This window comes from Lagenorhynchus albirostris, chromosome 12 (assembly GCF_949774975.1).
Source record: "Lagenorhynchus albirostris chromosome 12, mLagAlb1.1, whole genome shotgun sequence".
NCBI lineage: Eukaryota > Metazoa > Chordata > Mammalia > Artiodactyla > Delphinidae > Lagenorhynchus > Lagenorhynchus albirostris.
In genome coordinates this window covers 27,316,968-27,893,683 of record NC_083106.1, presented here as the reverse complement: position 1 = coordinate 27,893,683, position 576,716 = coordinate 27,316,968, and the positions used below count along the sequence as shown (strand labels likewise).

Genomic DNA, 576,716 nt, shown 5'->3' with positions numbered 1-576,716 from the left:
GGAGTGTTGAGGGCTCAGTGTCAGGACAGCAATGGTTAAATTAATACAGTGCCTGCTGGTTGAGCACACCTATCTTCTTCCCCTTCCCAGCCCACAACTCTTAGACTACTGTGTGAGCTTTGTACCTTCCCGCATGAGGCAACTAAGATCTCCCACCACAGGTCCCAGTTGGCATATCTACCAATGACTCTCACCAAATAATACTTGTGTCCTGCCTACCTTCCACACCTCCTAGCCCTTTCACCACAAAAAATATATATTATGATTATGTTTTCTTTTTTTCAGCAAAATATTCTGACATTCTACATACAATTGCATTCCAAACCTAAGTTCCGCTACTTTAACAATGATAGCGTGTGTGTGTGTGTGTGTGTGTGTGTGTGTGTGTGTTTCCTTGAGGAAATTTTACCTCTATAAACCATATGGCAAAGGGACAAGACAGAACATGAGTCACAGTGCACATGGGAACAAACAGCCAGACATGAAGACAGACGGCGTCACAACAACTCAAGAGGCTGGCAGTTTCTGGGCTTCTAAAGTCGAATAATTTTTTTTTTAACTAGGCAAACCACAGCTACCTGTGTGGTTGGTGTGTACCTAAAGGCCATGGCTTTCCTATCATCTGATCTCACACAGAGCTGGAGTGCTTCCAGTGAGCAGGTGCCAACGGTCCCTGAAAGCCAGTTTTTAAGAGACCAAAGAGGGGTCAGAAAGACACCTCCAGCTGTTGTCTCAGAGTGATACGCTTTTGAAATTGAAAGAAACCCAGGTTTCCCGAGAAATTGCTATCAAGGTTGAACAGAGATTCCAGTACACAAGCAGGCAATTTACCTACCATTTATCTTTATTGAGCACCTTCTTTGTACTGCACCTCCCCATCTTTGTCTGTTTAAATCCGGCTGTTTCTTTAAATCTCAAGGAATCATCATTTAGTACGGACTTTCCTTCCTTCCCTGAAGAGTTCAAATCCTCCTTTTATACACGCTGGAAATATTCTTTATCTCTCCTTCACAGCTCTTACTACAGCTGAGTTTTATACTTATATTGTTCTTGGATTAACATCAGTCTCCTCCACCAGTTGTAAGCACCTTGGGAGCAAGGGACCGTCCCTGACTCTTGTCACCTCCATGTACATCCACAGTGTGTAACAGGCACTCAGTATAAATTTGTTAACGATTGCGGATCCTTTTGTTGCCTGCAGTCTTACATACTCTTAAGGTAAGAGCTCAGCTGACCTAGCGTGGGGTCAGCTGGGATAAAGTGAGTAAATATTGAGAGACAGTGTGTATTTCTTTCTTTGGGCGACAGAAATCACCCACACCAGTGGTGAGCTGGTAGGTCAGCTCCCAATAAATAAACAAATAAATAAACAAACAAACAAATGAACCTGATTTGCACTGTTTGCCATTTTCCACGGTATAAAGACTCCTACCATATCCAATTTCAGGTTACCATCAGGAAGTCATTGAAGCTAAGTTGAGAAGAAATGTACACAGTCAGTTCTCAGGAGCCAGTCTGAACCAGCAGCAGCCTCCTGCTGCCTCGCACCCAGGGCTACTCTTGATATTCTTAAATATTGCATTGTTGCTATGGTTTATCATATCTATAGACAAAAGAGCAACCTACAGTAACTTCTGTCCTCTGGTAGCATGTAATCAGAGAGCTCATGAAACACAGTCACATGCAATTGATTCACCAGGAAAAGCCAGCGCCATTAGGAATGGCATGTTAATTTTTTAATCTGCGTAGGATTGAAAATATAGTTAAGATGCTGTGTGATGGAACATAGATTCACATTTGCACTCTGGGGAAATAGTGACTTGGGAACACGGATTCTCATTTTAGAATGTCGCTCATTTGATACTAGGAAAATAATGTTTACTCTATAAACAGGCTCTGTGGGCCTCAATAGATGGGAGCAATAGATGGAAATATTGAAAGGGGAATTGAAAATTTACATAAACAGGTTATCTGTTTCACATTTCTTATTTATTTATGCACTATCTAGCCAGTTACTTCTCTTTAGGTTGTGGTAGTGCTTAATATTTTACTTTTAAGTCACGTATTTAAGCTAACATTTATTGAGTGATCACATGTGTTGAGAAAATCTATAGGAGCTAGGGCTTTAGATCCAAAAGCTTGTTAGTTTTAACCACCTACAACCCTCACACGTATATGACTGAAAATTAACACTGATTTTTGCTAAATAAAAGTAGCAGAAACCAATTATCTAAATAACTATTATTTTCTTAAAAGCAGTTGTCTTGCCTATGTATTGTAATATTTCTAAAATCTACCAGAGTCTCTGGAGCTTTCAATAGCCTCCACCTTAGCAAATCTTTGATATTGGAGGAGGAATGATTACTGTAGTCAATAACATATGGAGCCGAGTCCAGGCTATATGTTGGTGAGTGGTAACATGGGGAACACTGTTGGGAACAAACAAGGCCCAGCTCCCAGTAATGGGCTGTATGCCTCCTGGACACACTCTGAGGATTAACTGTGATATGCTGACACATGTTGAAGCCTCTAGCACAGTTTTGGCCCAGGTACGTACTCAGAAAGCCTCCATTTAATTAACTATAAACAAATATGTGAAACAAGACCTCTGTAAAAGATCTTAAGGTTGAGAACATATTTTATAAGAGGCCCAAGATTGAAGCCGTAAATGGGGGCAGATATGACAATAGAGTCTTTGATGTTGATAGAAAGTCAAACTGGAAAATATTCATCTTTCAGAAGCTCAAATCCACCCACACTGGAAATTGTCACTAACGTACTCTTGCCCAGGAATAACACGTACTCCGACTTATAAAGCTAGTCTTGTTCTTTTACTCTTATATAGAAAGAGGTCAAGAAGCAAAGAGAGGATAATTTATAGTTCTAACAAAGCCAGTTTTATATACATTTGGAACTTAACTGGGCAAAAAATGCTGAGCTAATTTAGACACTAAAGAAGTGGGAAGTTATGTGGCTCAGATTTTTTTTTTTAATGCTGAATATTTTCTTAAAGATTTATTTATTTATTATTTATTTATTTTTGGCTGCATCAGGCCTTAGTTGTGGCACCCTGGATCTTCGCTGACGCATACAAGATCTTTCGTTGTGGCACACGGGCTCTCCGTTGCAGTATGTGGGCTTCTCTCTTATTGTGGCGTGTGGGTTTTCTCTCTCTAGTTGTGGAGCGCAGGCTCCAGGGCACGTGGGCTCTGTAGTTGTGGCACGCGAGTTCCAGAGCACGTGGGCTCTGTAGTTTGCGGCACTCAGGCTCTCTAGTTGAGGCGCGCAAGTTCAGTAGTGTGGTGCTTGGGCTTACTTGCCCCATGGCATGTGGGATCTTAGTTCCCTGACCAGGGATCGAACCCACGTCCCCTGCATTGTAAGGTGAATTCTTTACCACTGGACCACCAGGGAAGTCCCACGTGGCTCAGGTTTTGCACAGTCTAGAAAATCATTATCCTTCTGATATTCTAAATCTCTATCAGGAAAGCCTCTCGGCATTGAAATATCTTATATCCATTCTGGCAGACTGGACAATTTCCCCTTCACCTAGTTGCATTGCTTGGCTTGTGATAAAATCTTCTGCATACATCGCAATAATAAAACATAATATAGTTGCACCTGCTTTGTGATAACTTCCTTTTGGGGGTGCTATAAAGTATTTGTTGTTGCTTTGCAAGAAATATAGAGCTGTGGTCATTTCTCAAAAGACAAATTTTTGCTTTACCCAGTGTGGTAAGCAGAATAATAATTTTCATGGACATCCAAGTCCTAATTCCTGGAAGCTATGACTATGTTAGATTACACGGAAACAAAGGGGACTTTACGGATCTAAAGATTAAGAAGTGGGTTTCCCTGGTGGCGTAGTGGTTGAGAGTCCACCTGCCGATGCAGGGGACACGAGTTCATGTCCCGGTCCAGGAGGATCCCACATGCTGTGGAGCGGCTGGGCCTGTGAGCCATGGCCACTGAGCCTGTGCATCCGGAGCCTGTGCTCTGCAACAGGAGAGGCCACAACAGTGAGAATCCCATATACCGCAGGAAAAAAAAAAAAATTAAGAAGTAAAAGTGTAAAGATTAAGGTTAAGAAGTAAAAGTGTAAAGATTAAGGTTAAGGACCTTGAGATGAGGAGATTATCCCAGCCTATGTAGGTAGACCCAACCTACTCACATAAGTCTTTAAAAGCAGAGAACATTTCCCAGCTAAGGTCAGGCTCAGAGGGAGATGTGAATATAGAAGGTTAGAGAGATATGATTTGAGGAATCAACCTGCTGTTGCTGGCATTGAAGATGGAGGAAGAGGCCCAGAAGCCAAGGAATGGGAGCGGCCCCAGGAAGCTGGAAACAGCTTCTCCCCTAGAGTCTCCAGAAAGGAATTCAGCCCAACCAACATCTTAATTTCAGCCTGGTGAAACCTGTGTCAGAGTTATGATCTATAGAACCATAAGATAATAAACACATGTTGTTTTAGGCCACTAAATTTGTGTAAACTTGTTACGGAAGCAGTAGAAAACTAATACAACAAATATCAAAGGTAGGCCCCGCTGCCTTGTTTAAATGCCTTTTTTTGTAAACAGTCACTTTTAATTTCAATTCCAAATAATAGTTTCAGATTTCAATGCCAAATAATACTCTTTTAAAAGACATCTTATATGACAATTAAACTCAATATATGTAGTATCAACATGCATGTAATTAAATTGAATCGACCAGAACATAAACAGCTGTGACAAGTTCATGCACGCTCAGGCAAGGACATTACAACTGCCACCCCATTGACAAAGACTATAGCATTGTAAGATGCATCCCAATTTCAAAAATGTTGAAATGTAAACAGATAGAATCTCTACAGTATGGAAGATAGGGACCATGCTTTCGAGATCTTCACATCCCCACCACTCCCCACCGCCAGCTCCATGTGCTCAGAGGTATTACTTGCCTGGGGCCTAGGGGCCCTGGTTTAACCTCTCAGTTTCCTCTTTTGTAGACAGGAAAAATGATATCCACTCCATAGGTTCATAAGGGTGATGGGTGAAATAAATCACCCATAAGGGTGATGGGTGAAATAACATCATAAATGTGAAGAACGGTGGATATTACCGAATATCATGCAGATGACCAAGATGCTCTCAGTCTTCTTGTCACCAGACCAGACTCCTTCATTTTTCTCTTTGCCCTCTCCTCAATTCACGTCCAATAGGTCCTGAGGTCTTTCCATCTATTTTTTCCTTTTCCACTGCCCATTCCACATGTTAATGCTTAATTATTTTAATGGTCTCCTAATAGTTCTAACTCAAGCTGCTGTTTCTTTTTTCCTTTAGTAGGTTTTACAAAAACAAAGTCTTATCTCTGTCTGTCTTTCTTGACAGGCAATTGTAAACTTTCAATGGTTTGAAATTTTGACTGAAAAAGCATAAACCCTTTAGCATGGACTCCAAGGCCCATAGCAATGTTGCTCTCCACCAAAACATACCATAAACCCAGCATGTCTTTATTGAGAGCATTCTCCTGGTCTCTCTTTCCTCCTCTACGCATATCTAAATTCTAAGATTTTACGAGAATTGAGCTGAAGATCCAGCTCTGCCGTGATGCCTTTCTCAACTAACCCAGGCCTTGACTGCCCTCTCTGATCCCTCATATCACATGTCAGATTCCTCTGAATTTTCTGACATATCCAGCATCATGCCCTAAATCATGTAAGATGATAGCTGTTAGTGGTCATGAAACTCCTCCCAGGTTTTTTATTGTCCCTTGACTCTGTTATGTTCATCCCTGTCTTGATAATTTACTGATGCATTTCACTTTGTCTGAAACACCTTTCCATTACAGGTAACTAAATCCTGCCCACCTATCAAGGGTCAACTCAAGTTTTCCACCTCTCCTAAGAACTTCATCCTTCTAGCTCATGCCATATACACTATTTGAACAACTGAGTTTGTTCTGTGCTGTATCTCTACTTATTCAGTTGATGCATGTAACTCATGGTTTTTCCTCCAACCAAATTTCAAGCTCTTTAAGACAGAAAACTTCATCACTCTTTCTGGATGTTAAAATGCTACCCCTGCCATGTATTTGCCATGTGGCCTTGTGAAAGTCACTCAATCTCTAAAAACCTCAATTTCCTCATTTGTAAAATGGAGAAAATGTATGAGAAGGGACCTATCAAAGTGCCTGGCACATAGTAAGCTCTCATTAAATGTTTATTGCTTGCATAATATTAATTTATAAGCTTCTCCATTCCAATCCCTTTCACTCTGTCCACATATACATAAAGCTACTCATTAGACTAATTATTTCATCCCTAAACTGGTGTAACTCTAATCTTTGGGATGGTTTGTTGCTCACCACAATGACCACAACTAATGATATGCTATCCAGAAGATAGACACTCCCGGAGGTCGGTGCTTTGTTAGTGAGATATTGAAGAAAAACACTGTCATCTTTTGATCCTGAACCTTGTATTTTCCACCTATAATAACACTTGCCTCCTTTACAAGAGTTTTGTGAGGTTCAAATGAGATAAATTATGTGAAAGTGTTTTACATGTACTATAAAACACTATTAACATACATTATTATTCCAATGTCCTTATTCACAATTTTGTTTTATTCAAATTGCTTTCCCGAATACAATAAAAGAGGCTACAAAATGCAAACTATTATATATAGGATGAATAAACAGCAAGGTCTTACTGTATAGCACAGGGAACTGTATTTAATATCCTGTGATAAACCATAATGGAAAAGAATATGAAAAAGAATATATATGTATAACTGAGTCACTTTGCTGTACAGCAGAAATTAAACACAACATTGTAAATCGACTATACTTCAATAAAATTATAAAAATAAAAATAAAAAAAATTTTAAAAAGAGGCTACAAACAATTCTCAATGATTACTCATTTATCCATTTATTCTCTTTGTCAACAAATATTTACTGATGTTCTATTACGGGCGGAGTAACCATGCTAGTCACAAGGAGTGAATACAAAGATGTAGTATATCTACCCTCAAAAAACTTCACATTATCCTTTTTCTCTTCTCACCTTTCACCTTAAACCATCCTGTTTATCAACTGAACATTTTACTTGTCTGCACATGAGACAGAGTGGGGTGGAGAAAAAAACCTTAGCAGGTGACACTGAAGGGAACTCATCTGTATGATCAACTCTGTTGTACCATGTGAACCACAAGCACTGTATTTATAGTGTAGTGAATCTTCTAGAGATGAAAAGTCTCAACCCCAGAAAGCAATGTCAAATTATGAAAAATCCGGAGGCAGGAGAAAACCACCAAAGGGTATTCTTTAAAAAAAAAAAAAAAAAAAAAAAAAGTCTACCCACTAAAAACTCTGATCACATATCATTATGACTCATAGTAAAATGGTCCTTGGTGATTCACTGCTACTTATTCTTTTTTAAGCATGATAATTATCTTTACTGCTTAAATTGAGCTTTTCTTATTTCCAAAAACAATTTTTTAAACACTTGAGGCTTTGTTGGATTTTTATTGCATTGTTTAATGTAAATAAGATTAAATACTCTGAGCCTTTTGAGTCTAACATGAGACTTGGTTATACTTTTGTAATACAGGATGTATTTTGAGTTTCTATTCTAGAGAATTTTTTTGAAAAAATAAAAAGATTTTTCAAATTGCAAGTTAGCTATAAAGTAGAATTTTTAAAGTTATATTATAAGATGTTATTTTAATGTATTTCAAACAGTGAGCATTTCAAGATAAGCAAAGGAAGACAGAGAGCTCAGTAGGGAAGTCTATGAGATATTTCACTGGCTACACTTAAACCTATTTCAAAACCAATATCAGTTTCATAGTAAATGAGTTTTGACATGTGCATGATTATGGTTATATTTTAAGTGAAAATGGCCTGGCCCGAGGTTGAGAATCTTCTGAGATACTAACCACTTCAGATATTCTCACCACTCCATTTGTTCGTTAGTGAGTTCACTTGATAGGTAGATTGGTCACAGTTGAACTCTCCATTTAGTAATTGAGTTTTTTTTCTTAATGCCTGATAATTCATGAATAAGGAAATTACCTTAAATACTCTAAAGAATAGCAAAAGCATATTTTCCAAAGACCAGATCATCTCCTGAGTGTGGTCAGTCCTTGTTCTTTGTTATTCTTTGAATTGCAATGAAGTCATAGAAAAATAAACCAGATTAAGAAAGAAAGTGTGCATTTCTGTATATATAGTTTAACAGTCTCATCTGACTTAATGGACAGAAAACTGTTCCTTGCCAAGAGTTTCAATATTTAACTAATCAGCTCTGCTACTAATTTACATCATGTGCTTAACCAAGTCACTTACTCCCGTTTCTTCACGTTTGTTCGAATAACTCTCTTATTATTTATGAAATAGGGCTGTCTTTTCTGACTTTATCAATGTATGAATATTATATTCTTGGTACTTGCCAACTTTGGCGAGGATGCATACTCAGAACTTTGTATGATATCACAAACTCATTAAAAGACTAGTGTTCAAGCCTATTAAAGTATTAAAACAAGACTTACACCCGATACCTACTCACAGAATCCTGTGAAATTTTAGAAGAACATCTATTCACAATGTCTGGCATGTTTGGAACATATTTAAAAGAAGCAATACCTCAAACACTTAGGAACTACCTTGTTGTGAGAGTTCATTCTAGATTTGACCCTAATTATGATTTTTAGTGAAATTTTATCTTCTCTTAAACCTCTGTATTTAAAAAAAAGCTGCTGAGAAGACAACTGACTGATACATACCAATAATAAATACACATTTTGAATACAATTTTTTTCAAATATCTTGTATTATTTAACCTAGCCAATGGACTGGTGAATTTAGTAATATTACTGATCCTATTTTTCAGATACTATAGTCAAGCAGAGGACCAGGTAGTAAAAAGGCATAAATTAGTTCAATGCGTAGATATATACACACACACAGGGCCATTGCTCAAGAGAAATGTGGATGTGGCTTGAAGGAATTACAAATTCAAAGAAGTAGACCAGTAGTTCTATCAATGAACACTATCAATATTCTATAATTCACCACAATAAATACATATTAGCACCTTAATAAGTACCAAACACTATTCTAAACACATTATATATAACTCTTTTAATTCTCCTAAAGAGGTTTCAGGTAGGTATTATTATTGTTCTCATTTTATGGATAAAGAACTGGGACACAGAGAAGTCAAAGGTCCACATAGCTAGTAAGTGAAGGACCTGGAATCCAAACCCAGCACTCTGCATTTTAAACTTCTACAGAGCAAGGATCATTTTCAACAATCATGTGCTCCTGCCATAATGAATGCAGTACATTGTATTTAGAAGCATTTATTAAGTATTTGTTGAATAGAATTATGACAGTAGTGAAAGTTTTTCGGTCAGGATAATTTATTGAGCCTTTCTTTGTAAGCCACTGCATCTAAAGTAAATTAAAGCTACTGCCTTTAATAGGTGTTTATTGGGGCAATCAGGGCTTTAGTGAACGAAACAAACTGGAAATATTGTCACACCTTTTTCTGAAACTAGGAAGGTAGCTAACAGTCAGCAAGCTTTCTAAACCTCAGTTTCTTCAGCAGTAAAATTGGGATACTTAATATCCTGAGAAAGAGCTTGTGAGAATTAGTGATAATATAATAAAGTGCTGTAGAAAGTAATATATAGTAATCAAGAGGTTAATAATAATAATGCCTGTAATTATTATTCTTTTTCTCATTAGCTGCAAATCACTCTTTTAGCTGACGGACCAAATGGAACTAGAAGCTGGGTCTTCAGATTTCTCTTCCAGCCTGCCCAGACACTTTTGTTATTCTTCTCCTCTATGGTTATTAGGGGCAAATTAAATAACTTTTACATTCACCTACCACCACCACCATGGTTTCAGTGCACACCATTTTTAAGTTCTGTTTTTAAGCCTGATTGGGAAAATAATTTTGCGACATTGCAGGAGAACAAAACAATTTGGTCTTTCTGATTAAGGAGTTCTACTGACACTACATCAGGATTAAATTCACTCTAGAAAGCAGATGTTACAATATCAAAACCACAAAATGTTATCAGGGCGGTTCCCTCAGAAGACACTTACTGGCAAAAACTTCTGATACTTACTATCAAATAATTTAACATTTTTCTCTTTATAAGAGTTTATGGTAGAAAACTTAGAAAGTACAAAGGAAAAAAGAAGAGTAAAATAAAAATGTCCAGAAATGTCATCTCTGAGAAAAGCACAGGCCTGTGTGGTGTGTGTGTGTGTGTGTGTGTGTGTGTGTGTGTGTGTGTGTGTGTGTGTGTGGTATGGCGGGGTAGGGAACTGTTCTGAAGTGTATGCAATGTTTATAATTTGCATTTTACTTCTACAGTAGATATATCTTCATGTCATTAAATATTCCTGTACAGCATCACCTTAAAAGGCTATGTGGGATTCTATTGCATGGATACACAATAATTTAGTTAACTGAACATACAGTTGTTTACAATTTATTCACTACTATAAGCACTACTGCTATGAAATTCCTATGCACAGATATAGTTCAATTATTAGGATAGAATTCTGGAAGTGGAATCACCTGGTCAAAATTTTAAATACTTTGAATTCTCACCAAAGTACTTCCAGAAGTGAATAAAACTTGCCAACAACAAATATTATCACTAAAAACAATCTTTGTCTATCTGTTGTTGTTTTTCTTTAAATGATACCTTGCTAGGTTTTTAAACCCCTGTACTTCTTTGGTTACTAATAATACCCAATTTTAAAAATATATTTATCTCTCTTTTATATTCTTCTTTTGTGAAATGCTTATTCATGTTCTTTGTCACTTTCATATTGGATATTTTTATTATTTATTTCTGTGAACTCTTTATGCAGTAATCCTTTGTTACATACGTAGCAATACTTTCATCAGTCTCTTTCCTTTTGATTTTTAATCTTTGATGTTGTTATCAAAAAAACTCAAGGTTTTCACTTTTATGTAATTTAATCTGTTACCTTTGGCATCAAACTTGGAAAGTTTCACTCTACCCAGAGATTGTAAAAATATCAACAGTTATTCTCTGGAAGTTAAAGATTTGGGTTTTAACTTTTTTTTTTTGGTTTTAACATTTACAAACACAATATCTCTCGCATCTGTTTTTGGACATTACTTGAGGTAGGAATACACATATACATTAGAGACTCCTGCATAAAAAGATATGTATACTATATATTTATATTTTTTCACTCAAATGATTAGCCATTTGTTATAATACCATTTATTGAATAACTTTGTCTTTCCCCATTGATTTGAAATGCCACTTTGTTCACATGCTACACTCTTGTTTCCCTATGTGTGTGTGTGTGTGTTATATCTATCCAGTCTCTCTACAGCAGATTGCTCTACACGCCATTAGCCCCATGCTCCAGAAAGAGTACACAGTCAAAATGTGTTCTTCATTGGTCATTTCCAATCCTGTGATCCATGTTTTTTTCTTTTTAATTTCCCCAAGATTATGCTACCTATTCAATCATAATCATAACTTTATTATAGTTTCACACCAGTATTTAAGTATTATAACACTTATTTGATTTAGAATATCAAAGCTTTCAAATTTAATAACACTGATTGGCATTATGTTGGTGTAGATCATATAAGGATCTTTATTTTGGAGATATATTTTTCTAAAGATTTCTGGGGAAAAATTGTAGAATAAAGCAGAATCACAGAATCTCCCTTCCAAGCATACCAGGAAAAGTAAATAAACTTGGACTATAAAATTAGAAAAGGGGTGAATAGGAGGGAAAAATTTTTGACGGGACACAATTTAACATTGTATAGTTTCCAATTCTTTCCCCAGACATAATCAGTAAGGAGTAAAAAAAATGAGCTAAACATTTTGTAGAGTAGGCTCAAGGAGCCTACTGTTAGCGGTGGGAAAAGTCAAGAGAAATTCTTCAAGAGTAGAATCACCTAAAATTAACTTAGAAGCTTGTCTGAAGCAGTAGGCTAGCAGTACTTACCATCTTATAGGTGCGGTGGTATCTTGGGGTGGTAAGTCAAAGCCCATAGATGAGATATACCTCTGGCTAACCGGAGTGGGCCATGGGACAGGACATGTAACACCCTAGGAAGACTGCAAAATAAGATTTCCCAGCATGGACTGTACCAGCCCAAGTTAAGCTCACTCTCTTTCTCTTCCTTCCTCTCTGTTGTTAGGTTACAGAAAAAGCAAATTGAAAGAATAAAACTACCCTCAAACATTAGCCCAGAAGGGAAAGAACAAATAGGTCCCAGGGATAAGTGGGAAGAGAATTAGGGAGAACACACCCACACTTTATTATAGAAGACAGAGTGTTTGAACTAAGCCGTCCAAGTAAACCTGGATAAGAGGAAAAGAAACGTCACAGCAACTAGACAAACACACTAGAGAAGAAAGAAAGAAAGAAAAAGAAAGAAAGAAAGAGGAAAGGAGGAAGAGAAAGAGGGAGGGAGAGAGGGAGGGAGGGAGCAAGGAACAGGAAGGAAGGAAGGATGGAAGGAAGGAAGGAAGGAAAGAAGGAAGAGAGGAAGGAAAACAGAAAAGAAAAGAAAGGGGGAAGAAGGGAGGGAGGAAGAGAGAAAAAGAGTAAAAGGAGAGAAAGGAGAAAGAGGTGGGGAGAGCGGGAGGGAGGAAAATATTTTAGCATCAAAATTAGGTAAAGAACCTTGTTCGAAAGAAGAAAATGAAGCAACAGAAGCAGATTTCTCCATAGTATTTTGTATATAAAATAATCTAATATGTGTATAGATTTAATAAAAAGTACAGAAAGTCAAGCTGATAAACAACAGAATGAGATGATAAAGTGATTCTAAAGGAGGCATACACACACTACAGCTTTTGTTTTGTACAATCTGTGACTGCAACTAAATATTGGTTTTTACATTTTTAAAGGATTGTAAAACACAAAGACAAATATATGACAGAGACCATAATATGGTTGGCAAAGCCTAAAATATTTACTCTCTGACCCTTTACAAAAAAAAGCGTGCTGACCCCTGCTCTTAGTGAGCAATGAAAAAAATTGAGACACAAAATTATACTATTATAGATTTTAATATCTATAGGTCACAAGGATCTGAATGTATATATGCATATATGTAGGCACATATGAACACTGAACTGTCTGATACTCAATGAAAAAAAGCTTGAAATATCCATTGTGAATCCAAAGATAAAGATATTTGAAAAACTATGGAAATAGAGGACAAAGATAATTAGGTAATTAGAAGATAGAGATAATTTATCCAACATATTGAAAATTTGGTCCTTGAAATAGCATCTCAACAAACTTAGTGAAAAAGTTATAGATGTAATAGAAAGAAAGAAAGAAAGAAAGGGAAAGAAAGAAAGAAAAAGAAAGAGAAAGAAAGAAAGAAAGAAAAGAAAAAGAAAGAGAAAGAAAGAAAGGTGTAATTCAACAAAATTTTTCTGAAATGAAGGAAAAACTGATTCAACAGGTCAAATGGACACACTGTCTACTAGGAAAGATTGATATTGATTGCCAACATTGGGCATATACTGGTCAAGTTATTGAGCTTCAAGGTCAAAGAAAGGATTCTTCTGAAATCCAGGCAGACAGAAAAGTGAAGTTATCTACAGGTGAGGGGGTAAGGGTGTATCAGTGGTCTCACATATCTTCATAGCAATGTTCAATACCATAAGACAGTGAAGTAATTATGAGATTTGTTGCTTTACACTTGGTACTTTTCTCTTTTGCCTAAAATTCATATGCCTATCTTATCATTTTCTAAAAGCCTAATAAAGTCATTACCTTTTTCTGGTTAAATGGTTTCTTTTCTTTTTTTTTTTGTTTAAGTGTGGTAAAATATACATAACACAAAATTCGCCATTTTAACCATGACTAAGTGTACAGCTTTGTGGCATTAAGTACCTTCACAATGTTGTGCAACCATCAATATTATCCATCCCCAGAATTTTTTCGTCATTCCAAATGGAAACTTTGTACCCATTAAACAATAACTCCCCATTCCCCACTCCTCCAGCCCGTAGTAACCACTATTTTCCTTTCTGTCTCTATGAATTTGCCTATTCTAGGTCCTTTCTTTAAGGGGAATCATACAGTATTTGTCCTTTTATATCTGGCTTATTTCGATTAGCATAATATATATATATATATATATATATAATTTTTTTTTTGCAGTACGCGGGCCTCTCACTGTTGTGACCTCTCCCATTGCAAAGCACAGGCTCCGGACGCGTAGGCCCAGCGGCCATGGCTCACGGGCCCCGTCGCTCCGCGGCATGTGGGATCTTCCCGGACCGGGGCACGAACCCGTGTCCCCTGCATCGGCAGGTGGACTCTCAACCACTGCGCCACCAGGGAAGCCCTAGCATAATATTTTTAAAGTTCATCCATGTGAGGACTTCCCTGGTGGCACAGTGGTTAAGGACTTGCCTACCAATGTAGGGGACACAGATTCAAGCCCTGGTCTGGGAAGATCCCACAGGCCACAGAGCAGCATGCACCACAACTACTGAGCTCTAGAGCCTGCGAGCCACAACTACTGAGCCCTTGTGCCACAGCTATTGAAGCCTGCGTACCTAGAGCCCGTGCTCCCCAACAAGAGAAGCCACCATAATGAGAAGCCCACACACCGCAACAAAGAGTAGCCCCCGTTCATCGCAACTAGAGAAAGCCCATGCGCAGCAACGAAGACCCAACGCAGCCAAAAATAAATAAATAAAAAATAAATAGGGCTTCCCTGGTGGTGCAGTGGTTGAGAATCTGCCTGCTAATGCAGGGGACACGGGTTCGAGCCCTGGTCTGGGAAGATCCCACATGCCGCAGAGGGACTGGGCCCGTGAGCCACAACTGCTGAGCCTGCACGTCTGGAGCCTGTGCTCCGCAACAAGAGAGGCCGCGACAGTGAGAGGCCCCGCACACTGCGATGAAGAGTGCACCCCACTTGCCACAACTAAGAGAAAGCCCTCGCACAGAAACGAAGACCCAACACAGCCAAAAATAAATATAAATAAATAAATTTTAATAAATAACTAAATAAATTTTTTAAAAAGTTCATCCATGTGTAGCATATGTCAGCTTCATTCCTTTTTAAGGCTGAATATAATACTCCACTGTACATATGTATATATAGGTGAACATAGGTGTACAAATATCCATCAGAGTCCCTGTTTTCAATTCTTTTGAGCATATCCTCAGAAGTAGAACTGCTGGATTACATGATAATTTTTTGAGGAACTGCCATAATGTTTTCCACAGTTGGCTACACCATGTTACATTGCCACCAAGAATACACAACCATTCCAATTTGTCCTGTCCCTTGACAACACATGTTATTTTTTGGTTTTTTGATAACAGCCATCCCAGTGGGTATGAAGGGAGATCTCCTTGTGGTTTTGACTTGCATTTCCCTAATGATCATTATGTTGACTACCTTTCCATGTGTTTATTGGCCATTTACACATCTTCTTTGGAGAAATATCTGTTCAAGTCCTTTGCCCATTTTTTATTTCAGTTTTTGTTGTTGTTGTTGTTGCTGTTGAGTTGGAGGAGTTCTTTATATATTTTGGTTATTAATCTCTTATCAGAGATATGTAGTTTGCAAACACTTTCTCTAATTGGTGGGTTGCCTTTTCACTCTGTTGTGTGCTTTGATGGATAAAACTTTTCAATTTTGATGAAGTCCAATTTATCTAGTTTTTCCTTTGTAGCCTATGTTTTTGGTGTCTTATCTAAGAATCATTGCCAAGGCCGATGTCATGAAGTTTTTCCTCATTCTCTTCTAAAAGTTTTATAGTTTTATCTCTTACGTTTAGGTCTTTCATCTATTTTGAGCTAGTTTTTGTGTAATGTAAGAGTTCAACTTCATTCTTTTGCACTTTTAAAACAGTGCAAAAGTCATTACTTTTTAATAAATGTTATCATCCAGCAATTTAGCTTCTGACTGAAAGCTCACTCAGGAGAAAGAGAACCCAATGTGCCCTGATGTACCTTCCTGACATAGTGACCCAGAGCTGCCGCTGAGCTAGTCTTCCCATTGCTCCCACTCATCACTTCCTGAAGGCTGCTACAGACTGGTACAAGAGCTGCTTTTTCTTTTTGAAACATCTAGAGGCACCTGTTCTTTGAAGTGGGTGTCAGCTGCAAATGTAACACCCATCATCACATGACATCTGTTTTTAGTTAGTGGAAAATGCTGCAATGTATTACTTCTTGCCACCCTGCTTGAAAATCCACAAACCAAAATTTCCTATAAAGGATAATTGTTTTTTTCTCAAATTTTTTTCTTTTTTATATCAAAAGACTTTCTTAGTATTTAAATGTACCATTTAAAATCTCCACTATTTTAAATGGGAATAAACAAAATGGTATATATTTTTTAATTTTATTTAATTTTATTTATTTATTTTTTTATACAGGAGGTTCTTATTAGTTATCTATTTTATACATATTAGTGTATATATGTCAATCCCAATCTCCCAATTCATCCCACCACCACCGTTCCCCCCACCCACTTTCCCCCCTTGGTGTCCATACGTTTGTTCTCTACATCTGTGTCTCTATTCTGCCTTGCAAACAAAATGGTATATTTTTAAAAATAGTATCTTACATGCCAGTTGTCAGACTGGAAATATCAAAAATTCTTGGCAGAACTGGAAAGTCAAATGAATGATCAATTAAAAAGTCACCAGCAGCAAATAGGGCACATGCCGCAAGAACAGAATATTGCAGGTTAATGAAGATGACAAGTGTGCCTTTTTTGTAAGTGTTCCATCACAGTTTTTCTAGTTAGTATCAACTGTATTATTTTCTCTGAACAAATCAAACTATAAACTAAGAATACATATCACATCTATCCAAAAGTACCTTAATGACTTATACCAAGTAATTAATGTCATGAAATATTGCTATATCACTTATTTCTGCTTCTAAAACAATTATAACTATCTGAAATAAGAAAAAAGCACTCTGAAGTAAGTCAGAAAGAGAAAAAATACCATACGGTAACACATATACATGGAGTCTAGAAAAATGGTACTGATGAACCTAGTGGCAGGGCAGGAATAAAGATGCAGATGTAGAGAGCGGACTTGAGGACACAGTGGGGGAAGGGCAAGCTGGGACGAAGTGAGAGAGTGGCATGGACATATATACACTACCAAATGTAAAATAGATAGCTAGTGGGAAGCAGCCGCATGGCACAGGGAGATCAACTTGGTGCTTTCCGACCGCGTAGAGGGGTGGGATAGGGAGGGTGGGACCGAGGCTCAAGAGGGAGGGGATATGGGGGTATATGTATACATATAATTGATTCACTTCGTTGTACAGCAGAAACTAACACAACACTGTAAAGCAGTTATACTCTAATAGAGATGTATAAAAAATAAATAAAAATAAAAAAGAAACAAGCACTCTTCATTAAAGTAGACTATAGGAAGAACCTAAGGATTTTTAGTGACCTACCATCTAGCTCTATATAATCTATTTATTTCATTCCAAATCCTTGATATTCTATTCATCTTCCTCAACTGTAATGAGAAATTATGACGTGTCTTGGGTTGGCTACATTATTTATGGGACCCAGTACAAAATGAAAATGCAAGACTCCTTGATAAAAAAGATATTGTTAAGAATTTCAAGACGGCAACAGCAGAGCCTTAAGCCAAGTCCAGGGTCATTCTGAGCGTGGGGCTCTGTGCAACTGTCCAGGTTTCACATGAGAAGTCAGTGTTATGTGTCCCTGTTTCTCTGTTCAGCCTTATAGATTTCTGAGGACTCAATTCCAGATACTGATTCTCAGTTGCTGCCAAGAGTTCATATTCGGTTTTTTCATATTGTAACCATCTTGTCTCCTCCCTAGGATGTGGAAGCCTCTTCTCTTTGTTGCTGAACTAACTTTCCACCTTCCATGAAGCTATGCTGCACTGTCTCCTCTTCAGCCTTTTTTCTAAACATGTATCCAGAATCCACTGAACTGAGTATTTCCTTCAACAAAAGCAAGTATTTATTATCTTGGTTTGGGTTGCCCCAAACAGATCCTGAGATGAGAATTTGAGGCAAAATCTTTACTTGAGAGGTGCAAGTTGGTAGGGGGCCAGAGAATTGATACTGGGAAGGGAAGGGATGGTAGCTGAACAGGGTATGGTTAAGACAGTGACCTCAGTCTCAGAAGTACTCCCCCCATCTCCTTGCTCCCACCCCCCTCCACTCAAGGACAAGAGAGCTGTAGCATTTATGCAGCAAATGTTGAAAATCATCAACTGAAGGTGGCTCTTTGGCAGTGGAGGCGGGGGGATTTATAAATCCTCAAGTCAGATGCATAGGTGGACGAAATGGCCTAGTTTATGGAAATCATCCTCAAGTTTGGAGATGCAGATATTGGCAGCTGGAATTTGGCCAGAGCACACTCAAATGGTACAATCCAAAGGAGGAGTAGTGATGGTGGTGTCTCTTTGGTTTGAATGCCTACTTTGTCCCAGGTACCATTCTAAGTGCTAGGAATATGGGCCATAAACAAAATCCAAGCTCATGAAGTTTGTATCTGAACTGGGGAGACAGACCCATAAACAACCATGTAACAAAAGATGGTAAGTGCTATAAAAAAATAAATAAAACTGGTTATGGGAGTAGGAAAGGGGAACTAGTTTAGAAAGGATGCTTGGGGAAAGTCTCTCTGTAAAGTGATGTCTGAGCAGCGATCTGATCTTAGTAAGTGAAGTAGAAAGCCTAGTGGGTATCTAGGAGAAGGGAGATCCAGGCAGCAGGAAGCGTAAGTAGAAAGACTCTGAGATAAGCATATAACAGCATGTTCAGGAAAGAGCAAGGAGACCAATGTTGCTGGCTAGATGCTTGGGAGAATATAACATATATAACAAATAGATGGTAGCTAAAAACCCAAATATATAAATAATTATGTTAAATGTAAGTGGACTAAATATACCAATTAATGATCAAGTTAATAGATATAGAAATACACACATATGTATATGTGTACATACCCACACGAGACATACCTTAAAGAGCACAGGAAGGCTGAACATAAAGCATAAAACACTCTTTAGAATGAATCGTCCCTGGAGAATAGACACAGCCAAGGAGGGAATAAGATAGACTATATCACTGTACTGGAGGCAGAGAGAACACACCACGGAAAGAACTGTCCTGAGCCTGAGAAGAAAAGCAAATTTTAGGGAAAGGAGTAGGACTGAGGGTGGTAACGGCGGTGCGGAGAGGGTGGAAAAAAAAAAGCTAGGTTCTTGGCTACCTATAATCTAACTTCAGAAACACGACACTAAAAATAGTAAAGTAAACACATGGTCACCCATCCATTCACCCATACATTGAGGAAGCCTTTCAGACTTGAGTAGCTCCTACTCCCCGGCCCCCCCTGCCATCTGGGACGAGCTGCTGCCGAGGCGTGGCGACCAGGAGAGAGCACGTATGACGGAACATAAGGCAAAATGAGAAAGGCAAAGATGTTTTCCAACCTCATCACTGCTGCTTTCCATTTTTCTTTTCCTTTTTTCCCCTTTTTCTTTTCTTTCCTTTTCCTTATATTTTCTTTGAATATCTACCATAAAGCGTGCCAACAGAACACACCACAGTTCCTGACACATAGAATGTATTCAATAAACACTGATGGATTACAAAAATCAACGTTAATATGGGGGGTAGGGGAGGGGTGGAAGCAGTAATTACATTAAACGCACATTAGCGTAAGTACAAGTTGGCCCAAAAATCACACAAGGGATTTGCTTGTGCCCTGGGAGGCTAAGACCAGAGGCCCGGGTCACCACAGTGAGTAAGTTGATTTATCCTTTAGGCTACTGTGATTGTTGAAAATGATGGTGGGGAATCAGGAGAGAGAACGGAGGCTCCTCCTGTTGTTCCTTCCAACTGAACAAGCAGTAGATCAGAAAGAACAAGAAGCACCTGGGCCAGAAGATCCCCATCCTGGCAAGTTCGGATTTCCATGGGACAGCATGGAAGAGATGGAAAAACTGACTCCAGTCCTCTGTTCTATCTGTGAGAAGACAGCAGATAAGTTTAAAGTGCGTGCCCTTGAGACAGATTTTTTTCCTTTTCTTCGTCATTCTAGTAAAGGCAGAAAAGCAGAAGAGTCCTCTCTACATCACCGAAGGAAATCATCCATTGTGGCAATAACAAAGGGCAGTTTTGTGCATAGTAAAGATGGGCATTGAGGGCTGAATTTTTGGCAAAGGGCTGAATTTTTGGCAAAGGAGAAAGGAGATGCGCCAGAGAGCTTCGTGGCAGCGCCGTGTCTATGACGCTGGGCAGCTGCCATGGCTGGGGTCTGGAAACAGGACTGGAGGACCTCAGGTGTCCCTGTCAAGACTTAGGTTGAAGGGAGCAACGTGGGCACTTGAACAGCCAGGACAACAGCAGTGAGAGAGGAGGAGACCTTGCCTGTTGACTGTTTAGGATTCACGGAGGGAGCTATTTGGGGGATAGCACTCTCCCCAAGTAGCTTGCAAAATGTGGGCTTTAGAGAAGATTGCCCTCTGCCCGGAATAACTAAGGAGTCACAATTGAAGTGAATATCAAGCCTCAAAAGCCAGGGAAGAGAACAATTCTTTTGAATTTAGGACCCAACTTGTCACCAAATTAACAGAAGGAGCAGTGAAGCTCCCTTTGAACCTCCCTGCAATCTTCTTTCACCACTAAAAGGTGCAAAGACACAGCCTTGTCATGAAAAAATATTTAATCAATAGAATCTTCTCTTTTTTAAAAAATTTATTTCTCTCAGTCTCATTCAGAAACTGCACACTTGGTGTATTTTTCCTGGGTTGTGATCTATCTGTTTTCACTGACTTTAGCAAACTTTGCTCTACAGAAAGCAGTCCTGCGTATCTAGTCCTCAGATTGAGATGCTAATTGAAGATCAAATTGAAGATCATTCTTTGAGCAAGACTGAAAGCATAACTTCTTATTTAGAAATTGCAGTTATAGCACCAGAGATTATGAATATTCTTTACCTACACAACTATCTACCTCTATTTTCTTAGATATTAAGGTGGAGGTAGAAGTGGAGAGAGAAGTAAAATAAATATTGCTTTGACAACCTTTGTAGAGAGTAGAATTTCTACTAGTAACAATAAAATCCTGGTTAGCAATACATTTTAAAAGGTACTGATCATCATTTAATATAGGAAGATCATTTCTGGAACTGCCCTGGCTAAGCTGTGTGTATAAGTAACAACTCATTTATATCATAGACGTTTAGAATTTTCCCTTTTATTTTCATTGTTATGGATGAAAAGCTAAATTATTTTAATGCTTTAATAAAGTCCTCTGTTTCTTTCCCCCATCAAGTTCTAAAGTAAAAACAGGAACTCAACAAAGAAACATAGAGGGGAAAACCTTCAAATGCACTCTTCATATTCAAACATAATAAAACTTCCTCATAAAAGCCAACTTCCCTCTGAGTTTATATCATTATTTGTAAAGGATCTCAGATAGCTATAAAATATTTTCCTTCCATCAAATAGCAGGAACAATAAATAAGATCTTTATACAAATGCAAACAAGAAAACATAAGCAGCATTTGTTTAATAAAGGGCTGAACATTCACCTTGAATTTGTAGTCATTTTGATCATTGTCTTCACCATCTTGGAACTACTAGTTTTACTGGGAATAAGGAAAAGGGATTAGGGGAAAAATATCATTGATTCCTCTCTCAAAATAGTGTGCATGGGCACTTCCCTGGTGGCGCAGTGGTTGGGAATCCGCCTGCCAATGCGGGGGACACAAGTTCGCGCCCTGGTCCGGGAGGATCCCACATGCCGCGGAGCAACTAAGCCCGTGTGCCACAACTACTGAGCCTGCGCTCTGGAGCCCACAAGCCACAACTACTGAGCCCGTGTGCCACAACTACTGAAGCCTGCACACCCTAGAGCCCGTACTCCACAACAAGAGAAGCCACCGAAGAGTAGCCCCTGCTCCTCGCAACTAGAGAAAGTCCGCGTGCAGCAACGAAGATCCAACGCAGCCAAAAATAAATAAATTTTAAAAAAAAGAAAAGATTCTTTAAAAAAAAAATAGTGTGCATGACCTGAAAGAATAAGAAAACTAGGAAATGTTATATGTATTGACTCAATTGCATGCATCTTTAGCATAGTGATCCTGTCCTATTCGATTTGTTCTCCGTAGTTTCTTCCAGGGTAGAGGTAATGGTTTACCAAATAGCAAGTCTTCATTATCACGGGATAATCTGTCCTGGAAAAAGCTCATTTAAAGTGAATCTACATAAAATAGGAAATAAAATGTCATTTTGTCTAGAGTAAATGAAAGATTATTTATCCTATTTTGAAAAATAAAACCAAAACTTATAAAACTATTTCATCTCTATTTAGCAGTATACATGTTAAAATTGTAGCTGTGCAGTAATCAGTAGAACAAAGAATGAATTGAGTTGATTCTTTTTAAGGTAATTTTTCTGACAAAGATGCAGGCTAGCAAGGTGTACAATCTGCCATATTTGCAAAAAGATCATAGTAAGAGTCATTGAAAATTATTCGAGAGTTTTAATTTCCCAAAGTGCTCTCTTAGTACATTGACATGCAAATAAGTTTCTTTGAAATGCCTATTACGTTATCATTCTTGTCAATTATTTCTTCTTTGGCTATTAATTGATCCAATTCTACCAGGTCCTCATTTGTCAATAGCTTTGTCTATAAATCAAAAGTTTTCCATCATTGCTTTCACTGATTTTATTTACTTTATTGTATGAGTTCCAATTTCACTTCATAATCAACATGCATTTTATTTGATTTATCTTATTAGATATTTACAACATCCACATAGTGATTAAGAAACTTACCACCAAAAATGTTGATGTGATGTAGCTTTACACTGATTTAAAGGGAGCAGGTGTCCATAGAGAATATACTAGGTTTTGACAACTTCAGCATACTTAGGCAACACTCCTTGCTTTGGAGGGTCAGATACCAAAAATATGAAAAGAAAACCCCTTTTAGGGCTTCCCTGGTGGCGCAGTGGTTCAGAGTCCGCCTGCTGATGCGGGGGACGCGGGTTCGTGCCCCGGTCCGGGAGGATCCCACATGCCGCGGAGCGGCTAGGCCCGTGAGCCATGGCCGCTGAGCCTGCACGTCCGGAGCCTGTGCTCCGCAGCGGGAGAGGCCACGGCAGTGAGAGGCCCGCGTGGCGCAAAAAAAAAAAAACAAAAAAAAAAACAAAAAAACCCTTTTATGTTCTCAATAAATGTCTATTAGATTTACAAACAACAATAAACAAATATGGAATAAATAAGCACACATTGATATAGAACATGTACTAGTTTATGGGAGTTGGTGTATATGGACTGAATTGTGAAAATTTTCAAAATTTAGCCATTGAAAACTCTTTGCATTGAAACTTTATCATCAAAAAAAAATAGTTAAAATACGACACAAAACTGCTAAAATTATGTGGGCTATGGGAAGGAGCCTGTAGCATTTAGTCAAATGAATGCTTTACTTTTATTATGCCTATTTTCTCCCAATGGTTAGTCCATTTTATCTTTACTCTGAAGAAGATAGACAATCATTCTGAATATTTTAATGTCCCAGTAGGAGAGCAGTCTGGGACTGACTATTGGTTTAACTACAACAAACATTTACTCATCTCTGTTTCTCAGAAAACACTCAGGCTGTTTGGAAACGGAGCAGACCATTTGTGTGCTAGCCATGGGCACTCTAGCTATACGAGAATGCACAAAAAATTAAATTATATCTGAGGAATTAGATCCTAAAGGAGCATTCTTGATCCATGATGTGCTGTGACTCTAAGCGATTGCTATATTTTACAAGACAAACAATGTATTAGAGAACCTACCATAAGGAGATGCTCCTGCTTAGACCGAAGGCTAGAGACAGTAAAAGATGACTTAAATGATGAGCAAAGGGTATCACCTTTTCTGAACGTATTTATATAGACAATATTACCACGTGCTGGGCATTGCGAGAAGAAGAAGGTAAAGAGTCTCTATTTATTGAGGGCCTATTATGTGCCCAGTTCTTAATATATCCCATTTTAATTTATTAAGTAGGCAAGTTGGAAATCATCTAACTTTTACTTCCTAGTTTTTGTTTATGTATAGCTCCTCTTCCATCTGAAATTTGAATATGTTTTTGTATATGAATTGAGGTAGGGTGTCTAGCCTTATTTTTTCTGAATCATTTGCTAAATTTTCCAATAATGTTTATTAACCTTGCCCTTTAGATTCAAATTATCACATAATATCTATATACAAATAGAGTTGACTTCTGGGCTAGTTATTCTGTTCTATTGATCTTTAGGTCCACTTTAACACTAATATCCTACTATTTTCATTAGTAAAGCTTTAGGTTTTCATATATAGTAATAGAAGTTCCAGTGACTGTGATTTTCCCCTAATCTTTTATTAAATATTTTTGCATATTCTTCTCTTTGAATTATCTTCCAGAGAAATTTAAAAATTAAACTTCATTTAAAATTCTGGTAATATTGTATTTGGGATTACATTAAACTTACAAATTAATTGGTTTAGAATTAAAGGGATTTTTTATAATATTGTCTTCCCATTGAAGAACAAGGCTTATCTCTCCATTTTTTTCATGTCTTCTTTGACAACCTTAAGAAAAGTTTGGGGCTTCCCTGGTGGCGCAGTGGTTGAGAGTCCGCCTGCCGATGCAAGGGACGCGGGTTCGTGCCCCGGTCCGGGAAGATCCCACATGCCGTGGAGCGGCTGGGCCCGTGAGCACAGCAGTGAGAGGCCCGCGTACCACAAAAAAAAAAAAAAAAAAAAAAAAAAAAGAAAAGTTTGATTACATTCTTCATATGGATCTCACTCATTTATTATTATTATTGTTATTATTATCTTAATAATTTTTTATTATTGTTGATATTGTAAGACTTTTTTCCTTTACATTATTTTATCAGTTATTGTTATTATATAGAATACTATTTTTGTATCTTAATTTTGTATCTGGCCACTTTAATGGACTCAGATATTACAGTTTATCTATTGCTTCTTTTTTTAAATTTTTATTTATTTTATTTTATTTTATTTTATTTTTTTGCGGTACGTGGGCCTCTCACTGTTGTGGCCTCTCCCGTTGCGGAGCACAGGCTCCGGATGCACAGGCTCAGCGGCCATGGCTCACGGGCCCAGCCGCTCTGCGGCATGTGGGATCCTCCTGGACCGGGGCACGAACCTACATCCCTGCATCGGCAGGCGGACTCTCAACCACTGTGCCACCAGGGAAGCCCTATTGCTTCTTTTTAAATTTCCTGTATAGGTATCATATTTCCTGTAAGTGGCAATTTTACCTTTTCCCTTTTTATATTTTCAATTTCTTTTTCTTGGTGTATTTTAAGGGCCTTCAATACATACTAAATGGTAGTAGTTTAGCAGAAATTCTTGTCTTTGTAAGAATTCTCCTAATATTTCACCATAAGAATGTTGGCTATAAGTTCTTGGTAAAGTCCTAGTTTATTAAGATTTCTATTTTTGTGAGTTTTTCTTTACCAGCAAATTGTTTTCTACATCTGTTGAGATAATGATATGTGTTTTCTCTTTATAGGGTAGGTCTTACAGCTAAGAGGTTGTTAACATTACTACCAAAGAAATTTATAACTGATGCTTTTTCTTTTCCACAGCTCTAAGTTTAGAAAAATAATTGGAATAGGATGTGTATCTTGAAGAGGCCGAGGTGGATAAATACACTGAATAAAGCACACTGTCTTATACTGTGCCAGGTAGTCTAGTACGTATCAGGTTCCACCAAGACTGATGATATACCTGACGCTGATGACACGGTTCCTCACAAATATCCACTCTGGCCTGCAGGAAAATTGTTGCAGCCACGGGAATATGAGGCTGGACATGGAGGGTGTCAGTTGAACTTCTAGGAGTTCTCCTGGGGCTCTAACTCTTTTGGACTTACTATCTGCAATTGTACATCTGCCAGTGTCCTCTGTCTGTTATTGGAGAATGCTGCTGGCCTCTTTGCTGTGTATGCTGATTGCAATGACTTCCTTCTGTAGGTTCCAGATAACGAAATTTTCTTGATTTATCAGGAGGTGTCTCTGTCTGGTTCCTCAGTCAATTTGATCTTACTATTGACATTTATCACCATGGTGGGTGGAACATCTCCTAATCTAATAAGTTACATAAATACATTGTCTAATATTAAGTGATTCCTGCATTGCTGGAACACATCCTACTGGTTTATGAGATTTTAATTTTTTTCATATACTACTGGAACCAAATATATTCAAGAATTTATGACACGATAAATGTTACTTCTCAATTCAGTGTGGAAAAGATGGGCTTTTCCAATATATGGTGTTGTGAAAAGTGGGTAGGATATAGAAAAATATTAAATTGGGTTAATGTTTTACACTGTACACAAAGGTCCTCCACAAATGTGCCAATGATTAAATGTAAACCATGGTATAAGAAGGTAATAGTACAAGAAGAAAATTTCAGTGCATTCCTTTACAACTATGGGATAGAAAAAGCCTTTCTAAACCAATTCTCAAAATGCAAAAACCAGGATAAGAAAAAGGTTGATAAAGCAGACTACATAAAAGTGGAAAAGTTCTACATGGCAAAAGACGCCAGGAGCAAATCTAAAATCAAATGACAAATTGAGATAAAGCATTTGAAATTCACAGCAGGAACAATACTTTAAACGCCCCTATGTACTTTCTCCAATCCTCTAAAAACCCCTAGAAATTGGGAAAAGGTCAACAATCTAAAAGAAAAACTACAGTTCACAGAAAAGGAAATACAAAGGGTCCTCACATATGAAGAGATGTTCAACCTTACTCATAACAAGAGAAATGCACATTTAAACTGCTCTAGGATAATACTGCTCACCTACCAGATTAGCAAAGCTCCCAGCAATACCTTTGGGAAGAAAGTCTGTTCATGTACCTTGGGCAGGCGTGCAAAGCAGAGCAAACTCCATGAAGGGCAGACTTGACAAACTGCAACTTGCATTCCATTTCTACAATTTTCCCCTACAATTATACCTGCTTGTACATAAAACGCTGTTATTTACGAGGTAATTCATTGTTTTTGTTTATTATGGGAAAAATTTTAAATGGGGCAAAGGGAACCCAAGTGTCTATCAAAGGAGAACTACTACAATAAATTATGGTAAATCCAGACAATGGAATAGTAGGCTGCTAAAAAGCAAGTTAAGAAGCTTTCCTTGCATTGATGTGGATAGATCTTTGGTGATAGATCTTTAGAACACACTGTTAAGTGAAAAACAAGCAAGGTAAAGATGAAGTGCATAGTATGCTACCCTTAATGCTATTAATCAACTAAGGAGATAATCACTGTCAAAGAAATGATTCTCAAAGTATTATCTGGGGACCACAAGATCCTTTTGAGGGTCCACAAGATCAAACTATTTTCACGATAATACTAAGCATTTATTTGCTCAATTTTTGCTACTTTCTAAAATTTATAAAAACACATTAGTGAAAACTCCAGGAATAAAAGCAGGCTTGGACTTACTGATTCAGATTAATCTGATGGACATTTTTCTTGCTCTGTCACATATGCCTCTGCCATTATCAATGGCATTTAGGTCTGGCTATGAAGAAATGAATAGACACTGCCTGGCAAGACTACAGAAACAGACCACTAAAGCAGACCACTTGCTTCTTAAGGCCGTCCTTTCCACAAAGAAACTTACACACATGCAAAAAGAGGATCACAAAATAAATATTCCCAGAAGCCAAGTCCAAAAATGTCTGTCAATATTATACTCTTCTTTCCTCATCAGACTTGTAAGGTAAAAGTAAGGCAGATAATTGAGGTAAGTTCTAGGTCATAATAAATAAAAATTTAAACGGACAATTTATTTCTGTTTAACAAGTAAGTGTAGACCTACTAAATACAGGGTTTGTGGTCATTGTTGTATGTAGCTGGGGACCAGATGCTTGGTCACAAGGGAAACTGAATGAAAGTGGAAAGCTATCTCTACTATTAAAACAATTCAAAAGCATATGGCATTTGTTGTTTACGTTTCTCCCTTGTGTAAAATGTTTCTGAACCATGGTCTCCAGAGCACACACTTTGGGCTGTTTCTTCCTGGAATAGTGTTTCATCTGCACAAACTAACCCACATTTTCTTCTGTGATTACCCATATGACTAATGAAGCATAGCTCTGAGGTTATGATTTAGGGGAATATATGTGGCCATGGAGTGCATAGTGGTGACTGGACCTATGCCCTCATTATAAACATGCTCTCACATAACTGGCTGTCCAGCCTCCATTTTCCTCTTTTCTTTTTCATTTTGATTTTTAAAGATGATCTATTCAACTCTAAGGGTGTGGTTAAGCAAAACTGTGTTTTCTACTCTAGCTCTTAGACTTACACCTTCAATAAAAATGTATAGGCCATAAGTTCTTCAGATTCTGTGCAGACTTTTTCCCCAAGGGTTAGCTCCATGCTTCTTCACTGCATGTTGGGCCAGTTTATCAGCTACCTGCATGGCCCAGATATATGAGGCTTCAAAATTAAAGAGATACTACTGTATGCTCCTTGAGAATATTTTTTCCTGCCTTTTCACGTTCATCTAACCTAGCCATCCTTGTATAATAGTTCCTTAAGTAGATATATCTATTTACTTGCATATGCCAGTAAGATGAGTACATGTGTGTGTAAGTAATTTAGGTTCAGCATGCAGTATGTTTATCTGCAATATAGTGAAACAATTTGAAGAGTAAATGCATTTCAAACTCAGAAATTCATATATAACACTTTTTAAGGGAATATTAAAATCTTATTTGGGACTTCCCTGGTGGTGCAGTGGTTAAGAATCCGCCTGCCAATGCAGGGGACATGGGTTCAAGGTCTGGTCCGGGAAGATCCCACATGATGCGGAGAAACTAAGCCCGTGCGCCACAACTACTGAGCTTGAGCTCCAGAGCCCGCAAGCCACAACTACCGAGGCTGCATGCCACAACTACTGAAGTCTGCACGCCTAGAGCCTGTGCTCCACCACAAGAGAAGCCACCGCAATGAGAAGCCCGCACACCACAACGAAGAGTAGTTCCTGCTCGCCACAACCAGAGAAAAAGCCCACGTGCAGCAATGAAGACCCAATGGAGCCAAAATAAATAAATAAATAAAATTTAATAGGTTGTTGTATTAAAAAAATAAAAACTTATTTGTATTTCTTCATCTAAAAAATTAATAAGTGCAATAAACACCAAAGCTAATGGTTTTCTAAAATGGTAGCCTCAATTAGTTTCTTACACAAGTAGAATGATTATATTATTGCAAAGACCTAAGAATTGATTTCACCGAAGGTCACCTATCAGATTGAAATAATGTTTCAATTTCCAGAATCCTTCCATTTTTTAGCTCCTTTGTGGAGTCTAGGATTTAGTGTTCTTTGTAGAATTTCTTTTTAGGCATGGTTCTAGAAAAAGTATTCAAACTGCCAACACATCTTGAATGTTTGTCTGAATAGTTTAGTCAAGATTCAGTTTATAATCCGTGACCAAACGATGGAAGTTTCTGAATGACTCTGAAGTTTGCTGAGGGTGATCAAATTTCCAGGATGAATATGAACACCTCATTTACAAAATGTGTCATTTGATTACAGAGAATCTAAAAGACTCAAGAACAAGAAAATATAAGACAAAAATAAAATCATCAAATGTGCTAATGCTTATTTAATCTCATACAGAAATCCTGCCTCTTTACCAGAATAATATAATCCTGAAACTCTCATGTCTATAGTTTACTCCTACTATCTTTGGATGTCACCTTCTCCAGTAAGCCATCTGTAAATCCTCTAGTTGTTTTTTTTTTTTAAGTCCTTCCTTACTCATCAGTAAACTGAAGGTAGAGAGTGCTGGTAGAATGTGTGCATATCAAGATGTGAAATAAAAACAGTTGAGTTAATTCTGTGAAACCTTTCCACTGTTCTGGTAAGAATGAAAAGAGTACAGATGAACTACAAAATACGAACTATGCAATTTCAGTAGTTATGCATACACAGTCAACGCTCTTAAATTTGCATTTAAGATTGGCCATGAACAAAATGAAGATGAGCAGTAAGATTCATGCTAATAGGACTACTCCGGTGGTGTAGTGGTTGAGAATCCGCCTGCTAATGCAGGGGACACAGGTTCGAGCCCTGGTCTGGGAAGATCCCATATGCCACCGAGCAACTAAGCCCGTGTGCCACAACTACTGAACCTGCGCTTTAGAGCCCTTGAGCCACAACTACTGAAGCCCATGCACCCTAGAGCCCATGCTCCGCAACAAGAGAAGTCACCACAATGAGAAGCCCGTGCACCGCAATGAAGAGTTGGGCCTGCTCACCACAACTAGAGAAAGCCTGCGTGCAGCGACAAAGACTCAACGCAGCCAAAAAAAAAGTTTTTTTAATAAAAATAAAAGATTCATGCTAATAATTTCAATTTTTAATTTTTCTTTACTTAAAGTGACACTAAGTAGGAAATTTAAAAACACAGTAAGTGGAGACAGAGACCCCAGAAGAATGAAAGAGCCTTATATATAATACCTTTAACAGCATTTCTTCCTGAATTTTGAACAAGTTTTCTGCATTTTCATTTCGTACTGAGCCCCACAGATTATGTGGTGTTGGTTATAATGACGCATCAAACAGGATCCTTTGAAGCCTGAAAAAGTACAATATCTTCCAGAATGTCTACTTTATAGAAAGATGATAAACAGAGAGAGACAGACAAACAGATAAGATAGATATGGTTTATTCAATTTGTTAAAGCACCTACTGTGTACTTCTGAAGTATGAATAGGTGGATAGCTGGTACATCACTTCCTTAGAATCTGCTTACCACCATTCATTGCCCCCATGTTGTCACACGAGGTGTGACTTTCAATACACCACCTATGCTGGGCTTTCTCAGGGGCTTGGGAGCATTTCTTCCTGGCATGTGGTATGCTTGATGACCTTTAGGGGAAGATCAGGTGGTTCCTCTGTTTTTCACACTTGGGAAGGAAAGACCTGCTTGTAAAATGCAGTAAATGTTTCCTGGATGGAAGCCAATTTATTTTTGATCTTCATTTGATCTTTATTTTGACTAATCCTTTTCTTTGTGTGATTTCCTTTTGTTGATATGCCAAAATTCTGCCAACTTGTTTCCTTTCTCAAAAAAAACACCCTCATTTCTGTTAAGTTTAATATTCAGATATATTTGCCAAAACTAAATTAAATCCCCTCTGCTCTAGCACTAACCCCTTATCAGATCAGAAGTATATCTTATAAAATGTCTTGGCGATTGGCTCACCTATAGGCTTATTGTGACTTTATATTAAAGAACTGCCATAGATTGCTCTTTGTGGATCTGTTTAATTGGGGTGGGGGGCGGTGTGGAGGGTTTTCTTTCCAGTTATTCATTCTCATAAGTAAGAGAAGATTTTCATGTCACTGGTCAAATCTATAGTGTAGCAACTATTTAGGTAATGCTTGTAATACACTCAGATTTCACTTGAATTGCCCAGATAAACTGAGTTGCTCCCGAATGCTTTTAGTCCCAATACAGGGATGTGATATTAGGACTTGTCTGATCCAGTCGACTGTTCTTTTTAATCTAGCATTATGGCAGTTTGTGCATTCTCCTCGTTGCATATAATCTGTCAGCAAGACCAAAGTCCTCTTGCAAATCTTTACTAAACTCTAGACCTGCTAACAGAAATTTTTTTTTTTTCCAGATGAAACTCTATTCAGAGGGTTGGGTAAAGCAAACTAAAGCACCAATTAGCACTGTTAGCTCAGCATTTTCAACATGCAAGTTTGCTTCCAAAAACCTCCCTTTGAGCCTGAGTTTGCAAGAGGTTCAGATCTCCTGAGTTTCACTTTGAGTGTCAAGTTCAAGCAGAACCCCAAAGAAACTCAAAGCAAAACCCACTTTGGACCCTTTGAGTTTCACCTGGCTTCTACCTGAAAGAACTAAACAGTGTTCCCTTAAAACTTGGCCCAAGTTTGCATGCAGTTCAACTGAAATCCAATTCATCATTGCTGAAAGATTTTCAAACCTCCGTAAAATGGGCTGTGAACCTAGTATGACCTTTGGATATCTAAGGAAGTTTACCAAAGTTTCCAACAAACTTAAACAGGACTGTTAAAACCTGGTGAAGAATCTACATGTTATATTTTAAGCTATAATTCACCTCTAAGAAATCTATGAATTACATATAATTGGCCCCAAGAGATGAGTTATTTTATGCTTTGTAAAATTATTATTTTTCATCTCTGCATACTCTTTTAATTAAGAAAGATTCTGGCTAATTGATGAGAAATTAGGTGGCTACCATCACATGCTATTTTCATCTCCTCACTGCATACAGTATATACCACAAGCTTAGGCACGTTATTAAGCATTGGCTATAAAGTGGCCCCGGGAATCTACACTTTTCTAATGGCAAACAGTTGAGATAATTCAATATCTTAGCACAACACAATGGGTTGGAACAACCTGTCACCAAAGACAAATTTCCATTTTTTCTAATGGAGATAAAACTGTGCTTATTCTTTTCTTTGTTCTCTAGGCAAATTTTCTTCCCCCTCTCATCTCTGCCTTGCCCTCCACCCTCTCCTCTCACCACAAGCCCTACTTGTGTCTTCCTGATAATCTTCATTCATTCTCCCTTCTCTAACCATTTCCTCTCTTCACCTTTGAGCCACATTCTCTTTCTTTACTCTACCTACCCGTCCTCCAGCCCCATCAGTTCTTCATCTGCCTCTTTTCTTAACCTTCCTGATGGGACTTTTCTACCAGCTTTCCACTGCACCTGTTTTACAGCAGTGTTGTAAATGGGTCTCTGATATCCCCTTCCATCATTCCTGTGCCTAGGGAGGCTTTCTATTCCTAATCCTGCACCTTTTGTTCTTTGGACTACAGTAGGGTTTTAGGAACTCCTCAAGAGCGGAGGTTGTAAGGCTGTCCTCAGGCCCTGCCAGTGAGCAACACTTTGCAGCAAATATGGATGACAGAGTTACTTTATTCCTTCAACTTCACAAACAGGAGAAAAAAAAGTAATGTATAGTGGGAAAAAGCATGGATTTGGGAGTCAAACAAACCTAGGTATGAACAGCATCTCTGCCACGGTGACCTTGAACAACAAATCTACCCTTTTGGAGCTCTCACCAGTGCAATGGAAACACTAATATCTACATCAAAATGAAAAAGGAATAGATGAAATAATGCATGCCACAGAGACTCTGTTCGTATTAAGTCTTTACCATCAAGAGGTTCATTAAGAGAAGATACTGCATCTTAATCTTAGGCATAAACCAGGATGGTTTAGTGGGAAATTAGAAGACTGCTTACTTTCAGCCTTTCATATAACTTCCCTGTTTAATGTCCTAAGCAATGTGGTGTTTTTGCATTGAGGTACAAATGACACCAGACTCAAAGAAGTCTACTATTTTTTCATTTGGGTTGCATATTCCAAAATGGTCATTTTACTAGAGCCAGGGTGATTTCTCTTCCATTACTTCAACACACACAGCTTTGGAAAACTTATTTTTCTGCAAATGTGCGCACTTTGAGATAAGGCAGATTCCTTGTGGACTTAATATCTTTCATGTAGTTTTTCCACATTTTGATAAACACACACAACCACCAAATAATAATTGGGGGAAATGTACATATTACTGAATTCTTATTGCATCTATCTAAGGCTTAGGCTCTAAGCAAAACCAAAATGTCTGAACCAGAAATGAAGAACTCTGTCAATCTTTCAGGAATTTTGTTTGTTTCTTTAATCTTATAAGGACATCATATTTAGAGCCAATAAACGAGATGAATTAAGTGTTTGGTGCCACGTGGATTATACTTGAAAATGTCTGTTGGGTTAAATTTTGTGCAGAAATCAATTATTCAGTATTATTTGAAGGAGGCCAGATGAAATGTATAACAATATTTGCTTTCTTAGATTCAATAGAATTTATAGTGGGAAACTAAATAAAAAAAAAAAAACACTCAATAGGTAAAAAGAGCAAAGGCCTGTTGCTCTTAACTTTATTATTATGTATAGTGCTCAGTAAATACTTGTTGAATGAATGAATAAGGCTTCCTTAGCAAAGATCAGGGAAGGAGTGAGCTTGGGAGATGGCTGTGCCCCCCTTGAAGTAGGTTGGGCAGGCCCAGTGAAGGGCTCACCATAGGACAGCTAGGTTGATGCATGACACAGAAGGTGATACAGAGCAGAACTCAGCAGCTTACTAGTAAATAAGAGTGAGATCACATAAAGATGCAGAGTATAAATGGGTAGGGCCAGGAACAGGATTGTAAATGCAAGAGTAAACCAACAGCTGAAAGCTATGCTGTAACTGAATCCTTATGGAAGTAGGACAAGCAAGCAAGGACACAAAGATTACCTGAACAAATGTCTTAGCCTTAGTCCCTTAGTATTTTTTTTTTCTTTTTAATATTTATTTATTTATTTTGGGCTGTGTTGGGTCTTCGTTTCTGTGCAAGGGCTTTCTCTAGTTGTGGCAAACGGGGGCCACTCTTCATCGCAGTGCGCGGGTCTCTCACTATCACGGCCTCTCTTGTTGAGGAGCACAGGCTCCAGATGCCCAGGCTCAGTAGTTGTGACTCACGGGCCTAGTTGCTCCACGGCATGTGGGATCTTCCCAGACCAGGGCTCGAACCCGTGTCCTCTGCATTGGCAGGCAGATTCTCAACCACTGCGCCACCAGGGAAGCCCAGTCCCTTAGTCTTTTAAGTAGCAGTTTGCCTTTTGGATTTACAAACTGCCACAGAATTGCCTACATGGAAATAAATAATGGAGAGAAGAAGACAGGATGGAAGGGTGAAGGGAAGGGAAAAATGGATCGATGATAGAAGCCAAGAAGAAGAGAGTAAAGAAATTGACAATATCAAAGGAAAAGGAAATAGACAAGGGAGGTAAAAATGGAGGAAGGAGACAAGGGCAGGAAGTGAGAAGGAAAGAAATTCCCAAGGATTGGGAGGAATCTTGACTATTGCTCCACTGGTCTTAGAGAACACCACAGTCCATTGGCTCAGTTATTCACACCAACTTCCCAGTGTACACAGCCAGGCATCTTTGAAGCCTGTAGCTTTGGCATGGAAATGGCTTCAGTCGCAGAAGACAGCTCTGAATTAAATATGAAGGATGTTTCATTATAACCACAAATCCATAAGAGTGAAATTCAAAGAAAAAGGAAAATGAAAATATTACATTTTGTTTGAAAAACTCTGTCCTGAGTTCATTACCCAGTAATGATTCATTCTACCCAGCAAGGAAAGTTAGGGGTACCCCTTTCATGAGTCAAAATCTTTTTCTTGTAGACTTCTTTGTTTTGAATATTCTATTTCTTGATTTGTTAAATAATATTAATGTCAAGTAACATAACAGATGGAAAAGTAGTTGAAGCTATCACCACAAAATAAGGTTAACACAGAGGCATCAATCCTGTAAGGTACACTTGATAAAGACAACTAAAATTTTTATCTTCTCTAATTAATAAATTGTTAACTGGTAGTCAAGAGCAATAAAATGCTTTTTAAACTACAACTAGATCCTTATTTGCTCTACATTTGAACTTATGGTACTCAGGTTCCAGATGTCACCCAAAACATACACCTGAGGGAAAAATTTCTACGTTTATATAACAGAAAGTAAAATCAGGGACGTTATCAGTTCTAACAGGGGACTGTAATAATATAAATGGGGTCAACAAAGATATAAGAGAAAATAAGGGATGAAAGATTCCAAATGAGTTCTCAAAGATAGCTGGCTACATAGATAACCTTTTTCTCCTTGGTGCCACTCTCTAAAATGCAATACTGTCCAGAGAAGATCATTGTTAAGGGCTATTAACATTTATGTTAATAATAACAATGGTAATAGTAATAGTTTACATTTACTGAATATTGCTACGGACTAGGAGCCGTTCTAAGCATTTCACAAATTAATACAGTCAATCCTGAGAACAACGTTAAGAGATAGATACATATTATTATTTTCCCTTATTTTGGTGAATTGATGAGCCGAGACTGATTACTGGTGAATTAATTATTTAAATTCAAGTCACCAAATCACAAAAATTGATAGCAATAATAACAGCAATTCAACAAGATGGTAAAAAGTTATGGTTGGACTTCCCTGGTGGCACAGTGGTTAAGAATTCGCCTCCAAATGCAGGGGACACGGGTTCAAGCCCTCGTCCAGGAAGATCCCACATGCCGCAGAGCAACTAAGCCCGTGCGCCACAACTATTGAGCCTGCACTCTAGAGCCCGCGAGCCACAACTACTGAGCCCACGTGTCTAGAACCCGTGCTCTGCAACAACAGAAGTCCCACAGCAATGAGAAGCCCGTGCACCGCAACAAAGAGTAGCCCCTGCTCACAGCAACTAGAGAAAGCCTGCGCACAGCAACAAAGACCCAACGCAACCAAAAATTAATTAATTAATTAATTAATTTTAAAAGTTATGGTTACTAAGCTACAAAACTTTCCTCTAACTGTTAAAGAAAGACCGACCACTCCTGGAGATCAGGACATAAACAGTTAATTGTTTCAGAAATTCAAAACACAGTATAGGATTACTTTGAGACATTAGCAAGTATTCTTATAGAATTTCAATGGTTTCCACTTATACATCTGACCTAGGAAATCTCAGTCAGAAATTCAATATTTGTTATATGCATGGTAACGCTGGATTCTCTAGCTTGTTCCCTAAGATGTATGCTCTTGTTGAAAGACTTTGGGTCAGACACCCAATCACTAGTGCTATGGAAATACTGGACTAGGAACAGGAGCCCTGATCTTCATCTCTACTCTTCCAGCATTGGCTGTGTCATCTTCCTCTTAAAAATGGAGGATAGTAATGTTTACAATACACTATATGATTTGTTGTAACAAATGAGTTATAGATGCAAAAGTACTACTCAAATCTTTATTATTTTTAACAATGATAAGCATGAGCATATTAGATGATGGAAGAAATAGAAGGACATATGTTTGCACAAGAGTATTATAGATTTTGATCACCTTTAACATTTAATCATGTGTTCATCTTTGAAAAATGGGATAACTACTTATAACTATGTTAATCAATGGATCCTGAGTTATCGCTAAGGTGCCGTGTACATGGTAGTTAAGAATACATTTAAGCCAGACTTGCCTGGGTTCAAATCGAAACTCTACATTTACTAGCTGTGCAACCCTAAACAATATTCTAATCTTCACAGTGGCCTCACCTATAAAATGGGGATAATACTGGTATCTATCTTACAGGGTTGTTATAAGGATTAAATGAGGCAATAGAACGAAAGCACTTAGAATTCATGTCTATCATATAAAATATACTATGTAAGTTTTTGCTATAATTATGAATTGTAACATAGACGAGTGACATTATTGTTTTTCTAAATCACCCCATACTTATAATCATGACTTTCAAAGGCATCATTTTTCAAATCCTTTAAGCAAATTAGTATCACACACATACTACTAAGCACTGTGCTAGGAACTGTACTGTAACAGTAACAGCAACAACAACAAAAACTATGTGATATTCTCCCAGCCCTTAAGGGGATTATGGTCCGATTGGGATCAGGAAGGAGAAGGTAAAAAATTATTGAATACCAAAACAAATTATTTGGGTACTAAAATAAGAAATCAGTATCTGTTCCAAGGGTGCAGTAGAAGGTCATTATGGATTCTTGATAATGAGAATAACATGATGATAATGGTGTTTGAAGAATACAATGCTCAAAGACCTGAAGATTTTTCTCCCATATTCTCAGACTGAGTCAGTGGCAACATCATGTACCTGTACCCGGCCAGGATACTGGGAGTCCAGTCAATCTCCAAATCCTGTGAGTGTGAGAGCCTAAAGATCTTTGCAAGGCGCTCTCTACCCGGAAGGAAGTGCCCTCTCTTCTGGAAACTAGGAGCCCCCCAAGCCCCCATCACCATGCACCCCACCACCCCACCAAACTATATCATCTCTTATCTGGGTTTTTGCAATTGCTTCCTAGTCTCCCTGCTGCTTTTGAACTCCTCAGATCAAACTAACTGTAAAATGCATATCTGACCATTCACTCACTCATTCTCAAATGTTTATTTCGCGCTTACTCTATACAAACTATTGTTGAGCAAAAAGTAGACAGTCTCCAAACATCATGAAGACATCATGGTGACAGACAATAACCAAACGATCCTCACAAACTAACGTTGAGTTTAAAGTAATGTTGAACATAACTTTCTAAGCCTCAGTATCCCTATATTTGAACAGGAGTAACCGAACCTACCTCACAATATTTTTATGAAAATAACATAACTATTAGGAAAGGACCACAGAGTAGATGCTTGATAAACATTTACTTTGTTTTTGAAATCAAATGGCAGCAGTTGGCCCAGAAGATGGAGCTAGAGATAGGGATCAGGAAGTCACTGGCAGAGGATAATCAGAGGAAAAGCCATGAGGGTGAACGAATGTGCCAGAAGAAAGAGAGCTGGGCAGAGGGAGCTCAGGCGCCAGTTCAGAGAGTGGTGGGAGGAAGGGGAACCATGGGAAGGAGACTAAGGATTTGTAAGAGAGGCAGCAGAGAAACCAGGGTCTACTGTCATTAAATATTAAATGACTTAGTGGAAAAGATTTACAAATGGTCCTGCATTTGTTTTATTTTCAGAAGTTACCCGCTCTACCAGGCTATTTAGAAATAACTACCAAGTTACAATATGAAGGACAAAGATGTAAACATCTTCAGTTATATCAAGAAAATGATCAACCCTTAGCTGGTCTACCAAACAGTCAACTTTTATTCAACTCAAACAAGTAGGGGAGGAGACCAGTCTAAACTAGTGAAGTTTAGAATGAATGAATGAATGAATGAATGAATGAACTTCACTAATGAATTAGTGAAGTTTAGAATGAATGAATTAATTGAATTATATTCTTCAAATAAATGCAGTTTTGTTCTTTCATATCTATACGATGAGATTCTCTTAGGCCAAAAAGAGCATTGGCAAGTAGATACTTTTGCAGTCTTGCTTTCATAAATAAGAAAAATTACTTTAGTAATATATAAAGAATACTTAAATAGATGATATCAGACTACATGCTTGAAAAATGTGTTCTCTCAAGTAGGTTTATTATATCCTTGCAATCTTTTATACTATTTTTTGCTTACTGAACCCACTTAACATAAATAGGTCGAAGACATCTTTATCTTAACCCCGTGTCAACTACCAAAAATTCCAAATTGGCAGTCCAGAGTAATGAGCTTTTACCACACATAGTGCTCAAGTTATCATAAGAATATTCTTCTCTTTGAAAATCCAGCTATATTTAAGCTATTTCTTTCTAGATAAAAATTTCAAAGGCTAACTGATATTCTTGAACTTAATAAATGTATTTAATTTCATTAATGTTTTCTCTTACAAGAATACAGTTTCTGTGCTAAGGAACTGGTCCCTTTATTCTGCCCTACCTCCCACCACTGCAGGGCACACCTGGAGCTTTATATGCAGTTTTGAGCATCACATTTTAGGACAAACTCCATTAAAATGAAGCACACTTAAAAGAGAATGAGACTTGGAACCATTTCATATGAGAGATAATTGAAAAAACTCGGAGGCTTGGTCTGGAGAACAGATGACATGGAGAAACAGAGATAATAATACCTCTTTCCAACTATCCGAAAGGCATAAAAGACACTGATCTTGCTACTTTCTTCAGCTTCAGAGCACTGATCTTCAAACTTACGTGTGCAGGGGGAGCTTATGAAAGCATATGAAAGCAGGGATCACAGCTTCATAGCCACCAGCTGCCATTCAAATGGCCCTGGGTGGAGGAGAATCAAGGAACTACATTTCCACAAGAACCACAGGTGACTCTGATGCAGGTGATCTACAGAGCACACTTTGTGAAACACTGCTTTGTAGGGTGAACAAGAATCAGTGGGCCAATATCACAAGGAGACAGGTTGCAGCTCAATATACAAAAAAGACCTTCCTAAGGATTACAGCTTCTCTGAAATGAAAAGACTTGTCTCATATGGTTGTACATTCCCATCTCTGGTGGGTTCCAACCAGATCCTGGGTGACCGCAGTAAAGACGTCACAGAGTGCTTGCTTCGACAGCACATATACAAAAATTGGAACAATACAGAGAAGAGTAGCATGGCCCCTACACAAGGATGACACGCAGATTCGTGAAGAGTTCCATATTTTTAACCTGGGATTAGCCTGTTCATACGTGAGGAAGAAGGCCAATGATACTCTAGATTACAACCCTTCCTTTCACTATTAGTAGACAAATTAACTAGTGTTATTTTAAAAAAATAAATTTGAAAAGAATATTTTCTTTTCTACTCTGCACCTCTCACATACTCTGTATCTAACATTTAGCCACAGATGCAGACATTCTGTGGGCTCCATTTATACTTCTGTATCAAAATGCTAAGCAAAGCGAGTTATACCAAGCTCTCAGCTCACAGATTTTAAAGGAAATAATGTTCTCAAGACATAGTCAGATTTACAATTAACATTATAGTTTATTAAGATCCTATAATACATACCATATTCTAAAGTAAAATTTCAAGAAATGTATGGAAAAGTAAAACTACTAATAAATTTATTCATGATAAACTAAGACATGAAAAAATTTAGCAATATGAATTCAGTTATCCCCAAAAAAGCATGTAGAACACTGAATCCAGATATGTTTTTTGAAAGTGGCTCTTGAGCATTTGCCCCATATTTATGCAAACATATAAGCTTTTAAAGTAAATACCAAACATTTCAGTCAAATATTACTTAATGATTTTAACCTCCACTCTATCCAGTTATTTGAAGATATTTCCTAGTGCCTTCTACTACCAAAAAAAAAAAATGTTAATCTTTTTTTTTTGTTGTTACTTAAAAACTCTTGATAAATGCTTTTGGCTCTTAAAGGACAGTTATCATGAAAACATTTCATTTCCTACACTGTATACTGTCATGATGATCTATTCCTGTTTCTGTATTAAAGAGGCTGCTAAACGTTATTGAAAATACAATTTGGGTAAATAATATTGAAATGTTGATGTTCTGCAAACAAAGAATCTCCAACGCTCTGTCACTGTTAATTGCAGCTGATTTTTATTTTAACCAGTGGGTTTCCCAGTCCTATCCCAAGTCTGCCAGCAATCAAATCGATTAAAAATCTGACACCACCTGCACCTTTGTCAGCTTACCAACTATTAATAGTCAAGTACCTTTAACTGTAAGCAAATAACATCTATCTCAACACATTGTCTTGTATTATATCTAAATGAAATAAAGAGGGAGGAATAATATCCTAGAGAGGAAACATGGTATTTTGAGGGGAAATAAAGTACTATGTTCTTTAATTAAAAAAAAAAAAAAGATGTCACAGAAATGAGCATTCAACAAACAGATGGTTGTCTGCATGGAAGCAGAGAGTTTCAATTGCTGATGAGTGTGTTTAATTCTGGATTTGTTAGATAAAGATGCCAGTTCTGACTATCATCTTTTATATAGAAGTTACTTGGTAGTGGGATAAACAAGAAAGCAGAGACTAGAATGACTCCTGTTAATTTTGAAACAGGGACAGTAACTGGTCAATTAACTGTTTTTCCTTGAAGGACCCTAAATTAAACTATAATTAGAGAGGAAATGTTAGAACATTTTATTCTAGTTTTTTAATGATGCATTATCTTTGCTACAAGATGAATTCTCAAGACTTGAGAATTTAGCATTGTGTGGACCAAAGGTGGTAAGAAACCATGGGTGACACAAGTATCTGGAATAAAGAACTAGGATGTGGTAGCAGGGGGTGTATCAGACACATGTTCCATGGGGAGGGGGAAGCAAAGAGATGGAAGGGAAGGAAACAAGGTAAAAAAGTATCTTTTATATTTGTGTTTCACTGACTTTTCTTTTCAAATTTCCATTGCCAGTCTTAAATTTAGTATAAGCCAAGAGTTCAAAGTCAAAATTAATTGCTCTAAAGAGAATGAAAAAGAAACAGGAAGAGAAATGACATCTTTTCACATCCTGAACAAGCCAATTTTGATATTGATAGGGAAAGGGGACTGATTCATGTTAAGTCAGATGTGATGGGAAGCCAATAATGAGACATTAGTTCCATTTGTGGTTTGGCTGTGTGAACTGCCAAGCTACAGGGTGTGAGAGCAAGCTGAGGGCCCAGATTCACGCCCTTTTCCTTCTATGACATAAAATGTCCTTCATCTGTAGGGCAAAAGTACATCCTGTTTTACAAATAGAAATAAAAGTCTAAAAGAAGAAGGGCATCCATGTATCTCTTCATCTGAGATTGAGGAAAGCTGTGCTGGTCAACTGAAGGCCTTTCTGTGGAGGTAACATTCGAGTTGAGCTCTAAATGACCGAAAGAATCCTGATATTTGAAGACCGCAAGAACCACTTATGAGGCGCAGGGACCAGTCCATGCAAAAAACAAGGGCTTGCCTCACACATACAAAAAATTAGTTTGCTGAGGGAGCAGCAGCTGGTTTCCAGGGTTGGGAACATTGGGAAGAATCCAGATTCCAATAATATGGCTCTTATTGTCCCGGTGGCTATAAAGCGATAGCCAGAGTGGCCACTAAAGACAAAAGAGCCACCATGGTAGGTTCTGAGTGACACAGAGAGACCACTGGACCAGCACACTGACTGGAGGGGACCCATGGAGGTTCTTGCCTTCCTAACAGCTGCCTGGAGGGCCAGCTAATATAATTCAGACATGAGGTGGAGTTACAACCCCACTGGTAGACGTTGACCAGTGAAAGACAGGAGATAGGAAGGGGTCAGCAGATAAATTGCTTGTTCGTCCCTCTCTCTGAGATCCTGTTTCTAGATGCTTTCCTACAGCTCTTGGAGAGGTTCTGTGAGACCATGGTACCTGTAAACTGTGGCCCGCCCACTAGAACACTTGTATTTCTCTCCCTATTTTCCTGCCTTTTACTAAATTCCTTTTCCTCTCACCCCTTTTTCCTGGGGTTTCACTGCCTAATAGAGTTAATCCCAAAGATTTTGCCTCAGGCAGTTTCGTAGAGGATATAGTCTAAGATGCATATATTAATTCATTTAATCCTCACAGAAATCTCATGAGTCAGGTACTATCAATATCCCCACGATATAGATTTTAAAAAACTGATTGCAGAAGTTGTGTAACTTGCCCAGAGTCATGAAGCTGGTGAGTGGACCAGCTGAGCTGATCTGGCTCTACAACCCCTGTGTTCTACTGTCATGTAGATGCAGGTCACATTCAAGGGACATTCGAGATGGGTCTGCAACGGCTCATGTAGAGAAGGAGGCTGCTACTCTCACGAAGTGATGCTTGGGGCCCACATCGCTGGATTTGTTGTACTGGAAAAGATGAGGCTTGACCCATTAGCTAGTCTTCATCAGCAATATCATTAACCACTTACCAGACATCTATTCTGTGAGAGCACTGTTCCAGGTACTAAGCAACCCAAGTAATCAGAGATGACCCTGATACTCTAGAGACTGGGGAAAACGGAGCCAAAACAGAAAAGCTGGGTGCAGACCAGAATAAGGGGGGGGGTGAGGCATTTGCCTTGGGTGCAAAATTTAAGGAGGCCCCCAAAACTTAGTAATCTAGAGAAATCATGTTTTAATGAAATAATTTTTTTAAATCTTAATTAAGGTAAGAAATGTCATCATGAACAAAATATGAAAATTTTAAATGAAAACAAGATCAGTACCAGAGCCCTACCAAGCCATGTTGGAGCCTGAGGCAAAAGACATAATCAGTAATACCCATCCTTTTGCCCAGTCCAGTCCTGTAGAGAAGGATAAATTATTCAAGGAGTATATGTTCATTTCTTTGGCCCTCAGGGCCATACTCAACCCCAGAGTAGAATCAGGACTCTTTTTTAATAACTTCAGTGTACAGACCTAAGTAATACACACACTTGAATGTTTTATACAAGGGCTAAGATGAACAATAACAATCTTTGCCCAGTATTGCACTCTCCTACAGCCAACTTAGGGACATTAAATAATATTATTTAGAATTAAAATTATTTTTAATTATTCCTATCTTTGAAAATGGGAAAAAAAACACTGTTTTCTTATTGAACATTATTTTAAATCTTAGAGTTAAATAAGAAATATGATTGCAGGTGAGGGAAAATGCCCATGTTCAATAACTATTCAGTAATGTGCCGTAAATGAGGAAACTGAAAATAGATGATAAGCGCTAGTTTATTATCTTTATATTTTTATTCTATTCTATTCTAATGAATGATAATAGTTAATATGAAATCGTTTAAACTTTCAAATTACAAAACTAATTTAAATTTACAAAACTAGAAATTCCTAACTGAAAATTACAAAATTATATTCCTTTACATGTGCTAACTTTGAGATAATCAGGTGAGAAAATGTTCTTCTGTGCCTATGGTGCCTATGAAGAATTGTCTTCTGGGGTGGGAAAAAGAAGATTCTTTGAAGGATAAAATTCTACCTGAATTGTTGTACTGTATTCAAATAGATCAAAAACCTTTCTGTTTAGGCATGGATTCCCTAAAAGGGGGCAGAATGAGGAAAAGGCTTATTTGCAAGCTGCTCCACTGATGAGCTGGGGGTGGGAACACACATGGAGAAAGGGAGGGAAATTCCCAGCTCTGGAGGAGAGCAGAAGGGAATACCCGCAAAAATCAGAGATACCTTGGCATGGATTTAACTTCCTCTTCCTAAACTTGCTGAAACACTTCTTCAAATCAAAACAAAATATAACAACAACAAAAAACCCTTCTTTCTTTTACAACTGAACAACAGTGATAATTGTGAGACTGCTAACCGTACTTTCCCAGCAGGTCAGGCTGTAACTTGATTTAACTGCTTTTGCACTGGGACAAACGAAGAGAAGGCAACTCTCCTTTCCATCCCCAGCCTCAGTCTGGGATTTGCCAATTTTTATAAATATGTCACATTGTTAGTACTTTCTTATTACTCCTGTAGCCTGCAGTCATTCTGAAGTCCTTTGGCTTTTCTTCTTAACCCCTTTATTTATATGCCATGTAACTAATACAAGTCTTGAAATCACCAAAGAGATAAACTCACCTCTCATAATAAATAACGGTTGGGGGGAAAGTACTTCCTAATGATCATTCAAAATGAGTTAAGCAATAAAATTTCTCTTATGGTTCCTGTGTATACATATTATAAAGGTCTGCTAGTCAAAAACCCATAGCACAAAAAAAACAATAAAATAAAAGACCTTTCGTCTCTTTAGCTATTATGTCTTCCATTAGGAGTTTAGTCAATGTAATGATTTCCTTAGGTAATCACCAGTGTGTGATTTTACACACACACACACACACACACACACACACACACACATTTTTCAGGGTTCAAGAAAACCTCCAAATTCAATTCAGTGTAACATTCTAATATTTAGTCTAACATTATTCGTCCAAGGAGAACAAACTGGAAATTTCACAAGCATTGATTTAGTTGTAAACTTTTAGAGTTTTTCCCCTGCTCCAGTCATATAAATATAGTCCTCGAAAAACCCTGGGACACAAAATTTCAATGCTTTTGTTCCAGTACTTCTAGTGTCTTGAAACAGAATGTTACAAAAAAACAACATCATAAATCTTAATACTCTAATGAGGATATGTTAAAAGCCTAGTCTAGATATAAAGTCTAATTCTTCATACTTCTGATTTGGACACAGAGGAATTTATATTTGAGCCAAGCTTCCACGTAGAGGGCGAGGGCAGTGGTGTGTGTTCCCTCACGTGTTCAAGTTCCATGAAAGTTCTGCTCTGTTCAGTCTCAGATACAATTTAACAAAACCCCCAAAACAATAATACCTGTATAGTAAGTAGGAAATCCTGTAGATATTCCAAACTAAAAAAAAAAAAAGTGATATCATTTTTAAGATGTCAAATACCTGGCAGAAATTGACCAGTTCAGTTTTGAATACTGTCATTAGCCATTCCCCCCAGCCAGGGGAAAATTTCTTCACGCTCTAAAAACAAGAACAACAAATTGTCAGTTAATCTCATTTTAGAATCTATGAATTTTATGTCTCCAGATGTGGGATTAGATATAGAACAAATGGAGTGGATGAAGAAGGCAAAGAAACAAAATATTTTGGATAATTTACCCGCTCAGCAAAAGATGACAGTATAAATCATTGGAAAACAGACTTCTCAGCTATGAATAGGGACATTATTTGGCCTAATAAATGCTATAATCTCTGAAACTTTAAGTATATGTGGTCAGTGAATATTTCTTTTTTACTTTCATTCTCATTGGTTTGAAGGGTAAGAATTAGCTACTATAAATTTGAAGACCATTCATATACTAAATAAAGTCAATTAAGCCCAAGGGTTCATAGGATTTATAAAACATATTGAGTAAACAGCTACCCTTAAAATTATGTTTACATTTATTAACTATAACTTTACATATATATTTACTTCACAGTTATATCTCTGTGGGAAAATAGAGAATGATGTCTGTGTTCAACCAACTATTTAGACATGTCTATTATTCTAGATTGTTTGCCTGCCACAAATCATTTACATGAAATTGTGAGGTCCTCCTAGGAGAAACCCTTCCTTAAAAAAGAGAGACAGACAGACATACAGACAGACAGAGAGATTCAGACAAGCGTGGTAGTTACGATCCAGTTTTAGAAAATGAAACCTTAGTGGTCAGAGGAAAAGGGGTTCTAAGTACAGAGCAGTAATTGTCCTTCAATTTTTCTCCCCTGATCCAGACCCCAAGTGCTGTTTTCTTCTGGAAGCTGTTATTCTAAGAGGACACAGGAGGGAAAGCCATGGGGAAAGGTATAACCCAGCCAAGGTGGACAGAGCCCCTCACTCTCGTGCAGGGCACAGATTGGCTGTGCAGTTTGAAAATTCCAGAGGACTCAGTGCCCCTCAGGCTCCATGAGGAACCCAGAGCACCAGCTGCAGTGGTGGCCATGCCCAATGCATGTTTCCTGGGCTTTGTGGCAATGACTTCTCGTGGGCACCATCAGGAGGTAGGGGGACACAGAGAGGTGAGGAGAAAAGCTTGGAAACGAAGAAAACGACAGTTCCGTAGTCACTAGTAGGATTTGCTTTACCAGGAGCACAGTTGAGTCTGTCTGAGTGAGGATCATGAAATAATGGTTGGGAGAATCAAAGACACAAATTTACTGCGTTAAAATCATATAAAATCTACTGTAAATATAATGGTGGACTATTTTGATTGCATATTTTGAAATGAATCTAGATAATAAAGTTGATTGATTTATCAACTTTTGCATTTGTATTTATGAATTTCAACCTCATGGTTATAGTCTTTCCACTTTAGGATATTAATTTGATTAGATTATTTCATCACATGCCATAACTTGAAAACGCATTATTTCATCTAATCCAGCAGACTTGTGGGGAACACACTTCTAATATAACCCTGTTTTAAAGAAGAAAAACTAATTCCAGAAAGACTAATAACTTGTCCAACATCTCACATTTAGTGTGAAAGGGGCAGACTCGGGGCCTCTGACTCAGAATCCTTATCCACTGCACTCTTGTCATAGCCCTGCATGACCTGCCAGTTCCCCCAACAGCTACCTGGTGGCCCCAGAGTCAGCAGGCGACTCTGGGCCGACAATTGGGAAACCCCAAATGGAATCTTCCTGGCTCTTGTTCAATTTCTCTTTGACCTTGGGAAGGTCGCTTAACTTTCTGTTCTATTTCTCCATCTGCAGAATGGGTTGGGTAACAATAACACCTGGCCTACCCAAACTTACATGAATGTTACGAGGAAGAATTAGATAATGTCTGCACAGAGCTTTGCTCTCCTTAGAAGGAAGTCCCTGTAAAACTCAAGGCAGAAATTCGTTATGGGGGCTGATGAGATCAAAGCCTGTTGCCATGAGCTGGGGAAGCTTTCCCCTGCACAGAGAGCATTTACTGCTCTCCACTCTAATAACAGTCCTCCCTTAAGATTCTAAAATGATTTGCAGATAGTCATTAAGTAAATCTTGCTGCCCTTAAGCAAGGTGCAATTTGCACTATAAGAGCCTAAAGCTTTATGAAAACAAAATCTTAAGAGGAGCAAAGGCGGTGCTTAAAAATATAATCCAGGAATTACAATCCGTATGTCTATTTTCTAATCCCCTACTCTCTCTATCCACAAAATATAATTTTTATTTAACCCTTCAGTTTTCCTTTCATAGCAGCTAGGCAGTGCCGTTACAAGCAGACCTCGTGGTAGGAGACCTTATGCAAAAATAAAGGGAAACAACTACTCCTAAATATTAGTAACTTTAAAAACCTTGGGCAACTCTAAAACTTTATATGAATCCCTGGTTTTCATATTTGCCTGAACCAAAAGTACTGTCTTCTCTCCAGTTCGTTGTGCAGGTCCTTTCCGTCAGAAAGTGGATAAGGCACTCAAACCACGAAAGAACCCACTTGTCAGCTTTAAGGAATTCATCTTCCCAAAGTGCCAGGATCCATTAACCAAGTCTTGAGATGTTTGCATAATATTGCCTGACCTCGTTTTCTGATGTCTCAACTTGACTGCATTTCATTTTAATTTATTAAACTCTACTGGCAAAGACTCAGAGTAAAACGCTGCTATCTTATTTTTGAATCTACATGTTAATATGTCTAATTGTCCTTCATTTCCATCTGCACAGATCTCTAGTCTTCATTTCTGGAATTAGTAGATCAAATTGCCAAATCCAACCCAGTCATGACCTCGTGACGTTCATCTGACTTTGCCTCAATATGCTGTCGAAGCCTTAAAATGTGCATTACCAGCGTGAGCAAGGACCTGGCATTGAAAAAGCTTTCAGCTTTTATAATATTTCTCGTTTGGTTTAGATCTGCTGAAAGACAAGAGTTAAAAGCACAGAGAAGACCCCTTACTCTCAGTGTAAGGCTGACATAAGCTTTAAATGTTCTAGACCTATTCTACAGTTTAATGAGATGAGCACTGGGGCCAGTGTTGACGGGCAATGTGCATTTATAAGAGATTAAATAGAAGCCACTAACTCCTTTCCCTCAACCTCCCCAAGATTTTTGCCTCAAAAAAAAAAAAAAAAAAGACCTATTCAATCTAATTCTAAAAAGGGAGGACTAACTTCACATATCAGTGCTGAATTGATTATAACAGGACCTCCCTATCCAAAAAACACAAACTTTCTATTTCTCCTCACGTTGGTCTCAAGGAATAACTCTTAAACTGGGACAAATAATTTTGAAGGTGTCACAAAGGTGCCCTTTCGCAAAATAGTTTTCTCCATCCTGTAAACAGTGTGTGTCCTTTGGCTACATGTTTTTCTCCTGATGAAATGCAAATAACTCTAAAAGCAATAATATATCAAGTCTTATCAGTCATTTATACCTTAGTGTGAAGGAATTGGACAGATTCTATGTGTGTGGGAAAAGGCCTGGAAAGGAAAACTTAAAGGAAGTCTGAGGATAAGGGACAAACCTTTTTTTGTTTGTTTTTTAACAACCTTATTGGAGTATCATTGCTTTACAATGGTGTGTTAATTTCTGCCGTATAACAAAGTGAATCAGCTATACGTATACATATATCCCCATATCCCCTCCCTCTTGCGTCTCCCTCCCTCCCACCCTCCCTATCACACTCCTCCAGGTGGTCACAAAGCACCGAGCTGATCTCCCTGTGCTGTGCGGCTGCTTCCCACTAGCTATCTGTTTTACACTTGGTAGTGTATATATGTCCATGCCACTCTCTCACTTTGTCACAGCTTACCCTGCCCCCTCCCCGTGTCCTCAAGTCCATTCTCTATGTCTGCGTCTTTATTCCTGAGGGACAAAATTTGCTCAATTTTTCCTGGCCAGGTATTTTCTTAATAATAACGCAGGTTCCATTCTATTCTCCTGTGACAGCTTCTTTCTTCTCGGGCTGAAATGGCACATAGAATCTTTTCTTTAAAGTCTACCTAGGAATTCTGTGTTAGGAGAGTAAGGAGGTGAGGAAGCGGAGGAGACAGACCCTCAGGGTCACGCCCAGGAGGTCACGCCCAGGAGGGCGGCTGCTAAGAGCAGGCAGGCTGCCTGACGTGACCTTGAGGACCTGCAGCAGCAAGCTGGCGTCCAGGCTTCCAGACTGAGGGAAGAGGAGGAGGTGTGCAGACCATTTCATTCTCATCATGCCAGGGTCTGAACTGAAAAATCCCATCAAACCTCAACAACACGGGAAGATCCGGACGCGCAGCCTCAGCGGCCATGGCTCACGGGCCCAGCCGCTCCGCAGCATGTGGGATCCTCCCGGACCGGGGCACGAACCCGCGTGCCCTGCATCGGCAGGCGGACTCTCAACCACTGCGCCACCAGGGAAACCCCGGGAAGATTTTTTATTGCAGTCTAAAGTGAATTGGGGCTACTAAGATTCAAAGAGGGCATGCTGTTTCCGGCTCTCCAGCTCTAACAAATTTTCGAAGGTAAAGGAAAACTAATGTTCCTATAAAATGAAGAATAAAACCCCAAGACACTTACTTGATTGGTGGAGAAGTGAACTCTGCTTAAAAGGAAAGAAAAAAAATCGTTTCGCACGTATTGTTAGCTCTTTCTTCTACTGAGGGTGAGTCTGGTTGATTGCTCTTTGGTGTAGCAAAGAGTATGATAAGCTTTCTGGATGTGCAAAGATATTGAGCCTCGTCTGGGATAGAGATTGCAAATAAAAAATTTCCAAATAATATTACAAGAAGGAGGCAATGGGAGTGGGGGAGTGAGGAGTGAAGGAGATACAGTAGAGCTTTGGGAGCCCAGGGGGAGGCCACTCAAGGCAGGCACTTTAGGGCAGGAAGATCTAATCCTGAAGTTCAAGGGGATTTCTTTTTTGCATCTTGTGTTGGTGCTGCTTTGGGCAATGAAAGAAGATGGGTGATGGCCTTGTGATGAGTGATGACTTTGTGAAGGTAAAGCAGTACTGAGAGCCACTAGCAGACAGAGGCAGCAGGATGAAGAGAGCATATAGGGAACTCTGCAAGAGGTCAAGGTGAGAGGTGGCTGGAAGGAAGAAAGCACCCATCCTGGGAATCCTTAAGAATCTCAGGGAGAGTACTAGGCTTTCCTCAGTATTTGGCATGGATGTTTGAGCCATTTTATTTGTAAAAAAAAAAAAAAAAAAAAAAAAAGAACAGAACAGAAGAGAAAAAAGAAAAGAAAAGAACAAGGAAAGGAAAAGTTAAAGCCAGAATGCTAGAGGACATTCCTTGTACCAACTGGTCTGCTCTTGCTACATGAGGTGTGATAATCATTGGAAGTCACGATCTCTTTCTCTTTCCCAAGACATGTCTCTTGGCTACTTCAGTTCTCAGATTAAGAACCATCTGGAATGGTTGGATTCTGAATCTGGGCATAGCTCCACATAATTCAATCCAGTGGTGTGCTGGTAACCCAGCTCTCTGGGGGCAAAAAAGAGTTGGCAGTTTTTATGCGTAGATACACCCACCATGGCCAATTTCAAGCTACAAACTTTACGTCACTGAATGTGAAGTTGGGAAGAGGTGTGTGGAATCGGCTCACATTTGCTGGTGTAAACGAGCTCTAGCACACTGATAGCTCCATCAGTGTGACAGCAATTCATTCCATTGTGTCACAGGACCAGCCACCTGGCCTTCTTTCAATTCCCTTTACTTGCTCTGCTTCCTCCTGCCTCAGGACTCCTGTGCTTTCTGTTCCTCTGCCTAGGATGCACTTTCCTTCCTTTTCACCTAGTCAATGTTCACTCATCCATCTGTTCTCAGCACAACTGTGGCTTCTTCAGGCAAACTTTCTCTGACCTCCCTGCCAGGTCAAGTATCTTAAGTTTAGCCTCTCATTGCTCCATGCACCTTTCCTGCCTAAAATATATTACAGGTATAATTTTTTTTTTTTTTTGGCCGCACCGCCCAGCATGTGGGATCTTAGTTCCCCGACCAGGGATCGAACCCACGCCCCCTGCACTGGAAGCGTGGAGTTTTAACCACTGGACCGCCAGGGAAGTCCCACAGGTATAACTTTACACTTGTTCAATTGATTATTTGATTTATATTTATCGCCCCTCCTTGATGGTAAACTCCAGGAGTCAGGCCTCATCTGCTTTTGTTCACATTGCATGGCCTAGCGAGTAACAGGTGTGCGATAGCAATTTGTCAAATGACTGAGCCTCACACCTCAACCCCCAATCTTAGTAAATCAGCAGCTGGTCACTTTTCGTTTGAAGGTGGAAAGTGTAGAGCACAAAGAGGTCATCTCTCTTCTTATCAGCACCTTACCTGGCGTTGCTTCAGACCAAGAAGACCTCACTAGACCAGACTCACTTGAGCGTGCACCTACACTAACTTCTTCATCTCTGAGGAACCACACGGCAAACCAGCAGAGGTTTAGAAATCATTTTGTGTAATCTGGAGCTACACAACAATGTCTTATGTGGTTGCCTGATAGAACCTTCATCAAATAACCATATTTTTTTGTTCTTTTCTATCTATACATACTTGCTCAATACACTTGGATATATCCAATTAAAATAAATTTAATCTGGAAAATAGTAAGAAGAGAAACTGGAATGTTTAAGGGTATGTGTAATTTCCACTCCTCAGAATACTAATATTTCATCAGTGAAAAATGACATTGGCATTTAAATAATGCAAATAGTTAGCAAGTTGAAAGGGTTTACAAAATATTATTAAATAATAGTTGAAATGTATGGAGTAGCTGTGTGCTAACTCCTCATAGCAAGTCTCTGAGACTCAGAGACCTTCAAGTGCTCAATGTCATGCAGCCAGTGGTGGAGACTGGGAAGGTAAGGACTCTGACACTGGAGCCCCTACTTCTAATGACTAAGCTCTGTGGCCTGCGGGGAAAAGACCAAGTGCAAAAGTGATAGAGTAACCTTCAGTCCAGGAAGACATGATATAGGTGCAGACATGTAAATAGAAATGGAAGAAGGTAAGAAATTTAAACACCCATGCTGGGGTAATAAGAGGATAGGGTAAGAGGTAGACTTTTTTTACTTTTAAAACTTCATTTAAGATGGTTGTAACGCGTTTTTTTAAAGGCTAAAAACCCTACTTACATCTTTTGACCTATAGCGCATACCCACACACTGTCATTGGCGTCTTGCTAAGGATTCTAAGAGGAAACGTAGACTTCAGTTTATTCCTCTACAGCCATATGAGCTGTGCCCTAGCCTAGTCATTGTAGTAGGAACATATTTTGGCAGTAAAATCATAGTTAAATTTAGTTGAACTGCTTAGCTATGCATCAGAAGTCAAGAGTTGCCTATATGCAGTTTAATATTACTTTCTGTAAAGAATCCATTAGGGTCTAAAGCCAGACTTAAGCAAAAATTTAAAAGACACTTTTAGAGAACAAGATACATCGTTCACTACAAGTTGCTTCTCAGTACAATTCCCTTTACCAATAATTCTAACTTTCACTGAGAAGTTTCTATGGGCCAGGCACTAGGCTCAGTGCTAGGGTAGACCATGCATTATTCCATTTAATCTTTACAAACCCCTGTGATCTACCTACTATTACTATGCTCATCTTAGAGTTAGAAAAGTGAAGTAATTAGCTCAAGTTGACACATTCAGTGAAAGACGGAGCAGAATTTTCAACAAAGTTCTATCTTATTCACTCTACACATACTGTCAAAAAATACAAAAAGTTAAAAAGGAAATTTTCACTTGAAAGCTCTGACCGGCAATTCATAGGATTTGATCATTTGGCCATGTCAATGCATGAGCTTCTCTTTGGAAACTTTTCAGAAACATATTCCACGAGGGAGCTTCTGCTTTGTAAGAAGCCTGACGTTTTGTCACACCGTCACTTTGCTCACTGGAAAAAAAACCCAGCTCCAAGAAATAAGAAGCAACAAAATCATAGCAGTAGTTTTTAACTCTGACATATTCAAATTATCCGGGCCGTTTTGAAAAAAATACTGATATTTGGGCTCCATCCCAGACCAATTAAATCAGAATTTCTTAGGGATGGAGCCTGGGCCTTGTTGATGTTATATACTTCCTAAGCCCGTCATCTGCCTTCTCTACCTGGTCCACCCCGACCATGCAGGTGAAAAAAATGTATAACTAAGGTAACAGCAAAAAATGTCAATGTTTAAATTTTTTTTTTTTGTTAATAGGCCTAATTTGTAAATTTATGTGACTGCTTATAATTGTTGTTTATAAGATTATCTAAGCTCTGCCACTAGAATTTTCTAGTTTCAGAAGTCATACCAAAAGGCAACAGTAGATGGCTCACTCCTCTCAGAAAGATTCAAGAACCAGCACTGGATACTGAATGGAAGAACCAAAACTCGCCTTGAAATTAGCTTGAGGTAGGGGGTAGGTAAGAAGATAAAAAAGTGTTGGGGAAAATAAGAATTCAGAGTCTTTCCTAGAATAATTGAGGACTAGGTTAAAAGAGTCACCAAAAAAAAAAAAAAAAAGTACTAGGAATGGAAATGAGCAAAAAGTGATTCCAAAGTATATACTGTCTTTGAAACTGATAATGAAAGTAGTGAAAGTTTGAACGAGGAAGTTGACAAACCATAAAAGTGAGTCCCAAAGTTCCCTCTAATCATGGATATCTTTTTTTCCCCTTTTTCGGTGAAAGTGAGAATGGAAGATTTGGGTTTCATATGGACAACATCTGTGAGGAAACTTGGTCTGTCTTTCCCCTGAATGTCAATATGTACCATACAGAAGGGCCCAAAAGGCCAGGAATTTTCTCTTGCATCATCTGTTCTTAAAATTGTTTTCATTTTCACTTTTGCCAATTATACTGTACTTCAGAGACACGAAGTAATGATACCACTTGTTAGAAATTAATGAAAGTAAAAGTCTTTTACCAACCTCTATATGGTAAGACTAACCTCTATATGGCAAGTCTCCTAATATGAAGTATTTGTCACAATTAAGATAGAGTGTAAGGGAATTGTCTTTTCTTTTTTCATACAAGTGTAATTTTTAACTAAAACAATAATATATTCTTTCAAGAACTTTTGCACATCTCAATACATACTCAAGGGATACTCATTTCCATCAGGTAGGACCAATATTATTTCTATTTTACAACTGGACCAACTGAGAAATGGAGAAAACAATGATTTGACACAGACCTCCAAATGGGGCTCATTTCATCACTCCCAATCCAGAGTTCTACTCTTAAATGACTTTTCTCACTTTATTACCTCTGGGTTGATAGAGGTTTGAGGTGACATTTTCACTGTTAAGGACACTAGTGTCCTAGTTCTAGGCATGACTAAGAGCTCAAAGCCCGACTTTAGTCATGAGTTTCCGCCTGTGAGCCCATACTCACTCTGGACCCATGTAAACCCAGAGACCCTACTTAGAGCTGTAGCGGGGCAGCCAAGAGAACACATCTTTCCCACAGTGCTTATAACCCAACCCAGGACTAGATGTCAAGAACACTAACTCACAGTCACAGTCAGATTTCTATGCGACTACATCATCAGAGACCCGTTTCCGTATGCCTAAAGAAGTACTGAGCTTTAATTTAGACCTACAACCTGGCAGTGTGTTCTGGAATGGCAATGCATTGACCTTGCCCTGAAGCTCTGCTAGAAAACACAGATGTCTTTCCTTCAAGCCCATTCATTAACAGGCCTCAGTGAGCAAAGAGAGGGGAGTCGTGGAGGTGGCCTAGGGTAGACAGCTGTGGCTAAAGCAACGCTAGTAGCCATGGCCATGAGGGCAGGTGAACAGTGGAGTACAGCTTAGCCACATCCTTCTGGCATGAGGTCACCCGAACCTTGGCCCAGCTCTGCATACAAATAAGTAAATGTCTACCTGTTTATTCTACCTGTGCATGTGAAGTTATTTTTAGCAAGATGGATTCCTATTTAATGTTCAGAATGGGGGGTGCTGACAACCCTTTTAAACAGTGCAGAAAGTTCCAGCCAAGCACCCAGTTTCCACAATTGCATCTGCAAACAGAAGTGGTGGTGGTGGTAATAGAGTTGTCCTATGGTTCATTTAATTCCTGAGTACTTGATTAATCCCAGTTGGAACTACATACAAGTACTGGATCTACTACTATGCACACTACCTCTGTGAACAGACCATGTAAACCTACTTTCCAAATTTGTTTAAAAATTTTTTTAAATGTAAATTATTGTGAACATTTTCAGGAAGTTGCAATAAATTCAATTATCATGGCATTTTTCTACATAAAATTATTTTATTGTTCTCTATTACCTCTAGAATGAAGCCCAAACTGCCAAGATAAGGAATAGAAGGTCTTTGAAACACTATCTCCAACCAATCTCTCCATCTTTATCTCTTGCCACTCTTTACCATCTCTCCCATCCCCCAGAGCATATGCCCTGTTTTGACCCAGAACTAACCATTTTTGGAGTGTGTTATTGGCCAAGATTGCCAGCTAGAGGTCTGTGGACTCAATCATCCTACTGACATGTTTTGTTCGGGTCTTACAGTGTTTAAAAAGATTTTTTGTTTGAACATTTCACAGGACTTCTATCTTCTCGTGAAAAATAGAAAATTTGTCAACATTGGGCCTACATTCCTATATGGCAACCAGCCAAAGCTAAAAAAATGACTTTCTGCTTTAGATGTGGCCTGCAGTCTCGAATTCTCCACAATCCCCACCCCTTTCCATTGTATCATTCCTAGCCTAGTCACTCATTTTCTTTATCTGCCTGTCCCCTATAGGGCCATGCACCTTTCAATTCCATATTATTCCCTCATACTTGCTCCTCTTTGGGAAATGTTTTCTGAGTTTCTTTCTGGTAGACCTCTGCCAGTCCCAATTCTACATCTCCTCCACTGTGAAGTCCTTCATTTGCCTGTTTCATCTGTGATCCCTTACATATATTGTTATCATAATAATATCATAATACATTACAGTTCATTATAAGCATTAACTCCCTGACTACCTGTTCCCTCAAATTCAAGAATCTGGATCTATTTACCTCTTTGTTGCCAATATTTAGCACAGGTGCCAGTGAATGGATAAGTTTCCAAGAGAGTCATGGTATAATATAGAAAAGGGTGAACTAATTCCCACAACATTGAAGGAGGAGTGGGTTTTTTCTGAGACGAGCATTGGATGTGTTAACAGTGGTTGAAAGTGGGGCGAAAAAGTAGGGTAGTAAGAAAGTTAAGAATATAAGCAGAATTTTCACTCAAGAACAAATTCAGAAAATAGGGCACATAATTGTACATATCCTGCAGATAGGTAAAAAATAAGTACACGTGAGGAAAACTGTGAAGAAAACATATGGATACAAAAGTATTTGTATTAATATTTATAGTTTCCAGCTGAGAACATTTTCAAATGTAATCATATTGCTCTAACAATTAAGGAAGGCCAATTTCTGGGGTTGTTTATAAACCTATTCTTCTACATTATAGAGGTAAGAGGTTCAAATGCCCAAATGTGTGTTGTGGGAGAAAAAACGAAAATAAGAAGAAAGTAACTCTCATTTTTCTGAACTTTTCACCAAAGAAGGAAGGAGAAGGGGAGGAAATTACTGAATTCGTTAACATCTGAAGGTTTGATTGGTAGGTAGACCAGAGCTCAGCTGTATATTTCCAAAGCAACACTTACCACTACATGGTCTTTAGATTTTTTATGCTTGCATCTTAAATTAATTCCAGTAAACAATAAAAATATGGGAAAACAGTTGAACAGTTGTTTACTGAATGAGGTATATGAAAAGTAAAAATGACTGCACACATCATAACAACAAAACTAATACTCTGCGCTAATAAACAACAGTAGTCTGGTTTGTGTAATGGATTCTTCTTTATCACTCTAAGGGGTACGCATGTTCTCTTGTATAATTCTAGATCACTTCCTTTAAAGCTTCTAACTAAAGTACTCTGACAAATGTGTGCTTGCATACATTTAAATTTATCTTTTTTATTACCTGCTATTAATTTACTCCTACTTCTTTTCCATTAGCTGCTTAAAAAGAAGGTGCATGTAGTAATTGACTTAGAAAGACAAATTGCCGAGTTTTTAAATGAAAGAAAAGAAATGTAGTGTTTGTAAGGTGACAAGTTTATGTGGGAGTGTTGTTTTCAATGACTTCAAGGAACCCTCATATGCTTGTTGTATAACGTCAAGTTAATGCTGTGCTCTTAATTTTTTTTTAAAAGTGTTCTCTCTCTTACAAAATCCTGTTGAAGAAATAAAACATACACATCTAAGTATAAGATACTAATTTCCTCAAGTATCTTCTATGAAGTTACAAAACTCATGATGAAATAACAGCCTCTTTAAGCCCTGTGTTCAATATCTCTGACTTCAGTTTATGCCGTTAGAAGATCCCTGGCATCAGAACATTCGTTCTCAATCCCATGCCCCTTAAACGTTTGCTCTATAAGCAAATAAGAGGTAGATATGTTAAGAGGAAGAACTGAAATGTCTTATTCTGAGGGGAAGAAAGTATGTCTCCACGTTTTCATTCTAAAACATCTATTATCATGATCAAATCCTTTCCTGTCACCAGTTTTTAGAATTAAATGTTTTATTTTACTTGAATGAATAGCAAAATGTATAGGCTTCACAGTCTATAAATATATTTTAAAAACTGGTTTCTTGAATCTATTTTCTTGATCCTAGGAAGCTAAATTGCTTCCTTTGGAAAACTGACTAAAATTTCACCAGGATATTTAAGGCAAAATGACACTAGTTACAGTCTTATTTTCATCTGTTTCTGTTCTTTACCATAGGAGAAATTAACCTTTGACTTTTCAGAAGACAAAGTTCATTATCTCTTTTTAAATAAATTAGTCAGCATGAGCTCTTGTCTATCATTTTCCATTGAAATAAATGACCTCCCTAATATAGCAGTGCCTACCATAATTCGACTTACTTAACTGAGCATATGCTTTTAAAAGAATTCTTTGTTTTGTTGTTGTAGCTTTATTTTGTGTTTGGGCTCGGGACATTGCCTGTTAACATGCAGTCCAAGCCCTTTGCCACAGCCCTGTTTTTACATGTACATGTCAAATAGGCAAATATGGATCTAGGGAAATTGGGGTGGGGAGCAGTCTGAGACCTTTTGACTTTGCCACTTACTAGCTGTGTGACCTTGGGAAGATTTAAATCTTAGTCTCCTCATCTCAAAAAGGAGGACAGGGCTTCCCTGATGGCGCAGTGGTTGAGAGTCCGCCTGCCAATGCAGGGGACACGGGTTCGTGCCCCGGTCTGGGAAGATCCCACATGCCGCGGAGCGGCTGGGCCTATGAGCCATGGCCGCTGAGCCTGCACGTCCGGAGCCTGTGCTCCACAACGGGAGAGGCCACAGCAGTGAGAGGCCCGCGTACCGCAAAAAAAAAGAAGGACAATACTTAAATTCTGGTGTTGCTGTAAAGATTCTATGGGATAATGTATGTCAAGCTGTTGGTCTAGTCCCTGGAACATGAAAACATGATCAATGAATGATACTGACAGAAAAGATGATATGATGATGAGGATAGGAAAAAGAGAAGAGAATGGTTTTTGGTCATTCCCTACCCAGGCCCTTTATCCTAGACAGAATTCAGGAATTCTCCACTCAGTCCAGAAAATGTAGGGAAGAAAGTGGGGTTCATTGACAGGCTGTGTCAAAGTAACAATGTCCTTTTTTTTTAATTCCCTCATTCATTCATGAAATATTTACTGAGTGCCCAGTGTATGCTAGGCACTTTTCTAGGCAAAGAAGATACAGCTGTGAAGAAACAAGGCCTCTTTCCTTCTTGAACTTATATTCTAGTGGAGGAAAAGACAATGACAAGGGTGAGTCCAAATATATTGTACATCAGAAAGTGGTTAAGTGCTAGAGAGAAAAATTCAGCAAGAAAGGGGTATTGGGAATTTGGGGGTAGGGAGCAGAAATATTAGATAGAATACATAAGAAGATCTCCCTGAAAAGGGAAATTTGAGTGAAGACCTAAAGCAAGAGAGGAAACAAGTCATGTGGACAGAAGAAGAACATCCAGGCAGAAGAAAAGCAGGCCCTGAAGTAGGAGCATATGCCTATCATGTTCCAGGACCAGCTAAGAGGTCACGGTGACCGGAGTGGCCTGGGCAAGAACAGTAGGGTGATACAAGGTACAAAGTCAGGGCCGGAGGCAAAGCAGTGGTGAATCACACATATGTCATCACTGGGGCTTAGCTTTTTACTCTAAATTGGAAAACCATCAGGTTTTGAGCAGAAAAGTGACATGGCCTGATTCGTCTTCTGAGAGGGTCTGGCTACTGTGTTGAGAGTAGACTGAAGGCAGTTAGTTAGAAAAGTATAATTTGTAGGTAGGCAGCTACTCACAGGGTGGTAGCAATGGAGGTGGTGAGATGTGGTCATACTCTAGATATTTTTTAAAGGTAAAGCCAACAAGAGTTCTTGATGGATAATCTCCAAGTTTTATAAATGGAAGAATGAAGTTGCCCTCTACTGAGGAAGGAAAGATTTGGAAGGATCCAAAGGTGAGAACCAGGCACTTCGCTACATGAGTCTGAATATCAAGAAACAGATCCAAACTGGAGATAACATTTCAGAATCAGAGGCATGTAGGAGTACATAGAAGGTATTTAAAACCATTTGTAACAAACTCTAAAGCAACAATGGGCTAAACACCTAAAACAAACTTGGAACAAGCAGAGTAGAAGACAGCAGAGAAAAAGAACATGGAAATGGAAGGGGATGGGTTACAATAGTTTGTTGCAAGGGGCTTCAAGGTCAAGGGCACCAAGCACAGCTCACTGCAACAGGAAATTGGCCATGGGGGCAGGGCTGTGAACAAAGATGAGCAATTCTGCCTCCTTGCACACCAGTGGGCCTTGATGATCTCACCTTACTATCAGCTCTTACACCTCAACCTACTCTCCATACTCATTTGAGGGACACCTACTCCAGTGTTTAATTCTAACTTCATTTTTCTTTTGAACAGATAACAGCTCACTAAAGGACTTACTATACAAATAAATAATGTAAAAAATATTTCGAAAGGAAACGTTTATCCATTTGCTTCATGTGCAAAGAAAATATTGACATTTGAATGTGTTTATTAGGAATCATTCCTACAGATTGATTAAAGCAGGATCCTCAGTTATCATAACTTGGCATATGACACCTTGAGCTCCTGGAGCTTTTCTGCCCTGACTCTGCTCTTGGCTAGATTTTCCTCCCCATCAGGAACTCCTGGGAACTCTCTTCTTGGGCCATTCCCTTTCTCATCCTAACTCTCTCTTTGGGAGTTCAAACACCCCACACAACCACCAACCATATACTGATGAAGTTGATGCTCCTCATTTTTCCATTTCTCAGTATTAATCCAACAAAAATAATACTTCCCTGGGCATCTTCCATCTCTCATAGGCATCTCAAAGGCCACACATGTCCAAACTATTATTTTCTCTTCAAACCCTCTCCTCCTTACCCAGAATTACATTTCCTACAAGATGCATCATTATTTATGAAGTCTCTAGAGCCAGAAACCTAGGAGTGACCTTAACTCCTTTATTGACGTCTTTCTCAACTCGACATAAGTTAGTCTTGTTAATTCTACAATTAAATATGACTTCGTCCCCTATACCACTTCTATAATTCCTGCATACTTTTATCTTTACATATATCGAAAGATTTAGCAATTATGTATTTCTATGTCTGTGTTCCCTGTTAGCCTGTGAATTTCTTAAGGGAGGACACTGGATCTTCTTGTGGAAGTGAAGGGACTAATTCCAGATTTCAACAGAGTGAGACTAACTGGTAAGGGCTTGGAGCTAAAGACAGAGGTGACTGTAGCAAGTGGCACCAAGAAGAAAGGGGCTGACACCTTGTAACAGTATGATCTTGGAAGGTAACCCCTAGAGTTGTGCATACACAGCCTGTACAGCCACGTACAGAAGTCCTGATTAAATACACTTGAATCCATGAGTGAGAATTTGCTGAATGCCTGCTGTGAACCAACACCATGATAGGCGCTGGTGGGGAATAAATAGGTATCAGACACAGTCCTCTTTCCACCAAGAGCACAATACACGACAGTACAGAATTCACTGATTTACTTAATGGAGACTGTGTCCTGGAAGAGGAAATAAAGCATTGTAATGAAAACCTTCGCGCAGGAGGTGAACTTGAGAAGGGAGTAAAAATGGGTAAAATCCAGTAGAAAAGGAGACTATGAAAAGGAAATGAACACATAGGTTCTGGAATGTGTTCACAGGACAGTCAAGAGATGAGGCTTCCTGTTGTGGGACAATGAGAAGTCAGGCAGGGCAGGGGAAAGACTGAAAATCTAGGCAGAGGAAGATGGTGCAAAGCCTGCGAGAGTCATTAATTTGAGCAAATTATAATTTAAACTTGACCCTCTACTCTACTTTTTTTTTAATCTATTTATTTTATTTATTTATTTTTGGCTTCGTTGGGCCTTTGTTGCTGCACGCAGGCTTTCTCTAGTTGCGGTGAGCGGGGCTACTCTTCGTTGTGGCGTGCGGGCTTAGTTGCTCCATGGCATGTGGGATCTTCCCGGACCAGGGGTCGAACCCAGGTCCCCTGCATTGGCAGGAGGATTCTTAACCACTGCACCACCAGGGAAGTCCCCTTCTACTCTACTTAAGGTTGATATTTCTTTGGGCTCTATTGAATTTCCTGAGGTCTTCTTACATATGAAGCACGATGACATGGATCCAGCAGTCTTCGAAAGTAAAGGAAGAGAGAGGGTGTGCCTGACACCAGTCATCAGAAACACACCAGCTGGTTAAGGAGGGACATTATTTCACTTTAAAAGGAGGCTCTTGCTTCCCCTTAGGGACTCTGAGACTGACCACTTCAATAGGAAAGGCAGCATCAAAAGGAACTGAGTGATGGGCAAACCAGAGTTAGAACTTCACAGTAGAACTTCAATTATAGACTCTAGAAATGTGTGTTTAACTACAGAAAGAGGACTTGGAGTCTGATCCAAAGAAACATCTTTGTGCATGTGATAGAAACAGACTACATCAGTTAAAGAAAGGCCAAGAAAGGAAATGACAGAGAGGTGTGAGGTCTGTTTCCCTAATCACCCTCTCCAATTCTCAGTGAGTGCAATAGACTACCCAATATGACAGAAAACTCATCGTGAAACTGGAGCCAGTGGCAAAGCAGAATGAGCAATTTCATAGAACAACAACGGACATGAGGTCTTCAACAGAACTACAAAAGGAAGAAAGTTAACTGTTAAACCTCCAACAGTTACGTTCTGCCTGGTTTAGGAACAACAAAATTTAGAGGCCATAGAGTCCTAACTTTAATCCTCAGATGTAAATGTTTTCCTTTTATAAGCTTGCTTAGAAACTGAACATACTAGACGAGGAGATTTTTTTTTCTGCAATTTGTTGTGCATTATCAGCTATTTACATAATTACTCTAATTAAACTAGTTACAGCAGTTCCTGTAAATATGCAAGAGATCACTGAAACATGTAATTATGTCCTTATATCATTGATTAAATTATATCAGCTGGGAAAACTACTGTAACTATGTCTGGAGGTGTCATTAGTCTGTGTAATGGAGACATAGAATTCTTTACTGAATTACAATAAAACGCTCTGCTCTAATAATCCATTTAAAACACCACTTGTGATTTTTAAAGGTCAAGATCCCAGGCATAAAAGAAAATTTTATCTTTCATACCCATAATGGTTTGAAAAACTGATCAGGTTTTAGACTTCCTTTATTACCAACTTGGGTAGAAGGCAAATTGACAAGTGGGCCCAATGACCTAGCGGTCATTCCTAGAATTGCAGAGAAAGCAGGCAGGGCCTAAGCTCTGAGCTCTTCCCCTGGTAAAGACACAGCCAAGGCCCATCCAGGAGGACATGTCTGCCTCCCAGGCTGGACGGGCCCCCACTGTTCCCTCCTGTATTCTCGTGTACTTAACCATTAACCTCTTTTCTCAGCGTTTATGTGTAGCTGTCCCAATGGCCCTAACCAAAATATTGGATTAATAAGGAGGATTCCTAGGAAAGACTGCATTTTAAAGGATACAAACACCAGAAGAGTGAAAATCTCAAAGTACTACATTTCTAAAGATAGAATTTCAGACATTGTGAGCATGATTTGTGAGGCTAAGGATCCAGTCTCTTATCCTTTCAAATCAGACAGCTTCTGCCTTCCCCTGAGGCAGGCCCTACTGCCTGGAGGTACTTCAAGCCTTATACCAGGAAATAGTATCCTGATTGAGTCAAGAGAAAATGCAGACAGCTCGGCCTGGGGATGGCAAATGATGGCCACAAAAGCCCTTATTGGTTCCAATGATGCTTGCTGTATAGGAAGAGGTAACTAGGACTAAAAAGATGAGGGGATCCCCAGAGCTTCAGAAAGACACACAGGAAACCCCCTCCCTCAGAAAATAACAAACAGAGAAAGCTTTCAGTTCTTCAAGTGCAAAAAATAAGAGCTTATGACTAGAATTCTGATTCTCTTTAGTTTAATGTTTATTTCTGGGGAGAGGAAAAGGTTAACTTTGTTCTTATACCAAAATCTTACAAAGGTTTTCATCTTCTTTGGAAACAAACAACTACATTCTAAAAGTTCTAATTCTTTGAAGTAGAAATGTCTAAGTTTTGGAAGAAAGCACATGATTTTATCTTCAATAATTATAAAATATAATAAATACCTCCATTTGTCTCTAATCTTTGCATGTAGCAGATAACATACTTGACTAAGTTTCCATCAAATTCACATTTATGGACTAACCAGATATTTAAAAACTAGATTTGAATTATTATGATTTCTGCCTTCTTTCAACTTCATTTCCTGAGGCAGAATTAAACTCATTCCACAAAATGACACATAATAACATACCTCACTTTTTGGGTCCACCAAGGACTTCATGAATCTAATGATTACTACAAAATTCTCCCCTTTAAAAATGAAATGAATATATTCATTACAATTTACATGCAATTTAAAGTGTCCTCTAAAGTCTACTCATGGACCCAGGTGGAGAACCCAAAAAATACACTTTGAATTTTTAATATTTATTGGATGTGTGACTGTTCTCTGTTAGGACTTCTGGACTGAAGTGAAAAATCAACTGAAAGTTTCTTGCTTTTTTTTTTTAACCAGAAGTCTTTAATGAGAGAAAATCATGGCTGATGATAATGTGTAATACAGAATACTGGCAATATTTCAGTGCAAACACTGGTCAGGAACTCAGACCAACTTTTAGTACACAAATACTACAAATACTGCTTGTTCCACTCCCCCATCCTTCCTTCTTTCAATGACTTTTCATAAGGCTCAGAATAGTTTATATATAAAAACTATTTCTCAACATACTCCTGAGGTAACATTGTCTCTCTGATCTATCAGTGTTGTCCTATCTCCCCCCACTCCCCACCCTGCCCCGAGTGAGGCAGCCTCAGCAGATCTCTCCGTAGGCTCCAGGCTGTCGGCTTCTGTCTGCACATCAAGATTCACCTACCTTAGGCTTCCCTGGTGGCGCAGTGGTTGAGAGTCCGCCTGCCGATGCAGGGGACATGGGTTCGTGCCCCGGGCCAGGAGGATCCCACATGCCGCGGAGCGGCTGGGCCCGTGAGCCATGGCCGCTGAGCCTGCGCGTCCAGAGCCTGTGCTCCGCGACAGGAGAGGCCACAACAGTGAGAGGCCCGCGTATCGCAAAAAAAAAAAAAAAAAAGATTCACCTACCTTAAGAGCAATCTGGTCTTCTCAAGGCGAAGCGTGTCTCTGAAGACAGGTTCCTTTCCAAATAAACCCAGTAAAGGCTGGAGGGCCTGCCTGTGAGGAGAAAACAAAATAGGAGCGATCTTACTCATTTTCTGAAACCCTAGGAGCATCATCCCCAAAGTTGTAACTCAATAAACAGAGCATCTGGGTACAAGATATTGCACCAGCCTCGGAGAAGGGATTTGCATCTCCTGCTGCTTCTCTTCCACTTGGTGACAGCCAAGCCGTGATCTCATTTGAAAGCCCTTAGTTAAGCTGTGCAATGCTACCTTCCAAATCAAGGTTCTTTTAGATCTATCGTGAGATGAAAAAGTGATGTGAAAACTGCATTTTTCATACTGACCTGAAGTTTTATGCCTTCTGCCAAGTAATTGCAGGAGCTAATCTCTTGATCAACCACAGTAAATAAGACTTTAGGATCACATACTTGGCCACAGAGTTTATCCTAGGATATAGGACAACAAATGGAGTCTCTGATACCATCAGTGGATTAACTCACCTCACTTAGGTAGGTAGTTGTTCTCACACAGTAGTTCAAGTGGCCTCAGCATGACCCTTTACATTAAGGAAAATAAGAATCTGGGACTTCCCTGGTGGTGCAGTGGTTAAGAATCTACTTGCTAAGGCAGGGGACATGGGTTCAAGCCCTGGTCCGGGAAGATTCCCCCATGCTTTGGAGCAATTAAGCCCATGCGCCACAACTACTGAGCCTGCGCTGTAGAGCCCACAAGTCACAACTACTGAGCCTGCGTGTCTACAGCCCGTGCTCCACAAGAAGAGAAGCCACTGCAATGAGAAGCACGTGCACTGCAACGAAGAGTAGCCCCCGCTCGCCACAGCTAGAGAAAGCCATCCTGCAGCAATGAAGACCCAACGCAGCCAAAAATAAATAATTTTTTTAAAAAAGTTTCAAATACAAGTACGAATGGATTTAAATAAGGGTTGTTTAAAAAAAAAAGGAAAATAAGAATCTAATATGTAATCTTAAAGACTTCATGTCTTTGAAGGAAATGTTTTTGAAAACGCTGAATAGAATGTGCACATTAGGGGTACTGTATTTATTAGAGGCAGAGGAAGAATTAGACAAAACTAGAAAACCCAGGTTAATTCTAGGCTGCTTCTCAAGTCCACCAAATGGGGTACTCTCACTAGGATTTATCTCCTACCGAATGAGGTTTTTCACTCCAGTATCTAATCTGGGCCTATTCTCGACCAAATCCCCAACTCAAAAATGAATGCACCCTTAGAGGTAATAGTTATAAATGGTCTTTCAATTCAAAACAATCTTTGAACAGGAATCTGATCTCACCCTAGGGTGTCTAAGTGTCAGGTAGACAGGGAAAGTATCTTTGGACAGGACAGTCTACTGAGAACACATTAGACCAGGTAATACAGGCCAAGTACTCACCGACATCTTCTCCGGTTGGTGGATAATTATGGACAACCTAAGCTCTCTCCCACAGAACTTCATGCACCTTGTACGATAATTACCACATGCTAGTCTCCCTACGCTGAGCTCCTTCAAGATAGGGACTTGTCATGTTCATCTTTGTCCCCAGCGCTGAAGGACTTGCTGGCAGCTGTGCTGGCCTGCAGCTTTGTCACTCTGCTGCTGACACTGTTCCTGCTGACCCTGAGGAACGTGCTCAAGGCCTTCCATCGGAGCTGCCCTCTGGGCTGCCTGGGGAGCACACTGAAGCGGGCCGTGGTCTGCCCAGCACCCAGGAGATGGGGCTAGTGACCAGGGCAGTGGAGAGCCTCTCTTCTGAGGGGGAGATGGATGGGGTATACAGTCTACTGTGGTGATCACAGAGTGAACCCTGATGGAATGTTTGCTGGCCTCCAACGAAGTGCTAAGATGCTCTATTTATGTAAATACAGCCAACATGACACTGCTGTGAATCCTGGAAATTATTTTCTAAATCCCAGAAGCAGAAATAAAATACAAATCTTTCTTGCTATACCAAAGCAACATACATTTTGTAAGCCACTTTGCTGGAGCTGTTTTACATCCTTTTTGGTACAAATGGGGGATCAAGAGGATATCTAAATAAGTAAGTATAACTCAAGCCCTGCCTTTTTGACTTTTGGAAGTAGCTGACGTTGGTTACTTCTGATGGTTTGAGTATTTGTGGTTGATTCCCTTTCTTCTCTGAACATCAAGTCATATATTCCATAAAAGGAGCACTCTTAGATTTACATGAAACCTGATACAACTCTACTGAAGCCCAGTTGTTTTCTTTAAAGAGGGTATGCCTAATCATTGACAACTAATTCCATGGCTCCAGGCATGACTCAAAGCCAGAAATGCAAAACAATGACTGACCTCGAAGGTGACATGCTCCTTTGGAAAATTATGTGGAGTAAATCTTTATTCAAAAATCTCTGTGGAGTTATTCTCCATTCTACTTGCTGCAAATGGGTTAAACCTCTTCTAGGCCTAGAATTCCACAATCGCTCTCAAAATGAGTGATATTCTCAGCTCACTCAGTATTTCCAAAAATCATCATTAGATTATCTTACTCCAGTAACCAAAAAGAAATTGAGGAATTTTACCATTTTTTAGGGGGGATAGTTGTAAGGTTTCTAGGAAGATAGTTTATTAATAAGTATCTGATCTTGAACAATTCCATGTTTTATAGCTACACTGTCTAATATAGTAGCCACTAGCTATATATGACCATTGATTAGTTGAACTGTGGCTTGCGTGACTGAGGAACTGAATTTTAAATTTTAGTTATTTTTAAATTAATATTACATTTAAAACCTGACACTTGCTTCAGTTACTAGAAAACTTTTAAGTGTGTTTGAAACACTCTGGTTCTGTAAATTTACTTTTTCAACTGTACATTTTGTGAATTCTCATAACAGATCAAATATTTCTGATAAAAGTTTAGCATGTGAGTTGAGATGCGTTATAAGTACCAAAAAAAGAATGCAGAGTATTTTCTTAATAATTTTTAATACTGATGGTGCATTGAAGTGATAATATTTTAGATATATTAGGTTAAATAAAAATATTGTTACAATTAGGGTTGTCGGTTTCTTTTTACTTTTTTAAAACACAGCCAAAAAAAATTTTTGAGGTAGATATATGTGGCTGGCGTTAAATTTTATTTGTCAGCAGTAGTCTACAGAAAACTCAATTATCTATGTATCAGGGGAAAATTACAGGTAATATCACTTTTCATTTTATTGATAAATTTTAATTTTTGACCAGACTGAGTCTCAGATTCTTCATTACTAAGATCTTTCAGGGATGCTACTTCCTCTGAGACAGCCAGACAGAAGGCAAGAATGTGGGCTTTTTGTTTGTTTTTTGTTAGTTTGGTTTTGGGGTTTGTGTGTGTGTGTATGTGAGTGGTAGGAATGGAGAGACAGGGGAAAGGCCTAAAAAAATCCTGAAATGGACATAACTCTTGAATTAAAAGCTATGTTCAGTCTAATTCAGTGCCTCAAATATTTATGAAATATCTACAAAGTGAAAGTGACTTGTTACCTGCAGGTTAATAGAACCCAAAATGCTGGTCTCTGAGGTGCTTATCATAAACCATCGAATCAGCATCACCGAATTCTGCCTATTAAAAACGCAGATTCCTCAATTCCAGGAAGGTTTATTGAATTGGAGTCTATTGACTCTATGGAATCTAGGATCTATTGAACAGACATGGTTACTTAGGAATCTTGCATATTGAATGGTAATTCTTCTGTCAGTAAAAATGAGACCCACTGTTTCAGAGGACCAGGCAGAATGAAACAAAGGTTAAACATAAAGTAAGCACTCTGTTAGAGGCATTGATTCACAGTGTGCCCTGTGGTGACATATGAGCAGTGGACTGTTCTGAGGACATAAGAATGATATGAGGCTATTAGGAGTCTTAGATGTAATGCTAAGGATTTTGATCTCTACCCTGTAGGTAGGTCACTTTTTAGCGTGAAGGGGACATTGGTGGAGGTGGTAGGGGAGGCATGTGTAGTCTGAAAACAGTTTCCAGATGACCCTGATATTCTGGTCCAGAGCCACTGCTATAAGCAGGATTTTAAGCAAATGAAACTAAATGAGATTTAAGCCATCCTTAAATGGCTTTTAAGGATGCTAGCACAGCATCAGGGGGCTGACAAGTGTCTAAACTGAAGTGGTAGTAGAAGGGATAAAAAGGAGGGAAACTTGGATAAATGTTAAAGAAATAAGTTTAGCAGGAATTTGTGCTTGATTGAAGGTTGGGGCAGAGAGAGTCTAGGGTGACTTCCAAGTGCCTGGTTTGACTAACTGAAAGGGAGGCGATGCCTTTCACTGAGAGAGAACACCAACAACTTAGCCTATTCTGATTTCAAAACTTTGCTTGGCATGTCCTTTGGAATGAGTCATTCTATGCAAAACCTTTTGACAGTCTTCAAAAGAAACCAATAAATCCATAACATGGCACAAGACTCTATACCACTACGCTGGAAACACATCAGGTTTCGCATTGATAACATCTGTTCCCACGTTACATTTTCAAAGAAACCTATTTACTGTGAAATGCTTTTAGGATTTGAATCAACATTATCATCATGAAAATTCTGATATTTACATACTGAAAGGTATCTTTAAGTACACTGCAGTGAGTTTTTTTAAACTTTTAAACATTAATAACACCAACTTCATATATCGATATATAGCAAATTGTGAATTTTAAAAAGTAATAGTCTGAAGATAAAAAGTATCTTCTTTCGGGCTTCCCTTGTGGCGCAGTGGTTGAGAGTCCGCCTGCCAATGCAGGGGAAGCGGGTTCGTGCCCCGATCTGGGAAGATCCCACATGCCGTGGAGCTGCTGGGACCGTGAGCCATGGCCGCTGAGCCTGCGCGTCCAGAGCCTGTGCTCCACAACGGGAGAGGCCACAACAGTGAGAGGCCCGCGTACCACAAAAAAAAAAAAAAAAAAAAAAAGATTGTAAACAATTTGATATAGTTTCTTTAGAGGCTATTTTTCTTTAGAGGCTATTTTCTTTATGAAAAGTAAAATGTTTGCTTAACACAAGTATTTAAACCAAATTAAGATAATTCTGCAAACTGACATTTTACAAAAGCTAACTGACTATTTTTATTTATTTCCTTAGACCCACTACTAACACCAAAAAGTAAATTAGAATAAATAATTCCATAGATGTCACAACTTTTGTAGTATTGGTTTTACACTTCCACAGATTTTTTATATTTCTGGCAATAAAGTTAAATGGAAAAAGTAGAGAGATGGTATACTTTATCCCAACAGGGTTCATTCACATTTTAAATTATGTAACCCACTTGATTTGAAGGGCCAAAGAAAATAAAAACTACCTTAAAGCTATTCCCCTGTCCTCGTTCTGGTGGAGGAAAGAACTTCATCTTCTTAGACTGTGGGTTCAGATGGAAGGAAGGAAGGAAGGAGGGAGAAAGGAAAGGAAAGGAAAGGAAAGAAGGAAGGAGGAGGAAAGACATACTAGTGATTAGAAAAGATGCCAGTTCTTACCAAATGGTTTCCACAAAGACTAAGAAAGCTTTTCATATTTGCTGGACATAAGCACTCATTCACTCACTGAGTTTATGACTAGTTTCAAACTGGACGGCTCCTTAAGGTAAAGGAATGGAATTCAATATTACATGAAGACATATTAAAGTAAATAAATAAAGATAAATATATAATGATAGGATAGAAAGGGGAGAAATAAAATTCAGAAAAACAATATGTGAAAAAAACATGCTTTGAAAGAAGACAGCTGCAGAGTCAAGTTGCCAAAAGGACAAGGATCTATATAAATACTAGAAATAAAGCACTACTTCTAAGATTAAAACAATGGTATTGATATAATTTGTAAGGTTATCAACCTTTACCCGAGGGCAGAATTGAATCCATGTGGGGGAATCCAATTTGAGAAGAATTACAAGAGCGTAAAGGGGGAGGAATTAAAAGTTGGAGGCTACCATAGAGTAGTGAACTCAGGGTTTGGAATAAAAAACCTGGGTTTAAACAATCCCAGCTCTTCAATTTATTACCTGTGTGACCCTGGGCAAATCACTTCACCTCTCTTAACCTCAGTTACCCCCACCCAAAACTAGGGAAAATTATATATGAGAGGGGAAAAACCATAGGCAGAAAGATAAGAGCTGCTATGGGGATTAAAGATAATATATGACAAAGCCTCTTGTAAACTCTAACACCCAAATACCAGGCATTAAATGTATTTTTTAAATATTTATTTACTTTTGGCTGTGTCAGGTCTTAGTTTTGGCATGAGGGATATTTTGTTGCAGCAGGCACAAGGGCTTCTCTCTAGCTGTGGCATGGGCTCCAAAGCGCAGGCTCCAAAGTGCGCAGGCTCAGTAGTTGCGGTGCACGGCTCTCTAGTTGTGGCACTTGGGCTTAGTTGCCCCGCGGCACGTGGGATCTTTGTTCCCTGACCAGGGATCGAACTTGCATCCCCTGCAGTGGAAGGTGGATTCTTAACCACTGGACTACCAGGGAAGTCCCCATTTAATGCATTTTTTTAAAAAAGCAACACATGCACACGACAGCTCCAGCTAATTCCTCATTAATTGTCAACAGCACCACAAATATTTATGTGCGTACCTGTGCTCGAGATCCTGCTCCAGGAACTGAGTATATAGAAAGTCAGAAGATATACCCCTCTCCTCTAGTTTATAATCAAAACTCAACATGCGATAAGGCACATTATAAAAAATAAAGACAGAGAAAAGAGATAAGTAAATATCAAAGGAAGGTAACGTAGGCCATATGCTCAATAAAAGGCAGGGAATAGAGGCATGAACACAACTCACCGGTGGGCACGCTGATTGTGGATTAGGGAAGTCTAAGAGGATTTCAGAAGAAAGGTTGGGCTTCAGCGGGGCCTGAGGGATGGGGGGGGCACTTATGTAAACAGAGAGGAGGAAGGAAAGCATTGCAGGCAGGAGGCATGGTGTAAGCAAAGGCCCTGAGATTGCCAATGCTTTTTTTGGGAGGAAGCAGAGTGAACAGAGCGTGGCGGGAGATAAGGTTAGAAGGGAGGTGTGTTGTAAAGCAGAACGACACTCAGCCAGTGCGCCCAACTGGAGCTATACAGGTTGTGCTTAGCCAGGCCTTCTGATTGGTCGGTACATGAGCCATCCCAGTTATTAAATGCCATAACCCCCCGGGGGTAGGCCGAGTAGGCACAGAGGCCAGAGCAAGCTCAAGACAGGGAATGCCAAGTGGAGGAGATCAGGTCTTATCTTCTCAACATTAGGGAGTCAGTTATGGGATTTTAACATACGACTGAACTGCCAAAAGTGGTTAGAGTGAGATTGACTCGCTTGTGGTGAGTTGAGAATGGATGGGGGAGAAAGAGATCATAGGGGGGAAATTCGTTGATGCGGGGCTATTATGGTAGTTCATGGTGAAGTAATGATAATCTAGGAGAAGGTGGTGACGATAGGAGTGGAACAGAGGCCTTGAACGATCAAGAATCATCTAGCAAAATGCCCCATTCCTTCTGCAAGCTCGTGCTTCACACAGTGCAATAAAAACAAACTGTGGGGGCTTCCCTGGTGGCGCAGTGGTTGAGAGTCCGCCTGCCGATGCAGGGGTCACGGGTTCGTGCCCCGGTCCGGGAAGATCCCACATGCCGCGGAGCGGCTGGGCCCGTGAGCAATGGCCGCTGAGCCTGCGCGTCCGGAGCCTGTGCTCCGCAACGGGAGAGGCCACAGCAGTGAGAGGCCCGCGTGCCGCAAAAAAAAAAAAAAAAACCATGGAAACATTGTCAGGTATATAGAGGTAAAATGGGAGACCTAGGTATTTTGGGGGAAAACAGAATATTAAAGACTGGAAGCACCTTTCAAGCTCTCTCCTGCAGTCTCCACATTTTGAAGGTTTGGAATACGAGGCTCAGAGAAATTGCCGTCTGCTGTATGTTTGATGACCTGCCTTGCCCACCTTGTCATTTCGTTACTCCGATAAGCCCCTAAGTGTGACTGTTGTTTCTGTTACAATTTCTATTAATAACAGCTCTTGGGCTTCCCTGGTGGCACAGTGGTTAGGAATTCGCCTGCCAATGCAGGGGACACGGGTTCGAGCCCTGGTCCAGGAAGATCCCACATGCCACAGAGCAACTAAGCCTGTGCGCCACAACTACTGAGCCTGAGCTCTAGATCCCGCGAGCCACAACTACTGAAGCCCGCGCGCCTAGAGCCCATGCTCCCAACAAGAGAAACCACCGCAATGAGAAGCCCGCACACCACAACAAAGAGTAGCCCCTGCTCGCCACAACCAGAGAAAAGCCCACTTGCAGCAATGAAGACCCAATGCAGCCAAAAATAAAATAAATAAAATAAATTAATTAAAAAAAAGATTTTAAATGCCAAAAAAAAAAATCTCGTTAGTTTGTTTACTGACTCTGAAAGCTGCTAGTTTACATTTACTACACATGTGGAGGAAGTATGGAGAGGCAGGCGGAATTGGCCACGAACAGTTGTGAGAAGAGAGGGGAGAAAAATTACTTCTGTAAACTGGTTTTGAGGACTTTCTCCCAAAGCTTTGAAAAGACAGGACTGCCACTTGGGGAAAAGTTACTGTCTAAAGCAAAAAGAGGTGAGGCCTTCATCCTCTCAGAAGCGATTTTCAAACTGTCCTTCACTACCTGTAAGCAGGGCACAAAAACAACATAGGGTTCCTAACCAGGATGTATTAACAATAGAATGGAATGGGTTGGAATGGAATGGAGTAGAATAATGTGAGTCATGATCCAAAATGTTTGAAAGCCACTGCCCAATAAATAGGTTTTTTCAAAGTAAAGGAAAACCGGGACTTCCCTGGTGGTCCAGTGGGTAAGACTCCATGCTCCCAATGCACGGGACCCGGGTTCGATCCCTGGTTGGGGAACTAGATCCCGCATGCATGCCACAACTAAGAAGTCCGCATGATGCAACGAAGATCCCAAGTGCCGTAACTAAGACCTGGCACAGCCAAAATACATACATACATACACACGTACATACAATAAATATTTTTTAAAAAGCATTCTTTAAAAAAAATAAAGCGGGCTTCCCTGGTGGCGCAGTGGTTGGGAGTCCGCCTGCCAATGCAGGAGACACGGGTTCGTGCCCTGGTCTGGGAAGATCCCACATGCCGCGGAGCGGCTGGGCCCGTGAGCCATGGCCGTTGGGCCTGCGCGTCCGGAGCCTGTGCTCCGCAACGGGAGAGGCCGCAACAGTGAGAGGCCCGTGTACCGCAAAAAATAAATAAATAAATAAATAAAGGAAAACCTTTCAAAGTCAGCTGATAAAATACAGAATCCTATCAAAAGAAGGAAAGATAATAACATTTATTTATATATATCTAGAAACTTTCTTTACTTCCCAACAGGTCTCTCCACCTAGCTCCTACACTCAGTCTCAACCTTGTCTTTCAACCTCTTAAATATTCTCCAAAGACTTTCCCTTGGCCATCTCTCTGTACAATGCCTATTAGCAAAGCCAGGCTATACCACAATTACTGCCTTCGCGCAGATAACTCTTAACTGTTGTAGCATTTGCCACTTTTTATGGGGCAAATACTCCAACCAGAGCCAATTTCAAGCTACTCACACAACTTCACTGAACACAAAATTGGAAAGAAATGCACATTCGCATACATTACATCGTATTTCCATCATGCAGAGGTAATAGAGATAAACTCAAAAGCATATTTAACAGTGAAATGTAGTAAAATAATTAGGAAATGATGAGTTTTTAATATTTATTATCTTTTAAAATCTATTTAATTGTAGGTTTATGTAATTTAGCATTTAATAATGTCCGTGTCTAAGGACTGGCTCCCAAAGCTTTGCCCCAGGACACCGCTGTCCCAGCTCGACCTCTCCCACAGGCTCTGATCCCACACTCTCTACCACCTGCTCACCAGCTCTATCCGGATCTCTTCCAAAAGAAACCACAAAGTTAACATACCGAAATCTAAACTCACTTTCCTCTTTGAATCTCCTTAGCACTCACTTCTCTTCCCCTCTTGACTTCCCTATTTCTATTAATGGTGCCTCCAAATAGCCATCCAATCAGTTGTTACAGTCTTGAAGGTTCTGCCTCTGCAGTGTTCTTAGGATCTGCCCCCTCCTTTCCATTCTAAATAGGGTTACTGTCCTAGTCCAGCCCAATTAACTGACTGACCTCTTCTCCTACCCCTTTTTCTCACCCCAATCTATTTGTGACACTGTTAGATTAACCTTCCAAATGCACTGCTCTGATAATGTAGATCTTCCATTCAACACATACACTCTGACCTGGGCTTCAAAACTCTCCTTGCTCCAGGAAATCTGGCCACCTCCTTATTCCCTGTGCTTGGAATACATCTTGTGGTTCCCGATCATGTGCTTTTGCTCACAGTTTTCCCTTCCTCTGGAATGTCCTTCCCACATCACACACAAAAAACCCCTCATACCTTTTATTTAAGACAAAGTTCAAATGGCAATGAAAATATGCGGTTTGGTTGTCACAGGAATACACATATAAGTTTATGAAGATCTGGAGGTTGAAAACAAACAGGAAATGCCAAACCCAGTAATCCTTTAAGGATAAAATTTTTTTGGTCACCATCCTGTATGGAGGCTCTGTGAAACATACTGCACTAAGCACTTCCCCATTGTTACTACTAAAAGGTTTGCTGTGAGCCAACATGAGGTTTATCTCAAACCTATGGATTTCAATTATACATGCTACAGCTGTCATTCATTAACTGAAATGATCAAGAATTGTCTGTACTTTAACCATTTGGTGTTTACTGTAATTATTTCCCTCTTAATGCTCTGAACCAAATTGGCTTGAGGGGGTGGGAAATGGTGGGTGGTTAGAGACATGGGGCCCCTGCAGCCTGGTCTGTCACGACCATTGATCCTCATTCATCTTTGGGACACTGCTCACAGGTATTAAAGATCCACCATGTGCCCAGAATTTCTCAGCAGTCAGAAGCAAAATCGCTGGAATATACATCTTTCTTCTGTCAGCCCTTCCCCTCAGCGTTTAGAGTAAAATAAAATGCTTTAAGTGCTTACTTTCTGGAGGAGAAGATGATCATAATGATGACCAGCGTGTGATTAAGTGATTCCTTTTCTTTCAAGTTTCAAATATGAGGCTGAAGTTTAGTAGTAAAGGAAGAAGCAATAGGAGGCCACAGCCCAGCGGCCACTGGCATCAACTTTCCCATGGACCTAAGTTGTCTTGGGCTTCTGAGAGCTTGATTCCTTAGTCCAGGAGAGGTGAAAGAGAATGAGGTAGGGGAAGGTGGTGAGAGGCAACAGGCAGAGGGAAAAGTGTTTTGAAGCAGCCTGACTTCACTCTAATACCAAGATAGTCAATGACCGATTCAGAGACGGCTTCCACGAAAACTGTTTGGATATTTCTTAAAAATGCAGAGTTTCCTGGGCCCTGCCACAAACCTATGGAATCATCTAGTCTCTAGGGGGATGGCCTGGGACTGTGCATTTTTCATGGATACACTTAGTGATTCTTATTCTAAAGACTGAGGATCACTGGTTTAACGTTGTCCAACTATGGCCTGCAGGCTGGATATGGCCTTCAAGCTAAAAATGGTTTTTACATTTTTAAAGGGTTGTAAAGAAAAGAAAAAGAAAAGTAGAAGAAGATGCAACACAGCCCCAAAAAAGTCTAAAACACTTGTTGTCTGGCCCTTTACAGAAAAGTTTGCTGACCCCCATCTAGCACATTGCAAATAAAAGGCTATATCTGAATTTAGATCTAACCGAGGCCTGCCACACTAAAATAACTGATGCAGCAGATCTTTAAAAAAAAAAAAAGATTTTGATACTAATGAAATATATAATGTTGTCATCTAAAAATGCATTTGCAATAATTATAAGTGGAGGAAGGAAATGTATAAATATAGTTACAGTTCATATTCTGCAATGTCTTTGAAAATGCATTTTCATCCATACAAGAATTTATAATTCCATTTGATTCTATCCTTCCACATACTTATCAGGTGGCAATATATCCCAAATTAGCCTAGTAAAATCATTGCATGCATACTCTTTATCAGACTATATTTGTCCCCATCCATATTTTTGTCACACATATGAGGGAAAAAAATGTAAACCTAAACTCCAAAATGTCTGGGGAATGACAATATTATAAATTCTCAAAACAACATGTATGAAAATGATGCACAAAGGGAATAAAGGAAATAAAATTGAATTTGGTATTTTCTACTTAAAAGGAGTTTAAGAATCATAGACCACTTCCATCTCCTAAAAATCCTGGGAAAGAGGTGGTGAGCTCACTTTGGGAAGGGTTCAGACACTCTTACTGTGCCAAACAGGCTCAGCATTTGGGAATCATGCCAGTTAGATTCATAATAATCCCAAAGACAGATGCAGTTACTTTAAGGGTGGGTTCTAGATGTTTGTTCTAGGTATTTTTTTTTAAATTTGTTTATTTTTGATATGGAGAAAAAAACTTTATTATAGAAACTAGAAATAAACATTGGCTTTTAAAATATATTAACTTGCAAATGACTTGTCTTTCAAGACTGTGAACTGAATTATCTCACAATAATTTTGTTTCAGTGTTATTTTTTTTTCCTCAGGAAGAAAGGAATGTTAAAACCTAACTAGAAACTAACACTTTTTGATAAGGATTTAAACTATATTACAATGTTAAGAAACAAAGTTTAAAACACCAGATAAAATCTTGAAACCAAGCATGCTTCACCATTTAATAAAATTGTGACTCATTTCAGTAAGAAAATGCTTTTTTAGTAAGAAAAATGCTTTCTGAGCTAAGTTTGAACTGCCGGGGCACATGGGACACTCACAGACCCAGTCAGCAGAAGTCTCAAACTCCTATAAGATTAAAGGAAAAATAAATTAGTGTGTACAGAGAATGAAAAAAAAAAATCCCCAATGGTACAAGTGTATAAACGGAAGTAAAACTAAAACTCCCCTAAAATCCCCCAATCATCAATCCTTATAAATTCAGCACTTATATTCTCCCTCTGCTTCTTCGGGAGCCCCTACTTAGATGAACACGAAGGTCTTTCGTGATTTTTATCTCGTAAAACAAAGAGTCGTAAACTATGCTCAACGTGGATACCGACCTCCGTATCACAAACTGTTGAACTTTTAAAACCATGCAAGCACACGTGGGGTTTCCTGAGTTCTGCTGGGGGCGGGCTGTTTGGAACCCTGTGGATTTTGCAGGTGTGTAATCCAGGGCGCGCGCTGCATTCTGCATGGGCAGAGGTGTGTGGTGGGCGCCGCCTGGGCCGGGCAGGGTGGGTGGGGCCGGGCGTGTGCCCCGGTGAGAATGAAGGCATGTGACAATGCGAAGGTGGCGTGTTGGCTCCAGGAGCTGGGTGGAGAGTGAAAGCTCCGCCGGGGTGCGCCATGTGTGAGCGGTGATAGCTCCAGCCCCACTCGTACTTAAGTGTCTTTGGTCATCAAGTTAAATTAGACATGATCTTTATTTAAAGAAAACAAAAACAAAAACATAGCCAAACATCCTATGCAAACGTATGCTCCCATCCCCTACTACCTATCCCCCAATCCAACATTGCCCCATCGCCAGGGAGCTGAGTTTTAAACCCTGCAGAAAATCCAATCTCAAATGCCAGAGTCCCCCACCCCCACCCCCCTTGCCGCCTCTGCGACAGTGAGGCAGAGCCCGGCGAGCTCGGTTCGGGTGCCCAGGAGCAAGCCGAGTGGGGCGACGGCGGTGCGGCCACCGAAAAGGAGGGGAGGAGGCATCAGTGGGACGTGGCGCGGCCCCGCGCGGCCCATGCCGCGGAGCGGGTTTTGCTCAGGAAAGGGCGCCGCCGCGGCCGCCGGCCGCCCCTCCCTGGCCCCGGGCTATCCGCCCGCGCGCCGCCTGGGCCTCGCAGCGCGCCAGGAGCAGCTCGGCGGCGCGAGAGCCGAAGGGGAGCGGCGGCCCCGCCGGCCGGGCAGCCCGGCGGGCGGCAGACAAGGCTACCGCGGAGGCGGTGGACAGGGCGCGTGCGCACTGCAGGGGCGCCAGATTTGGCGGGAGGGGGAGTGTCCAAAGCTCTTTGTTTGATGGCATCTCTGTTTACAGAGTTTACACTTTAATATCAACCTGTTTCCTCCTCCTCCTTCTCCTCCTCCGCGACCTCCTCCTCCTCCTCCTCCTCTTTCTCCTGAGAAACTTCGCCCCGGCGGTGCGGAGCGCCACTGCGCAGCCGGGGAGGGACGCAGGCAGGCGGCGGGCAGCGGGAGGCGGCAGCCCAGTGCGGTTCCCGCGGCTCCCAGCGGAGCCCCGCGCCCGCCGCGCCATGGCCCGGAGACCCCGGCACAGGTAACGGGGATCCCGGGCGGGCGGCCGCGGGCGGGGGCGCGCTGGGCGCCAGGCGCCGGGAGAGCAGGTGGGAAATGGTTCCCGGATCTTCTGCGGGGCTGTCAGATCCTGCGAGGACCTAGAGCCCCTGCCTTGGCAGCAGGAAGCCGCTCGAGGGACTGATGAATGGAAGAGCCTATGCGAGAAATGCATTAGGACGTTGGGAAGCACGCCCTGCGGCTCATTTTGCAAGTTGCACGGGGGTACGTCCTCTCTAGGGGGAAAAAAGCACGTTCCAGCCGGGGGCAGAGCGGTGCCCACCATTCCCGGGGAGCCCACTAGGTCCCTGGCTTGATGCCGCGGATGTCGGCGAGGGAGTCGCAGCGTAATTGCTGGATGCGTTGCGATATGTTTGGACTTGGAAGTGCAGAGCATATGGCAGATATAGGGAAAATGCCGGATAGTATAGTAGCTGCAGGTAGTTCATGTAAATTTCATTCATTCTTTATGGAGGCGAAGAAGAGCGTCAGCTGACAGGCGTCTGGAAAGAAGATTGTAGGGGAGGAAAGGGTCTCTACATCTGCAAATTGTTTTAAGCCCTGGTTTTGAAGGTTCTAATCATTATTCTCTGCGAGGCTTTTACTTCTAAAGCAAACATTGCACACCCGCTCCCACGCACCCGCGACGCACATGTCAACCGCACTTGGGGAGGCTCGCCGGGTATCTTGAATGAAGTGCCCTTACATTTCGGCCGGAAGGAGGGGAATAGGGAGCGGAGGAGGAAAAGACTGGTCCGAACTGTCACTTGCTGAAGCTCCCGCTTCCACCAGTCTCTGGACTTCCCGGACTGGACGCGCCGGAGCTCCCTGCGGGTGGCCGGGTGTAGGCGCTCGCTCGGCGGCCGTCACGGTTGCCACTCAACGGAAAGGGACTGAGGCGGGCAGCACCCAAGGCCGCTGCCGCGCAACCGGGACGCAATCCCCCGGAGCTCTTCCCCTGTGCAAGAGGTCCCGGCGCGGCGCGCGCACGTGGACCCGGCCGAGGTCGCCGTTCCTCCCCGCGCCCAGCTCTGCAGCCTCAGGTCGCCCTGTCGGAGGAGGGGAGACGGGACGGACCCTCGCCAGGAGGTTTTGGGGAAAAGTCCCTGGAGGCAAAGTAAACCCACCCTCTTTTCCTCGGGTTTTTTGATTTTCTTTTACTTATTTGTTTTCGAATCAGCGATCACGGGTCCTCTTGCAGAGCTAGGAAGTTGCAAAGAGCGTGGGTGTGGGCCCCGCTGCAGCACCCTCGGCCGGGCCTGGCCGGGCGGGGAGCGGCACCAAGGCATGGCCGGGTGCCGGAGAAAAAGGGAGGCGACTTGGGGGGCCGCTGGCTCCCTAAGCTTCGTCCAGGGCCCGGCCGCGCGGCGCAGGGGTGCTGCCCCTTAAGTGGTTTCACCTTCGCCCTTGGGACTTAACAGTAGAGCAACGGAGGTCACCTATTTTTTCGAGAGCGGAAACTAGGAGGAATAGGAGAAGGAGGGAGCTGGGAAGGGGTGCTGGGAGGAGGCGCGGGGGAGGCTCCGCGCCCCAAGATCTCGACTGTCCCCGCGGGGCGGGGCCGCGCAGGTTCCCTGTGGCTCCCAGGTAGCAGAGAGGGGAGGCGGCCAGGAGGGGCGGGAGCCTTGAACCTGCTTCAGGGGGAAGAGAAACCCGGCTGCGGGCTCGAAGCCGTTTCTTGCAAGGCGAACGTCAACTCGGCAGGGATTATTAACCAGGTCAGCGAAATGAGTCTGAACCCTGTTTCTAGAATCACAGTAGCGGCCACAAGGCACTTCCTCCCGCTCCCCTCCCTTTTCCCAACCCCCAACACTTCTTTTCTTTTTCGTTTCTTTGCACGGTTTGTTTCCTTGACAGAATGTAATATTCATAGTCGTACTCTTGTAACCACACCAGGTCTAGCAGGTGGGGAGTCGGGTGCATCAAGCTTGAAATCAGCCTTTGAGAGTCTTCTGACTGTTGGGTCTGAGATCTTCTCAGAGCAGATAAAGGAAAAGTTATTTCAGGTCCTTAGTAGAAATTAATCATGCTACTTAGACGACCCGGACAATTTAGAACGAGGAAATCTTATGCAAAGCTCAAAGGCGAGACCCGCGCCTAGCCTGCTGATGGACCCAGGAGCTGACAGTGTGAGCAGCCCTGGGCTCGCCCTGCTCCCCTCATGGCCTCTTCAGGACCTGCGGAAGTTGCACACCAAGTTTTCCCCGAGACTTTGCTTTTGCACGTCTCTGATTTTGCACATTTCTGCTTAATTTTTAAGAGTCATGGAAGATGTGGAATTATCCCTTATTAGCCCTGGAAAATACCTTACAAGTAAAATCCAAGCCCTCTGTATAGGCGAGCAACTGAGGTCGTGAGAGAGAGGAAGTGATTTGTCCAAGTCACGCAGCTAGGTGGAGGCAGAACTAGCACCTTTGCCTCCAGAACCCTAGTCCTGTTTGATGTCTATTCTCTCTCACCTGGTGTAGGCTGCCCCCTATGGGCAGCTGAATTTGTTGCTTATTCCTGAGTGTTGATCTGTTGCCCAGACAGTGGTGTCCAATTACTGATTTGGAAAACCTAGTCCTCACACCAAGGGAGGGAAAGGGGGAGGTGGTGGAGGGATGAATTGGGAGATTGAGACTGACATATATACACTAGTATGTATAAAATAGATAACTAATAAAAACCTGAAAAAAATATATAGTCCTCAGTTCTGAAAACGTGATCTCCAGATCCACCCAAACCCCCAAAGTTGAATTCAGTTGAATCTATGACTCCACTTTCCGATTACTCTGGTTTTCTTGGTATCCCTGATATTTCACAAGGGTGCCACCTCATTTGGGGGGCTTTCCAAGGAGTTCCCTATGAACCTTTCAAAAGCTCTAGGATTATAACTTTTTTTTTTCCACCTTATGATGCTTGTGCTTTTTATTAAAGGGAAACTACTGTAATTTTTAATCAGAAGTTGGTTTAGAGCCCCTTGTTGACAATGTGAAACAGGATCAGGCTCTTGTTTAAAAGGATAGGTACTAAATTAAAGATGGTTATAGATTATAAACACAGTTTAGTGGTCTTTTTTGTGGTGGCGTTTTAAGTTTGGATCACATCCTACTTATCGCTATGCATCCTGGACCTTCAGATTCTTTCCCAAAATAATAGTTTTAAATTATAAGAACCTCAAATTCAGGATTTTGGGTAAGCATTTTTGCTTGCTTTTAAGGGATGGGTAATATATACTTGTAAGTTACTTTTGGAAGACAAAACCTGATATGAACATACATTTTCCTTTTAGACTAATGATCTGCATTATGATATTGCTTTATATCATTATTTTTATCGTTTTTAGTTTGATGGAATTCTCAATATTACAATGATAAATTTTAGTAAATTTTTAAAGATAGTATAATTTTTCCTCATATCTTAAGTTTTATAAGTAAAATTATAACTAAAAGTAAACTTGCTGTAAAATGACTCTCACCTATCCATTATATGATTAATAAACATTACGTATAAAGTTACTTCAAAAGTCATCATAATTTATAGTTTTGGTCAAGTAGGTAAAAGAAAAAACTCTTTTGAAAACAGTAATGGGTTCCTTTTAAACCCACCTGGGGGAATCCCTCAGTTTTGAATTAGGTACATTTTAAGATCTTTCAAAAACCATTCAGTCAGAGGTAGAAAAAACATGAGTAAGATTCTGACTATCATGTGGCCTAATTATTCACTTGGTTACTCTGGAAACTGAGGATTGTAAACATGGCCACAAGTTGGATCAACCTGGCCTGGAGTTTTGAACTGCTTGGTATTAATGTTATTTACAAAGCAGTTTGATCACTTGATCATTTATCCTTTGTCAGGTTTTTAAATCCTTTCCTTTTAGATTCTCTTAATCTTCTAATCTTTAAGGGATGACTATAATTACATTGTTGGGTGCATTACTTCTTGAATTTTTTTCTCTTAATAAAACACCAGTCCCATTAGGATAACATAATTGAGGTTTTTTTAATTGTATTTGGGAAATATTACTTAAATGATGGGACGTATACCAAAGGTTTTGCGAGTGTACTTATGTAAAGGACATGGGCTCTCGTTCCTTTTATTGTCCTTAACATTAAGTTTTAAACTTAAACCTTCATTGGTTGGAAGGTTGCCAATTGTGTAACTTGTCACTGGTCTAACATTAACAGCAGGTTTAAACATGCAGAGCAATAGAAAGTACCAGGTCCTTTGCCGTATCTGTGGATACCAATAACAGCAGAACCAGTTTACAATCCTAGAGCAACAGAGTGCCAAAAACAGTCTCGTTATGCAAGTTTTCAAAGTTTTATCTTCGTAACCTTTGAAAAGATTGTTGAGGAGTTTTGGTGTAAGTTTTGTAATCCAGTCGTTTGAATCCTCTTGTTTCAGTCCACATCTGCCCATTTTTATTTCTGCAGCATCTACAGTAGTGACGAGGATGATGAAGACATTGAGATGTGTGACCATGATTATGATGGGCTGCTTCCCAAGTCTGGAAAGCGTCACTTGGGGAAAACTAGGTGGACCAGGGAAGAGGTAACTAATCATGTAATCAAAACATGGGGAAAAACCTAGAGTGCATCCATTTATAAAAAACAAAATTCCAGCTAAACTACAGATGTTCAAACTCCTTAGCGGGCTCTCTGACTCTTATCCTAGCCTGCCTCACCACTCCCCCACATGGACACTATACCATCCTTTTCCAAACTTTTTGCAGTTGTTTGAAGGTCCCCTCCTCACTTTGTTTTATCTGCGTTTCCTTCTGCCTATTCTGTTCTTGTCCCTTTGCCCCACAAATTCTTACTACTTCTTTTTTTTTTGGGTTCGTGGGCCTCTCACTGTTGTGGCCTCTCCCGTTGCGGAGCACAGGCTCCGGACGCGCAGGCTCAGCGGCCATTGCTCACGGGCCCAGCCGCTCCGCGGCATGTGGGATCTTCCCGGACCGGGGCACAAACCCGTGTCCCCTGCATCGGCAGGCGGACTCTCAACCACTGCGCCACCAGAGAAGCCCCTTACTACTTCTTCATCACTTGTGAAGACATCACTTCTGTGAAGCCATCCTTGGCTTCCCCAGACAGGTTGGATTCGTCCTCCAACCAATGGATACATACATGTTCTTATCTATTGTTGCTGTAATGTATATGCCCCCCCGCCCAGTAGACTGTAAGTCTGCTGAGGGCAGAGCTAAACGTCTATTCATTTTTGTGTTCCCTGAACCCAGAATCGATTGCCACAAAGTGGAATATTAACAGATGTTCCCTGAACAAATGAATGAATTGCTATTTCCAAAAACAAAACAAAAGAATAAAGCAAAACACTCACAGAACTTGTCTTGTTATAATGGGTTCATTTAACATTCTTGGTATATAATATTACACAGAGGAATATATGTGGATGTCTGTTCTGAAAGCATTCAAAAATGGATGGAGGTGTGTCTCCTTCTCACCTCTCTTTGTCTGCTAGCTTATCAAATCTTGATCTCTATGGGAATGGAAAAATGCTTAGGAGGCAAAATTATTAATGTAAGAGAAAAGTTACTTTTTTCTTCCAAGTTCTTTAAAAAAATTTTGCTACCAATTGTAGAAGATTTCATGTTAGAATAAATGGTATTGACTCTTCTTCGGTTTCATCCTGTCCTCCTTCACTTAAACCAGAACTCTCATTGACAGGCAGACGGGATTTCCAGTGCGGCCCATAGGAAATCCATAATTTACCTATGGAAATTGTGCACTTGGGTGATTCTCAGCGATTTAGAAGTTCTGTTTGTAACACTGGTTTCCTAATTGCTGTGACTGTGTCATAGCGAGGACTCACATTGTGTGTGAAAGTTACCTTTGCAGAAACATGAGGATTCTCTTTTGCTTGAACATGTTTGGAAAGACACTTGTGAACTGAAAGAGTTCACCCTGACGTTTAGCGTCTTCTGTGTTCTAATAAGTTTGGTCTCATTTAAATTGTCAACACATTGATACAAAAGCTAAATGATTTTCTTACATCATACATGCCTTTAAGTGTAATTAAGAAAAGTGATCTTACATTTTTTTATATGAAAGAGGTTGAACTTACTAAATGTTAGACTAGAGCTTGAACTGTTTCTTACTGAGAGTCTATTGCCATAGTTCAATGTCTCTTACGTCAAACACTGGAGTTCATTACTTTTTTCCCACAAAGTAAAATTTTAAAAGTTACCATATGTTAAACATTCAATGCGCCAGGCATTATGCTAAAGTTTTGCGTAATTAACTCATATAATCCCCAAATAACCCTGCTGACATCATCGTTTCCATTGTACAGATGACAATACTAATGTCCAGAAAAGCAAAATGATATACCCAGGTTTATACAGCTAATCAGTAGCTGAGTTAAGATTCAAACTCTGGTCTGTCTGACTCTAAATAAATGTATGCTGTAAACCAGTATATCACCTTAATATTTGTTGAATTTGGTTATTTTTGAGAGATTTTTTTTGGTGGGGGGTTGGTTCCCCTTTAACTCTAACTTGAATAGAGTTGTACAGTAAATGACTGATATCCTAGGATTACCTTTAAATGTCTTAGGATGAAAAACTAAAGAAGCTGGTGGAACAGAATGGAACAGATGACTGGAAAGTTATTGCCAATTATCTCCCGGTGAGTTAGTAATTTTTTTCTTTCTGTAAAAGGAAATCTTCTCCCAAAGATTTAAATAAGATATTGTAGGAGATGATATTAAGACATTACGTATTTGCTTGTATATAAGAAGTAAGGGAGAAATGCCTCATCTGTAACTTATATTTCTTTTGTAATGCATATAATTAAAATTTCTAAATGTATTTTTAAAGGATTTTTACAATGTATTTTAAATGTTTGCTTCTTATTTTATCTTTTAATTTTTTAGAATAATATAAATTCGCATTTTGATGATTTGTTGTATGGTAGATGACTAAACTCATGGTACTTCCCCCAAGTCAGCTTCTTTTAAATTTCCTATTTTTTCAATAGCCATAATTTTGGTACCCTGGTTTAAAATTTTGGCGTTCTTTTAGACTTATCATACTCCCCCATCCCCTACAATCAAGCGAGGATTAAGGAATCTGGGATTCCTTTGTTTATTCTTCTCACCGTTCCGTATGTTCGGCCCCTTTCCCTCTTCTCTGGCCGATTGCATTGCCTTCATAACTGGCTTTCCTACTTGTAGCTTTCCACTTTCCCATACATTCCAGACACCACTGACAGATGGAGCTTCATAAAATGCAGCTGTACTTTACTTTTCAAAACTAGCAACAGTAACTTCGAGTCTCACACATCAGGTAAACTGCCTGGCACATGAGGGCCTTCCCATATGCCTCACCTTACAGCCCCAGTTCTGTTTCCTACTTCCCCTCCGCAAGCAGGTTTGGTTGAATTCATTTCTGCTTTCCCTCCTGAGGGCTTTTGTCCCTGGTGATGCCACCTCCTAAAATGTTCTAGCCATCCTTCAAAGTCCATGCCAAGAGCTTTTCTGTACTCCTTCTAAGGAAACATAATTTCTCCTCCTCAGAAGATGCTCCTTTTTCCACCCCAATATCATTTTACTTTGGTCTCTTCTTGCATATGAATCAAATTCTGCCCTCTGTTAGTTAATTATATATTTGTCTTTTACTTCTTACAAGACTATAAACTCTTATAAAACAGGGCCTATCTTTATTCACCTTTGTTCTTTCCACAATATTAACACTTGTGGTCCTAAATTGAAGCACATCTCTTAGTTTGAATGGGAATCAAACTTGAGTCATTTAGAGTGGGTTTCCATAGAAGTCCAACATCAATATGGAATCGCTAAGAAGTCCTAATCCATGTGGGTACTTCCAAATGCAATACACTGAGGTTAAGGTTAAGTTAAATTGACAACCAGGTATACAGTACGATGATCCTTTAGTTCACATGGCAGGACTATTTCCCTGAGGATGCAGAGCTTCTAATTTTAGATGCAACTTTGATATATTCTTTGTATGTTCTTTCGCTGTAAGTAATGGGCTCTCCAGATATGCCCTAAACTATGTTCTTGAATGTTTTCACTGCATATTGTCCGTGTGTGATTTTTATTACAGCAGTCTTCATGTGCTTATCACATCGTATCTGTATGACAGTGCACACTTTATCTTATTTGCCTAGAATCGAACAGATGTGCAGTGCCAGCACCGATGGCAGAAAGTACTAAACCCTGAGCTTATCAAGGGTCCTTGGACCAAAGAAGAAGATCAGAGAGTAAGTTCTTTCTCCGTTGGTGTGTGAATCACAATTATGAATATTCCCCAACATTGTTGACTGTTTCCCAACTTGAAGAAACAGGTAAAGTGTGCAAACAGGAAGCAGAGGACTCCATTCCCATATTTCCCATGAATGAAAGAGGATTTTTAGAAATTTTCTAAAGATCTTGTAACATGAAGAATGATTACACTGACTCATTACATAACATTAAAACATAGGTTATTTTTGTGTGTTTATCTGAAGGTGATAGAGCTTGTACAGAAATACGGTCCGAAACGTTGGTCTGTTATTGCCAAGCACTTAAAGGGGAGAATTGGAAAACAATGTAGGGAGAGGTGGCATAACCACTTGAATCCAGAAGTTAAGAAAACCTCCTGGACAGAAGAGGAAGACAGAATTATTTACCAGGCACACAAGAGACTGGGGAACAGATGGGCAGAAATCGCAAAGCTACTGCCTGGACGGTAATAATATGTCAAAAAATATATTGATTGGGAAGAATGAGGGAGTGGGTATTGAACATTCTGCTTTAAAATGTATGGTGAGTGAATTACATTTTATCGATGGTAAATGTTTCACAAGATAAACTAGATCCATAGCTTTTACAACTGGAAGAGATCTTAGAGTTTACCTGGTTGAGGACTTCCAGAATCCACCCAACAGTGAGCTTGGGCCAACTTTCCTCAGCCTCAGTTGCCCCATTTGCAAAACGGGGTATAACCTACTTCGTAGGGCCAATGCTAGTATCAAGTAAAACAAATGTCAGAGCACTTTGTAAACTACAAAACTCTAAACACATAGAAGCAAACCAAGGGTAGACAGTTTGTCTCTGGTCTGAGTTCACACAGCTGGTTAAGTGACCAGAAGGAATTTGGCTACCATTTTCCTGATACCATGTTCATTTCATTATACCACTTGGCTTAATTTTTTCTTTTGAATAAAGAAAGACTGTATTTCTAGAATTATCATAATGCTTCCAGGTTTTTAAATAATGTCATTGTTAAGCTTTCTTTTTAATGAACAAAGCACGAAAATGACCTCATTATGAGGGATATCTATGGAAGCTCATTTTTGTCCCACTTTCCCCATTTAAACAGTTTATAACGGATGTCATTTAGTTTGGAAGATACTAATTATAAATCTTACATTAAAATATTGTAGGATAGGAAACATTTTAAATATTTTTATTCTTGAGCTTCATAACCCCAAAGTGGAGAAAGGGTCATTTCAAAGAAGGCTGTGGCTCTCATGGTCTATGCAGTGTTCTCTTGTGATGTTCTGAAACATTTCCTCCCTCCTGGTTCAGTATAAGCTTAGAGAATTCAAGAGGTTGATAAAAGGAGGCCTTTTCTCCCATATGGTCTGAAAGGATATGCTGTTGATTCTTCCAAAAATTTAAGGGGCAATTGAACTTCCTCTTTCTTTAGCATACATTCCCCCACCCCCATCGAAATAGTAAAAGGGAGGCTTAAAACGGTTTTTTTGAATTGAGAAACTGTTTTCCTGAGAATTGAAAAACCTTAGTAAAAATGCTTTGCAGTTTGAAAATATATTGGGGAGTTAGCCTCTTTCCCTTCGGGATCCCATTTTGCATTTTCGCCTCTGGTTATGGTTCCATTTGCCTGGTTATGGAACCATTTGAGGTAGTTTTCAAAAGGTGGGAATTTTTTTTACTCAAAATCTCTGGCTAGTGCTATTCTAGATAAAGAGTAGACGCTGAGACGGCAGCAACGTCATTATTGCTCACCAGACTTTACTGAGTGCCTGTTGTGATGTGTAGGCCCTGCTAAGCCACACTCAAAGGAGTAATTTTCTAGAACAGCCAGAACTTTAAGTTGTATTAGAGTCTTGTATCACAATCAGAATAAACACGAAGGGTGTTTTATTGGAAATATTCTTAACAAGGAAACAAAATGGCTAAAAGGTTTCAGCATTTATAGCAAACTATATAAGTTCCATATTATGTAATTTAGAGAAACCTATCAATTTTAATTAGGTGATAGTGGAAGCATGATTTTTAGGAGGCAGAGAAGACAGAAACGATTAAAAGGAAAGAAACACTCATAGTGGACCAAAAGAAAGGGTCTCTGTTAGAAACAGTTTTCTGTCAATTAACTGTAATCTGAATTGAAATTTTTGTTTGTAAAATGTGTATGTGATATATTTCTGTGCAGAACTGATAATGCTATCAAGAACCACTGGAATTCTACCATGCGTCGCAAGGTCGAGCAGGAAGGTTATCTGCAGGAGTCTTCTAAAGCCAGCCAGCCACCAGTGGCCACAAGTTTTCAGAAGAACAGCCATTTGATGGGTTTTGCCCATGCTCTACCTTCAGCTCAACTCCCTCCAACTGGCCAGCCCTCAGTTAACAATGACTATTCCTATTACCACGTTTCTGAAGCACAAAACGTAAGCCATTCCTCAGAATTTAGTTTAATGAGAGAGATGTTATTTTAGCTCCAGGTAATAATGATACCTTTCAGGTGCATACTTCTCAGCTTTCATGAACATGACCATGATCATGATCAATCGAGAGGGGTGGGTGTTGTTAGCCCTGATACGGATCCAGAAATGAGGATGTTAAGTGATTTGTCCAGGGTTACACAGCTCATAGAGGTAGTACAGACTAAAACCCAAGTTGTTTGATTCTAACTTGCTGCTTCGAATCTAATTTGGGAAGTTAGCTTTTGGATGTAAATTTACTTATCAAGGTACTGCTGAAGAAGGATGGGGGTATGGAGGTGCAGTTGTATCTAATACTTTTCTCTGCTCAAATGAAAAGTGCATGTAATATTACATTTAAAGAGGAAATAGTTTGACCCTGAAATTTAACAGATGATTGTAAGTTCAATTCTGGTAGTGATCTAGCTGAAGTATCTTAATTTATTCATTCAGTAAGTGTTTACCTTCTTACTGTGAATCAGGAGCAGTTTTGTGACTGACATCTGACATCTTTTGTCTTCCTTTGAATCGGTGTGATTCTTTCTTCATTTCTTGATATTTATATTTATGGACAAAAATCTTCAAAATGGGTGGGAAAAGAAGAATAAAGAGAAAAAAATCAAGAAACTTGAATCTTAAAAGCAGCAATAATAAATGGTGAAACTTATCCAAGAATTCAGAGCTCATAAGCAAATTCTATGCAAAACATATTAGTAGTTTTTACTCTTCTCTGTCTGTTCCATATATTTGACTACAGACCTTCCTGACTGGTCTCAGGTGAATGAACTATCTTAAGAGGTGCTATACTCTTTCCTAAAGCTCATAATAATTCACAGAAACATATTTGTATTTATAAACAGCTAGTGCCATCCGTTTTTACCATCAAAACTTTCATACACTCGTGAATGTATTTTAGATTATATTTTTCTTTCTGTTTTACTCTAAGGAATACTTCCTATCAGGATCGATGAGCACCTTAAATTTCTTTCGCTCTGTTGCTTTAGCTCTTTAACAATTATTAAAGGCTTGGCTAAAATTTCAAATTGGAGTTGGGTTTTATTTATTTATTTTGCTTTGTGAATTTTATCAGAAAAGTGTTTGTTTGTTTTCCTTAGTCCTAGAGCAAAACTTCAGGAAGCCAACAAGTCCCCTGAAGCACGTGTAACCATGAATGTCTCGGCCTTTGTTTGTTTTGCCTTTTTTTAAAATTTAATTTTATTTATTTTTTTATACAGCAGGCTCTTATTAGTTATCTATTTTATACATATTAGTGTATATATGTTTTGCCTTTTTGATGTAGGTCTCCAGTCACGTCCCATATCCTGTAGCGTTACATGTAAATATAGTCAATGTCCCTCAGCCAGCTGCTGCAGCCATTCAGGTAAGCCCATTTTAAGATCATTTCATGAAGAAACTCATTAGCTACTCACGGCACAGTTCTGTTTCTTTCATCCCAACGATTATTTGCACCTGATCCACTGAAGTTAAAAGAAAAGGGGGCTGTGGGGAGGTGGGCAGAGCTCTGGCCAGCAAGTTACACTTCAGGTTCTCTGACGTTAGAAGTTGAAACAACCCCTCCGTCAGCATCTCCTCTAGCCTCAGGTTTCACATCCCTCCCTTATGTCTGGGATAACATTCAGAGATTTCTACAGTGGCCAGATTCCGTTGGCGTTTGTTCCACGCCAGGGCTCTTTGGGTTCTGTGTGGTCCCTCGTGAACCTCGGGCCACGATCATTGTATTTACACTTTCCCACCAGATCTTTGTCTTTTTTTCTCCCTTAACTTTTAATTTCAGAGACACTATAACGATGAAGACCCTGAGAAAGAAAAGCGAATAAAGGAGCTAGAGTTGCTTCTAATGTCAACTGAGAATGAACTCAAAGGACAGCAGGCACTTCCAGTAAGATGTCACTGCCTACTTGATCTGGGCGGGGGATAACGCTTGACCCCAGCGCTCTTCTGTACCTTTTCCCTTATCTTCTAAATATCACACTAATCAAGACTCTGTATATCCACTAACAATGTTTAAACACTAGAGGTTGCTTGTAATAAAATGCAGCTGGTATCACGATGTGTGTTGACTAAGTTGGAAGTAGTCCTTTTGTGTTGCCATAGAAACTCAATATCCATTTGTGATTCTCAGTCTTGATTTTTCTTTTCTTCAGAAGGACTGTAATCAATTCAAAGACTAGCAGAGAAAAAATGAAAATTTGCAATTTTTTTTTTTACAAATCTGTGTATCTGTCGGGTGCCTATTCATTCGATTTTTTCTATTATTCTTTTAAGCTAGATTTTCGTACTTTATAATTTCAAATATGATTTGATGTATGTCCAGTATATACATGTAAAAAAAGATATATATTAAATCTCTCCATAAGCAACATAAATGTCTCTCTTTTGTTTGCACACACAAAAGCTGTGTGGACCATTACTGAATTCTGACATCTTTTCTAGTGTTTGGGCAGCAAACTGGGAAAGCAGCTTGCACTTTGTAACGTATGTAATTAACCAACAAAGAGAATGAAAGATGGGATACCCAGTAGGTATTCTGAGGAGTAGATTTCTTTTTGGTTAAATAATAAAATGATTATGTGCATATGATAGTTCGACCACTTTTTAACTTTAGTTAATGTTTTGCAATTTCTCCTGTTGCATGGTCATGCTGAAAGGAGACTTCTGTTAATTTGCTCTTCTGCTTTCCTAACCACGTTGATTTGGCAGCCCTTCACTGCATCAGTGCAATCTGTAGCATTAAAAAAGGAGTAGAAGCCACAAGAATATATGCAAATAAAAGCAGCTCTAACTCTTGAATCCTCCAGCCTTTTTGTAGGTTAGAATGAGAATAGCCCACTTCTTAATTTGCAGCAAACCTTTATGATCCTATTGGAAATTATGTTAAAGTAGATTTTTAAGACATTCCATGTGAGAGTTGTACTTGGTAACATAATCCCTCTATTTTCAGTTTTAACAAAATGATGACAGTGAAGGTAATCCTATAGATGACAGGCTATACCATTATTAAAAAGCAGGGTCTTGCATTGATAGAAGGAAACATCTTGACAACTGTCTCATAGGCGCAAGTTTTGGATGATGCAACAACTTTTATCTTTCCTCTAACAGCATCTGATACCTTGTGCAACTTCATTGCTAAGTTCCTTCTCCCTTTTTCCTCCCCGCTTTTTCTTTATTCCCCCACCCCCTCCTTAGACACAGAACCACACATGCAGCTACCCTGGGTGGCACAGCACCACCATTGCCGACCACACCAGACCTCATGGAGACAGTGCACCTGTTTCCTGTTTGGAAGACCACCACTCCACTCCATCTCTGCCGGTGGATCCTGGTTCCCTACCTGAAGAAAGCGCCTCTCCAGCCAGGTGCATGATCGTCCACCAAGGCACCATTCTGGACAATGTTAAGAACCTCTTAGAATTTGCAGAAACACTTCAATTTATAGATTCTGTAAGTAGAATTTTTAAGGCAAGCTAATGTTTTTGGAAGGGGGATTAGGAAACTCCTCAAATTGTTGCCATTTTCTATGGCGAATATCATGTTACTAGCATATGTTAACGTAAACGTATGACTTTAGTTTCTGTGTATATATTTTTTCAATATCTGATTTCTTAGGCTACCCAGATATAAAGGTAGCTTTTCACATATTTCCTTCAAAATGCATATTTTTAAAAATAGTAAAGTTAATGACCTATAAGTAGAGCTTGGGTAATAGGAATGATATTTGGATTATTTTAAACTTGTTTTTTTGTACTTTGTTTACTCCTTTGTGTTTCCCTAAAATTGTGCTTTGCTTTTGGATAGCACATTAAGAATTATGTTCACTCGGAGCTTAAAGCCATCTTTCAATATATGTGAATTGGTAATATGTTCATTTGTTGGCGCATGGCTTTCTCCACAAAACATTGATTACCAGTCCCAACGGATTCACTGAGACAAACCATCTCTGGTGAAACAAACTTGAATTCAGTACCACAAAAGCAGGCACTCAATTCATTTCCTTTGTTTCCCGGTTGGTTAAAAAGCATTTACTGCATCCCCCATCAGACAGAGGATGAACATTGCCAAAATGTGCTATCAAAAAGTCTTCTTTTTGCTTTGAACTGCATGCAAATGATAGAGTGCCAGGAGGTCCCTGCAGCACCAGGGTAGGGCCAGCCTTGAGGCAGCATGGCAGACGCACCATGCAGTATACCAGAACAACTGTTCATCCCGAAGCTGTTTCTCAGGAGGTCAAGCAAGTGGGCCAGGTGTTTTCTTTGCGTTCAGCATCTCTTTCTCAGTGCTGTGTTTCAGGTGATGGCACACATCATGCACACACTGTCTCAAAGTTCTGTGCCTCCCACATTGTTTCAGGATCCTTCATCGTGGGGTGATCTCAGCAGTTTTGAATTCTTTGAAGAAGCAGCTTTTTCACCTAGCCAACACCACGCAGGCAAAGCCCTCCAGCTTCAGCAAAGAGAGGGCAATGTGAATAGGCCTGCAGGAGAGCCTAGCAAGAGGGCGAACAAACGCAAGTTGAGTGAGGGTTCACTTGACCTGCCCAAGCCCTTCCCTCCTGCGAGGCCCAGCACAATTCCACGGGTCATCCTTCGAAAAAAGCAGGGCCAAGCCAGCCCCATAGCCACTGGGCACTCTAGTTCCTTGATATTTGCTGACATCAGCAGTTCAACTCCCAAGCGTTCCCTTGTCAAAAGCCTACCTTTCTCCCCCTTGCAGGTAGAGCACAATTTCTGCACAGCTGTTACTAATTTTCAGCAGACACCTGACCCTTAATAATCTAGAAACTAATCCTTTGGAACAAATGACTCATTACTGTTGTCTTCACTGATTTCATTCCGTTGTTGCCTCTGGCTGTTGCTAAGTCATACTGCCTCCCAGAGTGTAGGCTATCTGTAGATGGACTGATGATTTTGTCATAATTCTCTCTCTGACTTTTTGGTGATTCTAAAGAGAGTTAGTTGCCTGGGATGTGCTTTTATTTCCTTCAACACTAGAGTTTAACGTTTCTACTCCTTCCTCTTCTCCCATCCCTTTAAAAACTTTAACAGATTTTCTGCCTCTTTGTTCACTTATTGTTATGTGATTCACTGACCCAGGGGAGGAGGGAACCAAATTATGTTTAGATAACATTTGAGCTGCAATGAGAAAATTTAAAGGTTCCAGTCCATCTTTAAGTGAAAAAGTTTTGGGAGAAAATGAGGAACAAATGCTTAAGAAAAACAACGTATGTTTTAATTTCAATTTCTCAACATTGGCTCTTCTGAGTCGTGCCATAATATTTTATTGGCAGTTTTTGCCAATGAATGTTCTTATTTCATACAGCTTTTTTAAGGCATGGAAATTATAATTTTTATCAAAGACTTGTGTTCCTTAATTATGAAAATAATTGAAGCTAAAGGATAATTTGGCACTTTAAAACATTTTTCCAATTATGCCTGTCGAGTCTGTTATAAGAACAACTTAGGTATGAGCAAATGATATGCCCACTAAAAAAAGATCTTCTTTTTTTGCTTGTATTTTCCAAACCCTGTTCTGAAGTATATTAGTTCTACAAGATTTTAATGATGTTCCAGAAAAACATCTAAATATATAGGTATATAAGTTTGGGAAACACTGAATCAAACAAAATTAAAATGGTTTGTTTAGGGCTTCCCTGGTGGCGCAGTGGTTGAGAGTCCGCCTGCCGATGCAGGGGACACGGGTTCGTGCCCCGGTCCGGGAGGATCCCACATGCCGCGGAGCGGCTGGGCCCGTGAGCCATGGCCGCTAAGCCTGCGCATCCGGAGCCTGTGCTCTGCAACGGGAGAGGCCACAACAGTGAGAGGCCCGCGTACCGCAAAAAAAAAAAAAAAAAAAAAATGGTTTGTTTACTGCAGGACCTCTCAAAGTTTTTAATATACGGATGTGCATTGTGAATTTCCAGGAGGAGATTACAATATGTGTGTTTCCCAAATTTGTTTTACCTTGGAACCATTTGAGGAACACCTATTACTTTCCCAGAACATCAGTGTTCTGAGAGATACAGCTTAAATTATTCAAGAATTTTCCACATAATGTCAACTTTATATAATAATGGTTCCTAGATCATTAAAGAGAAAAAACGAAGTATGAAAGAAAAAAATGATTACTTTCCAAAAAAATCACTTTAACACCTTTAATGTTAATAAGAAGTGCATCTCATTCTCTTTAATGACAAGTGTCCTTATTGAGAATGTTTTCTTAGGATTTTGCAAGTTTTTCAGCATTGACTCTAGATTTTATTTCTTGGAAATCATACTCCAAATCCTGGGTGCTGAATTGAAATAAAACACTATGTGCTTGTTAACATCATTGTTATCTCACATAATGGTCCAGTAAAATATACCTACTTGTTAACAACATGTCATTTTTAAATTGGGTTGAGTAAAGAATCACTGTTTAATTTAAGTATATTTTCTTTCTTCCCATATTTAGTTCTTAAACACTTCCAATAACCATGAAAACTTAGACTTGGAAATGCCTTCTTTAACTTCCACCCCTCTCAATGGTCACAAATTGACTGTTACAACACCATTTCATAGAGACCAGACTGTGAAAACTCAAAAGGAAAATACTATGTAAGTCCTTGTTTCAAGAAAAAAATTATTTATTTACTTATATTTAATTAATAGAATATAGTCCCCAAATGTCTGATCTATTTATATGTATGTAATTTTACTGATCCACTTTTATATACATAGTCATGTGTATCTCCACATTCAATATGCCTGTCCTGGGCATGTTAGAACTACCTAGAGGTAGAAGGTAGGAGAATAAACTAAATTACCTTTTGTAGTTCATTTCAAAATTTCCTATATATGGGCTTCCCTGGTGGCGCAGTGGTTGGGAGTCTGCCTGCCGATGCAGGGGACACGGGTTCGTGCCCCGGTCCGGGAAGATCCCATGTGCTGCGGAGAGGCTGGGCCCGTGAGCCATGGCCGCTGAGCCTGCGTGTCCGGAGTCTGTGCTCCGCAACGGGAGAGGCCACAACAGTGAGAGGCCCGCGTACTGCAAAAAAAAAAAAAATTTCCTATATATGCAAAGGTAATTTTAAAATAACTTTTCCATTCAGTTTTTCTGTTTGTTCAATAAGTCCTTTTCTTCTTCACCAAAAGCAAGCTTTTTCAGCCTTCTTTCCTCTTTGATTATAAACTTAAGAATGAGTATGGTTCTTTACTTAGTTCATATTTTTTTAATCTTATTTTTTCTTTTTGAAATTTATCTATAGATAGGACCTCTTTTGCCATCCCCAGGAAAATTATATGATTAGAAGCCAAGGAGTGATTAAGTAGTCATTTATAGTCAATAAAGCCTTAACCAATTCAAAGAAATGGGAGAGAACATCAATAAGAATTATAAGAAACCTTTTAAAAAAGCAATTTTATTGTTTCTAATATAAAATACACTTTAAAAGGTTAACATATGTTTTCTGTTGTGGGTAGATAAGAGATAATGAATAGATAAAATTGATTTTTAAATGACATCAGATCTTCACAATACTTATGGTCATTATAAAGGCTTAGGGGTACTACATGTGTTTTCAGAATGATTAAAGAAAGATGAGAAATATTTTAATGCTCTTAGTTTTGTGGTATGATATTTTGAAATATGTGATGTACATATTATCTTTTCCCTAACAATACATATATGATTCATCAGCATACCCTATTCCATATCAATGAGTTTATTGTATTCAGTAGAAAAATATTAAATTTAATAGGTAGAGAAATGTAAGGGACATATGTTCTTTTATATTTAACCAAAACTTGCTTTCCTCTTAAAGTTTCAGAACTCCAGCTATCAAAAGGTCAATCCTAGAAAGCTCTCCGAGAACTCCTACACCATTCAAACATGCACTCGCAGCTCAAGAAATTAAATATGGTCCCCTGAAGATGCTAGTAAGTTCTCACAAAGTTCTTGGGGTTTAGTTGGTTTATTAGCACAGACAGAAATTTTCCTCTGATACAAATGTACCCAATCATCCCTTCAGCCTCAGACACCATCTCATCTAGTAGAAGACCTACAAGATGTGATTAAACAGGAATCTGATGAGTCTGGAATTGTTGCTGAGTTTCAAGAAAATGGACCACCTTTACTGAAGAAGATCAAACAAGAGGTAAACACAAGATTCTTTGGAAGGAACAACCCTGCTGCCCTTGTGGGCAGCTTGATGTGTCTGGGGGAGGGGGGGAGGCACTGTGTAACAACACCACTTTTCATAAAAGATTTTCATATAAGATGCAGTTACGAGGTACTGCCAAGCTGTAGGCATGCAATCTTGCATTTGGGAAGCCGAGCCACTTCTATTTCCTTCCTGTTTGAACAGAAAACATGTGAGAGAGTATAAAGGAAAGAGAAGGAAGCAGTTTTGTATTGTACTTTTTAAAATCACTGATATATAGGTGGATGGATGACTGGTTGATACATAGATATTTAATTTTTGGACATCATGGAAAATTGAAACTAATTAATAGTATCTATTTTTTTGGTAAGTCTTTTTGATTTTATTCATTCTAATGAGTGTGGCATTGTACCTCATTGTAGTTTTTTTTAATAGCTCTTTATTGGAGTATAATTGCTTCACAATAATATTGCTTCACAATACTGCATTAGCTTCTGTTGTACACAACAGTGAATCAGCCATATGCATACGTATGTCCCCACATCCCCTCCCTCTTGAGCCTCCCTTCCACACTCCCTATCCCACCCCTCTAGGTCATCGCAAAGCACCGAGCTGATCTCCCTGTGCTATGCTGTTGCTTCCCACTAGCTAAATGTTTTACATTGGTGTCAAGAAGCATTTCCAACAGGTTCGATACAGTACCTCTTGAATTTATTTTCATATAAGGATAAGTGGTTGAGAGATTGGCCATAGATTTACTTTTTCTTCAGCCTTACTGAGATATAATTGACAAATAAAATTATAAAGTATTTAAAGTGTACAATGTGATGTTTTGTTACACGTGTACCTTATGAAAGGATTCTCCCCCATTGAGTTAATTAACACATCCATCTCCTCACATATTTACTTTTTTTTCCAGTGAGAACATTTAAGTTCTACTCTTTTAGCAAATTTCAGTTATACAATACAGTGTTAGCAACTATAGTCACCGTATTATACATTAGATCCCCAGACCTTATTCATCTTACAGAAGTTTACTCTTGAGTTGAACAGTTTCATGGGAAGTTCTAGCTCTAGAAACAACAAAGCACTTCCTGTTTGCTTTTAGGTGGAATCTCCAACTGATAAAGCAGGAAACTTCTTCTGCTCAGACCACTGGGAAGGGGAGAGTCTGAACACTCAGCTGTTCACACAGGCATCGCCTGTGGCAGATGTGCCCGTAAGTTATGACATGTTATGAGATGTGGGCAGCTCACAGAATTCTGTGTGTGGCGTGTGGGACCACTGTGGTTTCGGCATTTAGTGCATCATACTTCTAAATATTCTCTCACAGGCTTATTTTCTTATGATTATTAATGTTGAATATAAAGTGAGATTTTCTACATGTGTTGGAAATAGACTGTGTTCCATTGCAGACGTGTTTATTTTCTTATGATCTGAGTCCTTGCCACTTAAAAAATCTGCTGCATGTATACACACATTTCCATGAAAACAGAATATTAAGTTTTACATTTTCTTTTAATTTACTTATTTGTCTTCTAAATGTAGTATAGGGTTTCCCCTGCTATCTGAAAGTAGAGCATTCCTATGCTACCTTTAGTAGGCCAAAATGACGTAAAGCAAAGAAGCAGTTTACCTTCGGACATATCTTGCTAACAGGTGCAAAAATTAAATAAAATTAAAAAAAAAAAAGAAACAAATGTAACAAATAGAAGCAGACTCACAGATACAGAGAACAAACTAGTGGCTGCCAGAGGGGAGAGGGGTGGGGAGAGGGACGAAATAGGTGAACCGGATTAAGAGGTACGGACTCCCAGTTATAAAGTAGATGTCACAGGGATGTAATATATAGCACAGATAAGATAGTATTTTTTAATAACTGTGTATGATGTGTGATCTATAAAAATATCAACTCACCATGGTGTACACCTGAAACTAATATAACATTTTAAATCAACTATACTTCAATAAAAAGTGAATAAAAATAAGGAAATTGAGATAAAGCACAGGTGCTCACACAATTCAAAACTATGGGGTTGATGCTGAGATGCTGAGTGTAGTGCCTGGGGAAGGAGCTTGGCGGTGCCTCTCTAACTGCCCAGGGTGCGTGCTGCCTCTGTAACAGTTGCGGCTGCAAAAGAAAAGCAAAAATTCTCTTCAGGCTTCTTTTGGTAGCAGTTAGCGAAAATATTAGGTGCTAATGGAGGACTTTCATAAAAGCAAAGTGGTGTGAAGCGAACTTTTGAATAGCAGGGGATGCCTGTATTTCCTCCTTGCTAAGTTGTCTCCTGTTTGGTTTTATGTAGTATCTAGCATAGTGCTAATCACAGTGTCTATAGTAAATTCCCTTTATTGTATCCGATATTGCATTGCTTTGCTTACCACCATTTTTTTAATAGACTATTTTTTCAGAGCAGTCTTAGGTTAACAGCAAAGTTGAGCAAAAGGTACAGAGATCTCCCATATATCCCCTGGCCTCACATATGCACAGCCTCCCGATCATCAACACACCCCACCAGAGGGGTATATTTGTTACAACTAGTGAGCCTACATTGATACAGCATCACCCTAAGCCCAGAGTTTATGTTAGGGTTCACTCTTGGTGTTATTCGTTCCATGGATTTGGACAAATTTGTACTGACATTTATCCACCATTATAGTATCGTGCAGAGTAGTTTCAGTGCCCTAAAAGTCCTCTGCTACTATTCATCCCTCCAACTTCTGGCAACCGCTGATCTTTTTACTGTCTCTAGTTTTGCCTCTTCTGGAATATTATATAGTTGGAATCATACAGTGTGTAGCTTTTTCCAGCTAGCTTCTTTCACTTAGTAACATGCTCTTAAATTTCTTCTGTGTCTTTTCGTGGCTTGGTAGTCTTGTTTTCTTTTGTTTTGCCCTTGGTTAACCATGGATTTTAAAGTTTGTAACTTGTGAATGATTGCCCTTTCCTCTTATGAAGAATCAAAGCTAATAGCAATTGCTAATATTTATTCAGTGTGTTCTAAGTGGTGAGTAACAGTCTAAGAGCTTTAGATACATTAACTCATCTAATCCTCACAAGGTTGGTGACATTATCATTTCCATTACACCAGGGGGGAAACTGAGGCACAGGGCGGCTTAGTCACTTACTCAAGATTGTATAGCTTATAAGTGGCGGTTCTGGGTTAGAACTTTAGTCTAGTTCTAAATTCCATACTTTTCACCATTATATTATACTGCCATTAATCTGTAAGTCAAAAATATTTCTTTGCCAATATATGAAATAAACAGTTCTCTCACCAGAGTTTAATAAATTTTTAAAAGCACAAATTTATTAATCCATTTAGCAGATGTATTTTGAGTGCCTGCCTCATGCGTAGAACTGTGTGGGACCCTGAAGCTTTTTGCTTTAGTGATGTTTGCCACAGTGGGATTAGTGTTAGTACATAGTTGAGTTCTCAGTTTAGCTCATTGGGAAGAGAATTTCTGGCAAATACCTGCATTTTTTTCCTGCCAATGTGTGTCAACTCATAGTAATCTACTCTCTAAAGTGTTAGAATTGTGTCGGCTCTCCTATTATCCAACCTCATTTAAATTTCAAATTATTCTCTTTCCCTTTAGAATATTCTTACAAGTTCCGTTTTAATGACACCAGTATCAGAAGATGAAGACAATGTTCTCAAAGCATTTACAGTACCTAAAAACAGGTCCCTGGCGAGTCCCTTGCAGGTAATTATTATTCCAACATTGGTATCTTAAAAGTCATTCACTAAAAAAAATTTTTTTTTAAAAAAAAGAAAAACATTTTAGACATAGAGGAGTGATGCTTTTAAAGAACTCCCAATGTCTAAAAAACTCCTAAAATTCCTTGTTGCCACTCATATGAGACTCACTGGAAATTTCTTATTAGAGCAGGCTCCCAAAGCCTGATGAAGTGAAACATTTCTTACTGTGACTGAGACTAAGATTGTTAATTACACATGTGTCAATACCTCCTCCTTCTACTTTTAAAGGTTTTATAAAAAATTGGTATAGTTTAATTTTAGTTTCAAAATTTTTTATGTTTTCTGCTCCCTCACTAAGCCATCAAAGCTCAGACCCTGTTTAGATTTTCAATGAAGTTTGAAATTAGATAGCTAGAAAAGAATTACAACATATTTGACTATCAGAATGACAAACTCAACTGTCAGTGTTATGTGGCTAATCTGTAGTTGAACATCTGCTCACGGGTTTTAATATCAAAAGAGATTTCCCTTTTTTGAAGGAGGTGTATGTTGATGAAATACAACAAATTCCAAATTAATCCCCAGCCAAATGTAAATAAGAATGCAAATTTGTTCCCTTAAATTATTTAAAGCATTTCCCAACATTCAATAGCCCAATACCCAGCCACCTGCTGAGCCCTCCTCCCCTCCATCCTCCTGTGCTACACTGAGGGAAAAGCCATAGCCCCTGCAGCATGCAGAGAACCTGGATTAGGAAGTGGAAAGTCACAGTTGTCCTGTGAGGGAAAGGCACTGTTTTAGGCAGTGTGATTTGAAAGAGTGTCCTGTTCCTGGAAGGGCTTTCCCATCACTGCAGTAGGCCTTCTCTCTCCAAATTGTGAGACTCTTAAGACTACCTCCTTTAAAGCATTTGTGATATTTAGCATTATTTTTAAGAAATACAAATACAGCTGGAAGGGCTGTAGGCACACTTCGTGTCTTAATTCCATCAGATTGCTCTCCTTGTGGCTTCTATCTGATCCAACTGCTTTGATGAAAGGTGACTGTTGACTGGAGTGTGGACTAGGGAAAGTCTGTCCTTGTGGGGAATCTGGAGTCCTTCCTGAGTCAATCAGGCTTGGGTAGCCATGTGAAGAAGACTCAGAATATGGCAAAGAACTGGAAAATGAGGAAAAGAACAGAAGGGGGACATATGGGGGACAAAGAAAGGGGATTAGAAGGATTATAACCAGAGCATAGAATTTGACTAGTGCTATTAGTGCATTAATTAAACTAGGTTGAGTTTTATGTATATTTTGTAACATAGGCTAGGATCTGACCGATATTTATAATAGTATAAAAAAAGTGCATTCTAAGTGGCAAAGTGCAACATATATATATATTTAGGGACAGTTATCATTATGTAGGTTGAAAACCCCTGGTTCTTTCCCTAAAACTAAATCCTAAAGCTTTTGGCCTAACCAAATAGTGTTTAGCAAAACCTAAATCTAAACCTTTATGCAGATATAAATAAAATATATCCAGCCAAACATGGTACAGATATAAAATATATATATTACATAAAATTTGGCAAGAGTGTCAGATTTCTAAAAAATAGGTTGTCTAATTTTTACCTTGAAGATTTTAATGATACTAATTAAAAAAATAATCAGTATGGAACTTTATCATCAGCATATTTATATTTTATTTGATGGAAATATTACTTATCTTTGAAACTCAGTATTAAGTAGTAGCTCTATTTTTTTTAAATTTATTTAATTTATTTATTTTTGGCTGCACTGGGTCTTCGTTGCTGCGCGCGGGCTTTCTCTAGCTGCAGCGAGCGGGGGCTACTCTTCGTTGCGGTGTGTGGGCTTCTCATTGTGGTGGCTTCTCTTGTTGTGGAGCATGGGCTCTAGGCCCGCGGGCTTCAGTAGTTGTGGCACGCGGGCTCAATTGTTGTGGCTCGTGGGCTCTAGAGGACAGGCTTAGTAGTTGTGGCGCAAGGACCTAGTTGCTCCGCAGCATGTGGGATCTTCCCAGACCAGGACTTGAACCCGTGTCCCCTGCATTGGCAGGCAGATTCTTAACTACTGCACCACCAGGGAAGTCTAGTAGCTCTGTTTTTATTAGTCAGTATTTTCTAGTATATCGGTGAGCCATATGTGGCACTCTACAGATTCTGATATTGTATATTGAGATTAAGCCACCTACGTACATCACATGATGAAGGTAACATTTGTCGGCTCCACTAAACTAAATAATTGAGAGCTATAAGTTGATTTTGGAGTCAATGCTTCTATCTACATTATATGGTTTTAGTGATTTACACCACTCAAATATATTTTAATAACCTGCTATAATAGATAACTAATCCATTTTAAGAATGAATGAGTGAATGGCACGCACCATGTATCTCCTTCATTTTGTGTCATGGAAACATAGCGTCTCGTACCATAGAAATATATGATTTCTAAAAAGTTTCAAACTTTTGTGATAAATATCAGAAAATGCGTCAGGTGATTCTAAATATTTAAGCATATATTGCCTATATTTCATATAACCCTGACTCAACAATATTTATGTAGGTAATTTTAAGCAATTTGGTAATTTTTTATTAAAACCATTATGCTTTATCATATATTTCCATTGATAATTCAATTTGACCTAATTAGGCAGATTTCTCATGAACAGTATTGTTGAACATGTTGTGCATTTGTTAAATGATCTGGCTATTCAACTTGAGTACTTTATATAACCTAGAAATTTTGTCATTTGTACTTACAATAAATCAAATGTTAAATGGGATTTTAAGCAAACAATCTAGACATTTTTGTTAGAGTGCATTTAATTAAAACAACTAAATATGACTCCTAAAATATTTTAAATTTCCAATACTTTTAAAATGTCATTTGTATAGTACAGTTGATCGTCTATCCATCTAGTTGACTAAATAAATTTACTTAGGTACAAGAAAAGTTTATTGAAGACTACACTAATTGTGCAATTCTGTGTTCTGTCATTTCAGTGGTAATGATCCTTGGCTTAATTATAGCTGTAACACTTTAGACACAGTAGTTATTGTTTTGAGGCCCCAAATATTGGGGCTTTATAGTTCAGCTTCTAATACACATATAAATGCATGTGCTTATACATGAATACATGTAATAGTTACATGTCCTTCCTCTCTTCTTGGAACCAGCCATTTCCCTAAGGTGCTGTGATCCTTTTACTGGGAAATGGTATGTAGAGACCAAACTCAGGGTGCTAAGTATGCCCATTTTTTATGCGGGTTGTCATTGAGAAGCAAAGAATTTTAATAACTCAGAGCTTTCCAATACCCCTAGTCCATAAGCTATAATGTTTAGAGGCTATTATAAACCATTATGCACAATGTTATATTTGGTTTTGAAATTATTTATGCTTGATCTTTTTTTAAAAGGAATTTGCAGCAGCTGCATAATAGTATAATAGTTGGATTTCTTCTTTTTTTTAGTTGCCTAAACTTTAATTGTAAAAACAAACAGGGACTCTTATAATAAAAATGTCCTGAGACATTTTTGATATTTGTGTCTTTCATGTAGCTCAGAATATGTGAGATTTTCGGACCATTGTGCTGTTTTCCTCATGCTGTATGGTAGTAGAGAATGGAGTCTAGAAGCTTATACACAAATGAGGAAATAGACATTCAGCCTAGAAAGCTTGCAGTTTGGAGCAGGAAAGGCAGATTCACTGTGGAACACTACTGGATTCTGCTGTTCGAAAGTTACCCTGAAAGAGCCCAAGGCAGACACACACACATACACACACACACAGCTCCCTCAGCAAGGAGAAAAGAACTGCCTGTTTTTCTCAATGTGCTTTCAATTTGCTTTACATTTTGAAATAAATACATTATGCCAATAAACATTTCCTAAGGTAGATATTTTCATTGGTAGATCTGAAACTGTAATTAAGTTATAAGCCTCTGAACTTCTGTATTTTTCTCTTAAATTATAATTTCCTTTTATTCCTGTTTAAAACCCAAATGTAAAAGATGTGTTCATATGCTTTTTACTCACTCACTTTCCTCTTTTTTGTAACCACAGAATGACAGCCTTAAATTTTAATTTCCTGACTTGCCTTGTCCTAGCCTTACTTTTTAAAAACAGTGAGTTTAATTTAAGTAAATTTCTCAAGCCATTAACACTTAAACACATTTGCACAGCATCAAAGAATCTTACGATATTATTGCAAGCAGTTGAAGCTCACTGCTTCAGTTCCACGTGCTTTGGATTGCTTTTTGCATGATTGGCATTGCTAAGGAGTGTAATAAGCTAGCACGCAGGCAACAGGCACCTGGGTTCTAGTCTAGACATCAGCAGTTTCTAACTGCATGTTTTTAATTCATTAACTTCTTCAGATGAAAATGCTCTCATTTTAAATTGGGGACTATAGTTATTTCCTCCACTTATCATACAAGGTTTCTATGAAGATCAAATGGATATAATATTACTTTCAAAATGGCAGCACAGGGCTTCCCTGGTGGTGCAGTGGTGGAGAGTCCGCCTGCCGATGCAGGGGACACAGGTTCGTGCCCCAGTCTGGGAAGATCCCAAGTGCCGCGGAGTGGCTGGGCCCGTGAGCCATGGCCGCTGAGCCTGTGTGTCCGGAGCCTGTGCTCCACAACGGGAGAGGCCCGCGTACCGCAAAAAAAAAAAAATAAATAAAAAAAAAATGGCGGCACACTTGCCAATGTACATTGGTAGTACCTATTTTCAGACAAAGGGTATGCACTGTCCCTGTCCTTAGAAACATAGGCAAGGAGGCCTCACTTTGCACTCTGGTGTATTATTTCCTCTCACATGTTCTTTCTCATTCCTTGCTCCACTCTGGCAGAACTGTGTCAGTGGGTCACCAAAAGCGATTGCTGATTCAACTGATTCCTGAAATAAAGGTAGTCAGATCTCTTTGGTGTTATGGAGATGAGACAACTGATTTACTGGTCTTCTCTATTTTTCTGCTGCTTGTGTTGGCATGTCAACTGACACAGAAACAGTCCGTCTCCATGTGACATAGATCTTTCCAGGCATTTCTTAGTGTTAGTGTGCTGTTGTTGACCTACTCCCCTGGATACCTCTGTATCCATTTGGATCTCCCTTGGGTCACTTTTTTCCACTTGCCCTGGCAAGATTTCACATAGCTGTCAATAATATTTCAGTGACCTGCTTTCAATATATCTTATATAATAAGCAAGTTTACCGTGTAGAGTTTTTGGGGTGAACTGAGAAAGGCTAAATGAGTGGGGAAGGCAAGTTGAGCTCAAATTCAGAGTGCTCTACCCCAGAGAGTACACGACCTGGATTTTTTTTTTTGTTTGGTTGGGTTTGGTAAACACTGTGATATTGAATCTTCCTTGGGCCAACAAAGATAGAATTGCTTTAGAGCAATTTGGCACTTATCTTAATCTCAATAGTTGAAAACCAATATGTGACTAAGGAAAGAGCTATTCTTTCAAAAAATTGTGACATCTGAGGCTATGTGACTACAACTGTTGGGAAGTCTATCAACAGGTAAGATGAAAAGAACCCTAGAGACATTGGCGACAAACTCCAAATTTGGTAAAAGTCCATCCCTATTAGCGATTGTTAACTTAGACGTGGGTGGGATGTGAAGGCGCTGGTGGATGGAACACCCTCCATCACCATCTGGACCTTTGACCCACGCTAACTTTTAGGTCTCTTTTCTATGAAAAGTTAGCAACTCTGAAGTTGGGAGCATTTAATTGTTTTGTGCAGACATAGGGAAGCATTTATGCGTGGGAAAAGTTTGATAACCATTAACCTTACCTTAGCCACACTTCATCTCAGGTTTATTCTTGACTCTCAAGATACAGCTAAAGATTTCAACATTATCTCTTAGATAACTAATACATTTTAAAAGATGCCCCACTGGGAAGGAATTCTGACTTTTAGAATTTTAGTCCAGAGTAATTCTTTTCTTCAGATAGGTTAAATGGAATTATCAAATAATTCTTAGTCTTTTGGACACCATTTATATCTGCCTATTATTTTAAAAAATGAAACAGAAAAACATAACACCATCTTATAAGTTGTTTTGGTTTTGCAAAATCATTTTTTCATGACTTAACGCAAGTTTCTTATGAGGTCTGTGAACTGTAAAGCACATACCCTGCCAAGGCTATTGACGGCAGCAGCTACTGTGTGAAGCTGCTCTATGAATAGAACGACAATGGCAGTTCTTGTTCAGCATGATGAAAAAACCATTCATATTCTAAGTGAAAATGTGGAGATAATTTAATTCTGACAGAAAACCACCTGTGGACATGGTCTTGTCTCATGTTTTGTCTTCTGTTTTATATAAAGGATCTGCGTATTTATTTAAAGTGCTTCAGCAGGATATCCCAGTTAGACCTCTGACAGTCCTTTTTCAGTTCACTTCTGCCCAGGGGCAATTAAAGGTAAATTATGGGATAAGTAAGATAACTGGCCGGCAAGAGGAGGAAGATGTGCAGTAGGATTATTAATGTTGTAATGAATTAGGGTAGAGTGACATGTCTGCAACAGCACCATGGGTGAGTCATTTAACAAGAATTCATGTGCCGAAATCTGTAATTCTTTTTTTTTTTTTTTCCTTTTTTTGCGGTACGCGGACCTCTCATTGTTGTGGCCTCTCCCGTTGCGGAGCACAGGCTCCGGACGCCCAGGCTCAGCGGCCATGGCTCACGGGCCCAGCCGCTCCGCGGCATGTGGGATCTTCCCAGACCGGGGCACGAACCCGTGTCCCCTGCATCGGCAGGCGGACCCTCAACCACTGCGCCACCAGGGAAGCCCAAAATCTGTAATTCTTACTAATTCTTTAGTGTAAATGAAACTAACATTTAAGGAGAGGGAATGAAGAGGGTGCCCAAGGATCTCTATGACAGTATTAAAAAACATCCTCTAGCACGAAGACATTTAATCCTCCTTTGTCAGAACTATTCCATCAGCTTGAAAAGTTGGCCCAGGGCCCCAGGGCTTCAAGGTAAGGAGGGAGAAAGAAATAGCAGGAGGAGGCAGCTGCCCTTTTGGCTGGTGGACCTCAGCATTTCGCTTCTTGCCCGAGTATTCAAACTTCTGCTCTTCCTTTACCTTCACAAAGTAGGTATGTGTCTGCTCTGACCAGTATTTCCATTCATGGTTGTAAGAAGTGCTTGCTTTGTACTCTCACGGTGCGGAAAAGGAGCTGCCCACTCACGTTCGCCTTTTTGTTCTGCGCTCAGTGGTTCTTGCACACAGTGGCTACTGTGTCTTGGTGTCTGTCTACACTGGGAGGTTCAGGTGTTCCAAGTCGTCTTGCCCTCCCTCAACTCTGAGCTTCAGGGCTTAGGTGCCCCTCAAATGCTCTGCTTTCTGAAGTTCGGATAGGTCAGTCAATTTGATTTATTTCTTCATAAATTTCATTTTGACTTGGGGGAAGCTGACTGTTTGAAAAGTGTTTTCAAAGTACTAACTAAAAATATATGGTACCTTCTTTATATTGATCTTGTTTTAAATATCTGGTCCTGGAGGAAGAGCCAAACATGAATAAGTGATGAGCCATCTGGGAGATCCAACAAGAACACAGTTAAAGTCCAAGTTGAAAATATACTAAGCCGATAACTGTGTTAGATTCTCTTGAACAGACATTGGGAATCCCGAATTAAGTACTATGTTGTCAAGGATCAGAACTTGACTTTTACCAAGAGGCATTGTAAAAGCAAGCATGAGATTCTATTAATACAGGATTTTAGGATACTTAATTTACTTCAATATAGAAAATTAATCCTATGTTAATTGAAGCATAGCTAAGTAGAAAAATTCTTAACCAGAGAAAAACAGAAACAATCCTTTCTTCCTTGCTCCTCACTTTTATCTCCGTTTTCACCTACATCCTCCCTTCCCCTTCATTTTTTTGTATGTATTCTTTTGAAATATGTATTTTTGGGTTTTGTGTGTATCTTTGTTATGTTTTGCTTACATATAAGATATTAGCATATTAAGATATTTTATTCTGCATCTTTTTGTTTGTTTGTTTGTTTTTGCGGCACGCGGGCCTCTCACTGTTGTGGCCTCTCCCGTTGCGGAGCACAGGCTCTGGACATGCAGGCTCAGCGGCCATGGCTCATGGGCCCAGCCGCTCCGTGGCATGTGGGATCTTCCTGGACTGGGGCACGCACCCATGTCCCCTGCATCGGCAGGCGGACTCTCAACCACTGCGCCACCAGGGAAGCCCTCTGCATCTTCTTTAGTCACTTGCTTTTAAGATCCATGTACTTTGTTCTGTGTACATCACTGATTCTAAGCCCTGCATAGTACTCATCATGGACAGCCATCATCTTTAACTATTGACTCTCAAATGGTAGTTAGTATATGTCATATTGTTATTGTATGTCACATTGTCATATGTTAGGATGTCACATTGTTATTATATGTCACATTGTCATATATGTTCTATGTGTGTCACTACAAATACAAGCTCAAAATTACAATGATAACATTAAATTTTATTTTGTTAATTGGATTCCTTGTGTCAATTAGGTGTTTCAGTGCTGCACTGAAAAATGTTAGCAACAACATGTAAGCAGTCAACTAAACTAAAATATGAGACTTGGATGGGCAGATAACACACCAAAGAAATATGTATATGTAACCCACTTCCTTCAAACTAGACAAACATCATTTATTCAGAACTGTATCAAAGAATGCTTAACCTACTCTGGTGATTTTACTTAGTAAAACATTAAATGTGACTCAATGGCAGAAGTCAGCCCAGAACGCCTTGTCATCTTTGTCCTGTCATTTTTGTGATTCACAGTTCCGGGAAAATATTATGATAATCAATCTTGCCTATGTAGTATTTCAAGTTATGTATTGAGCCTCTGAGCCTTGAGAGTAAATATGTGTAAACTTGGATGGTGCCTTTACACTGGCAGTGAGATGGCACGACAGACTGGGCAGAAACTGGGTAATCTACTTTGTGTCCTGTGAAAGTTTACAAGTTAGAAACATGGCACTGTAAACCTTATGTCACTGAAAATTTATTCCAGACCCTAGGCAAGGAAGCCCCTTCACATACAAATACCACGTTCATTTGGAATTGTCTCACCTATTTGCTAAAAGTCTGATGACTTTGACACCTCATCTAAGCACTTCTTCCTGCATTCCAAGGCCCTGCTGACCGGACCCTACAATTTCCCACTGATAAGAACTCTAATGGAAGCAGCGAGTTAGAGCCCGGATTCACATTTCTACTTCATCACTTCTTAGCTGGGTGACTTTAAGGGTGTTGCCTCAGCTCTCTCTTCCTTTAAAATTGCCTGCTCTGTAAAACATGTGTAATGAGCCATATTTATGCCACTGGTGTTTTGTATGAGAATTAAATGAGATGATACATGTAAAATGCTTAGAAGCGTGAGTGGTGCGTAGTAAGCACTTGTTAAATGTTGTCATTAAATCCACTGTGTCCCTTCCTCTCTGTCTCCCAGTCCTTCCCACAAGCAGTGTGCAAACTGCAGCTTCCTGACTCTTTCATGTTATTTTCCCACCTGGGTTATCCTCTTTACCACTTGTCTATCTAAACCCTGCCTATTCATGCCCTTTGCCTAGAGCATGGCCCTGGCTGCTCGTTGGTGTCCCCTCTCCTCCTCCTCTGGCCGTGGGACCACAAACCTTTCATCTGCCTGTCGTCACTCCACCGGTTTCACATGTGTTCATTTTTTCTCTTAAAGGACAGCAGAGGCCTTTCTTTTCTTATTCTTCTTTTGTCCATGAAAAGCATCCCTCTTAGATATCAACACTAGGAATAGTTGTGCTTTTTAAAACCACTGATTTCTTTTTGAGCTTACAGACAGCAAATCTTATATCTGCTTGTGTTTCTGTTTCCTTCTTTGCATTGACTGCTAGAGAGCTCAGAGCCATGTTTGGAGTTTACATCTTGCCGGTGCATTATAGTTCATGGCAAGTGTTTTAAATACAAATCTCACCTCTTCTTCGTATTATTTATTTTTTCCACATTTCTCTGTGACCCTGCCTTGTCCACTTTTTAAACTCTCTTTGCTTATATTTACTTTGTAAGCATCTTAAATCCTCTTGGGAGCTAAGTAGGGCGCAAATAGTACATATTTTGGTTTGAAGCAACATGGAGGGAAGGCAGGAGCCAGGGCTCGCAGGAGACAGACACACGTTCAAAACCATTACTCTAGTTACCCATAGAGTGGCCTTGGGCAAGTTATCCTTACTTTCTGAGTCTCCATTTCCTGCCCAGTTTAAGAGAGAATGAACCTCCCACCCAGGGTAGTTATGCTGTGTAAATGAGATCATGTGTGTGAAGGATCCAGATGCTGCCCATGAGATATTAGTTCCATCCTGTAACTTCCAATGTATCTTTAAAAAGTAAGCTATCCAAGTAAACCGATATTTCTTAATTAGTTGGTATTTAATTGATAAATATCCATTTTAATGATAAATTTAAATTTTCATAACTCAACTTAATCAATTTCATTGTTTAAAAAGATACACTATGTTTAGTAGGTGTTGATCAATTCCAGCACCTACAGGAGCTTCCTTGCTGGGTGGCTCAAGCACTCACCAGTTTGCTTAATAAGTAAATGCCCACAGCTCACCTTAGGTATCTGGGGGATTACACTCATTCCTGTCTCCAACTCTGTAAAATCTCCTAACAGACAAAAGGCACTCAAGTGTGAAGATACAGCTATATCTTATCATACTGCTTGGAGTGGGTTTTCTCTCTTCACGATAAACAATTTCTGATAATTAATATCACTTAAGAATGCTGGATTCCTGGTTGTCAGAGGGAAGATTTTATCTGACAAAGGCTCCCTGGTGTCTACTACTTGCTGTCTGGAGGTCACCCTTTTTTTCTGCTGGCCCTGCTGGGACTGGGAATCCATTTGTGGGCTAAAGTGTGTGCTTCCCGGTCTGACCTTGCCATTGCCTTCTCTCTCCCCATTAGCCTTGTAGCGGTGCCTGGGAAACTGCATCCTGTGGGAAGACAGACGATCAGATGACGGCTTCCGGTCAGGCTCGTAAATACGTGAACGCCTTCTCAACCCGGACTCTGGTCATGTGAGACGTTTGCAGACAAGCATTATGGTTTTCAGAACACTTCAAGTTGATTTGGGATATAGCATTCCTCTACATGAAACTTTTCATGAATGGGAGAAGAGCCTATTTTTGTTGTGGTACAACAGTTGAGAACAGCACCAAGTGCATTTAGGTGGATGAAATCGTATCAGATTTCACCCAACTAAACGAATTTTTTTTAAAAAATTAATAAATAACAGTCTTACCTAAATTATTAGGTCATGAATTGTAGTCAGTTAGTATCTTACTGCAGATTTTTAAAATAAAAAAAAAACATAAAGTGATTTATCTGTATTTTAAGAGGACCAGTATTTTTTCTGTGATAGGGTTTTTGAAATTTTACACAAAAAGGTACTCCAATATTTCACTTTTCTCAATCACTAAACACAATGCATTACTATAAATGTTGGCTTAACACCATGGAATAAGTAATCAATATTGTAAATGCTCATTTATGGTTAATAACATTGGAGGTACATTTACTGTACTAAACCATTTTATGAGGGTTTTTTTGTTAGCTTGCTTTAAAAATTATTACTGTATGAAATAGTTTTATAAAAAATTATATTTTTATTCAGTAATTTAATTTTGTACATGCCAAATGAAAAAAAATGTGTTTTGCTGCTATGGTCTTAGCCTGTAGACATGCTGCTAGTATCAGAGGGGCAGTAGAGCTTGGGACGGAGAGAAAAGAAACTTGGTGTTAGGTAATTGACTATGCACTAGTATTTCAAACTTTTTTATTTTTTATATATATATACTTTTTTTCCTTTTGTAATACATTGGAAAACTTGTTTGGGAGATTTTGCATTTGTGGTTGTTTTTTGTCTTTTGTTATTGTTGGTTTATAAGAGCATGCACTGCACTTCTTTCTTGGGAGATCTGTGTTGTTGAAGTCCTATGTTTTGTTTTGAGTTCAGCCTGACTGTTCTTTAATTCAGGGGTTATGTGTTTAATCAGCATTCCCCGTGGTCTCTAAGTGTATAGTCTCAGAACTGCCACACAGAACCTGTGTTTGCAGCTGGGGTCGATAGCCAGTTGCTGCCTTAAGAACATTCGGTGCAAGATGGCCGGCACTGAACTTTTGATATGACAGTGTACTTACTGCCTTGTAGTGAAATAAAGCTGTGCCCTTATTTTACTTACTTTTGACTTCTGTCTTACTTTCGACTGTGGACAATAGTTACAATTTTAAGAAAATGGAGTGAAAGCAGAGCACTTTCCTCTGTTAATAATTTGCACACCATCTGAACTTCACTTGAAGAAGCCAAGAATTATAACTTTGGAGAAAGAAGGACAAGCAAACCAAGTTCAGTAGTTCCCAAAATAATCACGTGCAGAATGACAGCTGGGAAGAATCATCCAGAATCTGTCATTCAGGGTCCCAGCAGTGTTTGAATTAGAATAATGCAAGGAGAGGTCGTTTACAAGGGTACTGATACCACGGATGTGGGCAGGGGGTAGCAGGACCACAAAGGGTAGTGCGTGCTCATGGATGCAGGCCTGAAGGACACTGTCATGTGGAAGGGGAGAGTCATGGAAAGCAGGAGCTCTTGAGAGGAGCGGCGACCTTTGGAATTCTCACAGAAAGAGAGCCAAGGGTAACCCCTAACTTTATATTCCCTGCCCCTCCCATATCTGCCAAGGGTCCTCATTGGCAGAACCAACCGGAAGCTAGAAGGTACAGGAGTACCTGGATGCAAGGCAGCTGATCAGCCTCCTGGGGCAGAGCCAGAGGACATTTTTCCACTGGGGTAAGGACAGGGCGCCCCAGCCGAGGCATCCATCTGTCCAACTTCCACTGGCTTCCATCTCTCAGCTCAGTGTTCTCACTGTGCTACAATATCCCTTTCACATAGTTTCCTTACAATTTCCTTTAGTCACTCCTTTCCAACTCAGATTTTGAATTCTCATATGCATGATGCACTTGGTGTTCCTAGAGCCAAGGATTTGTTGCCCCTAATTATTAGTCTTTAAGATCGCTTAGTATTCTTTGATTGTCTTTCTAATAGATAATAACACATCTCAGTGTTAGGAAGCTTATTACATTCACACACCCGCAGAGTCTTTTCGAGGTGCTAATTCTGCCACTTACTAGGAGCTTGAACTTGAACAAGTCATTAACCTCTCTGAGCCTTTTTTCTCCATCTGTAAAATGAGTTCATTCCTACAATGCACTTTTGTTAAATAATGCACTATACGAATGTTCGTTATTACATAAGCTTTCCATAATTAAGTGATGCAAGCTGTGTGGTGTGTCAAATGTTCATCTCATCGATAATGTGCATTGCCAATTGCAGAGTTCAACTTAGGGGTCATTGAATATCTATTAAAATAAATTAATGGCAAGAGTGAATTCAGCATTATATAGAACCAAAATATTTACTTTTGAAATAAGCACATAACGTAATAACTAGAGACTAAGCACCTAAACTAATGAAAAGAAGTGTAAATTTAGGTTTTATGTATAAATACATTAATGTAGCACCCCTTTCACAAGCAACTCTAAAACCTTTATCTGTCCTGGACATTTTTTTAATCCTCCTGCTGTCTACCGCAGAGATTCCAGTACTAAAATAAATGGAAACAGCATTACTTACTACCCAAACAATGGTTGTCCTTTTGAGTCACTATGTGTAAAGTTTGAGTCCACATGTGCACATCCGGAGAATAGGAGAGACACAGAGAATATCCTAAACTGTCTCTCAGCCATTAATAGGGCTGATAATCCAAGGTGAATAAAATGTACAAGGAAGAACTTATTCTCTTTAGAAAGTATACAACATTAGAACTGCAAGGGACCTTTAACAACATGAGGGGCTTCCAATAAGAGGTTCTCCACACTGCTTCATTGAAAGAAAATCAGTTTTGGAGCCCAAACAGTCTTGTTTTAAGTTCAGACTCTGCCCTTTATCAGCTCTGTGACTTGGTAAGAGTTTTACTTAATCTCCCTAAACTTTACTTTACTTATATTGGAGATAAAAATACATCTCAAGGTTGTGGGGTATTGTGAAGATTATATGAAATAGTAAATGCATTCTTGCGTCTTTGTAAAATGTTGTCATGCTTATTGATGACATAAGTCACTATGATGACTATCGTCAAAGAAAAAACAGGTCTGTAACCTAGCAATGGAGAAGTAAGTACCACTGAGGCCCACATCCTTGATTGTGTGTTAAATCTACTCTTTGTATTAAAATTAACTTTAAATCTAAATTATATCTTTTCAAAATACTCCTAATCATTCAAAATATTCCTAAACATATTTAAATATATGTTTCTCCTTCTTGTACAACTGTATGTGGGAAATATGGGGTATATTTTCCTTAAACGCATGGGTTTCTAATTCGAAAAAGAAAACTATCTAGTAGATAAAATGTGACGGGCAGATCTGTTACACTGCACTTAAAATACTTACAAGTTTGGTGCTTATTTTTCTCCTTTAATCTTGCTATTATAAAATAAGGTCTTCCTTATTCATCATTTTTAGAGGGTAAAGGAAAGAAATCAGTCAAAAGGCAAAACCTCTTTTAAGAAATGAAGTGAAATTGTATACAATTATACGTAGTAACTTTGGGAATTACAGTAAGAGGAAGCTGAACTATAAATCTTAGGGAAATTAGCGTTTGGGTAACAAATAGTTTAGAATTCTTTTTAACTAGCATTTGACACAAATGTTCTTGATGCTAATGTGGAAACTGGAGAGACTGATATCTGCCTTATGGACCATGTTTCTCTTATTCAGCTAGTATATGTTCAGCACCTACTGTATGCTAAGTGCTGTGTTTGAAGTTGGGGTTAGAACTCAGAACAACATAGATTAAAAAATCCCAGGACTTTCCTGGTGGTCCAATGGTAAAGAATCTGCCTTACAATGCAGGGGACGTAGGTTCAATCCCTGGTCAGGGAACTAAGATCCCACATGCCCAGGGCAACTAAGCTCTGGAACCCGTGCACCACAACTAGAGAGAAGACCGTGCACCTCAATGAAGATCCTGCGAGCTGCAACTAAAACACGACCCAGCCAAAAATAAATTTAAAAATAAAATAAATAAAAATAAATAATAAATAAATCTAAAAAAAAAATTTCCCTGCCTTCTGTGAGCTTATGTTCTGATGGGAGAGACAGATGCATAAGTGGACAATTATGGTATGTTCGTATAGGGGTAACAGAAACCACTGGAGAGGACCAGATCTAGACTTGGGGGAGCCACACAAGTTTCCATGGAAGAATCTAGCAGGACTGACAGACAAAGCCAATCTAAAGAGGGGGGCAGCAGGGTGAGGGTAGCATCTGAAGTTTACTGGAGAAAAACACCCAAATATAATGACTTGCCTTACTTTAAATTCATGATGACAAATTGCAAAGGGACACTTAGGCAATGGTACTGCCTGGAGATATTCTCTAGTGTATTTTTCTTCCCTCCCTCTGGGCAACCATTTCACACCACTTTCTCTCAGCCCTCTCCATCCCATCTCCATCCAATTCCCAACTGATAACCTTGACTCATACACATCCATGACAAAATATAAGTATTCACCATCCCACACCAAAGCCACCCACAGACCAGCACATGTACTGACATCCTTGCCTTCCCTCTTGTTAGCATGGACAAACACTCCTGGCTGCAAACAAGGGCTGGCCCTTCCATTTGGCCTCTGCAACCTTTATATCCTCCAGGCCTCATCCTGCAGATACTATCTTTCTCCTATATGCTAGTGTCTTCCTCTCTCCCAAATCATTCTTATCACATTAACATGGTCTACATCTCCCAGCAGTAAAAAGTAACACTCTCTTTATCCCATATCACCATCATAAAGCCCCATTTATCTGCTCCTCTTTTCAGCAAAACTGCTTAAGGGATCTTCTATGGTTTTGGCCACCACTTCCTCTTGTTGCCGTCCTCCCGCAGCCCATGCCACATGAACTTTCATCGCCCCTACTCCATCATGTTCACCCTCGTCATTGTCACCAATGGCCTCCATGTTGCCCAATCCGGTGGTTACTTCTTAAGCCTCATTTTACTTCACTCATTGGCAGCCTTCAACAGAATCGACACTCCCACTTTTTTTTGTTTTTGTTTTCGGTTTTTTTTGGCCGAGCGCCACAGCATGTGGGATCTTAGTTCCTGCGCCCCCTGCGCCCCCTGCATTGGAAGCACGGAGTCTTAAACACTGGACCACCAGGGAAGTCCCACTCCCACTTTCTTGAATCACTTTTCTCTCTTGGCTCCAGGGTACCCTCTTCTGGCTTTTTTCCCTTCCTCACTGGTTTCCTCTGCTTGCTACTCCTTCTCCCTTTGGCCTTGAAGTGGTCCTTTCCACCTTCTCTCTACATCATTCTTTCCAAGAGATTTCAAGACTGCTGTTGCTTTAAGTACCATCTCTATCTTCAGCTCTAACCCTGTTCTGAAAGTCCAGACTCCTGTATCCTATTCCATGTTAACATCTCTCCCTCACCCATAGGTATCTTAAACTTAGTATGAACAAAACAAAACTTGCAATCACTCAATGCTTCTTTTTTTCTCATTTGCAGTAATTAGGCCTAATTTTTAAATTAATTTCTTCATTTCTCAAGCCAAAAATTTAAGTATCATCCTTGATGTCTCACCCCTCTTACACCCAAGGGCTCAGAAAGACCTCACTACTATTACCTTGAAAATATATCTTAATGTGTCCACTTTTCTCCATTGTCAGTAATGAAATTATTAGCAATAATACAATATGTGTTAAGTGCTGACTACATGCTGGAGAAGAAAGGAGAAAGAGGGAAGGTTCCCAGCAGAGAGAAGAAGACTGGTGAGATCTGAGAGGTCAGAATGAGGAGAAACCGAATGGGAAACCTGGGGGAAAGACATGAGGCTGGAGAAGGAAGTCATATAAATATTCTGCAAGCGTTTGGACTTAGTCCTTAGAGATATGGGGGGTCATTGAATGATTTTAGTTCAGGGAAATAAAATGATTAATTTACCCCTGATTTATAGAAATAATTCTGTTCAAATCCCTTTTTTATACATAATATAAACCTAAACCTCATATTAGCAGGACCAAATGATTGCAGTCTGAATTTTATACCCAGTTAATTGGATTCTACACAGTATATTTCCTACTGCTTCTTAATTTCAAAAGAATATGCTTTAATCCCAGAAAATCTTATTGAAAAATATCCTTTGATCTGAAGTATATCAAGGCTGTTTTCATAGTTTATCTTATATAAAGTAATTAGTTAAGGAAGAATTGTTTGGAAGAATCGTTTGCATAAAACACTTTTCCCCTTTAAGAGCAGAATATTTTCAACCAATAATTTATCTAAAATCCTCCTTGTTGTTTTCAAACACCAGATCTTCAACTGACTTTTTAAAATATGGCATAGTCCTTGATTTGCCTGGTGTTTTGCCTGTTAAGGAATCCTGCCAGTATTGCTCTCGAGGGTATCTTCAGCTTACTTTAACATTTCTTTTATTATACTCCTTAATCTAGAACATATTCTTATATTCCAGTGGTTTTCAGACTTTGGGGGCATCAGAAACACACTGAGAACTTACTTAAAATGAAGATTCTTGACCTCGCCCACAGGGATCTGATTCATGAGTCAGGTGTAGACCTAGAAATATTTCAACAAGCTTCCAGGTGATTCCAAGGCAGGTGGTCTTAGGGGATCACACTAAGGCCTTAGGAAAAGCCTTCTAGTCCCCCAACCCTGTGCTTTCATTCTAACCCTCCCCATAGCGTTCAATTCCAGTGGAGCCCATAATTCTTCATTAAAATGCCCACGCGTCTATAGAATATTTGAAAAATATTAAGCCCATAACTATAACAAGAGTTTCTTAAATCCAGAGAATTACTATGTGACAGATATTGTTAATTAACGCTAACCTTGGCCTTCAGATCCACCTTTTGTTTGATTTTTACAAGATGTGGGGAAGCATAATTTTATACACCGTGTATCTGAATCTCTTTAATAGTATGATTCTATTGCACATGATCTATCAAAATGGATTTTAAGCTCAAGAAGTTTAGCATATTAACACAACAAAACAACAACACTATTTTAATCCAGAAGCCCCTGGTTCTAAACCAGTCTCTAATCAACTTACTTTAAATCCTTGTTCAAGTCACTTTACACCTCTGTGCTTTGGGATTTCTATTTAAATGGAGGAAGTATTTAATCCTGTATATAGTTACAAAGCACACAGAGGTCCTCAGATCAAAGACAAATGAAATTCAAAGAAAGCTTTAGTAACCCAAAGACACTGGAGTACTTAAGATTGTTAGGTTTTCCTGAAGGAAAACATCCTCTGAACTGAATTTGAAAATTAATAAATCACCCTTAGCCTGTGTTTGGGAGCAGATGTTAAGGACGGAGCTACGATTTTCTTTTATTCACCTAAAGAATGTAAATTCATCCACCTATTTTTTATTGGTCCCAATTACCTAATGATGGGAAGACTCTTTCACCTTCCCTTCCTTGGTCAATTTCTGAGTCAGTGCAAGCAGTGAACAATGACCAGCCTGAAGCACACTGGAAAGATGGTTATTGCATAAGGTCATAGCCACTTGGCTTTACTCAGATCATCCCAAATCCATTTCTCTCCCCTATTTCAAATCTTCCATAATGAAAAGACATTAGAAACATGCATTCTGGTTGAACATAGTGTATTGAAGACATGAATTAATGACACTCCATCAGGAAACTCCACCAAATGACAATGAGGAGACAAATAAGGGGCATAAATATACAAGTCAGAGAACAGAAAACAACAGGTAAGAGATATTTGCCAAGAATCTAAGTCACTTATCCAACAAATGTAATATTTGTTGAATATTTATTGAGCACTTCTCATGCAAGGCAGAGTTCAAAACTATACATAATTTGATATACATAAATTTCAAATAACTGGCAGAGCAATATGGTCTTGGATACCCCCAAAGTACTAAGAAAATGGTCTATTTCACATTTTTCTCTAAATCTTCATAACCATAACCATATTTCTCTAAACCTAAAATGTCCTTTTTCATGTTTTAACATTTACATCAGGATATGTCTTTAACATGGTCTGATGTTTTTCTTTCTTTGAAAATTGCTATTAAATCTGTACAGCCATAAAATTGATGATACCATAAAATAAAGGAAGAGCATAGGATTCTTGGAAAGCAGGAATTTCAGAAAGAACTCCTCAGCTTTTTTCTTTTTTTAAAAAAATTTAATTTTACTTTTTTTTATACAGCAGGTTCTTATTAGTCATCCATTTCATACACATCAGTGTATACATGTGAATCCCAATCTCCCAATTTATCACACCACCACCACCACCACCCCGCTGCTTTCCCCCCTTGGTGTCCATACATTTGTTCTCTACATCTGTGTCTCTATTTCTGTCCTGCAAACCTGTTCATCTGTACGATTTTCCTAGGTTCCACATATATGCATTAATATACGATATTTGTTTTCCTCTTTCTGACTTACTTCACTCTGTATGACAGTCTCTAGATTAATCCACGTCTCTACAAAAAAGCCAATTTCATTCCTTTTTATGGCTGAGTAATATTCCATTGCACATATGTACCACATCTTCTTTATCCATTCGTCTGTCGATGGGCATTTAGGTTGCTTCCATGATCTGGCTATTGTAAATAGTGCTGCAATGAACATTGGGGTGCATGTGTCTTTTTGAATTATGGTTTTCTCTGGGTATATGCCCAGTAGTGGGATTGCTGGGTCATATGGTAATTCTATTTTTAGTTTTTTAAGGAACCTCTATACTGTTCTCCATAGTGGCTGTATCAGTTTACATTCCCACCAACAGTGCAAGAGGGTTCCCTTTTCTCCACACCCTCTCCAGCATTTGCTGTTTGTAGATTTTCTGATGATGGCCATTCTAACTGGTGTGAGGTGATACGTCACTGTAGTTTTGATTTGCATTTCTCTAATAATTAGTGATGTTCAGCAGCTTTTTATGTGCCTCTTGGCCATCTGTATATCTTCTTTGGAGAAATGTCAATTTAGGTCTTCTCTCCGTTTTTTGATTGAGTTGTTTGTTTTTTTAATATTGAGCTGCATGAGCTGTTCATATATTTTGGAGATAAATCCTTTGTTGATTCGTTTGGAAATATTTTCTCCCATTCTGAGGGTTTGGTCACCACTTCCTCTTGTTGTGTCCTCCCGCAGCCCATGCCACATGAACTTTCATCGCCTGTACTCCATCATGTTCTTGTTTATACTTTCCCTTGCTGTGTAAAAGCTTTTAAGTTTCATTAGGCCCCATATGTTTCCTTTTGGTTTTATTTCCATTACTCTAGGAGGTGGGTCAAAAAAGATCTTGCTGTGACTTATGTCAAAGAGTGTTATTCCTGTATTTTCCTCTAAAAGTTTTGTAGTGTCTGGTCTTACATTTAGGTCTTTAATCCATTTTGGGTTTATTTTTGTGTATGGTGTTAGGGAGTGTTCTAATTTCATTCTTTTACATGTAGCTGTCCAGTCTTCCCAGCACCACTTACTGAAGAGGCCGTCTTTTCTCCATTGTATACCTTTGCCTCCTTTGTCATAGATTAGTTGACCATAGGTGCGTGGGTTTATCTCTGGGCTTTCTACCTTGTTCCATGGATCTATATTTCTCTTTTTGTGCCAGTACCATACTGTCTTGATTACTGTAGCTTTGTAGTATAGTATGAAGTCAGGGAGTCTGATTCCTCCAGCTCCGTTTTTTTTCCCTCAAGATGCTTTGGCTATTCGGGGTCTTTTGTGTCTCCAAACAGATTTTAAGATTTTTTGTTCTAGTTCTGTAAAAAATGCCATTGGTAATTTGATAGGGATTGCACTGAATCTGTAGATTGCTTTGGGTAGTATAGTCATTTTCACAATATTGATTCTTCCAGTCCAAGAACATGGAATATCTCTCCATCTCTTGGTATTGTCTTTAATTTCTTTCAACAGTGTCTTATAGTTTTCTGCATACAGGTCTTTTGTCTCTCTAGGTAGGTTTATTCCTAGGTTTTATTCTTTTGGTTGCAATGGTAAATGGGAGTGTTTCCTTAATTTCTCTTCCAGGTTTTTCATCATTAATGTATAGGAATGCAAGAGATTTCTGTGCATTAATTTTGTATCCTGCAACTTTACCAAATTCACTGATTAGCTCTAGTAGTTTTCTGGTGGCATCTTTAGGATTCTCTATGTATAGTATCATGTCACCTGCAAACAATGACAGTTTTACTTCTTCTTTTCCATTTTGTATTCCTTTCATTTCTTTTTCTTCTCTGATTACCATGGCTAGGACTTCCAAAACTATGTTGAAAAGTAGTGGAGAGAGTGGACATCCTTTTCTTGTTCCTGATCTTAGAGGAAATGCTTTCAATTTTTCACCACTGAAAATGATGTTTGCTGTGGGTTTGTTGTATATGGCCTTTATTATGTTGAGATAGGTTCCCTCTATGCCCACTTTCTGGGGAGTTTTTATCATAAACGGGTGTTGAATTTTGTCAGAAGCTTTTTCTGCATCTATTGAGATGATCATATGGTTTTTCTTTTTCATTTGTTAATATGGTGTATCACGTTGATTGATTTGCATATATTGAATAATCCTTGCAGGCCTGGGATAAATCCATCTTGATCATGTTGTATGATCCTTTTAATGTGTTGTTGAATTCTGTTTGCTAGTATTTTGTTGAGGATTTTTGCATCTATATTCATCAGTGATATTGGTCTGTAATTGTCTTTTTTTGTAGTATCTTTGTCTGGTTTTGGTATCAGGGTGATGGTGGTCTCATAGAATGAGTTTGGGAGTGTTCCTTCCTCTGCAATTCTTTGGAAGAATTTGAGAAGGATGGGTGTTAGCTCTTCTCTAAATGTTTGATAGAATTCACCTGTGAAGCCATCTGGTCCTGGACTTCTGTTTGTTGGAAGATTTTTAATCATAGTTTCAATTTCATTACATGTGATTGGTTTGTTCATATTTCCTATTTCTTCCTGGTTCAGTCTTGGAAGGTTATACCTTTCTAAGAATCTGTCCACTTCTTCCAGGTTGTCCATTTTATTGGCATAGAGTTGCTTGTAGTAGTCTCTTAGGATGCTTTGTATTTCTGCCATCTCTGTTGTAACTTATCCTTTTTCATTTCTAATTTTATTTTATTTATTTTATTTTTTAAAATTAATTTTATTTTATTATTATTATTATTTTTTTGGCTGAGTTGGGTCTTCATTGCTGCATGCGGGCTTTCTCTAGTTGTGGTGAGCGGGGGCTACTCTTCGTTGTGGTACGCAGGCTTCTCATTGTTGTGGCTTCTCTTGTTGTGAAGCATGGGCTCTAGGCGCACGGGCTTCGGTAGTTGTGGCGCGAGGGCCCAGTATTTGTGGCTCATGGGCTCTAGAGCACAGGCTCAGTAGTTGTGGTGCACGGGCTTAGTGGCTCTGCAGCATGTGGGATCTTCCCAGACCAGAGCTCGAACCTGTGTCCCCTGCATTGGCGGGCTGATTCTTAACCACTGCGCCACCAGCGAAGTCCATCTAATTTTATTGATTTGAGTCCTCTCCCTCTTTTTCTTGATGAGTCTGGCTAGTGGTTTATCAGTTTTGTTTATCTTCTCAAAGAACCAGCTTTTAGTTTTATTGATCTTTGCTATTGTTTTCTTTGTTTCTATTTCATTTATGTCTGCTCTGATTTTTATGATTTCTTTCCTTCTGCTAACTTTGGGTTTTCCTTGTTCTTCTTTCTCTAGTTCCTTTAGGTGTAATGTTAGATTGTTTATTTGAGATTTTTCTTGAGGTAGGCTGTATAGCTATAAACTTCCCTCTTAGAACTGCTTTTGCTGCATCCCACAGGTTTTGGATCATCGTGTTTTCACTGTCATTTGTCTCTAGGTATTTCTTGATTTCCTCTTTGATTTCTTCAGTGATCTCTTGGTTATTTAGTAACGTATTGTTTAGCTTCCATGTGTTTGTGCTTTTTACGTTTTTTTCCCTGTAATTGATTTCTAATCTCATAGTGTTGTGGTCACAAAAGATGCTTGACATGACTTCAGTTTTCTTAAATTTCTTAAAGGCTTGATTTGTGACCCAAGATGTCATCTATCCTGGAGAATGTTTCATGTGCACTTGAGAAGAAAGTGTAATCTGTGGTTTTTGGATGGAATGTCCTATAAATATCAATTAAATCTATCTGGTCTATTGTGTCATTTAAAGCTTGTGTTTCCTTATTAATTTTCTGTTTGGATGATCTGTCCATTGGTGTAAGTCAGGTGTTAAAGTCCCCCACTATTATTGTGTTACCGTCGATTTCCTCTTTTAGAGCGCTTAGCAGTTGCCTTATGTATTGAGGTGCTCCTATGGTGGGTGCATATATATTTATAATTGTTATATCTTCTTCTTGGATTGATCCCTTGATCATTAGGTAGTGTCCTCCCTTTTCTCTTGTAACATTCTTTATTTTAAAGTCTATTTTACCTGATATGAGTGTTGCTACTCCAGCTTTCTTTTGATTTCCATTTGCATGGAATATATTTTTCCATCCCCTCACTTTCAGTTTGAATGTGTCCCAAGGTCTGAAGTGGTCTCTTGTAGACAGCATACATATGGGTCTTATTTCTGTATCCATTCAGCAAGCCTGTGTCTTTTGGTTGGAGCATTTAATCTATTCTCATTTAAGGTAGTCATCACTATGTATGTTCCTATTACCATTTTCTTAATTGTTTTGGGTTTGTTTTGGTAGGTCCTTTTCTTCTCTTGTGTTTCCCACTTAGAGAAGTTCCTTAGCATTTGTTGTAGAGCTGGTTTGGTAGTGCTGAATTCTCTTAGCTTTTGCTTGTCTGTAAAGCTTTTGATTTCTCCATCGGATCTGAATGAGATCCTTGCTGGGTAGAGTAATCTTGGTTGTAGGTTCTTCCCTTTCATCGCTTTAAGTATACATGCCACTCCCTTCTGGCTTGTAGAGTTTCTGCTGAGAAATCAGCTGTGAACCTTATGGGACTTCCCTTGTATGTTATTTGCCATTTTTCCCTTGCTGCTTTCAATAATTTTTCTCTGTCTTTAATTTTTTGCCTATTTGATTACTATGTGTCTCGGCGTGTTTCTCCTCGGCGTGTTTATCCTGTATGGGACTCTCTGCACTTCCTGGACTTGGGTGGCTATTTCCTTTCCCATGTTAGGGAAGTTTTCCACTGTAGTCTCTTCAAATATTTTCTCTGGTCCTTTCTCTCTCTCTCCTCCTTCTGGGACCCCTATAATGCGAATGTTGTTGTGTTTAATGTTGTCCCAGAGGTCTCTTAGGCTGTCTTCATTTCTTTCCGTTCTTTTTTCTTTATTATGTTCTGCAGCAGTGAATTCCACCATTCTGTCTTCCAGGTCACTTATCCGTTCTTCTGCCTCAGTTATTCTGCTATTGATTCCTTCTAGTGTAGTTTTCATTTGTTATTGTGTTTTTCATCTCTGTTTGTTTGTTTTTTAATTCTTCTAGGTCTTTGTTAAACATTGCTTGCATCTTCTCGATCTTTGCCTCCATTCTTTTTCCGAGGTCCTGGATCATCTTCACTATCATTATTCTGAATTCTTTTCCTGGAAGGTTGCCTATCTCCACTTCATTTAGTTGTTTTTCCGGGGTTTTATCTTGTTCCTTCATCTGGTACATAGCCCTCTGCCTTTTCATCTTGTCTATCTTTCTGTGAATGTGGTTTTTGTTCCACAGGCTGCAGGATTCTAGTTCTTGCTTCTGCTGTCTGCCCTCTGGTAGATGAGGCTATCTAAGAGGCTTGTGCAAATTTCCTGATGGGAGGGACTGGTGGTGGGTAGAGCTGGCTGTTGTTTTGGTGGGCAGAGCTCAGTAAAACTTTAATCCACTTGTCTGCTGATGGGTGGGGCTGGGTTCCCTTCCTGTTGATTGTTTGTCCTGAGGTGGCCCAACACTGGAGTCTACCCGGGCTCTTTGGTGGGGCTAATGGCAGACTCTGGGAGGGCTCACGCCAAGGAGTGCTTCCCAGAACTTCTTCTTCCGGTGTCCTTGTCCTCACGGTGACACACAGCCACCCCCCCGCCTCTGCAGGAGACCCTCCAACACTAACAGGTAGGTCTGGTTCAGTCTCCTATGGGGTCACTGCTCCTTTCCCTGGGTCCGGATGAGCACACTACTTTGTGTGTGCCCTCCAAGAGTGGAGTCTCTGTTTCCCCCAGTCCTGTCGAAGTCCTGCAATCAAATCCCACTAGCCTTCAAAGCCTGATTCTCTAGGAATTCCTCCTCCCGTTGCCAGACCCCCAGATTGGGAAGTGTGACGTGAGGCTCAGAACTTTCACTCCAGTGGGTGGACTTCTGTGGTATAAGTGTTCTCCAATTTGTGAGTCACCCACCCAGCAGTTATGGGATTTGATTTTATTGTGATTGCGCCCCTTCTGCCGTCTCATTGTGGCGTCTCCTTTGTCTTTGGATGTGGGGTATCTTTTTTGGTGAGTTCCAGTGTTTTCCTGTTGATGATTGTTCAGCAGTTAGTTGTGATTCTGGTGTTCTTGTAAGAGGGAGTGAGAGCACATCCTTCTACTCCACATTGTGAACCACTATCCTCCTCACCCTTTTATTAGTGATGAAACAACAGGTATTCAGCATCCCTACAAACTTTTTACACTTTTCCCATGCACATCAGCACCACATGCTTAACTATGGCCCATGGGTTGGTCCATGTCCAAACCACTCCAGGGCAGGAACCCCCTTTTATCTCTAGCATCTAACCCAATTCCCAACATGTGGTAGGTGCTCAATAAATACTTAGAAACTCCATAAAAGAACATGGATATCCCTGCAACATCTTACCCTTGCCCTATCGGTATGACTGTGGTCAACCACTTCATCTCTCTGGGTCTGTTTGCTCAGCTACAAAATGAGCTTTGAATGAGCTAAGCTATAGACTCCTTCCAGCTCTAACCATCTCTGAGTAGGAGAGGTCATTCATTAAGATGTTGCAAAGGGAAACTACAGTGATTTTAGAGGACTTATTTGATGTGTGCATTGTTTATGAAGGTAATGCATTTAATAACTGTTATGGGCTGAATTTATGCTCCCAACCCCATGTGTGTGTTGAAGTCCTAACTCCTAGTACCTCAGAATGTGTCTGTATTTGGAAATAAGACCTTTAAAGGGGTAATTAATGTTAAATGGGGTCATACCTGTAGATCCTAAGCCAATATGACAGGTGTCCCTACAAGAAGAAGAGATTAGGACACAGACACACACACACAGATCATGTGAAGACACAGGCAGAAGATGGCCATCTACAAGTCAAGGTCTTAGAAGGAACCAACCCTGCCAACATCTGGATCTCAGACTTCCAGCCTCCAGAATTGTGAGAAAATAAATTTCTGTTGTTTAATACAATCAGTCTGTGGTACTTTGTTATGGTAGCCCTAGCAGCCTAATACAATAATATCTGCTCAACATTAATTGTGTAAGAAGGGAAAAGGAGTTTCCACACTTTGGGACTCCTCCCATCTCTGTCCCCAAGGCTCACAATTGCTGCTTACATGGGAGTCCTTCTATTCCAAGGAACTCAACAATACTACAGCATATCACTTGAAAGCTACTTGACATATGGAAGCTCTCTTTGTGTCTTATGGCTGATTTGTATAACTTTACTTAAGTCAACTGGCAGCTGTTTCATCATGCAAAAGTCTTAGGCAACTCATATCTAGCACTCTTATGGAAAATTCATAATGTAGAACAGGGGTTGGCAAATTATGGTCCCTGGTCAAATCTGCCTGTTTTAGTAAATACAGTTTTATTGGAATACAGCCATGCCCTTTCATTTGTATATTGTTTCTGGCTGGTTTCCTACTACAATGGCAGAGTTTAGTAGTGGCAAGAGACACCATGTGGCCTGCATATCCTAAAATATTTATTATCAGGCCCTTTGCAGAAAAGTTTGTGACCCCAGCCCTTGAGGAAAAGTAACCAAAAATCACAATAGCAGCTCTTTTTTGGGGCTGTGCCACACAGCTTACGGAATTTTAGTTCCCCAGACCAGGGATCGAACCAGGACCCTGGCAGTGAAAGCACCCAGTCCTAACCACTGGGCCGCCAGGGAATTCCCAGCAGTTTCATTATTAGTGGTGAAGATAATGGATTTTGCTTCAGTTAAACAGATTGAGTTTATATAATTTCTTCATTTCTGGGCCCTTTTGTTGGCTATATGCCGTGACCGTTTTTGTTTGGGAGTTGAGAGCATCTTATATGTTAAATCATATATAACTGCCGACATTCGACAGAGTTTGATCTATAACTATGGTAACTTCATGTGACTCAATCTAATACTTCAGCCTCCTTCAGTATGCTCAGTTTCAATTCCCCTTTCCTTTTGTAGCCTTCCAACTATCTCAGTCGTTCTCAGTCTTGGCTACATATTAGAATCACCTGGAGAGCATTTAAAACATTAATGCCCAGGCCACAGCCAGAACTGATTGAAGCAGAACCTCCAGGAAAGGAACCCCACATTTGGTATTTTTAGAAAACACCCCAGGTGATTCCAATGTGCAATCGGGCTCGAGCAGTTCTGAGCTGAGCTTTTGGCAATACCCAGGTGATGTGTGTTAAGGACTCCCTCCACCTAGATAGAAGAATGAGGGCAATTGTAATGAAAGACTGAGGTCATCACTACTGCAAACCTAAATCTGAGTTAAATCACCTGGAGGGCTTGTGAAAACACAGATGCTGGGCCTTATCCTCAGAGTTCTAGATTCTGTAGGTCTGGGGCCAAGCCCAAGAATTTGTATTTCTAACAGGGTCCCAGGCAATGTTGATGCTTTTGGTTCAGGATCCACACTTTGAGAACCACTATACCATTACTATCTTCCATGGGCACAGTGCCTAGCTCAAAGTAAGTCTTTCATGAATGCTGTTGAACGAAAAATGGGAGAATTGTGACAGAAGGTACAGCTGGTGATTTTCTCTGTGCTAGGTGCTGGAGATACAGCAATGAACAAGACAAAAAGCCTCTGTCCGCATGGAGCTTATGCTCTAGGGAAAAATACAAAACTTTAAGGGTGAATATGAATACTACAAAAGGGAAACATGGACTACTGTAGCAGCACATAGAAATCCCCTGCCTAATGGTTCCTAGACCTCTGAAAAGCCCCTTTTAAATTACATGTTGCCAAGCTCTGTCATCACTAGGTCAGCTAGAATCCAAGAACACAACACTTACTTGGGAAAATGGATGGAGAGGGAGAGAGAGAAAGTCAGAGAAAGAGAGAAAAGAGAAAGAGAGAACAAGAATGAATGAGAGCGGTTGATATATTTAAAAAAGAGCAAAAATGTATTTGATCAAGAGTCAGATCTAGGTTCCTATTTTGGTCTTGTTACCACTGCGTTAGTCAGCTCAAGCTGCCATAACAAAATACCACAGACTGTATGGTTTAAATGTATTTTGTCACAGTCTGGAGGCTGAAAATCTGAGATCAGGGTGCCAGCATGGTCAGGTTCTGGTAAAGCTTCTCTTCCCAGTTTGTAGATGGCCACCTTCTCACTGGATCCTTCTATGGTCTTTCCTCAGTATGTACATGTGGAGAAAGCAAGAGATCTCTCTTTCTCTTCCTCTTCTTAAAAGGCCACCAATCCCATCAGATTAGGACCCCACTGTATGACCCCATTTAACCTTAATTACCTCCTAAAAACCCTACCTTCAAATACAGTCACATCAGGGCTTAGGGCTTCAACATATGAATTTTATATAAATTTTGAGTGGACACTCAATATTTTGTTAGTCAGTGGTTGAGTCCATAGCAACCACTGACTACAAACATAGGTTTATTTAATCAACTATAAAATTATATTGTTTCTAATATAGCTGAGATCCTAATACTTCCTAGGAGGAAAAACATGGAGGTGCGAGTAAAGATGAGATGGCTCATTTCTCTGCTTCTCTCACACACACAGAGCTTCTGGAACGCTGGCACACCTTATACGAGAGAAAGTCATCATTTTCAGTTATTTGAGCTGCTTAAGACTATAAAGACCAAAGACATACTCAGACTCAGGAATGCAGAGAGCTAGATGGTTGTCTGGGATATCAAGGCAGTTGTGATGGCCCAATTGCCCCAACTAATCTTCCATTCCCATGGGTCAGTTGCTGTTCTCTCCCAGCCACTCTGGTTCTATAGCCCTTCCCACCATGAGTGCTCTCTCCAAGTCCTGGTCCATTTCTCTCACAACAGATATAGCCTCATGTTATCTCCATAACCATAAAATGACACGATTGGTTTTGTCCTGGGCTTAATTTTTAAATTCTTTTTTGCAAACTGTTATCAGAAACTCTCATTTTTCAAGCAAAGTTCCAAGTAATCTTGTGCATAGGGAAACCCATAAGTAATGTACTACATCAATAATAGACTTAGGTCAAGTAGATTTTTTCCTTACCCTTCATACTGCAATACAGTTGTCTAAGTTCCTCCAGAATTCCCTCTTTCTATTCCTCTAAATGCTCCCCTCTGAGTGCTCTCCTGGTAAGCAGTGACGTTTTGTTTAACTGCGTATCCCTGAACAGGATGGTTGTGGTTTTAGTAGCGGGAGGACTCAACGGGCTTCACTTACTGGAGAAATTCCCAGCAGCCAGGGCACGCAGCCACAGAACTTCCCACGTGATTTACAAAAACTCTCGGCATACACTGGAATTTCTGGGGCTCCCAAAGCCATAAATTTCAAATCCATTTGTAAGACTGGTTCTCTTTGGTTCAATACTTGTGTTTAGTGAATGGAATAAAGCATGAAGTAGCATGTTCCAGGGACAAAAAATCAGTTATCAGGCTATGTGGGCATTATGGTTTTAAAACAGTAGTGGATGGAATATTTCCAGGGCCCTTCCTCCAGACCCCTGGTAGCACGTATTGACCACTTTTCCTTAACATCTAGCTGTGTCACTCTTCTGGATTTGCCTTGCCTCTTCTCTCCATCATTGTATATGTTGTTTAGCTTTTTGTGTTCAGTGAACTTTACCCCTAATCTCAGGCACCTGGCCCCTTTGGCAGAGTCATAGGGTGTTCTCCTGTCCTTCTATATCCTGTGATTCCATGATTCCTTTCCCTGTCCTTTATTTTTGTTTATATCACTATTGAGAAGAAAGTCCCAAGGGTAAGAAGAAAGAAAGACAGAAAAGAAGGACAAAAGGAAATAAAGGAAGAGAAAAGGGCCAACATATGACTCAGAATTAGAGCTGCAGTAAAGGAACATCCTCTAGGCCAGTGGGCAGGAGTTGCATTCTTGCCAACCCTTCCCATTAACAGGCAGGCAATGCCTCCATTCAGACCATGTAAGTCATTTTGAAACTGATTGCAGCTGGAGCTTTTATTGGCATCCCTCTTTTGAAGTTGACTTTAGATCATCAGTGGTTTTGTCTGCAGACCCTGGTGCCAAGGTGAGGTGACAAACCTTTGTCCACAAAGCAATGTTCTTAGCAGTGTTTTGTCCTGGGCTACGGAGCTGTCGATTAAAGGTGAATATAAAAAGATTGGTTGGTGGATGGATAGGAAAGGATAAATGAGTAGGTGATATGATACAGCAAGTATCATAAAATGTTAATTATAGAATCAAGGCAGTGGGTGGATGCGTGATTGCTTTAAAATTGTGTCAACTTTTCTGGATGTTTAAAATATTCACAAATCAAATATTGCCGGGGAGGAGGGGAGATGAGCACAAAGCTAGCAGTGAGGTTAGTAGTAGACTATAAATACTTGAAAGCTGAGCCTGCAAGTAGGACTGTAGAGGTGTTTTTTCTTAAATTAAATGATATATTGTTATAATTAATCATTTCCCTACTCAGTATTTTCCAAATTAAAGACATGGATGTTATGCAAGAAGAAAAGTTATTACCACTTTAAGGAACTTAAATGAAACATACTATCAAATTTCAAACAACTGATCATTTATTAACACAAAGAAAAAGTATGGGTTTTGGTGTCAGCTGGTAATGGGAAAATGCCATGACTCTACCATTAAGTCAAGTGACAATCTCTCTGAGCCTTGGTATTCTTGCGTATAAAATGGGCTGGGAGGGCAGGAGTGAGGGATGATGCCCACGTCTTACAGTTAAAGAGTTATAAATGTTACTTAGAAAAAGAAATCAACTATTGGAATTACAAAGACTAAAAAGACTTTTATGTTATTCAGATGTTTCAGACCGTCCCACCCCACACTGCACCCACCAATTTGCCCAACGCTATCTAATAGCATTGCTGGAGCATTTTGAAAGCTTAAAAGTTCAGGGGCTTCCCTGGTGGCGCAGTGGTTGAGAGTCCGCCTGCCGATGCAGGGGACACGGGTTCGTGCCCTGGTCCGGGAAGATCCCATATGCCGCGGAGCGGCTGGGCCCGTGAGCCATGGCCGCTGGGCCTGCGCGTCCGGAGCCTGTGCTCCGCAACCGGAGAGGCCACAACAGTGAGAGGCCCGCGTACCGCAAAAAAAAAAAAAAAAAAGTTCAAAAGACTCTCAATTAAACTTAACCTTTTTTCTTCTGAAGCACCTGGAACTCATAACACATTTAATGGTTCTTTTTCACTCAGAGAGAAAAAAATAGATGGAAATAAAATATTGTGACTTTTAACTGTAGTTCTTAAGTAATTACACAAAATCTATGTGTACCTATCACAGAAAGAAATTTTGCTGATTATTGAAACAAATGAAATACACTTGCAAAGTTCCTGTGAGAAATCTTTGTCCCAGGTCCCTATTTAATGCTGCTACTAAAGAATAGGGTGGGACTTGCCCTTTTAACCTCCCTCAGAAAAGAAATGGAACTGTGATAGTATAACAAAGCAACCCCAAACTTAGTGTCTTAAAATAACAGCCATTAACTTTTTCTTGGGAACCTACACTTCTGCTTATCTCAGCTGTGTTTCCTCAAGTACCTGAAATCCAGCTCTGCTTCTGGATTTGGCTGTATGGGGTTCTGGGTTCGTTTACCTGGTGGCTCCAGAGAGTTCCAAAAGAGCAGGCCGGCAGGCACAGTCTCTGCAGACCAGGCATGATGTCACCTCTTTTGCATTCTGTTGGTCAAAACAAGTCACAAGGTCAGTTGAGAGTCAAGGAGAGCAGAAATAGGCTCCCCCCACCTCTTGATGGGAAGAGCTATGAGGTCACATTGCAAAGGGAGGCAAATAATTGTAGCCATGTTTGCAGTCTATCAAAGCAATCACCACATTCATCACTGTTACCGGGAAAGATGCTGCTGAAAGTGTCAGCACATCCTCTTTAAAGCAATTGTGCAGTCGTGGACCAAATCCTCTGTTTCAGGACTGACCGTCAAAAGGTGAGAGGTCGGGCTTCCCTGGTGGCACAGTGGTTGAGAGTCCGCCTGCCGATGCAGGGGACACGGGTTCGTGCCCCGGTCCGGGAAGATCCCACATGCCGCGGAGCGGCTGCGCCCGTGAGCCATGGCCGCTGAGCCTGCGCGTCCGGAGCCTGTGCTCCGCAACGGGAGAGGCCACAACAGTGAGAGGCCCACGTATCGCAAAAAAAAAAAAAAAGGTGAGAGGCCTGAGCTATGAAAAACCAATGTGATTACACCTGCCAGAATGGCTATTGTCAAAAAGACAAGAAAACAAGTGTTGTCAAGAATGTGGAGAAAAGAGAACCCTCATGCACTATTAGTGGGAATGTAAATTGGTGAAGTCACTATAAACAACAGTATGGAAGTTCCTCAAAAAATTAAAAATAGAACTACCATATGATCCAACAATTCCACTCTTGGGCATAAATCCCAAGAAAATGAAAACACTGATTTGAAGATACATGAACCCCAATATTCACAACAACATTACTTGCAACAGCCAAGATATGGAAGCAGCCAAACTGTCCATGAACAGATGAATGGATAGAGAAGATGTGGTGTACATATACAATGGCGTTTTACTCAACCATAAGAAAGAATGAAATTTTGCCATTTGCGACAACGTGGATGGACCTGGAGGGTATTACGCTTAGTAAAATAAGTCAGACAGAGAGAAACAAATACTGAATCTTTCTCACTTCTATGTAGAATCTAAAAAAATAAAACAAATGAACAAATATAACAAAACAGAAACAGACACAAAAATACAGAGAATAAACTAGCAGTTACCAGGGGGTAGAGGACTAGGGGGAGGGGTAGGATAGGTGAAGGGGATTAAGAGATACAAACTACTATGTATAAAATAAATAAGATACAAGGATGTAATGTATACCACAGAGAATATAGCCACTATTTTATCATAACATTATATGGAGTATAAGCTATAAAAATATCAAATTACTCTGTTGTACACCTAAAACTAAGATAATACTGTAAGTCAACTATACTTCAATTTAAAACACCAAGGCGATAATATCTGAATCTTTTATAATATTACTTTGGACAGAGAATAAAAAGCAATTGATAACCTGATGGCTAGTCTCTGAGTCTCTTGATGTCAAGAAACTGATGTCTTGATGTTATGGTTTATCTTTAAATATCAAAATTAGACCTCACGCAGAAAACAGACTTATACCTGCATTAGACACAAAAGTATCTTTAGTAGTTTACCAGCACATTAACATGCATGGTACAGAGGGCACTCCAGCAGGATCTTGAAAAATGGTTTTTCTCTAGATGAGACTGAAAGGCCTGGGATGCCTGTTTTCCACCGGTCTCACCTCAGGGGCTGTATTCCCATAGAATATTCTGGATTTCTTAGCTGGAAATAATCTTTCTCCCCTCTTACACAAAGCATTTTATCTCTCTTTTAACGCTTAAACTTTCTCCATTATCTTTTATACACATAGCTCTTCTTCCTCCCAAGATTTGTTTGTCATATCTTCTTTTTTGTGTTCATCTTTGTGTCTCTCGTAGCACTTTATAAAGTGCCTCTTTGATATTGGAGCTAGCAGGGCCGCTCTTTAGTTGTACTGGGCATTCATGGCTGGTGTCCATTCTGATTGCTCAGTAGCCATGCTGTATCATTCGTAAGGACACACACACACACACACACACACACACACACACTCTCTCTCTCTCTCTCTCTCTCTCTCTCTCATTTAATTAAAGAATGGGTGGGCATTGAATGCATCATTGTAGGGGATTATATACTCCAAAATGCCTTCCTATTACAACATAACGAGATCCTATACAAATTTCCACAAACATACTTTCTAAAGAATATTTTTTAGCCTCACAAGAAAGTAAAAGGAATCTCTAAACCCTCCACCCAACTCAACGAAGACAAAAATAAGATGATGAAGAAGTAGCAGACAACATCCAAACAGTAAGCAGCAAATAATTCCAAAAGCTGAAGTTACCCTAGGAGAAAATACTCACCCCAGCTATGGAATGGGGAGGCTTCCACATTAATCCAAGACCCTCAAGGGGTACTAAAATGCTTCTAAGTTGGTAGCCATGGTAGACAAAATTCTAAACATGACCCCTCCCACAAGATTCCTGTGCCCTAGTTATTCAGTCAAACACTCATCTAGGTGCTGCTCTGAAAGGATTGCAGATGTAATTACAGCCCCAAGTCAGAGATTCCATTGGTGGGCCTGAGCCAGACAGGTAAGCCCTATAAAAGCAGATAATTTTCTCCAGAAAGTAGCAAAAGAGGAAGTCAGAAAGCATCATGGGGATTCACGCCCATCGTTGGCTTTGAAGATAGAGGGAGCCTTGGGCCAGGACCAGAGAGAAGTCTCTAGAAGCTGAGAGTTGCCTCCACCTGACAGCCAGCAAGGAAATGAGGACCACAGGGAAGAGAATTCTGCCAACAGCCTGGACGTGCTTGGAAGCAGGCTCTTCCCCAGAACCTCCAGATAAGAGCTGAGTTCGGCCAGCACCTTCAGCCTGTGAGGCCCTAAACAGAGAACCCAGCCAGACCTTCCGAAATTGCTCACCACATAACTGTGAGCTAATAATTAGGTGTTGCTTCAAGTTGCTAAGCCTGTGGTAATTTGTTATGCGGCAACATATGACTGCAGTTTAAAGGTGTGAAGTTTAAAGAGGAGAGGGAATATGAGTAGTCTATTCTTGAGAACTGGTCATAAGGAAAACTGTCATTAGGCAAAACCAAGTTTCAGTTAAGGCACAGAAGTGAGGGCAGCGTTAACGTTTGCCATGCGCTTGTCAAAATGAGAAGATGATGCGTTCAACAGAAAGATGCTGACAGATACCATTATCAAGTGTAGGGTCTGGCTTACTTTCTTTTCCTCTTTCTTATTTTTTCCTTTTGTCTTTCTTTCTTTTGTAAAATCAAGGGATAGCTAAATATAAAGTTACATTTTATAAAGACAGCTTTTCTTTTGTATCCTTTCAGTTTTATTGATATAATTGAAATACAGCACTAGGTTTAAGGTGTACAGTATAGTGATTTGAATTCCATACATCATGAAATGGTTACCACAATAAGTTTAGTGGATATCCATTGTCTCATATAGATACAAAAGAAAAGAAAAAGAAAAAAATATTTTTTCCTTATGATAAGAACTCTTAGGATCTACTCTCTTAATAATTTTCAACTATAACATATGGCATGTTATATTTAGCATGTTGTATGTTACATCCCTAGTACTTATTTATCTTATAACTGGAAGTTTGTACCTTTTGGCTACCTTCATCCCATTCACCCTCCCCCCACTCCCAAGATGGCTTTTCATAAAGCAGAAGATAACACAGTCAGAGGGAAATAAAGTTTCCCAGGTCTCAAAAAGTTCCCCAACGTCTGTTGACAGGGATGGAATTAACTACCTGAACCACAGCTTCTATCTCAACCACACCTTGGGGGTGTCCTGAGATGCCTCAAGGACAGCTGGAGGTGGGGACTGTAGCATTTCAGGGTTGTCTCCCCAGCTTTCTGTGGGTCAGCTTCAGACTCATCCTGACAAGCTTTCTACCTCCCAACTCCAGGAGTGAAAATCTCAGGGAGAGAAACTCATGGACCGTGCAGGAGTCAATGCTGGCTTGGGTCAGGTTTGCTAGGAGCAGAGCCTGTGAAGGGGCTATGTGTTCAAGTCATTTACAGTGAAAGTGCTCTCAGGAGAAAAGGAACGAGGGAGCAGGGACAGGCAAGGGGAAAGAAACCAAACAAGGGAGTGATTTCGAGCAAAATTCCAGCTTGAGCCTGATCCTACTGGGAGCTCTGGAATGCAAACGGCGCTCAAAGTTTGTCCAGATACAGGGCAAGTTTGTGGCACTTTTCAACTGACCAGCTGGTCATTGGCTAAAGGTCACCCCATTCCAGATGCTTCTGACTCTCTGCACTTGCTTGCAAATGTGTGAAAGCAAAGCATCTCCAGTAGCCCAAGACAGGCCTCAGAAGAGAGTCACAGATGCAAGCCCTTAGATACAAAGTACATCAAAGCCAGGACACAGGTACATAAAAATAGGTACCAGAGGGGATCGGTGCAAAACACCAAGAGTGTCTGTTACATGTGGCTTTCTCAGGATCAAGTGCTACGGTCAGTGCCTTGGAATTTGATGTAACTTCATTTGATTCAGGGACTTCCCTCTTGCACAGTCACAGTGGCCAAGTGTATGAAGTTACATAAATGATGGCTGCTGCTATATAGATCTCATGATTAGAGATGGGGAAAGGAGAAGTTCCCCCAAAAGAAATATGATAGATAAAATATAATCTTTTGCCATAGCTACTCCCCAAAGATTAAGAAGAGTGAAGCACTTTCCACCAGAATTCTGCAGATAACTTTGAAGCTTCGAAGAATTTCGGTATTGAGGTCTAACACAAGGATACAGAATTATAAAGGATGCAACATTCTGTTCTTTATAATACTTGTTCCTTTAAATAATATTTACTTATGGAGATGTCATTTAAAATGAAGAGTTTCTAATGGAAAGAAAAAGCTCTGGAAAAGGTCAAAAAGCATTCATAAATAAAATGTATTTGCACTCATAACAATGTGTGAGTAAAGATTGATTTCTGGAGAACTGATCTGGCATATTATTTTCGTTATCTTGATCTACATTTCAGGAAATAGAACATACGTGAAATTTGTTGCTGAAAGTATTTTATTTCCTAGAAAACAATGTTTATAGCTAAGAGGGTATCACATGTCTTTCTGATTTTAAAAAAGGCAATTTTGAAGTTGGAAAATAAAGACAAATATTATGACTTACAGTTGATTTCAAAAGAGTACACATTTCAAAACAAAATATTGCAGAACATCACAAAGTAAATGTTCGCTCGGCTTACTCAAAAATCTGTAATAAGGCAACTGCAAAGGATTCATTGAGAATTTATGTAAGATTCCTGCAGAACACATCAAATAGTATGGAAATCTGACAGATGCTTGGATTTTATTGAGACAGTTTTCACAAGATTATAAGAGCTTCTTTCTAGTTTATAAAATGCATGGCCAGGCTCAGGATGACACTGCTAACACAAAGGGAAATTCAATGGAATTCTAGAAAAGTACCAAGAAAAAAACCAAGAGTTTGGTTAGGTCCCCATGGTTATGTTAAGTCCGTTTTCTGATTTATTCTTGCTCTCCTGGGTTCTAGATTTCCCAGTGCCCTTTCTACTTTTCAAGGCTAACTCACTCCCTGTGGCCCTGATTCTTTACATTTCCCTCAAATATGGATCTGGAAGCCTCTCCTTAGGTATACTTTATATTGGTCTCTTAGTTCATGTCTTCTTCAGGTTGTTCTGAGTAAAAATTCACCTAACCCAGTTTGGTTCAGGTCATCTGTTGCTAAAATACCCCAGTCATGACATGCCGCCTTATCTCAAGGATTACAAGAAAGAATTTCTCAGGTGTAAAGAAATCCCAACAAGATGTTTTTAAATTCGATAATATGATTTTAAATTTTCTTTCAAAGAAGGAATAGGTAAAAATATCAAAGAATATTCTACAAAAGAAAAAGACTAAGAAGGGGAGCCAGTACTGCCTTATATTAGCCACAATAAATACATGTGTAGAGCTGGGCTGGGATAACTTCACAGTGATAAGAATTTAATATATCATAAGGCAAGCCTCATAAAATGACCAGGAAGAAAAGGGATAGTGGTTAGTGATTAATGACTGGAGCAGAAAATCCATGTATATCTGAACTGTACACTGTGTAACACAGTAAAAACCTAAATATTTTAACGTATAGAAAAAGAGTTTAATATTTATCAAATATCTAAATGCTGGATTGCTTTTGATTACCTTAGAAGTAAAAGACAGAATCTAAAAACTAGAAGTCTATAGATTTAGCTAAAGAGACTTTGCAAATCTTTACATCTCCATAAAAACATCTTCCTCAACCAAAGTAAACAGACATACAAAAGGCTGTGAAAAGATGGATAGAGCACATATGATAAAGACAGCACATTCTTTACGATTGAAAGACTTTATACAAATTGGTAAGTAAAAAAAAAATCCCAGTAGATAAATGAATGATTTGAACAAGAGGAAGCATAATTAGCAATCAAAAAGACTTAAAATTATGAACCTTGTTAAAAACTTAAAAGATACATAAAAATAACAATTAGGATTTTTGAACAACTTAAACATACTGTCAGAGGAGGCTTATGGAATTTGGTACACTCATCTACCACTGCTGGCAGTGGGAATTGCTAGAAATATTTTGGAAAACAAGTTAGCACCATATATAAAGAACCATAAAAATCATCATTTGCCTTGACACAGTAATCGTATTTCCAGAAACTTGGCATAAAAAAGACAAAATAAATAAGAAACAGTGGGACTTGTGACGGGCAGAAAGGAAAGAAGAAAAGAGGGTAGGAAGTTAAGAAGTTGGAAGGAAGAAAAGAAGGAAGAAATAAAGGAAGAAAACACTAGGGCATTAATTAAATTGTGGAACAAGGCAGTTTATGACGTACTATGTAAACTACAAAAAGCAAGTAAAATGCTTACTATGCAATGTTCAGTAGAAGAAAGCAGGGTATATTCTTTGGCAGATACTAAACTAGCTATCATGCAAAACCTGAGCATGTGTATCATTAGCATTAGAAGCGAATTTTAAAAAGTGAAAGTAGTTGAGATTTGCTCTATCTTCCAAATTTTCTTTACTGTTACTTTATATTTCCTTAATAAAAGTAATAAAGCATAGGTAATGCTGAAGAGAAAGCTGATGCAGTTACCAACTCTTCATTGTTCAAAGAACAGCTTTTAATGGACCCTAGAAATTTCTGGAATAGGGATAACAAAGAAAAAAATAGGGAAAAAAATTTTTTAGAATAGATTGATTTATTTACTTATTTTTTAAGCCAGGAGATGCGTCGACTTTCTATATATACATGAGAAAATTATTCAGGTTAATGATTGTTCTCATTTCCATGCAAGCTTCAAAAAATCTTCCAAATAGGGATTGAGTATTGAGTCACTTATTGGCACTTTGTTGTATGAATCATCACCATCAAATAATAAACTATTTATTTTTATAAATAATAGTTTATTTAAAAATAGTTTATTTATTATAATAGTTTATTTTTATAAATAATAGTTTATAATAAATAATTTATTTATTAGTCATTCCATTGTACATGCTGCTTCACTGGCCTTTATCTGATAACTGTGCACTTTACCCTAGTTACAAAGATACTTTTTTCTAAGAATATGGGAAAATCTGACCTTTTGGATACGCTTTGTCCCACCTCTCAACCATTTTACACTTGTCTGATTGCTTTAGTTCCCCAGTTTGGTCAGAGGGGAGGGAGCAAAGGGATTGACTGCCCTGCTGTAGGTTTTTCCAACTGGTATCAGGGAACAGGCTTTCCTTTTTAAAGATTAATAATAACATGGTGGGATTTTTCTTTTGTTTGGTTGACATTTCTACACTTTCCATTGTTGTCAACCTGGCAGCCCCCAAAAACCCCTCGAACAACCCCGAAACCACTGCTGCTCTGGCTTGGGATCAATAGGCAGCAGTGTTTCCAAGCTGACAACTTTAGGTGGAAGAGATGTCAGAGTCACAACCCACCTGCTTTTGCCTTCTCCACTGTGAAAACTACAAGTGCCCATCTCCGTTTAATACCAAAGTCCAAAACTACAACACAAGAAAGAGGTTTCTAGTTCCTGCCTCCTCCTCCTGTAGTGGCAAAACTGTCTTTCTGACGGGTTATTAAAATCTTTGAAGTTGAGATGTGGGGTTTTTTTTTTTGAAGTGCTCACATTCTTGGTTTTCGAATATCTTGAAAGACCAGGTACAACTGAGCTTTCTGAAGACAGCATAGCTCCAGCCCTGGTCTCCCAGAATGCCACTGAGCCCTGAGGTGGCGATTCTAGAAAGAAGCCCTGGAGAAAGCAGTGGCTGTTAGCTAGCAAGGTGTTACTGCAGTAAGAATTTCATAAAAATAACTACCTATGGCCTCAAAAATACTTTCAGTGCAGTTCTTACCCAAGACTGACAGATCATTTGCTCTTCTATATTACAGAGCTGATATGACGTGGCTCTTGGTTATTCACTCCCTTAATGAAACTGATATGGATAATAAACTTAGGGCAAGATACCTGACAGTCAATACAGTGCTGCGGCCAGGATCAATTAAAATCCATGTACACAACCGGTCAAAAAGATGCAAAATTGTGTTTCATATAAGGAATATTGGATGCAATTCCTTACCTGCCTCACCGAGGCCATTTTTTTTATACAGGTGCTTTTTTCCCATTATTTTAGTTTTTTTCCTTATCCCATTTGTAAACATATCACAACATACCAGGTACATCTAGGAAACAAGAAAAATTTCCAAATGGAATCATGACACTAAAGAGAATTAAAAGCAGTTTTAAGAAATCTTAATAAATATCGTTGCAATTTTAGAAAAAAGAAGTTCAGTTCCCTAGGACTGACCGCAGGATGTCCCTGTGACATCTTGGCAGGTTTTACTGGTGGCCTCTTCAGCAAGGGCTGGCCCATCTCATCTTCATTTGGGACCCTGAGAGTTGACACATGGGCTTTCCTGGCTCCAAACTCCCGTGCCCGGAGTCACTTCCACCAAGCTCTCCCTGAGGGAACGGCAGAGAAGAGGCCACAAAAGGCAGGAATCCCCTGGATCTTGAAATGTTAGGGCCTGTTTCATGATGGATTTATTTCTTTTCTTGTTTATGTGTTTTCCTTGATGTAGCTGGGCCTCAGTTTCCTCTTCTGTAAAACGGAGATAACAACTCTTCATGTGATGGCTTTGAGGAGTAAAGAGGTTCCGATGAATAAAGTACCTGGCACAGTTTATGGCCAATGCAAAGGACTAAACAAATGACAGATAAAAATAATGAAAAATTTAAACTATAAGCTGGTTGTGATTAAACAGTTCAGTGGGAAAATCTGCTTATTTCCTACATGTGATAGATACCATTATAGAAATCTTGACTCTTTTGCAGTAGGTTCCAATACATGAATTTATTTTTATTTCATCTACCTAAACCTAAGAGCCCTTGAATTAACATAAAGATGATGCAAAAATATCTTTTATTACCAGAGCCCAGATCTCTTTTTCTTTTTTAAAACTAGAGCTGCAGGATCCAGGAAAAGCTTAAAAAAAACACAGAAACCTATTCATTTACTCCCACATATATTCTATTTCTTCCAATTCCATCCCACAATAGTCATACAGCTTTTGTGTGAATAAAGGAATAAGGGAGCATCCTCCCTGATAATCTCCCTCATGTCTGGTCTTGGCTCTGAATTATGAGAGTTCTTTGCCAGTAAGTCTGACCTCTTTCCTCCCCTCTCATTTTTTTTTTTTTTTTTTTTTTGCGGTACGCGGGCCTCTCACTGTTGTGGCCTCTCCCGTTGTGGAGCACAGGCTCTGGATGCGCAGGCTCAGCGGCCATGGCTCACAGGCCCAGCCGCTCCACAGCATGTGGGATCTTCCTGGACCAGGGCACAAACCCGTGTCCCCTGCATCAGCAGGCGGACTCTCAACCACTGCACCACCAGGGAAGCCCCTCCCCTCTCATTTTGCTAACCAAAGCTTAGTCTCATATCCTCACTGATAATTTACAAATTTTACAGAGCCTCTGGCATTTAGAATATCTCATTCTTTGATGATCATCTTGCTATCAAAGCTAAGTTAGATTTAACATAAATAAATTTTGTAATTAGCAGTTCTGTGTTTTTAAACTCCTTTGGATATTTTATTTTCTCCAGAAAAGTATTCTTTGGTTCACTGTCATTACATCTGACTCTACATTCAAATTCTCTCAATAGTTAAAACTTAGCAGAGAGTAGGGCGAAGACTCACAGAATGTCGAGAAGTAATTTATTAAACGAATATTCTTATTTCATTGCGCTAGTTCTAGAAAGTAAAAAGGGGTTAATTTGTGTTCCCTCACATTTATGCAGGACCCACTGTAGGCAGAGTTCTATTTTGGTGACTGTGGGAAATCACCAAAAATGTGGAAAATATGAGCCCTGCGACTCATGTAAATTTTAAAAGATGGGGATTTTCAAGAGATCTATTTGTCCAGGTTCTCTGTTTCTAGGTATGTTTATGGTTGTGTCAATAAATAAGCAAATGTAGCTTAGTTTTCTCCTGTCTGTGGATTGGGGGATGCTAATATTCAATCACCACAGAGGGTTGTTCTAGAGTGAATTAAGAAGAGTAGCGTGTGTGTGTGTGTGTGTGTGTGTGTGTGTGTGTGTGTGTGTGTGTGTGTGTGTGACACTTAACCACGGGGCTACATAACTTCCAGCATCTTTCGCAAAGGAGCCTCATTCCACCTCTCTGGCCTCTGACCTTAGAATTATCTGTGTGCAGGCCTGCCTTGAATCAGGAGGTAGACACACTAGGGAATTAAACGATATGTTTGCCAATGTCTGACACATTGTGAAGAAATTTATCGGCTGGTGAAAAGGATTTGGTCTTCTAGGAGTTCCTTAGTGGGACCAGCAGGCCTATGGGGGTAGAGCCTGCATAGCCAGTTCTGGCCATCAGGCCTGAGAATGAGGAGGGGGACACTCCCAGCAAATAAGGGAAGCCTCCCATAATGAAATGTGACAGTGTTCCCACTGGTGGGAGGCCGCGGGGGGTGGGGGGGGTGGGGGGGGAGGGCCAAGGGAGTGCTGGTAGTTAGGGAGGGATTTGCATAATTACATTCACCTGAGGGACTCCATTTACCCAACAATGGGTCTCATTGTGGTAAAGCCAGCAGCTGGCCACAGGGTTAGAACAATGTGAGCTGTGGCCTTGTTCTTCCAAAACAAATGCTTGGACTCTGAAAAATGACAATTAGCATTTGGAATGATACACAGTTATTAATAGTACAGATCTTAGCATGATGTGTAACAGTCCATATTATGAGGCATGTATTTATATGTGATACATGTATTACTCCATCTTATAGCAGAAGGATTACATAGCATTAATAATATCACATTTATGCCTATACTATCTACAGCTTCCATATCCATATATATATATATGTATGTATATGTTTGAGACCTATGTGTTAAAGTACCCATGAACAGAGTGAGATGACTCTTCTAGTAGAAGTTTTCTCCTGATGTTTGTAAAAGAACGATGTATTGAAGGCTTTTCCTGTGTAAGGCAGGTACTGTTTTAAGTTCCGGTACAGTCTCTTTTGTTCTTTGACTCTGAAAGATTGCCATGGATTTGAGAGATGTTAATCAGAATTTACAGGGGAGGTGCCTGACGGTGGAAGGCTGCAGGGCTCACACACGGCTGAGCTCCGTGGCTGGGGGCATGTTTACCCAAGACTCCAAATAGAGGAGTGGAGATATGAAGACAGCAAATACTGTGCCCGGCTTGTTTCCTGGTATTGCCCACATGTACATTAAAAAGGGAGGTGCAGGGGGTGGAGGCTGGGTACATTTAGACATAATTCCTTTTATTATGCCCCGTAATTGTTCTGTCCCTCACATTTAGAGCACGGGATGCACTTCTAAGGGGAAAAGGAACCCCACAAAGGTTTGCCTTAAGACTCGGCTTTAATTAAGGACACATTTAAAATATCATTTTGTAAGAACAGCAGCATCCGCGTTTCTTTTCAGCATTTTACTAAAAAGTAGGGAAATACAGAAACCCTTTAATTAAGGAAGGAGCCAGGTTCCTCTTTTGAAACTCAAGCTGTGCCCAGCCTAATGCAAAAAGCAGGTATTTGCTTTAGCAATTTCCTGACTTTCTGATAAGATACAGAAACTAGAAGCTAGCAGGATCCCAAAGCCAGGAGTAGGTCCGTGTGGCCTTGACTCTGTCCCTGTCTTTCAGAGATGGCGTCCTGATGAAAGACAAACACGCCGCTCTTTATCTTCGTTCGACGACAGTGGGAATTCAAGTGAAGACACCTTGCTGCCAGGGAGAACGCTCACTCCCAGGGAGACGATGAGAATGCAAACCGGCAGGACGGATGGTGGGAGCACATACAGGGAGCCTCAGGAGGGCCATCACCAGGTCTCATGACCCGGCCTTCCACCCGGTCTCTGCCCCATCACTCCACCGCCACCCTGCCACCAGACTGAGCTTTCTACAACAAAAACCGCACTTCCTTGAAACGGTCCTGGTCCCCATAGTCTATGGCAGTGGTCCCCAAACCCGGTGCTCCATCAGAGCCATCTGGGCACGACCCCACCCCAAACCTTCAGAAACAGAATTCTCGGGGACAGACAGACACAGAAAGGAAATCTGTATTTATATTTTACTTTTCCTTCAGCCTTTCGGAATCAAAGAAATAATTCTAACCACCAGAAAGAACTCAATCTTCCATGATATATATTTCCATGGGAATTTCATTTTCCTTCTAAAAGCCTCTGAGGATTCCTGGGTTAAAGGGAAAGAGATTCTGAGATTTTCCTTGTTTTTTCTTTTTCCTACTACCCCAGCTCCTGCCCTTTACTTTTTCCTTGATCAGTTTGGTGGTCTTGTAACAGGGAAGAGCCAAATCTGACTACATGTTGGATCTGTTTCTTTTACTTTTTTTTTTTTTCGCGGTACACAGGCCTCTCACTGTTGTGGCCTCTCCCGTTGCGGAGCACAGGCTCCGGATGTGCAGGCTCAGCGGCCATGGCTCACGGGCCCAGCCGCTCCATGGCATGTGGGATCTTCCCGGACCGGGGCACGAACCCGTGTGCCCTGCATCGGCAGGTGGACTCTCAACCACTGTGCCACCAGGGAAGCCCCTCCCTGTCCTGTCTTTGTTTCAAATGATCCCCACCTCCCTACTTTCCCCAGGGTATCACCACCACCAGGCTGACACTAATTAGTGGATAATAAAGCTTACCTAATGACACAGGAAAGACTAAAGGCAGAATAGGAAACAAGGTATTATTCAATATGACACCACTTCTCCTTGAAGGACTTGACCCTTCCCACCATTAGAGGAGTAACAGGATGGTTATTGCTGTCTTTATGCCCTGACCTTATCTGCTCCCTGCCCCAGAGTGCCCTCTTCCCATCTTCTCTCTCCTCCCCTCCCCCAGTATCAGGTTCCTACCTGCTATCAAATGAATGCTTGTATTCCCCCCAAATTCACATGTTGACACCCTAACCTCCAAATGTGATGCATATCTATTTGGAGGTGGGACCCTTGGGAGATGATTAGGTTTAGATGAGGTCATGAGGATGGAGCCCCACGATGGGATTAGTGCCCTTATAAAAAGAGGAGAGACCAGAGTTTCTCTCTGTCTCTCTCATGTGAGAACATAGCAAGGAGGTGGCTGTCTACAAACCAGGAAGAGGGCCCTCACCAGGAACTGAATCCACTGGCACCTTCATTTTAGACTTCTCAGATTCCAGAGCTGTGAGAAATAAATGTTTGTTGTTTAAGCCACCCAGTCTACAGTACTCTTTAACAGCAGCCCAAGCTAATAAGTCACTGCCTCTCCTCTCCAACCCTCCAAAATCATCTCCTATTCTGGGTCTTCCTCTGGGAACAACCCAGAAGATGTCTGAATTGGAGGCATCTTCCTCAGCCTCTGAGAGGCCCACCTTTGGTTCACAGAGGAGGTTAGTCCTTTTTGCATCAGTCTCCCCCTCCAGCCAAGTTCCTGGGCCTTGTATTTAAAAAACAATATTAATGTGTGTCCACCCAAAAAAGAAAGAGCAGTGTTCTCCACAGATAAATTCTGTAATATTCCATACACTGTCAGATTTTTTTCATTGCAAATATCTCCTTTGCTGATACCTTAAAACTCTCCAGATGATTCTCCTGACCGTGTCTGGGAACTACGGCCTTCCCTTCTGTGGAAGATCCTTCTGGGAACCCTGTCCACCTTGGGGATTCCTGCTAACGCCAGAAGACTCTCTCTGCCTTTTGCTCCCTGAAGCTTTCTGTAAGTCTGCCCAATGTAGCTTTTCTTTTTCTCACACTGCTATACTTTGCACCTATCAGTTTGAAATCATTCATCATGTGATAGTGAGGTTTGGGGGCTGTCACTTCAGACTTGCCTACTGATCTGAGAGCAACTTGAGGGCAAGTCTTGCTCATTATGGTGTTCTTGGTGTCACAGAGTGGAGTATTGTGTGTTTACTGAATAAAGTAAGAGGTGAATTGATAAGTATCAGTTGGATTAGGCAATTAAGAGGTCACTGATGACCGTGGGCTTCTGCCTATGCTTGTGCAGATGGGGACCTGCACACAAGTGCTTGACTGGTGGGGGTGGCTCGATGGAATCTTACCCACAGTCCACTCTCCTAGCAACACCCTCTGCCATGCATGCTTCCGCCCAGTGGAAGGATGTCATTTACTTATTAATCTACACAGAGATCATGTTTTTGCAGGTTGTCACCTAGAAGAGGCACTTTGTGAGTTTACTCAGGGGCACTGAGCATGCAGTAGAGTCCCTGGGGCTGTGTGGCTCCCACCTCCTGAGATTAGAGTCCATGGTTGCAACCCCATTGAGTCATTTCATTCCTTTTTCTCTGTGAAGGGGGAAAACCTACCACAAAGTTAAATGAATACTTTACAATGGCCATCTTTGCCACATATTTGGAAAATGTTCAAAGAGCCCAAGATGTTTCCACAGGCACCTCAAACTCAACATGTACAAAACAGAAGTTATCACCTCTCCTGTGTTTCCTTCAATGGGTACATCTGATTGCCCAAGCTAAAAGCTTTCCTGCACCAACACTCTCCAGTCTACCCACAAGTCCTACTGGGTCAAACTCAAAAAGTGAATCTGATTCTCTACCCTCCCTTCTTTGGCCACTGCCCTGCCTCAGTCCCTCATCCTCTCTTGACTAGATTATGTCAGTGGCTTCTTGCCATCTCCTGTTATATCTGGTCTTTCCTCCCAAGTTCATCTGCCAGATATCTTTTTAAAACCAGGACCTTGTTCTCTTGCTAAAATCCTTGTAATGTCCTTGTTTTACTCTCAGCCCACTGGATGTGTTCAGATTCTTTAGCTTGGTATACAAGTCCATTCACTTCTGTGCCAACCTACCATTCTGCCCTTTTCCAGCTGCTCCACACTGTGCATTAGCCAGTTTCCTGAGGGCGCCATGTTCCATCACACTTCCTTGGCTTTGCACATGCTGTTCTCTAAGCCTGTGCCTTCCCACCTTGTCTGTCAAGTTTCATCCTTAGATGAATCTAAATCTCCCTCTAGTTCTCTATCTCTTCTCAGTATAACTGTACACCCCTCATTGTAGAACTTTGTGTTCACATGAAATCATTTGTTTAATCTCTTCCACAGGACCTTGACTTCATCAAAGGTGATGCATTATTAATTTTTCTCTCCCCAGCATTTATCAAAGAGTCTAGCATTTATTTTGTGCAAAGTAAATCTTTGTTGAATTGACCGTCTATCAACAGAGACATCAAGAGCTCTACCATTAAATAATATACAACTACTAAGAAGAATGAGTTATATTTATGCATACTGATTATAATTTCAGAGTGATATGTATGGAACACCCCTATTATTTGTAAAAGGTAGACAGCAAATAACTCTTTGCATTTGTTTTTGTCTATCTGAATGTAGTGAAGTGGACGAAAGAAATCCTAGGTGCAATCCTCGGTTAACCCAGCGAGAGAGGTTGGAGAAAGGAGGGGAAGGGTGATTTTCTTTATAACTCCATTGTTTGACTTGTCACAAAGAGCAGATGTTGCTTTTGTAAAAATCAATTAAGAAAAAGATAGTAAATGGTTGATAAATGAGTAAATAGGCTTCAGGAAATATGTTTTCAGAAAAGAAGGGCTAAGAAATTCTGAAGAAGAAATCAAAATCCCCAGAACAATTAGGGTATTATTTTCACTCCCTGAAGGATTTTTCTCTCCTCTGAAAGAATCTCCACAGGCTTCTTTTTTAAATGGCAACTCCATTAAAGCTCTTATGCATTTGTTAATAGATCATTAACTGCAGTGGGGGACACAGGGGTGGGGCCTAGAAGGAGAAAGTTTTAGGAGTTGGTGCCAACTGAAGATCAATCAGAAATAAAGATAAGCTCCAGCGATATTATAATGTAATTATCAGGAAAATTATTACTTCGAAAAAATTCAAAGTTCACACAGTTTTTCTAGAGAAAGGGCAACGGGTAGCTCAGGTGGAAGAGGAAGGTGCCTGGCTTCTGGGAATGGGGAATGTGCAAGGTCAAGGCTGTAGTGAAAGCACTGTACCCATCCAGCAGGTACTGTATCCAAGTTCTACTTCTCACTAAGAAAGAAAATACTTTTCAGGTGTCTGCAATTTGTCAGAGAGGAGTGGGTGGTGGTGTGCAGAGTCTAAGAAAGCTTTTTTTAAAAAATAAAGGCATAAAAATTAGATAAAGTAGACCCAGCAGTCACCATGAAAGTAGAAGAAACACCAAGAATGTTTCATCATGACAATGGTGTGGCCCTGTAACGCAGAGGATGATGAGAGCGACCGACTCATTTTTAGTATTTGATTTAAAAAAAGTCAATCAGCATGCATTATTGACTTATCCCAAACTTGTCATTAAGGAATAATTTTAAAAAGAAATTTTCTACCAAAAGAAAGAAAATCCACAGGTCTCTTGGGCTCCCACCCACAATATTTATATGATAAAAGCAAGTTAAAAATAATAAGCACATACAAATGAATCTATATACAAAACAGAAACAGTCTTACAGACATAGAAAACAAACTTATAGTTACCAAAGGGGAGAGGGGGAAGGGGGAGGAGGGGAAGGATAAATTAGGAGTATGGGATTAACAGATACAAATTACTATACATAAAATAGATAAGCAACAGGATTTACTGTATAGCACAGGGAACTATATTCAATATCTTACTATAACCTACAATAGAAAATAAACTGAAAAGAATACATATATATATAAAACTGAATCACTTTGCTGTACACCTGTAACTAAGATAATATTGTAAATCAACTATATTCCAATAAAAAAAAATAAGCACAGCCTTGAGGGTGAGAGGAAGAGAAGACACTTTGTGGCAATACACTGACTCCTCTGGATCAGGTAAAATAGGGGTGGCAGTCTTTTTCTATAAAGGGCCAGATAGTAAATATTTTAGACTTTCTGGGCCAAAAGATAAAAATCAGAATTTTTATGACAAGAGTGAAAAATAATTTTCTACAACTGTTTTTGTTGACCAAATTCAAACTGTTTATGGACAGTGAAATTTGAATTTCATATCATTTTCATGCTCTATAAAATAGTATTGTCTTTAAACATTTTTTCAACCATTCCAAAATGTAAATAGCATTCTTAGCTCATGGGTTATACAACAACTGGTGGTAGGCTGGATTTGGCCTTGGGCTATATATAGTTTGATGACCCCAGACATAGAACATTTCTGGGTCATGACAGGGGTCCTTAATCAGTCAAGGCCCTACCGGCTCAACTTGAGCTTGGGCATGACTTCAGAATCCTTCTCAACGCAGCAGTGCTGCCAGTGACAACCAGAGAAGTGGGGAAGGGCAGCCTGCCTGCCATGCAATGGCCATCTCCACAGTGAATGCTTGAAGAATAGTTATTCAAATATCAGCCGGATTCTTCCTGCCCTTTCAAGATGTGGGTACAATTGACTCAGTCCTCTATCCCCAATGTCAGGAAAGTCAAACTCCAAGATTCTGGTTATTCCCCAAGGAGCTTGCATGCTTGTGTTCAAGAGCAATTGCTTCTGCTACATTAGGTCAGTTTATGGATTTTCTTGCCCTTGTTTTCATTATTACTTCAACCAGAATTGGAAATTCAGTTATTAATATTTTAAATATTTTAATATCAAATTCATAGACTTTTAATTGAAGATTTGGGGACACAATGATGATTTACATGGCAGCAGTAACAGCACCTGTTCAGCATTGCTGCTGACATCATCATCATAGCAACATTTCCAGACAACTGGCTTGTTTTGTCAGACACTTTTCATATATTATCTTATTTAATCCTTCAGTAGTCATTGGATATAGGCTTTTAAAAAAACAATTATTATCCTATTTTACACAAAAAATTGAAGATAAAAGAGGTTAAGGAACTTGCCAGTTGCAGAGCTAGTTAGTGGTAGAGCTGAATTTTGAACAGTCAGCAACCCGCAGCCAGAGTTCCTGAACACTATGCGTTCTGTCTCCAGCGCTTTAATTTAATAGCATACATTTCTGTTCTTGAATGTCCTTCCCCTACCTCCTAAGGAGTTCTCATTGGCCAGACGACCTCATGGAGTATCCAGGCTTCCAGTCATTCTCCTGGTCCTTCTCCTCACTGGTGCCTTTCTCACCTCTTCTCCCAGACTGCTCCTGTGAACTCCCACAATCTTGATACAATTATTTAGAGTAACTTAGTTTTGCCCGCTCATCTACCCAAACTGAGCTGTAGAAGAAGTCCTCTTTGGGAAGCAATGCCATTTCATAGGAAGAAAACCATGATTGGTCAACTGGATGTGGAAACATAAGACAAGGTCTATAACGAGAGGGTGGAAGAAATGAAGTACATTAGAAAATTGAAGAATTTTCTTTCTGAGAGAGAGCAGGGCAGTGAACGGACAAGAAAGGATGAAATCAGGGAGACCTGAGCAGCATGGCAGAGAAGATACAGGATTTTTTTTTTTTTTAAGAACTTGCTTACACTCAACTGTTCAGTAAGTTCTTCTGTGCATAAAAAGGCCTTGTGAGAATATGCAGAATGTGTGAAATCAAGAAGTGAGGAATTCAGCAGAGATGGAAGGTAGAAAATAAATGTAAGCTCCTTGAGAATTTAAAGAAATTTTATAGATTTTCAATATTGGATTTTTAACATCACACTTCCCAGATGATGTGCTAATGTTACCTAAATCTTTGGGAACAGGGTCAATCTATACAGTAAAGTGTGATGTGAGCTCACAGGGAAGAGGATAATTCTATCTCGGTGAAGAATAAAGAATGTAGAAAAATAAGTGCACAAGGAGGGTGAGTTGACAGTGATCTGAAAACCATACTAGAGAAGGCGGAGGAGAGATTAAAAAGGGGGCCTGAATTAAGAACAGTATGGTAGCGCTGGAAGGGATAGGATGAATATGTGAAGGATGATGGCACTGGTCGGGGTTCAGGTGCAAGAAACAGTGACCTCTCTAGGTATTTCAACCAGAAAGGAACATAATATAGGGAATTTAGTTTTCTCCAAACTTTTTGGAAGGACAAGAGAAGCAGACTCTAGGTCAATCTCTAGGAATGAACACAATGACCCATTTGGGAATTGTACCCCTGCCTCAATAAGAGAAGTGGGGAATCAAGAGGACACCTTCAGATTTCAGGAAGAGTTTCCCCTACCTGTGGCAGGAGCTGCTGTCACTGCAAGTAGTGGCTCTAGAGCTTTGCTGTGCTCGTTCCATCTGCAACAGCAAAATGTACATGCCCCAGCCCATACTTTGTAACCCTCATTACAGCAAGAGATGGCATGCTGGAGCACAATTAGACTTGCCAGCAGAGACTAGCATAGAAAGATAACTTCCACCTCATTTCTGCCTTCCAGGTATCACATGAGTGCATCTCACTGATGAAACCTAATTACATTAAGAACCAAGTACCATGCCAAGCCACACTGGGGACAAAGGCAAAAGACAACAGTAATATTGCATTATATTTTAATTTTTAAAAATACTTCATTAAGATTATTTATCTTGATTACTAAGGTTTTCAATACCCCCTTAAATATTGTGCCTGAGCTGCCTTACCTAGCTGCAAGGGAGTCTTAGAAATATAATTTTTAGCTTTCCATCCTCTGCTGTCCTGAAAGCACCCCGGAGTAGGTTGGGATGGAGGCAGACAGTCATCTGTGACCATTCATTTTATGTGTCAACTTGACTAGGCTACGGTGCCCATTTTTTGGGTCAAAAACCAGTCTTGATGTTGCTGTGGAGGTATTTTTTAGATGTGACTAACATTTAAATCTTCGACTAAAGCAGATGACCGTCCGTAATGTAGGTAGCCTCATCCAATCAGTTGAAGGCTTTAAGAGAAAAGACTGGGGTCACCCGAAAAGGAAGGAATTCTGCCTCTACAATTTTGTGAGCCAATTCCTTAAAATAAATCTCTCTCATACATTTATAATATAAAAATATATTTATATACATACACATACACACACACAACAGCAATCTCTCTAGGTATTTCAGCCAGAAAGGGACATAGTGTAGGGAGATGGGTTCTTTCAAATGTTTCTGGAATGGCAAGAGAAGCAGACTCTTACACATATGTACAACACATCCTATTGATCCTATTAGATCTGCTTCTCTGAGAACCTTGACTAATGTACTTGGAGGAGGTGGGGATGGAGGCAGAGAGCAGGTTCACTAGCTCTACCACTATTGAAGTAGAAGAAATAATACTCAAATAATACTCAGTTGTAGTTTCACTGTAGAGGGAGGGAAAGAGAGAAGGGGGAGACTATGTTGATTCCAGGTTCCCAGTATGGGTGACCAGCTGGTGGCCCTGACCATGATAAGGAAGATAGATACACCAGATAACCCCATGAGAAAACAGAGCACATGCTCATCATCCTTAGAAGACACAGTTTAACATCTTCCAAATGTAGCCATGTTCCAGTGCATGAGATCCACCCCATGCATGTCACAGGTGGCCTGGAACAGGTAATTTGGTTGTTTGATCACTTAATTGTTTCTTATTCCTTCAATAAATATTTAAGTGTCCACCAGTGTCAGGTACTATTCTAAGCTTTGGAGGTACAATGGTGAATGAGAGATGAGTTTACTTCTTTCATGATGTATTCATTCTAATTTAGGAAGAGGTGATAAACAAATACACAAATGAACAAGGGAAACAATTCCAGATAGTGACATATGCAGTGAGGACCATGAAACAGGGAAATGTGCTGGAGAGTGACAGGAAGCGGGGGTTACCCTGGACGTGGTTATTTAACTTGAATACACCTGGAACCCTTTGAACGTAGGGACCAGACAGCCTTAGGATGAGGGGAGAGCTGAGCTGCTGTGTTCGTCTCCAAGCCAGAATGAAAGAAAAGAGCTCCAGGCCCATGTGATGAGTTATTACAAGGACCCAAACCACAACAAAAGTGTCTGTGATGCACTCTTTGGTTCCCCAATGCTGAAGAGGAGAAGATCATAACTGAATGAGCCTGTGTAATGGAGATGCCAGCTGGATGGCAAGGCCTGGGCGCAGGGCTGAGTCTAAGAAGAGCAGCATGAGGATCCCCCTTGAGACCAGAGGCTCCCTAGGGTGAGGGTGATGCCTGGAGGTAGTTGTATTCCCAGACCTAGCACAGTGCTTGGCACATGGTAGGTGCTCTATAAATATTGGCTGATGAATCAAGGAATCCCTTGGCTGAAGAGGGAGGGAGTGACTACAGCAGAACCAGGGAGCCTTAGCATTCTGCCAGTTTTGTTCCTTTTTATTTTTTCTAATATTTATTTATTTATTTGGCTGCGTTGGGTCTTAGTTGTGGCACACGAGATCACTGCGGCACGCGGGCTTCTAATTGTGGTGCGTGGGCTTTAGATCTCATGGGCTTACTTGCCCAGTGGCATGTGGGATCTTGGTTCCCCGACCAGAGATGGAACCCGCAACCTGTGTCCCCTGCATTGGAAAGCAGATTCTTAACCACTGGACCACCAGGGAAGTCCCTCTTCCAGAGTTCCTCACACGTGGGTGCAGTATTTGCCTCTCTCCATAAAACAAGTCCCAGAGTCTCCCAGGTGGGAAGTTAACTGGCCAATTGACTGCAATTTTGTCCCCTTGATGTCAGCCCTTGCTGTCCCCTAGGGGACTTGCTTTTAATGCTCCCGCCGAAGTATGGTCCCAAATCCTTTCCTTAGGTTTGTCACCTTGGCACAGCTGAGAATTCACAGGCCTGGGCATTCTTGAAGGTTCATTAAATGCTCTGGGAGTAACATGATGCATAGTTTTCTCATCTTTCTAACCTGCTGACTCTGGTGCCACATACTATGCAGAAAGGCTACTCAGTTCCAGTCCCGAAAGATGGGCACAGTCTCACAGATGACATAACCCAGCTCTAGGCCCAGCTCCCCAAACACAGATGACTGAATCTTACTTTCCTTCCACAATGAAGCTAGTATTTGCCATTAAGATAGCATTGCCAGATCTAGCAAGTAAAATACGCCCAGTTAAATCTCAATTTCAGAGAAATAACATTTTTTTAGTATGTTTCAAACATTGCATGAAACATACTTACAATTAAAATGATTTTTGTTGTTCATGTGAAATTCAGATTTGACTGGAGGGTCTTATTTTATCTGGCAAAATAAGACCTACTTAAGACCGAGAAAGAGATTTTTAACTGTCACTTGCATAAGTTTTTTCCATTAGATCCTTACTCTGGGTTCCAGCCCGAGGTCTCCACACCACCCTCAGGGGTGTGGTGGTGTTTTTACAACTGTAAGTGAGTTCTCCCTTTATCTGAGACCCTACCTACTTCCAATTCTACACACACAGGGGTCCTTGCCTGTCTGGACAGAATCACAATATCTGAACATACAATGAGTATGTCAGCCACACAACAGAAAGTATACATTCTGTCACAGTTTTCTCTAGTCAGCATAGGAGAACTTTGTACTTTTCACTGGGTTAGTAAACTCAGTCTCCCAATGACCATGTCCCCCAAAATCCCGAGAAGAGTAAAGCTTCATGGACAGTTGGCAGATACGCAGAGGAGAACGCTTCCATTTCTCGTACATATCAGGGGATTAAATAGTCAGCCAACCATATGACATGCCTAGGAGCTACTTTTAGCTCTGTTTTAACCTGTTGAACTCCAGATAGCAGCTTCTGTATTTTTATCTAATGTTATGCTTCCTTTGAGGCAACAAGTATAGGGCAGTGAGGTTAAAAAAAAAACAACAAACTAACAACGTTCAAGAAAACAATCTAAAATAAGCACCTGTGTAGTGATTATAAAAATATACAGATTTCCTTTCCTTCTACTGGTAATGTTGAAGCCCACACATCTGTGATGTGTCTGCATGTGATGCTCATCTAGGCACATGCTTCTTTTCCATTTAACCTTTTAGGTCGTATCTGTTAGATTTCTCCCCTCCCCCTGTCACGTGATCAGTGCAGGATTTGTTGCTTTCTCATGTTGAAGCACAGTGATAATTCTGTTTAACCCTTAATTCAAATATAAAGGGTAATGACCATAGGTGTCATAATGAAGTATGTCCAAAGATTAGCTGGAATTCCTGGTCCTGGTTCTCTTACTAAGTCAGGCTCGCCAGGCAATGCCTAAAAGTGCCCTTAGTCACTTTCTCCTCTGCTTAATGGGCATGACATTGTCGGTTCTTCAACTGATTGTAAGTTCAGTGAGGACTTGGACCTGGCTTTATTCACTACTGTAATCATCTGCTCGGCTGCCACAGAGTGGGTGGCTCAAGCAACAGAAATTTGTTTTCCCAGAGTCCTGGGAGGCTGGAAGTCCAAGATCAAGGTGTCGGCAGGTTGGGTTTCTTCTGAGGTCTCCCTGCTTTGCAAGCAGATGGCCATCCGCCTTCTCTCTGTCTCTTCACCTGGTCTTTCCTCGGTGTTTCCTTGTGGGTCCAAATTTCTTCTTCTTATGAAGACACCAGTCAGATTGTATTAACGCCCACCCTAATGGCCTCATTTTAATCTAATTACCTCTTTAAAGGCTCTACCTCCAAATACAGTGCTGGGGGGTTAGGACTTCAACATATGAATTTTGGGGAGACACAATTCAGCTCGTAACAACCACTGTATGTCCAATAACTAATTTAGAACCTGGCACATGGTAGCAACAGGTGTTTGTTGAATTAATACAAGAACCTTGAGAATGTCTTTGGTGAGGCACATCACTTAAGCTTCTTGTATGGGTTAGTCCAGAGCATTCAATTTTTTTTTTTTTTTTTGCGGTATATGGGCCTCTCACTGCTGTGGCCTCTCCCGTTGCGGAGCACAGGCCCCAGATGCGCAGGCTCAGCGGCCATGGCTCATGGGCCCAGCCGCTCCGCATCATGTGGGATCCTCCCAGACTGGGGCACGAACCCGTGTCCCCTGCATCAGCAGGCGGACTCTCAACCACTGCGCCACCAGAGAAGCCCATAGAGCATTGAATTTTTAAGCTTCTTTTCTACCTACACATTTTGCTTGTCATTGATTGTGCAATGGAAAGCAATCCAACCCATGTAAGATTTGTGACATCCCGCTTCCATAGAGATGAGGCTGCATGGAAGCACATCTCTCCCACTGGCAGGCGCAGAGACTGTCACTTCCATGTCGCATTTGCCCGCTCCCTGTCAGGCTCACGATGGTGGCCGACTGTAAACGTAGTGGTGGTAACGAGTCTTCCCCAGCTGTCATTCCCCAGCCCTCCTCCCAGCAGATGCTTAACCTCACCCTGTGGAGGCATGCATCTCTCTGCTTCTATTAGTTTCTTCAAATTGGGAAGAAAAAAACTATAACCCACCAAAGATCTTCTGCTACTTCTCTGGGGAGAATGGGCTTCTCAACAACATGTCCATTGTCTGATCTGAGCTTTGCTCTACTAGTCTTTCAGGGAAAGAAAAAAAAAAAGAGCCCCAAAACTTTGATCCCTGGGGAGGTGAAGCGGAAGTTGATCTTCACCATTAAATTTTTTTATAGATAGCAAAGTCCATGCTTCCACCTGCATCCAAAGCAGAGGCAGCTGGCAGAACAAAGCACCAGAGAAAAATAGCTGACCAGAATCTCTTAAATTGCCCATGTACAGGTGCAGCTTGTTTTTCATCTTGGTGGCAGTCACTAGTGATTGACAATGTTTTACCCAGAGGACTTAACCCCTTTTTCTCCTGAATGAACCAGAGTCAAGTCTTATGGTTTAGAAAACAATTCCTACCCCTACCCCTCTCTCTGTTCTAATGAAGTTCAACACAAATGAATGGCAATAGTACTTCGAACCAATGTTAACCTTCAGTGAAAGAATGAAACAGTTTCAGACAGAAGTTTTGAAAAATTATCCCTAAGCCTTTCCAGCTTGGATGCCAAGGCTGAGACACTCCTTTTGTATCGATAGACCCTCAGAGATGGCGCTCCATGGACGCTCCTCCAGAATGGGGATGATACTGTGTGTTGGATTCTCTAGGTGTTCAGTAAGTCTTAAAGTACGTGACCTAGAAAACCAATTCCTGTTTGCCCTCAGCTTTTTTTCCATCACCATCAAACAAGTTATTTTAGAGACTGTGCAGCAGAGAGAAGAGATACTGAGACGCAGCCCAATTTTAAAATTTCCAAAGATGGTGAACGGGGCAGCCTCACCTCACCAGTTCTGTGCTGTTGTGTCTGTTTCCCCCAGAATAACTCGCACTGTACCTAACATGGAGTCACTTTTCATTCTTGTGCACAAGGACATTAGCCATTTGGGGAGTCCCCCAGGAGGGTTGAATTTGTGTAGAGTCCAGACAGCCATCTGCATGGTGCTCTCTCTGTCAGTCTTTGGAACTTGCATGGTGGATGGATTGAGGGGTCACATGGGGACAAGGGAGTCTTTAACAAACAGATGAGCAAGCATCAGCAGGGCTGCATGAATAGCTCTCAGAACCTCCACAAGAAGTTCTGAACATTTGGAATGAGGCCAAGTGCCAAAGAGAAATTACCTCCTAAACATTGAGCCCTCCTAGTGAGAAGGGAAGTTTATTACTGCTGATTATAAGTTAGCACTTCAGGGGAAGGCTCCAGAGCCCGGGGGTGGACCCCTCTTGATCCTCAGCAGGGCCCTGAGCCAAGGGAAAGTGATTGTTAATAAAGTGATGGTATATGATGGATCACAGAGCTTCACGTTCTGGTAGCTGCATTATGAATCACCTCCTCTTAGCACAAGAAACCTCACAGATGAATATTCTTGATCATTTAAATGCCTGGAACACACGATAACATGAACACAGAGCATGCCCTCAATAACTCTCACAGCCATGGAGCAATAATTTGACTTCTGAATGGAAAAAATGACATGCAGACAAGGCTGACACTTCCTTGAGGGTCTTAGTAAATTTCCAGTTATCACACATGCCCAAGAGGCTTCCCACTCTGGGTCGTTCGCCTTTGAAATGAGTGAATGCTAGGTTAAGGGCATCTGTCCAGATGTTCAGGTCTCCATACTCAAGCCAGTTAATCTGGAAGTAAAATAATCAAAGGAACTCTGGGGCCCGGGAAACCAATCTATCTCATTCATAAATCAAAACTTTTGTATGAGTCTTGATATGTCGATGTGGCCAAAAGCTATTGAGTTTAAAATTTTTGAATTTTCATTAATTGTTTTGATCTTAGACATGGATAACAGCTGCTAGCGATTGTGCATGAAATAAAACACCAAGATTATGCAGAAATTATAGCCTCAGCACCATGGAGATAATCTAATGAGGCAAAAGCTTGGATGCATGCCAACTTAATCGGAACAATAGGTGCTGTCAAGCAGACAGAGATACTGCAGGAAGTAATGCCTTGGAAATGGCCCAGTCTAGAATCAGGCGGCCTAACTCCTCTCCTTGTGAGTTGATAGCGGGCACATGGAACATGCTTCTGTTTCAATCTAATTCACAGAAACTTCTGCGTCAGCAGTGAGAATAAACGCTAAATTCTACTTCATAATTTACTCCGTTCTTTTGGACTTACATCACCACTATAATCTGGAAGCAGAAGCCACACAGGCCCAGAGTGATCCACAGGGCAGCTAAGCGCTGGTGACCATCTTTTCACTTTGGACATTCATTCCACGAGGGAGAAACTCTTTCTCATTGCCATACAGATTCTAACAGATTTATGCACAAGGGGTTATATAGAATGCTCTAGGCTTTGGATATTCTTGGCCTTGGGAAAGAAAAAAAAATATTTTTTTTAAGTTTGTAAAGGTAATTACCATTATTTACAGTACTGAGGGCAAAGCCCCACCCTGGGCTTGAGGCCAAGGGATCTCAGACTAGAGTGTATTGAGGTGAGCCAACTCCAAGACAAAAGCACAATTATGCTCACATAAAAACCAACACTGGTGGTAGTGGGGTGAAGGAAACACCCACGCAAGGGGGAGGTGTGTGTAGGGAGGGGCTTGTTTTGAACTTTTGCATAAATCTTATAAATTTTTTCCTCCATGGTCCTGGGAATGAAGATTCTGCAGAGGTTTTCATCCTGGGTCTCTTGTTAAGCTGTGCCACAAGGAAAGGGACTTCCTTCTTACTTGATTTGCCAATTTATAAAACTGAACTCTAAATAAAAGCATTTCGGTAGAAAACGGGAAATGTTGTGTAAGGTGTTCTGAAGCTTTCTTCATTTCTTGGCAGAAAGGAACTCAAGCAAATCGAAAGAAGATATCTTTATTTTTTAAGCCCACCTCACTTTACCCTCCTTTCTGATTCACATCCATTTGTCCACTTAGGAAAGTGTTAAAGCAGTGGGGTTAGAAACAGCGTTGCCACAGTCTATCTGGTTCTCCAGTCAGAAAATAATTAGCGACTACCTAAACACTCACACACATTACCTTCTTGTTAAGCACGCCGTGTTATCTTCTTCTTCTTGCCAGATGATTATTTGGCTGATGTTGTAAATCAGTGACGAAGAAAGCCTGTGATGGCAGTTTAGACATGCCTCGAGGTCCACTGGCACTGCAAGGAAATGGGAAGCAGTGACGGGGAGAACTGAGACCCACCAGGCACCCACACCTGGCCTGGAATGGCTGAGCACCCTGGTCACCAGAAGGCAGGCTCCCTAGCTCGCCTGCTGCACACGCTACTTCAGGAAGCTGGATTTTCCCCTTCAGTCCGGAGGAAAATGCTCTTTGGGAAATGGATGGGGACACGTGAGGTCCTCGGGCTGTGACCTCAGTGAAGCGCAGGCTGAAGACGTTTTGGAGGATCAGCCTGCCTCTTGCCACTGCACGTGCCAGAGGCTGACACCTGATAGAACTCGAGTCACCAGTTCTGCACACCCAGCTCTTGACTGCCTGGCAGCCTTGAGGAAAGGGGAATTACAGGTGGGCTGGGCTTGAAACACTGCTATGGTCCCACCTGAGTTTCAGGTGCCCCAGGGAGTCCTTTCAACCACCTGGAATTGAGGCTGTTTCAAAGTACAGATGCAGTGTGTGTTTGTCTTGCTTTTGTTTGTGCCTGAATACAAGAACCAGCTGGAAGTCAGGTGTGGGGCACTGCAAACAATTTTGGCTGTAAATAGAGAGAAAGTAAGAATTTAAAAGCCAGGATGGGTGTGGAGGGGAGGGAGTGAGAGGGGAAAGGAAACAGATTTACTAGAGGAAATAGAAAAATACACAGAAATTTGGATTGGTGTGATACCGCTGCATAATTTCCATGATCTGTTAATATCCCTACCTACATTTCACCCCCAACTTATCGATATACAGAAAATAAGCCTTTGGACCTGTGATCTGCCTTGTTGAGTACTGAATGTGCCTATTATGCACCAGGCACTAAAGGTAACATTGGGAATAAATGATGAAAAGATATTGTCTCTCTGCAAACGGCAAGTTAACACTTATGAGATGGTTGCCATGATGATGTACACGGGCCATGATGACATAAAGGGCCAGCTATGTCTCCTGAGGGTGGTGAACGGAGACTAAAGAGGAAACACAAGAAGGAAGACCTTACACAACCCTCTTCTTCACCCCAAACGCAACCCTAATAGACACAATTCTTACAGGGATGTGAAATGCACTGGTGATGGTATTTTATTATTCATTTCTTTTAGACTAGGGTAACGTCTCCGTAGCACATAAAAATTGGAAAGAAAACATTTTTCTTAAATGCTAAAGGTTGGTGTGACTATTTCAATATGAACCTTTGAGATTCCTTTTTTCATTTTACTTAAAAAAATTTTAGTTTTATATTGGAGTACAGTTGACTTACAATGTTGTTCGTTTCAGGTGGACAGCAAAGTGAGTCAGTTATACATATATCCATTCTTTTTTAGATTCTTTTCCCATATAGGTTATTACAGAATATTGAGTAGAGTTCCCTGTGCTATACAGTAGGTCCTTGTTGATTATCTATTTTATATATAGTAGCGTGTATATGCTAATCCCAAACTCCTAATTTATTCCTCTTCCCACCTTTCCCGTTTGGTAACCCTAAGTTTGTTTTCTATGTCTGTGAGTCTGTTTCTGTTTTGTAAATAAATTCATTCGTATCATTTTTTAAGATTCTACGAATAAGTTATATCATAGGATAGTTGTCTTTGTCTGACTTACTTCACTTAGTATGATAATCTCTAGGTCCATTCGTGTTGTTGCAAATGGCATTATTTCATTCTTTATTATGGGCGACTAATATTCCATTGTGCATATGTACCACATCTTCTTTATCCATTCATCTGCTGACGGACATTTAGGCTGCTCCATGTCTTGGATATTGTAAATAGTGCTGCAATGAATATTGGGGTGCATGAGATTCATTTTTGATAAAACTATTTTGTTGAAGACTGTTCTGCAAAACACATTAGAAATTTGGAAAATATTAAATGTTTAACTTTCTTACGCATTTCTAAAATAACAGAAAGTCACTTTTTTTCAACTGTGAGGGGAAGAAGCATTTTAAAAAGAAGCCATTTCATTTTAAAAGAACATACAGTCTGTAGTTTGGCAAACTCAAGGGCAGTAATTTAGTAATTAAGAGGGGAATTTTGGAGTCAGACAAACCAGAGATATAAATCCTGACATCCCGACTTACAAGCTGTGTGATCTCCGACATACAGTGTTACCTTTCTGAACTTCAGAGTTTTTGTTTTTAAACAGGAGTAATGATAATGGTATCTACCTTGTAAGCTTATTTTGAAAATTTAATGAGATAATTATGCACATAAAGCCCCTGACAAGGAGCCTAGTACCTACCCTGTGCTCAGCAAATGGTAGCTATTATTAAAATTAGTCTATAATCATGAATAATTATAATAATAAATACTTTCCCTTTCCCTGCTAAATTATGACTATGCAGAGGACAAAGTGAATTGGAATAATGATCATTTTTTGTGAGTGAACTTAATGGCTACAGCCTACTAAAAAGGTTAAATAAGTTTTTGAGTGGAATGATCTGATAGTGCTGAAGAATGATTTATTTAAGAGGATAAATGTCAAAATCACATTTCCCTGGCTGTGTAGATGGCATGAGTGTCACAGCAGGGTTACCACAATGGCCTGCATTTCTCAAGAAGCTGACCAAATTAATGTTTATATTCAGGAGTAGTTGCACTAATCCTAAGGAGAAACAGAAGATCCAAAGTTGAAAGCACATGAGTAAAAGTTAAGGGTGTTCAATAACATCTGTAACATCAGTCCCACAGAAATCTGGATGCAAAGTGTCATGACTCTCAGCAGAACCCAAGCTGAGAACTGTCGAGCCTCATCCCTCTACACCAGGCAGCCAGGTCTATGTGTGATTCATAGACCTCTGCCTCAGGGGCTCTGGGGGGCTCCTGAAACTTTCTGTGTAAACACTGCTGGGCTGGATATTGGTCTTGCTTAAAACCAAATAAGGTCAAAGAATTGTTTGAAGCTTTTAGATATTCTTTAGGTGATAAAAATATAGGGGATGAAAATGACTAGATTCATTTACTGGCATAAACACATATAGCGTGAGGTGGTGAATTCTTACAATTAGATGCTTACACTCAGGCATTGTGATATCGTGGAATTTGTTTATGAATCTAGGAATCTTTTCTCCAGAAAATTATTGAAATTTTAAGAAAAAAGTGGTAAAGATATCAGATTCACAGGCAATGGGGTTAGATATACAAATTTTAGAAGGCTTTTGGAGGATTTTTACCCTCAGATGAATGGGAATGTAAAATATTATGCAAATCAGATAGATACTCTTCCAGATAGTTTGCCTCAATAAAAACAGTTAAAGACATGAAAGGAAGACTACACCCACATTGAAAGATTGTGTTTTTATGTAAGTAAAGTGTTGCTCAGAGGGCACTGGGGGCTTGGATAGAGGTAGCCAAAGTCACCGTCAGGATGGATCCTCCATCTTGGATTCCCAGTTTCAGGAGCAGACTGAGATGGGTCAGTGATGGTTTAATGTGGAATTCAGTGAATGCCACTGCTGATGTCAAGCAGAGAAGAAGGAAAAAGGGAGCCAGAAAAGAAGAAGAAAAGGGGAGCGTGTGAGAAAGAGAAGAGAGAATGAAAAAAGACAAAAGACAGCTGTGAAGGCGCGGTAGAATGACTACTGACATTTTCTTAGATTCCTTCCTAAATGCCCTAGTCTTACTGGGCATTTAAGATTTTTAAAAAGATTAAATTCCATTTGAGAATATCCTTTGATATTGAGCACAAGCACAGATTTATAAGAATATATATAAAACAACTATATATATATATATAAGAACTATACTTCAGTTTAAAAAAGCGTTATCTCAGGCACACAAGAAATGTTAAATAATACATTGATCAATAGACTGTCAGTTTCAATGTCATGTGCTAAGTAAGTGTCTTTATAGATATTAGGTATAGGACACTGTGAGAATACAATTATCCATGGTTAGTAATTAGGAAAGGAATCTTAGTGCATGTGTTATTTGAGATGAAACTTGAATGGAAATATACTTGGCAGAGGCTTTGGGAAAAAGGTGTCTTCAAGTCAAGAGAATAAGTCAAGGGCTTGAAGCAGCAATGGTCCCTGGAGGGCAGTAGTATGGTCTCGCTGCAGTGTGAACAGAGGACCTCCACATGCAGTCATGACATGGATGAACAGAGGGAACAGATCAGGGAGGTCTGTGCTGTGCTCTGTGGTTTGGACTTTCAGATATCAACCAAGTTTCTTACTTTTGCTGTCACTTCCAAGGTGACTGAATTTCATTTGAGAGTTTCCTGTGATATCAGAGCACAGGACTGAATTTCTAGGAATAATTGTTAAGCAAATAGGAAAAACTCACTGGATTTAGTAAGAGTGGATGGGAGTACCAGTGAAGAGTTTTAAACGGGGTGTGACGTGGTCAGGTTTGTATTTAATGAAAGGTTCTGTGGTACCTCCAAGTTAGTTGATATAATGAAGTTTTACGTGAAATGGGAATTTACTGCCCTTTAATAGAAAATGTAATTTATTTGGTAACTTGAATAAAAACTATTTGGCTTCAATATACAACGCACAAAATGATTTTGTTTTACTTGATTTGTGAAAAGGTTTTGAAAAGGGACTCTGGCATTTTCTGCACATCTCCTTCTTCCTCTGTCTACAAAATACAATAAAAAAATTTTTTACATGTTTTTATTTGGCCTCTGTTACAACTTTACATTTTAAGTTCTTGTATTTAAAAATATATTTAAATATAGGACGGCAGCAAAAACCAACACTTTATAGCTGACTACAGGAAGAGATCATAAATTGATCTGAAAAGACCCACATCCAAATTAGTGTTATTATATAATGTTGCCTCTTGTACAGGGAACATATTGGCTTTCCATATAACTTATTTCCACAGTTTTCAGATGTCAGTGATGGGTTTTCCTGGTTGGAAAGAACACAGCACTGGGAGGAGGACAGCTGGACGCTGATTAACAGTTATTGGGCAAGTCACTCAACCTCTCTGTGATTGGTTTGAAAAATGGGGGACTTTTCTGTTTAACAAAGATTGTCATGAGGCTCAAGTTTAGTAATGTATGTGGAAGTCCTCTGAAAACCACTGCGGGGTGATGGTGGCAGTAAACATGTGGCAATTTCAAGGTGAAACACAGAGTAGAAGAGTTGAGGCTCCTGGTTCAACTGTCCACTCAGCTCCTGCCCACTGCTTGACAAACAGGCTTTCAATAATCAGCTGGTGAATAAATTGAAAGCGATCATACACGCTTTGAAGAAACATGAAAAGTGTTGAAGTTATTGATGATCTTTAACTATAAGGATATATTTAGGCAAGCTGTCAGTAACTCCAGCTATTGATACGTAAATAGAATCAGTCCTTATCTGTATCCAATTGTCAACATAGTAAAAAAACCAAAAATCAAAGAAAACGACCTCTTGTGCGTGCACCGAAATGTCTCTCTCTGGACTCTCTGCTATCACCTTATACTTTTCCTACTTTCAACCCTCACTCATTCAAATTCACCACTTATAACAACCTAGTGTTAAAGGGGAATTTACCTGAATGTAGACCACGCTCTATACGGGATGTTATTCTTAGTTGTGTAGGAGGTTGAAGAAGTTTAGCATTTTTCAAGAATTAGGATTGAATAATTCAGCTTTAAGGTAACTGAGAATGTTACCTAGTAAATAGCAGTAGGAGTAGGAGGTGGGGTCCTGGCCCTGGATTCTGTGACCCTGGACAAGTACGAAAAAGAAGGGTCTTCCTTTTTATGTTTTGATCTCTCTCTTCCATTTCCAGAGTTTTACATAGATGAGCTCTGAAGGGAGCTTTTCCAGTGGAGAGGAGTGGAAGGATACAAAAGCATTCCTACATGGTCTCTTGCTCACTTTTCCCCTTGGGTTATTCAGTTTGGGGTTCTGTGGTTGCTTTTCTCTAAAACTTAAGCTCAAGCAACAAAGTTCTCTGGTCCTCTGAACAGAATACATTTTCAATAGCAAGGATAAAGGGAAAGACAATCACTGGAGAAAATACAAAGAGCATCAGGTGTTTACAGTTAGCCTTTGGCAACTGGGCTGAAACCACTGCCCCTTGCCTGCCTGGCTTCTCACCTCTGTTTCTGCTGAGCAAGACCCATCCTATTCTTTACCACCTGGAACCTTTCCCTTCTCATGAAAACTTCCAGATTCAAGGTTCCCACTCTCCCTTGTGTCCTCTTGTTTGTAGTCCGAGGAACTCCGACCTTCCAAAGGAAATGCGCCAGGCTGTGGACATTGATATGCTGATTTCATTTTTAGGGGCAGAATCTCCACTCCCCCAGCAAGGAGGCTTGCTTACTAAGGTCCATCCTTAACACCAAACACTTAACACCTGTATCAAATTACACACATCAGGTAAAGAGAGGGTCATTCTTTCACATCGATATGAACTGACAAAGAACTTACTGTTATACAGGAAAATCTATTTTGGCAAAAAAAAATTTACATTTTTTTTCTTTCTCTGTGTTGCAGCAGGGATCATTTCTGTATTTATCTGTGCTCTAAGTTTGCAAGATGGCAGGATTATGGGTTCCAGGAGAGAATGACACACAGATGGAGAAGGTGGTCTTGTGAGTCTTGCTTACAGGGAGAGGATGTGTTCGAGAGAGAACTGACCTCAAATCTCCCAGGAGAGAATCCCATCATAACTACAACAGGCATGCATGCCAACCTAACGATATCATCCCCTACCCAGGGCCGTCCCTCTTCAGGGAAAGACTGCGCAACACAGAGAATAGATTAAACACTCAGCTCAGGATCTTTCCTATATTCTAGACCTTCTTTATTTTGGCATTAAAAAGTGACAAATTTGTCCTTGGCCACGGGACACTCTAAACAGAGCTATATTCATGTTTGAAAGAAAAAAACTACCTTTACTTCATGGGACTGTAGGATTTGCAGCAACTCTAGTTTGTCTGTCGCAAGTGTATTGGATGTTTCAGTTTGCCAGACCTGTCATGAGAAATTAATTACAGGATGTTGCAGAAATGGCAAAGCTCCAGCAGCATCTTGCATAGTTTAATATAGCCCCGTTTCCCCATTTCAATGTATTTGTGGTTAGATAAATCCTCAGAAATTTACAGCTGCTATAGACTAGCTTATTATGTACTCTGCCTGCACACATGATAAGTATAAGAATTTGATGTTCGTAAAGTGCATAGATTTCACTGACATTTCTTTACCACGATGGAAATATTTAGTTGCTAAAAGTAGCATGTGCAGATACTTCTGAACATTAACTTCTTCTGTATTAACAGGCAGGGATGTTAAAAACATCACCGTGCTTAGCCATCTTCCACTTATTTTAAATCGAATAACTGTAGCTCCGGAAAAAGTTGTGTGGAGTGTTTACATAAAATGGTCCCATGAACAAATTAAACAGAAAAAAAATTAACTACTGATTCTCAGTTGAAATCACTGAAAAACTGAACCGTAGCGACCACGTTTTTCTCCAGGGAACCTTCTTCCTTTGGTCTAGTGACTGCTTTTTCACAAGCTTCAGCTGTTCATTTTTGCTCCAGCAACAAGCTATTTTCCTCGCCTTCCTTTTTCCTCCTTTTGTACTTTTTTTTTCTTAACTATAATTGTTCCCTCTTAACAGTAAATCAGCTCGTTCCAAGCAACTTTAAAGATTGGCAATATATGTTTACTTATATAATTGCTGTATAAAAAAAAATCCTACATTTTCCTCTACCAAATTCTTTCACAATTCTTCACAAGGATCCAAGTGATGAGTTAAGAAAAAGTGAACTAGAATGAGTAAAAATCAGATTGTTTAGTACTTTTAGAGGTGAATGACATTGAAGGATATATAGTTGGACCATTCTGACACAAGTAATAGAACATGTGTTATGCATGGTTATAGATGTACTTACTTATGACACCTTTCCCCTCTTTAGATTGTGAGTAGATAGTAAAACTGTAGATTCTTAGCAGCTTTATCCTCCCTAACTTTCTGAGACAATCAAAATAACCCATCCATAATCAGAATGAATTTGAGGTGTTAGAAGAGCAACTTTCGAAAACAGGGGGCTCACAACATATGCTTGATGTAGATGTGAAGAGATCATTAGAAAAAAAGCATTCTTTGTGTTTACAAAACAGATGTTTTTATGTTATCCAGTTCCCGCCTTAAGTTAAAGTATTCCCTATTCACTTTAATAATTAGAGCAGAAGGATATGATGAATGAAGTACCTCATTACCAAGTTTGCTTTCCGGGTCTCTGCAGAGAGTAGCTGTCTGCTTTTGCCTAGCTGGTCCATTGTTAACCCTAAATGATGCTGACATTCAGTTCGCCTGCAGATAATTGGGTCCATCCACAGACTGAGTTTGCCACTCAACAGAGCCTTTTGATTGACGTGACTCTTGATGTTTTTATTTTCTCTTATGTGACTGGGATACTGTTTCTTGAATAAAATGTTACTGTCCATGTGTTAGTTTGAGTCCACAGAATCGATTCCTTAAAAAAATGTAAGAATTAGAGTATGGAGTAAAGATTTTGCAAAACAAATATGGGGTAAAGACATTATCAGTTTTTTTAAAAAAAATTCACTCAGATATGGTATTTCATTTTATGTAGGTCACGGCTGCATGGAAGACATATGAGATGTTTCTAGTCTCTGAGTGTGGTTGTACGTTCATCAGGTTGCTTCCTTACTCTGTGTGGGCTGGAGACCAACTCTAGGTGCTACTGGCTCACTGCACCCAGCACCTGAGGTGGGTGGGGACCTTTGAGGTGCCCCAGTGGAGTATGACAAACCTCCATGGACAGCAAGCAACACACTGACTGACCGTGTGCACTTGGACAAGTTGCTTAACTTTCAAAGCCCCGGTTTCCTTATTTGCAGGGCAGGGAAGATTTTATCTTCCTCCTGGGTTTGAAGTGAGGACTGAATGAGGTCACGTACATAAAGTGAAGATTTGGGGAATCTCTTCTGTAGTCAAGTCCAATGAGGTAGAAATCAACAAATATAGAGCTTCAAAAGTTGGACTAGTGAAAAATGTTCCCATAATCTACTTAACAGATATGGACCTCAGATGGAAATCATTGAAATACGTATAAAAGTATAAGGTCATGAGTTTTTTATATAGTTTCTAGAACTTTCTAACCCTCTGAAAAATAGTTGTGAGTTAAATATATGACTAAAATAACATGACATATAAAGTTATAAAATGATAAGTTATTTCCCAGATAGTCTTGCTGAACTTCCTAAAGAGAAAATATCTTTCTCTAATAAAACTTTTCTGTAACTGAAAAATAAAATTAATGTCAAGTATCCATTTTTTTTGGAAAAAGGTTTCAAAAGTAGCAAGTGTTAACCATTTAAAACACTGATTTCATATTTAAAAGGTGCATCTTAAACATGAATTTGCATTCATGGTGTAAAATATTTCAAGTTTTAAATCTTTTTAAAACTTGCTTTTTATTCTAGCTTTGCAAATCCTATTCATTGTATAGTTTTGATACTGAAGAAACTCGAATCTTCAAGACAGAGTAGAATCAATAATTGGGAAATTAATTTGTAAGAATGACATTATTTATTATCTAGAAAAGATAGTGTCAAATTGCTACTTGTTTGTAGAAAAGAGACTATAAAATGGGATAGAATTCAATAATTTTAGGATAAAAATAAAACAAAGTTAATTTATTACTAAGTAAATAGTCTGATTTCTCTGCTTGATTATAATTTGGACTTATTACTTGGAGGGCACTCTTATGGTCTCCCCCACCCCATCTCATCTTAGAAGGTGGTGAAGATTATTAATTAATAATAATTAATCTATTCACAAACATAACCCAAATCTTGCTTTGTCAACAGGACAAAAAAGAAAAGAAATGGGCTTTGAGTAGAAACAACTTTTCCTGGTGTTTGCCTCAATTGTTATTTTTGCCTTCAGCAGTTACAATATAAAAATAACCCTTTATTTTTCATATGAACATTGGGATTTCAGCAAATGTTTAGCTCCTCTGACATATTATTTTATTATTGTCTTGATTTAAAATCATTTTGCAACTTGCTGAAATTCTTTGTAATTAAAACCAAAATCAGAGAATCTACACACATCTCAAAACTATGAGCTGAAACTGCAGAGAGTCACATATTTTTATTTTTTTCATTATCAAGTGCATTAACAAGAAAGAAAAAACAAGCCTGTACAAGGGTGACTCAAGCTGGCTGGGTCCAGCTGTACCTGAAGCACAGACGTGTGCATCTAGAACAGGGGAGCTTGGTACTATCGGAACACATTTCTGTGCTAATGGCTGAGGGCTTCAGCAGTCATCAATGCCACTCACCACTTTCAAAAATGCCCCCCTCCCCCCAAGTTCTACACAGCACAGGCAAGTTTACCAATTTTCATGCCTCTACAACATGTGCAGGGGTAAGAGTCAAATATATTTCTACTAGAAGATTTTTCACATCCGGTATACATCTGGGCAAAATTTACACCTCAATGCCCAACACTGTTTTTCTCACTTCTTACTTTAATGGAATCAATTGTCTAATTTGGTAAATAAGTTTTCTAATTTTATATTAGTTTTGACCTTCTTGAAGTTAAATATTTTATTGACAGACTTAAAATCACACAGTTTTAAGAAGAGTCGAGTGAAAAACAAAGAGATGAACTTTCCCATTTTATAACATCTCACTTCAAAATATATGGTCACATAGTAATGACACTGTTACTCTGGAACTAAAGAAATAAATAATTCAATGTAAAAATTTAAAAACAAATTAAAAAATTTAAAAACAAAAATTTAAAAACAAGGTAAACATTTGTTACCTTTTAATGCCTTTCTTACTTGGACCATTTTGAATACACAAAATCCTGAAGCTGCTTATCTTTATTTTAAATAAAGTTAAATTTAAATAGCAGATATTTCATATTCTGAGTATATCATCACACACAGAACCACATTACAGATATAATATTAAATGATTACTTTATGGACATCCTAACAATGCAAACACTTTTTCCTCATATTTGCTGTGTGGCAATTATGGTTTTTCTTTATTGATTTTTCCAAGAATGGTAATGTAATTTTGATGCAGTTACTAATAAATACAAGTACCAATACTTTGATCAACAGCAAACACAATGGTTTATAACAATTAAGCTTTTCAAAAGGCCACATTTATTTTTCCACCCATACCTTGCTTCTGATTTTTCTAGATTCTTTCATAAGGATAAGAAATAGTAGAGCCTTCCTTTCTTCCTGGCCATCTGAAATTTCTGAACTCTGAAGAGAAATTCCATTTGGTTTAATTTGTCATTTCATTTCTGTATATTTGGTTCCTTGCCCCTTCATTCTTCTTCAGCTCTTTACTAGAAGAAAATGACACAAAATGTACTAAATGAACTTAAACAATACCTTCTAGTTACAACAAATCTTGGCATGCCCAGGCAACAGCACAAGTAATAAAACACACACACACACACACACACACACACACACACACACACGACCAAAATACTAATTTGTCTTCTTGAACGTACTTCTAGTTTAACTTCTAGAATTAACTTCTAGCTTGCCTCTTGAACATACAGTTAAATTAACATCTTTTAGTGTCATCAGCAGTTGCTAAAGGCCTGATCCAGCACTGACTAGTTAACTTAAGCAAAAAAGAAATACATTTCTCAAATACAGACAATAAGCACTGCAAACCCTCAGTAACTTCCAGAAATTAAGTGCAGGCAATCAGAGTTTATAACATTCTTCATTCACCGGAAAAAAAATTGTCATGGAAGATGCTTCAGGTTAGTGACTGGAAAGCATATAGGCCATTTTATTAAACAGCACTCTTTCATTTAGTCTATGGCTATGTCTTCTTTTAGAAGTGAGTAAACTATTATAGCTTTTCAAATAAATCCAAAAAATGGTATGTGGCATTTTTGATTGACAAAGGTAGTGACGGTTAACTATGTATCTAGATGCAGCTTTGAAATAAAACAAATTATACCATGAATAAAAGTCAAGAACCAATAGGCAGATGAAACAAGATGTTGCTTCTTTAGAGACCATGTAGTAAGTACACCAAAACTAGAGGGTGATAAACTAGGGGTTGAGCCTGAAATTTTTTGATGCAATTATTTACATATCAGTGATGAGTATCTGGACTTACACAAAACTGTTGTTGTCCTTCTTCTGAACAGAAAGGGTTTAACATTTGGTTGCTCTTAGAAAACAACTTCAATCTAAGGATAATGGCAAGCTGATTAGGTGGTGGTCAATTCCATTGATCACTCCTGAGAAAAGTAGAGGCTAGAGCATCATGGCAAAAAAGGATGTGCTAATAACCATTCCCTAACCCTAAACCGGAAGGTTAGGGAACATCTGTGCCTTTAGGGACAGGCCCAATCTTTTACTTTTTAAATTTATTTTACTGAAGTACATTTGATTTACAATGTTGTGTTAATTTCTGCCGTACAGCAAAGTGATTCAGTTATACATATATTGTGTGTGTGTGTATACATATATATATATGGATATATATATATATATATATATTACACACACACATTCTTTTTCATATTCTTTTCTGCTATGGTTTATGGCCCAATCTTAAATAAATGGTTGTACTGCCTTTCCATATGAGGGAAAAAAAATCCTTTGTCAGTCCTTGTTTTCTGATTTTAAAATTTTTAAACCAGTATTATATAATATATAGAAGCCCCAAAATGTTTCAAGTGAACATGCTCACAAACGCAAGTAAGGTAGACCGTAAAATGGTACAGCTATGGTGAGGTAAGGTACAATCTCACCAGGGGCAAAAAAGGGCATCATACTGTCCTGGTGTGTATATAGGTACAGCATATAAAACTTGCCTCAAATTAGGGTCTGACAAAAGTGGGGAAGGAAAGGCTCAAATGGATGCTGAGCTCAAGTCACCCAGAGACCCTATAAACGTCTGCAAGGAACAGCGAGGAAGGTAAAGGACCTCAGAGGAGTAATGAGACAAACAGGGTGAGAGGAGGAGTTTATGAGAGCGGTAGGACAAAACCAAGGAAGAAAATCAGAAAAGGGAGGGAGAGGAAGAGAACAGCTGGAAACGAGTGAGATGGATCCTGCACAAGACAGTAGGACAAGTTAAATCAATCAGACTGAGGCTGCATTGTGAGAAGTAAACACAGGAGCCAGGAGGACCCTCAAGAGGGGGAACCTGAAGAGAAACTTAACTGGAAAAAGCTAAAGTAGGCAGTAAAGATAACATATTTAAGGGAAATGACTCAGACTAAGAAGAGGAAGGAACACTGAATACAGAATGACAAAGACTATCTATGAAAGGGAGAAAGGGGACAGAATAAAAGGAAAAGGAGAAGAAACTTCCAAGTGCACACCTTGGACAAGGAACAGCCCCCTTCGGACAACAGGGAACGAGCAAGAGGGACACAGCAGCACGATGATGGCTGCTGACAGCACAGGGACCGAACACCTAAGAGGCAGCAGAGACTTGCTGACAAGGGAAGAGATGTCATCTAAGTAAGACACCAGCAGGAAAACAAACCCAGGTTTTCTCTGTGGTATCTCCTCATAAAGTATCCTCGTAACATAACAGAGGGAGAGAGTAACAGAGTGAGGGCCGATAAAGGCAAATCATGTGAAAAGAGAAAGGAAAATCTCACAGCAGGATTTTGAAAATGAGTAAGAAACCAGGTTAGTGTTTGTGTGTATGGTATGTGTGAAAAATAAGACTCCTAAAAATACTGGGCCCTACTCCACAAGAAATTCAATCCAATGAGTATTCCCTGAAGTTTTACTATGTGGCCAGACACCAGGCTAAGTACTGGGGAGAGAAAATGTGAGCATGCTATAGCCCCCGCCCGGCAAGTACTTACCATTTAATCAGAGTTAAAAGGCAAAGCATGAGGGACCTTCAAGATGGCAGAGGAGTGAGACGTGGAGATCACCTTCCTCCCTACAAATATACCAGAAATACATCTACATGTGGAACAATTCCTACAGAACACCTACTGAACGCTGGCAGAAGACCTCAGACCTCCCAAAAGGCAATAAATTCCCCACGTACCTGGGTAGGGCAAAAGAAAAAAGAATAAACAGAGACAAAAGAATAGGGACGGGACCTGCCCCAGTGGGAGGGAGCTGTGAAGGAGGAAAGGTGTCCACACACCAGGAAGCCCCTTCGCGGGCGGAGACTGCGGGTGGCGGAGGGGGTACCTTCGGTGCCGCGGAGGAGAGTGCAGCCACAGGGGTGCAGAGGGCAAAGTGGACAGATTCCCACACAGAGGATCGGTGCCAACCGGCACTCACCAGCACGAGAGGCTTGTCTGCTCACCCGCTGGGGCGGGCGGGGGCTGGGAACTGACGACTGGGCTTGGGTCGGATCCCGGGGAGAAAACTGGGGTTGGCGGTGTGAACACAGCCTGAAGGGGTTAGTGCGCCACGGCTAGCCGGGAGGGAGTCGGAAAAGGTCTGGACCTGTTTAAGGGGCAAGAGACCACTGTTTCAGGGTGTGTGAGGAGAGGGGATTCAGAGAGCCACCTAAATGAGCTCCAGAGACGGGCGCGAGCCGCGGCTATCAGCGCGGGCCCCAGAGACGGGCATGAGACGCTAAGGCTGCTGCTGCCGCCACCAAGAAGCCTGTGTGCGAGCACAGGTCACTATCCACACCCCCCTTCCGGGGAGCCTGTGCAGCCCGCCACTGCCAGGGTCACTGGATCCAGGGTCAACTCCTCCGGGAGAACGCACGGCGCGCCTCAGGCTGGTGCAACGTCATGCCGGCCTCTGCCCCCGCAGGCCCGCCCCGCACTCCGTGCCCCTCCCTCCCCCCCGGCCTGAGTGAGCCAGAGCCCCCGAATCAGCGGCTCCTTTAACCCCGTCCTGTCTGAGCAAAGAACAGACGCCCTCAGGTGACCTACACGCAGAGGCGGGGCCAAACCCAAAGCTGAGCCCGAGGAGCTGTGCGAACAAAGAAGAGAAAGGGAAATTTCTCCCAGCAGCCTCAGGAGCAGCAGATTAAATCGCCACAATCAACTTGATGTACCCTGCATCTCTGGAATACCTGAATAGACAATGAATCATCCCAAAATTGAGGCGGTAGACTTTGGGAGCAACTGTAGACTTGGGGTTTGCTTTCTGCATCTAACTTGTTTCTGGTTTTATGTTTATATTAGTTTAGTATTTAGAGCTTATTATCATTGGTAGATATGTTTACTGATTTGGTTGCTCTCTTCCTTTTTTAAAATATATATAGACATATATATATATCTTTTCATTTTTCTCTTTTTGTGTGTATATGTATGCTTGTGTGATTTTTGTCTGTATAGCTTTGCTTTTACCATTTGTCCTACGGTTCTGTCTGTCCGTTTTTTTTTTCTTTTTTTTTGTATAGTTTTTGGCACTTGTTATCATTGGTGGATTTGTTTTTAGGTTTGGTGGCTCTCTTCTTTCCTTTTTTTTCTTTTGTGGTACGTGGGCCTCTCACTGTTGTGGCCTCTCCCGTTGCAGAGCACAGGCTCCGGACGCGCAGGCTCAGTGGCCATAACTCACGGGCCCAGCCGCTCCGCAGCATGTGGGATCTTCCCGGACCAGGGCACGAATCCATATACCCTGCATTGGCAGGCAGACTCTCAACCACTGTGCCACCAGGGAAGCCCCTCTTTCTTTCATTTTTTTTAAATTACATTTTATTTTTTATTTTAGTAAATTTATTTTATTATATTTTCTTTTCTTCTTTCTTTCTTCCTTTCTATCCCTTCCTTCCTTCCTTCCTTTCTTCCTTCCTCCCTCCCTCCCTCCCTTCCTTTCTTTTTTTGTCTCCCTTTTCTTCTGAGCCGTGTGGCTGACAGAGTCTTGGTGCTCTGGCTGGGAGTCAGGCCTGAGGCTCTGAGGTGGGAGAGCCGAGTTCAGGACACTGGTCCACAAGAGACCTCCTGGCTCCACGTAATATCAAACAATGAAAGCTCTCCCAGAGATCTCCATCTCAATGCTAAGACCCAGGTCTGCTCAATGACCAGCAAGCTACAGTGCTGAATACCCTATGCCAAACAACTAGCAAGACAGGAACACAACCACACCCAATAGCAGAGAGGCTGCCTAAAATCATAATAAGGCAACAGACAACCCAAAACATGCCACCAGACGTGGCCCTGCCCACCAGAAAGACAAGATCCAGCCTCATCCAGAAAAACACAGGCACTAGGCCCCTCCACCAGGAAGCCTACACAACTCACTGAACCAACCTTAGCCACTGGAGCAGAAACCAGAAACAATGGGAACTACAAACCTACAGCCTGCAGAAAGGAGACCCCAAACACAGTAAGTTAAGCAAAATGAGAAGACAGAGAAATACACAGCAGATGAAGGACCAAGGTAAAAACCCACCAAACCAAACAAATGAAGAAGAAATAGGCAGTCTACCTGAAAAAGAATTCAGAGTAATGATAGTAAAGATGATCTAAAATCTTGAAAATAGAATGGAGAAAATACAAGAAATGTTTAACAAGGACCTAGAAGAACTAAGGAGCGAACAAAGAATGATGAACAACATAATAAATGAAATTTAAAATTCTCTAGAAGGAATCAATAGCAGAACAACTGAGGCAGAAGAACAGATAAGTGACCTGGAAGATAAAGTAGTGGAAATAACTACTGCAGAGCAGAATAAAGAAGAAAGAATGGAAAGAATTGAGGACACTCTCAGAGACCTCTGGGACATTATATGTACCAACATTCAAATTACAGGGGTCCCAGAAGTAGAAGAGAAAAAGAAATGGACTGAGAAAATATTTGAAGAGATTATAGTTGTAAACTTCCCTAATATGGGAAAGGAAATAGTCAATCAAGTCCAGGAAGTGCAGAGTCCCAAAAGGATAAATCCAAGGAGAAACACGCCAAGACACATATTAATCAAACTATGAAAAATTAAATACAAAGAACAACTACTAAAAGCAGCAAGGGAAAGGCAACAAATAACATACAAGGAAACTCCCATAAGATTAACAGCTGATCTTTGACCAGAAACTCTGCCAAGCCAGAAGGGAGTGTCAGGACATATTTAAAGTGATGAAAGGCAAAAACCTATAACCAAGATTACTCTACCCAGCAAGGATCTCATTCAGATTAGACGGAGAAACTAAAACCTTTACAGATAAGCAAAAGCGAAGAGAATTCAGCACCACCAAACCAGCTTTACAACAAATGCTAAAGGAACTTCTCTAGGCAGGAAACACAAGAGAAGGAAAAGATCTACAATAACAAAGACAAAACAATTAAGAAAATGGTAACAGGAACATATAAATCGATAATTACCTTAAATGTAAATGGTTTAAATGCTCCAACCAAAAGACACAGACTGGCTGACTGGATTCAAAAACAAGACCCATATATATGCTGTCTACAAGAGAACAACTTCAGACCTAGGGATACAGACTGAAAGTGAGGGGATGAAAAAAGATATTCCTTGCAAATGGAAATCGAAAGAAAGGTAGAGTAGCAATTCTCATATCAGACAAAACAAACTTTAAAATAAAGACTATTACAAGAGACAAATGACACTACATAATGATCAAGGGATCAATCCAAGAAGATTGAACAATTGTAAATATTTATGCACCCAACATAGGAGCACCTCAATACTTATGGCAAATGCTAACAGACATAAAAGGGGAAATCGACAGTAACACAATCATAGCATGGAACTTTAACCCCTCACTTTCACCAATGGACAGATCATCCAAAATGAAAATAAATAAGGAAACACAAGCTTTAAATGACACATTAAACAAGATGGACTTAATTGATATTTATAGGACATTCCATCCAAAAACAACAGAATATACTTTCTTCTCAAGTGCTCATGGAACATTCTCCAGGATAGATCATATCTTGGGTCACAAATCAAGCCTTGGTAAACTTAAGAAAATTAAAATCGTACCAAGTATCTTTTCTGACCACAACACTATGAGACTGGATATCAATTACAGGAAAAAATCTGTAAAAAATACAAACACATGGAGGCTAAACAATACTCTACCAAATAACCAAGAGATCACTAAAGAAATCGAAGAGGAAATCAAAAAATACCTAGAAACAAATGACAATGAAAACACAACGACCCAAAACCTATGGGATGCAGCAAAAGCAGTTCTAAGAGGGACGTTTATAGCAATACAATCCTACCTCAAGAAACAAGAAACATCTCAAATAAACAACCTAACTTTACACCTAAAGCAATTAGAGAAAGAAGAAGAAAAAACCCCCAAAGTTAGCAGAAGGAAAGAAATGATAAAGACCAGATCAGAAATAAATGAAAAAGAAATGAAGGAAATGATAGCAAAGATCAATAAAACTAAAAGCTGGTTCTTTGAGAAGATAAACAAAATTGATAAACCATTAGCCAGACTCATCAAGAAAAAAAGGGACAAGACTCAAATCAACAGACTTAGAAATGAAAACAGGAGAAGTAACAACTAACACTGAAGAAATACAGAGGATCATGAAAGATTACCACAAGCAACTATATGCCAATAAAATGGACCACCTGGAAGAAATGGAGGAATTCTTAGAAAGCACAACCTCTCCAGACTGCACCAGGAAGAAACAGAAAATATAAACAGACCAATCAAAGCACTGAAGTTGAGACTGTGATTAAAAAACTTCTAACAAACAAAAGCCCAGGACCAGATGGCTTCACAGGCGAATTCTATCAAACATTTAGAGAAGACCTAACACCTATCCTTCTCAAACTCGTCCAAAATATAGCAGGGGAGGAACACTCCCAAACTCCTTCTATGAAGCCACCATCACCCTGATACAAAAACAGACAAAGATGTCACAAAAAAAGACAACTACAGGCCAATATCACTGATGAACACAGATGCAAAAATCCTCCACAAAGTACTAGCAAACAGAATCCAACAGCACATTAAAAGGATCATACACCATGATAAGTGGGGTTTATCCCAGGAATGCAAGGATTCCTCAATACACGCAAATCAATCAATATGATGCACCATATGAAAATATTGAAGGAGAAAAACTATATGATCATCTCAATAGATGCAGAAAAAGCTTTCGACAAAATTCAACACCCACTTATGATAAAAACCTTCCAGAAAGTAGGCACAGAGGGAACGTACCTCAACATAATAAAGGCCATATAAGACAAACGCACAGCCAACATTGTTCTCAATGGTGAAAAACTGAAACCATTTCCACTAAGATCAGGAAGAAGACAAGGTTGCCCACTCTCACCACCATTATTCAACATAGTTTTGGAAGTTTTAGCCACAGCAATCAGAGAAGAAAAAGAAATAACAGGAGTCCAAGTCAGAAAAAGATGAATTAAAACTGTCACTGTTTGCAGATGACATGGTACTATACACAGAGAATCCTAAAGATGCTACCAGAAAACCACTAGAGCTAATCAATGAATTTGGTAAAGCAACAGGATACAACATTAAGGCACAGAAATCTCTTGCATTCCTATACACTAATAATGAAAAATCAGAAAGAGAAAATAAGGAAACAGTCCCACTTACCACTGCAGCAAAAAGAATAAAATAACTAGGAATAAACCTACCTAAGGAGACAAAAGACCTATATGCAGAAAACTGTAAGACAATGATGAAAGAAATTAAAGATGATACAAACAGATAGATATACGATGTTCTTGGATTGGAAGAATCAACACTGTGAAAATGAGTATACTACCCAAAGCAATCTATATATTCATGCAATCTCTATCAAACTACCAATGGCATTTTTCACAGAACTAGTACAAAAAAATTTCACAATTTGTATGGAAACACAAAAAGACCCCAAAGAGCAAAAGCCATCTTGAGAAAGAAAAATGGAGCTGGAGGAATCAGGCTCCTGGACTTCAGACTATACTGCAAAGCTACAGTAATCAAGACAGTATGGTACTGGCACGAAAACAGCAATATAGATCAGTGGAACAGGATAGAAAGCCCAGAGATAATGTCACACACATATGGTCACCTTATCTTTGATAAAGGAGGCAAGAATATACTGTGGAGAAAAGAGAGCCTCTTCAATAAGTGGTGCTGGGAAAACTGGACAGCTACATGTAGAAGAATGAAATTAGAACACTCCCTAACACGATACACAAAAATAAACTCAAAATGGATTAAAGACCTAAATGTAAAGCCGGATACTATAAAACTGTTAAAGGAAAACATGGGCAGAACACTCTATGACATAAATCACAGCAAGATCCTTTTTGACCCACATCCTAGCGAAATGGAAATAAAACCAAAAATAAACAAATGGGAATTAACAAAACTTAAAAGCTTTTGCACAGCAAAGGAAACTATAAAAAAGATGAAAAGACAACCCTCAGAATAGTTGCAAATGAAGAAACTGACAAAGGATTAATCTCCAAAATATACAAGCATCTCACACAGCTCAATATCAAAAAAACAAACATCCCAATCCAAAAATGGGCAGAAGACCTAAACAGACATTTCTCCAAAGAAGATATACAGATCACCAACAAACTCATGAAAGGATGCTCAACATCACTAATCATTAGAGAAATGCAAATCAAAACTACAATGAGGTATAACTTCACACCAGTCAGAATGGCCATCGTCAAAAAATCTACAAACACTAAATGCTGGAGAGGGTGTGGAGGGAAGGGAACTCTCTTGCACTGTTGGTGGGAATGTAAATTGATACAGCCACTATGCAGAACAGTATGGAGGTTCCTTAAAAAACTAAAAGTAGAACTACCATATGACCCAGCAATCACACTACTGGGCATATACCCTGAGAAGACCATAATTCAAAAAGCGTCATGTACCAAAACGTTCATTGCAGCTCTATTTACAATAGCCAGGACATGGTAGCAACCTAAGTGTCCACTGACAGATGAATGCATAAAGATGATGTGGCACATATATACAATGGAATATTACTCAGCCATAAAAAGAAATGAAACTGAGTTACTTGTAGTGATGTGGATGGACCTAGAGTCTGTCATACAGAGTGAAGTAAGTCAGAAAGAGAAAAACAAATACCGTATGCTAACACATATATATGGAATCTAAAGGAAAAAGGAGTTTTGAAAAACCTAGGGGCAGGACAGGATAAAGACACAGACGTAGAGAATGGACTTGAGGAGATGGGGAGGGGGAAGGGTAAGCTGGGATGAAGTGAGAGAGTGGCATGGACAAATATACACTACCAGATGTAAAACAGACAGGTAATGGGAAGCAGCCACATAGCACAGGGAGATCAGCTTGGTGCTGTGTGACTACCTAGAGGGGTGGGATAGGGAGGTTGGGAGGGAGACACAAGAGGGAGGATATATGGGGATATATGTGCATGTATAGCTGATTCACTTTGTTATAAAGCAGAGACTAACACACCATGGTAAAGCAATCATACTGCAGTAAAGATGTTAAAAAAAAAAGGGAAAAAGGCAAAGCATTTGTAACAGAAATAACTCTGAACTTGGAGCCAGAAGATCAAGTCCTAGTTCAGGCATTTTTTAACTCTGACTCTCAGACCTTGATTTCTTTAAATGCATAAAGAATGGGCTGTAGTAAAAAATTTCCAAAATTACTTTTGTTTTAAAAGAAATGATCAAGTATAAACAGATAGAGAGATATACCATGTTCTTGGATTGGAAGAATCAATATTGTGAAAATGACTATACTACCCAAAGCAATCTACAGATTCAGTGCAATCCCTATCAAATTGCCAATGGCATTTTTTTACAGAGCTAGAACAAAAAATCTTAAAATTTGTAGGGAGACAGAAAAGATCCCTAATTGCCAAAGCAATCTTGAGGGAAAAAAACGGAGCTGGAGAAATCAGACTCTCTGACTTCAGATTATACTACAAAGCTACAGTAATCAAGACAGTATGGTACTGGCAAAAAAACAGAAATATACATCAATGGAACAGGATAGAAAACCCAGAGATAAACCCACACACCTATGGTCAACTAATCTATGACAAAGGAGCCAAGGATATACAATGGAGGAAAGACAGTCTCTTCAACAAGTGGTGCTGGGAAATCTGGACAGCTACATGTAAAAGAATGAAATTAGAACAATCCCTAACTGTATATACAAAAATAATCTCAAAGTGGATTAAATACCTAAATGTAAGACCAGATACTACAAAACTTTTAGAGGAAAATACAGGAATAACATTCTTTGACATAAGTCACAGCAAGATCTTTTTTGACCCACCTCCTAGAGTAATGTAAATTAAAAAAAAAAAGAAACAAATGGGGCCTAATGAAACTTAAAAGCTTTTACACAGCAAAGGAAAGTATAAACAAGACGAAAAGACAACCCTCAGAATGGGAGAAAATATTTGCAAACGAATCAACAAAGGATTAATCTCCAAAATATATGAACAGCTCATGCAGCTCAGTATTAAAAAAACAAACAACAATCAAAAAACGGAGAGAAGACTTAAATAGACATTTCTCCAAAGAAGACATACAGATGGCCAAGAGGCACATGAAAAGCTGCTCAACATCACTAATTATTAGAGAAATGCAAATCAAAACTACAGTGAAGTATCACCTCACACCGGTTAGCATGGGCATCATCAGAAAATTTACAAACAACAAATGCTGGAGAGGGTGTGGAGAAAAGGGAAGCTTCTTGCACTGTTGATGGGAATGTAAATTGATATAGCCACTATGGAGAACAGCATGCAGGTTTCTTAAAAAACTAAAAATAGAATTACCATATGATCCAGCAATCGCACTACTGGGCATATACCCAGAGAAAACCATAATTCGAAAAGACATATGCACCCCAAAGTTCATTGCAGCACTATCTACAATAGCCAAGTCATGGAAGCAACCTAAATGCCCATCGGCAGACGAATAGATAAAGAAGATGTGGTACATATATACAAAGGAATATTACTCAGCCATAAAAAAAAAAACAACGAAATTGGGTCATTTGTAGAGACGTGGATGGACCTAGAGACTGTCATACAGAGTGAAGTTAGAGAAAAACAAATACCGTATATTAACGCATATATGTGAAATCTAGAAAAATGGTACAATGAACTGGTTTGCAAGGTAGAAATAGAGACACAGATGTGGAGAACAAACGTGTGGACACCAAGGGGGGAATGCGGGGGGCAGTGGTGGGATGAATTGGGAGATTGAGATTGCCATATATACACTAATATGTATAAAATAGATACGTAATAAGAATCTGCTGTATAAAAAATAAAGAAAAAAACAAAAAGCAAAGAAAAAAAAGAAATGATCAAGTGTATATATATATATATATCAATATATGCTGAGTAGAAAAATTAGAAAATACACACAGTAAAATGAAGGAAAAAAAATCACTACAATTCCACCACTTAGTGATAACTACTGACATTTATTGATGTATATTGTTCCATATTTTATGCATATGTTATATAAAAACTATTTTATAATCATCCTCTTTTAACTTAAAAATTTTTCATCATTCCTTCCACATCTATGAACATACTCCTATAATATTTTCACTCTTTGAAATAGTCACATGGTGTTCTCACATGGTGTTCTATTACATAAATGCTTCATAATTTAATCAATCCTGGGCTTCCCTCGTGGCACAGTGGTTAAGACTCCGCCTGCCAATGCAGGGGACATGGGTTTGAGCTCTGGTTCAGGAAGATCCCACATGTCGTGGAGCAACTAAGCCCGTGCGCCACAACTACTGAACCTGCGCCCTAGAGCCCGCAAGCCACAACTACTGAGCCCTCATGCCACAACTAACGAAGCCCGGATGCCTAGAGCCCGTGCTCCGCAACAAGAGAAGCCACTGCAATGAGAAGCCCGCGTACCACAACGGAGAGTAGCCCCCGCTCGCCACAACTAGAGAAAGCCTTGCACGCAGCAACAAAGACTCAACGCAGCCAAAAAAAAAATGATAATAAATAAATTTTTAAAAAGTAAGTTAATCAATCCTTTATTCATAGAAATTGAATTTTTTTTCCTTCTATTTTTAAAACACTGCTTGAAGGAGTAGCCTTTTAACTGAATCTCCGCATGTATACTTAAACATTTTCCTACAGTAAATTCCTGGAAGTAGAATATTCAGGTCAAAAGACATGAACAATTTGAAAGCTTAAAATAAACAAGTATTACCAAGCTATACTCCACAAAGGATTGTTTTAATATATACTATTATCAGCAGCATATGAGGAAACCCACCTCCCCATACTCTCATCAACACAAGGTTGTATCAGTTTGAAGCCTGCTGCCATTTTCTGAGGGAAAAAAACCATCTCATTTATTGTTTTAATTTCTATTAATTCGATCACTGTAATTGGACATTTTTCGTATGTTCACTGTTTTATATATATATATATATATATATATATATATATACACACACACACACACACACACACACACATATATCCCTTTAAGAACGTCCTGTGCACCCCGTTTGCCAGTTCTCCTACTGATATACTTCTTTTCCCTTTTGACTTTTTAGAGCTTTTTATAAGTTAAGGGTATTAACGCTTCGTCTGTCACATGTTTTGTGAAATTCTTCCTGATCCCAGCTTATTGGTTGTTTTTAGATTCTGCTTATGGCATTTTTTTCCTCTCTGACATAAATGATTTTAAAGTTTCTATTATTTAGAGCTAAAAATCTGTTTCAAAATATGTTTTCCGATTTTGGTATCAGTGATAAAAAGTCATTCCTTAACACCCATGATTATAAAACTATTGATTTATAAACTTTCTGTATAATGAGATTTTATTTTTTGCCATCCAAATCTAAAAATACTTATGAAAAATTTGAATCTAATTCTCATTAAGTATCAATTTCATAAAAGTGTACGTGATAGAGCTTAACATTTTCACTGTCAGCAGACAAACTTCACTTCTAGTAATAGAGAAAACGGAGGCCGCCTTCTTTAGAAAGTCTTTTCCTGTCCTTCTTATCCTTTATCTCTCACCAGAAAACATCATCATTCAAACTCATTTTGTCTCACTTGCCTGTCTCAGTGGAGAAAGTAGCGCCACCTTCTTGTTTCAAATTCTACTCTTTTAATTATTCTCCTTATCCTACACCTTGACTGGCTCTTCTCAAGGGGCTCTTTGCTCTGGGGTTATAAATATTCCTGTCATTCCCTCCTGTATAAAGATCTTCCTTACATCCTGTGTTTTCCACTAGTTTCTGCACAGCTTTTTCTTTCCTTTGAAGTCCAACTTCTGGGAGAAGCAGCCTCTCCTGACGGGCCTTCTCTCTACGGGCTGGAGACAATCTGACTCATGCTTCCAGGACCCTCCATTCAAAACCATCTTCTCCCAGGTCACAAACAGCCTCTTGGTTGCAAATCCCAAAGGCATTTTTCAGCCCTTATATTACTTCTGCTGTCTTTGATACTTGTCCTTGTTGACCATGCCTTTCCTAAACCTTCCTGTTGACTCCGTGACATGACTGTCTCCTGGTTTCCTCTTACCTCTATGAGGGTGACTTTCCGGCCAGTTTGCTCGTTCTTCTTCCCCTGCACATCCATGATGTGTCTGTGGTCCTCAAGGCTCTGTTCTCTGCCCACCTCAGAACTGCAGGAGGGGAAGATTGGAGACAAGGAGCCAGTGAGAAAGCTGATGCAATAGCTCAGACGGGGCTCGGACTTAGGGAAGTGGCAGTGGGAATAAAAAGGGGAGATAAAGGGGAGGATCTGAGAGAAAAATATTCGACAGATGATATGAGCGATTATATATGTGGGTGGGCAGCAGGGAGTCACTGAAAATAACGTAGAGACAATAAACCTTAGCTGGTTTGGCTCCTTTTTACTGTATCAAGGGACAAGAATAAAATAAATTTCACTTCTTTCAGAAAAATATTAGCTGCCTGGGAAAAACCAGGAAGATTTTATCAAATTAAATAGAAGAAAGTGTGTGTGTGTGTGTGTGTGTGTGTGTGTGTGTGTGTGTGTGTGTGTGTAAAAGAGCAGGAGATTCCTTACTGACAAAGAAGGGGTGAAGGGGTGAAAGAAGGGGTGAAGTTTATGCATAAGAAAACAGTGATATCCTGACCTGTGAGATGGGGAATGCAGCTTTTCAAATGGTGTAACAGTAACATAGAAAACAAATATTTTGTGGATGAGTGTTTAGTAATTCAAGTTATGTTAGAAAAAAGAAAATACAAAAACAATGAAAAAAGGGAAATTCAGAGAATGGAAGGCAGTGTCCCCTTTCTAGGATGTCTAGGAATGGTGGGAGACATCACAACAGAGCTTGAAAAAGGTACAAGAATTTCAAAATCAGGCAATAAGAGGACTGAACAGTGACTGCTGTGGACTGAATTGTATTCTTTCACAGGCTGAAGCCCTAACCCCCAAAGTGAATATATCTAGAGATTGGGCCTTTATGGAGGTAATTAAAATTAAAGGAGGTCATAAGGGTGAGACCCTAAGCTACAGGACTGGTGTCCTTATAAGAAGAGGAAGAGACACCAGAGAGCTCTTTCTCTCCACACATGCACAGAGGAAAGGCCATGTGAGGACACAGCAAGAAGCTGGCCACCTGCAAGGCAGGAAGAGAGGCCTCACCAGAAACCAGCCCTGCTGGAACCTTGATCTTGAATTTCCAGGCTCCAGAACTATGAAAATAATATTTACATTGTTTAAGCCACCCAGTTGGTGGTACTGTTACAGCAGCCCGAGAAGACTAATATGGAGATGTCTAAGTAAGTAAAATGAAGTCAGATGACTGAGAAGGAAAAGGCTCAGAAGCCACAAAGATGAAAGAACAAATAAAGTACGTCTAGAAAGGAGGAAAATGATGAGAGAGAAAGGAAAAGTTGAGTTCTGAAGCAAAAAGCATCGATAACTTACTGCCTATCTCCAGGGAACCTACAGCTTAGCATTAAAGTAAAAATTCAAATGTCTGTGGATGCCAGGGTGACAAGGAGAGCGAGGAAAGCAAGCCAGGAATAATACAGCAGGACCCTGGTAAACTGGAGAGTGGATGACTCATCTTAGGGAGGAGACCACTAACTCAGCTCCAGTGGATGGAAGCCAGCAAAGAATGTGGAACTGTGGTCCAGAACTTCAGAAGAAATAAGAAATCTACATGTATGTGAAATCTTTGTATTTGGGCAACTGGTAAGATTACAGACACAGTGGACCTGGACTGTATCTTGCTGGCAGGCCCAATTTAAAAAATATATATATATTTTTGGTCTGTGCATTCCCCCACCCTGTAGAGTACCCTGCTAGTCTCAGGGTATTCCAGGCACTTTCATGCAATTGTGCCTTAGCTCCTGCCATACTTCTGACTTCTAGGTCCTTTTCTTTTTGTTCACACTGTCTCTACATGGTTTTTAAGACTTAAATGCTATCTTACATCTTTGGCTTTCCCTGATCACTGTGGGAAAATCAGACCGTGTGATCCTCTCCACCTTTTCTTTCTCATAATGTACATATGATCTAACAGAAAGCTACCCTGAAAAATACAACATCTGGACTTTTGCTTGCATCCAAGAATAAGTAACAGGGACCAGATTTACTGCTCACCTAAAACAACCAAAAAAATTGGGCAAAACATATGAAATAATTTTCAAGACACTGAATCCTAAGCAACAAAGGAAAGTGATACCCAAGAAATGGAAAATAAATGAGATGAGCCCTATGACTGCCCAGCTTACTGCCTTGAGAGCTTCCAGGCCACAGCACAGGGGGATGGGGACTGTGTGGAGCCTGGTGGGCTCCCTGAGTGAGTGCTAGGAGTCTGAGGAGACCAGGTAGGCTATAGTTCACAGACTACCAGAGAGGAGACAGCTTCAGAGTGAAAGAACTTGGAGACTTGCAAAGGTTCTCTTCAAGTATTCAGCAGAGTACAGGTGAGAATATACAGCGGAGGAAATCTCCCGAGGCCAGGGACAGTACCTATTCCCATCAGCCAGGATGGAAAACCTCAAAACTCAGAACGCGTTGGGTAGAATACCCAAAAGGGATTTGTATCAGTAGTGAGGAATAATTAGCCCTAGATTAAACACAGTTCGAGTCCCACCTAACAAATCTAGAAAAAGAAGCACAAATTAAACCCCAAAGAAGCAGAAATAAAGATCAGAGTGGAAATCAATGAAACAAAATAAATAAACAATAAAGAGAAATCAACAAAACAAAGCTGTTCTTTTCAATAAAATTGATAAACCATTTGCCAGGCTGACTGAGGAAAACAGAGTAAAGAAATAAATGATCAACACTAGGAATTAAAGAGGCAACATTATTACAGATTCTTTCAATATTAAAAAGATAATGGGGGAATATTATGAACAACTTTATGTCAACAAATTCAACCACTTGGATGAAATGGACAAGTTCCTTGAAAGATACAAATTATCAATGCCTATATAAGAAGAAATAACTTTAATGGCTCTACTTCTATTAAACAAATTGAACTTGTAGTTAAAAATCTTCCATAAAAGAATACTTCAGGCCCATGTAGCTTTACTGGTGAGTCTACACAACATCTGAAGAAGAAATAGAGTGACATCAGTAAAAACGGTGGTATAAGGACTTCTGAAAAATTTCTGCTCCAAACAGGCTATGAGAAAACTGGCAAGTATAGTTAGAATCAACTTTTTTAGATTCTGGAAATTAGCCAATAGCTTGTAGTAACCTGGAGAATGTTTATTCAAGAAGAATGGTTGACACTTGGTAAGAACAGTGAGCTTTGTGGCATTTTAACTTACCTTATCCCATCCCCACTGTCTGGCTCTGTGGGTACCTTGAAAAAGAAGAGCCTGCGTTTATGGTGAAAGCCAGCAACCTGGCATCCACTGGAAGGAGCAGAACAGGGCTGGAGCTCTTTCAAATCCTCATTCCCAAGGAATTGTCATTATCTGACCTGTTTGGTGGTTTCCTGGAAGATACCACTTGTAAGGCTGTCTGCATTTGACTTATCTTAGAGCTTGCCTTTTCCCTGGGAGGCAATTACAATTAACTTCAGGGCTGCATGAGTGGTGGATAACAGTAGGCAAACAACAGACTAAAAACTTCAAAGGAAAAGCTGGGGGAATAAGCTGTCCATGAGGGTTTTGAAAAGCTCAGACTTAGTCCTGGGAGTCTAGAAGGTCTTACACATGTGTAGGGCTGTGTGCATGCACAGGAAAGACCTGAGAAGGCCTTAAGCCCTCACCGCTGGCTGACCTTAACACTCTATGCTAACAGGAAGTGAAGGCTAAGACAGAGGTGTCAACTGCCTGGCTGGGTGTTGAAGGTGTGCACAGCACACACAGAGCCCCTACCTGGTAAGACTGGGGGACCTACTGGTTCCAGGTGTTTAAGGAAATCGGTTTCCAATTATTAGCTGATCACTAATCTAACTGAGCAAAGACTCCTGTGGACAAACACATTACAACTAAAGAATTAAAGAATTTGTTCAGAGACGTTAACAAGCAACGAACAACTACAATAAGTAGCAACAACAACAAACCCCGGGGAGGGGGAAAAATCTAATTTCCAGAGTTGTCACATTATAGCATTCAAAATATCCAGTTTTCAATAAAAGGTTACAAGACATGCAAAGAAACAAGAAAGTACGCACCATACAAGGGAAAAAGCAATCAACTGAAATGGTCCCTTAGGAAGCCCAGACATCGGACTTTCTAGACAAAGACTTGAAATCCACTATTATAAATACATTCAAAGAACGCAAGAAAAACATACTTAACTAACGGGAAGTATGGGAACAACAGCTCATCAAATAGAGAATATCAATAAATAAATAGAAATTACAAAAGGAAAAAGTAATATCATATCCTCACAGACTCTTCCAGAAAACTGAAGAGGAGAGAATTCTTCTTAAGAATGGCATTCCATGAAGCCAGCTTACTCTGATAGCAAAACCAGACTAAGACAGTACAAGAAAATAAAACTACAGACCCATATTTCTCTTGAACAAAATACAAACAACTCTAAATAAAATTTTAGCAAATCACGTCCACCAATTTATAAAAAGGATAACACGCCATGACAAAGTGGGGTTTATTCAAAGAATGAAAAGTTGGTTTAACATTTGAAAACCAATGTAATTTACCATATTAGCACATTTAAAAAGAAAAATCATATGATTATCTTAGTAGGTGCAGAACAAGCATTTGACAAAAATCCAACATCCATTCCTGATACAAACTCTCAGCAAACTAGGAAATGAAGGAATAAAGGGCATTTATTAAAAAACCTGTGATGATGTACTTAGTGGTGAAAGACTGAATGCTTTCCCACTCACTTCCCTTCAGGACAAAAGAAGATAAGAATATATACTCTCATCATTTCTATTCAACATTGTACTGGAGGTTCTAGCCAGTGCAGTAAGGAGGGAGGGAGGAAAGGCATCCAGATTGGAAAAGAAGAAGCTAAACTGGCTTTTATATGTATGACTGTCTATATAGAAAACCTGGTGAAGTCTACCAAAAAGTTATTAAAACTAACAAGATAGTTTAGTAAGGTAGCATGATACAAGATCAACATACAACAATCAGTAGTATTCCCATAAATTAGCAACAAACAATTGCAAATTGAAATTGAAAAATAGTACCATTTACCAATGAGATATACAGGAATAAATCAGCCAAGTATGTGCAGGACTTATACGCTGAAAACTAACAATCAGTGTTGAGAGAAATTGAAGAAGGCCTAAATAAATGGAGAAATATTTCATGTTAATGAGGCAGATGACTGAATATTGTCGACATGTCAGTTCTCCCCAAACTTATCTTTGGATTCAAGGCAATACAAGTTGGGATTCCAGAAGCCTATGTTGTGGAAACTGAAAAACTTATTCTAAGTTGATGAGGACATACAAAGGACCCTGAATAGTTAAACCGACTTTAAAAAAGGACAAGACTGGAGGACCAATAATACCTGATTCCAAGACATATTATAAAACTACAGTAATCAAGACCGTGTGTTACTGGTGTAAAGACAGAAGTAGATCAATGGATAAGAATATGTCCAGAAACAGACCTACCCTTATAATGACAATTGATTTTCAATGAAGGTGTAAAGACCATTCAGTTGAGACATGGCTATTTTTTCAACAAATGATGCTAGAACAACTGGATATCCAAATGCAAACAAAACAAAACAGAATCCTCTGATCCAAACCTCACATCATATACAAAAATGAACACAAAACAGATCAAAGACTTAAATATGAAAACAATTTGAATTATAAAACTTTTACAAGAAAACATAGGAGAAAACCTTTGTAACTTTGGCAAAGGTTTCTTAGATACTATACTAAAGCATGACATATAAAAGAAAAAAATTGACAAATTGGACTTCATCAAAATAAAAAAAAGTTTGCTTTTCAAAAGCTACTGTTAAAAGAATGAAAAGGCGTAACAGAGACCGGGAGAAAATATCCGCAAATCATGTATCTGATAAAGAACATATTTAGAATATATAAGGAACTCTGTGATGTCACACTCCTGACAATGGATAATTCTGATTTCAGAAAGGGCGGGGAATGGGAGGAGGAGAAAAAGGCTGAAAAGTGAATAATCAAAAGAAGAAATTTTAAAAAAAAGTTGCAAGTAGTAGGGTATTTTAGGGGAAAAAGGTAAACTAATTTCTTCTCATGAAAAGAAGAAGAAATTGAAGAAGTCTGGAATAGGATTATTATAAAGATGGAAAAATATATAGTGGAGGAGAGATCGGATACTTGGAGTTAACACTTATGGCTGCACTACATTAAGAAGAGATTGCATTCATTCATTCATTCAGTTCACATATGAGTGTTCACAAATAAAGGCCTTTAATATTATTGACCATCTGAACTAACTTCTCTCTGACCAAACCTGTTAATGAAATAAAACATTCTATGTTTAAAAAAAAAAAACCCAACAAACTCAAGATAAAATATATTAGTAACTAGGGAACACTAATACTAATACTAATGGATTATAACATATTTGTGGAAGCTTCGTTACAAACTCTGACTTGGGCAGCAGATCATAACATCATAGGGGCATGAGATATAAAAGGTAAAAGTTTAAGACTTTCAAGAAAATGCCTTTAAATTAACCTATAAAAGTTTCTTCTTGGTATCTTTTTAAGATAAGAGACTGCAGCTTTATTAAAATGTGTAAAAACTGTTTGCACAGAAGTGATTGACATTTCTGAAAAAAAATTAAAAAGTATAAATGAGACAAGAAATTCAAGTGGAAAGTGGTGAGAGGCAGTCCTATGTGGCTCATTTACAAAGTTTGGTCAACCAACTAATGAGCAGATGTTAGTAACTGAATGGCAAGGCTGCAAAGAAACAAAAAAATTAGCCTCTATCCATTTACTTGGGTACAATGGACTCATTTAAGTAAATTAGAGAAATAAAGAAATGACATACTGGGCTATAGTATTTCCACCTTCAACTTGCCTACAGTTCTTAAGTCATGAGAAATGTATCTTAATTCATCCTTACTTCTAAGAAATTATGAGTACAGGGAAAGCCCAAAGGCTTTAGATGAACTTGAGCATTTAGACATATCTGAACTTCTCATGAAAATTTATTTTCAGAAGTTTCTTAAGCGCTCTATGTTCAAAAAGAGAAGCCAAGCTACCCTGACAGCCTTAGAAACAAGCTGGGATGGTTTTTGAGGCTTTTTTGAATTTTAATCTGGAGAGCATTATGTGGATCTCTCTGTCACCTGAAAATACGTATCCAAAGTAGTCAGAGTGACTACAGAACCTTTCATTCACATATTAGATAAAAGTTCTAAAAAATTTTATTAAAATGTTCATAGAGAGGACTGTTCCCATAATGTATTAAAATATGGTCATTTTTGATTGTTGAAACGGAGTTTGTCCTCACTGATCCAGCGTATTTTTTTACGTGGGTGATCTGTCACTGAGTATACTCCTCAGAGCCAGTTATTATGTGATCAATTATTATGTAAAATTTCAATTGTTCAGAGATCGGAACTGAAAACATACCTGGCAGATATAACAAAAACAAAAAACTGAAAGACCTGGGATGTGTATTTGTGTCGTGTGATAGGCAGAGAGAAAGCATGGAAAGAACAGCAGATTGGGAAACACAGGATCTGTGTTCTGGCACTGGGTCTGCCTCTTACTACCTCCCTCAGATCATGGTTCTCCACGTGCAAAAGAGGGGTCAGAGCAGTGGTCTGCAGGGAAATGGGGAGACTCAAATGTGATAATGTGAGTGACTGTGCTCTGATGTAATACAGGGCTATATATAATCACATAATCATCAATATAATTTTATCTCTCAAAAAGAAAGATTTTTTAAACTTACAAAAAGATGACATCTTACCAAGGAGCCTAATAACTCTGAATATAGTATAAAAAACAAACACACACACACCCTGGTAGTCTGAGAATCAGGAAACTTAGGTCTTGCTTGGTTCAAGCGCTGACATAAATGTGCCTTGTGACATTTGCACAAGGTCTTTCCTCTTAGTTTTCCTGAATGTAAAACAGAGGGAATGTAGAATTTCTAAGGGATCTTCTAGGTCATGATTCTGTGACTCTTAAAAATACCATTTAAAAATTCTATTTGTCTTTCATCTGTAGAATGAAATATTATAAAATAATGCACGGTTCTATCTGATAATGCCTGTAAATTAGAGTGTCATGTAAATCGGAATTTCTGACCTGGAAGAGACATATTCTAAATGTCAAAGTGCATAGCAGGGTTAACGAATAAATATTGGGTTGGCCCAAAAGTTCATTCGGGTTTTTCTGTAAGACATTATGGAAACCCCTGAACTTTTTGGCCAACGCAATATTTTCCTGAAGGACATTCAGCAGGGATTCTCTGTGTGCACATGTGTGTAGGCATGCACCCAATGTGGGGACAGTGGCGGTGGGATGGGAGGGCACAGCAGACACCTGAGCTGTTCAAGGTTGTTACACTCATGTGATAGTTTGCTAGTGACGTGTGAATATGAAGTCAGGGCTTCAGATTATGTACAAACTCATCGGCAATGATAAAAATTGAGAAGTGCTTTGCAAAGGTTTTCGGTGTTTTTTTTTGAGGTTTTCTATTTATGTTATTAAGTAATATAGCAAGTATCAAAAAAATACAAAAACTTCCTAGAGATCTTTTAAAATAAATACTTCAAAACTTGCTCATCTACCTTAGGCATTTCTAAGACATATACAATGATAATGTTTTGGGTATTAGCTTTTTTTCTTTAATGCCTCGAAATAGGCATTTCATAATTTTTTTTAGTGTGGTATTATGAAGAGGGAAATGGATAAATTGTCCTTAAAAAAAAAAAACAAAAAAAACACAACTATTTATCACTGCAAATTATTTAGGAGGAAAAGCTGCTTACTGTGTCATAGACTCTGAGCCCGGTCTGAAATCCTGGGACTTGAATGACTGCTGTGAAAGAAGAACAAAGAGTAAATCACAAATCACAGAAGGCAACACAGGCAATATGCACACGCTGAAAACCCACCAACTAGATGAATGAGGAGAGAGCATGCCTGTTCTGAACACAAGTGTCTATCGGCATGTCTATCACAAGTGTCTATTCAGGCCCATGGAAAACCAAGGAAACAGCTCTCCAGATTGGTTAAGCGCTCTTCATAAAGAAAGTGAGCTTTCAGGTGTGTGGCAAAAAGAGTCAGTTGTGAGTCAGCCTAAATTAATTCGGTAATACTATGTTATATTACTTAAGTTCTAAATTTACCTTTCAACACTGCATCTTTCCTTTGTAATCCTGTCAGTACACTGTATTTTCATGGTGTTACTCACTGAACTATGTGTAAAATTTTGAATCTGCAAGCTCTTTAAATCTTCTACAAAATTTGCTTAGTATGTCTGTTTTATTAATGGCACCTCCATAAGAAAATCAAATAAGCACTTTCAGCGGTGCCAGATTATACTCTGAGTGTTAGACGGTTCCTCTGGAGTTTGAACATTAATTCCAAATGAAAGGATACTGTGGAAAATGGTGGTTGATATGAGACAGTAGTTTAGAAATCAACTTAATCTTGCTATAAGACAGACTTGCAATTTTTTTTTTTTTACAGATAATTACATGTTATGGGAAGGATCTACTTAAAATTCACATAGAAAATATAAATCACTACTATGTTAAAGTTTTGAATTACATACAAATGAAAGAGATATACCATATCTACCTAATTAAAATTTTAAAACCCCAGAAAACAAAAAGCCAAAATGAACTGAAAGACAAGGAGTACAACTATCTCTTTCAGTCTTAACTTCTTTGAGTAACTACTGCTTTCCCAGTCTTATCTCTACTGAAACTTGTTTGCCTTTTTGGATTTCCTCCTTCACAATCAGATTTCAGCAAGATTTGGCACTGAGTCCCTTTAAACAAGTATTACTTTTCTTATCATAAAGATTTCAAGAGGATTTTGTACTTTTCTGGACCATAATTATGTAATATTATTGCCGGCTATAGACCTTTAAATCAAGCATGTAATGAAAACAACAGTTAAAGGGCAAGGAGACTTAGTGGCAAAACCTGAATGTGGTAGTAAGTGAGCCTATTTCAAAGAACAACAAAAGAACCAATCTCGGATTTTTCTCAACTATTTGAAGATGATCTGACTCAGTTAAAATGTGTTTGGGGAAAAAAGTACAAACACATAGAAAATTTAAATTCAAGGACTAATGCAGACTGCAGAATAGTCTACCTGCCCTCAAACCCATAGAGCAAAAGAAAACCATCAAAACCTCTCAGAGAGCATCAACTGTAACTGAATTTCTTCAGTTTTTTCCCCAGACTTATGAAATAAATTCCAAACACAGCCAACAGATTAAAGGTCAGATGCTTCTTTTACATGGTCTAAGTATTACTTCTCTCTCTTTGCCCAAGGCAAGAGCAACATCTTACCTTAAATACATGTATGTACAGTTGGCCCTCAGTATCCAAGGGGGATTGGTTCCAGGACACTCCCACCTGCACAGATACCAAAATCTGCAGATGCTAAAGTGCCTCATATAATGGTGTAGTATTTGTATATAACCTAACAACCTCCTGTATACTTTAAATCATCTCTAGATTACTTATAATACCTAATACGAGGTAAACGCTATGCTAATAGTTGTAAATACAATGTAAATGCTATGTAAATAGTTGCCAGCATGGCAAATTCAAGCTCTGCTTTTTGAAACTTTCTGGAATTTTTTTTCCAAATAATTTCGATCCCTGTTTGGTTGACTCTTTAGATGTGTAGCCCGTGGATAAGGAAGGCCAACTGTATATGAAATGTTGTAAAACTACTGGATTAAAAAAACCCAACATAATGGCTCTAATCAGAATATAAGTCTACTCCAGAGGTTGAGGGAAGGGAAGTCAGACTGAATTATACATCACTGTTACGTCAGCGTTACTTTTCCTTTCTTGTTGTGACCCTGACTAATGAGTAACAACATATTACTACGTGCAGGTCTTACCAAACCTGCTTCTAGTAGTCTCTTCATATGAAATGGGTGCTGTGATGTCTTAAGCAGGTTAAACATGGTTCCTGCCCTGTTTCCTACTGTATTACTGCATTACTGTAGCGGGCATATCCAAGTCCTTTTTCATGATGCAAAGGTTGGCTTAACCTATGTTCAAATGCTATGAATCACAAATTAGTAGGAGATCCACATTACAAAGTCTTGACACTGATTTATAAAAGGACACCACATACTTCTTTAGGACCAATACTTCACTTCTCAACACCTTTACTCACTCATTCCTTGGTCTCAGCAGCAGCGCACCATATCGGTATGGAGGCAGAAGGAGAGGGAAGAAGGAGGTGTCTCTGTGAGCTGTTTTGTTTCACTTTATCTTTAAACAAAAAAGCCCAAGGCTATGAGACAATCAGCCCATAAGCACCCTCACCCCCCATCAAGGCCAAGGAGTATGATTGCCCTTCTTGCCCTCTTGTCCCCACACACCTCTCAGCTGTTTTGTGAACTTCATTTCCTCTTCATGGATACCCTTGATTTGGAGAGGAGGGGATAGAGAGAGGAAGATGAGCAAAGCAAAGGAGTTGAATGAAAGGATCAGAATCCGGAGACTCTTGCTTCCCAAACCCTCACAACTTCATAGTGATATTTTTAAGTTTAGATGCAGTGAGACAAACGTGAAAGGAATGATTAATGGAATGATTTTCAGTGCCTCCAGTGATTACATGGAGATTTACCAAGAAGAAACAACTCATAAATAACTTTGGAAAAGAGAAATGGGCCATGCAAACAACTCCCCCAAATATTTCTATAAACTTGAAGCATGAATGTAAAATTAAGTAAATGTTCAATCTATGTTTGTTGCAGCAGCACACCAGCTTTAAATAAGGCAAATTTATGATATACTAGAACTCTATTTTTAAAGCTATTTATATACCTCCTGATATCTACCTTTTCCAAAGAATTAATATCTGCAATTGTTTTATATCCACTTTGTAGGAATTTTTATTTAAAAGAAAAAAACCCAACAACGAGGGCCGTCAGTTAAATTCTAATCCTGGTTCTGTCATTAACTCTCTATGGCCTCAGTAAGCCACTTAACTTCTCTTGAGGTCTGTTTTTCTTACTTGAAAATGTACAGGAGGTGCTCAGAATAAAAGCATGAACTATCATAGCACCATTCTTATATTTTACAGATGAGGAAATGGAGGCCCAGAGTCAGCAAGATTACAGAAGTAGCCTGAAGGTTACAATCCTGTTTTTCAAACTGGTTTAAAAGCAAAACTAGTTTTCAATACAATTTTGTTTGAAAGCCTCACATACAAACACTGAAAAGTAGAATTTCTCTAGGTGAAGCTAGGTTTGGTGGTCTGGCAAACCTGGCCTCCCGAGACCTACCCCACAGAGCCCTGAGGAACAGGGCTCTACAGAGGAGAGAGTTTACAAACCACTCGACTAGATAAGCTCTTTCAGGTTTTCTCTGTTGCTAAAATTATGTTTCTGGGAGCATAATTTTATGACTTTAAATATTCATACAAGTTTGCTGTTGATTCTTTGATTTTAGAATTTATTGTTGATTATTGGAGTTGTATTTGACGCTAAATCCTCCAATTATGCTTTTCCTTAAGGACAAAATATTCCTCTGCATTAAGATGCAGTTTCTATAAGTATATTAAAACAAAAAGTAAAGGCCTTCATCTTGATTCATGATTTGTAGTTTGGGATACTAATTATGCCAATTAAAAACGACAACAACAATAAATACTTAATGGAAAGCCACTCTAGGGGCAAGGCACCGCGCTACGTGCCCTGGAGATACAAAGCTATAGGCTCCGAGAGCTTATACTCTAACAGGGGAAGGCATGGAGACAACCAACAAGGCAGAGGGAGATCCACATTATGATAAAGGAAAAAAATGTGCAGATATAAAGGAACAGAAGCCTTGAATTGCAACTGGAGGCTTTTGAGAAGGATTCTCAGAAGAGGGAGCATTTAGCTGTCTCCTAAGGGATAAACTGAATTTCTGATAGTTGGCGTAGCACAAAAACTATACAGCTGGAGAAAACAGGGTAAGCAGAGGTTTGAGGTTTTGTGTCTGCAGGGCAGCATACTCGGGAGGGTGATTTGGGAGATGAGGAAAAGTGGGTCAGAACTTCTGTTCAATCTCTGAGGGATGAGAGCTAGATTAAAACCTAAGAGATTTGGACTTCAAAGACAAATACAGCATCAGCTAAGATGTCTGAGCTGGTAAATCACAACTTGATTTCTATTTTAGGAAGGTACCTCTGGTAGGCAGGTAAACGGTGCAGTAAAGACTGGAGAATGGGAGCGTGGAGACCTCCACAGGTAGGGGCTGGGGGGCTGGTTCCAGCAATCTCCTTCCCAGGTTCCTCCCCCTCAGTGCACTCTTTAAAAAAGCTGGTGCTCCTTAATGTCTTCTACCCTTTAGTTCTGTACACTCCTCTGTTCCCATGGATTCGACAGGTATGTTTATGCTAAAGACTTCCAAATCAATACCCAGAGCCTGGATCTCCAGTTTTCTTCAAAATGATTTGGCAATCGTTAGTTTTCAGCAAATCTTGTAAATACGGTCGTTTTTCTGAACATACACTTGGAACCATCCATCTTCATCAGAACTACCTCGCAAGCCTGAGTTCTCAGCAAATCTCTCCCGAGCCCCCTGGCTGCTGCACAGGTGCTACACACAGCGCAACTTACGCTGAAGTGTCCTTCTGCTTTTACACACTGATGGTCACGTTAGAAACCTAGGTTGCTCCTTTTCCTTCACATGGATTTCCTCACCAAACCCTACTTTCGCATTATGGCTGGCTTGGATTGCTGCAACCGCCTCTCCTGGTCTTATTTCACTGCTTTTTTTTCCCCCCCCTTCTCAGAGCTTAGAGAATGAGCTTTTGAAACAACTGATTTGATCATGCCATCCTCCATGTTTTAAATCCTCCAATGGCTCCCCAGTATCTTCAGGATCAAATCCAGCTCCTTAACATGCCATACAAGGATCTTCTTGATCCCATCTCCTCGTTCAGGTTCAGCTTTCTCTCTTTTTAACTTTGTAGCCTAGGCTCCAGCCATGATGAAGTATTTGTGGTGGCCTGTGTGCCATGTCTTCATATCTGTTCAGTCTGCCTGGAATGCTCTTCCTCCCATAAAACTCAATTTAGAAATCAACCCCTCTGGAAAGCCTTTCCTGACCTCATTAAGCTTGGGTCAGGGGCCACTTCCATTTGCTCCCCTGCATTTCATATAGAACTCTACCAAAACAGACTTTTATGCTGTAAAACCCCCGATATTTGACTGTTCTTTCAAGAGAGAAGTCCTTAAAGGTGAAGGTAGATGATGATTCCATAACACACTGGAGTAGAGAAGAAAAAAATCGGGTTTTTAAAAATTGATTTGGTTTTGGGCACACTGGACCAGAGATTCCAGAATGACACCTTCGTGAACGTGGAAATTTCTAGTAGGCGGTTAGAAATACACTTGGGGAATTCAGAACAGGAGCCGAAGTTACGGATGTAGACTTTGATACATCTGAAATACCAAAGTAATATTTGAAATGATAGGGGTAGAGGATAATCCAGAAAAAAGTGCTAGAGAAAAATAAAAGACATACAGCATGTAGCTTGTAGAAGGCTGGTATTACAGTGGCAGGCAAAGCCAGAGAACGAGAGAGAAACAGGAGAGGTAAGCGCACTGTTACAAACATTAAGGAAACAGAAAAAAGCAGGGGTGTTAATGACCCAGAAAGCTGGCATACGGAGGATTTTTTTACACGGTCTGTAAGCTGCTGGAAACAGTCCCTCCCTCCATCGGGTGCTTTATCCCTTATCCCTTCCCCTGTGACCAGCTGGTTTTTCAGTTTCTCTGATGAGCACTTCTAGCTACTTGAGGGCTTCTGCACAAGCTGTTTCTAATGCCTCAAATGTATCCTCCTGCCCCCCACCCCCTTACAAAAACCACCCCATCCACTTCTCACCACAAGGCCTCACAGCTTCCCTTCACTGTCCTTTCACTGCTTATGTTTTAGTTTTATGACTCATTAATTACAGTTATTTTCACTCATTAGGCTGTAAGTTCTGTAAGTGGAGGGACTATTTCTGTTTAATTCACCATTACACCATCCAGACAACATTCTATCACAGTGCCTGGAAAAACAGCAGGCATTCAATATATATGTGTTAAATGAATAAACTATGAAGACACCAAAGGGGTGGAGGAGTGAGGATGCAGATCATTGGTTGAGTGAGGCTAGAAAAATGTGGGAGGGGAAAATGACCAAAAATACAAGTGGAGAGGTCGGCCATAGAAAGGAGGGCACTTCTTTCTATGATCTGAAAGCAGCTGGAGAAGGAAGGGGAAGTAACAGAAATACAGAGAAAGCAGGGAGACAAAGTCAGCCTGGAGTAAGAGGTTACGTGGACCTTACCATGACCAGGCACTGTAAAGCATGGGGTAGGGAGTCAGTCAGGAAGAACAAAAAGATGATCAAGACCACGGGCCTCACTGAGGCTGGGAACCACAAGTAAGACACAGAGACAACCACCACAATTCTGTGCTTTTCTTTAGCAATGATGAATTCCAGAGTAGAAGTGAGAGAAATGGACAACTGGTTTACCCCCAGACCTGGGGACTGGTAAGACCTGTATGCCAAGTCACACCAAGTGCCATATGTATACGACATCAAATTGCTAAATAAGTGCTGCTTCCATGCATTTATTTCCTGGTGATCTAAGTGAGCTGGTTTGGGGAGAGTGAAAACTGATGGCAGATAACCAAGAAGGCAGGAAACATCAGAATGCCACCACTCCCCCTTTTGAAAAAAGATTTCTGCAAACTAAAGAATCATTTGGGTCACCCACTGCCTCTTTTGGGACTGGACTATTCCCTAGTGATGGGCGATAAGAGAAGGAAACTGGAGAGACTGAAGGAGACGTGGCAATTTTACCAAGCCCACTGCAGCCCTCTGCACACTGTTGACCATCTGCCCGTGAGCAACACCATCACTGCTGACGTTCGACAGGGTCAGGTCTGATTTGGAAGGTTAATACACACCTTAGTACAGCTGCTCCTATTTCTTTGCCTGATCCTTCCTTCATTCAGTAAACGTTTACTGAACACCTGCTTTGTGTCTGATGCTGGGGATTCAATTTTAAACGAGACACAGTCTCTGCCTTAAAGAAGTTATGGCCCTTTTATTCCATCCAAAGACAAAGAAAGGAACTGAAGAAAAAAGTCGTGGGCTTCCCTGGTGGCGCAGTGGTTGAGAGTCCGCCTGCCGATGCAGGGGACACGGGTTCGTGCCCCGGTCCGGGAAGATTCTACGTGCCGCGGAGCGGCTGGGCCTGTGAGCCATGGCCGCTGAGCCTGTGCTCCGTAACGGGAGAGGCCACAACAGTGAGAGGCCTGCGTACCTCAAAAAAAAAAAAAAAAAAAAAAAAAAGTCGTATGCATGAGCCATGCTAGGAATATAGTAGGTTACACCTTCGATCCAATTTCCTATGCCTGACCTTTTCCTTCTTCATCTTTACTATAAAGACTTACAGGTTTTATAAAACGACTGTGTACTTTTAATAGTTTCAAAATACAGCTAATCCTCATTATTTGTGGATTTCCTATTTGCAAATTTGCCTACTCACTAAAATTTACTTGTAACCCCCAAATCAACGCGTCTGGTGCTGTCACAGTTGAATACATGCACTGGCGCAGAGTGGTGACACATCTGAGCTGCCCAATGCACATATTCCCAGCTGAGGGAGGAATGTTAGTACCTCCCAATGTCTTGCAATGTTTCTCATGCTCCGTCTTATTGTTTCAGCTCTCAAACAGTAAACAAGTGCCCTTTTTATGATCTATTTAGTGCCATGTTTTTCACATTTTTGTGCTCTTTGTTGGTGATTTTGCTGTTTAAAATGGTCCCTAAGCATAGTGTTGCAGTGTTGTCTAGTGTGACTAAGTACAAGAGGGCTGAGGTGCCTGTCCCACAGATAAAGTATGTGTACTAGTTAAGCTTTGTTTAGGTGCAAGTGACAGTACATGAGTTCAATTTTGATGACTCAACTGTATTAAATTAAGTGTCTTTAGACAGACATACACGTAAAACAAGGTTATGTATTGATTGGTTGATGAAAATCTTGTGACCAGAGGCTCTCAAGAACCTAATCCTGCATTTCCTCTAGGAGCATTGGTTTAGAATTCACTAATTCAGTGTTCATGGTGAATTTATAAACTGTAAATGACTAAAATTGCGTATTTTTAGGCATGGCTTCTGTGCATCCACCATATTACTATTTTACTGTTCTTACTTGCTACCTTTCCTAATCTTATTCCTTGACAAATCTATGAAGTTTTGGGGAGCTCTGTTTCAATCGAATTGTAATCATTCATAGAGAATATCCTACACGTCCAGTACTAAGGTGGGAACTCTGGGGGGAATATGAATGTTGGAAAGTTGATTCCTGTTGGTTTCACATGGCTGTGTGTAATGGCTTATAGACTCATATTTAGTCAGGTCAATTGGAAGTTTATAGCCTGAGATCAAAGGGCCTGAAGTAGATACGTTATTCCTTTGATGAGGCTGGAAGAACGTTCTCTAGCAAAATTCCGTAACTCTGTGTCTACAAAGGAGCTTTCACAAATATAAAGGAGTATCTCCCAAAGAGTAGCACGTTTAGGGTAGAGTCTGGGCACTGATATTTTCACACAAGTGTCCAAGGTGATTCTAAGGCCTAGCTGTTTGAGAACTCCTACTCTGGCATATAACAAACCAATAAGCTGTGGGGGTTGGAGAGCTCAGGACTGATTCCTGATCTCTGTGTGTGAAGCTGACTTTGCTTAGTAGCTGGTAAGCATGGAATGGTGTGGTCCCTGTCAACTCCTCCCATTCCTGCCTTCTCCCCTTCCTCTGGTTTGAATCTCAATTCTTACCAGCACTATCCATCAAGGATTTCAAATTCCCTCCCAACAAACAACATTAAACAGACACAGTAACTCTCAGGCTCGTAATTTATGGAGGGCAAAGATATGTATAGGAGAAGTTCAAGATGGCGGAGGAGTAAGACGTGGAGATCACCTTCCTCTCCACAAATACATCAAAAATACATCTACATGTGGAACAGCTCCTACAGAACACCTACTGAACACTGGCAGAAGACCTCAGACTTCTCAAAAGGCAAGAAACTCCCAACGTGCCTGGCCATGTGGCTGACAGAGTCTTGGTGCTCCAGCCAGGTGTCAGGCCTGAACCTCTGAGGTGGGAGAGCCAAGTTGGGACATTGGTCTACCAGAGACCACCGGGCCCCACGTAATATCACATGGCAAAAGCTCTCTCTGAGATCTCCACCTCAGTGCTAAGACCCAGCTCCACTCAACGCCCAGCAAGCTACAGTGCTGGACACCTTATGCCAAACAACTAGCAAGACAGGAACACAATGCCACCCATTAGCAGAGAGGCTGCCTAAAATCATAATAAGGCAACAGACAACCAGAAACACACCACCGGATGTGGTCCTGCACACCAGAAAGACAAGATCCAGCCTCACCCACCAGAACACAGGCACTAGTCCCCTCCACCAGGAAGCCTACACAACCCACAGAACCAACCTTAGCCCCTGGGGACAGACAGCAAAAACAATGGGAACTACGAACCTGCAGCCTGCAGAAAGGAGACCCCAAACACAGTAAGGTAAGCAAAATGAGAAGACAGAGAAATACACAGCAGGTGAAGGAACAAGGTAAAAACCCACCAAACCAAACAAATGAAGAGGAAATAGGCAGTCTACTGGAAAAAGATTTCAGAGTAATGATAGTAAAGATGATGAAAAATCTTGCAAACAGAATGGAGAAACTACAAGAAATGTTTAACAGGGACCTAGAAGAACTAAAGAGCAAATAAACAATGATGAACAACACAATAAAATTAAAAATTCTCTAGAAGGAATCCATAGCAGAATAACTGAGGCAGAAGAACAGATAAATGACCAGGTAGATAAAATAGTGGAAATAACTACCGCAGAGCAGAATAAAGAAAAAAGAATGAAAAGAACTGAGGACAGTCTCAGAGACCTCTGGGACAATATTAAACACAACAACATTTGAATTATAGGGGTTCCAGAAGAAGAAGAGAAAAAAAAAAGGGGACTGAGAAAATATTTGAAGAGATTATAGTTGATAACTTCCCTAATATGGGAAAGGAAATAGTCAATCAAGCCCAGGAAGCACAGAGAGGCCTATACAGGATAAATCCAAGGAAAATCACACCAAGACACATATTAATCAAACTATCAAAAACTTAAATACAAAGAAAAAATATTAAAAACAGCAAGGGAAAAGCAACAACTAACATACAAGGGAATCCCCATAAGGTTAACAGCTGCTCTTTCAGCAGAAACTCTGCAAGCCAGAAGGGAGTGGCAGGACATATTTAAAGTGATGAAAGGCAAAAACGTACAACCAAGATTACTCTACACAGCAAGGATCTCATTCAGATTAGACAGAGAAATTAAAACCTTTACAGGCAAGCAAAAGCGAAGAGAATTCAGCACCACCAAACCAGCTTTACAACAAATGCTAAAGGAACTTCTCTAGGCAGGAAACACAAGAGAAGGAAAAGACCTACAAAAATAAACCCCAAACAATTAAGAAAATGGTAATGGGAACAAACATATCGATAATTACCTTAACTGTAAATGGATTAAATGCTCCAACCAAAAGACATAGACTGGCTGAATGGATACAAAAACAAGACCCGTATATATGTTGTCTACAAGAGACCCACTTCAGACCTAGAGACACATACAGACTGAAAGTGAGGGCATGGAAAAAGATATTCCATGCAACTGGAAATCGAAAGAAAACTGGAGTAGCAATTCTCATATCAGACAAAATAGACTTTAAAACAAAGACTATTACAAGAGAAGGAAAGGATACTACATAATGATCAAGGGATCAATCCAAGAAGAAGATATAACAATTGTAAATATTTATGCACCCAACATAGGAGCACCTCAATACATAAGGCAAATGCTAACAGCCATAAAAGGGGAAATCGACAGTAACACAATCATAGTAGGGGACTTTAACACCCCACTTTCACCAATGGACAGATCATCCAAAATGAAAATAAATAAGGAAACACAAGCTTTAAATGATACATTAAACAAGATGGACTTAACTGATATTTATAGGACATTCCATCCAAAAACAACAGAATACACATTCTTCTCAAGTGCTCATGGAACGTTCTCCAGGATAGATCATATCTTGGGTCACAAATCAAGCTTTGGTAAATTTAAGAAAACTGAAATCATATCAAGTATCTTTTCTAACCACAACTCTATGAGACTGGATATCAATTACAGGAAAAAATCTGTAAGAAATACAAACACATGGAAGCTAAACAACACACTGCTTAATAACCAAGAGCTCACTGGAGAAATCAAAGAGGATTCAAAAAATACCTAGAAACAAATGACAATGAAAACATGACGACCCAAAACCTATGGGATGCAGCAAAAGCAGTACTAAGAGGGAAGTTTATAGCAATACAATCCTACCTTAAGAAACAAGAAACATTTCAAATAAACAACCTAACCTTACACCTAAAGCAATTACAGAAAGAACAAAAAACCCCCAAAGTTAGCAGAAGGAAAGAAATCATAAAGATCAGATCGGAAATGAAAGAAATGAAGGAAACGATAGCAAAGATCAATAAAACTAAAAGCTGGTTCTTTGAGAAGATAAACAAAATTGATAAGCCATTAGCCAGACTCATCAAGAAAAAAAGGGAGAAGATTCAAATCAACAGAATTAGAAATGAGAAAGGAGGAGTAACAGGTGAGACTGCAGAAATACAAAGGATCATGAGGGATTACTACAAGCAACTATATGCCAATAAAATGGACAACCTGGAAGAAATGGACAAACTCTTAGAAATGCACAACCTTCCGAGACTGAACCAGGAAGAAATTGAAAATATGAACAGACAAATCACAAGCACTGAAATTGAAACTGTGATTAAAAATCTTCCAACGAACAAAAGCCCAGGACCAGATGGCTTCATAGGCGAATTCTATCAAATATTTAGAGAAGACCTAACACCCATCCTTCTCAAACTCTTCCAAAATATAGCAGAGACAGGAACACTCCCAAACTCATTCTACGAGGCCACTATCACTCTGACACCAAATCCAGACAAAGATGTCACAAAGAAAGAAAACTACAGGCCAATATCACTGATGAACATAGATGCAAAAATCCTCCACAAAGTACTAGCAAACACAATCCAAAAGCACATTAAAATGATCATACATTATGATCAAGGGGGGTTTACCCCTGGAATGCAAGGATTCCTCAATATATGCAAATCAATCAACGTGATACACCATATTAACAAATTGAAGGAGAAAAAGCATATGATCATCTCAATAGATGCAGAGAAAGCTTTCGACAAAATTCAACACCCATTTATGATAAAAACCCTCCAGAAAGTAGGCATAGAGGGAACTTTCCTCAACATAATAAAGGCCATGTACGACAAACCCACATTCAACATCATTCTCAATAGTGAAAACCTGAAACTATTTCCACTAAGATCAGGAACAAGACAAGGTTGCCCACTCTCACCACTGCAATTCAACGTAGTTTTGGAAGTTTTAGCCACAGCAATTAGAGAAGAAAAAGAAATAAAAGGAATCCAAATTGGAAAAGAAGAAATAAAGCTGTCACTGTTTGCAGATGACATGATACTATATGTAGAGAATCCTAAAGATGCTACCAGAAAACTACTAGAGCTTATCAATGAATTTGGTAAAGTAGCAGGATACAAAATTAATGCACAGAAGTCTCTTGCATTCCTATAAAATAATGATGAAAAATCTGAAAGTGAAATTAAGAAAACACTCCCATTTACCATTGTAACAAAAAGAATAAAATATCTAGAAATAAACTTACCTAAGGAGACAAAAGACCAGTATGCAGAAAATTATAAGACACTGATGAAAGAATTTAAAGATGATATAAATAGATGGAGAGATATACCATGTTCTTGGATTGGAAGAATCAACATTGTAAAAATGACTCTACTACCCAAAGCAATCTACAGATTCATGCAATCCCTATCAAACTACCACTGGCATTTTTCACAGAACTAGAACAAAAAATTTCACAATTTATATGGAAACACAAAAGACCTCGAATAGCCAAAGAAATCCTGAGAAAGAAATATGGAGCTGGAGGAATCAGGCTCCCTGATTTCAGACTATACTACAAAGCTACAATAATCAAGACAGTATGGTACTGGCACACAAACAGAATTACAGATCAATGGAACAGGATAGAAAGCCCAGAGATAAACCCACGCACATATGGTCACCTTATCTTTGATAAAGGAAGCAAGAATATACAGTGGAGAAAAGACAGCCTCTTCAATAAGTGGTGCTGGGAAAACTGGACAGCTACATGTCAAAGAATGAAATTAGAACTCTCCCTAACACCATACACAAAAATAAACTTGAAACAGAATGTAAGGCCAGACACCATCAAACTCTTAGAGGAAAACATAGGCAGAACACTCTATGACATAAATCACAGCAAGATCCTTTTAGACCCGTCTCCTAGAGACATGGAAATAAAAACAAAAATAAACAAATGGGACCTAATGAAACTTAAAAGCTTTCACACAGAAAAGGAAACCATAAAGACGAAAAGACAACCCTCAGAATGGGAGAAAATATTTGCAAATGAAGCAACTGACAAAGGATTAATCTCCAAAATTTACAAGCACCTCAATATCAAAAAACAAAGAACCCAGTCCAAAAATGGGCAGAAGACCTAAATAGACATTTCTCCAAAGAAGATATACAGATTGCCAGCAAACCCATGAAAGAATGCTCAACATCATTAATCATTAGAGAAATGCAAATCAAAACTACAATGAGGTACCATCTCACACCGGTCAGAATGGCCATCATCAAAAAATCTACAAACAATAAATGTGGAGAAAAGGGAACCCTCGTGCACTGTTGGTGGGAATGTAAATTGATACAACCACTATGGAGAACAGTATGGAGGTTCCTTAAAAAACTAAAAATAGAACTACCATGAGACCCAGCAATCCCACTCCTGGGCATATACCCTGAGAAAACCATAATTCAAAAAGAGTCATGTACCAAAATGTTCATTGCAGTTCTATTTACAATAGCCAGGACATGGAAGCAACCTAAGTGTCCATCGACAGATGAATGGATAAAGAAAATGTGGCATATATATACAGTGGAATATTACTCAGCCATAAAAAGGTATGAAACCGAGTTATTTGTAGTGAGGTGGATGGACCTAGAGACTGTCATACAGAGTGAAGTAAGTCAGAAAGAGAAAAGCAAATACTGTATGCTAACGCATATATATGGAATTTAAAAGAAAAAAACAAAAAAAGGTCATGAAGAACGTAGGGGCAAGATGGGAATAAAGATGCAGACCTACTAGAGAATGGAGCTGAGGATACGGGGAGGGGGAAGGGTACGCTGGGACAAAGTTAGAGAGTGGCATGGACATATATACACTACCAAATGTAAAACAGACAGCTAGTGGGAAGCAGCCACATAGCACCGGGAGATCAGCTCGGTGCTTTGCGACCACCTAGAGGGGTGGCATAGGGAGGGTGGGTGGGACGAAGATGCAAGAGGGAAGAGATATCGGGACATATGTATATGTATAACTAATTCACTTTGTTATAAAGCAGAAACTAACACACCATTGTAAAGCAATTACACTCCAATAAAGATGTTAAAAAAAAAGGCGAACAAAATACAATAAAACATGAAATTTTATTTCATAACTTAGATATTTGGGCATATAATTACTTTCATGACCAGTTTAAGTCATATAGTCTTCCGTGTTTTATGTCTCTACAATAAAAAACTAAATCAAACTAAATCAACCAAAAAAAAAAATGTGACCCATATACTAAGATTGTTCATATGGAAAAATTCAATTTGAAATGTAATATAGACCTATGCCTGCCAGTGAGTTTAAGGACAGGGCAGTATTCAGCCTTTATGGTCCTGGCCCAGGCATGTTTTCTCCTGTGATCTTGGGAACGATATTGCTTTTCCAGTCAGTGACTATGCAAGCAGGCAGACATGGTCAAAACATTTTCTCACAAGGGAGATGCCAGCATTTGGAGGTCTATCAAACATTCTCTCTCCTTCGTGTGAGATACAGCAGTGGGTAAGAGGCTGCTGCTTAAACACACCCACAGTAACAGGGAAGCAGAAATAGGGGTAAAAGAAAGAAAAGACTCATCAAGTACGAAAAAGTTTAGTAAAAGAGTGGTAAAAACAAAGCTGTTCCAGTATGTTCAGAGATCTTGCATTGTGCACATGGTTTATGAGGATAAAAGAGACATTCAAATAAAAAAAGACTTCCTTTTTTATGTCAGCTGAAGGATAACCATGTTAAAATCAGGGACAATTATGACCACATTATTGGGATTGCTAAGTAATAATAATAATAACATTAGCATACCGTTAATTTTCCATGGTCTCTGTGAAGATTTAGCATACAGCTAAGTTTCTTAAGCAAAGGAAATAAATGGTAGTCAGGAGATATCTGAATCTGATTAAGAGACATCTTAATCATATTCATCACATTGAGCCTCACATAGCTGGATACATCTTTACATGAAGCTGTTGTTTTTAAGTAGGGTAGTCTGTAACTCCAACATCACTACTTATATATGTGCACGTAATGGGAAAATGAAAGCAAAGTTTCCTTAAAATAGAGCAGTAGTTCTCAACTGTGGGGTGTGGGTGGGGTCCGTTTGACCCCCAGGGGAAATTTGGCAATGTCTGAAAGACATTTTTGATTGTCACAACTGGAGAGGGTTAGTGCTTCTGGCATCTAGTGGGTAGAGGCCTGGGAGGCTGCTAAACATCCTACAATACACAACATATTCCCCGTCAACAAAGAATTATCAAGCCCCAAATGCCAATAGTGCCAAGGCTGAGAAACCCTGGAGTGCCTGACAAAACAAGAGGACAGCAGAGTTAGGGTATCAGAGAACTTATGAAAAAAGGTCATGCTGATTGTCAAGTCAGAAGACAGGGGGACTGATAACAATCAATTCTGCCACTATCTAAAGGGCAATTTATGACTAGGAATGACTGGTGGGAAGCTTTCCCAATAACATGGTTCACATTTTAGATTTGTAATAGCTTATAGGAGGGATATTACTGATATTTAGGTTAACTTGCAAATATCATCATGGAGAGCAAACACTGTATTATTCTATCAAACGGCCCTTAAAGTCACTGTTGGAGAGAGTATGGACCAAGGGGAATATTGGTTTAATCCAGTACAGCATCACTTATTTTATGCTTTCACGTATCTCATCGTTCAAAGATTAGAATCCAAACTTGCCTTCTCAGAGTCATGAAGGAGTCCTACAAATACTTATCAATGGTTTATTGAAACAGTTACCAAGTCTTTACTGAGAATTTATATTATTCTCTAAACTGAGTTTTCATGGAAGATTTGTGTAAGAAAATGAGACGTGATGGAGGATGGGCTCAGAGACTCAAACCAGCTGAATAATCAGTGGGTTGCTAAACTGGAAAACAACTTTGCCCTTATGTTATTCTGTACAAATCTTAAGTAATGCGAGTTAGGAAGACATCAAGAAAATGAAACATTCCCCAAACCTAGTTTTGCGGTAGAGACTATGGGGGGATTATCTCACAGTCCCTTTATTTCAGAACCACTGGCAATGATCTAGGTCCTGCTCCCAGGAGAGATAAAGTGAGAAGACAAGCAGTTTGTGGGGTCTAACTCTGTTGAGGGTGAGAGGGTCTTGGAAACATGGAGGGGCATTGCCCAAAGTAGCAAGAAAAATAGCTGCGGGGGAAGAGACAAAGCACAGGCTGAGGTACACTTGGCATGGACAATGGCTGAGGCAATGGTGTAAGAGGAGAATGAGTAGTAAAACTTTACCAGGCCTGTGATAGAGTCAAAACCTTATGGGTTCCTTGCAGGGCAGGAGAGATTCTGGAAGCTTTTAGAGTTCCTCCTTGTAGAACGTTTAGGGACTTTATTGTTGGGAGTGGAATCTGTGCGTGTGAGGTGACTCACACTGGCTTTGCTGTCGTATCATCGGGGTCCCACTCACTCTCTAGACTAAAAGATAGTTTTCAAATGTAAATAACGTTTTTTTTTTTGAAATTAACATTTTTCCTCAAAATATTTATAAATTACTGAGCCAAATTATGGAGAAAAAAGAAATATGTATCAGTGTCATCTGCACTGAGGGACACCAATAAGCACTTTAGCTTTAATTTACTTGTAAGATAAAATATTGCCTTAATTCTCTTCAGATAAAGAAAACTTCACATATTCCTGGAATTTTAAAGTGAATCTAAGCATATATTAATTTTTATCTATTTAACATAAATTAGCGATTAAATCAACTGTATTTTCTTTGATAAATGAATTACTAAAGTAAAAAATATATAAATTGATTTTATTCTTTAGCATTAGGAAGAAGGCAATAATAATTATGATTGTATTCAATGATTTAGTGCACATGAACTTTTAGGTAGTTGGAAAATCTGCTACCACTGTCTATTATAAATTTGCTGTTGGACTTTAACACAGTAATAAAATCATATAATTCCCATGGTTAGGAATAATTCAGATGCACTCCTGGTACATGGAGAAGTAAACGGGAAAAATTTTTTTCTATATGAAGTGATTTTTGAAAATAGTGATATATAGCACAATTAATCCAGGCTTCAATAAACTGTCTACTTTTGGGATGAAGAGGGTAAATAAAAATTAGATGTTTTTTAGAATAAAGCAGACACATGCACACTGAAGGCAACTTATTCATTGCCTACTGTCTTCCTGATAGGTTGACAGAATTATCAATGTAAAATTTTGTGTGCATGTGTTTGGCTGGAAGAGGAACCACAATGGAGTTATCTGATGCTTTGGGGTTCTGTGCTCTTGTTTTGGACTAAACAAGAAAACAGCTGTTTCTGAATACAACTGGAGTATGCAGTTTAGTTAGGAAGCCAGCTCTTTTGAATTAACCCAGCCTGCTCTTACTGACTTTATATGCTAAGCAAAATACTGAAAATAACAAAAACACTTTTCTCAAATGAAGAGATGAGCTATAATGGATATTTTAATAATTATCTTGGAATAGAAAAACTAATAACTATTATTCATTTAATGAGTTTTTAGAGAAAGAAAAATAAAACATCACAGTTAATCTCTTCACATTCACAGAAATAATCTAACATTCTTGTTGTAATTATTACTATACACCTGGCATTTATACAAAAACATAATTGGCTGTGTTAACACTGAAAAATTTATTGAAGGTAGAAAGTACTCTTCTATCATGGGTTTCATTTTTTAGAAATTAAAAAAAGAAGAAATCCAAGCATTTTCAGAAATTTAAAAAGAACCTGGGCATTTTAGGTATTAAGAAAAAGACAATAGGGCATCTCAGTACCTTGAAACTATGAAAAGAATAGAACTGTCTGTGCTAATAAGAACAGATATCCAACATATACAAAAATAAACTCATAATGAATTAAAGACTTAAAGGTAAGCCTTGAAACCATAAAACGCCCGGAAGAGAACACAGGCAGTAAACACTATGACATGGGTCTCAGCAATATTTTTTAGATCTGTCTTCTCAGGCAACAAAAACAATAATTAACAAATGGTACTACATCTCACTAAAAAGCTTTTGCACACTGAAGGAAACCATTAACAAAATGAAAAGGCAACCTATTGAAAGGGAGTAGATAACTTGCAAGTGATACATCTGACAGGGGTTAATATTCAAAATAATGTATGCAACTTAATATCTAACAAACAATCCAACTGAAAAATGGGCAGAGGATCTGAACAGACACATTTCCAAAGAAAACATACGGATGGCCAACAGGTACATGAAATGATACTCAACATCAGTGATCATCAGGAAAATGCAAATCAAAATCATAATGAGATATCACCTCACACCTGTCAGAATGGCTATCCTCAAAAAGACCAAAAATAACAAGCGTTGGCAAGGATGTGGAGAAAAGGGAACCTTTATGCACTGTTGGTGGGAATGTAAATTTGTACAGCCACTGTGGAAAACCAGTATGGAGGTTTTAAAAATAGAACTACCATATAATGCAGCAATTCCACTTTTGGGTATTTACCTGAAGAAAACACAAATTCAAAAAGACGTATGCACCCCTATGTTCACTGCAGCATTATTTACAATAGCTAAGATATGAAGCAAGCTAAGTGTCCATTGATAGATGAATGGTTAAAGATGATGTGGTATATATACAATGGACTATTACCCAGCCATAAAAAGAAAATGTTGCCATTTGTGAAAACATGGATGGTTCTAGAAGGTATTATGCTAAGTGAAATAAGTCAGACAGAGAAAGAGAAATATCCTATGATTTCACTTACATGTGGAATCTAAAAAACAAATGAACAAACAAAACGAACCAAAAACAGATTCATAGATACAGAGAACAAACTGGTGATTGCCAGTGGGGAGGGGAATGAGGGATTGGGTGAAATAGGTGAAGGGGATTAAGAGGTACAAACTTCCAGTTATGAAATAAATAAGTTACAGGGATGTGATATACAGCATAAGAAATACAGTCAATAACACTGTAATAATTTTGTATAGTGACAGATGGCTACTAGATTTACTGTGGTGATCATAATGTATTTATTAAATGCTGAATCACTATGTTGCACACCTGAAACTAATATTGTGTGTCAACTATACTTCAAGAGATTAAAAAAAGATGTCCAAGATATATTGGCGAAATAAAAATATTAAGTATGATCACAGTTTCATCAAAACAAAGAACAGACATGAATAGACATGTATGTATACATATGCAGAGAACATTTTTAACAGGATATGCAAGAAACAGAGTAAACATGATTAGTAGCAGGACAGAGGAGTTTTATTTTTCATTTACACTATTCTTTATTGTTTGGATTTTTAAAACTATGAGTTTTAAAATATATAAAAGTAATATAAAAGTATATAAAATATAAAAAAGTATAATATATAAAAGTAATATAAAAGTATATTACTTTTACCTAGAGAAATGGAAATAAAAATAAACAAATGGGACCTAATGAAACTTAAAAGCTTTTGCACAGCAAAGGACACCATAAACAAGAAGAAAAGACAACCCTCAGAATGGGAGAAAATACTTGCAAATGAAGCCAGTGACAAAGGATTAATCTTCAAAATTTACAAGTAGCTCATGCAGCTCAATATCAAAAACACAAACAACCCAATCCAAAAATGGGCAGAAGACCTAAACAGACATTTCTCCAAAGAAGATATACAGATTGCCAACAAACACATGAAAGGATGCTCAACATCACTAATCATTAGAGAAGTGCAAATCAAAACTACAATGAGGTATCACCTCACACCAATCAGAATGGCCATCATCAAAAAATCTACAAACACTAAATGCTGGAGAGGGTGTGGAGGGAAGGGAACCCTCTTGCAGTGTTGGTGGGAATGTAAATTGATACAGCCACTATGCAGAACAGTATGGAGGTTCCTTAAAAAACTAAAAATAGAAGTACCATATGACCCAGCAATCCCACTCCTGGGCATATACCCTGAGAAAACCATAATTCAAAAAGAGTCATGTACCACAATGTTCACTGCAGCTCTATTTACAATAGCCAGGACATGGAAGCAACCTAAGTGTCCATTGAAAGATGAATGGATAAAGAAGATGTGGCACATACATACAATGGAATATTACTCAGCCATAAAAAGAAATGAAATTGAGTGATTTGTAGTGAGGTGGATGGACCTAGAGACTGTCATACAGAGTGAAGTAAGTCAGAAAGAGAAAAACAAATACCGTATGCTAACCCATATATATGGAATCTAAAAAAAAAAAAAAAATGGTTCTGAAGAACCTAGGGGCAGGACAGGAATAAAGATGCAGATGTAGGGAATGGACTTGAGGACACGGGGAGGGGGAAGGGTAAGCTGGGACGAAGTGAGAGAGTGGCATGGACATATATACACTACCAAATGTAAAACAGATAGCTAGTGGGAAGCAGCGGCATAGCACAGGGAGATCAGCTCGGTGCTCTGTGACCACCTAGAGGGGTGGGATAGGGAGGAGATATGGGGATATATGTAAATGTATAGCTGATTCACTTTGTTACAAAGCAGAAACTAACACACCGTTGTAAAGCAATTATACTCCAATGAAGGAAAAAAAAAGTATATTACTTTTATAGTGTAAATCCTCAAATTAATTAAAATTTTTATACAAGGAACTTTAATGACAATTTTCCTCCCCCAATAAATGAATGCTACAGATTAATGCTTAGGCTATCAAAAATAAAGAGCCTAAAAAAGAAATGGTCCATGATACAAACACAAATAAACTAAGACTGTCAGCACTTCTTTTTTCCCAAACCTTCTGAGTTTCTTTCCTCCCTGATAGCAGCAATTTTCTTCCTTTTAAGAGATGCAAATTTACAGCACACTGTGATAAAAATGTTCTGGAATGAGCTTGAGGAAAACGTTCTCCTATACCCCTGTGGTACAGGTTAATTTGTCTGGGGATTCTCCAGCCAATTGTGGAGAGTAACGAACAAGGCCCGTCCCCTCCTCTTGCAGTGGAGAAGTCAAATGCTGCCATCACCCGCTAACACTTCAATGACCCAGACGAAATGTTAGAAGGTACCTGGTACATTTAGCGACAGAACAGGTGTGTTCCACTTGGAAGGACTTAGGAGATTCAGCAGCTACCAAAAGGTATAATTTTACTTCTTATTCTATAGTTTGAATAGAAATAACTTAAAAAAGAAAAAAAAAACTACTGAGGAGGTTTCTTTCCTTTTTTCCTTAAGAAGTATAGACAATACAATTCTAAAGACCTCCACATGAAGAAAGGGTACGATGAAACAAACATAAAACAGGGAGGTAAAAAAGCAAAACGTGGCTGGCTGTGCAGGTAACAGCTGTCTACCTGTGTTGCTGACTAGGTGGTAGAGGAAAAAGGGCACCAGCCTGAGAGCATGGAGGCCGAGCTCCAACCAGGAGGGTCGTTCTGAACAAACCCCTTATAACCTTCCTGGATCTACCCTGATTTCCTCATCTACAAAGTGAAGGAGTTGACTAGAATCACCAGGGTTGATCTCTAAGGTTCCTTCCATGTCATCAATTCTATAATTCTACGAACTTAGGACGCCCCAATTCTAGTCACTTATCACAGATCACTTTTCATGCCCTTCTTTTTTTTAAAAAAAAAAACCAAACCCTTATATATGATAATAAAAATAAAACTTGCACATGAAATTAAACATCTGATAGAATTTGTGGTAGGTTTATAAGGCAGGATCTTGATAAAAATCAAACCATAACATATTCTGATAAAGAAACTAAACTGAAGAAATACAACTATGCCAGGTGCTAAGGAAGCCCAGTTACACATTTCTCAAGGGCTGGCTGTTTGTGTCATGACTCAGAGTGTACCCAAGGCATTTTGGTTACCTGGGATGACATTAACGTTTCCCAGGGACTTCTTACGTACGTGTAGGTCATTCTTTACACTTTCTCCCACAGGGAAGCAAAATACTGTCTAACTATACATGTGGTACATTCCACATGTAAAGTTAAATACATATATGTAAGATTCTACTTTAACACATGGATTCAGATAAAGCAGATCAAATCATGTTCTTCAACAAAAGAAATCCTTGCATCTTAAAACTTAAAGCCTTATTCGAGCTCCATCTTCTCCATGAGAACTTTTCTACTTCCTTCCCTAAATGTATTCTTATCCTCTGCAACTTCCTTGCTTTACCTATTTTATGTTTTTAAATGTTTTACTTGCATATCTACAAGTTCTTTGAGATCTATTAGAATTAGGATTTGGGAAGCAGTGGGATAGCCTGAAGCAGACCTCAAGGGTCAAGTTGGATATCTGAAGAATTGTCTGTTGGAATATGAACATAAAGGTCTATTTCAAGCATGGAGATCAGTCTGTGAGAAGAAAAGGCACAGAGAATTAAAAAATCGATTACAGTCTAAACTAAGACTATGATGCAGTGAGTTCTGCTAAGTAGAGCGTGGCACAGGCAGTGAGAACTGGGGAGTCTTAGAAGCAGGTAAGAGGTTTCCATCCACAGGAACACAGGCACGTCAGGAAGAGGCAGCCAGAAAGACACTGACAGAGTTCCTTATATCTCCTCTGGCTGAGGCAGAATGAGCTCGAGGCTGTTGGATAGGAATATACAAAGGTGGGGGGTAGGTAACCCTAATTTCAAAGGTCAGCATGATGCAGAGTTGGGAATACCAGTAAGCCAGTAAGCCACTACAAGTAAAGGTTGTGTCTTTCCTAGCATCTCACACAGTTCCTGACATAGACTACAAGTCTTGTTAGCTGTCACAACGACTCTATGCCGATGTTATAAATGCTTTCATTGCATTATATGTCTTTAGGTTAAATTTATATTAGCATCTTCCTAAATTCTTAAATCTGGTGAATTCCAAACAATGGATACTAATATACATGCAACATTTGCTCACAGCCACATTTCATGCCAGTCCTTTCAACTGTATCCCTTGTAGTCCCATACTGTTATAGGCAGCCATCACCATAAATCCTTGCTGGATTTGAAACTGGAGTTTTACCAAGAATTGTTTTTGTTTCAGTTCTTTGCAGCATAAGCTGTTCATTCACACAGAACCCAACCGTGAACCATGGGGGCTGGAATTAATACTGGCCTCCTCTTAGCTCTTTGCTGCTGATTTTAGGCTATTACACTTTAAGAGCGCTCCTCCTTGGGTGCCTTGACATTGGCTATAACACCCTCTATTTATCTTTGCAGCTGTTACCTTTGGACCTTGTGGTCACTCTAACACAATGCTTCTCAATGCTGGCTGTACATTACAATCACCTGGAAAGCTTTTGCAATCTACCCATGCCAAGGTCCCATTCCAACCCACTTAAATCAATTTGTGGGTGTGGAGACAGACATTTATTTATTTATTTTAAAAAACTTCTCATGTGACTTCAATGTGAAGCCAAGGTTGGCACATCTGCTCTAACACAAGAATTAAGAACTTCAGCTCCAGGTTCACCTGTGTCCTCTTCATCCCAACTCTTGCAACCATCCTCGAATTTTAATGTCCAAGAGAACAACCTGCCCGATAGTCTGGGTCCTAATTCCTTGACCAGCTCAATTCTAATAACACGTCCTTTGATTTCACTCCAGCTCTTATACACAACTCTGTGGATTTACCATAACTTTGGGTTGCTTGACATCTGATACATAATATTAAATAAGTGAAAGAATTTCTGGCTTTACAGAATTTTTTTTTTTTTTGGAACCAAGCAAATAAACCACTTTATTTTCAGCTAGTGGGAGAAAAACCTGGAATTACAGGCGAGCCCCCATTGCAGCAGTTCACACTGTCGTGAAAAGTTGGCTTACGAAGTCCTTTAATGAGTTCCTGCCTTCTTGCTCTGCATAGTACATCGGTATCTTCTCCATAGATGGGAAGGTAACCATGGCTCCTGTTCTCCAAAAAATTAGGTTTAAGTTAATGGTATGACTTAAGGAGCTCAAGCCCGTCTAGCTTTATCTGGCTTTACAGGCCGTAGCTCCAGTCTGTTAACTGCTTTCCCGTTTGACACTTTCCTGCTGCCACTTGGGCGTGGGTGGCTTGCTGCAAGCTTGCAGAAAACCCTGCTTTCTAAGTCTGCTGGTCTTCTCCCGACTGCACGTCCTTTCTGGTCCGGGTGACCCTCCATGGTGTGTCACTCCAGTGACTTGTCTGACCAGTGTTACTGAGCCTCTTATCCTCTTCTTCCCCATCACCACCCCCCAACAGCTCCAGTTATGCATCCGACTAAATCTGCCTTCTCCACTGCTAGGCCCTAGATGCTAAGCGCTACTGAGAAAAAACCCAACTGCACATTCAATCCAGAATGACGTCACCTGGATTTTTATGGCATCCAAATAGCAGCTCCCAGAACTACTCAGGAATCTCCTTATATGTCCCGCATGAGCCCCTGCTCCTGCTGTCCTTACAGGTATTCTAACAGTCACTACTCTTCTTCCTATCTCACTCCTATCACATTTGAAGTGGACCTTCCTTTCAGTTTTGGAGAACATGAAGATATCCTCAATTTCGAGACTTCCACGCTATCAACTTACCTGCATCCTCTTCCACATTTACCTGTCTCGGCGGGGGGGCTGATGCTCTATGCTCAGCACAGCCAGACAATCTAATCCTTCGCTGAGGGGGCTGTCCTGGGCATTCTAGGATGTTTAGCAACATCTGTGACCTCTACCCATTAGATGCCAGTAGTACCCCTCTCCTTGCAGATATCTGCAAAAATTTCTCCAGGCATTGTCAAATGTCTCCTCGCGACAAAATCACCCTCAGTGGAGAACCACTGCTCTAGGCCAAGACTAATCTATCAACCTGTCCTCCCAATGAAAACCTCCTGCTTCCTCTAAGATCCATGTGTGCTTTCTTTATCTACCTTCAACCTGAACCTGTCCTACTGGCTTTGACTCCTTAGGGTATCATTTTATGTCATTCCAATATTTAAAAAGTCATTCCTGGAACCAGGTCTCCCTCCAGCCACTGCTTGACTTTTTTTTTTTTTTTTTTTTTTTCTTCCTTCCTTCAAGTGAAGAGGCTCTGGGAATGACTTCCACGAGTTCACTTGCTGAGGCCCATTCTACTCTTCGATCCTCCTACTAGTATGAATCCATGACACTAGTGCAAAGGTGTCAGGATCCTCCTGATGTCCACATGCTGAGACCCTAACTAACTGCCTGTTTCTGACACTCCTGTCTGTACCCTCCTGGAACCTCTATTTTCCCCTGGCTTCCAGGCCACTTCTTTCCTTCCCCTTTGATTACTCTTTTTTTTTTTTTTTTTTTTGCGGTACGCGGGCCTCTCACTGTTGTGGCCTCTCCCGTTGCGGAGCACAGGCTCCAGACGCGCAGGCTCAGCGGCCATGGCTCACGGGCCCAGCCGCTCCGCGGCATGTGGGATCTTCCCGGACCGGGGCACGAACCCGTGTCCCCTGCATCAGCAGGAGGACTCCCAACCACTGCGCCACCAGGGAAGCCCTGATTACTCTTTCTTAATCTTCTTCCCTTCACCTGACTGTCCCTTAGATATTGAATACCAGTAAGTGTTCCACTGGGATTCTGTCCTTGGCCGCCTCCTCTCAGAACTCTTTCTCCTGTGCTCTCTCCTTCATCACAAGCTTCAACTTTCCTGATATAATACAATGGATACATTAACTTCTCCCACTGTATTCTGAAGCCCTATGTTCTCTGAAATTCCAATCCTGAATTTCTGGCCTCCTAGTGAATATTTCTACCTGGGAGCCCTACAGACACCACTAACAAATCAGGATATCTAAAACAACTCATCACATCCTACTCCCACCATTCCCTGTCTCTATCTCCCCAAATCTTCCTTGCTCTTTTATTATTTCTGTGGTACCGTATCCATGCAGTTGTATAATAAAGTCAGGGCCCTTAGCACACGCCTAGATTCCAACTTCACTAACCTCATCCACTCAATCACAAAATCCTGTCAGTTTTGCCTTATGACCACAACCCTCCACATCTGCACTAGTTCAGGCTTTTGTATTTTATTTCAATGGATTCATAACCAATTTCCCTGCCCCAGGTCTCAGCTACCTCTAACTCAACCACCGTGCTACCACTAGAATGGCATTTTCATCCTGTAAATCTGTACATGTTACTCCCCGGGCGACCTTCTCCAGGAATCCCCTCTCTCTGAGGGCTACAGTCTAAGCATCTGAGCAGGGCACACTAGGCCTGGCTCCTGTATTTCTCTTATCCTTCTTTCCATCAGACCCCGTGCTCACCAAACACAACCATACTATACCACACCTTACTCAAGTTATTCCCTTTGCTAGAATGTTTTTTCCTATGATCATCTACCTAACACATACTTTTTCATCCTATAAGCCTCAGCTCAAGCCTGACCTCCTCTGGGAACTTCCTGGACTCCCCGGAGAAGATTTAGAGTGTTTCTTCCTGTGTGTGTCCAAAGCATCATGCACAGATCTTCATGACAGCTCCTACCATAGTGTGCTGGAATCACCTGCTTGTAGGAGTCTCACCTACCAGCCTGTAGGCTACTCAAGGCCAGGTGCATTGACTACTCAGTCTTTTTTCAGTGAGGACTAATAGTGTGCTTAGCATGGAAGTGAGCACTCAACAAATATAGAATGAATGGCAGGATGATACATGATAGGTTCAACTGTCAAAAAACTCTATCACGACATGGTATTTGTTAAAAAAAAATATATATATATATATATATATATATATATATATATATATATATATATATATATATATATGCCTGCTAGTTCATGGAGTCAAAAAGAACTGAAGTTATTCAGTCTAAGGCAAGAGCTAATGTCACATAATAAAATAAGTTAAATAAGGTAATATATATGGTGGTACAGTGCTTATAAACTTTTCTATCAAAGCACTACCAACATCAGAATTCTGCCTGATATCCTTGAGGGAGCTGATGGCATAGGGTGAAAAAACATGACATTTCTCTGGCTAATAACAGATCCGTATTTATTTTAACCTGAAAGCATTTAAAATTCCTAGCAAGTTAAGAGGAATGATCCGGGAAGATATGACATCTTTAGTCTATGAGCCCCAGTCATTGTTAGCATAAATGTGGACCCCTCAGGTGGGGCTGAGGACAGTGTCAGTATCACAGTTACAGAAACGTGGAGAGTGGAAATAGCGTCACACTTAAAGTCACAAGTTCTACTTTGGGTTCTCGTCCCATCACTTGGGCTGTGACTTGGGGTTTATTTTAATTTCTCTGAGCCTCCTCAGTTTCCTTATCTGGAAAATGGCTATAATAATATTTGCCTTATATATTTCAAAATGTTGATGCCAATATTAGAAGAAATAATAATGTAAACAATGAAGGATGTAAACATGAAAAATAAAGTAATATTTCATCCAGAGAGAGTGAAAATCAAAGTACGTGGAATACATAGTCTTGCAAACATTTACCTTTTGTGGAGCTGAAAAAGCTTTTTCCATTTTGGCTTTTTCCTTAGGGGTTAAAGGAGGGGATCGCTCCTTTACCTCTGGAGGCTGTTCTCGATACAGTGCTGGAATTGAACAAAGAATTCATGCAATCAAATCGATGAGCACCGTTCCACGGGGCAAAACAGCAATGGGGGGCAGACAGGAAACTAAACACACCGATATTCACACTTCCTTGGTGTAACAATAAGCTACCCAGAACTTATTGTTAAGGCGATTTGTAGTCTTACACATTCCTTATCCAAAGAACACAACTTATGATTGGCAACTTTTGATCAGCAGGATTTCAGAAATGCAGAAAGTGTCATTTTCACTTACTATGTATGTGGTCATGCAGATGCTTATTTTACCTTAATCCACATTTACCAAGAACCTGCTATATGCAGGGACATCAGCTAGGTACCACTGGAGGAGATACGAAGATGACCAAAGACAGTCTTTGCTCTCAAGGAGCTTACAATCTGGTCAGAGACAGATATGTTCACAATTAACTGTAATATAAAACTGACTGTGACATTATTCTGAAGAGAGATAATAACAAAGACAAGTTCTGATGTGGGGATAGCAAATGCTTAATGGAAAAAGTGGTAGGTGTGTCAGACTGAAAAATAGGGAGGATTTTGCCAGGCGGAGGTGTGGATAAAGGATAATTTGTGAAGATGGTATGAAACAAGTAAGCACAGGGCTGGGACTATACATGACGCAGGATCCACTCAGTGTTGGATCTAAGATTCTTATAAGATTATAATCTGTATAATCTACTTAATCTACATGTGGTGTTGAATCTAAAAAGTTATGTGGGAATTTTAAAGGGATAAAAAGGAAATCTGTTCGGTTAAATAACTTGGGCAACTCTGAATTGAGAGAAAGTGATAAAATACACCTGATCAAAATTCTAAAATTATAAGCTACATTAATGGGCTTTGTGTGTGGGCGGACTTTATCATTGGGTTTATCTCTTACTGGAAATGTTAGATGTGATTAAGGAAATTGATCAAGTTTTCCTTTCCAGTGGCTTAAGATACAAAGGGAATGTCCTTTGTGATAACAGGGTACCAATGTCTTTTATTGGGTCATTCTCTTAAAGGACATGGCTTTCAACTGAACAGTTGATAGTGATTATGTATGTATGTACAGTATGTACACACACATACACACACACACACACACACACACAGTCCCTTAGATCATTTGCTTTGCATATTTGGCTTCAGATAAAGGACAATTTCTCCTACTATTTTCAGAGCGGAATATGCTGCTGACAGTCATTTTTTCTCTAATGTTAAAACTGGGAAGGTGAGTTTTTGTTAAATTCAGGTAAAAAGTAGGATAAAAGGAGAGGAAAAGGCCTTCCCTGGTGGTGCAGTGGTTGAGAGTCCGCCTGCCAATGCAGGGGACACGGGTTCATGTCCCGGTCTGGGAAGATCCCACATGCCGTGGAGCGGCTGGGCCCGTGAGCCATGGCCGCTGAGCCTGCACGTCCAGAGCCTGTGCTCCACAACGGGAGAGGCCACAACAGTGAGAGGCCCGTGTACCGCAAAAAAAAAAAAAAAAGAAAAAAAAAAAAAAAGGAGAGGAAAAGAACCCCTGATGAACTGAGAATTCGATCGTATTCTCAGGTTTTCTGAAAAATTTTTGTTTTTTCTGGCTTTTGCAAAAGCTTTTTCAACAAGCAGCGACTGATGCCAAAAGAAACCATCAATTATTCCGGGGTACAATAAGGAGTCACGGCAACTGAAGGATGGCCACCGCCTGAGACACGGAATTGATTTCTGTACTCGGCCACCAACCATGGTCACTGCAGTATGCTTCAGAAGTCCCACTTTGGTTCTTATGGAAGAAAACCAAATTTTATTGAATCTTTAATCCCCTGTGGATCAAACATCTATAGCCTCTCAATATTTGCAAGCCTAAGAGGTAATTTCTGCAAACTAACTAGATTCTAAAGTTAGCACATAACACCATGTTGCCTGGAAATACACAATCTTTTTATACTGTCAAGTTTCCACTGGTATCTGAAAGAAACAACAGATTGTAATAGCTAGTTAAAATGACAGATATACTCCAGAGTGACTAAGACTGTGCAGGCAGCTCTTGATTTAAAAACAGAAGCTACCGCTGCAGAACTCCAGCTGCTGGTCCTGAGAGAAGCCCTCACTGGGAGGGGAGGGAAGCAGCCCGGATATCTGAGATGACCTGCAAGTGAGAAGTGCTGAGTTTACAGGAGATGACTGGGAATTAACCTGTCCCCAAATTTCTTCCTTCCACACTGCCTTAACTTTTCTCCAGTCTGCATCCTCCTTTAAACATAAAACTATACCTCAGATAGAGTTTAAGAGCTATTAGTCATTTACTGCTCAGAGAATAAAACCATGGCACAGAGGAAATTAAGAATTTTGTTATGAGAAAGAAGTGGGTAATTTTCGAGACAATTAGCGCTTTGGAGGGGAGGAGTATGCTGAAAGTGGCAGATAAGCTGGGGAAGGAGCTGCAGTGAGATCTAGAGCTCTTGGGGAGGGAGCCCTGAGAAGGGCCGGGTGCAGACCTGGAAGGTGGCCCAAGAGAAAGAATTTTATCTGGGCCTGGCCCAGCACCCAGGATTCATGGAAGAGATTCTTTCTCCTTTTCTTCATCTCTTTTCCCTTCAAAGTTCAGAACTTAGGTTAGAAATCAATCGTATTTTTGTTCAACCATAGTTCGGGTTGAATGGGGTTTCAGAGACTAGCCTGAAAACCAACTACCACTTATAATAATTACTTTGCAGAAACAAAAGACTTAACAGTAAACATTCAAAACGTAGCGTGCTCTCAAGGCTGCTTCTACTATATTTTTAAATCGGAACTATACGATTTTAGTGTTTCTGGAAGAAAGCTTAGAGACGATGGAGCTCAGCTCCCTCGTTCCATGGGAGGAAACGGAGGCATATCACTATCAGTTGTCAAGCTAGGATTCGCAGTCAGTTCTCCTGACCGCTGGGCATCGTGCTTTTCCTACCACACACCAAGTTAACGGCTGATGGGAAGTGTTCTTCTGAAGAAGCACTGCTATACTCCTCCCCTTTCTTCAGTCTTTGAACTCTTTTATTTTCAAACTCTCTGTGTTAGTTCTATTTTCTCCTCTCAAGGCCTGGAAGCAAATCTACAGCTTTCAGAAACTCAGATTTAGAATTTCTTCTCGGGCTCCTTTCTTTTACCTTTCACAAATGAGGGCTTAATTTACTTGAGAATGGAACAATCTATTGCAGTTTTCCTTGAGCAGGTACCAGCTAGGCCTGGGGATACAAGGTAAAAAGAATGGGAGTTGGGAGCTAGAGGTTCTTAGGTGTCTGTCAACTGAGGAGTCTCTGCGGCAAGAGGAGAGGTGACGTCAGTGTGTGAGCATCAGGTGGCGGGGAAAAGGGGCTGAAGAAGGGTGGTAGCTAGACGGGCAGGTCCCCTGGGATGGCAAGTCCATGAAGTAGATATTCCAATCTCAGAATGTGATAGCTTTTGAGTGTACTAGTGCCCCCCTCCCCTTTTATTCTTTTGCAACGTGAGAATGAAGAGCAATACCCATCGGTAAATGTATGCAAAAGTAACAAGACAGCAAGTTAAAGCGTAGAAAATAATAAAATCTTGGACTATCAGTTATACCATATTAGTAAACCAGGAAGGGAGCATAAAACTTACTTTCACTAGCCACATGATTAGCTGGAAAATAACCTTCCTGTCCCTTTCCTCTGCTGCCATACCACCAGTCTTCATTATCTTTGAAAAACACTCGGATAATGTCTCCGCGATGGATGGTTAGTTCATCTGATCGATTCGCTGTGTAGTCATAAAGGGCCACTACCTAAGAGAGAGATAAGACCACCACAGCTTTATCACAACTGTACCACAGAGAAAACCCCCAACATTCACTTCCTCTTGCAGAAGAGCAGCTGAAACCAAAGCAGTACTTTGGTGAGTCTGAGGCTGTCTCAAGGTTTGCTAATGGGATCAGGGGTGGTGGGAACACAGCAGGAGAAGCAAGATAAAAGACTGTGGGATTGAGAAATGGTTAAGATCATTCAATACACTAAGATTAGCTTCAAAATAGCAGATGTTAATTTTTTTTAAAGTAAATTACTTGTGAGGCAAATTAAAAAAAGCTCACACATCATTCACTTTCTTAAAATTGTTTCATTCCACCTTTGGTCCCATTCCTTGTGCTAAGCAGACGCATCTAAAAAAAAAAAAAAAAATTCTCCAGAACGTCGACACTTTTACAAAAAGGAAAAATTCAATGGAACAACCAGTTTACATAATTTCATTGTGATCACTTGGGTTTATTGTTAATGTCTCTTTTTGAGATGTATTTCTATACAAATACCATTTTTGGGGTATTTTATATGACTAATCTAAATCTTCCCATACTTTAAAAATACCTTTATAAGCTTATACAAATTTAAGAGGAAAAACCCTTCTATGAGAATCCTCTTTCTCTGTTTTGTTACAGTAGTCACTATATGTATGTTTTCTTTTGAAAAACCAAATTCAAAATGAATGGCTGCATAGGAATCTACAAATCCCTTACAGCAGTTACAAGAAGGAAGCAGACCTCAACCCATTTTAGACGTGATGCAGTGTATAAAGTAGGACATAATACATACACTAAAGAATAAACTACTTCTACTTTTTTTCCTATGTAAATGGAATTTGAAAATTTACAGGTTATACAACTACATACGCAATGGAAAATTATCATTGCAGTCCTCTGCATTTAGGCTGAGTACTGATTTATTCACTTAACAAGTATTTACTGAAATCCTAATGTACCTGGTACTGTGTTAGGGACTGAACATACAGTGTTAAACAGGATAATTTCTAGAAGGGGTACCTTGCTTAGGCTTTGCAGGTGAATGAAGGATAATCAGGAAATAGCCAGCTGAAGAGATGGAAAGTGTGTCTCAGGCAGACTGCACCCCATGTGTGAGAGTCCCGGGAAGAGAAATCCCCAATAGCTCAATATGGTGGGAGCCTGGCATTAGAGGTAAGGGTCTAGACAGAAGGTGGGAGAAGCTGAGGCTTCAAGAGTCAGTAGGCACCAGATCATACACGCTGAAAGGTTCAGACTCAGAATATGGGCAACGGGAAGCAAGGAATGCCATAACAGTTCTCAGTTCTCAAAACTCTTTGTGGTGCCTTGAAATTAATTTAAAATCTTTATTAACACATTAACCAGAAGACTTTAATGGATAAATCTGGAATTAACTGCTGTCACTATACAATATAAGGGCAGTAATGATAATTTAAGAGGTAAAAATACAATTCTTATTGCACTGCTTAGCACAGTCCCTAGTTTACAACATGCTATGCAGGACGCTGTTTAAAATTTACAGATCTTTTGTAACTCTCAGTATATTGATGCCAACTCACTTATGTAAAAGTGGAACTTTTAACTTTTCCCGTGCATTCTTCCTTCTCCAAACCTCTTCTCCTGTATTCTCCTGCATGGCACCAGCACAGAACAGGAAAGCCAATAAAAATGTGCCGAGTGCCTGCCATGTTCTGGGTCCCTTGCTAGTGGCTTATGTGAGTTATCTTACTCAACCTTTGTGACAATCCTGTGAGGGCAGAAATTCTTATTTCAATTTTACAAATGAGAAATTTGATACACAGGGAAATCTAGTAACTTGTCTAAAGTAAACTACTAAGTGGTAGAATCAGGATTTAAACTCGTGGTTTTTTTCTTTCATTTTTTTTTTAAATGAAATACATTTATAGGCCATCTTTACCTAGGATCAAACATGGGAAAGAAGCAGCAGAGAGGAAGGGAGGAGGGACAGGAGATCCTAATCACTCATGAAAGATAAGACACATTTTTGGACAGCAAAACTTGGGCAGCTGGCTGTGCTGAGAAGATTAGCTCCCCTGGGTCACCTGCAGGCCCCACTGTGCCCCTTTCCCGACACCTGAAACCCAGTCCGAGAACCTGCGTGGGGATTTGTTCCCACTGTTCTTCATCCTGGTGTTCCTATAAAAAGAGGAAGAGATACCAGGAGCATACGTGCACAGAGAAAAAGGCCGCTTGAGGACACAGCGAGAAGGAGACTGTCTGCATGGCAAGGAGAGAGGCCTCAGAAGGAACCAACCTGGCCGGATACTTGATCTTGGACTTCCAGCCTCCAGAACTGTGAGCAAATAAACTTCTGTTGTTTAAGTCACCCGGTCTATGGTATTTTGTTACAGCAGACCTGTCAGACCAATACATAATACAGCCTCCCAACCTGATGGTGTCAGGTGAATCACGTGTTCCCAGCCTCTTACGCTACTGCAAATGGGCAATGCCTCATCTGCATCCATCTTAGGTCCTTCCTGGCTTACAGTACTGTGTTCTACACTCTCATAATGCTATCTCCTGATGTAGAAATAATGTCCTTGACACCAAACTCCACAACTACGATCCTTAGGAGGGAGACTACACCCCCCAAAGCAGTCTTGCTTTGTCACCATCACACCATTACTGACATTTAGGCACAAAACAGCTTCACAATGAGGAGTCAGCGTGTTTCACGTGCCAACAGCCCACAGGTTGGCGGCAGTGGAGCTGTGACCATTCTCTCATCATACTGAAGACACGTGACAAAATCCACATGGCTCATGAGAATCTGCTGGTATTCCAGTGTGTGTTTTTATCAAAATGTTCTCATCATTTGAAGACCGTTACTCTCTTCTGAGCATCACGGTACGCACAGTAAACTCTGCTTGTTTTACTCTGGTAGTGGATTTTGCATAAGTCACGTCTTCCCTGTCTCCAGTTAGATTTCATTGTCATCTCGCTGTTTTAGGATAAAGTAAAGCTCCATTGGGAGCTTTAGTCCCCAAGTGTTGGCAGACACAGTCCCATGCAGAGGTTTGTGCTGAATTAATACCATGTCTCTTTTCCCCTTATTTTGGTAGGTTTTGTCACAGAAAATCTGTTTTGACCATTCTCTTGAGAAGTATCTTCTACAATGTACCCTTCTGTGCACACGGTGGTCTAGCACGTGGGTATGACAGAACATCCTCAGCACTATGATCCAGATCTTGAGCTGACAGGGCGGTTATGAAATCTTTCAGTAATCTTTCTTTTTAGACGTAAGTTTAAAAATAGGTGCCCATGTGCCCATGTTGGTAACGATAGGTCTGGGAAATAAAATGTTCCACAAAATCCACTTGGTCACATTTGACCACTATCCACATATTTGAAACAGAGTTCCTTCCTTTTCTCAAAGCTTGCCGAGTTGCTTGGGCACAATCACTCACGATGGAAGTGCCACTGGCAAGCTTTTTTTTTTTTTTTTTGACATAGTTTTCGGTCTTCATAGCAGTGCTTGCCAGATACTATTTCTTGGTTTAAGCAGAGTCTGCCAGGCTGTTATAAGACATTTAGGAGAATTCCTTTTTGCATTATCTTCGGAGAGATTTTTCATTATTACAGTTGTCTCTCTAGAATTCTCAGTGGTTCTTGAAACCACTGTACCTAAGGAACATTAACCACCGTACTGCTCAGCAGCAGCAGATGTTCCTTGCAATGTTATCTGTGATGCAATCCAAAAATCAATATTCATGATGACCCCAAGTCATTCAACAAGCTGTGCTGAATAAGTCATACGCTTGAGCACTTTCTCCTCCAACAGGGCTTCTGCTGGCTCCATAATCGTTGGGGAACTTCTTTGCGCCGACCTGCAGCCAATGAAGCATCTGGATCCCACCCCCTTCCCTCTGCTTCCTACTTGCTTAACTTGATTTCAGAATTCTGCCCTCCAGAACAGTGAAAGAATACTTTTCCGTTGTTTTAAGCCACACCATGTTTGTGGTAATTTGATATGACAGCCCCAGAAAACTAATACATATGACGTTTACTTTCGTGAGTACTAGATTCTTTGTATTCCTTTAAAGAGTATTGGAGGTTTTTCTGGCATGTAGTTACTTGAGATCAGTTTGACCCCTTCCAGGTTTGCTTTTAAGTTGTGTTAGAGCAGATGCAGGAAGACTTTAGGACTCAATAAACTCCACTACTAAGATATGATTCTCCTGATAATTCCCCCTGATGCCCCACATTATTAGGAGGTTTTTCCATTCTGGCTGGCAGGACTGTGAATTATTCCCATTCTGTTGTGTAGGCTACTAATTTCTGATAGTTCTTTCCTTATGGAGTTTAACCCCATGTAGGTGCAGATCAGTACTCAGCCAACGAGTTATTAAGGGTACTTCTTATGGTTACTGGCAGGATTATTACCAATTAATATGAGGTGAAACAAAAAGAAATGTCTTAGTAATTATTTTATTTTTTGTCAGAACTCTTGTTACAGGTATTTAATGCACATTAACTAAAATATATACATTTTCAGTTTTCATAATAAATGCAATTATGACTTTATTACACATCTGGTATTCTTAAAGAAAAAGCACATCAAGCTTTAATATAGAAATATTTAGGTTACACTTAACTTCTGGCTCAAGTGTAATAAAACTTTTGTTCTTTTTTGATCTTATACATGTTCCCCTCAGGGATGGCCCATCTCTTGTAGGCTTGGAGGGACCTTTGGCTACATGGTTGGCCTTGTTGTTTCAACACTCTGGATATACTAAAAGAGAAAGCAACTTACATACAAGAACAATTCATTGGAGCAAAGGGAGAAGATGCTTCTTCGTGCAGATTCCATAAGGACTATGCAGAAGTATGGATGGTCTAAGCCAGGCAGTTATATTGACAGCACTGTTTTTCACATAGTTAAACATGGTGTGGTTGTAGCTTTTTAAACTATGAAAGCCCAGAGAGATTGTACTTTCTAGTTGAAATAAAGTTATTTAGAATAGATTGTGGCTTCAGATGCATTTGCTGCTTTTTCGACCTTGGAGAAACATCCTTAATTAATTTTATAGAATTCTGATGGCAGGGTTTTTAAAAAAATCTCTTTCAAGTTTTAAACTGATTCATTATTTATAAGAGGTCTGGGTACAGCTGTAGCATTTCATATGCTTTCTGAGAGAAATGGACCGTTTTCTTGGCCACTGGAGATGCTTCTCATGTAATCAAACAACAGTTTATACATCTTGATCCTATTTTTTTTTTTAACTGTGTGTTTCTTTGGAGTTAAAATGGCTGTGATAGCCTCACCAAACACTTCAATCCCTGATGGACTAAAGGTGAACATTCCACATAGCAGCATGCTCCCATTTCTTTTTTTTTTAAATTTTTTTTTTTAAAATAAATTTATTTATTTATTTTGGGCTGCATTGGGTCTTCGTTGCTGTGCGCAGGTTTTCTCTAGTTGTGGTGAGTGGGGGCTACTCTTTGTTGTGGTGTGCAGGCTTCTCATTGCGGTGGCTTCTCTTGCTGTGGAGCATGGGCTCTAGGCGTGTGGATTTCAGTAGTTGTGGCACGTGACCTCAGTAGTTGTGGCTTGCGGGCTGTAGAGCGCAGGCCCAGTAGTTGTGGTGCTTGGGCTTAGTTGCTCTGAGGCATGTGGGGTCTTCCCGGACCAGGGCTTGAACCCGTGTCTCCTGCATTGGCAGGCAGATTCTTAACCACTGCGCCACCAGGGAAGTCCTTGCTCTCATTTCTTTTGCTAGTTTCCACCCTGGTTCCAGACACAGGTTCTTCTTTCATATCTTTCAGTCTTGCTATAGTTTTGGGGTCACCTCGGAGATCTGAGTTCCTATTAATACAACAGGTATATTTAGTGTGTATTCTTTAAGTTCTGTTACCCACTCCTCTTTCACATTTTGAAACGAGGCTACATTTACCACAGAGGAGCATACAGGGAGGACATCAGTCATTGGATAAGATAAAAACCTCAGATGATCACAGCGTTCTTGTCTGCTCTTAGTCTTCCTGTTTGGCCATGTCACAGAGAACCAGGAGGTACTAACTGTCCCCTAAGGTGACACTGACTGCGTAGCAGTTGAAGATGGCAGGCATGTAATCCTCCAGGAAGGCGTCGCTGGCATAATTCATGGGTAGGCACATCTTGCCCGCCTCCCAGTCGCCAACCACCATGTACCTGAGCATCACTGCACTGGCCCATGAGCTATGCTGGGCATGGTCTCCCCACTTCCACCAGTCCCTTCCCTGGCTGTGCCTGCTTGCTGTCCCCCAGTAATATTTAACAAGTGAAATAAAATAAGCTTTAGGAAAGTCTCATTTCTCAATTATGTCGAGCAATGTTGGGTCTTTATTACTAAAATAGAAAAAAAGAGCAGATAAAAAAGGTAGTAGAAAATCAAATTTAACAACAAATTCTAAATTGTACAGAAGTACATTACTAAACATTCAAATGACTCCTTTACTAATAGTGACACTGGGACTATATTTTATTCCATAAGAAGAATGGAAAAACATATAACCCTACTTCTAGCACCATGTGGTAGAAATATATACAGTCTCTTATAATTATTTCCATGAACACTAAGAAAGACAACTCTACAGATATTCATAAAAAAAAACTAAGGTCCTGTTATTTTTAACTGATCTTATCTGGATAATAATAGATTAAGAAAACAGAGATAAAGTAAATAATTGCACAAAGTTTATTGTCTCTGTACCAGACAAACTATCTGTTCTATCCTGCTACATAATGCTAGTATATATGAACCTTAAACACTTCATCAAACAAATATTTGAAAATATTTAATTCCAAATACCTTCTGGTAAAGTAACTACTAAGGGTAATGGAAAAAAACACGAAACGAGGAATCAAGACAGTGAGTTTCCAGTCCTGCCTGGGCCTCCAAGGCTAAAACATATCTTAAAACACTCAAGCTGGATGTCTGTAAACTAAGGAGTTTGGACCAGATGCTAGGTGGTATCCCTTCCAGCTTAAAAATTCTATCATATCAGGTATTCAAATAACTATTCCAAAAGAATGGCATTCACAAATATTAATGTAAATTCAAAATATTAATTTGTTGGATAACAGTGCCTGATTATTTGTGATCATACATGAATTAGAAAAGCTTGTTTGTTTGCTGCAGTACTATACAGGAAAAGCCTCTTAGTCATAATTAAAGAAGAACAGTGATAAAGCATTTCTTTGGAATTTACTGGTTGGAAATACTTCTTTCTTCTTTGATGAATAGAAATGATTGAACTTTTGGACTTCACAAATGAAGCTACTCATTTTATATGATGACTGGTATTAATTAAACCTCTTCTTACTGGAAATCACAATTCACATACTTTGTTACAGTGAATCATTAGTGCTTCATTGAAAAAGGCTCTAAAATGTATCTGTGTGTTGGTTATTTCCTAAAAAAACAAAAAAAATCAAGAGAATGATGAAGACCTTTATAGACTGGACTACAGATTTTTGTTCTGTTTTTTGTTACTGAAGAAAGATGACAGTGTACTTTAATTATTTTTCTTGGGAGGGATAGCAAAAGGAGAATTATGAATCATTGGTTTAGACATGGGTGCTCAAAGTGTGGTCTCTAGATTAGCAGTGGCAACATTACCTGGAAACTGGTTAGAAATGCAAATTCTTGGGCCCCATTCCAGACCAACTGAAATATTCTGGGGATGGACCCAGTAATCTGTTTTAACAAGGCTACAGGTGATTCTGATGTACCTTAAGGTTTAATTAACTTTATTTCGATGACCTACTTTATAAAACATGTACATTTATTTTCTGCACATATCAAGTATGTGACTGAATGGTTAAGAAACATAATTTAAAATATAAAACCAAATCTTATAACAAATTGTTAACAGGCAAAACTTAAAAACGTAAACCTGTTCCTCCTTTCCTATTTTACTTATGTTTCTTAGTTTCCCTCGTAGCACTGAAATGCTGACTAGGTCCAGATTTGAGTAATATAACATCTACTTCATCATTTTTTTCAACAAGCTCATGCTCAAACTGCAACTAGGAGTTATAGTAAACATTTCTTAGGTTCCCCTACCATCTCTTAAGGATTAGCAAAATTTTTAAAATAGAAAAACAAGCAAAAATTGAAAGATTAAATCTGTTTATCTAGCAATAATTATTAGATACATATTGTGTCTGAGGTACTCTTATAGGCTGAGGAGACAGAAGTGAACACAGTTCCTGTCCTTGGGATATTCCGTTTTATGTTTCATTGTTTTTGGTCTGGTGGCCCTTTTTAAAAACGGGATACCTTTAGTATTTGTACAAGTTACTCTGCTGTTTCTCTACTTTTCAGTTGCCAATAAAGAGTACTAGGGTGCGTGCTGATATTGAATATTAAAATAATAATTTATGAATTACTTCAGAAAAGTATAATAAATTTCTTTAAATTCTCTTAGCAAACCATGAGCTATGAGTAAATATAAAATCGGTAAAAAAAGAATCAGTTGAAGATAGTTTTAAACAAAAATAAATTCAAGTAATTGCAAACAACATATTATTCAGTTTATACACAGTTTTAGTAATTATAAATTTTATACTTCACAGTTCAAAGCAGTGGTTTATAGAGATTATATACAGAAATATATCCCTTATGATAAATGGAATATTCTTTTTTTTACCCTGTTGCATTTATAACTTGTTTCTATTTTCCTTAGATGCTACTTTCCTGGCCAGGTCCCTTCTGTTGCCATATTGTTATGAGAGTTAGTACAAATTTTTTAAAAAATACATAAACATACAAATTTATAAATACTAAAATAAAAATTATTGATTCAAGTTTGTTAAGGATATAAACACATGAATATATAAATGATAAAAAATTTAAAAATAAACATATAGGGACTTCCCTGGTGGTGCAGTGGTTAAGAATCTGCCTGCCAGTACAGGGGAAATGGGTTTGATTCCCTGGTCCGGGAAGATCCCACAGGCCACGGAGCAACTAAGCCCGTGAGCCACAACTACTGAGCCCGCGTGCCTAGAGCCCATACTCGGCAACAGAAGAAGCCACTGAAATGAGAAGCCCACGCACTGCAATGAAGAGTAGCCCCCGCTCGCTGCAACTAGAGAAAGCCCGTGCGCAGCAACAAAGACCCAATGCAGCCAAAAATAAATAAATAAATATATTTAAAAAAATAAACATATAGATAGATAAGTAAGTTATACAAGGGTCTTCAAATAGACTTGTATTGTTGCAAAACTAGTTTGGAAAAGCCTTTTCTAAAACTGAATAGACACCTACAGGAACTAAAAAATGTTTGTATGAGCTACATTTCCATTTTTCTTTGAGAGTGAGGTATGGGTGCATTTCTCTATGCTTAAATACACATAATAGAGATAACAGACTTATCACTTAAAAATAACGTAAGGTCTGGGGCTTCCCTGGTGGCGCAGTGGTTGACAGTCCGCCTGCTGATGGAGGGGACACGGGTTCATGCCCCGGTCCGGGAGAATCCCATATGCCGCGGAGTGGCTGGGCCCATGAGCCATGGCCGCTGAGCCTGCGCGTCCGCAGCCTGTGCTCCGCAACGGGAGAGGCCACAACAGTGAAAGGCCCGCGTACTGCAAAAATAACGTAAGGTCTGGAGACAAATCTTTTGAGAATGAAATTAAATCTTTTTAATGCTTAATGGCATCTTCAGGATTTCCTGGGCACTAACTATAAGTGCAAAGAGTTACAGTACTTGAGATTTTTGAGAACTACTTAAGAGCACCCCTAAGGACATTTATTAACAGAATTCATTAAATTTATGAATAATTTCTTTTCTTTCTTTTTTTTTTTCCTCGATGCACCATGTAGCTTGTGGGATCTTAGTTCCCTGAACAGGGATTGAACACGTGCCCTTGGCAGTGAAAGCGCAGAGTCCTAACCACTGGACTGCCAGGGAATTCCTATAATTTATAAACAATTTCTAAAAAGATGAATTAACTAGTAACTCATTTATATAATAAATACCTTAGGTGTGTGCTATATATATAGCACTGTACATAGTATGGAAAATATAAAGAAATGCAGCATAAAGTTCTTGACTTGAAGCTGCTTAAGACATAGTTAAGAAAAACATACTATTTCAAATATTATATACTTAAAAATTCTTATCCTGAAAGTTTAATTCACTCATTCTAAAACAAGTATATAAATCTCAGTTTATTTTTTTCTCAGCAACATATATCTACTGTTATTATTTAATAATCTGCTATGCTATAGATATGTCTGTTTATCTCTCTAGATGTATCTAGAAATATATGTATCTACCAATTATTTAATGCTTGTTATGTGTCAGGCATGTGCTAAGCATTTTACACTATATACGTATGCATGTGTATATGTGTACATACACACAAATATACACACACTTATATAGCACACATGTATACATTTGTGTACATACACATGTTCACACATATGTTCATAAACACCCTATTTAGTATTTATCACGCCTTTGTTTCCTTAATTATAAACTAAAAGAATTATTACTTGTCTAAATCACACAGTTTGGCAGATTCTAGATGTTAGAAGGTTTGCTTTTCTCCTAAATCTATGCTCTCAATCACTAAAACTACATATTTAAGTTTGAAGTTAGAGGCCTTCGTGGAACCAAGTAAACATTAAGTCTGCTTGGTTCACTGCTTATAACTTTTGCTAAGATTTATGCCAAAAGAAGGATCTTTAAGACTTGGTATTTCTATTACAGAAGGCACCTTTTGTTGAGCCCATCAAACTGGGAAGTTATATGGTAAACTGAAATAAGGCCAAAGTGACGGCAGACGTATGTATACTAACAGGTGTGTCCATCTGATCAGGTGTGTCCATCTGATCACTATAGTTTATATTTACACTTATACTGAAATGACTAGGCATTGTTAATTTGGAAAGGCTTTGTGAAGGAATCTTGAGTAATAAATTTAAATTTAAATGGAAAGGGAAAAGTTTTTTAGGGAAAAGTTTTTTAGGCTGCTGATAGTAAGACATCAATAATTAACTGCTCATCTTATTTAAAACACTGAGGCTTGTCTAATTCTAATATCAATCCAAATATTCTGGGAAAAGCTCATGTGCACACATGTGAGTATTTGGTTTAGTGAGGAAGAAGATAAGAATATAATAGAAGGATAATGAAGAAGCTTGATGGAAAAGGTCTCTATTTTAGTATATAAATATAATTATGATACATACAGAGATGTAGATGGTCAAGTAAGGGGCTCTAAAACCTACCAAACAGTATTTCAAATGGCAAAAGAGAAATCAGCAAATAGAATTTTAAAGAAGCAACCAGAAAACACTGACCTTAAGAACAAATGAGTAGAGGGGAAGCACTTCTGGAATGGCCGAGTAATGAAAATTAGCTCTTCCATAAAATCAAGAAAACTGGCAAAACTGTCAAAATGAACTTTTAAGAACTTGAAAAATTAGCCAAAGGACTGCAATAATCCAAAGAGCATGTATTCAAGAAAAACAGTTGGATCTTAGTAAAAAACATCAAGTTTTGTGGAATTTTAACCTGCCCTATTCCCATTACTCTCTTGCCAGCCCCATGGTAGCTTTAAAAACAGACTGACAACCATGGTTAACTGTGAAAACTATCAGGTTAGCAGTCACTGGAGAAGGCAGAACAGGTTCAGAGTGCCTATAAATCCCCACCTCCAGAGAAGTGCCACTATATGACCTAGGTGGCAGGCCCTGAAAAGCTCCATTCTCAGGGCTTGTCTTTATTTGATGTGACTCAGAGTCAGCTGTTTGAACAGCCATATCCCTCGAGCATTTGTCAGAAAAAATCAGTGGCAACTTAGGTGGTGATACATGTTATGACAAGGAACTGACCAAAAAATTAAAAGGAAAAACTGGGAAATAACATGTCTGTCTATAGGGTTTGCTGAAAAGCATCAACAGATTCCTGGAAATCTAGAAGGCCATGGGCATGTGCAAAACTCTGTGTATGCCCAGGAAAGACCAGAGAAGGCTCAAATCTTTCATCTCTGCTGACCTTGACAGTCGATGCAAGCAGAAAGTGAAGTCTAAGTATGGTAGGGTTATGAACTGCATGTTGAAGCACTAAAAACATGTCCTAACACACAAATACAGCCCTTTGGAAAAGGTCCTCGGCATTTAAGGAAATCTTAATACAATCATTAGCTGACCACTAAGCTAACCAAGCAGACACTTTAGTGGTTGTACAACACAAAAAGTACAGTCTTTAAAGAATTACTCCAGGAAAGTCCCTAATTAAACAAATAGTAAAAGTAATAATAACAAAAATGACAAATCATAGGGAAGTGGGGGTAGAAAATCTGATTTTTAAGTTTGCCACATTATATTATCTCAAGTGTCCAGTTACAAGACATGTAAAGAAAGAGTGAAGTATAACCCTAATAGGAGTCAAAGAGGTCAATAGAAATTGTCCCTGAGAAAGTCCAGATGTTGGAATTACTAGACAAAAACTTTAACTTGGTGTATATATATATATATATATATATATATATATATATATATATATTCAAAGACCTAAGGGAAACCATGTCTAAAGAATTAAGAGACTGGATATATGTATATGTATAACTGATTCACTTTGCTGTACAGCAGAAACTAACAAAACATTGTAAATCAACTATAGTCCAACAAAAATTTTAAAAAAGAATTAAGAGAAAATGAGAATGCTATCTCAGCAAATTGAAAACATCAATAAAAAAAAAGAATTAAAAAACAAACAGAAATTCTAGAGTTGAAAAGTACAATATTCACTAGAGGGGCTCAACAGTAGATCTGAACTGGCAGAGGAAAGAATCAGTGAACTTTTTCACTGATTAGTCTGAGGAACAAAAAGAAACAAGAATGAAGAAGAATGACAGAGCCTCAGACACCTATGGGCTGCCATCAAGTGTACCAAAATATGAATAATGGGAGACCCAAAAAGAGAAAAAACAGAAGAAGGGGAGAAAGAATAGTTGAAGAAATAATGACCCAAACTTCCCAAATTTGATCAAAAATATTAATCTGCACATCCAAGAGCCTAAACAAATACCAAGTAGAATAAACTCAGAAAGATCCACACCTAGACATATCATAGCCAAACTACTGAAGCCCGAGAATCTTGAAAGCAGCAAGAGAAAAACAACTCATCACATAGAAGGATTCTCAATAAGATTAACAATAAATTTCTCATCAGAAACCTTGGAGTTCAGAAGTTAGTAAGATGATGCTTTCAACAATAAGTGTGGAAAGAAGACTCAACCTACTATTCAATATCCAGCAAAACTACCATGTAAAAAAGAAGAAATTAATACATTCCCAGATAAATGACAACAGAGAGTTTGTTGCTAGTAGACCTGCCCTTCAAGAAAAACTAATGGGAGTCCTTCAGGCTGCAACAAAAGGGCACTTAACAGTAACTCAAATCCACATAAAGAAATAAAGAGCACTGATAAAGGTAATTATATAAGTAAATACAAAGGACAGTATAAATGTACTTTTTGGGAAACTCCTCATGTAAATTAAAAGACAACTTCGTAAAGAATTATAAAACTGTGTTGATGGGCTTACAATGTATAAATAAGAGAGTGTCACAGACTTATGTATACTACCAAATATAAAATAGATAGCTAGTGGGAAGCAGCCGCATAGCACCAGGAGATCAGCTTGGTGCTTTGTGACCACCTAGAGAGGGGTGGGATAGGGAGGGTGGGAGGGAGACGCAAGAGGGAGGAGATATGGGGATATATGTATATGTATAGCTGATTCACTTTGTTATAAGGCAGAAACTAACACACCATTGTAAAGCAATTATACTCCAATAAAGATGGTAAAAAAAAAAAAAAGATGTAATTTGTACAACCATAATAGCACAAAGGAGGCAGAAGGGAAAATAACTGTATTAAAGTTTTTACATACTATTAAAATTAAGTTGGTATTAATCCAAACTATATTGTTTTAAGTTAAGATGTTAATTGTAATTCTCAGGGTAACTACTAAGAAAACAACTCAAGTAAATACACAAAAAGTAAAAGGGATTTAAATTGGTATATTAAAAATATTACTTTAATCAAAAAAGTGAGTAATGAAAGAGGAAAGCAGCAAAAAAATACATCAGACATAAAGAAAACAAAACCAAACTGTAGACTTAATTCTATCTTATCAGTAATTAAGTTAAATGTAAATTGATTAAGCACTCCAAATGGAAAGCAGAGATCATCAGAATGGGAAAAAGACATGATCAAACCATCTGCTGTCTACAAGAGGAACATTTTAGATTAAAGACACAATAAAGTTGAAAAGGATGAAAAAGATATGCCATATAAACAGAAACCAAAAGAGAGCTGGAGAGGCTATTCTGATACCAGGTAAAATATAATTAAAGACAAAAACTGTCAGTAAAGATAAAGAAGGACATTTTAAATGATAAAAGGGTCAATCAATCAGGAAGCTATAAATAAGTATGAATATATATGCACCTAAAAAGCCTCAAGATACATAAGGCAAAATGGACAGAATTGAAAGATGAAATAGATGATTCAACAATAGTTGTTGAGACTTCAATACTCCACTTTCTATAATGACTAGAACTAGGCAGATCAACATGGAAACAGAAGACTTGATCAACACTAGAAACCAGCTAGATCTAACAGACATCAATAGAACACTCCACCTAATAAAAGTAGAATACATATTCTTCTTAAGTGCATGTAGAACATTCTCTAGTATAGACAATATGCTAGGCTATAAAATAAGCCTTAAAAAAAAAAAAACCCTGAATGACAGAAAGTATGTTCTCCAACCATAATGAAATGAAAATAGAAATCAGTAACAGAAAGACAATTGGGAAATTGTGTCGAAATTAAACAACACACTCCTAAATACCAATGGGTCAAAGAAGAGAACACCAGGGAAATTTAAAAAAGATAAATGAAAAGATAAACACAACATACCAAAATGTATGGGAAGCAGCAAAAGCAATGATCTGAGGAAATTTTATAGCTGTAAATGCTTTAATTGAGAAAAAACAGTCAAATCAATAAGCTAACCTTATACTTTAAAACTAGAAAAATAAAACTAAATCCAAAGCAAGTAGAAGGAAGGAAATGATAAATATTAGGATGGAAATAAAAGATAACAAATAGAAAAAGAATAGAGAAAATTAACAAAACCAATAATTGGTTCTTTGAAAGATCAAGAAAATTAACAAAACTTTAGCTATACTGACCAAGGGTGGTGGAGCAGAAGGTAACACCCAAATTAATAAAATCAGGAATGAGAGAGAAGATATCACTATTGGCCTTAGAGAAATATAAAGGATTATAATGGAGTGCTATTATCAACTGTATGTTAACAAATTAAATAGCCCAGATGAAAGGGACAAATTCCTAGAAAGAGACAACTTAAATGTGACTGAAGAAGAAGATGAAAATCTGAATAGACCTTAAGAGTAGAGACTGAATTAACAATTTAAAAAATTTCAACAAAGAAAAGCCCAGGTACAGAATGCAGCATTGGCAAACTGTACCAAATGTTTAAAGAAGAAATAATGTCAATCTTTTACAAAACTCTTCCAAAAGATAAAAGAGAAATGAACACTTTCCAACTCATTCTATGAAGTCAGTATTATCATGATCCCAAAGCTGGACAAGAAAACTACACACTTCTTATGACTACTGATGTAAAAACATCAACAAAATACTAGTGAACAGAATCTACAACATATAAAAAGGATTATACACCATGACAAGTGGGATTTATCCCAGAAATGATAGTTTGGTTTAACATATAACAATCAGTCTATGTAATAGACCATATTAATAGCATTAAGGACAAACCCCATATAATCATCTCAATAAATACAGAAAAAGCATTTAACGAAATCCAACATTCTTTCCTGATAAAAACACTCAACAAAGTAAGAATATAAGGGAACTGCTTCAACCTGATAAAGGTTATTCACAAAAGCACACAGCTAACAACATACTTAATGGTCAAAGAATGATAGCTTTTCCCCTATGATTAGGAGCAAGAGAAGACACAGACACTCACCCTTGCTATTTCAACACTGTACTGGAGATTCCAGCCAGTAAATTAGGCAAGAAAAAGAAAGGAATCAAGATGGAAACAAAGAAGTAGAACTATATTAACAGATGAAATGACCTCGTGTATAGACAATCTCAAGGAATCTACAAAAAATCCTGCAGAACATCTTATAGAAGTAGTAAACAAATTCAGTAAGGTTGCAGAATACAGGTGAATATAAAAAAATCAATTATATTTTTATACCTGAGGAATGAAAAGTCTGAATATAAAACCAATTCCATTTACAACATCAAAAAGAATAAAATACTTGAAATAAAAGTCTAAGACTTACATAATAAAAACAAAATGTCATTGAAAGAAATTAAAGTAGACCTATATAAATTGAAAGACCCATGTTACTAGATTGGAAGACTTAATATACTGTTAAGATGAAAATCCTCCATTTTGATCCACAGATTCAACATAATCCCTATTAAAAATTTTGCAGAAACTGAGAAGGTGATTTTAAGATTCATATGGAAATGCAAGGGACCTAGAACAGAAAAATAATCTGGAAAGAGAACAAAGCTGGAGGACAAGCTCTGCTTTTAAAACTTACTACAAAGCTACAGCAATTAAAACAGTGGATTACTGACATAAAGATAGGCAAATGAATCAACGCAATAGAATTGAGAGTCCAGATATAAGCCCTTACATTCATGGCCAACTGATTTTTGAAAAGGGTGCCGAGACCATTAAATGGGGAAATAATAGTCTTTTCAATAAATGGTGCTGGGAAAACTGGATAGACACATGCAAAAAAATAAAGTTACATCCCTAACTCACACCATATATAAAAATTAACTCTAAATGGATTACAGACCTAGGTAAGAGCTAAATGTATAAAACTCTCTGAGAACACATAGAAGTAAATCTTTGTGACCTTAGATCAGACAATGGTTTCTTAGATATGGTAACAAAAGCACAAGTAACAAAAGAAAAGAGTAGAGAAATTGAACTTCATAAAAATTTTTTAAAAATGTTGTGCTTCAAAGGACATGATCAAGAAAGAGAAAAAGACAACCTACAGAACAGGAGAAAATATCTGCAAATCACATATCTGATAAGAGACTTGTATCCAGAGTATATAAAGAACTCTTACAAGTCAATACTAAGACAAACCCCATTAGATATAAATAATATGAATATATCTATATTATATCTATATTTATGTATGAGTTACATAATTTATACAGTTGATTTTATATAATATATATTTATATGCTATATTCCTGGCACATGGTAGGTATACAATATGTGTCAGGTATAATTATTATTATTCAACTCCTAGAGTTCTTTGAGTTATCACAGAGGAATGGTGTTTTAAAATAAAAATATTTCTATAGGACACCCGCAACTATAAATGTGATCCTATTTTCCAAATTAAATGTAGATGTGCTAACTTCAACCCCATGTCTAAAAACAAAACTGTATTGCTACCCTTGGTATAATAAGATCTGATTCTCATATACACATACATACATAAATACATAACACAGTCATTAAAATATATCCTATTTATACAATTATATAGTAGAACATAATTTGCCCAACTAGAAAATGGGCAAAGGATTTGAATAAATTATCCAAAGAAGATATACAAATAGCACTGCAAAAGATGTTCACATCATTAATCATTAAGGAAATGCAAATCAAAATCAGGAGATATAAGAGATATAACTTTTCACTCAATAAACTGGCTATAATAAAAAAGACAGTAACAAGTGTTGGTGAGGATGTGGAGAAACTGAAACTCTCTTACTTGGCTGGTGGGATTGTAAAATGGTTCAGGCACTTTAGAGAACGTTTTGGCAGTTCCTCAAAATGTTAAATACAGAGTTACCATGTGACACAGCAATTTCACTACTAAATATACACCCAAGAGAACTGAAAACCTATGTCTGTCTACACAAAAACCTGTATGTAAATGTGTGCACAGTATTATTCATAATAGCTAAAAATGGAAGCAACCCAAATGCTCATCAATGAATTAAAGGATAAATAAAATGTGGCATATCCATATGATAGACTATTATTCAGCCATAAAAAGGAATGAGATTCTGATGCATGCTATGACATGGATGATCTCTGAAAGCATGCTAAGTGAAAGAAGCCAGATACAAAAGGTCACGTATGATATGACTGCATTTATACAAAATGTCCAGAATAGGCAAATCCACAGAGATGGGAAGTAGATTAGTATTTGCCAGGGGCTAGGGAGAGAAGGCAATGTAGGGGGGTGGGTGGCTACTACTGAGTATGGGATTTCTATTTGGGGTGAGGAATATGTTTTAAAATTAGACACTGATGATGTGTACAAAACTATGAATATACTAAAACCCAATGAATTGTAGACCTTAAAAGAGTAAACATTTTGCTATGTGAATTATATCCAAATAAAGCTGTTATAAAAAAAGAACATCATAGAAATTATGGTTATGGAAGGTGAGGTTAGTCAGAAGAAAGGAACAGATACAAGCAAAAACACAGAGGTGGAGACCATAGCGATTCACTTCAGAGAGGGGAGTCTTGATTCTGGCTATGGAAGTGGACAAAAGAGGTTAGACTGTGGAAATATAACAGAAGAGGAAAGCAATACATGTGGTACATAAGAGAAATAGATAAGCTTAATATATTACCAAGGTTTTGTCAGTAAGAACTAAGCAGTTGGTAGCACCAGTGACAGAAGATTAAAGTGGAAAGGCCCAATATAAGTCCCAGGAAAGACAGGAATTTTATTGAGCTGTACTCATTTTCAGGTTCTTTGGTTCCCAAATGGTTAACAGCCTAAGTATTTATTATGAAGATTTTTCTAGTAGAATGGAGAAAGAAAAGAATAATTAAGATTAGAAACATCAACTGAGGAGTCATTCATGCTTAGGTACCAGCTGACACTTGGGTGTGTACAGTGAGTTTTACAAGTAGGTCTCAAGGAAGAAGGGACAAAGCCCAATCACCTCATTCTTGGGTGATACAATTACCTTTTCATTCCTGTTCTTTTTAGTCCTGTTCTTCAAACAGCTGTCTGTGGCATGTGGGTAGCATAGTTTGAAGTGTAACAGGTGCTTGCAATTTCCTTTCTCAAGGTCACAGGTGACTCTGCCAGTGCACTAGAAAAACCACAGCTTCTGGGCCCCTTTCTTCCCACCAAACCCCAAGATCCCCTTCTCACATCCAGATTACTCTCTGTTACTTATGTGTCTTTAACCCACCCCACAGCTTTGAGAACTGAAGTGCCACTATTCTGAGGAAATCTAAGACTCTATCCACTAACCCCAAACCATATCTGATTAAAACTCCTTGGTGTGTGGATGGGATGTTTTCCAAGAAAAAAATTCTGCAGTTGGCTTTCTTAGAAAACATCCATGGTAGATGGTGAAGAGGGAGGAATCTGTATTTGGCCGTCCTGTCCTCAAGGTCTTCATGACCCTTCTTGGCTGTCATTCTGGTCAGCCCTACCAGTGTTGCTCAGTTGTCTACTCTCTTCATTACCACCCCTGCCTAATGCCATTACAAAATACAGTGATGATACAAAGATCAGATGAAATAATACACACCATGAAGCAGGGTTTTTAAAACTAAAAATTGTTTTTATAAGTGTTAATTGCTGTTAATACTATCTGAACTGCTCCCAGTTTCCACAGAATCTGCCTTGTGCCACTGAGTGACACTTGAGTTTAATGGTTTAATCATATAAACTTATTCTGCTCTTAATATTTTTGGCTCATCTACCATAATGCATTAACACATTTAATTTAAATGTTTCTAAAAGACTCTTAAAGACCTTTTATGTTTCAGTTTCCCTACTGGCGAATGATGATGATGATGGTGATGATGATGATACTTTTATGATACAGAATTATGATATTCATGAGATATCCTACATAAAACACTTTGCACAGTGCCTGGTACATAGTGAGTACTCAATAAATGTTAGAGGTATGATTGTTATTACTCAACTCCTAAAGTTCTTTATCAAAGAGGAATGGCGTTTTGTAGTAAAATATTTCTGCAGTACTATAAACGTAACCATATTTTCCAAAAAAAATATAGATCTACTAACTCCAACTCCATTCTGAAAAGAAAATTTATTTCTAGGTTTGGCAAAATAAGCTTTGAATCCATAAAGTGCCCTCAGAAAAGTCTGCTCATGTTGCTATATTACCAGGCAGAGATATGGTGACAAGAAAAGTTTATGAAGTTTAATTAAAAACACAGAAGTTTCGTTCCCTCTAGGGATTTATCTTACTTACTCTTTATGCATTAAACTAATCTGTGACCCAATAATGTGGTTATACCAAGACGTGTCTGCATTACTGGCTGCTGCACTATGATCTCTGCCAAAGATTGATCCCTGGGGACGCTGAGAAGATGGCAGGATAAAGGGCATCACGGGAAGAAGAGACCTGGTAAACTCGTGGATATTTATCAAGGTAAGAAAAGAATCTATGGAACATCTGGAGTGGCAGATGGCAAATGCCCATCTAGGCAGGAAGAATAGAGGACTAGTTTGATAACTTTTGATTAAATTTTCCCAAAGTGGAAAATAATATTCCATAAAATGATGAGTCTGAAAAGTTTTTCTAAATAATTGCTTCATTTTATGGCATGATCAACTCAAGTTTTGGTTTCTGTTATGTACTATATTCAATGCTTCCTTACAGGGATCAAATTTTATATTGATTAAAAGGAAAATTTCAAGTAATCACCAAATCTTATTTTTAAAGACAGGTAAGTAAATGCTTTGCTAAAGGACAATGCAATGTAACATTGAAATTGCTTTTAAACAATAACATCCCCCCCCAAAATGACTTTTATTTATAAGGCATTTTGTTGATAAATAAATACTTAAATTGACCACATGTAAAGAAATTGTTGCCTTTTTGATTTTGTTCATTGTTCAATATTTTCCTCATGTTGTGAATAAAGACAATAAATAAGGGGCATTATAAAATTTGTTCATGTTACAGAGTTCAGGAGTGAGTGACCATGGCTGAAAAAAATCAGCATTCAAAAGAAAAATGAGTCAAAAATAAACTGATGAAATTCAGCAAGGATAAATGGACCACTGCACTTAGGGTTAAACGGTAATAGTGGAAAGCTGAGAGATTACTGTGTGCTAGACACTGTACTCAGTACTGGAAACAGCACTAATGAGGAGGGTACTATTATTATCTCCATTCTAGAGATGAGGATACTGAGGCACAAGTAGGTAAATAATGGGCAGACAGGTCTTGATAGTAAATCTTTAAAATATCAAGAAGTTATGGTAGGTCATAATTCAATATCAAACACAGTATGCAGATTATAGAAACCAATAATATCACTATTTTTCGTATCACAATTAGAATATTAAACCTAGTTCTGGATGTCACTTTTCCAAAGAATATGAACAAACTGGACGGAATCAGTATAGATTAAGTAGAAGAAAATGGATAGAGTTAGTCTAAAAAAGAGAATGTCAAGATGAAACAGACACTCTCAAGCATCTCAAGAGCTGTGTTTATAGCAGAGGAAATTGATTTGTTCTATAACGATCTAGAAGCAGAGTAAAACCAAGGTACTAATCATTTGTAGGTAAAGCACAAAACTTGAGTAATTATGAAAACACAGTGTTTCTAAGGCAGAAGTAGTTTTTTGTTTTCCACAAAAGACCGTATCCACAAGCAAGGGGACTTCTTTTTGTAACCAGTGACACATCCTTCTCATACGTTGAAGCTAAATGACTAAAAATGTGTAGAGATTAGAAACGTCTCAATACACTTATCAAAATATCCCATTATTAGCAGATAATGTAGTCTTTGGCAAATATCAAGAACTCCAGAGGCTCTTAGGTAACATGTTAATTAAATAGAAAAGAATTTCCTGGCTCTGTGTGACCCTAGTGAAGACTCTTCACTTTACCATCTGTGTGACCCTAGTGAAGACTCTTCACTTTTCAGTGCCTCAGTTTCATAATTTATAAAATGGGGATAATAATACCTATCTAAGATTATACAGATGAAAAGAAAGTAGATATAAAGATACACTGGCAACATAGTAGGTATTCAATACATGTGTATCATTGATGCTCACAACAAAGTTAAATAAGTTTGATATAATTATGATTAACTTATTCTTAGAGATTCAGGATCATTATGAATATCAGTAATATAATAGCTAGTAATATTATGTGTAAGGTATTGGACAGTTCTCAGACTGCAGTGCTGAACAAGAACATGGAAAACCCCTCTGTTAGCGGTGTTCACATTTTACGAGGGGAGACAAAATTCCATAATTTTTTATAGGCCTTTCTGCTATAAAGTCTTGCATTCTGTAGAATGAGGCTTATGAAATAAAAATGCAGTTGTTGCAGACTACTTAAAATCTATGGAACTTGTAACTAGGGTGCTGAAAGAAACTAACAATCCTAATCAAAGTACTAATGTGGTATTAAATCTTTGCTGGCATCTGTACCCAGCATTACGGGTAAGTCAGGTCCATGAAAGAATTTCCTTTCAATAGAGACCAGTTTATCAAAATTAAAAACCCAATCAGGTTTTAGATTGCATCAAACAAAACAATTCTTCATTTGTATTAGCAGTTCTTGAAGCTACTAAATTAGACATTAGCAAAAGGCATTTCAGCTTTTTTCTAAAATGACTCAGTCTTTCCATTTGATTATGAGAAAGCCTGCCTCTGATGGGTTTAAACTTGTAACATGCATAAATAAATCTTCTGCAATCTTATTGACATCATTCATCTATTTATTAACTGCACGTTGCCTAATTTGCATTACAGAAACACAGACTGTACTTACAATGACAGTAAGTACTACTCCAAAGAAACAGGTTAGGGGGTGAAGTAAATGTTTTGGGTGGGGCATATCACCACCTCCCCTTATGGCATTTAACAGAGCTCCTGCTTTCTGGCTCCTGTCTTCCCAGTTTAAGCTCCTGAGGAAGCAGACTCCCTTCCAGCACTTGCTCTTTTTGCTGCTCTCAGGGGAAAAAATGACCAAAATAATTCCTCTGGAGTCAGGTCTCATGGGAACCATGTGTTCGTACTTCTAGACATCTCACTAGAGCTTGAGTAAGGAAGTACTTCAGCTAGAGTCTAAAATGGAATGATTTTAATTTCTTTAGTTTTTTTAATGCTTCAGATGTACTGTTTTAGAATATTTGTGCACTTTTGAATTGTTCTTGATTCACAGTTTTGATTAGCCGATTCCTCAAGTTCCACCAGTTTGTGTAACTGAACACGACTTTATTTGTGTTGGGAAAGATAGTGAAAGAGATTTAAATGGGCAAAAAAGATTACTGGTTTCTCTTTCAATAGAATCCTAGGCAGCCAGACCAGTGCCCTTCCTCTTCCCCACTGTACTGCACATGCTCTCTAACCCCTGCTGGCTAAATTACACCAGTTATCTGAACACCATAACCTACTGCTTGGCATCATTTCACCAAGCTCTGGGCTTATGAAGGTGGAGAGATTTGGTCTGTAGTGAAAGGACTTAGTTTTTGATCTACTGAAGACAACTAACCCACGTCTACTAATTAAGCAGCATGAAATTTCCAATAGCAATGGTGGTGATAGGCAATCTGTTAGTCAACCCAGTGGACACGACTGCCCTGTGTATAATATATGGGTGAACTCTAACTGAATCCTGAGAATAGGAAGAATGAGAGAAATGATGAGTGAGCATTCAAGAGATGACTATCAGAAATTTGCTTAGTTTTTCTTCTTTAATATGTTGTCCTGGAACAGTAAGAGCAGATGAAAAAGACCCAAAGGAGACCTAAAAGATCAACTTCTTCAACTTTCCTCATTTTACCAACTAGAAAAGTTTTAAATACTTAGTAAGGAATCTTGCTACAACTGCCTAACTCTACTCCTTTGTCTAATGCTAAAATACAGTGTGCATCCTTCTCCCCATTTATGTTCCTGAATTTTTCCTTCCATCTGAGAAATTTTTTGAAAGTAATAATGTTGCATAAATACTAAAGCTTAATTTTTCACTTTTGAAGAGCACGGAAAAAGAAACATTTACTTCATATTCTACATAGATTCCTTTCATGGCAGCCCTATTGGCAAAACATTACTTTCTTTTGTGAAATGAGTCAGCAATATACACACAAGGCTAAGTTAACTGCTATTCTATTTTCCATACTCCTCTCATGACAGGTTTCCCGAATTGCTTCCAGTTCATCATGCCTCCTAATGTTACCATCTAGCTTCCTTTCTCCCAAACTTTTCTGACTACCTATGATGGCACAAAACCTCCAGTTAGACTCCCTTGGCTTCCAAGATGCTACACTATTCCTGACTTCCTATGTCTCTCTTTTCTGTCTGTTTTCTGTGAGGGCTCTTTTTCCAACCTTCTGAATATGGACATCCCCGAAGTCCAGTCTAGCTCTGTGCTTTTTTATTTCTATAGTTTCAGCCTATATTCATTGATTCATTTAAGCTGTATCTACTGACAGTCTATAAGCAATGGTGACTCAAGCAGACATGGTCCCTACTTTCATGAAACTTACATCCATTCTATCGAGGAAGACAAGAGATAAACATGAAAATAACTGAACAAAAAAATTACAAATTGGGATAAGTATTAAGAAGGAAAAAAAAGGTGCAATAAAAAGACTAAGTGGGGAGTATCTACTTCAGATAGAATGGTGAAGGAAGATCCTCTGAAAAGCTGACATTTACTGGGATCTAAAGAAAAAGCCCATTATGCAAAAGGGGGTGTATATTCCTGGCAGAGAGACCAAATGTTCAAAGCTGATAGGTGAGTAGGAGAAAGGCTGGCTGTGTTCCAGAAACTCAGAGCAAAGAGTATCATAAGGTGATGCTGAAGAGGTAGGCAGAGACCAGATCAGGCAAGGCCTGGTAGGCCCCAGGAAAGGGTTTGGGTTTTATTCTACAAGTAAGGAGAAGTTACTGAAGAGTGTTAATGAGGAGAGGGATAACCCATTCTGACTTATATTTTAAAAAGATCACCCTGGCTGCCACGACTTACAGAATCGATGAATAAAGGGATCACACATTTAGGACTGCCCAAGACAATCCCAGTTTATATGCTTGTTGTCTTGGTGTAACTGGATTTCTGCATCGACAGCAGGAGACAGTCACAATATGCAATAAATAAATACATACATAAACACACTTTAAAAAATGAAAAGAGAAAAAGAAAGAAGGTTGGTCAAGAGACACGCAGGTCATTGCGGCAACCTTCATCAGATTCCCTTGTTCCCAGTGTCCCTGCCCTAGCTGGGACCCCGGCGTCCTCCCTTTGATTCTTGACCTCAGGCTTGGGATATGTTCTTGTCCATATTATCTGGCCATCTCTTGTGGTGAAATAATATTCAATATCTGGTATACAGAAAAATATTGAGTGGAATGTGTCTCAACTCATTTATCCCTCACAACAATCCTTGAGGTAGGTATCACTCCCACTTGCAGACAAAGAGGTAAAGAACCCTGCCTGAAGTCATATGGAGTAAAAGTGGCCAAAGCAGGACTTGAAGCCAGGACACCTGGTCTGGACTCAGTGTTCTTAAGCCCTCTTCTAAAATTACTCCTCAATGCGAGAGACTAGACATGTTTAGGGAACTACAAGTAGCTCCGAGTGGCCAGCATTGAGTATTGGGGAAAAGTTTGAAATGAGTCTACAAAGGTAGCAGAAGGCTTCCGAACACATGCTAAATAGCTTAGCTTTCAACTGGTAGGAGATGGGGTGTACCACAAGATCTTTAACATATGATCACATTTATGCCTTGGATAAATAACTCTGCGGAGAACGAATTTGGGAGGTGAGTCAGAGGAGACTGGTTCCTGACTGAGCTTTTTCTAAAGACTGGATATCTGTCCCTTTCCTGGATGGGGCCTTTGGACACCTGTTGTGAAGAGTTTGCTTGCTTTCCGCTTATAATGATACACAGGACTTCCCACAACCGAGATCTGAGGCTTCTGACCACTGGATCTCCCTTCAGGACCCCAGAGCTGTTCAGTGTGGCTCTATCAAACACAACAAATTTAGATCTTCAAACTCATCCTCTTTTCTGAGGTTCAAGCCTATATGCTCAGTTCTCTACTGAACATTTCTACTTGTTCATGGCTTCTGGTTACCTGAAATTTAACATGTCTAAAATTGAATCTATTATTCTCTAAAAATCATCCTTCGTCCCTATTTTTTTAAAAATCTGTTAAAAGAGTCATCATTTTCTCAGTAACCTATGTCTCCAGCCATCATTTACCTCTTTTTCTTTTGAATTTCTATCATCAGTTCCAATTTCCAAATCTTTCTCATAAAGATTTCTCATTGCCCCTTCCTTATCCAGACGCTTAGTACCTTGAATGTAGATTAATAGTAGCTTCACAGATCATTTACTTTCTTCTAATCTCCATCTACCTGCAATTTCATGAGCTGCTTTTATTTTAATTTTTTAAAAACATTACCCCTTGATCATCTTATTCTCATGCTCAAATGCCTTACTGTTGCTTATATTGATAAAGTCTTAATTTTTTACCTAACATCCAATGATCTTTATAAATCATGCCCAAATTACCTTTTCTTAATCTATCTCATGTTCTGAAATGCTCTGCTTCAGGCAAACTGTCTCCATCTATAAACTCTGTGTACTTTCCTTCTGTGATCTTCTGTCACACTGTTACTCTGGTCTAGAACATCCTATTCCTTTTAAAATCCCATCTGTCCTTTATGATCCAGTTTAGCACCTTCATACTCTAAACAGCCTTCCCAAATCACTACAGCCCTGGGAATTCCTAAAGCACTCAAGGCCCATCCCATATTCCTATACTTGAGTACAAGCTGCCTTGTTGACATGACATCTGTACTATATTGCTCTGAACTTTTATCCATTTCATGTATTGAGATTTAACTATTTATAGTTCACTTTTCTAATTAGACCAAGAGCTGCTCAAAGACACAAAGCATGTTTTATACTTTTTTGTATTTCTGCTTTCCCCCATACCACTCCCACACCTACCCAGCACTTGATACTGTACTGTCCTATGGGCACCGTACACCTAATGTTTGCTGATAATTTAGAAAATAAATTCCTATTATGCCACTCTTACGTTATAGTCCTCCAGTAATATGATACTTTCAGAATTTTAAAACTTTCTCAGGTAGAGAAATTTAGCAAAGTCAAGAGAACTGGTAGAAAAAAGCCTGAGAAAAACAAATGTCAGCAGAGTATGCTAATGGGAAAAATCAACATAAGCTTCATAATTTACAATATCTGGAGAAAAATCAATGTGCAAATACTTAAGAAAAATATTATATTATGGATAACTCACAAGTGGTCTTAAAAAAGAATGAATTTATTGCATTTACATTTGAATTTCAATAGAATTGCTCTGAATTGCTACTTTATTGATAAGTGAAAACAGATTCTTTTATGACAAGTTATAAAAGCTTATAGTTTATCAGTTCCCTCTCCACCCTACAATTGCCTTCAGGAAGAGATTGGCCATAGGTTCTATTTTATGAGTTTTATAGGGGCACATTCACCCTAGTTTACATACTATGAATTCCCGGAAAATTCTAGATTGGCTGTCCCCAACAGTATGTTAAAATGTGAAAGACATATTTTATGTAAACATATGTATACATTTATTAAACTAATGTGCAATATGTAGCAATCTTGTGAACCTAGAGTGGGCTAAACAATGATAATAATCTAACAGCAGAAACAAGTCAAAATGCTGTAGAATGAATATCATATAATCCATAATCATATAATCCAAAAGAGGCTCAGAATAAAGTTTAATTTGTATGTACATTTATGAATAAGTTTACTGTTAAGGGCAAGCAACACCACAAACATCTCAGATATATTTTCATAATAATAAAATACTCTAAAACACAGTAAAGTTTACCATTGACGAAAAATCATGTGACAAAAATTTATCAATCAAGCCCTTAGAAAACCTAGAAGGAGTGTAACCGCAGAATGAATGAACAGCTTGTTAAACTGGTCTTATAACAATGAAGAATAATGAACCAACATTTAAATTTCCAATCAAGCTAGGATATTTTAATTCTTAATAATTTATGCAACACTTTAACAGATGGCAAAAGTGTTCCATAACTGGTATAATTCTGATGAGACAGGCAGGAGTTTGTTTCAACCTGCTGTGGTAGATGTGTAGACCTCTACGAAAACATAAGCTGTAATTTTATAAACTGACAAAAAATCCCTTTGTTAAAAGAAAATTCGTTCTCATTAGTGGGGGTTGTGGGATCACTGAATAAAATAAGAAGAAAGAAATAGTATAAGTTAGGGTTACAGGTTTGGAATGCAGAAGCTTTACAAAAATGATTGACTACAATAGGCCATGTTGATGTTATTTGAATTTTATCATACCAGTTTTCACTGGAAGAAATTCAAAAACAGTTCTCCTCAAATCACTAAAAATACTTTATATATTCAACATGGCTTACCATGTTTTAATTCCACCAGAAAGTAGGAAAAGCTATGGGAACTGCTGTGCATATGACTGTACACTAAAAGGCAGGTATGTTTTAACTAAGTCCTTTGTGTAATAACCTAAAGTAAGAAAAGACCAGACATGTGGGTGGAAGGCTTCCTTATGCTAGCTGCTATTTCTCTTTGGTTTGCAAATAAGTCCTCCACTTAAAGTAACTGTGGGACTCAAGCCTATGCTGATTTAACTATTAACTTACTTTTACACCTGCCTTTCAGGGTTCAGACAATGACCTCTGATTAATCTGAGTCTGATATTATCCTTAACTTGCTGGAGGCTATAAGCAGGTGCAGTAACCAGCTCTTAAAGTGGCATGATCTAATTATCTTCATGTAATCTAATATTATGATTGTATGATGTCTTATTTGTTTTTCCTATAATAGTAACACGTCTGAGTGAATACCATTTAGTCCAAAAATCAGTGAAAAGAAAGCCACACGTTTATGCATCAAATCTGAGCTAAGACGTTACATATAAAGAAAATAAAAGAAAATCTGTAATACAGGAACAGGCAAAACATGCTACCTATACAAAGGAATAACTATCAGACTGATTTGAATGTCTCTCCTGAAATACTCAATGACAGAAGGCAAAATGATGATCAATTTCCACAACATTTTGAAGGGAAAAGGTTATATTCAAATAATTAAAAGCCCTGGCAAGCTGTCTTAATGCAAAGACAAATGAGAGATATTTTAAAATATGCAGATTCAGGTAATATAATTCTCAATTTATATTTCTTGAAAAAATAACTTGAAAATATACTCTTAGATATGAACAAAATTCAGAGCTCTGAATGCAAAAAAAAGTAAGTAGTGATTATAGCCAGTTAAGCAGGAAGGTTTGATTCTTTTTGGTAGAGGGGGTCATGCCATGGGGGGATATTCTGTTTTGCTTCCTATTGAAGGAACCTCAAACACAGATACGGTATTATTTATGTCAAAAAGAAAAAAAATTCCAAACAAAAAATTAAAATTCATGTAATAAATGAAAAAAAAAAGTAAATTAAAAAGAGAGTGAGAAAGAACACAGAACCAAGGGACAAAAGGGGTTTTGTTCTCAGGCTAACCTATATTCACTTAAAGAACACTACTGCATCCCACTATAACGCTATAAGATCAAACTATCATAACCATATATTTACAGAGAAGTTCATTCCAACCTGAAACGTCAAGAAACACATCTTTCCCTGTCACAGAGGCCTAAGAAAGTTTTGCTTCCCTCCCTTGCTGAATTAGTCGTAAGTAGCATCTAGCACTCTCCTAGACCCCAGCCATTCATGGTAGGACTTAGAGTCAAAGGAATTGTAGAGAGGTAGGCTGGAAACTGGTGGCTAGGTATGAGGACAAGAGTCATTCAGAGCCTCAGCCGTTGTGAAATCCTGGCCCACTCCCCTTCTACTTTTTTTCTCAGGCCCAAAGAGTCTCTCTCCTTTTTAGCCAGTATAGTACAAAGTTTGAACTCACAAACATCCCACTTTGTAAAACTTTTAGACAGACTTTTTCCTATTTCTTTTATCTCTAAATATTTTGTTCTCTTAAACCCTTTAGGGAAAATAAGGGCACACTGACACAAAGGATGAAAATTAGGTAAAATTATATTTCTGTGAAAATCAGACTTTATCTGTCCTGGGGCCCAGCAGAGATTGGGTAATGAACAGACTTGTGATTCTATTTAGAGGTTATGGAGAAAGGGCCAAGGTTAACTGTCAGCAAGCTGAGGAACTATGGGGGAGAGGAGAAAGGTTGTTGAATATGCTTAAGCTATAGTAAAGAGACAGAAGGAGAACAGCTCAGAAAAAGACATCAGAAAGGAAGATTGGCTCAAGTCAAACCTGGGGATCTAATGAGTGTTACGGGAGCATCTGTATAAACCAAGTATTTTAAAACTTATCAACTATACAGAGTAGAAATGTTATTAATATATTAGGAGCCACCATTTAATAATCCAACTGGGAGAACATAACCAAAAACCAACAATACCTAAACTATTATGCATTAGATTTTGTTCCTAATTCACAGGAGTAATGTTGAGATCAGGGCACTACTGTAAAGTTTGTTCATGCCATTATTTCTCATGATTTCATGAATATTTGGTTCTATTATTTTATGATTTAATTCACATGGGAATCTGCCATCAGCCTACAGGGTGAAACAAAAAAACCTGGCAGGTTACACTTTTCTGAGCTCCAAAATGTACAAAACACCCAGAATGCAAACAAGGTGCTGCAGGAAAGCCTACAGGAATAAAATAAATTTCAAAAGTATATAAAATAGTCAAATGAGTAGATTATTCAAATACCTTAAAATAATTAATTTTCCATAATTGCTAGCCTTCCATTTTAATATTAATGAATAAAATTTACATAATGTTACGGCTATTCTTTTAGCATACTTACTAAAGGATAACTGGAACACACACACTATATCCATGTACCTTTTTATGACTATGCTAATGATTAATTCCTCAAACATCAGTCGTTTCTGAAGCCCCACGTATTAAGTTACCAAACATGCTGAATCAATTATATAGATTTATAACAAATAGAAAAAATGGAGTCAATTTGTCCGTGAGGAAAATATTAATTATCAATAAAATTCAAATATAGTTTAATACTTTTTTATTTTCTTAAAAAAGATATTACTAAATCTTTCTCACAATAGGAAATGCTGAATTGTACGGAGTACTTGAAAGATTTATTATATAGAAAGGATAAGAAACAAGAATATGCTTAGTGAAGAGATATACTCTAGTCTATTTCTTGTGAATCTTTCAAGTGGGAACCAGCGACTGAAGTGTATTTCATACATACATATACTATATACAGAGATTAAAAGGGAAATTTATTTGTCTTCCTTTTATATTATTTTCTATAATTATTTTTAATATAGTAAATAGATACTATAATTCTTAAATGCCTTTTGTTATCTGGTAGTAATAGTAGTGGGGTAAAAGATTAGATTTCACTTTTATAATAATAAGGCATAGTAGTCTACGAGAGAAATGAAGCATAATGGCTTACTTTCACTATTACAAAACATTCACGCTAAATAATGATGCTAGTGCAGAAAATAATACTCATTTTTACAAGGGTGTAAATCAATTTGCATAAAGACTTACAGTACTTTATCAAAAGTATAAAGTATTTTAAAATTAAATACCATTCTATTCATAACATTAATATAAAACAAGTACTTGTGAAAATGATACAGCATCTTATTTTCCTATATCTCAGTAAAAATTGATAGGTTATCTTGATTAATTAGAAAACATAAGGTTAATTTTCTTAAAGGGGTATAACTCTTGGCAAAAGGTAGGTTACAAGAGTTTTCTACAATGGCATTTTGTGTCACTATAACCAGTATTATTTTGTGCCTTCTTAACAGTTTTAACAATGTAGAAATAGACTGCCTTACCGTTGGTGCTGTATCTACATGGTGGTTACAAGGCTTTCTTTCTATACTGATAATCCCTGTGAAATGAAAAGATTGTGAATATTTGCTTATTATACCTATACATTTTATTTTGAAAACATTTATGTCAGCAAGACATGACTCCTACAGCTTACAAGAAAAAAGCCTCCTTGGATGGCAGAATCCTTTAAAGTGGTATCATGAATTCTTTGGTCAGAAACAGTTGGAGAGTTTAGCTAACTAAGGGAGCTGACTCAAGGTGAGCTAAGCCAATTTCCTCATTCAAGTGGCATCCAGCAATAGCAGGAGATGTGCTCTTATTCTGTTCTCAGCTCAAAAATTATACCATTATCTCCCTCTGCTACATTTCTTCAATGAAAGTTTTGCTTCTGTCTTGAGGTCATCAAGTTTTCATAAAGAAATATCACAAAGTCTATGAAAAGAATCGCTTCCTTATTTTCTCAAAAACAAAAAGTAAATCTATTTGAATTTCTCTTTGATCATCTGATTTCCTACTATGATACAATCGGCTATCTATTCAATCACCACAGAGTACTGAAGAAAAAAAAGTTCCCTTGATTCTCTCCTTTAAAATGACAATATAGACTGCTAACCTTGAGAAAAATCATTTTATCATGTATACATTTATCTTTTTGTTCCCCATGTCCTCTACTGCATTTCTTTGTAATAAACAGCTTCTAAGGATGTAACACATTGCATCTCATCTGAAAGATACTGGTTCAAAATCAAGCGCAAGTTTAAAATGAACACAGGTGTGGCTCTCATTTACTTTTCAATCTCTGTCAATCAGCAGACCAACATGTGAATAGTTAACATGTGAGTAGTTTAACAGTTTGTTAAATAAGGCTAAAAGCTTAACCACGCAGGGGTGGTTAGAAGTGAGAATTGCAATGCACTGTTAAGAGCAAATAGCACAATTCCTAGTTGAAACAAAACACTAGTTCCTCTCATTTATAGGCATTTAACTCATTTTTTATTCTTAGATAACACTGGCCTTGGAAAGTTTTTTAAAACCCAAGAAAAATATTTTTGAAAATATTCAAATAATGCTGATTCTTACTGTAAGACTTTACACTGAAGTATACAGAACTGATGGTGAAATCCTCACCTCCTCAGCCCTCATGCTCTCACAACCCTCTCTAGCTGCAACTGCTAAGAATAGTCTGGCACGACACACTGGCTTTAAAATGAGAGTGGTCATACCACGGGGTTCAGGAATTAGCAACATCTTACATACGTGTTCTCACTACTATAATCTGACTGCCATAAAATAGGCCTAGGCTGACTACTGATTTTAAAATTCTTATCCAATTAGAAAGTAATTTCAAAATGATGAAAATAAAAAAAACTAAAAAACCCCCAAATCTACATCCTTAGCTTATGAAAGTACAAAGAAAAAAATTACATGTTTTACAGTTTCAACTTCAGGATAAGAATGTGTTGAAAACTAGAATTTTAAAATGAATTTTCTAAAGATATTGGGTTGGCCAAAAAAATTTTGTTTGGGTTTTTCCATAACATCTTATGGAAAAACCTGAACGAACTTTTTTTGGCCAACCCGATATAAGCTTAGTTTTAAATTTAGATTGCTACTGAAATAATATCATTTAGAAATACAATCATACATGTTTAAGCTTTCAGTAGAGAATATACAGAAAGGAATAAGCTTAAGGAAAAGCATCCCCAAATATTTTGCTGTTTTAAGTAAATTTTACCCAAAAAAATCTATATTTTATTTCACTTTTATCTGATCAAACATTCCAGATGTTTCTGGATGGGACTAACATTTAAGTTAGCAGACCTTGAGTAAAGTAGATTGCCTTCCATAATGTGAGTGGGCTTCATCCAACCAGATGAAGGCCTGAAAAAAGACTGACTTCCCCTGAAAGAGGGAATTGTGCCAACAGACTGCTTTCACCAGGGTATGTCCAAGTGTGTCTTTGTTATTATTAATCTTTCTTGGGACTTGATAGCCCTTTAATCTGCAGAATCTTATCATTCTCCTGCTCAGGGAAGTTTTATTCTGTTATTTGTTTAATTCTGCAGCCCATTTTATTTTTACCTTCATAATTTTTTATCTTTTGATAATTATGCCACTTAATCTTCTAGGTGAGCATCTTCTTTTTCACTTTGTCTAATGATTTTAAAATCTGAAATCATGTTTAGCTCCTTTCCAGAGGCCTACAAAGACTAAGGCAAGAGGGATGGCAAACGCTGGACAGTATCTCAGAAGATGAAGTTTTTTTTTTTCCCCTGGGATCTCAGAGCCAGTGTGTCAGGCAAGGTGTGGGAATGGGAGGGCTGTGTCTTCCTCGGTGCTGAGCAAGGAGCTGTGCATGGAAAACAGGCCTCTTCTCAAGGTGTGGGCAGAAAATGGGTTTTCCAGAGTTCACTGAGGGCTCTCAGCCAGCAGAAGCTATAAATCCTCTGGGTAACTGGCTATTATCTGTCAGTTCAATGTTTGTAGTACATTAAGGGCCTGGCAGATCCTATGGACCACAATGGTCCTTAAACAGAGGCCTTATACGCCCATCCACCTGGAGGAGTTTGCTTCTAGGACCAGTTACTGGGAGATGGCTGTAACCTGCAACTGATGAGACTTGAGAGGAGAAGCTTAATCCTGTGCCTCAGCACAGGGGTAAGAGTTGCACAGGTTTGCTTTCATTTTTTTGCTGTAGTTCAGACCTCCAGCAGAATAGTTGGGACCACAACCATGAGCATGCAAAGAAAATAAACTCTGGTAAGGAGTTTCAGTAACTTGAAGATCAGCAAATAACCTTATACGACTGGTAGTGCCACTGATAACAATGGAAAAATTAGAGAATCTCTTAAATTAAAATAAAACAAAACAAACAAAACTTGACAACTATTAAGAATTTTAAGACAGCTAATTAATAAACAACAAAGATAACACCATTTTAAAGGGAGGAAATAGCAGCTTTCAGAAAGTAAGTCAGAAGATGGGTCACACAACCAAGGAGCAGCAGTACCATTACTGAAACCCATGCATCTAAGTCACAAACCTCCAGACCCATTTGTGTGTTTGTCTAGCCCCTGTGGTCAGGATCTGATTTAATTCACTTTTGTATCCATAGTGCCTGGTCCAAATGCTCGAAACACAGAAGGCCCTCAAGAGTTAACTCAAATATTAACTGAATGAATTAATCTATGCCATAGCCGCCGGTTTCATATTCTACAATGCAGTGTTAACTGTGTGTATTAGTCATCAGAATGTTTGAATTCATGTTCTAGGACTCTTTTTAAAAACATTAATTAACTACTTCCTTTGGTAATGTTTCTAAACCTACTAAAAAATTGAAATGTATTGTTTTAAAATTTTCCTAATTTTCCAGACATTAATACACTCTGGAGAAGATAATGAAGAAATTTTATGCTTCTTGGGAGATGCTTTGGGTATTTTACTTTGTGGAAAATCAGAACATGACATTATACCCCACTTGTACCTGACTGATTGGAACAGCAGAATTATATATTTTTTAGTTTCCTTAAATTCTACCAATCTTCAGGTCAGGACCATGATCAAAGGAAAGAAAGAAAAAAGATGATCAGATTTATTGCAAAAACAAAGCAGGCCAAACAAAGTGCCAAATTCTGAAGCCAGAACATATATCCAGCAACCTTATGTATCATCATCAAATGATTATCGGCAACCCACCAAGCACAGGGCACTGTGCTAAGGACAGGAGAACTTCTCTCCTCCGTTGTATGAAACTTTCTAAAGAGTTATTTGTTTTAGGCAACACTATAACTATGCATCCTAGTTGAGTTTTGGAAATTGCCATTAATCTCTATATGGGGCACAGGGAGAATTATGCTTTGATTATCTATGGCTAAGAGAAATGAAATACAATTTATTATATTACAGTAAAATACAGTATTTTAGAAGGCAAAGATCTTTCCTGCCAAATTCAATATAAAGACGTCTGTACAAAAACTGCAAGCCCTTCTCAAGAATTGGAAAAGAAGTAAATCTGTTACTCAGATAATATAATTTATACCCAGAAAGTCCAAAAGAATCAATGCTAAAACTAACACAACCAATAAGAGAACTAAAAAATCAGAAAGTCAGCATAATATAAAATTTAATATATAAAAATCAATACCCTTTACATTTTCAAACAACCAGTTAGAAGATATAATTAAAAAGCATACCTCATTTATAAGATTATCATAAAACAGAAAATACTTGAACAAATACAAAAAATACATAAAACAGTATGAAGAAAATGTAAAAATACTTCTGAAAGACATAAAAGTAGTCTTGAACAAATGGAAAGACATCCCTTGTTCTAAGACAATGTAACATCACATAAAGACCAATTTTCTCTGAGATCATATATGAATTTAATGTGATTTCAATAAAATAGTTTTTGCCCCAGCACTAGACAAGTTGATTCTAAAATTCATATAGAAGACTATGCAAGAATAGCTAGAAAAATCCTGGGGAAAAAAAGAGTGATGACTGAAAATAAATACTAAGTATCAATATATATTGTAAAAAGTCTCTGTAATTAAAACAATGTGGGGATGACACACGAGTAGACATGTAGATCAACAGAATGTATTAAAATGCTCAGAAAAAGATCCAGGACTAAATATAGCAACACCAATAGTGGGGCAACCTGACATTATATACCACCTGATGTGATGCAAAAAAGCACACATCACTTACTGTATTATGGCCAAAAAAAGTCTGGCTTGGATCTAATCATGATAAAATAGACAAAATCAAAACAGTGGCTATTCTACAGGACAACTGGCTCAGGCAGACTCTTTAAAAAAGTTAATGTCATGAAAAACAAACAAAAAAGATTCTAGATTTTTGAAAATTGAAAAATCTTCCATATAAGCAGAGTAAACAGGTTTAAAATTCTCACTGAAAAAATTTCTCAGCATTATTTAAAACAAAGAGCCAACAGAAAATCAAAACACTCACTCTGGATTGATTAGAACACCTTCCTAAAAATGAGAGAAAACTCCACAATTAATGCATGAATGTATTTATATTTGACATGTTGATAGCACCACTCAATAAATCTACTATGTTTATTAAAAATAATTTTAAATTATAACAATAATTATATTATTATATTATACATAATATTAATATTATTATATATAATAATAAAATTACCACCCTGTTCAGAGATATGAGTTGTTTATAATCTCTACTATTAGACTTTGTTCCTTTATAATCAGGGAAAAAATCCATTCCACAGAACAATTTGTTTGTATAATATATCCTGACTCTGGAGCCGCTCTGTAATGTATTCAAAGACTGGCTCTGGCAACTATTAGATATGTGACTTGGGCAAGTTATTTATCCACTCTGTGCCTTCATTTCCTTATTCAGTACGGGGGAAGCAATATGCATCTCACTGGCTGATGGGAGGGTTAAATTAGTTAATTAACATAAAAAATACTTCAAATTATACCTGGCCTACTGAACGCTGAACATAATTGATATATATATTCAGAATGTTTATTTTGATTTTAATGTTTAAAATATCTGATCCAGAAGGAGATCAAGATGGCAGAGTAGAAAGATGCTGAGCTCACCTCTGCCAATGAACACATAAAAAAAACCATCTACACGTGGAGCAATTCTCACTGAAAACAAATGGGAGACTGGCAGAAAGACTCTCCTACAACCAAGCTTGTAAAGAAAGATCAGAGTCGAGTAGGAAGGGAGGGGAAGTGATCAGGTTGGGACCTGTGCTCCAAGGCGGGGACACAGAAGAAGAGGGGGATATCAGGGGCTCAAAGATCCTCCCTGAAGAGTGAGGGGTTTGAACCACATCTTGGACACCCTAGCCCTAAGGTTCAAAACCAGGAAGATGAGTACCCTTAGTGGGTTTGAAAACCAGTGGGACCTAAAGGAGGACTGTAAGAAATCGAGACTTCACTCATGCAGAGTGTGCACGTGCTTGCTTACTCCCTGAAAAAGGCAGAGGAAGCAGACTGAAACTGCACGGGGCTCTGGCCAGTTTCCCACAACTGGCTCAGTGCATGACCCAGCCTGCACCAGGTGCCTGCTCCAGCCCCTCTTGCTCTGGTGCAGCTCCTTCTAGGGCAGAGGTGCTGATGCTGAGGAGAGTGGGCTCTTGTAGGGGTTGGAGCCGGCTTGGACCTGGCACTGCATGTGAACAGGGTGAGGGCAGCCATGGCTGACACTCATGGAGGCAGCAGATCAGGAGTGGTCTGCAACTCTTGACTGGTGTGCCATGACCGTCCCAGCATGTGCCTAAGACTGCGTGTCTGCTCTGGCTCCTCCTGCTCCATCACTGTTCTCCTCTGGGAAGAAGGTGCCATTGCCAGGAGTGGGGAGAACACATACTTAAAGTGAATGGAATAAGCTCGGATCTGACCCTCAGGGCTTCTGCTCCACCTCCTTGGGACCCACCCCCACCCCTGATATGGTGGTGATGCCTAATGAGCACAGGAAAAGCCCAGGCTCACACCTGGCTCTAGCTCTAGCCGCTCCATCACTAGCCCCTCCATCTCTAGCCACACCTCCCACCAAGGTGATAGCTGCCAGCACACCCTCGGGGAAGGCATGACCGTTGCTCATTTCAGATCCAGCTCTAACATCAAAGCCACTGGGCACATTCAGACTACATAGGATGCTCCCACACAAGAACACCTCTTCAAGATCAAAATAGTTAACTGTTTCACCTAATTTCATAGAGACATAGAAAGGTAAACAAAATAAGAAGACCGTAGTTTTTGTTTCAAATGAAAGAACAAGGAAAAAAACCCTGAAAGAACAACCAATGAAACAGATAATTTACCAGATAAAGAGTTCAAGGTGTTAGTAATAAGAATACTAACTGAACTTGGGAAAAGAACAGATGAACAGGTGAGAATTTTAGCAAAGAACTAGAAATCATAAAAAAGAACCAGCCAGAGCTAAAGACTAAAATAATTGAAATGAAAAACATATGAGAAAGAATTAACAGCAGACTATGTAATACAGAAGAATGCATAAATGATCCAAAAGATAGAACAATGGAAATCATCCAATCAGAACAGCAAAAAGAAAAACAAATTTTAAAAAATGAGGACAGTTAAGGGACCTCCAGGACAATATCAAGCATATTAACATGCACATGGTAGGGGTCCCAGAAGGAGAAAAGAGAAAGGGTTTAAAAATATATTTGATGAAATTATGGCTGAAAACTTCCCAAAGCTGAAGAAACAGATTTCCAAGTACAGGAAGCACAGAGTCCCAAACAAGATGAACCCAAAGAGGCCAACACCAAGACATATCATAATTAAAATGGCAAGAGTTAAAGATAAAGAGAGAATTTTAAAGGCAGCAAGAGAAAAATAGTCATATACAAGGTATTAACCTTTCAGCTGACTTTTCTGCAGAAACTTTGCAGGCTGGAAGGGAGTGGTATGATATATTTAAAGCGCTGAAAGGGAAAGACCTACAGCCTAAGATACACTACCCAGTAAGGTTATCACTCAGAATTGAAGGAGAGAGAAATAACTTCTCAGACAAGCAAAAACTAAGAGTTCATCAATACTAAACTGATCCTACAAGAAGTGTTAAAAGGTCTTCTCTAAGTGGAAAAGAAAAGGCTACAACAAGAAAAGAAGTAAGAATTTATAGGAAAGGAAAAATCCCACTAGTAAAGGCAAATATATAGGAAATGCTATGGATCAACCACTTAAGCTAGTATAAAGATTAAAAGACAAAAACTGTAAAATCAACTATAACTACATTAAACAGTTAAGAGATAGACATGAAAATGTAAATATGATATCAAAAACACAGAATGTGGGGGAGGGGAGTAAAAAAGGAAGATCTTGTAGAACGTGTTAGCACTTTAAAACAAGTAGATATAGTTATAGGTCAACATATACGAACCCTGTGGTAACCACAAATCAAAAACCTACAACACATACACAAAAATCAGAAAGAAAGGAACACAGAATAACACTAAAGAAAATCATCAAACAAGAGAAGAAACTAAAAGAAGAAAAGAAGAGAGAACTACAAAAACAACCAGGAAACAACAAAAAGGCAATAAGTACATACTTACTAATAATCACTTTAAATATCAGTGGACTAATTGCTCCAATCAAAAGACATAGGGTGGCTGACTGGATATAAAAAGGTGCATCTATATGTTGCTTATAAGAGACTCAATTCACAGCTAGAGACACACACAGACTGAAAGTGAGAGGATGGAAAAAATATATATCACACAAATGAAACAAAAAGAAAACTGGGGTGGCAATACTCATATCAGGCAAAATAGACATTAAAATAGTGTCTAAAACAAAGACAAAGAAGGGCATTATATAATGATAAAGGGATCAATACAAGAAGAGAATATAACATTCATTAATATATATGCACCTATATAGGAGTATCTAAATATATAAAGCAAATACTAACAGACTTAAAGGGAGAAACTGACAATAATACAATAACAGTAGGGGCTTCAACACCCTAATGACATCAATGGACAGGTCATGCACACAGAAAATCAATAAGGGAACAGTGGTCTTAAACTACACTTAGACCAGTTGGACTTAGTAGATACCTTGCAGGGTATTCCACCGAAAAAGATGAATACACATTCTTTTCAGGTGCAAATGCAACATTCTCCAGAAGAGATCACATGCTAGACCATAAAACAAGTCTCAATAAATTTAAGAGGACAGAAATTATATCAAGTATTTTTTTCCGACCACAACGGCATGGAACTAGAAATTAGAAAGAAAAATGGAAAAAACATAAAAACATGGAGACTAAACAACTTATTACTAAAAAACCAATGGGTTAACAAAGCAATCAAAGAGGAAATCAGAAAATATTTTGATATAAATGAAAATAAAAACACAACTTTCCAAAATCCATGGGATGTAGCAAAAGCAGTTCTGAGAGAGAAGTTTACCATAATACAGGCCTACCTCAAGAACCAAGAAAAATTTCAAATAAACAACAGAACCTACTATCTAAAGGAATTAGGAAAAGAACAAAATCAAAGTCCAAATTCAGCACAAGGAAGGAAATAATAAAGATCAGAGAGCAAATAAATGAAATAGAGACCAAAAAACAATGGAAAAGATCAGTGAAAACAAGAGCTGGCTTTTTGCAAAGATAAAATTGGTAAGCCTTTAGTCAGGCCCATCAAGAATAAAAAGAGAGGACCTAAATAAACAAAATAAGAAATGAAAGAGGAGAAATTACAACCAATATCACGGAGACACAAAAAAGTCATAAGAGAATACTACTAACAGTTATATGCCAATGAATTGGACAACGTAGAAGAAATGGATAAATTCCTAGAAACATACAATCTTCCAAAACTGAATCAGGGAGAAAGAGATAATCTAAACAAACTAGTAGTGAAATTGAATCAGTAGTGAATTGAATCAGCAAACAAGTCCAGGACCAGATGACTTCACAGGGGAATTCTACCAAACATACAAAGAATATATGCATTATCCTTCTGAAACTATTTCAAAAAACTGAAGAGACAGGAACACTCCCAAATTAATTCTGTAAGGTCATCATTACTCTGATACCAAAATAAGACAAAGATACTAAAAAAGAAAATACAGGGCAATATCTCTCATGAATATAGATGCAAAAATCCTCAACAACATATTACCAAACCAAATTCAACAATAAATAAAAAAGATCATACACCATGATCAAATGGTATTTATTTCAGGCATGCAAGTATGGTTCAATATCCACAAATCAATCAATGCAATATACCACATTAACAAAGGTAAAAATCACATGAGCACCTCAATAGATACAGAAAAAGCATTTGACAAAATTCAACAACCATTCATGATAAAAATTCTCATCAAAATTAGTACAGAGGGAACATATAGCAACATAATAAAGCCCATTTATGACAAACCTACAGCTAATATCATACTCAATGGTGAAGAGCTAAAAGCTTTCCCTCTAAAATCAGAAACAAGACAAGGACGCCCACTCTCACTACTTCTATTTATTATTGTATTGGAAGTCTTACCCACAACAATCAGACAAAAGAAAAAGAAAGAAAGAAAAGAAAAGAAAGAAAAGGCATCCAAATTGGAAGGGAAGAAGTAAAACTGTCACCATTTGCAGATGACATGATACTATATACAGAAAACCCTAAAGTCTCCACCCAAAACAAAAACTATTAGAACTAATAAATGAATTCAGCAAAGTTACAGGATACAAGATTAACATACAGAAATCTGTTGATTTTCTATACACTAATAATGAACTATCAGGAAGAGAAAGCAAGAAAATAATCTCATTTAAAATTGCCTCATATAGAATAAAATACCTAGGAATAAACTTAACCAAGGAAGTAAAAGACTCTAAAAACTATAAAACACTGATGAAGGAAACTGAAGATGATACGAAGAAATGGAAAGATACTATGGATGGATTGGAAGAACTAATATTGCTAAAATGTCTATACTACCCAAAGCAATCTACAGATTTAAAGCAATCCCTATCAAAATAGCCATAACATTTTTCACAGAACTAAAACAGATAATCCTAAAATTTATATGGAACCACAAAAGACCCTGAACAGTCAAAGCAATCTTTACAAAGCTAGAGGTATCATACTCCCTGACTTCAGATTATACTACAAAGCTACAATAATCAAAACAGTATGCTACTGGCACAAAAACAGACACATAGATCAATGGAATAGAATAGAGAGCCCAGAAAAAAACCCACACACTTATGATCAATTAATCTACAACAAAGGAGGCAAGAATAAACAATGGAGAAAAGAAAGACTCTTCAATAAGTGGTACTGCGGTAACTGGATAGCTACATGTAATAAAATGAAATTACAACATTTCTTCACACCATATAGGACAAAAAAATCAAAATGGATTAAAAACCTAAATTAAAGAAGGGAAGCCATAAAACTCCTAGAAGAAAACGTAGGTAGAACACTCTTTGACATCAATTGAGCAAATTGTTTTTTGGATCTGTCTCCTAAGGCAAATGAAGCAAAAGTAAAAATAAACAAATGGAACCTAAACTTAAAGGTTTTGCACAGCCAAGGAAACCACTGACAAAATGAGAAGATTACCAACTGAATGGGAGAAAATATTTGCAAATGATATGACCAATAAAAAGTTAATATACCAAATATGTAAACAGCATATAAAACTCAATATCAAAAAAACAAATAACCCGATTAAAAAAGTGAGCAGGAAACCTGGATAGACATTTTTTCCAAAGGAGACATACAGATGGCCAACAGGCACATGAAAAGATGCTCAACCTCACTAATCATCAGAGAAATGCAAATCAAAACTGCAATGAGATATCACCTCACGCCAGTCAGAATGGCTATCACCAAAAAGACGACAAACAACAAATGTTGGCAAGGATGAGGAAAAAAGGGAAATCTAGGACATAGTTGGTAGGAATGTAAATTGGTGCAGCCACTATGGAAAACAGTAAGGAGGTTTCTCAGAAAATTAAAATTAGAACTACCATATGATCCAGCAAGTCCACTCCTGGGTATATATCTGAAGAAAACAAAAACAGTAATTCAAAAAGATACATGCACCTCCGTGTTCATTGCAATATTATTTACAATAGCTAAGGTATGGAAGCAACCCAATGTCCATCAACAGATGAATGGATAAAGAAGGTGTACTCTGTGTGTGTGTGTGTGTGTGTGTGTGTGTGTGTGTGTAATGGAATATTACTTAGCCATAAAAAAGAATCAAATTTTGCCATTTGCAACAACATGGATGGACCTGGAGGATATTATGCTTAGTAAATAAGTCAGACAGAGAAAGTCAAATACTGTATGATATCACTTATATGTGGAATCTAAAAAGTAAAACGAACTGGTGAATATAACAAAAAAGAAATAGACTCACAGATATAAAGAACAAACAAGTAGCTACCAGTGGAGAGAGGGAAGAGGGTAGGGGCAAGATACAGGTAGAGGATTAAGAGGTACAAACTATGTGTAAAATAAATAAACTACAAACATATGGTGTACAGCACAGGGAATATAGCCAATATTTTATAATAACTTTAAAAGGAGTGTAATCTATAAAAATATTGAATGACTATGTTGTACACCTGAAACACAATACTGTAAATCAACTATACTTCAATTTTAAAAAATTCTATATTTTTCATATGCTTTCAACAGCCTTTAAATACATGTAGAACTAAAGTTTAAAGGAAAAAAGAGATAGTAAGCATTATAATTAAATATTTATATGACAAAGGTTAGCTATTCTAACAATGAGTTCTTGTTAGAACTCAAGGGCTTCTCTCATACAACCTGAGGTGAAAATAATGACTTTATCATACATTTAATAAAAAAATTATAAAATATGCACACACATACATATATATGTGTGTATAGATATATGTATACACACATACATATATACATATTTATATAAAACCTGCCCCCTCCTCTCTGTCTCACTACTAAGTTTGGATGCTCTCTCATCATTTGGACTATTGAAATAGCTTCCTAATACAACTCTCTGATTTGCTCCATGAATCTTCCAATGACATCCCCACTGCCAGAGAGACTCTTCCGAAGGGAAAATTGTTACCTTGTCCTTCTACAGCTTAAGCTTCAGGATACACATCATCCTCCTCAAGTATTTAACTCAAACTGCTTAACTCAAAATGGCACGCAAAGCTATTTGGACATCACTTATAGTTCAGGTCAAACATTCTGTTCTTTAGGAAGCACTATGTGATTTTCTTCCCCTCATCCCACTTCTGATTTAGATACGCTTCCCCATCTCTCCTTCCCTTAGTATTCCTGTGCAATCCTCTATCACAGCATTTTCCTCACTATAGTTATTAAAACTTTAGTTTCTTGTCTCAAATAGTTCATCTTCAATAAATGCTTGTTGAATGACTGAATACATGAGTAGAGAAAATGAGAATTATAAAAACATCTTGCAGCAGAATAGGTTACAGAGTCTCCACAGGTACAGTCATCCCATATTCTACATATTTTTCTAAATATTCATCTAAAAGTGAATTTTTAATAAATGTGAATCTTAAAGTGGTGTATCCTTATTTAACCTGGTAAAATGTTAATATTTATTTCATATTGGATGTTTCTGGATGCTATGGAAAGTCCTCTACATATTTCAAAGATTTCAGAAAGAGAATATTCTTTGAAAACTGTACTTTTCATATATTATATGAAAAAACTTCTCCAAACTCAGAAACATCAAAGGCTAAGGGCCTTAAGTCTACAATGTCTGGGGGTCTATACAGACCACAGAGGTATAGCAGTGAATATTCAAACCACAAATTAGTAGGCTTTTCTGTGTTAGTCATGGAATCAGGTAGTGACCGGGAATATGTAAACATGAATGAGTATGTAAGACACTAGGAAGTGGGGTAAGGGGTCCCTAAATTTTGAGACTAGTAAATTAGTGCTTATGAAAAAGTATAAAGCAAGCAGGGAGAAGTGAGTAGCTACATGGTGGACAATACATCAATGAGACAATGTGACTCCTGATTTCAGCCCCACCACCAACAGTGAATACAATTCAGTCTTTCTATGCTTCAGTTACATCTCATACCTTCTGGGAAGATTTCCTGGCTATGCTAGTCTCTAATGATCTGTGCTATTTATTTCCAAATATTAGTCAAAAAATTAAATTCACTGATCCAATGAATATATAAAGTTAGCATTTCTTTAACTGGCTCATAAACTGATATCCAAATAATTTAATTGTGCTAACCAATAACTGGTCAAAATCCTAGAGTACTTATTTCTATTTAAAAACTACCAAGAACTGCATACAATTTTTAGTGTTTTATCAATTTCCTCTCACTCTAACAAGAGACTGAAGTCTGTTCAAATCACATCTTTTGTGACATGCTCTAGATATTCAATCTGAAGACAGGTATGTTTCTAACAAAATTGTGACACATATTTATTATATAGACAAGGACAAAATTATTTCAATTCTGTGTGTTCAATCCTTAAAATATAATTTAGCCTAAGTCTTTAACACTGATATTATTTGAACAATGTCACAGAACTCTGCAAATCACAAGTACAGCTACAAAAAAGATGAAGGGTATACTCATATAATTCAGGTATTTCTTTTTTATTCAGATTTGTTACTGCAGTGACGAATTAACAACAAAAAAAGACATTTAGCACCAACAGAAGCTTTCTGTATTTGCCTGTATTTTCAATTGTTTCCTTTACTGCCTTTTTTAGGTAGCAAATATCCAAGATATCAACCTCATAGTCATCCTAATGGTTCTGTCTCTTCAATAGCCTCTTCAAGCTTATCTCCCTTACTCCTGTGGATTCAAAGACTACACATATGCCACTGACTCCTTAATCTATACTTATGCTCCAAGCCTGTATTTCAAAGTATGTAGTCTAGTTCCTAGCACAGGGCTTGACTCATAGTAGGGCATTTAATAAATAAGGTTCAAATAGATGTGTAAGTTATTTGATGTCTTGCTCTAGATGTCTGCCAGGCATCTCAAACTCAATATATCCAAAACACTGTATACAATTCATTATCATTTTCCCAATATTCCTATATGCCCCTATTTTTGTTAATGGATTGCCATCCACTCCTTCACCGAAATTAGAATCCTTAGTTATCCTCAAATTCTACTTCTCTATCTCTTACCATTCACATTCCAAATTTCTAATACCTTAATAACTTAACATCTCTAGTTTCTTACTTCAGTCCAGTTCTCCCATCTCAATTATTAAAATTATATTTTAACTGGCCTTCCTAGCTGGGATGCCTTAATACTTTTTATAATTGACAGTCTTCTCATCTTGCAACAATTACTTTAAATATTGCTTTCTCTACATGGAATTATTCGTCATTACGTCGTATCTGCTCTCCTGTACACTTTGTTCATATTTTTATTTATAGCAAGTATTAAACTGTACAATCCCATCCACCTCCCCCTTTTAAAAATACATCTCTAGTGAATAACGCCAGTGTTGGGGATAGGGCGGTGCTTTGCACTCATTTATATAAGGTTCTGTATGATCTGGCCTCTCGCTACCCCTCTGACTTCTATTCTCCCCCTCATTCCTCCACACCAGACATATTAGCCTTTTTGCTGCGCAAAATGCACACTAAGCAAATTTCTGACTTGGGATCTTGGTTGGGTATGCTATTCTTCCTAACATGGCTTTCTTTCTTCTTCAAAATTTTGCTCAAGTGTCACCTTCTTTGTAAAGCTTTCCTTTACCACCCATTAAAAACAGCAACCTAACCCCATTCCCCAGTTCACCCTATCCCCTTTCCTTGTTTTGTTATTTATTCTGTATTTATTTGCTTATTGTCTGTCTCTCTCCACTGGAAGTAAGCTTAAACAAGGACATGGATTATTATCTGTTCTGTTCACTGATACATTCACATAACACTTTTAACAGTGCCTGGGACAAAGTAAGTACTCACTGGGTACTTACTGAATGTATGAATGAATCTTGCATTCCCAGAATCTGTATATGCAGGAATTAAACATCCTTTAGAATTAAAAACAAAAATAGAAGAAAGTTAACATGAGAAAGGATTGAATAAGGGAAAACTATTTTCATCTGTAGTGGTACAGTATTGAGAATATAAGAAAGTGAGAATTCATTTTCCCGGGTCCATCCATAAAAGATCCAATTTAAATTCTAGACAGAGACAATAAATTTAAATTCTGAACATAAGCATGATAATTTAGAAGACATTTTCCACAACTCAAAGCAATGAGAAGTCATTTTAAAAATATGATTATGCTATATCAACTTTTTCCCTGTTAAAGTTCACTGAATATTAAGTACATTAATTTGCCTAACTGCTATACTATGCCTTTACACTGCCTTTAACATTAGTTTTTAAAGTGTTTTGCTTTCAAACTTGAAAATATACAGATTGAAAAGACTGAGGAGACATTAAGTATCAAGCCTCATAATATTACTACAAAAATAAAAGAAAAAAGAAGAAAGAGAGGAAAATGAGACTACCCTCTCCCCAAAAAACCTCAAACTTTGTTGATTCTGAAGTGGCCAAAATAAAAAACCTGCTCACTGCCTACTTTGCTCAGAAAAATTTAATAGCTGTGAGATGTGAAAGACTGGATTCCTTTCAAAAGAAGGGCAGGTATACACAATACACACCACACACACACACACACACACACACACACACACACACACACACACACACAGTGTCACTCACACACATTAATATAAAAGAAACTGGAGTGCTTTTTATGTATTAACTCACTTATTCCCAGAATACCACTGGGAGGCGTGTTTGAAAGATGTAACATAGTAATTAAGGCTCTCACATGACTTGAGACATGTTAGTGTCCTAAAAGGCCAGCAACAAAATCCAGATTCCTCATTCTAAACTGCCATTTAGAGGAGTCTTAAATGGACAATATTGTCCTGTATTGTAAAGACAACACAGAATTAATACATTTAATCGAACGGATTCCTTTCTCTGCGCTCTCTTAGTGTTTTATGCTTATCTCCTGCTGAACTCATCCCCAACATATTATACCTATTTCTTTTCCTGCTAGACTGGGAGGACTTTGAGAGCAGTCTTTCAGCTTCCATTTCCCCAGGGCTTAGCACAGTCCCTAGTGCATAGTAAGCTTGCCATAAACATTGGTTGATAACCTGTATGAATTAATTTTAGATCAAGTATAAAAAGGTTTTTATTTTTTAAACTAACAGCTTTTTTGTAGGGTGCTTCTACTAAAATACAGTATTTCTGGTTTGATAAAAAAGAAAAAGATGGACACTAGTCAAAAATCATTCTCAATTTTACTCCTTATGAAATTATAGTTGAATGTTTTTACAGAGGAGAAAGTTGAGGAAAAAAGTAAACTGACTGAAATTAGAACATTAAAATAATGTTCTACTTTTTACTTATCAAACATTTACACTGAAAAAACTACTTAAATTATTTTTTAAAAATGACCAGTCATTCCACTTAGTCATTTCTTAGTTTCCATATTTGTCATCAACTTTGCTCTCAAGACTTGCAGAAAAACACAGAGTTATTCTTTACATTTTCATTCACTTTTCACTAAGGAAAAAGTTTCCTGAAAATACATGTTTAAAATTCTGGAAAATACAAATCAGCATTATCTAGACATCTCTATCATTACCAGAAGGTCTGGTTCCTCAACCTAATTTCCACTGTTAGTTGGCATTTCAATAAGTGATGGATATTCATTTCCAGAAAACATTACCAGTAAATTCTATGATATCATAGTCTCTTCACTATCTAGACCAAACTGACTAAACCACAAAATGCAAAAAGTATGCAGTTAGCTACTCTACACAAAACCTTAGGGCTATTCTGAGTACAGTCTTAGAAAAGTATAATCTAACTGAGTAAGAGTAATTGAAAACTTAATTTAGATAGCCCTCGTACTCTGAATTTCCAGGGCCTTCAGTAGACACAAACCAAAATGTTTAAAAACTAAAGTATTTCTTATCATAGACTTAATTCACAAAAAAAGTTAATTTGGGACATAGAAATTTACAAAGGAAATAAAAATTATTTTTATGATATAAATAGTATTTCATTTTTTTCCCCATGACCAGGGGAGTGGAAACATAAGGAGCTGCTTCCTTGGTTCTAAGCAGTGCCTACCCTAAGCAAGATTAGTAAATAAAAAATAATTACTGATTTTTTAAACTCATAACTTTTCAAAGAATAACAGAACATAAAGACTGAAATGGATTGTGATGTGAAATCTGTGAAAATGCTAATGTGTAGATATATAAAGGGAAGGAATGAGTATATGTGATTCATATGGAATAAAATTTATTCTACTTTAAACATGAATTAAAATACTTTTCATTATCATAGATGTGGTCAACATTTTGATATACAATGTATTCACTATAATACTGAAAAACTAAAAATATTCATAAGCTCTAGCAATTGAAGAAAGGCTTCAAAATTATGGAATAGTTTTTCTTTAAGACCAGGCATTAAGTTTATTATCAGAAAAAGTTACAGAAAACCAAAGAAGTACATATTTGGGAATACATTCCACATCTTTTTGTATGCCTAACTGCCTTAACAATGGAAAAACTGTCATTTCAGTTTAAAATTATAAAATAGTAAAATGTGTCTTATGGTTGATATTAAACAATGTTAAACATAGTCTTTCTCAAACTATAAAAAACAAACAATAAAGTTATGCCTGGTCAAAAATAATTTTGCCATTTTATAACCTGTCCTCTCACCTTGCCTGTTGCAGTCAATATAAAGTTGTTGTAATTCTTCCTCTAATCCTCACTTTGAGTGGATTGGTTACTGATACTAGCAATTTTCCCTGGAGGCACAGCAGTAAATTATAAAACATTCACTATCTTCACCATGATATAAATTATGTTCTGATAAGGAGGCTGAAACCTTCAAAGTCTCCTACTTCAGGATTATATAAGGAAAACTACTTTTGTCTTGGAAGTGTTTTAATCAGTATGCCTAGAAGTTGTATTTTGAAAAAATACATACTGAAAGAATATGGATTTTTAACGTAAGACATACACTAAATTTAATTCTAAGAGCATAGTGATTTCTCTTTCTAAAATTTAGTGGGAAGTTAAGTAAATTTAAAATCAAAAGGTTCAATGATTAAAATAGTTCTGGATATAGTCATAAAGATACTATCTATAACTCTTACTGCATTGTAAGTCAAACATAGGCTGGTATTTAAAAACTTTCACTTGCAGTAAACAGTTTCCTATCCTCTATTTTCAAATGACAAGTCACTAAGATGAAATCACTTGCTCCAGGTCACAGCATTAAGAAACAGAATCTGAATCTAAATTCAGGTGTCTCTGACCTCTTGGCTACGTGCTACCAGAATATGTGGTACTAATTTAAATATGAAAAATAAGAAACTTCTGGAGTCTCTATTAAAGTTAATCAACGCACAATCGTGATGATGAAATATCATGAAATCTTCAGGATAATACTTTCAGGAAAGTTTTAATATTAAAAGCATTATTTGTATTTAATTTAAAAGATGGGTAATCCATTCTTTATATTGTAACACCTGATTTGTCTGGTGTCAGATAATGAAGATTTACATCAAAGTAGGTTTTGTAGATCTGTACTGTCCAATATGATAGCTACTGACCACATGTGGTTATTTAAATTTAAATTAAAATAAAGAAAAATTAAAAATTTAGTTCCTCAGTCACACAAGACACACTTCAAGTATTCAACTGCCACATGAGGCTGAAGGTTCCCATATTGGACTGTGCTGGTCTAGAATTCAGGAAAGAGGTCTGGGCTGAAGATAGACATTTGAGAATCACTGGTGTGTGGGCTTTACTTAAAGTCATAAGTTCATCAAGGAAGTGAAGTACAGGGAATAAAAGAGGATCAGATTGCAGTGGAACAGTCTAAAAAGACATGGAAGAAAAGAGGAAGAATCAGCAAAGGAGAATGAAGAGCAGTAGCTAATGAGATAAGAGAAAAAACCAAGAACGTGGTGGCCCAGAAACCAATGTATTAAGAAGCCATCGAGTGTGTCAAATGCTGCTGATAGGTCAAGCAAGATAAGGACAAAGAATTGACCATTGGAATCAGCAATATGTATAGGTCACTGGTGAGCCTGAAAGAACAGATTAGAAATTTCAACAAATTTACGGAAGATGAAAAGAGATTAGAAACATCTGTCTGAAAACATTACGGTGGGCTGCTGTAGACACAGAATCTGACAATGAAACTCAGAGGAGCTGAGAACACAGAATCAGCATATTTGGTAGGGAGCAAAACAAAACATAATCCAGGAGAAATAATGGAAGGTTCACATATAAAACACTTGGGCCAAATAGGCTGCAGATCCCACATAAAATGGATGCTGCTGAGCATCAACCACAAGCAAAAAGAAAAAAAAAAGTCAATGGCATTGTCTCTAAAAATAATATTGAACAAACCATCTGGACAGAGTGAAGACTTCTAGAGCCGATACTGCTGTCCTACTTATTCTCTTTCTGACAGCCTGACAGGTGGGCTCATGTATCTTACCTGTTTACTGCCCTAAATATAAGCCTGCCAGTTAATATGTTTTAGCCATATATACAAAGTTCTCAATAGACTTTCTGCTCAGGTGACAAAACAGTTAGATTATAGAGTTATGTACACAACAGAAGAGGGAGGGACACCATATTTGTATCCAGTCATTCATTTAAAGAAAACCAGATACCAAGGATCATCAGATATAAAGGAAAAATCATTGGCATAAAAGAAAAACACAGGATACATTAACAGATGAAAAAACTGAACATAGAGGAAATATCAATTCAGAGAAGAGAACTTAGAGATCTAGGAAGATATAATGACATCCACAGAACTTTGATACTAGGAAAAAGGAACAAACAGGACAAGAAAGAAACCATAAAGATCAAATGGATGATTGGTGAACTAAGAAAGACTTAGAATAAAGGAATGAGAGGGCTCTGAGACTGACTAGGTAGAAAAAGGAAAGGAGAAGGAGTCCATAGTTTCTACCTGAAAAACAGTAATGCTAACATCAAGAGTAAAATACAGAAACTCCTTTCAGGAAACTCAACCTCACTCATGGCAATGATTACATTTCTGTCACATACATGACAAAAAGTGGTTAGCTTATATACCTTGCTACACAAGTTTGAGGCTGAAAATCTTTTCTGAGATTAGATTTCATATTTCAGAGCCACATATACTACAATAGCTCTGTTTAACTTTGCCTAAACTCTCAGAAATTTCATATTTGATCTTTTAAAAAAGATGCCATATGCAAATAACTTCTATAAATCTTTAAAATATAAAAAAGACAAATTAAAAAGTTGTTATTACATCAATTGGAAAGCTTTGGAAAAGGTAAACATCAGAATATCTGTAAAATATAAATTCAATGATCTGGCATGTACTCTGGCTATGTTAGAAAGAAATTATGTATTTTTCATATTCATTAAATCAGTAAGACATTTTAATTTCTCATAGTTTATGGTTTTCAGTTGTTTTCTTGTTATTTTTCACTGTTAATTATTTTACTTTAAAAATTAATACACTGGGCAAATGTCACAGTATAATTTGACAACTAAATTTAGTAGGTTCTTAAACAAAACACACACACACACAAACACACACACACACACACACACACACACACACAGAGAAATGTGACTGAAAAAGAAGAAAAACTTAAAGTAAGTTTTTTACTGTTAACAGAGGGAAAAGGTTTAAAATTGTAAGGTTAGAACCATATACACCATATAAATATTCTATAAAACAGCTTCTTACAAAATAAATGGCTAGGAAATAGTGCACAAATTTAAGTTTATTCAAATCATCAGATTCATATGAGGAGAAATGCTTGCATTTATATTCTCCCCTCAGAGGGTGTTAGGAGAAATTTCCTATCTCAATGAGGACCATGATAAGAAATTTCTTATCTCAATGGGGACCAAGTGCATACCCTTGTGCATGAAGACCATTCATTAAGTATATTAACATTTACTAGAGTTCATAAAAATGATGTTTAAATTAGGAAACAATAAATATGTAGAATACACTTTAAGTTATCGACATGGTTAGAAACACTTCACTAATTCAAGTGACATTTATTATTCAGGAAATATAGGCACTTTTATTACAAGTAAGGATAAGTTTCCACCTTCAACAAGTAGATTAACTCAGATCACTGGAGAACTAGTAAAATCCTGATATTGGTTACTAAAATAGCACCTTATATCTTTAATGTACCAATCAAACAACAATTTTAGAGACTGATAACAAAAAATATCTAACAAATAAACTCTCTTCTTTGTGGAAGGGAATATAAAATAGTGATGTGTTAAAGAAAAAAAGCCATGTGATCAAGGTCTTTTTCTCAGTGTCCAGAAAAATCCAAATATTAAAACATTCCCACCTCCAGGGGTTTTGTGTTGGCTAGTACTTACGTGGAAAGCCAAAGTTTCAAAAGTTAAGTGGGTTCTGGTGGATTATTTATATTTGAGATATTTGTTTGAAAACCTGTCTTCTAATTACTTCATCTTAATGTCTTTTTTGGCATGCTTCTCAAAATTCTCTTTTGAGAATCCGTGTTTGCCTCTCTGACATGTTCTTTTTTCTGTCATCATCACTTCTCACATTTATTAAATCATGTCTTAAAATAAGATTTCCTCCATTCCTTTGGCCACAATGCAAACTGCATGATTTCAAAGTTAAAAAAATAATAATATAAAAAGAATCTCCCCAAAATTTCATGTTGTTTATTCTCACAGTATTTATGGATTTCAAAGTATCTCATCCTCACAATTCTATGAAGTAGAAAATTCATCTGAAGTAGAAAGTAGAGACACTGTACTGGCAGAGAGAAACTACCCAAGATAACAGCTGGGAAGTGGCAGAATTAGAGCTCAGCCCCAACACTTCTGGCCTTCTGACCCCAGGTTTAGTACTTTTTTCACCAAAACACACAAGTGCTGATTTCAGAAGAGTGGTTGGTTAGCATCATTAAGCACATTTAAGGACATGTGTCTACAGATAATCAGTTAATTCTGCAGATTATCTTTGGTAGTGAATTAATTCCTTTCATCCCACACCTGAACTGAAGTCTCGTAATTCTGGAGGTTTGAAATCAGAATTCAATGAAACATTCTTTTTCAATTAATAGTTTAAAGTTCATTAAGTAATACTAACAGAAAACTCTGCCAATTCTGATAGTATGAGGAAGTCTTTGAACTCATTTTGCCTTCCTTAAAACGGAAACCCCCTTTTACCATCACCTGTGTTTGAGTTATTCTAACCTAATTTTTGCCTAAATGTTTTCTTTTTCTCCCTTTGAAATATAAGAACCATCATATTTCCAGCTTACATGTAATCTACCTTCTACAAAGGGTTTATATAAAGATATCACAGAATCTCTGGTGAAATTATGATACATAAATAATAGATTTCAGTTACATTATTTTAAAAGTTTTGCACTTCTCCATAAAAAGTTGAAACCTTAAGAAATACTAACATTGTGAAAACAATAAAACTAAAATTTGACTGGAAAAATAGCTCCTAATTTTAAGAACTGGTCAAGGGAATAAGTGTATACTTGGCAAAGACACGCAAAAGAAACGGAAAGATACAGTTTTTCAAATATTATCCAACATGTAGAAGCACAGAAGTTAACTTGACAGACCTCTCAACCAATACTGAAGTCATCTGAATTATTTTATATTTTTGTTTAAGTCAAATATCTTGACTGTTTAGGATATGGAAAAAACATTAGTATATGTTTACATGATCTAATGGAGAGTGCAAACAAAATATGGAGAAGACGGAAGCTATTGATCACTTTTAAAAACCAAGTCACAATCTGCCACCCCATCAAACTCCAAGTCTACAATTTAAAAAGAGGATATAGGACTTCCTTGGTGGCGCAGTAGTTAAGAATCCGCCTGCCAATGCAGGGGACACGGTTTTGTCCAGGAAGATCCCACATGCCGTGGAGCAACTAAGTCTGTGTGCCACAACTACTGAGCCTGCACTCTAGAGCCCGCGCGCCACAACTACCGAGCCCACGTGCCACAACTACTGAGCCCGCGCGCCTAGAGCCCGAGCTCCGCCACAACAGAAGCCACCTCAATGAGAAGCCCGCGCACCGCAATGAAGAGTAGCCCCTGCTCGCCGTAACTAGAGAAAACCCGTGCACAGCAACGAAGACCCAACGCAGCCAAAAACAAATAAATAAAAATATTTAAAAAGAGGATATAAAGATTACATTAATAGTCATATTAATAAAAATGAATCATTTTATTTTGCACGCCTCTACTTACCTATTAATATGAATTAAATTTAGTGCAATGCTGTGAAAAGATAGACTAAGTACACAAAAATGAATGATGCTGTCCTTCAAATATAGTCATACAAAGATGATAAGCACTTCCTCTAACTTCCACCCTCATAACTGTGATTGATTTTATTACTGAATAATCCACATGTTAAAATTTACTACTATTAATATAATAAGGACTCTCAAGATAGTTGAATGGGATCTGGGATTCAGACCAACTATCTCAGAACAAAATTTCTCTGCAGAGAATCTCTTGATTTCACTGGCAACTAAATACCACAATTTCACTGGAACTAGGCTTTAAGTAGTCTAATAACTGGTGAACACAGAATTATATTTAAAGATCAGATAAAAAGATAACTTCATTAATTCTTAGAAAATACCTTCGTGACACCTCAGTTTTAACAACTACACCTATTCCAAATAGTACTGTCCAGGTTATTACTTTGCAATATATCACACACCTCCAATGCTAGTAAGAAAAGTACACGCCCGAGGCCAGAGGGACCTCTGGGCAGAGTGGGAGGACAATGGGCCAGGAATGAAGGAGTGGCTCTAGGCATAGCCTCACTGAGGGTCCACCTCACTTCTGAACTAGTGCCCTCCTCCAGCCAAAGGCAGAGGCAGCGTGGGATGGTGAGGGTAAGTACTGAGCTAGGCGCGATGAGATCTTGCTCTAGATACCAATGCCACTAGCTATGTGAACTCTGACACGTCAGCCCTTTTGCTTCTCAGTTTCACGGTAAAGGGATTGACAGTCAAAGATTTAAGGTCCTAGCAGCTCTCAAGAGTTTACACTCTATGATTTTAATGTTTACCCTACTTCTCAGAGGGTTTTGTTGAGGATCAAATGAAGATGTATATAAATAGATTTTGATACGAATAGAAGTTACTGTTGTTGTTTTATAGATTTTCTTCATTATACTAAGGAAGTTTGGAAACAGTTTTGAGATGCAGTACAACATGTTCACCATATGGTGAGACATTTATGAACTATAACCTACAATTTAATCTAAAATGTTAAAATTAAAATGTCCTTTTTTCCCAGCTTTATAAAGGTATAATTGACAAATATAATTTTATAACTTTCTTTCTTATACAAATTACTCAGAAAAGATTTATGGTTTTAATTTTAATAAAATTAGCTGATTTATTATTTTGTTCATTAAGAACCTAGAGCAAAAGCCTAATGAACAGTTCCTAAAATAAGTATCTCATAAGAGTTGTATCCAGCTCTTTTCCTCTCTAACCCATCCCTCACTAAGACATGAGCTGTATTTTTTATTTTATTTTATTCTATTTATTTATTTATTTTTTGCGGTACGCGGGCCTCTCACTGTTGCAGACTCTCTCATTGTGGAGCACAGGCCCCGGACGCGCAGGCTCAGCGGCCATGGCTCACGCGCCCAGCCGCTCTGCGGCATGTGGGATCTTCCCGGACCGGGGCACGAACCCGTGTCCCCTGCATCGGCAGGCGGACTCTCAACCACTGCGCCACCAGGAAAGCCCGAGCTGTATTTTTTAGAAACATATTTTATCATTTCTCTTTCATCCTCATACCTTTGGATAGCTCTATTTTATCTAGAGAATAAAATGTGAATTCCTCAGTAGGGCACAGTTTGACCCCAATCTACTTTGCAACTCAGTTCTTCCCAAACACTTCCATCTCACCATTTCCTCCAGCTAACCTAAGATTCAAACCACTGCCTGGCCAAGTCAAGCTCGCTTCCAGTTGTTTGTTTAGCTGCCTGCCTCTCGGCTCAGCGTGCCCTCCTGCAGCCCCATCTGCTGATGAGGCCGATGACAAAGACAGAGGCGAGACCTTGGAAGGTATGGTTTTACCTTCCAATGAGTATGGAACTCATTCTGACCGCCACAGAAACCCATTTAAGAGTTTTAAGCAGGGAAGTAACAGGATCTAATTTATATTTCAGAGAATCACATTGTCTGCTGTGGGGAGAATAAGCTAAGGGACAGGAGTAAAAGCAGGGAAGTGGAGGGAGAAGAGGGATCCCGAATGGCTTCTGGTTCAACCTAAATGACTGGGTACATGTGCCGGAGTGCTGGGTGGGAAGACCTGGTGTGGGGCAGGGGAAGTGGAAGTGGAGGAACAGTTTGGGGGCAAGAGTTCTGCGTGGACATGTAAAGTACGAGAAATCGCTCAGCTGCTTTATCCCTCTATATTTCAGTGACACTTTGTTTATACTGTGATTTTAGAATTTATCACACTCTGACATAATTTGTTGCGTGCTCATTTGTCTTCCCAACCAAAGTTCCTTGAGGGCAGAGACTGCCATATTTAGTCCATATCCTTAAGAAAGGGACTTAAACAAAGTAGCCACTTAAAATGATTTTAGAATGAATAAAGATAGTATTCTAGAAACTGAAGAATACAAACCAAGGAAGAAAGTCTTACTTTTCTAGCAGTCTCCATTACCCAGAACTCACTTTGAATAAGGTCAATAGAAGTAAATGCAGACCGTAAATGCACTTCTGGGTCTTGCCTTCCAGCATATAAACTCACTTATATATATCAAATCAACCCTTCCTCTTAAGCCTCTTGCATGAAGGCCAGTGGGCCCATATTGACTAGTTCTGTGTAAATAGTCTTCCTTTACACTGTACAAAGCCAAAAGCTGATAGCTTTTCAGTAAGATTTTTATTTTTAAACATTGTTTAAAACATTTTAAACATTGTTTAACATTTAACATTTTTATTTTTAAACATTGTTTCCATAGTCCTTTATTTCAGATTCTAATAGATTATTTATACAGTCAAGAACACTTAACTATTTATCCCCTTTTAAAACTGGTTTGAATATTGAATAGACTCAGAATTTTTAAGACAGAAACTCACCAAATCCAGAGCCCTCATTAACCTGCAGGGATGAGAAAACTGAGGCCTGAAGAAATTACTAAAGATTCTATAGTCATTCAGAAGTGAAGTCAGGTGTAGAAACTAGTTCACCTGTTTCCTAGGGCAGGATTTTTTCCACAAAGATTGGCTTCTTAATGAATAAGATGGATTTGGCCATTTTGCAAAGGACTACATAGTCTGCTTTTATAACTCTTCTATACAGCAATATCTCAATAAATTTTATAGGAAGGATATGCCTTAAAATGAGGTCAGGCATATTAATAACTAAAAATCAAGCAAAGCATTCTTACCATGTATTACATGGCTTAATGGTAATGCTCTTGCGATAGTGCACACACCAAGGGACATGCATGATTTAAAAGGCCCACTCAAGGCCTATATGGCCACGGAAAGCTGAAGGTAAAAGGAGCCAATCTTACGTATAATTGTGAAGTTTGCAAGGCTTGCCTTTATCATATCGGGCTTTCCTTTTATTCTTTATCTTTAGTCTTTATCTGTCATGGTGGTAATCGCTCTTCCATTTCAAAGGCCTTCCTATCTATCCTCTCTGCTCTTTCCGTTTACAGAAAAAGAATTTTATATCTATTATCTACACCTTGTTGGTTGATAAACTTAAGACACTACTTGAATGAACTTTAATCAATCTGCTAACTCAATCAGACATTTATGTTCTATCCCCTTAATCCTGAAATGTGGAAGGAAAGATTTGTTCCTGGAAGAATTTTAGACCTCAGCAGAAGGATAGGGATCAAGTGGTGGAGACAGGTTCCCTCCCTCCTAGTCATTAAAATGATGCGGTCTGAAGGCAAACCAAGTATCGAGTTAGGTGCAGAGAATGTGTCTACAGGAGCAACCACGGTGGGCCCCCCACTGTACACAAGAACAAAGCTATTCCTCTAACTTCTAGCGGTATCTGAAACACTAGAAATTTTAAATTTCTAAGGTTTGGGATAATTGTTAATTATTATAGTGATTTAAAATTAGAACTCAAAGTATTTTCAAAGCTAATGTACACACTCATCCTGTTTACGAGATAAGTATGTTACATTCATATAGTATCTTATGCTTATAGAGTGCTTTCATATGTGCTTCGTGATTTGAACTTCAACAATATATAATGCAAACATCATTTCTAGTTTTAAAATGAAGATTCTAACATTTGCAGGTAATAAGGATAATAAAAGGCACAGCCAGACTGAACATAAGAGTTCCTGAACCAAGTATTTTCCCACTGTAATACGTAACTCAGCGATATTAAAATGTAGCAATATTAAAATAACTTGCACAACTCCAAATACCTTCAAAGTAGAAAAGTAATATTGTTCCTAAATTTCTAAATAAAGTATGTTGATCTTTTCAAGCTCAAGTTTCTTCTTCTTCTTATAACTCTCTGTCAAAGACAACTGTTTTGTTATTCTCAGCTGTCTCATCTTTCTAAAAGACTTCAATGGCAGAAAAATACCATAAAACACCTAAAGCTAATGAATAGAAATAGTCATCTTTCAATACCAAAAATACACATTTCTCACCTAGATGCTTTTTCTTCGATATCCTTTGAAAACCTTATTCAAATTAATTTAAAACATGAGCCTAAAAATTTGCAGTTGTATAGTTCAACTCTGTGATTGATATACATTTTAATAACTAGCTTCTTTGCATATTTTCTTAATTTTCTAATTTTAAAGAAACACGATAGTACTGGCAGGATGTATTCTGTTTCTGCCAAAATGCATTTTATGTAGGCTTTCCTTGAAATGAATTACAAAATGTGATTATCCATAAACTATGGTTCCTTTACCCAAGGGAAACTGAATCAGATTTCATATTATACATGTTTAAAACTCACACGTTTTGCTACCTTTAAATTATTATCTGCTCAATAGAAGAGAGGTTGGGAGTGTCTACTATTAAAATTACCAAATTCAAATTTGCTTTTGAAATAGTTTAGAAAGAAAAAATGCTGGAATATAATTCATCAGGTGTGAAAACTGACCATTACAATGCTATGAGCCAGATTTCTGAAGTGAAATAAATGATATCTATTAAAAAACAGAATCTGAACATTGAAAGAACAGTCAAAGCAAGAAAGGGGCTCACCAGTTTGAGTGAAACCAAACTGACGCAGAATCTGATGAGCGTCCAGCACGTTTGATTGTTTTGACTTCAACTGTTGTGAGGAGGCTGATACTGAAGTAAATGAGAGATTTTTGTTAACCTGTAATAGGAAAGGCAAATCAGAAACGAAAGCGTAATTTCCTGGGTTACTGATGCAAAAACTGGATGAGAAATAGTTGCTTACGATGCAAACCAGGACACTTGTCAAAAGGAGTGGCAATGATTTATATGCTTAGTTTTTAAGAGTTTACAAAACTTTAAAGATTTTACAGAATAGTTTTTATCAAAGAAGGAATACAGTGGTAGTGAAAGCGTAACTATATTAAAGTCGATCTGCCTTACTTTGAAAACAAGTTTGTTTAGCATGGAATTGACTTTATTAGTAACTCAGAGTGGTCTTAAAAGTTATGCCAAACAAAATGTGAAAAATAAAAGTGACTCCTTGACTGCTTTCAATTAAGAAAGGGTTAAAATGTTTCACACCCACATTTCTTTAGCATTTTTGAAATAGCAGGTACTTCCTTTTCAGAGACTGCACAGAGAACACCTGTAATATTCATGTTTATATACATCATGGTGACATAGATAACACAGCTGCAACCTAACTTGCCAAGTGAAATAGTTCCCACTGCATCAAAAAATCTCATTCTTAAGACAATGTCAAAGAACAACTAAAATAATGAACAAGCAAAATTTCTGTAAGTAAATACAATGTTCTACAACACAAAAATCCTACTATAGTTGTCTGAGTACAATAGTTTCACAGAAATGAAAAGAATAACAAGTGCAACATTACAACTACAGCTACTGTAGAAAAATACATGTCACAAAAAAAGTTTTAAATGTCTAGTAAATTAGTAAATTCATTTTGTAGCTCAAACAATTTCAGCAGTGATCTAGTCACTCATTATTAATAAATCATTCATTTATCTTATTATTTTTATCACTTTCAAAAAGCATGATAAAATATGATCTAATTTTGAAAAAATTTGAAACAGTTTCAAAAGTAATGTGTGAATTAACAAACTGTTAAATGATAGTTTATGGTATGTAAATATCAGTAGATGAAAACAGCTCCTTTCTCTCTCTTTTTTTGCAATAATCAAAACTACACAGAGGACTTCTACTGTATTAGTATTTAAAAATTCCCTTTTGGTGTTCTGTATACAGTAGTACTGGGTTGTGGTTACATGCCCTTTTCTGACTCAGTATTTACATAATGTTTGTAAATCCTTCCTTTCTTTCAAACAGTGATAGTAAATGGTATATCTTAGATTAAGTTTTTCTCTTGAAGGAAAGATAATTTGGTGAAAAAGTCCATTAAGACCAGAAGATAATATAGTTCTAAGGTTCCTAAACTGTTGTGGTATCATCTTATAAAAAATAAAAATATTTTTCAAAGTAGTTAGATGGGGTCAAATACTACATCAATGCTAAGAAAAATTATCCAGCTAGAAAAATTCTGTAAGGAGCCATTATTAAACATTGACCAAAATTAAAGTTGACTATATTGATACAACAGCTAAAGTAACAATGCTATCACTTAACATCATTGAACTTCATTTTCCATCTTTAAATGGAGATAATAAAAATAGTATGTATGCTTCAAAGGAAATGTACCTGAAGAGCAGTAACAATGAACTGGTATTATAAAGAGCTATTCACATAGGCTAACCATAAAGCACTAAATAACATATTAAATATGAAATAGATTAAACGAAGTACGTTGGTAAAGGGAACCTGAAGTGCTATACAAATCAAGTGCCACATAAATATTAGCTATCATTAACATCACTACAAGTAAGCGTAATTAAAAATATGTAATGCAGTACAAAGATGCAGTAGATTTTTCAGAATGCTATGCTTTTAAATGGAAGTGCTATATACAAAATGACATATTTATCACTTAACTATTTAATCCACTTCTCTTTTTAGAATCATTTTTCAGTTTTACTTCTGTGTTCTTAAAAATTTTTATCCTACGTGTCAAACAAAGCATTTTGAAATCTGGTGCAAAAGAACACACACACACACACACACACACACACACACACACACACACACACACACACACACACACACACACACACACACACACACACACACACACACACACACACACACACACACACACACACACACACACACACCATCTGCCTTAATTTACTTGTGTTAAAACAAAAATGGATACCAAGAAAGCTAGAAGAGGATACTTAAATGCCTCCACTCAAACAGAAAGACTTGCCACTCTTTTTAAGTAAAATGCTGTTAAAAAACCTCAACTATAATCTACAATTACATGTTTTTCCTAAGCATTTTTATAATTTACTCTTTCTGGACACATTTCTTTTCTTTTCTTTTCTTTTCTTTTGTGCTATGCGAGCCTTTCACTGTTGTGGCCTCTCCCGTTGCGGAGTACAGACTCCAGACGCGCAGGCTCAGCAGCCATGGCTCATGGGCCCAGCCGCTCCGCGGCATGTGGGATCTTCCTGGACCGGGGCACGAACCCGTGTGCCCTGCATAGGCAGGCGGACTCTCAACCACTGCGCCACCAGGGAAGCCCAAGGACACATTTCTTAGAGACTATTCGAATGTCCATGAAGTGATAAGTGGCAACCTAACAGAGCAGAGGAGTCAGTTTCTAAGGCTGGGATAATTGTTAATTATTACAGTGATTTGAAATTAGAACTCCAAGTATTTTCAAAGCTAGCTTACACATATTCACTACTTCATTTAAAGGAAGAAAAATAATAACAACCATTAAATACAGTGAAGCAATATCTATTTTTGAAATATATGCTGTGGAAAAGAATTGCTTAATAATTTTACAACAACAGAAAGGTTGGCTAAGATAGTCTACCCTACAACAATCTATCCTCTTTTTACAACACACTTTTCTGCTTGCTTCATGCAAAAACCACAGTCTGCCGAAGTCAGTTTAATACCTCCATACTGTGTAAAAAGAAAAGCATAAAAATTTAAGGAAATTCATAATAGAGAAAAAGAAAAAAAAAACACACCTAGAACTGCCAAGTTAATCACACAACTGTTTTGCCTACTCTTTCTGGATATAAATAGTTTTGTGTAAAATATGCAAATACTAATTCTCTAGGAGGGGGTTAATTTTCATGTTAAAAAAGTCATTGCTCTAACCTAAAATTGAATGCACAAAACTAAACAGGCCATCAATAGTTTACCTTTTAGTGACTAAATTGTAAAACCACTGGGAGATATATAACACTGATTTCCATATACACTTACAAGTCTAATCATTTCAGCTGACTTTATATGCTATATTCACCTGAAGAACTGTTTTTAAAGTTTCAACTTGTGAAGACACTTCAAATGGTTTTAAATGATAACGGAAAAGATATTAATACTGTCTGTATGCGTATGTTAACAAATTTGTCCCACGTCCTCCAGACAACTGTCTATTTTTTGAACTAAATTTGAACAATGCAGATAATACTTTAATTTGAAGACAGTTCAAAACCCTAGACAGTATGTAGGAAATGTTTTGTTGCAAGTTATATGTGTGTTGTAAAAATTAAAATCCCAATATTACAAAACAAGTTAAACAGGAAACGAGCCAAAGTGAGATTCAAGTTATCTGAAGTAGGTCTCTTAACATCTCATAATATAAGTTCTAAAAGCAGCTTACATTTCTGTGATATCTAGGTTAGTAAAACCTAAGAAATGAGTTGGCTATGGTGTCATAAAGAGAAAAACAACATGATCTCTAGGCCCCAGATAATTTCCTTGCAAGTTGGGACAATGAAGTGAGGGATTAGAAAGAAACACTGTTACTATTAAAGAGAAATTTTTACAGTGAGGTAACGTGCTAGAAAATCTCCCCCAAATCAGTTCACCAATGCTGTATTAACTAAACTAGAATTCTAATTGGGATCAGCCATAACAAAGTTTTACTTTGTAATATTTAATCAAGATTTTTTGAACCCTTGATACATATACCAAGGACTGGTGGTTCAAAAAGTACTGATATATTCCTCTGTGAGAAGCTCAAAATTAAGATCTAGTCCTGGTTCAAACCACTTATCCAGCAGTAATATGCCTTAGGGAAAGCCAATTTACCTCGATGCATCTTGCAATAACAAACGTTTACCTCCTTTCTCTCTTAGTGTATTTCCTTACTCCAGAGAGAAAATTTGGTGCTGGACCCCTCGAAATCCTCACTTCTAAGAACATACCTCTTGCACCATTCAAGATTAATCCCTCCATCTGTCCCCCTTGGGGATATCCTTAAAACTCTTCCAAATTTTACTTCCAAATTCTCTACTGGCTGTTTGTCTAAAGGCTATAAGCATAAACTTTTCTACTTTAGTATAAAAATAGAAAACAAATTCTCACTGTGATTCCATAATTTCCTTATGCTTCACTGAAAGTTAAATTTCTTGAAAAATAGCACATAACTGCTATCCATATACCTCAACCATTCACTTTCAAGCAGCTACAACAAAGCTTTTATCCATCAGAACACTAAAACTGAAGTTAAAGTCATCGTGGACTTCAAATGATCAAATTTAGCGGATTCGTTGAGGCCTCTGAGATAGCTGACATTGTCAGTAACTCTCCTGTTTCTGGGAAACCATTTTTCTGTTGGTGATCCTGCCACTGCCTATGAGTGTTGTTTGCTAGACCCCCTGGGCCCTCTTCTTCCCTCACAACACATGGTTATCCTGGGCAGTAATGTTTGTTGTCACTGCCTCATCTATCTTTTATGCTGATGATTCTTCAATATATTGGGTTGGCCAAAAAGTTCGTTCGGGGTTTTCCGCATGATCTTATGGAAAAACGCGAACTTTTGGCCAACCCAATAAGACTCTTCTGATTGGTAAGTTCAAAACCAAATTAACCTTTCCCCTGCTGTTCACTTCCTCAGGGAAAGATATCACCAGCCCCCCAGCTGCCCCAGCCAGACAGATGGGCATCACCTTGGACTGCTTCCTCTTGCTTCACACAGAGTCACTCATTAAGTCAATCAGGTGCTCTGGCATCAGATGCCCCTCCTCCAGTTAGTGTTACTGTTGCAATAGTCTCCTGATTTGTTTTCCTATCTCTTGTCTCTTCTCTAATTCTTCTTCTATACTGCTACCAGGATGATTTTTCTAAAATGTTAATTTTATTGAGCAATACTTCTGTTTAAAACCCATCATCAACTGTTCCACTGGATAAAATCCATACTTTTTAGTATGGCATACAAAGCTTTCTATATTATAACAACTACCTAGCTTTCCCACCTTACTGCTCCATCTCCTATGTTCAAGCTACAACAAATTGCATACAGCTCCCCAGACGTGCCAGGTTGTTGCATGTCTCTGTGACTTAGTTCATGCTGTTCCTGTTTCCTGGAATGGGCTTCCTTCCTGGCTCCATCTTCCTTGTGGATACCAACTCCTTCTCCAAGCTTTCCCTCAAGTATTATATCATGTACGAAAAGCCTTTCAGACTCTCCCAATAGAACTTACCTCCCCCTCCTTTGTCTCTCCACTAACCCCACATCTTCTAGTACTATGGCACTGGTAACACTTTAGTACGATTACTTACATTGTTAGTTATCATCCATCAGACTGTAATCTTCTTGAGGGTAAGGAACAGGTTTCATCTACCTTTCTTTAGTAAGTGTCTGGTGTAGCACTAATAAGAACTACACAGAAGCCAAATGCATTAATACATATGAAAACAGTGCATGTTTTAAAACCTTACCCAAATTTAAGGTGGTATTTGTATTCAAGACTTCTCAAATGTAAGTAACTTTTTGATGATAAGAATTACAGAATAATGGGCTTAAAAGTAAGAAACTCATTAATTTACATGGTTTAATACTCCTATGTAAATCTAGAAACAGGAGTGTGAAATAATAGAAAAGAATATATACATATAGGTCTCTGCCCCCGGTTCCTGGCACAGAGCTCCTGAAACCCTTGTGGTTTCCTAAGTGATAAGAGCACCGGGAGCATCTCTTGTCCTCATATTTTATCTTTGACTCTGGTTCCTGAAGCTGAGCTCCAAAATCTCTTGGAATTTCCTAGGTGATAGGAATGTCTTTTGTTCTAGGGAAGTGACTCTTGGTGGGCTTCTAGATGGGACTGATCACCAGAAAGACCAAGAAATGATGAGAAGCTTAGAATTTTCAGACCCACTCTCCATTTTCCAGGGGGGAGAGAGGGGCTGGAAATGGAGTTAATAACTGACCATGCCTACCTGAAGTCACAATAAAAATCCCGACAATATGGGGTTCACAGAGCTTCCAGGATGGTGAGCACAGGGACGTGCTGGGAGAATGTCACACCCAGAGGAGGGCAAGGAAGGACCACGCCCTCTCCCACATGCCTTGCTCTATGCATTTCTTCCACCTGGACGTCCATCCGTTATCATACCATTTTATAATAACCTGAGAGATAGCAAGTAAACTGTTTTCTTGAGTCCTGTGAGCTGCTTCAGCAAATCAATCAAACCCAAGGAGGGGGTGGGTGGAATCTCGATTTATAGCTGATTGGTCAGAAGCACAAGTAACCTGGACTTGCAACTGGCGCCTGAAGGGGGGTGAGGGGGGCAGGCTTGTGCGACTGAGCCTTTAATTTGTAGGATTTGATGCTATCTTCAGGTAGACAGTGTCAGAATTAAGTTGCAGTTCACCCAGCTGGTGTCTCAGAACTGCTTGATGAGGGAAACCCCACCACCTCTGATGTCAGAAATGTCGGAGTGTGGTAGGAGTGTGAGAGTGAGGGAGATGGGAGGAAAATTGGTTTTTCCTAAAACAAGGGTTCTTCCTGTTTTCTAAGATATCCAGTAACAAAAGTCCATAATTTCTTTTCGTGGCCTATTGTAGCTTGTACTACTCCTACAGCCAAGCCAGTCTTCCAAATACCGTCAAAATACTTTTTTTTTAAGAAGTTTTAAAAACTTATTTTCATTGGAGTCTCTAATTTTTTAAACCTTTTTATTTTTCAGTAAATACTATGGTCCAAGATAGTTTAAACTATAATACAGACTATTACTTCACCTTTATAGCATTCTTCAATAAGCTTTAGCTTGGTTACATTTACATTCATTTAGGGTAGATGATATCAATAATTGAAAAAAAAAAGATGAAGTCCCCTGGCTTCCAGAAGCTTACAGAGGCGTGTGGAAATCCAGACGTGTAAAGATTAGAGGTGGAAGCAATACCATGTAAAATTTAAAAAGAAGGAAAGATGGAAGGGAGAGAGGGGAGGAGGGGGAGGGAGAGGGAAGAAAGAAAAGCGTTGTTCCTCCCTGAGGGAATTCATAATTTAAATCTGGAAAAGACAGGCAAAATTAATTACAATTTAAGGCAGAATAAGCCCAATTATATAACATGCCAGGTATGAATAAATATGTCTGAGAACATGAGAAAAACAGACTAATTCCATTTGTGAGGAATCATACAAAGCTTAATGGAAATAGACTCATACCATTTCTGGTATGCTTCAGTCCACGCCTAAACAAAGGAAAGTGCAAGGAAATTTGTAAATTATAAATTTATGTGTGAGTAGTCCAGGGCTACTGAAATTCAGAGCAATGTAACAGACTTCTAATACCAATTACTATCTCAGAAGTAATCAGATGAGAACTCTTTTATCTTCCCGTCATCAAATCTGTATCTGAGCATCTACTCATACTTTCTACCTATTTGCCTATCAGAAAGGATGAAAACGCCCTTCTCTGAAGGCTAGTTTCTCCATTGGTATTCAGGATTACATCCCCTTTCACATTTTCTAGGACTTGAGTCCAGCAATTACCACCTCCATGGGACATTATCAACTTCTCCATCACCACTGAATTATTCCCATCAGCAAATAAATATGCTTTAATATTGTCCATCTAATGTTCCCCTCCAGCTGCTGCTTCTCTGCTCCCCCGTTAAAATGTCTTAAAAGAATGGCCTACACAGTCTCTGCTGTATATTCTCCCATTCTGTCTTCAACTCACTTCAACTGTGCTTTTGTCTCAGCCACTTACTGAAACAGCACTCATCTAGGTAACCAGAGGACACCACCGTGCCTGTTTTCTGTCCTCATTTTACTCTTTCTCTCAGTAGCATGTGACTGTTTATCACTCCTCTTTCTTAAAATACTTCCTCTGGGATTTTCTGACATACCCTCTCCTGGACCAGGACCTCAGGTATTTAGCTATAATCTCTGCCCAGGTGATCTTACCAAATCTGACAGTTTAGAACAAAAAGGACTTTAGCCCTGACTTCTCCCCTGAGCTTAAGACTCATATATCCAATTGCCTACTTCTCAGCTATAGTCATATTGAAAACTCCACTCCAGTATTCCTCACCTCATTAAAAAGACTGCTACCATCTACACAGCTGCTGAAAGCAGCAACATAGAAGTTATTTCTAATTTCTTTCTCTTACACCACATCTAATCCATCACCAAGTTTTGTTGAATCTACTTCCAAAATATACCCCAAATCTGTCCATTGCTTGTATTTCCATTATTATCATTGTTAAGCTAATTAATCAAGGGGACCATTAGACTGAGGTGGCACTAATGCCAGGGCAGCCTATGACCACAAAATCTAAGCCTGTAAATACTTCAAGGTTACAAAATTGAAACCTAAGGACAACTGATCACAACAGCCAACTAGGCTTTAAACTATAGCCTATCAATAATTTCCTTGTTTTGCTTCTGCCTTTTCTCTATAGAAGTCTTTCCCCAGCTCCTGTTGGTGAAATGCTTCTAATGATTTCTGGCTTGGCCCTGCCCAATTCGAATCATTTTTTGCTCCTAAAACCCTCTTAAAATGTTTAATATGCCTCAGTTTATCTTTTAATACCATCCTAGTCCAGGCCACAATCTCCTCTTTCTTGAACTGAGACCCTTACTCTCCTTTTAAAATCTATTCTCACATTCTCTCTAGTTTAACATCTTAATCACTTGTTTCTCTAATTAAATCAACATCCTAAACTCCTTACAGAAGGATAGTAGAATATGCCACCCCAAAATATGTCTCTTTGGTATAAGGATTACTTTGAGAAACTTTAGACACAGGAGTTCTGAAAACAGAGTGGAAGTTACCCTTTTGTAAGGGAAATTATACTGGGCTGGCCAAAAAGTTCTTTCGGGGAACTTCCCTGGTGGTGCAGTGGTTAAGAATCCGCCTGCCAATGCAGGGGACACGGGTTTGAGCCCTGGTCTGGGAAGATCCCACATGCCACGGAGCAACTAAGCTCGTGTGCCACAACTACTGAGGTTGTGCTCTAGAGCCCGTGAGCCACAACTACTGAGCCCGAATGCCACAACTACTAAAACCCGCACACCTAGAGGCCATGCTCTGCAGCAAGAGAAGCCACTGTAATGTGAAGTCCGCGTACTGCAACGAAGAGTAGCCCCTGCTCGACGCAACTAGAGAAAGCCTGTGCACAGCAACAAAGACCCAATGCAGCCAAAAATAAATAAATAAATTTAGTTAGTTGTGTTAAAAAAAAAAAAAAGGTTCACTGGTCTTTCTCAAAAAAAAGAAGTTTGTTCAGGTTTTTCCTAAGATGTTATGGAAAAATCCGAACGAACTTTTTGACCAACCCAATACATTAGAAAGGGGATCGACTATACCACGAAAAGAGCTATCATCAGGGACAACTTTTTCACCTGAGAGACTTATCTGCATGGCAGGGTAACCTTGTCTACTAATCAGTTCCTCCTCTCACCTTCCCTTGAATTGCATTCTGCCTCTGAAGCCCCGATCTCTCCATCCCTTTTCTAGGCTCAGGATGGTATATAAGCCTCAGTTACCTGGCAGCCTTTGGAATACCATAACTCCGTGGAGCTCATGTATGTATGTAATTAAAATTGTACTTTTTCTCCTGTTAATCTGTCTATGCCAACTTAATCCTTAGACTAGCCACAGAAACTAGAAGGTAAAGTTTTTCCTCCCCTACGTTACCATGCTTACAAGGCCCTTTAAAAGGCACGCCTGATCTCCTGATTTTCTCTCCAACTTGTCAGGAAACACTGATCCTCCTTGCTTGCTCACTATCCCACTTAAGCTTAGTGGTGTTCTTTCTGCTCCTCCAGCATGCCAGTTTTATTCCTAGATGGGGACTTTTGCAGGACAGGACTAGCTCCTTGTCAAGTATTTCTCTCAGAGAGGTCTTCCATGATCATCCTTTAGAGTATAACTTCCCCCAGTCATTCTTTGTCCCATGGGCCTATTTTATTTTCTTCACATCACTTCTTGCTGAAATCATCTTATTTCCTTTTTTGTTATTTGTCTCCCTACAACAGAATGTTCTTATTCTCTGTTGTATTCTCCATGTGCGCACATGGTCTCTCTCTCTCTCACACACACACACGCACACACACACACATGCGCACACACGCTTGGTATGCATTCAATAAATATTTGTTTAAAGACTGTTAATGGAAAAAAAAGGAATAAATCTTCAACAATATAAAAATCTAGATGGGATTTAGGGAAGAAAAAACTTAGGTACCTGGTAAAAATTTATTATTCTGGATGTAACAGATGAGAAATGACATAAATATATTCTGCTTTTAAGAGTAAAGTCTTTTGACAACAGCGTAAAGACCATTCAATGGGGAAAGAATACTCTTTTCAATAAATGGTGCTGGGACAACTAGACAGCCATATGCAAATGGAATAAAATTAGACCTCTACATCACATCATATTAAAAAAAAACTCAAAATAATCACAGACCTAAATATGAGTTAAAAATATAAAGATCCTAGAAAACAGAGCAGTAAATCTCTGGAACATTGGGTTAGGCAATGGTTTCTTATATATGACATCAAAAGCACAAGTGACAAATGAAAAAAATAGATTAACTTAATTTCATAAAAATTAAAGCCTTTTTGTTTTAAAGAATACCATCAAGAAATTAAAAGGGCAACCCACAAAATGGGATAAAACATTTGCAGATCATCTATCTGACAAGAGACTTGTATCCAGAATATATAAAGAACTCTTAAGGTGAACAATAAAAATAAATAATTCTTTTTTTAAAGAACAGGTAAAGGAGTTGAATAGACACTTCTCCAAGGAAGATATAAAAACAGCGCAACAAAAATACTCAACACCTTTAGTCATTAAGAAAATGCAAGTGAAAATCACAATGAGATGCCACTTCCCACCCACTAGGGTGGCTATAAAAAAAAGACAGTAAATAGTAAGTGTTGCCAAGGATGAGGAGGAACTGGAATCACTGCTAGTGGGATTCTAAAATGGTGCAGCCACTTTGGAAAACAGTTAGGTAGTTTCCCAAAATGGTAAACATAGAGTTACTATATGACCCAACAATTCCATTCTTAGATATATACCCCAGAGAAATAAAAACATATGCCCACACAAAAACTTGTACACACATGTTCATAGTAGCATTCTTCTTAATTGCTAAAATGTATAAACAACACAGATATCCGTAAACTGATGAATGGATAAACAAAATGCAATATATTTATACAATGGAATCTTATTTGACAATAAAAAGTAGTACTCATGCATGCTACAAATGGAGGACCCATGAAAAATTATTCTAATCTGCAGAAGCCAGTAACAAACAATCACATATTCTATGATTCCATTTATATAAAATGTCCAGAATAGGCAAATCTATAGAGACAGAGAGTATATTAGTGGTTAGCAGGAGTTTGAGTGGTGTGTGTGTGTGTGTGTGTGTGTGTGTGTGTGTGTGCATGTCCCTACCCAGAAATGGAGAATGATTGCTAAGAGATACGGGGCTTCTTTTTGGAGGGAATGAAAGAACTCCAGATGGTAGTGATGGTTGCACAACTCTGTGTATATAATAAAAGCCAATAAACTGTACACTTTAAAAGGGTGGATATTATGGTATGTGTATTATATCTCAATAAAACTGTCATAAAAAATAACTAAATACACTAGTAGGTTAATCTTTCTAGACCTTGATTAATTTCCAGAAATGTCATATTTTCAATGACTATTCTACTTTTGTTAAGTACTAGGAATACAAAGATGAATGACATGAACCTCCACCCTCAGGAAGTTTTCAGAATAGCAGAGGACGTTCTCCATAAAGCCTTTTGACAAACATGTGCAGAACACTTTACTCTTTGGACATTCAGACAGCATTACAAAAGAGGGGTACCTAATACATGTGTTAAAATAAAGAGAAATAGCTGTGAACTGCTAATCAAGAGGATAAACTACTTTTTTGACTCCAGTTTTATATTCTATACATACTTAAGAAGATTTAGTAATCTTAGAGCTACAATCATTACACCAATCATTGCTATCAGGAACAAGTTTCCTGAACATCTGCAGCCTAAGTCAGAATATAGCTTGTTCTCCTTTTTCCCCATCTTCCTTCCCCTTGTCTATATTCTATTTCCTGTTGACTTGTGATAATTAGGTAAAAAAGTGATGGGTCCTGACTGATACTGGACAGCTCAGTGATGGGATAAGCCCAGTTTTCTGACACATTTCCTCCATAAGATGCCCCATGTGGAACGAGACAATAGCCTACTTACTTCTGTATTGCAAGCACCTGCCACATGGTAGGAGGTGTCTACTGAGTAAAAACAGTATTTCCACTGCACTGACATTATATAAAGCAGTCTTTGAATATACTAATACCACTTTAATTCTTTCCTTTCTGGAGGTCTCACCTTTCACTTTGTGACATATATAATCATATTTGATAAATAAATGGATGTCTAATTATTCAACTGAATTTTGGGAACAGACAGAAGAAAATAAGAGGGAAGGACGAACATGTGGTGTTATTCCAGCTCTTTTAAATAAAACTTATTTTCTTGACAATTGAGTTAAAGGTTGTACATAAAATAACCTTGCTTGTAGAAGGAAGAAAGCTGTTGTGTTGATAGCATCCCAGATACAATTTAGTTGAAATTGATTAATAATCAAGGGCCTTTTGTATACCTCCATCTTCAGACCAACTTTGAGGTCTTGGGCACATCACTTAACCTCTCTCAGCCTCAGTTTCCTCTCTTCTAAAATTGGAATAACAATAATATCTAATCTGTCTCTCAGGATTGTTATACAGTTAAATGGGAAAGGAAGTATGAAACACGGTATAAATGATCCAGAGCATTATCAGCACAATATATCATTGCGGTTTACGTGTGGCTTACGTTCATTTCAAGGCTTATACACTTTACTCAGCATTCACCCATTGGAACTGTATTGCTGTCTCTTACCTATAAAGTATCATATAATATTTTTCTCAGAGAAGGAAATGATCTTGCTGGACCTTTACTGAAAGTATATCCCAATCACTTAATATTTTTAAATCTTCAGAAATACGAAGCTGCTTGCTGAATTCTCAGGTGCCAGTATTACGATTCCTTGATGAATCCGAGCTCAAATGCAGAAGATATGTATCAGATGAACTTTGTAAAAGTTCTATTACAACCATGAATGGTACATTTCAATTCTTTGGTGCATCACAATGAAAACTAAAGTTATCTTCCTGGTAATAAAAACCACTCACTCTAGAGACTGTCATACACAGTGAAGTAAGTCAGAAAGAGAAAAACAAATATCGTATATTAACGCATATATGCGGAACCTAGAAAAATGGTACAGATGAACGAGTTTGCAGGGCAGAAAGAGACGCAGATGTAGAGAACAAATATATGGACACCAAGGGGGGAGGTGGGGGAGGGGTGTGGGATGAATTGGGAGATTGGGATTGACATGTATACACTAATATGAATAAAATGGATGACTAATAAGAACTTGCTGTATAAAAAAATAAACAAAATTCTAAAACAACAACAAAAACCACTCACCTTTGCAGCACAGGCTCGTATCACCTCCTAAAAGAAATAGGATAAAATAAGTAAAGAAATACTCATAATTTCATTTAATAAAATATCAACTCTTTTTAACACATTCAGATATTAATCTCTTAATAACCAAAATCAACATTTGGGAGAGTGTTTTTTAATCTATCACCTGCAGGTGTCACTCTGCACTGTTCCAATGAGCTGGAAAGAGTATAAATTAAAGAGACTCAATGACATGATTTTGGTTTGCCAAAGCAAAACACACTGACAAACAAGACTCTGGAGGGCCCACATGTAACTGCCTCAAGAAAAATTTGCCTCCTCAGTAAACTTCGCATAAACACTAAAATTCTGTACTGGGACACTAACATATCTAAAAGACACACTCTGAACTGCAGTATATAATTATCTCTATAAATAAGAATATCCATACATATAATTCTCAAATTAATAATTTACTTCAGAGGAAATCTAATAGTAAACACTTCTGAGGAGTAAAGGATATGACTGGAGGAGCTACAGAAGGGGAATGCCTACAACTCATGGGATAAGGCCAAGAAAAAGTCACTTTTGAAAAAGAAATTAGTCAAAGGCAACACAAAATAGATGACTTGTAAATTTGCTGCTAGGGAGACACAAATAATATTCTAGTCCAATTAAGGTTGTTAACCAGCATATATCATCAGCCTAGTACAGCACTAGGAAAAAATGGTAACAATCAATGTGTAGTTTAGATAAAAAGAACTGAAAAAGAAGAGTGTCCTTTTTTTTTAATCTGAAATTTCTAAGGGACATAGACTACATCTAAAGGATATCAGTCATTTCAATCACTAAAAGGAGACAGTAAAACTGACTGTGGGCATGAGATTCTGATTGCCTGGACTGAATCTCAGCTCCAATGTTTCCATCTGTGTGACCCTGGCAATATTGCTTGATCTCTGTAAGCCTCAACATCATCTTCTGTAAAATGGGGATAATACTAGCATCCACATTATAGGATGGTTTTGAAGATTAAATACAGTGAACACGTAAAACACTTAGCACAGTACCAGGAATTCATTATGTCAGTTTCTACTCATAATTAAACAGATGTTAATCATCACCAATTATTATACGGTGAAATCTCCTGTGGGGTAGAGAAAATTAATCTTTTTTTTTTCAAAATTGGCATAAAACATTTTAAAACCCATTCAATCCCTATTCCTATGACTCTGCTTAACAATCAGCTCTGTGATCACTGACCCAGATATCACGTTAATTTTTAAAAGGGCAAGTGGTCTTGAGTGCTCAAGCAGCTGGAGAGGTATACCTTCCATTATAAGATGTTTAAGTTTATAAATCAACTTTTTGTGGAACTCTTTACTATTACCAGGTACCCCAGATTCTGAGCAGCTCTGGATACACTAATAAGACCAAATTTCTGGGTTTGAAACCTTAGAAAGAGTTGTGTCACTGCTCTCAAGATACTGTCTACCTGTGAGGTCTTATCTGGATTGCAGAGCCTTTTAGGTATTGCTGCAGTAGTAGCACAAAGTCGGCTCTGTTAAGTACGAAACAGTTAAAAGAGTTTTATTATGAGTAAATGATAAAGCTACCAAGAACAGAAAATTGTCTATTTATGGCATCCTTTTCTCATTCATGAGTAAACACCTATGAAATACCTGAGGAACTGAATTTATTATGCAATTCACACACACAAATCACACCCTAAACTTGAACTGTATTTTATCAGAAAAGCATTCCTTTTGTGGTTACAAAGAAAGGAGTATCTCCAGGGATACAGTCTTCTACAATATAGAAGTAATATAGTCTTCTCTATTAGACTTCTACATAGAAGACCAGTGACAGAGTCTTTTAGACTAAGTAACAAACCTAACAGGAAAAGGAATTTAGGGTCTACCAAAACACAGCTCAGGAAACAAGAGAAAAGGCATTGTGACAAAAGGTGAGAATCCAGTCAACCTAAATGCTTGCAAAACATAAAAAGAATGGAGCTTCCGTGGGAACAAAGATGACATTTTGTTTTGATTCCCATATATGCTACATACATTCTCAGAGAAAATACACTGCAGATAGCATTTGAAAAAAAAGTTCAGAGAATTCTCTTAACACGGGAAATATATGGTTTTTCAAAAACCACAGCAAATAGACAAAGCTTTCATTTCCAAAGGCAGCCTCAATCTACCACAATCCCAAAGCATAATTTTTAAAAGGAAAAGTTTAGTAAAAGCTAAATAAATCAATGATTCTATGAGAAACAAGTTTTTCTCTTATAATAAATTATCAATTTACTTTCCCCTTGCCTTTGGTTTCATATCTTAAAAAATATTTTTCTGATTTTATTTTTCTTTTACATCTACTTTCCTTTCATTTATCTGAGGATGACAGCTATAAAAAATGATGCAGGAGAAAAGCTACAAGCCCAAGGTGATTCCAGGATGTTAAGTTTCACAGTGTAAAGACTGACAGATTGTAGGAAACTTGTGTTTATATATCTATCTGTGAGTTGCTCTTTAGTCTGTAGATGAAATCATCTTGCAATGCAAGGCTTTAGACATGGGCCATTTTTTTTTCCTAGCGAATAAATATTTTTCTCTAATTTTTAGAACTCCATTTATCTATTCATACTTCCTTTTAAAATCTGGAACACATTCATTATTCAATTATTTTAAAATGTTAAAATATAAAGTCTTACAACACTGAAATATTAATTTATAGTCATATTATTCTAAAATTTATACTGATAAATATAAAAAAATTTCCCCCATATTCCAACTAAAGCTGAACCCGTTGTCTGAGTGATCTGCACTCTTGTATACCCCACACTCTCTAACTTTCTGAAGAAAGGAAAGGAGAGAGGAAGAAAGTACAGTCAGAACTAAAAGATGTCTCACTGTAGTTCCTCCTATATTGGGTTTAAAACTGGTCAATATCCCTATCAAAGGAGGAGGGGAAAGGATGATATTTATTAAATGCCAGGCACTGTGCCACAAGGTGGAACACAACAAGCCCGCAAAGTCTCTCTCTTCAAGGTGCTCAGGCTAATTCTCACTAAAAGAACTATTAGGGTCAAAGAGCCTAAGTATTTTTTGTTTGTTTGTTTGTTTGTTTTTTTGCGGTACGCGGGCCTCTCACTGTTGTGGCCTCTCCCGTTGCGGAGCACAGGTTCCGGACGCGCAGGCTCAGCGGCCATGGCTCACGGGCCCAGCCGCTCCGGGGCATGTGGGACCTTCCCGGACCAGGGCATGAACCCGTGTCCCCTGCATCGGCAGGCGGACTCTCAACCACTGCGCCACCAGGGAAGCCCAAGCCTAAGTATTTTTAAGGATGTTCAAGCTTCTCAATACATTTTACCACTTATCTTTGAGAAACACTGTATAGTAATTTACCACCAACAGAATACCACACGACTTTTAACCAAGCATCCTCCTCCTGATTTTCATCATCTCTTTTCCAGTTTTACAGGCAATATCTGGTTTCTGTGGCACTACTTTTCTCTGAAGTGAGACAGAACTTTAAAATACGCTTATGAGACATTTGTACCTACTCTTTTTGAAAGTACATGTTTATTTCTTTTATCCATTTCTTTGTTGAAGTCTCACTATTTTCTTTATTTTTTAGTTCTTGCATATTAAGAAGGCTGTTCCATTTATATATTTTGTGTAGACATTTTCCCAGGTTGGTATTTGCTGTGTGTGCGTGTCTGCATGTTGTATATATGCATATACACACATATACACACATATATTTTAAAATAGAGAAACAAGTCCTGGGCTGATCTTTACAGAGATATCAAGTCAGAAAAGCCTAATAGATTATCCTAAGTTCAGTTTGTTTACTGCAGTTAAGTGATTTTAGAACAAGTACCAGAAAGGAACTATAAATGTATAAGAAAGTCTAGATTTAAGTAACTACTTCGTTCAGTTAATATTTATTGGCATGGCAATGGAAAACAGAACTGAAATGGTTTTAAAGTTTCCAACTTCTCAACTGCATAAAATAAGTAAACATACTGTGACAGAATCGATCCTCTGTTTCACTTGCTGCATCTTCATTGAAGAATTTTCAGTGTGGACATAGTCATCAATCTGAAAAGAGCCCTGATGAGGCAGTCTAGGGCAGATGCATAAAGCATCTTGATTTTGGTGTATTCCAGGTAATGGAAAGGTTCCATTGTAGCGTTTGAACATTTCAGCCTCCTGCTGGGCAACTGGAAAAATTAGTCCATAATTAGTTCAAATCATCACAGCAAAAGCATAATGAAATAATTAAGCTATGAAATTGTAGCATTAAAGGAATGATCAGAAAGTACATAATACATTTTAAATACTGGGTAATAATAATACAACATGATGAACAAAATGTGAAATTATTAAATACTGTAAACCATAAAAAAGGAAATATAATAATTTCATAGATAACTTCATGTCAGGTAGTATAATTGAGCCTTGAAGGCCATGCAGTATCTTGGTCTGGTAAACATAACAAATTGGAAGGGGATTCTAACTTTGAAGAGATGCATACAGAAAACACAATATAAAAAAATCAAAGTCATAATATAATAAAGAAAACACAAAAACAATAATTATTCACAAACCCATTTCCTTAAAACAACTGTTTTTGTACCTTCATACCTCTATCTTTATTCATATATACATTTTATGTAAGATATCATAGTGTAAACACAATTGAACAGTTTTTCAATTTAAATGTAAGTTTTTGCATATTTCTACAACTATGTAATTACCATTTATAAATGCTTTACAATGTCTCATCTAAGGAAGCGCCATAGTTTATTTATGTATTCTCCTATTGCTAAATATTTACAATGCTTTCTGTTTTCCCTCATTATAGGCTATGCGTAAGTACTTTCATAATTTATTTTTTAAAAGAATCCTTTCTTTGGATTTAATACCCCAGAGTGGAATAGATGGCTCAAAGGGTGAATGTTTTTGATGATGATGATGACGACGACAACAAGGGTATTAGCACCTGTATTGTACTTTATGATGTTTAGGATGCTTTCACATACATTATCTCATTTGATCATTTAAATAAATGAATTTGAAAATTTTTAAATGCCTGTAAGTACAAAGGAGAACAAATAAAAAGTAATCATTTAAAATAGTATTTTCTTGATTATACAATTATATAATTTAAAAATCCATAAAAGAAAAAATTGACAATTTTGGACTTCAAAAAAATTTCAAACGTCTGTTCTTTCAAACTCTTAAGACAATTAGAAGAAAAGCCAAAGGCTGGGAGAAATATTTGCAAATCATATACCTAATAGAGCATCACTTGTATATAAGAAACCTAACTCTCAAAATTCAATAATCAGAAAGCAAACAAGCCAGTTTTACAAATGGGCAAGAGATCTGAACACATGATTCAGTGAAGAAGATACATGGATGGTAAATAAGCACATGAAAAGGTGCTTAACATCATTAGTCATTAACGATAAGCAAATTAAAACCACAATGAAATAGCACAGCATACCTATTACAAGGGCTAAAATTTAAAAGACTGGCCATTTCAAATTTAGCAAGGATACGGAGATACTGAAATACAGACTAGTGGTGGGAAGGTTAAGCAGCACAACCACTTGAGAAAACAGTCTGGAAGCTTCTTAAACATATGTCTGCGCTGGGATCCAGCTCTTCTATTTTTAGGTATTTATTCAAGAGAAATAAAAGCATATGTTTATACAAACACTTGTAAATGAATATTCACAGCATCTTTATTTGTAATAGCTAAAAACTGGATAAAATCCAAATGCCCATCAACAGGTGAATGGAAAAACAAACTGTGATATATCAATACAATAAAATAATACTCAGAAATAAAAAGGAACTATTGATAAACTTGAAAACACAGATTAACTTCAAAGTAATTATGAGTGAAAGAAGACAGATCAAAAAAAGTACGTGGTATATACTGTTGCACTCATATACAATTCTAGGGAATGAAAATTAATTAATTCATAGTGTTTGTCTGGCAGGAGGGGGAGGTAGGGACAGATGACCAAGGAGTACAAAGTAACTCTGGGGGATGATGGATGTGTTCATTATCTTGACTGAGGTGATAGTCTCACAAGTATATAAATATGTCTTATCAGGGTGTACAGTTAAAATATATGCAGTTTATTATATGTCAATTATACCTCAATAAAACTGCTCACAAAAAAGTGATAGGAGTTAATATTCAAAGAGTCCCCATAAAATCAATTAAAAATGAATAATCCAACAGAAAAATGGGCAAATGACCATTACAGAAAATTCACAAAAAGGAGAACTATATATTCAACTTCACTACTAATTAAGGAAGAAATGAGGAAAAAGGCAAATTAGAAAGTGATGTTTCTTTTATTGCTTGTTCAACTATCCCACTGTACCTCAAGATATTTGTTCCCACGGAACAAACTGAGTAAGTGTAGCCAGATGTGTACTGAAGTGTTCCTTAAAATACTGAAAAACATTTAATAGTGGAATTATGCAACAAGTCATTTAAATTATGGTGTATTCATTTAAAGAAAGAGAATTCAGCCACTAAAATTATGTACAGATGTATAATTATCATGTTAGAAAATTGTTTATAATATATTATTAATTGGAAGAAAAACATTTATAAAGCAATAAAATGAATATACAAAATGATGATCACTTTCTTTTTTAGTTACCAACCTTGGTTTCATGAAGCATGAATTTGAAAGAGCGCCTACAAAAAAATTTAGGTCTCTGATCTTTATATTCATGTACTACTTCATTCACATGTTCTAAGTGAAGAACAGCTCAATGATAACTGGGGCTCTCTCCCTGCAGACCTTGATGGTGGTAAGAACCAGGGGATGTAATTGAGGGAGAAGACCTGCTTACAGCCCACCCTTGCTGTGATGCAGGTTCCTTAGTACCAATTACTGTTTTCAGATGGAAGTGTAGCTGTGTCTACACTTAGATTTTTGTGGGTTTGACTACTATTTTTCAGTATATAGTTTGGACTTTTCATAGCACTCAGAACATTTATTTACCTCAAATAAAAGATTGTTTAAAGAACAAAGAGAAACTTTGAAGCTGTAAAAGAAGAGTGCTCAATGGACTGGAGGTTTAACTTTAGTAGATGGGTCAGCGATGAATGAATCAACACATAAAAATCCCGTTCCATGATCTTTGCCTGATTTGCTTTTCAAAATTGTCCTCTTAACATTTCATTGGTTTTTGCTACTATGAATGGAAAGTAAAACTGGGTTTAATTATTAAATGGCATTTTCTGACTCCCTATGTTTTTGTACTTGCCAGATACACAACTACAATTTCACCTCAAGCCCTGAGTGGGTGAGTATGCGTTAGAAGCACAGAGGCTGATATAAGCAACAGTTATAAGGGACAGTAGGATTTGGGTATTTACCTTACTCTTTTTGCCAAACTGTATTTTCTAAGTTTTATGCTGTGCTAAACATGTATTATTTTCCTTTTTTAAAAAAGGAATTTATTTAACTAGTAAAAAATAACCAAAGGCAATTGCCTGCATATTTATCTGTTTATTTTTTCAGGCATTAAGGATGCCTTTCAGAAAAGATTAAAATGGCCTAAACGGATGCAGATGACAAAAACAAACCCCAAACAATTATGAATACTTGTTTCTGTTGTCTAAAGGGAATTTTCTATACGAAAGCCATCTGACTGGATTTCAAGGAGGCAAATTAACACCCTACTTTACCTTTAGCACCTCTAGTTCTGTGAAGACAGCCATAAAAAAAATCTGCAGAAATATTCATAAAGACCTAGCTTCTCAGATACCACAAACTACAAACAAGCTGCGATCAAGGTCTTGCATTCTTTCCCTTCCCCAGCCCTCCACAAATACCTATTTGTGTAAGACTATACAGATTATTTCCCTGTAAAATAGGTTAAAATAGATGATTTCTGAAACTCCTTCAAGCTCTATGCTTCTAACAGTTCAAAGGTTTCTAAATCATTTTCATAGAGGCCATGGTTAGAGAATGATGTTGCAATTAGGTAACTGTATTTCTTCACTTAGTCATTTTCTCTTCCTTGTACTAATTTAACTTTGTATGTTTAAAACTTAGCTCTAATCTAACTAATACGTTTAAAACTCACAATTTTAAGTCTCATCCCTATCCTTTCATGACTCTTAGAGGAGTGCACTAGAGCAGCCTCTGGGAATACAAAAACACTGCCCCGCTCTTGGGGGGTCTGAATTTTTGGAGGTCAACAAGAAGTTACTGCTATGTGCTAAGTGGTACAGCAGAGCAATGGACACGGTGCTGAGAACACAGAGGTGGCAACTACATTTGCTTAAAGGAAATGCAATTTCCTTTCCTTCCTATATCCATCAAAATACTTCTAAATTTACCTACTATCACCTGTAATTTGGGATTCTAGACTTTACACAATTAAAAAAATTCTTAAAGTGTTTTCATAACTGACCCTCTTTCTTGATTTATATAGTAAGTTCAGTGCTTCTGTGTATGTTCTGGCCTTAAACAATTATAAAAAAATAATGTGGTTTTCCTCAGGAGATCTTTATCTTTATAGGAGGAAGAATGGAGGAAATAAGATATTTCAATTCTGTGCCCTTTGCATTTGAAAATAATACAAGGTTTGTTATTATTAAAACCTATGTGTACTTATATTATTGACTTTATAATAAAGTACAACTAAAAAATAGCATGGTCTTTTTCTTACACTATATTAACAGTAATATTTCTTTGTGGTTCAACATTTAATACCTTTGGTCAAGATCTGCTATTACACATACCCCTGTTACTGTGTATAGTCACCTTACTGGATACCTACTTTACTTATCAACATTTCTATTTCTAATTATAATATGATTACTGTAAGCTGGTAGGTCTACTGCTCTAGTTTCCTAGCATTCAGCAGTTCTGCAGCATCCTCCTTCTCTTCCTCTCACACTTGCGGTGTGAAGAGAATCTCTGTGGTCTGAATGTTGTGTTCCCCTAAAATTCCTATGTTGGAGTTCTAACCCCCACGGTGATGGTATTAGGAGGTGGGGCCTTTGGGAGGTGATTAGGTCATGAGAGCAGAGTCCTCATGAAAGGGATTAGTGCTCTTATAAAAAAGACCCCAATAAGGTCTTTGGCTGTACCATGTGAGGGTACAGCTAAAGGTGCTGTTTATGAACCAGAAAGTGACCTTTCATTGGACAAAGAGTCAGTGCTTTGATTTTGGACTTCCCAGACTTCAAAACTGTGAGAAAGAAATTTCTGTTGTTTATGAGCCATCTAGTCTCTGGTATTCTGTTATAGCAGTCCAAACTGACTAAGACAAGAATGTTCAAGGGCTTATAATTTTTTACTGTATTTCACTGGGCCTGACTTGTTCCTGCTTCAGCGGATCTTAAGAAACTGCGTCAATGGATCAAAGAAGTTCTACTGAGTAATACTTCAATTCTAGTAGCCTGAGTGTATTTCAGGGCCTGTTCATAATCTTGTATTTCTTGAAATATTTTATGTCATGTAGAACTTATAAAGTGTCACTAATAAAACTTCAAAAAGCTATACAAGAAAGTGTAAAAGACTCATGTCTCATAGCCAACCAAATGCAAGAGGGTCTACCATCATTCAGCAAATCTGTTAGTTGAACATCAAAAATATAATAAACTATCTCCAAATCCCCTGGAGCACATGCATTGTAGTTTTGTTGGTTTCCTATTCCATTATCAACCATCACACATCACGCTATTCAACTGAAAGTGTGGGACATATATACTGCTACAGAAAATAGCTAGCATTTCCCTACTGCAGCCTGCTTCATATATCTATGCTCCATGCCTTGCTTTCTAGTTTCATTTTATCCTTTGATAAAACACTGAGGTAAAATAGAACAGGTATTATTTTAATTTTTCAGGTGAAAGAACAGATCCAGAAAAGATAAATTTTTTGACCAGGGTCAAATAGAAGGTGATGGCATTTTGTCTAGGACCAAAATGCTCTAATTCCTACTTCAGTCTTTCCCTCCACACTGTTGTCTATTTGGAACTGTACCATTTTTTCTTTTTGGGGGCACTGTATTTTTTTTAAATTAATTAATTAATTTTTGGCTGTGTTGGGTCTTTGTTGCTGCGCGCAGGCTTTCCCCAGTTGCAGTGAGCGGGGGCCACTCTTCATTGCGGTGCACATGCTCCAGGTGTGTGTGCTTCAGCAGCTGTGGCACGTAGGCTCAGCAGTTGTGGCTCACAGGCTTCAGAGAGCAGCCTCAGTAGTTGTGGCGCACGGGCTTAGTTGCTCCACTGCACGTGGGATCCTCCCGGACCAGGGCTCAAACCTGTGTCCCCTGCATTGGCAGGCAGATTCCCAACCACTGTGCCACCAGGTAAGTCCCCTGGGGGCACTTTAAAAAGCACCAATGTAAGCATAAGAAAATGCCTGGATGAGGAATTCAGGGCTCTGGTTTGTGCTCAAAGGCATTAAGTTGACTATGTTTTCCATACGTCCTGAATCCTTAAATGACATAAGCTTTCAATGAGAGTATCCCTCATGTGTGGAATATTAAAACAGATGCTTCAGGATATAACCAAGAAATAGGTAGCTTCAGTATGTCTTAAAATTTGGCATTTCTATCTCAATTTCTCCTACTAAGCTAATAATAGATATCTAAAACTCTAACCTACAATCAGTTATATATGTTACTGCTTAGTCTTATCCAAGTATAAGGATTACAACATCTGAGTTTGCTTTTGAATCAGTCACAATTAGTACTTCAAGAACACCATTAAATTATAGAGACAACTACAGATGTTAAATTTATTTCAACTAGACATTACCTTATTGCAAAAATATTGTAAAAGTAGTTACATTAAAATTTGATATTACATAAAGAAAAATCATATTTTGGACTATATTGAGAATATAATGGCTTAATGCATTATAATTACCGCCAACATTTGTAAAGGAGTGAACAATTAATAATGATACTAGACAACCAAAGCTCCTTTTACTCTTAAGGGGTCTTCCTAAATATTAAAATTGAAAACAAACACTACATTTCACCACAGGTATATTTGGCTACCTTCTTAAGTTACTTCATGAAATAGGAAATGCAAAGACTAAATAAGTAGCTGTGGCAGATAGCTTAATGTTTTAAGAGCATGGGCTCTGGAGTCAGACAGCCTGGCAAGTGTTGTCATTTTACCAATTGTGTGACCTCAGGCAAATTACTTCATGCTCCCTGTGCCTCAGTTTCATCTGCAAAATGGGGATAATAATGGCAACTGTCTTGTGGGGATTTGGGAGAACTGTATGAGAAAATGCATGTAAAATACTCATGAGAGTACGGGATACTTAATAAATAAATAAATAAATGCTTGATAGCATAAATACTTGATAAATATTACCTACTACTACTACCACTATCATTATTAGCCCCAAATTTACTAACTGATCATGCCTTTCATTCTATATTTTTATAAAATGTAAGGGGAAAATGCTATTCTATGGGATTTTAAATTCTTATTTCAAGTATCTATTGCACATCAGTAATATAACAGGTAGGATGTTAGACATAGGGCCTTGTAAACACCATGGGCTTTTTGTTACTGAGCAAGTTATATAGGAATGTAAAGGTATATATTGCCCTGAATTCTGGTAAAACATGTCACAATGTGAAAAATAAACCTATCAACAATGACGATGCAGCTGATCATTAATAAATATGAGTTCTATAAATAAAATCATGTTTAGTGTCAATGGTAGACAGCTTTTCAGTTTAACTAAAATTCTCCCAGAGGTTTAATTAACTACTTAGGAAGCACAAAAGATTGGAAAAGAGCATGGTTCTGATTCCTGGGTTTCCCAGCACTGTTCAACTAGGCACACAATAAATGCTCAATGAAGATTTGTTTTACCTAAAACACTATGACTGAAAAGCACTCCAGAGTTAATACTGATTCACAGGAGATACTGCCACCTAGTGAAAAATTAGGCTCATTACCTGGGATTACCATATAATGCTGAGAACTTCCCAAATTAAGACTTGATCCTGCTTAAAATACTACATGTATATTCAATATGTGCCAGTATTCAGACTAGGTACCAGTAATAAAAAGACAAATAAGCCTCCAACTCTGCTTCCCACAAAGTACAGACAATATAAAGAAACTGCATACTCCACAGAGAGGCATAAAATAAATAGTTTTGTAGAAAAAAAAAGTTTGCATATTAGACAATCAAAAGCTAATATTTCAGGAAATCTGCTAAAAAGGCAGTTTAGTGTAGCAAATGAGAGCATGGACTCCAAGTCCAGCCTGTATGGATCCAAGTCCTGGCTCCCATAATGGGAATAATTATAATACCTATCTCATAAGATTATTGTGAAAACTTTAAAAAATATGGGTAAAGTGCTTAAATTAGTACCAGGAACATGGAAAATGCTTTGTAAGTATTAGACATAATTATCATTACATGTAGAACAGGATCCTAGAGATTGATTAATAACAGAACATTAATTGCTGAAGTCTAGCTTCATACATTTAATTCATTAGAAGCCGTTTCTCTGACTAGTACTCTGTTATTATGGGAATCCTAAAAGTACATTATTTGTGGTACACTGTGACTAAATTTTGTATTACTAGATGATTAACCCTTTCAACATCAGGCAAATAAAACTGCCTTCTGAAAGTAAAAATCATATTTCTTACCAAAAAAAGCAAAAAGTCAGTAGAATGAAAGACCCAAAAGACCACAACCTGAACACATGCTTAACAGGGAAAGATGCTTGCTGACTCTTCACAGATTTTGCTAGAACTGAAAGATGGATGATACATTTAGCTACCACTGTGGTCTCATTCACAGCTTATTTAACTGATAAAAAAAAATGAGCTTGCTCCATTTTCCTTAAAAATTGCCTAAATGTATCAGCTGCTCTGATAAATACTATCTAAAAAATCATGTAACTGTTTTGTATCTTTCAAATTTTTTACCATTAAAACATTTATGTAAAACTACTTATAAACTTTATTTTCAGACAAGAAAGTGTGAGCAAAATAGTCCTGTGTTAAAAGATAAATAAAATATAAGGCAAAGGTATAATAGGTCAGTAATAAATGTTATAATTTTCATTGAAAAAATTTAAAGCCTTCATGATTCTGCCCTGTATTTAATGAGCAAAATATTTTAGAGTCTGAAACAACTTTTCATTTTTTCATGGTTATATACCATTCACAAGAACTGTGCTAAATCTTGGACTGCTTGAGATCACATAACTTTTTCCTAAACTGCTTCTTTTTAAAAATAGGCAGCAAAGAGTTGGGAAAATGTGTTGAAACATTTTGAGTTTTGTTTGTAAAGGTGTGTTAGTATATCAAAAATCGTGTTCGAAATACACTGCACAAAATATTTTTATTTAATATGTGTATTAACTGAACGTTTAAATTTCTAAAACACTCATGGAAATCCCTCATTTACATTAAGATACTGTGGACATAACATAATGTTCTTAACTTTATGCATTTATTTTCTAATACAACTGACCTAGAAAGGTACACACTCTAATAAATAAAAGGAAAAGGCTGACCAACAGAAAGAGTGAAAGAAAGGGAAAAAACCCTTTTTTTCCATTTCATTCCACACAGAGAGGCTTATCAGCATATTAAAACATAAGTTCCCATAGAGTCAAGTGTATACAGGTTGGATGAGCACGGTAACAACCCACTTTATCTTTTTTGTTTGTTTTAGTATAGTGCGTATCAACTTACAAAGTACTTTCACAGTCTCTGTCTCATAGCACCCTCGCAAAAAAATCTCTTAGGTACGACAGATATTAGTAGTTGTAGGACCATTTACTAGATAGGGAAATGGAGCTTCAGGAAGGCAAGAGGCTTGTGCAAGGCCACTAAAGAAACAGAACTGAGCCTAAAACTAAATGTTTTTGAACTCCTGAACACTTGGCTCTTTCTACTTATGCTTCTAGAATGGACTTCTTAGTCTAAATGTCTATTGTCACAAAACCAAATGGACAAACCTAACTGGTCTAATCTACTGATGAACTTCTATCAAAGACAAAAAAATAAACTAAAGAAAAAAGATGAGACTGGAGCTTTCAACTGCAGTTTGTAGTGAAAATTTCAAAAGCCTAAAAAGCAAAATAGAAATTCAATGAAAACTGTGGTGAAACTTCTGAAGAGTTTGAGGAAATTAACTGAGTGCCTATTTCCTATATAACAGTTCCCATTACAAAGTATATAGGTATAACTCTACTTTCTGTGAAGATTTAAAGTGTATAAAAGAGAGACCTGTTTCAGGACATATGTTTGAACTAGACAACAAACTTGGACACTGGATGATTTGAGAAATCCACTTGTCTTTTCCCATAGTCAGGCAGTGTTTACTTTTGCTAAATTTGTTTGTAATAGTAAGTGGTATTGTGTTGTTTAACAATTCAACCATCAGTAATACTGTTCTGTAAATCTGAATATGTGTCAGAGAAATTTATTATTTATTCTTTGTAAAATTCTTTAAAACAGGATAAATCTCAATTTTACACATTATTTTCTTATATAATTCACCTGTAAAGGCATAATAAAATCCATACTATGATCAAGAACGTCAGGTTTAGAGCTTAACTCAATTGTCCAACACTTAGCACTTATCACAAACATTAACCAATTCACACTGTATTAATGCAGTAAGCTTAACCACTTGCATTTCATTAACTTAAAACACTCTGTCTAGATAGTTCCACAGCAATGTTACCTGTATACATATTTGCATATTTATGCATTTATGACGTTGTGTGGAAGCCATCTTAGCTTAGCAAAAACAGTGAATGATATCATAAACAAAGCAGAGAGTAATAAAAACCGTTTATTTTTGTACAATAATTAATATATGAAAAAATGGAACTGCAATTTTGAGAGTGTCAGCACTATCAATACCATGCAGAACACTGAAATCCTAATTTCAGGACAAAAATTAAAGAAATATATGAAAAATAGCATAAATCCAGATAATTCTAATAATGCCATACTATTTCTGAAAAATGTGTCCAAAGTCTTTATTTCCTTATTATTTTCCAAATTTATAGAACAGTGTAATTTTACTGTAGAAAAAGACGTTAGATTTCTAATTCCAGATCTCATTTTCATTGACGCTTGATTTTTTTGCCTTCTTTTATGTTAAGAAACTCTCAAAATTACAACTTATTTAAACTATATGCTTTAGTAAAAAAGAAAAACAAATAGGAAATTAACTCAATATTCAACTAAAAACATTACAAATCCATATTTCCTAAATGTTATTTATCTTTTAATTTAGACATATTCCCAAATAATTTTTAGGTGAATTTTATTTATTTAAATTGATTTACAAAGGAAGTGATGACTACCTTTCTGTGATTACAACGTAACAGCACAACCATTATGTGTTCTTTTGATATTTAAACTCCATAATAATAGTGCTCATGGAAAAATAAAATGTTATAATAATAATATGATCTTTTTAAGTTGCTTGGCTTTCATAGTATATTCAAGAGAGCTTTGTTAGTACAAAGGATGACAGTTTTCAGAGTTCATAATTTCCGGTTCAGTCTAAATGTAAAGGTTACTCTAAATATTCTCCTCTTATCAAGTGGTGGACTTACCATGGAAATCATAAATATATAGAAGAATTGGCTCATTCTGCCCAAACGCACAAAATGCAACCATATTTTCAAGTGGATGATAAGCAATATCTCGAATGGGTGACTTGAATGGCAGGTCAGAATACATTGCTACTTGTTCTCCTAAATAAGAAAAGACATTCAATAATTTGTACCATCTCAGATACTTCTCATTAGAAGATTATTCTGTAGCTTATTAAAAAAGATTTATAGTAAGTAATGATAAAGCTCACGTTATTTATATGAACACCTTAAAAACTTATAAATATTTGAGTACCACTATATTAAATAATTATCTTTATTTTTCATTCTGTTGGCCCTCCTTTTTCTACTTCTCAGTCCAACCTCTTCACGGAGGTATTCAAGGCACGAAATAAAGACAAAGAGCTTGGAAGCAGAGAGACCTGACTCTGAGATCTGACAGAGCTGAGCAAATGACAACTAACAAAGAACTCCAGGGAGAACTAGGGGAGGAATGTCAGGATTAAAACTAAAGAAACTCTGGTTGGGAGAGGTTTAGTGAGGAATTAATTTTTTCTATATTTCTTCCAGAGGCTGTTTGACGTACCATCTGCTTTAAAGATGCATATGATTATTAATGACTAAAAGAGGCCTACAGCAGAAGTTTGAAAATCAGAACTCAAAAAGCAAAGAATCCAGTTCCACGGATTGCTGGGGAAAAGAGATTTATGAACACTTATGAACTGATGCTGAAGTATCAAAATATAGAAAGAAAAAAAAAAACTATAAGTGAACTGACTAGTCAAAAATGCCTAAAGGGAAAGATGAAGAAAATAAAAAGCTGAAGTCAAATACTGCTCCTTAAAGAAATTTTAAAGTAACTTTTATAAAATTCTTTCTACTGCTAAAAAAAAATGTTTATGTAGTTTTGGCTTTTCTTTTAAAAAGCAAGGTGAAGCACAAATGAATTGCCCAATATAATAGCTTATGTTATTCAAAAAAAAACTGAATTACAGGGCTTCCCTGGTGGCGCAGTGGTTGAGAGTCCGCCTGCCGATGCAGGGGACGTGGGTTCGTGCCCTAGTCCGGAAGGATCCCACATGCCGTGGAGCGGCTGGGCTCATGAGCCATGGCCGCTGAACCTGCGCGTCCGGAGCCCGTGCTCCGCAACGGGAGAGGCTACAACAGTGAGAGGCCCACGTACCACAAAAAAAAAAAACAAAAACAAACAAACCTGAATTACAGTAAAATTGCTATTAAGTTTCAGACATCCAAAACTGACAGAAGTATGTTTGTTTCTAATAAAAATGTAGATGGTTAACCATTTGTATACCTAGTTGTACTCTAAATTCAGTTTATAATACTGTGTTTTGTATTACAGTCATCATTAAACACTTCTCTAAGTTCAACAATATCTCATTACACCTTGAATTACAATGTGAAATTATAAATCCATGAAGGTATCAAAACCATAAAGAACAGAATTTAATATAAATTTAGACTGCAGCTGAATTCCATTATCAGCTTTCCAATTTTGAAAAACATAACTGAGAACCTGAAATCAGAATTTCCTCGAAAATTACACCATAAAATTGTAGTTTTTATACTTCATCAAAAACAAAACAAATGTTTAAGTTCGATGAAATATTATTTACCTGTTTCTGGGTTCCAAACATATACTATACCATCCTCACTTCCAGCAAAGAGAAAAGTCCCACATGGTGTCAAAGTACTGTGAATCTTCTCTCGATAATTTGCTGCACCTACAAATTTCCTTGCTGCTAATCTAGGAACCAAAAAGATTTTACAAATGAAACCTGTCTTACCCATTTAAAAGACTGGTGGTAGGAAAACTTTTAAATACTTCATTTGCATTTAACAAACAACTTGTGAGAATCTGTTATGCAGGATACATTCTATGATGGATGCAGAATAAAGAAGAGATAATCCCAGAGCTCAGGGAGCTTATAATTTAGCAGGAGAGAGAAGAAATGCATTAAAGTAAAATAGAAAGTGGATGTAGAAAGTGCCACAAAAGAACAGAAGGAGTACTTTTCAGATTTGGATAGGAGAGATGATTTCTAGCTATGGAGCAAAAGACTACTTTGGAAGTAGCATTTGTATTGGTTACTAAAAAATGAACAGACTTTTTATATTCTTATATTTTCTCCATGTGATAAAGTTTTAAAATCAAACAATGAATACTTGATCATTGCAGAAGTATTAGACAAAACATTATTGAATCATCTATTAAATATGGTATATAACCTTCCAGGCTTTTTAACTTATGAATAATAACAGCTAACACTGTTTTAGTGCTTATTATGTGCCAGGTAGGTACTATTATCATCCCTGGTTTACAGAGAAGATATTACATATACTGCTCTGTTATCTGCTTTTTTCAGTCAACAATGAGTCATGAATAATGGCCACCATGTCAGAAAATAAAGATTACACGTTATCATTTTAATAGGCATATACTGTATCATTGTCTAAATGTATCTTAAGAAATTTTCTATTGTTGGATAACACTTAGGATGTTTCCAGCTTTCCCCTACCATGAATATGATTTCTGTGAACAACCTTGTGTATATATATATATTTTTGCACTGCCTCATAATTATTTTCTTAACATAAATAACTAACCCTAAGGTTACTGGGTCAAACACTTCTGCTATGTCTGTTAATGTTTTAAGTACTTTAAATGTATAAACTAGTTTATCCCTCACAAAACACTTATGAGGATGGCATATTATTTCTTCCCTTTGAGTGATGAGGAAAGAGAGACACAGGGAGATTAATCAGCTAATAAGGGGTGGAACAGGCAGTATTTGACTGTAAGCAGTTTTCTTCTAGAGCCCAAGCATGATCATAGGCTGAATACTATACTGCTTAAAAAGAGAACAACCAAACTCTGCAGGCCTGGTCTTCTAAAGTCTGGCTCTAATTTCTGTTGGATTCTCTCTCAGCATTCCTTAGCAAGAAACCCATGCTCATACAGACTAACTCACTCTGCCCTGAATACAGCTTCTATTATTCTACCTCCAAACTTTATTCCAGGCTTTTCATGTTTTCCACCCTAGTGAGGACGCTGCCATCTTGTCTAAATTCTACCCATCCTTCAAGATTGAGCTCAAAGACCAGTCTTGCCACAGAGCCTTTAACAGAAGACTATATTATAGCTATCAGCTTTACCGTTGCCATGAAAAATACAATCCTTTTATTATGTATTTATACTCATTAAAAATACTTATTGAGTACTTGCTATCTGTTAGGTATGACGTGGGTACGATGTATAGAAAAGAAGAATAAGCAGATTCCAGTCCTTGAAGATCTCACAATGTAGCCTAAGTGTTTCGTATGTTATTTTGGAGGTAGTACAACTAGACTATAAATTCCTGATGAACAAATTCTGCTTATCATTCTCCTACAGCACCCATGCCAGTGTCTCAAACAGTTCTACATAAATACTGAAGGGCTTAATGGTTAGCCCTAAAGTGATGATTGCAGAATAAACTAACCTGGATTACCACATTTGCCTTCCTAAATACAATAATGAAATTTAATAAAATAGCTTTCTCTCATTTGTTTTACAGGAACTTTTAACAGCAAAACCAAAGCACACCAGAAGTCCATGCTGGTTTTCTTAGAACTCTGCTTCTGCCTTTTACATTAAGAATATCTCTTTTCATTTGCCTCTTTTAGAAACAAAACAAAAAGGAAAAACAAGGATGTATGAATCAAAAGCCCTCTCATTCAGGCGTGATAGTAGATCATAATACTATGTTAAACCAATATCATAAAGATAAAAGATATGTGATGGCAGTAGTTTCTTTTTTTTTATTGTGAAAATAAAAAACAATAGACTACATCTCAGCCTAAGAACTATTCACATTTTGGGTCAGATAATTGTTGCAGAGGCCTGTCTCATGCGCTGCAGGATGCTCAGTGATATCTCTGGTCTCTATCCACCAGATACCAGAATAAACATTCAAAAGTGTTTCTAGACACTGCCAGAGGTCCCCTGAGGGACAAAATTCTCTAGTTGAGAACCACAGCTGCACTTTATAAATATGAATTAAATCATTACTTATTCTATGAGCACTTAACCTGCAAATACTGAAATATACTTACATTCGGAGATCCATAATTCTCAAAGTACTGTCTTTGGTATGAATTAACAAACGTTTTCCATTGGGATGAACCTCCAAGTAACTTATTGGAATCCCCTTAAACTCACTCTCTTTAATTTCCTAAAATGATTTTAAAAAAGATTATAAAATATTACCACTGTAAAGTTTGTCTAAAGTTAACCCCTTTTAAGTGTACAAATTTAATTTTAAGATGTCATTTTCAATTGCACAATACAGGATGTTTAAAAATTGTTAGCAAAATTATTCCAAGTAACTTCAGGTTAAGGATGAAAATAAAGCTGCTAAAATGTATTTTTTGGTTGTTATGTAACACCATATTTAATTAGTGTTTTTGTAGTATATTCCCAAACAAGAAGCACTTTCTACAAACACATCTTCTAACACTACACTGTCTGTTTATCATCAGATAAGAAACTTTCCAATTTTTATAAATTCAAAATTAAGTATAGAATTAGCTCTCAAGTTCTATTTCAGTCTCAGATTATTTCTTCATACATCTATTTCCACTTGTCCTGAAAAAGGTAAATTATCAGCATCTTATTCTGAAATAATTTAGTTTAGATTGTAATTTTTTTTTTGATACTAAGGCAGCTAAATCTTCTACTTATAGAAGAAGACTATAAATAGACCTGATTAATGATGTCAAGAAAGACACAAACACTGAAGGAGAATCTGCCTGAACAAGCCGTGTATAAGGACAATTTACAAAGGTTCTTGTTTCGATTACCAGGAGAAAGAAAAAAACTGCAAATGCAAAACTGCTTAAACTAAAGTCTAAAGAGTCAAGAGAGGGTCTGCTTTAACCTGTAGGCAGAATTCTGAATTAGCCTTCTTCTCCCTCGAGGACGCCTTATTATTCTTGCTCGCTTCTCTTAGAGGGTCTCCTCTTCAGAGGTGGGTTGGCACCAGCTGAGGTGGGGTACAAACTGCTACAATCCTAGTATTAGCAGCTGAGCCCCTCCTACTGCTATTTGGTGCTAAAACCTGCTGTCAGCTTTTTACAAGTTACAGAATAAAGTCAAATACTGATACCATAGATGGGGATTTTACTGAGCCCAACTACAACGATTTGGAGGTGGAGATGCACTGCTGAAGGTGTGAGCAACTGGAGCAACACTTACACAGATGCAAATGTGCAAAATCAAAACCAAGGCTGCATAACAAGTTAAGTGTTAGGTACGGGTTTGAGAAAGCTGCTGGTAGCTTCAGTGTTTGTAGTATCTGTTAATGAGTTCCTTCATATTTTTATCATATTCATGCTCAAGCCCTAGTTCTAAAGACCACGCCCTATACCAAGGAGTGTGTGCAACAGCACATGGACACCTCATCTTAAGGGACAGATGTGTATAACCCAGCATCCTTCCCCCCACTGTTGGTTGAAGAGAACCACGTAAGAAATCGCAGTCTCCCATCTGTCCTAGGACATAAGCTACTAAAAAGACATCCCAGCTCATTTCCTAACTTTCTATTTTCAACTGTCTCAAGTAACCACCAGGAGGCAGATTTCCAAGGTATATTTATTTGCCTTTTGGTTACTATATTGAGGTAAAGAAACACATGATTTTTAATACAAATAATAGACTCTGCATTGTAGACTCAAATGATTAGAAATGGTGCCTTTGGAGCCTTGCCAATCCTTTAGGTATCAATATATAAGTAATTAGAAAGTTCTTTTCGAAGTGTGTGAAATTAGGCTACAACATGAATCCCAAGCCATCATTCATTAATCTGACAGACTAGATGAGAATGACTAAAATAGAATAGACTGGTTTTTAAACAGATCTGACAGACTCAACAGATTTAACTAAAGTTCCTGGAAATTCTTTTCCATGTAGAATGTCTTTTTCAAACAGGGACAATTATAATCTATTATGAAGAAGAACAAAACCGAAGAACACAGGTATAGCATGTAAGACAAAAATTATATCAATACATATAAAAACAACTCAGGTTTAATGACTCATTTTGTATTTTTAACTTAAACATGCTAAATATGCACCAACAAAGTTGCTTGGTATACAAGCCATCTTTAAAACACTCTGCTTCAAAAATGAAATCATTCATTTGTTTCTGCCAATTTAGTATATTTCAAATGAAACAATTACTGTGATTAAATGATAGGCCCTCTCATACTTATATAATCTTGATCACACAATTTTGAGGGATAGCACTGTTAACAAAACCTTGAGCACAGTGTTTTTAGTGATGTTATTAGACCAAGAAAAAAATAATATGAATAGCAGAAAATATAAGTTATTATGTACAGACGGTGATATAACATATACCTCATTTTGCATAAATTTCAGTAATGGATCCCTGAATACCATAGGGCAAATTAGGGCTCAAAATAAGAAACAAAAGCCTGGCCAAAATGAAGAAAATTTCACTAAGTCACTATATTATCAATTAGCCATCGGGAAGACATGATAATTGACTTCTCAGGGACTGAGAAAACTTAATTTCTTTGAAAAGAACGAATGGAATGTCCTGACATCTTTTTTTTTTTTTAACATCTTTATTGGAGTATAATTGCTTTACAATGGTGTGTTAGTTTCTGCTTTATAACAAAGTGAATCTGTCCTGACATCTTAAAGTCATGTGGTTCAATTTTTTTCCCCCATTTCTTTAATTATATCCCCAAATATGAAATGGTTCTATACCTTATTCATACTCCAGTGACGCACTGAGTGTTGCACATCATTAACTTTGACATACGTACTCCAAACAACAATCACCCCTGTGCAGTCTCCTGAATACATGTGATGACCTATTTAAAAAAATAAAATTACTTACATATAAATGTCACACAGAGGTTGAAACAAATATTATGAAATTGGGAAAACACATCACAATAAAACAAAGAATTGAAGGGCTAGTAAAAGGCACTACAGTTTTTAAAAAGTCCAAAAGGCAGTCAGATCCCAACTATCTTTAAATGAATTCTTCACCCTTTTGAATTATTTTTGATGATTTATTTCCCTTTGTCACCTACCTGAATTTGAATACAAAAAGAAATGAGCATCTCAGTTTATGTGTACGTGGCTCAAATTCCAAAGCGAAACAAATTATTTGAAATATCCAATATGATCTGTATTGCTCACCTTTATTAACCTATATAATCTATTTTATATTCCTGGAAAAACACCTATATTCTAATATATACTGTTAGCATAATACCTGAGACCTGGTAGGAACTCAATAAATGACCAGGGAATGAATAAAATAATAAATAACAGGTGCTTCAGTGCAGCATCAATTTCTTAGAGTCAAACCATCTTACAGTTGAATGGGACCTCAGAGATCATCAGATTCAACTTCATAACCCGTCAGGAATATCTTACAAACCATTATGAACAGCTGGTTGTTCAGCAACTGTGAATGTAATATTTTACACAAAAGTAGCTTATTCAACTGATGAAATGCTCTGTATATTAGAATGTTCTTTCTAATTTTGAGCAAAGAAAATCTGTTTCTTGTAGCTTTGGCCCTACTTCTACCTACAGAGCGACGTAGAAGGACTTCTCCTTTTTCCACATCTTAACCAAATATTTGAAGAAATTCTTCATCTCTCTTTTATGAGCTACTTCTATTATGACAGAATTTTCAGACGCCTTTCTATCCTTGGTTGACCTTTCCTGAATGTGTTCCTACTTATAAACATCCTTATGGTTGAACTGAGTACATTAGCAGTATTATCATCTTGATCTGGATCCCATACCGATTTATTATAGCTATACACACCTAGTATCTGAAATAACAGAAAAGGTGACTATTTAATAATGAATTTCTTTATTATTCCAGCTGACAAAATAACCTATATTTTATGTCCTTTAAACACTATCCTTAATACTCACATTCTAAGATTAAACCTTTAAATAATTGCAAATCTCCCTTCTATATGTTTCTGTACTTAAAAAAATATCCTGTTGCTACATTTAAAATATATATTTTCAATATTCCTCTGGGATTTCCACCCCCCATCTTCCTCATTTTTACCCTTTACATAAAACGGCCCTTTAAAAAACCTACTAAGGGAATAATCACCAATCCAATGAAATATATTTTGCAATTTGGAACAGGACTGGTTGTTACAGCAAAGATTAGTTGAATCAAAATGTTTAGAAATTTATTGACTTCAAAATTAACTAACAATTCCCTCAGTGCCAAATTTATACCAAGGTCTATCATATGATCTTCAAAATATGCATAAATCTAAATATGCACAAACATATTTAATTTTATCTGATACATAAAGTCACCCTCAAGCTTAAATAATTATTATCCTAGTGAAACAGAAAATTTTTCAAAATTCTTCATGTAACTAGCCTTCAACTGGCATATATTCTTGGACATACCTTCAATATCAAAACAGAGAGAGTTGATAAAACTCTTGTGAGCGTCAAACTGTCGGATTAATATGGCAGGATCCTCTCTCATATCAACTTTCCATATACGTATCACAGAATCATAGCATCCTGTAACCACCAGCTCTTTTACAGCTGGGTGGAATTTAGCCGTGTAAACAAAAGAAGGATGAGGTAAAACTCTGAAAGTATTTGTATTGTTTATTTCATTTTTCCATATCCTGGAAAAGGATAAAAAAGTTACATATTGCTTCTGAAAGGCAGGCATTTCTCTAAGAACCAATATGAGCAATGGACTTTATAAAAGTAAGCAAGTGACAACACCAATGGTAAATTTTATAACAGTAAAAATAATGTGATGACATTATATGATAGCCAGAGTTCTTTCAGTTTGACAAAGCTATTTCTTATAGTTATTTTCAAGCATAATGGTTAATTCCTCTACTAATTGTAATCTATACTGTAAAATGAAAAAACTGTACTTGTATATGTCTGTACTTTTTAAACCTACCTATTTTTGGCATTGAGTAAACACATTGGATAGTTGGTAAAATACTGCATTTAATACAATATAAGTAAAAAACAAAACAGAGGGAGAAATTTCAATGATTTCCCATTTAGGCTGTGTATATTGTTTTTCCAAAGTGCTTACAGTTGAGGGTTTAGAGAATAGGGTACTCTATTAACTTTATATTTGTAATTTCAAAGCATAGATAATGAACATAAACATCTCAAAGACTTAGAAGGCACACTGAAATTACTATATAAATACTTGAGTAAAATAACATTAAAATCATTACAATATTTTATAGAAAACAGGCTATCATCGAGCACTCACTTTATGTTTAATACTCTTGTTATCTCTTCCTTTATATAATAGGTGATTTGAAAGAAATTAATATTGTTATTGCTACAGTCTTGACAAGAGTAAACTCTAAGAGTTAAACTATCATGTTAGATACTCTGCAAGTCAATATGCAAAAATAGGCAAAATCTAGGAACAGACAGGTGCTTTGTGAGTGTGAAGCACTCGATTTTTCAAAATTTAAGTTATCAGAATTAGAAGAATTTATTAATTTTTTAAAATGGGGATTTATAGTTCATCCTTTTAATTACTGTCTAAGAACTGAAGCAAATTAAGTCTTTTTCAAAATTATCTATAAAAAAAATACAGTTGTTATTCAAGAATAACATTCTATAAGTTTTCTAAGCAGCTGCTTAAAATACAGGATATGATCTTTAATTACTAAGAATCCAACCTAATAAATGAAGGAAGTGAAAGAACATGTTTTCAAGTAAAAGTAAAGCATGTGTGTCACTGCATAAACATTTTTACCACAGTGATACTTTCAATGAACATATGTAACATGAAATATAGTACGTATAGAACGAACAAAATCACTAATTTGGAGGGAATATTAAGGAGAATGCTAAAAGATAAAAACTTCAGTGGCCTGCTAATAAATCTTAGCAGCATTATCTGAAATACTATATAACAAGAAGAAATGAAGCAACTGTACCTTAAAAACAGCTCAATATAATTAGAACAGACACAATATCTTAAAATAAAAATGAAGCATTTTACATAAAAGCGGAATTGGTACCAATGATGGCTTTCATCACCCAAGCAATGGTAGAATCCAAGATCAAAAGAAATGTATTAATGGGTTTGTGAAAAAAAATCAGATTGACCGTAGACAGAGAAGAACAGTGATATACAAATCTGTAAAGACCAGATGAACACAAACAAAAATTATCAGAATTAGGAAAGAAAAAAGACATTCCAAAGTTAAAACAGTATGTGTGAAGAGAGGGCAGAGTGGGGCCTTATGAGTCTATCTGGGAGCCATTACACATGGATAAGTCTTTCTGATTATATTAGGAGCTGAACTGTAGTGTTCTCAAATTATACTGAAGATAACTAAAGACGGAGATTTAGGTTAAGCCCATCTGGCAGAGAGCTAACCAGTGGAAAACAGTTACTCAGGAGACACTAACAATAAAAGGTGACGGTGACCCCAGAGGATAACAGAAGACCTGGGCAGAAACCCGAACTCCTGCCACTTCTGAGCATTAGCAACTCTGGTTCTCTTCCTTTTGACTTTAGCTCATTCAGTGTAAGTATTCTTCACCTCTTTCAAAACCCCACTGTCTTTTTTGTTCTAGCCACAGTGTTTCTCTCTTCATTCAGTTAATTCTTCACAACAGTATTTTTAGGATGTAAAGAGTCCTAAATTAGTATCAACTTCCAAGCTACATCAAGAAAAAAATATCCTTTACTACAATATATGCTGTGTGAGGAAACCCAAGTTGACTGCAAGAAATGGTAAAATCTGAGCTGGGTTTTAAATGATGACTAGGAGCCCACCCTGGCTTACAAAAGGCATTTAGACGTGCGTTGAGTGAATGAGTTGGGCAGGAAGGGGAGGAGAAGGGCATGTCAGCATAGGAAGAGCCCACAGGTAACATGGAGATGCCAAAGAAGATAAGATGCTAAAGGTATTTCAAAAGATTGTGTGGGTGAGGCGGAGGGTACATGGGAAGTGCACAAGGGACGACAGAAGGTCAATGAGGGTCATGCCTGTCATGCCACGCTAAGGAACTGGAATATTTTCCAAAGCGCAAAGATTTTTAAAGTCAAGACATTATGAAAGATGGTTTTGGAAAGAATTTTAGCATAGCAGGGATGGAGGAGCTAGAGGGTGAACACTGGGAAAGCTTAGCAGCAACAGTTTAAGCAAAAGATAACAAGGACTTGAATTAAGGCAACAGCAGTGAGGATAGAAAGAATGTGACAGAATGTGAGACTTTTAGGTGGCAGAATTAATATACTTGAGAACTACCTGTATGTAGAAAAGAAACGTGAGTACTACTCTGAGTTCCCAGCTTGGGAGACAGGGTGGATAAGGATGCCATTAAAAACTATATGAGGGCTAAAAAAGGAAAACAAAATTTGGTGATTTCCGTTATGGATCTGAGGTGCCACTGGGCAATCCAGACACAAGTGTGTAATACAAAGTTGAATTCGGAAAAAGAGAAGGAGCTCCAAGTCATTAGCATGTAAGTGAGATTCAAAGTCAAGGAGATGAGAGAGACCAGGATAAGCAAACGAAACCACAGAAGACATCGAATAAAGGATCTTGGGGATAAGCATGTACAGAGAACAGGCAGAAGAAAAGGAACAAGAGAATGAGAATTGGTCAGACTGATAAAAAGAAAACAGAAGAGGTTGTCAATGAAAACCATGACTTGAAAATATTTTAAAACTGGTCAATAATGAATTATTGCAGTGAAGGCAAACAGGGTAAGGACTAAAACTAGCCAGTGGATCCGAAAATTAGTAAGAAACTGCAGCTCTCTCAAAGGAAGTTTATATAGCACGCTTGAAGTGAAAGCCAGACTAACTGGGGGAAAGTAAAGACAGTGTGTATGGGATGCTTCTTGATGGTGTAGAAAGAAAAATAATGTGGTAGCCTGAAAGGCAGGAGGAGTTTAGAAAAAGATTTCCTTAAGATAAGGAGATTTAAACATACTTCTAAGATGAGAGGAAAAAATCAATAGAGAAAGATACTAAAGAGACAACAGAGGTAGGAAATAAATGTAACAGATTAAAAAAGTAACTTTTAAAATATTTTATTGTGATACTTATAAATTGGAAGGGGCTAAATTATTTTCAAAACTGACATTTTGAACAGTGCAAATAGTTGACAATCTATTAAGCTCTTAAAACATAAGGTGCATATTCGTTTACTGACCCTACACTGTGCATTGAGCAGCACCATGTCCTGGCCTCTGCATCCAGCTAACAGTGGAGGCGGAATCCCTGCCATCAAGAGTTTATATTCCAGGAAAAATCTCAGTTGTTTAAGAACTTCATCTCAAAATATTAATCAAAGAGTGTACAAAATGACCATTTAAAGACAGTGAGGACTAGAAACATTATATATTACCTAAACGAAATATACTTAACAGAATGCCTTTAGAAAAAACGTTTTCATTACTTCTTATTTAATCAGTGAGTCTGTATGATGCATCTTTATGACGGTTCCTTGATAAGCAAAACATCACTGAAGCATAAGAGTAGTTATATCACTTTATATTCATTTGCTCTGCTTTCTTTGAGGGCAAGCAGCATACACAGCGAGTACTTCTCAAGGATACTAACCTGGCAGTGCCATCAGATGATGCAGTAAGAATATAGCGATCATCTTTTGACCAGCAAAGATCATAAATGATATTGAGGTGGCCACACAATTCTCTCATGAAACGTCCAGAAGGAATTTCATATACTAATGAAAATATTCAAAAGTTAGTATGTTTCCAGATAGAGGATTCTTAACCAAATAACATAAAAATTCATAATTTATAATAATTTGTATACCAGGTAAGCACTGTCTATAAGAATATTATCACCAAAGACATTTTCAGTATTAAAAAATTTCCAAGTCTAGGGCTTCCCTGGTGGCGCAGTGGTTGAGAATCTGCCTGCTAATGTACGGGACACGGGTTTGAGCCCTGGTCAGGGAGAATCTCACATGCCGTGGAGCAACTAGGCCCATGAGCCACAACTACTGAGCCTGCGCGTCTGGAGCCTGTGCTCCGCAACAAGAGACGCCACGATAGTGAGAGGCCCGCGCACAGCAATGAAGAGTGGCCCCCGCTTGCCACAACTAGAGAAAGCCCTCGCACAGAAACGAAGACCCAACACAGCAAAAATAAATTAATTAATTAATAAACTCCTACCCCCAACATCTTGTTAAAAAAAAAAAAAGTCGGGCTTCCCTGGTGGTGCAGTGGTTGAGAGTCCGCCTGCCGATGCAGGGGACACGGGTTCGTGCCCCGGTCCGGGAAGATCCCACATGCCGCGGAGCGGCTGGGCCCCGTGAGCCATGGCCGCTGAGCCTGCGCGTCCGGAGCCTGTGCTCCGCAACGGGAGAGGCCCGCGTACCACCAAAAAAAAAAAAAAAAAAAAAAAAAAAGTCAAAATCTATTTAAAAGTAAGTTTTCACTTGCTTTAGACACAAGAATTTACATACCGAAAATTTTATAATGGGCTACAATTAACAATTATTCTTATCTCTTCAAAGCAATCCTAATAATCTTTGATAATTTATTAATCTAATAACTTTAAAAAAGTATTTATTTATTTAGGCTGTGCCGGGTCTTAGCTGCGGCATGCGAATTCTTAGTTGTGGCATGCATGCGGGATCTAGCTCCCCGACCAGGGATGGAGCCCAGGCCCGCTGCATTCGGAGTGTGGAGTCTTACCCACTGGACCACCAGGGAAGTCCCTCAAATAACTTTTAAATTGCAATTCACTTCAAAGATTCTGTAATTTGGTCTTTCATGAATAAGGTATTATTTTATCTGAAAATCAATCAAATTCCAACCAAAATTTAACTATTCGAAGCAATGAGAAGCAATGAGAAATTTAAACTGTGCTATTGTGAGAAAAAAATTCTAATACTAAAAATGATAGACAATGATAGAGAATGAACAGAGATTTAATCTGATAAACAAGGCATTGTGGTATGGCTATGTTACATATATATATATATATATATATATATATATACACACACACACACACAATGAAATCTAAGATAACAACTTAACACAGAAAATACTTTCCAAGTTTCCAAGTCTGTACTTCCACCTAGTGGTAAAACCAACTGCTCTTTAAACTATCAAGCAGTACACAAGAACTTCTGTAATAGCAAAATAAAGACCTCGGAAAATCTGCTTCCCCATAAAAGCAACGAGAACGCTGGCAAAAATTGTCAAAATTAACTTTTTCAGAACCCTGGAAATGAAAGGATTGCAAAAATCTGAGGAGCATTTATTAAAGAAAACAGCTGAATCTTGATAAGAACACTGAGCTCTGCGGTGTTTTAACTTGTCCTGTTCCCATTCCCCTCTCCCAAGCTCCAAAGTGGACTTAAAAACCAACAGCCTTGAAACTACGAAGAAAACCAGCAGCCTAGCAGCTATGGGATGGGGCAGAAGAGGCCTGAAGATCTCCAAAGCCCCACCTCCAAGATTTATCACTGCTGGACAGCTTGGCAGCTCCCGGAAAGGCTCCATTTTCAGGGCTTGGCTTTATCTGACCTGGCTCTGAGCATGATCTGTGTGAAGAGCTGAAACTCTAGGGTACATGAAATAATCAGTGGTGTGGCTATCTGACACAGTGATACCAGGTGGGCCTAAGAAGAGGCTGACCAAAAAATTCAAAAGGAAAAACTGGGAATGAGATGTTCATAGGGCACTTTTGAAAAGCTCCAATACATTCTGGGGAATCTAGAAGGACACTTACACATGAAAGGCTGTGTATATACTATGCAAGAAAGACCTGAAAGGCCCTATCTCTTACTGTGACTGCCCTGAGGGCTGTGCAAGTAAAGGCTAAGGCAAAGTTGTAAACTCCCTACTTTAGAATTGAAAACATATCCCAACACACACACACACACACACACACACACACACACACACACACACGCACGCACAGCACTTCGGCACAGGCTGGGACACCCGTTCACTCAGGCATTTAAAAATCCCTCTCTAACCACTAGCGGACCACTAAGCTAACCAAGCAACGACTCCAGGGGTAAAACCTGACAAAGGATAAAGACCACAGAATTAGTCCAGGAACATCACTAAACAAACAACAACAAATCCCAGGTGGACAGATGGAGGGGGGTAAAGAGGGGAATCTGATTTCCAGAGTTGCCACATTGTAATATTTAAAATATCCAATTTTCTAGGGAGACACACCCTTAAAAAAACCCCAAAATAGTAAAGTATGGCCACACACAGGAAAAAAAGCAGTCAACAGAAACTGTCTATGACACTGGTTTCCTAGATAAAGACTTTAAATTCACTTGTATAAATATGTTCAAAGATATAAAGAAAACCACATCTAAAGAACGAAGGTGTGAGAATTATTTCTTACCAATTAATAGAGAATATAAAAAAAGACCAAGCAGAAATTCTAGAGTTGAAAAGTACAATAACTGAAATAAACAATTCACTAGAGGGGCTCAACAGCAGATATGAACTGTCAGAAAAGTCAGTAAACTTGAAGACAGGTCAATTGAGATTATGCAGTCAGAGGGGCAGAAAGAAAAAAAAAATGAAGGAAAATGAATAAAGGTGCAGAAACCTGTAGGACGCCATCACGTGTACCAATATAGAAATGATGGGAGTTCCAGAAGAAGAGAAGAAATAGAAAGGGGTAGAAAGAACATTCAAAGACATAAAGATGAAAAACTTCCCAAACTTGTGAAAAACATCAATCTGCACATCCTAGAAGCTAAATGAATTCCTAGTAGACACACCATAATCAAAAAACGACAAAGATTCTTCTTTTGTTTTTTGAGATTTAAGCAGTAAGTATATCTAAATTCAAGTTTTTCTTTCTTTTTAAAAAATATTTATTTATTTATTTATTTGGCTGTGCCAGGTCTTAGTTGCACATAACAAATTTGAGGGCTTTCATAATCAAATTATCACTACTATCAACTGACTAAAATTGGATTAAAATTCGTCAAGAGATTTATTAATCCTTCATGTTGCAAAATTTCTATATTTAAAGTAGAAAATGCTTTAAAAATACCTCCTGAATGTTTTAAAAATAAATTTATCTTCCTTCATTTGATCATTTTCATTCTATTTCTGGACCGACATTGTATAGCAAAGTGCAAAATTATTATATAAGAATTGTTACTTTACTTGAGGAAATCTATTTTAATTTAGTAGTACTGGTGGATGACTCAAATGAAGATTTCAATGAATTTTAAAAACCAAAAAACATCCTGCGTATAGACTACAATCAGCTTAAACAGAAGGATCATTACTCACAAATAACTGGATACCCATCCCGGCTGGCACAGGCTGCTGCTAATATTCTTCCATTGTGGGAGAAAGCAAGACAAAAACATCCTCGCTCTCCTGCATTTAGTGAGAAGAGGTGCTTGTTTGGGATACGGCAAGCCTGAAAAACATACATTTTACCAATATAGAAGAAGAAACATGAAAATATGAAAGCTAGCTGTTAACTTCAATTATTGTAGCTGTTGCAGTTTCTGGTTTTTTAAAAAGTCCCTCTACTGTGATGCAGAGGAAGAAGAAAGCAAGTAAGCAAATGATGGAAAACCACAGTAAATTACTTTCAAAGCAGAGAATCACTTTCAATTCTCCAGAAAATTAAATGAATTTATACTCCATGCCTAACTAGCACTATTCACCCAAAATATGAATAGAAAATTTCAATATCTGATACTCCAAAGCTGTCACTACCACATTATTTTTATACAGCCACAAAAACGAATGTATGTTACACCCTTATTTCATGACAGCAACTAATAAGTGATTTTTGCTGAACCATAAACTTGTTCTGAGTCTATAAATGTCATATAGGCCTAGCTGAAGTCCATGATGTATGAATATTCATTCTCTTTCTTTTTTTCTCTCTTAAAATAACCACTATTTGTACTGCCTTCCAAAATGTATTTTCAAAGTAAATCAATCACCTCCTATTGATTTCTCATTCACTAATTTTATTAAAATTCCTTCATAATTTTTATGTTTCATTCCTTATTATCAGATGAAACCAAAACTTTCTGTGCATTATTATCTGCTGTAGAAAATACTACTTTTTTTTTTTTTTTTTTTTTTTGCGGTACGTGGGCCTCTCAGTGTTGTGGCCTCTCCCATTGCGGAGCACAGGCTCTGGACGCGCAGGCTCAGCAGTCATGGCTCACGGGCCCAGCCGCTCCGCAGCATGTGGGATCTCCCCGGACCGGGGCACGAACCCGTGCCCCCTGCATCGGCAGGCAGACTCTCAACCACTGTGCCACAAGGGAAGCCCACTACTTACTTTTATTTGTCCTAATTCTCTCTTTCAAACTTTTGTGAGCCTTAGTTCCTGTGTTTCTTATTATTCAAAAAGTTCAACTGAACATATATTGAGCCCTTACTATATGCCAAGAATGTGGCACTTTATTACAAATGTCTTTTTATATATTCATCACAGTAAACCTGTAATTATTATTACTATATATAGCTAATAAGGATTATTCAGAGGGTTAAGCCCAGCTTAACGGGCCGAGTCAAAGACTACTGGTTCAAGGGCCCGCTTTCTAGATTGGTATCAGCTTTTTCATAAGTAGCATCAAGATTTGGCAGCATTATGAGCAGCTACTAGAAAGGCAAAAAATTCAACAGACATTTATTAGGTGCCAATAATGTACCAGACACCATTTTCCCTCCATTCTCTATTGGGATGATATAGAAAAGGGAAAGGGGGATAAAAAGAAGACAAAAATTGAAGGAAAAGTTAGGAAGTTTTATAACCACTTGCTGCTGCTCTTAGAGGAGGAGATGTAGTTAAGGAAAACTCTGTGCCTCATCACTTAAGCCAAAATACTAACGGCACCATCATTTTCTTTGTATTCCCAGAGTTTGACACTGTACGCAGAAGAGGCACTTGATGATCGTTTAATAACAGCAATAAAGATCCTCAACATTTTCAACTCTTTCCCCTTCTTCACTACCTTGTCAGTCACTAACTCACACTAGGTCTTTCCTTTTGTATTTACCTCTTACTTCTCATTTTTGCCACCAATACCCCAAGGTATTGGGGTATTGGACCCTTCTCAAGGTTGGACCCTTCTCACCTCACACATCAATGACTGCAACGGCTACCTTTCTCTCATTCTGATGTATCCTACCTCAAGATCTACCTGCCATCGCCAGTGTTAATCTGTCCTAAAATACAACTGTTATCGTGCTTCCTCCCTACCTGAAACCTCCCATTATCTCTCAATCCCACACAATCAAATATTAGGCTACCTACCATTAGAGCCACTCCACAATGTGGGCCTAATCTATCACACCACTTTTACCTCTTATACAAACTTGGGTTTCCAGCCAGCCAAGTTTTCAGTGCCTGAGGAATACAGCAGGTGCTTTCCCATTTATTTACAACATTGCCACAATATGAAATACTCCTCCCTGTCCTCTTCACCCACTCCTAACTTTGTCATGCTTTAAAGTCTACCTCTAGTTCCACCAACATGTTGAATGAACCCTTCTTCCACCACTCCAGATCACCTTCTACATAGCTGCAATTCTCAAACTGTTTTAGTTTCAGGGTGCTTTACAGTCTTAAAAAAATTTTGAGGACTCCAAAAAGCTTTTGTTTATGTGGCTATATAAACAGATATTTATTATATTAGAAATTAAAATTGAGAAATTTTTAAAATATTTGTTAATCATTTAAAAAACAACAGAGCAAACCTATTAAATGTTAACATAAATAATTTCTTTTTATGAAAAATAACTACATAAAGTGGAATTGTTCTATATTTTTGAAAATCTTTTTAACATCTGGCTTAATAAAAGATAGCTGGAATTTCATAACTGCTTCTGCATTCACCCTCTTGTGATATCATGTATCATTTAGTCTCTGGAAAACTCCAGTGTATACTTGTGAGAGAATGAAAGTCAAAAAGAAAAACTAAATCCTTATGGAATCATTAGAATCATCATGATCTTATTATGAAAACAGACTGACTTCAACAGACCCCTTGAAAGTATCTCAGGACTCCCAGCAGTCCCCAAATCACACTTTGAGAACTACTGATCTAAACAATTATTTTTATAGCTATATTTCCTCAAGACTTCTTTGCAGCAAACCTGACAGTGAACAACACTGTAACCACTTCCCGTGTCCCCAACTGACGTGAAAGGTCCCCAAGGCCACAGTCTAAGTATTATTCTCTCCATATTATTATGTCTGAAGTATTTAAAATTGATTTTAAGATGTATCTGTAAAATTAGCCTCAGAAAGAAAGTCAGATATCATGCAAAACAAAATGTGAACAAGTCTAGGAAAATAGTCATTCTTTGTATATACTGAGTATATAAAATGAACCACTCCACTCTTTATGGAAATAAGAGATTTGCAAAACTTTATCAGTAATGCTTCTTGCCACTACAAAATATGCTAACCAAGTAAGAGAACTTTAGAAAAAGCTTAAATACAGCTCAACTTGTGGTAAAGATATATACATATACCTATCTCTATCAAAATGTGACTCAGGAAGAAGCCAGGAGCTATAAAAAAGTTCACGAATCCATAAATTGTAGATTTACGGGCTGAACTGTGTCCCTCCAAATTCATATGTTGAAACCCTAACCCCAGTACCTCAGAATGTAACAGTATTTGGATATAAGGTCTGTAAAGAGCTGATTAAGTTAAAATAAGGTTGCTAGGGTACAGCCCTAATCTGATAATAAGAAGAAGAGACACCAGTGATGCACGCACACAGAGAAAAGACCATGAAGACGCAGCAAGATGGCAGCTACCTGCCAGCCAATGAGAAAGGCCTCAGAGTAAATCAACGCTGCCAACCCTTAATCTTGGGACTTCCAGCCTCCAGAATTATGAGAAAGTACATTTCTGTTGTTTAAAAGGCCCAGTCTGTGATGTATTTTTATGGCAGCTCTGACAAACTAATAAAACTCCCCCGGTCACTAAAGAACTTAAGATAGTGTCTTTATGCACATGATAGGCACTCTATTATTATTTACCAAATGAATTAATAGAAAGACAAGATCATGGTTAAAAACAAGGATAATCTGGGAGTTTTAAGTAGGAAGCCAGTTACCATAGGAGCTGTTGGCGTTTTTAAGGTAAATGAGTAAATATCTAAATGAATCCAGTGTCAGAAACCACTTCACCTGCCCAGGCAGTCGTTTCCACTTCACCACTTCCTTTGAATCTTCTAATCCAGGTTCTGTGTCTACTGAACGTGCCTCATGGTGTTGTTCACAATACAATGGTTTACCCTTTTCTTCCTGAAGAGCCATCATAGAACGATAAGATGGCTTTATCTAAATATGTATAGAAAGTGAGAAAATGTATATATCACGTTAATCTTTTTCTCTTTTCTAGCATATATGGTTTCTAAAATATTGAAACAAACATTATAATATGAAAATGTTTTCAAAATGTAATCCAGAAAAAAATTCTACTTTTATTTGTACACTATTCTAAATAAAATAAAGGTTGCTTGAAATTACAGTCCTAAACCCAAAAGCCTTAAAAGTGGGAAGGAATAAAACAGAACTCCAATGGTTACATAAAATAGTTTTAGTAACTCTGTCTCTTTGTTTCTGCCTCTTCACCAATACCTACCAGATGTTATATTATGGCTCTGACATTGTACTATGGTATCTCTGGCTTTAGGATCATGAAACTGATAACATAAAGATCTAAAGATTTTTAAATCCTCCATTTCTTAAAATAGGTTTAACTACACTCAAACCAATGAAACCAACCCTATGGCCACATTTTATAATATCAACTACAGAATATGCAACTGGCCTGAAATGTCTTATAGCAATGAGACAAAAGCAAAAGTTTCACCTCATTTTAGGACAAATGCTTCGCTAAGATATTCATAATTTTAACCTATGTGAAACAGAAGTAGAAATATTACTTATTGATTATTTGAATAATATTGTAAAAAAATGTGCCTGTAATTCATGGGTCTGCAAGCTATAGTCTGGGCCAAATGTAGCCTGATGATGTTTTTGTAAATAAAGTTTTATTTGAACACATCCAAACCCATTTGTTTAGTTATCACCTACATATGTCTATGTAGCTACTTTCACGTTATAAAGGCAAGGTTGAGTGGCTGCAACAGAGACTGTATAGCCTACAAAGCCTAAACTATTTACTGTCTGGTCCTTTATGGAAAATATTTGTCAACTCCCACTTTAAATCATTCTCTTATCTTTAATTTTTAAGGATCAGTATTATTAAAAAAATATATTTTTTTCCTAAAACTGAAATCTATACTTAGTACTTAAAATTCATTTAAGTATCTTTTAAGTATCAGCTATTACAGGCTTAATATATAATCTCTGAAGGTCCCTTTCTATTTCAGAAGTCTATTAAAATAATTCTAAAGACTCTACCTTTTTAGAAATAGAAACATGTCACCATTTAATCTCAACAATGGAAGATATATTTTTTGCATGTGCTATTAACTTACACATTCTGGAACTTTTAATCCTCTTACAGTTACATACAACGTTGATGGATAACGATTTCTTGGACATTTTAACCACCACTCAAAAACCTCAACGACATTTGATTGGGATCGAGGCTTTGTGGGTGGGTAATACAGCTGCAAGCGAAGTTTCGAATTGATGTTTACATTTCCATTGGCTCCTAGAAGCTTAAAATAAGAATTCAAATAAAATGTTACCTTCATTGAAAATACAACCAATAAAGCAATAGTATATAGTCAAAAACTCATTTTAAAAAGATTAACATGGCATGCTGAAATTCTTTAGATTTGTAAAGCAGAGGAAAGAACACTGACACAGTTGGTCAAGCACAGTTCCAGGTCATTTTGACAAGACAGCCCAAATGACTTAAAATATCTTCCCAATGGCTGTCTTTTCCCCTATACAACTTCAGACTGTTGGTAAAGCATTTACATTACTGTGCTGGGTGTTACTTTGTTCAAAGGAGGTGATCAATACACATTTGTTTGTAATAATACTGTTTGTAATAAAGATTAAAATGCATATTATTTAAACACAAAAACAAATTTCCCATTTGTTCAGCATCAGTATTTTTAGTGGTAAAATTTCATGATGTTTAAAATTTTTAAAAAGTCAAAATTATTTTAAAAAAGTAATTAAGATACTTAAACTTGTTTGAGCCCCTTATTACATTTTTAAAATATTTTAGTTTACCCTCTTAAAAAGGTCTATTCAATCAAGAGAAACTATTAAACAAAACAACGTATGTTTCAGCTACATAAATGGAGATTCTTATGAGAAAAATAATGTCACCAACTCAAAATAGGTCCTCTTTCACTAGACTATGACTCAAGTAGAAAATACCTTTGCTAACTTTTGTGTCCTTTACAAATTAGTAGAGACAGCTGGGAGCTTTTGCAGCAGTTTAGGCAGGTGGAGCTGACAAACTCCAAGAGTAGGAAGGGACCGAGTACAGGGAATATTTAATAACTGTTACTGACTCATGCAACTTGGAAAGTAAAAACGAGAAGAATCAAGAAAGACTCTAAGGTAGCGCTATCCAACAGAACTTTCTGTGGTGATGGGCATGCTCTCTATTTGTGCCATGCAAAACAGTATCCATTAGTCATACATGGCTATCAAGCATTTGAAGTGTGGCTAGTGCAGCTGTGGAAATTAATCTTTAATTATATTTAATTTTAGCTAATTAATCTGAATTCAAATGGTCACTTATGACCTGTGGCTACCAAAACAGATAGGGCAGCTCTAAGGTTGTAAACTTGGGAGACTGGACAGATGGTGGTGCTACCAACTGAAGCAGCAGATGTGGAAAAGTTAAGAGATCTAGGGAAGATGTTCAGCTTGGGGGGGTCAGATATCTATGGGTCACCCAAGTTGAAATGTCTGAATTCTGAGGCACACACAAGAAAAGTGGGTCTAAGAAAAGTAGATTAAAGATGGAATCATGAGTAGGATTGATATTAAAGAGATAGGTGGTAGACCAGGAAGGAAACTGAAGGAACTGAAGGAATGGGATAAGGAAAATCAGGAAAGGATGGTGTCGAGAAAACCAAGGTAACAAGAGTTTCAAGAGAGTGATATCATGCACATAGGTGTGATAAAAGAAGAACTAGAAAATGTTCAATAATTTGGTAAATAGAAGTCATAGTGATATGTTTGGAGAAGCTTTAGTAGCTGAGGCAAAATCCAGATTGCAGTGTGTTCAGGAATGAGGCATCAATAAAGAAACAGAGTTGCCAAAAAATATAGCTCATCGTTTCCCTACCCCTCTCAGGGGAAGATGTAAAGTCAATGGAGGTCGTAAGCTGAGAGGTGATGTTATGATATAGAGGGGTAAAAAACCAGTTTCAAATTGAGCAATTGAGATGTTCAGTTGTTAAATATTAAACAGTCGAGATTCCCTTCATAAATTGTACTACTATCTGCCTGAAGTTTATTATAAGGGAATAATATCATTTTTAGAAGATATTTATTCCCCAGATTCTAAATCATACTTTCCATAAGTTGTATTAATATTCCCCAGGCAATTTAGTTTATACTAGTATGCTACTTAGTATGAGTAAACAACTAAGATTCAGCCAAGATCCTGCCATTATGATTACAAAACTACAAAGTGGAACTTGAATAAATAAGGCTTTATTATTTTTTAGTTTAAAAGATTAGTCATATATATGTGCTAAAAGAATCAAAAGCGCCTCTATCTGAGAATTAGGATAAAGTCTCATTTAAATCTGGACAAAGGTCCTTTGGGGTTCATTTGGACCACTATGATAACTTTACAGTTATCTAGGACAGTCCTGGAACCAATGGTATAGGTTTTAAAACATTCACTTTTTAATTTGATTCATGCCACTTTCTCAATAGATATTCACGGAGCACTTTCTATGTGCCATTAATATGCGGAGAGTGATGATATTATAAAATAGAGAGTTTGAAGAGTGATATATTAAATGCAAAGAGATCTGGTAAAATAAGGACTAAAATATGTTCAACAAATTGGCCAAAAAGAATCACCAGTGACTTGAAAAGCTTACAGTCTAATGAAAGAGATATGTGTTCTAATAGAGGATGCACACAGAATAATGTACACTTTATTCCTGACTGCCATTTATATCAATGGCATAAAGTGGATAAATAAATAAAACTTAATATGACACAAAGGTAAAAATGCTGTGAAATACATTGTTTCCCAAGTGCAGTTTACAGTAAATACTGCAGTTTTGCACAAACCATAGCATAAAAGGAATGAAAAGTTTCTAATAAGACCACAAGATGGCAATGTTTACTATGTGAAAGTGACCTTCTTTGCAGTTTTTTTGTTTGTTTTTATTTTTGCCTTTTTCTTTTTTATTTGGTATGAGAGGGGGTCTAGAAAAAGGTATAACAGGTTATAGAAGGGAGATTTTAGAAGGTACAATGGACTAAGTGATTCTTCAGCCTATCAGACTGCCATTCAGCAAGCAGACTGCACCTCTCCTCAAGCCTCTAACCCACAACATGGATTAAGTGCCCCATCTGGGTCTTCGCAGCATCTACTCCATAGCACATAATCACATAGGTAATACGTTTATACTGAACTGGAGGGCAAGAACAATGTCTAATTTATCTATGAATGCCCTATATTTAGCAGAGCACCTGGCATTTCATAGACTATTTTCATAGACTATTTACCATATACATTTCAAATAGTAAATACTTGTTGAATGGATGGATGCACAAATGGAAAAGTTTTATAAGACAATACAAAACAGGTTAATTACTCAAGACATTTTAAAACTCAAATTTACGTTTAAAGTCAGAAATAAAAGAATTATGTAAGTAAAATGCCTTTTTAAACATTAATCTATCCACGTCTTTCATCTCTGCTGAAACATCCTAGTCAAGACACCATCATTTTATACCTAGACTACAGCAAGAATTTTCTACCTTGATTTCCAGTACATACCTTTGTACCCTCTCTAATCCATTCTCCACTCAGTAAAGTAATCTTTCTAACAAATAAATCAGATTATTTCATCCTTTTGTTTAAAATTCTTAAATGGCTTCCCATTACTTTTTTTTTTTTTTTTTTTTTTTTGCGGTATGCAGACCTCTCACTGTTGTGGCCTCTCCCATTGCGGAACACAGGCTCCGGACACGCAGGCTCAGCGGCCATGGCCCACGGGCCCAGCCGCTCTGCGGCATGTGGGATCTTCCCCGACTGGGGCACAAACCCGTGTCCCCTGCATCAGCAGGCGGACTCTCAACCACTGCGCCACCAGGGAAGCCCCCCATTACTCTTTAAAGTTTATAATGGTGCCCTGTTGCTATAATGGCTCAAAGACCTTGTATTATCAAGGCCCTGTCTACCTCAGCAAGCTCTTCAGGCACCATTTCCCCTTCAGTCTCTGTCCTCCAATCTTAGTGGCCTTCTTGTGGTTATCTAGGTATTCCTTGTTCCTTCCAACATCAGGGTCTTTGCATAGCCTGTAGCCTCTACCTAGAACTCTCTCTTTCCCACTACTGCCATCCAGCTCATGCTCAGGTTCAATGTCTCTTCTGCAGGAGACCTTTTCCTGACCCTGCAGGATGTTTTCATCATCTACCCCATCCAACTTGAGAGTATTTATAAAAATTGTAATAAATGCTAAGTTGTATAATCAATGGTTTTATGTCTGTTTTTCTTGCTAGAATATGAAGGCCATGAGGTCAAGGAGTTTATCTTCTTTGTTCACTGACTAGAACAGTGGCTGGCACATAAATAATAAATAATTTGTTGAGTTGAATAAATGAGGTCAGGGCTGTGTGTGTCTTTCTCTGTGCTGGATCCTTAGAGCCAAATAGTGTACCTGGCACACACTAAGCATTCAATAAATATTTAAGAATCTGAATGAGCATCACCTGAGCTTGAATTAATAACTCTTTACCATGGCAATCTTACCTCCTTATCGTAACTCCTTATATGAAACCAAACTGACTTGGAAAAAAGTAGCGCATCAGATTTGAAGATTATTTTAAACATTCTTTAAAATGGATGAAAAACATACCTTGAGAAATGCCCAGGCGATTTTCCGGAAGCCACATTCTTGGTTTCGAATTTCAGAGCTGTTCTTAATTTCTTCCATGCTTAAGAAATCAAGAATCTGTAAATAAGCATAACAAATTACTTCACAGTATACTAAGCTATCTAAAATTTAATATTTCCTAATAATGTATTATTAAATTTTTAAAAATCCTCCCTTAGAGAAGAAAAACATTTTTATTTCATCTCACTCACTTTTGAGTTAACTCATCCAGTTAGTAAGGTCCATTTTTTGACCACTTTATCTTTTATCAATAAATCTTTAAGATTTATTTAAAATTCAAGACAAAGCATTAATTACCTCAAATATAGTCCTGGCAAAAATACACCAGGCACAAAATTCTTAAGCTTTGCTCTTTTTTTAATGTATGAGCGCAGACTTCAAAGAATTGTTTGTTTAAAAAACTCATGGCCTTAATCTGTGGGTTTTTCCTTGGATCAGCTTCCTGAAATTGGGTATTTTCTCTTTGGATATATGTTGTCATTAGGCTTCTCAAGAGAACTTCTTTCATATCTCTACCCTGACTGGATATTAAAGCTCATGGATTTGCAACCAACCTGCCCCAGAGACTACATGTATTCTAGGTACATGTCAGAGACTACCACTTACTGGTGCTTATCAAAAGCTCAGCTGAGATAACAAATCTTTACAGAGGACTGCTTAAAACATAATATGCACTCCATTTATTCCTCTTCTTTATATACTTAAACTTGTCTTCAATGTAATACATTCTCAGTGAAAAAAATAATGACAGTATAAGAAAAATATATAATAAAGTAAAAACTTGTAATCCAGACCCATAGCTGATCAACATTAACATCTAGTTTATAGGTATCTAAACCCTTTTGTGTGTTCCAATGCTATCTGCAAACTATTTTCATGTAATATATAGTGGATAGCTCGAGTCAATACATACATATGTATACCATCATGTTAATGGCTGCCTAGTATTCTTCTGTATTAGAAATATCATAAATTTAATAAAAAAACATAATTTATTTAACCAAACCTCTTGCTAATTGAAGAGATCTGTTTCCTTAAAATTTCTGCTATTATAAACATTGCTTAAATAAATATCCTTACACACACATCTTTGTGCATTTGTCATTTTTCCCTTAGGTGAAATACCTGAAAATGGAATAATAGCTTTAAGAACTTCTGATAGATATTATCGAGTGGTCCTCAATACACCATTAAAAAGTTGAAATCAAAAATTAGTTTTGTAGACAATAACATTTTATGTCAAACCTTAAGAATCATCCGGGCTTCCCTGGTGGCGCAGTGGTTGAGAATCTGCCTGCTAATGCAGGGACACGGGTTCGAGCCCTGGTTTGGAAGATCCCACATGCCGTGGAGCAACTGGGCCCGTGAGCCACAACTACTGAGCCTGCGCGTCTGGAGCCTGTGCTCCGCAACAAGAGAGGCCCCGATAGCGAGAGGCCCACGCACTACAATGAAGAGTGGCCCCCGCTTGCCACAACTAGTAAAAGCCCTCACACAGAAACGAAGACCCAACACAGCCCAAAATAAATAAATAAATTTAAAAATAAATTAATTTTAAAAAAAAGACTTGGGTTTAACACCCAAAAAAAAATTAAAAAAAAAAAGAATCAACCAAAAGTGTTTATAATTCAACAACCTAACTTTCTTAAATCTCATAATATTATTAAAATGAGTATAAAATAATATTATGATAATGGAGGACAAATTTCTATGACAAAGAAACAGTACCTTTATATACAAATTATATCATTTTTTTAAAAAGCATGGCTTTGTACAAATCATACAACATAATCACAATTGTAAATGGTGGATTCATACCATAAGTACACTAGATCATCTGAAAGTTAAGGATCATAAAAACAAGTGACTCTACAAAATAAGTTATTGGCCCTGGTCATGCCTTGCTTTTCCCATGCTAAAATTCCCCATCTTGCTTAAACTGGAGGAGAGGCTTTCTCTCCTTTCCTTTGCTTATGGAGAGATAACATGAAGTAGGGAAAAGAAATGTGGTATTTTAGATTCAAATTATCTTTAAATACTAATTACCTTCATCTAAAACTGGAGTAACTCTGGAATAATCACTTTATACTTTGAGCCTTCATTTCCTTTGCAGTAAAAAATTAGAAATAATAAGTCAGCTAATATCCAAACTATGTAAAAAACTCTTACAACTCAATAGTAAAAAAATAATCGGATTAAAAAGTGGGCAGAAGATACGAAGAGACATTTTTCTAAAGAAGACATCTGGCCAACAGGTATATGAAAAGATGCTCTACATCAAACATCATCAGAAAGATGCAAGTCAAAACCACAGTGGGATGCCACCTCACTCCTGTTAGAATGGCTATCATCAAAAAGATTAGAACGAGTGTTGGTAAGGATGTAGAGAAAAGAGAACCCTCGTGCACTGCTGGTAGGCATGTAAACTGGTGAGGCTACTGTGGAAAACAATACGGAGGTTCCTCAAAAAATCAAAAGTAGAACTACCATATGATCCAGCAATTTCACTTCTAGGCATTTATCCAAAAAACCCACAAAAACCCTAATGCAAAATTGTTCATTGCAGCATTATTTACAGTACAGATGTGGAAACAACTTACATGTCCACTGATGAATGAATGCATGAAGAAATTGTGGTATACACACACACAGACACACACACATACACACACACACACACACACACAAAATGGAATATTATTAAGCCATAAAAAACAATGAAATTTTGCCATTTGTGACAACATGGATGGATCCCAAGGGCATTATGCTAAGTAAAATACGTCAGAGAAAGACAAATACTGTATGATCTCTCTAATATGTGGAATCTAAACAAATAAACTAACCAAGATAATAGATACAAGAACAGACTGATGGTTGCTAGGGGCGGGGGGTGGGGGTTAAGAGAATAGGCGAACTGGTTTGGGTTTTTTTTAGTTTAAATAAATTTAATTCTTTAAAAAAGGTCAGCTCACAGGCGCTCTACTCCATAAAGCTTTCCCTGACTGCTATGACCCTCCACTAACCCTTGACATCTAAGAAGTTCTACTTCATTTTGGTTATATGATACATTGTATTAGTCAAGCGATCTGTGTATTTTCTTCTTTATTTCTCCTAGTAGTATACAAAATCTTAGGAAGTCTGATACAGTTAAATGAGTTTATTCTTTGTGAAGAGGGTTAAAAATGGAAGGCTGCTTAGACATAGATTAGATTCATCACTTCAGTGAATAGTCATGGCATTGTTGTAAGGATTAAATAATACAGAGTAAATCAAATGGCTAACTACTTGTACTAGTAAAGGCTCAGCAAAGACACGATTACTTGTATCTCCATAGCACATTACAAATACATTATTCCTAGAGGTCAAATTCTCACACTACTTTGTTGTATTATTGATCTACTAAAATAATAGCTTATATTTGTGCTATTAAAATATTAACTAAAATTTAGTTTAAACTGCTCTATTCAATTCATACCTCAAAGAACAGGATGACTTTAGGACTCTCATCAAAATCTCGAAGCAAATAGGGAAAGTTTTCATTAAATATAATTTGTTCTTCCCACTCTGGAAGTCTTGATTTTAACTGTTTAAAGTCATAAGGCTGGGTCATAATAGGAAGAATATAATCCACATTCTCTTTTTCATAGTAAGATGAAACAGGCCGTTCACTGTTCAAAAAAGATACTTCCATTAACACAGTTCTTTACAATTTTAAGGCAAGAAAAAAATAGAGTGATAGAGTGTTCAAGATAATAAATAGCCATGTGTTCAAGATGATAAACAGCCATGATACATAAGGAAAAAAATTTTATCTATCTAGAAAACTACAAATTTTATGCGACGTAAAAGTAGTAATATCTTAGTTTCATCTTGTATTTACATACTATCAGTCAGTTTCATAGAATTACTTTATTATTTACACACAAATTGAGAGGTGTGATTACACCTTTGGCATACAAAGCTGGAATTAAGTAACACCTTCAGAATCTTAATGAGTTTGTGATAAATTAGTACATTAGATTTAAATAACAAAATGATCACAATAGGATTGTAAGTACTTTGAGGTGTGTCATATTTTCTTTGTATGCTCCAAGACAAATGAATAAATGAATAACATTTCTGATAATTTTCAAGTTTCCCAGGCCTGCCATTTTTCCAAACAAATAATTTTTTTTGAATTCTAGTACTGTCATTTATTTTATCAATATTATACTTCCTATTTGGGCCTTCCAACACGTATTAGCTATAGAATTAATATTAGGAAAAATTAAATTCAAGACATTTGTCTCATCTGAGGCACAGATAACATATTAACTTCAAAAGAAAAAAATGAGGTTAGAGACAATTAAAGCAGTGCCACATCAGATGACTTACAATGCAAGTTAAATGCCACACAATGAAAGTTAAGCTTGGGAGAAACTCTCTCAACTCCCCTTCACTTAAAATGAATTACTGAATTAACACATGTTCTCCATTTCTTCTATAAAACATACTGATCAATATCAATGGTTGATGAACACCTACAATTAGTATACCATTCTCTAATACAAATCTATATATAGCTCTATTCCCATTGACTGTCAATGGCAGAAAAGAGACTTCTATGGTAGACAGTTTCAATTTCAAGGGTTGGCTGCACAATTTAAAAAATTACCTGTCATCTTTCTTGACATATTGACCAGTATTCTCATCAACCACATGAATTTTCACCATCGGGTGAGAAATCATAAAATCTGACTTAAGCCGATCAGTTCGGTGAATGTAAACTCCCAGGACAAGGTCATCATCAAGCAAACATTTGGGATAAACTGGACTATCTCGGCTTGTTATTTCATGAACACCGTCACCATCAGTGTCTTCATTATCATCTGAAACTACATGCATGGAAGAAAATCAATGTTATAATTAATTGTTCCCATAACAATATACTCAACAATAAACACTGAATTTACAGATTATCTAATCCTAGTGATCCATGATTATTTGTCTTTGTTAACAAAGGCACTTCAAGGAAAAAGAAAGAAAAAGCCAGATAATAGCAGACTACACTCTGAGAGTAAATATTGCATTTACTAATGCACTAAAATAGGGTGAGGTATCTTTCTTTTTTTCCCTAACAAGGACTAACAACACAGAAAGAAAACAATGAGAGCCAAAGACAAAAAAGTAATTTCATTTAGAAATTTTCTAAGTGGAATATGTATCACTCAAATTTCTGCTTCTGGGTAGGATGCAGTAGGATGTTGCAGGTCAATGTTTCTGGTAACAACAACTTGAAAAAGCCAAATAAAATTTGAAAACCTTATTTTTAAAGGCATCAGAAAAGTAGAGAAACAATGTATAGTAGATGGACTAAAATTCCAGAGAGGGAGAATCAATCGGGGGTAAGCTGATGGACTGGCAACTGTTTCAGTGTCTGGGGACATTTGCTGATTAGCATATGAGCAGAGGACCCAAGAAGAAGGTCACTACTGGGAGAAAGAGTAACCAGCAAAATTTTTAGTGGGTGCATGGGGTTAAGTGATAAAATCAGCCTCAAACACAAGGCCAATGTGAGAGGCTAAAGCGGTAGTAAAATCTCCCAGTCTTGTGGTACTAGGAAACAACGACCCACCAGAGGGAGGGGCCTGAAACGAAACAGGCAAGGAGGAAGCCCTGGAGGGCATGGTCATTTTATGCCTACAGCCACTTTTCACCTGGGGTCACTTACCAATTCTGGGCGCATCTAGAGGTTGAGAATCCAGGCGTACCCCCTGGCAGAAGGCCCCTACTGGGGGACAGAGAAACCAGCAGAGATTTTGGCATTCACGCAGGGCTGGAGTGACAAAATTGGAGACTTCAGGGGCCTCAAACACACGGCCAGTCTCTCCCTCAAGACATTTGCCAAAATTTGAAGTTGCATGGGGCAGAAGGCTAAAGGACTAAGCTGAGACCTCTGAAAGGCAAAACTGAATCTCCCAAAGTCTTTTAGGGTGGACAAGACAAATACCTGCCAGGCTCTCAATCTGAAACACCTGGAAGGGCACATCCTAGGAACAGGGCAAATCAGAGATAGAGTCTTACCAAAACTGCAACCCAGATCTGACTTAGCTCAGATTAGTTGAAATCAGTTGCCCACCCTGTCTGCCTAAAAGTGGAAAGAGGAAACCCTCTCTAGTGGAAGATAAAATCATCTGGAGCCTCTGGGATTCTATACACCATGTCCAGCATATAATACAAAAGTTACTAGACATAAAAGAGGCAAGACCGTATGACCAATAACCAGGAGAAAACACAGAAAACAGAAGCAGACCCACAGATGATTCAGCCTGGAGTTAGCACAGGAAAGACAGACAAAATTATTTTTAAAAATAGAGACTTTCTACAGAGAATTAAAACTCATAAAAATAACAGGCATTATGGAACTGAAAAATGTCTGAAATTAAGAATTCAATGGATGTGTCTAAAAGCATACTGGACACAAAGGAAGACATTATTAGTGAACTAGAAGAAAAATCAATATAAATATCCAAACCAAAGCATAATGGAAAAAAAAACAAAAGAATATGGGGGAAAAAGAAACATAAGAAACATGTGGACAATCTCAAAAGAGTTTGTGAAATTATAATCTAGAAAAACAGGAGAGGATGATGAAGAAGCCATATTTAAAGAAATAATGACTAAGAATTTTCCACAACTGATAAACGATATCAATCAGTAAACTCTAAGCAGGGTGAATTCCATCAAAGCTATATTTAGGCATAGCATGATAAAACGTTGAAACCAAAGACAAAAGGGAAATCTAAAGAGCAGCCAGAGGGAAAAAAAAGACAACAGTCCCCTCAAAGGGACAGAAATAAGACTGCAGTTGGGAACAAAAATGATGGAAGCCAGAAGACAACTGTATGATTTCCTGTAACCTAAAATTATATATTAGTAAATATGCTTCAAAAATGAAGGTAAAGGCATTTTAACACAACAAAATCTGAGTGAATTAGCAGGCCTGCACTAAGAGAGAGAATAAACTGAATTCTTCAAGCAGATGAAAAATGGAAATAAAGGAAAAAGTAAATTTGGGGGTGAATATAAATTAATATCAACTGTACAAAATGGTAACTGTAACATCTGTGAAATTTAAAATATATATAGGCCTAAAATACAGGATAAGAACCTAGAAGGCAGGAGGGGGGATAGATGAAGAGAAAGAAAGCACCTGACAAAATCCAAATGGAGTCAAACTATTCTCATGTTTTAGTAGTGTCGGGGAAGTGTATTCTGTTAGGGAGTTAGTTTGTATTAGACTATAATAAGTCAAGAATAAACTTAATGTTCTTCAGGGTATCAGACAGTAGAAATATGTGTAATTAATAAGTTAATAAGTTAATAGAAGGAACAAAATTTTTAAAGTGACCTGAATAATTCAAAAGAAGGCAAGCAGAATAAGGAACATAAAACACTTAGGTCAGGGCTTCCCTGGTGGCACAGTGGTTGAGAGTCCGCCTGCCGATGCAGGGGACACGGGTTCGAGCCCTGGTCTGGGAAGATCCCACATGCCGCGGAGCAACTGGACCCATGAGCCACAACTACTGAGCCTGCGCGTCTGGAGCCTGTGCTCTGCAACAAGAGAGGCCCACGCACCGCGATGAAGAGTGGCCCCCGCTCGCCACAACTAGAGAAAGCCCTCGCACAGAAACAAAGACCCAACACAGCCAAAAATAATAAATAAATAAATAAAAATTAAAAAAAAAAACACTTAGGTCATATGGAAAAACTAACAGTGAGGTGATAAATATAAGGACACAGAAAGGTCGCAAACAAGAGGATATTGGGGGAGGCACAAGAGCACTTCACATTTATTGGGCACCTGTCCCCAAGGAGTTCACAGCCTGGGGGCTGAGACCCCACATGTGCTGGAGTAGGAGAAGAAAAGAGGTGAAGTCAAAAAGGAAAGGAATACAGACATACTGTGGCCCAAACAAAGGAAGTACAAAGAAGGCACAAACAGGGAGCCTAGGGGCTAGTAGAGGAATGAAGTACTGGCAAGCCCTGCCTAGACCTGGAGACCATGAACCAAGCACAGATTTGAAGGCTGTCCTTTCTCAACCAGGTTGGCACCACCTAGGGGTACACTGTGGATGATGCTGGAGAAATGAGGAAGGGAAAAATGTACTATGCAAACTCAGACCATAAGTAGACTTTAAGGGAGAATGGTTACCAGAGATAAAGAAGGACACTGCATAATGACTGCTATAGACTGAATGCCTATGACTCCCCAAAATTCATATGTTGAACTCCTAACCTTCAATGAAATAGTATTAAGAGGTTGGGCCTTCAGAAAGTGATTAGGTCATGAGGGTAGAGCCTTCATGAATGGGATTACTGCCCTTATAAAAGAGAACCCAGAGAGCTCTCTTGCGCCTTCCACATTGAATCTGCAGGCATCTTGATCTTGGATTTCACAGCCTCCAGAACCATGAAGAATAAATGTTTATAGTTTAAGCCATTCAGTCATGGTATTTTGTTATAGCAGCCTGAATGAACTAAAACAATAATAAAAGTGTCAATTTGACAGCAAGATATAACAATCCTAAGCACGTATATATATTCAATAACATAGCTCCAAAATATATAAAGAAAAAAATGACAGAAATAAAAACAGAAATGCAAAATAATAGTGGGAATTTTAATACTCATCTCAGTAGCTAATACAATAAGCAGACAAAAACAAAAAATCAGTAAGATGAGAACACAATAAACTTGATGTGATATACACAGGACACCACCGCACCCAATAACATCAGAATCCATGTTCTTTTCAAAGTGCACGTGGCATATTTACCAAATCGATCATAAGGTGGTCATAAAGAAAGCTGTGATAAATTCTAAAGATTGAAATCATTCACAATATGTTCTTTGACAACCATGGAAGATAAAAACCAAAAAAAAAAAAAGATAACTAGAAAATCACCTGCTGCCTGAAACTAAACAATATGCTTCTAAATAATGAATGATCGAAGGAAAAATTTAAATAGAAATTAGGAAATATTTTTATGGAATGATAATGAATACAGAACATATCAAAAATTTGTGGGATGCAGATAAAGTAGTGCTTAGATGGTAACTTAATGTGTTAGATGCATACAAAGGAAGACTGAAATCTTAAAAAATCCACCTGTAAAGCTAGAAATCAACAGCAACTCAAACCCAAAGAAAGTAGAAAAAAGGAAATAATATAGATAGAAGAAATTACCAAAATCATACACAAATGTATAACAGAAATAAAAGCTAGAGGTTGGTCCTTTAAAAGTATTTATAAATTGAAAATCCTGAGACTAATGAAGAAATAGAAGGAATCTAATTACCAATATCAAGGGGTACCCTTTCAGATACTATAGACATACAAAATTTGAAAATCCATATTAAATGGACAAATTCCTCAAAAAATACAGTCTATCAAAGCTGACAGAAGAAATGGAAAATATGAAGAGTCTGGTATTTATGAAAGAAACTAAATCTGATTTAAAATTCTTTCCACAAAGAAAACCTTGGCCTAAGAGGCTTTATTAGTAAATTCTTCAAACATTTAAGGAAGACGTAACACCAATTTATACAAATACTTACAGAGAATTGAAAAGGAAAGTATTTCCCAATTCCTTTTGAGACCACCAAAACCCTGATATTAAAAACTCTGTGTATTTTAAGAAAGAGTAGTACAAACCAATCTCTCTCATGACTACAGTTACAAAAATCCTTAACAAAGTATCAGCAAATCAAATCCAGTAATAGATTTTTAAAAAGAGAGCTACTACACCACAACAAAGTGGGTGCCCCCCACTTCTGCCAGAAACATAAAGATGGCTTAATAATCAAATAACGATTAACCACATTAATAGAAAAAAGGGTGAAAATTAATATGATTATGTTGATAGATGCAGAAAAAGCACCTGATAAAATTCAGTATCTAGTCATAATAATAATAAACTATTAGCCAATTAGGAATAGCCAGTAATTAATCCAATAAGAGGTATTTACAAAAAAACCTACAGCAAACATCACAGTCAGTGGTGAAATAATGGAAGCTTTCCCCAAGGCTGAGAGCTAGAGAAGGATACTTGTTATTGTCACTTCTATCTAACACTGTAATCAAAGTCCTAGCCAGTGTTATCAAGGTAAGAATAAGGAGTAAGACATAAGAACTAAAAAAGAAGCAATAAAACTATCATTATTAACAGAAAGACCTATTATAAAGCTATAGAACTAAGACATGGTGGTGGTGGTGGTGCAAACCATCTAAGGATAGAGACTAGTGAAAACTGACCCACTTACACAGTCATGTTATTTATGATAAAAGTGACACTGAAATGCAGAGGAAAAGCTCTCTTCAGTAAATGGTACTAGGTCAATTATATATTCATACGAGAAAAAAATGGGTCTGGACCACTACCACTATTAAAAATCAATACCAGATAAACCGGAAATCTAAATGTGAAAAGTGAAACAAAAAAACTTTTAGAAAATAATATACAGAGAAACATCTTCAGGACTTGGGAAAGATCTCTAAAATCACAGAAAGCACTTAACATCGAAGGGAAAAATGGATACACTGGGCTATATAAAATTTTTAAATTCCGTTTTTCAAAAGATACCAGTAGGAGAAAAATTATAAAACCCAGAGTGGGAAGATATTTGCAATATATATATGTATTTATATCTGAGAAAAGACTGCTATCTAGTTATATAAAATATTCTTACAAATTAATTATAAAAAGGCAGACAATTCCATTTCTTAAAAAAATACACAGAAGATGTGAACAAATTTACACTGAAGGAATCCAAGTAGTCAATTAACATGAATAAGATGCTCAACTTCACTAGTTACCATGGAAATCAAATCAAAGTCAACAGGGAATAATCACTAAACACTCCTAAGAATCACTAAAATTTTAAAACACTGACAATATAAATATTGGTGAAGATGTAGAGTAATGGAAGCTCTCAAATACTGCTAGTATCAATTGGTAACCCAAGTCTGGAAAGGGAGAAGTGCCTGTTAAAGTGAAAAATATACATACTCTATGGCATAACAAGAATGCCAAGAATGTGCCCAAGGAAAATGTATACACGTGCTCACCAAAGATGTGAACAGAATGTTCATTATAGCTTTATTTATAATCGCTTAATACTAGAAACACCTCAAATGTCCATCAACAGAATAGGTAATTAATTGTGGTATATTCACACAACGGGTATCTATACAGTACAAATACAGGACTGATGAGGCATAAGCTCAAGTGCATGCAACAACAGTATAAATTTCACAAAAATAATTTTGAGCAAAAAAAGCCAGACACAAAGAGCACAGTATTTATTGTTCTATTTATATTAAAGCAGAAAAACCAGGAAAAATTGGCTATGTGTTCGATGAAAAGGCAGCGTTTACTCCTGTAGGATAATGAACAGGAAGGGAACTTGTGGGGGCTTCTGGGTGCTAATGATGCTCTGGCTCTTAATTTGGATGATGACTTTACAGACACGTTCAGTTTGTGAAAATCCACTAAGTAGTATACTTGTAACATGTACATTTTACTTTTTAAAAAATTAATTATGGAACCACAAAACACCATAAATTGCATCATCCAATGAATAAGTACCATAAAGTCTAAAATTGCCTATTTTAGTCCCAATTTTTGGCCAGTTAAATGGGAATTGAAAAGGAAAAAAAAAAAAAGAAACGTAACAAGCAGAAGAAAGGCAAGAATAAGTAAAGAAAAATAAGAAAAATGAAATGAGTAAAGAGGACGGTAGAAAGCAAGAGGTAAAATGAAAAGTGGGCAGGAAGGAGAGAAGCTGAATTAGGAGAAATTGTGAAGATACCATGTTTGACAGTGGGATGCAGCTTTAACATCTGAAATGTTTATCGGTTGTTGACCATTTTATAGCTTTCAGTGCTGTAAGTCTTAATTATTTAGGGGCAATAACATAAAGAAGAAATCTTCTATGCCACAATAGCAACAACAAAGTCAATGTCATTCTAGAGGTGAATCAAGTCGTTAATTAGAGATGACTCAAGTAAGACTAACTCATCACAGAGGTCCACAGTTAAAAATAAATGTTATAATCTGGACGAATCCAAGAATAAGTACCAACTATTCTATATTGGATTTTTTTCAATTATATCCTTTGGAACTAGATTTTCTTTAGTCTTAAGGACTAACAGTCCTAGAATCAAGTTATTCTTACCAAGGCACACGTTTTTCATTTAATTTGGGTAACAAACCTGGTTTAGTCGTCTTCTTTTTTTTCGGTTTGGATTTTGCATCATCTTGCACATTGTCTTCTACATTTTGTTCCTTTGAGCTTATTTCATCATCTTGATGAGAATCTGAAGTAACTGCTCCAACTGGAGATTCCTTCTTTTGTTCACCTTCAACTGGGTCATCAGAGATGATCAATGTACTGCAAATATAATCCAAGTTCAAGCCATTGGAAATGTACCATTATTATTATTACTGTGCAGCAAACTAAACAGTGAACAGAGGCAAAGATAATCCTAAAATCAATATTATTTCCTGCTGGGAGATACATATATTTTCTTACACACAAAAATGGTTGGCTGCCAAACTAGGTATTATGTGTACTCAGTTACGCTTGGTGATACATTATATACCCCATGAGCCACATTAAACTCATCTCTAAACTCCAGGGAAAAGTGAAATTGTATTTTACGATTGATGGATCTGTTTTTTGTTTGTTTGTTTTTGCGGTACGCGGGCCTCTCACTGTTGTGGCCTCTCCCTTTGCGGAGCACAGGCTCCGGACGCCCAGGCTCAGCAGCCATGGCACATGGGCCCAGCCGCTCAGCGGCCATGGCGCACGGGCCCAGCCACTCCGCGGCATGTGGGATCTTCCCAGGCCGAGGCACGAACCTGTGTCCCCTGCATCGGCAGGCGGACTCTCAACCACTGCGCCACCAGGGAAGCCCGATGGATCTGTTTTTACATAGGATTGTCAAATCATCCTCACTCTACTGCCAAGTAAATAAACAATGAACAAATTTCTAAATTACTTTATTTAAAAGCAAAAAAAGTGTTCTAATTTTGTTTGTTCTGTTTTCAAGAGGCTTCAGATAGTTAACTTTTGATTTCTATGTAAAAATTAATTTGTGTTTTCCAATGTTTGGTGTGTCACTACATTTTCAGAAGGCTATTATTAAAATTAAAATATGTATCACATGAACTACTAAATGGCAAGGGGTGGCAGCCTAGAAGCATACTGAGTTGTAAAGAGAAACCAGCCTATTAAAGTTTGTGATTTATCAAGTAAAAAAGAAATCTGCATTTAATAATCAAAAATTGACTTCCAATATATTTAGTCATATTTCAAAACAAAGAGGTTGAGAAATAAAGAGTAATGTCTCAAACTAGTCATTCCAGAAAGCATGTTATTTTATCACATCATCAAATACTATTATTTAAAGAGAACAATTACCCTTTGTATGCTGTTGTCAGGTAAAGCATGGTTTTATTTAAAACTCATGAACTGATCTTACTGAGTATGACTTACACTTCATAATAGATATGGCAGTTATGAGAAGAAATAGGATTTATGGTATACTGTAGCAAGCAGCCTTTAAGGTGGTCCCCAATGATCCCTGCCTCTTGATAGTCATATCTTTGTGTAATCTCCTTCCTTGATCGTGGGCTGGACCTAGCGACTTACTTCTAATAGACAGAATACAGGAAAAGTAATTGGTGCTACTTCTAAGATTAGGTTCCAAAAAGACTGTGACTTTGGTCTTGCTTTTTCCCTCTCAGAGCCCTTGCTTGGGGGAAGCAAGTGGCCCTGCTGTGAGTAGCCCACATGAAAAGGTCCATGTGGCAAGGACCTGATGTCTCTGGTCAAAAGCCAGTCAGGACCTGAGACCTGCTAATGGCCATATGAGTGAGTTTAGCAGTGGATCATCCAAGTCTTCCAACAGCTGCATCATTTGGCAGATCTTCCCCAGCCAAGCCTTGAGATGACTGCAGCTCCAGCTGACATCCTGACTGTAGCCTGTGAGACCCTGAGTCAGAGGCACCCAGCTAAGCCATGTGCAGATTCCTGAGCCACAGAAACTGTGAGACAATATGTGTTTGTTGTTTTGAGCTGTTAAATTCTGGGGTAACCTGTTAATGCAGCAACCGATAACTAATTCACATACTAACGTGTCCCTGTTAGCAACTCTATTTGCCCTCTCTTTGCTACAACTGGTTGTCTAGCTTTTGATAAGAAGGGAATTATTTTTAGATGAGGACATTAAGGGAAACTGACACTGAATGCCAGAGAATAGTCAAATACAGACTGTTCCCACCTCAAGCTGTTTATCCAGATGTAGATTATGAAAAACAAATTTAATCAGAGTAGTTAAAAGATTTTTTTTGTCTTGTTTTCCCCAAGGAGGGACATATAAATATGAATATACTCACAGATGCTCACATTGTATATGTAAGCATATATGTATAAGCATTGTATATAAAAAAAGACTAAAGGAGGGCTCCCCTGGTGGCGCAGTGGTTGAGAGTCCACCTGCCAACGCAGGGGACACGGGTTCGTGCCCCGGTCCGGGAAGATCCCACATGCCGCAGAGCGGCTGGGCCTGTAAGCCATGGCCGCTGAGCCTGCGCGTCCGGAGCCTGTGCTCGGCAACGAAAGAGGCCACAACAGTGAGAGGCCCGCGTACCGCAAAACAAAAAACAAAAAACAAAAAAAAAGACTAAAGGAATACAAAATTGCTAATAGTGATTATCTTTGTACGGTTGGATTACTTTTGTTTTCCTCTCTGTGTCTGTGTGCTCTACAGTGAGTCAACATTATTTGTAAACTAAGGGGAAAATGTTATTTTCATATATGCAAACAGGCATTTGTAGCTTAATAAAGGGGCTACTTAGGTTTCAATTATTTAATAAGCAGATGTGAATAGTTAGGGTAAAGACTCTTAAGGCAAAACTGCCAAGGTTACTCAGCTTCTTACTGGTTCTGTGACTTAAACCCTTCAGTTTCCTCACCTGCAAAACAGGATGATAATATTATTCCTTATAGGGTTGTTATAAGGGAAAAAGCATGTATTCCTTGTAAAGCATTAAGCACACAGGAAGGGGCCACATAAAGGTTAGCCGTTAGTATTGTACTGGCTATGTGTCCAAAAGGAGGACTAAACATTTTCTTTGTGAAAATATAATAGGGAAGAACGTTTTGTATTCTATTACAAGTTAATCACTAAAGAGATGTTGCCTATAAGCTTAAATTATACATAATGGCCCATCTCTGGGAGCCCTGCTTCCCAGGTAATGAGCATTAAGCTAAAATACCTTTGTTTAGCTCACAGGAAACATCCTGACCAGGCCCACCTGTGAATGACTGCAGGGAGGAAGAAATCAACACATCCCCTCTGGAGGCTGATGGGAACCAGGAAGTATTTGACTTTACTCCTTCCCCTTCTAGTATGAAAGGAGCCTGAATTCTAACTCAGGCAAGATGGTTCTTTGGGGGCACGATCCCACCATCTTCTCGGTTTGCCAGCTTTCCAAATAAAGCCGTCATTCCTTGCCCCAGCAACTCATCTCTCGATTATTGGCCTGTCATGTGGCGAGCAGTATGATCTTAGACTCAGTAACAAAACTACAGGTATCACTCAAAAGCTGAAAATAATAGTGTTTTTTTAAGAGGACATTTTATATTTATCAATGTACCATACCTTGTTTCAGATTTAGACAGGACTGGAACTTTCTTTTTTTTCTTTTTTCTTTTTTCACCGTTCAATTTGTCATCATACAATGAAGTATCTGAAGGAAAGGAAGTCTCTGAGGGAAAGTAAGCCAACTGCTCCTTGAGTTTCTTTCGGATTTTCTTCTTAATCTCCTTTGCCATTTCTTCAGCTACTTGGAGCTGGTATACTTGCATCAGTTCTTCCTCATCTAAACTATTTTCTCCTTCCTCGGCCTTCTCACTTTTCTCATGAGTGACACCTGGCAGTGGCTTGGTCCGTGCTTTCTGGGGTGTTGCATCCACCTTCTTCTCAGGAGTTTCCGGCTCCACTTCTTGTGTTGTCACCTGGAGTGCTGTTTTTATAACCTTTTTATTTGCCTTTTCTTGCTTGTCGTCCTCCACAGTAACATCATTATCTGGATCTTCAGTTGCTGGCTGCGGATCTCTTGGTTTGTTTTTAGTGACTCGCATGTTCTTCCCTGGGTTCTTAGTGTTAGCAGCACTTATATCATCACTTTTAGTTTCTCTGATTTTCTGAAGATTGCTTCTGACTGCATCAAGCTAGGAGAAGACGATACAATAACAAAGTTTCAGCTAAGCACAGTTTAGTTACGTGAAGATAAAAATAATGACAAGTGTTCCACAATGTGTAATACTGGGAGGATTATTTCACTTTTTACTTGAGCACTGTGACACCATTCTACGGCATCTGATGAGCGTTTTCCTAGTTATTCTCCCAGCGATAGATTAGCAATCTTGAGAGTAACTTCAGGTCAAAGGAAAAAGTACTTAATGACTTTTCAGAAGTGAATTAACTGCTCAAATCTCAAATGCTAGTTTCCTCTTTGGCAGAATGATCCATACGCTAATCTAGATATTTGTGAAAATGCTAAAAGAGCCATGGTTAAACCATTTCATGTTTCCCAACAGAAAACACACACGGGTCATTTATCTTGCTTCATAATTACATTCAAAAACCAAAGGTTTATAGCTCTAGGATTACTCTGCAATTAGTCCAAATGTATCACTGAAAATGCTGCTAAGTATTAAATATTATCAAGTTAGATCAAATGACAGACTAAGCTCGCACCTGTACCTCTTTCTACAAACAAAATTATTTAAAATGAGAGATATTTTTAATAGACAATCAGGCTAGAAATCAAAACCGAATGTTACTAGTAATGAAATAAACATTTTGAGAAATTCCCCAAGGATTAAAAAAACCAGGCAGGATTAGATTTAGTAAACTACCAGAGAAAACCACAGCACATAGGAAAAGACTTCTCCAGAGAAAAGGCTGGTTCTGGAGAAGCTGAATCAAGTAATTCAGGAAGAGGGACAAGCCTGAGGATGACCAATTGAGGAGCTGGGAGGGACAGCTCTGTCTTCCTCCTCCGTTCGTGTTACATGGTGACTTTCACCCAGAGACCAAAGCAGCTGAATACAGATATGGCTTCATGTTTTAGATAGGTACAACCCTCACCAACAGCAGAAGCAGACTATGTTGAAAACAACCAACAGGCAGGAGAAAAATTTTCAAATACAAAGATGACTAACAACTAACAAACACGGAAGGAAAGCAGCACAATGAAGGAAAAGCCACCAAATCCAATAAAACAGAAAAATTAACAAGAAAGAAAAATAAATAGCATAAATAAAATAATTTAAAAGAAGTGGAATATAATGAAGAAATTCAAAAGTATGAGATTAAAAAAAAATGTAGATGTTAGAATTAAAATTTCGAACGACAGAAATAAAAGCTTAAGAGATGTGTTCAAAAACAGAAAGGGCGGGCTTCCCTGGTGGTGCAGTGGTTGGGAGTCTGCCTGCCGATGCGGGGGACACGGGTTTGTGCCCCGGTCCGGGAGGGTCCCGCATGCCATGGAGCGGCTGGGCCCGTGAGCCATGGCCGCTGGGCCTGAGCGTCCGGAGCCTGTGCTCCGCAGCCGGAGAGGCAACAGCGGTGAGAGGCGTGCGTGCCGCAAAAGGAAAAAACAAACAAACAAACAAACAAACAAAACAGAAAGGGCAAAACCGAAGCGCTATAAGATGGAAGCCAATACCAAAATGAAGAATTCTCCCAGAAATGGACGAGCTTACCAGTGAAGTCTGAAGTTCAATTTTCGAAAATCCTCATGTTTAAAAGTGGTTAGAAAATATCTAATATATGTGAAAAGGTGGGAAAATGCTAGAAGAACTAGTAACCCATTATACATCCAATATTTTACCATCTCTAAGACTCTTCTGCTTACTTAAAATGTATTTCCAAATTCTATCTATTCTTCAAGGATAAATTCTGAAACCATATCCTCAAAAAAATCTTTCCTAATCAAATCTAATAAAAATATTTTCTCTCTTAAAAAAAGTTTATTTTCACATGTTATTTTTCTAGAAGCAATAGATGCTTAACTTAAAACAGTAAGAAAACAAAAAATTAAAAATAGTAAAAAAATTCAGAAATTACTTAGAAAAAGAAGGCCCAAAGTTCAATCCTGGGTTCCCTCACACAAGGAAAGTCATTGCTAATCTCTTCAGAAACTTATTTTTGTTGTTTTTCTATGAACACAGTCATACCTAATAACCTTGAATTTCCATTATGTCAAAATGGGGCAAATGCAAATTTCTCTATTTTCTTGGAACCAGAAACGTAGTGGCAATCGATAAAATCTGTGAGGACACTCCAATAACTGGAAAAAGATAACCAAGAATTAGAAATAGAAAAAAGAATTATGGTTTTGAAAACAAAACCCTGGGGAAGCTAAATAGATGAGGCTCAGTTTATTTATTTATTTACTCTCTTCCACTGATCTGTCAACCTTTGTACTAATAACATCAATTTAAATACAATTCCCAGAGCATCTGTGGTAGCATCCCAAAATTCCATTGCACTGAATTGATAGTTTCATTACTTTTTAAATTCCTGTTTTTGTGGTTTGGATTTCCTTTGTCTTGCTAACAACTTCATGAGATAGTGTTTACATTTTCGAGTAGTTTATAAATTTTAAACTTTTGTTACTGATTTCTAGTCTTGTCGTACTATAATTTAAAAAGGTCTACTTCATGGTATTTCATATTTCATGGATTATCACTGAATTCTAAAGTGTCCGAAATACGTTTGTTCATGTTCTATTATATCTTTGCCCATCCTTTTATCTTTACCGTCCGTGCCTCATTTAGGATTTTTGCTTTAGTTTGTTTTTTAAATCCACTTTTTGAGACATAACAATAAATTATGTGAAGTACAGTAATATTCACCAGTTTTACGTGTATACTTAAATGAATTTTGGCAATGTATACAGCTGTGACACCACCGCAATCATGATGTTAAACATCCATCACCCCACATGTTCTTTTACAAAGTAAACTCCTACCCCTCCATGTCCTGGCCCCGCTCAACCATTGATCTGTTTTCTATCACTGTAATTTTGACTTGCCTGGAATTTCATATAAATGGAATCATATAGTATATAGCTTTTTGCGTCTGGTTTCCTTCACTCAGCCTAAAGCTTTGGGATTTATACATGTTGTTGAGATTATAGTAATTTATTCCCTTGCATTACTGAGCAGTATGCCATTGTGTGGAGAGACACTACATTTTATTTCTCCATATACCAATTAATGGACATTTGAGTTATTTCCAGTTTTGCATATTATATGTCTTCCTTTCTCTTGAGTGAATACCCACTAGTGGAACTGATATACTATATGGTCAGTACACAGTTAAGTTCTTAAACAACTGTCAAACTGCTTCCTAAAGTGGCTGTACCAGTTCACACTCCCAAATGTATGAGTTCTAGTTACTTAACACACTTGTCAGCACTCCACATTGTTAATTTTCATCTTTTTGTGTTGTAACAGGTGTATAATGGTATCTCATTTTTTTAAATTGCATTTTCCTAAATACTAATGACCCTGAGAATCTTTACATGTGCTTATTTGCTATCTGTATCTCTTCTTTGCTTAAATGTTCAAATCTTTTGCCCATTTTTGTAAGGTTGTTTCACATCATTGAGTTCTGACAGTCCTTAAAATGTCCTAAATACACTTTATCAGACAGTGTGTTGCAAATACTTTCTCTCAATTTATAATTTACTTTTTCATTTTCTTGGCAACGTTTTGAATTTTCACAAAACCCAGTTTATCCCTTTTTTCTTTTATGGTTCATGCTTTTGTATCCTGAGAAATCTATTTATAACTCAAGGTTACCAAGGTTTTATTCTGTTTCTTCTACAAGTTATATAGTTTAGCTCTTATGTTTTTCAGGTCATTGGTCCATTTCTATTTGATTTCTGAACATGATATAGTCAGTTTGTAATACTGTATACGTATATCTGATTGTCCCAGCACCATTTGTTGAAAAGATTGTCCTTTTCCTCATTTTGATGTACCTTGGTAATTTTGTCAACAATCAATTGACCATACACATTTGGGTCGATTTCTAGAGTCTCTTCTGATCTATGACTTACATATCCACCTTTATGAGAATACCAGGTTGTCTTGGTTACTAAAACTTTACAAAGAGTTTTGAATCAGATGACAAAATTCCTTTGACTTTGTTCTTCCTTTGCAAAATTGTTTTGGCTATTCTAGGTCTGTTGTTTAAATTTTCAAATAAATTTTATAATTATATTTTCAATTCTTAAAAGTCTGCTGGCATTTTGAATTGAATCAATAGATCAACTTTCAGAGAATGGATAATAATAATCTGTCAATAATTATTTGACAATAATGATTCTTTCAATCCATGAATACGGATATCTCTTTATTTATTTGGTTTTTACTTTCAGCAGTTGGGGGATTTTCAGTATACAGGTCTCACATATTTTTTTTTTTTTTTTTGCGGTACGCTGGCCTCTCATCATTGTGGCCTCTCCCGTTGCAGAGCACAGGCTCCGGACGCGCAGGCTCAGCGGCCATGGCTCACGGGCCCAGCCGCTCCGCGGCATGTGGGATCTTCCCGGACCGGGGCACGAACCCGTGTCCCCTGCATCGGCAGGCGGACTCTCAACCACTGCGCCACCAGGGAAGCCCTCACATATTTTTTGATAAATTCTTCCTTGATTGCTACATATTTTTGTTACTACTATAAATGATATTTTAAATTTTAATTAAGTTATTCATTACTGGTATAGAAATACAATTGGTTTATACTTGGACTTTATATTCTGCTAAACTCATTTAATAGTTCTAACAGCACTTTTTAGAGTTTGTCAACTGCAGATGAGATTCTTTTACTTCTTCACTTATGATCTTTATGCTCTTTTTAAAAAGTTGCATTATTGCATTAGTCAGGGTCACCTGCACAATTATGAATATGCACGGTGATGTGCTCAAGCTTAGGGCAAAAGCTCTCAGTTTTTTACTTTTAAGTACAATTTTACCTGTAGGTTTTTGTAGATGCCCTTTATCAAGTTGAGGACGTTTCCTTCTATTCTTTTTGTTTGTTTAAGAGTTATCAGAATGGGTGACGAATTTTGTCATCTTTTTATTGCATTTGTTGAGATGATCATATGGTTTTATTTAATCTTATGATATGGCAAATTACACTGACTACTTTTTTCAAATGTTGTGATATATTCCTGAGATAAACCCCACTGGTCACAGCGTATTATCCTTTTTATATAATGTAAGACTGATTTCCTAACATTCTGTGGAAGATATTTGCTCTAGATTCAAAAGGGATACTGGTGTAGGTTTCCTGTAATGTCTTCATCTGGTTTTTGTTTTAGGGTACTTAATAATTGCCCCCAAAAAGAGTGGAGAAGTAGTCACTCTTTTTGCATAGCCTGAGTTTATACAGAATTATTATGATTTCTTAAATAATTTGGTAAAATTTATCAGTGAAGCCAGCTGAGAAATCTAGCCACCTGGTTTTCTTTGTGGGCAGGTTTTTAACCACAGACACATTTTTTTAAAAGATATACAATATTCAAGTTATCTGTCTCTTTTTGAGTGAGCTTTGGTAGTTTGTGTCCTTCAAGTAATTTAGGCATTTCTTCTAAGCTGCTAAATTTATTGAAATGAAGTTATTTCATACTACTCCCTTATTACCATTTTAAGCTCTTTAACACATCTGCAGTGAACCCCTCTTATATTCCTAATATTGGTAATTTGTGCTCATTTCCTTTTTTTTCTAATCAGTCTGGTTAAAGGTTGTGCAGAAAAGGGTTAACTCAGCAGCCCTGGTTGCTCAAATCATTCAGATCCCAAAACAGGCCTGTCTTCAGGACCAGCCCGTGGCCGGCTCCTGGGAACTGAGCTCTGAGCTCTTGGAATGTTGTGCTTGATAAAGGCGAATAAATACATAAATCAACTAAAGGATATTATTAACAGCTAGAGAATCTAGAATATTTTCCACCCTTTAAAATTAATTTAACACATTTTCACAAGCTGTCATTCATAAAAGAAGTTATTGCCTCTATTAAATACCAGTTATTAGGATTAAATGAGATAGGAAAAAATAAAGGAATGAAATCAAGGTGATATAAAACTGACAATGATAATGAACAGAGCATGATTTAAATTTCCCCCTTTAAAAGGCAAAAATTCAGATGCATCTTCAAAATTAATAATAGCTACAGTTTGAGTGTTTATTCTCTACTTAGCAATTTATATTTACAGTAAGTCCCCTACATAAGAACGAGTTCCATTCTGAGAGCACGTCCAATTTGTCTCTTAAGTCCAACAAAGTTAGCCTAGGTACCCAACTAACACAATCGGCTATATACCGCTGCTTTTACGCTTACTTCTAGACATCCTGGGCTTGAAATAAAGATACTGTACTACTGTACCCTATACAGTACTGTAAAGTACATAAAAGCACAACCACTTGTAGAGGATGCACACACGTGACAATATATGCCAGACACGTGAATTAACTAACGTGACTGGACATGAACGCACGTTTGCATCTTTGAAAGTTTGCAACTTGAAGGTTCGTATGTCAGGGACTTACTGTATTTGTTCTACCTATTACTGCTGAGTATCAAACCACTCCAGACTTAGTGGTATAAAATAATAAATCATTCATTATGCTCTGAACCCAATATATTCTCCTTATTCATCATTCCTCTCATCTTTAGTTCCTGATGCTTTGATTCCATAATCCATCACTTCATTCATCACTCACCATTATCATGTACTTTCCATCCATCACACCTGTCTGGAAAAACTCCAGGTACTATTCAAATTAAGTGACTTTCATCTCTATAACTATAACCAGGCTGTTGAATACTGCTGGAAGAACCACTTCAAAACTTGGCACTACTGTAAACATTTAGTCTACAAATTCAACTGAGGCCTCAAAGCTATGGACAATTCTTCGATGCTGCATAATCTGTTCATATGCACTCTTCTGTGGCTATTTCAAACTTCCTTCACTCACCTCTGATGTCCAGTACTCTCACTTATTGACTCACTTTCACAGATAAAAGCCATTAAAAGGGAAGCTGTGGGCTTCCCTGGTGGTGCAGTGGTTGAGAATCTGCCTGCTAATGCAGGAGACACGGGTTCGAGCCCTGGTCTGGGAAGATCCCACGTGCCGTGGAGCAACAGGGCCCGTGAGCCACAACTACTGAGCCTGCGCGTCTGGAGCCTGTGCTCCGCAACAAGAGAGGCCGCGATAGTGAGAGGCCCACGCACCGCGATGAGGAGCGGCCCCTGCTTGCCACAACTAGAGAAAGCCCTCGCACAGAAACGAAGACCCAACAGAGCCAAAAATTTAAAAATAAGTAAATAAATAATATTTTTTTAAAAAAAGGGAAGCTGCTTGGTAGCAACTTTCTGCTACCAAGTCTACAAATTTTCATGCACCCCAAATGACCTTTTTCTTTTCCTTCTCATTATAAAGAGGTGGGTTGAATTATGGTTTTCTCCAGATATATAAACCATAATTTGAAAAGATAAATGCATCCCAATGTTCATTGCAGCACTATTTACAATAGCCAGGACATGGAAGCAACCTAAATGTCCATCAACGGAGGAATGGATAAAGATGTGATACATATATACAATGGAATATTACTCAGCCATAAAAACGAATGAAATAATGCAATTTGCAGCAACATGGATAGACCTAGAGATTGTCACAGTGAGTGAAGTCAGACAGAGAAAGACAAATATCATGATATTGCTTATATGTGGAATGTAAAAAAAGGCTACAAATGAACGTATCTACAAAACAGAAATAGAATTACAGATGTAGAAAATAAACTTATGGTTACCAAGGGGTAAGGGGAGGGGGAAGGATAAATTGGAAGATTGGGACTGACATATACACACTACTATATATAAAATAGATAACTAATAAGGACCAACTGTATAGCACAGGGAACTATAATGGCCTATAGTAATGGCCTATATGGGAAAAGAATCTAAAAACAAGTGGATATATGTATATGTATAACAGATTCACTTTGCTGTACACCTGAAACTAACACAACATTGTAAATCAACTATACCCCAATAAAAATAAAAATAAATAAATAAAGAGGTGGGTCTTCTTGTGTTCTAGAAAACTTTCCTCTCCCGCATCATCAATTTCTCCATTATCTTCCAGCTATCAGCGTTTAAATACCTGAATGCAATCAATATCATCTTCACAATATCCCTTTTTACAGCCAAACTTCCTGAAAAGGTTGTCTATACTTGTTGTACTGCTTCACCTTTCTATGAACCTTATATTAAAGAGCTTTGCTCTCTACCCTGCTAATAAACTTTCGAATACTTATTTGGTAAGCAAAAATACCACCTCTGGTTTCCAATCTGAATAGCTTTTAAAGTGTTTCTATATTTTATTAGTCAATGTTATTTTCTCTTGTAATTAGTTTTATTTTTCATGCCTTTTGCTCACTTAGAGATTTAGTATCTTACTATTTATGGCATTTATTTGTGGCATTTCTTTACATGTTAACAATAGGAATGGAACTTACTCATAAGGTTGCTCTGAAGATTGATAGGGTAATAACTATAAAACACTGAAAAGATCCAATTCCAGAATATAGATGTTCAATAAATGTTAACAATTATTATATATTATTGGCTATATAAAAGAGTATTAGATCTGTGGCTATTAAAAAAAAATCACATATTTTCCTCAGTGAATTGGCTTTTAGTTGCATTTGTTTCTGGCTCAAAAAAGTATTTTCTACATCAGATTTATTCATTCAACAAATATTTAGTGAGTCTTCTGTGTGCAGACAGGGAATATTCTCGTTACTTGGGATGTCTCTCATTCCTTTTAAGATCAGAGTATCTTTCTACACTGGAAAACTGAACCAGTCCATTTCTATTTTCTTATTTAGGTATTTGTCTACTAATTTAGATTTTTACATTTACTTTTTTAAGATGTCTGAAGTGTAATTTAATGTGAGATAAAATGAGACTGTAACTGACCTTTTCCCCCAGAAGCTAAAGCAACTCTATCAATACTAGTTCTTGTGTCATAGCGTCTTGAAACACCTGGCCTAAGAAACTTCTACATATTTAACTGGTTTCAAGGCTCAACCAGATATATATATTTTAAATCCTTCATTTTGATTCATGTCTCTGGAAATGGTACTACACATTCAACTAATCCATCTTCAGTAGTTTTCTTGTTTTCTTCAGGGAGGGAACACTAGAGAAATTCTTTGCTAATTCACATGCTCGCTATTGCCCTCACAACTGACTGACAATTTAGGCAAGTAGATTCCTTGGAACACAATTTTCCCCTAAATATTGTAGAGATATTGCTCCATTGTCTTTGGCCTTAGTGTTTTTAGAGAGAAGTCTGAAATGCACTAGATGTTTCTTCTTCTGTTTAGATGTTCGCAAAATTTATCTTTTTTTTATTACAGTTTTCAGATATAGTTCTCATCTCATAAAATTTATCTGAAATGCAAGATGTAGTCATCTCTTCCTAGATGTTTTTTTAACCTCAGGAAGGTTTCCTCTTCGTGCTCTTTTTACTGTTTCTGCTCCACTAGTGCTGTCTGGGAACACTTACTTGTAGGTCAAGTATTTCTATACGTCCTTGTTATTTCTTACAGCTTTCATTTTAGTTTCAGCCATTTCTTCTCATGAACAATGCTTCATATTTGTCTGACACATTACTAATTAAATTCTTCCATGGTGTCAATTCTATTACTTAGGCCTGAGATATAGTTTTAAGGAAGCAATGAAGAGAGAACGTGGAGCCTGTGGTTTTAAATCCTTATTCTACAATTCTTACACGATATTAAAAAATATGGCACAAAATTCGTATATGTAGGTTATCCCTAAACAGAAGGACTGCAGGTTGTTTTGATTTTACTCCAGTGTAAGAAAGTCTTTGAAATCTAATGAGTGAAAGTTAGCTCATCCATTCTGGTTATTTCTGCTTCACTGTCTTTGACTATTTTACAACTCAGTAGAGAAAGAGGGTTAACATGTAGAAAATTGATAGTAATACAGATGTTTCCTGTCCATAGCTATGTAAATGATTTCTATTAATACAATGCAACTGAATTTTGTCTGTTAGATAAATCTCTGTAAATTAAACCCATCTGAACTGGTTATAACATCTTACTGGTTCCCTCATTAATTAATGATTTAAATAAAATCTTTGTTATATGTTAAAAAAATTATATATATATATATATATATAAAAATATATATAAAATAACTCCTACTTACTCTATTTCTGCCTATACAGCCCTGGCAAAGATGGTAAGTCGTTTTCTGTTCAGATGTTCATAAAATTTCTCATATGCAAAATAAGAGCTCTAATATCTATTTTCATGATTAACATAAAAATCAGAAATAATATTTGTAAAACTCTTATCAGAGTGCCTGATAGGCAGCTGAAAAACAGTAAAATGAACCTGCCATTATTACGAATTTTATGGCTTTCTCTCTGCCTAGTTTTCTTATTTCAGCTTGCTTCCTTTTCAGTGTCAGCCTGTTCTGCACATGGGAGTCCTTGTTCTTGTTCTGAAGAGATCCCATCACTTCATGCCTTATTAAAAGGGGTCCTATTGGGTTGTGGTTAAGAGAATGGATTCTGCAGTCAGACTGTCAGAGTTTGAATCCTGGTTCTACCACTAACTATGCCACTAACTTTGGGTAAGTTACTCAACCTCTCTGTGATCTAGTTTCCCCATCTATAAATGGATATAAAACTTCGTAATTTTATTGTTTGTATTGAAAATGAGTGAATATACATAAAATGTTTAGAAGAGTGCTTGAAAGATAGAGAGCACCGTTATCTAGTAAATAAAAGCAGGTATTCCTCCTCTGTTTGCTAAAGTAAATCATTTCAAAAATAGTTTGTTTTCTAGGAATAATCCTCTTCCGTTGAGCTGAAAAATCTCTTCCTAAATATTTTTTTTAAGAATACTTATCTCTGAATTAAGAGAGACCTTGAATGGCCTGGTATGTGCCAAAAGAGGCTGAGTAGATTACATTTAATCACCTCCCACTTGTGTGTCCCCAACATCTAAACTGGACCTTGGATAAATTAACATATCTTTTGCCCATTTTCTAGTTATCCATTTAATTTAGCATTCCTGGCCTAAACTGCACCTTGTTCATGCACAAAAGGCCCAGTTCTGACAGTGAGAAAAGTATGAGTTTCTACTTTGACTGAGTCCATAAAAATATTCTGCAGACAGTTCTGTCCAGGGTTCTTTCTGCTTTTGCCAAATGTACACCACCTTACTCAAGGGGAGGGCATATCCCAGTAAGCAATGCTGCATTGTCCGTATGCCACTCTTCCCTACCATGTTGCACACTGGTACACCAGAAGTGGCATATTCTATTTTAGAGCAGCATCCACTATGGGAGACCTAATCTGATCCATTCTGTCAGCAGTTCTTAATTAGTATGCAGTAGTACTGGTATACTATGAACCCCTCACATGTGTGCAGCTGCATTCTAGCCAATGCTATAACTTTTTTTTTTTTTTTTTGGCCTCACTTGAGAATATAACTATTACACTGATGGCTGCCAGACTATTAAAATGAACAGGTCTCATGACAAAATACAGACTAGGGTAAAATATGCTACAAGTAAAATGTAGGATGCATATAACTCATAAAACTCCTGCCAAAGAAATGTATGTATTCTTTGTATCAATTACCAGGACATGCATGAAGTTATTTATTTGTGTGGAGATTATGGTCAAAGAGGTAAAAGGTGCAATGGAAATAGCGAGATAGGTTTGAAGAGTGAACAGTGCATTAACTGGGATACTATTACAGACTCTATAATACCTTGGGAATCAGGTTGTAGTTAATTGCTGATTTGTTTAGTATTGCTTTGAGTTCTGTATTTTCAATCCCTTCAAGGGTGCTACCAAAAATTCTATCATTTGAAAGTATACCTCAAGTAGAAAAGGATAAGTATTTCTTTAAGGTTCCACTGATTTCTCCTGGCTCTGCTGGGTAGAATCAGATGAATAAGTCTAAATAAAGATAAGCCATTAACTATCCAAAGTAAGATATTATTTCTTAAGTTCTTCACAATTCTGGGTTAAAAATCTTGGTTTTCTTCAAGAACGTGTAATATGGCTAGTTTTGCGTTTCCCTGTTATCCCTAATCACTTTAACCAGTTGGTCTGTTATTCTTGTAGGACAGCACTCAAGAACTCAATACTCAAAGAGTGAAGAGTGAGGCTGATTCTAATGCAAGCTTAGCTTTACCACGTTATTGACCACAACACAGATTCACTGTTTTTAATTTCCAAAGTTCCTTGGAGTTTTCATATGAAAGTCATAATTTTATGCAGATATACAAGACACCATTACCAAATGATCAGTTACTCACTGAGATTTTTTCTCCAGATTTGCCAATTTTTTTCTTCAGTTTTCTTCTTTCACGTATTAGATCATTGTGGGCCTTAAGCAATTCCTCAAAGCGAACTTTGGTCTTCACCTTTGCTTCACTCTCAACTACAAATGATAATGACTCATGTCATTTTCTATGCAACTCTATTATCACACATATTATGTTAAAAAATAAAACCCCCACAGCCTTGTAAATACCCGAATGAGTTAAAAGGATTAGTCCTTCTTTCTTAAAAACTTTTCTTTTGGCTTTGGTGACACTACACTCACCTATATCCATCTTACCTTTCGGGCTACTCCCTCTAAACGTTTCCTTTGCTAAGTTAACTCTTTACTTATGATGCACAGTAGCACCTACGACTGTTACGTGGCCTTAAACAAGTCACTTAACATCTCTAAACTTCATTTTCCTTATGTGTAAAATCGGAATAATCCTATGTCGAAGATCATTTTTTCATGAAAAATGACTAGTGCTTTCCTGGCCAACAATCAGCCTTCAACAAATATTAAAAGCTGAAAGTTGTTTTCCCCTTTAAAACATAAATCAGATCATGCTAGTACCTTGCTTAAGACCCTGTAAGTTTCCCAGTTCACTTAGGACAAAATAAAGCAAGTCCTTCACATGCCCTACATGGTTCTTACTTCCTGGTCTGTCTACCTCTACAGCTTCAATTAAAACAAATATCCCTATAGGGAGGATGGGAGGGAGGCTCAAGAGGGAGGGGATATGGGGACATATGTATGCATATGGCTGATTCACTTTGGTGTACAACAGAAACTAACACAGTATCATGAAGCAATTATATTCCAATAAAGATCTATTTAAAAAAAACAAAAAATAAATATCCCCTTAGATCCCTACATTCTAGCCAGACATCCTTGTTTTTAGCTCTTCTGCCAGAACAAGCAATCTCCCATGTGAAGCTGCTTCCACCTGGTGCAAACTTCCTCTAACTCCTCACAGCTGGCTGGTGTTAAGATACCTGTTTAGTAAGGTAGATAGCTAGTGGGAAGCAGCCGCATAGCACAGGGATATCAGCTCAGTGCTTTGTGACCGCCTGGAGGGGTGGGATAGGGAGGGTGGGAGGGAGGGAGACGCAAGAGGGAAGAGATATGGGAACGTATGTATATGTATAACTGATTCATTTTGTTATAAAGCAGCAACTAACATACCATTGTAAAGCAATTATACCCCAATAAAGATGTTAAAAAAAAAAAAGATACCTGTTTAAATGTTGCCTCTAAAGCGGAACATTTCCTGACAACCTCATCTAAATTTCTGTTTCTCACAAGACAGACTGTTCTTTTCCTTCACAGCACTTAACCCAACTTGAATTTGTGTAATTATTTGTATATCTATATACATAAATATACTGTGTCTCTCCCATTATATGAGGTAGTTCATAACTACATCCCTAGCTACTATCATGGGGTCTAGCACAGAGTAAGTACTCAATAAACATGTTTCAAATAAATAAATGCTCAATGAATGAATGCCCAAGAGCAGGTATTGGCAAACTACTACCTGCAGGCCAGTCACCTGTTTTAATAAATAAAGTTTTATTGAAACACAGCCAGGCCCATTCTGTTAAGAACTGTTATGGCTGCTTTTGTGCCTCAATGGAAGAGCTGAGGAGTTGTAGCAGAGACCAAACCTAAAATATTTACTAGCTTGCCTTTTAGGAAAAAGTTTGCCACAGTCTACTCTAAAGTGAAAAATCCATTTTGACAATACAAAATAAAAACTAACCATATGTTGTTATCATTTACCTTGCCCAGCTGAGTCCCAAATTGCCAGCCAATGAATACATATTAACTTTAATCACCAACATTACATAGAAAGCTAAATAACAAACTATGAAATATCTCTAAATGTAATTTTCGGTTGATGACATCTACTTCATTCCTTAATTGAAGAATCCCTTAAAATAATCCAAACTTTAAAATAAATAATATGTACTGCATAGATAAATTTCATAGAAATCTTACCAGTGGGCATATCTCAGCTTCATGGAGAGCATTGAGTTATAGTGTAAAGCACTGATTCAATAAGGATCCTATTAAAACAAAGAGGATTTATTTGTAATACGGAATTTCCAAATAAAAATTATAAAATACTCTTCACACAAGATTATGTGATTGTCTACTACCTCATCAGGTTTATACCAATAAAACTAAGTTCTCTTATTACAACCTTATGTAAATGACTTAAATACATCTGAATCAGTTTAGAGTCTTAAAGTAAAGCAAACTGGATCATAATTGAGTAAAATATTTATATATCTGAAACAAAAAATTTTTTAAATTTTTGAAAGGCAATAAACATCTAACTTAGTATATTAATACATCTTTTAAAGTATTTTAAGTAAAAAAAAATGAACACTTCTATGTACTTTTGAGAAACCAAACTCCACATCAGAAGTGACTTTCCCAAGCACATACACTATTACACTAGTAAAGTATGCTTCTGGGTAGCACATTCACAGATAATTTAAATATTTCTGTACCTGCCACTGAAAATGCTGCAACAGAGAAGGTTAAGCACAAGCATTCATTCCATCTTCTCAAATAAATACCTGGGTGTGTTTCACTGTGTATCAAAACCATGGATAAACTCAGTATATATATTCTTAAATTTCCAGTTTTTGTAAAAGATGAGGGTGTGTGTCCAAAACAGACATTAATTCTCACATTAGAACACAATATGCATACATTTTTAAGAATAAAAATGAAGACTGTTAAAAAAAAATTGATTTGACTCAACAATTATCAGTTAAGGTTGCAGATCCCTGGGGATCCACATTCGTGTTCCTTTAGTATTAGGAGTAATTTGGACAGAAAAGTCTGATGACAAATGCTAGAAAGAAAATAATGATTATACAAATACACTAATTATGTGAGTTAACTTCTGTAACAACTATCCGGTATACAGACAAAATAGACAACATTAAATACACAGAGTAAAACCTCCTATTCTTTATTGATAGGAAACAGCATTAACTCTTTCTAGAAGATAATAGATCCAATAAGCCTGATCATCTTTCCAATCTACCCCAAATTAGAAAAGAGAGAGGCTGCAAAGACAACTGTTTCAGTAATTGAAACCTGACAGCACATAAGTAGAAAAAAAAAAAATAAGGCAAATAAGGATTTAATATTTATAGTATTCCATGGTGATTCAATATATAGGAAAATAGCTGAACTATATTATGACTGAGTCATCAAGAAAAGGTTTACTTATATTCTTCTGTTTTATCTTGAGCAGAAAATGTATGACATTTTAGACAGATTAAATAAAAACTACTGAAGAGATAGAACAAAGAGTCAAGGATGATTCTCATCTTTTTCAAAAGGAAATAATTAGACCAGTAGTATCATTAATTGGAATATAGTGCAGTATAGCACAAGTGTAGTGAAGTAGTTTAAAACACAAGTCCTGGAATTACTGTAATCTCCCACGGTTACTTGTATGGGCTGGGCCATGTTTCCTCATCTGTAAAATCAGTCTAACAGTGACTATTCAAAGGGCTGTTATAAGAGTTAAATGATTAAAAGGTTAAAACAGTGCCTTAGAACAAGCATCAATAACATTAGCTACAATTATAATAGATACTTCTTATGGGTCGCTCAGTGAGCTTTAGCGGGGCATGTTGAGCTGGATATCTGACGGGTATTAAGCAGCTATAAGCATTGGCTCTATTGTCAGATTCCTGGATTCAAATCTCAGTTCTACCTGTCAGTAGATTAATCTCAATTTCCTACTCTTTCAAAAGACAATGATAACAGTAAATCACTTACAGTGTTTTTGTAAAGATGAAATAAGAATATGCAGGTAAAACACTAGGCACAATGCCTAGAGCATGGCAAGCTCTTCAAAAATGATAGCTATTATTACTGTATACACATATAGAGTGTGTGTGTGTGTGTGCATGTGTATGGAGATTCATATAAATATATATATATATATAAAATCAGTTTATGTTTGGTAGGTGATATAGTAATCCAGCAAGGAGATAAGAGTCTAAAGATTTGGGCATCATTTATTTATATTTGTGATGGTTGCAAGAAAAAAAAGGGCCAAACACAGAATTCTGGGAGCCCACAAAATACACTAAAAAGACATCAGGGAGATAGATGAAAAACTGGGAGAAGTAACCAAAGGAAAAAGAGTTTCAAGAAAGAAGTGGTCTACACTGTGTGGTACCAAGAGTTCTTGCAAGATTTGAAGAGTGTCCACTGGATCTGCAGTCAGGAAGTCACATGTGCAAAGCTTTTTGTGGAGGGACAGAAACCTGGCAGCCACAGGTGGAGGAATGAATGGAAGGTAAGACCTGTAGAAGAAATGTGTAGATAATTCTTTCTACAATTCTGCTTCCAACTGTCTCCCTCCACCCTGCACAGGCAGTGACATGAGGCAGTAGCTATGAGGTACAGAAAGACTATGGAAGGATTTTGCTGTTTGTTTTAAGACTATTTCCATGCCTCCATCACAGTACCCTTAAAAAATAAACCACCTGAGGAATTTTCTAAAATACAAATGTGATGGAATCATTTCTTTGTTTAGAACTCCTCAGTAGCTCCCAATACTGGAAAACATGAGGTCCTTCCCATTGGGGTCCAAAGCTACTAGTGAAATGACCCCTTGCCTTTCTCCACCTCCCCTTCTCTAGCCACACTTCCACACTGTGGGCTCCAGCCCTGTGAAACCACTTGCAGGCCCTCAAATGTGCCGAACTCTTTCTTGCCTTTGTACCATTACACATACACCTCTCTCTCCTGAAAAATGCCCTTCCTCTCTTGTCTAACTCCTAACTATCCTTTGACACAGGCTAAGACCTGGGACCTGGGTCCCTTTACTGGTGTGTCTGCACCTGGACAAACATAAACTATAAGGGACTAAAAACAACTGCATGCATGCACAGTTGGGGCAAAATCATGAACAGTAAGATACAAAAGGGCCAAAACCCAACTTCTGAGGTGCTGGGAACAAAAGCAGCAGCATACTGTGCAGGATCCCTGCACACAGCACCACCAATGGGGTGGGCAGAACACCTAAGCCACGCCTCCAGCCCAGCCCACAAATCTGGCCCCAACCTCTCCCCATTTAAGGAACCAGCTCTGCCCCACATCCCGACCCACCACCCCGCTTCCCGTTTTCACTCCCTCGTGAAACAACGGAAGTCCCAATAAAGCCTCGCCTAAACTTCTTGTCTGCCCTCGAATCAATTTCTATTGATTAAAGAGTCCAAGGACCCAGGTCAGTATCAGTATCTTCTCTAGGGAGCTCGCTAACTTTGAGGGGTTAGAGACAGTCTCCATAAATAAACAAGATTCTTAAGATGGTTTTGAAAACTTTTGGTATTTGAATTTCTTTCAAATGTATATTTTTTAAATTTCCCAGAGTCCTCATAACAAGCAATTTTCTTCCTGAAAGCCCAAGTAGTAACAGCAATCGTTAAATATGCCTCCTCTGTGCTCCGACAGCACCTTGATCTTCATACGTCCTACCTAGGCCTTGAATTTTCACTCTGGTAAAACCTTCTGTGACCATCCCCCACCAAACTGCTAGCTTGTGGAGCGCTAGGCCTGTGCTCTCTTCATCTATGTATCCCATTTTAAAAGTGGGGGGGGGCAGTAATAATGGTTCTAGGGTCAAAATGAGTCAGGCTTAAGCTTTTTTTTTTTTTGGCCTGGGAAATTAAAACGGCACCTACTTTATTGTAAGGAGAAAAGGAAATACTGAAAAGCAAAGTTATCAGCACAGTGGCTGGCCCATTACTTTATGTCCATTATTATAGTATTAAAAATAAACAATTATGCGATAGACAAAAAATATTAAATAAATTATGTATTTACATTGTTTACTACTATTTAGTAGTCTAATGTACAATCCAATTAGTAAACACTAATATTAATTTAATGATAAACATAGCAAATACATTACAGAAATGATCATCTCTAAATGGTAATGTGTACTATGGCAAATACATTATAGAATGACTAATATTTGATAAGATCATCAGCAAAAATTAAGGTCAAACTTAAAATGACATCTGTGAATCTCATATATGTCATTATATTTAAAAGTTTCTCCCTCACAAACCCTTTTACAGGACCTGCTAAGAGATACAAAATAGGGAAATTAACTGCATTACATTTCATCTCATTTTATGTTTTCTCTAAACGCCTGATTATCAGCCAATAAATGACTAAAGATCAAGGGAAGAAAAAGCAGAGGCTTGGATGATTCGCTCCTTGACCGAATTTTACAGCACGGGATAAAAGGAAACAAACAAAACCCGTATACATAATTAAACTAATATATCAGAATAGTCTCCATAAATATATAAGGTTCTAAATACGATTAAAAAAACTTTTGGTATTTGAACTTCTTTCAAATATATATATATATATTTAATTTCTCAGAGTGCTCATGATAAGCAATCTTCTTCCGGAACGCCCAAGCAGTAACAGCAATCATAAACGCAACAGGTGGAAAAACTGTTAGCATCCTTTTCTCAAAAGAAGGAGAAGCCATATGCTCCAGTCAGTAGATGTTTTCACAGTAATGCGGAAATGTAGCACAGCCATTTGGCAGGGATCCCTAAATAGTATACGTTTTCTTCTATTTGTATACATATCGAAACGACCCTGTTAATGTAACTATACTCTTAGAAACGTAACACATCTATCACCTTTTCTCAGATGTAATTAAGAAGGTATTTCACGGGTTCAAGATTCAGCACCAGGTGACACCCTAAAAGGAAATAAACGTACGTACTTAGTGCGCATCTGATTTAAACGCTGTTAAACCAGAACCGGGAATAGGAAAGGCAAAGATTGCATTCACTCTTTCACGACACCACGCTCAGCGTTCCGGAGAAAAGGAGCCCAGGAATGGGAGGTGAAAAGTTAAGTACGAAGAGGTAACTCTCGGAAACCCCATCCCTCCACTCTGCCGCGCTCGGCGGGTCAGACTGCAGTGGTGCAGGGAAGCCCCCGCCCGGCCTCCCCGGCCCGCCGCCCCCGCGCCTTAGGACCCGAGCAGCCCTCCACGCCACTGTCCCCGAAGAGGGCCAGGGCAGGCCGAGCGCCCGAGCCCGGGCTCCCGCCACCAGCAGGCCTGCAGGGTACTCACGAAGAGGGCGCAGACCTGCCCAGGGTCCCTCCGGAGCCGACGCCGGGACCGTGCGGAGTGGGCTGAGACCTAGACGGCCGCACCGCCTCCCCCGCCGCCAGACACTCCGGCTCTGAGCGCCCGCTGGATGCCGCAGTGCGGGCAGCGCGCCGCCAGTTGACGTCAGCGCCTGCCTACGCCGCCGTTCCCATGACAACCGATACGGCGTCGACTCACCGCCGGGACCTCTGCCTGACCTCGGCGCCTCTCCGCGGCCCCGCCCCCTCCCGCGGCCCCGCCCCCGCGCTACCTAAGCCTGGGATCAGAGGCGCTGCGTCGCGGCGTCTGCGGAACGGAGGCCGGGCGCGCACGCGCGCGCGCGCACGCCCGCGGGCCCTCAGGCTGCGGCCGGGCACGCGCTCAGGGGCCGAGCGCCGGACTCCTCGCGCCCGCGCGGGAAGCTCCAGGCCGCCGCCCTCCAAAGAGAAAGAATACGTTCCCTCTGGAGCGGGAAGGGACCATGGAAATGTTCAGGTGCTTCTCGGAGCCTGCTCGTGTCCCCACTGTCGCCCCGAAGAAGCGCTCTGCTCCTCAGAACTATAGCCAGCGCTGGGAAAAACGGGAGGTGGCAAAGCGAGATGGAGGCTGTTATGGAACCCGCCAAGGCTAGGAAATATGAATGAGGTAAAGAAACACTCTCGTCACCCCCCAGGCGATCGCGCCCACGAAATGAAACCTCCTTTTAAGCGTGGAGAATGCAGAGTTGTACTACAGACCAAATCTTAAGGAAAAAATTGTCCACGATTCATCTGGTGCTGAGTTATCTCACTATGTGTTTAAAGCAGAACAGCAACCCCCCAAAAGTCATCTTTTGCTACACCCAGTGCCCCCTCCCACCTTCTAATTTTTGCCACAGCGCCATCTTTAGCTCTGAGTCACCAGGGATGGAAAAATACTAGTCAAGTCACTCCCGGACTCTTGAATTTTCTGCAGTTGTAGTCACACACTAAAACCTGTTGCTTCGTTTGTACGGTAAGAGCATTATGCATATTTCTTTGGTGGCCTGCTTTTCCGTTGCTATTAGCATCACCACACCCTACAAAGCATATCTCATTTGTTTCTCTAAATCCTGTGAGAAATTTCTCAAGTCAGTGAGAAATATTACCAATCCAATGGATGTTCATCTTTCCACTCAAAATCTAATTCTCTTTCTGGATCTCTGTATTGGTTTTATCCTCCCAGTGTTCTAGTTAAATGCCTGTAGACCAACCTAAATGCCTCTTAACCTCAAATCAGGTCCATTCTACCTTTTTAACACCCCCCCAGGGTATAGTCTGTCCATCTTGACTCTACTGCCTCCTGCCAAGTTTCAACACTTCTCACAGGGATTATTGGGAGCTGGCCTCTTTACCAGTCTCTTGACTCCAGTTTTGATCACTGAATTCCATTCTGCACACTGCTACCAGAATGACCTCACTAAAAATGTAAATCTGATAATACCACTCTCCTGAAAATTATTCAAAGATGATCTGTAGGAGAAAGTCAAGTTACTTTGCCTAGGATACAAGACACTGCATCTCCCTGACTAGTTTCATCTCTCATTGCATTGTTTCAATTTTATGCTTTAGCAATATTGAATTACGTTTACCATGCAAAACAATCCATACCCTTTCATGCCCCAGTTCTTGCATATTGTCCCCTCTCCCTGAAGAATCCTTCCTTGTAAACTCCTACTTCTCCATGTCTCAGCCCAAATGTTGTCCATCCTTTGAATCTTAACCAGGTTGACTGATTTCACCAAACATTCCTGCTATATATCTTGTTATGCATTGGATACTGATTCTGTAAGTTATATTTTAATTGTTTGCATTATACCTTAACTTTCCAAGCCCCACTATCTACCACAGAACATATCAAGTAGTTGGTACTTCATAAACATTTGTTGAATGAATAATAGATGACATATATTGGCTTTGCATTGTAGGTGTTTTATGTACTTTTCATCTGTCCTCACAACTGTGACGTAAGGACCCACTTTACAAAGAGAGGTTATAACTCTAGCTGCTCGTTATTAGGCATTTTAATAACACATTCCCCAGTCTATCAGACTGGATGAGATGTACACCTGCTATCATCTCTTGCCTGGACCTCACAATAGCTTACAGAGGTATGCGTGTATGTGTGTGTGTGTGTGTGTGTGTGTGTGTGTGTGTGTGTGTGTGGTCAGGGAATGTTTCATGGCAGAAGTGACATTTAAGTAAAGACCTAAACAATGTGTAGAGTTGTCCAGGTTGGGAAGGGTTTCTGGGTAGAAAAAAATGGAGTATAATCCTCACTAAAAGAAAGCTTGGCATAATCCAAGAACCAGCATGGCTTACTGAAATGTTGAGAATGAGACTGGGGGCTTTTGGAGGAAGTAAGACAAGAGAGATAAGCAAGTTATGAAGAAACCCAGACAATATGTTGTGAGGTCAATGGGGTACCATTGAAGAGTTTTAACCATGGAGTAAATGGTCAACTTTTCATTTCAGAAAGATAACTCTGACTGTAGTGTAGAAACATGGATGGGAAGAAAGCAAATATAGATCCAGGAATATCAGTTAGGATGCTGTTGTTTTAGACCAGACCATGTAAGAGATGATGGTGGTATGGGCAAGGCTAGGAGCGGTCAGAACGGACAGAAGTGTATCAGTTCAAGAGATTTGGGGTGGTAGAAAATGTTAGGACTTGGTGATTGATTGGATGGAGGAATGAGTGATAGGAATGAATAGAAAATGATAAACAGCTTCTTCCCTTGCCAGGTGAAGAGGTGGCAAGCACGTCAGGGCTACAATGGTTACATGAAATGGGAGTGAGGAAATAAGTATATATATTGAGGCTAATGGGAGCCAAGTGTTTCTGACAGAGAAGGGAGTTACAAATAGGAAAAAAAGGAATTCCAGAATGACTTTTGTGGTAGTAGTGGATTGGAATTGGTTAAGTCAGTGTGAACTCACAGTTTTCAATATATACATAAACACATACAGAAATAAGTGTAGATAAAAGTATTTGCATACTTGTGTGTATGTGTGTCTCCTGTCTATCTATCTATCTATCTATCTATCTATCTATATTTTTCTATCTCTCCCCTTGCTCTCTGTTCAAAAGGTCTAGGAGCATGATATCCTAGAAGCAGTGAGCACATAGAACCTAGATCTTGGTTTCTAAACACCATTCTCCACTAAAAGGGACTAGAGATGCTGGAGAAATGGCTGATTAAGAGCAGGAGTATGGCAAGTATAACATGACCCTGGAAAACCTTTTGGCACCAGAAGTTAAAGAAGCTCTCACAGAATGATGGAACATATCAAGGGGACAAAGAAGTCAGCTTGAAGGGGCCCCCATTAGCCACATCTGGGTCAATCTGAGCATCACTATAATAATGTTAATAAATTATGATCCGCTGAAGAAAATAAGAATACTTGAGTCCATGCTGACATAAATACATGAATTTTAAAAAATGGGGATAAAGAAAAGCTATTCCTTACATTAGACTGCCAACTAATAAATGTAGAGAGAATGATATAGGTAGAAACATCACCGTTTGGCAACCATTATAGTAAAAACTGATTCAGGCAAGAATCATCAATGTATGCTAAAACTAGAGGGTGAGAGTTTTAAGAGATTATACACACACATATATATGTGTATGTATATGGTAAGAAACCTTAGAACACACTTTTTTGATATTCCTGCTAAAAAATGCATAGCCTGAATCTAATCATGAAGAAAGATAAGACAACCCCGAACTGAGGGACATTCTACAATATCATAGACCTGTACTCTTCAAAAGTGTCAAGGTCATGAAAGACAAAGGAATGTCTAAAGAACATTTTCGGTTTGTAACAGACTAAAGAGACATGACAATTAAATGGACCATATGATTCTGAATTGGATCTTTTTGCTATAAAGGATATTACTGGGACAGTTGACAAAGTGTGTATGGGGGTCTGTGGACTAGATGGTAGTATTTTAACAATATCAGTTTCCTGATTTTGATGGCTGTATTCTGGTAATGTAGGAGATACCTTCACTTCTAGAAAATACACACTGAAGAGTTTAAAGATCATGAAGCTTCATGTTTACAGTTTACTTAAATGGTTCAGAAAAAAAGCATATATAAAAATATAAGTCAATAAAAATATAAATAATATACATACAGAGAGAGAACAATGAAGCAAATGTAATATATCAACAATTGGAGAATTTGGGCAAAGATGTTTATACTATTCTTGCAATTTTATTTTTTCTGTAAGTTTAACAGTATTTTAAAATTATAGAAAATGGTTTTAATGTACTGAGGTTTCTGGCTTAGGTACCTGGATGGAGAATGGCTAATTAATTAACAATGAAAGGCAGGAAGAGCAGGTATGGAGGAAAAGATGTTTGTTTTCAGTAGGATAATATATCCAGTAGGCATCTGAGTATGTAATTAACATATTCATGAGCCCCATTCACACTGGAGAAAGCTAATATGCTGCTTTCACTTCCATTAACCAAGAGTGCAAGACTGAGGACACTACTACTCGTACTAGGAGAGGCAAACAATTGAGTAGTAGTGGTGGTAATTATCATAAAATTGGCTAATCATTCATGAAAATAGATTTAGGGTATTCAAAACATTAAATAAATATAAATAGTGAATTTATTGAATAAAACAAAAATATGGTTGATATACAAAATATTTATCCCCAGTACAGGACTGCATTAAACCAGTTAGAACAGATGGTGGCCTTACTGCTTACATTAGCTTGCTAGGGCTGCCATGCAAAGTACCACAGACGGGGTGGCTTAAACAACAGGAATTTATTTTCTCACAGCTCTGGAGGTTAGAAGTCCAAGATTAAGGTGTTAGCAAGGTGTTGGTTTCTTCTGAGGCCTCTCTCCTTGGTGTGTAGATGGCTGCCTTCTCCCTGAGGCTTCACATAGTCTTCCCTCTGTACCTGTGTGTGTCCTAATCTCCTCTTCTTAGGACGTCAGTCATACTGGATTAGGACCCACCCTAATGACCTAATTTTAACTTACTTATTTCTTTAAAGACTTTATCTCCAAAAATAGTCACATTCTGAGGTTCTAGGGGTTGGGATTTTAACATATGAATTTTGGAGGGTTAACTTAGCCCATAACACTGCTGGAGAAGGATTCTGGAAGCTTAACAGAATGCAGTGATGGGACCTTGTTTGGATTCTCATTCAAAACTAACTTTATAAAGACATGTCTTAGGCAATCCCAGATTTTTCAGTATGGGCTAAGTATTATACAATATTAAGAAATTTTTGTTTTAGATGAAAAAATGGTATTGTGATAATATAAGAATGTGATCATTTTAAGTCTATACAGTAAAATGACAAGATGTTTGAGATTTGCTTTAAAATATTCCAGAAAAAAAAAAACAAACAAACAGGTGAGGGAAAGATGACACATATCTATCTAAATTTTGATAGCTGTTGAAGCTGGCTGATAAGTACCTGGTATTTTATTATACTTTTTCTTTGTGTGTTTGGAAATCTTCATAGTAAACAGGAAAAACAAAAGTAAGAAAACTCACGTTACAGAGAGTTTAAAAGACATAGAATCAAGGAGAAAGGAAAAAATAAGCAGTACCATTCCCAAAGAGACTCTCAGTTAACTTTTTTGGATTTTTTTTTTTTTTGCAGTCTGTTTTCCATGCATACTCTAATTTTGGTCATATCTTATGTAAGCTGTTTGTTTCTGCTTTCTTGAACTAACATTATGTTATACCTTTCCATGCAATTAGACATGCCATATAAATATCATTTAAATTCTAACTTTGTTAATAACGTTCATATGTGCTTACAGTAAAAATTCAAACAATCATCCAGATGTTTATAATGTGGAAAGTGAAAGTCTGCCATATGTAAATCACTGGCAATAGTCTTTTATACATTCTTCCAGACTTTCTTTCACATATATACTAAATATGCTAAACTATAAAGACAACTTCATACTATAGATTTTGTCCTGCCACATCCTTTTTGTGTTTATCATGTATTATTATTCCAGAGGGCTTCTTATGTCAGTAATATACATCTATTTCATTCATTTTAATGATTCATACTATGTTATTTTGACTCCAAAGTTTCTTTATCAATTATAATAAAAGTGCCAAATATGGTGGGTTTTTTAAATTAAGAGAACTTTTATTTAAGTCTTTCATATTATTATTAGGTTTATTCCTCAGTATTTTATATAATTTTAGTGCTATTTTTAATGCAGTCAATTCTCTTAGTGTATTTTCTGACTGGTGATTGCACATTTTCCTGCTTTTCCTCCTCCTAAGTTACCTTTGCTAGTTTTTGCTTATCTTCTTTACCTCTTGATATTGGAACATCCGGAGCTAACCTCTTGGACCTCTTCTCTGTACTTACTCCTTTGGTGATTTCTTCTAGTTTGTAAAACCCCATGGTCATACAGACTACTCCGAAAGATATCTCCCCAGCCCATGCTTCTCTCCTGAACTTCAGACTCATTTATCCAAATTCATGCTAGATATCGCTATTTAGATGTCTAATAGTATCTGAAACTTATCTTTTCTGACACTGAACTCCTAATCTTCCACCTCCTCAGACAAACCCCACTTGAAGCTTTCTCCATCTCACATAATGGCAACTCCATTTTTTTCCAGTTACTCAAGCCAAACACCAAGCACCTTGGAGTAATCTTTGACCTTTCTCCTTTTCTTATAACCCATATGCAACCTATCAGGTTAGTATAGATTTAAATCCGAATCCCATGTAAGAAAGGCCACATTTATAATTCAAAGGGGAGGGTTTTTTTTTCTCTACCCAAATTTTAGCCTAGACATTCAAGCCTCCTTGTCTCCCTTTGCTAGTGTAGTCTTTTGAGGATTCCAGTTTTATGCAAAGATCTCAGTTCCTATGCTGAGCAAGGCCTCATCTCCTGTGTCTTGGGAGGCCATTACATTCTCAGACTACATTCAGGGTATCAGCAAATGCCTCGAGGTTAGACACATCTTCAGTGCCTGCTTACCACAGTTGTTTCAGTTCTCTCTTCTCTTTGGCCCTTGAGAATTTCATTTGCTTTTCAATGAGTTCAATGATGCAATTTAGTCAGCATTTCTAGCTGATTTTCAGAAGTTTTTTGTTTTTTTTTTTCACAGAATATCTCTTTGACATATTGGGTAAAAAGGAATTCCTTCTCTCTCAACTCTTAACACATGTTGCAGGGAATTTTATGAGTGAATAGTAATTATCTTGTAATAGTGATTGTCATTCAAGCTTAGCTGATGACTTGATGAAGGAATTGAGCCTCCTTTATAAACTTTCTGTAGGGTGGCATGCTAAGAAAACTTGATGAACCTGTAGATATGGGTTAGGTCAGAATTCACTGAGCTTCCCACAGTGTATAAAGCTATTTATAGATTTGTTGTCTACATATGAATACCATTTTATTAGGAGAATGTTTCGATTTGGGTCTCAGGGGGCCCCATGAAAAACAAACTGCTGCAGAGACTAAGGAAAGAAAAAGAAAAAAAAAAAATTCAGCGTAAACTGAATCCAGGTCTCTACAGCGGTGAGCACTAGATGGCAACAAATCGATATGTATCATTATTTGTGCCTAAAAGATCCCAGTTTAAAGATATGTAAGGCCTTAGGCACCCATTTCTTATCCAAACCACTTAATTTACTAATGTTTAATCTACTACTAGTTTGAATTTGTAAGAGTTGGTGAGATGCATTTAACACTAGGGCTGAAAATATAGTCTCTAGATCAATAAATACAGTAGAGAATGGTGCTTATACTACCAGAGTCTTTTTATCAACACTTACAAGAGTCCAGAGCTCTTTCCTGTCATTAAAGATCACTCTCTAAGCTTATCTTTCGTCTGTGACCAGAGACCCTCTGGTTGGACAAAAGGCACCTTTTGGACACTCATTCCTCTTCCTGAGTTATAAGACCTCTTGTGACTGCTAATGCTTAAAATTTCATCTTATTGTTCAAATGGTATCTATTTAGTAGATTGAAAACTAGCTTCATTTCTCTTATGAAGTGTGAAAAGAGGGGCTTCCCAAGCCCTGCTATGACTAATTACCAGGCCTCCTCTGAGGGACTCAGGTCAGATATCTCTACCGCAAGTGAGGAGGGACTTTCCTTGTTTGCAGATGTAAGATTATCTTGGTATACTTAGTATGTAAAATTTTTAAATACATAATTTAGCTTCATGATCCTATTCTTCTCTCCTTATCTAAGATAATTTATAACTTTATGTGTAGGGGAGCAAAATTTGCCATCCCAAAATGTCTTTTTGGCTTGGGGATTATTTCAAGCTGAAAATAATCAAGGCCCTAAAGACTCAGGAAGAACCTTTAACTTTCCCCCAACAGCCTAAAAAAATTTAGATGGAGGGCCTGTCCCAGCGTTCACCAGACACGTCTGCCAAGAGTGTGGACTAGGCGTGGTGAGGGAGACTCAGGCTGGGCTTAGAGATCAGAGTTCACTCTGGGTCCCACGTTTGCCAAACATTTGCTTTTCCATCTCCATGTCAATTGCCTTCCTCCCCTTTGAGGTCCCAAGACACTATCCCCAACATCCTGTTTTGTCTTAAGCGGAAGATTGTATTTAAAGTGAGGGCTTTAGCCATTTTGGTAAGTTACTCGGTTCTCCTGGGTCTCTCTCGTGTATACATGTTATTAAACTTTTGTTTGATTTCATCCTGGCAATCTATGTGAATTTAATTCTTGGACCAGCCAGCAGAACCTAGAAGGGTAGAGGAAAATTTCTTCCTCCCCAACATATGTCTTTTAAAATGCTTAGAGCAAATTATTATTAATGTGCTAATAGTACATAAAGACTTGTAAGGGAAAATGACAAATCCCTGGTTCACCACTTCCTTCCCAAAGTGCTGCCCTTGAGAGTAAACTGCTTTAAACATTTTCTGTATTCTTTTTCTTCCAGTGATTACCTCTCTCTTATCACCATTTCTTATTTTGTGAGTTTTAAATATTACCTTAATCTACTGCTAAGAGACAATTTAACTCATTTGCTTCACCTTCTACCTTCCTTAACCATCTCTTCCCAATAAGTCATATAAGGAGGCAGTAGAGTATAATAGATAAGAGCACACACTCTGGAATCCCACTTCTGCCATTTACCAGCTGTGTGACCTTAGGCAAGTTACTCAATCTCTCTGCACCTTTTTCCTCTTCTGTAAAATGGGGAAAATAATAGTCCATTCCTCAGAATAACTATTTATTATGAGAATAAATGGATCAATACATCTAAAGCAGTAAGCAAGTGTTACTGTTATTTAATTACTTTTTTGGTTATCTTTGTAAGTTTAAATAATATACATATTCCTTTTTGGTCACTCCGCAGCTTTTGGGATCTTAGTTCCCTGACCAGGGATCGAATCCAGGTGAAAGCATGGAGTCCTAACCACTGGACCGCCAGGGAATTCCCCATATCCCTTTATTTTTGATCAACTATGTATTGTATCTCTTGTTACCACATCTTTTAAGATGAAGATACTGGCAGCCTTACACTTCCTTTTCACTGCCTTCCCCCTTCCACACCTCAATCTCACCTCCCATATTTTCCATCTTTTAACTGGATGTTCTGTTTTCTGGGACATTTACTCAGTTTTATTTTCTAACCATCTATTGAAAATTTTACTTTAATTTTACTCTAAAATCTGAGAGTTTTACGTGATCTCTAGTGTTTATTTTTATTTGATTTTAAATATTAAAAAGCTTACTGACTGGGCTTCCCTGGTGGCGCAGTGGTTGAGAGTCCGCCTGCCGATGCAGGGGTCACGGGTTCGTGCCCCAGTCCGGGAAGATCCCACATGCCGCGGAGCGGCTGGGCCCGCGAGCCATGGCCGCTGAGCCTGCGCGTCCGGAGCCTGTGCTCCGCAACGGGAGAGGCCACAACAGTAAGAGGCCCACGTACCGCAAAACAAAAACAAAAACAAAAAAAACAACCTTACTGACTATTGTGTTAGTTAGGGTCTGGGCAGGGGACAAAAATTACCACAGCAGTAATTTGAATTGAGAAACTAATTGTGAACTAAGTAAATTGTGAACTCAGTAAAAGATGTATTCACCACTAAAAGGGGTAAAAGAGAACTCTAAGGTATACAGAGGTAGTACCTGCAAAGAGCTACTACTACTCCCAAAGTTGAGGGAATAGTGAATAAGGAAGGAACTTGGAACCTCCAGAGGATGAGGTCCAGAGGCGGAGTTTCAACTTCTGAGGAGGGGGCGTGGTTGCCACAGGGGCACACAGCAGGACCCCTGCAGGACCTTAAGAGAAAAAGAACATCAGAACAGAAAGCACCTTCCCCTCCGTCCTTACAGTGCACTCACAGAGCCCTCTATCGGCAGAGCCTACATCTAGCAGCGAGCCAAGCCCAAACGTTGACAGCAGAGTCCACTTTGAGTATCACAAGCAGGGAAAAGAAGGATGAGTTTGGAGTGAGAGGTGATAAATTAGTAACTGGCATAATTATCTCTGAATATACTCGATAAACAGACTGCCTTCCTTTTTTTCGTTCTCTCCTGTTCCTTGAATTATTTCAGCTTTCTTTGTGGACTTTTTTCCCTTGTTTATTTCTGGCCTCTCTTTAATTCCAGAACCTTTAAAAACGGCTACAGTATATTCATTCTTGGTTATCTGTTAAAATAAGGCAATGAGTGCTCTATGGTTGTGGGCTGGGCTTACCAACTGATCAACCTTGCTTTAGGGTGTTTGGCTGGGGAATGGCCACATCAGCTGCCCTGCTTCTCTCGACAGTGCAATTTCTATAGAGAAGAATGCCTGGCTGCTGGGCATTCCCCCTGTTGGAATGAAGGAGTGGTGGGAGGGACAATTATAATTTATACTCACTTTATATTAATTCCCCCATTTTAACTCCACATTCCACTCCTTGCTTCCAATTGCTGTTTTCTAATCTCCTCTGTATTTCTGCAAGGCCAATTTTCTCAGCTTCCTTAGAAACCATTTGCACTGATTTTTTGTGGCTGCCATGATAAATTAACACCAACTTGGTTGTTTAAAACAACAGAACTTTATTTAAAGTCCAAAATCAAGGTGTCAGCAGGGCCCCACTCCCTCAGAGACTCTGAGGAGAATATGTTCCTGGCCTTATGCAGTTTCTGGTGGCTGTTGGCATTCCTTGGCTTGTAGCCACATCACTGCAGTCTCTGCTCCTGTCTTCACATGGCCTTCTTCTCTCTGTTTGTGTAATCTCCCTTTGCTGCATGCTTATAAGGATGCTTGTCCTTGGATTTAGGGCCCACCAAGAACATCCAGGATGATCTCCTCATCACAAGATCATTAACTTAATTACATCTCAAAGACCCCTTTTCCAAATAAGGTAACATTCACAAGTTCTGGAGATTAAGACATAGACATATCTTTTGAGGGACCACCATTCAACTCACTATACCACTCTTCTACCTGGTACTCTCTTTAAGAAATTTGATGACATTTCTTGTCTGCTGATGACCTACTCTCTGTCTTCTTTATTGATTTTGAGTACCTATTCATATATGGTACATATCAATATACGTGTTTGTGTGGTATGGGTGTTTTCTTTGTTACCACGTCCTGGATTATTAGGAAGAAGAGGTGATAAATGTGTGTGGTCAGTTCATAATGTTGACTTTGGCATATATAATTTATTTCAGAAAAATTTTTATTAGGTAGTCTCTGTATAAAATCAAATTAAGCTAAAGTCTGGGACACGCTGAACAAATAAGCCTGTTTATGTAAAAAAGTTCAATCAATAGTTTGTTTCTCTCTCTCTGTCTCAATCTTTTTCAGCCTCTTCCATCATGACTCCCCAAATATTCAAATCCTTCATGTTTCCAATAAGCATTCGGCAGTTTATCCAACACCTCCCATTTAAGATAGGAACCAAATAATAAAAAGGAAATGTTATTACCTTATGCAAAGCTAATCATTATTAGCTAGATATTTTTCTAGCTGTTTTTTTTTTTGGAGCGGGGGCACACTGTGCAGCATATGGGATCCTAATTCCCTGACCAGGGATCAAACCCATGTCCGCCTGCAGTGCAAGCACAGAGTCTTAACCACTGGACCACCAGGGAAGTCCTTAGCTGTTATTTTTTTAAAAATATTTTCAGGGCTTCCCTGGTGGCGCTGTGGTTGGGAGTCCGCCTGCCGATGCAGGGGACGTGGGTTCGTGCCCCGGTCTGGGAGGATCCCACGTGCCGCGGAGCGGCTGGGCCCGTGAGCCATGGCCGCTGGGCCTGTGCGTCCGGAGCCTGTGCTCTGCAACGGGAGAGGCCACAACAGTGAGAGGCCCGCGTAACGCAAAAAAAAAAAAAAAAAAAAAAAAAAAAAAAAAAAAAAAAAAAAAAAATATTTTCAGTTCTTTCTCATGATTATGACTTTAGTTTTCTTTCTGACTACTGATAGCAATAGGTGGCATACATGCTGCCCACATCAACTTTGCTGTTGGCCAGGATCACTAATAGTCATATCATTTGTTCTCAATAAGCCTGGACACAGATTCAGAATTGGTTTCAATGCAGTATTCCTGCAGTCATTACTTATTTATTGGAGCTGGCATGTAAGTTGAAAATTGTTTGCCATCTCTGCTCTAAGCTCTCTACAGATCTCATGACTTTTATAATTTATCACTGTAGATCACTCCCAGTGTTATAATTTTGATGTATCTTCTGCTCTCACCAATCAGCTAGAGAAGGCAGTGCAATGTAGTCAGAGGAGCACTGGATTGGGAGTCAGAAGGCTTGGGTTCTAGTTCTGCTTCTGTATTAATTACTTGTGTTGTATCGGATAAATTATCCTTCTAGATCTCAGTTTTCTCACTTGAGCGATAAAGCAATTGGACTATGATAATTTCTAAGGTACTTTCCAGCCCTGAAATCTTTGGGGTTTTTTTGTTTTTTTTTTGTTTTTTTTGCTGTACGCGGTCCTCTCACTGTTGTGGCCTCTCCTGTTGCGGAGCACAGGCTCTGGACGCGCAGGCTCAGCGGCTATGGCTCATGGACCTAGCCGCTCTGCGGTATGTGGGATCTTCCCGGACCGGGGCACGAACCCGTGTCCCCTGCATTGGCAGGTGGACTCTCAACCACTGCGCCACCAGGGAAGGCCCCCTGAAATCTTTTAATGTCAAGCACCCCACTAGATATTTGCACTTAAATGTTCTATCATTACTGGAAACTCAACCTGTCAAAAAACCCAATGCCCTAAAAGCATGTTTGCTTCTTAGATTCTGTATTTCTAGTAATTTGCATTCTAAACTTAAATCTTTTAGTTACTCTTTGTTCCTTTTTAAAATTATCTTTAATATTTTATCTATCACCAAGTCCTGTAAATTCTCCCTTGGAAAGGCTTTTGCAGCTCTCTCTCTTATTTTGCATATCAGATCACTGTTTTGATCCAAGAATTTATGTTCCCAATAAACTTGACCTCTTTGGCCTTCAATTCACCTTACGACCTCATAAATTCAATATCCTTATTTATGTTCACAGTGTGACTTTCCTACTCAGAATCTTTGGTGACTTTTCCCTTGCTAATATAAAATCAGAGCTTTTAGTCTACAATTCAAAGCCTTCCATAGTCTGCCTATGATTTAATCTTGTTAACCTCAAACACAATATTGCTTCCCCTGAATGGTCTGTTCTATTCACTGTCAATCTCGTCATCTACTAACTTTCTCAGTGCAAATATTCAAATAAAAGAATTTGACTGGTCCAGCCCAGCCTCTAGGTCTGTTTTCCACCCCCGGTTTAATTAGTGGTAACTGGGGACAGCAAACACTATTAGAGAAGAGGGACCTTTCTCTTGGAAGAGAGTATGGTAGGAGGGTAAAATCAGTATCTTAACAAATTCTTACAATTAAAGATTATGTAAGGCCCAAACCTGAAACTATAGGAAATCCAAAGTGTAAATAAAACTTTTAAATCATATATAGATCATCAATCATCTGAAATATTTTCTCCTTTCTCTCAGGCTTCTATCACTGAACACAGTCTTTTAGATGACTTGGGGTCATGCTAGAAGCTACATGCTCATGCTCTAGAGTTAAGCAAACATAAGTTTGAAAAACATTTAATATATTTAGTATCTATCCTTGGGAATAGACTTAATCTAAGTGTATTAAAGTTTACTCATCTATACAATGAGATAACCATGATTGCTAACTTTTTAAGGCGCTATTCTAAGTGCCTTTCATATAGTGACCAGTTAATCCTCACAGTCCCGTGAAGTAGGTCCTAGTTTACAAATAAGGAAACTAAGGAGCAGGGAAGCTGAGCAATTTTCTGTGGTGGCAAATACTGGATGGAGAATGTTTGAACTTAGGAAGTCAGATTCCAGGACCTGGATTCTTAGTTTTTGCACTGTGTCAGTGCCCAACAAATAGAGTTTTATAAATGTTAAATGTTATTATATTAATTGTTGTCCATTTTACCTACTAAATATTTATTCCATTCTCTCTATATCTACTCATTATGTCTTACCTGGATGGTAAGAAGCCCCTGGGAGCAGAAGGTCTCATTCTTCTTTAATCAACATCCTCCGTATGATTTTCCAAGGCACTTTGTTTTTTCTTTTGGCCACACCTTGCGGCACGCGGGATCTCAGTTCTCTGACCAGGGATCGAACCCGTGCCCCCTGCAGTGGAAGCTCAGAGTCTTAACCACTGGACCACCAGGGAAGTCCCTCCAAGGCACTTTAATGTGTCACTTACCTGTTCAGAATTTTCCAGTGGTATGCCTACAACGAGCCTTCCCAGCCACATTATTCCTCTCTCATACCCTTCCCAGAAACACTATATGTAGTTCCTGGATGATGTCAGTTTCTCTTATATTTAAAGGAGGAACATACAATATGCTTTCATAATTTTGCATACTATTTTCTCTGGCTGGAATGCTATCACCTACCTTGTCCATCTGTCAAAAGGGAGTCAAAAGGTACAAAATTCCAGTTATAAATTAAGTAAGTCCCAGGGATGTTAATGTACAGCATAGTGACTATAGTTAATAATAATATATTGCATATTTAAAAGTTTCTAAGCGAGTCGATCTTTTTATTAATTTTTATTGGAGTATAGTTGCTTTATAGTGTTGTGTTAGTTTCTGCTGTACGGCAAAGTGAATCAGTTATACGTATACATATATCCACTCCTTTTTAGATTTCCTTCCCATTTCAGTCACCACAGATCATTGAGTAGGGTTCCCTGTGCTAAACAGTAGGTTCTCATTAGTTACCTATTTTATACATAGTAGTATATATATGTCAATCCCAATCTCCCAATTTGTCCCACCTCCCCTTTCCCCCCTTGGTAACCATAAGTTTGTTCTCTACATCTGTGACTCTATTCCTGCTTTGCCAGTATGTTCATCTGTACATTTTTCTAGATTCCACATATAAGCGATATTATATAATATTTGTTTTTCTCTTTCTAACTTATTTCACTCTGTATGATAATATCTAGGTCCATACACATCTCTGCAAATGGCACTATTTCATTCCTCTTTATGGCTGAGCAATATTCCATTGTATATATGTACCATATCTTCTTTATCCATTCCCCTGTAGATGGACACTTAGGTTGCTTCCATGTCCTGGCTATTGTAAAGAGTGCTGCAATGAATATTGGAGTGCACACATCCTTTCGAATTATGGTTTTCTCTGGATATATGCCTACGAGTGGGATTGCTGGGTCATATGGTAGCTCTATTTTTAGTTTTTTAAGGAACCTCTATACTGTTCTCCATAGTGGCTGTACCAATTTACATTCCTAGCAACAGTGTAGGAGGGCTCCCTTTTCTCTACACCCTCTCCAGCATTTATTGTTTATAGATTTTTTTGATGATGGCTATTCTGACTGGTATGAGGTAGTAGTAGTTTTGATTTGCATTTCTCTAATAATTAGTGATGTTGAGCATCTTTTCATGTGTTTGGTGGCCATCTGTATGCCTTCTGTGGCGAAATGTCTATTTAGATCTTCCTCCTCCCACCCATTTTTTGATTGGGTTATTTGTTTTTTGATATTGAGCTGCATGAGCTGTTTGTATATTTTGGAGATTAATCCTTTGTCAGTTGTTTCGTTTGCAATTATTTTCTCCCACTCTGAGAGTTGTCTTTTTGTTTTGTTTATGGTTTCCTTTGCTGTGCAAAAGCTTTTAAGTTTAATTAGATCCCATTTGTTTATTTTTGTTTTCATTTTCATTACTCTAGGAGGTGGATCAAAAAGACCTTGCTGCAATTCATGTCAAAGTGTGTTCTGCCTATGTTTTTCTCTAAGAGTTTTATAGTGTCTGGCCTTACATTTAGGTCTTTAATCTATTTTGAGTTTATTTTTGTGTATGGTGTTAGGGAGTGTTCTAATTTCATTCTTTTATGCTGGTCCAATTTTCCCAGCACCACTTATTGAAGAGGCTGTCTTTTCTCCATTGTATATTCTTGCCTTATATGTCATAGATTAGGTGACCATAGGAGAGTAGATCTTAAAAAGCCCTCATCACAAGAAAAAAATTTTTTTTCTTGTAACTACGTATGGTAACAGACGTTAACTAGACATTGTGGTGATCATTTCACATATATAAATATCTAATCATTATATATCAAATGTGTTTATATATATGTATATGTGCATATGTATAATATATATGTAATATGTATATGTATATAAATATCAAATCATTATCACCTAAAATGAATATAATGTTATACGTCAATTTTACCTCAATAAAAAAAGTCCTGTTTCTCTTTCACATCTCCCTGTCACCTCTTCTTTGACATGGTGTCCAATTCCTCAGAGCAGACTTGAGTATTTATTCTATGCTCTAATGCCTTTGAGCACTCATACCACATTACATTTATATATACAATGAGTGCTGGTATTTCTCTACCCTTACTGTATAAGTACTGTCTTATTAGTCTGTTTGGGATGCTATAACAAAAATACCCAGAGACTGAGCAGTTTATAAACAAGGAAATTTATGTTTCACAATTTTGGAGGCTGGAAAGTCCAAGATCAAGGTGCTGGCAGATTTGATGGTCTGGTGAGGTTCCATTTCCTCGTTGCCATCTTCCTGTTGTGTCCACACATGACAGAGAGGGCAAGGGAGCTCTTGGAGCCTCCATAAAAAGGGCACTAACCCGTTCATCACTGCTCCACCCTCATGATCTAATCACCTCTCAAAGGCCCAACCTCCAAATACTGTCACCTTGGGCATTAGGATTTAACACATGAATTTTGGAGGAGGACACAGACATTCAGTCTATAACAAGTACCTTGAGGGTAATGATGATGGCTGTTCATCTTTCTATTTCCAGTATCTATCACAGTGCTCTATAGACAACAGGCACTAATTCTATCTTGACTGAATTTCGTTCTCTCCATATCACTCAGAAAACGTCAAAGACTGTAAAAATTCACAAGACTCAAAACCTCCTTCCCACTAGTTTTTATTTTAATCTGTACTTCTTAGAAATTCAAGAACTTTAATTTCTTGAACACATTGAAAATATCTTGGAAAAAACACATCTGTATTTACTAATAAATGCTGATCCCTAATTACTAAGCTAATTCTAACAAAGAAAGGCTTGATTACACTGAGTGAAAGCCACTGAGGCCATGGCTGGGAGTAACAGGGGAGGACAGATGAGGGGGCTCCAGGCTGACTACTGGTCAATGTGAGCTGAGCGCTCTTGCTGCCCCGGAACGATCACCACCTTCTGTCTTTGCTCTCTGAGTCGTAGCTACTCCTTTCTTTTCTCTTGGGAGAAAGCTACTCCTTTCTCTTTTCTCCTACATCTGAATCTTCCTCTTGTGACCCTTGTTCAGCCTGTTGATAAAGCTAAACTGCTTTATCCCCAATCTCTAGTTTTTCTTGTAGTAACTCCAGTACTCTTACAGAATTGAGTCCCTGTTGTGTTCTCTCTAGCCTCTTTTCTGAGAAACTACAGCAATTTTTCTAATCTCATACTAGTTGCAAAAGCCCTGCCTTTAATTGTCAGACTATCTAGAAAAGAGACTTCTAATTTCATGCGTTGATAAATCTTAGCATAGTGGACACGCGCGTGCGTGTGTTTGTGCTTGTGTGTGTGTTTTCTGCGCAGCACCTCTTCCTTCTTGTTTTGGTGAAAATACATTGATTTTCATATGGAAAATAATGCCTCTCTCATCGCATGTGGTCTTGGAGGAGATATCAATGAATGAACCTCACCCTTTTAAGGCCAAGACATGGACACTTGAAATAAGCAAGGACAGTCAGATCTCTCTCTGGAAATTAAATCTTGAATAAAGTAACACAGTTGCTCATGATTAGTCTGATGGCTGCTCTCCAAAGAGACAATTCATTAATTCTGACTACTGGATTATTGGAATTGTCCTGGTTCCTGTAGTGTTCTACCCAGTGCTTGATTGTTCAGCTTTTTATTCCATTCTATGAGTGACTTCATACCTTTGCAATAAATCATTTTTGTGTGTCCTTAAACTAGACAGAGTTGGTTTACATCCCAAAGCTCAAACTGACAGATGCAAATTCTTGTTGCAATGTTCTTCCCAGCAACTGGGACCTAGTGTTGGAATCCCAATTTCAACTATACTGAATGAGCAACACCAAAAATAATTGAGTTTTTAATAGTTTGCCAATCTTCCCATGACTGGGAACTGATGTAGCTAACACATCCCATGCTTTGCTCCAATGAGCTAGATTTCTGTGTGGTCAGCTCTTGTCATGATGAAAGACCCCCCTAAATTGACTTATTCTTCAGATGAATTCAGTATCAGTCCAATCTTGTCCCACCTAACTTCTATTATCTGGCCAAATTTTTTCTTCTAAGCTTTACTGAGGTATGATTTATGAATCATAAGATTCACCCCTTCTAAGTGTATGGTTCAATGGTTTTTAATAAATTTATGCATTGTGTAACCATCACTACAATCCAGTTTTAGATCGTATGCCAAGTTTTGATGTATTTTCCATGGCTCACTCATGGATCCTAACGTCGTGTACTGCACAGACCATAGCAACACCAGACCTGGGCACACAGCAGTCTATCCTGGCAATCTGCTGGTTCCCTCAAATTTAATGTAAGGAGAAAGTGGCTGTGTGGTAGATTCAGAGGCAATTATTCTGTTATTGAGGTATGCCAAGAGTCAAATAGAAAAAACACTAGAAACCCAAAATGAGATCCAAATAATAGGAATCAGCAAGAAAGATAACGCAATAGGAAATAGGGCATATGGAAGAAATGCCATGTGCGTGGTCCAGTTTACTGCTGCTGGACAGACCTGTCTGCTTTTAATGGATGTGGCCTACATCTGCTTGATGATGCCACCTGATGCCTTATACCCCCGATGTTTCAACCTCACTTAACATGAATTTTTAATAAATGGGATTGAAACTATTAACATATATAAGATTAGCCTTGGGACTAAGGTTGAAGAGTTTTTATTCTTCCTCCTTCCCCGTTCATTTTAATGCGAACCTATTTGTGAGAAAAGTCAGTAATTTATATGAATAAAGTAATGATGATACTTTTTTCTAGCTCATATTATGTCAGTTAAAAAATCATTGTCTCCTGGCCCCATCCTGAACTTATTGATCAATAGCCCTATGTAGGAGTATCAATAAATTAAGTTTGCAGATTTCTGAAATTGGCTATAGAGGGCTGATATTGATCATAAGATCTAATACTGGAGCAGAACAACTGAAATGAACTTGGGAGAGAATAAAACTTTTAATTTTTCCCTTCCCCAGTTGTCTTTGCTATCAGAGATCATCACTTCAAGGTGGCATAATGTTGGGTGTCCAGCCTCCCTTCCTGTTGCTTTTGTATATCCCAGCCTGCCATTCTTAGGGACATTATTAAGGTCTGTAAGTATCTCTGTTTGGGTCCAACTACAGCTTCCTTTGAAGAAGAATATAGATTGGAAAAGGTACAGAAAAAATTTTTCCCCATTGGTAATATTTAGTTAACATGTTATTTCTTCAGAATAAGTTAAATTTGGTGTTAAGGACCAAAGAATGAAGGAAGAGCCCCGAAAATATAAACTCCAGAAACTTTTCTTTCTTTTGCCTTGATTATGTGGGTTACCATGGAAATGGAAGGACTTGCCACTGGTAGGAAACCAGAAAAGACATGGTACGATTGGGGATTATAATAACCTTGTGAAAGTTTCCATTTCGGAGACAGCCTCAACTAGGACAACTGACTAATTCACACTGTATTGTGGACATAAAATGGCCAATAAAATTCCTAAGATTTTTCAAAGTAAATGGTGTCCGTCTCTCACCAAGGACCCACACCCAAAAGATTTTTCCCAAGTCTTGTTCATAGTACTTCCTAAATATCTCCATAATTGATTGATCTGTATTATTTCCCCATTTCTGCTTTCTTTTCTCAAACCCTCATTATTTCTGGATTACTGTGATGCCCTCCTTACTAGACTCCTTGCCTTCAGTTGTGCCTCTAAATCTATTCTGTGCATAACTGTCAGCAACTCTGATCACGGCATCATGCTTAGATTTTAAAAATTTCCCGTATCTTTCAGAAGACATTTTGAAATCTTTACCTTGACACATTAGGAAGACTCTTCATGAGCTGACACCTGTGTGCCTTTCCAACATCATATCTTACCACTCTCCTTCCCTATACTTGATGTGTCAACTGAGTGCAACTACTTCATTCATTCATTCATTCATTCATTCATCGGCTGAGCAAATATTGATTGAGCATTCAGTGTTTATCAGGCACTGTTCCAGTGCTGGGAATATAGTGGTAATACTTTCAGTTTCTAGAATGATTCCTGTTTGCTCTTCTTTGGGCCTATGCATATGTTCCTCTCTCCCATTCATTGGGAATGGAGAGGTTGCTCCCACTGGCAAAGAAGACTCATCAGAATTTTGGAGCACAGTGTCCCCAACATCATCAGAGTCTTCCCACATATCCTCATTGCAACTTTTAGGATCACATCCCTTCCCAATCAATGCCCCCGCTTTTTTTTTTTTTTTAATTTTTATTTATTTATTTTTTTAACATCTTTATTGGGGTATAATTGCTTTACAATGGTGTGTTAGTTTCTGCTTTATAACAAAGTTTATCAGTCATACATAAACATATGTTCCCATATGTCTTCCCTCTTGGGTCTCCCTCCCTCCCACCCTCCCTATCCCACCCCTCCAGGCTGTCACAAAGCACCGAGCCAATATCCCTGTGCCATGCGGCTGCTTCCCACTAGCTATCTACCTTACTACGTTTGTTAGTGTGTATATGCCCATGACTCTCTCTCGCCCTGTCACAGCTCACCCTTCCCCCTCCCCATAACCTCAAGTCCATTCTCTAGGTCTGCATCTTTATTCCTGCTTTACCCCTAGGTTCTTCATGACATTTTTTTTCTTAAATTCCATATATATGTGTTAGCATACGGTATTTGTCTTTTTCTTTCTGACTTACTTCACTCTGTATGACAGACTCTAGGTCTATCCACCTCATTACAAATAGCTCAATTTCGTTTCTTTTTATGGCTGAGTAATATTCCATTGTATATATGTGCCACATCTTCTTTATCCATTCATCCGATGATGGGCACTTAGGTTGTTTCCATCTCCGGGCTATTGTAAATAGAGCTGCAATGAACATTTTGGTACATGACTCTTTTTGAATTTTGGTTTTCTCAGGGTATATGCCCAGTAGTGGGATTGCTGGGTCATATGGTAGTTCTATTTGTAGTTTTTTAAGGAACCTCCATACTGTTCTCCATAGTGGCTGAACCAATTCACATTCCCACCAGCAGTGCAAGAGTGTTCCCTTTTCTCCACACCCTCTCCAGCATTTATTGTTTCTAGATTTTTTGATGATGGCCATTCTGACTGGTGTGAGATGATATCTCATTGTAGTTTTGATTTGTCAATGCCCCCACTTTAACATTAGACACCCTGCAAGGCTGGGAGTTTAGCTTGCATCGTAATTCAGCCAGTTGTAGAATGGAATTCTGAGTGTGATTTTCAGCAATTTCAGCCCTGTGGCTGGCTATAGGAGGTAAGTGTCGCCTTCAGGGCACGCTTTCATGTCATTTGTGTGGCACTTAATATTTGTCTAATTTATTCTTTAACTTGACAAATACCTGTTGATTGCTAACCACTTTCCATCTAGGCACATGGCATACTTTAGTGAACAAAAAGACAAAGGTACCTTTTGTGGAGCTGACATTCTAGTATATAAGTGAGTTGCCAATTTTATTATAGCTTTGGATTTATTTAAGTTTATTCCAAAATAAAAAAATTAATGACAGCCCTTGCATGGCTATGCCCAACAAGGAGATACTGCATGAAATCAACCTATAGACACAACACCATCAAGTTGTTACTCAAATGAGACTCAAGCTTGGCAGGATGTCAGGAGTTCCATTCCTGTCAGTAAACAGTGTCTGGAGCTCATCTATTGCCCTAAGCCTGCTGTTGAGTGAGCCTGTGTAAACATCTCTGTGGCCACCAATATTGAGCTCCTTGGTCCTGACTCCAGCCCTACTGTGTACCTAGACTCTTGCCTCTGTTCTGCATTTGCACTTCATTTTTTGCTGCTAATGGATTACAGCCCTGAACCCCAGCCAAATTGCCTGGGCCTAGGAACCTCACTAGTCTTGCCAGCCCCTTCTCTCTGGGGGATCTGGATCATATCCCAATGTTCTCCTCTCTGCAGCCCACTGACTGAGGCCCTCTTATGACCCAGACATCCCCTTCCACTCCACAAAGAAAACTGTCATCCATCGGATAAGAACATTTCCCACATAACTAATTTCTGGTGCCATGCTCCCACCTGACACATCTGAGATGATGACTATCAACATTAAGCTGGACTGGATTGAAGTTTGGTGGGTCCCCTTAGAAGCTGAAATTGGGGGATTTCTATCCATCAGGCCGGCCCTGTCCCCACAGTCTTGGCTTACTTCCCTCTCTCCTACAGGTCTACAGCTGAGGTTCTCTTCTGGATCTGCTGCTAAGGCCAATCAGCTCACAACACAAAAGAGTAAGAATTCTCAGCATTCTGTAGAGTCTGCTTTTCTAAACAGTTCTTTGTATCTTAATGCATCTTAATTATAGTTATCAGTAACGTTTTATCCTTTCTGCAGCAGATTAGGCCTCCTGCAAAATAATGATTTAAAAAAAAATTGTCTGAGACTCAGATGCTGCACCAACTGTTTATACTTTTGTGCAAGCAATATGGTCCTATTCCAACATAATCGTGCAGAGTGCAGATCAGTGTTTCTTCTAACTTCAACAGTGATAAATATTTATTAATTCTCCACTATGTTTATGGCACCATACCAGGTACTGCTAGAACTATTTTTCCTTCCCAGGAAAAATAAGTTCAAATATGGAATGAGAAGCCCAAACTCATGAAACTGGACTGACTTTGCTTCTTAAAAATTCAACATGCTACAGCTGTGTGCTTAAATCTGATGACGAAATAAAACATTTATTTCAGGAGTATATTACTATCTGAATAAATTGCTGAAGTGAAAACTGTCTCTAAAAACCATAGCATATGTATGTGAAGACTGTAATTCAGTTACACATTCCTCTGCTATTTTGTGACGAGGTCAATTCAGAGTATCTTACCATTAATCTTGAAGACATTTAAAGATGCTCGCTTTTCCTATTCTTTTCCTTTGAAAGTATACGTGAGCCCTACTTGCAACAAAAATCTCATAATATTTTACTTCTTTTTGATGTACCATTTCTGTCAAATGATGTCAAATAAATCAGCTCTGACTTTTTAGATTAAAAATGTCGTTCCAGAGTTTTAGCAGTTTTAACACATATTTACATTTTGTAATACTCTTGCTGTAATAAAGGTAAATGGAGAGACAAAATTTTCATGTGTGTATAGGATGAAAAACAGGCTAATTGTGTTACTATCAGACTTCTTTCAGAAAGCCTCTAATGTTGAATTTAATTGCTCGAATAATTAGGACTTTTTGGGTTTTGTTTCTCAAATATTTATTAGTGGAAAACAGATTGAAATATGGGATGCACCAGGTAAGTCTCTTTAATGATTTTACATATCTATGTGACAATACCTGAATTAGAAATATCAAACTTTTGATTTTGTACTTGAAATGTTATATCTGTGAACATAAAAACCTACATGACTGTTACTTTCCAGGAAAAAAATTTTGCTCAAGTACTAATAAATGATCCAAGTTGTATATAATTCTTACACCAGTCCAACATATTTCCTACAGTATTTTGCTCTATAAGGCTTTCTGACCTAGACATTTATGGTTAAAGACAATATTTTATAGATTGAAGCATAGTTACCTTGCAGAGGAAGGCATTTGGTCTTGAATAGTGCCAGAAGCAAGTAAGTGGAATATAGTATTACAAAATAGACGTTTATGCAGATTAATGAGCTAAACTCTCATGGTTAAAGATAATTTCCACAGATTAGCAAAAGTTCCTAGTTTTATGAACAATTCTCCATTTTTAATAAAAGCCTTGCTTTCCCCATAATTCAGTGGATGAGAAGTTACTTGAGAAAGCTACCCATTCCCACATAATCACTTTTTACTCAATAATGTTAATTAATGAGTAATAATTTTCTTCTTTGTTGAGGCATGCCGTGAAGTTCAGATGCAGGTTACATTTGGTCCAATCAAACTAATTCGTTAAATAAGAATGGATTGTAATTATCAATTATCAGAAGTAATACCAGCAAATGTTTTATCGACTTTACATAAAATAAACTTCATAAAAGTTAATTAAGTCAAAGAATACTTTGATAGGAACTGAAGCACTAACAATTGGCATTTAGTGAGTCCTCCCTATATGTTTGCTATTTTGCTAAAAAGCACATTATATACCTTATTTCATTTAATTTGCACAAGAGCCCTATGAGGTATGTGCTATTGTTATCCTCATTCTAATGTTGCTGAAGCTGTTGCTGCAAAGAGGAGTAGCACAACGCCTGAGGACAAACAGCTGGGGATCCTGAGCTGGGCAATCTCACTCAGCTTCCTCTGTTCCAATAGCATCTTGCTTGTGTCTCTCTTATACAAGTATGTCTCATCTTTGTTAACTCATAAGCTCATTGAAGGGAAAGACCACCTCTTGTTAAACCTTTATGTTCATCACTTGCCTTGGGCACAGTAGGGATCTACACATGTTTGGTAGAAGGAATGTCAATAAAAATGTAGTGAGAATAATACTCATATATAGTAATAGTTATTATTTTTTTACTTTTTAAGGGTTAAACGGGGTCACCAATGTGATTGGCTCATTCGATTATTGCCTAATGTATTTTATTTTATTTTATTTTTTTAACATCTTTATTAGAGTATAATTGCTTTACAATCGTGTGTTAGTTTCTGCTTTGTTATACAAAATGAATCAGTTATACATATACATATGTCCCCATATCTCTTCCCTCTTGCAACTCCCTCCCTCCCACCCTCCTTATCCCACCCCTCTAGGTGGTCACAAAGCACCGAGCTGATCTCCCTGTGCTATGCGGCTGCTTCCCACTAGCTATCTATTTTATGTTTGGTAGTGTATATATGTCCATTCCACTCTCTCACTTTGTCCAATATATTAGACTGACTATATTATTATTGATTTAATCAGAAAGTCATTTGCTATTCTGATATAAACAAAATAGCCTATAAATTCCCTGATATAGTTTTGCTGCCAAGGAGTGCAAACTTTCATCAAACAAACAGTTATTGAGCACCTACCGTGTGACATGTGCTACGGAAGCAGCTGGCGATACAATGGTGAACAAGAAAGATAAGGTCTCCGTTTTTATGGAGCTTAAATTCTAGTGTCTGGGGGTGAGGTGGAGGTGAGGGTGAAATGGGAAACACATTAGTTAATATCAGTCTGCCACAATTTGTATGTGATGCTTCTGCTACAGTGTTTGGCACATATTAGGGACTGGATATGCATTAAACATCTGCTTTACGCTGGGACCATTAGTCTCTCAAAACTTTAACCTTAAATGAAGAACACAGGTAAACAAGATCTAAGCTTACACAGAAAAGCAATAGCATTAAAAATGTGATTCATGTGTCTTAATTTTCAGTTCAGAGATATGCCATTCTATAGGACAATCAACTCGCATAAAGCATTTATTTATCTTAATGTTAATTATTTTTGGCACTACATTATATTAATGGCATTAGTTTTAAATACGAAAGCACTCTGTTCGTTTTACTAATGCATATTAGTAAATATGCATTGTTAGAAATATTTTTACATGTTATGTTAAATTTGAGTGCATTTATTTATTGTGAATATTATAGAATATTTGAAAAGGGCTTAAATACAAGGGCTTTACTTTGAAAAAAACATATTATAACTTTTAAAATTCAGAGTGAGTCTCTTACCTTTACAGTTATCTATATTTTTAAAGAATTCTATATGAAGATTTCTTCTTTGGTTCACTAGGCATCCTTAATATACTCATTCATTCAAATGCATATTAAGGTCACAGCAGTGGAGAAAAAACAAAATTCTGCCTTCAAAGAGCTTACTTTCTTATGAGAGAGTTAGAAAAAAAAAGTAATACATTATAAAATATGTTAAAGCATGACAAGTGCTATGGAGTAAAATAAAGCAGAAAAGGGGGCAGAAGGTGCTGAGAAACTTTTGAAATTTTAAATATGTAGATATTGTTCTGATTCAATTTTTGAATTAATAAAATATGGGCCTTCTGTACTAGTGTTTTCTGTCTATAATCCCACCTCCTCATGCAGATACATTCTCTGTGACCCAGGAAGCTGACCTCTATAGGCTGCATCACCAGGCACCCTCTCTTCCCACCCACCCCCCCACCTTCCTGGGTTCTAGTTGAGTTCATCTGGTAGATGGCAAGGCAGGAGATGGGAAAGCAGAAGGAGAGAGAGGGAGCAGTGTTTATCCCTCCTTTCCCACCTTCACCACAGTTCTAGTAATGGCTGTGTTCCATAGCTGTCTTTGGGCATCCCTTTGTCTACAGTTCCACCTCTTACCAGACTCCCTATCTTTGCACTTCAGTTTTAATGGGTTTGTAATGGTGTCTCGCTTTTGCTGGCTTCCATGTACTTCACCTTCTCTTTTTGGTACACTTAATCCTGCCCACACGCTGGTAAATAGTCCTTTCATTAAACTCTCTTGAGTAAAAACCTTTGGAGTATGCCATCACCTTTTTTTGCTATGACACTGACAGCTCCTAAACAATTTCAGAAGAGATATAGCACGAACAATTGGTAATAGTAAAGCCCTCCAAAAACTATAAAGACGCTCATAGCAGCCTCGTATTCAATAGAAAATAAATTACAAGCAGCTTATATAACCATAAAGCAAATGATTAATAAATGATGTTATATCTACATGATAAAATACTATTTGTCTCTACAGTGAGACTTAAGACTGTAGAAAATATGGAAATAAAAAATTATTCTAAGTGGGATGTGTCTATGCTAGCATTGCAACTATGGAGGAGGACAGTCTTTGGATAAGAACTAAAAGGTAATATGCAAGTATGAAGATAATTATATTTAGGTGGTGGAATATGCTGATTATTTTTTTAATTTTGGAAGTTTAGATCATTAAAAATTAAAATTATTTTAAATGGTTTATGAATATTAATATTAGGATATAAAAATTATTATGCTTATGTAAACCAAGATAAGTGCTCCAAGCAAAGGAAAAGCAATTACTAACTTCTTAAATTATTCTTCTTACATCTTAATTATAAAATCTAGCTATAAATTATTAACATACCCTGACTTCCAAGATTGAAATAAGTTTTTTTAAAATAGAAAATATTGTTTTATGGGTAGTTTCTGATGGCTTGTGTTCAAGGCACAATCTCTTAAACAAACAGCTTTAGAATTAAGTATAAACAGAGGAAAACTTGTTAATATACTTTAGGTATATTTTAGATTCCTCAATCAAGAATTTACAAAAAAATCTGATTCTTAAGGAAACACTCTCGAGAGAGAATTCTGAAAAGTGATATTCCAGAGTATATGGAAAATTGAGATATTCTGATGAAATGCCAGTGAGAAAAGTCCAAGTGGCCCTGCTTAAGCCATCACAACCCTAGATCTGGTTGCCTGATGTGTTAATTTAATTCACTTTTAATTATTTTACTTTTCAGGTAATATTCTAATATTTTTCTAAGTGTAGGACAATGACTTAATCTTCTCCATCAATTGTCACACTTGAGGTGTCCAGAATCATCAGATAGCAAATTGTCATACCCTTGATGTAGAAGGAATACTGATTTACTTTAGTAGGGATTGGATCAGATGATGTAATCAATATTATCCAACTCTAATTTCAATGAACCACAGAAATCTATTTTTGCTTCTGACAATGGTCTCTATGAATGAAGTAATTTATCATACAAGTGATGAAGACGAGTGAAAGGACCAAAATGTACTAAAAGAGATATAACATACATGTTTCATTTTAATGCTACTGTACTAAACAGGGAGTTATTTTTCTTACTTACTATTTGTAGATGTTTTTAGCAAGCTTACTTGTTCTCCTGTCCACTCTTTATATGGGTACAAATTCTCTTATTTAAAAAACTCTCACCAAACAATCAAGATGCATTTTTTTCACTGCAACTATATTTTCTGCCAAAATGACCAATTGAGACAAATTTCTCTTAGTGCAAATCCAGTTAAAATTTTAAAATATAAAATTATTAATTCATACTGTCAATATTTACTATGTATTTCTCTGTATTTTTTACCAGGTACCATATTACCACATGCAAATCTGTACAAGTGATGCAGAATATGTAGACTAGGACTACGAAATAACAATAATGCTTCTTGCTCCTAGCATGTGGTTATATTACATTAAAATCTCTAAGTATGAAAAACAAGGAAAAGACTTTAATAATAGGAAACTGAAAAATAAACTCAGAAGAAAAGCAGAATTTTGAAATTCTGAAAACCAATTTCTTTAACAGCAATTGTTTTTCTAACTTAACCAACCTCATAAAGTTAACAAATAGGTTAAATATTAATTGGAATTAATAAAGCAAATTTGAAAAACTAAATTAAGAAAAACCAAATTTGACTTATTCTTCAAATTTTGCATGTATTTGCTAATCACAAAAGGCAGAAGAATTACCATAGTGATTATGTTTCTGGTTAGGACCCTGGTTCATTGAGCCTTGAATCCTGTCCTCATATATGATACCAATGGATAATATGTTCTACTTTCCAACAACCATAAATATATCAGGAATAAGCCAGAAGATGTCCCAAGTCATTTTCATTGTAGACCTAATGATATTAATGTTAACTATTAAGTAATGAAGCTGATTTGTTTTATTTATTTTTTTAATGAATTCATTTATTGAGCACTTATACTATGCCTGATAGTTTAGCTTTAATTTATTCATAATCTCTTCCCAAACTCCCTTGTGACTGGATCTCTTGCAGAAGAATGTCAAATATTTGATAGGTGGTTGGAAGTTTCCTTCCTATCCTATGGATAGAAGTTTCAAAGATGTCTTAATACATTTAATACTTTTTAAAAATCACCCCCGATGTGTATATACAGATAAGCTCTCTTGAACATACAACCTAATGCAATTATTAACACTTTATTGATAATTATATGTATGTATAGGCAGTTCTAGGTTGTAACAGGCCCACTGGGTCTCAGCAGGCCCATCATTGTACTAGACCTACAGAGAAAACTTGTCTCAGATTCCATTCTGGAACTGTTTTATTATAGACTACTAATAAATTATCCCACAAGAGGTCACCAAAGCTCCATTTTTTTTTTTTTTTGGAGTGTGATTTTTCTACTTTTTGTCCTTCCTGCAAAGGAATTGAAAAATATTTTGTTTCCTGGCTTGCTGCCTATTCAGTAGGCAGATCTGCCAGTCTGCTCCAGCTATACATGAAGGTAAGTAACTGAGAAGCAGGGTTTAGTTAGGGGCAAGGCACCTAACGGAGGTTTGTAGCCAGCTGTTGCCATTGCATGGGCTGTCCATTGTGTGGAGATCCACAGGAGGGACTAACATGGAAAGAAAGGGAAACACAACCATGCACCTTCTGACCTCAATAACTAAGCTCCCTTACCGTAAATTAGACCCTTTTAAAGTCCCTGGGTTGACATTGCAGATTCTTGCACATACCAGAATGATAGAACGGAGATCTAACAGAAGCCTGAACTCAAGAAATATTTGCTTGGGGAAGATTGAATAAAGAAATACTAAAATTACTCTCAGTGATGGAAAGTTGCTGCTAGATCTAACTACTTCTTGGGAGGATTTTTAGACAAGCAGTCAGATTCCTGTAAAGAAATTGGTTTAAAACAAAGCGTTCTTTTAGGAACAACCTCTATTTTCTTCATAGCAAACATGAATATTAAAAAAGACACTTAAAATTATGTTTTAGAGAAAAGTAACCTTAACTTTTGAGGCTATTTTCCCCCCACCCTTACAAGCATATAACCCTAATATAAAAATGAGATCTTTCTTTGATTTCCCCATTCCCCAGATCTTAGAAGAAATAATGTTTGTCTTAGGACTTTCGAATAGTAACATTATTGGCTGTATATCTTCTTAGCTAGGGTCACTGGTTGCATTTTTTAATGGGTTATATTATACAGGTGTTATACCAGGCTGGGGATACAGGCAGAACCCTCTCTAACAATCTTTTCAGTTCCCTTCTCTAAATGGGGAATATTTAACTTAAAGTAATGTGATTTAAATGTATATGAAAAGAAAAGTTTTGTTGTTGTGAATCAAGTGTTTGAACACTCTCATGTTTTCATATGAATAAAGAGTGTTAAAATTATAAAGAAAATTAGAATTGTAAGGATGAAAAGACCTGTAAAGATGCCAACCCTATGAACATAAAGGGCTTTAGACAAGATGATTTCTCTGGTCCTTTCCAGCTGGGAAATATAATGACTCTATTTAAATTCCGTATTTTGGAATATAAAATGACCATTTCCATTTCAGTGAGATTGCTTTGGGTGAAGGGCTTTTCTTATTTGAATAGCTGTCTTGTTATGCAACCTGGCTTGGGAGTTACAATTCAGATCATGAAATTCTTCACTTACTGGGATTTTTTTAATGATTTCCTTGGCAGTTTTTGTTTAATATATGTTTCAAACTTCTGTGTTAATGAACACACTGTTTCATGAAATGCTTTTGTAATATGCTTAACATAAATTCTTCCCTCATTTCCTTTTGGAATATGCAAAGCTCATATACTTGTATCAAGATGCTCATGAACTAAAAGTCTCCAAGTAAATAATAATACAGGGATAAGAATTTCTATTTGACTTGAGCCATCACCTAGAAGAAAAGGATAGATGAAACACAGGCTAGGCAGGAGAGCGAGAGTGAACCAGTCATAATGTACAGAAAAGCAAATCATAGTTCTAGTATCTCAAAGAATCACACAGTTAGTCTTTTTAAACACCACTCCCATCTACTCCACCAACAGTTAGTCTTTTTAAATACCACTCCCATCTACTCCACCACCCTGGGCTAGTCTTAGCTCACAAGGCACGTTAATTGTCCCAGTTTACTCACAGTAAGCCCTGGGTAGGCACAGCCAGACAAGATTTCAAATATGTATGTTACAAATAAGTATGAATCACTGATTCTTAGCCCAGACAAACATTGCTAGGAGAGTATTAGGACTGCATGAATGCCTCATGCACTTATCTCCTGCCTGGCACTGAGTTCTGTGCCTTAGGACAAAGGTTTTCCTAGTCCTTGCATTCAAGTAGCTCACAGTATAGTTGGGGAAAGGAGGCAAGAGAAAACTTGGTCACAGCTGTTCACGTTGTCTTTCCTTCATTGATATGTACATTGTTGATACTGCATGAGCTGAGCTAATTGCCATTTAAAGTGCTTTAAAAGATTACATTATAATGCAGCATTAGAATGAAAAGTTATTGTGTGTGTAGAAAGGCTAGAAACTGTGCAGTGGATGTCTATTTGATACCAGTGAGGTAATTATCATTGGAGCGATGATCCCCATTTCTTATTTCCTTGCAAATTAATGAAATGCTTGATGGATCCTAAAAATGGAAAATACAAGTTAAATTAGGTGTGTAAGGTGTTGTGACTGAGATATGTGCAAAGAATTGCCCATCAGCTTGCTACCTCACCAAGAGCATCAGCATTACCAGGGAACTTAAGAAAAATGCAGAATCTCAGGCTGCATCCCAGACTTACAAAATCAGAAACTGCATTTTAAGAAGATTCCCAGGTGATTTATATGCACATTAAATTCTGAGAAATACTGGTATTACATGCCAAGCCCTTCAACTAAAGGCAGGAAGAATTGCCTAATCCATTTGAAGAGATGGAATAAATTTCAAAACCAGGAGTTGATGTGATCAATTCATTCATCACGCAGGACTATCATTCAGGGGTCAAACGCCAATATCAGAAGCTTCCTGCTGAGTTTGAACAGCAACTGCTTAACTTTCTATGACATGTGATTCTACTAAAGAAAAACTGAGACTATGAGTTGGTTAAATAAGAAAGACTAACAAACCCCGGGCTATTTGATATATCTCAAAATTGCACTAAAAGAATTCTTTCAATATGTATGAAATGAAAATTCTAAGCTATAAGAAAACATTGTCGTAATTTTATTGACAGCTGTTTTGGTTCCTTAGCATTCCTTAAAATCATAGTGTATCTCATAATTGATGGTGTCTTAGACTTGATGAAAAGCAGCCCAACACAGTGCGCTAAGTACTATATTGCAAGAAGCAGGGACTGCTCTGGAGCAAATAGGAGACCGTCTGTCATCATCGGGAAAGGTTTATTGCCTTGAGCAGAAGTTAGGCAGGTGAAGAAGGGAGTGGAGTGAAATGAGGCGCAGAGAGGGGAGCATTCCGAGAAGAGGGAATTAGAAGTGTGAAGGCAGCGAGACTGCTGGTCAAGAAGCAGATGGAGAAATGGAAGCAAGTTTTTTCTTGGGGAGGGGGTAGAAATGCAGGCAGAGGATGCTGGATTAACAGCTTTGCCTTCGCGGCAATGTTACAGAGCAAAGGCGGAGGGAAGTGTCTCCATACCTCCAAGGGGGCTTTGGTAGCTAACAGCTCCCAAGCCCACAGGGAGAACTGACCTTGCCTGGGACCAGTTTTCTGTTGAATTGTGTTCAGGGACAAAGTTTACTCTCTTATTGGATTTTTCTTGAGTGAGTTTGGTCCCACTTAAGGAATGGAAGCATTAGTTTTGATAGCTACCCTATCTGCACATTGTTATCATCCCCAGTGATGCCTGGGTCACACTCACAGAAATTCTGAGTTAACTGCCTGCGGAGAAGCATGGCCATTGGAATTCTTTACCCTCTCCCCCTGTGATACTACTGTGCAGCTTATTCTAAAAACACAGGCTTAGGGTCAGAGTGAGTTAGGGTAGATGAGCAGCTGGTCAGCCGTAAATGTGAACTTCAGTGCCCATGAGGCCACAGAGGAAGTAAAGCATTATTCAAACCTTTGCCCTTTTAGATAAAGGCAGTTATTATTTGGGCAGATATTGTGGGGAAATGGGGGATGAATTTCTGCCATTATCTTGTGAGTCTTAGGATTCACCAAACATCTTTGATCATCTTGAAACCCTCTCACACTAAGATAACAAATCTGGTTTTGGGGTGTTTTGGACGTAAAAAACTTTCACATTCAGGCCCTTAGATATGCACTTCCCATGGCAGCCCCAAGGTGGTGCTGCTGAACTGGTTGTCGTGTCGTGGTTTGAAAATGGTAGAGGCAGTGGCGCTATTTCCTCCCTTTCATAGAGTAAGGGGCTCTTCAAGGTGAGGGAAATAGCCTAAGGTTAGTGTCAGGGTATTTGTGCAGAGTCCTTAAGCTCAAAGAGAGCATATGCATGCTGGGTAAGAAAGTGGACACTCATCTGTAATGAGATGAGTGGTGGCATCTCTGCTACCTCTTGACACAAATATGATTCTGGTTGGTTAACCTTGCCCAGTCCCAGCAGTAAGAAACACAGCTCAGTGAGGAACTTGAGTGAGTGTACACAACGCTGGCCATAGACATTCGAGCCAAAGTGTGAGGTGGACATATTCTAGAATGAAAAGAGGAGTGGGTTTGCAAAGGCTGAGGATAATAGTAGACAACAGGTTCTCTAGCACTGTTCTCTCAGCTCCTTGTGTGCAGTGCCAGGGGTGTCCAGTGGGGCTCCTCTGATAATGTCTGCTCACATGGGATCCAGCTTGGGGTAGTGGATATCTGGGCTAACTGTGCTTGCATCTGTTCTTCAAAGCTATGTTATGCCTTAGTCTATTTTTTTTTTTTTTTTTTTTTTGCGGTACGCGGGCCTCTCACTGTTGCGGCCTCTCCTGTTGCGCAGCACAGGCTCCGGACGCGCAGGCTCAGCGGCCATGGCTCATGGGCCCAGCCGCTCCGCGGCATGGGGGATCTTCCCGGACCGGGGCACGAACCCGTGTCCCCTGCATCGGCAGGCGGACTCTCAACCACTGCGCCACCAGGGAAGCCCGCCTTAGTCTATTATAGGTTGCACATGGAGGCTTATTATTTCGAAGACAGATCTGTAGTTCAACTGGTGGAATATTCTCTCCTTGAGAGTGGGGCACTTAGGTTATTACAGTAGTCTCCTAGCTGGTCTCCCTGCTTCCAACCCTTCCCCCCATAACTCTATTCTCAACACAGCACTCAAAATGATCTCTTAAGAGAGTGAGTCAGATCATGTCTTCTCTACTCAAAACCCTTCCATGCCACCTCTACTCAGAGTAAAAATCAAAGTTGGTACAGTGGCCTCCAAGGCTCTCTGTGACTTGTGGCCCCTCCCCTTCTACTTCTCTGACTTCATCTTCTCTTGCTTATCCCCTCACTCACTCTGCTCCTGCCATCCTTGCCTCCTTAAATGCCAGTCATATTCCTGCTCCAGGGCCTTTGCACTTGCTAGTCTTGTTACTTAAAATACTCTGCCCCCAGATATTTGGGAAGTTCTTCTCCTTCAATTCTTTGCTTGAATGTTGTCTTTGCAGTAAGGCTTTCCTTGGCCACCTATTTAAAATGACACCCAACATTCCCGAACTCCTTTTCTTGCTTTATTTTTCTGTTTTCCCCTATTTACTTTTAATTAATCAATAAACTCAAGGAGAGCAGGGATTTTTCCTCTTTTGTTCTCTGGTGTATCCCCGGAGCCTAGAACAATGGGTGGAGATAAATAACTAGCTCTTTGTTGAATAAAATGAAAGGATACGCGGATTAGCTCCAAACCATATGATTTCCTGGTGTCAGAACCGGGCACTGACCATGTCGCCCACATCCAGAACGTGCAGAGCTATCCTGATTGGCGACTTATTTGTTTTGCTGATGCCACAGAAAATAGACAATTAGATGGGCTCTGCTTCCTGGACAACTCCAGTGGTGAGTGATAGGGGTTTAGGAGCAGCAGTGAGGAACTGGAGGTGGGCCATTCATTACGCTTCCAGCTTTTGGATGAATTCTAAGAGTTCACTGGGCAACAACTTCTCAAGCTCTCCTGGCTTAAAATTGTGAAACATAATGGTGCTCTGGTGAAGATATATTATGTTTGTTGCTCAACACTCATTACCCTAATTTGCTTAGAGGGACCCAGTTTTTCATTCTCAGTCTGCACGCTTCAAGTGAAGTGGGTTCCCCGGAGCAGAAGTTGGCAAACTACTGCCCATGGGCCAAGTTCTGCATGCTGCCTGTTTTATAAAAACCTGTGAGCAAAGAATTGTTTTTACATCACTAAATGGTTGCAAAAAAAAAAAAAAATCAAAAGAAGAATAGTATCTCCAGATATGTGAAAATTATATAAAATTCTCATTTTGGTGTCTGTAAATAAAGTTGTATGGTATCACAGCCATGATCCTTCATTTATGCATGGACAAGGGCAGAGTTGAGTGGTTGTGACAGAGACCATATGACCTGCTAAGTCAAAAATATTTACTCTCTGGCTCTTGACAGAAAACATTTGCTATCCCCTACCCTAGACTATCAGTATATGATTGTAGTCCCATGATTCAGTGCGTGGGTTAACATAAGACCCAGGATTACACATCTAGAACTTTGTATGGGCTATTGAGGAAGCTGGCTATCTCCTCTGCTGCCTCAGGTGAGCAGCTGTGGGTGTCGAGAGCCATCAGGCAGCCCCTAAGGATGGGGTCCTAATCAAGTTTGTCTGAAACGATTCCAGCTCTGGAATTTTCAGCTATGCGAGTCAATACCTTCTTTTAAATCTTAAATTAGCTAGAATTGGTTTTTGTTGCTTGTAGCCAAAGAAACTTAAGTGATAAAGTCGCTTGGAAGAAATCTTACCTTAGGTGTGTAGGGAACAGGATAAATTAGTTCCCAGGATCTTTGCCTTACAGTGAAAATACCAGACACCTGGCAGAAGATGGGAACTCTGTCTTAATAGCGCCCTCTATGACCTGAATTTGTCCTGTTGTAGGAGAAATCCTAGAAGCTTGAGAAAGGCAATTAGAGTCTAAAACTTTCACTTTGCAGCAGGTCTGTGTCTTCCCTAGGTATAAATACCAGGGGACTTCAGGACTTAGGATTTTTATATCCTCTTATTGGAATTACCCATATAATATATGAGTTATCTCATGTAGACTCTTCAATTTTTATTTACACAGTAGCAGCACTACTGTACTTTTTAATTCAAATGAAATGCATGAAGGTGTTCAAGAGAGAAAACCTTTGTAATATGTTCCATTATTCTGTTTGAGTTGAATGTTCAAAATATCAGACATTATCAAATACAGACTCATAATCAAATAAAAATATAAATACATGTAATATTTTGACTTTCTAATATTTCTAGAAATGTAAATAGATTTTTCCCTCTTATTAATCCACACCCTGCCATTTAAACTGCAAAGTTACTTTCCTCTCTCTATCTTAGGGAAAGGTTGAACACAGTAGAAAATAAAACAAAACAGAGAAACCAAAAAACCCCACAAATCCAGGAAACTTCTGGCAAAAAGATCACATCTTTAAGATGATGGTGGGTCTCTGGGTATAGGAAAATTATTTGAGTGAAATATCGTGGATAAGTGTTGCTTTTTCTTTCTGGAGAGGAAAAGATTCTCCAGGGTATATATAGTAAAGGAAGGGAAAATGCAAACAGAGAGGATGTGATAGCAATACATATGGGTGGGCTCCAGACAGAGGGCTTCTGAACCCCTGGAGGCCTGGCTAGGGCATCTCTCTTGGGTTCTGTGGCTGGACCCAAGAAGCTTCCTGCACCTGCCCTGGCCTGGGATGTGCAGGATGTGATGTATGGGCTGCACAGCCATGTGCAGGCCTGGGTGGATCCCAGGGAAGCTGGCAAGAGTGTCTGGTATGGGGGTGCTGGGAGGGGAGACCAACTGTAGCCCTCGGGCCTCCATTTGTACTCCTCATCTCCCTCCATGGTACAGGCAGGTCCACGAGCTCTGCTTTGGCAGAAACCCAGGGAAGTGGCAAAGTTCCAGGGTAGAGTTGTGAGATAGGAGAGTCCTAAATTTATTGAATAGAATTTTCACAACCTTCTACCCCTGCTGCAGCATCAGAGTTTGACGTCAAAATTAGGTTGAGTCAAATAAAACAATTTCTCATGCACCTGAGTTTATGGATGAAGATTGATGACCTTCTAGGTCAGATACATTCGTCTCCATTAGTGTGGAAAATCCAGAGCTGACTTCACTTCTCAGTCATCCCAAGTATGACAGTTACATTTTGCCAATGGTAGACAAGTGTTATAACGGGTTATTTGTATTCCGTGTTGTAGATTTTGCTTCATTGCAATGTACTGTTGTTCATTTTGAAGAACTGCTTTTTCTTCATTTGATTGTGGCGTCTATTCTTAATTGAGAAAGGGTGAATCACTGGGTTTCATTAGGAAGCTCTTGAGAGAGATTTTCATTTTCTTTAACATAGAACTAGTGAAATAATGGAGCAATAACACATTTATCTTATATAATTGTATCCCTCCTCTAATACATAGCAGGTTTTGTGGAAATATTAATATAACAGCTGTGCTGAATAATTCTCCTTCAACCAAACAAGAACAATGCAATGATTCTATTTCTAAAATCTCTTCCATTTTCTAATATTGTTCTTCTCATCCTTCACCTGAGAAAAAAGCGAGGTGAGGAAATAGATAAAGTGAGCTATGGTAAAAGCTTTTCCCTGGCAAAGCAGAAGGAGGGCCTTGATGTTATCCTGACCCAAGGGAAAGTGTGTGTGTTATGGGTTAGCAGTTCTCAACCAGGGGCTATTTTGCACACGAGGGTATTTGACAGTTTCCAGAGACATTTTTGGCTGTCTCTACAGGTGGGGTGGAGAAAGGGGGAAGGGGTGCTATTAGAATCCAGTGGGAAGAGGCTAGAGATGCTGCTAAACATCCTACAGTGCAGAGGAGTGTCCTGCCTCCAACAGAGAATTCTCTAGCCCCAAATGTCAACAATCACGCCAAGGTTGAGAAACCCTGCTATTGAGGTAATCAGGAAAGGACATAAGATTTGAGCAAGTTAGTGGGATGGCAGGGTGTTTACAGATTGAGAAGAAGCACTTGGACATTTTGAAAAAGGAGGAAAGAAGAGGGGAGTACCTGAAGAGTTGGATGATTCTTTTCTATTTGAGGCAAATTTTAAAGGGAGACTGTCTTAACAGAGTGTGTCGTTACTGACTTTTTAAGGAAAGAATAAAATTCCATGAAATCAATATTATGGTTGTTAAAAGCACAAAATCAAGACCACAATTATATTTCACAATTTGTCATGCTCATTTCACATACTATCATTTTTTTGTACTGAGTGGAAATAATGTGCAAATAAAAATATGGAAGTGGGAAAGCAGGGGCTATTTCTACCTGGCTAGATTGTATAGACCAATGAATGCCTGGGGAAAGGTCTTCAATGGCAATTATGGAGTTTGAGTCCACTCAGCAGAAGTGGGGTGACGGGAGGGAAGAGGCTATACTAGGCTTCTCTAGAGAAACAGGAAGACTAAGATATGTATTTTATCTATGTATCTATCATCTATCTATATCTATCTATTGAGAGAGGGAGAGAGTTTAAGGAATTGGGTCATATGATTTTGGGGGCTGGCAAATCCCAAATCTGTAGAGTAAATTGTCAAGCTGGAGATTCAGTAAGAATTAATGCTTTGACATATATACAATGGAATATTATTCAGCCATAAAAAGAAACGAAATTGAGTTATTTGTGGTGAGGTGGATGGACCTAGAGTCTGTCATAAAGAGTGAAGTAAGTCAGAAAGAGAAAAACAAATACCATATGCTAACACATATACATGGAATCTAAAAAAAAAAATGGTTCTGAAGAACCTAGGGGCAAGACAGGAATAAAGACGCAGACGTAGAGAATGGACTTGTGGACATGGGGAGTGGGAAGGGTAAGCTGGGATGAAGTGAGAGAGTGGCATTGACATGTATACACTACCAAACATAAAATAGATAGCTAGTGGGAAGCAGCTGCATAGCACAGGGAGATCAGCTCGGTGCTTTGTGACCACCTAGAAGGGTGGGATAGGGAGGGTCGGAGGGAGACACAAGAGGGAGGAGATATGGGGATATATATATATATATATATATATATATATATATATATATATGTATAGCTGATTCACTTTGTTATAAAGCAGAAACTAACACACCATTGTAAAGTAATTATACTCCAATAAAGATGTTAAAAAAAAAAGAATTAATGCTTTGGTCTTGAGTCCAAAGTCTTGAAACTCACACAGAATTTCTACATCTGGAGGCAGAATTTCTTCTGAGGGCTTTGACAGACAATCTGTTCCAAGCATCCCACCCAGATCCTGGTGGTTTGTCGGCAATCTTTGGCATTCCTTGGCTTGTAGAAGCATCACCCTAATCTCTTTCTTCATCTTCACATGACATTCTCCCTGTGCGTGTGTCTGTGTCCAAATTTCCCCTTTTTCATAGAGACACCAATCGTATTTGATTGGGTCCCAGCTTAATGACCTCATATTAACTTAACTAATTAAGTTAATTACACTTGCAATGACCCTGTTTCCGAATCAGTTCACATTCCGAGGTACTAGGGGTTAAGACTTCAACATATGAAGTTTTGGAGGACACAATTCAACCCATAACAGGGAGTTTGAATAGAGGAGTGACATTTTCTGAATTGTTCTTGCATTGGCAGCATCTCACAGGTGTCTTCTTTTTTAGGGACCTCAGTTATAAGAAAATGCTGCAGTAAAGGCATGTGGAACAGACTCTTAAAATACTTATGACTCTTCCTTTTAATTGTTGTGATAATATAATGTAAAAAACTACATTATAAAACACAGGAAACAAAATTATTATTATATCGCTCCACAGAAAGAACCAGTTTTAGCAGTAATAGATAAATATCTAAATATCTATATAGGAATATGTATTTTTAATAAAAATGGGAATCAGACTGTATATACTCTTCTGCAGTTAGCCATCCTTTTCTTTTACTTTGAAGTGCATTTTGGACATCTTTTTATATTAGTACATAAAGAGCTACTAATTCTCTTTTACTGACTGCCTAGTATTCATTGAATGAGTGTACCATACTTGTTTAACCAATCCCTTACTGAGGACCATTTGGGTTTTTTCCAAATTTTTGTTTTATAAGAAATGCTACAGTGAATGTCATTGAACATACATCTTTGTACACTTACTCAAGTATTTTCTGCTGGATATATTTCTAGAGATAGAATTATCGAGTCAAAGGGTGTGGCCATTTAAAATTGTAATAGACATTTCTAAATATCATGCAAAAAATTGCATCAAATTTTTTCCCATTAAAAATGTAGAAATCATATTGGCAATCCCTACATAGAAAAAAGTAAATAGGTCATATTGATACTGTTTTTAATGATTCCTATATTAATCAAACAATAGTTACCATTGCTTTATTAACATGCGCTTATTAGCCTTTATAGAGCTCTTGTCAACAAATCTTAGCTTACTGCTAAGGTTTGGGCCTCCTTCCAGGATGGAGTTTGTTTGTAATTAAACGCTAATCATATTGCTACCAAAGTGTTCAATTTTATTCATCCATTTATTTGTTTGCCATCAAAATTACAGCTCCTGTAGCCCACTTTTAGTTTCAACTTCTCAAAATGAATAAAAATGTATATTAAAACTATAACATTTGATTACTATTTAAAATACTCAAAATATGGACCCTAAGTACCAGTGTATAGCCCTAGAAAAATCAAATCGTTTTAATACTTTTTTTCTGGACCTTCCTCTCAGCCCCCTGATGTGTGGGTGTCATGCCAAGTGTGAACTCCTTCCTACTGTTTTGTTTGGCTGGAGCCAAGAGTCATGTCTTGCCAAAGGATTTCTAGTGAATTGGGTCTTGTGTAATATGGAGGAGTTCAGATCATGGAGGAGGTTTGGCTAGGACTGGTACTCCAAGGATACCGTCATCTCCAGTCATAATTCTAGAAAACAGTTTGATATATTGACATCAAAGTCGCATCGGGCTATTCCACCAGCAGAATGGAATTCAGCCTTGGAGACACAGGACTGGTGTGACTTGGAAATCCTGAGATCTGGCAGTCGGTTTCAAGGGTCCATTCAGAGGATACAGAGAGCCAGGCACAGGTCTGAGTCTTAGAGCTTGGCTGTAGAATTGGAGTCAGAGGAATGGAAGAGACAGTTTGGGTTCTTGTCCTAGGAGGCATGTTATGTTACCATACCAGGAACTTTACAACAGGGATCAAACAAAGTGGAGATGGAATGGACTTAGGTTCTAGAGACAGTTACTGAAACTTCACATCCAATGTCTGACTTTTTCTGATTTACTTTTTGAGGCAAAGTCACTGATGTCATGTTTTTCCCCACAACACTGTATTCTGTGCCAACTGAGAGATGAAGATAGAGCACCTCCTAAAACAAAACTCTACTATTGCCTCTGGGAGTTTCTTCCAAGTTGTATCTGGTACCCATGCTGCACGTTTTGATGATGGTACTGTATTTATCTTACTAGAAGGTGACCGTCAAAGGTGCTCAACCAATGAGTAGAACTTGTATTTCTTCCAAAGTGGTTCTGAAATGGTCGTTGTTGAGGGAGATTTGTAGGGATTGTAGTTATCCCATCGTGCCACCAGAAATAACAACCAAATTCACCCACAGCTATTGTGAGATATCATCACAGCAAGTAAATTCTCAACTTCAAAGATGTTAAAATGTGCATCTGAGAACTGAATGAAATACAATAATTAAAAAATGTTTGCCTGAGGTAGTTTCACTAGTTGATTCCTTTAATCATTCAGCAAATGTTTACTCAGCACTTTTATGTGCAAGACCCTATGCTAAACGCTGCCATCCATTTTATTTGTTGTTTATGTATTTGCACCTTCTCTCAGATTTCTTTATTAGCTTAGCTAATAATTTATGAAATTTATTTTTTCTTCCAAAGACTGACCTCTTCTATTTATTTGTTAATTCTATTTTCCATTTCATTATTTTGTTTTCATTCTTATTGTTTCCTTTTGCTTATTTTATTTTCCCCAACTTTCTTATTTGAATTCCTTATGAATTTATTTCAATTCTTTATAATTTAGATGTATGTTTTTAAGTACATAAATTTATTTCTGCTCATGCTGTATCCTATTGTCTCTGATATGTGGTATTTGGACTATTGCTGTTTCTTAGTTGGTGATTTCAATTTAAAATTTTTTCTTTGTAAAAAAATTATATTAGAAAAAAATTTTAATTTACATGTAGTAGGTTAGTTAATATTTCTAATTTTGTGATTAATTTCCATGCTTGTTGTAGTAGAAAACATCATCTATATTATTTTTACTTTTAGGAACTTAGTTTTTTGTTGCCTAATATATAGTCAATTTCAAAAAAAAGTGTTTTTTGTGCACTTGAGAAGTGCATTGAGTTTGATTTAAATTAACGTGTCTACCTTATTGGTTAGGTCATTTGGTTCATCATTATTTTTTCTTCCAGCTGATTCGTTATCACTGAGAGAGATGAATTAGTCTCCCATATCTATTTGTGTCTCTGTGTGTTTCTTTTTGTATTTTTTGCTTTTGTTTTAAGGATATTTTGTTATTATTTGGTGCATAAATACTCATGAATATCAGATCTATATTGTGGGTTGTAGTTATTGTTCTAAAATGCCCCTCTTTGTCATATCTGGTGCTTTTTGACTTGTGTTCAACATCATCTGATATACTCTCATGATCCTGCTTTCTTTCAGTTTTTCTGATAGGTCTTTGCTGATTTTTTTAATTTTCAGTTTTACTGTGTCACTTTGTTTTAAACTTAGCTTTTCAGTACATCATGTTTTATTATGTAACCCATCTGCTTACTTTTATTACCTTTTCATTTATTTTTTCTAAAGGATGTATATTCTTAGGTTTCTAATGGGTCTTTTTATATCATAAAATAGTATTCACAGATTATTATTTAGACTATACATAAATTGTTTACTGTAAACAACATTTATCAGTTTGTCCCCCTGACTCCTCACCCTCTCTCACAGTAACCTACCTACTTGGATGGATTGTGGTCCCTTGTATATCGCATGGTCAATAAAGTCCACAGGCTGACCTTGACTACCATTGCCATAGCAGTTCAATCTCTGTTCTACATTCAAAAGGATTCATTGCTCACTGCTGTCACTTTTGCCACAACTTTTTCCTTTTATTGATTGGCTAAAGTTTGTTTCTTTAAGAAGTTTTCATGAGACTATATTTCCTAAGCTCATCCATGTTTGAAATGTCTGATGTTGGTCTATTTGTGCCTAGACAATACTTTGACTAAAAATCTCTGGAGTCCATGATCTTTTCCCTGAAGACTTGACATTTCTCCATCATCTTTCAACATTATATCATGTCTGTGGGAAAGTCGAAGCTTACCTGACTTTTACCTCTCATAGATGACTAGATTCTTTCTTTATCTTTGAAGTCTAGTATCATTACCAGGAAAGAGACTGTACCATTTTGATCAGTTGCATGCATTTTTACTGAAACATAATGTAACCTTCAAATTGATAGATTCAAATATTTATTTTAAAAATGACTTTTGAATATATTTTTGAATACTTTTTTGTGCCATATTGTTTTCTTTTTCAGAAATACCAGATAAGTGTAAATTTGATTTCCTTTGTCTTCTATAGCTTTTATTTGCTCCCTAGTCTTTTTAAACTCTTTTGGTTTGGCTCAGTATTCTCAGGCTTGCCCTTCATGACTCTGATTTTGTTTTACTTATTCTCCTTTCTGTTGCTTCTCAAATGTGACTTCATTTTTATGATGCTCTTATTTACGCCACCCCCCCCCAAGTTCTTCCAGCATTTATAGATGCCACTGTTTCATTAAGTTCTCTGATTTCCAGGAGGACAGTTCAAAGCCTTCACCAGCTTCATGGCAATATATTTGAGATGTGTGTTGTGGGTTTATGTCTATTTTTTTTATTATATGCCTTTGCTGTCTTAAAGTGTTTTTGCTTTAATCCCATGTTTTTTCCTTTTTAAAAAATTATGACTGATTTATGCGTGAGGGAGGTTCTTCTCCTCAGCTCTTGGTTGAACTATAGAGTGGCTCTACTTTTATCCCAATCTATCTCTAATGTGATGATTATTTATAATGGTTCAAATCTATTCTCAGCAAGAATATCCTTTTGTTGAGTAAGTTCTAATCTCGCTTTCCTCATTAAGGGAAGAAGCTGGGTGAAACTTGGGTCTATGTTTTTAGTTTTTGGTTTAATTTCTTTTTTCAGAATGGAGCTTTATTGTCTTCACTGGTTATAAAATAGAACTTCATAGGAAGTATAAAACAACATTGAAAGCATAAAGAAAAAGGTAAGAATCACCTAGAGATAAACATCAGCACTTAGAGATAAACATCATTTTGATGTATATTAGTCCATAATTTTTAAAGCACATATATGTTGTTGTATATATAGTATATACACAGACATACACAGAAAAAATGGCATACATTTGTGTCTGTGTGCATTTATAGGTGTGTATGTGTATATACATGCACATTATGTGTATATTTAGTGTGCATATATATATGTATATACACATATTATGTGTATGTCTAGTGTCTATACACACAAAGAAAAAAATGTATTCATACTATACATGCATACTAAAAGGCACCCAACTTAATTTTTTCCCTATCAGCTAGCCCAGAGGTTCCCAAGCCATACACTGACACACCCTAGGGCACTACAGCAAACTCACAGGGCGTCATTGTAATTTTTAAAACCTTGAAGGAAATGCAGTAATAATGATATCTCTTGGATACCCTGTGAACTACTAGACTGAGGTGGTTCACAGTCGACTTTGGATTTCAGTGATGTCAACTTAACAAAGCTGGGTTGATGCAATTAAAAGCAGTACTCTGTGAAAGTCAACGCAGGACAGGAAATGAGGGTGATCGTGTCCACTCTGATTCCAGGGTTTGAGAAGTATGCAGTGACCAATACCAAACACATCCCATTAATAAGTAATTGTGGCTAATCAAGAATGAAATAAAAATATTCATTTCAATTTATGTGTATTATTTTTCAAGCATAGAGGTCTATGCATCAGTCAATTGTATGATAGAATATTTTCAGACCTTCACAGTCTCAAAATATTTACCTCTCTTGCAACCTTTCTCAGGAAGCTCTTGGAGGATACACTCCTTGAAAGTGAGGGAATAGATCAAGAAAGAGGATCCAGGAAATAGGAGATTTATCACAGCAGAGTAGCAAAGGGAATTCCCTGAATCATGACAAGTTACTAAATTAAATCTTTTGCCAGTTTTTCTACTAGGCTGTTGATCTTTTTCTTATTGACTTGAAGATCTATTTTTTAAGAAGATAAGCCTTTGTCATGTTGCAAATTATTTCTCTAAGTTTCTTTTTCCTTTTGATTTTGTCTATGTTTTTTTTTCTTTGCTACATAGAAATTTTTAAATTGTATATGATCAGATTTTTTAATCTAAATATAATTTTAACTCTCAAATCCTGTGATTCGACTCAGTTCGGAAAGGAACTAAAGTGGAGTGAGAATAGGGTACTGGTGGCCAAGATGAAAGAATACTGTATTGCAGGCCAGAACAAATGGATTACAGTTACAGTAATGTTATAGTTACAGAAACTAAGCCAGTTGCTTGATTTCTTTGGATTTTACATTTGTTAGCTATAAAATGATGAGGCTGTTACTAGATACCTGCTAAGCTCCTTCCAACCCTGTGTGTTGATCAATTTTCAGTTGATGTAATGGGATGGGAGCCTTTTGACAACAAATTTAAATTGACTCTTGGAAAAATGCTAGATATCATTAAGAACAAAAATTTAAGAGAAAACCATGAGACTAAGTACCACAAAACCATAAAAAATACAGATTTAAGTAGTACAAAAATTCAAATTGACTGCTGCTCAGAAGACATTGAGGAGAGAAAGGACATGTCCTTTGTGGTGGTGGTCTGGTTTTCCAGTGATTGTGTGAATGGCATCTAGGACATCAAGAAGCCTGGAAAGGTCAAACTGATTTCAACTGAGCTTTTCATTGGCAAAGAGGAAACAGATGGCAACTTGCTGAAACTCCACCTGCAATGTGTTTTGAACACAAACAGTTGAACACAAACATTTTCTTCTTCTTCTTTTTCTTTTTTTTTTTCTTGAGAGTGACAACTCATTTACAAAAGATAGAAGAGATGGGAGAGTTCTGAAACTCACTAACAGTCTGTGAAGAACTTTCCTCATTCTTTAGCTCAGGCAAGAGATGAGGAAGGAGTGGTTGATAAAAGGTAGTTTATATATTCCCTTGCTTTTGCAACTCTTTCTCCTTCTCCCCAAATTGCCACCTTGTATAACTTATTCATCTTTATCTATGTGGCCTCTATGTTGTGCTATGATCTGCATGCATCTTTCATTAGCATTACATGCAAACAGGATGAGATGTTGCACGATTTGTTCTGATATGATACTAACATTTTTATTATCTTTAAATAAACAAAAATGTTTCTCAGCCAGTTTGCATCTTTCCCATTTCTTTGTCCAGAATATAATCAGCGGAACAAAATCTCTCACCTCTGCTCCTTTTATTTTTTATATTTTCTACTGTTACTTGATACTTATGTTCACATATGCATAGTGATAAAAGCATCACAGCTGTATAATTTGTGCAGATTTCATTTGGTCTTGTTGAAAATTACACAGTCAGAACCATTTCATTAGTATCTGAGATAAAATAATATAAACTTCAAGCCTCAGTCAGGCTATATGGTTAGGAATTGAATAAGCTTGAAAACCCATTGTATTTGCACATATCTGAGACATCCATTTGGGCAATAGACTATAAAATAGCTTGTTTAGCAGACTAAATGGAGTAAATGCATTAGGTTTTTAGATTGTTGGAATCATCTTAGATGAATTCCAAATGAGAAAAATAATCCATATACATTAAAAAGAAACTAAAATTACTCCGTATTAGAGAATGTGTGTTCATAATCATTGTAAAGCTGTTTTAATAATGATTTTATACAGCTGTATAATGCTAACCATTTAAAAATGCCAGATGCTTGTTATTATAAAAATAATGCAAAAATGTTACAAATTATTCCAACACAGGGAAGAGCACAGTGCCACTACCTTAACACGCTGTGTGTAAATTTTGCTATCCGTTTTCAAAAGCTTTTGTCTTGGGCAGATTTTTACATAGTTGTAGTTGTATTATCTGTATTCAGTAGCCTATAAAATGCATTTTTGCATTTACTATATTTTTCAACCTTATTTGTAATGGTAAACAGAGCAATAGTCCAAGTTTTTGTTCTATAACTTGCTTAAACATTGCTCATTTGTTGGATAGTCTGCCATTTTTCTACTGAAAGATCACTACAATAAATATGTATTAATCTATATGTAGACATACATAATCATTTTTACCCATTTTGGATTATATTATTAGGAAGCATAATTACTAAGTTAAAAGGTGTAGTATTTTTTATGGTTTTTGACACATGCAGCCAAATTGCTTTAGAAAACTATTAAACAATTTTAGAGTGCAATTAGCAATGTATGAATCTGCCAGTTTCAGTGTACAACCATCAAAATATAATTTATTAAAGAAGCTAATTGAATAGGCTCAATATACTTTTCTGAATTTTGTTTTAAATTCTTGGCAGAATAGGTCCAGTGCTGCTGTGGAAGTACAGTTGTGGTTAGAGATGATGGAGCAAGAGACTCAAGGTAGTTTTGGTGGAGTTTATCAGTAAGGCAAGGTGAGGGTGAGAAATTGCGGATGGAGTATAGAAGGGTTTCCATTCAAAACCCCAGGGTTTACCTCCTACTTTTTGGATTTAGGCTTTAAAATTTTTCCTCTTCTCCTATTCTCTTATGAATTTGTTGGAAGTAAAGAAACAATCTCTACCACCTGCCACTTTAATAAGAGATTTATTACTTTCATCCCTCAAACATTGTGTTGTGTGTGTTAGCTGAAGATAGGGTCTCATTTGAAATTTAACCTGGACCCTCCTGTACACTCCCACTGTCACAGCTCTACTGTCATAGAGTTCTGCAGATGCTTTCTGAGTCCTGGCTGATGAGGAGGCAACTTTTGAATGGAAAGTCTGACTTTGGAGACTCCAGTAGATTTTTTTTTGAAGTATGTTTTATGAGTTCTGGTACTTGGAAGCCCTGAGACCTCAAACAGCCTTAGGCCATTTGGCCATTGGTCAATTAGAGCAAGTGATTCAATTGCTTTTGCAACTGGCAGCAAGCAGGACAAAGGGACCTGGCAGGGACTTACTGTATCTCAGGCATGAGGGAAAGTCTGTGAGAGGCTGCCACCTTGACGAGTATGTGTGTGTGTGCGCACGTGTGCCCACACACTATTTGAAGTAGGTGTGGTAACCCACTAAACTGAACATGACTTGAGTGTTTTTGTTTTTAAAGAAAGAAAAGGAATTTCTGTTTTTAAGTAGAGTTATATAGCCTATGGGAAAAGAGCTGGTAGAACAAGAGAGTTTGAAGATCCAGGAGAGAGAAGGAATGGCTAATAGAACAATGCTCCTGGGAGATAGCTTATTCATTCATAAAAGTATGGCTGGTTGGACAACAGAAACTGGAGGAGACATTCCAGGGCTTGATGGTGAATCTGGAAACTATGAGCGAGAGAAAATAACTGAAGTCATGGGAGTGGTGAACTTGTCATGGGAGATCATGCTGAAGATGGAAAAACTAAAAATAAACTTAGATGTGGAGGCCTGAAAAGAAGGAGCAAGTGGAGAGAAAACTTATGAATGTGAGTTCAGTCTTTTGTCTACATGGTTGCTTTAGTCTACAAAAGTCTACATTTGTCACTTTAGAAAATCAGAATTAAATTATGTACTAAGAATTTTAGGATAAAATACATGCTAGAATTCCTCTATCTTATTAAGAGTATTATAAGAATTAAAGCAATTCCACTTCTGGGTTTATATTCAGAAAAATTGAAAGCAAGGATTTGAGTAGATATTTATATACTCACATTCATAGCAGCATTATTCATGAGAGACAAAAGGTGGATGCAACCTAAGGGTCCTTCAGGAATGGATAAACAAAATATGATATATACATGCAATGGAATATTATCCAATTTTAAAAAAGAAGGAAATCCTGACACATGCTACAACATGGATAAACCTTGAAGACATTATGCTAAATGAAATAGGCCAGTCACAGAAGGACAAATACTGTTATGATTCCACTTATAAGAGGTACCTCGAATAGTCAAATTTATAGAGACAAAGTAGAATGGTGGTTGCCAGGGGTTGCGGGGCCAGGGAATGGGGTGTTAGTGTCTTATGGGTACTGAGTTTTAGTTGGGGAAGATGCGAAGTTCTGGAGATGGTTGGTGGTGATGGCTGCATAACTATGTGAATGTACTTAATGCCACTGAACTGTATACTTTTAAAAGTGGTTAAAATGGTAAATTTTATGTTATGTATATTTTGCCACAATAATAAAAAGCAGAGGGCCATATATATGAAGTTGTATCTCACAATATTATAGTAAACTCTTGCCAAATACAGTTTTTGGAACTCTAGGGTCCATTTACAGTGATTTAAATTTTCATAAAAAATTTTAAAAGTCTGAGATCTTTTACATATATAAGGTTTAGTTCAGTTCTTTAGACGTGTTTCTAAATCTGGCTATCAAAATCACTTACTAAACTTTATAAATAAACAAAATACAAATTTCTGGGCCTTGCTCCAGACCTTTAAAATCATAATCTCCAGGGATGGCAGCCAAAAATTAGTCTTTTAACAGTTTTTTCAATGATCCTTATTCAGCAAAAGAATACTAAAGCCTCAGATTTATTTTTGCTCTTTCAGATCTGGGTGTAGGTCTTTGGGGGGGGAGTCACACAAAGAAAAAAGATCTTTTATATTTTATCCTTTTAACAAATGTGTAGTAGACTAATTTGGGGAAATAATACTTCGTAATCGTCTTGATTACTTAAAAAAGGCGTAAGCATTTTGTGAAAGGGAATAGGGAAACACCAATAATAACTAATATAGAATTTATTGCCATCCTTGGTGAGTGGATATTCATAGTCAGGTATTAGTTGATATAGAAAAATAAAGAAATTTGACAGTTTTACAGTTCTAATGCCTCAAATGTTGTGGAGCACTATATATAGTGCTTTTTTTCATGAGAGCTGTGTAGGGCAGGGCTTTTGAGATTTATATACAGGAAGAATGCAAATGCAAGATATTAAATTTCAAGCTAGTAGGTGATGATTCTTGATTTTTTTTAACTGGATGGTCAGGCTTATGAGTACGTACACATCAACAGATCACAGGAAAGCAGCAGTGGTTCTAGAATAATTGAAGGAGGAACTCATGGAAGATTTCGTACCAGGGCAGGTTTTTAACAACAAATGTGATTTGTTTTGGACAAGATGTCTTCCAGACTTTTACTTACTCTGCTTTAAAATATTATATATATATATTTAGCTAATTAAACTTTTTCCCCTGTTCAACCTTTTATTTTCTATGAAAAAATACTGCCATCCATTTTGCCAGCCCCAGAAATTTTCAAGAGCAGTGTTGGCAAATGATTACCGTAATTATTTCAGGAATGAAAATAAGCATTTATACACTCACTCTTCATTACCTTAAGGAAAATTGGACAAGTAACTGAAAACATTTTAATATGGGTAGCAGGACAAGGCATTAATAATTTAATGGAGCAGTTTCCCCTATGCCCCACCTCTTCCCTGCCCTATTGGAGCATACTTACCAGAAAAAAGAAAGGAAAAAAGAAAAAAAAAAAAAAAAGGAGCTGACAGCTCCCAGGGAGGATTGTCATGAAAGCATTTGTGAAAGTGAAATCCTAGAAGCTACAGCCCTTGGGCAGCCATCAGAGCCTCTGTGGTTAAGATGATGCCCATTGCGGGGATAGGTAAGATACATCTTTGTAATCTGCAGGCTACTCCGTCAGCAGTCGTTGATGATGGGGAAGGATAAGTGTGCCATGGCAGATCACTGTGCTCAAAAGAGGAACAGTAAAATGGCAATCAAAATGGAATAAGAACCTGGTCCCTCCCCATTTCCTCTGGACCTTATCAACAGTCCCTTGAGCAGAATGGGAGTAAATACCAAAGGCTGATTTTGAGCACCTAGGTGGTTGGGGACTTAGATCTAGGTATAATTTGGTATAGAAGATAAAAAATTCTCATACCTCATATTATGGAGCAAATTATGAATGGTACATATGATGATGGGTGATGTTGTATATTGCTTACCATATTTTGCAAAATTGATTTTCACAAGACCTATTTTGATTTTACCTGCTAGCAGAAAAAGCTTTCCCTGAATCAGATGTGAGAGAAAGAGGGGAAGATTGGGGAAACATCTCTGAGCACAAGTATAAATGACAATACTGGGGAGAAGGTCGGTGCAAATCCGGGGACTAGAAGGTTTCCCAGAATTATTGACTTTATACAAAATTTTTTAAAGACTGAATTAGCAGCTATCAGAATTCGTATACAGTTTTTTGTTTTGCATTTCTAAAATTGCTGTTATGCAATAGACTTGCTGTTGAAAGTATGTGTGAGAATACCAGTGGGGGAGCAGATTTTTCTTTTAACTGATTAAAATGTGTGGAGCTGCTGTGATGATTTCCTCTGTGTTTCCTTTGGCTGCAGATAATACCACAAAGCGAACTCAGTGACGCACACAGGCAGCTGATAACAGCTGACACATGTGGATCTTAAGCCAAGTGTGTATTATCAGAAAATGAGCTAAAAACCCCATAAAACTCCCCGCTGCCTAACTTGAAAACATTCCTTTTAAAATCGCTTAATGACTGATGATATTTTATTTTTAACATCTTTATTGGAGTATAACTGCTTTACAATGGTGTGTTAGTTTCTGCTGTATAACAAAGTGCATCAGCTATACATATACATATATCCCCATATCTCCTCCCTCTTGCGTCTCCCTCTCTCCCACCCTCCCTATCCCACCCCTCTAGGTGGTCACAAAGCACCCAGCTGATCTCCCTGTGCTATGTGGCTGCTTCCCACTAGCTATCTATTTTACATTTGGTAGTATATATGTCCATGCCACTCTCATGATATTTTAAATTTTTCATGCTAAAACACTTCCAGTGAAATATGAAATGAGAGTAAAGTAATGTCCCTTTAATGAATATGAGCTAGGTTCACAGTGATGTATTTCAATAGCAGAATATCTGAGAATTGCATAAATCATTCAATAGAATTTACAACAAAGTACTGGACAGTCTTTATTTGCCTTTTAAAATTTAATTTTAATATTTTAATCAAAGTTAAACATTGATAAGAGTTTAAAAAGTCAAATAATACCACAGGCTTCAAAAGGAAAACAGGAGTTCTCTGCTAAACCTCTTTCCACCACAGATTCCTCCTCCTGAGAGACACCACTTTCAATCATTTTAGTCGTAGCTTTTATTATTTACTTTAATATTTTAAAAATAAACTGCTTACATTGCTATTTCTTAATTCTTCACTGTTAGAAATTATCTAGTGACTTCCTGTTATAGAAGATATGAATTTTGGTGTCTTCTACCCCCAGTTTCTCTGTTTACTCTTTCCTTTTCCCATCCTTCCAATAATAGTTTTTGATTAAATCATTTGGTACATTTTTCCTGGTCAAATTCCATGCCTATTATGATTAGTCAAATACAATTCACCACTGAACCATAGGGAATTATATTTCTTTCTTGTACAACTTTTCATTTTCCCTATTAATTGACTTTTGTCAATTTAGTTTTCTATGCACTCGTCATTCATTTATTCCCAAGCTCCACAACAGGACTGCAGATCTCCTCTCACCACTCAGTATGTTCAAACACACCAAGTGCAGTGGCCACAGACAGGCACTGCTCAGATCTCTTTTGAGAGGGCCAGCTACAGGGTGCATGGGGAGCACCTTTAGTTACTGCTTCCATGAACGATTAGGCTACTCTTTCCCTGAGTTGCTCCCAGCCAATGACCGAGCATGGCAGGGGTATTAGGGCCGCTTTTTGCCCGAATAGCAATGAGCAGTCTTTGCCTGGGGACTCCATCCCCACTGGCTTAGCTGAAGCTTTCTCACGACTGTGCTGTTTGGGGATTTCTTACCAAATCCTTCCTTCCCTTTCTCCTTTCACAGGTGTCAAATCAGCATCCCAGTCTGAAGGTCTCCATGCCTAATCCTGCTCCATCCCCCTTTATTCATCACAGACATTTCTCCCAATAAATATCTTGCATGTCTAATCTCATCTTGACACCTGCTTCCTAGAGGTCGTAAATTGTCACAGGGGTGCTGGGAGGGGTCTGAGAAGCAGGCACTAAGATGGGATCTGGAGACTGGCTTGTTCTTTGCCAGGTGAGGAATACCTCATCCTGAGAGGAATGTGAGGCCTGGTACAGTTGGAGGCACAGTTAAGATTTCACTTGTGATTTGGGAAACCAGACAGCCAGAGGGCTGATTATTGCAAAATTGTATTGATGTCCTACAAGGGGTAATGAGAAACTGAGGGGTGATTAGCACATAGCTAAGAGATAACTGTGAACATCAGAGGGACTTTTTCACAGGTTACAAATAAGTCCTTGTCTTCTACAGTGGAGGAATATACCCAACGGATGTGTAGACATAAGGTTTTGTAGTTAAAGTTCCAGAGCCTCAGAGACAAATGTGTCTGACAAAATGCTAGGCCAAAGCAGGTCCTAAGACCCAGACACATGGGATGGAGACAGCTGGGAGAACGTCCCCAGGGACTTTTGACTCTACAGATCCAATAAAGCCTCAGAAATTATAGATGCTGCCCCCTTTCTCCCTAGCAAGGACTATTACTTCTCTTTGTTGGAAGATGCTACAAAAACCTCTCCTCAACAAGGCAGCAAGTGTCCCTTTTGGGAATGCCCCTACCCTTTCTCCTGGTTGTCAAGCTGGTAACTAAGGTTAAATCCTAACACACCCACATTAGGAATGTGGTGGGCCTGATAAGAGAAGAAAGAAATAGCACAGCAAAGGAGTGGCCAGAATTAGTTAGCATGTAGTGGCAGGAGCCAGGGGAGTGCGCTTGTGTTGGGATTTGGATGGGTTGATCAAGGGTCCCAGAAGTAAGACTGTCTAAACAAATTTTATTGACTTGGGGGTACTTTCTCGGGACATAGGATTTAACACTCTGGCAAGGACCCCAGGCAATGGAACAAACTTGCTGCTCGGGTGGATCTTAGAAACCTGAAGAAAGCAATTGTCTTAAGTGAAGCGGAAATAGCAGACAGTAGAAGAAAGAATACAAAAGCTAAGGGAAGTGGGCAAAGAGTGAAGATATTTATCAGAGGTTAATGTCTGCCAGAAAGCACATATCACAGAAGAGATCCTAAATCAAAAAGAAGACAAAATGACTTGGCCACTTGACATTAGTCAGTCTTCATGATTAGTTACCCTGGGTCTGACAGGATGGGGACATGAACAGAGTGGCCATGGTGGCAGAGATAGGCCTCACAGCAGGGACTCCATTTACCAAGGCTGATCTATCGACTGCTGCCTCTGAACATCAAATTTGTCAGCAATCAAGACCAATGTTGAGCCCTTGATATGGCATTATTTCTCTAGGAGACCAAATAGCCACTTGGTGGCAAGTCAACAATTTTGGGCCTCTTGCCTCCTAGAGAGGCCAGATAGATGCCTATTATGAGTGTCAGTTTGTTTTTCCTGTCTACAGAGACTCAGACAACACTGCTTTCCAGGGGCATATAGAACATTTGATCTATGGGCATGGCATCCTATACAGCATAGCATCAGATATGGGACCCACTTCACAGTGATGGAGTTGTGGGGGTGAGACTATGACCATGAGATCCACTGATTATATCACTTCCTTTACCATCTAGAAGCATAGAGTTTTGGAATGGCCTTCTAAAGGTACAGTGGTAGTGCCAGTTTGAAAATACTCTGTGAGAATGGGATGCCATCCTTCTGGATGTCGTATACGCATTAATTCAGAGACTTCCTTATGGCGCTGTGACCCTAATAGGAAGAATACATGGTCCTGGCTACCAAAGGTCGAACCAGGTATAGCCCGACTCCTAGTGATCCACTGGGGCCTTTGTGCTTTCCATTCTGCAACCTTGGGGTCTGCAGGGTTGTAAACTTGTATTGGTCTGGTTCTCCAGAGAAACAGAAACAAATATATGTATATTTGCCAACCTGTAGTTGGCAAGCTGGAGACCCAGGTGAGCAATGGTATAGTTTCAGTCTAAGTCTGAAGGCCTGAAACCAGGAGAGCCGATGGTGTAAGTTCCAATCTGCGTTCAAATCTGAAGACAGAAGGAGACTGATGTCCCAGCTTGAAGACAGTCAAGCAGAGAGAGCAGATTCTCCTATACTCTGCCTTTTTGTTCTATTCAGGCCTTAATGGATTGGATGAGGCTCACCCACATTGGGGAAGGGCAATCTGCTTTACTCAGTCTTCCAATTCAAACGTTAATCTCATCCAAAAACACTCGCAGATACACACAGATTAATGTTTAACCAAATATCTGGACACCCTATAGCCCAGTCAAGTTGACATAAAATTAATCACCACAAAGTCTGAGTTCCCAAAGAGGGTAGACCAGGAAAGTTCCCACTGAATTATAAGCTATGGCTACTGTCAGAATACTTTGAAGTCTCTGTATCAAGGGAGCAGACAGTGAGAAGAGGAGTCACCACCTTGGCAGGGCAATCAGCAGGAGAAGGTAGGCCTGCTCTTCCACAGTAGGAGCAGAGAGGGACCCATATGGAACAAGGAGATCCTCTGGGCAATCCATTACCCAACTGTAACTCTGAATGGACACATTCAGCATCCATAAACTGAGGAGGCTATAATTAGAAAGAGCTCAGGATCCTCTAGAATGAAAAGTTGGGTCAGTTTACCAGGTTAGCCTCAACGCTTTCTGAGGTAACAGCTGAAGATGAAAGGAATCTTGAATGGAGAATCAAGAAGGGAGAGATGGGTACCCATAGCACCTCTGAGGCCAAGGACAGGAACTGTGGTTTATCCCACAGATCTGTCTCTTCTAAGTTTCCTTTCAGGAAGAGAGGCCCATGGGAACCATTGAAGAATTGTTTCCAGAACATGCATGGAGAAGTGGATCTTTCAAGAAGTGTAGCTATACTGGAAACAAGAGAGAAGAGAGCGACCAAAGAGGAAAGTTGTGTCAAGGAACAGTTGTTTCTTATTTCACAGGAGAGAGTCCATTTGAAAGAACATAGAGTGGAAGTGAAGTGTTGAAGACATGGAAAAGAGGAAGGAGGTAAGGGATTGACAAAATAAGACCCTTGAGAAGATAGGAGGAACTGAGAATGCACTGGAGGAATGGTCAGGAGAAAGGAGAGACACTTCTCTTGAGACTGGAGGGAAGAGTCAAAGGATGGATGCACCTGTGCTTAACGTTTATCGTTTCGGATGCAGATGGTGAGAGCATTCCATAATGACCCCTATTTTCTATTTGAAGTTTGAAGCAAGTCTGTCTGCTTAGAATGAGGGGACTTGGTAACAAGAGTGGTGAGAAAAGAGAAAGGTAATTATGGGATGATAGTAAGTGCTAGTTAGATATTTGTTCAAGAGTAAGTGTGTTTTTAAAAGCCATTTTTTGAGTACTAACAGTGTCAGGCATTGTATTGAAGTCTTTTCAGGAATTTTTTCTAATATTTATAACCTACTATGTTTACCTTGAGAATAACTTAATATTGCCTCCATTTTATGGGAAAGAGGTGGTGTGTTAATTGCCCAGTTCATTCCTTTACTCATTTTACATATATTTACTGATCCCTAACTATGTGCCAAGCATCATTCTTGGCACAGGAAGTAAATGTATCTGTAATCAGTAATGCAAACCAAGGATTGTCTGATTTCTTTCTTTCTTTCTTTCTTTTTGGCCGTGCCATGCAGCTTGTGGGATCTTAGTTCCCAAACCAGGGATTGAACCCGGACCTTTGGCAGTGAAAGTGCAGAGTCCTAACCACTGGACTGCCAGGGAATTCCCAAGACTGTCTGATTTCAAAATCCAGTCACTTTGAAGTAGGTTGATAAAAATGGCCCAACAATGCAAGCATGCTTGCCCTTTGAGCCCTCTACTGGATTCACCTATGCAGATGAGACAGAGAGCTTCTGCTTTATACAACCCTGGCAAATAAATTAGTATTTCACAGCCATTTAAATTATTTCAAGTGCGTTCAAGTTATCAAGGATAAGTCTGGAAGTTGAACTCCAACATAATTTCTCTATTGTAATTAGGAAGATGGATTAATAGCTTGTCTTTTTATGTAACTTCCTTCTTGTATATTTAAAAAGCAACATCTTCAAAGATTTTACAACTCATAGTAAGATTACCACTACTTCATAATTTAGGATATCTCACTTCAGTCAAAGTTTACATTGGTACTCACTTTGAAGAAATAATTTTATAATCAGTGTAATAATTACACAACATTACAGGCAAGCTTGAGAGTTTGAGAGTGATGGTGGTTGTATTTAACTCATCTTTTAAAGCAAGCTATTTTATTGATGGCAAATTTGTTAATAATTCAGTCATTTACTGAAGCACACTCAAATGATGTTTGTACAAAACGATTAGGGCTACAGTACTCAATTACTTTTTAAAAAATTCTGTGATTTAGGATTTCCATTATGCTGGGCTTTTTTTAATTCCTAGGATTTTTCTGTGTTCACAAGTTCACATTTAATTTTTACTTTTGAGAGGCAAGATTCCTTTTGTTTTTATTTTTCTATTGGTTCCCACTGGAGAGGAACAAACATTATTGGCCACCTTGTGCATGTGGGACTTTTGTGGGAAAAGTGAAATGCTATGGCACATTTAAAACCATACTAAAAAGCAACAATACGGTCATGAGGGTAAGTGTCATCCCACAGTGCTTACTACTACGACATCAGTCGTGGCACTATTTTGGTGAACAGACTTAGAAGACTGAGCACCTCTCAAAGTAATTTTTATCTTTGAACAAATATAGAGATGGATCAGCAGGGTGAATTACTCATCAAGGGCTTGGCAAGAGGGAGTTACTATGAACAAATGCTGGTGAGTTTAGTGACTCTTCAGGAACATGTAGGCACTTAAGAGTCTCTGGGGTCTACATTTGGTAATTCATAAGTGTGAAATTGCCAGTCTGGTTAAAAGAGGCAGAAATTATGCAATGCTTTCAGGAAGCAATTTTAATATGAAAGGAACACTGGAAACCAGACAGGACATAACAATATTATGTTACTAACTTTCAGTTTGTCATCATGAAACAGTTCGTTGATTCCATGAAGAAGATGGAACAAAAGTAACTTCTAGAAATCTCTTTCTCCTTCTATGAGTAGAAGAGAAAATCAGGGCAAGATATTTTATTTTCAATCTCTTTGAATTAGTTGTTATTACTGATTCAAAAAGAATGTTCCCTAATAAGTAGGCATTCAGAGTTTGGAAAAATGTCATATGACTGAAGAGAAAAGCAATACTGTAAAATATCCTCATTCCCTTGAACAACTAAAATTAGATTGAACACACCCATGAATGTTTTTGTAGATGCTGGGATGTTTGAAGAGATGATTTACCAAGTATAACATGTTCTCTTGTAGTAAAAAGGACTTCCCAATTGAACAAATAGAAAACTAGGTAATATATTTAGAAAGACATAGAACAGAAGATAACACAGGATTGTGATTCCTCAAAGAAAAGAAATAAAGTGAGATCTACAATTGTGTCAGTTTACTGCTTAGCTTACTTAGGGAGGGTGCAGAGACCACGGGGCTTGCTAAGTTGAGGAGAAAGAGGTTTGAGTCCATAAAGGCCAAGTCAGCTAAAATTTGCAAGACAGTGTACCAGTGAGAAGGGAGAACAGGGAAAGAGCTCTGGAGATCTGCACAGACCTCCCATAAGTCTTTGGTTGAATACTGACCCTCTTAATGCATGGGAAGAAATTACCTGAGATGGGAATGGAGGAGTGGGAACACATCACAAAGAGAGTAGGCAGAACAATTCCCAGAGCTCAGACTGGCTTGTAACAGTTCATGTTTCCACTATCCAAGTGGAGATAATTTGTCATACAAAGGGCAGCAGGTAGAATGCTCAGAAGAGTTTCACCTTAGCTGTGGGAATAAATTGGCTTTATGCTAAAGGTTGCTCTTGACACACCCATTAAAACTTAAAATGAAGCTTAAAATTAAATCTTCAAAATGATTTACTTGACTCCAAGGAACTTAACTGCATGCCAGAACAAAATCCAATGTTTTTTAAAGGAATATAACAAAACCTAGCAAAGAACAACATAAAATTCACAATGAATGGCATCAAACACAAAATAACCAGGCATCAAAGAAGCAAAAAATATGATTATAATCAGATGAAAATAGAAACAGTTTGGGAAAATAGACCCAGAATTTTAAAAGATGATGAAAACTAACATACAAGGATGTTAAAACAGTAATTATAAATGTGCTCCATATGTTTAAGTAGGTAGAGGAAAACACGATAAGAGAGAAATAACCCAAATGGAACCTCTAAAGCTGGAAAATACAATATCTGAAATGGAAAATATTTTATGGGGTCAACAGCTGATTAAGCAGTGTAGAAGAAAAGATCAGCTAAATTTTGGACATAGAAACTGTCCAAAATGAAGTACACAGAGAAAAAAAAAGACTGAGGCAACATCAAGCAGTACGACATACATGTAATTAGAGTCCTAGATGAAGGTGGGTGGGGTAGCAGAAAAATATACAACAAAAAAGGGCCAAATATGTTTCCAAATTTGATTATAAACAGAAATTTTAAAAAGTAACCAGAGGAAAAAGGACTCAGTATGTAGAGTGACAAAGAGAAGAATTATCACAGATTTCTTATCAGAAATTATGCAAACTAACTATATGCCAAGCATCATTCTCGGCATAGGAAGTAAATATATCAGTAATCAGTAATGCAAACCAAGGATTGTCTGATTTCTTTCTTTTTTTTGGCTGTGCCATGCAGCATGTGGGATCTTAGTTCCCCAACCAGGGATTGAACTCGGGCCTTTGGCGGTGAAATGAGAATATGTTTCAAAACTAGGGCAGATGAAGACTTTTCACACACACACACACACACACACACACAGAGCTGAGAAAATCTGTCACCAGTAGGCCTAACAAGAAATGTTTTAAGAAAATTCTTCAGGCTGAACATTCATAACTGTTATATTTTTCTTATTGATTATAACTCTTTATAAATGTTGACATTCTTCCTTTAATCTAATGTATTTTACCATGAAATTTACTTTATCTGAAATCAATATTGCCATTTTTACTTATTTTACTTTATTTTTGCCAAAATTAGCTGCTTCTCATCTTTTCATTGGTAATATTTCCAATAGATTTGTTTAGGCACACATTTTCCAAGGAGGATAGTTTGAATGCTGCTTTATAAATTATTCTGGAGTGTTTGCCCTTTTTTGAGTTGAATTTCAGGCAATTTGAATTTATTGATGCAATAAATATATTGAGTTTTCCTGTTTTATAGTTTCTGAAGCTCCATTTTCTATGCCAGTACTTTCGTATTCTGAGTTTTAGGGAATATCACTTGGTTTATGTACATGCATGTGTGTTCCTGTTGCTAAGTGGACCACGTTTTTTTGCTTTTGTATTGTCTACAGAATTGGAAGGCATCTGTAGCTCTATGTCTAATTCTAGTAGTGATCTCTTTCACACTCAAAAATACATTTGAATCTTTTTTCTATTTCTCTACCTCTCAATTTCAAGAATGAAAAAAAAAAAGAGAGAATTTGCTACCTCTAATGTAATGTGGGGAATTCAGTGTATTTTACTATTCTTTTAGAGCGTATACTTATAGTTGCTATTTCATTATGCTATTAACTTTTTAGGAGACTACCAAATTGTAAGATACACTTGCTATTGCCACTTCTTAAAAATTTTAGCCATGTAAAAAGTCTTATAGTTTTCACATTTATGGTAATATCTGTGATCCATTTTGAGTTAATTCTGTAAAAGGTGCAAGGATTGAACTCCGTTTTTTCCCATATGAATATCCAATTGTTCTAGCATATCTTTTGCCCCTATTGAATAATCTTGACATTTTCGTTCAAAATCAATTGACTATGTGTATGTGTGGACATTATTTCTGGATTCTCAGTTTGGTTCCATTGAGCTATGTATCCATTCTTGTCATATTTTATATTACACTTGCTTGATTACTGTAGCTTTGTAGTAAGTCTTGACATCAGCTAGTGAAAGTCCTCCATTTTTTTCTGGCATTCTCCATATTTCTTGCATTTCTTCATATAAGAATCAGCTTGAAAATTTATACCAAAAAAGCCAGTTAGAATATCGATTGAAATTGTACTGAATCTGTAGACCAATTTGGGTAGGATTGAAATTTAAACAATTTAAATTTGGGGAGTCATAAACATGTATATCTTATCCATTTATGTATATCATTTTTCTCAAGGACGTTTGTCATTTTTAGTGTACATCTTACACAAAATTTGTTGTTTATCCTTCTCAAAACAGAAAATAATTAATAATCACAGAGACTGGTGCCATCATGAAAGATATAAGAATAGAGATTCTTTTCATATGTCCATTTAACTCTGTAGTTTGGCCAGAATCAAAGATGACAATTTTGGAGAATGATGTTGGATTAATCAAGTAGTCACTCTACAGCAACGGTTCCATTTATGGTCTCCATTTCTGGATCTTACAAATATTCTCTTTTTTCTATGTCAAAATACAGAAGATACCCAAAGAATTAGTTTTTCACTACCTCAGTCAATTAGTTCCTGGGCATTGGCCATTTCTTACGACATCATACTCGTTTGTTCCATTGATGATATCATGCTGACAGGACAAGAAAATTTGCTTGTATGCTGGGTGTGTTGGAGTACCTGTGCTCCTAAAAATACAGGGGTCTGACACCTCAGTAAATTTTTTGGAATCCAAGAATCCTGGGCATGAAATATAGATATCTTCACAAACGAGTTGTTGAATTCTTCAACATTTAATAGGACTGTTTAAATTTTGGAAGCAGTTTATTCCACATATTGAAGTACTGCTTAATTTATTAACTGGATGACCTAAAAAGCTGCCAGCTTTGAGTAATGCCCAGGGCAAGAGAAGGCTCTCCAACTGGCCCAGGCTGCAGTGTAAGCAGCCCAACCACTTGGCTCTTGTGTCCAAGGGAATCACATGTTATTTAAAGTGTCTGTAGAAGATCAGAATGCTATGGTAAGAGCTGATAAGAGAATTGTGGAGGAGACTCATACCTCTGACTCAAGAGGTAGCTGGGATTGAAATTTGGCTCTTCACTTTCTGCCTCATGGCTCCTCCATGACCAAGGAAGCTGGCAGGAACTGGCTTGGCTGGAGTCCATGCACGCTACTTTTGCCTCCTTCTTTCACGGGCAAGTCTGGGAGGCATTCTGTAAACTCATCAGGAGGTCTCAGCAGCACAGCATGTCAATACCCTACAGCCAAAGACCACCAGGAACACGTCTGTAGTTGAACAAGTTGGGTTTCATACTTGTTGCAGACAGAGAGAATATACCACACGGGGAACTGTGCGACAGCTCTGTAAGAGGCAATTAGGAAGGACTTAGAGAATTTTTAGTTGTGTTAGGTATTTTGAGGAGAGTTCAGGACAGGAGCTTGGCTCTGTATCCAGTGCTGTCAGGAAGTGAGGAAAATTCTATGATTAGGTATCTTAAATCTTCTCTATAAGGTGGGAGGAATAAAGTGAGGCTATATCAATAACTGGTAAAGAAGTTGCAGTCACTTATATTAGCGAGGTTAGAGAGATGCTTTGTGAGTTTTATGGCTTGGACAATGTTCGTGTTTTTGTTTTGAGATATAATTATGAAGTAGTTTTTTTTGTCCTAATCTATTATACTTGCAGAGTAGCCTTTTCTGATGTTGATGCTCTGTGAAATTTTTTGTGTCTAGGAGGAGAACACCAAGACCTAGCTTTGAGTTCCAAGCCAGGTATCAGTCTAGCTGATAGTTCTAGGCCAATCCTGTCAGAGGCTGTTTTTCTCTCTCTTTAAAACCACTGTTCATAGCACTGATCTCAGTAACAACCCTTTATATTGGCTTTTTATCCTTCCCTGTTTCAATCTTCACTTGTACTTCTTGGGATGGAAATTTGACTCACTTCACTTTATCCCCGTCCACACCCTCATCCTTCTTCAGGCCTGGTAATTCAAGCTAAGATAGTCTTTTAGGGAAAAAATAATATTCTAAATAGTATGGTTCTTTTGGATGGGGGCAGTTTAGGGTTGGTTCCTGGCAGCAGTTTTCTGTGGTGGCCATGAACGTGGTGCCATGGTGACATCAGCAATAGCATCATTCAGACTTGGCCTGGGGCATGGTGACTAAGGACCAGATACCCACCACATTCACATCCTTCCAGATGCCTTGGTCCTACATAAGCCTCTGAAATGAAACTATAATCCTGACAAAAAAGAAGGTAGGTAGGGAAATTCTGATTTTACTTTGGAAAAAATTAGAGTAACTAAGTGTATCACGTATTGGCAAATTATGTCTCTACCACCAAAAAGGCTTGAAACAGAAAATAGTTTCAGTGATCAAGAAAAGAAAGAAAATGTCTGCTTCCAAATTTATGGCTTGAAAATTCAGCCTTATAATTAGAAGTATTGACAATGGCCAGATGGGAGCATGGTCTAAGAGCAAGCAAAGAGGAAGACCAGGTTATTTAAATATTATCTGTACATCTTTGTATGTTAAAAAATATACAACAAATATGTATTACTTTTGTAATCAGTAAAATATAGGCATTACTTTAGAGGAATGTCATCAAGGCAAATATAGTACTGAAAGGTCAAAACTGAGTAACAATGACTGGCATTAACTTGTACCAAACAGTTATTATTATTAAATGAATCCTAATAGAAATGGTAACTGATTAACATACTTAAATTAGTCTTGTTAATATTTTCTCAGCTAATATCAATTTATACCATAAAACTGACAACTCTTTTTTTTTTAACAAACTCCTGAAAATTAAAAACAAAATTCCTGCTTCTTGGCATATATATATCACTAGTAAGTAGTTGGAGAATGAGCTCCTACTAAGGAGCTCATGCTTATTTGTTAGCAAATCTATGATCAGATGACATTAACAAGTAGAAATTCAGTGGTAATATCCTAAGTTATTGGGGGCAGGTAGATAGATACTTAAATAAGTCATACAGGAAATGTCATGGCATTCACTTTTGTGAGCAGTGGAGGCAGGAAGAATCTGTTCTCAGCTCTAACTTCAACAAGGAAACATCTCTTTCTACCAAAAGAAGGCTTATTCTACCAAACCCCCTTCCTTTCTTTTTTCTTTCAATTAATGTTAGCATGGTATATTTTTCTCCATTCACTGACTTAAAAAAATATTTATTGGAGTGTAGTTGATTTACAATGTTAGTTTCAGATGTACAGCAAAGTGATTCAGTTATACATATACATATATTCATTCTTTTTCAGATTCTTTTCTCATATAGGTTATCACAGAATACTGAGTAGTGTACTATACAGTAGGTCCTTGTTGGTTTTCTATCTTATATATAATAGTGTGTGTATGTTAATCCCAAACCCCCTTTCCATATGGAAAACGTACGGAAAGCCAGGTTCCTGCCACAGAGAGAATGCAGTGGCTGGAGCAGAGGGACCTGTCCAATGTGAGAGGACAGACTGATCACAGGGAGATATTGAGTGTCACTGTTGGGCAGAGATCATTTAGGCAGGATTCAGAGCCTTCCACAGTAATCAGCCAATACTATCTAATGATTCAGAAAGTGAACAATCAAGGAATAAAATGGAAAGAAAAAACACGAAGATGCTGAAACAATGCATCAGAGTGAGACAAGATTAAGAAAGTGTAGTACACAGTGAAAGGACCCAAATGACATCAGTACTAAGCCCTCAGCTGGTACTAATAGTTAGCTGGAAGCCACCTGCAACTGAGAAATTGTGACATGTATAGTACAGTATATTACTAATATAATCAATATGATTAAAAGATACACTACAAATTGGGGAAATAGTTTCTGAACTTGCATTCAGTATTGTGCTGAGCAGTTTATATGCCTTGGTACATTTAATTTCTCACAACACTTTGAAGTAGGTACTATTATTTCCCTCATTTGGAAAGCTGATGTTCAGAAAGACCAAGCATCTTTCTTAAGGTCCCACAGCAGACCGTTGGCAGGACTGGGTCAGACCCAGTGGTGTGACTCCAGAGTCAGCATTCTTACATGACATAGACTGCCTTTCCAAACAGACTGTACGCCATCTTTAAATCTTATGTGAGGAGCAGTTGTAAATTCATCAGAACCTACTGCATATTCCTTAGAGTTTGGAAAGTACAGGTAGAGAAAACTTTATTTAGAGTGTAGATTCAGCATCTTGCAACAGATTTTATGTGAGTGTCATTTGCAAGTAATCCAGGTATAGTACAGTTTCAGGTACTGATATTTGTGGATACCTGGATCATATGAACCACACCAAGTGTTAAATAAGAGTTTCTGGTGCCTCGGCCCAGCAGGAAAGGTAATTGATTCAGAATTCTGTCTTGGCAAAGTTCATTTCTCCCTGGGGAGGCTACGTTTCAAAACTTACCTAGCATAAAATGCTACCACAGAAATTCCTGAGAGTTGACAGTTGTAAACCTCCTAGATTGAAAGGTTGTGCAGTGAATAAATTTGTTTGGAATCAAATAAATATCACTCAAATTTGGAAATAGATGTATTTGTAGAGGGTTACAAGCAATAAAGTAAGCACCCAAAATATGACAATTCTTTTTAAATTTCAGTTGAAAACCCATTTGTTTGGAAGTGCTTTGCAAGAATAGGAACATCTCCAGCATTTTAAAATAAGTATATTCCTCCCTGGTTTGGCCTAAGCCATAAGAACCACAGGGTCAAGTTTTAATGGTTGGGGCCAAGGCAATTCCTTCTTTCTGTGAGGAACAAATGAAAAGGAGCAATTCAAGTTAAATAAACCTGTTCTAATCTAAATAGATGTAACACGGCAGAGTTTATAAATGCCCAGGTTTTAATTTTAAGCAAATTATTCTAACTGACCACAGCTTTCTCATTGCAGATTAATATTGATTTTGACACATCAGATTATTAGATATTCCTAACAGTTGATGCATTTGGCTATCATGGCTCATTCTTTTATTCAATGACTATTCATTTAAAGACTTTGATGGACCCAGCTCTCTTCTGGTTCTGGGGATATAGTTGGTCATAAGACAGACAGGCGCCTGCCCTTTTAGAGCAAACACTCTGATGGGGAAAGGTAGACAGTATTCAAAATTTAAAATATATGTATATATCAGATAGAGATGAGTGCTTTGAAGGATATAAGGCAGAGTCCTATGATGTGGAGGGAGCTGGGGCTGCTTTGGAGGAGGCGGTCAGGGAAGACCTGAACGGCCGCAGGAACCACTTGTTCAGAATCAATGAAAAAGCATTCCAGGCAGGGGAACTGATAGAGCTGCCAGCCAAGCATAAAGAACCAGGCTGTTCAAGACAGAGATTGCACAAATCACAGATTGCTTTATCAAAGCAAAATAATCAAGAGACTACCTAGCATTCCCCCATCTGTTGGTTAGGCCCCAATTCCATTGTCACAAATGGGTCAAATACACACTGTTTGGTAACACTGGTTTTTATTAACTACTCACAATGATGGCAGGAACAGCAGAATTGGCATTCTTGCATAGTAAACATGAGACTAGTCTGTGGGTTACCTGGAGAAGCTTAGTAAAATAGCTGTGGCCAGTTTGATAGTTAATAGGTTAATTCTATTAATTATCCATTGAGTTAATAGTTAACCCTCTATTAAAACCCTGAAGGAGAAGGAATACAATAAAGATGATAAGGAGCCATTTCCTTTTAGCACTTGTTGCTGAGAAAACATGCGACAAAACACACAGGTTAAATACCGTTTGCTGTTCATGGGACTTCATTTGGAGGGTCAGTTCTGAATGTTTCTGTCACAAGTGCATTCCAACGGCACTGGCCCAAGCCTGTTATTTCCACCTTGTAGCTCACATGGTTTTGCTACGGTGTTGATGTGCATAATTGTGCCTGTTTCTGTGGTTTTCTTACAGGTCTGGAGAGTTACAGATTGTGCAAAAGATCGTAGATCAGTTTATCTTCCCAGACATAGAACAAAGTAAAACTTTTCTAAAATGCTGGTGCTTAGTAATCTTGTAAATATAGTTGGCTTTTCCATGATTAAGAACCAAAAAAACCCAGAAATTTAAAAATAAAATGAGAAATTATTAGTGCAGGATAATGCTCTTGAGAGTATGAAGAAAACAAACAACACACAACACACAAAAATCCCTCAATTATGCCTGCTGCTCTTATCTCTCTTTTTATAGTATTGTTCAGCTGCACTTTTTCTAAAGCCTGAGAACATTTTGTGGTATTTTTGATGTAAGAAAGCACAATATAATACACTATATATCTTTAATTCATAGTAATTGGTGGAAAAAGAGAAAGATGATTGAGACCTTACAACTCAGCAAGGATAAGTGATCCAGACTGTAAATCTATTGGTAGTTCAAGAATACTTAGAAATATCTCCTGATAAGGTTAATTAAATGAGTATCCTAGTAAATTTAATAAATTAGTTGTTCCCAACATCAAAATCTCCTTTTAATATTCTAAGAGAATTTTAAGATGTTAGTGAGAGATGTTTCCCCCTTACAGGACTTCCTCTTTCTCATTTTATCTCCTTATGGCAAATTCTATCTTAGAGAGCCAGGTGAATTTTTCTTGTTCTCTTTAAGTGCAAACTATTTGTTTTTAAAGAGGAAAAAAGTTAGAAACAATAATTTGTTATTAAATTGTAGAATGGGAAGATGTGTTGCTTACTTGTAGTCATCCTCAACACTGGCTGCACTTTAGAATCTCCTAGACTCTTGCTTCTCAAACTTTAATGTGCATATGAATCTGGGGATCTTATTAAAATGCAGATTTTGATTCAGAAGTTCTGGGATTGGCCTGAGGGTCTGCATTTATAATAAGCTCTCACGTGATATTGATGCTGCTTGTCTGTGGACCACAATTTGAGTAGCAATGAGAGAGAGCTTTAAAAAATTATTAGTACAGATGCCACAACTCACCACAGATTTGAATTCATCGTGTCTAATGTGGGGTCTAGGAAACTGCATGTTACAGAAGCAACCTCAAACCAGAGTTTGGTCCAGCTAGAAGGCAGTTTTAGTCCCGATTATGTGTTAGAATCCCTTGCAACTCATTAAGGGTGCAATTTCTGTGCATCTGTAGTCTTAAAATCTTTAGAGCTGATACTGATGTAAAGGACCACTCTTCCAGGGGTTCAGGAAAGAACTCTTTCATTGTATGAATTTAGTGAAATTGTGTGGGAATTTTGTGTGTGTGCACAATCTTGGGGCGATGGTTCATAGCTATCAATTACTTTGTAAAAGAGCTGATAATTCCTGGGAGTTCCCTGGTGGCCTAGTGGTTAGGATTCTGCGCTTTCCCTGCTGCGGCCCGGTTCAATCCCTGGTCAGGGAACTGAGATCCCACAAGACTTGTGGCCAAAAAAAAAAAAACAAAAGAGCTGATAACTCCTAAAATATTACAATCCATTGATTTAAAAAGTCTAGATTAGAGAAATAATACTTTTTACAAAAGGATCCTTAATAAAATGTTGCATAATCACCTTTAAACTACTGAACTCCTCTATTATGTTTAATATGTAATAGCACATCCAATCTTAAATACCATTGATTATAAGGTACCATTATTTAGTGTATTACTAAGAAATAAGGAATGCTGCCACTTAAATAATGACATACCACTTATTATAAGATGCATTCTAATTTCAAAGGTGTTAAAAATTTTTTATAAAATTTCTTAAAGTATGCCCTGGAATCAATGGACTATACTATTCAATTATGGAAATTCTCTGTACAAAGCAAATGTGCAAAGTATAAACCAGGCTAATGTAGTTCCAGTTAGTTGCAAATATAAAGCTATACTTTTTCTTTTCTGAAGCTGGCATCAGTTTTAATTGTTTGATTGATGCTTGGGCCTGTTTATATATTTTGAATATATATATTCAAGAGTGCAAGCATATTAATCACTGAAGTTTTTATAATAGTAAATCCTTGGAAATATTGTAACTTCTATTAGTATAAAATTGGTAAAAATATATGTTGGTATGTCCACACAGTGGGTTACTAGAGAACTGTTAAGATAAGATGCTTATATTTATTGTCATAAAATAAACTCATGCTATATTGATTATGTGAAAATAGGTCCTGTTTCAATAATACACACAGTTATATGTGCATTAAACTATGAAAAGGTATTTATCAAGGTATTTCTAAGTAGAGGATTATGGGTAATTTTATTTTCTTACTTTTTTTAATACATTTTATTTGTAGTTTCATGCACTTAACAGGCATTTTTTTTATAACCACAAAAAGACTGAAAATCTATTTCTATTTTTAAAAAGTGATATTGAGGATTTCATTATAATTAGCTTGGGGGAAAATATATGGGTATGATACTCTATGTTATGGAGTCAAAACATTTCATGGAAAATATTTAGCTACAGTTCTTAAAGAAAAGACTTGTCCAGTCACATCACAAATGATAGGCTGTTCTCTTTGGGGCAGAGGGACATGACTCTTAATAAAATTAATAGGAGAAAGTCAAATGTGTAAAAAGTAGAGTATTAGTAAGAAAGGCATGGATGCTTTATACTGTTATATACACATACACACCAGCCATGGATGTCATGAAAATAGTGCTTGCTTGGTTCTGTAAAAGGAGGAAATATTTCAACGTTTATGGTAAAGTCATTTTGGAAGTACAGAAGGCTGCTTTAGAAAGGATTCCACATTTGTCATGCTTTCTTTCATGCTTCATAAAAAAGTGAGTCTGATCTGATGAATGGAACATTGTTAGAAGTCAGAAAATATTCCTGTTTCTTATTATGCTTTTCATTTGTCATATGACTTTGATGAAGGATCCTCCTCTTAGCATGAGTCATTAACCAACCAAAGGTACGTAGACCATTTTCTTTTTAATGTAGACATTTAATAAATAAATGAATACTAGTTAAAAATAAAACTCTCTAAAAATCATTTTGTTTTATTATACACCTTGAAGATCCACTAAATCTTTTCTGCTTTTGAGAACAAAGTAAGAAAATTAATTTAGAGCTTAACAAGCCATTATATACATATATTATATATATATATATTTAAAGAAAAGCAGCAGTAGGTTGTTTTGTTTTATGTTTTAAGGTAATGAGAGACTACTGGGACAGGGGCAGGCATGCAGGTGATGATTTTTACTGAAAGAACCATAATTTCAGTGACAGATTTTGCAGGTTTGGGACTCGTGTTCCATAGGTTCTGTATTTCAAAGTTCTATATGAGATTTGGGTTGAAAACTGAGTCTATTGCAAAAACAATTTTGAAAAACCTTTGTTTCATCCCCAAAGTGTATTGATGAAGAAACCAAGGTTCTGGGTAGCGTCCCACTCTAGCTCAGTGTTTATTAATACCTGATAGGTTTGTAATTCCATGTGCTTTCATGACATATTTGGTCATCACAGCAATCCTGTCACCTAGGCTGGGTAGATATCATTACCACCATTTGCCAGATGAGGAAATTAACACTCAGAGGGGTTCAACAACCTACCCAAGCGATAGTAGACCTGTTTCCACTCCCATCCTGCTTCTCCTCCTCCCATTCCTTCTCCAAAGCACTTTCTACCTGAGCAGGCTGCCTCTTCTCCATTGTGGTTCTCGATGTTTGTACATGCTCCAAAGCAGGGAAGTCATAGCATATAATTCATACTATTTTAAAAGACTTCCATTGAAACTGCTATTATTAGAAATGATTGATCTCAAAACAGTAGTCCTGTGTATGAATATGTCCAGCAATGACAAACTCTAACCAGTAAATACTCAGAATTGTATGAAAGTTTTACTTGGTAATTTTACAAGATTGGAGAGTGTGTCTGTGCAAACTGCTTTATGTGTTTTTCTTCTGTAGTGGGTAAATGGTATATTTGTAACTTTAGAAGTTATATTAAATACCTATAATTTTGCACTGTAGGCATAAAGTTTCTTTAGTTTCACAGCAAATATTAATGATATTCTTGATTTTGAATTCCTCTTTGTATAGTGTATTGTATTCAAGAGAACTAAATTCCTATGATTCTGTAGGTTCATTAAAAACATTTGCTTAACTCAATTACAACTTTTAGGGGTACGGTTGCAGGGTGGTAAAATGTGTGTCTATGCCTTCCCTACGCTGCGTGTCCTCCCTGTAGGTTGAACCACGCCTGAAAACCTGCAATAGATCCCCAAAGGTTTATTAGCTGAGAAGTCAGGGAGTCTATGGAAAAGCACACATTTTAAGAAGAGAGCCCTGGGGCACAGCTTCAAGACGGTGGAAGAGAAAGACGTGGAGATCACCTTCCTCCCCACAGATACATCAGAAATACACCTACATGTGGAACAACTCCGACAGAACACCTACTGAACGCTGGCAGAAGACCTCAGACCTCCCAAAAGGCAGGAAACTCCCCACGTACCTGGATAGGGCAAAAGAAAAAAGAAAAAAACAGAGACAAAAGAATAGGGACGGGAGCTGCACCAGTGGGAGGGAGCTGTGAATGAAGAAAGGTTTCCACACACTAGGAAGCCCCTTCACGGGCGGAGACTGCGGGTGGCGGAGGGGGGATGCTTCGGAGCCATGGAGGAGAGCGCAGCAACAGGGGTGCAGAGGGCAAAGTGGAGAGATTCCCGCACAGAGGATCGGTGCCACCCAGCACTCACCAGCCCGAGAGGCTTGTCTGCTCACCCGCCGGGGAGGGTGTGGACTGGAAGCTGAGGCTCGGGCTTCAGAGGTCGGATCCCAGGGAGAGCACTGGGGTTGGCTGTGTGAACACAGCCTGAAGGGGGCTAGTGCGCCACAGCCAGCTGGGAGGGAGTCCAGGAAAACTCTGGAGCTGCCTAAGAGGCAAGAGACCATTGTTTTGGGGTGCGCGAGGAGAGGCAATTCAGAGTGCCGCCTAAACAAGCTCCAGAGACAGGCATGAGCCACGGCTATCAGTGTGGACCCCAGAGACGGGCATGAGACGCTAAGGCTGCTGCTGCCGCCACCAAGAAGCCTGTGTGTGAGCACAGGTCACTCTCCACACCTCCCCTCCCGGGAGCCTGTGCAGCCCGCCACTGCCAGGGTCCCATGATACAGGGACGACTTCCCCAGGAGAACACATGGTGCGCCTCAGGCTGGTGCAACGTCACGCCGACCTCTACAGCCACAGGCTCGCCCCGCATCCGTACCCCTCCCTCCCCCTGGCCTGAGTGAGCCAGAGTCCCCGAAGCAGCTGCTCCTTTAACCCCGTCTGGTCTGAGCGAAGAACAGACACCCTCAGGTGACCTACACGCAGAGGCGGGGCCAAATCCGAATCTGAACCCCAGGAGTGTGCAAACAAAGGAGAGAAAGGGAAATCTCTCCCAGCAGCCTCAGGAGCAGCGGATTAAATCTCCACAATCAACTTGATGTACCCTGCATCTGTGGAACACCTGAATAGACAACGAATCATCCCAAATTGAGGCAGTGGACTTTGGCAGGAGATAGATATAGATATAGATATAGATATTTTTTTCCCTTTTTCTCTTTTTGTGAGTGTGTATGTGCATGCTTCTGTGTGTGATTTTGTCTGTATAGCTTTGCTTTTACCATTTGTCCTAGGGTTCTGTCTGTCCGTTTTTTGGTTTGCTTTTGTTTTTTTTTAGTATAGTTTTTAGCACTTGTTATTGGTGGATTTGTTTTTTGGTTTGGTTGCTCTCTTCTTTCCTTCTTTCTTTCTGTTTTTTATTACTTAAAAATTATTTTAATTATTATTTATTTTTTATTTTAATTATTTTATTTTACTTTATTTTATTTTATCTTCTTCTTTCTTTCTTTTATCCCTTTTCTTCTGAGCCATGTGTATGACAGGCTCTTGGTGCTCCAGCTAGGTGTCAGGGCTGTGCCTCTGAGGTGGGAGAGCCAAGTTCAGGACAGTGGTCCACAAGAGACCTCCCAGCTCCATGTAATATCAAACAGTGAAAATCTCCCAGAGATCTCCATCTCAATGCCAAAACCCAGCTCCACTCAATGACAGCAAGCTACAGTGCTGGACACCCTATGCCAAACAACTAGCGAGACAGGAGCACAACCTAATCCATTAGCAGAGAGGCTGCCTAAAATCATAATAAGGTCACAGACACCCCAAAACACACCACCAGACGTTAACCTGCCCACCAGAAAGACAAGATCCAGCCTCATCCACCAGAACACAGGCACTAGTCCCCTCCACCAGGAAGCCTACACAACCCACTGAATCAACCTTAGCCACTGGGGGCAGACACCAAAAACAACGGGAACTACGAAACTGCAGCCTGCGGAAAGGAGACCCCAAACACAGTAAATTAAGCAAAATGAGAAGACAGAGAAACACACAGCAGATGAAGGAGCAAGGAAAAACCCACCAGACCTAACAAATGAAGAGGAAATAGGCAGTCTACCTGAGGAAGAATTCAGAATAATGATTGTAAAGATGATCCAAAATTTGGAACTAGAATGGAGAAAATACAAGAAACGTTTAACAAGGACCTAGAAGAACTACAGAGCAAACAAACCTAGAAGAACTACAGAGCAAACAACACAATAAATGAAATTATATATTTTCTAGAAGGAATCAATAGCAGAATAACCGAGGCAGAAGAACAGATAAGTGACCTGGAAGATAAAATAGTGGAAATAACTACTGCAAAGCAGAATAAAGAAAAAAGAATGAAAAAAATTGAGGACAGTCTCAGAGACCTCTGGGACAACAGTGCTTCAAATTTGTTCTTTTAAAAAATTTTAGTCTGGGCTATTTTAAGGCTTCAGCATTACTATTTAAATCTCAAAACCAGCTTGCCTATTTTTATTGTAAAGCTGTCTGAAAATTTACTGGGATTTCACTGAAACTATTGAAAATATATACCTCTTGGAAAAGAATTGACCTCTTAACATTTAGTCGTCTAATCTATGAACATAGTATATGTCTCCATTTAGTTAATTTTTCATTAATTTTTTGCAGCAATGTTTTAGTTTTGCTTGTACAGCTCTGACACATATTTTATTAAATTTATCTCTAAGAATTTAATGGTTATTGATGCTACTAGAAATGGCATTTGAAAATTTTTATTTTACACTTGTTTCTTGCTAGTAAGTAGAAACAAGTAATTCTTATATATCAATTTTATATCCTGCTGCCTTTATAAATGTACTTATTAATTCTAGTAAGCTTTTTGTAGATTCCTTAGGATTTTCTGTTTTTATGACCATGTCACCTGCAAACAAAGACATTTAAATTTACTTCTTTCTTTCCAATATTCATGCTTTTCATTTCTTTTTCTCCCCTTATTGGTCTAGTTTGGACCTCCAGTACAACACTGAATAGAAATGGTGAAAGCAGACATTATTTCTTGTGCTCATTATGGGTTAGGGTGGGGGGAGTATTTAATATTTTAACATTAAGTATGATGTTAGCTGTAAGATTTTCACAAATACCCTTTATCAAGTTGAGTAAGTTCTTTTCTATTCCTAGTTCACTGAGAAATTTTATCGTGAAGGAGTGTTGGTTTTTGAATCAATTGAGACGACCTTATGAATTTTCTCATTTATTCTTTTTATGTGTTGAATTACATTTATTGATTTTTCAGATGTTATCCAATCTTGAAATCCTGCAATAAACTATTTATTCACGATATATTATCCTTTCTATATAATGCTGCATTCAATTTGGTAATATTCTGTTATGAATATTTGCAACTACATTTATGAGAATATTGATCTGTAGTTTTTTTAAAAAATGCTTTTAGTAATGCCTCTGTCTGGTTTTGGTGTCAGAAAAATGCTAACCTTCTAAAATGCATTGAGAAATTTTCTGAGCGAATTTGTATAGTATTGGTATAATTTATTTCTTAAACATTTATAATTCATCAGTGAAGCCACCTGCACCTAAAGTTTCCTTTGTGAGCATAATATAATCACAATTTCAGTAAATTTAATAGATTAAGGACTATTCAAATCATGTAGTTCTTGTTTTGTCAATTTTTAAAATTAATTAATTAATTAATTTGGCTGCGTTGGGTCTTCGTTGCTGCGCATGGACTTTCTCTAGTTGTGGCGAGCAGGAGCTACTCTTCACTGCGACATGTGGGCTTCTCATTTGGTGGCTTCTCTCGTTGTGGAGCACGGGCTCTAGGAGCATGGGCTCAGTAGTTGCAGCACCCTGGACCTAGAGCATGCGGGCTTCAGTAGTTGCGGCACGTGGGCTCTAGAGTGCAGGCTCAGTAGTTGTGGCGCACAGGCTTAGTTGCTCTGTGGGATCTTCCCGGACCAGGGATCGAACCCATATCCCCTGCATTGGTAGGTGGACTCTCAACCACTGTGCCACCAGGGAAGTCCTTGTTTTGTCAATTTTCATAGTTTCTGTTTTAGAAAATTTTCTATTTCATCTAAATAAGCAAATGCATAATATTACATTATTATCCTTTTAATAGCTGTTAATCATATAGTGATGCTCCTCTTTTATTCATGGTATTGACAATATGTTTTTCTTTTCTTTTTTCTTGATAAGTCTAGCTATATGCTTATTAACTATATTGATTTTTTTTTTAAAAACTAACTTTTTATGTCATTGACTGTTCTGTTATCTGTTTCCTACTTCATTGATTGTTTTGCTTATGTATTTATTCTTTTCTTTTTTTCTACTTATTTTAGTTTTAACTGGCTTAAACTTGATATGGGGGAAGCTTAGATTGTGAATTTTAGAACTTTTTTTCTTTTCTTATGTAAACACTTGAAGCTATACATCTTGATTTAACTGAATCAGATAAATATTGACATGCTGTGCTTTCATTACCACTTAGTTAAAAATATTTTCTAATTTTCTTTGTGATTGCTCCTTGACCATGGGTAATTCAAAACCTTGTTTAATTTCTAAGTACCTGGGGGTTTTCCACAGATTTCCTTCTTTTGATATGTAACTTAATTCCAGTTTGGTCAGAGAACATAAATCTTTTTCTATTTCATTCAATTCTTTAAAATTATACTTAATGACCCAACTTTTATTCATATGGCCCAACAATGGTAGAAAACACAGTCTTTCAAATGGTCATGGAACGTTCTCTAAAAATGTGTTGACTGCCATTGTTCGATAAATGTTCTCTTAGTGTCACTTAGGTTTTCGTGCTGTGCCCTGGAGAAACTGCAGGAGTGCCTCAGGGTTCTTTAGGTGAAAGGTTGATAGGCGACTGTGTTAGAGGATGGTAGTTGTCCCCCCAGAATCTGTTTCTTCCTATTTCTATAGAATCTTTATTTTGACCTGTGGCTGCCTGGCTAAATATTACATTTCTCATTTTTCTCTGCAGTGACATATGGCCGTGTGACCACGCTCTGTACAACAAGTTGTGAATTGTGAATTCCCCAAAGGGAAGGGTATGTTTGTCCATTCTGCTGCCTAGAATGTGGATATGGTGGTAAGCCATCTTATACCATGTGGGTGTGGGCAGAGCCTTAGGGATGGCAGGTCAATAAGACAGAAAGAACTTGGGTCCCTGATCATAAGAGACCGGGACTGCTTACAACAAGGAGAAATAAAATTCTTCTAGCTTAACCTATTGTTATTTCAGCTGCTGATCCTTAATCACAATTAAGAGAGTAGAGTTCTGTTCACTCCACCAAGTTCAACCAAAAATGTTCCACATCAATCTTATTTCTGTCCTGAGCTTACAGATAAGAGTGTTTTTTTCTTTTGTCTTTTTTTTGGCCGCTCTGTGGAGTCCTAACCACCACTGGACCGCCAGGGAATTCCCAAGAGTGTTTTTTTTTAAGAAATGGTTTTGTTGCTTAAAAACAAGTTTGAAAATGAGCTACACTCACTATTTCTCCGTCTTTATTCCCTGTGGGTACACAGAAGTGTGCATAAATGGGCGTGTGCACACACACACGCACACATATATACACACATGTTTTACTACTCGAACTCATTCTAGGAAGAACTTGTGGTGGTTTGAATGTATGAGACTGTAGCACAGATGACTACTGGCTCGGTGGTCTCTTGCCCACCTGTTAGTAGCCCAGGCCCATGCTTACTAGTAGAACTTCAGCACCTAAAAAATATTGGTTAGTTCTAGATTCATGTAGGTGTGGTTCTGTTTTCACTAAATCCATCTAAAATACAATGCGTACTCTCAGTTTTTAGACTAAAGACTTTTTTTGTTATATCAGAAGATACTTTTCCTAATATTTCTTTGAATATTGATGCTTGTCCTGCTCTCATTCTGGAATTCCCATTATACATTGATTGGTTTTTTGGATCTATACATTTACATACACACACACACACACACACACACACACACACACATTTTTTCAATCTCTTTACCCTTGTGGTCTGAGTTGTAGAAGAATTTTTCTAGTTTGTCTTTTACCTCCCAAATTCAGGTTTTGTTTTTTTGGTTTTTGGTTTTTTTTGCTGTGTCTAATTTGCTTTTCAGTGCCTCCTTTGTGATAAATTTGGGAATAAAAAAGTTGAGGATTAAATGAATTCATATATATTAAGCAACTACCCTAATAAGCATTAGCTTGCTTTTCCTATATGGCATTTTACTTTCTAGCTTTTCTGTCTTCTTCCTCAGTGTCCATTAGTTTTCATGTTTAGCATTCTTTTTGTCTGTCAGTTTTACTCAAATAATAGATTTTTTAAAAGCTTTCTAAGAATTATATGTTAAAAACAATAAAGATCTGAATGGAGCGCTAAGATGAGATCTATGGTAACTTGCTGGATTTTTTTCTTACTTCTTTTAGATATGGGCTTATCTGGTTCATAACATTCTATACAACAATGCTATTACTACTACTATTTAAATAGTAACTAAAATTACTTATTATGTGTCAGGCATTGACATTTTCTATATATTAATTTATATAACCCTTACAATAACATATAAGGTAGGTACCATTATTATTCTCATTTTATGGAATATATAACTAAGGCACCATTTTATTTTCCTATTCTTTTTATTAATATTATTTTTAAAAACCCAACAATTGAGTACTGGTCTTTTTCTTTTAATTTACTTTATTGAAGTATAGGTGATTTACAATGCTCTGTTAGTTTCTGGTGTATATAGCAAAGTGATTCAGTTATACACATATGTATATTCTTTTTCATATTCTTTAAACTTCACTATGAGCAATGCTTTTTTCCTTTCTCCACATAATATAGACAAACCTTCCTTACAGGCCGGAATCTAACAACAACTAGTGTATTGAAATTGCATTAAGATTTTTGCATTTTACTAAGTTCCTTACATTGCCTTAATTCGAGTCCTAAGCTTCTCTAGCTTGAATTATTACAGTTGATTTCTAACTGAGCACTAGGCTTCAATCCCTTCTTCATCTGTGTCATCCTCTACACTCACTGCTAGAATGATTTTGATCACTTACTTGCTTGATTAAAAAAAATTAATGGGAGGCTTCCCTGGTGGTGCAGTGGTTAAGAATCCACTTGCCAATGCAGGGGACATGGGTTCGAGCCCTGGTCCAGAAGATCCCACATGCCCCGAAGCAACTAAGCCCGTGTGCCACAACTACTGAGCCTGCGCTCTGGAGCCCATGAGCCACAGCTACTGAGCCCGCATGCCATAACTACTGAAGCCCGTGCACCTAGAGCCCGTGCTCCGCAGCAAGAGAAGCCACTGCAATGAGAGGCCCGCGCGCCGCAACAAGAGCAGCCCCGCTCGCCACAACTGGAGAAAGCCTGTGCACAGCAATGAAGACCCAATGCAGCCAAAAATAAAAAAAATAATAATTAATGGCTGCTCAGTAACAATAGGTCTTATTCAATCCTCCTAAAAATTGAATCCTAGCCTTGCTTACCTGTCTACTGCTGTCCCTTCCAACTAACTGAAAGTAACTAACCAAAGGCTCTTATCCACTCACACAGATATATTCACTGTGCCTTTGATACTGAATAAATGTACCACTCTTGACTATGTGCAACTGATAAGGCTATACTTCTTTTACTTGGGGGAAAATAGGTTGTAATAGTAATTTTACTGTTTACTACTTACTGAGGGTTTCTTTTATACCAGGGTGTGTGCTAAACCCTTTACATGCACCTACTTTACAGAGGAAAGCTGAGGTTTAGAAAAGTGACTTGCCCAGTATCAAACATTTAGTAAGTAGGGCTGCTGGGATTTGAATATAAGGGCATTCTAACTGCGAGCCTGAGTTCTTAGAATTCTTACTGATTCCTGCTAATTCCCTGCATTGAAGAACAAGAGAGAAGGAACTGACACTGCAAACCAAACATATGCACCCAGTTTCCAGGAGGTAATGAGATAAATTGCATCTGGGTAGCTCTGTTGGGAGGAATTTGAATGTCGTTACTGTCCCTTAGTCTGCAGGTAATGGTAAGGTCTCTTGAGTCTAGAGCTTGGCAATATGTTTACCAATATTGATAAGCAAAACGTGGAGCATTTTCCGTTTTTCTTTGATTAAAGATCAATTCACTTCTTTCATGTTTTCTTTTTATTTTCTGATAAAGGAGAAGAATAAGAAGATAACAGATGTGAACACTTAATCATGTTCCTTAATATTATGAAGTGAAATTAAAAACATGGTTGGCTTTATCTAGACAGATGTGGTTTTATAAAATAATCATGAATGGTCTTTTTGTTTGATTTACAGAATCATTTTACACAAAACTTAAGTATACTTTCTGGAAAGGTCACTTGGACTTCCAATGGATCTCTTTAGGCATTCATGACTGTTACTTTCTCATCAGTGTGAGATCAGGTTGAGATCCATTTAACAGGTTGAGATACATTTAACTATATTTTGCTTTAAAGGAGAATGTTTAAGGCAATAAAGTAGTTGCCTAGAAAGTAGAATTGTGGTTTCTTACAATAATTCACTCTTCAGCCTTCTGAATGCTGTTTTTAAAATCTGTAGCTCATTCTTCCTTATTTTTTTTTTCTGATATCAAGAAATAGGGATTTCCAGTGCACTTAGCTATTCCCAATAGTGGGTGAAGGAATTAATTCATTTAGCATGTCTATGTTGATGCTAAATTAATAATTCAGGGTAGTTAAAATTTCCACAGATGCTGTATTGATCCAAAAAATAGTCTTAGTTTAGTGAGTTGTTTGGAATGACTGGTCCATCATTAAATAGTAATTTGGTAATTACCAAAGACTTGAAAAGGCCCATGACAAGCAATGGAAAATATGTGTATTAGAATGATAATATAAAATACTTGAATTAGTATACATTTTCTATTTTATATAGTAATTATGTGGTATAAATAGTGTAACGTTTTATTACGTATGAACTCATTATCTACATTTTATATTTATACAGTAGGTATACAATAACTGTCTACCATGTGATGATAAACAGCAGAACACTTTGCATTATTTTAAAATGCATTATCCAAGAAGATAACACAAAGTTGGTTCATTTTCTTTTAAATACCTATACAGGAGGAACTTTCAACATGGGTTTTGGTTCTGTAACACATATTTGAAAATGTCACTTTAAAATCACACTCGCATTGAAGGTCTTTGAGTTTTTAAACCCAAAAAGGAATTCGTTTTAAGAAATTTGTTACCAGTCATCTGAAGCCATAATACTTGGTCCCTAGAGCCCTTTCACTGTATAATTTGAATATGCATGGTTAACACAAGGAGTAATAATATTTCAAATTGCATGCAAAATTGTTAAATCTTATATCTTTGGGATGTGGCAGGTGAGGCAAAGTGGAAAATTAATTAGTCTTATTAGAGTAGATGTACATCATGGTGTGTGAATCAACCATTGCAAGATACAGGGAAGTTGTATAGCATTTGATCCATTATGTATGTCACCAGTAAATCTCAGCCCAGATCAAATAGAAATAACCTAAGAATTAAGATGGCTAACATTTATCCATAACTAATTATATACCAGGCACAGTCCTACGTGTTTAAGGTATAGAAATCATTAATCCTAACAAAAACCTTTTGAAATAGGTATTGGCATTAATTAGATACCAGTAGGTCCGAGTATTTCACAAATAAAGCAAATTGAAGCATGGAGTGGTTACGTAACTTGTTATAAAGCTCGAAAGCGATGGGCCTGGGATTGAATGCTGGCGGTATGGCAGTCAGCACTCTTAACTACTTTATTAAATAAATGTCTCCCTTAGGATTTAGACTTAGATCTAAGTCATAGAAATAATGTTTTCCTGGGTTTTTTTTTTTTTTTTTTTTTTTGGTTAGGATGGAAGCCTCCTGCCAGTAAATGTCTCATTTATCTGGAATTTATATCTTAAGGACATTCAAGCCCTAGAGAATGTTTTATTACCCAGTGGTCAGTCTAATGTTGAGCTTAAGTCATTTCTGAATTCAGCCCTTCTGTTTGTTTGTATAAAGATACAGAGAATATTCTGTGACTTTCTTATGGTTTACTCCTGAGTCCTCCACGATATTTCTGCTATCTTTCTCCTCTTTTCCATGCTTATAGGCACCAATCTAGTTTAGGCTCTCTTCTGCTTCCTCAGTTATAGTCCTAACTCTAGACTCCTTACAATTTATTTTCTAGATTAACTTACACAATGCTCTGACAGCAAAACCTACCAGTGGCTCTCCATTTTTCTATGTACACTCAAACCCCTTTGTCTGACAGTCAAGGCCTTGGTGGTTTGGATATAACTACCTTTCTAGTTTTACCTAAAAATTCATAACAATCATGGCAGCTAACATTTATTGAGCACTTACTACATTTGAAGCACTGTGCTTCACATAAAGATTAATATAACATACTGTATGCATTTATGAGCATCACAGTGATTCTCTCATTTAATTTCCACAGAAATCATATGCAGTATGTACTATTAATTACTCCACTTTACCAAAGAGGAAACTGAGGCTTGAGAGTTTGTATAACTTATTCAATGTCACAAGATTACTAAGTGATAGAGGTGGAATTCACATCCTCCCTTTCAAGTCCAATAATATACTCCTTGTCATCATTCTGACCCTACCCCATCTTTAACTATACTGTGCCACTCACTGACCCTTTTTTCCCCCGATTTATTGAGACATAATTAGCATATAACATTGTGTAGCTCACTGCTCCCTTTATATGCCATACTTTTTCCACTTCATGGTCTTATTGTCATACCATTCTCCTTGAAAGTTCTTTCAAATTCTCTTTCCCATCTCTGTTGAAAAATGATTGCCCTTCAAGGCTGTGGATATAATCAACTTCTCCCACCACAGAACCAAAGTTGTTTTTTTGTGTGTGGTAAACTCACGTAGCGCTATGTCTTTGTTTTCTGATTATACAGAGTATATCTCTCTACTATATCTTAAGGATTTCTTGAATTGTGAGATTTAACTTTATATTCCTCAAAGTGCCTAGCAAAAATCTGGGATCAATCAGTATGTTCCCCTAAATTCATGCTGTTAAATTATTACTTTCCCTTCTTATCAGAAAGAAACAAGAATGGGTTCTAATTCATTATTCTACTTGGCATTTTCAGGAGTTAAAGAACTGTCATTAACAGCCTTTTATATCATACTAGTGATTTATTTGGCTCCTTAGGTATCAAGCTGAGCTTTATGAAGTGTGCTAATTTTTTTTAAACAATGAAAGCTTCTAATAATGCCATGTAATTAAAAAAGTTCTCAGAGAAGCTGATTCAGACTTTCCGCCAAAGGATTGTGTTGGGCATAGAAGACGTAAACTTCAACCACATTTTAGCACAACTTTCATCATTCTCCTGTGGTTTGACTTTCTGATGATGCCTAAACTTAAACATAAAAGGAAACCCCACCTTATATGGATGACTTGGAATGGAAAAGAAGCTCCACAGCTTTCCTGTTTGGCTGGTGGGTTTAACCTTTTCCACACGTGCATTTGCTTTGAACTCCTCCTAAGTTAGGTGCTGTGTAAATACAAGTTATAATTAACATGCTTTTCTTTGGGTTTCCCTGAACAAAACACTTTCTCTCATGATGTGCTGTGCATATTTACTTTGAATGAATATGAATTTTGAATTTAGATTTAGAAAGTAGATAACGTGACTGAAACTCATGTCTTTTCTTTGCCTTTAATCTAGGGCTGTAGGATTGGATCCAAATGTGAAGGGAATAAAACAGGGGAGAACCTTCCTGTTTAGCCACAGAATAACCAGGGATAAGAAGTTGAGCTTATAGGTTCTAACTGAGAGTGTTATTTTTCTTTTTTATGAAAACTGACCTTTGGTATTATTGTGCAGCTGCTAACCAGCTGTTTCCTTTCTATTGTGGTTCTTGTGAGCTCTCTGCTTTAAGTTTATACATCACTTGGGATTCTGAAGGATAATTAACTATTGCTTGTAGGTTCAAGGTAGTGGTTGGGATTTTGTTTATTTTAGGTTTTTAGTTTAATCCAACATGTTTTAAATGGTTTCTCTTAATTGCTGTTAGGAGTATGTGAATGTTTGTCGAAGCTTGCCCAGAATGGTCTCCATGTTCAAGTGAGGGAAAACGTTGAAAGTATTAATAGGCTAATTAAAACTCACCTCTCTCATCTGCCCTTCACTATTCTGCGAAACTTATATGATTGCCTCAGTTCCCCACTTACCACTGAAGTTGGAGACTTCAACCCTGAAAGAAGAGACATTTATATGCCTACAAGTTTATACACAATAATAAACACTGTGTTCAGGTAACAGCAGCTTCAGTTATTTAGTGCCTTCACTGGCCTGATGGCAGAGTTTCACCAACAGGAGAAAATCCTTTGGTTTGTCACATTGAGTATGGCCTGGGGTCAGATAGATCAAGGAATTATAAACCAGAAACATATGGATAGTATATCAGTATTATTATTCAGGATTCACTAGCTACAGTGTTGAAACGTAATGGAGTATGTTGATATTTTTATTTTTATGATTAGCAGATTTAAATTATAATAATCAACACATAATATTTACCAAATGCTATTTAAGTTTTCTGCATGTATCAACTTATTAATCTTCTTGATAATTATCATAATAATCCTCTTGATAATAATTATTATTATTACCATCCTTGTCTTAGAGAAACTGAGAGAGAGAAACGTTAAGAACTTTGTACATGATCCTACAGCACATAAGTGGAAGAGCTAGGATTTGAATGCAGGCAGTGTAGCTCTTTGCCCTGCACTAGACTCCCTTGAGTTGTTGCAAAAGTAAGTGTGTAATTAACCAGTAATAATTAACTAGATTCATGATTTCAGAATTCATCTAGTCGCAAGTGCCTCTGTAATTCTTGTGTTTAGTATGTTTGATTGACTTCCCCCAAACCAGTTGAACACTTTTTCATGATGCCTAGGGACCGCTAGTGTGGGGTAGAAAAGCTTCTATCTAGAGGATCAGCCAAGTCAAAATGAGGGCATATCAGGGTGTACCAGGCAATGTCAACCAAATGCAGAGTGCATTGAGCTGAGATTACTAACTACATCAGGCTCCAGTAATTCAAAGGTTTCATAGGAACCACCTTTTCTAAAACCAAGGGCAAAACTCTCATTTATATGCCTATATATTTGCTAAATTTTTGCTAAATTTTTTGAATTTTTGCTAAATTTCAGAGCCTTTAAAGGTTATATCACCCTGATATTCCCTTAAATTAACTAGGTCAAAGAGCTGAGACCACAGAAGGGGCTCCCAAAATGTTTTTGCGTGTTAGCTTTTCGATGGATAAATGGATGAATGGAAAAATGAAAGAAAGAGAACCGAAGTACATGCCATGGTTCATTGTGGCTGCCAGGCAATCTTTAAATGATTTTCTTTTTTTCATAGTTTTGTCCTCTCCTAATCCTTGATAGACAGGCAGGGAAGAGGGGCTGTAGAGAGAGGTAGTGCTATCCAGGTAGTTTTCTTTCTTCTTCTCAATCATAGTTGTCACAAAATATTGAAAAAATAATCTCCTTATTATTCTTGGTAAGGGGCTAGGAATAGATATAAGGAGGAATAGAAACTAGAATAACAATAACAATCACACAGTAGGTAAAATGAAATCACTGAGTTAACAACTGAGAACTAGGTACTGACAGCTTAATTTATGGGCTCTGCAGGCCATATTACTATAGGGTGGGTCCAGTCAGTATCTTAGAGCAAGGAACTCTGGCCAGAGTACTATGAAATACTTTACAAATCAATACTTACAGTTGAATGCAAAAGATTGATTATTTATACCTTTAAGATGTATACATAGTACATTGGTTTTCTTTGATTTAATATATATTTCTATATTACTTGGAAGAAATTGGTAGCTTTGACAATAGTTTTAAATAACCAAAACAGGTACTAAATCAATAAGATGACAGCTAATATGTGCTTTACATAGTAGACATGCTATAAGTAATTGAGAAAATGTAGATGGACATGAATAGGTGGAGATGAACAGATGAACTCAGGGTGCCAAACTCTGAGATTCTACTGGGGAAGATTGAGGCTCAGCGCTCTGGGAAGGTGTAGTGAACTAATAAAACGTCATGCTGGGCTTCCCTGGTGGCGCAGTGGTTGGGAGTCCGCCTGCCGATGCGGGGGACGCGGGTTCGTGCCCCGGTCCGGGAGGATCCCGCGTGCCGTGGAGCGGCTGGGCCTGTGAGCCGTGGCTGCTGGGCCTGCGCGTCCGGAGCCTGTGCTCCGCAACGGGAGAGGCTACAACGGTGAGAGGCCCGCGTACTGCAAAAACAAAAACAAAAACAAAAAAACGTCATGCTCAGTCATTGCTGAGATCCCAACTGAATGAAGTGAGTAGGTGAGGTTATTAAGGACTCAAAGATGAACAGAAACAGAGTCCTTTCTAAGGTGGCATACGTGCCTTGGATAAGACAAGGATGGTCAGTGTTTAACAAGTGAGCGAGAAGTGTTATCTAATATTAGGTGTTTTGCTGTCAGATCAAGAAATTAGGCAAGACCAAGGGACTGGCCCAGGCAGAGTAGTACACAGGGCTGCCCTTAAGAGGTGATTGGAACTAAACAGCATTTCCCACCAGAAAAGCCAGAAAACCATTTTAATACAAAGATTCAGGGCTTTTCACTACCTTTTCTCCAATTTTCTTCACTTAATCTTTTTTTTTTTTTTTGCGATACTTGGGGCTCTCACTCTTGTGGCCTCTCCTGTTGCAGAGCACAGGCTCCAGACGCACAGGCTCAGCGGCCATGGCTCACGGGCCTAGCCGCTCTGCGGCATGTGGGATCTTCCCGGACCCCTGCGCCACCAGGGAAGCCCAGATGATTTTGTTTTTTTTGGTTTTTTTTTGCATTCACTTAATCTTTAAAAAGGTGCCAGTGACTGGAGATTTCATGGAGTCCATAAAGCCATAAATATCACATGCAACAGGATAAGTGTAAAATTTTGCACTTTAGCACTTTGCATGAAAATACAATTTTAAAAAGTGAAATGAAGCATTACGTTAGGACTTTTTAGATCTAATTTTGATTCTGCCACAAATTAACTGTGTGACTCTTGGCACAAAATCTTTTAGATTCTTAATTTCCCTATCTGAGAAAGAGGATGTGGGATAAGACCATCTTTGGGATTCTATCTGGATTTAATTTTATAGTTTTACAGTTTAGAGGCTTTCACTAAGTACAAATTCAACATGCAGCAATGCTGTGACATATGATGCCCAAAATCTAATTCATTAGGAGAAATACAGAGACTAGATCATCCCACAGTATTCAACACTAGTCACTTCATTTGGCTGGACAATCAAGTTCTGGCTGCCATATATTTGGAAGGATATGGGAAAATTAATAGCGCATCTGGAGGAGGGTGACTGAAGTGGTTATGATTCTGGAAACAGTATTATGGAAAAAAATTGTAAGATGAGCTAGGGCTTATTATCCCAGGCCAGAGAAGAAGGAGGCTCCCAGTAACTTTCTTCTAATATCTCTTCTTGAAGCTCTAGGGGGAAGGTTATAAGATTTTCCTAAAGGCTACATAAAAATAAATAAAAGAGGGCTTTCTAATGATTAAAGTTCTCTAGTAATAAATTGGATTGCTTTGTGATGAAGCTATCTCCCTCACAAGGGTAGTGTTTAGGGAAAACTTGAACGACCATGTCTGTCTGGGTGGAAAGCTGGATCTGATGACCTTGAGGGTCCCAGGCACTCAAACTTACTTCCATCCTATGATTTTCTGAGTACTGATGTTAGTTTTGAAATTACAATAAAAAATTCACATGCTAGTGTCAGCCATGACTAATTTTTAAGGCATGCTAACTAGCTATTTTTTGATTAATCAGAAATAAAATAAAATAACCAGAAATAAGTTAAAAGTTGTCAAAACTCAGACAATTCCATTCAGGTCTAAATAAGAAAAGTATAAGAAGCTGCAACACAACCTAGAACCTCTAGGTTCTCACCAGCTCCTCTGCTTCTTTCTTTTACAAGCGTTTCCCTAAGCACATCCCTTTCCCATTTTATCCTGTCTTGGAGTCTGCTTCTTAGATGGTCTGAACTGACACAGGAAAAAACACACAATAAATATTAGCTATTTTATTTAAATTTTAGCTATTTTACTCTTCCCTCTATGACTCCAAATTAATTTGCTTTCTTTCTGTGAACAGTTTCCTTCTATTGATGGATATAGAGTTAAAGTGAGTTGGAATTTTATGTTATTTTCTAATGGAAAAGTGGAAGTGATCTTCCGGTTGGTTATAAAACAATTCGTTATTTTAGGAAGAAGATAATTTAGAATTGAAGAATTTTAAGAAGAAATGAACGTTTTAAGTGGAAGTATTTCATATCACTTAATCTTAGACCTCACATCTAACTGGACTAGTAAAATCTACACTGGTGTGTACAAGATCACTATTTAGCTGTAGACATGACTTTCAGGAGGGCCAGCCGAAGGGAAGTAGAGAAAGTCAAACACCTGGCCAGGCAAAAGTCCCTCCACTGTCTAGATTTGCTGTCAGCTCCTCCTCTGTCTCTTCTGCTAGCATGTCCAGCCAATGTATGCCAGATGACCCAAAGCCAGGAATTTCCTGCAAGGTAGCATGAGGGACAGGAAAAACCATGTGCTTCCTGGTTTTGGAGGTGGCACAGGGCTGTGGAGCAGCCAGTAAAAGCAAACAGCCAAAGTGGGAAGGGATTTGGTAACCTTGTCAACAGAGTTTTGCTTTTCAGCAGAATGACACAATCACTTGTCAAATTTCAGTCTGAACTCAATTAAGAACTACTGGGAACACACTGCAGAATATTTACTTTCAAGGATACAGTTTAATAGAGAAGACAACTACAGACTCAGTCAGGGGAGACAAACAGAAATAGACCCAGCCTTTGCTGCCTTAGAGTGTGGTAGGCTCAGTAGTGCCCTGGACTCAGGTAAGGCTATTCAGGAATCTCTTCACTGAGGAGAGTCTTGAGAAGAGTTGAGGAGAAACAGAATGACATTATGTTTTAGGTGGAGAGAAGGGTGCAGTCATTCTAGTTAAAGGGAACTGCTGTAGACCATAGCTGTGAGGCAGAGAGAATGATTTGTGAATAGGGCTCAGGAACTTGGGTAAACCTTTGAGGTTCTTAAACATGGTATAAAACACCATATAGCAATAAGTAGAGTGAGCCTATAGGAAAAAAATATATATTTCAATTATTTAAACAATAATTATAATTATTTCAATTATTTAAACATCTCTCTCTTTTATCCTAGTAAGAGGTCATATAATATAAAGATTAAAGGGAGGAATTGGGATGCAGTGTGGATATGAGTTACAGTTCTGTCACCTATTAGTCATGTCACCTTAGGAAAGTTACTTAATCTTTCTGAGCTTCAATTTCCTCATGAGCTAAATGAGGGTAAATAATAGTCCCTATTACAAGGATTCTTGTGAGGATTACATGAGATAAGGTATGTACGATGTTTAGCACGGTGCCCATAATATTTTGTGGAGGCCCAGATTCAAAAGTGACCAACTAGAGGAGTTACTGAGGCATTTCGGTACAGTCTTGCTTACAAAGATGGACACACATGACTTTTAGAAATTTTTATTGAAATTAGTAATTCATGATGGCTTCATCAAAATATAGCATTAATATAATCAGCTTTTATTACATAATGCAGTTTATATTTTCAACACAAGGATATCAAAAGGACAAAAAGATTTTCTGCATTCTGAATTAGAGCTTTCATCTGCTAAAAACATTTTATGACTAAGAAACAGAGATGATTATTTTCACATGAGAGGGGCTCAATAAATAACTTTTAAAATGAATAAATCCACCCATTTAGTCAACAAATTTTTTTTAGTGATACATCTATAAAAAACTAATGTAGGGTTATGTGAGAGTGAGTGGGTTGTGTGTGTGTGTTGGAGGGGTGGTGCTCTGCAATTTAGATTGGGAGCTAGTCCTAAAGCTTAAGTTCTCAAATTGCTTGAAAACTGCAATTCCTATTAAGTATGTTTAAATTAAAGGCTGTTATTAGATGTATAATAATATTTCAAATTTAAATTAAACATTTCCTTCTGGAAAGTTAAATTTTGTTTATTTTAGGGTTCATAGACTTCTGCTGTTTTATTTTCCTTTCATTTGAAAATGAAATTGGGGGAAAAAACAAAGTTACTTTCAGTAATTGAAGGTAAATCCTTAAGCATGGATTTTTCTCCCTTTGGCTAATGTTTCATTGACCTCTACAATAATGGCATTTCTAGAGTGTCAACCAAGTGATTACTCTGGACTCTCCCCAGCTGATTTTCATTGACACTATCAGAAACTGTCAAGAGCTCTTTGGATTATTGTAAGTTTTTGTGTTTGCATAGTAGTTAATTTGCAATAATACACTGTTTTGTTGAATATTTGATGTTGACTTGCTGATGATGTCCTTTTCTATAAAGCATTTCCCACATGGAGTAGAATACATGCCTGAATTCTCAGACTCATCCATTCATTTACGAATTTATCATGTGACTATCATGTGCCAAGTGCTTTTGATATTAGGTTGAATCCTATGCAACTGTTGATACTTCAGCTTTTATTGCCTAAAAAATAAAAAATTTAATATGGTTCAGTTTATTAAAAAACAAGTTCTGCTTTAAAGAGCTTTCAATAGAATATAAGGTTTTAGATGTATAAAAAAATGAATGCCTTTAAAAATTTTATTTACATCTGATTAGAAATTTTGTGGCCATGAAAATGTAAAATTCTATAGGTCAAAAGTATTTCTGTGTAATGACACTATTTCTCTGGTACCCAGTCTCATTTAGAGGAACTTGTTTTCTATGTTAAGCATCCGAGAGTAACAAATGATTTCTTAATCCCTGTGCTGTACCATAAAAAATCACTTATTTATCCACTTTGTTGAAATCTTAAAAGCTAATTTAGAATCAGAATTAAAGTGAGAAGTTGAATAGTAGCCCAGGTTTTGTCCTGCTTGGAAGAAGTAATTAATCTTTAACTTTCCATATCCCTACTTACCCTCTTTCAAAAGGACAAATAATTTCCCTTACCAGATACCTTCTAAATGCCAGAGCTTTCATAATACACACTGACATGGTTCAGGAAATTAGAATGGTGCTAGAATGGGGAGCTACATGTACGTGCTTCAATTCAGAGCATTTTTACCCCCCCCCCTTTTTAATTGAAGGGCTGATAAGAGCAGTGGCATATAGATTCTGTTCTTATTCAAAGCCTGATTGTGGTTATGATTCCTGGCAAATATGTCCATCACTACAGAAATCCACAAAGGGCTTTGACTTGTTGACCTTATTTAACAACCTTAAGAGACTTCAGAGTGCTTTGTGCCTTGGGGACAGGGGGAGCAGAGAAGGATAGTGGGAGGGGGTAAGGAGGGAAAGGAAGGCGAGGGATATGAATGTTGTAAAATGCAGTTATTTCAAACCTGAACGTTTCATTTTTAATTTACACTTAGGCGTTGTTATGTAATGGAGAGAGCACAAATTAAAAGTTAAAAAGATGGGGTTCCAGTCTGCTAACCCTAACCCTCCTTCCCCATTACAAGCCTATCTTCCTCTGTACCCACTGTTCCCTCCTTCTCCCACTGCAGTGGAGGAGGTGACCCTCCTTGCCACAGGGCCAGTTTTCCTACCGTGCTCAGAATTCCATCCTCTTCTTATCCTCTATAGTCCTTTTTCTCTTCTATCTCTTCACTTTCTCTTTTTCTAATGGATCCTTCCTGTCAGCACTTAAACTTGTACAAGTCTTTTGGTTTTAAAAAGTCTCTTCATTCCCTCCAGTTATGACCCCAGCTTTCTTTACCTTTACCTGCACACAACAAATAGCATAGAAAGAAAACAGTTGTCTTTACTCAATGGTTCCATTTCCTTAGCTCACATTTGTTAATTAACCTTCCTCTGAAAGGGTAAAGGTTTTTTTTTTAACATCTTTATTGGAGTATAATTGCTTTACAATGTTGTATTAGTTTCTGCTGTATAACAAAGTGAATCAGCTATACGTATACATATAGCCCCATATCCCCTCCCTCTCACGTCTTCCTCCCACCCCCTCATCCCACCCCTCTAGGTGGTCACAAAGCACCGAGCTGATCTCCCTGTGCTATGCGGCTGCTTCCCACTAGGTATCTATTTTACATTTGGTAGTATATATATCAATGCTACTCTCTCATTTCGTCCCAGCTTACCCTTCCCCCTCCCCGTGTCCTCAAGTCCATTCTCTACATCTTTATTCCTGTCCTGCCCCTAGGTTCTTCAGAACCATTTTTTTTTTTAGATTCCATATATATGTGTTAGCCTACGGTATTTCTTTTTCTCTTTCTGACTTACTTCACTCTGTATGACAGACTCTAGGTCCATCCACCACACTACAAATAACTCAATTTCGTTTCTTTTTATGGCTGAGTAATATTCCATTGTATATATGTGCCACATCTTCTTTATCCATTCATCTGTCGATGGACACTCAGGTTGCTTCCATGTCCTGGCTATTGTAAATAGTGCTGCAATGTACATTGTGGCACATGACTCTTTTTGAATTATGGTTTTCTCAAGGTATATGCCCAGGAGTGGGATTGCTGGGTCATATGGTAGTTCTACTTTTAGTTTTTTAAGGAACCTCCATACTGTTCTCCATAGTGGCTGTATCAATTTACATTCCCACCAACAGTGCAAGAGGGTTTGAAAGGGTAAAGTTGTTAATCACTTCTCTGATCAATGCTAAGTTCAGCACACATTATTAACATTTCATATCACTTGACCTCCTACCGAAGTATACTAATCATTCCATCCTGGTGGAAACCTCTAGTGCCTTGGTTCCCATGACACTAGAGCCTCAGATTTTCAGCTAACTTTCTACTTGCTCCTCATTTTCCTTTAACCATGAATCCTCATCCATCTGATCTGTAAACACTGAACTTCAAGCTTCAATTCTAGACCTCTTCTCTTTTCCCAATACCAACCTTATTCAATAGTTTTCTGGTCTGAGGGAATCCCAACATAAAAATTATTATTCCTACATGTCCTGGTAAATTAGCATGATCAGTAAGTTGTAGATATAATAAACCAATAATAATGTTAATTCTCTTTGAGGAGAGAATGATAGTTTTCTATGGATATGTTTATTTTGGCCAACTTATTATCAGCCTATTCATTTTGTGCAGTTGCCCTTCTCACTGACGATATCAACTTGAAGGGTCATAGAGGAAACTTTAGTTTTTTCTTTTTATATTTTTTTTTGTTTCCAGCCTGATTTTTTTAAACCTCCTCCAATAAGACCTAAAAGATTTTTCACAAATATCTACTATACAAGATTTGAATTAGATGTGCTATATGATGTATAGCATATGGCAAGAGTGTTTTTTCCCTAGTTATGGCCAGAAATGATTTTTCAGTTTATCTTTATTGCAGTTTTTTTTAAATTTTTCAGTTTACCTTTATTGAAAAAAGAAAGTGTAATTAAGCTTAGTTTACCTTTACAATATTAATTGCTTTATTTTACTTTCATAAATTTTTAAAACTCATAAGGGAAACAGAATAAATGTCTATGAAATAACTGATTTAACTCAAAACGAAACTTACTTTTTTGCCGTACACGGGCCTCTCACTGTTGCGGCCTCTCCCGTTGCGGAGCACAGGCTTCGGACGCGCAGGCCCAGCGGCCATGGCTCACGGGCCCAGCCACTCCGCGGCATGTGGGATCCTCCCGGACCGGGGCACGAACCGCACCGCTGCATCGGCAGGCGGACTCTCAACCACTGCGCCACCAAGGAAGCCCGAAACTTACTTTTTTAAAGGTAGACTTGATCAATTTAATTCAAATGAAATTTTTAAATTGATTTTAATTGTTATTTACAACACGAAGATTTATTGTCAGTGCTGAATAGTAAACTTCCTAAAATCATAAGCCAAAGCAATATAAATAAAATGTAGCTTAGGATATATATATGAAACCCAAAATATTTTATATAAGACTTTGACAAAATATTTTCTTTCTGAGTGACATGATTAGGTTCAAATATAAGCCTAGCAGTTACAATATTATTATGCGATGTGTTGGTTTCTTGATCTCTTTAAAAGCCTGTATTTGGATTAAAAAATTATTTAAACAGAAAAGAATGAAATTTACATATGTAATGTGAAATTGTGCTTGTTTTCTGCCTCAAAAATACACAATTCTGGGTCAAATTTTTGAGACAAGCATACATGTATTTCATTATTGACTGTAATTAGGCAACTGCTGTCTTTGTTTTAGATGCTGATTAAATAAACACTCATAAATGAAAGAAGTTGAAACCACGGCAAAATGTTCATTGCTTCTCTCTAAGTGGCAGGATACTCCGCGGCCATTGGAAATCCAGGACTCATCTAGAGGCAGAGCATTAATATCATCCTGAGTATATAAGCAAATTTCAGCTCAAGTTATTCCTCTTTCTCAAACTCAAATTCTCATACTGAGAAGGAAATCTAAAGAAAGGGTCCCTAATACAGCCATCTGCTTGGATTAAAAGGGAAAACACTTGCAGTGATATTCCAAAGTTCTCTAGATGGTTTTCAATATGTCTTGAGACTTGTTCGTATCACCCTCTGCCTCAAACCCAAGTAGCAGTTAAATTATTTCAAAATTTCCTTTTGCAATATACATTTTTTCTAGAGACTTGGTTTCTTTTAAATTCAGGAATCTTTTCACTTGCAATAAAAAAAAATCCTGGGTCTTACAAAGATTTGTTCAAATGGATAACGTGATGAAAAATGTCTGCTAAGTAGGCTAGTTTCTGCAGCCGTTCTTTGTCTTCAAAACAGTCAGCAAAATCTGGCCTTGTATCAATATCTGGAAAGTGCTCCAATAATTCCCTTTCAGCTAAGACACCCTGCTGAGAACTGTTTCTCTGTTAACCGCCTGGATTTCTGTATGTAGGTGTTGATTCTCCCTTTCCAGGTTTTCAGATTGTCTTAAAACTAACTTAAGTGAACCTGTCTTTGTTGAATAACCATTTTTGTAGTATCACCCAGAAATTTTTTTCATTTTATTCAAGAGTTTTTGACATTAGTAGCTCTCTGGAAAGAAATCAGGGTACTGTGATGTCAGTGTGAATGTGAATTTTCTGGGGAGCACCACCAATACAGATGCCAGTGCAATTCTTGTGAAATAGAACTTCTGTTTTCAGTTATGAACATAAACATCAACTATATCTTGTCCTTGTTTTGGGCAGCATTTTGTAGGAGAAAAAAATTTCTGGAATTTCACTATCATTTACAAATCTTACAAATTCTACGACGTGACATTTGCTGGTGAGATTTGTTTCTTCATCAAGATAATAGATGGATGGAGAGCCTCTTGTTACCAGCTTTCCAGTTATACAAAACCTCTTTAACATCGAGTAGCGTATCATCAGCGTGTCAACATATCCTACTAGATGAGAGTGAAACTTGGTCAATTTCTTGTATGGAATCCCATCCTCGTATTTTACTAACTATACCTTTACCTGCTATTGATATTAAGTTCCCACCAACTATGCAACTTTTCCTTTTTTAGGTTATAAATTATGCTCCTCATAACTCCTAAATAATTTGCTTCCAGAGCCTTTTCACTGGATGTGACTTTTTTTCAACCAAACTCTTTATCCTGTTTCAGATTCAAACTGCATCTTTCCTTGTCAAATGGCTGTGATTTGTGCCTGTATTTTCAATTTTGCCAGAGTTATTGCTGCCTTTTTAGTTGTTTGCCACAGATTGTATACAATGGATAGGACAGCTGGGATGTATAAAACTCATTAAGTGGCTTTTGTTGTGAAGGTGATCTTCCTTTGGGTCCCTTGCTGCACTCATGCGGTGAATTGACCCAGAAGATTGTAACTCCTCATCATTAACTTTATCAAAACTGTCCATAGGCCTAAGCCTAGAAGCCTCTTTTTCCGTCTCATACCTCATCTTCAGAAATCACCCTTCCTAACCATCAGGCATATTTGTGAAACACAAATGCAAATAAAATATGAAACAGAAAGGCACGATAACTACTAAGTGAGAAAATCTCGAGAAATGGGAAAACCTCACAATACAATTTACTTTTAACCAACATAACCCACATTTTGCAGCCTTTAGTATGAGAGCAAGCAGGAGGCGCACATTACTGTTGGTGTGTAGAACTGTGCTCTTTAGAATGAGAATTTCCCTCTGATTTTCTGTTACATCAGTAAAGCTTATTTGCTTTAAGTTCGTTGGCTGTGCATAAAGGGAGTTGCAGAAGATAATTTGAGAAGGAGAGGTTGACATCATTCTCCTACCTTCCTCTACTTTGTGTAACAACAGCACCTATCAGACTTCAAAAGCCTCCCCAACTTGGCATCAAAATCGGAGCATGGACGCATCCCGATGAACACTGTCCCACTGCCGACTGCTGTATGGGGCCAAAAATTTGCTAACAAAATTGCTAATAGGAATGCTCAGTCACAGCCCATCACATCATGCAACACATGAAGCTCAAAAACTGACTTAGTATTTTTACAGTCATTCTTTCACATAGGATGTCTCACAGACCCTAGGATTCTGCAGATCTATTGAGAAACCCTGCTGAGACAATCTCACCTGCTCACAGGCTTCACTTCTCATGCCTCTTCTTACTTCTGGGTGTATAAATTGCTTACTCACTGTCTGCACTTGAACATTTCATAGGTACATCAGACTCAATGTGCCAAAACCCAAATTCCCAATTATGTCTCTTCTCTTTCCCCCACCACTCAAAAAAGCAAACTGTGAGCCGCTCCTACTGTTGTGGGAAATACACCACTATCCGCTAACTGCATACATCAACAACCTGAGCATCTTTCTTTTCTCAATCTCCTTGACCTCCATATTTAGCCAATCTCCAATTCTTGTTGATTCTACTTCCTAAATATCACTAAGTTGGACAAATATCACTAAAAGTTATCCTAAGTTCCTTAGGACTGTGTACTTCTGCCTGATTTCACTCACAACAATTGCACGATTTGTTGGTTATTCTCTATCACCGAGGCAACTCTGAATTCTCCTGGAAGGCAGAGAATGTATTGGATGTGTTTACCACCTTATCTCCAACATTAAACCATGCTAAAAACAATTGGTGGGATAAATGAGTAAATGAATGAATATTTAAGTTCACTACTTTGCTACAGCTCTCATCTTTAGGAATAGAACTACCATAACCATTACTTAAAAGAAACCTGAATTTTTATTTTGGTTTTGTAAATTAATTAGACTTTTTATAGTAAGCAAGTTGCTTAACATTTGAAACTTTTTTAAAAGTGATGTCTACCTTACAATCTCATGTGCGTTACAAGTTTTATGTGATAAAATACATTTCGATATGCAGCAAATTAAAAAACAACATGAAATTTTAAGTTATAAAAATAATTATCTGTGGCTTCAATTTATTGGCATGAAAAATCATTTCATTTATTTGTAAGAGCAAATATAAATATTGATTTGAGATTAGCATTGCAGCTGTTCAGTATTTCAGTATACCCATTAATTATTGCAGGGCATAATTTTGAAAAGTTCAAGGAAAATAGAAAGATCATTTTTACAGTTTTATTTCTCTTACTACTATCTAGAAAATGACATTTTGAAATCAGTATTTCCTATAAAGAAAAATACCCAAATGTATAATTTTAATAAATTTATATGCCAAAATTAATATTTATTTTCTTTTCTGTTTGGATACAAACCAGCATAGACATGAACTTAGCTCTTTTCTCCTGGGATACAAGAACACACTATTCAAATTCAATCAGAACATCCAGATGTAAACGAACTGTTCATCCAGGGTTCAAAGGATGTTCACTTTGGCTTTAGTTCTTGCAGACTGGATTTATGTCAAGACTTAAGAAAAAATTAATTAGTAGTTCTGGACAAATTAACGAATATTGTTATTTCAGCTTGAAATCACTTAGGTTGACTAGTTATCGCAAAAGAAAAGTTGTCAAGATGTGATCAATTATTGCTTAAGTATAAAGATTAAAAATTAATCTCCTGATGTGAATTATGAGGGCTTTTTTCCCCCACCATATTTTTGAAAAGCAGGATAGGTATTTATCAGAGAGGAATCCAAAATCAGAAGTAGGAAAGAATGTGCTTTTAAGGTCTTCAAAGTTTTTATCCCTATTTAGTCTTCTCTTTCTTTCAACACACCACACCAGGCTGATGCACTACTGTGGCTGATGGCTAACTAACTCCCTGCTGGTTGCCTGAACATGACTGCATCAGTTGAAGGATATTTTGACTAGAACAACCTACTATGGTTATAGAAAGTGTAATGCTTTGTTCTCACCAGCTCCAAAGAATGAACATATGACAACCAAAGCAAAATCCCCCAAAGAATGTCAGATATGCAAATTATTGATTTGAATTACTTGTCTGACCTCACGTTTTCCTAATGGTAATATAAGAGATTAACATATTTTAAAAGTTTGTCTTATCTTTTCCAAAACGGCGTTTTGTTTTCCAGAAGTTTCTGGCCAGCATGATTTAAGAGTGTTATAACCTGGGACTCTCAGAGACCTATTGAGCATAGGAGTCTTACCCTCTAGTAAAATAAACCTGGATTTGTAGAATGTCTGGGACAGAAAATCTTCCTCGCTATGTTCTATTTAATGTATTTGGATTTGTGCAATACATTTCCTAGAAAAATTCTTCCTCTTACTCATACATACCCAAGGTAGGACAAATATAAAGGAAACCACTTATTGGTATATCACACTTAAATGGCAGAAAACCAAGAATAAAGAACAAATTTTTAAAGTAAGCAGAGAAAAAGACACATTACATATGGAAACAATGAATGACGGCCAACTTTACAGGCCAGAAAATTATAAAATACTATCTTTAAAGTACTGAAAGAAAAAAACCAATCTAGAATTCTATGTTCAACAAAAATATCCTAAAAATTGAAAAAAAAAAAAAAAGAAGCCAAAAGCATTTCCAATAGACAAAAGGTGAGAGCATCTCTTCAGTAAACTTGCACTACACAAAATTCTGAGAGGTTTTCAGACTGAAGAAAAATAATACCAGATGGAACTCTAGACTTACAGAAAGTAATGAAGAGAACCAGAAAGGGTAAATATTTGGTTAATGTATGTATTAAAAATAAGAATACTAAAACAATCTTTTAATAAAAAATTAAAATACTAAAACAGTATTTTAATTTCTTCAAAAATATATTGACTATATGAAAAAAGTAATAACAATCTGTTGGGTCTATTACATGTGTAGAATAAAATAGAGCACAAAGGTCAGAAAAGGGGAACATTTTTACAATTATAAACTTGAAGTTATAAGGTTCTCATATTGTTTGCCAAGTACCATAGTATTATTTGAGGGTAAACTTTGAAGACATATGTTATTATTTCTAGACTGAGCAATCTGTAAAAAACAAAAAAGCATATCAATAGAGTCAACAGATAGGAATAGAGTAAATACTAAAAACTACTTTATTCAAAAATAAGGCAAGAAGAGAAATGGAATAAAGGTCAAATGGTATAAGACAACAAGATGGGAGATTAAAACGCAACCATATTAGTAATTACATTAAATATAAACAGATTCCTGCTAAACACTCCAACTAAAAGGCAGAGATGTTCAGGCTGTATAAAAATTTCCATCTATATATTCTTTTAGAAAAAACACATTTAAATAAAAAGACACAGACATTGAAAGCAACAGGTGGAAAAAAGTATACCATGAAAAAAAACCTAAGCTTTTCAAAGCTGATGTGGTTATACAAAAATAAGACAAAGGAGACTTCAAGACGAGTATTACCAGAGACAAAGAAAGGTATTTCATAATGATATATGGATTAGTTAATCAAGAAGACATAGCAGTCATCAATCGTAAGCATGCGTTTACCTAATAACAGAGCTTCAAAGTGAATGAAGCAAAAATTGATAGGACGAAGAGAGAAAAAAACAAATTTTCATTCACAGTTGATATAATGTTTAGTTTTGTGTCAACTCAGTCAAGCTGCAGTATTCAGTTATCTAATCAAACACTAATTTAGGTGTTGCTGTGAAAGTATTTGGTAGGTGTAGTTAACATCTACAATTCATTGTCTTTAAATAAAGGAGATTACTCTTGATAATGTGGGTGGGCCCTCATCCAATGGCTGAAGGCTTTTAAAAAACTTGAGTTTTCCAGAGAACAATAAATTCTGCCTCAAGACTGCAGCATTAACTCCTTCCTGAGTTTCCAACCTGCTGGCTTGCCCTAAAATTCACACTTGCCAGCCCCTACAATTGCATAAGCCAAATCCTTAAAATAACTCCTGTATATATATATATATATATATATATATATATATACACGAGTTATTTATATATATCTCCTAGTGGCTCTGTTTCTCTGGAGAACCTGAGTGATACAGTTTCTTAGTAGTAGTGGTAGACAAAATAATCTGTAAGAATATAGAAGATTTGAAAAACACTGTCAGCCAACTTGATCTAATCAACAAAAGCAGAACATTCTTTCAAGTACGTATGGAACATTCATCAAGATAAACATATGCTGGGTCATAATATAAACCTCAATATCAAAGATTGAAGTCATACAGAGTGGTTTTTCTGACCACACCTATATTAAAATAAAAATCAATAATAGAAATATAACTAGAAATTATCCAATATTTGGAAATTAGGCAACACACTTCTAAATAACCCATGGGTCATAAAAGAAATTATGATGGTAATTTTCTCCTGAATGATAATGAAAAAACGTTATAAATTTGTGAGATGTAGCTAAAGCAGTGCTTAGATGGAAATTTATAGCTTTACATGCTTATGTTAGCCAAGGAGAAAGGTTTAAAATCAGTGCTCTATACTTCCACCTTAAAAAGTTAGACAAAGATAAATTATACTGAAATTAAGTACGAGAAAGGAAAGAATAAAAATGATAGAAATCATGACATATATAATTAATTTTAAAAATATTTGTCAGATTTTCCAACACAGACCACTACTCAGGAATAATTATTTCCACGTGTGAAATCAATCATATCATCTTGCTTAAATTCTTTCACTGCCTCCCAACTTCAAACTCCTCAGAGTAACAAATAGTACAGTACCTGGTTAGGGAGTCAGAACTATGTCTTTCTTGCCTCCTAAGTAATGGGTGTCATTCCTGATATATAGAAGACATTGAATAAATATTTATTAATTATATTAAATAAATAATTAATTTAAAATGATGAAGAACTTTTGAGGTCAGATGCTGCTTACGTGCCCATTTCTTGGGTCAGTGTCATACATACTTTCCACTTGAGTAATGAGACAACTGCTATTTCTCTTACAGTCCAGGTTATCTTCTTACATGTGTTTCTACTGCTTAGCATCCTCCACACCAAATGTGGATGGCGGGGCTGTTTTACCTCATTCTCTACCTATTACAGTACTTAAACGTCATCTCTCCTGTAAAGTATTTCGGTGCTGCTGCAGGAAAAGAGCTATTCTCTCACCTACTCCAACAGCATTTATTAGCCTGTATCTTTTCCAGCTCCACCGAGAGCTTCTTGATCAGAGAGGGTATCTTTTGCTTCTGTATCCACAAAACCTAGCGTTCCTGATGCACGGTAGGGGATAAAAGTGCAAATAAACACAGACACAAATACATTAATTTCTTGGCAATATATTACACATAATGAATTGTATCAATAAGAGTAATATCAGTGACTGGATAGTTTAAGATACATTCTTAAAATAGGTTGTCCCTAACTGAGTATTAAGTAAGTAGTAGGCACTGGATTCAGACCAGCTCGATTCAAGTCTCTGTGCTGCCCCTCATCAGCACTGTAGACTTAGACAAGCTATTTAACTTCTCTATACCAAATCCACAAAATTGAGATTTAAAATGAATCTACCTAATACTGCTGTTGTGAGGATTTGATATAATCTTGGGACATGCTTATTAGTAAAGTAGCTGGCAGGTAGTTACTCAGTAATTTATTAGTTGGTTTTGTTGTCGTTATTATTATTGATACTTACAGTTTGGAGTCAGATATGAGCCTAACTTGCTGCATCATTTACTGTGAGATTTTGGATAAAGTGGCTAACTTCTCTGAGTTGCAGTTTATTTATACGTACAACGGTGAAAACCAGGTATAGAGCTGCTGTGTGGTGTTTTCACTAAGATATTGCAAGTCTGTATATAGTAAATGCTTAAAAGATTGGGAATTTTTGTTATTTTGATTCCTTCAATATCTATGGTTTTCTCTAGGATGAAGAATGGAAGATGCTGGCAGAGCAAGACCAAGTAGAAGAAGTGAAGAGTGGTAACTTCCACCATGAAAATTTGTTTACATTATGGTAGGCAGACGTTTCAGGGCAAATACTTCAAAAGCCATAAGAATATTTTCAAATGTCCAAAAGCTTCCAATCTAACTATAATAACAAACTAAAACTAAATATTAACAAGAAAAACAAGTGACTTCAAAGACAATCTTAGAGTGGGTTCTTTTCATCCTAAATATGCCTTCTAATTATTTTATAATTATGGATAAAATTACACAGTAGGTAAACTTACTCAGTTTTGATGAGTGAGCAGTATGCCTTATCAATCTGTCTTCATTCATTCACATATTGAGAGCCGTTATAGCTGTATAAAGCTTGGCTCTTGCACAAAGTAAGTTTAATATTAGCTTTAGTTTAAAAATAAGCTGATGGGCTTCCCTGGTGGCACAGTGGTTGAGAGTCCGCCTGCAGATGCAGGGGACACGGGTTCGTGCCCCGGTCCGGGAAGATCCCACATGCCGCAGAGCGGCTGGGCCCATGAGCCATGGCCGCTGAGCCTGCGCGTCTGGAGCCTGTGCTCCACAATGGGAGAGGCCACAACAGTGAGAGGCCCGCGTACCGCAAAAAAAAAAAAAAAAAAAAGCTGAAGTTAAATGAGATTGTATGACTCATGTTTTGACTAATAGGGAAAAACCTTATGTATAGCATTTTGTATTTTAAGGGTGAAAATATAATTTTTTGACCCTGAAGTTTTAAAATTTTTAATATGTGTGTAAAAATGATTAGCTCTATCGAGAAAAGGTATCTCTTTATAACTGCAGACATTATTTTATTTTATGAGCAAGGTTCAATAGTTTTATTCAACTAAGTTACAGTGGCTTTGTTCTATATAATAAATATAGGTGTAAAGCATGTCATCCGAAATGTAAAAGGAAGATACATCTATTGGCCTAAAGTTAGCTGCTTGTCTGATTTTACCCAGGTAAGAAATGTACAAATGTGTTGGCCATTGATGAAGGGGAATGTTGTTTCATAATGAATGATTTCTCTCTGCTAGTTTAGAGAACATGTTAGCCAAAGTCTATGCAACTAGTTTCAATCTGGGTTTATGCTTGGCATTCAATATATATTTCTTGTTTCCTAAGAGTCACTCAATCATAAAAATTTGGGAAGTATTTGGTAAATAAGATTTCTACTTTCTGAGAGAGTTAACAAAGTAAAAGAAGACCTCCCCCCATGTAAGAAATGATCTAGTGGTGGAGTCAAGAGAAACACAACTGAAAACATATAAGAAAAGATGCAGAATGAGAGCTGAGGGTGAACCACGGATAACAGACTATTCGATGTGGTCTGTTCTGATCAGACCTTGACCCTACTTATGAAGGTGGACCAGATGCCAAGTATTAAAGGATACTGCGGCTGGTGAAATAAAGAGAGACATTACCAAAGAAGTTCATTAATTCACTGGAAAAATGAAGAAGTAAAACTATTGTCATGGGTGACTGGGGTCATGAGCATATTAAAGGATACTGTGGCTGGTGAAATAAAGAGAGACATTACCAAAGAAGTTCATTAATTCACTGGAAAAATGAAGAAGTAAAACTATTGTCATGGGTGACTGGGGTCATGAGCAGAAGAGGTAGAATGTGCTCTAAGGGTAAGGATAAAAACTTAATTGTGATGGGGGGAAAAGTCAGGCCTGAAGCCAGGGGATGAAAAAAATAAATGAGGGGAAAGGTAATAAAAGAGTTGGGTGATTTAGGAAGCTGAGTCTGTGAACAAAGGGAATGCACCAATGCTCTTCCTTCATGCATGGCCCAGGGAAAGCGTTACAGGGTTTAATGGCCTCTAAAGGCACCACTCTGCCAGGCTAGATGCTGAGCTAAATTATAATTGTGCTGCTCTCTCTCATTTGAGTGGGTGCCTTTGTTTATTATCCATAAGTGACTGCTTCTCAAGAGATCAATATTCTTGGTTCCATTCTTGATATTTCAGTATTCTTATCAATAAGAACATGGCTTTTTACCCCCAGCATCTTAGCATGATGTCCCAGACATTTTTTGCTGATTTTTAATACTTCGTTTACAAACATAATACCCTTCCTAAGCCCCCGTTTCAGCACTCACCAAATCAAAATGCTAAGATATAGCATTCTCGAGTCCAAGGAATGTTACAGTTGTCACCCCAAAAATTAGAACAACAATCACACGAATTACAACTCCTTTATTCAGAACACAAGTCTGCTATTCTTGAGCTCATTCAACAAATATTTATCAAGTATCCTCATATGGTTTCTGTTTTTTGTACAAGTGCTTTGTATAACATCTTTAAGCCTTTCAGGGTGTGTGTCCTCATTCGGTGACCTTTGGTTGGGAAAAGAGCACCTAGCTTTTGATTACCACCTCATGCCAGCTCCCTAAAGGATGGGCTGCAGGTGTAGGGCATAGTTTTACTGATTACTCACTACTTGTGATCCTGCCAATTTTCATTAATGGGAATATTTCTATCGAAACTTAGCATTCTTGAAATGATTTTCTTATGGCTCTACTATGTAGTTCTTTTTGCCAATCCCTGATATCAGAAGTTTTTATAACTGACCTCTGAGCCCTTGGTCTGTATTCCCTTTTGTCTCCTGGATATAAATGTGGTTTCATTAGATGTTAGACCAGGGTTACCTCATAAATCATTTCTGGACTTTTCAAGGTGAAGCAATGCTCCCTTAACAGAGTCTTAGAAGCGAAGAATATTCTTCTTTTCTTTATTCCTTACTTATTCAAAGATACTCAAACTATATTTCACTACTGGTGGAGATTATTTAGTACAGCTGGACTGACTTTACAATGCACTAAGAATGTGTTCATGGAAATTGGCTCTAGAGCAGTGCTTCTCTGACTTGAATATTCATATAAATTGCCCGGGGATCTTGTGAACATGCAAATTCTTCCCATCAGTAGGTCATTGAGTTTCACTGAATTTGTGCAATGAAATTAATCCCTTCCTGAACTCTGACCCCAAGGATCTCCAGTGTTTCCTGGAGTTTGTTAGAAATGTACATACATGGGTACCACCCAGATTTACTAAATCAGAATATGCATTTTAACAAGAGCCCATGTAATTTGTTTGTACATTGAAGTTTGGGAAATATTGTCCTAAAAATCACACAGAATCAGGCAAAAGCACAATTATTATACCCTCTTTCATTATATCTTTACTGTGTCCTCTGATTATTCCATAAGGATGCAGCTGTGTGTAGTATCATTCAAGCTACAAGATAAGTAGCTTGCCTGAACTACCTTCCCTTGTGTACTGAATCTTGAAATATTGAAGTCATTTCCACTACCAATATACCAATGGTTCCAAACTGGTGCCTCAGGGCTGTGTAAAGATATGTTTTGTTGGTCATTTTGTTTGTCTTGCACATGATCAAAAGGCAATGTTAATGAGCAGGTGTGAAAAGATTAATACCTATCTTCTTACACAGAACCTGTATCATACATAGGTATCACACAACCTATCTATAGGCATTTGAGTTTGGGATCCTTTAGAGCAGTAATTCCCAATGTAAATTCTATGGAACAGTATTTTGAGAGCACTAAACAAGTATTATTTGAAAAAATGTTTCTGTCATCCACTAGGTTTGAGTGAAACAAAAAAGTTTTTTGAAGGGTATTTCAGAGGCTTTAAAATACAGCATATTGTTTGAATCTCCACTGCAACATTTTCCAAAGTCATTTAGTCATGGAACCCTTTGTCACGGAGGATCTCAAAGGATTAAAGTTCTGTAGAACATACTTCAGACCAGCGGTTGGCAAACTACAGCCTGCAGACCAAATTCAATCCACTACTTGTTTTTGTACTGCTCATGAGTTAAGGAAAGTTTTTCGATGTTTAAGTGATTACAAACTAAAGAAGAATAACACTTCATGATATGAATAAAAACAAAAAAGAATAAAAAACAAAGGAGAATAATATTTCATAAAAATTATATGAAATTCAAATTTCAGTGTTCATAAGTAAAGTTTTGCTGGAATATGGCCACACTCATTTAGATGTATTGCCTATGGTTTCTTTCATGCTACAGTGGCAGAGTTGAGCAGTTGAGGAAGAAATCACATGTCCTGTAAAGATGAAAATATTTATAACCTGGCCCTTTATACAAAAAAGTTGCCAGCACCTACTTTAGATGACACTGGTAAAAAGGCCTAGCCTCTGAATCTGCAAGATGACAATAACAGTAATATCTTTTTTGGATGAGTACATGTGTGTTAAAGATAACAACATGCCATAGCAAATCAATGTTTTCTCATAGAGACACTTTAAAGTCAATATAGACATGTAAAATACCCATTTTAATAAATTACAATAAGAATTTCTTTCTGAGAATCACCACAAGTAACTTTCAGACTTTTAAAAATATAGAGAGTTTATATTTGGTAGCTAAATTGTGCAATATTCGGTTATTACAAATTTTACCTGAATCTATTTTCAATGTCTCAAACTTTTTGATCTCAGGAGCCCTCTGCAATCTTAAAAATTATTGAGGACCTCAAAGCTCTTTTATTAATGTGGGCTGTACCCATCAATATTTATCAGATTAGAACTAAAAACTGAGAAATTAAAAAATATGTATTTATTACGCAATGACAATAAACCATTTCATGTTAATATAAATAACAGATATTTTGTTTAAAATAACTATAATTTTCAAAGAGGGTCATTATTTGACATTATTTTGCAAATCTCTTTAGTTCAACAGGCTAGTTCAGTTCGGTGGGAAACAGTAGATTTTCATCTATTTTGCCATTTAATCTAATATGATATCACACATCATTAGGTCTCTGGAAAACTCCACTGTGCACTTGTAAAAGAATGAGAGTGAAAAAGGTAAATAATGTTTTGGAATTATTATGGAAGTATGTTTTACTTTATGTACTCTCTGAAGGGGTCTCAGAGGCACTTTGAAAATTGCTACTTTTTTGTAACTGAGAATGAACGATTAACCTTATATATCACATAGACATACACAAACACACACATTTACAGTGGTAAAAATTACTGATGGTCCCCAATTTAGAAGGTAGTATGTTTCACACATTTGTTTGTAAACTACCTGATTACTTGCTAGACCCATTGACTTGCACTAATAATATTTCAGAATCAATCTATTTGTTGTGTTAATGATTGCATGTAAAAATGTATTCAGAGTCCAAGCCTAGAAGACAGGAATGTGACTCCCTTCTTGCTGACTAGCAGTGGTGTTGGAACCTCTATCTCTGCATCACTCCTCAACGGCCAGTGAAATTTGGAATTTCTTCAGCTCCAAGCAGCTAGAAGCAAGAACATGATGCCAATAGGGACTTAGAGTGTGTGGGAGGTAAAGTGACTTTGTTTTATGAAGTGCAGGAATTAGTTAAACCTTTTTCCACCTTATTGCTTTTGGGCTTTGGATCACATCTTATTTTCGTGTTTTCTTCAGAGCAAACTCAATCTCACTGTTTTCTCCATATGCTCCTGTATTTCTTAAGCTTCTAATAACTCAAATTGGTTTAAAGAAAAGATAATCTTTTTGGCTCACATAAGATCTGGGTATAAAAGGTGGAATTGGCCTTAGACATGTTTAGATGTCTCAAGACTTTCTTTCTCTTTTCGCAACTCTACCTTCTCTGTGTTGACATCATCCCTACTTAAACTAGTCCTTCCCATGTGGTGAAAAATATGGCAACCAGAATGCAGTCTTTCCAGAAGGAAAGAGGAGAGAGATTTGCTTTTTGTCAATGCTAATGTCAGTCTCAGATTAAAGGATGCTAACTTTCCAGCCCAGGTCACATGCCCATGCCTTAGTGGAAAAGGTCGGGGTGGGGGGGACGGTCCCTGACTGGAAGCACCTGAAGAATCTCATGGAATGCAATAGAGGAGTTGTTAGAGACACACAGGGGAGACAACAAGGAAAAAACTTTGTCCTGCGCTTCTTGAAATCAAGGACATTCTGAGGTTTTCTAAATGCCTTTGCAATTTTTAAACTGTAATTATTAAATAGCGTTAATTTGGTATAATAATCGCTTTGAAGAAAACTGAGAAATAAGATTCGAAATGATAGATAAAATACAGAGTTTTAGAAATCTCACTCTGCTCCTAACTTAGCATTCCTCACCTCCAGATATTCACGGCTTCATGCTCTGGAATACATGTCTGTATCTATCTCGATCCTTCCTGAAACCACTGTTCTCTTATGTTCTCTCAATGCAGGAACTATTATACCTTTTTTATTGAGAGGAAAGTTGAGACTCAGTGAGGTTAAATAACTTGTCCAAGGTCTCGGTCAGTAAATGGTAGAATTGAATCCTTCTCACCACAAACTAGTTTTCTTTCCACCATAGGTGCTACCTCTTTATTAAACATCTTGCTAAGTGAACAAGACCTAAATTTATTTATTCTTTCACCAAGTATTTATTGACAGGCGCTGTTTTGGACACAGAGGATGTACTGTGAGTAAGATAGTTAAGTTTCTGCTTTCATGGAGTTAATGTCCTAGTGGGCGAAACAGAAAATAAACAAATAAATATATATGATGTTACTTGACAACAAGTACTATAGAGAAAGTGATGGGAATAGTGTGCTTTTTAATTAGGATTATTAGCCACAACATCTCTGATGTTCACTCAAGCAGAGACCTGAATGAAGCCAGGAAGCATGCCAGGGAGATACTGGAGGGAGCAGTGCCCCAGACAGGAGAATGGGAAAAACAAAGGCTCTGGAGTGTCAATGTTCTTGGCATGTTTTCAGGGAACAGCAAAGAGGCTAGGGGCCTGGAACTAATTTTGAGTAGGGGTGGGAGCAGTAGGGAATTAGGTCAGAGAGGTAGCCAAAGGACACTTTATCCAGAAAGATCAGAGAGATGGAAACTATTCAATTATGTATTCTTATTTTCTGAAAGAAAAAAAAAACTTTTATCATATTAAGGTGTTTGCCTTGAGAAGATGAAAAAAAAGTCTTTCGTCATTTTTGCCATCCATAAATGCCTATTCAAGTTTATTGTGTTCCATCATTTACTTACTCATTCTTTCAGTCAACGTTTATCAGGCACCCACTGTGCTCTAGACCTGAGACAGATGTTAGGGCTGTGGAAAAGGAAAAAGGTAATTTCCTGTCCTCTGGGAACCATCATATGTCATATACAAGAGGATGATCAGGTTGACAAGAGTGTTGTAATGACTGTGACAGTGACAGTCATTACTGTCCACGCATTTCTTTCCAGACGGTGGTTTCCACAAGCACTAGCTGGAAGCCTGCCACTTACTGACATGTTGCTACAAATTTTTAAATTAAATGTTCTACAAGAAATGGAATCATTGTGGTAATGGATCCATCTTACTACTGTTTCAGAAGGGTTTAAAAGCATTTAATTTCCATGTCACATCCATTAAAAATGCATGATGTCATATACTCTGGGGAGCAATCCATTTCATAATTTGAAGTAGAACCAACAAAACATGATTCAAAAAGGAAATGAAGGTGACAAGGTTCAGAATAACATGAAGCAGTACGCATACACCTATCATGAACCTTCCTGGGGTTAAGTGACCTGACAGAGAACAGAGAGTTTAATGGATGCAAATCAGAGATCCAGACCACATTCCGTTTTCCTCAGAGAGAGAGAGAAGTGTAAATCAGGATAAAATAAAGTTAATGTGATATGCAGACAACATTTTTAACGTTGGCTTCCTCTGTACTGAAGTGAGGAAAACAGAGCATAAGGAAGGCCAAGTGAGGGGACTGTGTAATGAGCCGTGGGATTAGAGAGGATGCAGATCTGTGGAGTGGCCTCTGCCTCCGCAGTCAGACGTGCTCCTGGCCAGCTGGCACCCACCCTGCCCAAGGCTCTTTCATGTGCCCGGACTTCAGAATGAGAGAGGAGAGCCGTGGATATGCTCTCTCTCTCTCCAGTTCCACTCCCCTGCCCTTCCATCTTCTTCCAACGTGTTTACATTTGTACTTACATATTTCACATGGATCATGAGAGTTGGTTATGTATTATGGCTACAGAGTACTACGTTACATTTTCAAGGGCAGAAAAAGCCTACACGTTAAGCTGCCACATCAAATCCTTGCCAAAATGGTCCAAGCTAATGAGAAGGTTTGTAAATTATAGGTAAATGGATGAGATGTGGAGAACGAGGAATTCCCTGGAGAGCTGGCAAAGAGAATCACTGGGGGTCACTGGCATTTCCTTTGCATGATCTTAGTTGAAGTATTTGAGAATTTCAGTCTTTCTGTGTTAATGTATTAAAAATTCCTATAAATTTCAAGCTAGAACTAGGTCAGGTGTTATTTAAGCTAAGGGATCTATTACAATGTTTTGTCCAATACAGTTGGTCAATAGTCACTTAATGAAAGAAAGAATGTGTATCTACAAAAATAAATAGACAGATTTCAGAAGTACGAAGGACAGTTTTACCATTTGAGTCTGCTTCTGGCCCTGCCTCATCCCCACAAAGGGGAAATTCTATTAAATTTAGAATTTTCCACACATTCTGATGTGATTTAATTTTAACTAGTCCTACCACTATGTCAGGTGATTCCTTGACCAATTATTAGACACCAACTGATTTTAATTTCTAAATTGGTTTTTTCCCTCTCTCTGCAGTTTTTTGAAGGTTTGTTTTGTATGCATTTGCTTTAGAGTCAAACAACATAAAGAATTTTTAAACTCCTTGATCTTTGAGTCTTTATTAAAGCCATAAAGCCTTTAGTTTCAGAGGTTTTCCCATTTTGCTGCTGAAAGCAAGTGACTTTCAGGATCCCGAGATAAGAAATCCTTAGCAGTGCCTGCTCAGAAAATTAAAGCAGAAGAAGAATCAATTTAATAGTTATAGTTCCACTAATTGGTTAGTCAGAAATAAGGCAAAAGTTAATCAATTTCTTATAATTTTCCCAAGACATATTTTCTATGCATGTTTATTACAAAGCATAAACTATTTTTGTGATGGATCAAAGTTTGATGAAATTTATGTGTTTTTAAAACTAAGTTATTTTTAAATTTCTTACTGACTAAGAGAATAGAAAACATTCAAGTTTTTAAAAAGCAAATGCTCCTCATTACCAAGCCAAAAGCATTGTTGTGAGAGTTAAATTTTAGATGTTGGTAGTGGTAATTGCTTGAGCTTTGCTTGCACATCAGTAGCAAATTGTAGTCAGATAGATAAAACTAGACAACAACTTAGTGCCTTTTCCTTCAAGTTCCCTTCTGTATAATTCTGCTCATCATTAAGAGGAAGTGAACCAAATATCTAAATGTATATGAAATTATCCTGTGGTATCTATATTCCCTATTCTCAATAAATTGAGTTGAAAAGAAAGGAAAGCAACCTGTTACATTTTTGAAAAATGCAGTCAGTGAAAACTTTAGTATTGGTTTTTGTGTTTAATTCATTTTTGGTAGGTTGTTTTCATGGCCCTCATTATGAGAAATTTTGTGTGACTGGGAATTTGTGTTAAGAATGGAAGAGCCCAAAAAAACAGAGGGACAGGGAATAAAGGGAATAAGAAAGAAAAGAAAGGACGATGCTTCTGTATGATGGATTGTGGAGCTCAGAACAGAATATTGTGGGGTTTACCTCAGCCCCTTGGAGTCAGAATGGCATCCTTAGGGAAAATGTATCTGAAATGAGTCCTGAATAAGGGATAGGAGTTTGCCAGGCAGACTAGGGAGAGGATGGGGAGAATGTTACATGCAGGCAGCAGCCCTCTTCAAGGCCCGGAAGTGAATGAACTAGCCCACTTGAGGATATGCAGGTAGTTGGACTCTGAGAATGTCCACGGCCATTGGGAAGTGAGGCTGTAAGGCAAGCTGTGGCAGACCATGGCCCTTCACAGACCATGCCAGGGGCTTTGGAATACGTGGTATATGTGTTATGAGTCGCCGAGCAGGACAAGGGGGCGAAGTGTTTGTGACATGATAATATATTCATTTTAGAAAGATCATTTCTGAGGGTGTGTAGAATATTGAAGCAGGACTGTCCCAAAGATGAGGAGACCAATTGGTAAGTGTTAGCATAAGCTGAGTTATGATGTGGTAACAAACGATGCTTAAATCTCAGTGGCTCAGTGAAACCAAAGGGTATTACCCACTCGTTCTGTACGCCCTACACAGGTCTCAGGGTCTCTGTTCCACAACGTCAGTCAGGGACTCAGGCTCCACCATGCTTTGGCTGCACCACCTGGAACACACGGCTTTTTCAATCACTGCAGTGAGGAAACAGGCGACCAAGCGTCATGCAATGGCTCTCTTATGCTTCAGGATGAAAGTGACACATGTCATTTTCCTACAATCACAACCAGTTACATGGCTCTGCCCGGCCACAGGAGGCTGGGAAATGAAGGAGAGCAGATGGAATGCTCGCCGAGCACCACAGTCTTTGCCACAGTAAGTTCCGATAACAACATGAAGGCTGCTATGGGACCGGAGAAAAGGCAATCAGCTGTGGGTGGTGTTAAGGTGGTAGAAGCAACAACCATGGTAATTTGGTGCAGAGGGAGAGAGGAATGGCACAGGGTGATTATTGGGTAAGTAATAAGGGGTGCCAGTGTACTCAGCTTCGTGAGTAAAACTGGCAGAGGCCCAGATGTGGAGTAGAGGGTGATAAGGTTCATTTTGGCCCGTACTGGTGTCTGTGCAGCCTAATTAAACATGTCTGGTAGTAACTGCAAGTCTGGAGCTCAAAATAGAGTCAGGGCTAGCTCTTGATATTTGTACACAATCAGCAGTTACAGCTAGAGATTGGAAAGAAGCAGGCCGATGATTCTTCTAAAGGAGAGGATATAGAATGAGAATAAATGAGATCTAAAAATGTTGCATCATTTATGCAATCTGGATCCAGAGTCATCACTCTCAGATTGATTCAGAAAGTAGAGGGTCAGAATGTCTGCTTAAACAAGGCTATCATTAACTATGTTTTGATGTATGGTTACAGAGGCCAGAGATACACTGAGAGATTTATTGAGTGCAATATTTATTTGATACATAAAGAAATAAAGTGAGGCTTCTTATGAACTCTTGTAGAGATTTAGTTTAGATAGTGAAGAGCAACTTGACACTACAGATTATTAGACACTAGAAGAGTTTATTAAATAAAATGGGTCAAAACACTGATGCTCCTTCTCTGTGCATGTACATTTTCACACTGTGTTTCTCAGAGGGTCTTCAGGAGATGCTGCAGGATGCAGGGGAGGGTGGAGCAGAGCAACTCACGACTTCCACCTCAGCCTCTACCAGCTCAGCAGTGACTTGTTTCATATCGTAAGATATCATTTGCTAGAGAGTTCCACACTACAAACAAAACAAACAAAAACAAAAACATTTGCCTCTCCAGCTACAATGTTAAGACAGTTGAGGCTTTCATCATTTCTCGTTTGGATTATTTTATTCTTCTTCCCATTGGTCTCCCTATCTCATCTTCCCTTTGTAATCCACCCTCCATACTGCTCCATTGTGATCATTCTCCAATACAAATTCAGTCCTAGCATCTGCTTCTTTCTATATACATGTCATTTATTGCCTTCCTATCACCTTTAGTATAAAGTGAAACTTTACAGAATGGCACTTAGAAAGCACTTCATGACCAACCTCTACTTCCCTCCCTCCAGCTCCATTTTCAGGATGTCTTTCTTTGTTACCTGTACCTCAACCATAACAAATGATTTGCACTTGCAATGCCCCGAAGGTGTAGAATGCTGTCTGCTTAGCTAATTCAACTTTTCTGATGCAGCTTCAGCATAACCTACTCTTAGAAGTCTCCCTCACCTCCACTAGTTTCGTTGGGAGTCCTCCTCCCAAGCTCCCATAGCAGCGAAATGCATACTTCTCTGACAGCAAATGTCCCGCACTTTGTGTTACTGGATGTTTTGGTTGTCTCCTCACTGGACCTGAGCAGTCACCTTGGGGAAGGGGCTGGCTCATCACCTCAGTTCCCTCAGACCTTGGCCCTGCACTTGGCCCTCAACCTTGTTTTTAACAAGTACATGAATGAATGTTTCCCTTTGTGGAAATTATTAAAAAGCAATAGACTTTTATCTGCTTGACTCATTTGAAAAGGTTTGGTCAATAAATACAGACCAAATGGCTTCTTCAGGTTTTGTTTATATTGTTTCGATTTTTTGTTTTTTAGAATTTAATAGCCCATGTAAACATAATATTTGAAAATAACATTTCAGAATATTAGGAGAGACTTTTTGACCCTTTAAAATATAAATAAAAATACAAAATATAAAAAAGTTATAAAACAAGAATTTGGATAGAAAGGTCTTCTTTAATGGAAAATATCACTGCAGCCTACCTGTTTCAAATGTCCTAAAGCATTACTTCTTTTTGTAGTGACCCAGCCACAAATTTAATAGCACCCATTATCTACAAGATAAAGTTGACATTCCTTAGCCTGGTTCCCAAATCCTCTGTAATTTGACCCCAAGTGACTTTTTCAACCACATTACTCACTAATTGTGTCAATAATTTGACACAATTATTTTTGCCTTACTTAGATCTTTCCCCCTCATATTTCTATTTATTCTACTTGATTCTTGCTGGATATTTTCAATCTGATGATTTATATTTTCTTATTTCTGGAAAATTCTCCATCATTACATCTTAGATATTATCTATCTACTCTTTGTTCATGCCTGTGGAATTTCTGCGAGGGAATTATGAGACTTTCAATGATTCCTGACTTCTTTTTTATATCCTTCATTTTTTATCTTTCTCCAACATGCTAGAGAGATGTTCTGTTCTATCTTTGAATTCATCTTTAAGTATGACTTGTCTTCTGTATAATCAATTTGCTGAAATTTAAAACAAATTTAATGATTATACTTTTACTTGACTTTTTAGAGCTTCTTTCATAACTTCCTGTTTTTAATTTATAGATGCAATTCTTCCTTTATAGCTTAAACATTGTAAGCATACTTATTGTAAACTCCCTTTCATATTATTCTATTGTTACTAGTTCCTCATGTTCTATGAACTGTCTTTCATGTTGAGTGTCCTATTTTGTTCTAGGGTTACCGTTTGTGAATTTTTTTCAGAGGAAATTATCTTTTCTGGAGATCCAGATAACTACCTTGGGGTGATTTCCACTGGTATATCTATCAGTACTTTCAAGACATTTGTTCTGAATTATTTTGTGTATTAGGTTTTCAGAGTGCATCCATAATAAGAATCCAGTTCCCACTCCCATAAGCAGCTCAGGCTTGGGGGTCTAATAGCCTTAGAAGACTCCTTTTTCACCCACAGGGTGGGGCAGCTGGCTCATTTCCAGTAGCTACTTTGGGTCTGCAGGCAGAGATGTTCTGGGGTCTTCAAGGTTTGTGCATTGCTTTCTGGGGTTCTGCCAGTTTTGCACAGGGACCAGTTCTGATTCCAGCCATGCACACGTTTTCCTGGGCCAGATTCTGGTCTTGAATGGCCATGAAAACATCACCAGGCTTTGTGGCCTGTAATCTGTCTTGTTCCTGATTCATTGTTCTATTCCCTGTTTCTAGCATGTGGAGATTTCCTATTTTGCTTTTGGGTTCTGCTATATATTTAACATCTAAAAATACCCATTGTCCCTCTTTCTATGTATTTGGAAATGTTGTGTTCAATCGATCTTAGCTGGAAAACTGCCTACTATTTTTTGACTGTTTAAATATGTAGTCCTTTTTTTCTACTGTTACCTCCATTTTGAATAATCTCTCCAGGTATCTCTGCCTGTTGCAAATTTATTCTAACCTTCCAGGATTTGAGACTTGCTGAAGGTAAACTCTTCAATGCTTTTTTTTCCCTCCATGGACCAAATTAACCCCTAATCAGTTCCTTATTTGTACTCCTTTGACATCCATTTGATATTTAATCATATTTTATTATAATTGTTTTCTGACTATTTGTCTTCTAGTGAGATTATAAAATCTTTGAGATTTGGGGCCATTTCTTAAACTTCTTGAATTTCTCCATAGTGATATATATAGAACTGGGCACTCAAATAAATACTTTCTAGTGGTAGAATGACTGAAATAAAAGACACACTAGAATAAAAATAATTTCACATAAATTTTTTTTAAAGTTTCATGCATGCAACATATTTTGACTTCTGTCTCCACTGTTTACACAAGATTCACCACCAAAAGTTTAGTTTCCATCTGTCATCATGCATCTGAGCTCCTTTACGCATTTTGCCCTCTCTCAACCCCGCTTCCACTCTGGTAACCACTAATCTGTTCTCTGTATCTATATATTTATTTTTGTTTGGTTTGGTCATTTATATTTTGGGAGTATTTTTATTCCGCATATGAGTAAAATCATACAGTATTTATCTTTATCCACCTGACATTTCACTTAGCCTGATACCTTCAAGGTCCACCCATGTTGCAGAAAATTGCAAGATTTTATCTTTTTTATTGCTGAGTAGTGTTCCATTGTGTGTGTGTGTGTGTGTGTGTGTATATATATATATATATATATATACACCACATCCTCTTTATTAATTCATCCACTGTAGGCACTTAGGTTGTTTCTATACCTTGGCTATTGTAAGTAATTCTGTGATGAACATAGGGGTGCATATATCTTTTCTAATTAGTGTTTTCATATGCATAGGATAAATACCCAGAAGTAGAATAGCTGGATCATATGGTAGTTCTATTCTTAATTTTTTGAGGAATCTCCATACTGTTTTCCATAATGGCTGCACCAATTTACATCACCCCCACGACAGTATATGAAGGTTCCCTTTTCTCCAACATTTGTTATTTCTTGCCCTTTTTATAATAGCCGTTCTAAAGGGTGTGAGGTGATATCTCATTGTGGTAATGAAGAAGATACTTGAAAATCATATATCCAGTCATATCCAAAATATGTAAAGAACTCATATAACTCAGCAACAACAGCAAAAAAACAAAGAACCTGATTAAAAAATGTGCAGAGCATCTGAATAGATGTTCTTCTGAAGAAGACACACAGATGGCCAACATACACATGAAAAGATGTTTAACATCACTAATTATTAGGGAAATTTACAGTATTTTAGATTTAATTTAAATGGATCCAAGCATCCAGAAAAACAAGATTTTTTTTGAATTTTGTTTTCCTTTGTTTTCTGCTTAATCATTTTATTCTGAATTCATGAATTTATATGGCCAGAGAGATTTCATACAAGTCCTAGGTTACTGAAGGAGAACAGAAAGAATTTATTTCAAGCAGTATAGAATTAATATAATAGATAAAATCTGAAGGGAATGCATTTGTGCCAACAAAAGAAGCTTCCTTAAACCAGTGGGGAAATTTAGCTACTTTTATGGATGTCTGCTTAGAATCTGGTCCTGAGTAAATGAACTAACAACCAGCTGATTCTCAGAGTTACTTTCGCAGAAAACTATTTCTGAGTTCCAGTTCATGGGAAATCAGGAAGTTACGGGATGCAAATTACATTCCAACATGAACCGGCCAATCAAGCCTTGAACACTTTTGAGGTCTTTGGCTTTGCCTGTGAACATGGAAACACCCAAGGGCACCTTCAAATTAAAAATAAACACACTGTTCTAAAGAGTCCTAGATGTTTAATTTGGTAGAAATTTAAAGGATGTCTTTTTATAGTAACAGTCTATAAAGAAAATAAAATTCAGGTAAGGTTAAGACCTTTCCAGTCATAAGTGTATGTAAATGACCTTTAACTCCAAATTCAAACACTCTGGCCATTTCCCAACCCCTACTCTCCCATACTTTATGAGTAAAACACATGGCACATTAATAAAAACAATAGCTAACATTTATTATTTAATTTCCTATGAGAAGTTATGTTCTTATACTTCATGAATGTCTCATTTAATACCTAAATAACTCTATGATGTCACTACAATTGTTATTTCCCATGTGCAGGTGGGGAAAACTGAGATTCAGAAAGGTTAATTATCTTACCCAAGTCATAAAGTAGCCTTAAACTACTTTATAAAATTCTTACTGGCCTCCTATTCATGACCCTACATTAGAACATATATTTGTCCAGGGTTCTCTGGGAGAATTTATATTTTATTGAGATTAGAAGGGAAAACAGCAGTGCTGGTTAACCTGTTGGCATTCTAAACTCAATCCCTTCCTATTGAGTTTGATTATAACATTCCTCTAACCCTCTCTTTCTGGAAACTCCATTATCACCATTAAATTAAACTAAATTATTTACCATAATCATTTAATCACCATTATCATTTAATCTTAGATGTAAAAGGATGGGTGCCAACTACTGTCTGAACGTGGGCACATCTGATATGGATTAAATGTAAATTAAAAAACAATGACTCCCAAACCCATTGTTAGCTGTCCCATCATACCTGTATACTTTATGCTTTCTTCATCCCACAACCCAATCCAGCTTGTCTTTTTGCAAGTCTGGATCCTGGTGCTGGCTATCTGGGGGCATGTTACAAATTATCCTGTGTGTCTGGAACCCCTGCTTGCAATATTTTTTCTTGGATAGCTATATGCTAAATATTGACTGGCAAAGAAATAAAGTTTGGAAACGATAACTTCTGAAAAGCTTATATTATAATATTTAGAGCAGATTTATTTAAGGGAAGGATATGGTCACTGCTTTTTTTCCCCTGTTTTAATAAAGGACTAGATACTAGATTTCATATTTGTTTAAAACAATATTTAAACTCAGAGAATTTTGAATAAGAAAAGAAAAAAAAATAAGGCTAATATAAATAAACTGCGTTCAACTGAATTATTTTAACTACAGAATATATTACTGGGAAAGGTTTTGAAAACTTCTCTAGAGGTCCTTAAAATTTTTTCACCTGTACTCCTTAAGATGGAATAGTGGGGGATGAACTCACTGCATTTTAAGCTTCCTTCCAACTTTCTGTTGCTGTTATTTATGATTCTACTCCAAATGAAAAATATAGGCCTTTATAATGTGCATTAAGAAAAGAAGCAACCTTCTGATCCCTGTAAATACAAATATGCCATGCTGTTGGGAAAATTAAGGATGTTGGGGTCACCAATAAAATAAGCAGCACACTAAATTACAACAAAGTTTCTCAACTTTGGATAAAGTAGACTCATCTTGGGGAGCTTATAAAAGTGAAGATTTCTGGATCTTCCCCTTCTACCCTCCTTTCCTGCCCCAAGATTCTGAATTTAATTGCTTTGGGTGAGCCTGATGCATTACATTTTAAAGAATATATAATATATGTTTATTATACAGCCACTTTAGCAGACAGTTTAATGGTTTCTTACAAAATGAACATAATCTTATAATAACATCTAGCAAACACTCTCTCTGGTATTTACCCAAAGGTATTGAAAACTCAATGTCCACACAAAAACCTGCATATAGATGTTTTCATCATAATTGCCCAAACTTGGAAGCAACCATGATATTCTTCAGTAGGTGAATGGATAAACTGTGGTACAACCAGACAATGGAATATTATTCAGCTAAAAACCAATGAGCTATTAAGCCCTAAAAAAACATGGAGGAAACTTAAATGCATATTACTAAGTGAAAGAAAAGAACCGAAAAGGTTCCAACTATATCACATTCTGGAAAAGACAAAAATACTATGGAGACAGTAAAAAGATCAGTGGTTGGGGGAGTGGGGGAAGTATGAATAGGCAGAGGATTTTTAGGGCAGTGAAAATACTATATGATACTGTAATGGTGGATACTTATTGTACATTTGTCCAAACTCATAGAATATACAACACTAAGAATGGACTTTGGGTGATAATGATATGTCAGTGTGGATTCATTAGTTGTAACTAATGTACCCCTTTGGTGGGGGGGGTGTTAATTATGGGGGAGACTTTGCATGTGTGGGGGGAGATGGGAAATCTCGGTACCTTCCTCTTAACTTTACTATAGACCTAAAACTGCTCTTAAAAAATAGTCTTAAGAAAAGAGGTCAACAGCACTCCCAACCAGCCCCGCTATGACTGGGCAGTTGAGTTGTGTCTTTCTCCATTTTTACCCACAAGATAGTGAGGAACAGCCCAGTGCTAATTTATTCCTGCCCTGAGCCAGGTTCCCAAGTGGGACTAGAGGAAGGAGTCACATTCAGGACCCTCCATATATAGAGGTCTGACTCACCTGGTAACTGCTTCATCTGCTCGAACCAGAGCCGCAGCTCATTCCACCACTCCACTGACCCCAGAGCCCCCCTCCCCTGCATAGAGCAGCCACCTGCTCACCTCCTTCCTGTTCACGTTGTCCACAGCCTGTGGAGAGAAGGGGGAGAAAGTGCTTGGTAACCACCCTGGATGTGGCCCTGACCTTAGCCCTGGCCTCTAGTCTCATCTTCTGGGCCAACAGAAGGCCACCTGCAAACCAGGTCAGCCTCGTTAGCTGAGAATAATTAGCACCAGGATAAAGGCCCTTAAAAGTGAATCCACTTTTTAAAAACATGGGACAAAATTTCAGAGTAAACTGTAGATTTAAAAAATTTGATTGAGGGTGTACTTTAAAATATGAAATTGAAATGTGCAAAGTTTCTCATATTTAATATTTACGCGCTGATGACTTGAACAAAGCAGCACGCATATTTCTTTCAAAATGGTACGACAGCATAATCGGCATCCTTCACCTCATGTTGAATTACACGGCGCGAAGAATTCTTTTTGCTAACTGTGAGGGCTTTAATCCATTTCTAAAGAAACGTTTGCATCTTAATCCTTGTTGGTTTTTCTTTTTTACAGTTAACTGGCTTCAGCCTGCCAGATCCTAAGTTGCCAGTGGCTTTGAGTACGTGACGTCCTGGATCCTCCTCAAGACACTACACATCTCTCTGCAGTCCATTTATACTGGACGGAATTTGCCTTGACTTATCTGCAAAAATCAGCAAAAGGCATATCTTTTGTGTATAATGACTCAATGGTTAGGATTAGATACTGATGTTAGTGAGGAAAAATTTTTGAAGGGGAACCTGATTTTTTTTAAGTGGTCAGTTCATAGTCACTATTTTCACATAATGATGACTTTTGCTTCCCTGCCTAAATATTCAATATGGATGTTGGGATTTCACAGGCACTATGTGGGCCCAGGGACTGCCTGTGTTACATCATTCTTACAGGTCTTTACCAAAGGCTCTAAGACCTTGGGGAGCCTATGGACCCCTGCAGTTTTGCCCATCTACTCCAACTTGTCATTTTACAGCTGGGGAAACTGAACCTGAAGAGAGGGTGGAACTTGTCCAAGGACACACATAAAAAGTTATCTTTCAAAGGAGCTGTTTATTTAAGAACAACGCTTTAGAGTCGGAAAGACGTGGTTCTAATCTCAGCAATCTCTCTGACAAGCTACAACCTGTGGAAGCTCAGTTTTATCTGCAAGGTAGGACTAATAACAGTAGAGCCTGCATGGTGGGAGTAGAGATGAGAATGTACGCAAAACGCTTACCACAGTGCCCGCCCATGGTAAGGGCTCACTGAAGAGTGGCTGCTATAAAGATGGACCCGGGATCCAGCTCTCCAGCCAGAATCCACCATGAGTTGAGATCTTCTGTGACCAATGATCTTAATGGGGTGGCAACCATGGAAATAGCTCTGTGGTGGGAGACCACACATGACATTATTCAAGTTTTGCAACTAACTGTGTGACCTAGGACCATTCACTTGTTCAACAAATATGTACCTGCTACCTACTGGCAGGTGCAGTAGTAAAGATTTAAGGGTGGAAGGAGACACAGCCCCTCCCCTCATTTCTGTACACAGAGATCTGCACTGATGAGAGAGAGAGAGAGAGAGAGAAGGGGCATCTTAACAGCAGCATGTGAAGACAGGAAGAGATTACTTCCTGGAGGAGGGAGAGAATAAGCTGAGACCCAAAAGATGGGCACTGAATAGCCTAAAACTAAACTACCCATATAGTAGTCACTAGCTACATGTAGCCACTGAGCACGTGAAAAATGGCTGGTCTGAATTGATATGTGCTGTAAATACCAGATTTCAAAGAATTAGTAACAAAAAAATGTAAAATATCTCAATTTTTATATTGAGTACATGTTAAACTGATAATATTTTGGATATGTTAAGTTGAATAAAATGTTATTAAAATTTTTAAATATATATATTTTTAGAAAATATAAGATAAATAGAATAGAATAGACTATAATAAATACAACATAAATAAAATATATTTATTGTATTAATTAGCTATTTATTTGAGTTTGAAAATCAGTGCTCATGAAGGCCATTTATTTTGTTGTTTGATAATGCCAGACAAGAAAATTCATGAGAAAGAAATGATTGAGTAAGAAGGATGGAAAAATGAGAACTGATCATCCTCTTCATATGTTCCATCATTGCATGTATGAATTTTCACAAAAATCATAAATAGCTAAAGGTAGTCATTTGCCTCAAATTCCCAATCAGGTTTAAGAAATTTTTTGACTGAATTTTGTAATTCTAATTGGGAGACTGAATATGCAAATGGAAAATGACCAGGCCCTTATGACGATGGAACTCTGATTGCAGTGACCTTCAGCATTTGCCTGAAATCCCTTGAACCAAGGAATCTGTAGTGGGAAGACTAGAGCAAGAAAGGGAGGAGCCAGGTAGGAGATGGTGACCTTAGGAAGGCTGTGTTTCTGAGAATTTAACTAACAATTTTGAAGTTGAGAAGAGGAAATGCTTTTCTGTGAACAGTATAGAGTGCTCAACTTGATTCCAAGTGCTCATTCGTGACATCACTCAAATAATGTGTGCATGTAACATCCACAGTATACTCAAGAAGCAAAGCCCGAGTCTTCACAACAATAGACCTGCTTTATTGATTTTGCTTTAGTCTTAAAAGAAAGGGATTTAAGGTAATTTAATTCTAAAAACATTACTGAGTACCTATTATTTGCAATTCGCTGCACTTGGTAATGAACATGAGAGAGATGCAGAAGCTCTTTTCTCAGCCAGTTCTTCAAAGGAAAGAGCATTTCTGTTATAATCAGGTGACAAGATGCCCTGCTAATTGTTCATGCCAATTCACGATCATTTGTAGTTACAATACAGTGTCATAAAAGGAGTCACAAAACCTTGTGACTTAGTTCACTTTTTCTCTGTAGTTTTATGATATATACTGTAAATGCAAATTAAGTTCAAATGAGTAAGTTCGTCTTCTAAAGATCAGGCATAAACAAATACTTCCCATAACTGATATTTGGAATACTTCCACAGTTAATGGACTATGAATTCAATAATTAATTATAGTCTCATTATCTAGAAGAATCTGTATCAAAAAAGAAGCTTGTAGATATTTAGGGGGTGGGGGATTAGAGCATATTAACACATTTCCTATATCATTCAAGTACTTTTAATGTAAATTTAAGCATTATCAGATGAACTGAAGCATTGAAAAGAGGAATTTGGGAGCACAAGGGAAGAAGAATAATCTCCTTGGTTCTCAAACTTGGATGTCCTTTGGGATCATTTGAAAAGTTTTTTTTTTGTTTTTTTTTTTTTCCCCCGGTACGCGGGCCTCTCACTGTTGTGGCCTCCCACCTTGCAGAGCACAGGCTCTGGACGCGCAGGCTCAGCGGCCATGGCTCACGGGCCTAACCGCTCCGCGGCATGTGGGATCTTCCCGGACCGGGGCACGAACCCGTGTCCCCTCCATCGGCAGGCGGACTCTCAACCACTGCGACACCAGGGAAGACCTGGAAAGTTTTTTTTTTAAGTACTGATGCCTGACTTCAACCCTTCAGGATTCCGATTCAGTTGGTCTGCAGTATGGCCCAGGCCAGGTGATGCTAACACGTAGCAGAGTTTGAGAACATCAATCTAGAATGTAGAATCTAGTTTATTTCATGCCTCCTCCAGACTATGAACCCTTTCCTGATTTCATAGGTTTGTCAAATGGTTTTGTGATGTTAACTTGGTTTCCCAAGTAGGTATTCCTTCTGGAAAGAGATAGTCCTCATTGTAAATGATTAATTGACTTTCAAGACAAATTAGTCTTTGGTTAGTCGACCCGTGAGAGGTAGTGTCCTTCTCCTTTTGCACCCCTCAAGCTGATCCGCATTGGGTAAGCTTATCCTCATCAAGATTCCAGACTTACAGTGCTAGCAGGCTAACCCTTGCAGCAAAAATAGATAACAATCACATCGAGACCATTACAGTTTTTCAACATACTTCCCCCAAATTATTACCTGCTTGTTTCTTACATCTGCTTAATCATGCCCTTGGACCAGTGGTTCTCAATCCTGGCTGCACATTGAAATCACCTGGGATATTTTAGGACTCCTGACGCCTGGGCCACACCACAGACCACAAGCGTGGGCTTGGGTATTACAACCATCACATGCAATGAGGTAGGTAATTCTTACACTTCCATATCACAGGTAAGGAACTGAGATCCAGAGTAATTTCCTGGGATCACACAGCTAATAATAAGTGGCAGAGCTGGAATTTGAACTCAAGCAGCTTGACTTGAGGTTCATTCTTTGCCAATAATCGAGACTTTTTTTTCACAAATATTCATCTGATGAAGCTTTTCAGAAATTTCTACTATGGGCAGACTGGAGTTTGATGTTGCAAGTTTCATGTGTGCTTCTAGGCTTATTCTTCATATTTTACTCAGGGTATTTGCTCTATTTCTACTGCACTGAAGAAGCCATTAATAAGAGATGCTACAGCTGCTTTCTTAATAACAGCCCACGGTTTCAAAATTTCTTTGATTTGTGCATATGTTAGGTACCTTAAGTTCAACAAAGTTGCATGTAAAAAACAAGAAAAGAGTCTCCATGCCCCTTCCCAAATCTTTGTCAGTGTCATGTGTGAAAATCCTTTTAATTTCCTTTATTAGTTTAGTGTGTCCTTAATTTAGTATTAAAAATCCAGATTTCTTCCAGCTATTGGACATTGTCCCATTTCAAACTTTTAAAAGCAAATTACTCAGAGTTTTACAGCAGTAACTATGTGAATAGGACAAATACATCTCAGCCTTTGGCAAGCAGCCTTGAGAATTGCAATAGTTTCATATTGTGGATTTCAATCAATGTAACAAACTTATGGGACACCATCTATGTATAGTGAATCAATTTTAGATTTTAAGAGTTCCTTGTTTCACATTTTGTGGCAAACAAATCCCTCTAGACTCTTGTTAAAAAATGCAAAAATGTGATTTAGGAGGTGGGAGGTGAGATGCTGGACATCGTATTTCTAACAAGATCCCGTGATGTAGGCTGCTGGCCTGTGAACTACATTTTGAGTAGCAAGGATACTGTGCTGGTAAACTGGCTGTTCAAAGGAGGAAAACAAGCCTTGATTTGTAGCATTTGCTAATTTCCATGCTATAAATCCTCCCACAATGGCCAAGTTCAAGCTACCAACATGATGTCACTGAAAACCGAGCTGGGAAGAGACTGTGCGGCATAACGCACACAATGGGCTCTCCCAAGCAGACATAACTTGGCTTCAGCACACCATTGGATCTACGCGATTTTAAGCACACCCTATTTCAAGATTCAAAATAGCAAATGATGCTGTTCCACTCTGCAAAGAATTTTAATAAGGCTAGAGAAACAAAGAACGTTATAGGGAAAATGATCAGAGAGTAGTTAAAAAGGGTTGAGAATCAATTCAAAGTAATGTAGTTCCAAGATTATATAGACTGAATATACATCTATTCAGGGTACGTTTAAAAAGTTAAGATCCTCTTGGGGCCAATAATAGAAACTTTGAGGGAGATTTGAACCAGGTTTTGATGGTGGCAGTTTCCGATGAATGGGAAAGAAGAACATTCACAGCAAAGGAAGTAGGGTAAGAACCAGCAAAATGTCTGAATCAAACGAGATGGAGGAAAACCTTGGCATTACTAAAGAGTTGGGAGCAGGGTGGTGGTTGTTCCAGGAGCAGAACAAAGGCATCCTGCTTTCACAGATGTTTTATTCTTTGGCATGATTGGGGAATAAAATATTCAGATTAATTAAACATTCAAGTTAACAGAGTTGACATAGGTACCAGAAAGAGATACCAATATTTAAATTAATAAAATACACTGAAGTATGCAGAGCCTAATTTCTTTGTTCTTTGATGGAGAAAAGACTTCTAGAGCTGTCATTTCTCAGAGCCATCGCTTTGAGCACCTTTGGTACCTATTCTGGTAGAGTCAGGGATGGAGCCTGGAAGTTCCGTTCCCAGGGTGCTGTAAGAAGAGTGTGCTCTCAAGCCTTTTCCCAAGGCTGTGGTGTGAGAGCATCCTAGGCAACCCTATCCCATGAAGAGAATTGCTAGTTGGGAGAAACACTCTCCCTTAAAGTGTATTGAGTCTTTAGGAGTTCAACCTCAGTTTCTTCATCTGTAAAATGGGTCTAATAATACCTATCTTATATGGCCTTCGTAAGGATTAAGTGGAACCTGGTCAAGACATGTTAGTGCTCAGTAAATACAGGTTTCTACATTCCCAGTTCAACTTTGAGAGAACCTATGTCCAACTGTGATCTATGTTGGAATGTCTAGGGACCTTCTTAGAGGGCTGAGTCCTTCTTAGAGGGCTATCCCTACACCTTCTGACTCCTGCTTTATCAGCCAACCAAATGTGAAAATGCCTTTTTACTTTTCTGAGAGCTTAACACAGATTTATTTTGAAAATAATTATCCTTTTCTTTTCTGTGTCTTGGAATAAATGTGCTATTTCATTTTCTTAATTTGTGCTATGTTAAGAACCAGAAGAGGGAACTTAAGGTCAGTCAGCCTCTCAGGTTGAGAAACTCTTAAGCTATAAGCTCCAGAATCTTCTCTTTGTCTGTGATTCCAAACGGGCTTGTGGGGAAAAGTGATATAACCATGAGATCACTGTGTTCTTTTAGATGATTTCCTGTTTCCTGTGTATTTAAATACACAGGGAATAATCCCACTATTAAAATGAGACCCTGTATGTGTGTATGGGCAGAAGTTCAATGAAAAAGAAAGAAAAATATGCTTGCTGAATACCAGATGTAGACTGCATAAATCCTGTCAGAACAAGTGGGGAATAGCTTTATGGCTGACTTGCAAGAAACCTAAGGGAACTGGGAAGTCAGATAGGCATATGTCAAACAGACTTATTTAAATCATCCGCTTCCTCAGCAAAATAAAAGTTTGAAAGGGTTCTGTTTTCTTTTGTGGTTTGAAATTACAGTTGTACGCCTCAGAGGTCCCGCTTGATGGAGGGCTTTCAAGCAAAGAAGTTACACTACCAAGTTCAGGCTCTTGGCAACACTGGGATCACCCAGGGCCTCTGACCGAAGTCTCCAACCTTGCCCTGTTTGTACTTTCTGCTCTTTGTCATCTTAGGAACAAATTGCAGTGCAGCTGACCACTGCTTCAGGGCCCTCCAGCTTGTCATATAGCTAAAAGACCTTTGCATCTGGAAGAGAATGGTGCCCACTGGCTTACTTTGCAGACGAGGCTTCAGCTGGTGTACTGTCGATCAAGTCCTTAGCCCTACACACTTGCAAACTAGGCAACTCTGTTGCCTAGCCTCTTCCTGTCCACAGTTCATATACTGATGACCCTATAGACCATCAGTTTGTGTTAAGACAGACAAATCTGATTTAAAAACTAGTAACCTATGTATGCTTGGTGACAAGATTCATCCTACTCTGTAGTGAGAGAGAAAACTGGACACCAGTCATTTTCAGGTATGACCTCCTGACAGGTAAGTCCTTCAGGAGGCTACCTTATAGTTTGGTAAGTTATTGGTGTGAATAGATGCAAAGCAAAGGTACCTAGGTATTAACCATTTCCTTTAAGCTAAGGTAGCTCCCTAAATTCTTTTTCTCAGGATATTTCTGTTTTGAAATACCCTGTTAAATATATTATTTCTGTCATGGCTATACTCAGTAGAATACAAAATTATGGTGCTGTGAAAAGACCATGGGCTTTGTAGTCAAACAGACCTACTCTACTATTTAGTATTGTTACCATTACCTTTCTAACTCCACTGTTTACTAATGTGTGAACATAACATGTGATTGTACCTCTCTGAGCCTCAGTTTCCTTTTTGCTGAGATTATATATGTAAAAAGCATTTCTCTAAAACCTAGTACAGTATCTCAGTGTCTGCTACTTTGGGAAACAGATTCTTACTCTTCACCATCCATCCATGCATCCTTTTACTAAATGCCTACTGAACACTTCAAGTGCCAGCCACTGTTTCTGTCAGAAGCACTGTTACCAAACCAGGTTTGTTTTGCCCAGCAAACCAAAATGCTAACATGCCGAGGTTTGCAGCAAAGAGAGGGTTTATTTGCAAGGCAGCCAAGTGAGGACAGGGGAGAACAAGTCTCATATCTGCCCCCAGAGGCAAGTGGCTCAGGGTTTACAGGAGATAAAAAATAAAGAAGCAGGGCAGTCTGAGGGGGTAGAAGCATAGTGGTGTGGGGGGCACGGGGAGCGTCTGGGGCGTGGTCATGGTAAAGGGCGTGTGGGGCGTGGGCACGGTGCAGGGTGTGTGGGGCGTGGGCACGGTGCAGGGCTGGGGGCGTGTGGGGTGTGTGGGCGTGGGGGTCGTGGTCATGGTGCAGGGTGTGTGGGGCGTGGGCACGGTGCAGGGCTGGGGGCGTGGGAGGCGTGGGGGCGTGGGGGTCGTGGTCATGGTGCAAGGCGTGTGGGGCGTGGGCACGGTGCAGGGCGTGGGGGGCGTGGGGGCGTGGGGGGCGTGGGGGGCGTGGGGGCGTGGGGGTCGTGGTCACGGTGCAGGGCGTGTGGGGCGTGTGGGGCGTGGTCACGGTGCAAGGCGTAGGGGCGTGTGGGGCGTGGTCACGGTGCGGGGCGTGCGGGGCGTGTGGGGCGCGGTCATGGTGCAGGCGTGGGGCGTGTGGGGCGTGGGTATGGTGCAGGGCTGGGGGCGTGTGAGGCGTGGTCACGGTGCAGGGCGTGGGGGGCGTGGGGGCGTGGGGGGCGTGGTCACGGTGCAAGGCGTGGGGGCGTGTGGGGCGTGGTCACGGTGCGGGGCGTGCGGGGCGTGTGGGGCGCGGTCATGGTGCAGGCGTGGGGCGTGTGGGGCGTGGGTATGGTGCAGGGCGTGTGGCGTGTGGGGCGTGGTCACGTTGCAGGGCGTGGGGGCGTGTGGGGCGTGGTCACAGTGCAGGGTCCGGGAGCGGCAACAGGAGAAAGCTGTGAAAGCGTCCTGCACAGTTGTAACAAAACCAAAGGCCTCTGCAAAGACAGTGCCAGCGGTGAGCACCGTCTGAGGGTGGAGTTTTCAGTCCTCTGACGTCAGAAGTCACTGAGCCGAAGCTCAAGCTCACGTGTGTCCAGGTGGAGGAGGGTCGGTGGTCCTTGACAGTTTTAACCAGCTCAGCTGAAACTAGACACGGCTGACTCCCAAGTTCCTGGAAGACAACTCGGGCAAACGTCTTACTGTTTAGGCTTCGCGCCAGTTGAAGGACATGCAAGTTTTGTAGAGCTCCTTGATTACCGAAGGCGAGTGAAATGGATTTGACTAAGACTTACCCTCCATTTCAGAGCTATGAACAAAAGTAAGATGTGAGCTTTGACCTTAGGAAGCCGTCTCAGTGTCTAACATGGAGGCAGGTATGTATTTGAAGGTATGCACCAGGCACAAAGCCCATAATGTTCGGCCCTTTCAGGCCAGAGTGTGAAGTGTCAGGAAAGCCTTAGCTGAGGACACGACTTGGAAGCTGAGCCTTGAGGAGTAAGCGAGAGTTCCCCAGCTAAACGAAGTGGGGGATGGGAGGGGTGGCGATGATGGCAGGGGTGAACATTTCAGAAAGTCCTGAGCGTGCAAAGGCCGAGAGACAGAAGAACATGGCGCTCCTCGAGCATTGCAAACCGTTCTGTGTGTAAGAGCATAGGGCCTGGTGGGAAAGCGAGGGCGTGAATGTCAAGGAGATGAGTCAGAAGCTGTCAGAGGCCTGAGGAGACACGCAGAGGCTAAGACTTTTTGGCTCGTGAGCAATGGTGAGCTCTGGAAACTTTGTGAACAGATGCATGCAGATCACTCTCCTGATAGGACCTTATTACCGCAGTAGTGCTTATTAACTAGCTAGGCAGAGTTATTTTTTATTCCTCTTGGTGATATTTGGAAATATGCCTAATGTGAAAAAATCATTGAAATAATCAACCAACATGTAGACACACTTTGGCTTCTCCCTAACACTTTTTCCTGGGAGTGGGAGTAATAGCTTACATAATTCCGTGCACTTGTTTTGCTGTTCAACCGTTTTGTTAAAAGAGAATGTGTACTCTTCATATTCACTTTTATTCTCCTTCCCCTCTTCTTCCTCTTTTTCAAAAATACCTTTTTTTTCCAAACAAAACTGAAGCACTGGTGCATTTTTTCCTGTTGCCTCAATAGGGGAAAATGACTAAGTTTTGATCCTTCCAGTCTCTGTGTGGAGGGATCACTAGATTCAGTTTCAGTTTGGGGGGGATTGATGTAATGGGAGTGATGTCGAGTACAAAACATGCTGGGAACTCAGTCACAAGACTGTTGTAGATGGGGAGGGGGGTGGGGAGAAACCCAGATTTGAGGGTTCAAGAGCTGGGGTCCCTGGATTACCCTTAGAGTCTGGGCCTCTGCTACTTTGCAGCTCAAAGCAGGATGTCCCAAGAGCATAATAAGCATGGACATTAGAAGCAGCCTGTTAGGAGGGAGAAATATCCAGGAGAGGGATGCCAGATATATAAATGTAGGCATGATCTTCTTGGTTTATTAAATCAGTTCCCAACCATGCAGGTAAGGGTTTGAAGCAAGATTGGTGGTCTTGGTAGTGAAGCGTCAATAGTATATGTTAGACCCAGAAACTAGGTGAGAGCCCTGTAAGCATGGTGGCAGTTTGGTAGCTACATGGGTACAGCCTCATCTCTGGCATTCTAGATATGGGATCTATTGGCAGAACAGTGTGATTTCAAACTTCACTGCATGGTAGGAACGAGGGTGCTGGTTTCCTTCCCCTGTCAGGTAAAGTAGCAGCTGGGCTAAAGGACAAACTATGATGTGTGAGTCTCAGCAGAAATAATGCCTAGACAGTGTTGTTTTTCTGGTAGTAAGCAAACTGAAAAAATAGAAGTGTGCATGCAAAGGGAATGAATGTACAGTTCCATGCTTTCCTGTGTGTTTAGGAATTGCCCTTAGTAGTGTGAAATGCATTTCTTTCAGTTTTGAACTTCCAAAAGACTTCTACTATAACCTTTTAAAAGTGCAGTCCACTGAGAGACAAAGAAATTTTTGGAGTTACTATAACCAAATCATGGGGAGAGGGAGAGAGGGAGAGTGAGGAGAAGAGGGGAAGGGGAGGGGGAGAATATAAAGGCATTATAAGGCACAGTATTGACTGCTACATACTCTATTGACTGTGAATCCCAGAATGTGTACAGGGAAATTTAATGGAACAAAATTTACATATTTGTAACAAAATGCAGTTTAGAAAAAAATAGCTAAATAGGCTAGCATCTGTTTTCTTTGTTGATGTTGTAATATTATATAAGCCCTGAATTTTCCCACATTTCTAGCTCTTATCTAAGAGTGCATACCACCTGGGTTGGGAGGAGGAAGATGAAATGAAATTAGAGAAGTAAATGATTGGAAGTATCCTGAAAGAAACCACCTAGATTTGTTCAAGTCAGCAGGTTCCAAGACAAGTTATTATGTAGTAATTTGAGGATCGTGTAAGGAATGTTCTGACATGTTTTTTCCCTCTTCTGCCAGAACCTATAGTGATTATGTCACCTCTCTTGACCTCTTCTTTTTCTCCCACTTGTTGCTCTAGAGGCTACCTGAGTTCATTGTCCCTGGAGATGGACCAAACAGAAGGGCAAGCAGTGTGGTGAGTTTAAAGACACATCTATTCTCTGGGGAGTGGAAGGGAGGGCAGAAGATATGTATATTAGCTATCCATTGCAGCATAACAATCGTGCCAACATTCAGCAGCTTCAACCAACAAGCATTTATTATCTCACACAGTCCCTGAGAATCAGGAATCCAAGAATGGCTTAGTTGGCTGGCTCTGACTCAGGGTCCCTTACGGAATTGAAGTTAAGTTGTCTACTGAGGCCACAGTCATTTGAAGCTGGGACTGACGAATCCACTTCTAAAGTGGCTTACTTAATACAGCTATCGGCTGGAGGCCTCAGTTCCTCACCCGTGAAACTCTCCTCAAGCCATGGAACTGGCTTCCCCAGAGCAAGTGACTTACGAGAGAGAGACTGAGACAGAAGCTGCACTGTTTGTTGTGACCTAGCTTTGGAAGTGATGCAGCATCACTTCCACCATATTCTGAAAGTCACCAGCAAGTCACTAAGTCCATCCCCACTCAGAGTGAGGGGAATTAAGCTCCCCCTCTTGAAAGGATATCGAAGACTTTATGGGCAAGTTTTAAAACTAGTATGTACTAGTTAGTATAAAATGGATAAACAACAAGGTACTACTATATAGCACAGGGAACTATATTCAATATCCTGTGATAATGGAAAAGAATATGGAAAAGAATATATATGTGTATAACTGAATCACTTTGCTGTATAGCAGAAATTAGCACAACATTGTAAATCAACTATACTTCACTAAAATAAATTTAAAAAATAAAACTAGTACAATATGTATAGTCCAACTTCACAAGGTATAGACCTGGGGCTGGGACGGACTTATACATAATGTCTCATTCTGCGAACAGCAGCCTCATCTGTAAGAAAAGACTAGACTTCATGGGTCATCACAGCCAAATAGGAAAATAGCTTGTTGAAGAAAACTTACCAAGGATGTTACTTCACTTGTCCATTTATTCTAGGCTCCAGGATTATAGTTAAACATTATATGTCTTACATGATTCAGGTATCTCTGTTCAATAACAAGTGAACAGATTTTATCCAATTTTTGGAATAGGTAATACACACATGGTGCAAAATATGAAAGATACAAAAGTATGTGGTTGAAAAGTAAGATTCACTCTTTTTCCTGGAAGCCAGTTTGCTCCCACTATGAAAGTATGAGTACCTGTTTCTCCAAACCCTTTGCAATACAATAGATTATCCACTCTGATGTTTGCCAATTTTGTATGTACAAAATGGTCTGCAGGTATACTATTTGTCTTATTGTAAATGAGGTTGGGCCTCTTTATACATGCTTAAAATCATCTGCATTTACTTTACTATGGACTACTTATTCTTAATTTTTGCCCACTTTTATATTGGGCTTGTCTTTTTTTCTCTTTATTAATTATTGGAAGTTCTTTAGAGATTAAAGAAATTAGCTCTTTCCTGGAAAGTGTTTTTTGCTAATCATGTGTTTTTTGACTTTTTAATGTTTTCTCTCTTTGTTTTTGGCCATGTAGTAGTTTAAAAACTGTTTTTTTTTTTTTTTATATCGTCACATTCATCATTTTTTTTTTCACTTACAGCTTCTGGGTTTGTGTCATTCTTAGATAGTCTTTCCACTTTAAGGTTATTAAGAATTCTGTGGTTTCCTTGAGTACTATTATGGCTTAATTTTTTGCATTTTAATTTTGGTTGAATTGGTTCTTTTAATGCTTTACACTCTACTAACATGTAAATGCTGTGTGAAACACTAAATTTGTGTCCATTTCATTTCTGGTTCAGATAGTTCTGTTTTATTCTTAGTTTTCTTATTTGTAAAATAGGGATAGCAAGAATTACTGAGTACCATCTATGGCTTTTGGTGGGAAGAGACCACCATCTGGACTGAAAACTAAACCAGAATTTTCTTCCTCATTACTTAGAAGCCTTCATTCCATGATTATGTTTTCTGTCCCCATGGGAGAATTAAGACTAACATGGATTACAAGATAGTTTGCCTTAGTAAGACAAACCCAAATTCAAATTAACCGTTTCATATGTGCTTACACTGGGGCCCCTGCTTTCATTTATAATGTTTACTTGAATTATTTTCAATAATACACATCCACAGCTATCACTGTGGAAATAATTTTGGCGACCTATAAAACAGAATTGGAAAGTGTCTTATATTATGAATGTTAGAGACAAAATGTTAGTTTTGAGTTGGTTATTTGGAAATCAAAATGATATTTCACGGAAACAATATTTTAAACCTTGGTTAGGTTCTTGGGACTTATCACAAGTTACAGATTTATGTTTTACATGATTCTGGGTAGGAGGAACTTTGCTATCGATTACACATAATGATATTTTATAATAGTGTTTCTCTGGCAAAGTACCTCTGAGGGTGACCTCAGGAAACTCAAAATACATCTTCCCCAGCCCTAGCAGCAGAAGTGAGGCTCCTTGGTGGAGGTGAGAGCTATTGGGAAATAATTATAGATTCCAGAAAGGACATTCTGGTCGGGAGAATACATCTTTATATTTGTATTAGAAAAAGTAATTTTATAATATTTGACAGTTGTCCTGAATGGGATACCCAGAGAAATTATGTCTTCAGTGTAGAATTTCAGAGATGTACCATTTTTTTTCTCTCAGCACATGGCCATAAGGAGCCTTCTTGAGTACAGCCTGCGGGGCTGGGATCTGGAACTTGGTCAGCCATATAAGGCAAGGAGGTAGAGGGAAGGTGGTGGAGAGGGTGGACCTAGCTTTGGAATTTGGAAACTGGACGTTGCTTAGCAGAATACAGTGTGGTAAAGGGTACAGAGAAGTAATACGTGTTGAGAGTGAAATATGAAGTGAAAGGGTCACCTTTCTAAAAAACTGAATTGCACAGAAAGGGGGCTAAGAAATTTACATAGGCAAGCTATTAGTGTTAGGGATGTTTGCAAGCCTGAAGCAGGGTCTCAGCCACCAAGGTAGATTTCAAGGGAAGGAAGGTCCTAGGAAAGATAAGGCAGGAGGCAGATCTCCAAGATAGGACTGTCATGCACAGAAATAAGATAGCAATGTATCTTATTGCTATCTAAGCTTATCCTGTTTTGCTAAACAGGAAAAATCTGTTTATCCGTACTAAAGCCTAAGACCAGCTAGAAGAGTGAAAGGATGTTGGGCCCTATGCTGCTGATTTGGAGGTAGTTAATCCCCAAAGTCTAAGGTTGGGACCTGTCCTGGGAACTGGGATGAAGCAGAAGTGGAAGGTAAGAACGAAGGAGGTCTAACTGTTGGGCAAGGAGGGAACAGAGGCCGGCGGTAAAAAAGACAGTTTTCTACCACTGAGAAAGTGGTATTCCCAGAACTCAGTGGTATTTCTACCACTGAGAAAGTGTTATTCCCAGAACTGTCTATACAGATGCCTTTTGTTTAGTATCAAATATATATTTATTATATAGTATCACTTCTAATACAGCAGATAGGATGGAGAGCCCTCACTGATCACTTGGGGAATGCTCCGGAAGGGCTACACTTTACTAGTAGGCTAAATTATTTCTGCAGTAAATGTTCCTTTACAGCTGCCCAAACAAAACTTAAAAACAAGCCTCAAAAAGATCTAAATACATATATTGGAAAAGAGTAAATATCAGCAAAAAATGATATAAATTTATTAGGGTCTAAGTTTATTAGAGTCTCTATCATAAGAAACTAGAAAAAGAAGAAAAATTAAACCTAAATTAAGTAGAAGGGAAAGAATTTAAAAAGGTAAAAGCAGAAATCAAACTACAAATAACAAATATTGAGAAAACTCAAGCAACCCAAAGCCCGGTCTTTGACAACGTGTCTAACTAAGTTGAAGAAGGAAAAAGAGGGAAGACACAAATTATCAATATCAGGAATTAAAGAAGGAACAAAACTATAGACCCTACAGACTTTAACTGGATAATAAGGGAATATTATTAAAAATTTTATGACAGTAAAGTTGGATCATTGTTGAAAGCATCCTGTAGTGGCGGTGGCCGACCAAGAAAAAACAAAATAACAACAACAAAGCATTTATTGAGTAATTTTATGTGGCAGGTCCTGGCTAGGCAAGGTAGAAGCAAAGACCAACCAAATGAGGAAAGCAAAGGTTATTATATTCAAAGCCTGCTATACCAAGAGAGTTAGTCACTGTCAATTGCACTTTGACAGACACTTTAAGACAAGCAGAAGAGTGGGAAAGCTTTATATTGGGAAAAAAAAGAGGAAGTCTTCAGGTGTATCCTAATTGGAGGCTGTTGGCATGGGGAAGCTACAGGCTGACCAGCTAGAAGCAAAGCATTCTATGTGATTAATTAGGGTTGAAAGTTTGACTTACCCTGGTTTATCCTAAGTTGGAAGCGGGGACAGAAATTAAGGAAACTGTCAGTTATTAATCAAGTCCTGGACATCTGGGGCTGGTTGCTAGAGAAGTAATTGTTTAGCTTCCTGGATTGTTACTAGAGATAGCTGTCTGATGTCCTAAGTCCGATGTATAGTAAGCTGGCTTTCTGGACTACTTATTGTGAATAAGGGGGTTGATTTTCTGGCCAGGTTGCAAGTCAAAGTTCTGTTTTCACATACGGTCTGGCCATCATCGGTTTGTATATTCAGTCCTTTAGTAATAAATGATATAGTGATACACTCTTCATTTTGATAGTATAATGAAAAGAGTGATTCAGTCCTCCTGGGAACATCTGAGAAGGTTTCACAGTGAAGGCAATATTTGAGATGAATCTTGAAGTCTAAGGCAAAGGGAATATGAAAAGAAATTGCTACCAGAGATACAACATTTGCAAAGAAACAAGCAGGCGAGTTTGTGTTGTGTTCAGGAAGCAGTGACCTTCTAGAGAAGCTTGAGCATAGGCGGGTGTGGGAGCAGAAGAGGAGCCAGGAAAGAAAGGTTGGAACCAAAATGTAATGGACTTTGAATGCCGTGCTAAGACATAACCTTATGGACTCCAGGGGAGGGAGGAATGATTTCTAGCCCAAACTTATTAGATTTGTGTTTTAGGAAGATAATTTTTGTGACAGTAGAAAATATGCATTGGGTGTGTCAGGAAACTGGAAGCTTGCATGCAAGCTAGGACAGTATTTTCTAAATTTAAGTAAGTGGTGGTGAAGGCCTTGATCCGGGCCGGGACAGTAGGGATGCAGCAGAGGGCAGATGGAGATGACCAGGGCAGCATCTTGGACACAGAGCGAGGGCTCCATAAATGTTATATTTCTGAATGAATAAATGGAATATCTAGGAAGTGGAATGAATTGGGCTTGATGGCTGATGGGATATTATAACTTAAGGATAGAAAAGACTCAAGAACTATTAAAGTTTTCAGCTTCATGACTGATTGTACAGCAACGCGTAGGCCGAAGCATGAAAAATAGGGAGTGTGGCACTTTATGGGTGAGGATGTCAGGTTCAACTCTGGGCATGTCTCTGGGGCTTATAAAGTTGGAGTGGTACCTAGTGTTATGGAGGTTCCTTAAAAAACTAAAAATAGAACTACCATATGAGCCAGCAATCCCATTGCTGGGCATACATCCTGAGAAAACCATAATTCAGAAAGATACATGCACCCCAATGTTCATAGCAGCACTGTTTACAATAGCCAGGATATGGAAGTAACCTAAATGCCCATCGACAGACGAATGGATAAAGAAGATGTGGCATACATATACAATGGAATATTACTCAGCCATAAAAAGGAACAAAATTGAGTTATTTGCAATGAGGTGGATGGACCTAGAGTCAGAGTGAAGTAAGTCAGAAAGAGAAAAACAAATACCGTATGCTAATGCATATATGGAATCTGAAAAAACGGTACTGATGAACCGAATGGCAGGGAAGGAGTAAAGACGCAGATGTAGAGAATGGACTTGAGGACACAGGGGTGGAAAGGGAAGCTGGGATGAAGTGAGAGAGTAGCATTGACATATATACACTACCAAATGTCAAATGGATGGCCAGTGGGAAGCTGCTGCATAGCACAGGGAGATCAGCTTGGTGCTTTGTGACCACCTAGAGGGGTAGGATAAGGAGGGTGGGAGGGAGGCTCAAGAGGGAGGGGATATGGGGATATATGTATACATACAGCTGATTCACTTTGTTGTACAGCAGAAACTAACACAACATTGTAAAGCAATTATACTCCAATAAAGATATAAAAAAAATAAATTTGTAGTGCTTTTGGCAATGTGGTGTGAAGGCAGGGTCTGGGGGTCACTGGTAGCACTTAAGGAGTTGTTGGAATCATGTGAAGGGATATGATTGGTCAGAAAGAACTTTTAAAGCCAGGAATGGAGTCCAGTCCTTGAATACACTGATTTTTAAACAGTAGATAGAAGAGAAGAGGAAGCAGCAGTGTTTGTCAACTAAAAACTGTTCCTGTTTTAAAACTGTTAAAAATTTACCCTTCTTTGGAATGTCCCCTTTAGAGTTCTCAATTCCCAGTTTAGCCATTCATCTACTTGGAGGGTAGGGAGATGAACAGAGCACTTTTGAGAAAAACTGCAGAAAGCAGGTTGTGTGGAATGTACAGAATTCTGTGGGTCTGACTCTTTGAAACATGGACTACATGTAGGTGAATGACCTTGTGGCATGAGGGGACCTGAGTTGGAACCTAGACCCACCTAATTTCTGTGACCTTGACCATGCAACTTCTTTGAGGTACATATTGAGGTTAATTATTTCCACCTTAAAGAATTTTTGTGATTAGATGAGATAATTCTGTATTATATATATATCGTATCATATATATGTCTATGTGCATATATATATATATATATGGCACTCAGTGGTCTCTAGCACACAGTTTGTGCTCAGTAAATAGAAGTTGTTATCATGAAAAGATCCAGAAGAGTGACACGCAATTTTACCAGATACAAATGGTTTATATTGCAAAGATAATCATGTGGACTTAATTTTTTCCCCTTAGTTCTTCTGCACTTAAGAAAAAAGTATTTTGCTTCAGTAAAATCAGTTTCGGTTTTTGTAGAGAAGAAGTTTTTAAAACTTTCAAAATGACATTTTATTATTTCTCTGCTTCAACATACATGCTTATCATTATTCAAAATTATTCTTAGAACTACCTCCTATTATGGCACCTCTAGGTAACAAGCATTTATAGGGTGCCTACCACATGTCAGTTACTGTGCTTGGCATGAGGATCCAAAGATAAATAAGGCTGCTTCTCTTGAGAAATTCATTCATTCGATAAAATATTTATTTAGCACCTATCAAAGGGCAGAGGCTTGTCTTAGTGGTGGAAACGTGGCAGAGAATAAAAGCACTGAGACTCTGAGCTTTGCCAGGCTATGTTTAAATGAAGGGAAAGGCCAGGAAATAATAAACAGATAAAGAAGGTAAATGTAGATGGTATTTAATGAAGAAAAGAATAAAGAAATAATAGGTAGAGATCTTATTTGTAAAGCAGAAATAGAGACACAGACATAGAGAACAAACTGATGGATTCCAAGGGGGAAAGGTGGAGGTGGGATGATTTAGGAGATTGGGATTGACATATATACACTACTATGTATAAAGTAGATAACTAATGAGAAGCTACTGTATAGCACAGGGAACTCTACTCGGCGCTCTGTGGTGACCTGCATGGGAAGGAAATTCAAAAAAGAGGGGATAGGGCTTCCCTGGTGGCGCAGTGGTTGAGAGTCCGCCTGCCGATGCAGGGGACACGGGTTCGTGCCCTGGTGCGGGAAGATCCCACATGCCGCGGAGCGGCTGGGCCCGTGAGTCATGGCCGCTGAGCCTGCGCGTCCGGAGCCTGTGCTCCGCGGTGGGAGAGGCCACAGCAGTGAGAGGCCCGCGTACCGGGAAAAAAAAAAAAAAAAAAAAAGAGGGGATATATGTTTACATATGGCTGATTCACTTTGCTGTACAGCAGAAACTGACACAGCAGTGTAAAGCAACTATACTTCAATAAAAAAAGAAAAGAAAAGAAAAAAAGTAATAGGGAGTGACTGGACAAGACCAGCACGTGTGGCCAGGTGAGCCCTCTGGGCGTGGGGTGACGTGGAGGAGCATGACAGTAATGAGTCCGACAACTATTATGAACACAACTATTGCATAGTTGGGGGCAAAGGAAATTATAGACATCATAAAAACAGCCCAGGGGGAGGAAAAGCTATCAATGCTTTAGAAATAAATTACTTTTGAAAAAAATTTTAGTCATTTTATAGGTTTTATATGTTCATGCCTTTCAGTTTACCCTCATTCTTGAACTAGGGGTAAAACTTAATATAGGGAAAAACATCAGCTTTCTTAGGTTCTCCCAAATATGCACTTTGGGTAAACATTCTGATTGTAGATTAACCTCAGGAATGTTGGATATAATTTTTGTTATAAGTGAGGTTTTTGTGTCAGTAAATCCCCAACCAAATAAATCTTCATCTTCTAGACCTTTAAAGTCTAGGCTGAGTGTCTTTAAGATTCTTAATTATCCAACCAGCATGTAGAATCTAAGGTGATACTTAAAGTCATAGGACTTTAGCACTGGAAAGGACCATCTTGTCTAAGTCATCCTTATTTTGCAGAAGGTGGAACGGAAAGAAATAACAGAAAACAAAATAACAGAAGTTAAAAAAAAAACACACACAAAACAAAACAAACAAACAAACAAACCAACAACAACCATGATTGGCAGAACAAGAACAAAAACCTTGGTTTCGTTATCACCAAATCCAGTGATTGGTATCTTTCCAGTTTTCTCATCCATTCAGTGAACTGGTGCTTCCTATGTTCCAGGCACTGTATTAGGCTCTGGGTGCCTAGATGAGTAAGGAGTTCTTTGCAGGAAATCACTCTCTCATGCCCTAGAACTTTGTAGATTGGCAAAAGATGTCTTAATTAAGCAAATTATAGTTAACAACCTCTCCAATACAATAGGCATTATAGAAAATGTCAAACTGACACATAAGAACAAGTCCTTGAACAGACTTGTTCTTTTTCCTTCTGCATTAAGATTTTTAAAAATGGTATTTTAAGGGAGAAGGCTTTCGTATTATAGATTTTGAGTTATAACGCAGACTCGGAGACTTACTAATTTCTGACCTATGCAGAGTTGCTGAGCTTCAGTTTCTAGAGACAAATTGTAAGTCACCAGCCCAATGCCAGGAACATATAGTAGACACTCAATGAATGCTTACCTTTTATTTTCCTTTGTAATTTTATGATTCTGACAAGAAGAAAATGTGCTTGTAGAAGTGTTTGCAAGATGGAGCAGTAGTATCTGATCTATTAATGCAGGCAATGATTTTTACTGAATATAGGACTTAATCTGACATTTAATTTTTTGCCAATATTATTACTCAGTTATTTGGGTTAATACAGTGATAATTATGCTTCTGTGATTGAAAATTGATTGGATTTGATTGATTTGTCTGAATTACTAAACTTCTTTTAACCTTGCTATACCAAACACAGATCCATTTTGTTTGTATTTCATTACTATTATGCTTGTTTTATTCATTGCTAAGTCCCTGACACCCAGTAAGTGTTCCATAAATATTTATGTGATGAATGAATGGTATTATCTATAGAGGTTATAAAATATATATGTATATATTTTAATTGTTTTGTTTCATTCTAAGCTTTTTAAACCCATTTTAAATCTGTAGATAATAAGTGGCTTTTAGGTCAAGAAGGGAGTGGGAAGATATATTAAAACCACCTGCCATGCTCTGAAACGAACAAAAAAAATCACAGACCATTATTTCTACAAACGTTAAATGCAAGCCATTCTGCTCAAAAGAAAAGAGAAAAATTGTTAGTGGTTAGAAAAGAGGAAGTCTCAGAGTGGGGACTAAAGCTGTGTGCCTGACAGCAAGCCAGGACCAAATTAGGACAGAAGGGCCTGGGGTTTCAGTGTCTGCTCAGGAGGTGGAGCTGACTGTGTGCTGGCCACAGCGTGGGGCCGGGGGGGACCACCAGGGGAAAGCTGCGGGGGACCTTATAGGGAGTGGGGGCCTGAATTAGTTCCACTCGGTGAGAAGGAAGAGTCACCATGAAGGATTGGCTCCTGGCCCACATCCCTTACATGGGGTTCCAAATGACACAATTTGTGTAGAGCAGGATCCCCAAGGCTCTAATTTAAGCCCAAGTTTGGAGCCATGAAACCCAGAGGGCCAGACTGTGGCCCATCAAACTCATGCTAGTGGTTCCTCTCGGGAGAGGGAGGGGGAAAGGGCGGTGGTCAAAGAGGACTTCAACTTTATCTGCAGTATTTGTTGGGGAAAAAAACGAATATGAGAAGATGTTACCAATTTTCAATTATTGGTGAAAACATGGGTGTTTTTCTGTTATTCTATGTATTTTTCAGTCATTTTAATATGATAATTATTTTAAGAAGGAAATATTTTTTAAAGAAATAAGATAGCTTCCCAATCTTGTATAATAATTCTAGCAGCTTAGGTCTGTTTCCTATAGACTTCATTTGGTAGCATCATTAAAAAAAGAATAAATGCCAGTTAATAAATATAAATATATATTTCCTGTTTTTTGTAAGTATAATGAGTTACAGTCTGTTAAAAAGTACTCTCTTAGGATAAAAGTTTTAAAAAGTATGAAATCTAATCATTTTCTTTGCCTCGATCAATAGTGATAGCAAACTTGGAAGGTATTCAAACCCACAGGACTTCCTAAGCAATTCACATCATATGGCGTTTATAGTGAATGAGAATTGAAGCCAAAAGAAGCACTTAAATATTCTTGGACATTTACATGTGATTGTCAAGTAGACCTTATGTTGGCTGTGTGGTTTTGTGTCCGTGTGTGTGTTGCTTTAGATAAAAACTTTGAACTCTGTTCAAAAAGCAATCCAAATTTTTTCTTACTCAGTGATAATTGCTCAAGTGTAAATCTGGAACATTTATTTGCTGTAGATCTTCCTGAGAATTTCTATTGGGTGCAAGAATCAATATGCTGTTAATCTGTTAATATTCTATACAAAGAGCAATGTGTTTCTAATAGCAAGTGGTCACTTATGCTAATACTTCGGGATTAAAAAAGCTCTTACATCTTCTTGAATGCTAATTTGGAATAAGAGCAGCTTTATTATTCTGTCTCATATATTGTGCTTTCAGATGTGTTTTGTCTCTTAAAATATTACCTTAAAAGAACATTCTCTGTGAGAAAATATTCTTAAAAGAGTATTCCCGTGTGAGAAATAATCTCCCCTCAAAATGTCATTTTAAAAAATATGCTTTGAATCATCCTATTGCATCCCTGTTCATTTTTTGCTTTGGCTCACTGTATATTTGAAAGCAGCTAAATAGACCTTACTCAGATTTTCCAAAACAATTCTTTATTGGAAAAAGACCAGGAAGCAGAAACATAAATGTTTGGACCCAAAAATGTTCTTCCAAATTTTAAGAATTTGATAAAACTGGATGTTTAAAATAAACTTTTTTTCTTTTATACATTGAACTGGTTTTTCCATTGTAATTACTTGACATCTCATGTAAATGTATGTAGAGTCAAATTTTATAATTTTTATAAATTTGACTTGCTTGGATATTATATCCAGTCTTGGAACTTGTGATCTGGGATGACAGCCCAAGCTTGCTTCTAAGAGAGTGATTATCTATTCCTCTGTCACATACTACATTTAGGGTATGTGGATATGTTAATGTCTGCAGAGCATTTTGAGATATTCGGAGTAAAAGTTTATTAATTCCAGACTTGTGACCAAAGATGGAGATCGTATAAAATGGCCGTTGGGAAAACCAGAAGATAGAATTAGAAGAAGCATTTTAACCAAGGAGTGATGAGGAAAGTTGTGAGAAGTAGAAACAGAGAAGGGAATATAAACAGAGAGCTGGATCTGACATAATCCCAGGAATAGCATGTCTAGGAGTTCTAACGATAGCTAATAATGTTTTTAAATTTGTGTTATCAGTCATAATTGTGTTTGAAAAATTATACAAAGCACTGATAATACTAGTATTAGTGATGGGCTTGGGGTACATGCCGTTCTCCTAGAAATTTTAAAGCATGAGTATAGTTTTCGTGAAATAAGTGTGAGACATGGAGGCTTCTCTTCAGGCCATCACAACTGATAAAGGTGATTGTGTTAATAAACAGGAACGTAATTAGAAATGAGTCCTTTGAGATGAATTAAGTCACTTTGATTAATACAATTATTTTACTTACTGGATGCCTCAAGGTTAAACTCTAATGTACATCCCCAGATCACTTGCTAGAATTCTTGTCTGTCTGAAAACCAAATTTTGGAACTTAGTTCTCACATGGATTCATTATCCTGGTGTCCCGAAACCTAGCTAATCATCAGGAACAGCTGTGGAACTTAATGAAGGGTCCAGATTCATGGCCTCCACCCCAAACCGCTAACTCAGCATCTCTAAGATGGACATTGGGAATCTGGCTTGCTTTTATAAATTCTCCAGGTGTTTGAGAACCCTTGCATAACAGAGATGTGCATCAAATATTTAAAAAATTCATAACTTTGAGTAATTTATTAACATTTGGTATATGAATAAAACCTATCACTTAACTGTGTGTGTACTGTATACCAGATGTCGACATGGGTTTTCTTTATCTGCAGAGTAATGCTTCTAGGAACTAGAATAGAAGCATTACTATTCCCATTTTAAAAATTATAAGTTAATAAGCAGAGCAGGTCTGTAGCTTGTCTTACAGTTAGTAAAAGGCAGAGCTAGGATTCCAGCACAGTTCTGCATAACTCCAGAGCTTGTGAGCCTCTCAGAATAGCACAGATATAATGTTCTGCTTCCTTACAAATGTCCTGACCATGTGTATTAACTTTTGGTTCTGGCATATTTAGTAAGAAGAGCTTTATATTCTAAAAAGTCCCAACAGTGGGGGCTTCCCAGGTGGCGCAGTGGTTGAGAGTCCGCCTACCGATGCAGGGCACATGGGTTCGTGCCCTGGTCCGGGAAGTTCCCACATGCCGCGGAGCGGCTGGGCCCGTGAGCCATGGCCGCTGAGCCTGCGCATCCGGAGCCTGTGCTCCAAAAAAAAAGTCCCAACAATGTTTAGTGTGCCATTTAAGTATCATCACTGTTCTCTTGTGCTGTTGAGGATTTTGAATTGTGACATGGTACTAGAATTTTGTGCCTGTTTCTCATGATCTTTTAGCTGGTAGATTCTTTGAGATTTGTACTTTGATATTGACAGGGAGAAAAATTTGGAAAATATGCAATGTACTTTCTCTTTGCATATGAAAGAGAGAAGAAATATTGTATATTTTTAGGAGCCTAACATTCAATAAAGTATCCCAGTGGTAACCTCCTCTCTCTTTGCCCATTTCCTACTCTTCTTCCCGTGGTGGCTAGGTTTGGGTCCATTCCTCACAGTGCTAGGTTTGGGTCCATTCCTCACAGTGTAGGAGGTATACTTCGACTATGGGGAAGAAAGCTCACTTAGTAATGTTCTCTCATCCTTCTATGAGTAAAGACCACTCAGGCTTTTCTACAGCTAGGCAGAACTTTGAAGATTGGCAGAAGGGTTGAGACCTCCCTCATTTCTGGGTAATACCTTTAGGTTTCCAGCAGCTCATTTCAATTTTTGTTCCCATGGTCCATTCTGTGTAAGGTTATTTGCAAATTTGATGTAATCTCTTTTGTATTGTAACAAACCACAAACCAAGAATTTCCTAATGTGCATTCCTTACAGAAAGGCAATGCTGTGAATAAAAATCCTGTCAGAAATAAGTCATCATGATCAGGCTTCATAAAAGCAATCAAATCTACTCATCCTTTAACATCAGTGTCCTGAAATGTGAAATCAGAAGGGGTGATAAGAAGATGCAGGAAAATTGAAATGAAGAAATTATGCTTGCTCATGAAGGAAAGGCACTCTTTAGATCTTTAGATAGATCATCCTGCATCTATGTCCAGGATTGCGTCGTTTAGATTTTTATCTCTCTGCTTCATGCTGTGCACCAAGTAGACATGGACAATTCTGTGTATTAGAGGAATGAAAATGCTTTCTGGCAATCGGGCAGCCGTGCTGGGGAAGTGCATTTCGCATTCACTTATTCACTCTCCCAAAGTCATTGTCAGGCTAATTTCATACAAGCTGATGTTTACAGTTTGGGGAGGAGGGGAAAATATTTTGGCTAATGTGTGCTGGCATCAGTGGCTTAAATCCCAGTCAGTTGAGGTACTCTTCTTGCTTAGCAAATGCCTGCTTATTTTCTGGTCCAGCTGAAAAAATGCTGAAGGTTGTCTTGCAGATTGGATTGGGAAAAAAGTCTCCATCTTTGAAGCGAAAACCCTTCTGAGAACTAGCACAGTATATGTGTGGTTAAATTACATGTGTCTCTCATATAAATATATAAACTTAATGGAATAACAGTCAGATTTCTGTGTGAAAGAGGAACAGAAATAGCATTTATTTATTTATTTATTTTTTGATGTGGACCATTTTTAAAGTCTTTTATTGAATTTGTTACAATATTGCTTCTGTTTTATGTTTTGGTTTTTTGGCCGCAAGGCATGTGGGATCTTAGCTCCCTGACCAGGGATCGAACCCGCACCCCCTGCATTGGAAGGCTACGGCTTAACCACTGGACCGCCAGGGAAGTCCCAGAAATAGCATTTAGATTGCAGCCTGGTTGTGTGGCATATATAATAGAGCTTCACCCCACCCACCTCCAGGCTATCAGTATAGACTTTTCTTTTCTTGGTCAAATTTTTGTATCACATGAAAGTTCAATATTTTGAAAGAATAAAGGACTTCCCCTTCTCTGGCCTTCTTCCATGTCCTGATCTAACCTTTGGTAATATTTCTTCTTTAAGGATCTGTACTCTGGCATCGTTTGAATTACAGAGCAGAACAGTTCAGCTTAAAATGCTCAAGAATAGAAAGAATAGAATAATAAAGTGTGAAAATGTCAACTTTTCAGAAATAGATGCAAACGTTCACTTCTCCATGATCACAGTTGAAATTAGCAAAATAAATGGAAAGTATTGCTCTTTATTTTGTTCCTTTTCAAGAAACCTAACCACTGCATAGAGATAAAAAGATGTATAAAGATATAGTTATATTACAAGCCAGAATATGATGAAGAAAAACTATAAAAATGTTCAAGAATATAGGAGATTACAGAAGGTAAATATTCATCTTAGGGGGCCTCCTTTCCAGAATCAGGGTGGATAATATACAATAAAAATTTTCCACACAATGTAGTAGAAAGCTGGATAAAGTATAACAAATATGTTTTAAAATACATAGTTGATCATGCAAGAAAGTAAGGTAAATTTACGAATAGCAGAGGATTAAACAGGAAGTTTGAAACCAGAATGAACTGACACTCAGCATAAAGCTATCTTGGGGAAATAAACTGCTCTCAGTAACTGAGAGTGTTGAATTCTAATGGGTGCACTTGTCAAAGCTTTGGGCCAGTGCAAGGTGGAGAAATGTATCCCTATATAAAGCCAGAATCCTTCGAAAGCTACATATTCAGTAAGTGAAGGGGTGGATTACAAAAACAAACACAAAAGAACTTTCAATTACCAATAAAGGAAGAAGACAAGGAAATTCACTGAGTCTCAGTGGGTGAAAATCCCCTTGTAAAAGCTGGTGACTGCAGGCGTGTCCTTATAGCGCAATTTGGAGACCCCCAAGTGAAGATACTGACTTTAAGTGGTGCTGAATTGGTAGTTCCCCAGAGTTCCCAGTAGAAAAAAAAAATCTTACTAGGTCCAGGAGGAATGCACTACTACATATGACTTGCAGGATTCACACAGAAAAAGCTCAGAAAAACATGAACTAGCAATACAAGAGCAAGCTTACACGGAAAAACAAGCAACCTTGCTCTTGTTTGCGCAAGAACAATTTGACTCCAAAGACTTCAGATACTGGATTTGCTATAGCCAAGATAAAAATTTTAAAATATTTAAGTAAATTATATAGAAATTTAATAACCGTAGCAAGGAAAAGGGTATTATAAAAAAAGACTGACAAATGTAAGAACCAAATACAACTTCTAGAAATTAAAAACAACTTATTAAAATGAATTTTCCATTGAGTGGGTTACACAGGTAAGATATAGCTGAAGAGAATTAATTAGATATAAGATAAATCTAAATATATTTCCCAACGTGCACCAGAGAGAAATGGAAACATGGAAACTATGAAAGAGAGATTAAGGAACATGAAGAATAAAATGATTTAGTGCAATAAACATCTCAGTATTTTAGAAGGTGAGAATTTAGGAAAGGCAATGAAAGACTTTAATCCTCAATTCAGAAAACAGAACAAATCCCAAAGAGGACAAACTAAAAGAAATGCACACCATGAATAATTATAATTAAAATATGCAGAATATCAGAGGCAAAAATAAAATCTTAGAAAGACAAGATGGATTATCTACAAAGGAGTGACAATTAGACCAAGAGCTGACTTCTCAATAACAATAATGGAAGCCAGAAGACAGTGTAATAGTGGCTTTCAAATTTTGAGAGGAAAAAACTGTCAACTTATATTAGCATACTCAGAAAACTAACCTTCAAGACTAAAGGGGAATCTATGACATTTTCAAGCAAACCAAAACTTGAAAGAGTTTATCACTAACAGTCTCTTGTAATTAATATTTTTCTGAAAGAGGAAAAATAATCCCAGAGCAAAAGTCTGAGATGCAGGAATAGGGAACAAAGAAATCTGTAAACTTGTAGGCAAAGCTAAACAAGCATGTTATAAAGTGTATAATTTTCGAAGTTTAAAAAAGACAAACTATCGTGGTAGTCAGAATAATGAACTCCTAAAGATGTCCATGTCCCAATCCTTGGAATCTGTAAACATTAAGTTATATGGCAAAGGGAAATTTAGGTTGCAAATGGAACTAAGGTTTCTGATCAGCTGACTTCAAAATAAGGAGGTTATCCTGGATTATCTCCAGGACCCAATATAATCAAAAAGGTCCTTGAAAGTGGAAGAGGGAGACAGAAAAGAGAGTCAGTAAGAGGGAGATGTGACTATAGGTAAAGTAAGAGTGAATGTAATGTGAGAAGGACTTGACCAGCCATTGCTGGCTTTGAAGACAGAGGAAAGAAAGGGCCATGGACCAAGGAATATGGGTGGCCTCTACGAGCTGACAAAAGCAAAGAAAAAGATCCTACTCAGAGCCTGTAGGAGGGGATGCAGATCTGGCAGCACCTTGATTTTAGCCTGATGGGATCTGTGTTGGACTTAAGCTCCCCAGAACTCTAAGATGATAAAATTTTTATTAAGCTCCTAAGTTTGTGAAAATTTGGTATAGCAGCAATAGAAAACTAATACAGATACCAATAATATAAAGGAAAGGAGGAAGGCATTTGAAACAAAAGCATTTTAAGATGTGCTTTTTTGCAGAAAGGTAGAAACCCTGATTAATTTGTTAAATGAAGTATGCATATTAAACTTCTATGAGCAACCACTGAAAGAATAGATAAGCTATATAATTTCCTAACCATAGAAGGAAAATATATATAAAAGATTCTAAAAGTGATCATGGATGGAGAAAATAAGAAACAATGAAAGCAGAATGAAGTGGAAATTACAAAATAAGATGGTAGAAATAATTACAAATACATCAGTAGTGATCATAAAAATATAAATATATTAAATTCACCAGTTAAAAGAGATGATCAAACTAAGTGAAAAATCAGAGTCCAGCTATTGCTGTTTACAGGTGACATGCCTAAAGTGTTTGATCATTTCAAACTTTTATATACCTGATGGCATACCTTTGAAACACCCAAAGCAAGCCTTGACAAATTGCAAAGAAAACTTAACAAGTTTACCAACATAGTAGGAGGTTATAACATACTTCTTAATGACTAACAATTCAAGCAGAAAAATTCAGTAAATTGAACAACATAGTTAACAAGCTAGATCTAATAAACGTATAAAAAAGCCAGCAACCGAAAATAAAAGAACACATGTTGTATTCTCAACCACACATTAAACATTTTATAAAATGTTACCATTTATATTCATACATAGATCATAATAAATATAAAATATTATAGTATGCAGAATTGATTACCTGATCAACTGAAATTAGTAATCAACAAGACAATTTGAATAAACTTATTCATTTGGAAGCTAGAATTTAAAAATTCATAATTAGTTTATGAGTTAAGGAAGAAATTATAAAGAAATTTAGGAAGCGCTAAGAACTGTACAGTGTTATAGACACTCGGTATTGAAATTTCAGAGACAGAGCTAGACCATTAAATGCTTGCATTAGGAAAGAGGAAAGCCTGGATAGTAATGAGATAGACATTCAGATTAAGAAATTTCAAAACGAACAATGGAAATTGCCCAGGGGAAGTTGAAAGAATTAATAAAGGTAAGAACAGAAATTAATTGAATCTGTGACAAAGGAGAGGAGAACAAAGCCAAAGCTGTTTTATTAAAAGAAATACTGATAAGTAGATAAAGCTGTAATAAATTTGAGCCAAGGAAAAATAGGAAATAAAAAACACAAATAATATTAAAAATAAAAAGTGCAACATAGCTACAGAAACAGCAGAGATTTACTGTTTCATAATGTAATCCTAAAAAACAACTTTATGGCACTATATTTTAAAAATTAGGGGGAAAAATCCCTAGAAAGATATAGCTTATAAAACTGACTCAGAAAGAAGTAGAAGGCCTAAATAGAATTATAAGTAATAGGGAAACTGAAATCAGTCATATGACAGAGATTGGCTGGATGCTCAGCAAGGCCATTTCCTTTCCCTAGAAATACATCTGCCTTTGAGTTAGGTTGAATCCATAAGTCTGGTGCTAGCTGGTAGAATGAGTACAAAAATGAGTATAACACAGGACTGTCACCCAAAATCTTTCTTAGGGTTCTTGGCTTGCTTTCACTTGCAGCTGAAGGCAAAAAAAATTTTAGATGGTAGAGCCATGCAATAGAAAAAGCTGAAAGAGAGCTACCCAGGAGAGGCACTAGACCAACATCCAACTGCTACACGAGTGAGGAAAGACAAAGAAACCTTCTGTGTGGGAAGCAACTGATATTTAGGGAGTGTTGACAGTAGCTGCTGTTATAATCCTCCCCACCGAAAAACACACAAACACATCTCAGATAATTACACAGACAACTTTGACCAATGTTCAAGGATCACCTAATTCCAATCTTACATAAATTATTCCAGAGAATAAGAGAGTGATGAGGCTAAAATAACCTTAATACCAACACCAGAAGAAAACTGTATGAGAAAAGAATAATATGATTTGTGAAATAGATGGAGAAATTCTAAACAACATAATAGCAGATTGAATCCAAACAAAATATATTTGTGTTTATACACATGAACAAAATCATTCATCATTTAACAAATATTTTTGAGCCAGTATGTGCCAAGCAGCAACATAACAACTTTAGACACATCAGAGAACAGGTACACAAAGATCTCTTACAGTCTAGCAGAAAGAAAGAAATGAGAATCTGTAAATAACAGAGTTCCTAGTATCAGCCTTGACTGAGACAGTGTTTTCCTTACTGCTGCCCAAGATTGCCTTAGTTCTCTAAAACCACATCTTACTGATGACTCATGCTGAGTTTATAGTTAAAAGGAATTCCCCAAATTTTGTTTCACATGAGCTGTTACCAGGTCTCTTTCCAATGAAGTTATTATGACATATATCAGATATACAAAACATCAAAAAAAGGATAAAATAATGATACCCAGATATCCACCTCCAGCTTAAAAAAACGAAACTTTAAACTTCCAGTTGGACCCCCTGTGTACTGCTCTCTGCTTCTGTTTCCTTCTCTCCACGCAGAGCTACCTCTAACCTAAATTTATTTCCATTTTTACTACGTATTTATGTGTATTTTCAAGCAATAGAAAGTATTATTCGCATATTTTAAAGCCTTATATAAGTATGTTTGGGGCATGTAACAAATGCTATTTGTCTAGAGGGTTTTTAGCGTGAGATAAACACTATCTACCAAGGTAAGCCAGGAAAGGTAATTCGCAAATTTGGTAAAACCAAAATGCAAAAGGATAACAATTATTTGTTCCTTACAAGAGCACCTGAATAAAAGGACTTTAAATGTTTAATCACAACTATAAAAATATAAACTATATAAAAATATAATAAACATAATAGCCACAATTTACGGAGTGCCCGTAAGGGCCTGCATCCTCTCTAAACTCCGTGTGGATTATTTTATTTAATCTTCACAAAGACAGCTATGTTTTAGGCCTTCTTAATGACCTTCAAAAATGTTTCATAATTATATCTGTAAAGACCATGCTCATTTTTTAGATTCCTAAGTACTTTCTGATTCATTATGATAAATGATTATCACAGTATATTGTCATTTCGTTTTCTATTGTTGTTGTTGATTTCTGTTGATGTAATGGATCCCTACACTGATATATATACTGATATATATCCAGCCACCTTGTTGAACTCTAAAATTCACTGTATTGATTCTAACGATTCTTTGGTAGATCCTCTTGGGTTTTCTATAGATACAATTATATTTTCTGCAACAAGTGACAGTAATGTTTCTTTACGATCTTTGTATTTTGTACTTCTTATTCTATTCCTACTGAGATGAATAGTACCTCCAGTTAAATGTTAATTGAAGTAGCAGGTGTATAGAGGGTGTATTAGTTTGCTAGGGCTGCCGTAACAAAGTACCACAAACTGAATGGCTTAAATAACAGAAATTTATTATCTTACACTTTTGGTTGTTAGAACTCAAGGTGTTGACAGCGATGGCTGTGAGGACAGGTTTTCTTCCAGGATTCTTTCCTTGGCTTGTAGATGGCTGTCTTCATATTAACACTCTCCTTGTAAAAGTGTCTGTCCCCAAATTTCCCCTTTTTAATAAAGATACCAGTCATGTTAGATTAGAGTCCACCCTAATGACCTCATTTTAAGTTGAGTGCTTCTGTATAGACCCTATCTCCAAATAAAGTCACGTTCTGAGGTCCTGGGAGTTAGGACTTCAATTAACTTGGGGGCACGGACACACAATTCAACCCATAACAGAGAGCATCCTTGTCTTATTCCTGATTTTAAAAGGAATACTGCTAACATTCACTTTTAATTGCATTTGTTATAGACTTTATCAGCTAAGAAAGTTCCCTTTAGTCTTTTATTTGTCAAGACTATTCCTCATACACAGTCTTTTAATTTCTGCTGCGGAGCCAGGACATCAAGTAAGCCATGTGACTCCAGCACTCTTGCTGTGAATGCTGTCCTAGCCTGGCTCTCCACATTAAGCCCCCACTTGGCTAAAAATGAAGGCACAAGAGATGTTTACTTGGGAAATATCAATAGGAAGCAGTGGTTAAAAAAATAAAAATTAAAAAAAAAAGCAACAGGTAAAAGAAAAAAAAAGGAAGCAGTGGTAGCAATATGAATTTCAGACAAAATAAAATTGAAGCAAACAGCTTCATATTATCCTATGACTAAACAGGGTCTTCCCAGACCAGGGCTCTAACCCATGTTGCCTGTATCGGCAGGAGGATTCTTAACCACTGCACCACCAGGAAAACCCAGCATTGCCCTTTATTAATGGTAGGCATCTGGGCAAGTCATTTAGCCTTCCTACGCCTCAATTTACTCTTGAAAGGGGGGATGATAGTATTATCTACCTTCTAGGGGTACTACTTGTAATTATTAAGAGGGTCCACTACGTGAAGTGCTTAGAGCAGCCTGTTAGGTAATGTGGGAAAAATTTTACCTGTTATCAATTTTATTACCAATGATTACTCTCAAGGTTTATGACAGCAACTCTGAAATACGTAACTAATTCCACACCCTAGGAAGATATGTGGAGTGTCCAGTTCATTCGCAGAAGCTGTTAAGATCTTTGTTCTATGTAGTTTTTTTTTCTTCAAGGAAGAGAGAATCAATAATGTTATGTCACAAAAATGTGGACTTCCTGTTAAGTACATTTGCACCAGCCCTGGGACTGGGTATTCCTTCTTGGGCGGCATCATTCCTCTCCTAAAATTGCTGCTCCACTCTGTAAATTTCTCTACTAGTCAGTTTCCTCTCCTCCCTCTGAGGTTCTGCTTTCTCAGAACTTGGCTTATGGATACAGCTTCATTGATCCCCCTCCCTACCCCACCACTCTTTTTCTTCCACAGTATCCTTCATCATCTGTTTGAGCCTTCTTTTAGTTCATATTCCTAAGAAGGGAATATGATTGGCTCAGGTCATCATATTCTGCCCTTCTTCAGGTATTTCGGAGAAAGAGTCACAGTTACCAAGTATGATCACCTAAATCCCAGGAGCTGTGGCTGGGACAGTTCCCTAAGAGTGTGCTGTGATGAGCGGGCAGTAATTTATGTCTGTATGAAAATATGTATGTCAAAAAAGCGACAGAAGTAGCACATAAAACATCAGATTCATTTTGCTTAAGGATATGAGTGGAATATTCCTCAGTAGAATCATGATCTATGTGAACGTTGTCCCTGCGGTTGTGCAGTGCACAGCAGCTTCACGTGGCAGTCCTGCCCACAAGCCAAGACCCAACATCGTATTTACTGGGTGGGCCAAAAAGTGCCTTCGGTTTTTTAAGTAAAGATAAAACACACGTTTTTCATTTTCATCAAGAACTTTATTGAACAGTGTATTCACCCTTCTGTTCCACTACCTTCTGCCATTTTTCAGACAACTTCATAATTCTGTCTTCCCAAAACTTTTTATCTTTTTGAGCAAAGAACTGTTCCAGGTGCCTTTTACAGTCTTCCAGGGAATTGAAAATTTTTCCATTAAGAGAATTTGTAAAGACCAAAATAAATGGAAATCCGAAGATGCCATGTCTGGTGAATACGGCGGATGAATCAGAACTTCCCAGCCTAGCTGAAATGGTTTTTGCCTGGTTGTCAAAGAAACATGCGGTCTTGTGTTATCCTGATGGAAGATTATGCATTTTCTGTTGAGTAATTCTGGATGCTTTTCACCAAGTGCCACTTTCAGTTGGTCTAATTGGGAGCAGTACTTGTTGGAATTAATTGTTTGGTTTTCTAGAAGGAGCTCATAATAGAGGACTCCCTTCCAATCCCACCATATACATAACATCACCTTCTTTGGATGAAGACTGGCCTTTGGTGTAGTTGGTGGTGGTTCATTTCACTTGCCCCACGATCTCTTCCATTCCACATTGTTGTACAGTATCCGATTTTCATCACCCATCACAATTTCCTTTAAAAACAGAACGTTTTCATTATATTTCAGTAGAGAATCACATGCAGAAATACAGTCAGGAAGGTTTTTTGACTGGGAGAGGCCACAACGGTGAGAGGCCCGCGTATCCCCCCCCCCCCACACACACACAAAAGAAAATCATACATTTGAACCACTATGAATCTAGCCTAAAAAAAACCAAAGAAGTATATCAAGACTTGTATATATGATCCTATTTTTATTTATGAATTAAATCAGGAATAAATCATTATGTTCAGTGATAGAATAATCGAGAAATAAATTATAATGCCATGTGATAGAAGTTTTAGAATACTATTTAGTGACAGAGAAATAGTATTTACTGAAAGAAAAAGCAGGATACATTTGCTTTATACGGTGTATACTGTAGACTTTTTTGGCATTTGAAAGTGTAACAACTGATTATTTAACATTTGACTTATTTGTGAGGGACTTCTATGGTCCATGATTTAGAGTATGTTTTCATTTGGGGAAACTACATGTGAAAGATTTCAGCTTCTTTTCTCGTCTGTGATTGTTTTTATGTCTCTTTAACTGTCCATCAACTCATTTGTTTTTATGTCTCTACAAAAAGAGTCCTAAATTCTTTGATATCAAATACTCAACAGATGTGAATATTTAACATATTTTGCTTTTTCTCTAGTATATCATCATCCGCAACCACCATCTCCCTTGCAGGTTAGGGTTAGAGGTGCTGGCTTGGAGAGAGAGCATTAGGCTGACAGAATTTGACTGTTATGAATGCAAGAGACCACTGATGGCGCAGCGCCCCAGACCAAGTCACTGAGGGTGTGACTGCTTGGGATATGGGCAAACAACTGTCCCTGCAGAGTGCTCTATTTTAGCTTTTTTTTTTTTTCTTTCCAGTACGCGGGCCTCTCACTGCCGTGGCCTCTCCCGCCGCGGATTACAGGCTCCAGATGCGCAGGCCCAGCGGCCATGGCTCACGGACCCAGCCACTCCGTGGCACGTGGGATCCTCCCGGACCGGGGCACGAACCCGTGTCCCCTGCATCGGCAGGCGGACTCTCAACCACTGCGCCACCAGGGAAGCCCTGGAGTGCTCTATTTTAAAGCACAGCAACAAAAGGAATAAAAGAAGTCTCCAGGACTTCCCTGATGGCACAGTGGTTAAGAATCTGCTTGCCAATGCAGGGGACACAGGTTTGAGCCCCAGTCCGGGAGGATCCCACATGCTGCGGAGCAACTACGCCTGTGCGCCACAACTACTGAGCCTGTGCTCTAGACCCTGTGAGCCACGACTGCTGAGCCTGCGTGCCACAACTACTGAAGCCTGTGCACCTAGAGCCCATGCTCCACAACAAGAGAAGCCACTGCAATGAGAAGCCCACGCACTACAATGAAGAGTAGCCCCCACTCGCCACAACTACAGAAAGCCCGTACGCAGCAAGAAAGACCCAATGCAGCCATAAATAAATAAGTAAATAAATAATTAATTTAGAAAAAAAAGAAAAAGAAGTCTCCAAAGCCAAGGTCTCTTACTCATTATTCCAAATCCATTATAGTTATATAATGGATATAGCCAATCCATTATAATCTCAGGGCTATATTAGGAAGCAAATCAGTTTTTTATGAATAATTAATTTGGGTGAAATTGAGGTCAGAAACACTTTGAAATCTACATGAAAGCTAAACATTCCTTACCAGCTAGTTAGCCTCCCTAATTCCACCTCAGACTTGCGGTCTCAGTTGAATGCCATTTCTTCTAAAAAGCCACCTTTTACCCCCAAGGGAAATTATTTTCCCTTCTCACACTCTCTAGTAGCACCCTACTTTTCTTCTGTCACAGCACTGGTTTGGAGATCAAATAGCCTGCATTCAAACCCTGTGCCCCTGTATACCCCTGTATGGGCAAAGTTGTTGACTCTCTAAGTCTCAGCTTTCTCATCTATGATACCTACCTCATATGGAAATTGGGAAGAATACATGAAATCATTTATTTAAAGCACTCGATGTATTACATGGTACCTGGTAAGCATTTAGGCAATGTAAGCCATTTCTGTGATAGGAATATATCTGTTCATATGCACGTTTATTTGTTTAATATTTTATCTCCGTGAAGGCAGGCAGGGGCCATGTCAGCTTTGTGCTCTAGTTTATACCTTGCACCTAGCACACCGCCTGCCACCTAGAAAACACAAACAAATGTTTGATGAATGAAGAATGAATGAGCCAAGATTGGAATGAACCTACCTTAAATTTTAGGATCAGCCATTTGTGTAAGATGAAATCTTTCATCTTCTTGGTCATAAGCTTTCAGTTTTATTACTTACACCTCCTATCTTCATTGAGACCCAAAATGTGCATAGAATGAAGAAAGGGTGGACATAATGCTGTTATTTAATGGCTCCCAGTTTCTGCCATGGTATCTTGGACAGACCTATTCTCGGAATTTGAAGCTGGGGTAGGTGTTTGGTCTCATAAATTCTGTTCATTTATAAGAGCGTAAAACTTTGGTTTTAATGGGAGATGACCTTATTATTTGGAGTGACAAATGACTAGGAGGCATTAGGACTGAAAAACCAACTGAAGATGAAATTAGTATTGTTCAAGTAGGATCATAGAACGCACTTAAATATTTTGCTTGTGTTTTTCTGATGATCAACCTCATATGAGCTCATTTAGAAAGAATATAACATGTAAAGAGGAAGAAAAAACTATACATACTCCCTTATCCAGAACCAACCAGTGTTCAGCTTTTGGTGTATTAATTTCCTTTCAGTCTAGAATAAAATATTTTTAGCACTAAGAGAGCCCTGAGAATGCATCTAAGGCTCATTCTAAGTTAAGTCTCCTATCTCCCTGTCTGTTGTCCTTTCTAGTATTTCGTGCTGCCTTATGAAAAGAATGAAGGAAAGAACAAGTTGGGGAAGATAAATCAGGCTGGAAATATGGAAAGCATAAAATGATAAGAAAGAAAACACAACCTTCCAACATTTTAGTGTCACAGGAACTTGAATTTGTATAGAGTTTGAACTCCCCTCAATTAGAACCCACTGGTAAATGATTATAGAATTAAAAATCCGAACTATGTCACAGCAATCAAACCAACCAAATATCCTGCCCATTCCCCTCATTCCCACCAAAGTGATCTATGAGAATGACCTGCTCAATTTATACTACATCTTGATTGGTAAGTTCTTAGGTGAAAAACACTGGAGACAAATTTAGTTATCTTGCTTTTTTATATTTACATGATATTTCATGAGCAAGTAACAAAGCCTTTGATTCAGACTTAAATGTTCAATTGGTTGGCCATTTGAGATGAAGTGATTTTAGAAGATGTAAGATAAAGTGATTGTGGTAAATAAGCATGGATCATACAAACAATTATTTCCATAACAGCAGTGACTGGAGAAGTAAAAGATCAGAAAAAACAAAAATGTTTTATAATAAAACTTAGTTAAATAAATTATTGAATTTTGATAAAATACAGTGATATCACTGAATGTTTAATAGCATAGGAATATCACAATATTTGAATTAAAAAGCTATAATAAATTACTATGTGCAATATGATTCTATTTGTGGAAAAATGTATTGTTACTTGGAAAAGAGACTGGGAGAATACACATCCAAATGATAAGCAGAGTAATGGAATCATGGTGATTTTCATTACTTACATGGGATCACATGGGATCATTTGTGCTTTTTAGTATTTGCCAGATTTTCTACAATGAGTATATATTTCAGTAGATTGTCCTATTCAGACAGGCTGACATTCTGAACTCAGTTGAGCCATCAGGCATTCTTCACCCAGAGTGCTTGGGCTCCAAGAAGGTCCATGGATAGGTGTCAAAGAATTTGTGAATCCCATGACTTGCTGTGCACGATGTTGTGTGTGTGTTTGTGTATATATTGTTCTTAGAAGAGGATCCGTATTTCACCAAATTGTCAAAGTGGTCTGTGACCCTCCAGGCCTAAGGAAAAAACTGCTTTCCAACAACCTGTTCTAAATCCTGTCATAATGACATTTCAAAGTAGGTGTCTCCACACTTCTTATTTCAAAGACCGTGTTTATAAACTCTTTGGCCAAGTAGGCCTTTCTCATTAAATTTTAGTGTTCTCTGTGTATTTGGAGCAAAGCCAGAATATTCATGGGTGTAAATAAAATTAGCATTTACTGGAAACTATAACAGAAAATGTAAGTTATCTACTGTGTGATAACTATATCTTTAATCAGAATTCTAATATTCAATATAGCTTGACTCCTATAAGAATCAAAATTTCATGTTACCACTTAAAAGCATAATGACTTAATTATTAATCTTTCTTATTAAATACGTTTTGAACCATTACTACTGAGGAAGCATTCAACTTTGCTCCCTCTTGATTTTTATTTAAATAACCATATGACGATGACTTTACAAGACTTCAAATGATCTTCGGCTGATAGTGATAAAATCCTAAACTGATCTTTATAAACTTAGTTGTATTTCCCTCTTGTGAATGGAGATAGAGAGGTACTCAGAGCTGCCCTGTGCTTCTTGTTCGAGGAGGCTAAAATCTTATGGGGGCAGTGCCAGCACCACCAGCATATATGAAACCCTGAAGGACATTAGTTTGTTTTTTGTTCAAAATTTAAGTTTCTTGAAATATTTTTTCACTTTGTTCTTACACTTTCATTTTGGATAATTATACACACAGACTCACAAAATACTTCTTTCATTCATTAACTGATGAGTTGCACTCTGGCTACAAAGACCACATCATAAGTACTTACTAAAGTTATAAGGAAAAAGAAGTGGATTCATTTTTAATTTATTATTCAATAAAATTATTATTTCCCATTTGGGACAGATACAGAATTTGTGGCCTTTTTGAAATACCAACCTGCGGCCTCATTTCTGTCCAGAGAACAGTACAGCCTTTTTGAGTCTGACCCTACAAAGTGTTTTGTTTTATTTGCTTTTTAATTCCAGGGTTGATCTTGCAGTCTTTACACACACTGTTTCATGGTGAACATTGGAAACTTGCCTCCATAGTCTTTGGGGGAAGAAGGTGTGTGGTGGTTCTCCTTTTTTAAAAAAAAGTTCTTCCCAATACAAAGCAGCCAGTTTGGATTTTGAAGAATTTTGTCTAAAACTTTGACATTTTGTGGATTTTTGCACATTGCAATGTCCCCTTCACTAACCCGTTGATGAGGAAGGATGGTGCTGCCTTGCTGTGACACACTCACTTCCTGTTTCTATTTGGTGACTGGCCAGGCCCTACAGTAGACAGCACTAAAGTTTTTGGTATAAATCTTTAACTCTTAAAGATTAAAAATGCTGTTCTAATTGACATCGATCTAAGAATTAGTCCCCCAGGTCTATAATAAGGATTATGATCAGAGGATTCTGATTAGGCCACTAGGAATAGCAAGGCAGAAAGGCAGAAACCAAGGATCTGAGAACATATGGAAGAAGAAGTTTCTTTAAAGATACTGCTTGTAATTTTGCTGTGTTTGGCAGGATAAGTTTTAAGAGTAGAAATAGTTCAACTTTTCAACTTTAAAGAAACCTTTTAAACTTTTTCCTAAGCTTTAAACTTTTGAAAATCTGAGACACAGGGAATCAGAAGCAATGTATGGAAAAGGCATACATTTGGTTAATATATTCCATTATATGTTAAATGTAGTTTCCAACTACTGATTTCAATAGATAGAAAATTACTATAGTGTTCAAAATAAAATGGGATCAATATCATGTTATAATCATAACAAACAATAGCATATAAATTAATATCAGTTAATTAATATCAGTAATTAATCAAAATTATTATAATTTTCGCTGTCATGGAATATTGCAAAAATCTTTTCAATGGAAATATGTCTCTTTCCTATAGACTCATGAACCATGGAGATGAGGTTCTAATGCCCTTCATACTTTGCCCAACCGTATCACTAAACATCCCAGACTCTTCTAAGTGAATTCCACCTAACAAGAGAGTACTCATCTTTCATTGTCACAGTCAGCTGACATCCAGGAAACACTCCAGCATTTCTCTATAGCTTCTGTATGGAAGCACACATCTGCTCTTCATTCTTCCTGACAGTACAATGACTTCAACACTACTCTTTGTTTTTCTTCCAACTCTCTGACCTTACCTCTATCTTTACAAAAAGCACGATTTCCATCTCCATTCTGTTTAGCCACTCTCTCATCATAACTCTCATCATCATTTAGAACTATTTTATTGCTAATACCCCAAACTCTAACATTCCCCCCCCCCCACAGAGGTTTTTTTTTTTTTTACTCTACTTATTTTCTTACCTCTGCTGATCAATTGGTTATCCCTCTTTTCTACTTCAGTTCCTTAATGATCCTTCAATCTTCTAGTTCAGTGGCTCTCAAACCCTAGTGTATATCAGAATTGCTTGTTGAAACATAGGCTGTGAGCCTCACCTCCAGAGTTTCTGATTCCATGGATCTGAGATGGGGCCTGAGAATTTGCAGTTCTAGCAAGTTTCAAGTGATGCTGATGCTGCTGGTCTGGGAACCACCCTCTGAGTCACTGTTCTTGTTCGGTAACCAAACTCTTATTCTATCAGAGAAATAAGTGGTTAAGAGCAGGATCTTTGTAATCAAAGAGACCCAAGCTCAAATTCTACCTCATCCATTTTCAATATTTTAAATTCTTTAAAATTTTAGGTAATCTCTTGGGTAAAAAATTTGGTATCTCACTTAGTCAATTGGAATATTATTTTATTCCATCATTACCAGTATGGCTGAGCATGTTTTTTAATATTATCATTTGTTTGCCTTTCGTTTGTGTGAGCTGACAATCAGTCTCACATCTGTTTGTCTCTTTCTCAGTGATTGATAGGAATTTTTATACATTCTGGGTGCCAATCCTTCATTTGTTACTATACAATAATTTTATTTTATTGCAGTCTGTTACTTGTGTTTCAACTATGTATATGGTATCTTTTTAATATAATCAAGGTCATCAGTCTTTTACACTATCATTTTTTGGCTTTTGTTTACTATTTAATAAGGCCTTTTCTACCCTGAGGTCATGAACTGATACTACTGTCTTCTTTTGATGCTTTTCAGGTGTAAACACTTTTTATTCTTTATTTATACTTGCTGAAATTAATTTTTCCATATATTGTAATGTAGGTATCTAATTTTTATTTTATCCTTATTAATGGTCCATCTTTTACCATTTTTTGAAACGCTGCCCCTTTCATTTATCAATACCATTATATGAATGAGTCTGTTTTCTTGGGCCATTTTATCTAATATTGCACCAATGCCACACTGTTGCGTATATGTTTTGCTACCTAGTAGAACAAGTCTGCCCTGCCCCACCCTACCCCCACTTACTTTATTCAAGAAAAATTCCAAGAAAAATCTTGTTGGGATTTTTGTTTAGTATTGTGTTGACTTCGTGTATTAGTTTGGAGAAAACTGATATCTTTTACATGGTGGGTCTTCTCATCTGTGCACGTGATAACCTCTCCACTTATTCAGGTCTTCTTTTATCCCTATCAGGGAGGTTGTAAAATTGACTCCACAAAAATTGCACACACTTCTTTGTTGTTTGTATTATTAAATTCATTCCTAGATACTTAGTATTTAATTTGAAAAAAACCCCTTCCTTCAACGTAGTCTCCTACTCTCATTCTGCTACTGTAATTCCCTAAACTGTCCATTTTTTGAATGACCAGCTTGGAGATTCTGTTTCCCCCATTTCCACACTATTTACTTTATTCCCATGCAGTGTGGCTTCCCTTTCCATCATTGTAAAAAGCTACTCTATATTATTACTGATGATCCCTGAATTTCCAAATCCAATCATTTTTTTCTCAGTCTGTGTCTTCCTCAGTTTCTCTACATTGACTCCTACGTCCATCTCAACATTCCTCCATTTGTGTCTGTGGCATTTCAGTCTCCTGGCTTTCCTTTTTATTATCCTCTCTGCCTCTTATTTGGCTTGCTATTCTCCCAATTTGCAAGCATAATGTTCTTTTTGTGACCTCCTTCTCTTTCTGTGTGCTTTCTTCCTGTGTGCTGCAGAATGGTAGGAATTTCCATGTGCTTTCATCAATGATATAAGCACTTGGCATATTGTAGGTGACGAATAAAGGCTTCTTAAACAAATTAATGACTCTAATGACAATTTCCAAACTGTTGTCAACACCAGTGTCAGGCAATTATTGTTGTTCAGATTTAACTCTACTTGCCATTTGCTTTGTTAGGGTCTCATTCTACTTTTAGTCTTATTTCACTGTTATATTCTAATCAAACAAGGTATTCACTATTTCCCTAATGTTGTCTTTGTTCCTGATGTTTTCTCTATCTGGGATCCCTTCCATTTTTATTTGTTGAAATTCTCTTACTTAAGGTCTTCTCTTCTTGGCAGTCTTTTCTCATTCTCCTTGATTTGATGTAATCTCTTCCACTTTTGAATCTTCATAGATACTGTTTGATTTCTGCTACTCTTATTGCATTTATATTCATTAATAATAAAAATCTATCTTTAAAGCAGGGACAGATTAAAAAAATGATAATTCCAAATCTTGGCAAGGGGAAGTCTCAAGCCTTGTTGGTAAGAATTTCTAGAGGATAATTTAGCAACATATATCAAAACCTTAAAAATGTAAATAGTTTTTGGTGTAACAATTTCCATTTCTGCGAATTTTTCCTAAGGAAAGTTTTAGTTTGGCAAATTTTGGAATATAGTATAATAGAAGACAGTAAAACCAAAATAATCACATAAAAGAATATTTCCTTACCTCAGAAAATATTCACGGTATAAAAAAACAGGACGTGAAATAATTTTTCCCAGTATAATGCCCTTATTTCAGAGGAAGATAAATATGCTTAAAAATACTAGAAAGACATACAGCAAAATGTTAGCAATGGTGTTATAGATTGTTGATATAAATTTTTAAAATGTTGTGCTTTTCTGTATTTTCCAAATTGTCCTGTGCGTGTATTTTGTTTAAAAATTTTTTTAAAGTGGCAGGAAAATTGATGCTAACATTTAAAATGGACCATGTGGTATGCTGCCCAGATTGCTTCTCCTCTCCCCCCACTACTTCATCGTTTAGGACCAAAGTGCTCATTCCCCTGCTGCTAGAGGTACTGAAGGCTGGCCACTACCAGCTGGGACCCCCTGCCCTCGACTCCAGCAATTGCCCTTTACCAAAACTAAGCTGCAGCTGAAAAGAGTTGCCTCTTCCAAGGTTAGGTCCCTGGCCCTTGGGTAGTTTGCCTCCAATGGCTGCAGTTGTAGAGTTCTAAAGGCCTCACTCCCCTCCCTCAATTTGAGAGATCGCTGCAGGGCCATCCAGCTCCAGAGGTCCCTGTGCTGAAGTCTTTGTTGGAACTGCTTCATATCCAATCTTCTTCCCCTGTCCAGTCCTGCTTCCTTCACTCCCCAACAGGTGTCAATTCTGAGAGCACATCGTAATCAACTTCCTAGGTGGACATTTCCATTTCAGAGTCTCTTTCCAGGGAAACTAACATGGAACATCTACTGTTGGCTGGGCACTTTACATCTGTGGCTCCCCAAAAGTCTTGCAATAAGATTTTAAGGCAATCATTGATATCCCTGTCTTGCAAAAGAGGAAAATTATGTTCAAAAAAGACACACTATTACCAAATGTCACAGCCAAGTTTGAAAGCAGTGTGTTTGGGTCTAAAGACTGTGCTTTTTGCATTAAGCCAAATAGCTCTCTCTAGTCAACCTTGTGTTTTACTATTTTTGTGCTTTTCTTGTTCTCTCGGGTAGATGGTGAATTCTTTGGCTGCGGGGATTTTGTCTTATTTATATTTGAATCCCCTACAGAGTATTTCATGGTACCTTGCGCATAATAAGTGCTCCACGTTTGTGGAATTGACTTGAACTAGTCAAGGTTTAAAATGTAGTCAATTCTACTTCTGTTCCACAAGAAATGGATTTCCTAGCAGGAAAAGAAAATCATAATGGTAAGATGTAGCAACTGTAATTCAATTTATGTTTCATGAAATAATTTTCTATAAAAAAGCAAAACTAATTTTCTTCTCCTCCTTCCTCAATATTAGACAACAAAATACTATTTTCCAAAACTTTGCCTTTAATTACTAAAGTAAGCAAACCAGTGAGGTGTAATAAACTTATATTGAACTTTGATGACAAATATCATAGTTAATGCCTTACATGTTTGATTCAGACTTCTGCGAAATCTAATTTACTTGAGAAAAGAATCTACTGAGTAGAGAAATGTAACAAGGAGAGGGTAGTTTCTAACACAAAAATTGAGAGTACGTATACTAACAGAATTGAAGTTTTTGTGGCAGCAGATGGAAACTCCTGAATGAGGTTTCCAGCACCCATTAGAATTTACAATTGCAAGTTGAATTTTTCTTAAAAAGAAATCTGCCAGATTTATTACTTTAAAAATATAAAAAATTAATATATCAGTGATGGGTTGTGTTTTTAGGAATAAAATAGCATTAGATCCAGCTCTATGTTTAGGGAAGGGAAGTTTAAAAATAAACTACAAAAGGAGAAAAGTGGAGAAAGTTTTCCTATTTGAATAAGTTTTCTTATTCTTGCACTGCCAGAGAATCAGTGTGAAAGGATATTTCTAACACTTTAAGGGTCAGTAAAGTTAAAAATTGTTAACGCTGTAATGCTCCAGCAGAGAACATAATGAGACCATATAGTGCATTACTGGTAACTGACCCAAAATATGTTACAAAAGTGATCAGTATAATAACCTGGATGTTCTCCTAGTAGGTGAGTATACAGCCATGTAGGGGCGATGCTTTCAGGTGCCACCACCCCCATGAGGGGGTCCAAACACTTGAATTCTAAAATGCCAGTTGGGAATTTATCACTTCGATTGATTACTATTTGCTGTTAAAATACACATCTCCCTAAGAAGTTAATACTCATCAATTCTTTAAAGTAAATGTGTCTTTTATTGGAGTAAAGCACAGGAACAGAGGCTTGAAGGCATAAAATACAGCTTTGAAAATTGAATAAAATAGACCATAGTTATAGTTACATATAGTTTTGATCAGTGTTGAACCTTAAATTCTGAAGCCTAAAATCAGTCTAGCCTTCAAATAACTTACTTTCATCTGTCTCATATACCTTCCTTTTTTATTTCGCCTTATTCTAGATGTTCTCTGAAAGTTTCCCTGTAAAATATAAGCAACCATCCCTAATTCTAGAAGATCAATTGTGTGACAGTATTTTCCCCTGGACTCTTAATTCTTCCTTCTGAAGAATATTATGGTCTTTGTAAAAAGCACCATACCCTCTTCCTTTGCCCATTATTATAAAATTCTAATAACAGGGACCTCCTGAGTACATAGGTATTTATGTTAAAGTGATAGCAAGCTGTTATTTACTTACAAATTCCATATACTTTCTTTTTTTTTTTTTAACATCTTTATTGGGGTATAATTGCTTTACAATGGTGTGTTAGTTTCTGCTTTATAACAAAGTGAATCAGTTATACATATACATATGTTCCCATATCTCTTCCCTCTTGCGTCTCCCTCCCTCCCACCCTCCCTATCCCACCCCTCCAGGCGGTCACAAAGCACCGAGCTGATCTCCCTGTGCTATGCGGCTGCTTCCCACTAGCTATCTACCTTACGTTTGGTAGTGTATATATGTCCATGCCTCTCAAAGGACCACTATTGGGTTGCCTCCATTCTGTTCCCAGCTTCACCCTATCAGGCTGAGATTGATGAGATTAATGTCTTCCAGAAAAAGCTTAGAAATTTGAAATTTCTATTTTATTGCACAAGTTGAAATATCTCAAATTCATGAACCATTTAGACTCACAGGCCTCTTATTTTAAAATTGCAAATATCAGTCAAATATAATTTTATAATTATTTTAACTTGGCATAAAGTATTTTAAGCAATCGATTGATCCGAATTCCTACCTGAGATCACCCACTGAAAGAATAAGATTTTTACTTTGAGAGAAAGAGAGAACATGGAAGATGGGATGGTAAAAAGATGTTTGTGTGTGAAGTTCTTAGGGTAGCACACACACACACACAAAATAAGACTGGAGTATAGAAAAAGGCATGAGGTAGTTAGTGCCAGACCAACTTCTTATTTCCAAATTTTGTCTTAAATGGGTTTTGATTCAGATGAGAGAAATTCCAACTTTTATCTCTTCCTGCTCATTGATTTCTACTCCATCTCCACCCCTTTATATCCTCACCTGGGGCAAGTGTCCCTCTACCAACGGGAGACAGACTAAGCCTAGTTTTTCTAGAAATAAATTTAAACTACTTTATGGGTTCATTGGTTTTTGCAGTCTGGGTAGCCTTCATGGTGCCCACTTTTTACAAAAGATGTCTTTACAAATCTGAACAATGAACGCACAGGAAGCATTTACAACCAATTGATTTCTAAATCAGGCACACAGTTACAGACACCATTTTAAGCAGAGGAAGCACCTACAAAAGAAAGATGATTTAAACAACGGTCTCTACTGAGCAAGTAGAAAAGAGGGGTGAGCTCATTGATTTGACAGAGCATCCCCATATGGCAGGGCAGGCCAATTAAAGAGGGAAACGTGGGCTGGCAGAATTTCGTAACTATTTAGTGTGTATAAACTTTAGCTATGGAGATATTTTATCAGTTTAAAATTATAAATGAATTTTATTGGAGTTCCAATGATGTGTATGCATTTGGGGATAAAAAGTACAAAATGTACATACAGCAAATAAAATGAAACAGTGAAAACATTGCTCCACACACTCAGAAAAGCTACTTGGCCATATTCTGTGAACTTTCAAATATATGTTATGTTCATTGAGCCTTTGGCTTCTGTACCTTGTTCCCTTGTTGATTATACCCCTTCCTCCCCCAAAAGAGCCCCCTCCTCTTTCCCTTTTCTTAGAGGGCTATTTTCCCTAAGATAATTCTGCAGTTTATTGCTTCATCCTTGCACCTTTCTAGGGAGGATGATATATGAGAATGGTGGTTTTTTCCTGCTCAATACATTAACTTCATAAGAAACACACCAGGTAAAATCAGTGGGAGTCTGCCCTTCCCAGCATGACAGCTGTCAAGGTTATGTTTTCAGGCAGAGTTTATGGTTGGTACAGAGAGGTTCAGAGTCTTAACCATGACATTATGGAGCATATGGAAACTGAAACTTCCGAAGGAAACTTTCCACTCCAGTTTTTGGCAAAGAAAATAAGACTGAGAGAAGAGAGAGAATTAGATCATGACACATGTTACTTGGCAAAAGAGAAAGTTAAGGAAAATAGGATGAAAAAAAGCCTAGGAGACAAAATGCTGGCGTCACTTTTGTACCTACGACTCTCCTCTTTCTTTTAGCTGGCTTCTAAGGTAATTTTTTTATTATTCTTACTGTCTTTATGTTCTTCAATACTTCATACTTAATGAAACACATGTTGAAAGCCATTTAGTTATTTATTTTTCTAGGGAGTTCTTCCTCCAGTTTTGGAGCTCTCTCTGATATTTGTGGTTATTCAATCTACTTTGATTTTTAAGAATTTGACTAGGTTCCCAAAGGCAATAGATTGTCTTATTTCCACTTTTCAGCTGTGCTCAATTTTTGGATTGTTCAGAAGGCGGAATATTTTGTTTCCTTTTTGGTGCTTTCAAATTGTATATAATACCTTAAAAACACAAAAACTAATATTGTAACGTATTGGCTAAGTAAATCTGGCAACAAGAAGAAAAACATAAGAACCTGGCACTCCAAACAGTAATAAATTATTTCTGAATGAAGTTACATTTTCAAGAGGGTGAAATTATATCCCAACTATAGGACCAAGAGAAAAAGAGAGTTGGTGTGTGCTAGTATTTTCGGGGATATGAGGAACAGGGATTTGAGTAAGCTTTTTTGTTTTCTCTTTATTATAGAAGAAAATAGTTCTGTACATGCATTGAAAATTTTCCATTGGAACACATATTTTACATAATAGTGTATAAAATGTGTATGATGCTGATAAAGATTAGTCTGTTAACATTTAATGAATAGAACTTTCATAGAATTACAGAATGAAATACTTTTGCCAGTAAAAATACAGAATTCACTAAAGTCAGAAAAAGTACATAAAGAGTCTCAAGATTCAGAAACTTTTATGTAAAATATTGGAAAAATAGAGCTGCATGTTGGGAAGAAATTCTGTGATTAAAACTATAGAATAAGGAAGATTATCCTGATAATCTTGGGTTAAAAATTATATATTTATAAAATATTTGGCTTTTTCATATGATGAAGGTATCTACTTTCGTCTAATGAGGGTGTGTGCTTTAGCCTGAAAAACACATTTTTCTGTTACTATATTCTCCCTTTACTATGACTGTTATTACTTAGATCACCATTTCTCTTTTTATCATGATTTTATTTTCAAAATTTAGGTAGAGAGAGTATTAATTCATTATTATGGTATGATATTTTAAGGACAAGTATATTTTTATAGGAACGAAATCTGTGAATATAGCAAATGCCTAAAACTATGGAAGGGAATGTCAGCAGTTGACCAAAATATATCTCCTCTTCTTCATGAGCACGGAGTTATACTACATTTCCCAGCTTCCCTTGCAGTTGGGTGCAGCCATGTGACTGATAGAGATGCCATCTCTTATGCCAGTGCTGAATGTAAAAAGCATCTCTCTTGGAAAGATAGACTCAGCTGATTGAAATACACTGAGTTATGAATAAAACTGTCTTCAGAGGATTCTCAGAACTCCTTCTTGATCTATTCCATTTTACCCTTCATGCTATCAACTAAGAACAATAGTACTTCCTTGACTATATGATAATATTAGTTAAGTGAGCCATTTACCTTTAGTGCTCCAGTTCTGTCCAGCCAAAAATGATTTTCTGCACATCAGTAAGCATGTGCTGGTTGTCTTCCCTGCTACCAGCCTCCCTCCCTGGGGAGGCTGGATTAAGTTGGCCCATGCAACGGGGTACCCTTGACCAGAAACAGAGGCAGAATTGCCTCTTTCCTGGGGGCTGTGGATGTTAGGATCAGGGGAGAGGAGGATTCCAACTGAATCCCAGACAGGGAGCCAAAAGAAGCCAAGGAAGCATGCTCAAATCATCATTACATCTGCAAAGGCTTGGAGTTGGCAAGCCGGGTGAAAGGAGCACCAGCAAGGAAGGATTGAAAGAGAGGAGAAGGTAGATATCTAGAGAAGTGCCACTTGGTCAAATGGAGTCCAATCAAAGGCCAATCAAAGGCCAGGAGGACAGTTTCAAACTAACTCAGTAAGCTTTCTGTGATTCCAAGTTTACACGTACCTCAGGTATAATCAATAGTCACAATTTGGGCTTCCCTGGTGGTGCAGTGGTTGAGAGTCCGCCTGCCGATGCAGGGGACACGGGTTCGTGCCCCGGTCCGGGAAGATCCCACGTGCCGCGGAGCGGCTGGGCCCGTGAGCCATGGCCGCTGAGCCTGCGCTCCGCAACGTGCGAGGCCACAACAGTGAGAGGCCCGCGTACCGCAAAAAAAACCAAAAAACAAAAACACAATTCATTGGTCATCCATATTAAAATACTACAGGGACTATGAGTGAACACCAGAAAAGGTAATTAAAGAAATACTTCAGCTACTCTGATGGACAATTTGAAAGCAGGAAGAAAAATATGCACTACTAATCAGCATTTTCAGAAGTATTTTACTTAGTCTGCCAATGGAAAGATAAAGACTTCAAAGGAAATATGGGATGTTGTTTGATGGGTCAAAGTAGTAATATTTTCTTAAATGTTACTTCTAAGCAGAGAAATGTTAAACCTGGTATTGTCATACAAATAACTTTGGCCTCAAGAAGCCAGAGACCTTGAGGATTGGAAGAAATTTTGACTAGTACTATAAGATTCCGTCATCACCTATATGTAGATCTTAGCACCAAATCACAAGGTGGAATGCCCAGTAGGGAATTTCTGGGACATGTGTCCATTGGTGCTGCAGTGACATGTTCTATCATGTAACACTGCTGGCAGGAGCGAGCACAGAGCATGGAGGATTGCAGAGCCACAGTTCTATGCTGTGAACACTCTCATCGTTCAACCAATCAATCCACAGAGATAGATATGAAGCACCAAACATATAGACGGGGACCAGAATCACACTGGTTTGCCTAGCAAAGTGTTTAAAAGAAAAAAATAAATAACTTTATGTTTTGAGATTGGACAGCAGATGGTGAGAAAAAGAAAATTGTGGGAAGAGACAAGTAGAAATAATTACTCCAACCTTTAAAGAATAATCTTCATGTGCAACTAATGTAGGAAGTAATTTGGATTCAATATTGTAGATAGAAATTATCATATAAGTTCAAATAAAAAGAGAAATGCTATACTTCATTTTATTATATAACCAAGTGTCATTCTACATTTGCAAGACACAAAGCAATTTTATACTCTACATGAATACTTTTAAGACCTTGAATTTGGCCTGACTCTCTGTGTAATATATTTTACAGCTCTATCTTTGAATGGAACTAACTTCTTACACGGGATGCTTGACTTAACTGTGAGCAGATTTGTTATGTCTCAGTATCTCTTCCAGCCAATTTTTCTTTGCTTCATGTGTCTAAGTTTCTGTAGACTCAAAGGCCTAAGCTCAATTCAACTGAGTCAAGGGAAATCTTGCCACTAATAACATAGTAAACACAGGGCACCTACAGGGATTCTGGCTGAAAATGTTCCTCCCTCGAGGAAGGACAGAGTCTGTGTCACTTATGATGGCACTGTTTGTGAAAAGGCAACACTTTTATAACATTAACCTTTTTTTTAAAAAAAAAGTCAAAGTTCATAGCTTCCCACACATTCTGAATTTATAGGACCTGGGAATATATAGTAAACAGCCATCTAATCCCAAAATAGCCCTAAGTGTGTGTCAAATAATTCTCCAAATTTCCTACCTGGCTTCTGCAGGTTTTTCTGATTTGTCTTTGAATTTTCTGGAAACTCAATATGAAAAAAAACTCTTTATTTTTCAGCCATATCTTTATTTTTCCTGCCCTAGAATTTTAAGACTCAGCAAGGAAAAGGTACCTGCCTACCACATTAAACTTGCATTTGAACATCACACCAACGAATATACTGAGAAGCCACCCGTCACTAAGGATGTCTTCTGTTCTCTTTTGCTTTATGTTTTAGAACGTACCCAGGATTTTGTTTTCATTCAGGTATGATGAGGCCAACAGATCAGGAGATGATTGCCATTGAAAAGATGGTTTGTTTCTCACAGTACCCAAGAGGAGTGGGCCCACGCACCATGCAGAGACACATGGGGAAGCACCAGGGTCTGTCAGGAGGCAGAAGGAGTGAAGGGAAAGCATGCGGGTTTTGCAGAACGAAATGGGCGAGGCATGGTAGGCAAGCTAAGCAGGTTTAGGGTTGACTGGTTTGAATGATTTTGGCTAGATCTGAGCTATAGTGGTGGTCCCTACTTGTCTAGTGCCTGGGCCATGGGTGATTTAGAGCCCCAAAGTGCAATATCCTGATAAAAGAAAGCAGGTACAGGTATGGACTCCAGATTGGTTGGTTTGTATATCAGAAATATGCTCACATGTGTTATCTCTGGGTAGAGGCAATCCCTCCCCAGTCAGCAAGGCCCCAGATATGAGAGCATCAAGAATACAGAAAATAAGGGGGCTTCCCTGGTGGCGCAGTAGTTGAGAGTCCGCCTGCCGATGCAGGGGACACGGGTTCGTGCCCCGGTCCGGGAAGATCCCACATGCCGCGGAGCAGCTGGGCCCGTGAGCCATGGCCGCTGAGCCTGCACGCCCGGAGCCTGTGCACCGCAACGGGAGAGGCCACAACAGTGAGAGGCCCGCGTACCCAAAAAAAAAAAAAAAAAAAAAAAAATATATATATATATATATAGTTAATATACGTCATTATCAGAGAACTAAGCAACATATTAGAAGCTTCAATCCTTGAAAAATTCATTGATTAATACATAGAAAGTAGTTGCTAATTCCACAAACTTAATGCGTTTTGTCCTGTATATTTAAATTTCCACTCACTATGCTCAGTATATGTAAAAAGTAAAAACTCAGTCTATCAGTTGGCCTTACCTGTCTAACAGATAGTCTCATTAAGTCACCATATCTCTGATCTTTCCCATAGTTAGAGTTCCTCCCTCTACAAACCATCTTTCTGATGACATTTATTCAAATATGGGCTAGGAAGGTTAGTTTAAGATTTTACTTCATCTCTTGATACATAATAGATTAGGAAGCCTGAAAAAGTTTTGAGAAAACAAAAAGTAGTGGTGAACAACTTTAGATAGCAAAAGTTTAGTAATAAAGTTTGAGAATCTCTTAGCTTGTCTCTAAGTTTTTAATCTTATAGTTTCACTGGTCCCCTTATGGGTACAGCAGGTTTAGAGGAAATTATGTGCAGGACCAGGAAGAAGGAATTCATTTCCTCAAAGCCTATTTTTCACTTACGCACAAGTATTATGTTTAAATGTTAAATAGGTCTCCTTGGACCTAATCATATTTCTGTTTCTGTTCTACAAATTTGTCTTTCATTTTTAGTTGTCTTAAATTATTTTTGGACAAGAAAGAAATATAAATAAACATGTAAATATGTATCTTTGTATCCAAGAAAAAAGTGCCTTTTGAGAAAGAAGATGTTTTGGTAAATGAATAAGTCAGTGATGGAGTGAGAAGTAGAACTATTGATTTTTAAAGAGTTTATACTAAATAGGAGCTGATTTGTAAGCTAGAAAAGGAGCCACAATCAAGGATGTGGAATTGGGTTCCATTGGGGTTCTGGAACTTTCCCATGTTTTCCTTAGAGTTACTACAGCAAACCATAGGGGCCTCATATGGGGCCTGGCACATCAGATCAACATGTCTTGGGCCTGTTTCACATAGAGGTTTGGTCTAATCACCAATAATTTCCCAAGAAGACCCCTCCGTACCCAGCTCTATGGCCCAGGTGCCCTAGTAACTTTTATTCAAACATTATTTCAAGAGGAGAGTTTGGCAGTGCCTGTCAAATTTGAATGTGTGTATATGTGACCCAGCAACTCAATGTTTAGGAATTTAATCTAAAAAAATACTTTTAGGGCTTCCCTGGTGGCGCAGTGGTTGAGAGTCCGCCTGCCGATGCAGGGGACACGGGTTCGTGCTGCGATCTGGGAAGATCCCACATGCCGCGGAGCGACTGGGCCCGTGAGCCATGGCCGCTGAGCCTGCGTGTCCGGAGCCTGTGCTCCACAACAGGAGAGGCCACAGCAGTGAGAGGCCCGCGTAACACACACAAAAAAAAAATTAAAAAGAAAAGAAAAATAAAAAAATAATAATTTTAAAGTTGTAAAGATACATGTATATTAATGTTCGTTCCAGCACATTGCCTTGTAACAATAAATTGAAAACATCTTTCATTATTTAAATATATTTTACTGTATCTCATTAAAAGCAAAGAGAGGTTAGAATGAACTGGCATAGAAGCAAGCCCACGATATATTGTTGAATAAAAAAGGATATTTTAGGTTAAAATACATCATATGAGCTATAAAAATACATTTAGATGTACTGAAAGAATTTTCTCAGGAACATAATTACTTTAAAAATAGATTTTAAAGACATTAGTATATATTGCTAGTGTCAAGAGCAGAGTAAAAGAAATCTGAAAGTAAATGGATTTAAATTTCTGTTTCCAAAGTTAAAGTCACAGAAATACTGTTGTCTATTTTTTTTTTTTTTTAAAGAGAGCAAGACATAGATTTACACTGTGGAGTTTGGGAAAATGTTAAGTCTCTGAGTAACACTTTGAACATTTTAGTCTCTTGCTCTCACCAAGAGTCGTAAAATAATATGTTTATTTCTCAAAAAAATAACTTTTTGTTCTTTATTTCTAAGTTGAAAATTTAAGAACAAAATCAAATTAATTTTGGGAGAAGGGTTTGAGAGGCAATGCTTTACAAAGATATACTAAACAGGTGGATGTACAGTTTCTTTTTCCATTAACTTTTTTTTAACATCTTTATTGGAGTATAAGTGCTTTACAATAGTGTGTTAGTTTCTGCTTTATAACAAAGTGAATCACATATACATATGCATATATCCCCATATCTCTTCCCTCTTGCCTCTCCCTCCCACCCTCCCTATCCCACCCCTCTAGGTGGTCACAAAGCACTGAGCTGATCTCCCTGTGCTATGCGGCTGCTTCCCACTAGCTATCTGTTTTACATTTGGTAGTGTGTATGTGTCCACGCCACTCTCTCACTTCATCCCAGCGTACCCCTTCCCCTGTCCGCAAGTCCATTCTCTACGTCTGCATCTTTATTCCTATCCTGCCCCTAGGTTCTTCAGAACCATTTCTTTTTTCTTTTTTAGATTCCATATATATGTGTTTGCATATGGTACTTGTTTTTCTCTTTCTGACTTCACTCTGTATGACAGAGTCTAGGTCCATCCACCTCACTACAAATAACTCAATTTCCTTTCCTTTTATGGCTGAGTAATAATACTCCATTGTATATATGTGCCACATCTTCCTTATCCATTCATCTGTCATTGGACACTTAGGTTGCTTCCGTGTCCCGGCTATTGTAAATAGAGCTTCAATGAACATTGTAGTATGTGACTCTTTTTTTTTTTTTTTCCTGGTATGCGGGCCTCTCACTGTTGTGGCCTCTCCCGTTGTGGAGCACAGGCTCCGGATGCGCAGGCTCAGCGGCCATGGCTCACGGGCCCAGCCGCTCCGCGACATGTGGGATCTTCCCGGACCGGGGCACGAATCCGCATCCCCTGCATCAGCAGGCGGACTCTCAACCACTGCGTCACCAGGGAAGCCCCATGACGCTATTTGAATTACGGTTTTCCCAGGGTGTATGCAGTAGTGGGATTGCTGGGTCGTATGGTGGTTCTATTTTTAGTTTTTTAAGGAACCGCCATACTGTTCTTCATAGTGGCTGTATAAATTAACACTCACACCAACAGTGCAAGAGGGTTCCCTTTTCTCCACACTCTCTACAGCATTTATTGTTTGTAGATTTTTTGATGATGGCCATTCTGACGGGTGTGAGGTGATACCTCATTTTAGTTTTGATTTGCATTGCTCTAATGATTAGTGATGTTGAGCATCCTTTCATGTGTTTCTTGGAGATCTGTATGTCTTCTTTGGAGAAATGTCTATTTAGGTCTTCTGCCCATTTTTGGACTGGGTTGTTTGTTTTTTTGATATTGAGCTGCATGAGCTGTTTATATATTTTGGAGATTAATCCTTTGTCAGTTACTTCATTTGAAACTATTTTCTCCCATTCTAAGGGTTGTCTTTTCGTCTTGTTTTCCTTTGCTGTGCAAAAGCTTTTAAGTTTCATTAGGTCCCATTTGTTTATTTTTGTTTTTATTTCCATTTCTCTAAGAGCTGAGTCAAAAAGGATCTTGCTGTGATTTATGTCATAGAGCGTTCTGCCTATGTTTTCCTTTAAGTGTTTTAGTGTCGGGCCTTACATTTAGATCTTCAATCCATTTTCAGTTTATTCTTGTGTATGGTGTTAGGGAGTATTCTAATTTCATTCTTTTACATGTAGCTGTCTAGTTTTCCCAGCACCAATTACTGAAGAGGCTGTCTTTTCTCCATTGTATATTCTTGCCTCCTTTATCAAAATTAAGCTGACCATATGTGTGTGGGTTTGTCTCTGGGCTTTCTATCCTGTTCCATTGATCTATATTTCTGTTTTTGTGCCAGTATCATACTGTCTTGATTACTGTAGTTTTGAAGTATAGTCTGAAGTCTGGGAGCCTGACTCCTCTCAGGAATCTTTCTCAAGATTGCTTTGGCTATTCAGGGTCTTTTGTGTTTCCACACAAATTGTGAAATTTTTTATTCTCGTTCTGTGAAAAATGCCATTGGTAGTTTGATAGGGATTGCACTGAATCTGTAGATTGCTTTGGGTAGTGTATTCATTTTCACAATATTGATTCTTCTAATCCAGAAACATGGTATATCTCTCCATCTGTTTGTATCTTTAATTTCTTTCATCAATGTCTTGTACTTTTCTGCATGCAGGTCTTTCGTCTTCTTAGGTAGATTTATTCCTATGTATTTTATTCTTGTTGTTGCAGTGGTAAATAGGAGTGTTTCCTTAGTTTTTCTTTTAGATTTTTCATCATTAGTGTATAGGAATGCAAGAGATTTCTGTGCATTAATTTTGTATCCTGCTACTTTATCAATTCATTGATTAGCTCTAGTAGTTTTCTGGTAGCACCTTTAGGATTCTCTATGTATAGTATCATGTCATCTGCAAACAGTGACAGCTTTACTTCTTCTTTCCCGATTTGGATTCATTTTATTTATTTTTCTTCTCTGATTGCTGTGGCTAAAACTTCCAAAACTATGTTGAATAGTAGTGGTGAGAGTGGGCAACCTTGTCTTGTTCCTGATCTTAGTGGAAATGGTTTCAGTTTTTCACCATTGAGAACAATGTTGGCTGTGCGTTTGTCTTATATGGCCTTTATTATGTTGAGGTACGTTCCCTCTGTGCCTACTTTCTGGAGGGTTTTTTTTTTTTTTTTGGTGGTACATGGGCCTCTCACTGTCGTGGCCTCTCCTGTTGTGGAGCACAGGCTGTGGACGCGTGGGCTCAGCGGCCATGGCTCACGGGCCCAGCCGCTCTGCGGCATGTGGGATCTTCCCGGACCGGGGCACGAACCTGTGTCCGCTGCATCGGCAGGTGGGCTCTCAACCACTGCGCCACCAGGGAAGCCCTCTGGAGGGTTTTTATCATAAATGGGTGTTGAATTTTGTCGAAAGCTTTTTCTGCATCTATTGAGATGATCATATGGTTTTACTCCTTCAGTTTGTTACTGTGGTTTATCACATTGGCTGATTTGCGTATATTGAAGAATCCTTGCATTCCTGGAATAAACCCCACTTGATCGTGGTGTATGATCCTTTTAATGTGCTGCTGGATTCTGTTTGCTAGTATCTTGTTGAGGATTTTTGCCTCTATGTTCATCAGTGATATTGGCCTGAGTTTTCTTTCTTTGTGACATCTTTGTCTGGTTTTGGTATCAGGGTGATGGTGGCCTCGTAGAATGAGTTTGGGAGTGTTCCTCCCTCTGCTATATTTTGGAAGAGTTTGAGAAGGATAAATGTTAGCTCTTCTCTAAATGTTTGATAGAATTCACCTGTGAAGCCATCTGCTACTGGGCTTTTGTTTGTTGGAAGATTTTTAATCACAGTCTCAATTTCAGTGCTTGTGATTGCTCTGTTTATATTTTCTGTTTCTTCCAGGTTCAATCTCAGAAGGTTTTGCTTTTCTAAGAATTTGTCCATTTCTTCCAGGTTGTCCATTTTATTGGCATATAGTTGCTTATAGTAATCTCTCATGATCCTTTGTATTTCTGCAGTGTCGGTTGTTACTTCTTTTTCATTTCTATTGATTTGAGTCTTCTCCCTTTTTCTCTTGATGAGTCTGGCTAATGGCTTATCAATTTTGTTTATCTTTTCATGAACCAGCTTTTAGTTTTATTGATCTTTGCTATTGTTTCCTTCATTTCTTTTTCATTTATTTCTGATCTGATCTTTATGATTTCTTTCCTTCTGCTAACTTTGGGGTTTTTTGTTCTTCTTTCACTAACTGCTTTAGGTTTAAGTTTAGGTTGTTTATTTGAGATGTTTCTTGTTTCTTGCGGTAGGATTGTGTTGCTGTAAGCTTCCCACTTAGAACTTCTTTTGCTGTATCCCATAGCTTTTGGGTTGTCATGTTTTCATTGTCATTTGTTTCTAGGTAGTTTTTGATTTCCTCTTTGATTTCTTCAATGATCTCTTGGTTATTTAGTAGTGTATTGTTTAGCCTCCATGTGTCTGTATTTTTCACAGATTTTTTCCTGTAATTGATACCTAGTCTCATAGTGTTGTGGTCAGAAAAGATACTTGATACAATTTCAATTTTCTTAAATTTACCAAGGCTTGATTTGTGACCCAAAATATGATCTATCCTGAAGAATGTTCCATGAGCACTTGAGAAGAAAGTGTATTCTGTTGTTTTTGGATGGAATGTCCTATAAATATCACTTAATTCCATCTTGTTTAATGTATCATTTAAAGCTGTGTGTCCTTATTTATTTTCATTTTGGATGATCTGTCTATTGATGAAAGTGAGGTGTTGAAGTCCCCTACTGTGATTGTGTTACTGTCGATTTCCCCTTTTATGGCTGTTAGCATTTGCTTATGTATTGAGGTGCTCCTATGTTGGGTGCATAAATATTTGCAATTGTTATATCTTCTTCTTGGATTGATCCCTTGATTATTATGTAGTGTCCTTCTTTCTCTCTTGTAATAGTCTATTTTAAAGTCTATTTTGTCTGATATGAGAATTATTACTCCGGCTTTCTTTTGATTTCCATTTGCATGGAATATCTTTTCGATCCACTCATTTTCAGTCTGTATGTGTCCCTAGGTCTGAAATGGGTGTGTTGTAGACAGCATATATATGGGTCTTGTTTTTGTATCCATTCAGCCAGTATGTGTCTTTTGCTTGGAGCATTTAATCCATTTACATTTAAGGTAGTTATCGATATGTATGTTCCTGTTACCATTCTCTTAAGTGTTTTGAGTTTGTTATTGTAGGTCTTTTCCTTCTGTTGTGTTTCCTGCCTAGAGAAGTTCCTTTAGCATTTGTTGTAAAGCTGGTTTGGTGGTGCTGAATTCTCTTCGCTTTTGCTTGTCTGTAAAGGTTTTAATTTCTCCGTCGAATCTGAATGAGATCCTTGTGGGGGAGAGTAATCTTGGTTGTAGGTTTTTCCCTTTCATCACTTTAAATATGTCCTGCCACTCCCTTTTGGCTTGCAGAGTTTCTGTTGAAAGATCAGCTGTTAACCTTATGGGGATTCCCTTATATGTTATTTGTTGTTTTTCCCTTGCTGCTTGTAATATTTTTTCTTTGTATTTAATTTTTGATAGTTTGATTAATATGTGTCTTGGTGTTTTTCTCCTTGGATTTATCCTGTATGGGACTCTCTGTGCTTCCTGGACTTGATTGACTATTTCGATTCCCATATTAGGGAAGTTTTCAATTATAATCTCTTGAAATATTTTCTCAGTCCCTTTCTTTTTCTCTTCTTCTTCTGGGACCCCTGTAATTCGAACATTGGTGTGTTTCATGTTGTCCCAGAGGTCTCTCAGACTGTCCTCAATTCTTTTCATTCTTTTTTCTTTATTCGCTCTGCAGTAGTTATTTCCAATATTTTATCTTCCAGGTCACTTATCCGTTCTTCTGCCTCAGTTATTCTGCTATTGATTCCTTCTAAAGAATATATAATTTCATTTATTGTGTTGTTCATCAGTGTTTGTTTGCTGTTTAGTTATCCTATTTCCTTGTTAAATGTTTCTTGTTTTTTCTCCATTCAGTTTCCAAGATTTTGGATCATGGTTACTATCATTACTCTGAATTCTTCCTCAGGTAGACTGCCTATTTCCTCTTCATTTGTTAGGTCTGGTGGGTTTTTGCCTTGCTCCTTCATCTGCTGTGTGTTTCTCTGTCTTCTCATTTTACTTAACTTACTGTGTTTGGGGTCTCCTTTTCACAGGCTGCATGTTCGTAGTTCCCGTTGTTTTTGGTGTCTGCCCCCAGTGGCTAAGGTTGGTTCAGTGGGTTGTGTAGGCTTCCTGGTGGAGGGGACTGGTGCCTGTGTTCTGCTGGATGGGGCTGGATCTTGTCTTTCTGGTGGGCAGGACCGTGTCCGGTGGTGTGTTTTGGGGTGTATGTGACCTTATTATGATTTTAGACAGCCCCTCTGCTAATGGGTGGGGTTGTGTTCCTGTCTTCCTAGTTGTTTGGCATGGGGTGTCCAGCACTAAGCTTGCTGGTCATTGAGTGGAACTGAGTCTGACCCTTCAGATGGAGATCTCTCGGAGAGTTTTCGCCATTTGATATTATGCGGAGCTGGGAGGTCTCTGGTGGAGCAATGTCCTGAACTTGGCTCTCCCACCTCCGAGGCACAGGCCTGACACCCCACTGGAGCACCAGGACCATGTCAGCCACACAACTCAGAAGAAAAGCAAAAAAAAAAAAAGAAAGAAGGAAAGAAAAAAATAAAATAAAGTTTATTTAAAAATTATTAAAAATAAAAAAAATTTTAATTAAAAAAAGAAAAAAACAAAAGAAAGAAGAGAGCAACCAAACCAAAAAACAAATCCACCAATGATAAGAAGCGCTAAAATCTCTACTAAAAAAAAACAGGACAGAGAGAACCCTAGGACAAATGGTAAAAGAAAGCTGTACAGGCAAAATCACACGAAGAAGCATACAAACACACACTCACAAAAAGAGAAAATGAAAAATATATATATACCTATATATATTGAAAAAAAAGGAAAAGAGCATTGAAATCAATAAACAAATCTACCAATGCTAATAAACTCTAAATACTAAACTAAGATAAACATAAAACCAGAAACAAATTAGATGCAGAAAGCAAACCCCAAGTCTGCAGTTGCTCCCAAAGTCCAACGCCTCAATTTTGGGTTGATTCGTTGTCTATTTAGGTGTTCCAGAGATGCAGGGTACATCAAGTTGATTGTGGAGATTTAATCCGCTGCTCCTGAGGCTGCTGGGAGAGATTTCCCTTTCTCTTCTTTGTTCGCACAGCTCCTGGGGTTCAGCTTTGGATTTGGCCCCGCCTCTGCGTGTAGGTCACCGGAGGGCGTCTGTTCTTCACTCAGACAGGACGGGGTTAAAGGAGCAGCTGATTAGGGGGCTCTGGCTCACTCAGGCCGGGGGGGAGGGAGGGGTACGGGGTGCGGGGCGAGCCTGCAGCGGCAGAGGCCAGCATGATGTTGCAACAGCCTGAGGGGCGCCATGTGTTCTCCCGGGGAACTTGTCCCTGGATCACGGGACCCTGGCAGTGGGAGGCTTCACAGGCTCCCAGGAGGGGAGGTGTGGAGAGTGACCTGTGCTCGCATACAGGCTTCTTGGTGGCTGCAGTAGCAGCCTTAGCGTCTCATGCCCGTCTCTGGGGTCCGTGCTGTTAGCCGCAGCTCGCACCCGTCTCTGTAGCTTGTTTAGGTGGTGCTGTGAATCCCCTCTCCTCGCACACCCCAAAACAATGGTCTCTTGCCTCTTCGGCAGGCCCAGAGTTTTTCCTGGACTCCCTCCCAGCTGGCTGTGGCGCACTAGCCCGCTTCAGGCTGTGTTCACACCGCCAACCCCAGTTCTCTCCCTGGGATCCGACCTCTGAAGCCCGAGCCTCAGCTCCCAGCCCCGCCTGCCCCGGCGGGTGAGCAGACAAGCCTCTCGGGCTGGTGAGTGCTGGGTGGCACCGGTCCTCTGTGCGGGAATCTCTCCAGTTTGCCCTCCGCACCCCTGTGGCTGTGCTCTCCTCCGTGGCTCCGAAGCTTCCCCCGTCTGCCACCCCGCATCTCCACCCGCGAAGGGGCTTCCTAATGTGTGGAAACCTTTCTTCCTTCACAGCTCCTTCCCACTGGTGCAGGTCCCGTCCCTATTCTTTTGTCTCTGTTTTTTCTTTTGCCCTACCCAGGTACGTGGGGAGTTTCTTGCCTTTTGGGAGGTCTGAGGTCTTCTTCCAACGTTCAGTAGGTGTTCTGTAGGAGTTGTTCCACGTGTAGATGTATTTCTGATGTATTTGTGGGGAGGAAGGTGATCTCCACGTCTTAATCCTCTGCCATCTTGAAAGTCTCCCTCCTCATCTTTAAAATGAGACTAATAATACCTTTGAGGTCCAGAGCTAATGGTCTGGGGTTCACCCACAGTGGCCAGCAAGGGATCTGAGAATTGCTCCCTCTTTCCATCTCTGGAATGATAAAATGGAGCCCAGGAGAAGTGATGTTGCCAGGCCAGGTTTATTCCATCCGCCCAGTTTAAAGACCACTGCTCCAGGAATTCCAAATATTTCTCAATTTATCTCTCTCAGTCTCCTCTCTCGGCTTCCATTCTTCTTTTTCCAAATATATGAATTTGTACACCACAATTAAAGGCCTATTCTTTTTTCCTCTCTTAATTTTTTTTTGTTTCTTTCCAATATTTTATACCTGGTAGTGGGAGCCGGCTCTGCGTGTCGGACATGGGGGGCCGGTGGGGTGCCCCAGCTGGAGGGCTGCTGGCTGAGGGGAGGTGTTGGGGGCGGCCCACTGGGTGGGGGTGGGCAACAGCCCCCTCCGTGCTGTGCAGCCTCCGGCCAGGTGTGTGCATGTTCTCCATTAACTTTTTACGTGAGTTACTCTCGCATTTCAAGACAGCTTCTAAGAATGCTGTTTAAAGGAAAGGAGAAATATAAATTTGGAATGTTTTTCTTAGAAAGGAAGGAGTAAACATAAGTGGAGTGATGCTATATGCCTGGCAATTTTAAAACATTACTGTATTTCATGTTTATGAATGCCTATTGATCATTAGTCACATTTTTCTGAGGAGGTGCAATTGTCCAGGAAGCACAGGGTCACCTTGTCAAATGTTCAGACATAAAGCTCACTATTCTTTCCCTGTAACACAGGACAGAAAAATATTCTATGGTTTTATGCAAACTACTAGTGGAATTATTTTTCTGAAACATATATTTGTTAAAGCTGAGCCTTATCTTGGGCAAGTCCTGTTAGGAATGTACAAAGTGGTATAGCCATTTAAAATGTCTAAGTTGATAGCTTGTGCTTGTGAAATTTTCTTGCTCTAAAAAGAAGAGTTCAACTTAAAGTGTGTACCTTGAGCATTTTTCTCTTAAAGACTATCATTAGATATTTTATCTTACCTGTTTGCAAAATCTACATCTATCAAAATCTGAATTTAGGCCTATATCATGGGCATAAAATAGGCATTTTTAGACAAAGCTCACATTATTTTCTAATGCTAACCACCCTATGTTTCTGTTGTGTAGTTTGGATCTTATATTTGTGTTGTAGTCGGATATACACTTACCTGAAATGTAGCCAGGAATATGTAAACAATTGAGGATGTTATTGATATGAATAATACCACAGCTCCTTCTATAAGAACTGAACATTCCCACTTATGGAAGAAGAGTAGTTGTCTAATATGGGCTAGAATCTCCTTAAAGAGTGCTGTCAGCACAAACAAAAATAAATCCTGCTGCTGTCAAGGATTTCACGGTTTAGTGAGAGAAAACCCTTTCCATTAAGGCAGCACACTTATTGCTGAATATACGCTAGGCATCATCATGAGTACCTCTGAATTCGCTCATTTGCTCACAATAACGTGATTTGGACAGGACTTGTCCTCTCCTTAGAATGAGTGTGCTCTTTTAGCTCTTGGAAACTCCCATTCACCCTCCAGAATCTTACTGAGATGGTTACTCTTGAACCTCTATGTATTTCTATGACATAAATCACATCGAACTGGAGTTTCTTGTTTATCTCTCTCCGATACAACAGTGAGACTCTTAGAGGGAAAGGATTTTGTCCTGTTTTGTTCATTCAAGTTATCCCCTCACACTACTCCACTTGAATAATTACTCAAATCTTCAAAGGCTGACCAGCTGACATCACTCATATCTCTTCTCATCCTCACTGCCAGTACCTGAGTTCAACATATAAAAATCCATTTCCTTGGGCTTCCCTGGTGGTGCAGTGGTTGAGAGTCCGCCTGCCGATGCAGGGGACGCGGGTTCGTGCCCCCATCTGGGAAGATCCCACATGCCGCGGAGCGGCTGGGTCCGTGAGCCATGGCCGCTGAGCCTGTGCGTCCGGAGCCTGTGCTCCGCAACGGGAGAGGTCAGAACAGTGAGAGGCCTGCGTACCGGAAAAAAAAAAAAATCCATTTCCTTTTAGGAAGCTTCTGTGATTCCCCAGGCTGACCAATGTCCATCACAATCTTCTGAAGTCATCCATTTGCTCCCTTGCATCCTCCAGTAGACAATAGGGTAAGAGCCAAATCTCATTTGACTCTTTCTCTGTCTGAATAGTTAACTGAAGCCTAAGCATTTATCAGACTAAACACTTCTCCTTAACCTATTCTATTTTTGAAAAGTAAATTTTATTGAGGTATAATTTGCATCTGATAAAATTCACATACTTTACATGAACAGGTAGATGACTTTTGACAAATAGATACCTCTGTGTACCCATCACCCAAATCAAAATATAGACTATTTAAATTTCTCCAGAAAGTTTCCGCATGCCCTTTTATAGTCAATCCCCTACCTCTTGCTCCAGAAATAAGAATCTCCTTTCTATTACTATAGGATAGTTCTGGCTATTCTAGAAAATCATATAAATAGAATCACACTATGTATACTCCTTCATGTCTGGCTTCTTTGACTCAGTGTAATGTTTATGAGGTTCATCCAGGTTGCCACATGTGGAAATAGTCCCTTTTTCTTGCTGAGTAGTATTTCACTGTGTAAATATAGCACAATTTCTTTAGCCATCCACTTGCTGGTGATACTTGATTCATTTTTATAGTTTGCATTTCTCTGCTGAAATTCCCCATCAATTCATTCATTAAGATCATATTTTTCTTTAATTATTTAACATGTTTTCCTTTAAATTTTGAACATGTGTATAAAAGCAGCTTTAACCTCTTTATCTATTAAGCCCATTGTCTTGTCCATCTTGGTTTTGGTTTCTATTGTTCCCTTTATTTTTCCCTTGACTGCTTCTTTGTATGTCTAAGGAACTGTTTACTGAACACTGGCTATTGGAAATAATACATTTTAGGGATTCTGGATTCCATTATATTTCCACAAAGGATGCTGATATTGTTATTTTAACAAGGAATTCAGTCATTTTGAATTCGTGTAGGGTTTGGTTTAATTGTAAGTCTTGGATGGTGCCGCCTGATGCAGGTACAGCCCAGCCTCTGCTAGGTACCTGCAGAGAACCCACTCATAGAATTTTAAGATTCCTTCTATTCCAATGCCATGCTTCTCAGATTTCAGCTGCTTAAGCTACTCCACCCTCTTAACTCAACTTCGTTGGTTCAGTGGGACTGATGGGCTAGAGTGGCACCCTGCTGTCTGTGTAGCAATCAGGAAATTGTCTTTAAGCAGAGATTCAAGGAAGTAATGGGACTAACCTCATGAGCTATTCTTCTCCAGAAGTCACAGTACTCTCTTGGCCCTTTGTCCACTCCCTGAAAACAATTAACTCATATACATTGTCTAAGTTTATAGATGTTTATCGCAGTAGGGCTAGTCTGGTACTAGTTACTCCATTCATAGCTGGAAATGAAAGTTCCCCTACTCTATTATTTTTCCTTTTTTTTAAACATGCACCTATTACCTTCTAACATATTAAATAATTATTTATCAGATATTCATGGATTGTTGTCTGCCTCTTTCCACCATCCTGCCAGAATATAAGCACGATACAGTAGGGGATTTGCCTGTTTTGTTCACCAGTGTATTTCAAGCATCCAGAACAGTACTTGGCATATAGTTGGCGCTTCATCAATATTTGATAAATGAATGAATATATTATCTTAGCCATTTTACAGATAAGGAGACTTAGACTCAAAGGTCATATATATATATAATATATATAATGTATATTATATATATTTATATACATATGAATACATATATGGTATATACATGTATTTAACTGTCACAGAGCTAGCAGGTGATAAGACTTGTTTCTGTGCTTGTTCTCAAACTTGTGACTCAAAAGCCTATGCTCTTCCTATGGCACTACTCTTCTGCTTCTTCTAGTTTCTAGCATACAACCAAGAAAGGGAAGAGATTGAAGCAGAAAATGAGTAGGAGGCAAAATACACCACTGTGTATCTATTAACTTAAGATGCTGATTATTGGTTATTTACTCATTTAATAACATACATTCTGTATTCTATATGTAAAGCTTTGTACACACTGATGAAATCTTACTCCTGGCTTAGGATATTGTGGTTTTATAATATCATTTGCTTGTGATTTCATTTATTTTAGTTTTTAATTTTTTTACCAAATGATGCTTCTTTGAATGAGAAATTGAGTTCTAGTCATGATTCTGCTATCTACCAGCTCTGAAACTTTGGAGAAATTGTATCTTTTGTAGATCTCAGTTCCTTCCTCCCTGCCTTCCTCCCTCCCTTCCTCCCTTCCTTCCTCCCTCCCTTCCGTCCTTATTGCTCTGGTAATACTTTTTCCCACAGCTCATTTAAAATGTGGGCCAAACAAGATAATGATTTTTAAGTTATAAACTCTTATATAAATATTAAGTATTATTTAGCTATTTAGAATTTGAAGTTAGTAAGCGTATATAATGAGTTATAGACTACAACTATAGTGATATGTAAATAGCAGCAGCAATATCAAAGAACATATATCTATTTTTGTGTTAAATTGTACTTTGTAGCATGCCGTAATAAATCAAACCAAAAGAAACATTTCTCTGACTTATTAACTTAAAAAGAATATTATAATACAGATTTACTTCAAATCTCTTCAGATCCTGCCACTGAGCTTTTCTTTTCTTGGTATAATTGGGGATTCTTGTACTAGTATAAAAATAATTACAAAAAAATGAAAACCTAATTTAGAAAATAAGGACTTGGATCGTGTTTTTATTTGAGAAGCTTATTCAAGAGATTGGAGGGAAATATAGTTTTGCTTCCAGTTACAAACTAGTATGTTATAAAGTAAAAGTTACATGAAAGTGAAACTCTTTCAGTTGTCCAAGAGGAAATGCTTTTCTTTCACATATAAACACACTTTAATAATTTTCTTTATTGATATAAATACTTGGTCTGCCTGCTTTAGAAAGTCTTAGGTGGTTAATTGTAGTCCTCTTCTCTTCCTTTGGAAATGCAATGAGGAGCTGGTTATATGTACAGTTTGTAAGCAAAATGTAGTATCTTAAGCTGAAACTATATTAGCAACCAGTAGTTGTTGAGTTAGCACTACCCATTCCAGAGACATCAATTACATAATTCTGGATTTAGTAAATACTTCTTCAAGATCACATATTAAAGTGTTAAAATCAAGTTGCGTCTTGGGGATGTTGAGGAAGGGATAATTTTTTTTTTTAAGAGAAAGAAAACAGAGGAAGGACAGGCAAAGTAAAATCTAAATATCTTGACAAAAGTCCTTTGGGAGCAGGAATAATTAACATTTTCAAACTAGTGCAGTAACTGAGAACTAGGTAAATCTGTTGAATAGGAGATACATGCACCAGGGCTGGTAAAAGTGATTTATAATTAGTATATAAATTATGTGTAAGTAAATATATGTTTTTAAATTACTTGAAAGTACCTTAAATAGTTTCTTTTAAATAATTTTGAAAATCCATTTAAATATTCTCAAATATTATTTTCCTCACTGCGTGGTGTGTTTGTGTTTGTGTGTGTGTGGAAAGCCCTTATTCCACAAAGAATGACACAAAGGTATATGTATCATATCTGTTCTGGTCCTTTGAAGTTAAGTATCAATGGAACTGTGATAAATAATATTCCTCTAAGGAGTCTAAATCAGCATTAACACCTTCTCCAGGATAAGAGTAAAGGAATCACTGATTATAATCTCAAGATTTTAAAAAGTCATCATGGGTGTAGTCAAAAGAGTTGTAAGTCACAGTAGTCCACTGCAAGGTGTGGTGGTTCAGTTCAGAATGTAGAATGTCATAGCACATCTGTAGCAGATACTGCTCACTCTATACTCACTTGCCACAGAATCTCAGTTTTCTACCGGTGTACACCCATGCTTCGTGTTATTTGGGAAGCGCTGATCCCATCCTTGCCTTGGGTAAAAATTAATTTGGTCAAGCCAGTTATGGTAGTTAATCTCATTCCCCTTGCCACTGACCAGTTGGATGATGGACATGGGACTCATTTCTGGTCAGTGTGAACATGGGGGACTAGGTTTTGTTGTTTTTGGAAAAATATCCTTCTTTTTCAGTTGAAGATACCAGAAGATACAGTATAGCTCCCGTACGGATGTGATGCATAGAACTGTGGCAGTATCTTGCAGCTCTGAAGAAAACCACCTGTATTCATTCGTTAGGGCTACCATAACAAAATCCCACAGACCGGGTGGCTTAAACAACAGAAATTTATTTTTTCACAGTTCTAGAGGCTGGAAGTCCAAGATTAAGGTGTTGGCAGGTTTGATTTCTTCTGAGGCTTTTCTCCTTGTCTTGCAGATAGCTGCCATCTCACACATCCTCACGTGGTCTTTTCTCTAAGCACACACAGCTGGTGTCTCTTCTTGTGCATTCAAATTTTCTCTTATATCAGTCAGATTGAATTAGGACCCACCCTGAAGACCTCATTTTAACTTAATCACCTCTTTAAAGGCCCTGTGTCCAAATGCAGTCACATTCTGGGGTATGGAAGGTTAAGGTTTTAACATGAATTTGGGGAACCACAGTACAACTCATAACACCATCCTGTGGGCAAACCAGCTCACTGACAATAGTAGAGAAGATCAATGAAAATAACCTGGGTCTTGGATATGAGATAATAAATATTTTTATACTGTGTAAGCAAGTTGAGTTGGTATTTTCTTTTACTTGAAATTGAAGACATCTACTAGAATCTAAGAGCCATGGATTAACTGTAAAACCCATTAATGTCACCCTTTTTCTTAGACCATAGAATCTCACTAGTTATTCTATAATACTAAAATATAATGTGGAATCTCTTTAATTGAAGAAAACACCTACAAGAGTCTTCTGAAGCAGCAAGACATCTTCCTCTTACAGCATTCTCTAAGAAAGGTTTTGTATTCTTTGGACCTAAGGACAATTCTTCAAATTTTCCACAACACATCAAGACTCAAGATAGGTACATATAGATTTACACTATGCCAATGGAAGTAATTTGATATTTGGAAAATGTTATTTAGTCCTTTTATGTGTTTTTTTCCCCATGGCAATACAATAAAGTGAATATTAATAGTCAAACAGTTCTTTAATGGTTGGATAGCTAGCAACCAGGCTCTGAATGTTCCAAGTAAACAAAATTCTACATAGTTATTTCTTGTAAATATTTTATTAAATAGTTTAATGAAAAATTAATAGCTTGCATCTTTTAGTTCTTGCACAAAACATTTTCTCACACGTTATTCTATTGAGTCAGGACACCAGAATGAGATTTGTAGACTTATTTTGCATACCAAGACTTAAGTTAAATTGTTCATGATCAGTGAGTAGTAAGGATTGGAGCCAGGAACCGCAGGCAGATTTTCTGACTCCAGTAGGTAGGAGTTCCAATTTGTAGTACAAACATACAAACAAAAACATAATTCTGACCATAAGCATGCTATTTAGGATTCTTCTATGAAGTGGCAGACATTTGGCCAAGTTGGAAAAAAAAATGAATATACAGACATTTTATTTGGCTATAAGAGAAATGAAAGTTATTTTTAAAAGAATCAGATGGAATTTCTACAGTTAAAAAAAATCTGAGATGAAAAAATTTCTGAATGGGCTACATACAAGGCATATTTCATCATTTTTTGTAAAACCAGTAATATAGAAACTATCTTTTAAAAAATGAAAAAAAAAGACATATTACATACAGGGGAACAAAAATAAGAATGATCACTGAACTGAATTATAAGCTAGAAGGCTACAGAGTGACCACTTTATTTATTTTTTAATTTTATTATTATTTTTTAATTTATTTTAAAAAATTTATTTATTTTTGTCTGTGTTGGGTCTTTGTTGCTGTGTGCAGGCTTTCTCTAGTTGTGGCGAGCGGGAGCTACTCTTTGTTGTGGTGCACAGGATTCTCATTGCGGTGGCTTCTCTTGTTGCAGAGCATGGGCTCTAGGCATGCCGGCTTCAGTAGTTGCAGCACGCAGGCTCAGTAGTTGCAGCACGCAGGCCCTAGAGTGTGCGGGCTTCAGTAGTTGTGGCAGGTGGGCTCAGTAGTTGTGGCGCACAGGCCCTAGGGTGCGCAGGCTTCAGTAGTTGTGGTGCACGGGCTCAGTAGCTGTGGCTCGCAGGCTCTAGAGCACAGGCTCAGTAGTTGTGGCGCACGGGCTTGGTTGCTCCGAGACATGTGGGACCTTCCAGGGATTGAACCTGTGTCCCCTGCATTGGCAGGCGGATTCTTAACCACTGCGCCACCAGGGAAGTCCCTGGAATGACCACTTACATGCAATAAAAGAAAAAAGAAATTTGTCATCCTAGAATTCTATATCCAGTGAAAATATCCTTTTTAAGATAACATAAAGGCATTTTAACACAAACAAAAGCAGAGAGAATTTGTTACTCTTCTTCAAGCTGAAGAAAATGATACCAGATGGAAATTTGAATCTACAGAAAGACATAAAGAACCCCAGAAATGTAAATATGTGGGTAAATAATAATTTTTTCTCTTTCTATGGTGTCTTTAAAATAAAATTGACTGGTGCATAAAGAATAATAAGACTGTATTATAGGTTAAAATATATGAAAATAATACTACAAAGAGCAAGCGTAGAGAAACAAATATAGTATTTTTTATCACATTGTCTCAAATATTGCTATAATATTTGATGGTAGATTGTAAAAAGGTAAAGGTTGAAAATTGTAATCTCTTGAGTAGCCACCTAAAAATAAAGCAGTGAGGTATAGCTAATAATCTATAATAGAGGATAAAATAGAATACTAAAAATAATTCATTGAAAATAGGAAAGGAGGAAAGAAGGAACGAAAAACAAATGAGACCAATGGGCAAAAAGGACACTATAAGATATTCTGTATCCTTTGTAATCAGGAGAATGCAAATGAATGCCACAATGACATACCATTACATACCCACAAGAATGGCTGAAACTTGTTTTTTGAAAATGCTGGCACAAATGTTGAAGACATGGAACAATTGGAACTCTCACTCATGGCTGATGGAAGTGTAAACGTTTACAGCCGCTTTGGAGAACTCTTCAGCAGTCTCTTATAAAGCCAAATATGTACCTACTTTTTGACCATTTCTAAGTATTTACCCCAAACATATGTCTATTAAAAGATTTATTCAACAATATTCGTAGCAGATTTATTCACAGTAGCCTAACTGGGAACAACTCAAATGTCCATCAGTAGGGGAATGGATAAAGATTTTTGGTATATTCATTCAATGAAATAATACTCAGCAATAAAAACAACAAACTATTGATACACGCAGTAACATGGATACATCTCAAGGATATTACAGTGAGCCCAAGAAGCCAGCCTTAAAAGAGTCCATCTTCCATGATTCCACTTAAATATAATTCTACAGCAAGAAAATTAATCTGGAGTGACAGAAATCGTATCAGTGGTGGCCTGGGGCTGAGAAGGGAATGGTATGGAATTGACTTGAAAGGGATGGGTGAGAACCTGGTGATGTGATGGATGTTCTGTAACTTGATTGGAGTAGTGTTACACAAATGCTTACATTTGTCAGAATTCACACTGTACATATAAAGTGGGTACAGTTTGGATTTTTTACATCGTTTTATTGATGTAAATTATACCTCCATAAAGTTGATTTTAAAATCATAATGAATCACAATAATTAAGGTATATATAAACTAATATTCTATATTAATATTACCCACTTGTTATTTGAATCAGAAACTGCCAATCTGGAAGAATTCCATGTTTACCTGAGGTAGTCCCTTTAACTTCCTCCTGCCCCAGTAGTCCTTCACTAAACTACCGATTAATATCTTTCAAACCTTCGTGTTAGTTAGAAATAAAGTCACAAATTTATAGAAGATTTTTATGAAGTCACACATTTCCCAAAGTGTCTCACATAGTAAGAGTTACATATGTGTGTGGTATGAAGAAGTTGTAGTTACAGCTGCTCAGCTTGCAGTGAACTAAGCTTTTTTTGACTGTTTACAATGCATAGAGAGATGAGAAGGAAATTAGCTGAAATTTTACTTCTCAAGATAAGTTTGATCGGCCTCATGGCATATAATAAGTATTATAGTTGTTTGGCAGCTGAGTCTGAAGTAAGACAAATGTCATGAATCAGTCAGATAGCAAGAGGGTTTCCCACATTTAGTTTGAAAGTAAATTTTTTAAAAAAACACACATCATTTGGTTTGCATGTGACTCTAGAATTAAAGTTTGTCATTGTTGGCAATAAAAAAATACCAGGGGACTTGTTTGTCTGCAAGAATTACTTATTTCTGCCCCCTGGTTCTGATTACTTATTATGAGCCAGAGTCTCCTCATTCCGCTTCATTCCTATCGTCTGTATCAACAGGAAACGTGGAAAGTAAAGAAGTTATTGAATTCATGCTTGACAACAGTAAAGTTTAACCGATCATTGAAATTTCTCTCATCACTGCCAAACAAGCTATTAGACTTGTGATCAAAGATGAAAACTTAATAATTAGAATTTTATTTTGTTCCCTTTCACAGGTACTAAATAATAGGTACCAAAGAACCAGAAATCAGACTGCTAAAATCTGCTTTTTCCTTTCTCAGTTAACTGTCTGTCAGATCTCTAAAATTAGGTAGTTGAATTTAATCTTGAAAGACGTTTTTACTTTAAAAATTCTCTCACTAACTGAAATTGTGATGTAGAGTCGAAGAAAAGTAATATCAAAAGTAACTGCTTCTTACTGAGCCTTCAAAAATATTTTCTAACATGCACATCTGATGAAAATTTACTTAGAGAATTTATTAAATTATCTAAACAAGTTATATTCAGACACTTTATAATATATACAGATGGATAACAATTTTAACAGTCAAAATGTGATCCATGATATTGAAATAATTTTTTTATATTGAAGTAGATGTTAAATTGATACTGATTATATTTTAGGAAAAAACATATAGTTAAGTTATAGTAATTTCCATTAATACCATTGAATTATGTAAGATTGTAAAAAGTATAGGCATGTCACTTTTGTTTTTATTTCAGAACATACTTCTATGCAGATGAGTAAATATTTCTTTGTGGTAATCAGAAAAAATGCAGACTACTCTTATTTATGCTGATTTAATTGTCATATTTACATATTTTCTGCCTTTTGATTGGCTCATACATCTGTTCTTAATGTTTCTATGAAAATTATATTAAAACCACAAAGTCAAGGTTTTGATGAGTAGCTGAGAAGCAACCCAAATACAATATAAACACTAGAACATAATGCTTCTCATGGCTAGTAATGGGACAGGGCCATTTTTCATGGAGCCTGCAGAGCCAAAGAAGCCAAAAATTAGAAATAAGTCAGCCTCCAAGTTTAAGATTTTTTTAAATAGTTAAATGCTTCCAAATGTGCAAGTTTACTCAAAGCTACTTTGATTTTATTCTGTTCCTATAGCAGGAATAAAACTTTCCAAGGTAGATTAACACTTTCTTATAAAAATTCTAAATCATCATAAGAAATGTCAGGTCAAAAATTCTCTTTAAAGATAACTTGGTGGTAGCTATGTTCTTGCATGTGAGGAAGGTGAAAGTATAAAGAGAGATCTCATGAGCCATTCAGTGAACACATAATGAACAATGTGCTGGAAATTGAGAAAAGATACTTCACCATATTTTGAATCTAGACTGATTCAAATGGTAACAAATAAATTTAAGAACCATTGAATAAGAGAATTAAGTAACATATAAATCAGAAATTATAGATAGTGCTGATTGTTTAATGTAGACTCAGGAATAAGCATTTATCATTTGTCTTTTTGCAATGGCTCAAGTGCTTGTCCCAAATAGACATTAAAGTGCTGGCCTGTAACCTCTTTGTTCCTTTGTCTTCACATCACTAATAGGTGGCGACTCAACTAGTTAGGTTCAGCGAACTCAAATATATCATTATTCTATTATCCTAAAATATGTAGTCTAAAAATGGAATAATGAACCAGAAGACATGTCCATGTCACTTTCAATTATGAGATTCTTGGTCATTATCATTGTTTGATTTTGTTTTGTTTCAATATTGAGACCAAACCATAAAGAATATAAGCACCAAATTGACAGAAAATTTAGTATTTAATGGTATCACTTTCTAGTCACCTTTCTTCCATTCTCCACCCTCCAATAAGATAGGTCAAGTAAGAGAAGATAAAAAGGAAAGAAAATTCATTATTTTTTGCTTCTGATTCCCTCCCTTTTTGTATTTAATATAAATAGCATAAATCATGACGTTTTTAAAAATACATAAAGAAAGGTGTAGTGGTATAAATCGGTTCCACCAATTTGGATAGTAATTTGGTTCAAAACAAGTATCTCCAAAACATTACATTGGAAAAACAAAGTTGCGTGGAGATACACTTGGTATGATACTATTTTTATGGTTGAAAACATTGAAAACTATATCTTTTTTTTACTAGGTACATACACATGTAAGGATAAAAACATGCATGTAAACAACAAACATGTTATCAGAATCGTGTTTATATTGGGGGAGAGAAAAGAGAATTGTATCTAGAGAGAAAGACAGAAATATTCAATTATATTGATAACGTTTAACATTTTTATAGCAAGTGGTAGATTTGGGGGTGTTTATTACAGTAAACATTTTATAACTTTTTGCATTTCTGAAATATTCCATAATAAGAAAGTTTAAAGAAAGCGAGATT

The 576,716-nt window shown here is 38.0% G+C and overlaps 2 protein-coding genes, 1 long non-coding RNA gene and 1 other non-coding gene across 12 annotated transcripts; 3 read left to right on the top strand and 1 right to left on the bottom strand.

Moving 5' to 3' along the window:
- The first annotated feature begins 40,143 nt into the window (after positions 1-40,143).
- Positions 40,144-40,250, top strand: LOC132530949 (U6 spliceosomal RNA). Its single transcript, XR_009543955.1, has one exon. It is a non-coding gene; the product is annotated as a U6 spliceosomal RNA (small nuclear RNA).
- A 39,664-nt stretch (positions 40,251-79,914) lies between these two features.
- Positions 79,915-114,844, top strand: MYB (MYB proto-oncogene, transcription factor). 6 transcript variants are annotated; one of them, XM_060168124.1, is made up of 16 exons: positions 79,915-80,051; positions 84,487-84,604; positions 86,626-86,697; positions 88,201-88,293; positions 88,540-88,760; positions 90,471-90,705; positions 92,039-92,119; positions 92,534-92,638; positions 93,946-94,200; positions 95,107-95,469; positions 97,207-97,349; positions 98,555-98,669; positions 98,762-98,887; positions 100,002-100,112; positions 102,494-102,601; positions 113,569-114,844. In XM_060168124.1, the coding sequence occupies exons 1-16, from the start codon at positions 80,029-80,031 to the stop codon at positions 113,683-113,685; spliced, it is 2,286 nt and encodes a 761-aa protein (XP_060024107.1). In that variant the 5' UTR covers positions 79,915-80,028; the 3' UTR covers positions 113,686-114,844. The 6 variants fall into 6 exon arrangements, with proteins under 6 accessions (XP_060024107.1, XP_060024104.1, XP_060024102.1 ...); XM_060168121.1 differs by lacking the exon at positions 95,107-95,469; XM_060168119.1 differs by lacking the exons at positions 95,107-95,469; positions 113,569-114,844 and adding an exon at positions 110,688-110,949.
- A 47,484-nt stretch (positions 114,845-162,328) lies between these two features.
- AHI1 (Abelson helper integration site 1) lies at positions 162,329-381,147 on the bottom strand. Of its 4 annotated transcripts, XM_060167812.1 has the most exons (32): positions 381,047-381,147; positions 375,898-375,965; positions 373,889-374,013; positions 361,095-361,666; positions 357,639-357,817; positions 350,037-350,256; positions 348,858-349,050; positions 345,344-345,439; positions 340,799-340,984; positions 339,480-339,632; positions 335,595-335,727; positions 331,903-332,026; positions 327,729-327,958; positions 326,034-326,140; positions 323,354-323,472; positions 320,875-321,005; positions 319,241-319,381; positions 307,637-307,833; positions 303,627-303,653; positions 289,809-289,926; positions 260,954-261,009; positions 228,792-228,954; positions 225,088-225,188; positions 198,386-198,451; positions 196,850-196,899; positions 187,995-188,097; positions 173,718-173,890; positions 170,759-171,023; positions 169,435-169,515; positions 168,637-168,789; positions 164,199-164,433; positions 162,329-163,155 (listed from the first exon to the last, which is right to left on the bottom strand). In XM_060167812.1, the coding sequence occupies exons 2-27, from the start codon at positions 375,905-375,907 to the stop codon at positions 173,888-173,890; spliced, it is 3,603 nt and encodes a 1,200-aa protein (XP_060023795.1). In that variant the 5' UTR covers positions 375,908-375,965; positions 381,047-381,147; the 3' UTR covers positions 162,329-163,155; positions 164,199-164,433; positions 168,637-168,789; positions 169,435-169,515; positions 170,759-171,023; positions 173,718-173,887. The 4 variants fall into 4 exon arrangements, with proteins under 4 accessions (XP_060023795.1, XP_060023797.1, XP_060023798.1 ...); XM_060167813.1 differs by lacking the exons at positions 162,329-163,155; positions 164,199-164,433; positions 168,637-168,789; ... (5 more) ...; positions 198,386-198,451; positions 225,088-225,188 and having other exon boundaries at positions 228,882-228,954; positions 289,809-289,898; XM_060167814.1 differs by lacking the exons at positions 162,329-163,155; positions 164,199-164,433; positions 168,637-168,789; ... (6 more) ...; positions 225,088-225,188; positions 260,954-261,009 and having other exon boundaries at positions 228,831-228,954; positions 289,809-289,898.
- An 855-nt stretch (positions 381,148-382,002) lies between these two features.
- LOC132530806 (uncharacterized) lies at positions 382,003-483,412 on the top strand. The gene is made up of 3 exons (XR_009543895.1): positions 382,003-382,057; positions 404,018-404,080; positions 483,357-483,412. It is a non-coding gene; the product is annotated as an uncharacterized LOC132530806 (long non-coding RNA).
- Positions 483,413-576,716: the final 93,304 nt, after the last annotated feature.

Bases quoted from the DNA above. Each gene is read 5' to 3' on its own strand.
- MYB (XM_060168124.1), top strand. From the start codon at position 80,029: ATGGCCCGGAGACCCCGGCACAG. The intron at 86,698-88,200 runs GTGAGTTAGTAA...TTATTTGCCTAG, and splicing joins TTATTGCCAATTATCTCCCG to AATCGAACAGATGTGCAGTG. The intron at 98,670-98,761 runs GTAAGTTCTCAC...TCATCCCTTCAG, and splicing joins ATGGTCCCCTGAAGATGCTA to CCTCAGACACCATCTCATCT.
- AHI1 (XM_060167812.1), bottom strand. The intron at 289,927-303,626 runs GTGAGTGGTTTT...TTCCTATTACAG, and splicing joins TACGAGCCTGTGCTGCAAAG to GTTAACAAAAATCTCTCATT. The intron at 228,955-260,953 runs GTAAGGCAGTCT...TCTCTCTCTTAG, and splicing joins ATGTAGATACAGCACCAACG to GTAGTGGCCCTTTATGACTA.